The sequence below is a fragment of the Tachypleus tridentatus genome, chromosome 4, assembly GCF_004210375.1.
Source record: "Tachypleus tridentatus isolate NWPU-2018 chromosome 4, ASM421037v1, whole genome shotgun sequence".
Taxonomy (NCBI): domain Eukaryota; kingdom Metazoa; phylum Arthropoda; class Merostomata; order Xiphosura; family Limulidae; genus Tachypleus; species Tachypleus tridentatus.
Window position 1 is genome coordinate 29582618 of NC_134828.1, and position 501015 is coordinate 30083632.

The window sequence follows — 501015 nt, forward strand, 5'->3', positions numbered from 1 at the left end:
TTAACTCGCCAGGGACCTAAAGAATCTTTAAAAATCATAAATCAAATGATATTCAGTATTCTCCACAGAATTACACGTACAAGTAAACAAACCAAAATTGTTCATAAGAACATACATAAACTTTAAATGTGTGTTAACGTCTAGGGCGCTCTGATAGTAGTGATGAAATAAGAGAGTACAATGGTTTAGTAAAATTTGATTAACCGTAATCTGCAGCTACTGCTCGAGTGGAGACAAAACGCCGTTTCGGTAAACTTTTATTTTCCTCAAATAATCAAACCATTCCTGTTGTTAAACTACTTAAGTTATTATTTATTTTGAAAACACTATGACTGAACTCATTTTGTTTACCAGCATGGAAGACAAAGCAAAGTTTAAAATTATTTCCATGACTGTTTGAAATATACTCTTCAAAAAAAGAAACGCAAAAGGGATATTTTGTTATTTTAAAGAGAAATGTGTAATAACGTTACAAGCTCAGAGTATGTGATGTTCTGCACTTTGAAAACGGAAAAAACATCGGATTTTTTCGCCAAAACGCATTCGTGTCCAATAAATTTGGATATCAGACCTGACCGATCCACTAGATTCTTAGGCCCCATGTGCAACTCATCATGGTGAACGTCAACGACGTTTTTCAACATGACAACGCCTGTCCTCACACAGCCCGACTCACCACTGTCTTCTTTGTTGGAAAACTAAATATGTAAATATATAGATAAAATATTATGTTTTCGGTATGTTTATGAATTCATCTTAAACACACGTGTGTTTAGAACTCGAACTCTGTGTAGAGTTAAGCAAATAGGGTTTATATACAAGTACGGACATGGACGTGACTCCTAGAAAGCGTACAAAGATTGTGCCACTGCACGAGCACATCGGCATGACTTCCAGTGAAATCGCGGACGTTGTTGGTGTTAGCCAAGCGACCGTCAGCCATGTGATCAAGGCCAAGATGAGTACCGATCTATCAGTCCGAAACGTAAAGGAAGTGGTGGCCGAAAAAGGAAAACAACGCCAAGAGACGACGCGTACGTGGTTAGGGAAAGTGTGAAAGATCCACGGAAGACAAGTGACGCCATAAAGAAAGATTTGGAGGTCAAAAGAATAAAAAACAGCTCTTCAACGGTTCGTCGTCAGCTTCTTCATGTCGGTCGAAGGGTAAGGAAACCAGTCAAAAACAAACTTCTTACCAACTCAATGAAGAAATAACGGTATCAATGAGGTCTGATATATAAGAACAATGAAGGAAGGTGTTATTCATTGATGAGACTCATTTCTTCGTACAGGGTCAAAGAAGTCTGCATGTTCACAGATCTCCAGGTGAGAAACTTCGAGAATCTCACATCAATCAGTTCGTAAAACATCCCTTGAAGATGATGTTTTGGGGCTTTTTCAGCTACTATGGCGTCGAAGGCTTACATATCGTAGAAGGTATGATGCGAGGACCACAGTACATCGAAGTTTTGCAGAGAAGAGTCGTTTCACAATTGAAAAAGATTTTCAGATGGATCTGGCTCCCTACCACACATCGAAACTTGTGAAGAATTTTATGACTACAATGCGAATAAAGGTGCTGGACTGGGTTGGAAACTCTGCAAAAAATTTTTGGGCAATTTGTAAAGAAAGACTTCGGGGAAAAGACTGTACTACAAAAGATAAGCTAATTGAAGCCATAATTGTGTTTTGGTATCGCGATTAAAAATTAGTAAAGATTGCAGTCAACTCGTGGACTCGATGCCAAAGCGAATTAATGATCTTCTGAAAAGTGAAAGCGGTCATATCATGTATTAATTTGTAATTTTTGGATTATCAGAAATAAAACGCAAAAAAACTGAAAAAATCATAATTTTCCGTCTTGTTTCAATTAATTTGCACAAGGGTGTAACTATCCTCGACGTTACTGGCTTAGATGTATAAATTATGAGAAAATGAAAATAAGAAATACCTATCATTGTTCCATCAGATCCTGCGTTCTCATAGGAATATTAATAATATGGTATTCAGTAAAATTATGAACAATAAAAAGCTGAACTGTTCTCTCACAAAACCCTTCTCTATCATATACTGCAGGATCTCAGAAAGTGTCCCGTTTCAAAAGTAAACAAAGCTAAAACTTACAAATATTTCTTTCTTTGAAGTTAATGTCATGCTGTATTCTATCTTACAGATTGTATAATTATTGTTGCGATTCATGGTAAACGCACGTTTCAACGATTTCACGACAGTGCAAAATGTCACGTCATTTTGGTGTCAAATAGCTGAAGAACAAATAACACATTACTGTATAGCGGTGTAATTGGTTAAAACAGGTAACCCTTCCTGACGGCCATCAGTTCCCTTTATGGAAATAATGCATCAAAGTATGAAGAATGACATGTATATATATTTATTTCTATTCACTTCGCTCTCTTCAAGTAGGCGTTTTGGAAGATATGAAAAGGTTTTCCAATGCATGTAAAGGTTCATCAATACATCAAGCGTAAGATTTGTAAAGTAAGGGTTTAACAACACCTGTTAGGTCTTTAAGAATTTTTCAGTGCATGTAAAGGTTTTAAAGTGTGAGTTTTATGATGCATGTAAGGGTTTTTCAGTACATGTCTGATTTACACACTATTGATTTTACAATAAAATATAATGATGTTTTCTTGTCTTCTCCCAGAAGAAAACTATGAGACAAACATAATCCATCACTACAAACGTTTTGTTTATTAAGTTGAAAATTCAAAATTTATTTCCAAAACTAACCAGGTGAACCTAATGATAAACACAGCAGGTTGTTTTTACCAATAAATAGTAAAAAAATTTTTTTTTCTTCTAAACTCCAAACAACTCTTATATACATAAATTGTTTAACAATGGACCTAACATTTCTAAATCACCTTTCTTAGCCAAGTTTCTACAATATTCAGGATTTCTGAATATTTTAGATTAATAATGAAGTTTTCTATCTCATGACTAGCCATTCTTACTTAGAAGCATGTAGTTGTAAAAATAAATCAACAAAAAGCAAGGAATAAAATATTGTTTCAATCATTTGTAAAATACAGTGCCACTTGTTAATTTTGTACCACAAACTGTTCTTAAAACAGCAGTCATCCATACCATCCTGCTTAGGAAAATACAATCCAATCAGCATTAAAAATCACAAAGATTCTGCCTTCTCAGTAACAGTTAGAACTATAGGAAGGAATTTATACACACACAGCATCACTGATTAATGTTCCATAGTGGTGTAGGTATTTTCTTTCAGTTTCAGTAAAATTTATCCCAAAGAAATGTTTAAAAAAATGTACCCTTATGATGATTAGAATCAGTTTTTGAGATTAAGCTTCATAAAAATATTTCAATACATAGTATTTCTAATCAAGCTTTTGATGAATACACTGTCGGAATTTATGTGCATCTGTTTTTTTCATATAAAAAATAAGGTATCCATTTTCTCAATTTCCACACAATACACACCAAAATATCTTGGGATTATTATTATTATTATTATTATTATTATATGCCATATAAAATGGATGAAAAACACAAGTAAATTACATAAATGAATTACACTAAACCTGTTATAATGATTCTCATCAGCAAGCACAACCAATCCTAGAAATATTTCAAGTTGTACTCCATGTTTCTTAGGGATGCAATACAAGAGCAAGTGCAAAATTAATATTACATTTTAAAATCTTTTATATTCATCTCAGCTGATTTCTATGAACTCAATTTTCCTCTTGTGCTTGTAAAACAATTCTTTTGTTTTTGTATTTAATTGACAATTACAAAATGGATCTGTTTTACTTGAAGTGCATGCTGTGATACAACCATTGGAGAACGGGGGAATATATGTTTGTGGCAATAAAACTTAGCATGTATTATAAAAAGGACTGGAAAAATCACATCTGACTACTAGTTCTACAAGTGGACTACTTTTACAAGGGGGAAAAAATTACAGCATTTGATCTCAAGTGCTGCAAAAGGTTGAAATATTTCAAAGTATGACATATAACAGTAAATAGAACTACTTGCCAAAGGTTTTCCCTTTTTAAACAAAACAGTTTATTCTCTCAGGAAAACTTTTTATTTTAAAGAATCAGTAACTGAAATGGCACAACTTACAAAAGGTAAAGTGTTACCCCCCTGCTTACAGTTTAGTAAACTGGAAAAACACATACACCACACTAACTAACTGACATCTATCATACAGAGGGCAGTAGCTGCTGCTGGTTGCTCCATTCTTCAAGTTTAGATAATGGAAACGTTTTCTTTCTCCATAATATATATATATATATATATATTTATTTATTTATTTACATAAAAAATTAAACATCTCTTTAATAACCTTACAGATTTATTTTTTGAAATAAGATAAAATTCTTGCACATTCTGCATACATATTTCAAAATTTTGATTATCTCTTACGTGGAGAAAATATGGTACTTTCTGCATGTTGTTAGGTTTTCCATTTTGTGAACAGTATGTATAAATATACTGAACATGATCAGCAAGGAAAATACAAGGCATTATTTTAGCCTCCCACAAAATTTAAAACAAGTTTTCCAAAACAGAATATTTAATTTTTTTAGCCTTGAAAATGCTTGTGTAACTGTATGAAGTTTGAACTCCATGCCATGATTTCTTACTCAACTATTATAAAGATAATAAAACTTTATAACTCCCTGTCTGGTGTAGATATCTACACAGCATCTACAATTTCAACATATATTAATAATAAATTCCAAAATTAGTACCTCCAATTCAGAATTAATCACATTAAGAAAACACATTGAAATAATAAAGTGGATACACCTGAGGTGTAACTTAATATTAAATTAGTTACAATATTTAGTAAAGTTTAGAAACTGGCTGAATGTATATTTAAATAGAAAATGAATGATGTAACATCTTTTCATGACAATATCAGAAGGAAAAAAGAAAAACTTTAAATAAGAAATGTTTGTTTGGCAAGATAATGTTCACATTACACAAGAAACAGTCCAATTCAATTCACACAAATGTTAGATTTGTATCCCACAAGCAAATCTGTTTATTCAGCAAGATACTGCCCGGTTCAGTTCACACAAGGGTCACAAATATATATTATACATGTAAAACTGTATGTTCAGCATGATACTGCCTAGCTCAGTTCATACGAGTGTCACAGATTTAAATCCCACAAGTAAAACGCTTTCTTCACACAGATACAGTCTAATTCAGCTTACACACGCACGCACACATTGCTAGAGATTCCAATTTTGATATTCTTTAAATTAAACTATTTGTTCAGCTAGATAGAATCCGATATTGGAAGAGATCAAAACTATGGCAAGACCCAAAGTGAAGTTCATCCCAATGACACTTTCATGTATTCAGCCATTGGAACAGCTTTACTGATACTGTTGCAGGACTTCAAAAGAAACATTCAGGAAAAGAAAAAAGCAAGTGCTTGCACTTATGATGTTTTGTGAACTGAAATAATGAAATCCACTGTTCATTCTGAATTGTGCAAAGATAGTAGAAAATACAACTTTGCTATTATTTGAAACATTTCACTGCAAGTGGTATTTCATACATGTCAGTGCATGATGTATCAAAGCATAGCTGTTATTTCAACAAGATAACTTCAATAACAAACCTGGTCAAACAAAAAAAAGAAAATTTTAAGAACATATAAAGTTCAACAAAAATGTGACATAGGTAAACAAAAATTTTTGAGAACCTTCAAGTGAACAGAAAGCATGATCTTAAATCATGAATAGTGGTTGTCCTTCAGCAAGAGATTAAGTGATAACAGTTGGTTCCTGTCTTCCTGTTAATTCCTGCAGCTGGGATATTTGTAACGCAACCTCCACCAGAGGTTTTAGCATTTCCTAAACCAAAAACAAAACACAACTGTCCATTAAATCAATTTTTTATCTTGTGTGTTTTCAAGAAAACAACATTGAACCAAAATATACAAGGATGTTGTTATCTTACATTATAAGTTTTGTGCACCAATATTAGTTGTATCTTACTGTTGGGGACCATGCAACATACCTGTGCACCGAGTCGATGCTTGGATGGATCAGCTTCATAGCTGTCTATGTACATTCTAATTGTAGCTCCACTACTTCCAGTCCCACTTAGTCGAAACACTATTCTGGATCCATCCTCAAATATTATACGTATACCCTGATGAATAACCAGGGAAAATGTTTCATTCATGAACATTCAAAGCCCATTTAATGAGTTGTTCAACATATAGAATGTTTGTTATTCTTACCAGATGTATTTCATGCTAATACACTATTACTAACAAAGTTAGAGAAGTAGACATCCATACATCAATTTATATACATTTCTAAAGTCACTAAGCTTCTTTAAAAGTTTCACATTTCCTGCTTTAGCTACTCAAATGAAAATTAAAAACTAATAAACGTTTGTTTGCATATTTCTTTGATGAAAAGTTTATAGATGTGTTACCTGTTTTTTTGCCACACTGCCATCTATAGGATCAGTGTATTCAAAATTATCAGCCTGAGCAACTTTGTAGGTTTTTTCTCCATGAGAAAAATGTTTTCCAATGAAAGATGAATCTTTAATGAGATTTTCCAGATTTTCCATCATTTGGTTGCTAGGTTCAGAATCACAATTTTCGTAGTCATATCTGCAAGAAAACAGCAGTGAGATGTTGGATGAAACAAAAAAATCATACCTATTCCATATTATACCTATTCATATATTACTTACAGACGTTCCTTTAAATAACACGGGGGGTTTACATTTGTGCTTTTCTAATTCTTTACCCACTAACATGATCCCAAATTCAATAAAAAAATGCAGCCTGGCTAACTAATGAATAAATATTTGCTCTAAAACACATATCAATGCTGTATGTGTAGATACCAGTTTGACTAACAATTGTTATTGAATTCTCGCACTCAACGTTTTCTTTTTTTGGCTTCACATTTCTTTCAAACCAGAGGTGTTTTTGATTAGATACAATATTCAATATCCTTCATCTTACACTCAGACTTACCAGAGTTTAAGTCGTACCAATGTCATGATTTATTTGTACAATAAACAGGTTTGTTATCTTTCATGTAGATACACTTATTTAAACAAGAATCAGAATTAGCATTCTTTCTCCAATATGGGGATGGTCCAATGAAGAAATTGCTTGCATATTCAGTTAACATATTCCACATATTACAAAAGTATGAATCATTTCAACTACAATAACATGAGGAATCTGTAATGAAACAGTGAAAAGGTCTTCGATATCATATGTAAGAAAAAAATAATAATACTTGCGTGAACCTATATATCCTTAAGACAAACTAAATTTAAATAACAATTAGTTCCTAAAGTAAATATAGTTTGAATACTTTCTTCAAATGTATCAATGTTGCTCATATTTAAATTAAATCCAATTTATCTCAATACCTCTGACAATACACATAGGGTGTTCATATTTAACAATACAGACTCTGCTCCTTCCTTCCAACAATACAAAAAAATATGCCATTTTTTAAAACAATACATAACATCCTATTTTTTTTAACAATATAGCTCTGCTCCTTCCTCTCATGCTAACAATACAGGCTTTTTCCAACAATACATATAACATCCTTTTTTTTTAACAATATAGCCTCTGCTCCTTCCTTCCAACAATACATATAACATCCTATTTTTTAACAATATAGCCTCTGCTCCTTCCTTCCAACAATACATATATCATGCTATTTTGTAACAATACAGGCTCTACTCCTTCCTTCCAACAATACATATAACATCTTATTTTTTAACAATATAGCCTCTGCTCCTTCCTTCCAACAATACATATAACATGCTATTTTTGTAACAATACAGGCTCTACTCCTTCCTTCCAACAATACATATAACATCTTATTTTTTTAACAATATAGCCTCTGCTCCTTCCTTCCAACAATACACATAACATGCTATTTCTTAACAATACAGACTCTGCTCCTTCCTTCCAACAATACATATAACATGCTATTTTTTTAACAATACAGCCTCTGCTCCTTCCTTCCAACAATGCATTAGGATGTCAATATTTATGAATGTAAGTTCTGTTCTCTCCTAACAATATTTGTGGCATGTTAATGTTATAAGTACAGGTTCAATTTCTCATAATGAACAATATACACATTTCAATATTTAAAAATATATGCTGTGCTCCTCCCATCCAACAATACATGTAGGATGTCAATGTTCAATAACACGTGCCCTGTTACTGCCTTCCATACAGCCATAGGTTTTGAATATACAGTAATTTCAATACCATTAAAGAATCTTATGCTTCCAGTATGTATTTATACATAAAATAAATAGCATGTTAGATCTGATGTACTCATAATTGTACAAATATGAGAATCAAGACATTCACCTTTAACATGTAGTAAGTATGAGTGACGTAACTTACTACAAATTGGAGTAAACTACACAAACAGCCTAATACAATCGTGCCTATGAGAAGTTTGATTACATAAAACAACCTCATGACAACAGTTATCAAGTCAACTTGTTAACTCAGTTTGCAATAATAACATATATTTATTATTGCAACATATTCCACATATGCAAGGAAACAGCAGTGAGATGTTGGATGAAACAAAAAAATCATACCTATTCCATATTATACCTATTCATATATTACTTACAGACGTTCCTTTAAATAACACAGGCATGCAGACTCTGGAAGTTACAATACTTCCATTGTAATGTGCATCATTACAATGTTATTGTAACTGTTAATATCAAATATAAACTACTTTTAGTGACATCTGATGAAAATAACCTTACTGATATTTTAAAATATATCACATTAACTTTTATACCATTGAGTTTTACTTTTTCATGCTACAAAAATTGATTTATTTCATTTTACAATGAGGCTGAATGTTTCAAAATGTTCCAAAAGAACCTCAAGTGACAGTGACTAGTTTTGAATACAATAAGTGTAGGATTCTTCAAAATGTTCTAATAGAACATGAAATGCAGTCTCTAGTTCTAAGTACAACAGTGATTTAAGGAAAAAAGAAAAAGATACTCTTCAGACATAAAACAAAAATTAAGAAAATAGTAAACCACAGAAAAGGAACCAAGAAACAGAAAAATCAAGGGTACCAAGAGTATTGCCAGAAAGTAACAACTATTTATAAATCAATACTAGATGTATGTATTGCTAGTGAGGTTGGTGTTTGGCATTTTATGGAACAAAGCAACTAAGTTATTTGCACCAAACAAGTAAATAAATAACACTAAAAGTTCCATAAAGTGTAAAGGTAAATTAAGTTAAAAAAGTGGCCCAAAGTTGGATAAAAACTTCAAGAGAATTAAACAGGCTAACAGATCTTAAAAAATTAAAAACATCTGTAAGGTGGACAGTGTTATTTTACTGTCATGCTATTTTTACAACTATGTCTAAAATGGTGCCATCACTCATGCTTGTAATGATAGCATGACAGTAAAATGTGGGCTATTGTGACTTGAGCATCACATATACCACATAGTAGTGCATCATTCCAAGATAAAAGAAAACAATGACTTAAAAAACTGTATCCAATGCGTAGCCTAGCCAGAACTTTCTCTTTCCGATCCTTATGGAAGCAAGACAATCAAAGAGCAACAGAATGTTTGATTTGGAAAAGCTTGTAATCATGTTACTCACTCCAAGTCGACTACAAACTGGTGCACATGACAGCCTTGAATACATGGCTATTAGTCTGCATATGCAATAGGCACGGCATTGATAGCACCAGAAAAAACAGACTTAGCTATGGTTTAAGCAATATTGTTCCTGCAAATAACAATGTGGAGTAGCATCCAGAAAAACTGGACAGAAGTAGATGATAAAGAGAAACGGACCAGCCTGTTTTCAATATTGACAAAAACAGGACAAGAATTAACATGAAGCAATTTCAGGACCAGTAGAGTTAAGTGAGTTGGTACAAATAGTACAGTTCATGTAGTGCATCCCTTCTACATGAACCAGGGCAAGAGGAATGGGGTACAATTCAGCAGTAAACACAGAAACTGTAGAAAGGATACTGTGTGCAACCACCAAATCACAGAAACAGTGGCAGAGCCCAGTAAGTCACATGATTTTGAACCATCTGTATAAATAGGAATGGAAGTATGATTCAGAAAATTTTTGTAAAACAGAAGACGATACTTCCAGTCAGAAGTATCTGCCTATTTCAAATGACTCAAAGAAAGGTCATGCACAGGTGTAATAATAAGTCATGATTTGATGGGCTGACCTGTAGAGACAGTAACATCATTAAATGACAGACCCAATTCAGCCAACTGCACCTGGATACGAAGACAAAAGGAACAATGGTAGACTGTCTATTCTAAAAAAAAAATGGCCCACTGAGAAAGGAAAACACAACCCCAGGTGGGATTCTGTAGTGAGGATCAGAGTTTTGAAGATACAGTAAAGACAGTTGCAAACAGCAGAAGTATAGAGGAGGTCCACGAGACTCAAGTGTAAAACTCTGGACTGGAGAAGTGCAGAAAGCCACCGTGTAAAGCCAAAGCCCTAGATAGTGAATGAGGTCCAGCATACTGAAGGCTGAGGTTCTGACAGAGCCAAAGACTCATAGTCCAGTTTCGATCAACAACTATTAAGAAGTTAGTGATGGGCGTTCTCAACAGGTGTTATGGACATTGTGTCTGATACTAGTGTTTGGGTATACTGCTCATGAAATCTTTATGTTGCTGCAATGTCCTTGTTTGGCATTGCATTGTATCCCCTAATAGGGCTCCATGGTGGGTGGGACAGTAGGTACTGAAATGTTATTTTATTATGGATACCCCCATTCCTGAAAAATAAATAAATAAAACTAAGAAACAAATAACTGGCAAATGGCCACAAATGGATGATTGTTCAACAATCACTATCACAGTCAATTTCTATACCTAGATTTCTCATTTTGCACTCATTATCCGAAATCCTTAGGGCAGTTGTCTTCCTTTTCAAGAGGGAATAGAGGGGCTTGCTAGCTCCCCCAAGTCAGTAAAAAAGTCACACTCTGGAGATATTTTGGTTGAAACATTCTAACCACAACACCTTAAACTCCTCCTAAATTCAAAGAGCATTGGGGGACATACCCATTGACCTTATTTCTCATGTTACCCTAAATTCCTTAAGAGGAGTTATTGTTGAGAGGGACTTGGAAAACATTCAAGTCGGAGATCCTCACTGTTTTGTTTTTTTCCAGCCAAGGTGTTTCTGCAGTGTGTCAAAATCTCCACTCGCAATGACACAATTATGATGCCAACTAACGTTCTGATTCTGACGTTTACATCACCATATATATGTAAAAACAGCTGGTTTGGGTTGAGAAACTTTTTTTATGTAGAGGAGCAAATAACGTTTTAACCTTCTTCAGTCATTGTGAGGTTCACAAAAAAAAAAAGGTTGAAACGTTTTTCACTCCTCTACATAAAAAAAAATGTTCTCTACCCATACTAGCTGTTTTTACACACTTTTCTCTACAAGTGGGTTTTTTTGTCATTACTGATTATTTACATCACCATGTCCACCTGCCACAGTCAAGTTATATGAACTATAAAGTAAGGCTCTACATTCCAAACTATCTCAGATTTTTCTCATTTTAGCAATTCAGTCACTTGAAGACATCATGTCAGGGTTCTTTAACATGTGCTTGTTGTGGTGGCAAAGACCATGACACTTACAAGTGGGAATTGGAATGAGAATGCATTAACTATAGTGGTTCATACCCTTCTTACTCTAGTTCTTGCTCTAAGTGGATGGAGGAGAAAGAAGTGAAACACTTGAAGACTGAACAATATCTCCTACAGAGAGGTTTGGAAGTTATTGTCCTTTGCTCCATCTCGGATATATGCTGATGTACTCCGTTCCACTGCCACAGTGGGAGTGTATACATCTCTCAGTCCTTCCAGAAGAGTCGTTTGCAAAACATCTGAAGTCTTTTGCCCTCTATGGTTAAAAAGAGTTGTAGTCTACATCTACTACAATCTCTGCCCCCACTATTCCTTCTGGTGGATGCTTGTTTCTACTTCTTTTGGTTCCAGGTTTGGGCATTTCCTCTGGTACATCTTCAGCACCAAGATGCAAAATGGTTATTCGTTTATGCCCTTAGTCACTGGTATTTTCGTCCACAGACATAGATCTGACTATCTGATCCAGGACAGGAACCATGGAGGTTGATAGACCTCTGTCCAATAAAGAAAAAAATGTGTTCGAAAACAGAAGAACTTCCCACACCATTCTCCTACACATAAATAAAAATGGCAACTTGGATACAATGGAACTGTTGGAGTTTTGGTTTGAGAAAAGATGACATTAAGGATTTGATTGATTCTTGTCCTATGTGTGTCTCTTTACAGGAAACATTTCCAAGATTTGCAGATACATTCGCCTTTTCAACAGTTTTTTTTGTACAGAAATGGCAGGTTGTGTGACTGATGAATGCATGGAAGGGATAGCACTACTGATCAGTCAATGTGCACCAGCCCTGACTTTGTCACATAATACACCCTTTCCTGCCACCAGTTCCAAAGTCAAATGGGATAAGTTTCAGAAGGTCAATGGGCAGTATACTTCTGCTTCCTCCCTTATGGCCAAGAAGTTGCTGATTCCGAGGGCATCATTGATACTTTTGGCAAAAGCTTTTCTCATGCATCCAACAATTCTGATTTATTACCAACCTTCTCTGTCATCAAGACTTGGGCAGAGCAGTTGCCTCTTTCCTTTGAGGCTGATCATCTTTATGACTACAGTCTCCCCTTTCCACTGGTGGATCTCAAGATTGCCCTTTATTGGTCTGACAGAACATGAGTTGGACCTGATGATATTCACTGTGAGATGCTGCCCCATCTCTCTCCTGCCTCTCTAACTATTGTTCTGGTTGTTTTTAACCAGATCCAGCAGGAGAATACTTTTCTCAATGCTTGGCACTGGGCCATTATCCTCCCTTTTCCAAGCCCAGGAAGGATCCCAATATTTCTTCAAACTACTGTGCAATTGCTTTGACAAGTTGTCTCTGCAAGATTTGAGAAAGGATGGATGGTTAATGCTTGTCTTGTTTTGTTTCTTCAATTAAATGACCTTCTACCACTCCTGCAGTGTTGGTTTCGATGACAGTACTCCACTGTAGACCACCTGATTTGACACAAGAAGTCAAACAGGAAGCCTTTATCAAGTTACATCATCTTGTTTCTATTTTTTTCATGTTGAGAAAGATTATGATGCTATGTGGAAGTGTGGCATTTTGCATGACAATTTGCCCCACTTTTGTCATAAATATTTTAATGGCCTGGCATTTCCAAACTTGTATGGGTTTGATACTTTCTTGTTCTTTCTCACAGGAATTTGTAGTCCCTCAGAGCTGCATTTTGAATGTCACATTATAAAAATTAATGCCATTGCTGGACAACCTCCACCCACAGAAGCAAATGGCTCTATGTCAATGACTTCCACATCTATTGTCAGTCGAACACGAGATTTATTGAGAGGCAGCTACAGACTGCCATCAATCTCTTACTGAAGTGGACGACAGCTGATGGTTTTACTTTTTCTCTCCCTAAAACCATCTGCATGCTCTTTTGCCAACAATGGGGTATTCAACCCCATCCCGAGCTCCATCTTTGTAAAGTTGTGCTTCCTGTGATCTCTAAGGCAAAGTTCTTGGTGCTTATATTTAACCATAAGCTGATTTTCATTCCACATTCATCTACAGGAATTCAAGGCCAAAGTCATGTGTTGGGTTTGAATTCCTGTAGATACTTTGCTAACAGTATGTTTCTTTGGTAGAAATTAAGTGAAATAAAACTCACATCATACTGGAAAAACAAACCAAGAATTAATATAAAAGTATTTTTTCAAAGTTGTACAATAATGAAAAATGGACTAATAATAGTGTATCAAATGAAATCTATGGACTACAAAACGTTTTCAAAACAGGTGGACAAGTAATGACTAAATGCAAGGTACTATGACAAAAATGGAACATGCATGAATACCTCATTGAAAAAAAATGAGACAAAAAGAACATCAAGAATATAAATACTGTATGAAGACAAACAAATATTAGAGAAATTAAAACCTCAAGAGCACAGTTATATTTATATTCTATTATTTGCATTAAATAATAAAGCCAGATGCAACTGGCATAACATTACATGAGATTACAGGGCTACACATACGCATACAAGTTCAGAATTGAGGAAAATAGGGATATCAGGTACAGACTGAAATGTGTTGTAGCAGGGTTTATATACGAGCTTAAACAAATAACAAGAGATTCATCTACAGATGGGGGTGTAAAACTGGGGTGGAGCTTCAGTTGGTTTGGTTGTCCAGAATGTTTTCTCGATTTGTTTTGAGACGTTTATTTCTAAAAACTTCCCCTTTTACTTTTTTTCACAGATATGTAAAATCTGTTTTTTCTTCATCGACTTGCTGTTTAGTTTCAATACGATGGGATGCAAAGGTTGAATTCATTTTCCTTAATTTCCAGACTCTACAGTGTTCTTTAACTCTTCTTCCTGTGATATCCTGTTTGACCTATATATATAAAGTACTGCAGCCTTGACACATTACTGGTAAACACCACAGTTGCTGTACTTTTTGATCTTGTCTCTGTTGTTGTAACATTTTTCTTAGGTTGTTTCTATTACAGAAATCAGGTCTATAGGTTTCTTTGTTCAGTGTGTTATGTTTTGTCAGAAGGTTTCTCAATGTATCTTATCTTAAACCATTTCATTTTCTTGTTGTTTGGTGCAGTATGTGGGCATACAGATTTTAAACATGTTAAGTTTGTTGCTTTACCACTGTTAATAGCAACTTGTTTTATAGTTTTTAATCCAGTTTCATAATATTCACACGACAAAGGTACAAATTATGTAACACAGTAAGTTTGTGAGATGTCTTGAAATGCATACGATTGTCACTTCAAGTCAGTTTTCTAAAGATTTTGAACAAACGTATGCTGTTACTTTGGTAAACATCTGAGTCCAAAAAAAAATTAATGTTTCCATTTCCATAAAATTCCATAGTAAATAAATATAAATTTATTTTCTTAATTTAGAAAAGACACAGAAGACAAGTCACATCATCCACATATTAGCACCAATATTTAACAAGTTTTGTATCATTAAAATCACTAAACAATTTTTTCTAAGTTCTGAAAGCTTAAACTGTCATTACAGTTCTTAAATAAAACCTATTAAAAAAGATAAATTTACCTCGTGAAAAAATTACGTCCAAATTTAGCCCAGTGATCAATGAGAAGTTCTTCAAGACTTTTTCCTTTTTCAGCTAAAATTGAAAGCCACGCTAAAGCTGCCCAGACTCCATCCTTCTCCCTGGATTGTACAAAAAGTTACAGTTTAAGTTTTATGTTAATACTGGTTTACAAGTTACAAATTTGTGTCTTCTTAATTCTTTAAGAACTAAATGCATTAATATTAGAAACCTTCTGTGAAAATACCAGGTTGATACAGATTTTAATTGAGAGGCAAATACCTGCAAAAGTATATAACACATTAACATAAATCAAATATTATTTTAAATAAAAGTCCATAGAAATACCAAAATAAACACTAAAACTAATATTACAGTTGGCACTAATGTGGTTAAACAGCTGCCTAAAATGTATAACCACCAAAACTGACATTATAATTGAATAATGTGGTTAAACAGCTAGCTGCAATAGATAAATACCAAATGTGATATTGTAACTACAAATCTTGTTACACAGTCAGCTACAATATATAAACATAAGTGATATTATAACTGTCACTACTGGGGTTAAAACAGCTAAAGCTACGATGGATTAATATCAAAATAGATATTACATTAATTCTCTCTACACGAGTTCAATCAACTGACCAATCACATGACCACTTTTCTACAAACTTTTCATACAAGTACCTATTCACAAATTTGGAAAACAAGCCTTTTACACCAAAATTCACATTTTAAATAAAGATTTGCTTGTGAAAATAGTCATTTTTGATTAGTTCTTTGTAAACACTTATCCAAAATTCTTAATTTTCATTTCTGTAACCTTTAAATCACTGAAATACATTTTGGGTATTTTTCTCAGTAAAACTTTATATTTTATCCATTATTCTCTCTACTCTAATTCCATACAAGCTTGGTCAATTTGACCAAACTTGTAACTTGTTTATCCTAAGTACCTTTAAATTGTTAACAGTATACATATATTTATATATATATATTTTTTTAAAGCAATAATACCATTCATGCCATTATAAGTTATAAATCACTTAGGGAACATGCAACTCATATTACACTATCAAATTACACCACCCACAAGCTCCAAACTGCTCATGTAATATGACCTTAAGTAATTTACAATTTCCTATTTTTACAGTTTACTTATTTTGTAATAATAATTAAAGAATAAACATGAAAGATAAAAAGTAAGGTACTTAAATTAAGTTTATTTTTTGCTTTTGACTGTAAATGACACTTAATCCTACTCTTTTTATATTAATGGTAGTAGTACACTAAATGTTTTTTACTTAAGTAACATTCAGGAAGCAAACAATTCCCAAAACTATCAAATTTCCTCTGGCTCTCTCACAGCATAACAAGAACCACCACAAATTCATCCAAGGCGTCCGATATATTTCCTGAGAGAGCAGAACTTAAACTGAAAGGAAAACTGTTTTCTGTAATACAGTACATCATTTGATAGATGAAAACCTTGGCTTTCTATTGGTTATAAATAATGTAGTATCAAATGTGACAGGTGAGTGTGGCATAATTGATCTGATTTTCTAATTGATGTTTCTGTAACCAAATAAAATTGAAGGCTATGAAAATTACATTTTAACTGTGTGGATCCATACACAAAACCATACAAACATCATTCATAAGCAGTCAGTAAGTATGGAGTCAATCTTACAAGCTTATAGTTATTAGCCATTATAACACTGTACACTACTATTCAGTTCAAATACTTATTTTACTAAAACCCAAATTTATGCAACTGACAAATTCAACATTCAGTTGTTGACAAAATTTATTGTTGCAAATATTTGTATACATTTTGTATATTAATCTGTACTTTGTTGGCATTGCCATCTGTATATCATCAGCCCAGCATGGTCAGGTGGTTGGAGTGCTCAACTCACAATCTGAGAGTCACAGGTTCAAATCCCCATCACACCAAATGTTCTCGCCCTTTCAGCCATAGGGGAATTCTAATGTGATGGTTAATTCCACTATTTGTTGATAAAAGAGTAGCCCAAGAGTTGGTTGTGGATGGTGATGACTAGTTGCCTTCCCTCTAGTCTTACACTGCTAAATTGGGTATGGTTAGTGCAGATATCCCTCATGCAGTTTTGCAAGAAATTAAAAAAAAAAGGTTTTATTTTTATAATTCACTAGTAACATGTATTGTTAATATCATATCAGTTTTGTTAGTTTCTTCATTTCACTTGTAGAAACACATGAGATATTGATGTTATACAATTGGTTACAATAGATTACTAATAACCACTGGTTACAATCATGACTTCTTGAGACTTAATGTTGAGGAACCTACAGCAAGGAAAGAAGATATAAAAATGTTTGCTGTATCATCCTTATATTTCATGTTTGCATCTTTCCTTACATCATTTTACAAAATGTTCGTTATTGTTCATTTTGTGATTATTTCCCCTGACTGAAAATTAGTGTGTTCTTTGACTAAGCTTGACTGAGTCACAGCCAATCAAAAATAAGTTGTCTAAAAGCGACCTCTGTAGCCCAGAGAAAACTCAAATCACTTATTGACAACTTCTGCCCATGCATCCAGTTTTGTATGATTGTTCATTGGTGACTCTTGTACTTAGAGTTAAACAACATATCCATAATAAAGTAAATTTAAAGTAAAATATTAAACAGACAAAAAAATAACCACAAACATCCTCAACTATCACTTACCTTATGTGATCTGAACCAGTTCCAAAACTCTCCTCACCACAGAGTGATATCCTACCAGCATCCATTAGATTTCCAAAATATTTCCAACCAGTAGGCACCTCAAAAAATTCTTTTCCAGTTTGTTTTGCAACTCTGCAAATAATTAAAACCTTAAATAAATATATTTTTAATAGGAATCATTCATTTATATTCACATTTGGAGTAAGGAATGCATTAAACATGCAAGTCATTTCTTGGTTTGGACGAAAAACACATGACAGACCTCTAACAAATTATTCTAAAACTAGAACTGTTTTGACTGAGGGTCAAGTTCTCTGTAGTTAAAAATTACACAAGACTCCTGTAACAAGAAAGTTCTTGCATAAATTTTTAATTATCCAGGCCTCCATATGCATGGAGTTGACAAACAGTACATTTAACATATTTTACTGTGATGTCAACTTTTAAAACACCCAAAAGAAATGGAAATTTATGGAATCATTAAAAGATTGTATCCATTTTTTTTTTTATATGATAGTAGCTTCATATTTAAGAAATCCAACAACACATCTGTAAGATTAAGTTCCAACCCACTCAGTGTAATGCAGGTCATGGAACTGATCGTGTAAAAAAACAACAAGTGAATACTTCACCGATCTACAGCACCAGCAGTAGGCATACTCCGAGCATAGCCTTTCACTCCTTTGTTTTTAAAATATGGAATGCTGTCTAAGTTTGCAGCAATAACAGCCAGAGAATCAGAAGGAGTGACAAAAAAAGCTTGATGTCCAAGAATCATATTGCGATCCTGTTTTGTAAACAAATATTCGAGCTAAGTACTCAATACAACATACTTTTATGTAAATTATTATTAAATTTTACTAAGCATATTAATACATCTTATGAGTTAACTTAATGAAACATCAATAAACAAGTAATATCAGTGAAGAGAACAAGAAACATCTACTTAAGATAAACAGATGTTGCATATTACATCCTTTACACAACTATTTCTTAGATCTCATGATAACATTTAGTTGACAAACATTTGTCTGAACCTTTACCTCAAATAGTTTACAAAATAAAAATATAACAAGTAAAATAACTACAAATTTGTTCTCATACAAATTTTGCTAACATTTATTTCAGATAAACTGCTCTTTATAAACTCTACTGCCATTGGTCTGTTTTTCTGTTGTTAGATAAGTGTGTAATTTTACTATTCAGTTTAGACTTTCTGAATGTGAGAAGCTTCATTATATGGGATATCTAGTTTTGCAAGAGCCAGGTAGTAAAACTGTCTTTCTTCTGTAAACAGCTTATTTTGAATAAGCAATGACACCAACAGTGCATATCAGTACAGATCAGTCATTAAGAGTAAATCCAAGTTCCAAGTACAGAATCATTCAACAATGCTTCAACATGTGTCGTTTTATACCTTTTACTAGTTATGTATTCAGAAGTTAATACTGAGTCAATGGAGCTGTAAAAGCTTAGTTTTCTTCAGACTTGCTTGGTATTTCAAGATGGAGTAACAGAACACTAATATATCATGATTTTTTATCATATGCCCCAATTTTTGTATTTATGAAGACATGTTCCAATGTAATAGATTCTAATACACTTCTGACATCAAAATACTGCCCGAATGGTACTATATATATTCCACATAAAAAGATAAAACTATGAAGTATATTTTCAAATTTACTTGAAAATTTTTGAATTCCAAAATGTTGAAATGTAAACAGCCAAGTGCCTAATCTTATTAGTGAAATAACATTTAAAGCAATTATTTCATAAGTTCTACTTTTGAAAATTACTAAATGAAGAAATATTTAATTTTTAAAATCTGATGTTTTACATACCCCATCGCCATCAAATGCAGCTCCTAGACCATACTCTCCACCTTTCATAGTTTTTACTAGATCTGCAGCATACGTGAGGTTTGGATCAGGATGGTGGCCTCCAAAGTCCTCTAGAGGTTTAGTATTAACAACACTGTCTTTTGATGTGCCCAACTCATCACAAAATATCCTTTCCACATATGGTCCAGTAACTGTTTAAAAGAGGACTGTCAAAGTAATTCATAGTCACAAATACAGAGATAGACATTCATTGATTTTAATTACAAAACAGTTCAACAGACAACCACTGATATATACTTAGCTCAACACACAAGAGCAATATACTGACAAATTGGATGTAGAATTTAATAAACCATCACTTCAACTCATGACACAGAGGTAATTAGCAAACACTATCACAAATGCAATAAATAAAACAACTTTTGTAACTAATAAAATGGTTATTTTTCTGAAACATCAACTCCACTTAAATAGTCAGTTAATGTTTTCTACTTATGAAAGTGGTTCAAATTACATTATGAATGCTTTAGTTTCTACCACGAGGTAAATACTAAATTTCAGAATTTTGTTCAAGTCATGCCAGGCCTAGTGTTCTAAAACAGCCATTGAGTACCAAATGCTCCCTAACTGGCCATACATGATACTGGTGTTCATATACAACATTGAAATACCAAATGTTCCTTTTGTTTCACATACATTACATTATGCTCACAAAAAGCAACTATTTAACTTTTCATTAATGTTGTTCATAATTTTGAATTTTTGGACAAAAGCCAAAAAGGTATTTTTTAATAAGATCACATTTTGTTATTTGAATTTCCAAAGTATGCAAATCCTAAAATACTTCTTGTTGAGTCTGGATGCAGAAATTAAAAACATTTAAGTTCTACTGACCTCCATGCATAGAGTCCAGCCGGATCTTGAATGGAGTACTACCACCTGATCCAGCAAGAAAACTACGAACTGAATCAAAGTCAAAAATTTCCTTCATCAAGCTAAGATAGTCAGCTACAGAATCTACCACTTCAATGGTAAAAGGATGACCTTCAACAATAAACTCTTGGGTTTTTGTTTGGGTTATATCTACTGTCAAGTCAGGACAATGACAATATTCACTGATCTTTTGAGTCAATGAATATATTTCACTAGTGACACTATCTGGTGCAGGTCCTACAAAGTAAATAAGAAAGGACATAAATGTAACTTACAATGCATTAACAAATAAAAAACATTATGCAGTACAAGTTTTATCCAATCAATTCTGAAGAAAAGTTAACAGTAGAACATCATTCATGATATGTTTAATACAAAGTTAAAACCAATGTGTTTTCATGTACTGTTTCCTTTCCTTTCCTCATTTTACCTATTACAGCTTTATATGATATAAAGTAATTTAACAAATGTACATATTTTTAATTTTTCTACAACTTATTTTTAATAGACAGTAGATATTTTCAAATCACAAGCACACTGAGATCACCAATATACTTGTAAAATATTACTAAAACCTTACTCAAACAGAAAAATAACTTTTGCTTTAATAAGTATGTCAAAAAAAAACAACAAACCTTAACAGTGAAACAAAAACTAAAAATAATTTAGAGAAAAACTATGTATTATGATGCAATTGTATATTGCTATGCAAGACAAAGGAAGTTGCTTTTAGTGAATTTTCTTAATTTAAACACACATTATAGTTAGCTCTCTGTAAACCAGATTAAAATATTTTTTTTGAAAAGTGGAAACTTCACATTTATTAGCTGAAATGAAGTTTCTCAGTTAACTCTGAACTATGTTTACTTTCATTTAGTTGTTCTTTTTTAAAGAAAATTTTTCTTTGAATGAGAACAGATCTAATAACACAATCAAAAACCTACTAGTTAAATAATCACAGCTATAAGTAAGATGTAGATGAAGGAGTGACATTCATGGAAACATTAAATATACACATATACAGGGTGGCCTGTAAGTTCCTACCCATCCATATATCTTATGTATCTGTGTATCTGCATGCCATCCCTCATTCTCGCTGCATAATATTATGCGACGCCATGTTCGGCGAGACATTTTCCTCAACATAGCAGGGATTATTGTTCTAAATGCCGCAGTAACAACTGCCTTCAACTCATCATCATCATAATTCAATATAATATAACTACATATGGATGGATAGGGACTTACGGGCTACTCTGTACATTACCAAGTCCAAGTTTGACCTACATTATCAAGTTAAATAGTTCTGGCTTGCAGTCAGATGTACATGAAGCAGAGATGTATGGAATAATTTAAATACCTCCATTAGCTGTGTTGAACTTGATACCAAAATCACCTTCTGGGCCTCCAGGGTTATGACTTGCTGTAAGGATAATTGCTCCCTCTGTTTGATATTTTCTTATAACACAAGACACAGCAGGAGTTGACATGATTCCATTCTGACCAATAATCAACTTCTTTACCTGTTTAAATATTTTTAAAATTCTGATAATGGAGAAACAGTTCACATCATCTGAAAGAAAAATTATCTTTGGCACTTACTACCTTTAATATTGGTAACTGTTATGATCTTGTACATTTATTCTTATTTATAAATAAGAGGCATTCGTTGTTATTATAGCTTAAATTAAAACAAAACAAAGGAAGATAAATCAGCTGTAACCCTAAAGCTAAAATGAATTTGAGACATCATTTTAAACTGTTAATGCCAGATTTTGAAATAATGTTATCAGATTCACTGTTCTTATAACAGCATAAATATCAGGTTTCGTCCTTACTCCATTTCCAGCACAGATTCTAATTATGATATCAACTGCTTCTTTAGAGAAGTAACGACCATCACCGCCAACAACAAGACAGCAGCCATTTTTTCTTTCACCCAGTGCTGTCAGAATACACTGGATGAAATTTTCGGTGTAGTTTTCCTGCTTAAATACAGAAACAGATTTCCGAAGACCACTTGTCCCTGGTTTCTGACCATCATAAGGCTTTGTAGGTACTTTGACTGAAGAGAATTGCATGATAATTTTGGTGGTGTATTAACGTTATTGCCACAAAACCTCCAGTATTACGTTATAACCCTGTAAAACAAAAAGCACTTTTAATATTAAAACCTTACAAAATTAAACGAAATATGTACACATACAAAATAAAAGATCTACATGTTTTCATTCTTTTTTTCATATATATTTTTTATTATTATCCAAAAAGGATCACCTTCACCTTATATAGTCTTTACACTTCGCCGGTACCCCAACAAGTCACAATTTAATATTAAAGGTCACACAGAGTCGTGTCAGAGAATAGAAAGCAAAGTTGATTGGAAGATAAAGCCCCCTCTTGCGGTAAAATACCCATAATTTATCGAAAAAGCTCATTTCTGCTCGAGATCGTTGAAACATTTGCTGTAGTTTTCAGGCCCTTCGCTTAAATTTCTGTTATTTTATCATTTTCACGCACGTCATTTAAGCTACGCTTTACTATAGGCTTTTTGTGTTAGATCGATAAATCTTTGTTTATTTGAAAAACTTTTGCGCAGTTAGACAAATACACTCATGTAGTTGTTACTTTATTTTATAAAATTACCCATAAATTAAACAATAAAGTAAAGTAATGGTATTTATAACAGTGTACAGAGTATGAAACAGTTATGAGCATTTAGTATATAACACGATTTTATGAGTTGAAACAAAGAAAATTAGAATAACGAAAAACAAGAATCATAATTTTAAAAAAGTAGATAAAAGGTGATCACAGCAATTTATGAAACAAACTGAAACTAAACGATTGCAATTTAAAGTAAATGTTAAGTGTTGTATGTGTGAAACACTTTGCAAATAAAAAAAATAAAGTTGTGATCGAATCCAGTCGTCATGTGATAACAACGACATTGTGTAGCATATTCGTCGCATTGAAATGTTTCATTAAGCAAAACCAGTAACCCAATATGCAATATAAACTTCTTGAACAAAGGCTTTTCTAACGATACAAAATTTATAATGTTTGGTTGAGAAATTTGGGAGAAAAGTTCCGGACAGACAGACACAAGCATATTATTTATATGGATACACTTCTAAATGAAAACTTTATTTGCTTGCGACTTTTCTGTTTGTGCGTGTGTTCTTCTTGTAGCAAAGCCACATTGGTTTATCTGCTGTATCCACCGAGGGGAATCGGACCTCTGATTTTAGCGTTGTAAATCAGTAGACTTACCACTGTCCCAGCGGGGAAACGCGACTTTCTTAATAGACACAGTTCGAAAGGGAATACAGGCTTAAATATACCGTCTCTCGGAGAAATTTCTAATGAAACAATTTTTGAAAGAGAAAATACAGAAGGACTTCAAAGTCTGCTCAGTAAAAGTTTACACAAAATAAACTAACCGCTGACCCACGTGAGGGCAATGCTTCAAAGAAAATTGCAAAGTGAAAGGATAAAGATTAATTGCAGGATCTAAGATAAGATCCAACCTCAGGGAAAAAGTAGCAACAAAAGCACTGATGTGAAATCTGGAGGAGAGAGATTATCTGTGTAGCAATGTGGGAACAAGACCATAGATCTGAAACCTTAAATGTTGAGTCGGTCACACAAAGCACTGCACTGTGGGTCTATTTGATCTAAAATACACCGCAAGTTGAGTGGATACTGACATTTTAAAAAGGAAGTTAAGATGTATTAAAGTCTCAAACATTATTACATGATAGATATTGGTTATGCTAACGGAACTGTCAATCGAACTTTGGCAAATATACATCTAAAATTTTTAAGATAATCTCTGGATTGCCAGAAAAATCTATGCTGAGTTCTATCATTTTCAATATACTTTGGCCCATGCAATGAAAGGACAAATCATCATTTACATAATACTGTTGATGAAAATGTCTTACACGTGTTAATGGGAAGAGTACAGATGCCAGAAGAAGCCAGTAAAAGTGTTTGCCGTGGAATAAAGATAACAAACTGTTCATTCAACTAGAAAAGACCTACTATACAGTTCTAACACGGACACCTCTCTCTTTATGCTGACATTTATAGAGAGATGAACATGAGAACACTATTATTATTCTGGGTGCTGCAGTGGACTGCATATATTCATCTTCTGAGAGAGAAGTTAATGAAGAGTCTTAGCCTTCTTATCGATGTGATAAGAATAACAAATAACATGAGCAAATTGGATAGCAAACAATCTAATTTTGTGCATTAGTGACAAAGTCAACATTACCAAAATTACAGATGCATAATGCAGCCAGAAAATAGCAAAAGGAACACCAAAACTATCACCCCACGATTTGAGTTTGGTTTAAGCAACATTACGCCAAAAGTAAGGATTCTATCCAGCCAAGTCCAATCAAAGCGATCATAGACATGTCAAACCCAATATCTGAGCACTTGAGAAAGAAGATGAATGAAGCAGCAAGTTAACGATTGAAAGCAGTGAAGTCATGAGTCAATCGGTCAAGAAAGATATACCAGTCCTCTGAAAAACAACAAGAGCATTGAATAAAACCAGATAGATGGTATTAATGCAAAATTGTGAATATTGAAAGCAATATATACAGAGAAAATTCAATACAATTAAAGCTGTGGAATTCATGTATAAGCAGAGACAAAGACTGACGACTTCAATGGACGTCTCAATGAGTAAAGAAATGAATGCATAAGCAGGAGCTGTGTGAAGGTATAAAAAATATAGCATCTAAATAGTAAAGCCTAGGCAATATCTGTTTCATTCAGAGCAGAATGCAAAACATATGAGAATCCACTTGATCAGTAACAGTGAAAATCATGATAGGTTCATACTTCAATTACAGTTATTAAATCCCATCACATGACTGGAAGTACTTTTTTGGTCTAAAACACGTGGGTACTATTCATAAACTTGAAGATTCATGTGACAGTCAGACACCTTTGCTCTTATCATTCTTGGATATATTTTGTTGGTCATTTTTTCTAGATATTGAATCAACTTTTGGTAATACGTGAGTTGATAGTACCCTGAAAACCTTATGGTCTGAGGTACAAAGGCAGAATTTTGTGATGAATACACAGTTATTCGCGTGAACATATATTTGCTGTCAAATTCTTACGTGCTTACTCTCTTATAAGTACTTTTTCTAACATAAATTAATTCCTCAAGGGTCTAAGTTCAGTCCCAATCCACTTACTATTAAACTTTGTAATTTTTACAATAGTTGAAGATTGATGATGACAATAATGCTAGTTTTGCAGATGATATTGCCATTTCGAAAGCAGGAACTAATATTTGTTTCAGATTACATCTTTTTCTAACTACTTTGAATTTGAAACGTGGGGTATTACTTGTTTGTTGTTGGTTTTTGCCTTCTATGTGCTGATATATGTGTATAAGTAATAAAAAATTGCAAACATTAAATACGATGTAGGTATGGAGCCAATCTTATAAGCGTATGGTTATTAGCCACTTTAAGACTGTACACTACTATTCAGTCCAAATAATTAATATTATTAAAACCTGAATTTATGCAATTGACAATAATTCAACATTTATTCTTGGAAAAATCTGGCAACTTATGTGGTGATTTTTGTACAGTTTCTCCATCTCTACCTTGTTTTGTATTTTTTTGGTATTGCCATTCCTACATCATCAGCTCAGCATGGCCAGGTGGTTAGAATGCTTAATTCACAATCTGAGGGTTACGGGTTCGGAAATCCGTCACACTAAACATTCTCGCTCTTTCAGCCATAGGGGCGTTCTAATGTTTCAGTTAATCCCACTCTTCGTTGGTAAACGAGTCACCCAAGAGCTGGTGGTAGGTGGTGATAACTAGTTGCCTTCCCTCTAGCCTTACACTGCTAATCTATGGATGGTTTGCTCAGACAGCTCTCGTGTAGCTTTGCTCCAAATAAAAAAACAAAACAAAAATATACATCATACAAATTTTATTACACGTTTTCTCCCTCTCTGTTTTCTAAAAAATAAGTTCATTAAAGTAGGTTGATAAATGAACTTTTGTTTTATTTTTATTAATTTACTGGTAATATGGATTGTTAATATCATATCGGTTTTGTCAGTTTCTTCATTTCACTTGTAGAAACACATAAGATATTGATATTATGCTATACAATTGGTTACAATAGATTACTAATAATCACTGGTTACAATCATGACTTCTTGGAACTTAATTTTGAGGAACCTACAGGAAATAAAGAAGATATAAAAATGTTTGCTGTATCATCCTTATATTTCATGTTTGCATCTTTCCTTACATCATTTTACAAAATGTTCGTTATCGTTTATTTTGTGATTATTTCCCCTGACTGAAAGTTAGTGTGTTCTTTGAACGTGTATAATAAAATTTAATGTTATGTGTATTAATATTTTTTACTCTTTCACTTCATACACTATATAGGGGTTGTCTCCCTAATGACACCAATTGTATAATGCACAAAGCATTGAGTATTATAAATGTTACAATAATCTATTAGTGGCATTAATTCCTGTTTTACTATGCACTTAAGCTTTTTTAAAGGAATAACATATCTCTGTAAGAAAGTTTAAGTGCATAGTAAAACAGAAATTAATGTCACTAATAGATTATTGTAACATTTAGAATACTCAATGACACCAATTGTATAATGTACAAAGCACTGAGTATTCTAAATGTTACAATAATCTATTAGTGTCATTAATTCCTGTTTTACTCTGCATTTAAACTTTTTTAAAGGAATAACATATCACATATCTCTGTAAGAAAGTTAACCCAAGAATTATGGATTTTTTCTAGCTTATACTAAATACTACTGTGCTTATTAATAGCCTGTTCCTAGCGCTATTAAACGTTTTTTGGCGAACTAACACTGTTATGAAAACTTCATACGTTTTTTAGCTAACGTGAGACAAAAATAACACTTTAGCTAGTTCTCTGTTTTAGCAGCACTTTACAACTTTATTGGATGCCTCACACGTTGTGAAACACTGGATAATGGCAACTATGTGTCAAATGAGACTATAATTTGATTAAGTAGTTGTTAGTAAGTATCATGAAGTAATAAAATGAACGTGGCAGCCTTTTTTTTTTCTCCGCCTATCCCTAAATACCAAGCATTACAATGCTTAGTTATATGGTTATTGCCTGTACTAAACTTTATATTGAGGAGATAGTTTGCTTAGTGTACTAGAAAATCAGGGAGCTTAGGAAACGCACAGTTTCGTAAATATATCCATTCTTTAGGGTTGTATCTGATATTCTTTTACTATTCGTTAAGGCCCGGCATGGCCTAGCGCGTAAGGCGTGCGACTCGTAATCCGATGGTCGCGGGTTCGCGCCCGCGTCGCGCCATACATGCTCGCCCTCCCAGCCGTGGGGGTGTATAATGTGACGGTCAATCCCACTATTCGTTGGTAAAAGAGTAGCCCAAGAGTTGGCGGTGGGTGGTGATGACTAGCTGCCTTCCCTCTAGTCTTACACTGCTAAATTAGGGACGGCTAGCACAGATAGCCCTCGAGTAGCTTTGTGCGAAATTCCCAAACAAACAAACAAACAAAACTATTCGTTAAAACTTCTCTGGTCTTTATGATTCAACCTCTTCACATACACATATCAAATTTCCTTCAAAATTAGATCTTATGTACTTGTTTGGAAGCCATAACGTATACATCTTTCTTTGTTTTACAAATTTTGGCTTCGGAAACTTCCTTTATTCTACAGCAACAGATTCGCTTGAAATTATGGTTACAAGTTTATCCATCATTATGGGAACTTTATTTTTTGGTAGTTCTACTAATCTTTATCAATGAAGATCTGAGTGCCACAATCTATTTCTCTAGTACATGCTGATATTTTTACTTCTCTTTTTAATCTTTTCGCACTTGGTTCCTCTTAGAACCTCTAGACACGTGGGCTTTTCCTCATCTTTGGAATACTAATGTCAATCTCAGTTTTACAGAACTTCATTGAAATTGAGATGTGATATGATATTATTTTGCTTATACTTCAGAATTTCAAATGAGGTATTTTCAGATAGCAACAAGATAGGATCGTTGAATAAAAAGATAATCATCAAGATATCTACTGCAAAATAATTCAGTATCATCTGACTAAGTTCGTGAGAAATAAATAGAGATGGGACACAAATGTACAATAAGAGTGAACAAATTTTATTTAAAAATACAGTGAAAATGCGAACTTTACTTTCCACAATGGGCCCGGCATGGCCAAATGTGTTAAGGCGTTCGACTCGTAATCCGAGGGTCTCGGGTTCGAATCCCGGTTACATCAAACATGCTCGCCTTTTCAGTCCTGGGGGCGTTATAATGTTAGGTCAATCCCACTATTCGTTGATAAAAGAGTAGTCCAAGATTTGGCGGTGGGTGATGATGACTAGCTGCCTTCCCTCTAATTTTACACTGCTAAGTTAGGGACGGCTAGCACAGATAGCCCTAGGTTTGCGCGAAATTCAAAAACAAAAAAAACATTGTTAACCTTACACTATTACAACTCAAGTGACTGGTTATTCCAGTGAAACATAGAGAGGTCATTAACTTAAGATATAATCTGCTGCCAGTGAAAAAGATAACTATTTATTTTCACTTATTACGGGTGACTTTGCAGTTATTTTTTCCATTTTTTTTGTTACTTTGATCGATAGCTCAGTAAGTAAGGGTTCCAAAATAATCTCAATATTACAATGAACAGATCAACTTATGATAAATGAGCATTAGTAATAAAATGTTATCAATACATTTTGTCAGACATTATGGTCCAAAAGCGAGGAATTCTACTTCATCTCTATCAGGTATCCTATAATCACTGACTGTTCCATGTAGTCCGGATATAATCACATACTGAAGTCCGGATATCAGGAGGCAACTTGAGTGATGGAAATAGTTGGTGTAAGGGTGGTGACGTAAGTTTGAAAGACAGCAGCCCAGATGAAGACGTAAAAGATGGTGAATCGATTTGGTAACAGTAACCACTAATTTTTATATTTAAATACGTATTTTTCTGATATTTTAAAAATACCAGTGATATAAATGTAGATGAGGGCGTAAAAGATAGTGAATCGATTTAGTAACAGTAACCACTAATTTTTATATTTAAATACGTATTTTTCTGATATTTTAAAAATACCAGTGATATGATTGTAGGAAAAGCATTCGTATGATTCTACAGGATGTTTTCACGAGTTTTCAGCATTATAGGTTTTATGACAATTTTTTTGTCTATTAAAGTAAGCATATACATATATATACGTCAACTTCTTTATATTTTTTTCAGTTTATTAAAAACATATAAGTAATCGGTAGGTAGCATTGCTAGGTGGTTGGGGCGCTCGTCTCGGAATCTGAGGGTTGCAAGTTCGAATCCCCGTCACATCAAACATATCTGCTCTTTCAGCCATCGGGGTGTTACCATGTGATGTTGAATTTCGTTATTTGTTGGAAAATCAGTAGCCCAAGAGTTGCCAATAACTAGCTGTCTTCCCTTTACCCTTACACTGCTAAAGTAATGAAGGCTAGCAGTGATAGCCCTCGCGTAGCTTTTGCACTACTTAAACAAATCAAACAGTATTCTATTAATATCAATCAAATACTTTTATTACAGAGGGTATGCGAGTTTTAAAGTTTGTTCTTAATGCACATTTCGAAAAAAATAATTTATCAAAATTATTTCCTAAGAGTTAAATTCCTAACATTTAAACCACTTCTGATATTTTTCCTAACTATACACAACGAAAACATTTTTCAGCATAGTACAATAAAAAACTTCCTTTAAGTTGTGCTTTTAAACAGCTGTAGTAAATTATGTGTTATTAACGTTTTACGAACATCAATATGTATGTTACGAATTCATCGCAATCAAACTGTTAAAAGCCATAACAACCGAAACGATGACCACTAAGTATCATTCAATAAGCATTAACACAACACCAGATATATAATAGGTCAATTATCCTTCATTATTCGATATGTCTGTAAATAAAGTGTCCTTGTGGAACAATCCTTAAAGTTTATTCCAAACCCTGTTCATAAATCCGAGACTTTATTTAAAACAGTCACCAATAAATTGGGGTTTTACCAACTTTTTGATATACTGAATTCCAGAGGGCAGTCCTAGGACAATGCTAACAACATGTTTAGTCTTTTGGCTTTCAAGCTCGGATCAAGGAAAAAAACTTAGCCATGTACATCTGTTTCTCAGCACATTTCATTAAATTTTGTGGTAACACACGCTGCTGAACCATGCTTGGAAGCGATTTCTTTCTTCAGAACCATTCAACGGTTGTAATTTTTCTCTGGGTCCACAAACAGGTGGGAAATTCTAACTTCTCAAAATCTAAAGTCATAACAAATTTGTCCATCACAAATTGGTCAGCATGCGACAAAGTATGTTGCAATCTGAAACAAATTTAATACCACCAGAAAACGCCTATAATGCACCAGTATAGGAACTGTTGTTAAAACTATATTGCCCTTTTCAAGCTCATACAAGAATCTAGAAGTGATTGTGACAGGTGTGAAAGAGAAGTAAAAAAGCCACCTGAACTAGAAAATCATGACATAGCTACAGGTAGATGTCGGAGGAGAAAACCACCCTTTGACTTCAGCCAACACAGAGCTGAATGCCAGAGTCAGAGAGCAGTTCAGAGTTAATTCGTTTTTCTCAATCTTGGATAAATTATCCTATGAGCTCTAATGAAGAGCAGAAGCTTACCAACTAGTACATAATGAGTTCGGTTTCTTTAAAATAGACAAGTCAATAAAGCTGGTAAACTACAACAACAGCAACCAAGACTTGGTCTGAGCAAGTCTGTAGCGAGTACAGTAGAACGTGGGCATGGGTAGGGAAGCTGATTCGAATTTGGTCTAGGGGTGAAAAGAAGGTAAATCCGACCCTGACTGTAGTGAATACATTGTATGGTGAATTTCACTTGATCGCTTGCAAAGAAAGGACTGCTACTTCCTGTTATTTGATGATCACACAGTAAGAGACTGTCCAGTTCTATGCCATCGAGCTTAACCTTAGCCATATTAATTAGGTAGCCATCATTTTCAGTTTGATCAACAATCAGAGCTATCATTTACCTTTAGGTCCAGTAATTCCTTGTCATGAACAGACAGATAAGTACTCTCAACTCTATTCACCATATTCAAACACTGGATCATACATATATTTAACTTCAAAAATTGCATTTCTCTGAAATCAGTGATCCAGTTCTTCCTTAGTTGTATAATAAATATCAAGGGAGAAATATACCCAGCTTTACTCACACAGATTTATGAAGGTGTTAGTTGCATTTTTCAGCCTATACAAAGCTGAATGTTCTAAATGTTAAAGGTGGAATTTAGTAAGCACATATATTTAGGGAACCCCAACCATCAAATGAACAGCTGGTTCCTGGTCCAGTATGGTATAGCAACAAATTGTTGTCAACTCTATATGGCCATAGACTTCCCTCTGCCGCATGATACATGGCCACTCTGGAAGTATACCTCACAGCTCAGAAAACCATAGTACTATCCCACAGATTACTGTCTCCACCATAAGATACTTGCCATTTCACCAACTTCAAATCCACTTCTTTACTATTTCCTCACGGCTTCAGCCAGAGATGGATTAGGTTACTCTTGTTGTAAAGGTCTGAAGTTCTGTATACACCACCTAATTCATTGTCAGACTTGCGAGGCGCCAGATCACTATGACGGTCATCTGTTATTCCTGGCTCCACATCAGAATGAAAACTTGATTAATTTATCTCAGTGCATCAGATGTCACCAGTTTTACTTCCTGTGTTGTCAAGTGTAAAGCGAAAGAAGCCATGAACTTTTACAGTATTGAAAAAGTCCTATACCCTTCAAAGGCAAACTTTCAGACTGGAAAATGTCATTTCTTCAAAATAAAGCACTTTTAAACTTAAATACACTAGATTTTAAACATTTTCTAGTTCGATGCAAAAATTATCTGCCTGAAACGTCCACTCAAATTAAACTTCAAATAAACCTTTTCTCTCTCTTAACGAAAACTCGACCTTTTATTTAAAACCGTGAAAGAACCGTTAACAAAGAGTGCGTGAGTTAAATACCGTTAGTTACACATCACTAAGCAGCAGACGATACACCTGCAGCGTCTCTCAAGTAAGCTTTTTACAAAATATTACAAAAACACGGCATTGTAACACAATTTAACCAACGCGAACTTGGAATGTTTAATGACACTATGTCTTACTTTCCATCCATAATTACACCTTACTCATTTATACTTTAAGTACTTTATCTCATTACGAGAAATAACTTTTCACGCGAAAGGAAAATATTTACAAAGCACAGTTTTCTGAATACCTTCTCGGTATTTCAGTTTTCAATACTAGGCGAGTTTCAAAAAAATACAAACTGCTTACGTAAAGCTGTAGGCGAGAAGTGACCTCTGTGTGCGAAGTGCGACTATTATTTTCAGTTATGGAATTGAAACTAGAGAAAATGTTTCAATTTCCACAGTTGAATAACCTAATTAGTGCCGAGCAGTGGTTCACGTTAGTCAATAATGCAGATATCTGCCTCGCACTCGTGCTTCTCCATGTTTTTTTAACGTATAGGAGAAGGGCTCTATTTCTCTAAAAACGAAAAGGTAGTGAGAATATAGCAAATCTGAGGTTGGTCACTCTCTAGACCTAAGTGTGTAGGGATCGTGTTCTACACGCAGGTTAACGTGAAAACACGTAAATTTGTAAACACAGACCTTGGCCACATATTTATTTTTGTTTTACAAGAAAGTTAAACATAAGAACGTGTAAAGCTGTTGCACTTTTGTAATGAAAAACAAATAATTTTTAACAAAGGCATTACAACTTTAATTCACTTTAGATTTTTACTTTCAATTTGCCCTTGTACAATGTACGCACGTTTTTATTTATAAGTAATTGAGCAAGTTTAAGATTAAAAATGTACATTTATTAAGTATTTATATTTTTCATGTTTAGTGTTAAGATAATTTATATAGTGTACATTATTATTATTATATAACTTAGGTATAAGGATTGTATTAAGCCTTTCAAGACCAAATATCTTGTGTTATTTTTTATTCTCACTGTGATAATACTTAATCAAATTACATGAAAATGTTTAATCAATGTGATTTTTTGATTAAGCTTCATTAAACGTTAATATAAACCTACAAGTGTTCAGGTTAAATTTATTATACTCAGGATACTGAATGCTTTCAATATCAGTATGATGCAGTCAGATACACATACAAAATGGATCCAATACAAGTGTTCACAAAGTAAAATAATAGTTTTTAATGACAAACATTGTTCACGCAAATGCTTAGTTTTACCAATATCCTGTTTGTTATTTTTTTAATCATTTAAGGAAAATGAAAAATGTAGATGCTTTAGTTGCTTTCATCAAGATAAAAGAGAACATACACTAACATCCAGTGATTCAGAAAACGTTTTGGGATTGCAATCCCTGTTGGTGGACATTGTTCCCTTACAGTAGAGTACACAGTTATTTTAACAACAGGTGAAACTGTGAGGGAAAGAATTCTTTCAGTCTTTGGAAAACATATAGAAAACACTATTTCTTCAGTCTGGTAAACATATATAGAGGACACTATTTTTTCAATGTATGGTAAAGACATGGCAGGATTCTAACCTCCTCTGCACTGACAAAGCAAAAATAGCAACTATGGAACATTTCAGCAACATTCAGTTAAATTAAGAGTGTTGGAAAACAAGGTATCATATGATATAGATAAGAAAAGGAAAATATACAGCTAGAAAGTATCTCATAAAACTGGTGAAAGAACTCTTTTCTCCCTGCTAAGAGCCATCCATCCTCCACACACTGCCACCTAGTACTCAGTTGAGATACCTTCTTCAGTGTAATGATATATTTTTTAACAGAACTTCTTCCTTCATTGTTTCATAAAACTGTATAGAACACAATTTCTTGAATGTAAAGTAAAGGTCCAGTTGAAACTATTCCTTCATTTTCTGGTAAGTATATGACAAATTCCTTCTCTACTGCCTGTTAAGGATACTATTTCTCCATTGCCTGGTAAAGACGTGTAAGAATTTTCATTTTTAAGAAATTATATCGTGAATACAGTTACTTCACTGTTTAGTAGAGGCGTAGCAAAATTAATTCTTCTCCTGTACGTAAAGATGTCAGGACATTATTCCTTTGACGCAGTATTTATCTCCTTCAGTCAAAAAAAAAGAATGCACTTTATCCAACAAGATTCAATTACATTCATACAAAGATTTTTATGCCCACTTTACACATACACACAAATGATTCAAGAATAACAGAGTATATATTTTTAATACTCTTTATGTTGTAAGTAACATACGGTTTATTTATCCAGGTTTTTCAGAAATAATGTCCATGAAACTTCTTAAATGGAGCAGAGTGACAAAGAGTTTTTAAAACATACTTTAATGAAGTATTTCACAGTTCATCAGATGTTTCACATGGCTGTCACTGTCCATAACTCAAGATAAATTAATATCACTAATACTATTGTTTAGCTTTTTTTTGTTATTGTCCCAAATGCAGAAATCACTGTGGGCTTTGTTCCTGTGGCAACAGAAACAGGAACCACTGTTGGTGGCATTATTGTAGTGGGTTTTATAACTCCAGCAGCAAGACCAACAGGACCAGCTCCAACGTCCCACTTACTTTTGCGTTTTTCTATAGAGGAGAAACAAAATATCATAAAAACATGCACAAAATTGTAAATATCTTTTAACATAATTTTGAAAATAGAAGAATGTGCCTTTGAAACAATGAAAAGTGCAGGTACCTACCATTCCACACAGACAACTCTCAGAACACCTCAGATGAACCAACATTTTACATATTTTGACTGAAGGTAGTTCAATTAAACTATTTATTTGCTCAAACAATTACCTATAACACTTGTCCTATGGAGATAACTGAAACAACATTCATTTTATTATTTTGTTAATTTGTAAAATTATACAGTATTAACAAAAAGACCTTGCTCAGAAACAAAATGATAAATTGTTTTATAAGTTTAGAAACAAGTGCACCTTTTTATGTAATCTATCAATTCAACATAGAGATAAGTTAGGTACTAATACTTTCATATATTAATAAGAAAGAATCTTTTGTGAACAAGTTTAATAAGCTACTTAATTACATCAGGTACAGAAAATAATACACGACTCCCTAAATTCTTAACTTGGAATCTTGGATATAATATTTACCCAAACCTTAAAAATTGAGCCTGGAATCTTGGAAACAATGCAATGTTCCCTACACTTTAAACCTAAACACTTGAAAATAATGCATGATCTTGAAGCCTTAGAGCACAGAAATTTGCAAATTATGCACAACTTCCTAGCCTTTGAGTCTAGGATCTGGGAAATAACACATGACTCCCCTGATCTCTGAACCTGAAACCTTGCAAATAATCATCACTTCCTAACATTTGAGCCTGGAATCCTGAAAATAATGCATATATCTCTAATATTTGTGCCTGGAATGTTGGAAGTAATACACTACTTTCTAAACTATGAGAAAGGACTCATTATTTATTGTGCTTTAACCATGTTTTTTGGAACAATTTGGATCATCTGAATTTATAGTTATTCAGGTAAAGTACCATCATATTTGTCAGAGATTTAACATAACATGAAAAAATAAACACAGAAGATATAGAGCTCAAATGTTGGTCAATATGATAAACTTCCACTGGGTTAAATAAATAAATAATCTGCCTTACAAGTAAAATGTGCTAAAATTCTTCCAGTTACACAGGGTACAAAACATTTACTAACCTGTTACTGGAGGCTGGTCGCTAGGCTTCTTTGCCGTGCCAGAGATGAACTCAACCTAATGGAGTAGATCATAATTAAAACTGTTTGCAATACTTGACATGACCTTTATGAGATATACGTAATGGATGTAGAACGTAATTTTTAATATTCTAAAATCAACAATTTTTCACAATAACTTCATTCATATCTTCAGATACAATATATTAATCATTATACTAATTACAATGTATTCACAAACTATTTTGGGTGAGAGATCTCGGATATTTTTTGATATATAATACATTTTAGGCACCCAAACTTTACAAAGTATTCTAAGCCAAAACAACAACTACTGAAACACATGAAATTCACCTTTGTTCTTTCTTTCCTTTCTTTTTCTTTCTTGTCCATTTCTTCCTTCTGTCTTTTAGCTGTCAAGAACATTAGTAATATTTTATTAATAATCAGGAATCTCTGGTTATTCTATGACAAGTATAAATCAGATCATGCCAGTGTTTGATAACTATATCTTATGTCTTAGAAATGACATTTCTACTTCACAAATATATAAAACAAATCCTGCTCAAAACTGATAACTAGATTCTGTCTTTGTAAGGCAAACGTTCTTCAGCAAAGATAACATTAGTAAATAGTAACAACATATAAATTTAAATAAAACTTTAACAGAAAAGTAAGCAAAACATTTAGTTTCTTTTGAACTTTTGTAGTAAACTCAAAACTACATTACAAACCTAATTCTTCATAAAATGATTCTGGTCCCCACTTGTGAGGGTCATATATTTCCTAGAGAATAATACATATGAAAATGTGTTATTTCATGTTGTATATTGACAAATTCAGCAGAGCATAATTTGATGTATGTGTAAAAAACATGAGTAGATTTTGAAGCTAAACATACTCTATTTTTTTGTATGGAAAACCATATAATATACATTAATAAGTTTCCATTACTTGTAAAAAATCATCCTTCTTTCATTGTTAGTGTAGATATATATTAAATGAAAGAAATGTTTACCTTCTAATTTCAGACAACTTGACTTAAGCAGACTAGAAAAGTATGATATAATGTACCTTTATTTTGATGACCTCACTGTAGAAAAAATGTTTAATACTGAAATGTTTCTTACATATCCATATAGCAGTTAATTAACAAAATTAAAAGAAAAACAACGAAACTCAAAGGTTTGAGTAAGATATATATTACAATTATTTTGGAGACATGGTACGTTATTACAGTCACACTTTCCAGTGCAAAAAGTGCCACCATAAGACTGCCATGTACAAAGTATACCACTTAATAGTTACTGGTGAATCACTGGAGTATAACATTATAGTTACTAATAAATCACTACAGTATAACATTATAGTTATTGGTGAATCACATTATACAGTAAAATCTGTATAAGCCAAAACTACATAGGGCAGAAACCTGTACAAGCTGGAAATATCAGAATTTTGCAGCTTTATTTTAAGATTTCTCTTATAAAAGGCCCTCTGTATGGTGGAACTTGCATGATACAGATGGAAAACTATCTTTCACCAGCCTCATCTATAAACAAGTAGGATTAGAACCTGAGTAAGGCAGAAAAAAATGTTTTTGATTAAATATTAATTTCTATTTAATTAATCATTGCTTTAAATATTAATAAATTCTCAAACATTTTGTTACAGTAAGTATTGGTTAAATATATTCTGTTCTTTTTTCTGCTGTCATTTTGCAGTTAAATTAGATTCATTTGTAGAAATATATTTGTCTTTTAAGTACAAAATTCTACTCTTTAAATAATTCTTATGAAAGAATAAATTCATATCTTCCGTAGTTTTAAAAGATAGTGAGAAAATAGAAATTTTTACTTCATCACAAGTGTTAGATTATATTAGCGCTATCAAATTGTATGCAAAAATGAAGGGGGAAAATAAACTTCATGAAAAGTCTGTAGAATTGATGTTCTCTTTTAACTGCATGAGAAAGTCCATTATAAAATGAAACAGTTGAAATTGGACACTTTCTTCAAATATATTTAAGATTTTGTGTACTTAAGCATATTTGAGTATCTATATTTGTTCTTATTCTAATAAATATAGCATAAACAGTGTAATAACTTTATTCACAAACATCTTACTTCTCTCGAGTCAAGCAAGTATAATGTTCTGCTCAAAAATTATATATAATTAAGAAAATGCATGTTCACTGTCTAAACCAGAAAACCTACTTAAGTTGGAAATTTTGCTCAGTCCCATGTGATTCTGCCTTAGACAGGTTTTACTGTAGTTACTGGTGAATCACTATATTACAACACTAAAGTCACTGGTGAGTCACAACAGTATAACATAGTCTCTGGTGAGTCACTACAGTACAACTTTATAGTTACTTGTGAATCACTATACTACAACACTAAAGTCACTGGTGAGTCACTACAGTACAACATTATAGTCTCTGGTGAGTCACTACAGTACAACTTTATAGTTACTTGTGAATCACTATACTACAACACTAAAGTCACTGGTGAGTCACTACAGTATAACATTATAGTCTCTGGTGAGTCACTACAGTACAACTTTATAGTTACTTGTGAATCACTATACTACAACACTAAAGTCACTGGTGAGTCACTACAGTATAACATTATAGTCTCTGGTGAGTCACTACAGTACAACTTTATAGTTACTTGTGAATCACTATACTACAACACTAAAGTCACTGGTGAGTCACTACAGTACAACATTATAGCCTCTGGTGAGTCACTACAGTACAACTTTATAGTTACTTGTGAATCACTATACTACAACACTAAAGTCACTGGTGAGTCACTACAGCATAACATTATAGACTCTGGTGAGTCACTACAGTACAACTTTATAGTTACTTGTGAATCACTATACTACAACACTAAAGTCACTGGTGAGTCACTACAGTATAACATTATAGTCTCTGGTGAGTCACTACAGTACAACTTTATAGTTACTTGTGAATCACTATACTACAACACTAAAGTCACTGGTGAGTCACAACAGTATAACATAGTCTCTGGTGAGTCACTACAGTACAACTTTATAGTTACTTGTGAATCACTATACTACAACACTAAAGTCACTGGTGAGTCACTACAGTACAACATTATAGTCTCTGGTGAGTCACTACAGTACAACTTTATAGTTACTTGTGAATCACTATACTACAACACTAAAGTCACTGGTGAGTCACTACAGTATAACATTATAGTCTCTGGTGAGTCACTACAGTACAACTTTATAGTTACTTGTGAATCACTATACTACAACACTAAAGTCACTGGTGAGTCACTACAGTATAACATTATAGTCTCTGGTGAGTCACTACAGTACAACTTTATAGTTACTTGTGAATCACTATACTACAACACTAAAGTCACTGGTGAGTCACAACAGTATAACATAGTCTCTGGTGAGTCACTACAGTACAACTTTATAGTTACTTGTGAATCACTATACTACAACACTAAAGTCACTGGTGAGTCACTACAGCATAACATTATAGACTCTGGTGAGTCACTACAGTACAACTTTATAGTTACTTGTGAATCACTATACTACAACACTAAAGTCACTGGTGAGTCACTACAGTATAACATTATAGTCTCTGGTGAGTCACTACAGTACAACTTTATAGTTACTTGTGAATCACTATACTACAACACTAAAGTCACTGGTGAGTCACTACAGTACAACATTATAGTCTCTGGTGAGTCACTACAGTACAACTTTATAGTTACTTGTGAATCACTATACTACAACACTAAAGTCACTGGTGAGTCACAACAGTATAACATAGTCTCTGGTGAGTCACTACAGTACAACTTTATAGTTACTTGTGAATCACTATACTACAACACTAAAGTCACTGGTGAGTCACTACAGTACAACATTATAGTCTCTGGTGAGTCACTACAGTACAACTTTATAGTTACTTGTGAATCACTATACTACAACACTAAAGTCACTGGTGAGTCACTACAGTATAACATTATAGTCTCTGGTGAGTCACTACAGTACAACTTTATAGTTACTTGTGAATCACTATACTACAACACTAAAGTCACTGGTGAGTCACTACAGTATAACATTATAGTCTCTGGTGAGTCACTACAGTACAACTTTATAGTTACTTGTGAATCACTATACTACAACACTAAAGTCACTGGTGAGTCACTACAGTACAACATTATAGCCTCTGGTGAGTCACTACAGTACAACTTTATAGTTACTTGTGAATCACTATACTACAACACTAAAGTCACTGGTGAGTCACTACAGCATAACATTATAGACTCTGGTGAGTCACTACAGTACAACTTTATAGTTACTTGTGAATCACTATACTACAACACTAAAGTCACTGGTGAGTCACTACAGTATAACATTATAGTCTCTGGTGAGTCACTACAGTACAACTTTATAGTTACTTGTGAATCACTATACTACAACACTAAAGTCACTGGTGAGTCACAACAGTATAACATAGTCTCTGGTGAGTCACTACAGTACAACTTTATAGTTACTTGTGAATCACTATACTACAACACTAAAGTCACTGGTGAGTCACTACAGTACAACATTATAGTCTCTGGTGAGTCACTACAGTACAACTTTATAGTTACTTGTGAATCACTATACTACAACACTAAAGTCACTGGTGAGTCACTACAGTATAACATTATAGTCTCTGGTGAGTCACTACAGTACAACTTTATAGTTACTTGTGAATCACTATACTACAACACTAAAGTCACTGGTGAGTCACTACAGTACAACTTTATAGTTACTTGTGAATCACTATACTACAACACTAAAGTCACTGGTGAGTCACTACAGTTCAACTTTATAATTACTTGTGAATCACTATACTACAACACTAATGTCACTGGTGAGTCACTACAGTACAACATTATAGTCACTGGTGAGTCGCTACACTACAGCATTATAGTTACTGATGAAACACTGATTGTAAAATCATACTTACAGGTGGATAATTTGTTCCCATTTCATCAATGCTACAAAAGGCAATTAGTTTTTCATATATGCTGTAAAAATGAAAACTGAAATGAAAAATCTTTCTACAATTGAAAACATACATAGAATAAAGGAACTACATCTAGTAAACATTTATTTTATGCTAAAGTTACTATAGTTGAGTTTCACTGTGTGATTATTACACAGTGAAAAATATGAGGGTTATCCTGAAATAAAGTTCCCTTATCTACTTAGACAACATATTTGTTGAGGATAAATTTAAAAAATAATATAGTAAGTAGAGAGAATATAATTACAACTAATAAACAACACACTGGATAATAATAATAATGAATAATAGAGTAATTAATGAGAATAAGTAAAACATGATATGGTATTAACTGAGAACAAAAAATAAATAACAGTGTTCTCTGCATTCACACAACATACAGTAATTAATGGGAACAAAATGAATAATATAGTGTTTCCTGTATCCACACGCCACTGTAGCTAAACATAACACAACACTGACAATGAACCTTGCAGAAAGCTGACTGATATTAAGTACAATACTGTTAGGTTCATTGTGTTTTTAGGAGAAGATTTACCTTGGATTTCTAAAATCCTTTCTTCCTTGTATTGATATGTTCATGTCTTTTTCTTCACGGAGCTTTCTTTCATAAAGTCGAGCTATTTTGTCCTTCAAAAACAAAAGTTATCTAACCACACACATCAGCAGAAGAAACTCTATTGAATAACTATAGCAATTACACTGGTGGCTTCTAAACTGTACGTTATGACACAATAATGATTCACGGCAAGTTGCCAGGGGTGTTGCAAAAGTTTCATTAAACAAAGAATAATTAGGAACATAAAGAAAATTATACAAGAAAAATATTGCACATGGCAGCAGAGAGTGTTGCTTGAATCAAGGTATATAGATTAGGATGTCATTAGCAAGAACAGTTTGGAAACCACTGACTTACAAATTTCATGCAAATTGTAACAGTCACAATATTATACTATACTCTGAGTAATATTTTTAAAATAAAAAAAATGTTTCCTATACACTTCTTAAGTTTTAAAACACAACAAGAATATCATTAGAGTACATATTTCTGCAAGCTAATGGTTCTTTAATTTAAAAGTTCAAAAAATAAAACAGTAATTTTCTGTAGATCCTACTGTAGAAAGCATATGAAGGCCAAGTCTTCAGAATGTTACACTTCAAGCTGGTTTACATTCAAAAGGAACCTTGAACTTAGGTACCTTCCAAGCTTTAACACAACCTGTTCTTGTTATCTATTAGTAACTGTAAAACAACACATCTGATAGACTTCATTATGATATCTAACTGGTAACCATAGTAAGCTCTTACTTGCAAAGTATTTGAACATCGTCCTGGGGCTCTGCAGGAATTTCAATATCACTTGGGTCCATGTCCAACAATGTTCTATGAAATGAAACTGTAGAAAAAATTTTAATATATCCTGGGATCATAGGAACAATGTTTCTAGAAATGAAATTATAGGAATATTTTAATAAACCTGGGTCCATGTCCAACAATATTCTATGAAATGAAACTTCAGTAAATTTTGAATGTCACCTAGATCAATGGACAACAGTGTTCTTTCAAATGAAACTATAAATTTTTTTTATTATCACCTTGATCCATGGACAACAGTGTTTTATGAAATAAAATTATAGGAGAATGTTTGAAAAAAAAATCTTTATAGCTGTGACATTACTTCAACAAGAGTAAAAACTTCCTGCAAGGCAAGGAAACAGCCTGGAATCAAAGAAAATATAAAGATATGTCCCTTTATAGAGCAAAGAGTGTATCACTAAGGGTCTAGTAAAAATACATTCAAAAGTTTTCATTCTCTTTGTATTCAAGAATTACTCAAAGTCAATACTGCTGTCTGACCAATGAAGTAAGGATCAAAACACTGCTTTCTATAACTATCCTGAAAGAACTGAGTGATGACCATGCTTTCTTAATATAATACAACCAAAAAACTACATTAGCCACAAACAATAACCAACAAAGCAAATACTTTACAATGCAAAGAATTAAGCATATGAAGAAGAAACAAATACCTGTTACTTACATATTGTATCCTTTAACTGTAATATAAAAACAATACTAATGAAATGGCTAGAAACTAAAGCTATTGATACTGTAGTTGATAAAGAAAAACTCTTTTAGTACACATACCTAACCTATGAACACAACTTAATTTGGTACTAATAACACTGGGGAACACTTTTTCAGTAACTTTGAGTTGCATTGGATATTTTAACTGATTCTGAAGGAGTTTTAGGCGCTGATTTCAAATCTGAAATTAGTTTTTCTCTACAAGCTCTAGTTTGTATGCAATTTGAGGTTAATGAAATTGTACAAATGTGAACTTGTAAACCATGTATAAGCATTTTCACGTCCATATATATAGATAGCTTCTAATATTTTGATCATTCTTCTTTTGTTTCAGATCAAACATGGCTTCCAAAAATAGATATCATTGCAGAAACAAGCCTGATGCCTTCTGCTACATATGTGGATGCTACACACTCAATCGCCAGAGACGTAACATATCCTCGTCAGTCAAGCGTGCCTACAAGGCATATTTTGAAGTTCATCTTGGTGATCAAGACAAGCAATGGCTCCTCATGTTGTGTGCCACAATTGTGAGGAAATGCTTGAGACTGGACCAAAGGAAAACGCAATGGTCTGCCTTTTGGTGTTCCAATGATTTGGCACGAACCCACCAACCATGTAATTGACTGTTATTTCTGCATGGTAAACACAACGGGTGTTGGGAAGAAAACCGACATAAGATTACGTATCGAACATTCCCTCAGCTATTCGCCTGCTCCGCACTCTGAAGAAGTTCCTGTTCCAGTTTTCAAAGGCTTGCCTTCATTGGACGATAAAGACATTGGACATGATACAAGCGAACAAGACAGTTGTGACAATGAATTGTCAGAAAAGTGTACACAATCGGAGAACTGTTCTTCAGACACTGAACCTTTCCGTCCCCAAGCCTCTTCCCAGGCTGAACTGAATGATTTAGTGCGGATTTAGGTCTTTCAAAGAAAGCAGCAGAGCTTTTGGCATCAAGATTACAAGGCAGAAATCTTGTTGATCACTCTGTTAAAGTATCATATTTCAGAAAGCGTGACCAGCATTTAGTGACCTTCTTTTCAGAAGACACAGTTTGTTTACTGCCATGACATCCAAGGGTTTCTCAAAGAACTGGGTGTACCTTACTATAGTCCTGCTGAATGGAGACTCTTTTAGACAGTTCAAAACGCAGTCTAAAGTGTGTTCTTTTACATAATGGAAATGTTTATGGAGCAGTACCTGTTGGTCACTCAGTGCATTTTATGGAAGACTATGATGATATGAGAATGGTCATGGACTTATTAAAATATCATGAGCACAATTGGATCATTTGTGTAGACTTAAAGATGGTCAACTTTCTTCTTGGACAACAGAAAGGTTTCACCAAGTTTCCATGTTTCCTCTGTATGTGGGACAGCCGAGCAGAGACAAACATTGGGTCCAGAAGGACTGGCCTATTCGTGACACCCTTGAAGCATGCATGCCAAATATCATACAAGACCCAATTGTAAGCAGAGATAAGATCATCTTTCCTCCTCTTCACATAAAATTAGGTTTGATGAAGCAATTTGTCAAGGCACTGGAAACCGAAGGTGAATGTTTCCAACACATCATCACAGCTTTACCAGGGTTATCATTTGAGAAGATCAAAGCAGGCGTGTTTGATGGCCTACAGATTCGAACCCTAATTCGTGATGATCAGTTTGTTGCTAAGATGACCGCTTTAGAAAAGGCAGCATGGTTATCCTTTGTGGCAGTCGTTCAGAACTTCCTTGGAAACAATAAGGCAGAAAACTGCAGTGAACTTGTGAACAGAATGCTCGTCGCCGTGATCTCGGTGCAACATGAGCATCAAGCTTCATTTTTTGAACAGCCACCTTGATAAGTTCCCTGACAACCTGGGGCTGTGAGTGACGAACAAGGAGAACGATTCCACCAAGACCTAAAGGTCATGGAAGAACGCTACCAAGGGCTGGGACAAAAGTATGATGGCTGACTACTGCTGGAGCATTAAACGAGATTGTCCAGATGAAGTGTACAAACGCAAATTCCTACCTGAATAAAATACACAAACAAATTGATAAGCTATTCCTATAATTTCCTATAATAACGAAAAATTAAAAAATAAATAAAAACGTCAAATTGCATAAAATCTGTAGCTTGCAGACAAAAACCAACTTCAGATTTGAAATCAACAGGCTCAAATTGACTATAGAAAGGTCTTTTTTTAAATGCAACAAAATGAGTGTTCCCCAGTGTAATACATATAAGAAAGAGAATGCTAGTATCAGAATTAGTACCAAGTGCAAACACTTACTAGGAGACATAGGTTTCTTTCCAAGATCTGGTTTAATGGACTTTCTGCTGTCTTCATTTGACTGATATGAATAAATAAAGTTTTATAAAGGAAAGACACAGCTTCTGTGTCATTCTACATCATTCAAAAAAACAACAACATTACCATGACACTTGTCAAATTAAAACTCACAAAAATGATTTCTAAATACCAAATATGCATTAAAGAGTATCTACAGGGTCACTAATTCATTCTGTTTAAATATCAAAAGATACAAACTTATATCAGTAAATGTGATTTAATTTTTCTCAACACCAGATATGAATTAAGGTGTCCTGAGGAAACACATTAAGGTCATACAATCTTCCTGAGAAAACATATTAAGGTCATACAATCTTCCTGAGGAAACATATTAAGGTCATACAATCTTCCTGAGGAAACACACTAAGGTCATACAATCTTCCTGAGGAAACACATTAAGGTCATACAATCTTCCTGATGAAACACACTAAGGTCATACAATCTTCCTTAGATATACTTAGGATACATATGTAATTGTACAATGTACTATGACATCAGCCTTTGAACTTCAAGGTTAATGATATCTAGATATGTATAATGCACGTTGTATACGTTTGGTCAAAACCTGTCCCCTCTAATCTTGATATACCTTGTTCACAATATCAGGTCAGATTGACAGAAGCAAACCAATATGCCCTGTTCTCCTTCACAGTATGGGCATAATAAAAACACAAAACATATAAAAAGCTTAACCCTGGTGTTATCAAATGTTACACATACTCTTTCCAGACACAGATGCATGATTAACTGTATTACACAAAACATATTTGGAAGAATGTAGAAACATTAAAACATACCACTAGTGAAGACTATTTACTGATACATAACCAAATGTTGTGGATACTTTACATGGGTGTACAATTAGTTGTACAGTTTGTACTACACAAATCATACTGGGAAAAATGTACTTAATTCTACACTTACTGATATGTAATCAAACGTTACACATATTTTACATGGATATATGATTATTAGTTGTATTACACATAACATAAAATAGTTATTTGTATTGAAATACTGCATGTTTTCACTATTTTACGTACACAAATATACAAAGTGAAATAAATGCCTTGAAACAGGAATTTAATGACGATTGTTTAAACCTAATGCAAATGCAGCTTTCTAAATATTATTCATAAGAGAATATGAACATTTAAAAATTATTCAACTGTCGTTAGTCTTACATTTTCAGAATTCAGCTTAAATATACATATTTTCAATATTCTATACAAGTACCTTCTCATCTGATTCAGAAACCATATTTCTGCTTCCTTCATCTGAGGAGTCACCTTTCTCCATGTATTCCTCATCCATTTCTTCATCTTCCTCTTCCATTTCTCCAATATATGAAACTAATTTAGATATTGGCCTCTTCTCATAAATGCTTGAAGTAGACATCTCGCCTTAAAGAAACACAAGCATACATGTATTTACATATACCTTATAGTTAAACAATATAACATCTGAACAGAAATATAAAATTCTAATGTGCTATAATCACAAATAACATTTTTAGTTCAAGGACAAAACACCCAAGCAAATTATTTAAAAACTTACATTATAATGAATCATCTCTGATACACACATAACAGTATTCAAATCAATTTCTCAGAACCAAAAATGTACTCTAGCTACATTTAACATAAATTTAACATTTTTAAAGCACAAGAAACATTAAAACTTCCTGGTAAACTATTTTACAAGTTATTTATTGAAACTGCTTAAGAACAAGTTAATTATTACATTGAAATATATAACATGTACTGTTACTTTTTTGCCACAAGCTCAAATTATTCCTTGTAATTGATTTAATTTTACTCACAAAGTAATCTATTTCTTCTAAGATAACTATCCTCACTCTGCACATAAAATCAACCATTTCCTTTAAAACAGATATAATTTTGGCAACTAGTTTTATTCTGTATGGAAGAAAACGATCTCAGCATTCTAGCTAATCAGTCACTTAAACCATCTATGTAGTGTGCTGTTACTATTGTTGGTGAGAACAGGATATTAGGCAGTATCTATAGAAATATTGAATACAAACCTGTAAAGGTAAAATAACTTTCATTACATAGATCACTGGTTAGGCTACATTTGGAATATTGTGTTCAGTACTGGGTATTTTACTTTAAGGACAACGAATGTTAAAAAAAGTTAAATAGTGGACTACTGGGATAGTACCTAGAATGGAACGGTTGTTATATGAGGAGAGGTTAAGATCTATGAAACTGTGTTCTCTCAAAAAAACAACAAAAAAAAAACACACAACTAAAAGGGATTTGATTGATGTGTTTATGATAGTTAAGGGAATTGATAGTGTTAAAACATCACCTTTCATATTTAATGTTGAGAATCATAAGACTAGAGGACACAAATTTGAATTTTGGTAGAGTAGGAGTTTCTTCAGCTAAGACAGTTTTATTTTTATAATAGGGTTGTTGGCCTTAGGAATAGGTTGACTTCAGATTCAGTTAATTTACGAAAGCTTAATGGAAGGTTTGATAAACATTTGAATAAAAAAGTCTGGTTTTGAGTGTTTTTTTTATTCACTGTAGATAGAAAATAGATTTCCTGTTGTCTTTAAGTTATATATATATAAAAACTTAAACTGTTTTTTAAAAGACAAGTATCCTAATTTTCTGTATAAACTGTTCCTTCCAAGAAAATTATCTTCAGTTTACACATAAAATAGACTGTTCCTGAAAAGACAGGTATTCTCATTTTGTATATATACTGTTAATTGTAGGACATTTATCCTCATTTTGTGCTAAACTGTTATTTGTAAGTCATGTATCCTTACCTGTAACAAAATATGAATGTAAACATTTTCTATACTGAAAAAGAATATTTCTGATAGGTACCAACCACCACTTACATAATAGCTATTCTTGATTGGTGCTGCAACTTTATATACAAAATGTTTTCACATGTCACAAGTATTGAATCTCCCACATACTCTGCAATCAAAATGTTTCATTTTGTCTTTGCATGTAAATCATCTTGCAACAACTTTCCACCAATAAGAATACAATACAACCTCCTGAAGCATGACTTCCTCTATATTGGATTCTACCAACTCTCACTTTGAGATTAGACAGAAATTAAGCACTGGTTTTAAGCTGTATGGAGAAATGTTGGAAAGTGTGAAAGAAGTAAACACCTGTTGGAAGTATATGTTTAGCATTGGAAAAATATTAACTTCTGATACAGAACCTTATCTAATGACTAATAATTAGAATCCCACATTGATAAGGTGTAGTAACTAGAACAAGGGATATAGATAACCATCCTTCAAAAAAATGTCCAAAGAATACTCAAGAAATGTGAATCCATGTTGGAAGAGGAACACATGTAGGAGACAGCACAACTTCTGTACCAGGTATATTCTTAGCTCAGTGACAAAAAAATGTTTTATTAACAATCAAAAAATAGAAGAAACACATAATACTGATGGACAAAAAAAAAGGTGCCTCATAGCGTGGAATGACTAAGATGCTACAGTTTGTATGTGGCAGGTCAACCCCAGTCCAACACCAGATGCTATATGGTATACATTGTCTGACCTGTGGTAGTTGAATAGAATAGGGAGGAAATATCTTACTGGCCAATTGAACACTGCAAGTTTGACCAAACATACAAACAACCAACACCAGCAATCTAGATACCTGCAACCTGAATAAAGGTAGGAAGAGACATTCCACTGTGATGTTTCACTAGAAATCCAAACACTTAGATGAAACTTGCACTGTGTAACATCAACCTTGGGAATGGAACCTTACTGAGGAGGAGCCTCAGGGGAACAACATTCCATACAACATTATACTTCAGGTAAGACCATAAAGAAGCCATAGCACCTGGATGACTGACCAACTTTCCAAGCAAAAGCAGAGGAAACTGAGATAGATCCATGCAACATAAACTACCAGGACCCATCACACAAAGTTGAGTACATGAGGCAAATATCTAAATGACCAAAGGCAGAACAAGGAATCACAATCAACACGTGTGCGAATTTACATTAATTGATCCAGTGCAAACCAACATCCAGTTAATCAGAGAATGAAATATCTCCATCAGAGGGGTGAATTGCAATGTGGCAGATCTACTGTAATTTGTATATTATACTATTGTGATACAAGTACAACAACAACCACATGGAGGTGGAGTGCACAACTAAAGGATGCACTAGCAGAATGCCATCACCATATTCTATACTGAGTAGGATTGAGCATGTTCAGAAGGTTGCCCTCATTGTCTACCACTCCAGAAGTTTGGAACTAGTAACTGGCAAGTACTCCTACACTCTACTAGAATAAGAAGGAAGTGAAATGTGGTGGGGAGTCCAGAGGAATACTGATACTGAAAACAGTGCAATGAATTACCATGAAATTCCTGGTTTGAAAAGCAGATCATTCTAATTTATTCAGTCAAAGAAACAGAAGGCATGAGCAGCAATCCCCTTTTGCTTTACCCATGAACTTACATAGGTAAGTAAAGTTTGGAAGTCATATGATTAAAGCAAAATACTGCATGGAAAATCTACTAGTGATTTTGTGGAACACCCCATTTCAACAGTGTGCATTATTGGCTCTAGGTATACATCAAGGTATACAGTCCTTGCCATGTTGCCCTGTGCAACATCATACTTTAGGGCTCAATTCCACCAAGATGGAGCACTTGGAGTAGCAGTGTGTAACTTGTATCCCATATAACACCATCCAGCAGATAGGACCACACAGTAGTTGTAGCACATGGATGACAATCTGCAAAAGATCATCACCAGCAATGTGTAATATTAACATGAGGGATCAACTGCAGAGGTGGAGCAGCTAAGTCACTAGGCAGCTGATAATATACACTTGTATGACTTATGTTTGGCTGTACAGTGCAGAATTTTGAATAGATAGATATGCAGCATACCTTGTCAGACAATACTTGGCATTCAGTGTGATTGTAAGCCTTAAAGGAATATGATTCTGTGAAGAAAAACAAAAACAAAACACTAATGTCACAGTCAAACCCATGCATGAAGTATGACAACAGATGAAAAGCAGTATCCTGATGAGTTAAAAACATCCACCAAAAGAAAATATTAGGAAATGAGCATGTGATGTCCATATGTTAGATTGAAGAATTCCCCTTTAATAGATGATAGAGGTATGAAGGTAAAATACTGGGGAAAAGGTAATGTGTCATACCCAATATAACATCACATGAAACAAATATCGGGAAGATGGATACAAGAAGTATGCCAGTTGAAAAAACTGACAAACTCGAACTATAAGGATAGAAAAAGAAATATCATGAAAAGTGGACTGGTTCTAGAGAATGAAAAGGTGGAATAGAGAAATACCAAAAGAGGCTGTGCAAGCAATATAACAATAAAAAGCTAAGATGGTACATAGAAGTCTGTTCAAAGCAGACTGAGAAAAAAGGCAGGAAATGAAAAATTCCCCTCAAAAGTTTTGGGCTGAAAAGATCAATCCTTTTCCACACAGGTCACAAGCCAAAAGCAATTTCATTGCATTTGTTGACCCACATTCAAATTTTATTAAATTACCATTTTATGAACTTATGCCAAAGTCTGGTATCAAACTAGAGATTATAATTCAAATTTTTATGCTATACATTAATAAATTTCTTAATATAATAATAATAAATACACCGAAACATCAGTTTTTATGTGTCATGGTATGACAAATGCATCAATGGTTCAAATTAGATGTTTGTTATGTCAAAAGATAAAGTTTATAGTTTTGTATGAATCATGATCTCAAATACCCAATAGTAACAAGATAGAATATAAAATGTGAACCTCCTACCTTTTGAATCTGTTAAGGTACTGCTTATGTAGTGAATCAAATACAGTGGCCATACTCACCACTTCCTATTTTAGAAAAATACTTCCTTATATGCACTTACTTCTGTCTATGATATTCAAATAACCAATTAAAAGCTTAACATTTATTCCTAGTGGCTTTCATAGCCATTTTAAATTATTACAATATCATCTTATTCTTGCAATAAAAATCTTCAAGCTGATAAGGTGAGTGTTTAGTCTGTTTGAAATTTCGTATTTTTCAGACCCAAATATAAATTATAGTGGAATTCTATCGTATCTATGTAGTAACTTATGATTTCTTGACTTATTTCAAATCTATAATCATAAATATCTGTGACTGACATAGCTCCTAGAGCAAAGAACCAAGAAACCTGAAATTTTACACACATATGAAGTGGACCCTGAGGGTGTGCACCTGAGCATCATTACTTATCAACATGTGAGCATAAAAGTGCTTCAACATCACTTTCATTTAGGCAAGTTAATGAAAAACCACATAGAACTGTGACTGCCATAGCTCCAAGAGGAAAGAACTTAGACACCTGTAATTTGGTACCCATACTGAGGGTGTGTACTTGGCTATTATCAGTTATCCATGCACATGTGCATTGTTTTAATAAAGCAAGCCAGAGAAAAAAAAGAAAAACACACACAGAAAAAAATGGTTCCTTATATTACAATTAGGAAATACACACACACACACACAGACACTCATGTACATGCATACACATTTGGGTGTCTGTGTATGTATGAACTGAGAAACATGAAATTCTGCACCCATACTAAGTGAATCCTATAGGTTTACACATGGATATTTGTACTTATCTCTGTGCATGTGCACATATGTATTTTTTTATGCAAAAAAACACACAGTAAGGAAATGTGGTCACCATAGGTTCAACAGAAAAGAACCTTAAAATCTGAAATTTTGTACCTATACCAAGTATTATTACTTATTTTGTTCACATGCATGGAAACAGGTATGGCGTAAGGTATGAGAACAGGCTGAGGCAAACAAGCATCCGAGGATAAAAGGGTTGAGTGTTGCTTTACACATTTCATATGTGACTCGAAAACTTAAGGAACACCTCCAAAAATAAACATGTGAAGAAAAAAGAGCCATTGACAGGTCATAAAGATACATGGAAAGTAGAGATGTAAGGTGAAGACAGAAAACTTGGACTTGAAAGAAACATACGGGGTTCATAATTCAAATTAAGGTAAGACACCATATTAGCAGCCAACTTACTTGTTGATCGTGGAGTGCTCTCCTTACTAGCAGGTGGTTTTACTTCATCTTTCTTGGACGGGAATGTATCTTCCTTATCTGATTCTGCTTCTCCTTCTGAATCAGTGTAATTTGCTGTCAAAGTTGCTAATGCTTCTGTTTTTTGGAAAGGTGAAGCCATTTTGAAAAACCTATAATAAACAAAGTTTAAAATATTTAAATCTAATTTATTTAGAATTGTTTTGTCCTTTTCGTATTATTGCATGTAAAAAAAATAATTAATAAAAACTATGTATTATTAAACATGTATGATAAGACTGAACATAAGAAAAATCAGGATGAGAGCAGGCCAAAAGCACACCACAATTAGTCAAGGCAGTCAGTGATAAATGTGCCCCTCCCCAAAGTAATTATATATATACACACACACACCGGTCAAGCAACACTAAATACTTATCTAACAATATTTACATTTTCAAATTCACAAGCTTACCCAATAAAAAATTCTACAGAAATTCACTATACTACATGGCATTTCATCACATAATAATTTTAACTATGGGTTATGAATCTTAGTTTTATGAATAGGACTTGGTTTAGACATTAAAAATAAAGTTATCAAGTAAAGTATTTATTACCATTACACATTATTATGTAAACATGCTAATTACAGTATAAAAAGCCTTGAAGAGGGTTCATAATTCTACTTATGAACAGATCTTTGTCTATGTTTTTCAAAAGTTTAACACTTTCGGCATGTTTGGCATCCGCAGTCAACTTGAAGGCTCAGCGCAGCAGGTGACCTTCCTTTATTCCTGTTATTCTTATGTATTGAATTTAACATATATAGTATTGGGTACAATCACTGAATATTTCAGGGACTTTTGTTGAGTTACTGCCGAGATATCATGCTTTTAGTACTGATACCATAACTAGTTGAAGTATCAAACATATATATTCAGAGCCATGCCAAACATTAAAAGTTGTTATTCAGTGCTGAAAGGGTTAAAAAGGTAGAAGCAGACATGGAATACATCACCAAACAATGGCACTGTAAAGAGTGGCTACATGATTACTCCTTATGCTACAAGCAAACTGTATAAGTAAAACGTGTGTTGGAAATACTGGCATTAGAATTATCACAAAATTCTGAATTAACTGTAGCAAAGTTAACAGCACAACTGTCAAGATGAAAATCTAAAGTATAATGGAAAAACAGAACTTGTATAAGATCCCTTTATGCCTGTGCAATAAGTTGTGGAAAAGTGAAAAGTAAGACTAAGCAATGCATACTCTGCAATGTGTAAAGGATAAACAGAAAATATGAGTTATGTTTTAATTGACAGAATCAGTTCAACACAAGAAAAAACTTTCTGTATTTCAGAGTTAAGATTATTTGATTTACTCATACTTTGCATTGACATGATTTTGATGCTATCATCACAAATATCACTCTCTGCATGAAATGTATATTTTCAGAGTAACAAACTCTGAACAGCTATTTAGTTACATATCTTTAGCATGGCAGAAACAATTTCAGTACAAATTCTACTGATCATGATCTGATAAGAAAAAGGTAAAAATCAACCTGGGTGAAACCGCTAATCCCAGGGTGTAGCTTTAACGTGTTTGGACGAAAAATTAAACAATATTTCAAGAATAATTTAAGAGGCAGGTTAAAATTGACGGATCAATTACATGTTCATATGATCAAAACTTTATGATTGATTCACTTTATCTAAGAGGATTAAAATAATGGCATTTTGATCTTTTAATGATTTGGTTTCACATTTGTCTAACATTTTTTGTTAAAAAGGTTTTTTTCATCAAAATAAGAAATACTGAAACTTTCCTGAACTTTAAAATTCTCATTTCCATAAATCACACAAAGAATTCACTTTTGGAAGATTGGTTTAAAGACCTTTTAAATTTTATTTAAAACCTAATAAGCAGCATGTTAAATCAAAAAGTTTTGTAAAAAACAAACATGCACTAAGCATAAATATAAATCCTCATTTTCAGTTTTACGTAACATAAAATTAATGAAAAACTGACCCAAATACTTGGCATTTACCAAAAATTAATATTTTTCTCTCTCCTGGAAACGTATTTCAAATACATACTCATGTCACCATAGAAATGAGAACTATTACTTTGTACCTTTGCAAAACAGATTTCTATAAAAAAAATGGACAATATTGATTCTCTTGTACAAGTGAGATGGGGTGAACTGTCCGAAAATGACAAAGAAAGCAACTGCGATCAAATGATCAAACAGAGGTGAAAGGTAAAAGAGGATGGTTTTAGAAAACATTTGAATACCTTTACCTTCTTGAGCAGTCCAATTCTAGGAAAGAAATAAGCAATCCTGGAATAAATTCATCTGTCCCTATGAGGGAGACATCCAAGGTAAAAATGTCGGAGACATCTTCAGCAAATAAGGAGAGAATATATCATTATAGAAAGATGGTACAGGAAACAGGTTGTCAAAGATTCAAACAGGAGATATGTGGGGTCCCTGACAACTAAATAGAGATTTCAGTCTGGAATATAAAGAAAATGATTTATTTAAACAAAAGATCCTGGAGAGGTCTGTTTTTGGCAAAATAAAATAAAAGGAGAAAAGCCAAGGAAGAGACAAACATATAGAAATGGATTGGACCAATCTTGAGTCAGACCATCTACAACAAAAATTGCAAAGTCCTTAACTGGTGATGACATTGGGAATTTGGCAATGTGAGAAGTCATAAAAGTTTTAATGAAGGTAAGCCCAAAGTGGGAACAAATCCACTAAAATATTAGAGGATGTAGAGAACACTCTGTGGGACTAGTCTAAGTTGAACAGTCATTATTTGACTCATGGAAACACTAAAGGATATAGTGAACACTTAAATATGAAAATATCTTATAGCTTCGAACAGAATGACACTTATCAGAACACTCAGCATCTATCAACACATCTTACAGCTCCTTACACAGTGAGACACTGATCAGAATACTCAGCATCTATCAACATACCTTACAACTCCTTACACAGTGAGATACTGATCAGAATACTCAGCATCTATCAACATATCTTACAGCTCCTTACACAGTGAGACACTGATCAGAATACTCAGCATCTATCAACATACCTTACAGCTCCTTACACAGTGAGGCACTACTGGAATACTCAGCATCTATCAACATACCTTACAGTTCCTTACAAACTGGGACATTGATCAGAATACTAAGCATTTATCAACATTAATCCCTTGTTTTTAAAACTCATCATATTGATAAATTAATATGTAAAAATACACATAGACTGTTCTCTATATTAAATACTTTTCCTTTAATTGCAAGCTTTCAGTCCTTTTACTGAAGCCTTAATCAGACTACAATGTATTATCAAGAACATTATTGCTTGATGAAAGCTCAGATAAGAGAGCCATAAGGACACAATCAAAGGAAAAGTATCCAACAAAGATTTTTGACGTCTCTCTCTTACACTTTATTACAGCGAGAACCTGACCACAATTTGTATAAACAAATCTCTTCCAATGTCTTAGATACATAATGAAAAACTGACCAAAATACTCAACATAGGAGTCTCTTACAACTCCTCAAACCAACTTTCCTTTAATCCAAGAACAAAATTTAGCTATTTCATAAAGATCAAATGTGGTCTATAAAGGTGATAATGAAAATTACATGTAAGATAAAGAAACTGTGTATCAAGTGTTTTCTGACACTTTGTAGCAATTTAAGTGTGCAAAACAAGATGTGAATCATGTGTAAGTTGTGATGAAATTTTTGTAACCTATGCAGCATATTGGCATTATTTATTAAGTAAATTAAGAATCAGCCCTTTTAATGAAATGAGAAGAGTTCATGTTAATACAACAATGAAACAAATATTTAGAGTTTATCAACAAACCACACTAATATGTTAAATGTAATAAAATTTTTATCTTTAAATGTAGTGTGTTAAGATCAAAGGATCCACTGCCTGACTAAGTCAGATATCAAGCTTAAATCCTCTTGAAAACTTCTAAAGTTAAATCTATTGCATACCCAATTTTCTCTCTTGAGTTATAAAATGTCTATAAATTTAATTTTGGATAGTCTAGAAACAAATACAAAAAGAGCAATGAAGGTGGATTAACTTTAAACTGAATTTTCTGAGGTAATATGTCTTTGATTTAGCTAGTTTCTTATGTACTTTTAAGTAATTTATGCTAGTGCTGTAACAGAAATTTTGCAATACTGTAAAAACCAAGAAATTACTCCTCAGTGTCATAGGAACATTCATACTTTATACTCATATATATATACACACACACACTGGTTTTATTAGAACTTTCCCACTTCTAGAAGATGCAGACTGAGTTCCCACTCTTCAACTTCAGGACAATCCATACCTCATACTCATGAAGTAAACACTGCACTGGTTGTGTTATAGATTTTTTCTTCTAGACCAAACAAGCTGACTTATCATTTATAGAATTAAACAATGTAACAAAATATACTCTTATTAAATGGATTTATTTTCTAACATTTCAGCCTTAGGCCCACTTCAGACTAAAAACAAAATAAAACTGACTAAGGTGGAGAGTCAGTTATCATTAATAACTTCACAGGCACACTCATACAGTAGACATAACAGCACTGGTTTTGTTAGAGATTCTACATTTGGATGACAAACTGAGATACCACTCCTGAACCAAACTATGCTTTATACTTTTACAGTAGACTAGTTTTGTTACAGATTTATTGCTTTAAGATTACATGAACTAGAATATCTTACATTTCATTTCTTGACCTTTCCACCACAGTACAGTAGTTGTTATACTTCTTTTCACAGGGATACTGTTAAAAAAAATCAGTATAAATATCAGGTGTTATATATGAAATATTTTAAAACATCAGTTACACATTATTCTAATAAGAATAACATTTTAAACAAACATAAAGAAATGTTTGTAGAAGTTTATATACAGTTGATATTTTACTATTTTTCTCTAGTATTATAATGACAGTGTGTTTCAATAGCACAGAACTGACAAAATTCAGAATACATACATATATATATAATGTAATACCAGTAAGGAGGTAGTGAAGTCACAGAACAGTGAAGAGAATCTAGATATACACAAGATTATTACAAAGTGTAAATTTATACCTTCAATAGTCATAAAGGAACCAAGGTTTTTAACCTTATACATTTCTATCTCATTTACCATACTGACATAAATAATTTAGTGGTAATCCACAGAAATTAAATAAAACATTCATGTGTAGTTGAAAAATAAATTCTATAGAACATTAGTCACATTTTATATATTTCAGACTCACTATTCCAATCAAGCTAAATGTCAGTCTTTTTAAGATAAAGCTGTTGATTAATTAAACATATCTCATAAAAATAATAAAATAAATAAAAGTAACATCAGGCAGATTAAGGTAGTTTAATTAGAAAACAAAATACAGACCTTCTGTTATAAGAAAAGAGTGTTACTAATCAGTCAAGGTTTTAACAACATTGTTCATTTATTAAATATACATCTTTGTGTATATTTAATATAGGAGGAGCAGTACATTTTTCCAATATTAAAATTATTAGTTTCAGCATACCTCTAATGTTTCACACTTATTCTAACATAACACTTCTCTTACAAGTTGTACATTAGGCACTAGGTACATTTTCTCAAAGCAATGCAACTACTAAACATACCTCCCTCCTCCAATGCTCCACCACAGTAGTCTGCTCAAAATGCATGGAATGAGTTGTTATATATAAGGCCTTAGATGGTGGTGTTCATATGCTGTTTTTGTTAATACAACTTTTTATGTAATGAGCAGTAAATAAAACAAAAGACAGAATCTGCCTTGTAAGTAACATATAATGTATGATTACTTTCAAAGATTCTCTATTCACAAGTAAAAAAAAATCTGACACTGTTGGGATGTCATCTGACAGACATTGAATATTTGCAACTATGTTCACATTCCTTGCCAGCAAATAAACCTTTAAACATCAGATGTAACAAGTTATACCTCAACAAGGTGCAAATGAAAGAAGTGAAAGAGCAGCTTGATGTAAAAACTACAGCAAGTACAATTTTGGAGAAAATACATATAGTACCAGAATTTAAATAGCACTGGTGACACCAAACCTTTCCAACCACTGGTGAAAAACCTGTGTACTAATAAAATCAATCAGTGAGTCAACTAAAGGTGCAATCCATGTCCTTTAGCACATGCTGTCCAAGAAGCTACTGCTGTGGTTTTATCACCCAAAACTATATCTTTTATAGTTTCTACATCTGATACAAGTTCAACAAACTTGTTTCTTTTGAGCCCAATATTAACTTTCAATCAGAGCAAGATATGTACTTCGAGAAGAACTAAAATTCAACCAAGCAATCAGCATAGCTAATTACAAATACTTTTATTATATTTGTGCTTATAAAGATTATAATGTATTGTGTCAACAGTTGGCTACTCTCACTGTAAAAAATATTTTTGCCCCAAATATCATTAAAGATTGTTAATAGCATTGATGCATTACAAGTGGCTTTAAGAAGCTAATAAAATATAGTACGGTTACCCATATAAATATTAAACACCTGGGCTATGTAAAAAAAAGAAATGTGTAGTTGGCACTATGGTAGGAGTTACTAATACTTCTGTTGGTAAGAAATGTATTAATGTTAGGATTATGAGACAAATTTTGGCAGATTTGGTTGGTTGGTTGATTTTGTTTTATGGCACAAAGCAGCTAGGCTATCTGTGCCAAACGTCTGGTAAAAAGGTAAAAGTAAATGTATTAAAATTCATAAAAGAAAATGAAGGTAAAACAAAACAGCATTGAAAAACATAAATAGCATAAAACTAATGTTGACATCTAGACTACGATGTTAAGAGAAAAATCAGAGTAAAAGAAGTTGTAAAAGACTTTCTGTAGCATAACGGAAATTATCATAACCCACCAGGAAGACTAACAGGTAAGTACAAGAACCATCGTAAGTCACCTGAAGTTGGCCTTTCCAGTCCTGGTTATGTGTTGTTACTGCCATTATCAAAAGATAGAGTAATAAAAGTTTTAAAAGACATGTAGCAAAACTGTAATAATAACTTGCCAAGCATCCAGTAAAAAGGTAAAAGTAATGTAAATGTAGTAAAATTCATAAAAGGAAATTAAGGTAAAACAAAACAGCAATTAAAAACATAAATGGCATAAAACCAATGTTGACATCGAGTTTACAATGTTAAGAGAGAAACTACAGAAAGAGAAGTTATAAAGGGCTTTCTGCAGCATAATGGTAATGATCATAACCTGCCAGGAAGACTAACAGGTAAGTACAAGAACCACCGTCAGTCACCTGAAGTTGGCCTTTCCAGTCTTGGTTCTGGATTATGTGTCATTACGGCCATTATCAAAAAGTAAAGTAATAAAAGTGTTAAAAGACATGGAGCAAAATTGTAACAACAACTTGCTAGTACGACTAATGGGTAGTTCAAACAGCAGCGTTAGTCACCTGAAGTTGGCCTTTCCAGTCCTGGTGTTGAGTTATTTAATGTTTTAAAATTTAAAATTGAACTAAAGAGATTGTGACTTAAAAGGGAACCACAACAAAAAAAGGTGTAATGAAGAAATATAAAACACTTAAATGACATTAAAAAGATTAATGGCCATTAAAAAACTAAAAACTTTATCAAGGTGGACAGTGTCACCATCACCAATAACACTGTCTAATGTTATGGACAAACCTTGGGACAGAACATGTTTAAAATAGTGCTGTCATTGAGAGTCGTAACAATGGCAAGAAAGTAAAATGTGGCTTATAGTGATCTCAGTGTTACACAAACTACACATCGGTGCATCAGTTCCAGATAAAAGAAAATGATGAGTTAAAAAAACTGTGACCAATGAGTAGTCTAGTCAGAACTACTTCCTCCTTCCAATCCTTACAGAAGCAAGATGGCCAAAGTCCAATATACGGTTTTATTTGGAAAAGCTTGTTTTCGTGTTGCTCACTCCAAGTCAACTGCCAGTTGGCACAGAGCCGAGCCTTGAATACAGGACCATAGTCCATGTATGGAATAGGCACAGTGGTGATAGTGCCAGAGCAGATACATTTAGCTGCCGTGTCTGTAAGCTCGTTCCCGCAAATACCAACGTAGCCTGATATCCAGAAAAACTGGATAGAAGTAGATGTTTATGAGAAATGGGCCAGTTGGTTTTGAATATCAGCAAGAACAGGGTGTGAGCCAACATGAAGCGATTCCAGGGCCAGTATAGAACTAAGCGAGTCAGAATAAATAGTGCAGTTGGAGTACTGCTCAGCTTCAATGTGATCCAGGACAAGAGATATGGCATACAGTTCAGCAGTGAACACAGAAGCTGTAGAGGGGATTCTGCACACAACCACCGAACCGTAACAAACCATGGCAGAGCCCACAGAATTACCTGCTTTGGAACAATCTGTATAAATGGGAATGGAATGATTGTTTGAAAAATGTTCATTAAATAAATGACGGTACTCCCAATCTGGAGTATCTGCCTTTTTCAGCTGACTGAAAGAAAGGTCACATTTGGGAGCTGTAATAAGCCATGGTGGGATGGGCTGACCAGTGGAATCTGCAATGTTATACAAGGACAGACCCAAGTCATCCAATTGCGCCTGGATGCGAAGGCCAAACGGAGCAATGGTAGATCGTCTGTTCTGAGAAGGTACAGCCCACCGAGGAAGGAAAACACATCCTCAGGTGGGATGCTTTGGTAAGGAACGAAGTTTCCAAGAATATAGTAAAGACAGTTGCAAACGGCAAAGGTGCAGAGAAGGTTCATGAGATTCAACGTATAAGCTTTGAACTGGAGAGATGCGGAAATCCCCAGTGCAGAGTCAAAGTCCTTGGTGATGAATGGGGTCTAGTATCTTTAAGGCCAAGGGTCTGGCAGAGCCATAGACCATTGATCCATAGTCGAGTTTTGATCGAATAAGAGCACGATATACCTTTAACATAGAACATCGATCTGCTCCCCAACTAGCGGTAGAGAGAACACGGGGGATGTTCAGTGCTCTTGTGTATTTGACCAGTAGCTGCGTTAAGTGTGGTATAAAGGTCAGCTTACGGTCAAAGATAAGACCCAAGAACTTGGTCTCAGGGACCACTGGCAGTGGAACTTCACCAATATGAAGTTCAGGATCAGGATGAATACCACGTTGGCAGTAAAAGTGCATGCAAACAATTTCAGAGAGAGAGAAATTAAAGCCGTTCGCCATAGTCCACTTCTGTACACGATTGAGGGCAGTTTGTAGTTGCCGCTCAATATATCTCATGTTCGAAGACTAACATGAGATGTGAAAGTCGTCGACATACATCCCATTCGAAATAGAGAGAGGGAGTTGTTCAGTGATGGCATTTATCTTTATACTGCAAAGTATGTTGGCATTTGAGAAAGGCTTCTCTGATTGATGTTTCAAGTCGAATTAGGTGGTCTGTGGTGGAGTGCTGTCATCAGAACCCACACTGGGTGGACGAGAGGAGGTTGTTTGATTCAAGGAACCAAACAAGACGAGCATTAACCATCCTTTGTAAGGTCTTACAGAGACAGCTCATCAAAGCAATTGGTCGGTAGTTTGAAGGAATCTTGGGATCTTTCCTTGGTTTAGAGAAAGGTAAAATAATAGCCTGGCACCAGAAATCAGGAAAAAATTCTCCTGCCAGATCCGGTTAAAGACAATTAGAAGGACATCAAGAGAAGCAGGAGATTGATGGTGCAGCATGTCATAGTGTACATCATCAGGTCCAACAGATGTACTGCCAGACCGATGAAGGGCCTTTTTCAGTTCCACCAGTGTAAAGGGACAATTATAGTCAAAGAGACAGTCAGTTCGAAAGGGAAGAGGTGAACCCTACGGACATCAGCCGCCTCCTGTCCATCATAGAGTAAGATCGAGAGGGGGACAGAATTGTAGTGCCCACTGACCTTTCGAATCCTGTCCCATATGACCTTGGAACTGGTGGTAGAAGATATGCTAGTTGTGAACTTAATTCAATATTCCTTCTGGCTTTTACATCTTACCCACCTAGCATGTGCACGAGCCCGTTGGAAAGCAACGAGGTTCGAAAGTGTGGGATATCTACGAAAAGTATCCCAGGCCTGTTTTTGAGCCTTCTGTGCTAAGTGGCATGCAGGATTCCACCATGGATGAGGATATCGTGGAAAATGTGTCAAGGTTTTAGGAATACACTGAGCAGCTGCTTGTATAATACAGCCAGTCATTGCTGCTACACAGTTGTCTACTGATGGTTGATTCACGACGGCAGGATCAAGTTCTGCGAGAGCAGTGAAAGTGGACCAGTCTGCCTGATCCAGCTTCCACTGGGGCACACAACTAGGGTGGCATCAACTACGGCCAGTCTCTCTCAAAAGTATAGGGAAATGATCACTGCTAAGTGGATTATTGTCAACCCTCCATGAAAAATGGGAAAATAAAGAAGGGGAGCAAACCAAAAGATCAATAGCAGTAAAAGACTGACTAGGTGCATGAAAATAAGTGGAAAAACCTGTATTGAAAAGAGAAAGGTTGTGATCAGAGAGCATATACTCCACAGAGCAACCCCTCCTATCAATACCAGCACTTCCCCAAAGGGGATGATTCCATTAAATTCCTCCAGGATTAGAGAAGGAGACAGCAACTGTTCAATGAGAGCATCAAGGTCTGATTGATCATATGTCTCTCCAGGTGATAGGTAGAGAGAACAAACAGTGATGGTATGACCCAAGGAAACACGGATGGCTAGGGCCTCCAAGGGTATGTTGAGTGACAAAGACAGGGTGGGCACATGCTGATCAACCAACAGTGCCCCCCCCAAGTACTCATCCATCACACAGCCTATCATTTCTGTACAGAGAAAACTGCCAAAAGGTGACTGTATCTGCTGGTTTCAGAAATGTTTCTTACAAGGAAAGACATACTGGATGGTAGAAAGTAATCAGTTTTGTTGTCATCCAGATTGGAACATAAACCTCGACTGTTCCATTGTATCAAGGTGGCCATTTTTAATGACGCGTAGGCAAAGTGGCTGGAGAGCCCTTCTGTTTATGATCACGTTTTTTTTTTCTTACTGTCCTTATTCGGGGGAGGTCTATCAACCTCCAAGGATCCTGCCCTGGGTCGACTGGGAGGTCTTTGTTGTTGGAAGGGGATTCCAGTGACTGAGGATGCGAATGAATGATTGTTTTGCATCTTGGGGTGGGAGGAAAAGATGTATCTGAAGAAATGCCTGTACCTGGAACCAAAGGATATGGATCTTGGGGTTTGTTGGAATGTATGGGAGGATGAATCCATAACTGTAGTTATGGAACGAAGTGCAGCAGCATATGTCCGAGATGAAGTGGTGGACAGCAATTTCTGAGCCTCAGGATAAGTAATATTATGAGTCGTTTTCAAAAGCTGCACCTCTTTTTCCTCGAACCATTTAGGGCAAGAACAAAAGTAGGAAGGGTGAGGACTATTGCAGTTGACACAATGTGGGTCCATGTCACACTCATAGGCATCATGGTTCTTGCCACCACAACGAACATGTCAGGGAACCACGACATGACGTCTTTGAGTGGCTAAACCTCTGACATTGGAAACATCAGAGAGGGTTTGGAATGTACAGCTGGTCCCTGCAATTTAGATAACCTGCCTTGATGGTGGCGGGTGCATGTGGTGATGTAAATATCAAAATGAGGATATTTGTCGACAGTGTAACTCTATCTTTGCGAGTGAAGATACGCCTCACTGCAGAAACTCCTTGAGTGGAGAGACCAACGAGAATCTCTGACTCGGGGACATTCTTCAAATCCCTCTCAACAATAACTCCTCGTGATGAATTCAAGGTAGCGTGAGGGGTAACCTCAATAGGTACATCCCCATTTGCCTTTGAATTCAAGAGGAGTTCACTGTGTTGGGATGTGGATATTTCAACCAATGTCTCCAGATTGAAGCTTCTTTACTGACTTTGGAGAGCCAGCAAGTCCTTCCAGTCCCTTCTGAATAAAAAAGGAGACATTTGCCCTAAAGGTTTTTCTGAAAGAGAATATAGGATGAGCAAATGAGGTACAACTGGTGGTACAGACGTTAAAGATTGCTGATCAGAATCTTCAAGATGTGGTTGTTTACCTGTTGAGTGTTATTTCACTATTTTTTTTTAATTTTTAAGAAAAAAGAAAATTTCAGTGCCCACTGACCCCACCCACCATGGAGCCCTACAAGGGAATGCACTACAATGTCAAGCAAAAACACTGCAGCAATGCCAGGGTTTCATGAGCACTATACCCAACACCAGAATCAGACACAATGTCCACAACACCCATTGAAAACTTCCAACACTGGTACTTGGTTGACTCTAGCCCAAGTAGACCAGATGATTGACCCAAGGGGGGCCATCCAAAGGCCACCTGTCTACAGGAATTCAAGGCCAAAATGGTGTGTTAGGGTTAGACCCCTGAACCACCAAGATGCTCTCCTCCCCTTCACGGGTTGCCATGAATGGCAAACACGTGGGTAGATGTTTAGATCCCAGAGAAGGTAACCTGAAAGAACAGAACCTTCCCTGGGAGGTCCCCTCACCACATACAGGAATCCACACAGAGGGGAATTTTGACAGATTAGCAGTGATTTTCGATTGAGTTTTATATTTCTGTCAGGGTAGATGATTAGAATAAGGTGTCTTAACATGTGGTAGATGCAGTTAATATTGAAAAGTATTTGAATAAAGGTATTAGCTTGTAGTTTTTCTTTTAGAGTTAGTGGAAGAGATGTCCTAAGTTCTGTTTAATTTTATGTTATTGGAAATGATGCCTATAAGAATTTGAACTTTTCAAACAGAAATATCTAGACTTTTATTAAAACAACTAACATTATAAGATTACGTTATTGGTTATACATTTGTTTTATTTTTGGTTAAGATGTGTTTTTTATTTGCTTGGCTCACCTGACTCCTAGTGAATATTAGATATTAAAGACTTGTGTTAAATAAACCTCATTTGTTTTCATACCCTGGTATTAACACTGTTAGTTGATATATTACATTAGTTAGAAGTAAATTAAAGCATGCTTTTATTATTTGGGATCCTAATTATAAAATGATAAAATATTTTATAAAAATATTCAGTGTAGATTCATCATATGTGACCATAATGCTCTGAAACATTGTGTTACAAAGATTGAATGTAATCTGAATAAGATTAATGTGTAAAAACAAGTAAAAACTTTTGGAAAAGTGAAGTAAGTGTAACGATGGCTCAGTCAGTAATAGAGATACTAGCCATCCCTATATTTACTTCTTGTTTTGAAGATTTTCATTGTATTTTTTTCAAATGCAGTGTTTCAGTAGACATAGGAAAATTGTACTTATAACCAAGTTCTGAATACAATGAGGTTCTAACTGTAATATGTATTGTTTTTTTTAGTTTTGGCTGGTAATTCTTGTTTCACCCTGTATTTAAGCTAACTTTCAGGGGTAATGATAATATTACTTATATGATATTTTTTTAAAACTTATAATTAGTTATTAATAATACTTATAAATGCAGGTACTCCTTTTAAATCTGTGCCACTTCAATGAAATTAGTTGACCCTATTGTTTTGGTTTTTGAATTATTGTGTGTTGAAAAATGAAACTAAAGGAACAAGAAATCAAATTTTTACTATAATGTTTACAGACATTTCCAGAATCTGAGACACAGTCATTACTTAGAAGTTGGAAAAAGAAAAGGTAACACCATATAGTATTATAAGGTTCTGGTAACCTGTTGAGGAGATACTTAAAATACCTTTTTCAAGGGCCAAGAATAACCATGTGGTTAGGATGCTTGACTCACAATCTGAGGGTTGCAGGTTCAAATCCCCATTCTACCAAACATGCCATTTTAGCCATGGGCATTATAATGTGACAATCAATCCAATATTCATTGGTAAAAGAAAAACCTAAGATTTTTGGTGGGTGGTGATGACTAGCTGCCTTCTTCTTTTCACTGCTTGCATGGATGGCCTTCATGTAGCTTTTTGTGAAATTCAAAACAAAACAAACCAAACAGTTTTGATGAAGAATCTGAGCCATCTATATATAGGCAATGTTACTGCTTGCCTGATAGTTTTTTCAATTTTTTGTGTGTGGAAAATTAAAGGCTTTATTATAGAAACTTGCATCTTTACCAAATTTAGACATGTTTTGTATATTTGTTTATGATAAACTTTTTTATTTTATTATATCTTTTGTAAATTGAATATTTATTTTAAGATGCTTTTTTCTGGGGCATTCATTTTGAAAATATTATTTACATTTTTGGAAAATAACTCTACAGCTTCAATAACATTACTTAAAAAATTAAAATGCAACCAGTCAGGTTATTATGTTACTGATACTATTACTAAAGTTTTATAATTTATAAATTGTGTGTGTTATCACCAGTACTACAAAACTAGCCTAACCACAGTTACTGTTAGTAGTTCAGTAATCTATTTACTATTTATACTTTTGTAAGATTAAGTGAGAGAACAATCACTCTAGAAGTCATATAATAACGTCTCTAATTCCAACCCTATTTCGAAAGTACTATCAGTAAATGTTATTAATATTACCTACTAATATTAATAACACTCACTAGTCTATTATAATAAAAAACATATTAATATTATTATATGATATATGAAGACTGAAGAGCTAACCCTACTAATAATTGTATCAATAGCATTTAATAATTTACAAATTTAGCAATATGTACTGTTCTCTTTAACTTCTTAAAGGCCATTTTTCTTTCTTCAGCTATTATTTCAAAGTGTACTCACAGCAAAAACAGTTCATTGTATGTGGTAGTAATTTTCACTTTATATTTTGAGTGTATTTTATTTGTAATTTACTGAAATATGAACTTACTTTCTTTCTTTCTTTACTTGACGTCGACCTAACCTACATTTTCATTAATATTCTTAATTCCTGACACTGCCTGACATCTATATTTTACAAGCATATAATTTACAGCAGCGGTAATTTGTTTTTCATATAATTGTATTACCTTTCACTTTTTCCAATATTTGTATTGCTACTTGTATGGAAAAAAAAGATTTGTTTTCCGAACTAAGCACATATTAATCAATAGTTTCATTTTGATTTTATTTAATGATCATAGGTATTATTTTTATTACAAGTTATAGCTTATACAGTAGAGTTTGATTGGGTTTGTTTCGAATTCACGCAAAGATTTGGTTTGGATTTTTTAAAATTTCTCGCAAAGTTACACGAGATCTATCTGCGCTAGCCTTCCGTAATTTAGCAATGTAAGACTAAAGGGAAGGCAGCTAATCATCACCACCCACTGCCAACTCTTTTACCAATGAATAGTGGGATTGATTATACATTATAATGCCCCCATGGCCGAAAGGGCGAACATATTTGATGTGACGGGGATTCGAACCCGCGACTCTCGGATTATGAATCAAGTGCCTTAACTACCTCGCCATGCCGGGCCTCACGCTGAGATATATGAAGTTATATGCTTTAATCGTCCCTAATTTAGCAGTGAAAGACCAGAAATAAGTCAAATAGTAATTTACACCCATCGCCAACTCAGGGATTACTATTTTACCAACGAATAGTGGAAGTAATCATCTCATTATAATGCCCCAATAGCTGAAAAGGCAAGAATATTTGGTGGGACAGGAATTCGAACTTACGGCCCGCAGTCAAGTGCTGCGATCATTCTCAATCGTATAAATTATAACCTTTTTTACCATTAAAACTTTTGTAGTTAAAAACGATCGCAGCAGCTACCAAAACGTCGTACCTATTTTAAAAGTATTATTTCCTAATGTGAAAGCAGTAAGTTGTGATAAAATACATACTTTCCCACCTGAAATAAGTTGATAAATAAAGACTAATTTTTCTAAAAAATTTTATTTAAAATGCTTCTTTTTTGTTTTTTTACGTAGATAAGAAAATTTTGAAATCTTAAATCTGTCTTTTAATTCAGTGTAATATCAACTAATTAACTTAGAAATAAAGGGAAGAACAATGGGATTCAATCACAATTTAAAGAAATGTATTTGTTTGTTTTTTGAATTTCGCGCAAAGCTACACGAGAGCTATCTGCGCTAGCCGTCTCTAATTTACCAGTGTAAGACTAGAGGGAAATGCAGTTAGACATCACCACTCACCGCCAACTCTTGGACTGTGCTTTTACCAACGAATGGTGAGATTTAGCGACCCTTTATTATGCCATCACGGCTGAAAGGGCGAGCAATCTGCTGTGACGAGAATTCGAACCCACGACCTCCAGATTGCGAGTCGAGCGCCCTAACCACCTAGCCTTTTCACGCCATGGAATGGTGACAGCGTTAAAATCGTTAGTTTTTCTTTATATATATAACTATTTCTTTCGTGTCTTTCGCTAATTTATTATCATAACTAAACTTTACATGATTTCATATCCTCAAATTTTAGAATGTGGTATGAACAAATATCCAAAATGTAATACGTTTATGGGCCTGGCATGGCCAAGCGCGTAAGACGTGCGACCCGTAATCCGAGGGTCGCGGGTTCGAGCCCGCGTCGCGCCAAACATGCTCGCCCTTTCAGCCGTGGGGGCGTTATAATGTTACGGTCAATCTCACTGTTCGTTGGTAAAAGAGTAGCCCAAGAGTTGGCGGTGGGTGGTGATGACTAGCTGCCTTCCCTCTAGTCTTACACTGCTAAATTAGGGACGGCTCGGTGCAGTGGGCTAACAACCTACTCACTTAAATACCTGTTGAAGAATCCGCAAGCGATTGCGGCCCTATGTTCCTTTATGGAATCTAATGGTGATAACTAACTAACTAATACGTTTATAGACTGAATACCAATGTTTTTTACAAAAGCTAAATTTGATTAGAAATATGAATAAAATGTACTGAAATAAAAGAACAAGATATAATAATTAATTGAGAAAAACTATTTCCTATGGTATAAACGATAAAAATCGAACTACAATAGTGGAAACTTATTGCAGCACTTAATTTTTTGTCGAAATTTTCTTGCCTCCTCTAATAGTTTCTCGATATTAGGGTGAGCATGTTTGGTGTGATGGGGATTCGAGCCTGCAACCCTAAGTTGAGCGCCGTTATCACTAACGGTTGCTGAAACGTTCACTAAGATTCATTTGGGTATGTGCTACATGCTAGTCATTATATTTTTTACACTGTATAAGGTAAATAGTATTTTGTATTCCTTTAGTGATTTATTTAGAAATTTAAAAGTTTCTGGTTCTACTCGTCAAAAAAAAAAAAAAAAAAAGAAAGAAAGAGAGAGAGAGAGAGTCAGAAGTTTATACGACTGCAATTTTGGCAACGAGCTTTATTACATGGACGACAACCAATCTTTGATGGAATGTAATTCACTCTTGCATGAAGAACGATGTGTTCCAGACTTCTGCTTTTCCGGAAGGAGATAACTGTAGCTTCAAGAAAGATATGCTTAGAGCGATCATTCAGTTGTAGGAAATGATTTTTTTTAATACAAAATGCGCTAAACATTCCTGAATTTAAAGTGAGTGGTAATAATAAAAGGAACTTTATTTGAAACTTTAGTAATACTTTGTTTTAGGATTTTTTCCCCGCTGAATGTTATCTTTTTCGATGCATCTGTCAATTTCGGTATCTTTATATCCCTTTCGTAACATAGTATATTTCAACAGATTTTCTTTATTTTACAGAGCTTGTCAGTAGGTAATATTCGGGCCCGGCTTGGTCAAGTGTGTTAAGACGTTCGACTCGTAATCTGAGGGTCGCGGGTTCGAATCCTGGTCGCACCAAACATGCTCGCCCTTTCAGCCGTGGGGGCTTTATAATGTGACGGTCAATCCTACTATTCGTCGGTAGAAGAGTAGCTCAAGAGTTGGCGGTGGATGGTGATAACTAGCCGCCTTCCCTCTAGTCTTACACTGCTAAACTAAGGACGGCTAGCGCAGATAGTCCTTGAGTAGCTTTGCGCGAAATTCAAAACAGACAAACAAACAAGATATTGTTCAATTTAATGTTAGTGGGCAGGGGCGTAGATTTTTTTTACACACGATGGGGGGGATGATTTTTGCAACCACTTTTATGGACTGTTCAATTTGCAAATTGGTAATATTTGATTGCGTGAACCTGAAAGCTGTAAACATGTAGTCACAGAGTAATTTTGTTGCCACGATACTTGGATGTATACTTAGGCCTACTGACTGATACTTACGAAGTTACGAACGATAACTTAGATCGAAAAGCTTAAAAGCACGCTTATATTAAAGATGTACATTTCGGCTATTGAAAAAGGCTACATCTAGGCCTAATTATGTAATTCGATTGGTAAGAACACGAAAATCACAAAAACAAACACACAATTTTTAGGCCTGTGATGCAATAAAACAATTCAACAGACCAAACTGTAGGGGGAGAATGATTGTATGCACCATACCCCTCACCTTAAATGAAGGGGGGATGTATACCCTCCATCCCCCCAGGATCTACACTCCTGTTCGTGGGATAACGGCTTTTATAATGAAGATACTGTAGTCTGACTGTAAGTTGTTTGTATAACGCGGTGTGTAAAATTCCGTGATTTAAAAAGGCTGTGACGCCAATAAAGTGAATTTAAATGACTCAAAACCAGCTCTCCAAATGAACAGTATGTCATATTTGTAACGGTTACATACATGAGGTCTTACAGGACTTCGCTGTAAAAGCTGGCTTTCAATATGACCACAAAAATATATGCAGAATTGGAAAGCATTTCAGTTGAAATGCCATTAACTTGAAAGTCATTTCTGTTCCCAGTTTGCATCTGAAAAAAAAATGCCCACCTTTCGAAATCGCTCGAATTATAGGGCTTTAAGATTAGGACTTCATGAACTTACTTATTATCGTGGCATCATGAAAATAACTTTTTTAGTATTTAATTTTCGCTAGGATGCAGAAGACCTAGCGTTGAAGACAAATAAAAATATAGCTGAACCAAATGGTGGAAGTTAAAATACGTAAGTGATAAACAAAACCATAAATAAAAATATAATATAAATTATAACCCAATAATGTCCGGTTTATTGCGATAAAATGTTTCAGTAAATACAGAGCTTTCATGACTTTCTAGAGATGGGATGCAGAAATGGCATGGTTTTTTGAAAAATTCGTAATTAGATATAACTGTGTTATGCTTGTCCTGAAATGATTTCTTCGTAAGAATTAACTAGGTCCTCTTACTAACAGGAGAATAGAGTATGAAATACACGAAATAACCTGAGTTTGAAAACTGAGTATTTAGGTGTATGAGAAATAAGGAGCCTGAACACGGGTGATGTGAAGCCAAACAATTTACATTACTTGCAAAATATAAAAACAAACAAACAAACAAACTGAGAACGTACTTGAGTAGACACTTACTCAAGTGCATCTACCGGATCTGTTAATAGGTCATCAGCTTTCTTACTTTGAAACGAATAGATGGAAACTATTCATGGTGAACCAAGGAGGACTCCCAAAGTACCAGGGCTCAATATTGATACAGGACACCACCTATCATTTCTTTTCAACAGCATTTACGCGTGACTGACAGTGGAAACCATATGATATCATTGCATACCACAATTATACTTCATGAAATACAAAGATGTCTTGCTTGTTTTGAAATATTTTAAAGGCTCTAGGGGTTTCATATTTCTTCCAAGCTTTTTGGTAATTAAGCACATAGCTGCACACTGGGTATCAACGCTCTGCCCACCATAGGTATGAAACCCATAGTTTAGCATTTATAACTATGAAACATACCACTGAACCATTGGGGGTGGGCAGAACAAATGTATTTGATATAGAAGTCATAATATTTTGTTTAATGAAGAAGTTTCATGTTTGTCCTCAATCTTCGTATTTTATTGGATACAGAAGTATGAGATTTGTCCTAGTATAAATACTTTAGTATATATGGAGTTTTTATTTTGTTATTAAGCACAAAGCTACAAAATGGGCTACCTGTGCTCTGCCCACAACAAGTATCAAAACCCAGTTTGATAACCTGTGTAAGCCCACAGACATACTGATATGTAGGTGTCATGTTTGTCCAAGCATTGATTATAGAAGTTTTATGTTTGTTCTAATTAAATATTTTATTGGACATAGAAGCATTTTTTTCTTCTTTGGTGTATTTTCTGTGCTAAATTGTGATAGGTAGCCAAAATACAGAGCTTTGCTTATGTGTTAGCCTTTTTCTTACAAGTTGTTGAACATTCAGTTATGAATGGCAGATTCTGATCCACAAATTCTAACTGTTGTTTGCAGATTTCATTAAAGGCTTTTTTTTTCTTGTCTCTGGTGTGGATGGATTCAGCAATTTGTCCAGTTTATAGAGTGTCAAGTCTATTTCATTCTGCTCTAGATGAAACATTATTTTTCATTAAGTAAAATACAGTTGATGTTCATTTTAACACTACAATAAATGTCTTATTAGTTGTTGTTGTTTTATCATATTCACGTCAACAAGAGCACTACGTTTCACAAATGGTATATTTGAATTTCAGGCTGTGTAACATTATTGAAGACATTTTGTAATATGTTTATACACTTAAAATTAAACTGAAGCTTTATTCAACACTTCTAAAGGAAGATTATCTTTGGTGGTTTGACAAGAAAAGACAAAATAACACACACAATTACAAGACTGAATGATTGCTAGTGCTTGTATTATACCAAACGAATATGGTTACCATAAGAGTAAATATGGTATAGGTATTAGTAGCTCTAATAGTTCAGCTCAAACACTGTGTTGACATCAAAGCTGCTAGAGACCTCCTGCTCCAACTTCAGGTTGGTTCCAACAGTTCCTCCCCTAGCTACAGAACTGCTTCACACTGGTGTTTACACTTAGCTCTAGAGCAACAGTACCAATAATATGGTCAACTTCAATAGTACTTACATGTGGTTTTGTTATAGTGTTATTTAGAATTAACAGTCTACAAAGTTTAAATGGGGTTTCAGTAAAATAAATGGAGAAAGTGAAATTTAAAGTTCTATATATTTATTTTTACAAACTTTCTAACAAAATTGGTACTAACATGAATATATTAACAGCTTTTAATAACAAATAATTCAAACAGAAAACAGTGTGAGCATAAAATGAAGCAAGGAAAAAGTAAGAATACTTTTTCTTAAAACAACTTTTAAGTTTCACTGTAGAAAAATCACATTTAAAATACACAGTTAGGTCAATTTATTAATCTATGTATAATCTTTAAAACAGTGTGACCCATTATTTTTATATTCCTGTCACTCCAATTCTCAATGTATTTTATCAAGAATCACCTGTAATTATGATTACAATCTTTAAAACAGTGTGACCCATTATTTTTATATTTCTGTCACTTCCATTTTCAATGTATTCGATCAAGAATCCCATGTAATTATGATTATAGTCTTTAAAACAGTGTGACCCATTATTTTTGTATTCCTGTTACTCCCATTTTTAATGTATTTTATCAAGAATCCCCTGTAATTATGATTACAATCAAACAGTGTGACCCATTATTTTTATATTCCTGTCACTCCCATTTTTAATGTATTCAATCAAGAATCCCCTGTAATTATGATTATAATCTTTAAAACAGTGTGACCCATTATTTTTATATTCCTGTCACTCCCATTTTCAATATATTCGATCAAGAATCCCCTGTAATTATGATTATAATCTTTAAAACAGTGTGACCCATTATTTTTATATTCCTGTCATTCTCATTTTCAATGTATTCAATCAAGAATCCCCTGTAATTATGATTATTTATTCCAACTGATATCACAATGAATCCTTGAATGAAACAATTGGATAACTAGAACACTTTTTAATTTATCTCAATTCTTATTTGATGAAGATGAAATATCATATTAGTCAAAAAATATTATAGTCACTTGTTTTCTTTCAATAAGTTAAAGTTTAAAATAATTAAAACTTTCATTAAGCTACATGTTTTCTAACTGAGTTATATAAAGATAGAAAAATCCACCATAAGAGAATACCTTATTATTCTTTAATTGTTTTGATTTGTCTTTAGTACAAATCTGTAATTTGTTTCACATACTGAATTTATTTGTGTTGATAACAACTCAAATGTTGTTATATTAGATCCCAAACTATGATTTTTAGGAAGTCCTGCATAGTATTTATTACTCTATTAATATAAATGGCCCAGCATGGCCAGGTGGTTATGGAACTCGACTCATAATCTGAGGGTCGCAGGTTTGAATCCCTGTCACCTTTCAGCTGTGAGGACATTATAATGTTACAGTTAATCCAACTACTTGTTGGTAAAAGAGTAGCCCAATAGTTGGTGGTATGTGGTGATAACTAGCTGCCTTCTCTCTTGTCTTACACTGCTAAATTAGGGAAGGCTAGTGCAGATAGCCCTTGTGTAGCTTTGTGCGAAATTCAAAAAAATAAACAAATTAAAATAAATAATCAGCCAGCAGATGATATATTTTTATCACACATATATATATATATATATATATTTCTTCTTGCCTATTATATTAGTGATAAAAGTCCTTAAGTAATTCTGAAAACGAATTTGGGGAGTTCAATGCTTGGTTTCTATATCTCTATAGAATTTATTTTCTCAGTTAAGCTCTAAAAACTATATTACAAAGTTAGCAGAGAACATAGGCAAGAATGAAGCAGCTCTGAAACCTCAGTTCTAACTTTAGAGGACTTCTGATAGAGCTCTGCTATAGATCAGAATCCCAGTTCTAACTCTAGCTCCATTCTATCTCCAGGTATGGTTACCACTTCTGTAGTGTTACTGTTATGTATTAAGAAAATAAAGTTCTATCTAGACTAAGTATCTTATGTTATTATGTACCAATAAATTATTACTGTTGCAAAACTGGGTACTTATGAGGAATGCTATTGTTGTATTGTTGTGGTATATAAGTTCACAAAAAAGTACATGTGTAGCAGCTATATTAAAAAAACAACTGTACAGACATGTATGTAAATATAAATAAATCTCTCTTATACTTGAAACATGTAAAAATAATTTACCTTTCTGTCACTTTGTAAAGTTTGTCTTTGCATAGAAATTGAAACTATAAAATAAATGATGGTCTGTGTAAACTTTGACAAATAGTGAAATATGTACTTGTTCAAAACACAAGGAAAAAATAGAGGACCCTGTAGGTTAACATTGGGGGGCAGATCTGAATTGCACTCCTCATGTGTCACTTACTGGGAAAGAGAGCTATGGGCACATGCGAGGTTTGGTGACAAGTGGTCCATCACATTAAGCAAACACACACAGTCTTCTGAAATAATAACTGAGATCTAATCAGTTAATTTATTATATTCATTGTCATATACAAATGGCACCAATAGTAAAGGTATTTGTATGCTGAACAGACAGACACCATTAACTAATTAGTTTTAAATTAAATTTTGCATTTAAGGTAGAAATATCTGATCAAAGGTTTGATGGATTTAGAATTACTATTACCCCAACCAGTAGCTTTAAACTAAATTTTGTATTTAAGGTAGAAATATTTGATCGAACATTCTAAGAAGTTCAAATTACTATCACACCAATGTTTCCAGTACTTTTGTTGAGGTCGGTTCTACATTTATTGTGTTTGCACGAAAATTTGAAAACTTGGTTTGATGTGGATCTTCCAAATAACTCGTACTTTCAGAAGAGACATTATTTACTGAAGATAAAGACACACTTGAAGTGGAGAAGCTCACTGTGATGCTTAGAAATAAAAACAATTATGCATTACTATCAACAGTTGAATAAACACAAAAACTGAAAAAATATGCAAAACTGCATTTGTAAAATAAATATTTTGGATGTTTTAAATAGCCAATATTACTGTAAGTACCTTACTTAAGATGAATGAAGAACTTGTTATTATCTATATGTATTAATGTTGATTATCCTGCTATAGTGCAAATTGTCTCAACTTATTGTGTAATGAATGCATTAAATACAGTTTTTAAATAAATCATGTGTACAAAACAATTATCAACATCACATTTACTATATATGATATGTTGCTACAACTTTAAGCTAGAGAATTGTGACCATCCAACTTTATGACTTATACAGGGTGTTTGGAAAGTCACTGTGCAGTTTTGAAAGCAGGGATAACAGCATTCATTCAGTCTATTTCAAGCCAGCAACTGATAGCGGTGTTTAGAAATAAAATAAGAAGGATTCAAGCCTGTATTGATGCCAACGGGGGTCACTTTCAACATTGTTTATAATTGTCATTCATATTTACCTCCTATATTCTATATATAAACATGTTTGTTAATAAATATATAAGTGCACAGTGACTTTCCAAACACCCTGTATATGAAAAACACGTTTTAAAAAATAAGGTTTTGCTGTAGGTCTGCTGTTCCACTGAACTGTTCTTATGGTTCGTTTCAACTTTTTTCTTCCTCCGCTAGGACAAGTCTTTCTTAGAAATTATGTACTAACAGATTGAAACATACATCTAACACAGGTCTTCCTTAGAAATCATGTACTAACAGATTGAAACATAATCTAACACAGGTCTTCCTTGGAAATTATGTACTAACAGATTGAAACATACATCTAACACAGGTCTTCCTTAGAAATCATGTACTAACAGAACAAAACATACATCTAACACAGGTCTTCTTTAGAAATCATGTACTAACAGAACAAAACATACATCTAACACAGGTCTTCCTTAGAAATCATGTACTAACAGAACAAAACATACATCTAACACAGGTCTTCCTTAACAATTATGTTCTAACAGATCAAAACATACATCTAACACAGGTCTTCCTTAGAAATCATGTATTAACAGAACAAAACATACATTTAACATAGGTCTTTCTTAAGAACTATGTACTAAGACAGCAAAACATACACCTAACACAGGCCTTCCTTAACAATTATGTACTAACAGATCAAATGTACATCTAATACAGGCCTTTCTTAACAACAGTGTACTAACAGATCAAAACATTTTTCCCAATCAAATGGGTCACTTGAAAGCTTCTGGGTGGAAATATAGAGCATCTAATACATTTATAAGATTTGAATCACATTTTGTACTGATCATGTTGGACTAACTTTTAAAGCAATATAGAAAAGTGTTGGTTTCATTAATATTATGTTTGTTTTTGTTAAAAAATAAATGAGACAGCAAACTTAGTTCATTTTAAGTGTAATAAGTGTAGAAAACAATATTAATATCACATGATACATTTTATCAGTGTTACTTCAATGTTGTTTTCACTAGCTTGTACTGCAGACTTTCATTTAAAATTTGGAAAACATCAGTTTGTCATCCAATGATGGTTATTAAAACTACCACACTCCAATACAAATACCCTTTTTGATGTTTTCTGAACGAATAAGTGTGTAAGCTGAAATCCCTAGCTTATATATATTTATAGCCTAGCAATAATTTATTAAAGGTTATTTCCATTTTAGATTTGAAAGATAGAAACCTTGAAAAAAAAAGAAACTATGTTTATTTTTTAAAAAGTACACAATTTTCTATAACCTCTGTTTTTACAAACATAAATTTTAGATATATATTCTGCTGACCTAATCTGGGAATGATTAGCAGGTGTATTAGATGCAATTTTTTCCGTGTGTCCAGTGTCATTCTCTGTGTCGTCAATTTCACTAGTGTTATCATGAGACTCTACAGAGGTTGATAAGCAGGTTTCATGTTGAGCAGGAACTTTCAGTAAATGAACGCTCCAATTTGTATGTCTCCATTGGCTCCACACTCGATAATGATACCTTGGAATGACAAATAATAGGCAAGTTATTCTGTTCATTTAATTTCCAGAAATTTGTATACATATATATAAATATTATGCATGTCAGATCCTACAATGAAGATTCGTTATTAATAAACCATATGAATTTGTTTTTTACCTGCAACAACATAGAAAACAAATGTTTGTGCATATATATGGTTACATATCAAAGAAGTTTTAATTGTGGTACAACCTCCTCTCCAACTGTGTAGTTCTGCCGCACCACATTTTATAGTGTGCTGTTAAAGTAGAATGGTACCATCCTTAATTTTGAATCAATGACAAATGGGAGACAAAAGGTTGGGAAGTACCTAACACTATATATGTGTATGAACCAGTGGCGGCTTGAGCCCCCCCCCCTCCAATATTGTTGCCCACATATATTCATAAAATATGGAAAACACTTCCTCTTTTACATATACGCATATTTTCATAAACAGATTATTTCTAATTTGTAATAATGAATTATTAATCAGAGTATGAGCTTCCAATGAAAACTACATTGAAAACGCTGTTCAAAATAGCACACCTTTCTGAAATGTACCTTGGTATTTACATTATTTTGGAAAGCCCCTCCACAGTTTACCACAACTTCCCCAACGAAAATATCCTGGCGCCGCCACTGATATGAACTGTGTTATATCATATCTGTCTATGTTTAGTTGCTTATGAAAAATTAATTTTTGCTTTTTTTAAATTTATTACTATTGTGTAGAATGCTTATATCAAGTTCTCCAAGAAAGAGGGGATTATTTATATTTTAATATAAATAAGTGGAGTTTACAACAGCTATTTTTAGTTTCTGAATGATAGTATACTTTAACAAAAATATATAAACATGCCAAGCCTAGCATCAGAAATCTAGCCTGTATCTCAGAACGGCTGGTATGGGTATTAACAGTTTTACTGATAGAAGAGAACAACGTTTCCACCTTCCTAGGAAGGTTAATACCCATACCAGCCGTTTTGAGATACATTTTTATTTCAAGTAGGTTTCTCGTCATCAAGAAATCTCGCCTGCAAATCCAGAAACTAAGTAAGCTGACCCAAGTTTATAACTATATTCTCAAAATAACCTGCAATTAATTATCATGTTTGAAAGAAACTAACTAAGAATGTGGTTATTTTTTAACCTGAACATCTGTAAAGGCTTAGGCCTACATTGAACAATTGCTTATCTTTTAACGTTTAAATATAGTAAAATTAGATTTTTCACTTAATAATATGACCAAACATTGTTGTTCCATTTAATATTATTCCTAGATGTTCATGTTTTGACGGTTGGTGAATAGGCTTGCTTAATAAGTAATAAATTATTTATTATGTGACTGACGAATAGTTGCAGCAGACACGTTTCTCATATGCTACATTGTTCTCATATACATGTACGACATTGTGATCATCAGTATTGGTTCATCATGATGTCAAACAAGCTAATAATAACATAGTGTTATAACGTTGTTCTTTCATTACGTTTGTTCTTTTAAAGTATTTGATGAAAATATGACCAAGACCAGCTCAAGTAATGATAATAAATTAGCTTCCTTCTTTTAATGTATCTTCAAACTACCTTTACTTGTAAACTACTGTCACTTGTACTAGGCCTAAGTAACTTTGTAAATAATGCTCGGCCCAGCATAACCAAGTGGTTAGGGTGCTCGACTCGTAATCCGAGGGTCACGGGTTTGAATCCTCGTCACACCAAACATGTTTCCCCTTATAAGCAATGGGGGCATTATAATGGTCTGGTCAATCCCGCTATTCATTGGTAAAAGAGTGGCCCAAAAGTTGGTAGTGGGCGGTGATGACTAGCTACCTTCCATCTAGTCTTACGCTGCTAATTAGGGGCGGCTAGTGCAGTTCGCCCTCGTGTAACTTTTGTGATAAATTCAAAAAACATACAAATGATGCTCAGTCAAACGTAATGCCACACTCAGTGATCACATTTCCAAATGTTCTGGGGCTAATTTTACATCATGCACATTCAAGCAAATGTTTGATTTAAAACATTAAACATAAAGGTTACACTAATTGTTTTTGATCTTATGATGCTTTTACAACTCATTGGATCCATCCTTACATAATAGCCTGTACATTGGTATTCAAAAGGGCCGTAATATACTGACTCAACATGCTGGGAGACTAGCCAGCAAGACTGTCATAATTCTTATACTTAGAAAACTGACTATTTTTACGTGTTCTATGATTGGGTGGATTCGTTTAGATTATTTAATAAACATAATCCAAAATTCAGTGTATACTACAATAACAAATAATGTATTTGTTACCTGAAGATAACCTAAGAAGGTTAAAACGTTGTTCTCTACTTTATTTTAATACAATTTTTATTACCCATACCAGCCGTCTCTTATAGAAATAACGTATTTTTTTCAGCATTGTTATCGGCTTCGTTCAATGATCCTTGTAATAAACAATGTTTCAACAGAAAGTTTGAAATTACTGTTTACCTGACTTAATTATGAATAAAGCTCAAGACACTTGCACAAATTTCTTTATTAATCAATCAATAACAAGGACAATGAGTGATTAATTTAATAACTCGAACACTCACAGACTTTCGCCGTCTAAATTCATTAACTGGTTATTTAACTCATTCAGTCTGGAATTGTTATATTGCACTCGTTTCCTATGAACTATAACAAGCTTCGAGATTTTACAGAATCCTAACCTTTCATAAGACTGCCAACAATAACTAATGTAAAAGAATGACTTTCCTCTTGTGAACAAAAATATTAAATAATAATAACGTGATTCTTAACAATATCTTACTTACACTATTTTTATTGTTATCTTATCTTCACATCAAAATAAAGTTGCCCCTGAAATACAGGTGGGTTAAACAACTAATCTTTGTGTGATACTTATGCAATAATTCAATTTATGTACCTTGTTTTATATCTTACCAATAACTTTATAACTTTAGCTGAATTACAGTAAAATAACGACACACACGTTTAACCTAATCAAAGATTAGTTATACAACCACGTGTTAATTTAAAAAAAATATTTGTGATTTTTTTTTTCAGAGCAAAACGACACAATGAACTATAGAACCCCGGATTTTAGTTTTGTAAGCCCTTCAATATAGCACTGACCCATGGGATAACTTTAAATATTTAATCATGCTAATAATATTTACCTATCTCATCTAATTACCTTTTATTATGAAAATGATGCAACAGTATAACGAACAAGAATATTAATATGATCATTAAATTAAAATTTCATGGCTTAAAATCGATATTGTTATACGCTGTATTTTAAGTATTTCAATTTAGGTGTTTGCTCGAGAAAGCTTGCCATTATGTTATTAATAGTTATTCAGTTGGTAAGTTGAAGAGTTAGTGTGTCTGATCAAGTTAATAAGTTAGTCATTGTGTTTGTTACTGATCGATAGGCGATAAAATTCTAAGTTTTAAATCTGATGTACATTAGCTTTAAAGGTTTTGTGGGACCTTCGTGAAGTTAGGCCTACTAGTGTACGTAACCTAAAGAAAGTGTTATAAGAATAAATAGATTGATTTGGCAATCTTTTTACCAAACAATTCTAAAGAATCCACCCAACGATTGAACATGTTACAATAATATACAAATAGAAATTCGGATTGATATGCTTTAATGTAAAATAAACTCAAGCTGTGATAAATCATAATACAATATTGTAGGTTACATTTGTAATAGTTTAATTTAAACATTCTGCGTCGTTTACTGGAGGGAGTTTGAACATGATGTAATGATGATGAGCGACTTTTAAAAGTTTCCCGACTTCCATGATTGACGTGATGCGATAAACATGAGTTTTCACAATTTTTTTTTTTTAAACAAAGAAATGTGGGGAAAAGATAATATTTAAGCACCAAAAGATTGTCGTATAGTTAGTTAGTCACTAAGAGTTAATTGGTATAATTTTCCCATCCACAGTGCATAAATTATAATACGAGTTATGAAATTATTTGCAGTTTGTTGCTTGAAAGATTCTGGGCTATTTTTCGGCGTTTCGGTATGACAGTGATCATGGATTTTTATTCTGATTTTTCAGTATAACAGCTGAGGATTGGGGGCACTGTCACATAGAATATAGGCAAGGTTTGTTTTTGTTTTTGAATTTCGCGCAAAGCCACTCGAGGGCTATCTGCACTAGCCGTCCCTAATTTTGCAGTGTAAGACTAGAGGGAAGGCCTCACCACCCACCGCCAACTCTTGGGATACTCTTTTACCAACGAATAGTGGGATTGGCCGTCACATTATAACGCCCCCACGGCTGAAAGGGCGAGCATGTTTGGTGAGGCCGGGATTCGAACCCGCGACCCTCGGATTACGAGTCGAACGCCTTAACACCTTTGACCATGCCGGGCCTATAGGCAAGGACCCCGTGTGCCAGCATCTAGCAGTACTTCTGATTTACACTTTCACGACGTAATTAATGCATATTGTGAAGAGCGTGTCATTCCAACAGTAACAGACATTTAAAACGAAAGCTAGATATACTGAAACAAAATGTAAATAAAAAAAATCATTATACTAAGTCTCAGGTGGGTGAATATCTTCGTAATAAGTATTTAAGAGTAAAACCATAATGTTTGACTAACTTGTGATATACCATAACTATATACACATGAAAACACACAATAAAATCCACACTTGACAGACCAACAATATGATAGTAAGGTTTTCCTACCTGAGAGAGACTGTAATCCAAATGAAATAAACAATGACAAGAAAGACTGTCAACATTATTAAACCCACAGATTCCCATGTTGAAGTCCGGTTGAAATTGTAATACCTGGCGCCTTCTATACATAACCATCCACTAACTGTTGCTAATGGAGTTAGGAGGAGGAAACAAATTAGATCACCAATGAGGTTTCTTCGATCGATGATATTTTCCGGCTGATTAAACCACTCACAGAAACCCTAATATTCATCCAGAATTACGTAAAAGGGGATACAAAAGATAATATATTATGATCAAAATATACATGAGTGGAGGAATACATGGAATAGTTGAATACCGTATGTAAACGGTTTTCTACGCGAAAATTAATACTAACGAAGTAAATCCTCAGCACTTTAGACAGTTGGGCCTATTTTCACGTGGGACAAAATTAAAACACAGCTTTATCTGTCCAAAAGATTGAGATATTTTAATGTGTTTTATGATCGTAAATGTTTTTCAAGTAGCTCATTGAACTCCAAAACAGTTAGCGATTGCTGAATAAAAGTAAGGGTTTTAGTGGTCATTGTAACTTTGTGATATATATTTTTATTGATTATATGGAGTTTTCAGGCCAATTTTATCATGAATTTAAAGTAAGACATTGGCTAATATTTGTTATATTAGATTTTAAAGTTACAAAAAATACCTTTGGTTTTCTATGCAAACAAAATTGAAAATTGCAAAGTTCACATGTGGTGTCACTTCTGCTTCCTAACCATCTTTCCAAGCAAAGCCGGTGAACTTGACCCATAGTTCCTGAAAATGATTCAGAGTAAACTTAAACAAAAAATGATGGGGCAGATCTTTCTTCTTTTCAGGTGAATTGGGAAACTATACATAATATTAATTATAAAATAACACTAAACTCAGGACATTATTTATTAGAATAATTTGTTAGAATTTGTCTCGAATGAAATGAATGGATAAACAAGTGCAAAACACTTTCTTGCATAAAGTCATAATATGATTAAAATATGAAATCAGAATGGGTTGATTATATCTTTATATACATATGATAACAGATTTACTGCTATACATTTATTTTAATATTTACGTTTGTTTCAGTTTAATGCACGTAACTTATGTTGTTGAATGTGTATTGTGCAAGTCTCACCTGTTCTCTAAATTTGTAGAAGATTCTTGACTGTAAGAATCAACAACATATATTTTACGAAAGCACTTGCGTATCTTCGAATATTGTTAAACTTTCAAGAATCTCGCCTAAAGAGTATGAAAGCTAGCTATAGCAAGACGCAGAAACTCGTCTGAGATCATGTATCATACATAACATAATAAATTGGAGTCTCGCGTCCGAAATCTGAATCAGAGACGAAATTAATTCTAAATCAAAATTCAAATCTTGATTCATTTTATATTTATTAATGCCAACAAGATTTAAACATGTATTATTATCAAGGTTTTCTTGAATCACCCTCCTTCGATTGTTTGTGTATTTTTGAATTACACGCAAAGCTACACGAGGGCTATCAGCGCTAGCCCTTCATAATTTAGCAGTGTAAGAGTAGAGGGAAGGCAGCCAGTTATCACCACCCACCACCAACTCTTGGGCTACTTTTTTACCAACGAACAGTGGGATTGACTGTCACATATAATGCCCCCACGGCTGAAAGAGCGAGAATGTATGGTGTGATGGGAATTCGAACCGACGATCCTAAGATTACGAGTCAAGTGCCTTAACCATCTGGTCATGCCGGGTCTCCTCCCTCGAACAGCTAGAAAAACATAACAAAAGTGAATTGCTCGAAAGTGCCAAAATTTTAGAATTAGAAGTTAATAAACAATGAGAAAAAATGAAATAAAAAGCGTATTTTTGAAATATTAGTCGACGGTGGCTTGTTTAAGGAATGCCCTAGTGTCTCCAATAGCCAATCAGAGTTAAGTGATTGTTTTTGTTTGTTTTTTTGAATTCCGCACAAAGTTACTCGAGGGCTATCTGTGCTAGCCGTCCCTAATTTAGCAGTGTAAGACCAGAGGGAAGGCAGCCAGTTATCACCACCCACCACCAACTCTTGGGCTACTCTTTTACCAACGAATAGTGGGATTGACCGTCACGTTATAACGCCTCCACGGCTGGGAGGGCGAGCATGTTTGGCGCGACGCAGGCGCGAACCCGCGACCCTCAGATTACGAGTCGCACGCCTAACGCGCTTGGCCATGCCGGGGCCGGAGTTAATTGATAAGGATAAGTCAGAAATCCAATTGAAACTCAAACAAGTCGAGCTTGAACGAGCCCACATCGAAACTCAGAAAGAGCAAGCCTGTGTCAAAGTGGAAAGACAAAGTAAATGTCTCGAGGCCGAACAAACCAATATTCAAACTGAGAAATAAATTAGACTCAAATTTCATTGACCAAGGCAAAATGATAACTTCGAACTGAATCGATATATCAAAGTGTCACCATTTAACGAAAATGGAGTTGATAGATACTTCCAACATTTTGAGAAGGTTGCCCAAACCACAGAATGAACCAACGAAAGCTTTTCATTATTAATACAGAGTGTTTTAACTGATAAAACACAAGAAGCTTACGCTTCTCTCTAGAAGATTATACAGAATATGATATGGTTAAAGCAGCTATTCTCAAAGCAAACGAATTAGTACTGGAAGCTTATTGCCAGCAAGATAATAAAACTTTTATGGAATTCACTTACGAAAAAGAGATTTATTTTAATCGATGGTGTAATTTTATACATATTGGCAACAATTTCGACAAATTAAGGCAGTTATGTTTAATTGTGGAATTCAAACATTATGCAAGTGTCGACCTCAAAACTTACTTGAATGAAAAGAAAGTGGAAACACGACTAGAAGTAACTTCTATTTTCGATGATTACATTTTAACACATAAAACCACTCTTAATAAAAATAAATTCCTACTAATTGGACAAAAATTTGCATCTGTACAATCGAATGAAATTCAGGATTCTAAAATATATCGCTCCTCTAGTTTTAACTCATATTACAGACAGGATAAACTTAATCAGTCATAAAGACCTGTATGACATTTCTGTAAGTAAAAACCTGGTCATGTTATGTCCGATTGTTAGAGTTTGAAAAACAAAAAAGAAAAAGGAGGCAACACACAATGGGTTCGTGTTCACATGTTGATGTAGTTTCACCAGGTCACCCAATGTTGTTGATTTAGCCACTGATAAAATAGCTGATGTAGTTAGGGAAGAATTTATACCTTTTGATGTCTGTTGGTTCTGTGTCTTTGACAAATGATACTGCTAATCCCATTCTCATACGTATTTTACGTGATACTGGGGTGGCTCAATCATTGTTGTCAGAATTTGAATTCGAGTTCTGCCACTGATGAGTCTACTATTGGCTCAGTGTATTAAGGGTGGTTTTATTAATGTTCCTCTTCGTAATGTTTATTTGACATCAGACCTAGTTTCGGTACCATTTGTGTTGGAGTAGGACCTAATCTGCCAATTCAAGCTATATCATTATTGATGGGAGACAATACGGCTGGAGGAAAAGTTGTGTGAAACCCAGAATGGGTAATGAGCCAGCTGCTGTTTCATCTAAGGATGATGTTATTGTTGAGGAGAATCTAGAAGTGTTTTCATCGTGTGTTGCAACTCAAGTTGAGGTGAAGAAATCAATCCATAAACAAATGGTAGACAGTATTATAGATTTTGTCTCAGACAATATTTTGGACCCAATTGAGGTCTTTTGAATAATTATTCTACTAACAGTTAATTAGTGAGTGACAATGATGAACGTGAGGATTTGATTCAGCTGGATAAGTTCTGTTTGCTAGAAGGAAACTGATCAATGAGCAAGAACAGGATCCACAGATCTCCTCACCTTTTAAATATGTGCTCCCAAACGATGAATTGGAGAAAGCTCCAGATAGTTACTTTTTCTAAAATGGTGTGCTCATGAGAAAATGGAAACAACTAAATGTGCCAGCTTCAGAGTATTGGGTTGTAGTTTATCAAATTATTATTCCAAAAGCATAAAATTCTGAAATATTTAAAGATGCCCAGGAACTTCCTAAGGAAGATCGTTTAGGTGTCAGCAAGACGTGACAATATTATGAAACTTTTTTCTGGCCAAAAATTAGGCAAATTGTTTCCAAGTTTTGTAAAACTTGCCATACGTGTCATTTAGTTGGAAAACGTAACCAGAAACTTCCCGCTACTCCTTTAAAACCTATTCCAGCTTTTGAAGAACCCTCCAGTCGTGTGATCAGTAATTATGTTGACCTAAAAAGATAACATTTGTGCTTAGGCACTTTTGCGTGCTATGTACAGAAATGTATTGAAACTGTATATTTCCTTGAGAATGTATTATGTTTAATCTATTATTTGTTATGTATATGTACATGTAACACCTTAGTTAAAATTGGCGTTAGACAATCTTTAATTGTCTATGGAGAGAGGTGTAAGGTATTTACTATTATACATTTATTTTAATAATAATATCAGCGTTTGCTTCAGTTTGGTGTATTGCGCAAAATTTGTTTGTTTGTTTTTGAATTTCGCGCGAAGCTACACGAGGGTTATCTAAGCTATCCGTCCCTAATTTTGCAATGTTAGACTAGAGAGAAAGCAGCTGGTCATCATCACCCACCACCAACTCTTGGGTTACTATTTTATCAACGAATAGTGGAATTGACCGGCATATTATGACGCCCTCACGGCTGAAAGGGCGAGCATGTTTGGTATGACAGGGATTCGAACCCACGACCCTTAGATTACGAGTCGAGTGCCTTAACTACCTTGGCATGCTAGGCCTATTGCACAAACTTCCCCTATTCTTTAAATTTGTAGAAGATTCTTGAAAGTAAGAATCAACAATATATGTTTTACGAAAACAATTGCGTATTTTCGAATATCGTTGAATGTTCGAGAATCTCGCCCAATTGGTGTAAATGATAGCTGAGAGACAGCAATATACTATTGTTTGTTTGCTACAGTCAGTATACCACAAGCCTCGGAAACTATAATTGAGATTAACGTTTATTAAACTGCAGACTTTAACCAGGAATGCTTATAGATTTTAAAGATTAATAATTATTCAACTTCAAAGAATTAACTTTGGACGTTAGTATTTATAAGAAGACTTTAGATAATCTATCCTCGTCTGTGAAAAGTAAGCTTGTAAATCGCGTTAGGCCAAACAAGAATAGAGCTATCAATCATACCGGTCAAGTGAAGTATATCTGTATATCAGTATAAAAAGATATTGTGCCCCCTGGACCGTCGATAAAGTATTAAATTCCACACCAGGTAGAAAACTGAATATTGTTTGTGAGTTTGTAAAATGTTTGTATATAAATAATTATTTATATTAACCATTTGTAATAACCATTAACATTAGTTGTATTATTATTTGTGTATTAAAATATATCTGTATAAAGAAAGAATACCGTATCAATCTTGTTGGCAAATATCATAAGTTGGATACATATTAACATTTAACTAACTACTAAATTAAAATTAAAGTTTCCGGCTATTTGAAATCTTAATGTCTAGTATACGTAACAATAAATCGGAGACTCCTCCGAGATAAAATTATAACACATAACACAATGTAAACTACAGCTGTTCTCAATGTAGGGTTTATAAATACTTAAATGAAAATCGAAAATAGCTGTTAAGTTAGCGAAATACATTTTAACTGTATAAAGCTACTTTGATTGACACCTTTAGTTTAAAAATTAACAGTTATCCAAAAAGGGTAATTCTATGCCATTTATTCCACTTCGCTACTAGTTAAATACAAAGGTTTGATCAAAGAAACGAAAGAGCCTATTAAATTAAAAAATACCACAGTGTAACGTAAGAAAATTGGGATTTCACCTTTACCATATCCATTGTATCTCTATCTAATGAAGAAGGTTAACACCAACCTTTGCATTTACATGGTGAAATGAGATTTTCCTTGCTCGAACCTCTGAAGCAAATTCTACATAATAAAGTGCTCGTGTCAGAGTCTTTTTTGATTAGTTTTTTATCTGTAATGCTACCACCGTTATATGAGGTGTCTGTAGGTTCATCATTAACCATTTCCAATCGTCCGTTACTTATTTCTTATGGTATCGTATTTTTGGTGAAATATCACACAGCCTGAAAGTGTTTGACGTTCTTATACTTTTGTATCTCGCATTAAGATGAACAAAAATTTGATTTATGAAGAGTCTTGTTCCGTGAACTTACATTGTTAATTATCCTGTACTACATTCGGCATATTATTTTTAAGCCTAATTAATCATAAAGAAATGTAAGCCTAATTCTAATTAGTGTATAGTTTTATCGATTAATCTTGGGCTATGTAGACTAGATTATGATTTATTATTAAAAATAAAATTTTTAACTTGAAAAAAGTTAAAATACAAATAAATTTTGGTATTTGTTGAAGTTAAATATTTCATAAAACCAAATAAGAGTAAGAAGCAATAAATTTAACGTTAAATATCTGTTATTTCTGGTAATCGTCAGTGTTAAAAATTTGACATTTAACTTTGTTAGCGTAGTTAGTCTTTTCACCACGATTTTATTTGGGTGTAATCGAACACAATGTTTACAGAGCACGTGTGTAAATTAAAAATTCCTAGAGATAGACTTAAATAAAAACATAAAACTATAGTATTACTACTGTGCTTATTTTGTTTTGACGTCTGTAGTGAGCTTAATATTAATAAATAAAAACAAACGATCTTATAACTCAATGGAACTAGAATTTAATAACAAGTTCACAAATCTGAAACTTAAACTCAGTGATAGTTATGTTAAAGAAATATTTTTACTTCTGTATAGTCTATCAAGTTTTTTTCTTTGTTGGCTCAGAATTTAAATGTAATTATGTTGTTGAAGTTAGTAATTAGGTTTTTCTTGAAGAGAGAGTGTAAAAAGGCGCTGATGACTGAAAGTTTCAGTTTATATAAATCCTTGCGTTAAACTACACCCTTGTGCAAATTAATTGAAACAAATGGTCATTTTACAATATTTTCAGCATGGCGGCCGGTGTAGGCTCGCTGGACCCGCTGATTTCCTTGAATAGTCATTTTTTCACACAGACGGCGTCATTAGTTGTGTTTTGCAATACGGTCGATCTATTTTTGGGATATATGACGAAAGTTTGAGGAATATTACGTCATTCGAAATTGCGTTAGAAGGGCAAGGAGACCAGTCAAAAAACTTCTTACCAACTCAATGAAGAAAAAACGGTATCAATGGGGTTTGAAATACAAGAACTGGACGCAAGAACAATGGAGGAAGGTGTTATTCAGTGACGAGACTCATTTCTTCGTACAGGGCCAATGAAGTCTGCATGTTCGCAGATCTCCAGGTGAAAAACTTCGAGAATCTCAGATCAATCAGTTCGTCAAACACCCTCTGAAGAAGATGTTTTGGGGCTTTTTCAGCTACTATGGCGTCGAAGGTTTACATATTGTAGAAGGTATGATACGAGGACCACAGTATATCGAAGTTTTGCAGAGAAGAGTCGTTCCACAATTGAAAAAGATTTCCAGATAGATCTGGCAATTTTCAGCAAGATCTGTATCCGTGCCACACATCGAAACTTGTGAAGAATTTTATGACTACAACGCAAATGAAGGTGCTGGACTGGCCTGGAAACTATCTGGACTTAAATCCTATTGAAAATATTTGGGTGATTTGTAAAGAAAGACTTCGGGGAAAAGACTGTACTACGAAAGATAAGCTAATTGAGGCCATAATTGAGGTGTGGTACCGCGATCCAAAAATTGGTAAAGATTGCAGTCAACTCGTGGACTCGATGCTAAAGCTGATTAATGATCTTTTGAAAAATAAAGGCGGTCATATCATGTATTAATTTGTGAGTAATTTTTGGGTTCTCAGAAATAAAATGCAAAAAATTGAAAAAATCTTAATTTTCCGTCTTGTTTCAATTAATTTGCACAAGGGTGTACAATGCTTCCACATTTTGTGTGCCGGTTTTATAACAATGTGGTCTCTTTACTGCAAACTATTTTAAGCTACTTCTTCGTTGTTCAGATTTAAACTAAATTTACTGATTTCATTCATACTCTTACGATTGAAGTAATCAATTGTAGTGATAATAATGATTATGAATCTAAATACAAAGGTATGAAAACTTTATTTTTTTTAAAAAAAATATACCACCCTGATTCTTTCATCCACGAGGTAGCTACTAAAACTAGTTCATATGCAAAGGAGCAAACATTCAACCCTACTTGGAAAGAACACACCAGTTATATTCTGCTTGTGCTAACATACCACCAGACCAGCAAGAAGATCAAAGATATTATATTAAACAATTACACAAGACTTACTGAAAACCATACCACTAAGTCTCTTTTCAAGAACCCACCAACTGTTTCTTACAGACATGACTGAAACCTAAAAGAAAGCATGATGCACTGTAACCTAAATAAAAACAAAATGATACTACAGGCATTTGCACACGTAAACAAAACAGATGTATCACCTTTCATAGTTAAACAGCATTACACATATACAAGAAAAAAACAAACTTTCTACACAAGACAATCATTTACATGTGTCGTTCAATGTGTTATTTATTGCATACATTGGACAAATTGGTGAGTAAGCACGAGAACATCCAAACCACATTCAACTTGAGAATCAAGATACACCTGTAGACAATAATTCATCATTAACAACCATATAGTTGAGGACTTTGCAATTCTTGAACTTATTAGTGCTCCAACAGACATCCACAAAAGAGAACGACTAGGATTTTCTTTTTATTTATCCATAATTTGTTTAAATTTTAATCTCAATCTGTTTCACCTCTTCTTGACTCAATACTTATTTATCAATTGCAACCTTGTAGAGAAATGTCATGCTCAACGTTCAAAATGCCACGTACACAATTTTGTAATTATGCGCAGGTGTCTCTGCTGTAAGCTGTATGATTTGACAAAGAGAGTTAGCTCGAATTGTCATCCTCTTGAAATAAAAATATAAAAAGCTGGTTTTTATTTAACCTGTTATTTAATTTCTATACTTTTGTCTTCTATGTGTTTAACTATCTATTTCTAACCTAATATTAAATCATCTTACAAAAAGTAATCTAGACAGCTGACATGTCAATCTATATCCTTCAACATCTATTAATAATCTTCGTTCCAGTATAGTAGAACAAAATATGACGTGAAGTTAATCTTTTTAGTAAGACGTCTTTGGCAAACAAGCAGTTTCAGATTAAAATAAATCTTACAACATTCGATTTTGGAATCCCTTGAACAATCCTGAGAACAAAACAAAAAAAAACTAAATTGCACATTCATAAAGTATTTTTTTTGGTGAGTTTCTTCTCTAAAGGCTCAAATTATAAAAGCTGGATGACGATTGTCTCTTGACACTGATCATGTCACTGGGGGAACTCTTCCCGAATAAGTGGTTTGGTAAATTCATTGTTAGCTTCCGCTTTTATGACCTTCTGGAGATAGTCTTAACAATAATTCCGGGTTTCTAAGCAGGCTGAATTTCCGTTGGCAAGTTCTTTTTCTGGAGTTACCAAGGTGGTTATTTTCAAAGTACTCAAATTGGTTTCTTCCAAATTTGTAAAGATTTTGGATTTAAAACCATAAAGTTTTAAAACTGGAGAACAATAATGTGATGCAATTAGTAAAACTTGTTTATAATTATTCGCGATTCATAGAAGATATTTTGATACATTCGACAATTTATTGAATTTATGGAACTGCTTCACTTTTATTTTCATTCATATATTCACGAAATATTTTAAACAGAACAGGTATTTCAACAACTTATCACTAAACTATCCCGCTAACATGCTGTATTAATGTTATGATGCTAAAATACGCTGGTAGTCTTTAAAAATATCATACTCAAAAGACTGTATCGTTTTGACTTTTGGCTAAGTGAGAATGAGGTGACACCGAATGTGAAAAAGTAAAAACGTTTTAGTTGTTCACCACCTATTTAGTAAGAAAACTATATTTTTGTGCAAGTAAACGATATTTTACATCAATTACAACATGATTTGCTAACATTATGGAAAACAGGTTAGTTTCAAAGTGATATATCAAAGGCTTATATGAACAAAATCAGCATCATTTTTAGAAGTTAAAATAATAAATCTTTTGAAAAGTGATTTAATCGCTGTTGATTTCATTCAACACTGTACCGTTTTCTACGGTTAGTGTAAATTTTTTGGCATTTCGTGAAAAATACTGGTGTAATAGTCACCGGTACCACTTTTACAGATGTAGATCCTCCATAATTATGCTGCCTGAGGCACGTGAACAGCTTTTGTCATACAGATTTATTTTTATGGATTCTCATCTGTAACAAGATGCTGCACTTTACTTACACAGCTGGAGTACGATTTACACATATATTTCGGGATACTGATAAGTTAATCCACATTTTGTTTTAGAGTGTAATTTAGTACAAGGATATCAGTCTTACGAATTCAAAATCGAGTGAATATATATTTTTTAAGAGTTAGCTACCTACGTACAGTGGAGCGCCATTAAGCCGCGGACCAGTAAACCGCGAAATCGCTTAAACCGCTCTAGCAAGTCTTGTCCCAAAATTTTTGATGTATTAAATCTACTACCTGGTTTTTTAAAGTTTCTCGCACTCTCCTTGTCTTTATAATTTCAAGGGGCTATTTAAAAAGGATTTGCTTTAATTTGGGAGATAAATAAAATATATTACAACAGAAATCGACCGTTAATCTACCTTATCCGCTCTCTATATCAGCTTTATGAAGGCCGCTATTGTTACCGAATCACACCTCTCCATACATTAAAGTTAATCCGCGGTAAATCCGTGAAAAAAGTGATCAATAATTGAAGTATTATTTTGAATTCGATAATCCGATATTTTTATGGAATTGTATAAATATTGGCCACAAACCCAATAGAAATCACTTCAGTCTCTGAATTGACAGCGAGCATATCATATTGACATGGCGGCCTGCATGTAACACGGGAAGACGAAATTTTACAGGGAAAAGCGAACCATCGCAATGTATTGGTCGTTTGTGTTAAAACGACATTTGTCAATTGTATCTGAATAGTCTATACATTAATATTATAATGATTACGCAATGGCCCGGATGAAGCTCCTCGGCGGAGCTGTTGGCGATTTCGGCTTTTCAGTCACAAAGGTTTAAGCCGCGGTTAAGCAGGTTTGACCCCCCCCCCCACCAAATACCGCGACTTAACGACGCTCCACTGTATATAACGTCAAGTTATCACAATGTAGTTCTTGCACATCACGCTTTCCAACTTCAAATTTTCTTATGAGAGACTAGTAAATTGGAGATTAAGACTGATAGACAGTGTATCCCCACCGCAATGTGGGCCCTACTTCCTCAGTTACCTCCAAACTCTAAGATACAATTTATAATTTCACGTTGTAGCTTATACCCTAGTATCTTCTTTAAAAAATGCAGCGTATTTTGTTTAATTTTAACGCGTTTTGTTTTGGCTTAGAATTAGTTATATAGACTTAACTGAGACGACTTTCTTTACAATATTTAAAATATAAGCATTCAACCATTTATAATTGTTTTTGTTAAATTTCAGTCAGTTACCTCAGGGCTATTTGCGCTTGTCATTTGCAATTTCGAAGTTATAGATTAAAGAGAGGGTAACTAGCCAACACCAATCGCAGCCAACTTGAAGATTAACCAAATAGTAGGATTGGACAACCAGTGTTAGCTCATGATCCCAAAGCATAGTGATTATCTTTCGACAGCAACAAGGCAAAAACCACTGATCAATCTGTCAAGTTAACCCTTGACATGTTAAGGCACTTTAAGTTTATCCTAAATATCTACAAATAAAGCTCATACTCTGTATACTGAAGTTCATGAAACAGGACAACAGTTAAAACTATCGAAAGCTAAACACTGCTAAAACGCTGCTCAAGGAAATGTACATTTAACCAGTTTCTGCAAGAGGTAAAGCATTATTTGAACTCCATAGCATTGTGTCAGAATAATTTTGATTGCATTTCAATAAGTTGTGAATAACCTTATTGTTTCAAATACTTAAACAATCTGTTAATACACGTGATATTGACCGATTATCTTTATTACTGTTTTTCGGACCTCATACTCGATCAGAGGTGGAATAAACATTTTATCCATTATGTACTGCTGCTTTAATATTAGAACCCATCAAGTCAGAAATTAAAACAAAGTTAAGTAATTTCATAATAACTAGGTTTAATGCACTTTGTGTTATGGTAGAATAAAATTCAGTTATCGTGCATCCACTAGAGGTACACGTTAAATAGCCTTAGCTACAAATACAGTGTGTTAAGATATTCAACTGTATCCTGTAAGTCTTGGGTAGTAAAACAGATCCCAGTCCAATTTTAATTGAAGGCATATCTCACAGTATATGTTGAACTTTAATTCATATATGCAATAAATGAGATACCTGTTAACCCTTGAAGAAATACATCCGAGAGAGAGAGAGAGAGAGAATGTCTGATTATTGCTTAACGATTTATAACAATAATTGTCCTACAATTTGCAATAGTTAGATTTATCTAACTCTTAACAATACAGGTCTCAATTTTCTCATTAACAATATTAGAAGTTTTTGGAAAGATTTTGTTCATTTTTAAAACAGTGTTTGATTCCTTAAGGTATTAGGAACAGCTGAAGTCACACAAGTTAACGTTTCAAGAACAATTGGAGAATAGATACAATAAACATATTTATGGTTATGGTTTCATAATTTATCAGAAACTTCCAATCGACACCTCAAATAAGTCTGTTATTTTCATTCTCTGAATGGCTATTTGGTATCCAAAGGTAGACTTGTGCCAAGCAAAGGAAAACTTAGGATAACATCAAAACAACCTTTGTATTAGAGAAACTATTTTGACTAAATACAAACTAGATGCACTTCACATTGCTAGTGACCACAGCAAGTTGTGAATTACTTTCATCTAATGGAAGAGGGTTACACAATAAACTGAACTTGGTTGTAGAAGTTCGTAGTGACATCCACTTACAACCAAAGACTCGCTGAACTAGTGATTAAAATACAAGTACGATTTGGTGCAATTCAAGTTGGAATTTCAGTTTATTCATAACAAGGTAATAGTACTTGTGTAAATATATTACCCATTAACTTTTAATTAAAAAAATAAAAGCCCAATAAATTAGTTTTGAAACTGATGCAGTACATAAAAAGGTACATTACATATAAAACTGCAACCAATTTATTTGAAAGAAATGCATTGATTATTCATTAAAATAAATATCACAGCAAATAAGGCTTCAGCTCTTTTATAAAACTAATTTTCTTTGTAAATTAGTATGTTAATACACTTCAATTCTTACAGTTAAGTACAGAAATACATATTATATCTGTTACTTTTTAAAAAGAACCTACAAGTCCAAATTCTTCCAGACATTTGATAAACTAATGCATCATGGCACATTATTACCACATAAGCAGTTTTTTGGTAAGACAAATTTCTTATGATGAATTTTGTGGTTAATTATTTATGATTTAATAGCTATGCTAAAGCAGAGGCACAGTATCACATATTGAACTGAACTACCAGCTTAGTTCACTTTACAATTCTGAAACATCAAGTTGATCTCTTCCATGTCCATTTTTTTCCTTTACTTCTACTGAAGATGGCTGTTTCTCTAAGAACACCTGTACATCTTTTGACTCCAGAATATCCTCCTTATCCCATGACCCAACAAAACCTGGAGATTCATGTTTTTGCAATTCTTTATGTACTGATTCTGCATCACATACATCTCTTACTAAGTCTTTCTCTTGTTCATGATGCATGTCCTTAACCATAATCCTTTCTTCATGATCCAAATTACCCATGGTAAGCTTTCCCAATTTTTCATCCTCAGATGAATCAAGTATAGTATCTTGATCAGTTGATGGTACATTCCTTTCAGTTTCATTAGCTGGTTTCTGAAAAGCATCTATCAGGACTTCCTCACAAGGGGTTGTTACTTTATCAGGCATTGTGGTTGTCAAATAATCAATTACGGAAGCTGAAGTTTCATTTTTTATAGATCCCATAAACAACTGTCCTTCTGGTTCCTGCAATTGATTTAGAAGTTGAGAGAAATAATTCTAGCAATTTACAGAACGAAGAACAATTATGCAAGATGATTTAAGATTAAAAAACTGAATATGTGGAAAGCACATTACAAGTATAATTTTTTTAGACATTGAAATATCTATTAATTTGGACAACTCAAAACCACATAATTTTAGTGCTTGTTACATTTACTGCAAGAATATTAAGTTAACAAATCCAGATATTCCAGTTACACAAAACAATCAAATGAATCTCAGCATTTCAGCAGCTGTATAAATGTGTGTCCTACAACTTCCAAACTGAAAATTTATATATGCCACACTATCTTTTGTAGTTAGTTACTGCTGATAAAGGTATTAAGTGTTACTGGCTATAAGAAAGATGTTACTGCTTTATAGAATAATTATATTTAACAAATTTGGTGAGAAAATGGCAGACTAATTATATTAAATAGAAGTTATGTTTGTGTATTATAATTATAATTTTGTTACAAATACCCTTAAATTTATAGAAGAAAGCCTTATTTTGGTAGGTCATCTCAAGCTATCCAAGCATTGCACTGTTGCTAGTGTTAAGGCAAAGAGGATAAAGGTTTTATCTACAGAAATTGCAAATAGAGATCTAAAGTTAATTTCTAATTTCATTGTATAGGTCATTGATTAGGCTAAATTAGTCATTGTGTTCAGTCTTGGGCACCTTACTTTTGGAAGAAAATTGAATTTTTATTAAAGGGTTCAGAGGATGGCTACACAACTACTGGAATGGGAAGGTTTTCATATGGGAACAGGATAAACATTAATTTTTTTAAAAGAAAAAACTAAGTTAGAAAAAATGTCTATTTCAAAACATAGAAGGGAATGATCATATTCAGGAATATTTGAATGCAGTACAGAATATTCCCACAATTGTTACTGCCAATTACAATGTAGAGCCCATCATTAAATGAAACTCGGGAAACATGTGTTGAGATAACTTTATCCACAAGTTTCTTTTACACTAATCTTGTCATTCATAGAAGTAAAAGCAAAGCAAATTTTAAGAAAACCTCTTAGCTTTAAAACACCCTTTACCATATCCAAAAAAACTTTCCTGAAATGCTCCCCTAGAACAAGTGTAATAATTTTAAATGTAGGGTTCTTAACCATTAAAATATTAGCCACACAAATAATTTTGTTGTTATGCATACTTCTTACAAATTTATGTGGTAAATATATTATGCCAGCAATACTTGAGCATTGTCATAAAATATCTGGGCATTATTGTATCTTGTACACTAATGTGCATCCTTATTTGCAATTTCAAGGAGCTAATTCCATATTGATCAAACATTAAGTTTTACTTGCAAGTAGTATATGGTTATATCTCCAAATGTTCATTTTCTTACACTATTCATGACCTTATTTGATTTTTCAAAAGTAAAACATTACAAGAGAGAGTAATAAATGTAATGCAAGTTTGGAGCATACCTGTGTTACACCAGATTCCAATAAGTTGTTACCACTAACATAACTTCCAATAATAGTATCACCAGACTCAAAGTTGATAGAGCCTGTGGTGTCCATTTCCTCATGAACATATAGCATCTTTACATCTTTCTGTCTACTAGATGCTAGATGTTGAGCTTCCTTGTCAGATTTTGTAGTTTCAAGATTTTCACTTAATTGTTGGTAGAGTTCCAGACCTGATTCAGCTTTCTCTTTTGATATTTTGATAGATTGTGATGTTTCTTCTGGATCTTCAAGTTCTTGTATAGCAGATCTCTCTTCAGATGATACATTAGCAAATTCATCTATTTTATCCACTATTTCTTTAGTAGTTAGTACTTGAGCTGATTCTACAAGTTCAATCGTTTCTTCAGTGGATACTTCACTACTTTCATCCAGTATTTGTTCTGGAATTTCCAAAATGTTTTCTTCAGCATCAGGCATTTGAGCTGGTTCTAGAAATTCAATCATTTCTTCAGTTGATATTTTAGTAGTGTCAGGCATATTTTCTGAAATTTCCATAATGTCTTCAGCAACCAATATCTGGGATGTTTCTAATTGTTCAACTTGTTCTTTGATAAATTTATTTTCAAGCAATTTTTCTGGAATTTCCATAACATCTGGCAACTGAACTGTTTCTACAAGTTGAACTATTTCTTCAGTGGATACTTTACTAGGTTCATCAAGTGTTTTTTTTGGAATTTCCAATATTTCTTTTTCAGCAGCTGGTATTTGAGTTGGTTCTACAAGTAAAGTTTCTTCTGTAGATACTGGACTAGTTTTGCCAAGTATTTTTTCTGAAATTTCCAAAATATCTTTATCAACAATAGACATTTGAATTGGTTCTACAAGTTCAACCATTTCTTCAGTAGATACTTTCCTTGTTTTATCAAGTGTTTTTTCTGGAATTTCCAAAGTGTCTGTTTTAACAACAGGCATTTGATTTGGTTCTACAAGTTCAACCATTTCTTCAGTGGATACTTTACTACTTTCATCCAGCATTTTTTCTGAAATTTCCAAAATGTTTTCTTCAGCATCAGGCATTTGAGCTGGTTCTAGGAGTTCAACTATTTCTTCAGTGGCTACTTTACCAGCTTCATCAGGTGCTTTTTCTGGAATTTCCAAAATGTCTTCAGCAGCTGGTATTCGAGCTGGTTCTAGAAGTAACGTTTCTTCTGAAGATACTTGACTAGTTTCATCATGAAGCTTTTTCTCTGGAATCTCCATAAAATTTTCAGCAGCCAAAATCTGGGCTGTTTCTACTTGTTCAACATTTTCTTCAATGAATACTTGACTAGTCTCATCAAGAGTTTTTTCTGGAATTTCCAAGAAGCTTCTTTCAACAACAGGCATTTGAACTGATTCTACAAGTTCAATCATTTCTTCAGTTGATACTTTAGTAGTGTCAGGCATATTTTCTGAAATTTCCATAATGTCTTCAGCAACCAATATCTGGGATGTTTCTAATTGTTCAACTTGTTCTTTGGTAAATTTATTTTCAAGCAATTTTTGTGGAATTTCCATAACGTCTGGCAATTGAACCGTTTCTACAAGTTCAACCATTTCTTCAGTGGATACTTTCCTTGTTTCATCAAATGTTTTTTCTGGAATTTCCAATATTTCTTTTTTAGCAGCTGGTTCTACAATTAAGGTTTCTTCTGTAGATACTGGACTAATTTCGTCAAGTGTTTTTTCTGGAATTTCCATTATTTCTTTTTCAGCAGCTGGTTCTACAAGTTCAGCTATTTCTTCAGTGGATACTTTCCTAGGTTTATCACGTTTTTCTGGAATTTCCATTATTTCTTTTTCAGCAGCTGGTTCTACAAGTTCAGCTATTTCTTCAGTGGATACTTTCCTAGGTTTATCACGTTTTTCTGGAATTTCCAATATTTCTTTTTCAGCAGCTGGTATTTGAGCTGGTTCTACAAGTTCAGCTATTTCTTCAGTGGATACTTTCCTAGGTTTATCAAGTTTTTCTGGAATTTCCATTATTTCTTTTTCAGCAGCTGGTATTTGAGCTGGTTCTACAAGTTCAGCTATTTCTTCAGTGGATACTTTCCTAGGTTTATCAAGTTTTTCTGGAATTTCCAATATTTCTTTTTCAGCAGCTGGTATTTGAGCTGGTTTTACAACTAACATTTCTATTGAAGATACTTGACTAGTTTCATCAAGCTTTTTCTCTGGAATTTCTCCAAAATGTTCAGCAGCCAAAATCTGGGATGTTTCTATTTGTTCAACATTTTCTTCAATGAATACTTGACTAGTCTCAAGTGTTTTTTCCAGAGTTTCCAAAATGTCTTCTTCAACAGCAGGCATTTCAACTGATTCTATAAGTTCAACTATTTCTTCAGTGGATACTTTAATAGTTTCATCAAGTTTTTGTGGAACTTCTGTAATATCTTCAGTACATGGCAACTGAACTGTTTCTATTTGTTCAATTTTTTTCTCAGTAGAAACTTTAGTGTCAAGTATTTTTTCTGGTATTTCAATGACGTTTTTAGCAGCTGACATCTGGGCCAATTCTAGTTCTACAAGTTCAACATTTTCTACCACAGAGATCTTCTTAGCCTCTTCAGAGGTTTCTTCTTGACTAGGTTCTACTGGAGTTGTGACATTTGGCTCAGATAACTTATCAATAAAATAAGTATATCCTTCCACAGCTATTAATTGTTCTAAATCTGCAATAGGTTTAACCTCCTCCACTAGCATCTTACTAGCTTCAGGAGTTTTTAGTTTAGTGTCTGCAAGATGTTCAATCTTTTCAAAATACAACTGTTTTACTGGAAATTCAGTAACTTCTTCACACGATTGTGTATGTACATGGTTTATACCTTGGGAAAGTGGTACTTCAGTTATTTTTCCAATAGATGGGTCCAGAGGGCTTCCTATCATGTCTTTACTATCTACCTCTACACTTTCCAATCCAGATTTCATACTTCCATGATCTTTAGTTGTTTCTGTAGTACACACTTCTGATTCTTGACTGTTGATTTTATCATATTCCAATAGCACACTTCCTTCATCCTGATCAGCCTGTAAATGTTCTATATTTGAGGTTAGACTCCTTTCTGATGTTTGGTTTCCAGTAACTGGAATTTTTTCAGCTATCTGAAATCAAAACCCATAAGAAATTCAAATCATTATCTTCTACAGAGTCCTAAAAATTAAATTAAAATTATCAACATTACAAACTAAAGTACATGTAGAAAGAAAGATTCCCTCAATAGATTTATATTTTATTCTAAAAAAATACCAGTAAATTTGAGTCTTGGACCATTACAGTGGTGTGCAAAAAAGTGTTACGACATGAGAATATTGTCATTCTTTCTATTTTAAGGGGCTTATATTTCCATCCCATTACGGAAGGTAAATTTTAACAATTGTAATGCTTCACTGAACCCTGTTTACAATTGAATGAGTCAGGGTTAGAACAATTATTTAGAATTTGTATACTTGTACCAAGGGCATGTAATAATGGTTCTGTTTAAATGAACATTGATAAAATATAGAGTATAAATAACAGTCACTTCCACAAAGTTTCTTGTACTAAGTACAAATATTAATAAAACTGATGATTTACATTTCATTGTTCTTTGAAAGTAGCCTGAAATCTAATTTTTGACATTGTCCTAACATCCTAACACTTACACAGTACTGTATGTGAGGTTTTTATGGTAGTTTCATGTGTAACTAAAAGTGAAGCCTCATCAATTCCTTGAGTGAGTTTGGAAATAAACTTTATTAAGAGAACATTAAATTGTCCAAAACCTAAAATGCTAAGAGGACTGTTCAAGGCCTAGCACTTCACACTAACAGTAATGTAGTATCTATTTTCTGATCATGTTAAGCAAGATTAAAATTCAATTTTCAGATTACAAGTCAAGTGCCCTAACCACCAGGCTACTTTGATATCCAAAAGATATAATAATTAAAAACTAAGTCTCAAAACATTATTAATTTTAAACTAGAGAAAGGTTGTCATATCTCAAAGCTAGGAATATTAAAACACTTACTAAATCATTTAACAGTTTGTTTTGCAAGTCCCTCCCCATTTTGTTGTTTTTAATTGAGCTGTATTAATTAATTAAAAGAACAATTTTAAAATAACTGTGCAAAAATATAAACTAAGCCATAAACATTTAATTGAGCATTTTTAACAATAGATGAGTAAAAATGGACTAAAATGTAACTGCAATACAAACCTTTACTTCAACTTTTGTTTCTAACTTAGCGGATAGTTCTGACAGCGCCTTTCGTAAGACATCAGCAACTAACGAGAAGAAGCAGAACTATCACATTCACAGGTAAGAAAATAAAATACACAGTTCCGTAATCCTTCCTAGATATATTACAAATATCAACCAAACCCATGAGGACAGTTTAATATAGTTTGGAAAATGAGCTTACCAACAGGAAATGGAAGTGTGCAAGAAGCATTTGCACTTACATAAGCACTGTGGTAGAGAAGTTTTTTTATATTTTGAGAGACAGTAGAAAAAACAAACAAACCTTTAAACAAGAGTTTATGTAATTCTATACACACAAACACACACCCACTTAAGTCATCTTTCTATTGTTCTTCTATATTACTGTGCTGTTCAGTTAGCCTGACAATAGCTTTACTCAAAACCTGCACTACTTAAACTGATAACAGCTTTAGACTTAAGCAGTATAAATTTAGATGTGTAACCATTTTATATACATTTTTAAAAATGTTTCATAAATTTCTCACATATGCTTCTAATCTAAAAGTAAGACAAGAACTAAAAAGGTAAATAGTCCACCTTGCTCATTTCCATAATCTTCCAATGTCTTCTTGTTACCATCTGCTTCTTGAAGTGGAAACTCAATCTCTCTCTTTTCTTCATCATCAGTGGAAGTTTTTGCTTCACTTTTATCTTTGAGAACATACTGCAAAATTTCAGAAGTTAAAAAAAAAAAAAACACAAGGAGAAGGTACCTCAAAGTTACTCAATATTCAACAACTGTATTGTATTCAATATTGTTGTAGTTTAATTTTTGATGCCATTGTTTAAAACTTATGGGATGGATCAAAGACAAACTTGAAGTTCAATGGAAATTGCTACATATTCACTTTTGTGAAACTCTTACATTACCTAGCAGAACTTGATTTTAAGGACTATCAAACTAAGATTCCTCAGTATTCAGTGGAATAATTGGAATATTTGAAAAATTGGATGAAGAGTTTTTGGAGAGGCTACCCATCTTTCAAAAACTGTGGTCACATTTAGCAGAATAAGATGCACATCATGCCCTCTTTAATATTTGCATTTTAAACAAATGCTGCATGATTGATCACTTTCTTCTGAAGACACTAGGTGCATCTAGTGGGTGAGAATGATTTTAAAATTTTTACTCTGTAGTATTGTTTACAAACAAAAATGGTTTTAAAAATAAAAAACCATGATTACCTTTGTAGCTACAGTGTAACCATTTCTTAATATGCTGCATAAAACTCAATTGCTTCCATGTCATCCACAGAAAATAGGGCACTTGTACTGAAATACCCATGATGAGATGCAGGCTCCATATGATCTAAAAAACTTCGAAGTATTGGACACGTTTCTTATAACGATACTTGATTCATTATCCATATTTCTCACAACTCATCCTTCAAAAGATCCTGAATGATGTTTTGATACCTTTTTGAATTCCAGTACAATTTACTTCCCATAGAATAACTGAGGAAATTGTATTATTGATACAGTATTGCAGATACAGCTTTCTAAAATGTTGAAACTACTACAAACAAGATATATATTGACATCAATACAATCAGTCTGTTAATTCAGGAATACACTGATCAAACAAGATGTATATATTGACATCAATACAATCAGTCTGTTAATTCAGGAATACACTGATCAAACAAGATGTATATATTGACATCAATGCAATCAGTCTGTTAATTCAGGAATACACTGATCAAACAAGATGTATATATTGACATCAATACAATCAGTCTGTTAATTCAGGAATACACTGATCAAACAAGATATATATTGACATCAATACAATCAGTCTGTTAATTCAGGAATACACTGATCAAACAAGATGTATATATTGACATCAATGCAATCAGTCTGTTAATTCAGGAATACACTGATCAAACAAGATGTATATATTGACATCAATACAATCAGTCTGTTAATTCAGGAATACACTGATCAAACAAGATATATATTGACATCAATACAATCAGTATATTAATTCAGGAATACACTGATCAAACAGGCTTGTGATGAAATTTTGTAGAATGTACAGCAACTGCCTGTTGTTGAAACAATTGTAGAAAAGTCTTTCACCTTCAGGTCAGTGACAAAACTCAAGAGATACTTTTATACAAGAGAAGTATTTTAATGAATTTAAAAAATCACTGTTTTGCATAGAATGTTGACAACCACTGACAATAAGTTGAGACCAACTGCAGCACGAGTCATACCATTCTAGAAACAAAACATAATAAATGTTTGTTATGGTAAAAAATTAATTCAAGTGTTTTCTTCTCTTGTTAAAAAAACCTTGATAGAAAAAAGGGAATATTATTTGCATAGCTAAATCAAAGAAAATATTAAAACAAAACCTATGAAGTATACATTTGCAGGGCTGTATTACTCCTTACCAACATCACCCCATGTTTCATCATGTTCTGGTTCCCCAAGAATATCCTTAACACCCCTTTTAATTTGCACTTAAAACCCCACTTTTTACTCACTCAATGTTTAGTTTTCCCATACTGGTGTACAACTTTTTCTTATCTAGGTTTGTCATTACTAGTATAAAAAGAAACAAAATACAGTAATACTGGACAAGTTGTCATCTGTAAATCTTGTTAGTAATGAGAATTACAACATCAAGATAATGAGCAGGTCCAATGGGAAACGTCAGAGAAGACCCACGATATCTGAATCTGTGGTAGAAGTGACATTGTTATAACCGAGAAGCACTGTACAAAAAAGATTGTTTTCACAGATACTTGTACGCCTACCTTAGAAGTTTCTAATGGTGCATCTAGGAAGAGAAACATGCCATATCATTGCCTTTTACCAAGCTTCCACTGTATCCAGACTTGTACCCTTCTCTTAATGTACCTTTCATTTCAAAATAGACTTTTTTATTTTACCATTTCTTCCATCTTGGTTTTTTTATTTCATTTCTTGATCAATACTTAAATATGTTCCGTCTCATTCTTCTAATTGTCTTTCTGCTTGTTCAACTGTTTCATGATCTCTAATACAATTTCAGTTTCAATCCCATGTTGTCATTTTGAAATTTACTTAAGATTCTTATTTTCATCAAAATAATCCCACTTCTGGCACAAGAATTGTAATGTGCTTCATCACTTCACGGATTTGTTAAATTATGCAAAGCCTAGTTCACGTAACAAGGAATTTATTCCATAACATTCATTAGCAAGCCTAGCCTTTACAATATTTACAGAAGTTTATCACTAACCAACTGATAATGAACATGCTAACTTATTAACTGAACCAAAGACAGACACTAATTTTCAGTGATGAATACAACTGACAATTAACTTACTCAGTATAGCATACTACACTTTTTTTTTTTTTTAATATACTTATTTCCAAATTCTACAGAGGCTTAAACTAACTTTCACAAAGTTTCTGTAATGTACTGTTTCACCCATGTAAAAGAATAGAGCCAAACTAGAACAAAAACAGATTAGGAAGTATACTCCAAACAATATTAAATCTTATAATAAAACTCTCATGAACATTTTATTTTGAACACATGCAATGCAGTTTTATCACATTTTGTTGTTCATCTATTAAAACATTCAGACAAGTAGCTTAAGGTGAAGTGAAAATTGTGTGGATTAACCCACAATGAAACAGTCAATGGGGAATAATTAAAGTCTTCAATCATATTTGGTGAGCTTGAACAAAAGTGACTCGCTGTTAACAGTATTTAAATATTAAGCTCATTATAAAATTGAACTTGATTATATTTCTCAGTGCCCTCAAGTCAATTCAAAATTAGAGGTACAAAATGTTTCCACAATAAAATTTTTTCATTAGTATTATTTATACAAAAAAAGTAACCACCTCTAACTGTAAAATCAAGATACTTAAAGTATTGGATGTTTGCTTGCTATAAAAATTTCATTTAAAACATTTTAAACTCATGGTTGGAAGATCAATATTAGACGATTACAATCACTTGTTAAAGTGACAGATTTTTCTTCTATAGTTTAAACAGAAATGTATACTAAAATGAAGTGTCTTAGTAAATGTAAACTACCCACCTTGTAGAAAACATAAAAGAAAAACACTGCAACACTTAACATGAACACAGGGGTGGCTAATGCCATATCTCCTTTCTTTTTGGGGTCCACTTGGAATGGAGAAGAACTCTGGAAAACAAGAAAGTTAATTAGTAAATCAAACAGTATGGTATTTTGTGGGAAACTCCGACTGTTATTTCCCAGACAGAAAAATGTTTCATGTTATGCTTTTCTTTTTATATCCACATACGATATTTAATAATCCGGTCAGGCTTGGATAGGTAATACAAGACTGATATAGTAATGAACATTTTGATAACAGCTGTTGTACATTTGTTATTTTAAATTTGTTTCAAAGTTTTTCTTTATTACCTCTTCAAGCTGTTTTCACAGTTTGTTTTGAAGTGGGTTTCTCATCATGAAATAAGTAAAATTTAACACTTACAATACAGATATAGAAATACGTACGAATCAAGATTTACATTAAACTGAAATATAATTCACATGGACTTTTCTAACAGAAATAATTTAAAAAACGAAATTTAATCTTTCATTCTATTCTACAAAAATCCACCAATGGTGAAAGAAAACATGAAAGTTAAAGATACATAAGTAATAGTATTCTAATGTACTAAAGTTAGAACTGTCTGAATTAGTTATATACCACAACATCATCAACTGAAATTCCTGCAAAAGATGTTCAGATACAGCTAAAAGTAGCTACCAGTACTATAAAACTGAAGATCTGGCTCGATGTACAATCTTAAATGCAACAACACAACGACTGGTTATTTGCCTAACAAGGCTTCAGTTGTAGAGCTTTGTGATAAACAAGTATTAAAGAACAGCAACCATTCCAGTATGGTAACTTCCTGTGGTGTTCCACTTGACCTGCTTCTCAGGTCATTCATACCTAAACTGGAACATCCATGCTTGTTTATTGAGTTTGGCCCAAGTTCAAAACGTCAACTTGAGCTGTTGAAATGACCCCAGTATAAAGTATTACTTCGAATGGAAGGGTATTTAAGTTTAAATATTTTATACAATATCAATGCTATAGATAACTTAAAAGTTAAGATTACTCTCAGATTACATCATAATTACTGTTTGACACATTACTGAGTCAGCATTATTAAAGCAACTTAATTGGCATGTTATTAAATATTTACTCAAATATATTTATATTTAGTCTATAAAGTTACCCATTCCAATATATTATAGCTATTGGAGCTTTTAAATATATCCTCTGTTTAATAAGCACACATTACAACCAAATAAAAAGTCTTTGGCTATTTGCCAAAAACCAAGCTTGAACACAAGGTTACAGTTAAAAGGTATCAAGACTAATTATATGTATGAGTAAGTCACTGGCCAGACAGTAACACAGATGCTCCATCTAGTGACAAAATATGTATGAATAATAAGTACAATTACAGTTTTAAACTTTACACCAAATAAACTGGCCAGCAAATTCAAAGCAAAATTTAACTAATGTTAAATAGATGATCAAGTTAGCCCATTAGAAAACTAAATTAAGATAAATAATTACATGAACCAAAGTCAGGGATTTAGTATTATATACAAATAATTAAAGCTGAATGCATACAATGTTATGAAAGTAATGTTGAAAAGCTTTAATGCAGACATGCAAATAATTACAAAGTAAATTTGGGAATCTGCAGGTTTAAAGTACAAAACAAGTATTTGCACTATTTTTAAATTAGACAGACACATCTAATAATGTGTGAAAGATGTTAAATAACCACTTTACACAACTGTTGAAAGAGTAGGCACACTATAAAGAATTGTTTCTAAAACATGTTAAACTTACCTCAGAATCAATTACTTGTCGAAAGTATGGCTTGTATCCTTGGAACTCTTAGGAAAAAAAGATTGAAATACACATTTTCATTATTATGTGAATACTGAATTGGATGGTAACACATGAGGAAATTTCACATTAAATACCACAAACAAAGTAAAACTTTACAGAAATATTTTTACTCCTTCCTGTTACAGATAAACTTGTGCACAAAATCAAAGAAATCACCATCTTAACAATGCTGTATACAATAGTTACAATGGTCACCCATTTTACCTTGGGTATGTTATGCTTATACCCAATTTATGAATAAGAGGTTTATATTATCTGGTAGCAATGTTTTAAGTTACACATGTAGATTCAAGAAAAATCAATTCTTAATGTATTATAATTTTGCTATAATGGAGCAATGGCATGGCCATCTATACATCTGTGATCAAAATAAATACAACAGTGTCATTTGTTGTGCTTTAATACAAGATAAATGCCACAAATTGTGATTGAGTTAGAAGTCTAGCGCCATCTATTGCATGGAACCATAAACACAAATATCTAAATATTTCAATTTGGGTATTCAAGATTCAAACAATTAGAAAAAATAAGTATGGTTTGTGCAACAACCATTTTTAAGCTATGTATGTTCTGGTGCTCTTTTTACCCACAATACCGTTTCTTGGTGTTCATCTGCAACATACAAATTGTTTACTCATGTCTAACACAAAGACAGCTAAGTTACCAACTACATGCAACAATGATTGTTGGTATAATCACTTGCTTGTCACTACTGGCTGGCAAGATTGTTTATTGGTACATACTATTATGACCAGTTACATAAGATGTTATCTACCAACATTATCTTTTTTGTACGATACATGCTCATGTCACCCATCCAAGAGCACTTGTTGACATCACCCATCTCACTATTTTACATGTTTCTATGGTACTACTTGCTGACAATGTATACTTGTATGGTAGTATTTGCTGATGGTATTTGATACATATCTGCTAGTGTTATCTGAAGCACATACCACTGATGATTTAAATTACCTATTATTTGATAACACTTCTCTGAAAGCATCCGACATAAATTAACATACGAATAGTTATATGAAAAATCTTGCACTACAGCTACATATCGATTGTGCAAGTTTCTGTAAATATTCAAATTTTCATTTGGAGCTGTAGTTCTAGAAAACGTGCATCCAAATAATTGTTTTGTTAACACACATGTAGACATTTAAGCCTCTAAAACTATTTATCAGAAAAACAAGCAGATAGTGGGCTTGGATCCAGGCCATAAATGCTGTTTTAAGCACTCTTGATCCAGGGCATAGCCAAATACCATTTAACAGCTTCAACTGTTGTATTTTCAACATTCTAACTTCTCTAGCTTTTTAGAACTTGGGTTTATACTTACGATTAATGTACAAAGTTAAATAAAAACTGCATTTTACACTACAAAAATCATAATTGCATTTGAAAAAATTAAAAGGAAAATGAAAATTTACTGTTGTTGTAGCAGTATTGTACATTAAGTTAACTTATGAGAAGTATATCAGACTTCAAACAGATTAATATAAACCAACTTAACAGTTCCTTGCCACAGATAATCAGATATTTTCCTAACTTGTTTGGATGAGGCCTGTTTGTTGGAGGATTTAGGAAGAATACAACAATCACAAAAATCTGTACAGAAAGTATAATGTATACTTAAAATTATCAAAAATAAATATGAAAATATTTCTCATTTTCTACTGGTATTTAACGTTTGATGCTAGGAGCTACTTGCAATGGATAAATAAAATAAACAAGGAAAACAATTAAAGCAAATTTAACTAGTTACATAGAACCTTTTAAAATTAATGTTTCTTACACAAAAATGTATTTCTTACAGATCCTAACCTCTCACACAGAGCAGTTATTGTCCTTAGCATGTCTGGCAAAGATATTTGCATGCCACTAGCCTTGAGGCAACTCCCATCTACTTTCATGATGAGACTTGTTAACCTGTATGCGACCTAAAAATGTCGAAACGTTGTTCTGTACATTTTGAAGTTTTAGTACCTACACTAGACAGCTTTAGAATCCTATCTACTTTGTAATTTTACATGAATTGTGCCACTGTATGAATATGTCTATTTGACAAGACAAGTAGGAAAATGTACATCAAAGTGAAGATGCATGTCTGGAGGTGAATATTATAAATAGATTTTCAGGTAATGAAAATAAGGAGATAGCACCTCACATTACAGATTAGTTAGAATCCCATACTGATAAGATAGAGAAACCTGAGCAAAGTATAACTAGATGTATAATCTTTAGAAAGTGTCTGAAGGATGCTTAGGAGCACACCCATGTGAGACAGCATCTTGCATCAAAGATGCATTCTTCATCCTTATAGGAAAGAAGCCAGTTGTTTCACAGGAACAGGTAGAGTTGGTACAAAGCTTTCCAAATTCTACAACACAAAATGCCAGACAACAAGTGTGTTGTGTGAGTGGGATATATTCAGACTGCACCTTATGCAATCACTCCAACTCTACCATCAGGCTCAACAGGTGAAGACCAGCTGTATGAGGAATACATTATTAGGTATGTTATGGATACTTGTGTACCTCAACTGTTAATCTCTATAGGCTTAATGCCAGGTGCAGGAGAAGGGTGTGCAAGAGATGTATTACAGGTGTGTATGGAGTGCTCAACTCAAATCTTATGTCAGACTATGTGATTTACATCAGTTACAAGGGAAGAGCACACTTATGTAGTAAGAACCAATACCAATTGTAGTCATCTTAACCACTGAATAGATAGTGACTGCAAGAGGATTTGTGAGATAAATACTTGTTGGTATTTGTATAGAGTCCTCACTTCTACTCAACTGGATAGGACCATATGTAGGAGGGCACTGATGCAGCAGACCATTTATACTGCATGCACACCTTACCTATGCCAGACAGACCCAGGCTGCAAGATGGTATGTGATAAGAGCAATTCTGTTATGTGGTGGCACCACTGCCCAATATCTCCCTGTATTGGCATCCACCATTCTACCCCCAGCAGTTAGATTCAATTTGATGAGGATTCTACATGGTCAACCACTTAGGAACCGGTAAGTGTCTTTCATACTCAACTAGAAGGGAGAATTTGAAGAGAAAAGACCTGAAGGTGTCCATATCTGTTGGTTCTTTAATACAGAAAGGTGTTTTACTGGAAATATTGCAACACGTGACCAAAGTCCTATTTAGAATAACCAATAAATAGGAACAAGAAATGGAAAGAACACTTCCCTGGTGCTGATTTATTGGCAAGTCATGGAATAAGTATGGTCTGAATCAGATGAGTGAATACACACATCATAAGTATACCTCAAGTGGTCTTGCAGAATACCTCATCTCACAGTTGGTACATGGAGGACCAGGGTAAATAGTTTGAACATTTTACATTATCTTGGCACAATGCAGATATTGGGTAAATATTCCCTAGAGACAACACCAACCACCTGGTAGGAATGTATGTAATGAAAGATGGGGCACTAAACGATAAATAGTACATGTTCTTCTCAAACATGGAGTGCTTGAAGAATGGTGACCTGTGGAAATCAAACACCATCAAGAGAAAACAGCCAGAAGATGGGAAGATGAATGTTCAGAGAAAGTACCTGCCTGCATGAATGAACTTGTCCAAGGGATATCAAAGAATAAAGAGAATAGAAAAGAAATCAAAAGAATCCACATCCTGAGAAAAACAGGTCAGGAGTTGATAGAACTATCCCATAAAAAAAGAGGTAGAGATAGGGCACAACAACTGCCCAACAGGATACAGGAGTTGAGCCAGATGTTAATGGTCCAATAGGTAAGAGACAAGAAAGGGAGATAAAGAGTACAATGTACAACAAAGAATGAATGGAGAGGTAAAGATAAGTGGTGGAAAAGGTTGCAAAAAATATCCAGAGGAAAGATATTGAAAGATTAGTAATCATAGGACAATTAGGAGAAAGGACAGCACAAAAACCAGAAAGATTTGAATGGAGCATACAACATCTAATTAAGATCTGTTAGGCAAGAAGATTGAGTGAAGAGGACTGAAGAGAATGAAGTAGAAGAGAATGCAGAGGATACAGGTGTACAAAACTTCTTGGTACTGGGAAATGAGATGGGCCAGCTGACAACTAAGAAAGGCTAAGACCAAGAATCTACTAACAAACAGTTGAGTAAGAAAGGCAGTGCACAGAATTATTGTTAGAAGAAAAGTGGTGAAAGGATTAATTACAAAAGATTTACGGCAGATGGAGGAGAGAGAGAAAGAGGTCAAAGAGGCACAACTAAAGAGGCTCAAAATGTAGTGTAAATTCTAGGCCCAGAGAAAGGAGAAGAATAGGGGTTAGGGATATAGAAAGAGGCAAGACAAGACTTGGCCAAGAAAAACATCCAAAGCCTATAGACTAGGAAGAGGGCTAAAAGAGAGGGAGCTCAAATGACAGTCATCCAAAATGGATGTATCCAACCAAAGATAAATCCCCACAAAGGATCTGGGGGTGTAAGGTTTATTCTGTTGATAGAATATGTGCTGGCTTAGAGAGAGCCTGTTACCAAAATTGAACCTTTTAACTAATGATGTGAACAGGTGCAAAAATGTATGGTTGATGTCCCCAAACAAAGATGACTGAAACAGAAGCCACAAATATGGTCAGAGTTGGAAATAGGTTGAATGGATCATGACTAAGTGATCCATCAGTAAGGACAGGAATGGGAACATGCTTAATAAAGAACAGGAAAGTGTCAAACACATCAACAAGGGCCCAATCACAAAACCAGGTAAAAGACCAAAGATTGGATTGAAGGAAGGAGAAAAGGAAATAGGAAGAACACTGAGGAGTGTTCAACCAAAAACAAAAACATTAATAATACCAATCTCAGTGAATTAAGTTATGTTTTTTGTTTTACAATGCTGAGGAAAAGATGAAAGAATCACGAGTACAAATATAGAAAGGGAGTTAGTATGCATGGGGGGGGGGGGAAAGAATCACTCCTATTGGTAGAGAGAGTGCTCACATGACATCATGCAATGGCACAATTCACATTAAATAAGGTGGAAGTTAACAGTAATGGTATGCAAATCCACTTGGAGCAGATGTAAAAGGAAGACAGCTGATCTATGTGAAGAGGAGAGTTGTATTGGTAAAAATATTTATCTGAAAACAGAATGAAAGGAAATACTCCAATTTATTCAATCTTAATCCAATACAGAAACACTTTCCTTGTAGCCTACATTATACCTGTATAATTTACATTTACCTGACAATCACATCAATATTATTTCAAACAAATACATACAATGCACATATGAATTAGACATTTAAATATATTAGTTTGATTTTTTTTATTTGTTAGGCCTTAAAACAAGTTTATTTTACTTTTATTTTAGTTAAAAGATAACAACACTGGCAATCTTGACACATTACAAATTCAATAAATTATACTTTATTTCTTTTGTTTTAATACAAAGGGAATGCTGGTATAACACTGGGTTAGTCTTCACATGTTGAGATTCAGTAGATTACATGGTTTCTTTCATTATGATAGATATAGCAGAGTAACATTAGCACAAGATTAAGGGGGGGGGGTTGCAGATTTACTGGTATTAATGAACTTCGATTTAAAGATTAGAATTGCATGTTTATCTGGCACTAATCAACTTCAGCATAAAGATAAAGCAAATTGCAGTTATTCTACTGGATTATGATTACAAATAGGTACTTTAGTTTCAGTGTTAAAACCACTGTTCTTGTTTACTTATAGTACTCACACAAGGTAAGAAATGATTAATACATTTGGAAATGATATAAAGGTTTCTAGTGTTAGCTGTGACGAAGATACTGCTACTTCACACACACAAAATTAGATCATTGTCAAGTTAAACAAAGATTAATTATAATAAATAGAAGGTAATTTATAACTTGAATTATAATTTTGATGGGAGTACCCTTAACAGTGTTATGTCAAAATATTTCTGCTTGCTCAGAAAAACAGCTGTATATTGTTGTCTTACCAGGACAAAAGGTTTTAGACTGTACAGAAATACAAGTCTAAAGAGGTTACAATATCATTGTAAACCTCACTAGTCAGGCCACATTTGTAATGCTGTGTTTAGTCTTGGGTTGCTTAGTTTAAAAAAAGGACATTGAACTGTTGGAAAAAATCAGAATGGATACAAGGATGATATCTATGATGGAGATGTTATACAAGTTAAGATCTTTGAAATGTTTCTTCTTGAAGGAAGAGTTAAAAAGGGATATGACAGGCATTTAATATTGTTAACAGAACTGATAGTGTTAATGAGTCATTTCTCTTTTATACTAAATGTTGAGAATTGTAAGACTAAATAAAACAAATCAATTTTGGTAGGGCAGAAGTCACAGTTTTACTTTTCTAACAGGGTAGTTAGCCCTTGTAATGGGTTACTTTCAGATATGGTGGATGCAGTTAATGTAAAGGAGTTTAATATTAGGTTTGACTTTTTGTTTCAGAGTTCAATTTAGTGAACTGGATAGAACAGACAAATGAATAGGTCCCTTGTTTTGTTTCAAAATGTTACTGCATTGTCATTAATGGATATGCTTGTTTCTGGCTTGAAAAAAAAAAAAAGTTTCAAAATTTCATGTAAAGCTACACCAGGCCTATCTGTGCTAGGCATCCCTAATTTAGGGGTGTAAGACTAGTCATCACCACCCACAACCAACGTTTTTGATACACTTACCAACAAATAGTGGGATTGATCAATTATAATACATCCATGGCTGAAAAGGTGAGTGTTTGGTGTGATAGGGATTTAAACCCACCCTAACCACTAAAAACTAAAGGGCTAAAACTAAAGAGCATTTGCTGGAAACATCAAGTGAACAAATTGTTACTATTGCAATTTATTTGGTGATTTTTCTCTAAAAGTCAAATTTATTTTAAATCATCACATGTTTTTACCAATATATTAGTAGAAAAATAAGTAAACAATGATTAAAAAAACTCACAATTGTTAACAAAATTAGGAAAAATAAAAATGCTTATAAAGTGTCAGTACTACTAATAAACAAAAAATGAAACTAGCTCTGAATTAAGTATAACTGAAGGCATGAAACTCGCAAGAACCAACAACATTACAGATTTATTTACATTTTTTAAACAGTTAATATGTACTTTGTCAACACAAAGCATGCAGTTATCCCTCAGTTTTTCTACAGGAGTTTGACACCAATTAATGCTATTAATCCATGAAGTGTATGAAGACTGAGGTACCACATGAATCACACAGTTAAATGGGATTGGATGTTTACATTAGTGTGAAGTGTGCAATATACAAGTTACTTTACAAGAGCTCACGTACTGACCTAATGCAATCTCAAACACACCGAAATACTTTCAATTACTATTTTTTTTTATATTAAAATGTTAGAAGTTATAGTGAACTCTTATGAAATTCAAGAACTTATTTCTTTGATTTATAACATTACAGAAATTATAGTCAGCTCAAATAAACTCAAAACAATACTATGGTTAAAAAGTTGGTTTTCGTACGATTAAAATCTTTCTTACGGTTTTTGCGAGTTCCATATGAATAATGTTTCCTATTCTTCAGTTTTCTTCTCTCATCTATTTGCTTTGAACATGAATTTAAAATGTTCACCTGTTTTTCATTTAGTCCTCCCAGTAATGTTCCAGAATGGGAAACTCTTCTCAATTCTTGTTCACAAAACTTTGATAACTCCCTTTTACACTTCTCAATTTTCCTTACAGGGCCATCCACATTCTTCTGAAACTTCTTATTCAAATGAGACTCAGAAACATCTCCAATGCCTAGCATATCACACAACTGGATAGTATTTGGGTAATCAAACACATCATATTCAAATAAAATTCCACACTGACAAGATGCTGAAACATACAAAAAGACACTTGTTTAAAAACAGTATCACAAATATATCAAAACATGCTGGATAATTTCAGGATAAAGTTTGTTCTTTTCTGCATTATAAAAAATATAATAAAGTTAACTTAAGAACCAACTAGATGGCAGGTTAAACTTAAATTTACTGTCATCTCTTAACTGTCTTTGTACAGAAGTTCAGACACAAAGTACCTCATGAAATTACATGAAAACTGAAACAAGTACTTTCTAAGAAATGAGGAAAGACAAGATATCAGAACTGTTTAAAATATTAGGGAAACAAGTGAAACAGTAATTTTAATGTATCAACTTTTAACAAGATTAGGCGAAAAAAAAAAAAAGCGTTGATTATAAGATGGAAGAAGTAGCAGAAAAGCATAGAAAACTCAAACAGTGAAACTCGCTCGTGTACAAGAAATACGAACAATTCAGTGTATTAACTAACACTAAAAGTACTGTGAAAATGAAGGAAACAGCTCAAACAACTCTTAGAAAAATAACAATACAGTGACTAAGGTGTTAATACTGTCAAGAATATTAGGAAAACAAATTTAAAAAGGCATTAAGTGTAAAAAGGTATATAATTATTACTGAAATGAAGAAATATCACGTTGAAAGTGACCGAAGGGTCACAAGTGTTATCCAGATGAAGAAAACTAGCAAAATAGTGACAAATATATCAGAACCATCACTGGTAGTAGAGTGAAAAAAAAACTCAGTGAAAGTGAATATGGTATCAGAACTGTTATCAAAGTAGGGAAAAAAGTTGAAACACTTGGTGATTAGCAAGTATTCATTTCATATAGTCGCCATATATTTACAAGTTATCTGTATGGAAATTTAACGGCTGTATGTGTCTAATGTATAATAACCTTATACATTGCATGGAAGTTTTGTTTTTAACTGACATTAAAATAAAAAAGGTTTTTCTGTAAACCAAATTCCAAACTGAATTTTACTTAAAATTGATATTACCATAACAAAAAGTGCGTGAATTATGAAACCAGCATTCAATAAGTTAACAAAATGTTAATATGACTATGACAGATCTTTTAGTTATTTAATTTTGATTACATAACAAAGCAACTTATCTTCATTGAAGCTTGAATAACAAAATGGAAATAACGTACATTTTGAAATACATACATAGTTTAAAAGACTTCGAAATTGTGTAACCATAATTTCACTTTTCTAGTGAGAAAAGCTTTTTGCAAATGTTTCGTGCAAAATACGATTCTAAGAATTTCACTAGACTTACCTAATACGTAAATACAATTATACCGTTAGACAAATAAATACTTTTTTCAACTTACTTTTAATTTCATAATTCGGTTTTTAAGTTGTAACGTTCCTCAAAATTACCCCCCCCTTCTAAAACTTTAACCTACCTTCGTTTCGGTCGTTTTTCACTGTTGAAAGGTGCGTTGATCGTAAAGAATAAAAGTATAATCTTGGTCCTAAGATAATAATACAGCCAACCAAAATGGCAATTATTAAACAAGTTTTCTTTCGGTCTCTTTCACTTTCCATCTCTTACAATTACTATAATGCACGACGTACTCTCTGGCGTCCGTCACAGGCTGCGAGTTATTTAAATACGTTAGCTTAAGCGACGCTAAAAATAGAATATTATAGCGAGTTCTAAATAAAGATTGATTGATAACTCCCGTAGCAAACAGTGTCGAAATTATTTGATTAACATAGTTTGTTTAAAATTACTTTTCTAAATAATAGCTTATCCATAAATATTGTAAATGATTTCTAACTCTTACTGTGTCAGTATTACCGTTTCAGTCACTTAACAGTAACAATTAAAAAGACGAAACGTTGCACAGAAATAAATTATTATTAATTATCCTACAAATAACTACCTTAAAGTTAAGACTTCGTATTACAACAAAAAAGTATTATACCAGTGTTTTCGGGGTTAAACAACCTATTAGCCTTTTCCTTGCAAACTGTATATTACACAGATAAAGCTACCGTTTCCTATGTATTACAGTTATCGAGCGTGAACCATAAATCTAAACACACTAACCTTAAAATCTCGTAATCTTCCGATCGTTTCTTTCACCTTCTACAGTAAACCCGTTCTCACAGAATACTTATCTGAAGCAAAGTAAATATTTCTTTATGTAGAGGGCAGTTAATATTACCGCTCTTTAATACCACTCTCCTTTTGTCATAATTAAAAAAAACAACAAAGGTCCAAAAAAAAATATATATATCATGAAAGCTCAATTTTTTTAAAAAAAACTTTACGGTTACCTTTTCATTATAAAAAGCAGACTTTTGTTTCAGATTATAACTGTTAATGAAATTTTTTATAATTACCTGTTTCTTCGAACTTAATAAGGCCAGGTCACTGGTTGGCTCTGAATATTGGTTGACACGTCGTATCCGATTCTGTGAGATGCTATGAAATATTCTCCGTCCAGAAAGGTGAGGTCTCCAACTACACCTGACCTTCCTAGGTCTTTCAAACAAGACCTAAAAACCCGACCAAGAAGAAGTTCAGTGCCCTTCAGCTGTGGGTGCATTTTAAAAAAAGAGTGACAACCAATCATAGATGGTGATGGGGGGTGGGTAGGTAGGTGCTGCAGACTGTCTTCCCTTTACTCAGTAGTTCACAAGTACAAAAATACCGTTAAAAACAGCAAAACGACGACAACAACAAAAAACATCATAATTAATGTAAAATGAATGAACTAATGATCTGTTACATTAAGCAAAACTTGCACGTTTTAAAACTCGCGCCGGTAGATTATATTAAAGTGTTATAATAAAGCTTTTGTTTCATTTATTTTACAAATTTTCTAATACATGTTGTTATTTCAGTAATATGTAAATATTTACATATGCCATTGCTCTATACTGTACTCCAGTTGCACAACGGCATGTCTGCGGAATCACACCGCTAGAAATTGGCTTTTGATACTTGTGGTGGACAGAGCACAGATAGCCCATTATGTAGCTTTGTGCTTAATTGTAAACAACATTACTTTACATTGCTCTTACAACACTGCTACATAACATCAAATGTTTTGCTTGCTTTGTTTTTTTAAACAATCAGAAACGAAGACGTAAACTTCAAGTAAAAACTTTTGTTAACAAAATGTATAATTTCAAGGCTTAAGTTTGTAATTATCTAGCAGTTTGAAGAAGATATCTACACATACCGGTGAGAGATATATTTTTTTCCCGAGTAATAGAGATTTTCAATGCTCAGCTATTTTGAGTTGCATCCAAGGATTTTCAACGCTGGAATTTTCACGAGTCACGTGCAAGAGTAAAAGTGAGAAGCTGGCGCTTGGTCCGAACCTAAATTTAAGAAGTAGAGATATGTTACTGGTATGTTGTTTGTTATATAGCTAAAGAAGTAAGGATGTGTTACTGATAGGTTGTCTGTTATGCACCTAAACTAAAAACGTAAGAATATGCTACTGGTTAAGTTATTTGTTGATATTTGTATACATAAACAATTAATCGTAACAACTTTCGAAGAAAAAACTGATATTTTTGAATACCCAACTTAGAATACACGTTTTCCATAAAAGAACTTAAAAATCTATGATGAAAAATTATTTTCTATGATCAAAGAATGATTATAGATATCGTATCCTGTGATTGAACGACATTTTTACTTCTCATAGTTTTAAAGCATTAATAACACAGAATTATGTGTTCATTCCAGATTTCTATAACGGTATTTTACATTCATATAAGACTAAGTAAGTTAGCTTTAAGACCGGGTGGCTAGGGCGTTTGAAGTGCAATTTGCGGGTCGCGAGTTCGAATCCCCGTCACACCAAACATACTTGCTCTTTCAGCTGTGAGGGCGTTATAATATTACGGTGAATCCCATTAGACTACTCTTTTACCAATGAATAGTTGGATTGAGCGTCACATTATAATGAACCTACGGTTGAAAGGGCGAACATGTTTAGTGTGACGGAGATTCGAACCCATGATTCTCAGATTACGAGTCGAGTGCCCCAATCACCTAGCCATGCCGAGCCTGAAGAAATACGATTAACTAGTTTTTGAACGTTGTGTTCAGGATATTAATAGTTGTGCAAACACTCCGAAGAAATATGAGTTGTTAGTTTTGAACATTGTTTTCAGATTATTAACTATTGTGCAAACATTCTCAAGGAATATGAGTAGATAGTTTTGAACATTGTTTTCAGATTACTAACTATTGTGCAAACATTCTCAAGGAATATGAGTTGTTAGTTTTGAACATTGTTTTCAGATTATTAACTATTGTGCAAACATTCTCAAGGAATATGAGTTGTTAGTTTTGAACATCGTGTGCAGGAGACTGACTATTGTGCAAATTTAAAAACCCTTTGATATATTGTTAGGAAATAGACAATATTTAAAATTACTCACAGCAATGTATTTAGTGATTGCAATAGAGTGCAACTAACTGGCCAGCTTGTTATCTCGTATTTTTCGTAATGAATCACGTAATGAAGGTGTAAACTGTGGACATAAGTTGATAAAGTTGATTACTTGTACCCCTAGACATAGAATCTGCATACAATGTATCAGTAAGAAGGTGCAAACTGTGGATATCAGTTGATAGAGTTGATTACTTGTATCCCCAAACATAGAATCTGTGTACAATCTAACAGCAAGAAGGTGTAAACTGTGGACCTAAGTTGGTAGAGTTGATATAACCATTTCTACTTCAGGTGTAAACACAGAATATAATTTACGAGTAAAAAATGTTACCTCAACTTTGGGTGTTACTGCTGAAATTATTTACTTAGGTGACAATTACATGTTAATCACTCGAGATTTCAGTGTAAATAGCTTTGAAAACTTTAACAACAAAGTAAAATTTGGGTAGTATGCAATGACACACAAACAAAGATTTAGAACAAAATATCGAATATAAAGAGTGTTGCTGTGTTCTAGTAGCTACTCTAAGGAAAAGAATAATCATTTGGCGTTTTGTTATTTATTAATCCGTTACGTGTTGTGGTTTTTTAGTAGGATGTTGCTTCGGTTAGCAACTGTTTGTTTGTTTTTGAATTTTGCGCAGACCTATACTAGGGTTATCTGCGCTAGCCATCCCTAATTTAGTAGTGTAAGACTAGAGGGAAAGCAGCTAGTCATCACCACCCACCGCCATCTCTTAAACTACTCTTTTGCCCACGATTAGTGGGATTGACCGTCACTTTATAATGCCCCCATGGCTGAAAGAGCGTGCACGTTTGATAGGACGGGGATCCAAACTCACGACCCTCAGATTACGAGTCAAGAGCCTTAACCACTTGGTCATGTCGGGTCTCGGTTAGTAATGCTTATTAATTTAGTAATATGTACAATATTCACACAAGTCCGTCAACATATGCGCATAAATTTCCTTAGCTTGTAAGATATTCTTGATTAGAAGCTGTGAACAAGCAAATACAGAATATTTTTTGAACTAGTTTTATAGTAATGACGTAGTTATAATAAATGGAATCGAAACTATGTCACTTATTTGTGCTTTAAGGAGACTGTGAGTTTAGATAAATGGCATTATTTACTACACCTTAGTGTGGGTTGTGTGACTGTGAATTCAGATCAATGGCATTATTTACCACACCTTAGTGTGGGTTGTGTGACTGTGAATTCGGATCAATGGCATTATTTACCACACCTTAGTGTGGGTTGTGTGACTGTGAATTTAGATCAATGGAATTATTTACCACACCTCAGTGTGGGTTGTGTGACTGTGAGTTTAGATCAATGGCATTATTTAACACACTTCAGTCTGGGTGGTAATTTGTGTTAATGTCATTATTTATTATACCTTAGGTTGGGTTGTGTGATATCTTTGCGTTTCAATTATTTGAATTTTTTGGTATGTTTTCTTCATTAATTTCCTTACTTGAATGGTTCTTCTGAAGAGTTTGTATTTTGTTTGAGTTTTATGTTATTCTCTTCGTCATTCAATGTTTGCCTTGAGTCAGTTTATATAAGAATATTACTTCCATCTTGGTTGTTGGGACAACAAAGTGTCGAAGTTGAAAGATAATATAACCTTGTCGCGTTCAATAAGAGTGCTTACAAACAAGTCAATGTGTGTGCGACTCACATTAACTCTGTTCTGGACATTATGATGGAGCAAGAGACGTATCATAATTCAGACAAAGACTTTTATGTAACTCATAATGTTATTAGCCACCGTAAACACTGTGATTGTATTATATACTCTAAATATTTTTACAGGGTTAAATTTGTTTATAATATTTCTATTAAGTTTAACAAAAACAAAAGAAAATCCACAAGCTTTGAATAACGTCAAATGTTAAGTTCACGTGTGGTTAAAAAAAAAACAGACAAACTTTTTACGGGTTTTTGGAAGATAGAAACAACTTTTATTTCAAGTTCCAAGTGTTTTTTTCAGGTTTACTTTAGTATGATCCATAGAACAGCGCTTACGTTGGTTTGTTTAAGCAAAGCATTAAACAGAGAGGAAATGAAACGGAAATCACTTTGTTCTCTAATTTCGTTTACGCGCACAGTTCTGTAAAACAAAACACAACACACATACAACAAAAACACATTAGATCGACTATGGAGATCAAGCCATTGCAGTTCTTGTTAGCTCAAAGCATGTTCTTCATCCGTAAGAAAGGTTTCGTTGCAGTTTGTTTGTTTGTTTTAATTTCGCGCAAAGCTACTCGAGGGCTATCTGCGCTAGCCGTCCCTAATTTAGCAGTGTAAAACTAGAGGGAAAGCAGCTAGTCATCACCATCCATCATCAACTCTTGGGCTAATCTTTTACCAACGAATAATGGGATTGACAGTCACATTATAACGCTCCCACGGCTGAAAGGGTGAGCAGTTTTATGCGACAAGGAGTCGGATGCCTTAACCCACCTGGCCATGCCTGGCCGTGTTTCGTTACAGAGTAGTTTTATTGTCGATACAATCACATCATCTCTGGTACTCTCAGCTTTTCTAATAGTCTGCAAATTCGTCTCAAACTAAAAACGTTTATTTTTTCCCATCATGGAAGCCAGAACTCAAGAACTTCCTTTAATTAATTAAAGTAGAAGAACGCTTTGTTTGAATTTTTAAGATGGACACGCTTAGCTCGAGATGTAATTAATTTATCAATATGAAACATTCATTTTAAAATGAACAGAAAATTAATTTCTTTCGTCGTCTTCTACGATTGTTAAACTAAAAACAACAACAACAAAGCAACTGAACACTTAAGAAAGAGTTATCGCTCCGAGAACTCCTTCAACTGAGAACTCGTTTCCATTTCTCTGACAATTCTAACGTCATGAGTAGTATATAAAGAAACCGTAATTTTGACATGAAAAGGTAATTTTAAAAACAAAAGACGAAATTAAAATGAAAACATTAAAAACAAATTTAATTAATTTTTTTTTTAAAGTAATGCCACTTCTTCACTGCGCTTATGTTTCAAAAATTGTACTGAAAGAAACCTGTAATCGTGAACATTGTGATATCTTTCATCACATGTAATCTATTCAGCTATGAGACAACTTTTAACACTTGGTGGGGAAAACATTTAGTGTATTAATTTTAAAGTGCCATATGGTTCATCTTTACCTAATTTGTACTGTCAAACATACAGTAAAGTTTAGGGCTAATAACCATTCAGAGTTTGTGATAACTTGAAGGTCTTCATATATTGATTAAGAAGTACTCAACTGTCCAATATGTATTCAACCCTGAACCCTTTTTCAGGCTAATTGTTTTCGCAAGGGACTAGTAAGAACTTGTTTGTGTTGGTTTGTTTCAAGCCAAGCTTAAAGCTGTACATTCCACCATCTGTGCTGTGCCCACCACAGGTATCGAGACCCGGTTTCTAGCACTGTAAGCCCGCTGACATACCGCTGTACCACTGGAGGGGTTATTGTTGTTTGTGATTGAAAGAATTTTTAAACTGTTTGATAAAATCCAGTCATGGCGCTTAATAATCAACATGAGATGAATTTAGTTTGTTATATGTAGGAAGACTGCTACAGACTGCTACGATAGATATTGTACTTGGCTATGCTTTTGTATAACACATAAAGGATAAACTAACAACATATCTGTTTTCATACCACGAAACTGGAATGTTATAGTCTGTGATATAATAGGTTTCTATTGAAGTTTGAGTGTGGTTCATTTAAGCAATCCAATGGTTAAATAGGCCTATGAAACATTTCACTCGATCATCAATTTGTCAAAGACATTTCTCCAACAAGAATACAACAGATATTTATCAATGTTATACTTCTTGTACGTTATTCCAAAACTAATATTATTAAACTTGAGAGCCAGGTGGTTAAGGCGCTCGAATCATAATCCGAGGGTCGCGGGTTCAAATCCCTGGCGCACCAAACATGCTTGCCCTTTCAACCGTGGGGGCGTTATAATGTTACAGTCAGTTCCATTATTCGGTGGTAAAAGAGTAGCCCAAGAGTTGGCGGTGGGTGGTGATGACTAGCTGCCTTCCCTCTAGTCTTAAACTGCTAAATTATAGACAGCTTGCGCAGATAGCCCTCTTGTCGCTTTGCAAGAAATTCAAACCATTTAAGCTTGAGTACTTTTCGAGAGTTGCTAGAGATGCGTATTTTCAGCTTTACACAAAGAAATCACAGCACCAATAGGAAGTAACTTCAGCTCCAGCAAGATGGAGTCCTAAAATAAAAAAAAAAATGCACAAAATGTTTGTTTGTTTATTTTGAATTTCGCGCAAAGCTACACGAGAGCTATTTTCGCTAGCCGTCCATAATTTTGTAGTGTAAGACTAGAGGCAAGGCAGCTGGTCATCACCACCCACCGCCAACTCTTGGGTTACTCTTTTACCAACGAATAGCGGGATTGACCGTCACCTTATAATGCCCCACACGACTGAAAGGGCTAGCATGTTTGGTGTGACTGGGATTCGAATCCGCGATCCTTAGACACTTGGCGATGTCTGGTCTTTTGTAAAGGAAAATTGAGGTCAATTTCAGTCAAAGAACTGTTGTTAAGTCCCGGATGTTCATATGTTTAGCAACTCAGACAATGGTAATTAAAAATCTACCACCCTATACTTAACTAAAGAGGTGTTGTTGTAACTAAGCACAAAGCTACACAAAGGGCTATCTGTGCTCTTGCGCACCACGCGTATCGAAACCCGCACTAGGGGGAGGGATAAAGATACGGCTAAAGAAAACCATTCCATTTAAACATTAGAGAGGGGAAAATGAATATTTTCCACGTATGAAACAAGTTTAATGTTTTTTTTATAATTTTTTTGATCTTCTTACACAGAAAATAACAATGGCTAACAAAACTTGACAGATGTTGTACGTAATCAAATGAAATTGCGCGAAAAGACGAACGACTCAACCAATTACAGTAGTATCGTAGTATGTGTTAGGGGAAAAATTTCATCCTAATCTCATTATCATGTTATTTATTAAAAGAAAATGAACTATTGTAGTTTGTCGCCAAAAGTTACAGAGTTTATACCTCATCATTCTTATGTTTTTAGTTTTTAGTGAAAAAAAACTCCAAAAATCCCAAAATTTACATTAAACTTCAAAGGAATTCAGAAAGAGAAAAAAATCAGTAGCCTGGTGGTGGGAACTAGGAACTATAGAAAACCTCGTAATAATATTAATATTTTCTCTCGCAAGAAATTTAGTATGCATTATGGAAACGTGACCAAACCTTTTGCAATTTGGAAACCACGTGCTAGAAATAAAAATTTCATAATTTTAGTATGCTATTTCGGACAGCAGTCAATTTCTCAGCTATCACGAGAAACATATCAGAAATATACAAGACTTTTCTTGAAATTAAAAAAAGGTGGAATGAAATAGGTATGAGAATCTGGCCACACCTTACAGACTGGGGTTAGAATTTTCGAACGTTTGTTCGGTACTATTCCTAAGGCTTGCTCATCACTGAAGAATATTTTTTTTTCCCGAGGCATTAACGGGCTGTCACGTTATTTTAAACGTTAATCTTTTTCAAATCTATCGCTCATTTTACGTCTTGACGTTTGAGAAAATAAGTAGAAAAACGAACAAGTTTTAGAAAAGGAAATTTGACAAAAGAAAAATGGAGTGCACCACTGCCAGTATCTATAAAGCCACGAAAAAAGTAAGACTGTTGGTTATAAATCACTGTCTGGAGTACCGGGTAAGATAAAAGGCGGTTAATGTAATATTCTTATTCATTAGGAAGTTTCTGTTTCAATTCCGGTTTCTAAAAAAAAAGCGTTATTCAACCAGTTTTATATGCTAAACTTGTTGTTTTTTTCAGTGCAAAGCGACATAATGGTCTATAGGCACTCTTTCCTTGCGAGGTATCGAACCCTGAATTTTGATGTTATCAATCCATAATATTAACCTTAAACTTCTCAGGAGACCAGAAATTTGAAAGGGATGGTTCCTTTTTTATTTTTTTAACGTAGAAAAACTAATATAGGTCTTTCGTAAGTTTATTCTTTGCAAGAGACATATTTTTCTAAACGGTTATATTTAAACTTTTTATACCAAAGTTTCAGATGGGTAACCCTACATGAATAAATAAGATTTGTTTTTTTAATGAAAAATTAAACATAACTTTAATTATTGAAAGAAAGAATAAAAGTCTAGTCTTGTACATTTTTGTTTCATTTTCCTGTCGTCTCCTGTTATTTGACGGTTCTTCAACTGCTTCGTTTGAAGTTTGTTTTTTATAGTGTTATTTTGTAATGGGATTCCTGATTAGATTCAAATAAGGAGATAACTGCATGGTATAACCACTTTCACTATCAGAAATATAACATTATGTAAACTATTTTTGTTCGTGAAGTAGTCATGAACCCATCTGATAAGGTTAGAATTTGTAAGCCTATACAATGTTATACATGTTTTGTTTTTGTTTGTTTTTAAATTTCGCGCAAAGTTACACGAGGACTATCTGCGCTAGCCGTTCCTAATTTAGCAGTGTAAGACTAGAGGGAAGGCAGCTGGTCATCATTACTCCCGCCGCTAACGCTTGGACTACTCTTTTACCGTCACATTATAATGCCTCCACGGCTGAAAGGGCGAGCATGTTTCGTGCGACCGGAATTCGAACCCGCGACCCTCAGATTACGACTCCGAGTGCTTTAACCACCTGGCCATGCCGGGCCTCTGTTATACACAAAAACAAAGAACATTAACAAAAAAAAAACCCAGTGAAATATAAAAAGAAGTTAGGGGGCGCAAAATAGCCTATTCATAGGCTATAGGACAACGATAAACCACGTGCCAATGAAGTAATTTTAGATTATTTAACCAATAAAACACTAGATGATACTTGTATAGCTCAAAATATTTATTTTCTATCAAGACCATTAAGAATGTTACATTTTGAGAATGTCTCAGACATATTTATCCTTTTCTTATAGGAGGGTTCACAATGATCTGTCTTTAATATACACAGATTGAAATTATTCCAGAATAGAGTAAAATGGATTTGAAAAATAATCTTTTAGTAGAACCTCTTTAATCTAATTCTCTGTCGAACAGATTAAGACATATACATGTTCGGTGCAAAGTTCATTTATATATTTGCTTATTTCAGCTTAGTGGTTCATAAAATGCTATTTGCGCTGCGCTAAACACAGGGATACAATGCGAAAAAAATTCGCTTAAAAATTAGATTTTCTTTCCTGAACAATTCTGGAGTAACCATCGTTATTTCTTATTATAATTAAAAACTTCAAGCTTGTTTGTTTTTGAATTTTCTTGCAAAGCTACTCGAGGGCTATCTGCGCTAGCTGTCCCTAATTTAGCAGTGTAAGATTAGCGGGAAGGCCGCTAGTCATCACCATTCACCGCCAACTCTTGGGCTACTCTTTTACTAACGGATAGTGGGATTGACCGTAACACTATAATGCCCTCACGGTTGAAAGGGTGAGCAGGTTTGGGGCGATCGGGATTCGAACCCGAGACCCTCGGATTACGAGTCGAACGCCTTAAACCACCTGGCCATGCCGGGCCATACTTCAAGCTAATAACCTCTTTATGCTAGCGCATGCACACCGTGGAATGCAACCTAGCGGCGCAATGCAATGTGGGATTTACGTGTTAAATCAAACTAATCAGCCCGAAGACAAAGACTTCACTCGGCGTATATTGGTAATTTTAACGAATTGAGTTCTTTTATTTGTTTATCATTAGATTTACGTGCATGCATTAAACACATCTACACATTTCTCTTTTAAATTTTGAGAATTAACAAAGTGTAAGATTAATATAATACACAAACACTTTGAAAACGCTCTATTTTCACTAATCATTTATATGTGTTAAGACTGGTTACTGATAAGTACCATAATGCTATATTACCTGGAGCAGTGGTGTATATAGGTGGGGGCTAGAGGGGGGCTCAGCCTCAGGGCCCATGATCTTAATGAGGCACATTGATAGTTTTATTCTATGTAAAATCACATATTATTTAGGGCTCGCTAAAACTGTTAGCTCCTGGGCCCACACAACCTTAAATCCGTCATTGACGTGACTGTATTATTATAATTGTATGGACCATTGGTGAAAAAGACAAACCGGTAGATCCTAAAATAACAAAATAGGTACAACTCTTCGAAATAACCAGATATTACAATACAACACCAATGGGTTTCATTAAGTACGACTTGCATGTTACAAGAGTTTTCGTTACTGATGCCTGTGTTATTTTTAACAGATGAAAATAAAAACAATTTTATTATAATCGCTTCTCTTTTCCTTATTTTCAAAACGAAATAATCAACTTTCCGTGCCAGTGATTTTGTGCTGCTAGTAGATAAAGTCATTTTAAATGATAAATTAGAAAACATTTATGGTGTTGTGGTCATGTTATTTGCTAGACGTTACACCTTCAATTCGGAATACCTCCCACAAACGCCTGGAAAGGCCAAGTGGATAAAGCACTCAACTCGTTACGCAATGGGTTATCTGTGCTCTGCCCACCACGGGTAACGAAAGCAGTTTTCTAGCGTTGTAAATCTGTAGACATACTGCTGTATCACTGGGCGGGCATCTTGATATGAATACCCATTTCTTACCATAATTTAAGGAGGGCTATTTAAAAAAAATACAAACACTAATGTGTTTTTTTTTCGTTAAACAGAACTAAATACGAATAATGTTTTGGTGCAGAACATGTACGAGTTAATTAATTTTAAAAGTAAATTATTAGTATGCCAGAATCTTAAAGTAATATTCTGTCTTGCAGTTGTTTTGTAAAAAAAACAAACAAATTCAGCAGGTGGAGCAAAGGTTGGAAGAAAACACATCACATTTTTGGCCCAGCATGGCTAGGTGTGTTAAGGCGTTCGACTTGTAATCTGAGGGTCACGTCTTCGAATACTCGTCACACCAAACATGCTCACCCTTTCAGGCGTGGGGGCGTTATAATGTGACGGTAAATTTCACTATTCGTGGGTAAAAGAGTAGCCCAAGAGCTGGCGGTAGGTGGAGATAACTAGCTGCCTTCCCTCTAGTCTTACACTGCTAAATTAGGGACGACTAGTGCAGATAGTCCTCGTGTAGCTTTGCGCGAAATTAAAAAAAACAGAAACAACAAAACATTTTCTCAAACTTCAGTGTGATTGTTTATAATTTAAAATATTGTATTTTATTATACTGTATCTGTTCGCAGTTTCACAGACAGTACGTGTAGGAGTTCACGTAACACCTGAAGGAGAGAGAAACGATAGAAGGAAACAAACACCTCACAGGTGTTTCATATCTCGACTGGTGCTGAGATATTCAGTTCTTATACAATAAATTGAAACATCTACACCATCCACATGAGTTGTAGTACAAAGGACAGACACATGTGAATTACAAGAAAACATACCAACCTAAACTATTATAATGCTGCACAAGTTAAAATGAATCTGTTGTACATTCTAAATTAACATAAATATTTGTGTATGGATAAATAGTGAATAGATAACGTACACAACTAAAAGAATTATAGTCACTTGCTTCTATAAACTATAGTTAAAATATTATTTTACGGTTTTAATGAAATTGCATTTTCCTAGTAAAATATACTTCCTCTTACAGTAAATTATATGGTTGTAATATTTGATAACGGTTTTTACATTTTACGATGTATTGTAAAATATGCAGTAAATTACTGAATTTTGAATTGTTAGTATTTTATCATAATATTTACAGATTTTTTTCCTTACAATGTACAGCCTCCAATTTTAATTTTTAAGGCCTGAAGCTTACACACGTTAGTATTTATTATTCACTGGAGGATTAGGAACTTTGGCTCCACAACGCTAATGCCTTAAAAAAGAAGAATCTAGTGATGATTCAGTAAACCCTCTTGTTATATAATTGTTACACAGAAATTTGGCTGCACTTTACTTAGTTGTGCGAGCTTAAGTGAAGAATTACATATCCAAGAGTTGCATAGATGTAGTTGCATCATAAATCTTTCACGAATTTTTTAGAGAAGCCCCGCAGAATTAAAATATGTGAAGGCTACGTGCTAAATTTAAGGCATAGTTTAAATGATCTAGTTTTAAAACACTTGTACTTGCAATACAACTGCATGGGAAATAATTTCAATGCTGTGACTCTAAACTGATCTGGACACGTAATTGTAATGTTGCCACAAAGGTCAAAAGTGCCGCGATTTCAAACTAATCTAGGCAGATAGTTGTTGCTACTGATAATGTCTTATGTCACGTGGAGACACTAGAAACAATACTTATGTTAAATTTACGATCTTGTAACCAGCATACGAAAACCAGGAAGTTGTCCACAACACCAACATCAGCTAGCTAATTGTCCGTAACACCGGCCCCCCGTTGGGACAGCGGTAAGTCTTGGAATTCACAACGTTAAAATTGGGGGATCGATTCTCCTCTGTGGACACAGCAAATAACCCGATGTGGCTTTGCAATAAGAAAACACACACATTCTCACAACACAAAGTCACCAACACCAGCAAGTTAAATATCATAAACACTAACACATCAACACCATCAATTTAATTGTCCTTAACTCTAAGATATCAACTTCATGCAGTTAAACGCCCTAAACTCCAAGACATTAAGACCGGTAAGTTAATTGTCCTTAACGTCAAGGCATCAACTCCAGCACGTTAAATGTCCGTAATTTCATGACATCAACTCCAACAAGTTAACTCTCCTTAACAGATGAGCATTGACATAAGGTACTAACTGATATCATCTCAACATATCGGGTGTCCATGTCATTACCCCGTATATCTACTTTCCGCTCAATGCGATAGTTGAACTTGATGTCTGATATGAATATTATAATTTTATTTGTGGAAAAATTACAAAGGTAAAATTTTTCTGTATCATATGTTTACTCTTACAAAGAAGTGAAGCCATTCCTCCCCCCCTGCATTGTAGAGTTACTGATGCTTTATCACTAGTGTAGTACAGGTTTTGTTTTGGAATTTTGCGCAAAGCTACGCGAGGGCTATCTGCGCTAGCCGCCCTTAATTTAGCAGTGTAAGACTAGAGTGAAGGCAGCTAGTCATTACCACCCGCCTCCAGCTCTTGGGCTACTTTTTTACTAACAAAAAGTGGGATTGACCGTACATTATAACGCCACCACGACTGAAAAGGCGAACATGTTTGTGATGGGATTCGAGCCCGCGACCCTCAGGTTACGAGTTGAGTGTCTTAACCACCTGGCCATGTAGGGCCACGTATTATCGGAATTAAACTCTCTTATACGGGTTCTAACAATATTTGTTTAACTTAGCATGACTGAAGTAGTCATATCATTTTAAGTCTGTTTCAGTGTAATGGATAAAACAATGATTAAATATTGTTAATTATGAAGTTCAGTTTCACCACATCCTCTTTTATTGTAAATATTATATTCATTTACTTTGATCAGTCTTTTATGCTTTAAATCGAAAGAATTTTGAAGTCAAAATATATTCGGTTAACATTCACAATGTACCTGAAACACCTTTGTGTTTTATTTTACAAATATTCAAAGAGAGTTTCGAGTTTATAATTCACTGAATGTTTACTTTAAAAGCGACATAAGTGTCAACTTTCATGAACGCCACGCACGTTTCGGCACATTATGGATGTTGTTCGTCGTTCCATTGCATTAAAAACAACAACAATAACGAAACGGTGTAATCGTAATATACGAAAAACAGATACCAAAGCTTTCTTTAAATACGTTACAAACATAATTTAAACTTGAAAATATTTTAGGAGTGTTTTCTTAGCTGTATATGTAACATAATACATTCTTTGTATCCAAGTTGTATCTATTCCATTTCAAATACATGGATAAAAAAAGAAGGCAAAATAATAGGCTTAGCTATACCTACTGTGAAGTTACGTGAATAATAAAAAAAAGCTAATTAGCTACTTCTGTTTTAAATGTTTAAATGTTTCTCGTGCTATAGAGCCAGTTTTTTTATTCCTTTTTAGTTGCTAGATCATTTACAAAATCAAGAAATGTGTTTATTTATTAATGAGGACAATCTTATTGAAATGATGGCAACTATTTAATTGAAAACACGACCTTGTGATTAAGGCGCTCGACTCGCGAAATGCGGGTTCAAACCCCTGTCAACGAACATGCTCGCTCTTTCAGCCATGAGAGCATTAGAATGTGGCGGTCAGTCCCATTATTTGTTGGCAAAAAGGTAGCCCAAAAGTTGGCGGTGTGTGGTGTTGACTAGTTGCGTTTCCTCAGTTTTATCACTGCTGATATGGACGGCTAGTGCAGGTAGCCATTTGAAAACACTGGCACAAATTTTTGTCAAATCAACGCCCTCGTTTACGTCGAGTTTAACCTTTGACATCGCACTCATCATACCTGTGCAGAGGGAGGAAGAAGTCAAGCTTGCACCTGACCCACCCAGGTCCATATGTACCTAAATCCCGATGAATGGTTGACGTGGCATTGAACTCCAAAAGGAAGGAAGAATAGTTGCTATAATAAAATGTATCAAGAAATAACCTTCACATGATTGTTTACACTAACGCAATAAATTTGTTTTTGTTTATTTTGAATTTCGTTCAAAGCTACACGAGAGATACCTGGCTTTAATTTAGCAGTTTAAGACTAGAGGGAAGACAGTAAGCCATCAGCACCCACAACCAACTTTTGGGCTACTCTTTTACCAACGAGTATGGGATTGACTGTCACATTATAGCGCATCCGAGGCTAAAATGGCGAAGATGTTTGATATAATGAGATTTCGAACCTTCGACCCTCAGATTGCGAGTCGAATGCCCTAACCACCTGACCATGCCAGGCCTATATATTTATTACAGCTAGAAGAAGAAATACTCCTTTTAAAGTTCCCAGGTTTCGAATTCTCACATTTTTTTTTACTTTAACTGGGTCATGACCTATAAAAGAATAAAGGATCGGTTAGTCACGATACGTTTTAAATATTTATCTTACGTTAATTATGTAATGCTCAATAAAAGGTAAATGATTAGCAGAACGTGAAACAAGATATATTATTTATTTGAATATTGCATTATTACCGGCGAGTTAAAAACAGAGATAAAACGGTGGTTTGTTTGTAGTCAATCACAAAGTTACTCAAGGAGCTATCCGTTCTCTGCCTATCACGGGTATCGAATCCTGCTTTTTAGTGGAATAACTCTGTAGACATACCCGAATCCCCATCACACCAAATTTGCTCGCCCTTTCAGCAGTGGGGGCGTTATAATGTGACGGTTAGTCCCACTATTCGTTGGTAAAAGAATACCCCAACTGTTGACGGTGGGTGGTGATGACTAGCTGTCTTCCCTTTAGTCTTATACTGCTAAACTAGGGACGGCTAGCGCAGATAGCTCTCGTGTAGCTTTGCGCAAAATTCAAAACAAACAAACCGTAGACATACCTCTCTACCACTGGTGGGCACAACACTTGGTGAACTATACTTAACATGTATAAATAGCTACTATAATTTCGATCGAAATATAGTCCTTTGTGTGAGAATATTTATTGGTGTTTAGATAAACAGTTAATGTGTTCTATACTTAACGATCACGCTTTCCGAGACAGAATTCTATTTCTTATGTTCGTGGATTCAAAATTACAACTAAGTTAACATTCATCGATCCAGCCCTTGTAATACCATACTATTCTGCTGGCTGTTTCCACAACACCAGTTCGTGGCGAATTTTAGCCCTTTGTGATATGATGTAATTCTATTAAAGAAAGAATTTTGATTATTTGTTTTCATTTCATGTTTTTTCTCTGTTTTAACAACCTTAGCATACAGAATGGTAACAATAGGATCAAGATATATCTGTGAATCTCAATAGTTCTCTTAGTTGATGGCTGTTATACAATCATTCCTTCTATTATACCAATTATAATTTTTCACCCATTACCAATGATTCGTAATTGTCATTGTTCAGTTACTACCAGTGCCTTATTATTATTATAAAACCACTCCTTGTTGAGTAATATTTATAATTTTAGATTCATGACCATTGCCTTATATTTATCATTGTCTAACCATTACTAGTGTCATAATCATAATTGTTTATACATTGTCAGCATACTTTAATTATCATTGTTTAACCATTACTAGTGTCTTATAATCATCATTGTTTAAACATTATTAGTATACTTTAATTATCATTGTTCAACCATTACTAGTGTCTTATAATCATCATTGTTTAAGCCTTACTAGCGTCTTATAATTAATCATCATTGTTTAAACATTATTAGTGTTTTTAATTATTGTTGTTTAACCACTACTTAATAAAGATTGTTGGTTAACCATAACTAGCGCTTCATTAAGTGCTATTAAAAATCAAACATATTTTATTAACATATATATTGGTTTGCAAGGAAAGCAATACACAATACCGTAGTCACTGAGAGTATTCTGTGGGAAGTTAAACACGAGTTAGAAACAATTGCTTTTGTGTATACGTGTGGGTGAATGAAGGAAGCGAGATAAAACAACCGAGGATACAGTTTCGGAAGTGTTACGATTATGGTTACATTGATTATACGACAAGAGACCTGCTGAATAGGTTGTCAGAACATGCAAATCTAGAAACGCCGTATAAAACATGTGCACTGGAGCACGATTTCAGTAAATGAGTCTTAGTTGTACGTTCAAATTACTGTCGGATCTTAGCAAGGACCAGTAATGCTGTTTTTTTTTTTCAGTTAACCACAGATAGTGTCCATACGGGTATCGAAACCAGGATTTTATCGTTATAAGTAGACTTACCGTTAAGTTACTGGGGTAACGAACAGGACCTTCGTATTAAAGATAACCCACTCATTGATACACTAAAACCGAAAACTGACCAAGTTACAAAGAAACCGAAAATTAACCAAGTTATTTCAGCTAATGATGATGGTCTTATAATATTTTTCCCTTTTTATCTGCCACTGTTAACTTTTTCACGTGTGCCCCTCTGCTCTGAAAAACGTCACGTCTACTTCATCCATATAACATGACTTACAAATTCCACTGTACTAACGGCTGTACAACGACTAGAGATTACAGAAGCGAAAGGTAGTATCAATCTCAATACACTGCGTTAAAATTTTCTAAAGATACGACATCGCGATCCTTTTATGATAGGACATTATCTTCATACTCAGATCCAGACATTTACCTAACTCACAGAATCCAGCCAAGTACACGGAGCGTTCTACTGCGTTCGATCAAAAGCAATGCTGCTAGCGAAGACGATAATAGCGAACGCGCGTTCTTCGACTGCAAACAAGTTTGTTCTGGTGTGTGTTTTAGTAAGAATGAAAGCATGGCAATGAATAAATTTTCGATTTAAAAGAATGAAGGTGGCACGTGCCTTCATACGATATATTTTCTTTCATCAGCCTCTCCGTATCCGTTCATTGTTGCTATGAAGCAGTGTTAAAGAAGTAACAGAGGTAACGAATGTTAAATTGGTTTGAAACATCAAACCAACAACTCCATCTGCTGTTTGAAACTCACCTTTGTGGAGTATTAATGCACATAGCTGCTGGTGGTTCCGTGTCTTTGTTGGTCACAGGACCCATGGTAACACATGTCAAAAACGCATAAAACATTATTGACACTTTGATTACTCTTGGAATTTCTTGTCTTTAACATACAGAAGGAGTGATTTCACAAAACTGTTTCATCATGTCTTCATACCGAGTGTTGTAAGAGACAAATTTATTAAATTATTCAATATGATAAAATGCATGAACTCCATAGGTAGTGAAAGATATTAAAACGCCTTAATTTTAGGTTAAATGCTTTTTACTTGCGAGGGCCTGGCATGGCCTAGCGCGTTAAGGCGTGCGCTTCGTAATCTAAGGGTCGCGGGTTCGCGCCCGAGTCGCGCCAAAACATGCTCGCCCTCCCAGCCGTGGGGGCGTTATAATGTGACGGTCAATCCCACTTTTCGTTGGTAAAAGAGTAGCCCAAGAGTTGGCGGTGGGTGGTGATGACTAGCTGCCTTCCCTCTAGTCTTACACTGCTAAATTAGGGACGGCTAGCACAGATAGCCCTCGAGTTGCTTTGTGCGAAATTCCAAAAACCAACCATTTTTGCTTGCGTATGGTTTGGTTTAGTGTCTAACGTCTCTGGGCTGATAACTCGATGATTCATGGTTCGCCTTCTGTTACCACCACAATATCTCTGAACTTTGAGGTAATGGGTGTGCTATAAGTCAGATAAGAGTTGGCGATGGGTAGTGTTCCCTCTAGTTTCTGAGTTTCATAATAACGCATATCTATGTACAAATAGTCTCTGTGTAATTTTGCGCGAGAAAATTTCAAAAGCAAACTAAATCCAAAAACGATTTTATCCGCCTTCCAAGGCATTTAATCAAACGTTTTCGATTTGCTAAAACCATACATAAATATTATTTCCAGTTTATAACAACCAAGTATTTTCCTTATTGTACTTTAATTTATTACAAATCTTTTAACCACAGATGTTTTCAAAGATTTTTGAAACGTTTGTTTCATTTTTCTCCGTTCTATTTCGATGGGGTCCGGCATGGCCAGGTGGTTAAGGCACTCGACTCGTAATCAGAGGATCGCGGGTTCGAATCCCTGTTGCACTAAACATGTTTGCCCCTTTCAGCCATGGGGAATTATAATGTGACGGTCAATCCATTTGTAAAAGAGTAGTCCAAGAGTTGGCGGTGGGTGTTGATGACTAGCTGCCTTCATTCTAGTCTTACACTGCTAAGTTAGAGATGGCTAGCGTAGATAGCCCTCGTGATTTGCGAGAATATAAAAATTAAAACGAAATAAAAAAGAAACATTTTGATGGGGAAACAAATATTTTTTACCTTCCGACTTCACACATATATATGATGAACAACGTTTTATTCAAGATGCTCTGATCATTTTTACAAATTCCAAAATTTCTTTATTTATTCTAGATTGCCACTGGACGTTTTTGTTTTGTTTGTTTTGAATCTCGCGCTTAGCTGACGAGGGCTATCTTTGCTAGCTGTCCCTAATTTAGCAGCGTAAGACTAGAGGGAAGGCATCTAATCATCATCACCCACCGCTAACTCTTGGGCTACTCTTTTACCAACGAATAGTGGGACTGACTGTAACATTATAACACCCCCACGGTTGAAAGGGCGAGCATGTTTAGTGTGACGGGGGAACGTTTTTGTAATCCACGGTTTGTCAAGTATTTTATGTGTACTTTGTTGTCATTTATAACATAGAGAATATATGTTTGTTTTGATTTGTTTTCTTATATATGATCTATCAAATATTTGTTTGTTTTCTTAATCTATGAAATACCAAATGTTTGTTTTCTAATCTGTGATATATCAAATATTTGTTTGTTTTGATTCTTTCTTATATACATCTATCAAATATTTGTTTGTTTTGATCCTTTGCAATACACATCTATCAAATATTTGTTTGTTTTGATCCTTTGCTATACACATCTATCAAATATTTGTTTGTTTTGATCCTTTGCTATACACATCTATCAAATATTTGTTTGTTTTGATCCTTTGCTATACACATCTATCAAATATTTGTTTGTTTTGATCCTTTGCTATACACATCTATCAAATATTTGTTTGTTTTGATCCTTTGCAATACACATCTATCAAATATTTGTTTGTTTTGATTCTTTGCTATACACATCTATCAAATATTTGTTTGTTTTGATCCTTTGCAATACACATCTATCAAATATTTGTTTGTTTTGATCCTTTGCTATACACATCTATCAAATATTTGTTTGTTTTGATCCTTTGCTATACACATCTATCAAATATTTGTTTGTTTTGATCCTTTGCTATACACATTTATCAAATATTTGTTTTCATTTTTTCTCATCTATGATCTGCCAGATTTTTTCTTATCTATGATCTATCAGCTATTTGTTTTCATCTTCTCTCATCTATGATGAGGCAGATTTTTTTCTTATCTATGATCTATCAGCTATTTGTTTTTTTTTCTTATCTATTGTCTATCAGCTATTTGTTTGATTTCTTTTATCCTCAAACTACATAATAGACCACCTACATTACGTCTACCACGAGGAATCGAACCTTGACTTTAGCATGTTAATTCCTTGAAACTACTACTGATCATCCTTGAAGACAAGTACTTTGAAAGGGATGTTTTTTAAATTACAGATTCGTATACTCATGTTGAGCAAAAGCACAGACTCATTGCATAATGTTTTTCTTATCTACAAAGAACCAAACGTTACCCGAAACATAAATAATTAAACACAAGTTATGTGTCCTTTGCATAATGCTCATAAAAGCCTACTCATATTTATTTTTGTTCTTTTTTTTTTACGGTTCTTCAACTGGCTCGTTTGAAATTTGTTTTCATAGTAATATTTTATGTAGAGATTCCTGATTAGATTCAAATAAGGAGATAACTACGTGGTACAATCGCTTTCGCTATCAGAAACATAACGATATAGCATTATGTAAACCATTTTTATTGGTGAAGTCGCCATAAACCCATCTGAAAAGGCTAGAATCTGTAAAGCTGCACTGTATTTTACGTCCCCCGCTGATACAGCGGTAAGTCTACGGATTTATACCGCTAAAATCAGGGGTTCGATTCCTCTCGGTGGACTCAGCAGATAGCCCCATATGGCTTTGCTATAAGAAAACAAACAAAAAACAAACACTATATTATACACAACAACAACAAAGCAGTGGAGTACAGAAGATAGGTGGCGCTAAAGTAGTTTAATGACAGGCAATAGAACAATAACAAACTACATGATCGATGAAGCAATTTTAAATTATTTAACCAGCTAAAAACTTAATTACCGCTGACCCATTTTGTGTCTGTGTGTATCTATAATATATTACAGATCAACTGTACTTTTCTAAACGATTTCGATATGTTACTGCAATGGAGTTGCACTTGAGTTACACAAGTGGCATGCTCAATAGATTTGAAGTTATCACAATAAAATTTATTTGGTAATCAAGACGGATTTGAGACGGAGCTTCTGATTGGGCAGTGTAGTTATTCTGATGCAATCATAGTGATCGTTACTTAATACGAGGTGTTATACTGATTTCAGTATCAGATAGGTTAAAAAATGATCGAACACTTTGTAAGTGCTTTTCGTGACTCTGAAGTGTTCAGGTATTTCGTTGAACGTGATTACACCTTCGTTCAGAACTGACCCATTGTTTGATGAGGTACCTTTCGTCATGTTTTAAGTAACTTACAGTTTTCAAGATAATTTTTTGTTAGCTAAGACGACATTTCTATGTCTAGAGTTGGTTCGACAAATCCTTCTACTTTATCTGAATCCATTAATGAAGCCGCACACTAAGCCAATATCAGTTGAAGTGGTTATTACTTTGAGGTTGGGTATATGTCTTTGTACATTGAACAATGATAAAAGCTGAAATTTTGTACTGAAAAAGGTCAACAAGCCGAAAACTTACAGGCCTGATTCACACCTCAAAAAACGCAGACGAACTTGGCAGGGGTTTAGTGTAGAGAGAGAGAAGCCTGGATAATTCTCTACCCAACAGGGGTGGTCAGAAATGTTGTGGTTCCTCTTCGTCCCCGCTCATGGACGACTATTTACTTTTATGTGGACGTTTTCTTGTAATTTTGTTTGACTTGTTTAAGGTGATGAAGTGAGATGGGGCATTATGAAAATGACGGGTGAGACAAAGGCGGCAGAAGGGAAGCAGGCCAGGGCGGAGCTCGTGGTCCAAAGAGCCGACGAGACGTCAACTCAAACGGCACGATTCAGGGCCGGGCAAGAATATTGCCTTGGCTGAGATCTAAAGATCGAATGCCTGAGATTTGGATGTAATGGGAAACGGGAGAGCCCCGATAAAACCCACTTTCACAGGACAGGCGCCGAATGTTTTACCTGTCCTGTGCCCAGATCTGAAAAGAAATACATATAAACATAAGTATACTTACCATTATTTATTTATCAGTATGTATTTTGTTGAGTGTTTTGTAATTGCTGAAATATGTTATATGGTGAGATGCATTTTGCAGGAACGCTGGCTAATTTACATAATGACGCAGTTACTTCGTTTCTATGTTCTATTCACACCTCAAAAATCAAAGATACTGGAATCACAGCAGTCTCATTCGACTATGTAGGTGTCAAGTCCTGCCATGCAGTCCCAACGTACTTTTATGTCTTTTGTTTCGGTGAACATGGTTCTAGAAGCCAACGTCCAAGCTCAGTGGAAGATTTGTGAAATGTTAACCAAGATACGTTGTCTAAATACAAGTGAAGTTATGGTGTCGAATAACAGAATAAAATCTTGATCAGAAGAATGAACAGAATGAACAGGATCGCCAATGAAGAAAGATGTTTGTAGGGCAGCGCAGAACCTAGAACTTTGTGCTTAGACGAAGTGATTAACCCTAGTTTTTTTGGCAGTTGAAAGGAGTCTTATGACTACGTCACGCAACTCTTTCACGGACATTGTCTGCTGTGGTTACATTCTTCCTATTGGTTTAATGTAAAAATCAATCTCGACTGTTCTGTGCTATTCTTGGTAGTTTGCTTATATTATAACACGTAGATTCATTTTATTTATCGTAAAGGAAACATAACTGTTTACCAGTAGCTTGTTTTCTTTTATCGTGAGCCTCTATCAATTTGTTTTATTTTTTTTAAAGTCAGGAAACTTCATGCTCGATAAATTTAAGCATTATAAAACAAAAAGAATCCACAAAACGCAAATCACGTTCATGTTACTTCTACTAGAGGGAACTACTAAAGCAAAAGGTTTGTTTGTTTGTTTTTGAATTTCGCGCAAAGCTACACGAGAACTATCTGCGCTAGCCGTCCCTAATTTAGCAGTGTAAGACTAGAGGAAAGGCAGCTAGTTATCACTACCCACCGCCAACTCTTGGGCTACTCTTTTACCAACGAATAGTGGGATTGACCGTAACATTATAACACTCCCACGGCTGAAAGGGCGAGCATATTTGATGTGTCGGGGATTCGAAACCGTGACCCTAAGATTACGAGTCGAATGTTTTAACCCACCTGGCCATGCCGGGCCATTTCCTTTCTAAAAATTTGTTATTAGATATGGCGCACGAAAGGGCCATACAAAATGGTATAGAATCGTCTTGAACGCAGAAAATGAGAAACTATAACCATGGCTCTTATTTCAAAAATGGGGCTAGTGTTAGACAGGCGATTAAATATTGTAGTTACTGAAATGTGAGGGGAACACGTAGCCTGTTAATTAATAACAAGTGAGAGGAACGTGTTATCTTGTGCACATTATGTCTACGAAAACAATAACCCCTTATGTTTCATCAATAGTAAAATGGTAAAAACTGAATAGTTTTTTCATACAATTTTATAGTATATTTGCAGTAAAGTTGGTGTCCACAAACAGTGGTACGTATGTATTGTAGGCAACTGTTAGTTTTTACATAGTCACTGCAGATACAGATCCTATGAAACATACTACAGAATTAGACAGAATACTTAGGGTGAAATTAGTTTTATTACTACATATAACCCACAAACATATGCCATGCATGTTTTAGAGCAAAGTGTTAGTTTTACACAGTTGCTTTACATGAAAGTTTCACGATACAGGCTACAGTAGTGCTAATAATTTAGCACAGTTGTATGAAATGGTTTTTTAAACTGTTGCAGGGAACGTAGAAAGCACAATCCATAATTGTTTAAATATAACGAATCTATGTTTACCATAATAGTGATACCACTTTGAAATGGTGATAATAAAAGTTTCAAAATTTAAAGTTTTCTTTCGAGAGAAATTCTTGGAACATATAAGTGGAAAACCTTTAGAATCTGGCGAATTTCTAATGTGTCTTTGGAATATTAACTCGGTATCATAGAGCTTGGATGTTGTCGCGTCGAAGAGCTTCGTCCGAAGCAGTCACTGATTCATATAATAGAACTGGAAACTTTGTAATTCAGTTATCTCACTAATTAAGCCTTACTTCTAGAAGGATCGTTTAGACTGTAGTAAACCTTGTATGTAATGCTTCTTCGGATAAATTACATAAGCGAGATAACATTATCTTATTTTCATGGATAAGCACATAGTTTCTGGTTAAGCATATCAGTACAAAATGTTTCGACTATGACAGAGAAATCGAAATCAACGTAACCAGTTTTATTAGCTTTACAGTCTCGGCAGATACACCAGGGGGAGCCCGTGTTTCTGCATTATCCAATGCTTTTTTGTCTTTTCAAACTCGAAAGGTATGTACGCGAACAACTTGTACGTGACAAATTAAGTGAATTTAACAGTGATTAAATCGACGCGAAAACAGTAGTTCCATCACGGTAATGCTCTGTTGTTACCCCATGCGTGATTCTGATGAATTTCCTGAGAGTGGATGAAAAGCTTTCTGAATACGTTGATTACTCTCTATTGTAAGAGACCGGGCATCAGGTTTTATGTTCGCAAGTATTTAAGAGGGATGAAATAATGTCTATGCTAACCCTAAATAATTATGATGAGGGAAACGACAGACGAATAGGTGGAAGTAGGTGGAGTAGCAACAAGAAATGAGACTTTTACGTGATGCTGTGCAACCATAGCAACCATTGAAAATTTGCCATCAGTTCCGTTTTTATACACGTTTTCTTTGCATCTTTAATGACCTGATAAAACTAATTTTCTTAGAATTTTGTTGTAGTTTTTTTGGGGATTTTCTCATATTATAAATAAAACTCGATTTCGATTAAATTACAATTTTCAACTGAATTTAAAAAAAAATAATCGAAACGAGTTCGTGTCTTCTCTTACAAAAAAAAAAGAAGTTGGAACAATATGACCACGCAACGGTTGCTCGTGCAACTTCGAGTTGTCTATTAAAGTGACGCTGTGCTTGGTCTAGGGATCGAAGGGTTTGGATTTTGAGAACACGCTCCGCACTTTCGGCAATCAAATTAAAAGTGAAAGTCAATACGTTAAAAGATGCAGGCAAATCTCTAATGGCGCGGGTGTCACTAACGACCTTTCATCTGAACGGTAGTTTAAAAGTTCGGGTGGTTATATGTGAGAATCTGATTGGCTGGTCCAGATATTCGAATAAAGTTCCATTCAGGTTAAATATCCCAGTCCTGTTGAAGCGACAAGACAGTAAGTGTCACTACGGATATAACAAAATAACAGTGACAGTAAAACTTCCTAAGACATGTCCGAATGACAGAGACGATCTTTACCATTAAATATAATAAAAAAAACACATGTAAATCCAAATTCAAACTATTCATTTTGTTTATCTTGATAACTGATATGTTTATTCTCCTACCTCGAGATCTTAAAAAAAAAACACTTGACACGTAATTCATACCTCGGGATGGCGAAATGTTTTGATATATTGCCGATTTCCTTGGAATCTTAACTATGGAGTATGGACACGAAAGTAAGGCATTTACTACTGAAATAGATTGTTTGTTTTTGTTTTTGAATTTCGTACAAAGCTACTCGAGGGCTATCTGTGCTAGCCGTCCCTAATTTAGCAGTGTAAGACTAGAGGGAAGGCAGCTAGTCATCACCACCCACCGCCAACTCTTGGGCTACTCTTTTACCAACGAATAGTGGGATTGACCGTCACATTATAACGCCCCCACGGCTGAAAGGGCGAGCATGTTTGGCGCGACTGGGATGCGAACCCGCGACCCTCAGATTACGAGTCGCACGCCTTAACACACCTGGCCATGCCACGCCACTGAAATAGAAGAGCGAAAAATATCTTCAATGGTTTCTTTTTTAAGTCATAAATACTCGAAATTTTATGATTGTTTAAAAATTATAATTTCTGCTACATTTTCAGGACAAGTGTATCATGCTGCTTTTGATATTTTGTGCTACATTTTCAGGACAAGTGTATCATGCTGCTCTTTTATATTTTGTGCTACATTTTCAGGACAAGTGTATCATGCTGTTTTTTTAACCTTGTTCTCTTCCTTTCATGAAAATAAATATGTATGTGTTTTCTTATTGTAAAGCCACAATAGGCTGTCTGCTGAGTGCACTGAAGGGGATCGAACCGCTGATTTTAGTGTTGTACAGGATTCACAATGAAACACCTGCTTGGAGTCCTCTTTCAACTGATTGTTCTTCCTTTTTTTTCTGTTAGATTTAGCTGATCCTGGTTTTTATTTTATTTTCATCAGGGAACTCTTGGATGGGGTTTTCCCTCTTTTATCATCTCACATCTTTCTTATAGAACATTAGTAGAATATGGTAGAGTTGCAGTAGGTTTAGGAAGACCCTGAATTTATCTCCGTTGCATTATGGGAGAATCAATAAGAAATGGTTTATCCAATTTTTGTTTGGCTAAAATAGTCCCCTGGGACTGAGAGTATATTTGTACCACGTTGGTATGCATAACATGTTAAATCACAAAGGTTTACTTAATATGTGCAAATATAACATAACTGTCACGTGTTAACATCAATTAGATGCTATTAATCACTAAATCAAGTCCATCCGATGAAGTAGATTTCAATGGAAGAAGCGAATGGGAATAGTTGCATGATTTTCCTGGACGAGATATCACTCTATCTGAGGTTAAACCTCAACTGCACGCTTGTAACCATCATACAGCTCAGTAGACTGAAACAACTGGGGCAAAGTTTCTCTTTCTCAAGGATGACATTGACATATCACAAGCAAAGCTCGAAGTCACATCCTTCAGACAACAAGCCCAAAGTGATTGAGTCTCTTTCCTTTGTCCCCAGAATGCGATGAATATTTTACGATAGCTCACAGTTTCAAACCCGGCTCACCATCGCCAAAATGTTAATAATAACTAATATTTAATCATTGTTATCTAACTAAAATCCATTTAAACTTACTTTAAAGAGTTTATGTTATCAGGTTGTCCAGAAATAAATGTCGTTTTTGAACTGTAAAGTTTGGAAAAGTATAAACCAGTGTTGTAAAACATGCTTTAATCAGAGTAAGCAGCATTTGATTCATCACACTTTTGCCAACACGTAACGATGCTGTTTATGTCTCTGCTGTAGAAATCAGAGTTTCTATGATCAATAAACACCTTGAAAGCTTTTTCTGCAGTTGCCTGATTTTGAAAGCGTTTATTGTTCAAAACGTTGTCAAAGTGGTTGAAAAAATGAAAATATATAAGGGAAAAAGTTGATTGAGGCAGAACCTTCGTTCAGTTTTTAGAGTGTCATCCTTGACAGGTCTCATAACGCCGATTTTGTTGATCTTCAGTCAACTCATGCGGATCACACTTATCCAACTTTTTAGTGTTTCCAATCGATCTCAGGTAGTTGGCAATGCTTGATTTGCTTATGCCTAGCTTTTCTGAAAGCTCGCGTACTGTTGTGCGAGGTATGTCCCTTAATGTGTTTTCATCTAAAGATGACTTCCTTTCACGACCTTCGTGATCTTCAAAATTTTTATCTCTTTATTGAAACCTTTTGAGCCAACGCTGAACTGTACGTTCAGTACCAGATCCATGGCCGAATGCCTAGTTGATGTTACGTGTAGTTTTGGTAGCTTTATGTCCGAGTTTGAAGTCGAACAGGAAAATCAGACAAAAGTCCGTCTTGTCCATGCTGATTTGGAGGTTACGAAACTTACTCTATTCAAAAAGAGTTGAAACAGCAGACAGTTAAGACACCTTATAAACGACAAACGTTGGATTTAACCAAACAACGATAAGTTACTCAAAATTCATCTTCTAAATGTCATCGTGAGAATTCAGACATTTATTTCTGGACAACCTAATACTTTCATAAACAATATAACATGTACAAAATTTCACAGCAGTGAGTTTTTTTTAAATTTGTTTGTTGTTAATTCAGCTTTCTATGGAAGAAAACACGTTAACTCTATAGCCATTAACATTTGTATCTAAAAACAAAACATTTCACAATCAGCCAGAATTTCAAGTTCTTAAAAATATAAGGATTAACCACTTATTGACATTGCGAACGCTCATGAACTTAACAAGAACAGGCCAAAACTGTCATTGGTAGATCTTACGTAAGAACCAAAACTTTGAGAAAAAGTGGCACAGCGGTATACCTGCGGACTTACAAGGCTATAAAACGGTTTTCGGTACTCGTGGTGAGCAGAACACAGCTAGCCTATTGTGTAGCTTTACTAAGCAGAACACAGCTAGTCCATTGTGTAGCTTTTCTTAGCAGAACACAGCTAGCCCATTGTGTAGCTTTACTTAGCAGAACACAGCTCGCCCATTGTGTAGCTTTACTTAGCAGAACACAGCTAGCCCATTGTGTAGCTTTACTTAGCAGAACACAGTTAGCCCATTGTGTAGCTTTACTTAGCAGAACACAGCTGGCCCATTGTGTAGCTTCGCTTATCAAAACACAGCTAGTAACTTTTGTGGGCAGAATATAGATAGCACATTGCGTAGCTTTGGTGGCAGAATTACTCGGATTACGAGTCGAGTGTCTTAATCACCTGGCCATGCCGGGCCTATTTCAATAGAATTAACATGTTGCTCGGTTTCAGATTAATTTTATAATAATGTAATGTGTTTTATTCTTATTATAGTTTTTACAAATTATTATAATGTCGTCATAAGAGCCTATTTTACAACTGTTGTGATGCGAGCGCGTAATAACACCTAAAATGGCTTCCACAAAAATGACAATAGAAAGATTTTATTGCTCTGCGTCTGACGCCATCTTAAATTTCTATGTTTATTACGTGGAAGAGAGAAAATGAGGTAAATATTTTATGTTTTGTTTCTTTCTTTTCTTTGTGTTCCAGTTTCCAGAGGAACCGAAGTTTGTAATTCGTGTTCTGTGTACGAAACAGTTAGGCCCAAAAAATTTTATAAGGCTCAAGTGTAGTATTTCTAATTTTGAGTTGGGGAGCGGTAGCCACCCAGTAGCACCTGCCGCCACAAGGGATTTGTCCATATCGTCGAACTAAATAACGAGGTTGATTGTCACTTCTATTTTGTGAGAATACAACTAAAAGTATGCTTAGGGACATCACGAATCGAAACTCGAATCCTACGATATAATCTGACATGCTAATTAATAAATCAGGTTCGCTTCTGTTAAATACACGACTTAGTTTAATAATAAAAACTTACTTGACCTTACCTAAAGAGTAATACACATATTTGTGTCAAGTAACAACTTTCACGTGTAATAATTCTATGCTCACGTGTAATAATTCTATGCAGATGGATATATTTCTCTACTTATACGAATTTATTTTATTTTCTGAACTACCGGATCGTACGTGAACGATAAAATATTTCTTTGCTATTCTTATAAGGCAGTAAGAAATAATTATCATATTATTTATACTACAACTACTGTTGTTGTTCTTAATCAATCTTATTATCTGTGGCACAGCAGGACCAGGTTGTTAGTTGCGCTCCATTCGTAATCTGAGGGCCGCGGGTTCGAATCCCTGTGGTATCAAACATGCTTGTTCTTCTTTCCGTGGGGGCGTTCTGACGGCCAATTATACTATTTATTGGTAAAAGAGTAGCTCAAGAGTTGGCGGCGAGCGGTGCTTACTAGCTGCCTTCCCTCTGGTCTTACACTGCCAAATTAGAGATGGCTATTACAGATAGCCCTCGTGTAGCTTGGCTCCAAATGAAGAACAAACAAACAATCCTATAATTTGAACTCTAACTACTATTGCTTTTTAAAATTCTCCTAATGTTTATGCTATAACTACTCTTGTTATCCTTAATTCATCCTATTGTTTATACTATATCTACTATTGTTATTATTAATTCATCCTAGTATATGTAGTCTAACTAGTATTGTTATTATTAATTCATTGTATTGTTTGCACTTTAATTACTATTGTTATATTTAATTCCCCTATTTCTTATACTATACTATTGTTTTTCTTAGTTCATCCTATTGTTTATGCTATGTCTACTATTGTTATTATTAATCCACCCTATCGTTTATAGTATATCTGCTATTGTTTTTCTTGTTCATCCTATTGTTTATATTATATCTACTATTGTTATTATTAATTCATTCTATTATATGTACTCTAACTAGTATTGTTATTCTTAATTCATTGTATTGTTTGTACTCTTATTACTATTGTTATTTTTAATGCATCCTATTTCGTATACTATACTATTGTTTTTTTTAGTTTATCCTATTGTTTATACTATATCTACTATTGTTATTATTAATTCATTCTGTTTGTACTCTAATTACTGATGTTCTTGTTTACGTTGTGATTATTTTCATTTACAACTTGGACGTAAAAAAACTATTTTATGACGCGCAGGAATAGTATCACTATTTAATCATATATATCTGGTTCTGGCGTTGTAGACTTACTTTGGGTTGATGATCAGCATTCAGAACGACTATTTTATTATAAATTGCATTATAACGATCAAGCTGAAAACAAAACAAAACCAGAATCAAACTATTAAAACGAAATAAGAAAAGCTACTATTACATAGTATCTATAATTCAATGGGATGATACGTATTGAATTTGCATTACATTGTTTCCCTGTATCTGCTGCTCGCTGTAAATTATCACACCAAGTAATTTAACGTAGTTGTAAACCTGTTACATTCGATAGAAACACAACGACAACAAAAAAGCGTTACGCACTTGGCAAATCCTTTGTAGCGATGGAGTAAAGACTGAAAAACGAATGAGGGACCGATGCATGTGGTTCTAACAACAATGAGCAAGTTGAGAAAAAAACGTTCAAGAAAATTATAACCAAATGTTTAAAAATAAGTGTTATTAAATGTTAATGTATAGTTCTTTAAATAAATGCTATAAGAAAGCAGAGTGGATCGAATGTTAGTTTAACGATTATTACAGTTAAACGAATAAAAAGGAAGAAAAAAAAAAGTTAAGATAAAGGGGAAAGAAACAACAAATAAGAAAGAAGCAAACAGTGAAAGGAACCTACGAAACTAGCGTGTTGTACTCATTTATGTATTAGGCGTGGTCTAGTAGGTGGTGTGGCGGTTATCCGCCATTGGCACAAAATTACAAGATTAAACCCACTATTCGATTAATGCAGTCTAGGGAATGATAAGAGCAGATATTCATTGCGTAGCTATATGAGAATATCTGAAACAAATAAACATGTCCCTGTCATCCCATAAAGTGTGGATGAGATTGGCCCAGCGACCAAGAAGTAGTTAGATAATGGACAAACAGACAGATACACAGACAATTATATATACACTGCTGGCCAAAATCTTAAGGCCAATGAATATAAAGAAAAAATATGCATTTTGCGTGGTTAGATTTAATCACTTATTTGAGTAGAGCTTCGAAAGATAAAAATAAGAAAAGGGTAAATAAAAATAAAAAACTTTTTAGAATTTAATAGGGAAAATGTGAACACTATGAAATTAGCCTAAATACTAGCTGGTCAAAAGTTTAAGACCATACTGAAAGGCTAAAATATTGACAGAGTTTGAACATGACAGAATTGTCGAGCTGCAAAAGCAAGGTCTCTTTCAACGTGTCATCGCTGGTGAGATTGGGCGTAGTAAAACTGATGTTGTAAATGTCTTTAAGACCCTGAGGGATACGGAACGAGAATTTTAAGTGGTCGGCTTAAGAAAATTTCGCCGGCGTTGAGCAGGAGGATTCGACGGGTTGTCCGGCAAGACACCAGCCGATCGTCGAACCAGATTAAGGCTCTGACGGACGCGGAATGCAGCTCAAGAACAATAAGACGGCATCTACGAGAGAAAGGCTTTAAAAACTGTAAACGTCTTCAAAGGCCACGCCTCCTTCCACACCACAAAACAGCTCGGTTAAAGTTTGCTGAGAAGCACCAAACATGGGACATATGAAAGTAGACGAAGGTTTTGTTCTCTGATTGAGAAAAAAATTTAATCTGGATGGCCCAGATGGCTTCCAACGTTACTGGCATGATAAGGATATCCCACCGGAGACATTTTCTACACGACACAGTGGAGGAGGTTCCATCATGATCTGGGGTGCTTTCTCCTTCCATGGAACAATGGAGCTTCAGGTTATACAGGGGCGTCAAACAGCAGCTGGCTACATTGGTATGTTGGAGAGAGCATTCTTATTGATTGAAGGCCCTCGCTTGTGTGGAAATGACTGGATCTTTCAGCAGGACGACGCTGCAATCCACAATGCCCGCAGGACAAAGGACTTTTTCATGGCGAATAACGTGGTTCTTTTGGATCATCCAGCGTGTTCGCCCGAACTGAACCCCATTGAAAATGTTTGAGGGTGGATGGCAAGGGAAGTTTATAGAAACGGATATCAATTCCAAACAGTGCATGATCTTCGTGAAGCCATCTTCTCCACTTGGAATAACATTCCAGCCAGCCTTTCGCAAACGCTTATATCGACCATGCCAAAGCGAATGTTTGAAGTTATTCGCAATGACGGCCGTGCAACTCATTACTGAGACCTCTTGTTGGGCATTTCCTACCCTGTTTAGGACTTTTTTTGGTATGGTCTTAAACTTTTGACCAGCTAGTATTTAGGCTAATTTCATAGTGTTCACATTTTACCTATTAAATATTAAAAAGCTTTTTATTTTTATTTTCCCTTTTCTTATTTTCATTTTTCGAAGCTCTACTCAAATAAGTGGTTGAGTCTAACAATGCAAAATGCATATATATTTTATTTATGTTCATTGACCTTACGATTTTGGCCAGCAGTGTGTGTGTGTGTGTGTGTGTATATATAAGTATCTTGTTCTTTCCGCCTCAGGCCTGGCATGGCCTAGCGCGTTAAGGCGTGCGCTTCGTAATCTGAGGGTCGCGGGTTCGCGCCCGAGTCGCGCCAAACATGCTCGCCCTCCCAGCCGTGGGGGCGTTATAATGTTACAGTCAATCCCACTATTCGTTGGTAAAAGAGTAGCCCAAGAGTTGGCGGTGGGTGATGATGACTAGCTGCCTTCCCTCTAGTCTTACACTGCTAAATTAGGGACGGCTAGCACAGATAGCCCTCGAGTTGCTTTGTGCGAAATTCCAAAACAAACAAACTTTCCGCCTTTACGGCCTAGCATGTCCAGGTGGTTAGGGCGCATTAAACTTGTTCGCCCTTTCAGCTGTAGGGACGTTATAATATTACTGGCAATTCCGTTATTAATTGGTTAAAGCGTAGCCCAAGAGTTGGCGGTGGGTGTCGATTACTAGCTGCCTTCACTTTAGTCTTGCACCGTTAATTTAGGGACGGCTAGCGCAGATATCTCTCGTGTAGCTTATGCTACAAACAAACTTTCCGCATCACACGTGCACATTTACAGAAACGTTTCGAATTATTTCTTTACTGTTCATATATTTACGTCTTTTATTGGGCTAGTAGTCTTAATAAATAACGTTAATGAAGAGGCTTCGGACTGTAAACTAATATAGATCAAAATAATCGGTTACATCTTAACTAAAAAGTGCTAAAGGCATAATAATTTAAACAGAGAAAAAATTTAATGTTATAGATGGATTTTATTTGTTTAGCATCCCCCCAGTGGATCAGTTGTAAGTTTACAGACTTATAATGCTAAAATCTAGGGTTCGATTTCTTGAGTTGGAAACAACGCAGATGACTCATTGTGTAGCTTTGCGTCAAAGGAACAACAAGAAGAGAGTATTTATTTATTAAGTTTTTTTCTCCTTAGTTGTATCTATTTTTCACTCATTTGTGAAATAATAAACAAAAACTAATATTTTAAAGTTTTAAATATATTGTTACTTTTTTGTCCCTTCTTTTTAAGCCAGTAGTTTGAGCAGACACAACCCAAGTTGTGATTCATTTTCGGTTATAAATTCAACTGAAATATAATGGAGGAAAGAATAATTTATTTCATTTTATGCTCTATTACAGACAGTAGTAATATGGGAAATAGGGTTATTATAAAAAGCAATTAAATATTTTAAAAAATCCGATCAGGCTACGTGACATCTGAAGACGAATGATCTGGTACTGGCTGGTTGTGTGACTGCCATTCGGTATCTCCGATAAATTTTACTTTTACTGTCTCACTGTCTGCTTTTGCTTTTACTGTCTTGTCCTTTCTACTGAGAACTATATTGTATTCAGGAAAGTGGAAAATTGATATACAGCTTGGCTGACAGTCAACTATCCAGTATCAGAATAGATATGAAGAAGTTACGTTCGTATAAAATATTTCCCATTCTTGAGGACTTCTTAACATGAATTCTACAGACATGTTCAGACCTGTTATTAACTTTGATAAAAAAGAAAGCCATGTAAATATTAACTTTAGAAGTTCGGATTCTTGGTTGTTTGTTTTTGAATTTCGCACAAAGCTACTCAAGGGCTACCTGTATTAGCCGTCCCTAATTCAGCAGTGTGAGACAAGAGGGAAGGCAGCTAATCATCACCACCCACCGCCAACTCTTGGGATACTCTTTTACCAACGAATAGTGGGATTGACCGTCACATTATAACACCCCCACGGCTATAAAGGCGAGCATGTTTGGCGCGACGGGGATGCGAACCCGCGACCCTCAGATTAGGAGTCGCACGCGTTAACACGCTTGGCCATGCAGGGCCGGGATTCTTGGTAATTATATGTTTGGTTTTTGAATTTCGCGAAAAGCTAATCGAGGGCTATCTGCGCTAGCCGTCCTTAATTTAGCTGTGTAAGACTAGATAGAAGGCAGCTACTCATCACCACCCACCGCCAACTCTTGAGCTATTCTTTTAGCAACGGATAGTGGGATGACCATAACATTATAACGCTTCCACGGTTGAAATGGCGATCATGTTTGGTGCGACGGGGAATCGAACTCGCGACCCTCAGATTACAAGTCGAACGTCTTAATCCATCTGGCCATGCCCGGCTAATTCTTGGTAATGGTGTTTCTTAATTTTGTGATTGAACACTGAAGCACCCAAGCCATCGACTCAGTCAGATCTTATAACAGTAACACTTGCATATTTGTTTTAATAGTGACAAAACATAATTTCATACAGAAGTAGAAATTGTCAATTTTCTGTTAAACCAATGAAGTGAAGGTTGACGGTTGTGGCTTGTTAAAAAACTAGAGGACAAAGTTGACAAGAAGGGAGAGAGGTTAAGAATTCTGTTGGAAAAAAATCAGTTCCAACTATTAAGTTATGTTTTTGTATCAAGCATTGATAGAGTTATTTTAGTTTTTTTTTAGTAATTTTGATTATAGGTGGTATTATTATAGGACGTTTATGGCAAGTCGAAAGAGTATTATATATACTGTTAAAATATAATGATACTAATACTTATGTCTTATGACAAATGTAATTAATTATATTAATGCTCTGCCAGCTTGAAAAAGGGTTCATACCATAACAACTAATTTTATAATAAACGGCTTAGACACATGATGTCGCTACTATTTCCGTGTTTGTTGTTTTCCAGAGTGTTTGTTTTTGAATTTCGTGCAAAGCTACGCGAGGTGATATCTGTATTAGCCGTCCCTAATTTAACAGTATTAGACTAGAGGTAAACCAGCTAGTCATTACCATCTACCACCAACTTTAAGGTTACTCTTTTACAAACGAATAGTAGGATTGACCGTTATTTATAACGACCCCACAACTGAAAGGGTGAGCATGTTTAGTGACGGGACTTCGAACCAACGCAATCTAAAAATCTCGGGCTCCGATTCTCGTTCCACCAAACATGCCCGAAATTTCAGATGTGAAGTCATTTTAATGTACGGTCAACATCACTATTCGTTTTTAAAAGAGTGACCCAAAAGTTGGCGGCAGGTGGTAATGACTAACTGCTTTACCTCTAGCCTTTCACTGCTAAATTAGGGACGGCTAACGCAGATAGATCTCGTGTAGTTTTGTGCGAAATCTAAACCAAACGAAAAAGAAAAATATGTCCCATTGTAATCATTCTAACGTGAAGATGAAACCGTTGTATCAGTTTCAGTGAGTGGTGTCACCCATAAATACACATAAAAATTATTTACTTCCGGGAGAGAATACTAACTAGTTCGCGCCCGCGTCGTGCTAAACATGCTCGCCCTCCCAGCCGTGGGGTGTATAAGCGACCACTTCATTAATTACGTTTATCTAATTACCTAAAAACAAACAAACAAACCCAACAAAGAAGCACTGCAAATGTGCGTCATAAAGTACAATGTATATTAATTTGATTTAAGGTCCGAAGTGCACGTGCAATATTTTTCAATAATCATCCTCGTGGCTCACGTACTTTCCCCAGTGGAAGAACTAACTTATGATGCCACTCTTCAAAGTTGCGTGTCAACGTGTCTCATGAGACCCATAATCTAAACATTCAATAAAGAATATTGTCGGTGAACGACTTCAACGTAACTAAGTAGACGGTTAATTTGACTGCAAGATATTAGATAGTTTTATGGTCCGTGTTATGTAACATACGATCTAACCTCAATTTGTAGTGAGGGAGCGAAGGTGTGTGTGTGAGGAGTTGTTGTACCACCAGTTCTTAAAACATTTCAAAAAATGTCCTTCTTTTTTAGATCCAAGTTACAACTCCCTTCCCCAAGACTCTCCATGATTATTAAATTTGAAATCAAAAATTTTGTTACTCTGGACGAAGGCAATTTTTAGAGAACTTCTGTAAGTTTTAAAGAAACGAAAAAAATTTTTTTCTTCGATAATTTACTCTCACGAGTATAATCTCACCGATTTTGATAAAAATGCTTCCAGTAAAAAATATCACACGATAAATGTCTCATTAAGAAACTTAAAGTCATTTCAATTACTTTGCACCAAGACAGATAAGGAAAGATTTAGCTTAAAAAAAAGAAGAAGAAAAACCATTCCGAGCCTAATTGCTTACTTCAACTTACATGTTTAGTATTCGAATTCTTCGTTTCAAGTCCTGAATCTGTAGATAAGGTCAAATTTAAATCCAAAGACTCCTAGATTATTTGTTTACCAAGGAACATACTATTATACGTTAGACAGCGTGTACAGTGCTTGAACGAACTCACAAGAATGGTATTTTTTGCTTTCTTGTTCAGTGTTTTTTTAATATGATCATCATTAGGTGTAACCAGACAATTCATGTTTTTAGTTCAATGGTCTTAATCTTAGACTGGTAGATATAACCTTCGAACCAAACGTAAGAAAGAAATATCCGTGTTTTATTATGCAAATAGTAAACTATCTAGGTCTTTAGAACTGTTTGTGTTTTACTTAATATCATGGTTTTCTCTTACTTACACTTTGGTTTCCACAAAGTACAGTCAAACATTGATTCACACATCATATATATATATCAGAAGTTTAAAATATCGAGGAACCACGTGTTTATAGCTACTAATATTTTGTTAGATACAAGTTCAGATCTATTTAGGTAAAAGAAAAAACAAACCAGTATTTGCCAGAAATAAAATCCGTGTGTATGTGTGTTTCCTTATAGCAAAGCCACATCAGGCTATCTGCTGAGTCCACCGAGGGAAATCGAACCCTAATTTTAGTCTTATAAAATCCTTAAAATAACCTCACGTGAAATAATACATTATGAAAAACATCCACATAAAGTGAACAATCAATTAAATTAAAATCAGATTTATTTTGAACTTTTAATGTAGTTTTCTACTGTTGCTCGTTATGTACGTGTATACATCGAGCTATGTAATGACTCAACCGAGGGGAATCGAAACGCTGATATTAGCATTGTAAATTCGAAGAGTTACTGCTGTAGCAGCGGAGGACGCGTACATGCAAGTTTTAAAGTAAATGAAGGTAGTGTGTTACTGCTCTTCTGGTTTTATAATTGTATTTTATAAAACGTGGCACAGCGGTATGTATGTGGACTTACATTACTAAAAACCGAGTTTCGATACTCGCGGTGGGCAGTAGTCACGTAAGTATTTTGTGGCTATTTCTTGTTCTTATTTAGAGAAAAAATATTTCGAAAATTGAAATTAGGTTTTCATTATTTCTTACATCTTAGTCTGCACTCGGAAACACGCGTTTGATTTTTTTAAGCGTAAAGAAAGGCTGTGAAAGTCTAAACTATTGGCTATATTCAGTCCAATAGAATTACGTTTCTACGGGGGCGACAGGGAAAGAACTGGAATATACAAATGCTCGAGAAACTGTATATAAATGACATGTCGAAAAGAAAGAATGTGATATGGAACAGGATAAGGAACACTGTGTACTGGAACATAACTTCATTAAAATCATTACACTTACAGATTATGGTCTAAGAAAAACAAATAAACTAACAAAGACATGTCTTCAACGGGTTTATGATGAGCTCAGAATAGGAGAAACATTCTCCATTAGCCGCTTTGTAAATTATTTGAATGACAGTAGATGCTAGCATTCTTAATGGACGAAAAGCCTAGTCACATTTCTCAATCACCCGGATGAATAATGTTCTAAATGTAAGCCTGACTAATGGTGAAGATAGGATGTTGTTGGTTTTTTTTTTAGGCTATAATTATCTTGTTTGCTAATTCGCTGTAATTAAACAGACCACGTACAGAGTTTTCATTTCAGTAAGAATTATTAAAATAGTTATTTTGGAATTAATAAAGGTGTGTCACAGCTGACTACTTCCTTTATTAGCTAGTTATAAAACAGGCCTGTGCTGATACTGACCGATGATATACGAAACACGGTCAAAGCAAATGTGTGTGTGCGTGTATGTAGAAAGCAAGCATTTAAAAAACAGAAATTAATAATAAATCTAAAGTAGACGTTAAGCCCTAGTGGCGGATTTAAGGCTGTGTTGGCCCTTTATTCCATGTAATTTTATATAGAACTAAATTATCAATGGGCCTTCATTAAGACTTTGAGCCCTGTGGCTGAGTTCCTTGTAGCCCCTACCAAAATACGCCACTGGTAAGCACCCGAGTAAAAATACGATTTTTCGAGTGCAGAAAAGAGTGTCCATATATATATATATAATATGAAAACTTACAGAGAAGAGTGTCCATATATATATATATATATAATGTGAAAACTTACAGAGAAGAGTGTCCATATATATATATATATAATGTGAAAACTTACAGAGAAGAGTGTCCATATATATATATATATATAATGTGAAAACTTACAGAGAAGAGTGTCCATATATATATATATAATGTGAAAACTTACAGAGAAGAGTGTCCATATATATATATATATATATAATGTGAAAACTTACAGAGAAGAGTGTCCATATATATATATAATGTGAAAACTTACAGAGAAGAGTGTCCATATATATATATAATGTGAAAACTTACAGAGAAGAGTGTCCATATATATATATATAATGTGAAAACTTACAGAGAAGAGTGTCCATATATATATATATATATAATATGAAAACTTACAGAGAAGAGTGTCCATATAGTACAGAGAAGAGTGTCCATATATATATATAATGTGAAAACTTACAGAGAAGATATATATATATAATGTGAAAACTTACAGAGAAGAGTGTCCATATATATATATGAAAACTTACAGAGAAGAGTGTCCATATGTATATATATAATGTGAAAACTTACAGAGAAGAGTGTCCATATATATATATATATATATATAATGTGAAAACTTACAGAGAAGAGTGTCCATATATATAAATATATATATATAATGTGAAAACTTACAGAGAAGAGTGTCCATATATATATATATATATATATAATGTGAAAACTTACAGAGAAGAGTGTCCATATATATATATATAATGTGAAAACTTACAGAGAAGAGTGTCCATATATATATATATATATATATATATAATGTGAAAACTTACAGAGAAGAGTGTCCATATATATATATATAATGTGAAAACTTACAGAGAAGAGTGTCCATATATATATATATATATATATATAATGTGAAAATATACATGTGAAAACTTACAGAGAAGAGTGTCCATATATATATATATATATATAATGTGAAAACTTACAGAGAAGAGTGTCCATATATATATATATATATATAATGTGAAAACTTACAGAGAAGAGTGTCCATCCATATATATATATATAATGTGAAAACTTACAGAGAAGAGTGTCCATATATATATATATAATGTGAAAACTTACAGAGAAGAGTGTCCATATATATATATATATAATGTGAAAACTTACAGAGAAGAGTGTCCATATATATATATAATGTGAAAACTTACAGAGAAGAGTGTCCATATATATATATATAATATGAAAACTTACAGAGAAGAGTGTCCATATATATATATATATAATGTGAAAACTTACAGAGAAGAGTGTCCATATATATATATATATATATAATGTGAAAACTTACAGAGAAGAGTGTCCATATATATATATATATATAATGTGAAAACTTACAGAGAAGAGTGTCCATATATATAATGTGAAAACTTACAGAGAAGAGTGTCCATATATATATAATGTGAAAACTTACAGTAAAAGACTATAATCAAACGAAAATTCTATTACAAAATGATGACTTAACAGTCAGATTAAAATATAAATTTTATGAGCACTTAGAAAACTAAGTGCCGTAGATTAATCGACTGTTGTCAGCCATTGGTACTTCAACTAATAATAACTGTAAAGTATCCCGTGTTTAATGATGTACTGTTAAATTTATTTTGATTTGTTTCCCATACGTTACACTTTAAAGCTGAATGAAAAAAAGGAGTAATAGTGGCGGGAATTTCCAGACACTTTAATGCATGAGGCTAACATGTGGTGTTCACAGATAGTGGAAGATACGATCAGGAGATGTGTTACAGAGTAAATCTGAGTTTCTTCTTTGTACTGCGAGTTTAAGGAAGAAAACTGATAAAGATGTAGAGAGAGTATGAATCAATCTTTACTCGATGATTAGAGAAAATAAAAAAAACAAAAAGAATGCACTCGGGCACTGGATGAATGAGAAACATTTTTACTGAAGATCTAAACGTATCTGTTAACTTGTTAAAAATAAAAAAATAAAAGCTTTTAAACTTTGAGTTTAATAGTTGGATTTATTTGACCTAGAAATAAGATGGCTTACTAAGGCTGTTACTTGAACCGTTACCTATTTCACCCTGAGAGAAGTACGGGATCAATAAAAGATTCTACAGCGCCATCTATCTCAGTGCCCATGCGCTATCCTCGTGACTGATGACCATTCCTGTAAAATGATTAGAGGTTTTTAATCTCAAGCTTTCGTCTGACCGTCAGTGTGAAAGAATTTGGGTTCACCTTTTTATACTGCATTCTATTCTACAGCCACATTTCTCACGAGAGAGCGCACCTGACACCATAGGAAATGACCCATTAACAATAGGTAATTAGAAGTAAAGGAACTTAGTCACTATAAAACTCGAGTGGAAACGAGTATGTGGGAAAACGGTTTACGATCCCTCGTTAGCTTCAAGGGTTAACGTCATTTACTAAAGAAAGTACGAAATACAAGGTATGCGTCCCTTCCAATAAACATAATTAAAATCTTATAATTAATAGTACGTTCTGATCCCAATACGTTTTATCATGGTAACTTTAAACGCTAAAGTCATTTAAGGTATATCAGCAAATTACAATTATATATGTTGCTAAGCTAACTACATGCAATGCGGTAAACAGCTCCGAGTAGCTTATATAATTTTATTATTAGTTATTGGAATGTACACCCAGTGCTCCTAAGATACTAATATTAGCACTTTCGTTCTAATCTTCTGTTGGTTTCCACACATTATTATCTTTAACTAGTTAAAACAACGTTTTACATGACGATTTTAAAGTGAAACATCCAACAAACTTCTTCGTTCACAAATAATGTAATTAATAATATATTATTATTTCGAAAGAAGACGCTGTGCATCCTTCAGAGACACTAAACGACAAGGTATATTGTTAATGTCAATAAAGCATAATAAAAGTGCGTGTACACAGAAAGTTAAATCTCAGACCTTACGATTTAATGAACAGGTCCAATATCAGTTCAAGAGCAAAATGACCTTCGGAAATGTCGCAAGAACGTCGTGAAATACCAGTTGGAACAGTGTTTTTTTTTCTTATAACAAAGCCACATCGGGCTATCTGCTAAGCCCACCGACGGGATTCGAACCCCTGATTTTAGTGTTGTAAATCCGTAGAATTACCGCTGTACTAGGGGGTGCATAGTTGGAGCACTTGTATGTTGGATGTTAAATTTCTGCTCGTTCCCCGTGTTGCTGTTTATGTTTAATTCTGTTTCATTTACCTGATTCATCACACGAAACTTGTGGTCTGTTTACCAGTCAAAGTGATGCGACTCGTTATCCAGAAAATTTTAAACCACCTGCAGACGAAAACCGGTGACACGCCGTCACTTTACACGATTGTCTGACCGTGAATTAATTATCATAATTTAGCTAAAATGAATAAACGTATCTGTGTTTAGTGACTTCAAATATACACAATTAATTGTCACAAAATATCTACGAACAGATAACGTTATTATTCTCATGTCGGAATCACGTTTTCCAGAACGACAAAACGCTTCCACTCTCGTTTGGTAGACGTTCCTGCTGGTACAGCGGTAAGTCTACGGATTTATTAACGCTAACATCTGGGGATTCGATTCTCTTCGGTGAACTCAGAAGATAACACGGTGTGGCTTTACTATAAGAAAACAGACGTACTGTACACATAATTGTTTTAGAATAGTAACATAGAACATATTTTTTCTATGTACCCTTATTAAAACTACTAGAAACACATATATTATATTTAATGAACAGTTAATGGTTCACTAGGTAAATAATTAAATTATTTTCGTAGTATGAAATGTTATGTTTATTAAATTTTTGTACAATGTTTTCTCTTGTCCTTTAATATCCATAACACTCTGAACAAAATATCATATATTCACTAAACCTGTTAATCATCGTGCTCGTGCATCTGTTGCAGTTTTTGTTTTTCTATAACTTTAACCTCAATATCGAGTTTATTATACAGAATCAACGTTTAAGGAAAAAAATTTCCATACTCTTGTCTATCATGCGTATCATTCATGCAACAAATAAGAATTGTTAAAGGGGCCTGGCATGGCCTAGCGCGTTAAGGCGTGCGCTTCGTAATCTGAGGGTCGCGGGTTCGCGCCCTAGTCGCGCCAAACATGCTCGCCCTCCCAGCAGTGGGGGCGTTATAATGTTACAGTCAATCCCACTATTCGTTGGTAAAAGAGTAGCCCAATAGTTAGAGCCCAAAAGATTTGTTAGGTTTGTTTGCTTTTGAGTTTTGCGCAAGCTACACGAGGGCTGTCTGCGCTAGTTGTCCCTAATTTTGCAGTGAAAGACTAGAGGGAATGCAGCTAGTCATCATCACCCGCCGCCAACTATTGGGCTACTCTTTTACCAACGAATAGTGGGATTGACTGTAACATTATAACGCCCCCACAGCTGAAAGGGCGAACATGTTTGGTGTGACGGAGGGTAGATTTGTTAGGAATTTCCTTCTAAGTTACGAAGGCTATCTGTCTCAAATTTAAAAATGAAGGCAGCTAGTCATCACCACTCACCGCCAACTCTTGGGCTACTCCTTTTATCAACAAATAGTGGAATTGACAACAGATTATAACACCCCCTCGACTGAAAGGGCGAACATATTTGGTGTGACGGGGTTTCGAACCTGCTATCCTCAGACTGCCGTATCGGGCACGAACTGCTCAATAGCTGGTGGAAGTTGATTTTTCCTCTGGTCTGTTAAGAATCAGGGACTGTTTGAGTAGATAGTCACTGTGTAGCTTTGTACAGGCTTGTTTCCTAAACAAATGTTGTTGTTGTTTTGTTATTAAGCACAAGAGGCTATCTGAGCTTTGCTCACCACGGGTACTGAAATCTGGTTTCTAGTAGTCCATGGACATACCACTGGTACACTGTTGAGGGGGGGTGCAGTTCCTAAACAAATCAACAGAAACAAATCCAATCCATTCCGAAAAGGATTAAAAGTTTTGGAATGTTCACGTAGTGGACACCCTCCTACCGTCCACCTATATAAGTTGTGAAACACAGGTGGAGTGAAATCAAAGTAGCATCTGTAACAACAACAATAGATGTGTTATAACGATAGATATGTTACAACAATAGATATGTTACGCATACCTCGTGTTGTAAGCGGGCGTTTTGTGCAACCATATACATGTTCGCACCAAATGATACTTACAGTAAAATTAAAAAAAAACAAAAACTTTCGAATCTGGAGGAAGAGACAAAGAAACTTACCGAAAACATAATTTTTTATCTGCTGGGCTATAAACAAATTTTTTTCAAATTCAATGGAGTTACATTCGTTTTACAAGATCGACGTTTATTCAAGCTTGACTGACTATATGTTTATAAAAAAAACAAGTGTGTCGTTACGTGAGCAGAATACACATCTGTAGAGGGTAAAAATAGAAGTGTAATGTAGCTTTAGTAAATATCATGAAATAAAGCAACGTACAAGTTGAATGCTTAACGTATACACTCGTGTGTTTTTTATGTTAATAAAAACGCTCTGAAATCATCATGTCGTCGCTTTGATAAAATTCCAGTCAGGTATTTTGATTAGAAGTCGAAAATAAGATAAAAATTATAATTTATAAAAGGCACAGCATAGAAGCAAATAGTTTTTTTTTTTTTTTGAATAGAGACGTTTTGTACGGAAAATATAAAACCAGTGGGAAATTCTAGGTTTAAGAAAAATGGTCTCTTAAATTTCGTGCAAAGCTACACGAAGGCCATCTGGGCTAGCTGTCCATAATTTAGGAGTGTAAGACTAGAGGGAAGGCAGCTAGTCATCATCACCCACCGCCAACTCTTGGGCTACTCTTTTAACCACCGAATAATGGGATTGACTGTTATATTATAACGCCTCTACGGCTGAAAGAGCGCTCATGTTTGGTGGGACGGGGATTCGAACCCACAACCGTCGGATTACGACTCGAGTGCCTTAAACACCTGGTCAAGCTAAGCCATAAATAATGTGATAAAGAAAGTCATCAAAAGAGGTTTCTATTACAAGTCATGCGAATGGTTAATTTAAAACAATATTAACTACCACTATAGTAAAGTTTGGAAGCTCTTTGTGCTACCTGTAAATGGTATTAGGTCAAAGATATTTTTTAAGCACAACCTAAGTAAAAAAATACCAACAAACTAAAAAAAATGTTATTAGCTACATATTCTGTAAAGGGTAATTAATTGTATATTTTATAAGGGTAACTGACTATATTTTGTAAGGGAAGCTGACTATATATTTTGTAACGGTAACTGACTAAATATTTTGTAAGGGAGACTGAATATGTATTATGTAAATGGTAACTGACTGTATATTTTGTAAGAGTAGTTAACTGTGTATTTTCTAAAAGTAACTAACTGAATATTTTAAGGTGAAGAATTCTAAGTCTTTTAAGGGTATTTAACTTATATTTTTAAAAGTAATTAACTGTATATCTTACAGGACATTTAGTAAACTGATTTTAGTTAGCATGTGTTTTGTGACCAATTTCTGCTTAACTTTCAATCGACTCCATTTTCAGGAACAGAATGAGCTTTGTGGGTTAATGAGCATCTGGATAAATAAACTGTGGTTAGAACAGTCCTTTAAAGGATTCCTTCTCCACTGACAATAAAGAAGTTCTACGTTATCTTCTCCTCCTGGTGGTGAAGGGTTTCGTTTTTGAAAGAAACTGTCTGTCAGTTTCTTATTTTACCGAAGTTTAAATGTGAAAATTATTTTATGGTTATTCAAAAAGTGAACTTGCATTGTATTTGTTAGTTGTGGTTTCTAACACCAGGCAGAGCTTGCTCGAAGATCGAGTTCGCAATCAAATTCCTTCTCTCTCGCGTGGATAAAGGTTTCTTACTAACCGTGCCTCACGTAGAGAAAAATTGTGATCAATCATGTCGTACGTATATCTAACGAACAAGTTACCACGTTGAAATACACTGGAGCAAACTTCTGTTGTTTTTTTATTCGAAATTTTCTAATCAGTCATTTCCTACGTGGTGTCACAGCTCTATCATAAGTATTTCTTAGGTGAAAATATTTCTAGCCAATCATTTCTCATATAGTACCAGTACGGATACTTCTAGTAAATACTTGATAGCGTCAAGATATACTTCTAAAATATCTTTTTATTCAGGTACTAACTGCATAAATCTGATACACTGTTTCTTTCACAAACTGATTCATTGTCAATTAACTTCCCCCAACTGGTGGCCCGGCATGGCCAAGCGTGTTGAGGTGTTCGACTCGTAATCCGAGGATCACGGGTTCGAATCCTGGTCGCACCAAACATGCTCACCCTTTCAGCCGTGGGGGCGTTATAATGTGACAGTCAATGCCACTATTCGTTGGTAAAAGAGTAGCCCAAGAGTCGGCGGTGGGTCATGATGACTAGTTGCATTTCCTCTAGTCTTACACTGCTAAATTAGGGACGGCTAGCTTTGCTCGAGTAGCTTTGCGCGAAATTCAAACAACCAGCCCCAACCGGTTTCCCGAAGAAACATAAGCTACGTGTTTGTAATCTAGATTAGTTTTCAATATGTATATTCTGAACAAAAAGGTGCTTAGGTTAACCTAGCTTGAGAGCTTATAACGCTAAAATTTGGGTTTTAGTTTCTGCCGTGGGCACAGCCTACACAGTGTAAGTAAAAAGTATGCTATTAATAATTATTGAAATAACTGGTAAGTGAAAACATTCAAACAATAACAAACCTGATAATCCTCATTATCGTATTAGAATATCCAAAGATTTAGCATTCATTGAGACATTTAGCATTCAGAATGTATTATATATAATGTGTACATATTCATGAAATTTTTACAGGGAAAATTTAAATACAAAATCTGTTAAAGAATAATTATTAACAGCACTAATTTTAAAAGAAATTTTCACAAATGACGAAAAGACTAATTGTTTTAGCAAAACACCAAAATCTCTAACAGTTAAACATTAGGAACATATACATATATATATATGTACACATACGCGCATATAACCTTTAAACAATTGTATACGAAAATTTTTAAGGAAACAAATAACCAATGTGAGTAGAGTATGTGATAAAAATTATGTTTCCTAATACGTAAAAAAAAAAATAATGGTTCTGAAACACCATTTGTACTCTAGTTTGTATTTCATAAAGTACAAATAATTAATATTTTTTTCTGCCATAATTTTACGGGCTAAAAAAAAATCTGGTTGCCCATGTATGCAGATAAGTAAAAAGCCAGTTTGCTGACTGAATGAGCAATAGTAACTATTTTTTTTTTGTATTAAAGTTAGATGTAGCCAAGGAAAAGGAAGAAACTGAAGCAACGAACATTAGCAAGACAAGGATGTATAAGGAAGGCTTAATTAAGTCCAGAGACGAGAAAGGCGATCTGACAGTTAAGTAATCATATTTTCTTCCTTGAGAACAAAAGAATGAAATATGCCAATGAAATAAGTAGAACAATATAACGTAATTAGAATATATTGAAATATAAACCCTTTAAATGCCAACGATACCATACAGAAAACTGAGGCGTTCCAGTTTAAATTAGGTATTCAGTATATAGAGATTCTTTCAAGTTAACAACGTGGAAGTTTCAGACTTTATATTAGAAGTTTGATTGGTTTATTGATTCTTCTCTCTCTGTATATACGTATCTAAATCGATACCATAATGATAACACAAACCAATAAAGATAAGAAAGTTTGATAAGTTACATTAAAAAATCGATAAAAATTAGCGCTTTCGACAGGAGGACCTGTGTGCTTTATTAAACAGACAGACAGGGTTGTAAAATTTTAGACTTGTTTATTTCAGAATGTTCGTGCAAGTCTTTACAAGGGATTATATGACATTCACCTAACTTTGAGAGAGAAAGTAGTTACAGTCAACAGCACTAGCCGCCAAATCTCGTGCTACTCTTGTCTGAATGACTAGTGAGATTTGACCGTTAATCTTTTAGCAGACCTACGGTCTCAAATTATGGAGTTCCTTCCCCCCCCCCCTAAACTTCGGGTGTACAGTTTGAGCACGCTAACAACTAGGCTACGCCCGGCCCAGAAATTTAAAAAGTATTATAAATTAATGTTACATATGCAAGTGTTTGTTGTTATAGAGCTTGTTAAAAGACGGTTCGAAGAGCATTTCGTGAAATTGAGTACCCAGTTTCACTATTTTATGACACAATATGAAAACACAACTGATTACACGAAATCCGTTTTTTTACCTGAAAATGACGACCAGTTATTTATTCAATTTTTCAAGTAATTGTAGGGCAAACTGCGACGAAAGAAAACACGAGCTCACGCATATGCTAGCATCGATGGACTAAATACCTTTCAAATAGGGTGAGTTATTTCTATGAATGATATTATAGAAAAATTCAATGTCATAAGTTCATGAATTATAATAATTAAGATAAAAATATGTATATTAAAATTACTCCAGATTCTAATTTCCTTTTCTGTTTCTTATAGATGTTGCGTAATCGTTTACTTTTGGTATCTTAATACGAAATTGATGGTTTCGAATATTCCGAACTTGGAAATTTTATCTTCAAACAAGTTTTAAGATATTTTTCATGATAATTTAAAAAACACAACAACTTCACTTCAGATTGTTGTCTTCTAGCGCCCCCTAATAGTGACTTTGCAAGGTGTGAAAAAAAGTTTGATTGTCTTTGTGAAATACAAAAAATGGAGTTTGATAACTTTAATGTTTTATTAATTTACAAATTTTCTACCTCCGACATATCCAAAAGCTTAGGATTTTGAATAAGTTGGTTGATGATGAAACAGACTCGGAAAAAGTCGTGCTTATTAGGAACCAGTAGTTACACCAAACATGCTCACCCTTTCAGCCGTGGGGGCGTTATAATGTGACAGTCAATGCCACTATTCGTTGGTAAAAGAGTAGCCGAAGAGTCGGCGGTGGGTGGTGATGACTAGTTGCGTTTCCTCTAGTCTTACACTGCTAAATTAGGGACGGCTAGCTTTGCTCGAGTAGCTTTGCGCGAAATTCAAACAACCAGCCCCAACCGGTTTCCCGAAGAAACATAAGCTACGTGTTTGTAATCTAGATTAGTTTTCAATATGTATATTCTGAACAAAAAGGTGCTTAGGTTAACCTAGCTTGAGAGCTTATAACGCTAAAATTCGGGTTTTAGTTTCTGCCGTGGGCACAGCCTACACAGTGTAAGTAAAAAGTATGCTATTAATAATTATTGAAATAACTGGTAAGTGAAAACATTCAAACAATAACAAACCTGATAATCCTCATTATCGTATTAGAATATCCAAAGATTTAGCATTCATTGAGACATTTAGCATTCAGAATGTATTATATATAATGTGTACATATTCATGAAATTTTTACAGGGAAAATTTAAATACAAAATCTGTTAAAGAATAATTATTAACAGCACTAATTTTAAAAGAAATTTTCACAAATGACGAAAAGACTAATTGTTTTAGCAAAACACCAAAATCTCTAACAGTTAAACATTAGGAACATATACATATATATATATATGTACACATACGCGCATATAACCTTTAAACAATTGTATACGAACAATTTTTAAGGAAACAAATAACCAATGTGAGTAGAGTATGTGATAAAAATTCTGTTTCCTAATACGTAAAAAAAAAAAAATAATGGTTCTGAAACACCATTTGTACTCTAGTTTGTATTTCATAAAGTACAAATAATTAATATTTTTTTGTGCCATAATTTTACGGGCTAAAAAAAAATAATCTGGTTGCCCATGTATGCAGATAAGTAAAAAGCCAGTTTGCTGACTGAATGAGCAATAGTAACTATTTTTTTTTGTATTAAAGTTAGATGTAGCCAAGGAAAAGGAAGAAACTGAAGCAACGAACATTAGCAAGACAAGGATGTATAAGGAAGGCTTAATTAAGTCCAGAGACGAGAAAGGCGATCTGACAGTTAAGTAATCATATTTTCTTCCTTGAGAACAAAAGAATGAAATATGCCAATGAAATAAGTAGAACAATATAACGTAATTAGAATATATTGAAATATAAACCCTTTAAATGCCAACGATACCATACAGAAAACTGAGGCGTTCCAGTTTAAATTAGGTATTCAGTATATAGAGATTCTTTCAAGTTAACAACGTGGAAGTTTCAGACTTTATATTAGAAGTTTGATTGGTTTATTGATTCTTCTCTCTCTGTATATACGTATCTAAATCGATACCATAATGATAACACAAACCAATAAAGATAAGAAAGTTTGATAAGTTACATTAAAAATCGATAAAATTAGCGCTTTCGACAGGAGGACCTGTGTGCTTTATTAAACAGACAGACAGGGTTGTAAAATTTTAGACTTGTTTATTTCAGAATGTCCGTGCAAGTCTTTATAGGGGATTATATGACATTCCCTAACTTTGATGAAAGAGAAAGTAGTTACAGTCAACAGCACTAGCCGCCAAATCTCGTGCTACTCTTGTCTGAATGACTAGTGAGATTTGACCGTTAATCTTTTAGCAGACCTACGGTCTCAAATTATGGAGTTCCTCCCCCCCCTAAACTTCGGGTGTACAGTTTGAGCACGCTAACAACTAGGCTACGCCCGGCCCAGAAATTTAAAAAGTATTATAAATTAATGTTACATATGCAAGTGTTTGTTGTTATAGAGCTTGTTAAAAGACGGTTCGAAGAGCATTTCGTGAAATTGAGTACCCAGTTTCACTATTTTATGACACAATATGAAAACACAACTGATTACACGAAATCCGTTTTTTTACCTGAAAATGACGACCAGTTATTTATTCAATTTTTCAAGTAATTGTAGGGCAAACTGCGACGAAAGAAAACACGAGCTCACGCATATGCTAGCATCGATGGACTAAATACCTTTCAAATAGGGTGAGTTATTTCTATGAATGATATTATAGAAAATTCAATGTCATAAGTTCATGAATTATAATAATTAAGATAAAAATATGTATATTAAAATTACTCCAGATTCTAATTTCCTTTTCTGTTTCTTATAGATGTTGCGTAATCGTTTACTTTTGGTATCTTAATACGAAATTGATGGTTTCGAATATTCCGAACTTGGAAATTTTATCTTCAAACAAGTTTTAAGATATTTTTCATGATAATTTAAAAAACACAACAACTTCACTTCAGATTGTTGTCTTCTAGCGCCCCCTAATAGTGACTTTGCAAGGTGTGAAAAAAAGTTTGATTGTCTTTGTGAAATACAAAAAATGGAGTTTGATAACTTTAATGTTTTATTAATTTACAAATTTTCTACCTCCGACATATCCAAAAGCTTAGGATTTTGAATAAGTTGGTTGATGATGAAACAGACTCGGAAAAAGTCGTGCTTATTAGGAACCAGTAGTTACCTTGATTTCTTATAAGCAGAACTAACCTCTATGAACCACTCTGCATAAATAGTAAGTGAGAAATTGAGCTTTTATAACAGAGTTAATTATTATAAACTAAGTGGATCTCTTATAAACAGAGCTAACTGTTATAAACCAGCCACTAAACGGATCTCTTATAAACAGAGTTAATTATTATAAACTAAGTGGATCTCTTATAAACAGAGCTAACTGTTATAAACCAGCCACTAAACGGATCTCTTATAAACAGAGTTAACTGTTATAAACCAGTCACTAAACTGACCTCTTACAGAGTTAACTGTTATAAACCAGCAACTAAACGAATCTCTTATAAACAGAGCCAACTGTTATAAACCAGTCACTAAACTGATATCTTACAGAGTTAACTGTTATAAACCAGTCACTAAACTGATCTCTTACAGAGTTAACTGTTATAAACCAGTCACTAAACTGATCTCTTACAGAGTTAACTGTTATAAACCAGTCACTAAACTGACCTCTTACAGAGTTAACTGTTATAAACCAGCAACTAAACGAATCTCTTATAAACAGAGCCAACTGTTATAAACCAGTCACTAAACTGATATCTTACAGAGTTAACTGTTATAAACCAGTCACTAAACTGATCTCTTACAGAGTTAACTGTTATAAACCAGTCACTAAACTGATCTCTTACAGAGTCAACTGTTATAAACCAGTCACTAAACTGATCTCTTACAGAGTTAACAGTTATAAACCAGTCACTAAACTGATCTCTTACAGAGTTAACAGTTATAAATCAGTCACTAAACTGATCTCTTACAGAGTTAACTGTAAAAACCAGTCACTAAACTGATCTCTTACAGAATTAATTGTTATAAACCAGTCACTAAACTGATCTCTTACAGAGTTAACTGTTATAAACCAGTCACTAAACTGATCTCTTACAGAGTTAACTGTTATAAACCAGTCACTAAACTGATCTCTTACAGAGTTAACTGTTATAAACCAGTCACTAAACTGATCTCTTACAGAGTTAACTGTTATAAACCAGTCACTAAACTGATCTCTTACAGAGTTAACAGTTATAAACCAGTCACTAAACTGATCTCTTACAGAGTTAACTGTTATAAATCAGTCACTAAACTGATCTCTTACAGAGTTAACTGTAAAAACCAGTCATTAAACTGATCTCTTACAGAATTAATTGTTATAAACCAGTCACTAAACTGATCTCTTACAGAGTTAACTGTTATAAACCAGTCACTAAACTGATCTCTTACAGAATTAACTGTTATAAACCAGTCACTAAACTGATCTCTTACAGAATTAACTGTTATAAACCAGTCACTAAACTGATCTCTTACAGAATTAACTGTTATAAACCAGTCACTAAACTAATATCTTACAGAGTTAACTGTTATAAACCAGTCACTAAACTCATCTCTTACAGAGTTAACTGTTATAAACCAGTCACTAAACTGATCTCTTACAGAATTAACTGTTATAAACCAGTCACTAAACTGATCTCTTACAGAGTTAACTGTTATAAACCAGTCACTAAACTGATCTCTTACAGAGTTAACTGTTATAAACCAGTCACTAAACTGATCTCTTACAGAGATAACTGTTATAAACCAGTCACTAAACTCATCTCTTACAGAATTAATTGTTATAAACCAGTCACTAAACTGATCTCTTACAGAATTAACTGTTATAAACCAGTCACTAAACTGGTCTCTTACAGAATTAACTGTTATAAACCAGTCACTAAACTAATCTCTTACAGAGATAACTGTTATAAACCAGTCACTAAACTCATCTCTTACAGAATTAATTGTTATAAACCAGTCACTAAACTGATCTCTTACAGAATTAACTGTTATAAACCAGTCACTAAACTGGTCTCTTACAGAGTTAACTGTTATAAACCAGTCACTAAACTGATCTCTTACAGAGTTAACTACTTTGAATCAATAGTTAATTTATCTCTGACAAACCACCATGAACTAGTTGTTACACAAAACTGATCGTTTACAAAAAAGTTAACCAGTATGGACTAGCTGTTACACTGACCTCTTACAAAAACGTTAACTACTACACTGACCTTTTATAAAAAAGCCATCATGAACTAATTGTTACACTAACCTCTCTCAAAAACGTTAGCTACCATGAACACGTTGTTACACCGACCTATTACAGAAACGTTAGCTATCATGAACTAATTTTATCACTGACCTCTTACATAAACGTTAACTACTGCACTGGTCTCTTATAAAAAAGCCACAAGTGGACGTTACACTGATTTCTTATAAATAGAGTTTCTGCTAATGACATTCCTTAGAGATAAATAACTCGTTAGGCTGTTCATCATGACGTTGTAAGACCATAAACATGATAAATCAGTTTGACTGACTATACACAAAACCTCGCTATCGTTTGTTCTTCTTCGTAATACGCCTGTCAATTCGTATGGTCCTAACTCCAGCTGTATAATTTAAGAAGCAAATCCAAACTTGTATTCTCAAAACAGCTGGTATTGGTATTAAAACTAATTGAATTAAAGTACAGAACAACGTTTCGATCTAACATTGAACTCTTTTGTTAACCTAAAGATGACCTAAGAAGGTTGAAATGTTGCTCTGTACTTTATTTTAATTAAAGTTTTAATAGCCATACCAGCCATCTTGAGGATATATTTTGGCTTCAAGTGGTTTTTTTCGTAATCACGAAATCCTAACTCGTTCTGCAATTTATTCATGAGAGCCGTTTCATCGAACTAAACGAAAAATTAAAACAACCACACGTTAGACGTACCTTCTAAACTACAAGTCAGTATTTGGATACATTATTCCCTTTATGTACAAAAGTGCTGTTTGTTTGGGGGAGGGTATAACTTTCCCTTTGGAGAAAAGAACCATATTTGGAGTACTGTGACTAAGTTTCTTCATTACTGTGGACCTCACTAAATAGTATGGACCTGCACTTCTCGTGACACTTCTCGTAATACATAGGGAATGGTAAGCTTCAGTTGGATGCAAATAACATCTTAAAGTATTTTCAGTCTCACAGACTTATGTTTGTAGATTTAAATCAATTATTCATGATGTGGAGTGGGCAGTCTCAGTCAATGTTTCTGTATCGAAAAACAAATTATTTGATTCTCTTGAAGTTGTTTGCTTAAAGCCTTAAAAAATACTCTTAGAAAGTTGCTAATGGAATTTTCTGTCGAATGTTTTTTTTTTTTTAAATGTTATATTCCTTACTAACTTTCGTAGTAGAGTAAATGAGTCATGAAAGCGATAATTTAAGGGTAAAAATAGAAACATAAATTTAATATGGACAAATTCACGAGATACTTTATTGAACCAAGAAACGAAACCGTGGATCTGTTGTTCATTGATTTTGTACATTAAATCAAAGTTAAATCATCTTCAGTACTAACAACAAAAAAAAAGACATTAAATTAAAATCATTTATTCACGTAAACTAAAAATAAAACATATTCCATAACACGTGCACGTGTTTATATTTATATAGATCGATAGGGTTGTTTGATTGGAATTACGCATAAAGCTACACAATGGATTATCTGTGCTCTGCCCACCACGGATATCGAAACCCGGTCTCTAGCGGGGTGAGTCCTACTACTGTGACACTGGGGGTAGATTGATGGATACAGGACAGTCCTATCGTCGTTATGTATTTACGATGGTTATTATTAGCTTGTATAAATATGCTAGCTCGTTTTCACGTTTCACTTCTCTAACTATTTCCGTTTCGTATTTTACTAGATAACTGTTGGATTCCCTCTTGTATATACGAATTTGGACTCTTCCTCCCTCTGTTTTTAACCAAAATGAGTAATTCTCCACATTAACTTATATTCTCTAATCGATCGTTTTGCTTCTTTCGTAGAAGCCAGCTATTAAAGGAAATTTTATGTAACAATGAAGCTTCTTAAGCCTAACAAAACAAACAGTAACGACACTTGTCTATAGATGGCTTTCTGCACATTCGTCTCAATAAATTCATTACAAATTTCGAATTAAAGAAGTACATCTAAACAGCTACAAATTACTCTCCAACAAATCTTTCGTACGAGACAATAACTGTTTACTTCGCTCAATAAGGCGTCTTGTACTTTCAATATAAACAAGTAACATGATATTTATGTGAAAAATTGATTCCGTGATGACGAGAAAACCCACTTGCAGAGAAAAATATATATATAAAAACGGCTCGTTTGGGTTGAGAAAATTTTTTACGTAGAGGAACGAACAACGTTTCGACCTTCTTTGGTCATCGTCAGGTTCATAAAGAAAGAAAGAGGTAACTGACCGATAGCTGACCACATGTTTGAAAGAGGTTGTGTGATTGAGTGTAGAAATGTAGAGGGCGTGCTTAGATGTTTGATTATATTTATTAATATAGGTATAAAGGTGTTCCTTTGTATTGGTTTATTCTGGCCTTGAGTTGTTGCACAAGTAAGTCTTCTTTAATTTTACGTTTGTTTATGATTGTTTCTTTATTTAGTATTTGAGTGTTTTCTATGGTCATGTTGTGTTTATTTGACTTGCAGTGTTCGAAAACGTGTGAAGGTGACAAACGAATGGCCTAAACATGGGCAATCCAGTATCACCAGTACTAGCCAATATTTTTATGACGCAAGGTGAAACACAAGCAATTAACACAGCATTACATCCACCACTAAAACTAGTACATATATGTAGATGACGCGATTGCGGGATTCACATCTACAGAACACACACTTAATTTTTTCAATCACATTAACTCTATACGTCCCAACATTAACTTCACATGTGAACAGGAAGAAAGCAATCAAATATTATTTCTTAACCTCAAAATTACAAGAACTGACACACAATTCAAAACAGAAATCCACCGAAAAATCACACATACTGGACTATACATTTCTTGGGACTCAGCACATGAAACAAAACAAAAACTCAACATACTAAGAAACCAAATAAACAGTCAAAAAACTATGCTACCAGATAAAATTAAAGACGAATTAGACAAAATAAAACAGTACTTGATCAACATCAATAAGTTTCCTCCACAAACCGTAGAAAACATTATACGCCAAACCGTAGAAAACATCATACGCACACACCTAGACAGAAAGCAAAATCAACCAACAAAAGTAAATATATCACACGATTTAAAAAATCATGAAACCATATACTGCTGCATACCATATATTTCCGACATCAGCAGAAAAATAACCAACATCTGGCAAAAACTAATCACAAAATATGACATTCCAGTTAATACAAAATTTATTCAAAAACCAGGCACAAAACTAAGGTCTATACTATGTTAAAACTACACTGACAAACACCACACCAACATTATTTATAAAACACAATGTGATAACTGCCACGACTTCTATATTGGAGAAACAAGTAGAAAAATGGAAACCAGATTCAAAGAACACAAATAGCCACCTTCACACGTTTTCGAATATTGCAAATCAAAGAAACACAACATAACTATAGAAAACACTCAAATAATAAACAAAGAAACAAACATAAACAAACGCAAAATTAAAGAAGACTTACCTGTGCAACAACTCAAGCCCAAAATAAACCAATACAAAGGAACTCCTTTATACCTATATTAATAAATATAATCAAACATCTAAGCACGCCCTCTACATTCCTACACTCAGTTACACAACCCCTTCAAACATGTGGTCAGCTATCGGTCAGTTACCCTTTCTTTCTTTGTGAACCTGACGATGACCGAAGAAGTTCGAAACGTTGTTCGCTCCTCTACATAGAGTTTTCTCAACCCATACCAGCCGTTTTTATATATATATGAAAAAAATTATTGGCCTCGTAAAAATCACTGCTGATTATGTGCAGGTTTTTTAATGCTATCTATAAAGAAAGCAATTCTGGAAAAGAACAGACTTGAATGAATTACTTCAGTCAATGCATTACCGTATTATAATTTCCTGGCTATAAGTAATATAATTTATATAGATTTTAGGTTTTAGATGTCTTGCAAACTTATTTCATGAGTAAAGGTTAAAATAAACTATCCACCACGACGTCCTTGTTGAAATTCTGAAACATATTGCTTTATGAAGCTCTGAACTTTCATCAGCAATTCATAAAAGTTGATTTTGCTCCTTTAGTACGTTTCTAATGGTGCATCATTACGGATGGTACAATTGATATGAACCCCAAGGAAATTATGAATCAACTCCAACCTTAACTGTTATAATTAACATGGAAGTTTATAGTGGTTAATTAACGTTCCTCTTTCCAGTGCTCTTGAAATGCCTTTTTTTTTGGTTGTAAATCAGTTTACATTAAATCAATCAGCTTCAAGTACTCTTGATACCCAAAAGTGTTGATGTCGAAATAAACTGTACGTTTTATTTCTTGTGATAATGATTAACAAGCAGAGATACATTCCGGAACAAGTATTGTTTGTTTTGTTTCTTGAATTTCGCGCAAAGCTACTCGAGGGCTATCTGCGCTAGCCGACCCTATTTTAGCAGTGTAAGACTAAAGGGAAGGCAGCTAGTCATTACCACCCACCGCCGACTCTTGGGCTGCTCTTCTACCAACGAATAGTGGGAGTGACCGTCACATTATAACGCCATCACGGCTGAAAGGGCGAGCATGTTTGGTGCGACAGGGATTCGAACCCGCGACCCTCGGATTACGAGTCGAACACCTTAACACTCTTGGCCATGCCAGGCCTCCCTAACAAATAATCATGTATATAATTTTATCCCACGCACGTGTCAATCGTACATTTGGGAATTTTAAGTCTTTTTTTTAATAACATCAAAATCCTGGTGTTATCGCAAGGTGAAATTTAAAAAAAATAATTATATTTCATATATGTATCAACACTTCACGGATTTTTTTCCATACATTTTCTAATTTGTTTACTGATTATTGTTATAGCTACAAGCAATTGAAACAAAGGTCCAGAAAGGGAGTTAGTAAAATGGGAGATAAGAAAGTGAAAATAACTCCTTTACGAAGGAAAATCCATTCACAGTTTAATATATATATACATCATTCTCCCAGATTCTTTTAAATCTCGGGAGATGAAGATCCCAATCTTGCATGTCTGGTAAAATAATAGATCTCGCCAAAACTACGAGAAAAACGTGGATACCGTACAGTTACAGAAACGAATTTAATTAACATATCTTAAGCCATTAATTCATCTAACCAGAAGGATGCTTAGGGAAAGCGTTATCGGTCTTGTATATTTGAGGCAAAGAAAAAGAATAACAAAACTGATACCCCAAAACATTGTCATTAATTTACTATTGTTCATAGAAACATTTGACGTAATGTTGATTGCGAAAACAAACAATGACGTATAACAGGATTTTAACTCCATTTATTAAGAAGACGTGAACAATTTTTTTCCAATGAATTAATAAAAGAGGAAACAGTAATACATTAATTAATTTAGTAATTCATTACCCTACCTGAATTTTTTAATTGAACAAACCTTCACTTACCAGAAACATTTGTGACAGTTTTAAATCAATTTCGGTGGTGGATTGGGTTGGTTTGTTTTGTATTTCGCGCAAAGCTACTCGAGGGCTATCTTCGCTAGCTGTCTTTAATTTAGCAGTGCAAAACTAGAGGGAAGGCAGTTAGTCATCACCACCCACCGCCAACTCTTGGATTACTCTTCTACCAACGAATAGTGGGATTGGCTGTCACGTTACATCGCCTACACGGCTGAAAGAGCATGTTTGCTGTGATGGGGATTCGAACCCGCGACCCTCAGATTACGAGTCGAACGCCTTAACCCACCTGGCCATGCCAGGCCGCCTACAGGAATTTTAGTCGAATTTCACTTGTTTTAAGATTACACTGTGTAACAAAAGTTTTACTTGTTCCTGACATCAAAACCTCATGTTGAGTAAAATGAATTACTGAGAAGACGTGTCGTTTTAAAAAAATATACGTATTTAAGAGAATTAGGTTTGATACATTAAGTCACAATAATGTAAGTATTTTATTAATAGAGTTTATTCAATGCATTTATACTTCTAGTGAAGTTCAAACGAAGAAGATACAATAAAACAAGCATAATTAACTTTCCTTCACTAAAGAAACATATGTAAGTCTTGTTTGTTTGTTTTGTTTTTGGAATTTCGCACAAAGCAACTCGAGGGCTATCTGTGCTAGCCGTCCCTAATTTAGCAGTGTAAGACTAGAGGGAAGGCAGCTAGTCATTACTACCCACCGCCAACTCTTGGGCTACTCTTTTACCAACGAAGAGTGGGATTGACCGTCACTTATAACGCCCCCACGGCTGGGAGGGCGAGCATGTTTGGCGCGACTCGGGCGCGAACCCGCGACCCTCAGATTACGAAGTGCATGCCTTAACGCGCTAGGCCATGCCGGGCCCCATATGTAAGTCAATTAGCTCATGTCGTATCGCAACTGCATAAACTACAATACACGACTTAGATAGCTCGTGCCTTTATTTCATGTGAATATTTCATATTATAACTTTTTTTTCACCCGCTTGATTTTCCTGTCTGTTTCTCGTAGTGGAAGATTTAACGACGTACTATGGAGGTATAGAAGTAGCTGTCGTGGGGTTGCTGGTTCAGATGTACCCCTTAAACGTTCAGAAAAAAATTTGTATTCCTAATTTAAATATATTTTTTTTTCTCGGATTGTAATTTATTTTTGTTAATTTGCTTGAAATTAAGCATAAAGCTAAACAATGGGCTGACTGTGTACTGCCCACAACGTTCTCTAACGTTTAAGTCCGCAGACACACCGTTGTGTAACTGAGGAGTCTCGGGTTGCAAATACACTGGATTCACATATCAACAGTTTTTGCTTGTACCGCACTGTTGTGATAAAGTTTTAAAAACATCACTCAGAACAATACTATTACAACCGAAGCTCATGACGTATACTTTCAATCTAACTTTATTTTTCGCAACTTCCACGTTCACACGAGTTCTTTCTAAGCGTTCACTAGTCACAGTACGGCCAGGTGGTTAAGTCACTCCATTTATAATATCAGGGTCGCGGGTTCGAATCCTTGTCGCACCAAACGTGCTCGCCCTTTCAGCCGTGGGGGCGTTATAATGTTACGATCAATCCCACGATTCGTTGGTAAAAGAGTATCCCCAGAGTTGGCGATGAGTGGTGATGACTATTTACCTTCCCTTCAGTCTTTCACTGCTAAATTAGGGATGGCGAAGTTAAAAAAAAAAACTTTTCAAACCAAAAACAAGCCCTTAGATTGGATTATATTTTATATATGGTAAACGAAGTTTTTTTGGTTTTTACTTACCAACATTAAATTTATCTTTTAATAATAAGCTTGAGGGCGCCCCCTAGGTGGTACAGCAGAATATCTACGGATTTCGATACCTTTGTGCTTAACTTTAAACCAACAAGCTTGAGGGCTTGTAACACTACAATCGCAATTTGACGCTTGCGATGGTCACAGTGGAGATAAATATTGCACTGCGTTGCGTTACTTCTAAACACATACACATACATAAAATTAATGGTGTATTTGTACGTTTAATACATAGTTTCTTGAATGGTTTTATAAATGCTTTTAAAAGGCAAAACATACTTTTATATTCTCATTTCCTTAAATCTACAGCTCAACGTGTGTATGTTTTATTTCTGAGGTGGCATTTCTGGCTTTAGCATTTCCGTATAACGCATTGAATAGCTTTTTTTTTAGTTTTTTACGTCATTACTTATGAGAACATGACAAAGTGCAGGGATAAGACAAAAACAATGGGTCTTGAAATTAGCACAGTATAAATCTTACTGGGTATGGAATGGGTTTCAGTTTCTTCTTCAGTTCAAACAAAAATACATCATCACTATCTTAGCCGTCGCACCAAACATGCTCGTCCTTTCAGCCGTGGGGGCGTTATAACGTGGCGCTCAATTCCACTATTCGTTGGTTAAAGAGTTGCTCAAGAGTTGGCGGTGGGTGGTGATGACTAGCTGCCTTTCCTCTGGTCTTACACTGCTAAATTAGGGACGGCTAGCGCAGATAGCCCTCGAGTAGCTTTGCGCGAAATTGAAAAAACAAACAAACAATCTTAATTTCGTAGTTTAGACGCGTTCAACAACTTTGTAACTTCAGTTTCTTGGAATCTTAATAAAATGTTTTCTACATTTTCGTAGCTTGCGCATTATACCTAATTCGCATTTGTTGTCCCCAAATTTATTTTCTGGAATTTGAAGTAATACTGTTAATGGAACTACGGATAGCGTTGAAATAGATTAAATCACAAGCTTTATACATGTAACTACATACAATAAGATATAATTTAATAATATAAACAAATTTCTTATGAAGAGACTTTTAATTGGTCTTCAGAAGAGAACGTTTCGAAAAATCTCCAAAACATGCTTTGTGTCTCTGAAAACAAAACCTAAACCTTCATAAGAACTTAAATAAGCAATATAAGTTTATAGGAGAATAGCGGATTGGAAACAAATTGAGGTGATAATGTATAGAACAAACGAACACAAAAGAGTTCTCAAGGTTTAAAGATTCTGGCCAGACGCTCATTAACATGCGTAACGTAGGTCGTAGCAATTTATAACAAATGTCAGTTTCTTTTTTACTCACGCTACTACAGAGGTTTTCATTGGTCACAAGACATTTTCAGGGAAGATTGTAAAATTGTGTTTTATACACGTCATAGTGATGCCACGTTGTTCAACGAACATTTGACCTTCTGCAGTACTTAAAGCACAAATTTGTGTATTACGAAAAAAAAGTACTTTATTCGTTAATGTTAGTTTCATTAACAACATTGGTTTGAATGTTTAATGTGGCTAATTTTATTATTTTTGATTATTTTGGATTTTTTCGCATTGTTAGCGTAGGGTATGGTTTTAGTACTAACTTAAATGTTCTAAGATGACTGAATGTTGTGTTACTTTGTTGGATTCACCACCGAAACGGTCGTTAACAGCGAGGATACCTTATTGACGCAACGCCCCGGCATGGCCAGGTGGTTAGGACGCTCGACTTGTAATTTGAGGATCGCGGATTCGAATCTCTATCACACAAAACATGCTCGTCCTTTCAGCCGTGAGGACGTTATCATGTTACTGTCAATCTCGCTATTTTTTAGTAAAAGAGTAGCCCAAGAGTTGGCAGTGTGTGGTGACTAGCTGCCTTCTCTCGTGTAGCATTTCGCGAAAATTAAAAAAAAATACAGACGTAACAATGAATTATGATTTTTATAAGTAAAAAGGTAATAAGACTATATTTAATCAGTTATGCTTCTTAACAGGTTGATTTAAGGTTTTTTATTTAAATGGGTAGCTTGTTCTGATATACATATAATATTAATTGGTCATTATACACTTTTAAGGAGAATATTGAACCTTAAAAGAGACAAAAAATCACAATTGTTGTGAATAAGGGGATTTCATTTAAGGACTTTGAAGGTTTTTCTAATGTTAAAAAGTACGTTGCATTTACCTTGGTGTCTTGACAACATCGCAAGGCATTAACATGTCAGGCTTATTTTGAAGTCATATTATATTATTTTGTTTAAAGCCCTTTGGTGGTTCAGTGGTACGACCGAAGGATTAAAACCTTAAAAACGAGGGATATTGAAACCACTGTGAAGCTCTGCACTTAATGATAAATAACATGAGGTTTAAATTGTCTTATGGGGGGATAGTAACCATTTAACTGGGGACTTCAAAATGTGTTACTTGGATTAGATTGGAACTATGCTTTTCACGATGTGAAAATATATATTTTATACTATGTACAGAAAGAGCTCTCTTGCACTTGATCTTTCATTCATCTTTGTGCCAGTACTTTCTAAAACAGAGAAACCAAACTGGGTCTAAATTACGTTAAAAAAGAAAGAGAAAAGAAACCACAAAAATGTTACTGGAAATGAATGAAGTTCATCAGTTATCAAAGCCGCAAAAAACAATTTTTAATTCGTCTACTCGCGTGTATATCATATATAATGTACATCCTTGTAATCTGAGGGTCGCGGATTCGAATCCCCGTCGTACCAAACATGCTCGCCCTTTCAGCCGTGGGGGCGTTATAATGTGATAGTTAATCCCACTATTCGTTGGTAAAAGAGTAGCCCAAGAGTTGGCGGTGGATGGTGATGACTAGCTGCCTTCCCTCTAGTCTTACACTGCTAAATTAGGGACGGCTAGCGCAGATAGCCCTCGTGTAGCTTTGCGCGAAATTCAACAGCAACAACAACAATGTAAATCTGTATGTGTTTGTTTGGTTGGAATTAAGCACAAAGTTACACAGTGGGCTATCTGTGCGCTGTCCACCACGGGTATCGAAACCTGGTTTTTAGCGGTGCGAGACCGCAGAAATTCCGCTGTGGAACTGTGGGGTCATCTGTATGCGCTCAATATAAACATCATAATTATGGTTTTGACAATGTGTAAAGTGGAATGTGACTGTTTCATTAATAGATTAAGTGAGAAGCAAAAAAGTGTCACGTATAATTATGTCTCGAGAATTCGTTGTCTTTTTGCCTTGCTTTTTATTTTCAGTTAAAATTCACTTCTTTGTTATTTTTTAAAATCTCAAATCGTAAGCGACTTGACGTTTTTTTTTTATGTCACTCTTTGATTTGTCGAGTTTTGGATTAAAATGAATATTAGCTGTCCAATAAGCGGTGTTTGTTTTTCATACGACAACGATGCATTTAACCTAAATCTCCAGAAAACAATTTTTCCCGAAAAACAATGTCCGTACCAAATCATCACACCGTGCTGGAGCTACGTGATGAAATATCGTACACGAGACAGTTATGACACGTGCTGTCAATATGGTGTCTGTTTCTGATTTATATGGAGCAAGCACACGAAATTGTTTACTTCAGGTAACTTGTAGTTTAATGATGTCTAAACACGTACATATGACATAAAACACCAATGTGTACAAGTTTCTGTTTTTGTAACTTGGTTCCATATATAGATAGCTGACAATAATGATGACTGACTCTTCTCTCCTATTTCGCTTGCAGTAACGTTCCTTGAGTCGTTAAAAGGGCCTTCTGAAAGCAACATGGATATGATAATGGCCTGAAATGGTATCTGTAGCCGTCACGCTTCTTTTTACTGGGTATCTTCATCACCACTACGATTTCGTGCACTTCGGTTGCTAAGTCTGATTGCATCGATTTGATCGAACGTTTGTAGTTGGCGATTTTTTTTTTGTGATGGTATAAAAGTACTGTACAGAGTAAAGACGCATACATAAATATCGCGAACAGCAATTTTCTTGAACAAAAAATACTATATTTAATGTTTAATAAAACGTAGTGGTGTGACGGATACGTTGTTTATTCTATCGTTAAAAATTCGGGCAGTAAACACCCTTGTAAGTAGAAACTACTTTAAATTAAAGTAGTGATTGGTTTGAACTGTTTAGTAAGTTGTGGAATTCTGAGATCAACTTAATACGTTTTATAACAGTCACAAAGAAATATATCCTGTATAAAGCTAGATATATCTATAATTGTGGTAAAGATTGCTTCAAGGAATGATAGACTCACACAACGTCCTTTCATCCGTGGGTATGTTATAATGTGATGCTCAGTTCCATATTCGTTGATAAAAGAGTGGCCCAAGAGTTAGCGGTGGGTAGTGATGACTAGCTGCTTTCCCTCTAGTCTTACACTGCTAAATTAGGGACGGCTAGTACAGATAGTCCTCGAATAACTTTGCGCGAAACTCAAAACAAAACAAACCCAACCAAACCAGTGTTTCCAAAACGTTTATTTATTCCAAAAATATTGTTTTTTGGTTGAAAATATGAAATTACTTCATTTTCAGAAAACGTTATTCCCATTATTCGTATGTTTGCTGGTGGTTGTTGAACACAAAGTTATACAATGGGTTATTTGTGCTATGACCATCACGGGTGCGAAAACCTTATTTTTAGCGCTATAAGTCACGAGACTTATCGCTGAGGGATCATTATTTAGTGTTGCCTGTTTATACATTTAAAACTCTATTGTATATAAAAAAAAGATATTTTTCTTGGAGTTTGTAGTTTGTGATGACAACTTGCACTGATGTTTCTCATTTCTTGTTAACGTTAAGATAGATCGTATCTCAGACGGAGGTGAGGATAATATATATCTTTACTCTTTAATTTTTTAACCATTAAAAACGTGTAATTGTTACATATGTTACTAGTAACATACCCAAGAAGGTTAACATGCAATCTGTTGATCGTGATAACTCATTCGAGTAAACAGCCACATGTTGAATATTTGTGACTAATGCCAGTAAATAAATTACTTTCAACAAGGCAATATAAGACAGAACAACAGTAGCGTCATCTATTTCTTCACGGTAAGTTGGTTAAATCACGTTTGGTTATTTGGTTTATGACGTCAAGTCCTGCTATCCAGAGCGAAGCTATAATTGTCCTCTAGTAATACCAAGCTGTAGCAGTAAACTAATTGGTGAACTTGTACTGAAGACAAGACAGAAAACGATTTTTCATGCTTAATATCAACAGCATAGCTCATTTAACTGAAAAAAAACAAACATTCACCGAGGATTCTTTAACAACGTTTAAAGTAGTTTTTGTTTCTAGGATATTTCATGGAAAAAGAAAACAGCGGCCATTTTGCGTCATGTTTTTTAATCTCTTCTTATTGGACGTTTTTAATGTACGAGTCGTTCTAAAACACGAACAAGCAAAGGTAAACGTAAAACCAAAACAATAGAGCTTTTTAGCAATGAACTAAAAATACTGCTTTTTCTCTCATGGAAAATGAGAAGAAAACAGCGGCCATTTTGTGTCTTCCTCTTAAATCTATACTTATTGGATAATCGTACAGAACAAGAAGTTCTAAAACAGAAATATGCAAATATAAACTTAAAACCGAAACAAGGGAACAAAAGAACTTTTTAGCAATGAAGTAAACTATTGCTTTATCTCTCTCTCTATAAATACATAAATATAAACAGCATGCACACACACACACACACATATATAAATATTATCGATTACACCTAAAGTTAAATCACGCGCCATATAGTTTTTACTCTAAACAAAAATATTCTTGCCCTTAATTATAGGATAAATGAAATGAAAGGGAGAGTTTAAACACGTTACAAAACCATCTGACATCATCTGAGAACCTATAATAAACTAACATTGTCTTTCTTATTAAGCTAGTAATGAAAGGTATGATTAAAGTTATCAACAGTTTTATCGGGATGAGACATCACAACCATTATCTATTAAATTTTCCTAAAGGGCACTGAAGCAGAGAAATTATGTTGTGTGCTTAAAACAACATAATATTCGAATCGTGTGAGAAGTACTTACAAACTTGGGTTAATTGTGCCATTTATCGGACCTCTATGCTCTGGAGCTTGTTTTGTTCGATGAATTATTCTGTTTTTCAAGGTTTTAGGCTCAGAAACATGTTTTGTTCAGTTGTTTATGTGATATTTTCAAAGTTCCATGTTTACAAACTCTTTACATGTATTGTGTTTCGAAGATTTGTCTTCTAAAATGTGTTTTATTTTACACCATTAATGTACAAAAAATTTATTTTATATTTATATAATATGTCTACGAATGAAACACTGAGAATATAGTCGGTCATTAATGTTAATTAAGATGAGCCAATGTTAAAGCAGTCTAGTGTCGTTTTATTCCTTTTGGTGTGATAGTTGGAGAAATGTAAGTTAATATAAACATAAAAAGACTGGTTATCTTAAAGTACGAAGAATACTTTTCACAGCTGTATGTAGTGTAGTTTATATATATGTATATATTAACTAGTCTAATGCTGTAAATTGCATCAAGTGTGTGTGTATATATATATAAATTCAGCATTATATAACAATGATGAAACATATCGAAAATACAAGCAGAATATGAACACTGAAACTTAAACCCACTAAACAATGGCTGAGATTTCTTTCAAAATATATTTTTAAATTTGTGACTTTTATATTTGAAGTCAGGCTCAATGGGAGTAAATTTCAAGAAGTAAATAATTTTTCCGCTTCTTTATCAAAATGTTTCATTTGAGACTATCCAATGATGTTAAAAATACTGTATGCTGTAGTAACACAGTTTTTTTTAGATATAAGTGGAGACTACCCAGCACGGCCAGGTGGCTAAAGCACTCGACTCGTAATCTGAGGGTCGCAAGTTCTAATCCCTGTCATATCAAACATGCTCACCCTTTCAGCCGTGGGTGTCATAATGTGACGGTCAATCCCACTATTCGTTGATAAAAGAATAACCTAAGAGTTGGCGGTGGGTGATGATGACTAAGTGCCCTCCCTCTAGTCTTACACTGCTAAATTAGGGACGGCTAAAGCAGATAGCCCTCGTGTAGCTTTGCGTGAAATTCAGAAACAAAGTTGAGATTATTCAATAATGTTAAAAAATTATCTTTATTGTAGAAACACGTTTTCTTTAAGTACTCTTCATTCCACTTAGATTTTTCATGTCTGGAGTTCGAAAATAATTACTATTCATCAAACTACATTAATTTCTGGACTGGATGTTCCTCAATGTGTATTGATATTTTATGAAACAACAACAATAAAACAACAGCTAAAGAATGAGAAAAGATGAATAATATATGTAAATCATATAAATCATATAACAAAACCTGCTTTTCTCAGAGTCGGCCTGGCATGGCCAAGCGCGTAAGGCGTGCGACTCGTAATCCGCGGGTTCGCGCCCGCGTCGCTCGCCCTCCCAGCCGTGGGGGTGTATAATGTGACGGTCAATCCCACTATTCGTTGGTAAAAGAGTAGCCCAAGAGTTGGCGGTGGGTGGTGATGACTAGCTGCCTTCACTCTAGTCTTACACTGCTAAATTAGGGACGGCTAGCACAGATAGCCCTCGAGTAGCTTTGTGCGAAATTCCAAAACAAACAAACAAACTTCTCAGAGTCGCCTTAATCATAATTTTATTACCACGAATTTGACTCCTACTGATATAAAATGCTGTCATATTTTTCTTTTGATTGACTCTCTTCTCAGCTCGCATGTCTCAATCAGTCTAATACACATATATATCTGAAATCACGTGACATGTATTCTGAACGGTGCAGCACAAAGCGGCAGATAGTGACGCTAGAGCATTGTTCGTGGTTCGTAACCACGCTTTACGTTAACACATGCTGCCATCTGTTCCGTTTCTCAGGTAAGCCTAAAGTCGTACGTAAGAATATTGATTCGTATCATGCTCTGTAAGGACTGTGTTTTATACATATAAATTTTGACGTTGTATTTACTGTATTGTTCTTAGAATCACGAATTCTAGCTTTCGATTTGGATTTTGTTTTCTTTTTACCCCGTGTGAGCCTTCGTTACCGTCAATTTGATTGTGACATAAAACAAAATATTCATCGATAAAAAAGGATTCATTTCTATAAAATAGTAATATGCATACTTGTGTTCTAAAATCTAGATTTCCTATGAAGATCTGAAGCTGTTTACACATTCAGTAGATTATATTAAAGTTATTACCAACAACGTGACGTTACCTCAGATTTGCTCTTATACTGTAGATCCTCGTGCTTCAGATTGCGTTATTAAATTTCCCGTATGTGACGTCATCATTATATAGTTTTCGTACATGCCAGCTGACAACAGCGGAGAGATACGGTCTAGTAATTCTACAGAGTAGCGAAGAGTACCTAGAATGATTTAATTAACACACTGAAATAATTCCCCATACGGTTGCTACTGCAATGTCACACGATGGGCTATTTGCATTCTGTCAACCGCAGAGAAACGAACTCTGGATTTTGACACTGCAAGTCCGTATATCACCGCTGACCCGCCGGGCGATACCTCACACGTGAAAGCTAAGTTGTTATGCAGTTGTCTAACATAGCAGCAACAACAACGCGTAAAGCTTGGATATTATCAAATTAATAGAAGCGATTTGTCAAGAATCAACGTTGTAGTTCCAGATGAGATGTCAAAACATGAAAGTTTTTAATGACAGAAAACAATAAGGTTACGTTTATGTGGCTTACGTTAAAAAATAAATGTATAAATACATACGTAATACTGAAGCCACTTGAAACTTCACAATATATATACGTAATACATCAGTGATCTAAAACTTCATAATACGTACATATATGTTTGTTTTATACCTCAGCCATTTTAAACGTCAAATTACATACACGCATATATATCACATTTTATATGTTACCAGTAGAATTTCCGGAGATAAATTGGAAGTGAGATTTTACCATCACTACAATTTACACACACACAAAGCCACCTAAGTGGTCAGTTAGTTGTAAGAAAGCTTTCTGGTCTTCAGGGAAGTCTTAATACAACACTGACCAGATCCATGTATTTAACGGCCACCTTAATTAAATAAATATCTTTCGGTATTCGCATAGTGTATTATTGTGTTTCGGTCTGACCGAAGGCGACTGAGTTTTGTAGCCCCACATGGAAAACACAGAAACGAATGATAAATATCAACAAACGCTTTTACGCTATTTTCTCGTTAGAATTAGAAAAGAAATATCTAGCGAGAACAATATTTAACAAATGATATTAGGGTTGTTAGATAGCCCCACAAGTATCCTGGTGGACTGAAAACGTCTCAGATAACTATTATAATCTTGAAATAACGGTTTAAAGATATTCTACTGTGTTTAACCAGCACGCTATGATTTTGTGGTGAGTTTTAATGTGCGTTGTATAATGCTTTGGAACATCCTTCATATAACGTGTTCTAATAAACACGTCACTGATCTTCTTCGTTTATAATCTGTTTGTTTTTTTAAGTTTATCTATTGCCCTCTCGTCCCACATAAGAGGGTTAAAATAAACTTCACTGGTCTTGCAAACTGTAAAAACAGTGTTCAGTGTTCTTTTCTGCATCTTGTTTTAAATCCGCAAAGCTATTTCGAAACACGTGTAACGGTCTGACGTATAATAGAAAAGTAAAAGGAGAGCAAATGTTAGATTCTCGCCTAAATCCTAATTTGTTATTAGTGCTTATGGAAGGCCCTCCACGGCCAGGTGGTTAAGACACTCGACTTGTAATCCGAGGGTCGCGTGTTCGAATCCCCTTCACACCAAACATGCTCGCCCTTTCAGCCGTGGGGGCATTATAATGTTACGGTCAATCCCACTATTTGTTGGTAAAAGAGTAGCCCAAGAGTTGACGGTGGTTGGTGATGACTATCTGCCTTCCCTCTAGTCTTACGCTGTAAAATTAGGGGCGGCTAGCGCAGATAGCCCTCTTGTAGCTTTACGCGATATTCAAAAAACAACCAATATTGACTGGGGAATTTCGTCTATATTTTACTGTATAATACCAGGTGGTTAATAAGAAAGCTGTGTAAGACAAAAATACATAGTTGAATACGTGATATTAAAATGATTTTTATAGCCTTAATACTTCGTTGTGGTCCATAACGTCTCTTTAAGTCGTGCTCTATTTGACGACCATTTATTTTGGTCATAAGTTTGCATCGTAATTTCCATTAAAAAGGTTTCTTCGTAATATGCTGTATTGACAGAACATCCCTCCCCTCTATTGGATTCACTAACCTGTAAGGCAACAGATTCTCATCGCTCGTTTGAACAAGCAGAGCACACACACACCCTAATAATGTACTGGCATTAACTGCATTATATTTCAAGTAACTATGTAAATATAGGTTATCTATGTTGAGTAAACGATTACACGATTAACATTCATAAATTACAGTTTACTATGTTGAGTAAACGATTACACGATTAACATTCATAAATTACAGTTCACTACTGCAAGAGATTTGGTCTCGTTTGTTCGATTTTCCCTTAACCAGTTTTACTAATAAGTAAGGGAATTCCTTTACACTAATATAACTCAACGTTAGGCCTAGGGAGGTCCAGATCTCACGTTCGTTTCTCGCCTAAATTCACAATTTTGTTGATGAAAAAATAAATTAGATTAATGTTTTGAATTATTACCCAGTGGACAATACTGTCGAATTACAACTAACGTTATCAGATCAGTTAAATAAATGTATTTATTTATTCCTATCCTCCCTATGTTTCTGTTGTTGTTGTTGAAGTTGTAATATGTTCAGCAGGAGCAGAAAAAAGTTAATCGTGCTTGTTTGCGTGTTTAAAACTGTACCATAGCAACTTTGACACATATTGAAAAAAAATTAAAATCTTTTGTTTTGTAGTTTTGTAAAAAATTGGTTTGATTTTTATTGTACCCTATTGTCCATGAAGTATTTGTAACGCGTTATTTTTTTGCTTTCAAAAGAAATGTTCAAGAAACTCATGTCCTGGTGTAGGTGTTTCTTGAGGTGTCGTTAGAAGTTTTTGTACTTTCTTTTCGTGGAATATGATGAGTTTGTGTCTGTGACACTTTTACTCGGATTGTGAAACCACATTTAACTAATTAATCTAGTTCACAACAAAATAGTCGCGGTTTACACACTTTGATAATATAACCAGCGTCCTAAATACTACCAGATTCTCCCAACATTTACATCTCTAACTATAATCTATTCTCCAGGCCCAAATCATCAGGGAGGTGAAGTATTGAATCGACAAACAACGATTTATAAACATAATAAAGTGGTTTATTTTTTGGGGGAAGATACTGCATGTTTCGACAGAGCAATTATCTATGAAAACATAGATTTTGATAAAAAGTTAAGAGAAAAAACGACTTTTATATACATATATATAAGAATGTTTTTAAAATGTTTACCAACATTTTGTCTTTGTGATTTTTTCGGGCTTAATATACACAATTGTTTGATATTAGTATATTTAACGAATAATTTATACGCACTCGTGAAACTTCACACAAAATTCTAATTAACAGCACTAAAAATCGAGTCCAGAAGCTATTAAAGAACAGCGCTTATTTATTGTGGAAAATTATGCATTTCTCTCGATTAAGCAAACCCAACTCCTTACTAACCTGATATAAATTAAAATCTATCTTTATACATATTACGCAAATAGTAATATCATACTATAATAAAACTCTTGCTTGTATGATACTGGGAAAACCTTTTTATTACGCGATGTGCAACCCCCAACTTCGCTAAAATGTTATCTTGTGTAGATGTAGATGTGCAATAGGGGCACAATTTTGTCGTTTTTTCCGTTTCCTGTCACGGAGAACTTTATTTTTCTCCATTCTAAGGGTGGAAATATAATATCATGAATACGTCACACGTAGATCTAATGCACTGGCGCCGACTATATAAAATTGGTATGAAGGTTTATTAGGTCCAAGGGAAATATACATATATTTTCAGTTTTTACATCTTGCGATTTTATTAGTATTTTTACGTTTGCTTTATTTAACCACTACTTCGCGAATGTTGATGGATCGTTTCCAAATTTGGTATGAAGGTTTATTTGGTCCACGGGGAGATACTTGCAAAGCTACGGTTTCACATTTTGTGAAAATGTTTTTACGGATGTTTTTCAGTTTTTAAAATTATATATAAAGGAAATAGTTTCTCATGTCCTAAGAATACCTTTTATTAATCATGAATTACGTAACTTCCTTTCAGGGTCCGAGTACCACAGCTAGTAACATATAAAAACTGTTACTGCTACTAATAACCAATAATTAATATTTTCCTTGAGTATTCAAAGGCACTTTCACTATAGTTTACTTAAACGTATTTGACAATAGTAATTATCATTTAGTAAATAATTATATAACTCTGTCTGCAACACAAGAATTCCTACAATTATATCCCACCAAATTATTCTCTCGACAATATAGAATGGTACGTTTTACTTCATAAATTACAATTCATATGAATTTTTCTTCTAAATCTCAACTCCTGAAGAAGATCGAATCAAAATTCGATATTGATATTTCGATATAAATATATCGAATATGAGATCTATAATAATAGATCTCATTAACAATTCTTAGATCCATTATTTTTTGCTATTACAATAGCTGTTTGTAAGGAGGGACGATGGATAACCAACCTCAGCAACTTTTGTCACATCAGTTTACATAATTGTATGGATAAACTCCTGGAAAAGAATTATCACACTCAGTCTGTTATGTTATCTAGAATACTCTAACATAATTTCAATCAGTTCCTAAACAGAGACACACTATAAATCATATGAGCTGACTGAAACGGTTGCTTTGGTTTCAGTAGTAATCACACCACAGTTACTGTATTCCAAGATATTAGAAAAGCTTTTAACCGTGCCTCAATGGACTTCTTACATTTAAGTTTAGATCTTACAATATTTCTCTCAAGTTTCCGAGTGAATTATTCTCCCAAAGTCTGCATTAACAATTTATTATATTTTTAATTTGATGCTGGAGTTCCAAAACCTTGTTCAGCCCTTTGCTCTACCTACCATGTGTCTATGGTCTTCAATCACTTCACTTTCCCTTGAAACTGCTAACGCGTATATTTCAGATGTTGACGACATAGCAGCACAGAGTAGATTTTGCAACCCCCTATTTAAAGACAACAGAGTTTAGAGTTTCTTTAACGTAATTCAATGTGTTGCTTTGTGGTAAGAAAAGCAACAACAGTATTTTAAGACAATCACAGTACGGTGTAACAAGTGGCGTTAAGACAATCACAGTACGGTGTAACAAGTGACGTTAATACAATCTCAGTACGGTGTAACAAGTGGCGTTAAGACAATCACAATACGGTGTAACAAGTGACGTTAATACAATCACAGTACGGTGTAACAAGTGACGTTAATACAATCACAGTACGGTGTAACAAGTGACGTATTATTTTCAACTTTCAAAAAGCCGAGTCGATAATATCTCACAATAAAATTGAACTATATATTTACTAAGTTAAAGAAATCACGTTAAAGCTGTAAAGCACACAGAATACCCTCACGAACAAAATCAAATTTTTAGGTATTAAATCCAATAATCACTCCACCTGGAATTCTACAGAAAATGCTCTTAAGCCTTAACTAGTTAGGACATAAAGGAAATCGCTCGTTTCTTGGTGTAAAAATTCCACTCTCCTACTCATGTATAAAGTACTCTTTAGAACATTCATGGGGCATTGCGTTATGATAACTTGTAATAGGTCTAACAATACTTTCTACAGCTTACGAGACTGTTTATTCTATTGAATTTCGTGCAAAGCTATATGAGGGCTATCTGCGCTATCCGTCCCCAATTTAGCAGTGTAAGACAAGAGGGAAGACAGATAGTCATCACCGTCCACAGTCAACTCTTGGGCTACTCTATTACCAACGAATAGTGGGACTTATAGTCATCACCACCCACGGTCAACTCTTGGGCTACTCTATTACCAACGAATAGTGGGACTTATAGTCATCACCACCCATGGTCAACTCTTGGGCTACTCTATTACCAACGAATAGTGGGACTTACTTTCCAAGTAAGTGGATCTTTTTCTTCTTTTTATTTTGCCTGGCGGCAGTGAGTTTTATTTCTTATTTGTATTTCTTGATGATTCAGTTTGAAGAGTGCATGTGGACGTATCGTTTGTTATCTTGGTTTGTTTGTTTGGTTTTGAATTTCGCACAAAGTTACATGAAAGCTATTTGCGCCTGTTATTTCTAATTTAACATCGTAAGACTTGAGGGAAGGCAGCTAGTCATCACTATCCACTGTCAGCACTTGGGCTACTCTTTTACAAACGAATAGCAGGATTGACCGTAACATAATAACGTCCTCACAGCTGAAAGGATAAGCATGTTTGATGTGACCGGGATTCGATTCCACGACCCTCAGGTTACGAAACCACCTGACCATGCTGGGCGGTCAGAAATCTTGGTATTCCGTACAGTACGAGGTCAAGGCCTTCTTGTGATGAGCAACAGCACTTCTTTATGTAGAATTTCACCATTGATGAAGAGAACTGTTCGTAACGAGTGCAGAAAACCTGGTGTTGTACAGCTGTCTTCTGCCATTACCAAACGTAACACAAATGCTCGAATTAAGAGGAGACGCAAAACAACACATAGTGTTTTTTGTGTGAATGTCTTTAAGTAATTAATCTGAACAATGTATCAGTAAATGTGCTATGCGAAGGCTTCTCAAGTTTTATTTATTTTACGCGAAATATATTTTCTTAAAAGCTTTGCTATGAAAATAACATGAATTGGAATGTTTGTGGAGTGATCAAGTCATTCTTATAAGATAAGAACACACTTGTTCAAAGTTGTCTCCACTGTTTTCCAGCAAGACTTTCTTCCCACTTAGAAACCACTACACAAGGGACGACGGAAGTTGCTACTTCTCTCCTTTCAGCATTGCGCTGCGAAGTTTGCTTCAGGTTTCTTTATGTGAGTTGACTTACAAGAGAACTGTCTTCTTTAGACCGTGTTTGCTTTACCAAATCACGTTTCTAATTACACTTTTTTTTAAAAGTCGTGTTTATACGTGTCGACAAGTCTTTGAACTCTGTGTATTTCGCGTGATCACGACTTAAAATATATGAAAAGGCTGTTTGAGTTCTGTGACTTAAATACGGGAAACTGTTTGAGACGATGGAAAGTAGTTTAGTTTTATTGGGGGCCCGGCATGGTCAAGCGTGTTAAGGCGTGCGACTCGTAATCTGAGGGTCGCGGGTTCGCATCCCGGTTGCGCCAAACATGTTCGCCCTTTCAGCCATGGGGGCGTTATAATGACCACTATTCGTTGGTAAAAGAGTAGCCCAAGAATTGGCGGTGGGTGGTGATGACTAGCTGCCTTCCCTCTAGTCTTACACTGCTAAATTAGGGACGGCTAGCACAGATAGCCCTCGAGTAGCTTTGTGCGAAATTCCAAACCAAACAAACAAGTTTTATTGGTACGTTTCTTGTCGATTTTTCTTAAGACTCAAACACAATTCCAAGGCGATTACTAAATATATTCACTCCGAATTGTGTAGAAATAAAATTTGAATAATTCAATTTTTTCAATGTAGATAATTATTAGTATTTAAGAACAGTCATACAGTATCCAGTGGTATTTCAATACAGCCATACAGTTTTGATTAGTATTTTAATAAAGCCATGTAGTTTTCATTAGTATTTCAGTACAGTTATAAAGATTCCATTAGTATTTTAATACAGCCATACAGTTTCCATTAGTATTTTAATAAAGCCATACAGCTTCCATTAGTATTTTAATACAGCCATACAGTTTTCATGCTTTGTCAAATTATTTTACTTAATTATTCAAATAGACTACTTAACCAAGTAATGTAGGTTAAAATGTAGGTATCTAACTCTCTTTAATATTTAGTTATAACACTCACTTAATTATCATAAGTTTTCTGTGTTATACCGCATGAGAAAAAGAGGCATAATAAACAGAGTTTAGTGTTATAATACAGAGTATAAACAGGCTGAAAAGTGCTCAAAAGTTTGGATCCAAAAGGAACTGAGATTCCGGGACCAGTGTATCGCCAAGTATCAATATTACGGTACCTACATATTGTACGAAACGCCTGATCCTATAGATTTCATAGAAAGAAAGAGTATCCTTATTCGGTTACCTACATAGTGTTCGAAACGCCTGATCCTATAGATTTCATAGAAAGAAAGAGTATTCTTATTCGGTTACCTACATAGTGTCCGAAACGCCTGATCCTATAGATTTCATAGAGACAGCTAAATAATTCTTAGTGTCGACGGTCGTATAACGTAAGATTCGTTCAACACCCTTTAAAAATGATGTGGTTTGATTTTATGTTAGGGAAAACCTTCGTAAATATTGTAAAGTGAAATTGTGGTAAACCACATTGTTTTATGTGAGTTTGCCTGGACGTGTTGTATATTCCCAGCCAAGATGCGTGTCGACACTAAATAATAATCACAATCTATTTTGCTATTAATCACCTTAAACATTTCAAATTTCCATCACAAGATTTTCCAAGAACGTTTTTCACTTGGAAGAGTTAGAAATTTATAATGTTAATCAGTGAGAAGCTGTCGGCGAAAGTATTGCACGTGCAATGTATTTTCACTTCGCAACTTCAAATATAGAAAACATTTTCTGTTGTAATTACCAATAATATTCGTGAATAATTAACTGAATTATGTAGCAGGAGTCAAGACAGTTTTAGTTTAAAGTAATTTTAGTTTATTTTACAATTTATCATTTTCGGAAGCATAGTCAACACCTCTGCAACATTTTTTATTTTCAATTTATAACAGTATTCACAAGTGAGAGTTACCAAATGCAACGCTTTTCCTTACTCTTTTGTCTGCTTTGACCAAAAAGTCAGCGTAATCAAAATATTTATTGATAATACCCTCAATATTGCTTTAAAATACTCCACTACCTAACATACTACAAGCATGCTTTGAACAAAGTGTCCTTTGGATGAAACTAATTTTAAAGTAGAAATGTCATGCGGTCAAGAAGCACTGAGTTTTATATTATGATACACGTAATTGTAGGTTGTGTATCATTATGGCCAAATTATATGTTTGTATATTGATAAGCTACTCTAGGATTATCTGCTCTAGCTGTCCTTAACTTTAAAATGATAGACTAGGAGGAAAACCACAGGCCAACACCCCCTCCCCAGACAAATCTTAGGTTAGTTTTTACTAACAAATCAGCCATCACGTTATAAAGTCTTTATGGTTTAGAAGGTGAACATGTTTGGTGACGGGTTTTGATCTCGTGATTTGTAACTTGCGAGTTAATTTTCCTAACCACTAAGCCATGCCAGCCCGTCGTGGCAAAAATTGTCTTGTTAACCCTAGAACTAATGATGCAAATGGCTGAGCCGGGCATGGGCAGGTGGTTAAGGCGCTCGACTTGTAATCTTTCAGCCATGAAGGCGTTATGACGGTCAGTCCTACTATTCGTTAGTAAAAGAGTAACCCAAAAAGTGGCGGTGGATGGTGATGACTAGCTCCCTTCCATCTAGTGTTGCACTGCTAAATTAGTGACGGCTTGTGAGAGGAATTCAAAAACAAACAAACAAATGGCAAATGGCTAGAGGAAAAACGCGTTATTTGTAACATGTTGGAAATGTGTTAAACCATGTTTCAGTTCAACTTAAAAGATATATAAAGAACACTTTTGTCAGGTTAGTTGTGTTAAATTTAGGACCCACTTTATGGAGTACGTATATACACACTCGGTGTACTTTGAAAATGGGTACACTCCCATTTTCGATATCGGAAGGTAAAAGTGCAGCTGTCTTTCCTAAACATTTGATATTGAACTAAAGTACTACTTAATTATAAAACAACATCCTCAAGAATTTCTAACCAGTTTATGTGTAGCGGGTTTGATGTCGGCTTTTGTAACTTGACGTTCATTTCTTACCCGAAGTAAGTGTTTAAATACATACTTACCAATATTTTGTTTGTTTGGTTTTGAATTTCGCACAAAGCAACTCGAGGGCTATCTGTGCTAGCCGTCCCTAATTTAGCAGTCTATGACTAGAGGGAAGGCAGCTAGTCATCACCACCCACCGCCAACTCTTGGGCTACTCTTTTACCAACGAATAGTGGGATTAACCATCACATTATAACGCCCCCACGGCTGAAAGGGCGAGCATGTTTGGCGCGACGGCGGTGCGAACCCGCGACCCTCAGATTACGAGTCGCACGCCTTAACACGCTTGGCCATGCCGGGCCTACCAATATTTAATAAAGCATATGAAATTTCAAACTTTTATGGATACTCTATTAAAACGAGAATTATGTGCGTCCCAACTTCTAATTTGATATTGCTGAAATAAATTGTCCTTTCGTGACGTAATGAAACTACAGTGGAGTTTTTAGGAAACTGTGAAATCTGTTCACTGTATTTTCTTCAGCTGTATGTTGAAATTCGTTTGTTTTGAATTTCGCGCAAAGCTACAAGAGGGCTATCTGCACCAGCTGTAACACTTCAGGGAAGGCAGCTAGTCATCACTACCCGCTGCCAACTCTTGAGCTACTCTTTTACCAACAAATAGTGGGATTGACCGTAACTTTATAACGCCCATTGGCTGAAAAGGCAAGCATGTTTGGTGTGACTGGGATTCGAACCCGCGACCATCAGATTGCGAGTCTAGTGCCCTAACAACCTGACCATGCCGGGCATTGAACTTTGTTACAATATTTTTCAGTCGCTCGCATGTAGATGAAGTTATCTTGTCAGCTTAAACACATCTTATCGTTACCAACACTTGTTTACATATGATCCATTTCCTAAAAAAAAATTCTTACCAAAAGTATTCCCTCCTTACCCGTTGTCTAACACTCGCTCCCTTGTGTACAGACTTCAAGATAAGGGTATTTTCTACTTGAGACGGCGAGGTAGGAAAAGGTAAGTGAAGTAGATAAATTTTGGCAGTATTCCAGAAAGAAGAGGCTAGTATTTATGGAACATGATCGCTCAGTTAAGCCATTATGCATAAATATACCATAGACACCATCGTGAAAACAAAACTACTTTGCACATTTACGCTTTAACATTTGATCATTTCCTTAGCTTATATATTCAAATAAGGATTTGGTATGTAAATTCCGCTTAACAAGGACTAAACGAACCAAATAAAGTACTAGCTTTGGTGTTAGTGAGACATTTGTTCCATTCAGAGCTGATAAATATGGACGAAACCTTGAATTTAAAGGGCTAGCTTCAGTGGATGTGCTCTATATTCATTTTGTATTGAAACTGATATATTACACAAAACTTTACATTGACAAATGAACACCTTAGAAAGATAATTATCTTAAGATAAAGCAACGAATACATTTGAATTTATATTTTTCCTTCATTTTTCTCAAGTAATAGTTATTTCATTGGGATGAACTGAACCGAATAATATTACACTGGTTTATTTGTAGTTAAGCACAGAGCTACACAATGAGATATTTGTGTGGTACACAATATGGGTATTGAAACCCCGTTTTTAGAATTGTCACCTATCTGGTTCAATTTTATAAAATCTTCATTCTTTGTAGGTGTTGTGTAATTATAACAGTCTATTTTGTGTGTTTTTTTTATATACGACATATATTTAAGTTTAGTTTGTAATTTTTAAAATTAAGCTCAAAGCTGTACAATGAACTGTCTGTGCTCCGTTCACTACAGGTATCAAAACCCGATTTCTAGCAGTGTGAGTATGCAGTCGTAAACGCTGTGCCACTGGTGAGCATTTCAGTCTAGATGTCATTGGTATTTATAGATTGCCTTATTTGCTTTTCAAACGATGTATAAAATCAAATCAAAACACTGATACGTAATATGAAAACATTAAAAAAAGGTTTATCCTCGTTTGTTTACAATTTTGTAAGATACGTACGAACACAGAATTACGTAATATGAAAACATTAAAAAAAGGTTTATCCTCGTTTGTTTTCAATTTTGTAAGATACGTACGAACACAGAATTACGTAATATGAAAACATTAAAAAAAGGTTTATCCTCGTTTGTTTTCAATTTTGTTAGATACGTACGAACACAGAATTACGTAATATGAAAACATTAAAAAAAGGTTTATCCTCGTTTGTTTACAATTTTGTAAGATACGCACGGACACTAAATTACGTAATATGAAAACATTAAAAAAAGGTTTATCCTCGTTTGTTTACAATTTTGTAAGATACGTACGAACACAGAATTACGTAATATGAAAACATTAAAAAAAGGTTTATCCTCGTTTGTTTACAATTTTGTAAGATACGTACGAACACATAATCACGTAATATGAAAACATTAAAAAAAGGTTTATCCTCGTTTGTTTACAATTTTGTAAGATACGTACGAACACAGAATTACGTAATATGAAAACATTAAAAAAAGGTTTATCCTCGTTTGTTTACAATTTTGTAAGATACGTACGAACACAGAATTACGTAATAAGTAGAGGCTCGGAATGGCCAGGTGGTTAAGGCACTCGACTCGTAATCCGAGGGTTACGGGTTCAAATACCCGTCACACCAAACATGCTCGCCCTTTCAGCCGTGGGGGCGTTATAATATTACGGTCAATTCAACTATTCATTGGTAAAAGAGTAGCCCAAGAGTTGACGGTGGTTGGTGATGACTATCTGCCTTCCCTCTAGTCTTACGCTGTAAAATTAGGGGCGGCTAGCGCAGATAGCCCTCTTGTAGCTTTACGCGATATTCAAAAAACAACCAATATTGACTGGGGAATTTCGTCTATATTTTACTGTATAATACCAGGTGGTTAATAAGAAAGCTGTGTAAGACAAAAATACATAGTTGAATACGTGATATTAAAATGATTTTTATAGCCTTAATACTTCGTTGTGGTCCATAACGTCTCTTTAAGTCGTGCTCTATTTGACGACCATTTATTTTGGTCATAAGTTTGCATCGTAATTTCCATTAAAAAGGTTTCTTCGTAATATGCTGTATTGACAGAACATCCCTCCCCTCTATTGGATTCACTAACCTGTAAGGCAACAGATTCTCATCGCTCGTTTGAACAAGCAGAGCACACACACACCCTAATAATGTACTGGCATTAACTGCATTATATTTCAAGTAACTATGTAAATATAGGTTATCTATGTTGAGTAAACGATTACACGATTAACATTCATAAATTACAGTTTACTATGTTGAGTAAACGATTACACGATTAACATTCATAAATTACAGTTCACTACTGCAAGAGATTTGGTCTCGTTTGTTCGATTTTCCCTTAACCAGTTTTACTAATAAGTAAGGGAATTCCTTTACACTAATATAACTCAACGTTAGGCCTAGGGAGGTCCAGATCTCACGTTCGTTTCTCGCCTAAAGTCACAATTTTGTTGATGAAAAAATAAATTAGATTAATGTTTTGAATTATTACCCAGTGGACAATACTGTCGAATTACAACTAACGTTATCAGATCAGTTAAATAAATGTATTTATTTATTCCTATCCTCCCTATGTTTCTGTTGTTGTTGTCGAAGTTGTAATATGTTCAGCAGGAGCAGAAAAAAGTTAATCGTGCTTGTTTGCGTGTTTAAAACTGTACCATAGCAACTTTGACACATATTGAAAAAAAATTAAAATCTTTTGTTTTGTAGTTTTGTAAAAAATTGGTTTGATTTTTATTGTACTCTATTGTCCATGAAGTATTTGTAACGCGTTATTTTTTTGCTTTCAAAAGAAATGTTCAAGAAACTCATGTCCTGGTGTAGGTGTTTCTTGAGGTGTCGTTAGAAGTTTTTGTACTTTCTTATCGTAGAATATGATGAGTTTGTGTCTGTGACACTTTTACTCGGATTGTGAAACCACATTTAACTAATTAATCTAGTTCACAACAAAATAGTCGCGGTTTACACACTTTGATAATATAACCAGCGTCCTAAATACTACCAGATTCTCCCAACATTTACATCTCTAACTATAATCTATTCTCCAGGCCCAAATCATCAGGCAGGTGAAGTATTGAATCGACAAACAACGATTTATAAACATAATAAAGTGGTTTATTTTTTGGGGGAAGATACTGCATGTTTCGACAGAGCAATTATCTATGAAAACATAGATTTTGATAAAAAGTTAAGAGAAAAAACGACTTTTATATACATATATATAAGAATGTTTTTAAAATGTTTACCAACATTTCGTCTTTGTGATTTTTTCGGGCTTAATATACACAATTGTTTGATATTAGTATATTTAACGAATAATTTATACGCACTCGTGAAACTTCACACAAAATTCTAATTAACAGCACTAAAAATCGAGTCCAGAAGCTATTAAAGAACAGCGCTTATTTATTGTGGAAAATTATGCATTTCTCTCGATTAAACAAACCCAACTCCTTACTAATCTGATATAAATTAAAATCTATCTTTATACATATTACGCAGATAGTAATATCATACTATAATAAAACTCTTGCTTGTATGATACTGGGAAAACCTTTTTATTACGCGATGTGCAACCCCCAACTTCGCTAAAATGTTATCTTGTGTAGATGTAGATGTGCAATAGAGGCACAATTTTGTCGTTTTTTGCGTTTCCTGTCACGGAGAACTTTATTTTTCTCCATTCTAAGGGTGGAAATATAATATCATGAATACGTCACACGTAGATCTAATGCACTAGCGCCGACTATATAAAATTGGTATGAAGGTTTATTAGGTCCAAGGGGAAATATACATATATTTTTAGTTTTTACATCTTGCGATTTTATTAGTATTTTTACGTTTGCTTTTTTTAACCACTACTTCGCGAATGTTGATGGATCGTTTCCAAATTTGGTATGAAGGTTTATTTGGTCCATGGGGAGGTACTTGCAAAGCTACGGTTCCACATTTTGTGTTTTGCTGTTTTTACGGACGTTTTTCAGTTTTTAAAATTATATATAAAGGAAATAGTTTCTCATGTCCTAAGGATACCTTTTATTAATCATGAATTACGTAACTTCCTTTCAGGGTCCGAGTACCCCAGCTAGTAACATATAAAAACTGTTACTGCTACTAATAACCAATAATTAATATTTTCCTTGAGTATTCAAAGGCACTTTCACTATAGTTTACTTAAACGTATTTGACAATAGTAATTATCATTTAGTAAATAATTATATAACTCTGTCTGCAACACAAGAATTCCTACAATTATATCCCACCAAATTATTCTCTCGACAATATAGAATGGTACGTTTCTACTCCATAAATTACAATTCATATGAATTTTTCTTCTAAATCTCAACTTCTGAGGAAGATCGAATCAAAATTCGATATTGATATTTCGATATAAATATATCGAATATGAGATCTATAATCATAGATCTCATTAACAATTCTTAGATCCATTATTTTTTGCTATTACAATAGCTGTTTGTAAGGAGGGACGATGGATAACCAACCTCAGCAACTTTTGTCACATCAGTTTACATAATTGTATGGATAAACTCCTGGAAAAGAATTATCACACTCAGTCTGTTATGTTATCTAGAATACTCTAACATAATTTCAACCAGTTCCTAAACAGAGACACACCATAAATCATATGAGCTGACTGAAACGGTTGCTTTGGTTTCAGTAGTAATCACACCACAGTTACTGTATTCCAAGATATTAGAAAAGCTTTTAACCGTGCCTCAATGGACTTCTTACATTTAAGTTTAGATCTTACAATATTTCTCTCAAGTTTCCGAGTGAATTATTCTCCCAAAGTCTGCATTAACAATTTATTATATTTTTAATTTGATGCTGGAGTTCCAAAACCTTGTTCAGCCCTTTGCTCTACCTACCATGTGTCTATGGTCTTCAATCACTTCACTTTCCCTTGAAACTGCTAACGCGTATATTTCAGATGTTGACGACATAGCAGCACAGAGTAGATTTTGCAACCCCCTATTTAAAGACAACAGAGTTTAGAGTTTCTTTAACGTAATTCAATGTGTTGCTTTGTGGTAAGAAAAGCAACAACAGTATTTTAAGACAATCACAGTACGGTGTAACAAGTGGCGTTAATACAATCACAGTACGGTGTAACAAGTGGCGTTAAGACAATCACAATACGGTATAACAAGTGGCGTTAAGACAATCACAGTACGGTGTAACAAGTGACGTTAATACAATCTCAGTACGGTGTAACAAGTGGCGTTAAGACAATCACAATACGGTGTAACAAGTGGCGTTAAGACAATCACAATACGGTGTAACAAGTGACGTTAATACAATCACAGTACGGTGTAACAAGTGACGTTAATACAATCACAGTACGGTGTAACAAGTGACGTATTATTTTCAACTTTCAAAAAGCCGAGTCGATAATATCTCACAATAAAATTGAACTATATATTTACTAAGTTAAAGAAATCACGTTAAAGCTGTAAAGCACACAGAATACCCTCACGAACAAAATCAAATCTTTAGGTATTAAATCCAATAATCACTCCACCTGGAATTCTACAGAAAATGCTCTTAAGCCTTAACTAGTTAGGACATAAAGGAAATCGCTCGTTTCTTGGTGTAAAAATTCCACTCTCCTATTCATGTATAAAGTACTCTTTAGAACATTCATGGGGCATTGCGTTATGATAACTTGTAATAGGTCTAACAATACTTTCTACAGCTTACGAGACTGTTTATTCTATTGAATTTCGTGCAAAGCTATATGAGGGCTATCTGCGCTATCCGTCCCCAATTTAGCAGTGTAAGACAAGAGGGAAGACAGATAGTCATCACCGTCCACGGTCAACTCTTGGGCTACTCTATTACCAACGAATAGTGGGACTTATAGTCATCACCACCCATGGTCAACTCTTGGGCTACTCTATTACCAACGAATAGTGGGACTTACTTTCCAAGTAAGTGGATCTTTTTTCTTCTTTTTTTTATTTTGCCTGGCGGCAGTGAGTTTTATTTCTTATTTGTATTTCTTGATGATTCAGTTTGAAGAGTGCATGTGGACGTATCGTTTGTTATCTTGGTTTGTTTGTTTGGTTTTGAATTTCGCACAAAGTTACATGAAAGCTATCTGCGCCTGTTATCCCTAATTTAACATCGTAAGACTTGAGGGAAGGCAGCTAGTCATCACTATCCACTGTCAGCACTTGGGCTACTCTTTTACAAACGAATAGCAGGATTGACCGTAACATAATAACGTCCTCACAGCTGAAAGGATAAGCATGTTTGATGTGACCGGGATTCGATTCCACGACCCTCAGGTTACGAAACGATCTACCTAACCACCTGACCATGCTGGGCGGTCAGAAATCTTGGTATTCCGTACAGTACGAGGTCAAGGCCTTCTTGTGATGAGCAACAGCACTTCTTTATGTAGAATTTCACCATTGATGAAGAGAACTGTTCGTAACGAGTGCAGAAAACCTGGTGTTGTACAGCTGTCTTCTGCCATTACCAAACGTAACACAAATGCTCGAATAAAGAGGAGACGCAAAACAACACATAGTGTTTTTTGTGTGAATGTCTTTAAGTAATTAATCTGAACAATGTATCAGTAAATGTGCTATGCGAAGGCTTCTCAAGTTTTATTTACTTTACGCGAAATATATTTTCTTAAAAGCTTTGCTGTGAAAATAACATGAATTGGAATGTTTGTGGAGTGATCAAGTCATTCTTATAAGATAAGAACACACTTGTTCAAAGTTGTCTCCACTGTTTTCCAGCAAGACTTTCTTCCCACTTAGAAACCACTACACAAGGGACGACGGAAGTTGCTACTTCTCTCCTTTCAGCATTGCGCTGCGAAGTTTGCTTCAGGTTTCTTTATGTGAGTTGACTTACAAGAGAACTGTCTTCTTAAGACCGTGTTTGCTTTACCAAATCACGTTTCTAATTACACTTTTTTTTAAAAGTCGTGTTTATACGTGTCGACAAGTCTTTGAACTCTGTGTATTTCGCGTGATCACGACTTAAAATATATGAAAAGGCTGTTTGAGCTCTGTGACTTAAATACGGGAAACTGTTTGAGACGATGGAAAGTAGTTTAGTTTTATTGGGGGCCCGGCATGGTCAAGCGTGTTAAGGCGCGCGACTCGTAATCTGAGGGTCGCGGGTTCGCATCCCGGTCGCGCCAAACATGTTCGCCCTTTCAGCCATGGGGGCGTTATAATGACCACTATTCGTTGGTAAAAGAGTAGCCCAAGAATTGGCGGTGGGTGGTGATGAGTAGCTGCCTTCCCTCTAGTCTTACACTGCTAAATTAGGGACGGCTAGCACAGATAGCCCTCGAGTAGCTTTGTGCGAAATTCCAAACCAAACAAACAAGTTTTATTGGTACGTTTCTTGTCGATTTTTCTTAAGACTCAAACACAATTCCAAGGCGATTACTAAATATATTCACTCCGAATTGTGTAGAAATAAAATTTGAATAATTCAATTTTTTCAATGTAGATAATTATTAGTATTTAAGAACAGTCATACAGTATCCAGTGGTATTTCAATACAGCCATACAGTTTTGATTAGTATTTTAATAAAGCCATGTAGTTTTCATTAGTATTTCAGTACAGTTATAAAGATTCCATTAGTATTTTAATACAGCCATACAGTTTCCATTAGTATTTAAATACAGCCATACAGTTTCCATTAGTATTTTAATACAGCCATACAGTTTTCATGCTTTGTCAAAATATTTTACTTAATTATTCAAATAGACTACTTAACCAAGTAATGTAGGTTAAAATGTAGGTATCTAACTCTCTTCAATATTTTGTTATAACACTCACTTAATTATCATAAGTTTGGGCCTGGCATGGCCTAGCGCGTTCAGGCGTGCACTTCGTAATCTGAGGGTCGCGGGTTCGCGCCCGAGTCGCGCCAAACATGCTCGCCCTCCCAGCCGTGGGGGCGTTATAATGTTACGGTCAATCCCACTATTCGTTGGTAAAAGAGTAGCCCAAGAGTTGGCGGTGGGTGGTGATGACTAGCTGCCTTCCCTCTAGTCTTACACTGCTAAATTAGGGACGGCTAGCACAGCTAGCCCTTGAGTAGCTTTGTGCGAAATTCCAAAACAAACAAACAAACAAACAATCATAAGTTTTCTGTGTTATACCGCATGAGAAAAAGAGGCATAATAAACAGAGTTTAGTGTTATAATACAGAGTATAAACAGGCTGAAAAGTGCTCAAAAGTTTGGATCCAAAAGGAACTGAGATTCCGGGACCAGTGTATCGCCAAGTATCAATATTCTGGTACCTACATAGTGTCCGAAACGCCTGATCCTATAAATTTCATAGAAAGAAAGTGTATCCTTATTCGGTTACCTACATAGTGTTCGAAACGCCTGATCCTATAGATTTCATAGAAAGAAAGAGTATCCTTATTCGGTTACCTACATAGTGTCCGAAACGCCTGATCCTATAGATTTCATAGAGACAGCTAAATAATTCTCAGTGTCGACGGTCGTATAACGTAAGATTCGTTCAACACCCTTTAAAAATGATGTGGTTTGATTTTATGTTAGGGAAAACCTTCGTAAATATTGTAAAGTGAAATTGTGGTAATGTTTTATGTGAGTTTGCCTGGACGTGTTGTATATTCCCAGCCAAGATGCGTGTCGATACTAAATAATAATCACAATCTATTTTGCTATTAATCACCTTAAACATTTCAAATTTCCATCACAAGATTTTCCAAGAACGTTTCTCACTTGGAAGAGTTAGAAATTTATAATGTTAATCAGTGAGAAGCTGTCGGCGAAAGTATTGCACGTGCAATGTATTTTCACTTCGCAACTTCAAATATAGAACACATTTTCTGTTGTAATTACCAATAATATTCGTGAATAATTAACTGAATTATGTAGCAGGAGTCAAGACAGTTTTAGTTTAAAGTAATTTTAGTTTATTTTACAATTTATCATTTTCGGAAGCATAGTCAACTCCTCTGCAACATTTTTTATTTTCAATTTATAACAGTATTCACAAGTGAGAGTTATCAAATGCAACGCTTTTCCTTACTCTTTTGTTTGCTTTGACCAAAAAGTCAGCATAATCAAAATATTTATTGATAATACCCTCAATATTGCTTTAAAATACTCCACTACCTAACATACTACAAGCATGCTTTGAACAAAGTGTCCTTTGGATGAAACTAATTTTAAAGTAGAAATGTCATGCGGTCAAGAAGCACTGAGTTTTATATTATGATACACGTAATTGTAGGTTGTGTATCATTATGGCCAAATTATATGTTTGTATATTGATAAGCTACTCTAGGATTATCTGCTCTAGCTGTCCTTAACTTTAAAATGATAGACTAGGAGGAAAACCACAGGCCAACACGCCCTCCCCAGACAAATCTTAGGTTAGTTTTTACTAACAAATCAGCCATCACGTTATAAAGTCTTTATGGTTTAGAAGGTGAACATGTTTGGTGACGGGTTTTGATCTCGTGATTTGTAACTTGCGAGTTGATCTTCCTAACCACTAAGCCATGCCAGCCCGTCGTGGCAAAAATTGTCTTGTTAACCCTAGAACTAATGATGCAAATGGCTGAGCCGGGCATGGGCAGGTGATTAAGGCGCTCGACTTGTAATCTTTCAGCCATGAAGGCGTTATGACGGTCAGTCCTACTATTCGTTAGTAAAAGAGTAACCCAAAAAGTGGCGGTGGATGGTGATGACTAGCTCCCTTCCATCTAGTGTTGCACTGCTAAATTAGTGACGGCTTGTGAGAGGAATTCAAAAACAAACAAACAAATGGCAAATGGCTAGAGGAAAAACGCGTTATTTGTAACATGTTGGAAATGTGTTAAACCATGTTTCAGTTCAACTTAAAAGATATATAAAGAACACTTTTGTCAGGTTAGTTGTGTTAAATTTAGGACCCACTTTATGGAGTACGTATATACACACTCGGTGTACTTTGAAAATGCGTACACTCCCATTTTCGATATCGGAAGGTAAAAGTGCAGCTGTCTTTCCTAAACATTTGATATTGAACTAAAGTACTACTTAATTATAAAACAAGATCCTCAAGAATTTCTAACCAGTTTATGTGTAGCGGGTTTGATGTCGGCTTTTGTAACTTGACGTTCATTTCTTACCCGAAGTAAGTGTTTAAATACATACTTACCAATATTTTGTTTGTTTGGTTTTGAATTTCGCACAAAGCAACTCGAGGGCTATCTGTGCTAGCCGTCCCTAATTTAGCAGTCTATGACTAGAGGGAAGGCAGCTAGTCATCACCACCCACCGCCAACTCTTGGGCTACTCTTTTACCAACGAATAGTGGGATTAACCATCACATTATAACGCCCCCACGGCTGAAAGGGTGAGCATGTTTGGCGCAACGGCGGTGCGAACCCGCGACCCTCAGATTACGAGTCGCACGCCTTAATACGCTTGGCCATGCCGGGCCTACCAATATTTAATAAAGCATATGAAATTTCAAACTTTTATGGATACTCTATTAAAACGAGAATTATGTGCGTCCCAACTTCTAATTTGATATTGCTGAAATAAATTGTCCTTTCGTGACGTAATGAAACTACACTGGAGTTTTTAGGAAACTGTGAAATCTGTTCACTGTATTTTCTTCAGCTGTATGTTGAAATTCGTTTGTTTTGAATTTCGCGCAAAGCTACAAGAGGGCTATCTGCACCAGCTGTAACACTTCAGGAAGGCAGCTAGTCATCACTACCCGCTGCCAACTCTTGAGCTACTCTTTTACCAACAAATAGTGGGATTGACCGTAACTTTATAACGCCCATTGGCTGAAAAGGCAAGCATGTTTGGTGTGACTGGGATTCGAACCCGCGACCATCAGATTGCGAGTCTAGTGCCCTAACAACCTGACCATGCCGGGCATTGAACTTTGTTACAATATTTTTCAGTCGCTCGCATGTAGATGAAGTTATCTTGTCAGCTTAAACACATCTTATCGTTACCAACACTTGTTTACATATGATCCATTTCCTAAAAAAAATTCTTACCAAAGTATTCCCTCCTTACCCGTTGTCTAACACTCGCTCCCTTGTGTACAGACTTCAAGATAAGGGTATTTTCTACTTGAGACGGCGAGGTAGGAAAAGGTAAGTGAAGTAGATAAATTTTGGCAGTATTCCAGAAAGAAGAGGCTAGTATTTGTGGAACATGATCGCTCAGTTAAGCCATTATGCATAAATATACCATAGACACCATCGTGAAAACAAAACTACTTTGCACATTTACGCTTTAACATTTGATCATTTCCTTAGCTTATATATTCAAATAAGGATTTGGTATGTAAATTCCGCTTAACAAGGACTAAACGAACCAAATAAAGTACTAGCTTTGGTGTTAGTGAGACATTTGTTCCATTAAGAGCTGATAAATATGGACGAAACCTTGAATTTAAAGGGCTAGCTTCAGTGGATGTGCTCTATATTCATTTTGTATTGAAACTGATATATTACACAAAACTTTACATTGACAAATGAACACCTTAGAAAGATAATTATCTTAAGATAAGACAACGAATACATTTGAATTTATATTTTTCCTTCATTTCTCTCAAGTAATAGTTGTTTCATTGGGATGAACTGAACCGAATAATATTACACTGGTTTATTTGTAGTTAAGCACAGAGCTACACAATGAGATATTTGTGTGGTACACAATATGGGTATTGAAACCCCGTTTTTAGAATTGTCACCTATCTGGTTCAATTTTATAAAATCTTCATTCTTTGTAGGTGTTGTGTAATTATAACAGTCTATTTTGTGTGTTTTTTTTATATACGACATATATTTAAGTTTAGTTTGTAATTTTTAAAATTAAGCTCAAAGCTGTACAATGAACTGTCTGTGCTCCGTTCACTACAGGTATCAAAACCCGATTTCTAGCAGTGTGAGTATGCAGTCGTAAACGATGTGCCACTGGTGAGCATTTCAGTCTAGATGTCATTGGTATTTATAGATTGCCTTATTTGCTTTTCAAACGATGTATAAAATCAAATCAAAACACTAATACGTAATATGAAAACATTAAAAAAAGGTTTATCCTCGTTTGTTTACAATTTTGTAAGATACGTACGAACACAGAATTACGTAATATGAAAACATTAAAAAAAGGTTTATCCTCGTTTGTTTTCAATTTTGTAAGATACGTACGAACACAGAATTACGTAATATGAAAACATTAAAAAAGGTTTATCCTCGTTTGTTTTCAATTTTGTTAGATACGTACGAACACAGAATTATGTAATATGAAAACATTAAAAAAAGGTTTATCCTCGTTTGTTTTCAATTTTGTAAGATACGCACGAACACAGAATTACGTAATATGAAAACATTAAAAAAAGGTTTATCCTCGTTTGTTTACAATTTTGTAAGATACGCACGAACACAGAATTACGTAACATGAAAACATTAAATAAAAGTTTATCCTCGTTTGTTTACAATTTTGTAAGATACGCACGGACACTAAATTACGTAATATGAAAACATTAAAAAAGGTTTATCCTCGTTTGTTTACAATTTTGTAAGATACGCACGGACACAGAATTACGTAATATGAAAACATTAAAAAAAGGTTTATCCTCGTTTGTTTACAATTTTGTAAGATACGTACGAACACATAATCACGTAATATGAAAACATTAAAAAAAGGTTTATCCTCGTTTGTTTACAATTTTGTAAGATACGTACGAACACAGAATTACGTAATATGAAAACATTAAAAAAAGGTTTATCCTCGTTTGTTTACAATTTTGTAAGATACGTACGAACACAGAATTACGTAATAAGTAGAGGCTCGGAATGGCCAGGTGGTTAAGGCACTCGACTCGTAATCCGAGGGTTACGGGTTCAAATACCCGTCACACCAAACATGCTCGCCCTTTCAGCCGTGGGGGCGTTATAATATTACGGTCAATTCAACTATTCATTGGTAAAAGAGTAGCCCAAGAGTTGGCGGTGGGGGTGATGAGCAGCTGCTTTCCCTCTAGTCTTACACTGCTATATTAGGGCTGCAGATCGAAAGGTTCTACGTTTCACTGTTATCAATACATCCTCGACTATATTCATAAAAAATGTAAACATTTTCTAATTTCACTATTACACCTAGAAACCACTTTTGCTTTTTACTTTAAATTTTTACTGTCAAAAAGAGCTGTTAATTTAAAAAACAGATGAAGGTATTTTGAAACGCAGTCCACGGTAACACGTATAATTAACAGTCCATTTCAATGTGACACTTGATTTAAAATTACTTGAATTAAAAAAAAGAGTAAAAATATCTTTCTCCCTTTTCTAATCAGGCTAAAACGTGGTCTATCTGTCTGTTAGCATAACTGACTTACACTGACGCCATATCGTTGATATTGGTTGTTCATTATTCGTGTCGTAGCGTGTCAGCAGGGCTGGCATATTACATTTTATATACTCAAACTCTCCAAAGTGGCGTATACATAAGTATGAAGGCTTATAATGCTAAAAACTAGGTTTTGGTACCCGAGGTGGGTACAACACAGAGAGCCCATTGTGCAGTTTTAGGTTTGAAAAAAAAACAACACACTAACCACATAATTTGAAAATAAATGTTTGCTCAGCAGATGGAAGCCAATTAAATATATGCCAGTGTTCCTCTTCTTTTTTTTTGGTGTGTTTTATATAACAACACACTAACACAATGATATTGTTTGTCACTTAAGCCTAGTAACAACAGCATCAATGTAAGAGAAAATAATATAAAAGATACATCGGACTGGTTTAACTTCAATAATGAGATTCTAATAACATTGAAAACAAACAAATTGTAGCAGAACCGTAAATGTTAGACTTCATATAATAAATAATCAAAATACAGAAAGTGTTACGATAAAGATATGCATATTTATCATTCATAGTGTAGTTTGACTCAAGACTGCATTATTACTAGTCCAAACTTCTATTCACCTGTATAAACACATAGTTATCTTACCAGTATTATTATCATTAGAAATGTACACTGCAAATTATTAATTTAGGTACTAAAAGTCCAAGTCACTGATTTCTAGGATTCAAGTGTGGCCATGCAAGTTTAGAATTACTGACCAGAAGACAGTCAGCTCTGCTCGCCAACATAAGGGTTTTGTCCGGTTTTGAAACGAATAAAGGGACTGAAGTTTAGTTATTCTTAAACAAACAAAAGAGAGGTGGTGTTTGAGCATGTGTGGTGTATGTGTGTTCAGTGGTATGCTGCACATTAGATAAGTGTGGTTTCTTATTTAGTGCAGAGAATGGTATAAAATTTTAATATGATTGAAATTTATTATCACACTAGGCTACTAGCATTAAATCAAGATATTATTTTCATACTAGTGGACAAAAACCCACTCTGTTCTGTAACATTTGTCTTGAATCTAATTATTAGCAGTAGCAATACAGTTGAAATATTAACCAATATCAATGAGAACGTATTTCAAACAAACATTAATCCTCCATTTCTTAAATCTTTTCATTTCATTGTCAACTTTTAGCAGTGCAAAATAATTTTATAAACGATGAATATTGACCTTTACTGTACCTAGAATCACCTCTACAGTACCAAGAAACTTTTATTTAAACATTATTCTTGTAACTTAGGTATTGTTAGTATTGATTAGTATTGTTGAAAATGTAATGAGGCGAAGCCGATGCCTGTACTCATGAATATTGATCAAAGATTTTAAGAATACTTTTGAGGCGAACAATATTCTAGTAAATAACGATTATTAATTAACATTGTTTGAGGCAAGCAATATTCTAGTAAGTAATGATTATTAATCAACATTGTTTGAGGCAGAAAATATTCTAGTAAATAACGATTATTAATCAACATTGTTTGAGGCGAACAGTATTCTTGTAAGTAACGATTATTAATTAACATTGTTTGAGGAAAACAATATTCTAGTAAGTAATGATTATTAATCAACACTGATTGAGGTAAACAATGTCCTAGTAAGTAGTTATTATTAATCAATATTGTTTGAGATAAACAGTATTCTAGTAAGTATTGATTACTAATTAACATTGTTTGAGGTAAACAGTATTCTTGTAAATAATGATTATTAATTAACGTTGTTTGAGGTAAACAGTGTTCTAGTTAGTAGTTATTATTAATCAACATTGTTTGAGGTAAGGTGTATTGTAGTAAGTAATGATTTTTAATTAACATTATTTGAGGTAAGGTGTATTGTAGTAAGTAATGGTTATTCAGTATTAACGGTGAGAAAATGAGAAACTTTGAGGCAGAAAGTTTGCCAGCACGTCATGATTATTAATTAACATTGTTAATAATACATACATGTGAGATAAACAATACTCCAATAAATCTTAATTTTTGATAAATGTGAGGCAAGATACTTTATTTTTGTCGCTTTACAGCCTTTTAATGTTAACCTTGATCTAAATATTACAAACTTTAACCTAAATGTTTATAACAATCGAAAGTTAAATCATTATTTACACTTAAATGATTAAAAAAGCGATTTGTTAAGAATTTGTTGCATATGCTTAAAGAGGGTTTTTGTTGGAAAATTCTGATGATTTTTAAAGATTTGTTGCACATACGTAAAGAGGAGCGTTTCATTAAAAACTATAAAGATTGTTAATAATTTGTTGCATATGCTTAAAGAGGGGCATTTTGTTGGAAAACTATGATGCTTTATTAAGGATTTTTTACATATACCTAAAGAGGGGCGTTTCGTTGGTGAACTAAAATGATTTGTTAAAAATTTGTTGCATGTATTTCAAGTTGGGCATTTTGTTAGTAAACTAACATGATTTGTTAAAACTTATTGTATATCCGTGAAAAATTAAGATGATTTGTTTAATGTAGTTAGAAAATTGATTTTTCGCTTGTTTTAGAGTAAAATACCATAACACTCTGACCATAGCGAGGAATCAAACCTTGAACTTTAGGGCTGGAAGTTTTACACTTACCACTGACTCACAGGAAGACCAGAGTTGTCTGGAAAGATCAAGAGTTTTCTGGGAAAGCCAATTAAGAGACAATAATAAATTATTAAATATTAACACTATCTGAATATTTTTCAAAACTTAGTTTTAAATAAAGCAGGCACTTCATTTACTTGAGTCGAACAGTCCCTGTGGTTAACTTTTTGGTGTGTGGGTCCAATGTTCTGTACTTCAAGGCTCGTTAGTTCCTTCACTGGTACAGCAGTAAGTCTACGGATTTTCAACGCTAAAATCAGGGGTTCGATTCCCCTCAGTTAGTACAGTCAAATAGCCCGATTACTATTTACTATTACAAAACACATACACTCAAGCTCCGTTACAGCTATCAAAACAGAATACAAAAAATGATTTGGAGCTGTGGGTGAGTTATAAGAGTGACAGCCCAATTCCACTAGGTAGTAAGAGTAATTCACAAATTAACAGTCCGTGGTGTTGAATAATCGCTTTTACTCTATTACATCACTTACAAATTAGGGACATATGGTGCAAATCACCCTCGAGTAATTTTTTGCGAAATTCAACAAACAAATCCAAATGTTCAATTACGTGGTTGCATAATAAATGCGTTAGAAAATGCTGGTTCCATCAGTTTTCCAAGCAAATTTGTAACGAGTGAGTGATATATATACATGAAAAACTTATAACTTGCGATTAGGATTTTGACACGAATGCCAACAACTTCACGAAATGTTTTGATGCATCGTTTGGATTGGCTATAAGAATAAAAATAACTAAAGCCTGCGTAAGGATATCCTGGCGATACTAACATTAATGTTGCAGATCTGCTTAATGGAGTGAGAGACGAAACTCATTTTATTCACAGGAAAGATGGAAAAGTAAAAATCTAATGATTTTAAAGTCGTTTGTAAATATGTTCTGAAGCGCGTGACCAAACTAAGATTTGCCAAACTCTTACACTTCTAAAAGTTAAGAAAGACCAATTCACCGTTGAATAAAAATAGAAAACTCAATGAATAACGAATGCCTGAAGATTAAACAACTGAAGTGGATTTAATGAATATAACTGACAGGAGTAACATATTAAAGCACAGAGAGCTGACGATGAAATATTCAATGTACCCGGTTACCCTGTAACGAAAGGAAACGAAAAAAGATTGTAGAAAAAAGAAAGAACTATAATTTTTTTCAGATCTTCGAGCTGTCGAAAATTACATCATTGAATGGAAATGACATTTCCAAACAAAACCAAAGAGGTGCTGATCTCCATTGAGCTATCTAAAGTAAGTCATAAAGAACATTCATATAATGTTCTCACAAAACAACTTGTTCTAAAGATAATTTTTTCCACTTTTAAATTTTGATGATTAAATAAGTTACAGTTTTAAATGTCCAGAAAAAAGTCGTACAAGTAGCAAACCTAAAGTATCATGAAGGAGAAACCACAGAAACAAAAACCAAACTTAAGATACCACGAAAGAGAGACTACAGATACAAAAATCAAACTTAAAGTACCATGAAAGAAAGACTACATATACAAAATCAAACTTAAAGTACCATGAAGGAGAGACCACAGATACAAAAATCAAACTTAAAATACCATAACTGAAAGACTGCAGGTACAAAAATCAAACTTAAAATACCATGAAAGAAAGACTACAGGTACAAAATCAAATTTAATGTACCATAAAGGAGAGATTAGTATTAATCTCAAAAGAATCAAGACAGAAACATCACTACTAGAATATTAAAAGTACCAAAGAGTAAACACTTTTACTTTAAACGTCGAAAGAAAATACAAGTCCAATGCTGAGTCTTAATAGTGAGTATCAGAAAGGTATAGCTAGTAATACAAATCTCAACAGTACTAGAAAGGAAATACCACTATTATAAATTCTAAGAGCACTACACAGGAACATTAATATTATAAATCCCAACAGTTCTGAAAAGGTAAGAATATTACTACAAATCTCAACAGTAGTTGATAGGAGCACTACTAATATAAATTCAAACAGTTCTAGAAAGGTAAGAATACTATTACTACAAATTCCAACAGTACTAGATAGGAAAACTACTATTACAAATTCCAACAGTTCTAGAAAGGTAAGAATACTAATACAAATCTCAACAGTACTAGATAGCAACACTACTATTACAAATTCCAACAGTTCTAGAAAGGTAAGAATACTGATACAAATCTCAACAATACTAGATAGCAACACTACTATTACAAATTCCAACAGTTCTAGAAAGGTAAGAATACTAATACAAATCTCAACAGTACTAGATAGCAACACTACTATTACAAATTCCAACAGTACTAGAAAGGTAAGAATACTGATACAAATCTCAACAATACTAGATAGCAACACTACTATTACAAATTCCAACAGTTCTAGAAAGGTAAGAATACTAATAAAAATCTCAACAATACTAGATAGCAACACTACTACCACAAATTCCAACAGTACTAGATAGCAACATCACTCTTACAAATTCCAACAGTTCTAGAAAGGTAAGAATACTAATACAAATCTCAACAGTACTAGATAGCAACACTACTATTACAAATTCCAACAGTACTAGAAAGGTAAGAATACTGATACAAACCTCAACAATACTAGATAGCAACACTACTATTACAAATTCCAACAGTTCTAGAAAGGTAAGAATACTGATACAAATCTCAACAATACTAGATAGCAACACTACTATTACAAATTCCAACAGTTCTAGAAAGGTAAGAATACTGATACAAATCTCAACAATACTAGATAGCAACACTACTACCACAAATTCCAACAGTACTAGATAGCAACACTACTATTACAAATTCCAACAGTTCTAGAAAGGTAAGAATACTAATACAAATCTCAACAATACTAGATAGCAACACTACTATTACAAATTCCAACAGTTCTAGAAAGGTAAGAATACTAATACAAATCTCAACAATACTAGATAGCAACACTACTATTACAAATTCCAACAGTTCTAGAAAGGTAAGAATACTAATACAAATCTCAACAATACTAGCTAGCAACACTACTATTACAAATTCCAACAGTTCTAGAAAGGTAAGAATACTGATACAAATCTCAACAATACTAGATAGCAACACTACTATTACAAATTCCAACAGTTCTAGAAAGGTAAGAATACTAATACAAATCTCAACAATACTAGATAGCAACACTACTGTTACAAATTCCAACATTTCTAGAAAGGTAAGAATACTGATACAAATCTCAACAATACTAGATAGCAACACTACTATTACAAATTCCAACAGTTCTAGAAAGGTAAGAATACTAATACAAATCTCAACAGTACTAGATAGCAACACTACTATTACAAATTCCAACAGTACTAGAAAGGTAAGAATACTGATACAAACCTCAACAATACTAGATAGCAACACTACTATTACAAATTCCAACAGTTCTAGAAAGGTAAGAATACTGATACAAATCTCAACAATACTAGATAGCAACACTACTATTACAAATTCCAACAGTACTAGAAAGGTAAGAATACTGATACAAATCTCAACAATACTAGATAGCAACACTACTATTACAAATTCCAACAGTTCTAGAAAGGTAAGAATACTGATACAAATCTCAACAATACTAGATAGCAACACTACTACCACAAATTCCAACAGTACTAGATAGCAACACTACTATTACAAATTCCAACAGTTCTAGAAGGTAAGAATACTAATACAAATCTCAACAATACTAGATAGCAACACTACTATTACAAATTCCAACAGTTCTAGAAAGGTAAGAATACTAATACAAATCTCAACAATACTAGATAGCAACACTACTATTACAAATTCCAACAGTTCTAGAAAGGTAAGAATACTAATACAAATCTCAACAATACTAGATAGCAACACTACTATTACAAATTCCAACAGTTCTAGAAAGGTAAGAATACTGATACAAATCTCAACAATACTAGATAGCAACACTACTATTACAAATTCCAACAGTTCTAGAAAGGTAAGAATACTACTAATACAAATGGGTGACAGGAAACAGTACTAAAACAAATCATAACAGTACACGATAGAAATAATCTCTACCACAAATTTCGAAAGCAAGAGAATAAATGCATTGCCATGAAAATGTGTTTATCGTCAAGTACAATTCGTTTAGTTCTTAAAGTATGTTCCTTTTATATACTTACGGTGTCAATGCATTTGTTTTGTATTTTTGTTAAACAGGTGGGAACACTAACCTCTGGCTATAACTGATTGGTTGTTTCTGTTTTCATGTTTTTCAATTTGAATTTTTGGTCTTTGTTCTCTTAGGCTGCTATTTTTTCACCATCCAGAAACAATCGATGATGTGTTTGTTTCTACCGGACTTCCATGCTCTGTCACGTGACTAAAAATGGGTGTGTCTATTTCCTTATTTGAAACATTCTGGAATTATAATTTTGCCAACGTGAATGTATACTATTGATTTATTTGCTAATCATTACTTTGGAGCTTGTGTTATTGAAACTGTTTTTGAAAGTATAAAGGTAGTGAGACATGATATTAATTACGTATCTTAGTTTTACTAGAAATAGAAAGTTAAATGTACAAATTTGATATTACATTAAAGTGTGAAAGGTTTATATATTTAGCTTTCTACTTCTGTAAAGGTTTAGTATGCATAAGGACTCAAAGTTTGTTTGTTTTTGACTTTCAGCGCAAAGCTACACTAGCGCTATCTACGCTAGTCGCCACTAATTTAGTAGTGTAAGACTAGAGGAAAGGCAGCTAGTCATCACCACCCACCATCAACTCTTGGGCTATACTTTTACCAACGAATAGTGAGATTGACCCTCACATTATAACGCCCCAACACCTGGCCATGCTAGGCTCAAATGAAAGGACAGTATAGTCAATTTTGATCTCAAGGCTTTGTTTCGATTTTTTATTTTATCCCAGTTAATTGAACCAGATAACGCGAAGTTTCATTTCAACGTTGTTATAAATCCCTAATCCTAGAAGAAAACAACACATATCGCGAGTTCCATTATTTCGATTTATCAGTTTACGAATTTTTAATAATCTTGACAAACTAGCTAAATGTTTAAAATATAGTGCACCTCTTTATAAACCTATTTAAAAACTTCTGTCTTCTCTTGAACGAAGTTTTCGAAAACCCATAACATTTTCAGCACTATTATACGGAGATGAAACGGTTGCTGTACTTTTGCTTTATTATTGAATCCTGCTTATCGATTAAATCCTCGGATTACCTGCGGTGTCCCTCGTGTTTTTTAAACAGTTTTTTACCTTTACCTTTTAAAAAATTCGCGCAAGCAGTAGGGGTATCTGCGCTAGCCGTTTTAATTTAACAGTGAAATGATAGAGGGAAATCAGCTAGTCGTAATAATCTACTGCTAACTGTTGAGCTATTAACAGTGAAAGGATAGAGGGAAATCAGCTAGTCGTAATAATCTACTGCTAACTGTTGAGCTATTAACAGTGAAAGGATAGAGGGAAAGCAGCTAGTCGTAATAATCTACTGCTAACTATTGAGCTATTAACAGTGAAAGGATAGAGGGAAAGCAGCTAGTCGTAATAATCTACTGCTAACTATTGAACTACTATTTTAATAACAAATAATGGGTTTTTACACTCATTTTATAACGCTCCCAGGGCTGAAAGAGCGAGCATTTTTAGTCTGACGGGGAGTCGAACCCTACACCCTAAAATTTCGAGTCGAGAAACTCTAACCATCTGGCCATGATGGGTCAATTTGAAACTTTATATCCGCAGTCCGGTTAATTACGCGGCTACACCTTACTGTTATTGAGTCATTAGTGGTATGTTAAGACGTTTGACTTCCAGTCGCACCAAACATGCTCGCCCTTTCAGCCGTGGAGGCGTTATAATGTGACGGTCATCCCCATTACTCGTTGGTAAAAGAGTAGCCCAAGAGTTGGCGGTGGGTGGTGATGACTAGCTGACTTCCCTCTAGTCTTACACTGCTAAATTAGGGACGGCTAGCACAGATAGCCCTTGAGTAACTTTGTGCGAAATTCAAAACAAACATTAGTAGTACCTAATTGTACTTAATTTTGTTGGTCATATTGATGATGGTAACTTCTCGAGACGAACAAACCATTTTCTTTTTCATCGAAAACGAATGTGACAGACTTTACTTTGAAGCACTCTGTGAATTTTACTGGATGGATCATAACTGTGAATCATAACTAAACTATAATTCTAGTTTGTGACGACAGGACAGTTACCATTCCTTGTGAAAAACTTGAAATCCTATAAAAATACTGAAATATAGAGCTAGAAATTAGGGGCACCGTTTCAACAACAACAAACAAACTTCGAATTAGTAAAGACTCCCGCTAACCCTCCCCAATTTTTGAAAAATTATAGGTTACAAGTTAGATGCACGTGAGATTTACGATTTACAATTTTAGGCCATCATTATTTATTGGACTGACAATATTTGTTAAAATGTCGCTAGACAGCTTTAGTACATCAATAGGCAAAGTTCAGATATCCCATTATGCAGGTTTGTGAACACTTAGCAGCAATTTGTCTTCGACATTAGACATTAGGAGCGAACACGGATACTGTAAGGTGCTTTGAGGAGAGTTTGACATTTTTTAGTCTTGTATTGATTCTTTAGTTTAAAGTGAATACTTGGAGAAAACACGCTAGTTGTATCTCCGAAGAGAACAGAAGAGTTTACTACACGTATTTTGCCACAAAGAACGACATTTGTTTGTTTCTAATAATCCCATTTCTAAACGACTTAGCTCTAACGGTTTTATTAGTTTAGGCCTGGTCAGCGAATGAGCTAGGTTTTGTAATCACTGATGGAATAAGTGTGTTGTTCAACAGAGCCTGGAATGTTTCAATATTAAACCTCGAACTTGTTCTTTTTGCAGGTAATATTTATAATTTTTTTCTTCAGAGGCGTGCTTTTCAAGAAGTTCTTATTGCTAAACCTCGTGCATGTGAATTTACGAAAAGTGCTTTTGTTAATAAGCCGTCTATCTGGTTGCTGTTCAACTAAAACATAAAACTTGAAAATATTTTCGAGCTCACAAACTTTTGTAGTGTCATCTAGCGTCTGTTTCAGGCGTCAGAGGAATCTTGAATGTATTATTTTGCTACAAGGGGGAGAAAATTGGGGTATTTTTCTCAATATATTTTAAACTCTGTGTAATTACAATAATAATGTAATATACCTTTATAAATCATCACCAGCTTTGTTTTCTCGATGGTTTATAAAACATGTACAGAGGATAAATACTGATATCTATCCCTATGAAATCCTGTCAGAATCAGCCATAAAAAGTATCGAGAACTCTTCGTAGGAGATAAACGAATCCAAATACATATAATTTTTTTCTTTCAATTTCGCACAAAGCTACACGAGCGCTATCTGCGCTAGCCGTACCTCATTTAGCAGTGTAACACTAGAGAAAAAGTAGTTAGTCGTCGCCATCCACCGCCAACTCTTGAGCTACTCTTTTACCAAGGAATAGTAGAATTGACTGTAACATTATAACGTCTCCAAAGCTTAAATGGAGAGCATGTCTGGTGTGAAAAAAGATTTAATATTTATAATTTTAACTTTAAAAAATTTACATTATAAATCTGGTTCTTAGAAACATAGTTCAAACTTCAAAGTGTTCTGTATAACTCAGTTCCAGAAAATTATAAGTGGCTTAGAGGTTACTGTGGGATTGCGATTCTGAAAATTTAAGGTTCGAGTCCCGATGTTCGGATAAACTCGCTCCATATTTTCAACTGTAGTGATATTTACAACCGTGACAATTAATCTTGCTATTCAGTTAAAAGTGATCAGTAGTTTTAACTTAGGAATAGCTATGCTTGACCTTAAACGTGCCTGACCTATCCCTTTAGCCAACCTCTTACGTAAAATACTGCTCATGTTGGAAATAACAGTAACTAAAATCAAGCTGTGAACTTAGCGTTGTTTGCTGTTAGTTGTTATCATTCTTATTAATAAAATATTTTATTTTTAAAAAATATTCGTTATTTTGGAACAGCAGCAGTTTACTGAATTCTACTAAACTATTTTCACTGCTATTTTATAGTAACGATACTCAACCACAGAAGTCAAAGCACTACAGCTTTATTTCTATTGTTCTTCTGTTCTATGTCCTTTAAAATCTTTGATTGGTTTATTTACACTGTTGTTTCACGTATAACGTTTTGTGCTGTTTTATTTAATTCGTCGGTTAAACACGAGTATGAAACTGCTTACAATTTCATTTTCTCAGTGAATAAAACTTAATGTTGAAATAGACGGATAAAGACAACGACGCGTTTTTGTTAAAACTACGTTTAACGTTTCATTGCATTGAAAAAGAAAACGTTCACTTTGAGTGTTCTGAAAGCGAAGTCGGAACTCGCATCTCTTCTGACATAACGTCGGTGCTTCGGCGTTTGACGTCACATTTGGTTCAGTGGCGTGGCGCAAGAGCAGCCCGAGTGTATAAAAGCATTGTTTAGCGTAGGAGTAGCTCCCAGTCATGGTCTGAAAGTTGTGGCTAATTCGTCTCGTAGACAAATTGCAAGACAGAGATAGAAGAAGCCAGTTATTTAAACAATATCTTGCTTAACTATTCTTTTGTCTACACTAGCACGTTAGAGGAGAAATAACTCTAACGTGACAGCCTCCTGACACCAGCACGTTACCTTCGGTTTTGCACGTGTGTTTGAGCAATCCATTTTTTTTATCACCCTATGGTTCAAAATGGTAAGTTAAAACCTTCGACTTTGTCAATATTTTCGATCGTACTAGTGGCGATCTTCTGTTTAAGCAGCATGAACGTCAATAATATTAGTTTTAAAGGTGATTTGAATGAACGAAACAATACTATTTATGCACTCAAAGCCACATCATATTTAAATGTGTTAAGGGAAGAGTTATTATTCAAAGCATTACAGCTAATACTTCTACTTGTGAGCCAGGAGTGGTTCTGAGGTACTGTCCCAGAACTTTGAATCCGAGGGTTCATGGTTCACGTTTTGTTGAGTTCCATATTTGCGGTTAACGCTCACTATTTGGTTAGACAAGAGTATCCAATGAGTTGGCGTGTGTGGGTGGGAGGGAGTGTGTGCTTTTGTGTGTATGTTTTTGAATAGCTGTCTTAACTCTAATTTATTAGTTCAAACTTCGTGACGGCTATGGGCAGATAATCCGTGTGCAGCTTGATGGAAACAAAAGTAACACATCGCGTTGCGCCTTTTAAAGTAATTCTGTGAGTGAAACCCTTTTATTGCATACATACATACATGTGTGCATCAAAACATTTGATGTGAAATTTACGTATCGTGTAGATTTTTAATCACACTTTTAACACGCATTAGTTGGATAAAGAACTTCGACGAGATGGGAATTACAGGGTATGAGATCCTTACCCTATATCTTGCACTTTTGTACGGGCTTGAGAATTCTCTAACTTAGAACCATTTTTCTAACTACTACATTGTTAACAGATCTTAGAAATAACATAAAAGTAGTTGTATATTAACGAAGGTAATCACGTAAACAAACCTAACTAGGACTGCTAAATATCTTATAACCTAGAATAATTATTATTTATGTGTTAGTATTTTGTTGGTAAGTGAAGCTGTGTATTGATATCTGTAGAAATCTGATATTTCTTGCATCTTAGGTTTACGCCTGATTACAGGTATGCTGATTTACACACATACACACACATATATATAATCTAGATTCGACTTTCTCAGAAATTATATTAAACATTTTTCTTTCAACAATGATATTTATATATTCATGTTCCATAGAACACAAAGTACGAACGTTTTCATCGCCTTATATTTTATCTATATTTTCACCAATTCAAAATCATAGATCATTATTAGTTTCATACAGCTAGTTTCGGTTGTCTGGTTAAAAGTAAACTGAGAATTTTGTGAACATATAATTCATACGTGAAATCGAACTATACTACAACAATTTAAATCAACAATGTTAATTAGTTACAAGAAAACGTGAACGTTCTGAAAAATACGTTAGTTGATTGTATTAGACGTTTCGTACTAGTGAGATGTTTACGCATTAAACGTTCCGCTTTCATTTGAGAATACGCTGAAGAGAACTGTACAGTACTGGTCTCATGAAGTGTTGTTTACTACGTAACAAGGGAAATAAATGGTACAGGCAAACGTGAACATGCCCGGGACTACTGCCTTGTTAAGCATAATTTGTATATTAAGTATACGTTTATGATTCTGAAGGAGTGTTAAAACTGGTCTATTGAATTTCAATTAAAGTGAAATGTGAAGGCAGTCCTTAAGCAGTGAAGTCATTCTATGTAAAGTTTTCACGATCTTTGAACGTAAGAAGATTTCGCTAATTGTATTCTACTTAACACTCCTACGAAAAGTGGGGCCTAATAGGCCCCAGAGCAACATGAAAGGTTATTGATATTAGGCTAATAATTTTGTATTTAAATGAAATTGCCATTTAAATCCATTAATGAATGGATTAACGAGATTCCCACTGTCCCTATCTACTATCTAGCGAAACCACAGCCAGGGGAACGGGCTTGGAGAAATCAGGACTAGAAACGTCTTTTCGTAGGGGTGTTAAAATATATTGCTGTTGCTATAGCAACAAATGCTATATTCTGTTTGACATTCATAACCAATCTGTTCATTCGCATCGTTGAATTTTCTCAAATACCACTCACTCTAGTAAATTGGTCTGCATACTCTTGCTTCAACAGCTAAAGACCATTCATACAAATAAGTTGGTCTGCATTTCTATTTCAGCAGTCAAAGACCACGTGTACAAATAGTTTGGTCTGCATACCTATTTCAGCAGTCAAAGACCACTCATACAAAGAGGTTGGTCTGCATACCTACTTCAGCAGTCAAAGACCACTCATACAAATAGGTTGGTATGTATACTTACATCAGCAGCTAAAGACAACTCACACCATTCAAAATGATTTCATTAGTGTCAATACATCTTCTAGAATATAGATTAGCTTAACGAAACCATTCTTCAGGACAGGTTCAAGAAACGGGCATCAATGTCAAGAAACGGGTTTCCAAACCACTCTTCCTGACCAGTATCAGGAAACAGTCGTATAGACCAGTATCAGGAAATAGTCCTATAAAAAACAGTCGTATAGACCAGTATCAGGAAATAGTCCTATAAAAAACAGCCGTATAGGAAACAGTCGTATAGACCAGTATCAGGAAACAGTCGTATAGACTAGTATCAGGAAACAGTCGTATAGACCAGTATCAGGAAACAGTCGTATAGACCAGTATCAGGAAACAGTCGTATAGACCAGTATCAGGAAACAGTCGTATAGACCAGTATCAAGAAACAGTCGTATAGACCAGTATCAAGAAACAATCGTATAGACCAGTATCAAGAAACAGTCGTATAGACCAGTATTAGGAAACAGTCGTATAGACCAGTATCAGGAACCGGTCTTGTAGACCAGTACTAGGAAAGTTTCTTTTTTTTAATGTAATAAAAGAAAACAGTCATCTAAACCGACCAGTGTCAGGAAACATTTGTATCTGACCAAGAGAGATGTTGTATTTCGCTCTTTCATTGGGGTATAAAAACATTTGTGCTTTAAATGTTCGAGTAAAAACATTGATATATCTCACTTATATGATATATTTTCATTACTGTTAAAACAGTATCGTTCAACAGTAAAACTTAGCAAAATATACCTTTTATCATTGCAAGATTTAATAATATATTCGAAAATAATAGTGTTAAAACAGCAACATTTAACAGAAAATCCTAACAAAACAGTTTCGTTTAAACAGTAATATTCAACAGTAAAAAACCTGAAAACGTATCTTTGTTGAAACAATTATATTAAACAGTAAACTTCGAAAAAAAACATATTTATTGAAACAACGATATGCAACTATGAATCCTGACAGTGTATATAGTAAATAATTAATCCAACTACACTTGATTTAAATACCATACACTTCCAGAAATGTCCACAGAAAATGTTTATAGACAAACGATCACCAAATACTGATATAAATACTTGTGAGTTGAGTAAGAATAGGAAAATTTATTACTATACAGAACTATTAATTATATGTTGCCTTCGAACAAGATTTTACTATTAGCAATTACTGTTGATATGGAAATATTAAAACTAGTTGTTGTAGCCAAAGTTTCGAAAATTTAAAAGAAAAACGCATATTTAGAACCATATAATGAAGCTTTATTATAGAAAATAAGTGCGCGATTTGGTTTCGTACACTATTTAAAACTGATTTCATAAAAGGAAACGTGTGAAGTTTAGTTTTGATGCTGTCTGGGCAAGCGTTGGGTGGGAGTTTCATACATTACTACGTTTAGAACAGCTTTAAAGCATCGTGAGTTATACTTCTTTATTGTCCACGTTTTTACGTTTTAAACGGCTTCAAAGTACAGTTTCCTCCTTCTCGCTAAATCATTGTGCGCACAAGTACTTTAAATCATTGTCATAGTATTGTTACATCGTTTCTTATCGCCTGTTGGAACATTTCATGATATAATACAGACCAAATTCATTCAATAAATATATAATGAACTAATTTTGCTCTACGCTGAAATTTATTTGTCTGAAAGCCGTCGTCAGTGACTATAGATTTAAATTATGTTTAACTGAATAGCGGAATCCAGTTCCATGAAAACTCCAGTGCTTAATAAGATGACAAAAAACTTTCAAATCGGAGAAAAACAAAATATGTTCATTTTATATTTATTGAATGTTTTTCGCCCACGTTATGAGTCTTATAAAATACATTCGCTCCTGTTAATTAAGGAAGATTTATTATAATCCTTATGTTGAAAACGAATATTTTGAGCTTCTTTGTGTATAGTGATTTATTAAAGTTCGTCCATGAAATTCGTAAATTGAAAGTGGAGAAGTGAATCGATTACATTAGAGTACGAACAAGAGAAGATGCCGAAAGTAGACTATTCCAAAAGAAATTGAATCTTGAATAGATTTAGGGGGGAACTTTGTGTAGTTTGATTTCTTTGTTCTTGTTAAACCCAAAGACACATAAAGGGCGATGTGTATTCTGCCAACTGTGGGTATCGTGACTCGAATTTTAGCGTCGCAAATTTCTAAACTTATCGCTGAATCACTGGGAAGTGATGGGAGGTGAAACTATGTAGACAAAGTTCAATCTCTTCTTTTCACTCTGCCATCTTGTTTAACCATAAGAGTCACTGGAGAGGGTAGAAGCTGTGTGATAAAGGTAAACCTCTTTTCACTCTGCCATCTTATTTAACCATAAGAGTCATTGGAAAGGGTAGAAGCTGTGTGATAAAGGTAAACCTCTTTTCACTCTGCCATCTTGTTTAACCATAAGAGTCATTGGAAAAGGGTAGAAGCTGTGTGATAAAGGTAAACCTCTTTTCACTCTGCCATCTTGTTTAACCATAAGAGTCATTGGAAAAGGGTAGAAGCTGTGTGATAAAGGTAAACCTCTTTTCACTCTGCCATCTTGTTTAACCATAAGAGTCATTGGAAAGGGTAGAAGCTGTGTGATAAAGGTAAACCTCTTTTCACTCTATTTCGTTTAAGCACAAAACAAAACAAGTTCATCACAATTATGGCTTCTGAGTTATCAACATTTTCGTGCATCCAGCACAGATAAAATAACACTATCAACGTTAATAACATTCAGTGCTAGCAGTCTGGGTTGAAATTATTGTGTTAACTGTCTAATCTATCGCAACCGATACAACCCAGTGTCTATGCATCTCAAGTGTTGTTTTTCTGATGATATAATTACTTGGACGACATCTGTTTTTGTATGCTTGTAGTTAAACACAAAGGTTTTGAAAAGGCTACCTGGGCTGTAATCGCCACAGGGATCTAACCGATAATTTTAACATTATAAGCCTTTAATCTTACAACTTAGCCACCAGATGTAGTGATTTTTTTGTATTCTAATGAAAAGATTGTGTGCTTGTACATCAACAGCAACTTAACTTTGTCGTTTTGTTTGTCATTGATGTCTCAGTTAATCAACAGAAATTTGGAAACAACACTTGCAGTACTTAATCTTTGGAAAGATATTTAAATAATAACAACATCGAAATTTATTATTTTCTCTTTTCCTCACAGTTACCATTACTGATGAACAAATACAAAGGTTAAAAAGGATCTCAAGGGGTGATAACTATGAAAGAAACTTTCTTCTGTAGACCAGGTTTAGTTATTTTCAGATCACAATATATCCGACATTGCAACGAACAGTTTCTCGATTACCGTACCAACATTTAACAAATCGTATAATTTTATCACATATAACTAGTGTCTTTAATTTAATTGGTTGAACTGCTGTAAATAATGTGATAATAAGGTTAATAAAATTCAAGTATTTTTATGGTTTTTTTTTCTAAAGTTAGACGTTTGGGTTTTACGGCATGCGTCGCCAACATTAAAATGAACACATTTCAATGTTTGAAATATATGTCGTTTCACTTAGTTGTTAGGTCATTGAAATTAGTGCTTTCTATATCGAATAATGAATTACATGCATATATAACTGAAAGAGCGCGAACCTTAAGTTATTTTGCTTCACGTTAAAATGGATGACAATGTATATGACGCAAGGAAATGATTTGTTATCACTTTTTAAAACTGCTTTGATTAATAGCGAGCTGTGTTATTCCTGGCGATTTTGAAAAAAAAAATAAATTGAAAAAAGGATCTATGTGCTCGTATCAGTGATTTCCAAACCGTTGGTCGTGGCAGGCTCTGACTGGATCGTAAGTTTGACGCTAAAAATATCAACAAATGGAAGCTCGCAGATTAGGGACGTCTGAAATAAGGATTGGTATTAAAAACAGTTGTGGAACCGCTGATTTAAGTTATATGCTCGTGCGTTGTCTGTTTATTTATTTTAACGCATGATTAAATTTTACGTTGGTTAAGGTTTAATGGCGCGGAACAACGTGGATAACGGACTATTTGAGCTGTTACTCCCGCGTAAGCCACCAGGGTATAGGAATGCTAAAAAAATGAATGCGTTTTAAAAGCTATAGCTGCGCGTAACTTATATTATTTATTTTAAGACTTAAGTAAACTGGAGTATGATTATTAGCTAGATAAACTACTTTTTTTTTTTTAGGAGGAAACCTGCCAGCAGGTTTTTTGCTTTTTTTTTTTTAAATTTCGCGCAAAGCTACTCGAGTGCTATCTGCGCTAGTGGTCTCTGATTTAGCAGTGTAAGACTAGAGGGAAGGCAGCTAGTCATCACCACCCACCGCCAACTCTTGGGCTACTCTTTTACCAACGAATTGTGGGATTGACCGTCACATTATAAAGCCCCCACGGCTGAAAGGACGAGGATGTTTGATGCAACGGGGGACTAGAACCCTCGACCCTCTGATTATGATTCGAACGCCTTAACCCACCTGGCCATGTCGAGCCTTACCAGCAGGTTTCGACATTTATATTATATAAATGTTTTCTAACACTGCTTTAGATCGTGAGCCTGTATAACTGTTCTTGACGTATTTAAGCACATTTGATTACTTATGTGTACTGTAGCGTTATATTCAGTTATAGTTTGCTTTTAATAAGAGAATTGGAATTGCGATTTACGCATACCCACTTGTTAAGTAGCTCTTACGATTAAGGATACATTAAACAATCCGGAAGTAGTTTTATTTAAAAAAAAAAACGCCTTACACACGTATCGCACCAATAAAATATTTAAGATTATATGGAGTAAAATTCAATTTTCAATAGTGAATATTATATTCAATTAAACACGTCTTTCAGTGCAGCCACCACACAGTTTAATATAAGCACGTGCATCCCCACTGTCCCCCTCGGCGCAGTTTTCGGAAGTCAGTCTTGTGTATCAGTTCTATAGTTTTATGGCACCAGTTTCAACACTCCGATCACATAGGGATTCAGAGGCGCTGCATCCGGCGACTAGATTTTGTTTGTTTCTGGTTAAGCACTAAAGTAATCTGTGCCGTGCTTACTGCGCATGTCAGAACACGATTATTAGTTGTTTTCTATGAGATAGCATAAAAACCTATTTTATTCTCCAGTTGCTTGATGTATGGCAAATGAAACAGCTTGTGTACATGTGTTTTGTGTTTCTTAATCAAAGATCCTTCTTGATTACAATGAATATTGTTGTCTAGGGCACATTAACAGCTTTTGCAACTGATGTTAATATACATGTGTTTTCAGTTTCTTAACCAGACAAAGTTCCTTTTTGATTACAATGAATATTGTTTCCTGGGACACATGAACAGCTTTGCCACTAACTTTTGTGTTCGTGGATTCTCATTCATAACAAAACGCTTTGCGCTTTGCTTAGAGCTGCTGGGGCAGACTTGTTATGCCTCTCTTGTTTTGATAGTTCTGAATCCCCAAGTTCATCCAAATCCGTTTGTTTTCAATGCTCTTAAATGCAAGGACTCTTAAATTCTGGATTCGAACACATTTTTATGATCTGAATATATGAATTTGTTGTGTCAGAAAGGGTAGTTACATACCCCTTACAAAAGGAATCAGTTTTCAGTGGCCCCGCGACAGCTACGTAATACCTCCAAACTGAAAATATAGAACTTATACATTCCGTTTCACCGCGACTTCACACCGGCTGTGTTTATCGCGTGATTTGCTGATTTACATATCTAAAATTGTTTTAATACAACGTACTGAAAGTGTTATTTGCTACATAGTGACGGTGGTTATTCCAAAACATCATCCTATCTCCCTTCCGATGGGGCAAAAATAAGTCTACGGGGTTAGAACGTGAAAATTCAGGGTTCAATACCTCGCGGTAGACACAGCATATAAACCAATGTAGCTTTGCTCTAAGGGAATCAACCAATCAAAGAATCACATAATACAGAAATTGAGCTATTAATTCATCTTGTGTTTTTCAAGGATAGCGAGGTTCGAAGCTAATAACTGATTTACATAAAAAAACACAAAAAGTTACGTTTTCAAAGTGAATGAAAACTGTAACACTTTGAACTATAAACAAAACTTTATGTGGTTAAAAAGATACATAGGTCTATCATATTGAATGATATAGTTGGTTGTTTTTATTTTAAATTAAGCACAAAGCTACACAACAGGCTATCTTTTCTCTGCCCACCACGGGTTTCGAAACCCACTTTTTAGCGTTGTAAGTATACCGCTGTACCACTGGGGGGCAGCACAGTGGGATACACTTTTAGTTATTTTACACACCAACTAGTAAGGAAAGATCAAATGCTTATTATACTTTTTGAGTGCAAAGCTACACAATGGGTTGTATGCACTGTGCCCACCATGGTAGCTCATCCCTGACCTCTGTTTAAAATCTACTCACTACTTGGTCTGTTACTGAAAAAGTCAGAACTTTTACATCTCACGAAGAAGGAGATGTAAAAGAGATAAAAAGATACTTTTTATTTATTATTTTCGATTAAATGATTAAATTCTTAATATATAAATGCTTAGGCTTTAACGAGTTAACGAATAAGGCTTAAGATGAAATTAAACTTTAAGCATTTATTGGTCAAATTTTAAGATTAATTTTTCTTGTTTAATTGTTTTCGTAATTAAAATTCCAGCATAGAACTCAGTTTTATTTTTAGGTCTTTATATATATGTTTGTGTGTTGACTGATGTTTTAAGTTTTAATAAAGCAGAATATACGTCGTATTTTTTTTGTGGAAAATTAATGCGTTACTATTTCGCTAGAATAAAAAGTTGTTCGTTTTGCAGATAAGAGGAGGCTTACAAAATTCAGGCTTAATAAAGTGTACAACAGACTGGACGTGATAGAAATTTGACCTATAAACATGACCTTGGCCTTGCATGACCAGGTGGCTAGGCTGCTCAACTCGCAATCTGAGGATCACGGATTCGAATCCCTGACATACCAAACATGCTTATTCTTTCAGCCGTGGGACGTCATAATATTACGATCAATCCTACTATTTTTGATAAAAGAGTAACCCAAGAATTGGCGGTGGGTGGTGGTGACTAACTGTATCTTCAGTGCTAAATTAGGGATAGTTAGTGCAGATGGTTCTCTTTTAACTTTGCGTGAAATTATAAATAAAACCAAATCGGTTTCCGAGTTCGATTTTCTCTAGCCTATTTATAATGAAAACAACACGAATTATTGAAATTAAACGCATGCTTGTGTGTGTGTGTGTGTTTTTATATACGTATATAACTGTCCAATCCTTGATAAGTAAAGAAAAAAAGAACTTTTCTTTATTGATGCAAGAGCAATAAATGTTATATCGCTCTTTACTTTCTTAAAGAAATATGTCAACAACGAACTTCACCAAATCAATGGCTTTTACTTTATGACAACGATGAGAGTGTTAATTTTGACCATATGAATGGCGTTTCGTTTAAGAAAGTGATAGGAGTGTTGAACTTGATAAACGCAATGGCATTTTTAATGAGATTTGTGAAGAGTTTTCAATTGGACCAAATCAGTGGAGTTTCCTACATAACAGTGATGGGAGTTTGAATTGAGCCAACATAATGGCGTTTCCTTTATAAGAATATTGAATTAGACCAAATCAACGACAGTATTTTTTATGAGAATATTGAATTAGACCAAGTCGACGACAGCATTTTTTGAGAATGTTGAATTAGACCAAATTAACAACAGTGTTTTTTATGAAAAATGTTGAATTAGATCAAATCAACGACAATATTTTTATGAAAAATGTTGAATTAGATCAAATCAACGACAGTATTTTTATGAAAAATGTTGAATTAGATCAAATCAACGACAGTGTTTTTATGAGAATGCTGAATTGGGTCAAATCAACGACAGTATTGTTATGAGAATATTGAATTAGACCAAGTCGACGACAGCATTTTTTGAGAATGTTGAATTAGACCAAATTAACAACAGTGTTTTTTATGAAAAATGTTGAATTAGATCAAATCAACAACAGTATTTTTATGAGAATGTTGAATTGGGTCAAATCAACGAGAATATTATTATTATAATGTTGAATTGGGTCAAATCAACGAGAATATTATTATTATAATGTTGAATTGGGTCAAATCAACGACAGTATTGTTATGATAATGTTGAACTGAACCAAATGAACGAAAGTATTTAAATGAGAGTGATGCATTAGACCAAATCAATTACATTTTCTTTATTAGAGAGCTAGGAATGCTGAAATGGATCGAATCAGTGGCATTTCCTTTATAACAATCATGGGAGTGTCCAAAGAGGCAATCACTCAGAATGCTTTCCATACTGTTTCACCAAAGTTTAAACTTGTAACTAAAGATAATTTGGAAGATATTGTAAGACTCATTTATTAATTTTCTGAAGTTAAATTTGCGACATATTAAATAAATATGCAAACGTTATTATCCATATCAACCGGAAAGCGTGTGCGTGTTTTCTTATAGCAAAGTCACATCGCGCTATCTGCTGAGTCCAGCGAGGGGAATCGAACGCATGATTTTAGCGTTGTAAATCTGTAGACTCACATGTGTACCAGCGGGGGACAACAACCAGATCGCAGGTTTGGAAGTGAGTCCCAATTTCGTCAAGCTAAGTTTGCATAAGCCTGAATGCAAATTCACACTTCAACATCCAAAGTAATCACAAAGCGTGTTTTAGAGTAAGATCCATTTATTCTGTGTCTCTGTGTAGTTTTGAAAAATAGTGAAGCCTGTGAAAGAACTCAGTTTTGTTCCAGCTATCTATTTTACTGCCAATAATTTTATGTATTGTACATTTCTTAAAGCAATAAATAAAACACGAACTTAATGCTATAAATGATTACTACTTACATAATATTTTTGGATTACCAAAATTGAACTAAATCTTAGGAACGGCTTAAGGAAAACAGAAAAATTCCACTAACTGGTAAACGAATCAATTTCAACCATATTTGTAGTTTGAGAAAATTTATTGTTGTTTACTTTTCCGGGGGAAACAGTTCATACACAATGTGCGGCTGTTTACTTCATTGATATATCTTAATGGTTATTTATTTTGTTAAGATGTAACACTGGTCTAATCTGGTATTTTTAAGTACAGGACCAGAAAGTTTTCTTATCAAATCTGAACATACCGGTTACACGTAATCCATCTGCAATACATAACTTATAAAACCAGAAAACGAGACAATTGTTTCATAGATTTAAAACATATTTTAATTGTTTTTATTTTTAGTCCACTCCATCTTAAAACTAATAACTTGTGGACAAGATTTATCGAATACTATTTTTCTTTAAATTAAAAGATATCCCTATTACACATAACAATATCGTAGTATTTTTTCGTCACAGGCATGTCCTCTCTGTATATATTTTCACTTTATTTGAAAAATAGAACAAGAAGACTTCCTCTCAGCTGAGTTCAAATATTTACCACTTTCGCTCGCAAAGCGTCTTTCAGTGTTCAAAACGGATATTATTTGTTATCAATGGCGTTAATAACTCAGCTTTTCATTATTTACGTGTTTCACGGTGTGACTCTAACGAAAACAAGAGATAAATAAAATTGTGAAATAATTTGATAACATTGTAAAATAAAAGGCGGCAACTTCAAATAGATTAAGTTCACGTGTTCAAGAACCATAAAAGTATTGAACTGGAGAATTATAAGCCTAGATTTGTGTTCGTTATACAGTTCATAAATATTCGGATGAAAGTAACATACGTACATTTTCTTTAAATGATTATCAGGCGAATACGCGTTTGAAGCAATTGAATAAGTTTCGCGTTCTTAACTTACGCATTGCACCAGTGAATTCTTTTCCTCGAAGTAGTTATAAAATAGGGTTAAAGTGAGTAATACTTCATAAAAATATTAGAACAACCGTTATAATAGATACAATGAATGTGTTTGTTGACGTATCATGAAGAACTTTATATTATGTGAATGGCCTACATTAAACCCATCACGCTAAACATATTCGCCCTTTCAGCCGTGGAGGCGTTATAATGTGACGGTCAATCCCACTATTCGTTGGTAAAAGAGTAGCCCAAGAGTTGGCGGCGGGTGGTGATGACTAGCTGCCTTCCCTCAAGTCTTACGATGTTAAATTAGGGATAACAGGCGCAGATAGCTTTCATGTAACTTTGTGCGAAATTCAAACAAAACCGAAACCTACATTAAATGTTATTAACACATAACGTAAATGCTCTTAATATTAAAAATATCTCAGCATTTGCTTTAACAACTCAAACATGTTCGATAGCCTTTTGTTCAGCCTTACGTAATAACAACGAACTAACTGTAGTTAAGAAATATGTGATAAAAATATATGCCATCTGCATTATCATAGCAAGTATTGTATCTTTACATATATTCCTAATTATTAATGTAGGTTATGATACAGTATTACAGAATATTTCTGTAAGTCCGACGCTCCATTACGTTTACCTTGTAATCACTAGGAATTGTTAGTTTCTGTTTTAGTTAGGTACATATGTGCTCTGCCTACTACGCCAATCCAAAACCGGTTTTCAGCGTTGTTTGTTTGTTTCTTGAATTTCACGCAAAGCTACTCGAGGGCTATCTGCACTAGCTGTTCCTAATTTAGCAGTGTAAAGACTAGAGGGAAGGCAGCTAGTCATCACTACCCGCCGCTAACTCTTGGGTTACTCTTTTACCAACGAATAGTGGGATTGACAGTCACATTATAACGCCCCCACGACTGAAAGGGTGAGCATGTTTTGTGCGACGGGGATGCGAACTCGCGACCCTCAGATTATGAGTTGAACGCCTTAACCCACCTGGTCATTCCGGGCCCTTCAGCGTTTCAAGTCCGAAAACATAATACCACTGTGCCACTGGGGGATACCACTTTAGAATTTGCAATATTAATTTTGCAATAGTAAAATGCGACGCATTTAAGGCGTGTTTTCTGTAAGTTTTACCAGTTGTACTAGTTAACATTTGAAACCAGTTGTTTTCGTTATTTCGTTATTGTTTTCATATTCCATCTCATCATGCGTGTGTTTGATTTTAACACTTTGTGCTGTTTTCAAATTATATAATTTCATATATATCTATGAGTTGTTTCGTTATCCTGTATAAGGCTCACTAGTCATCTATTTAAAACGTATGTATCCACCCATTTGCAGAACACTGTTTTTGTATGTTCGAAATAGGCCGATTATGGGATATTCCCCCTGGGTTGTTCAGTCCTAATATGCAGACATGTAGTTATTTCGTGTTTAGTCTCTACAACAAAATGGGTAAGAGCAAAACTTTGTCCCACTTTCAAAGGTCATAAAAGTGTCATTATTAAATATCATTTATTTTACCACGTGTTGCAGAAGCAACTGTAATTAGTCTATAAACAGAGGCAATCGAGGGAGTATACATGAATATATCATTCAATTCTTCAGATCCCTCTGGGTTATAATATAAACAATTAGTTAGGGATATACCCATTTATTATATCCATAAATTATTCGTTTTTTTGACACATGTTTTTTTCAACAGCATGGTATTTACAGTTCTTTGGCAGACGGCACTTGTTTTCTGCTGTTTATAGATAAGTGGGTCAGGTCAAGCGTTTGGTAAAATTACAGTTCACTCTCACTGTCGTTAAATATTTTTTTTGTATGCAACTATCGATAAATAATGTAGTAGTGTGAAATATTGTTCCAATAAAGATACTGCGTTTGAGTGTTATTGAAATATTGTTCCTGTAAAGACATCTACGTTTGTACGTGTTATTGAAATATTGTTCCAATAAAGATACTGCGTTTGCGTGTTATTGAAATATTGTTCCTATAAAGACATCTACGTTTGTACGTGTTATTGAAATATTGTTCCAATAAAGAAATATGCGTTTGTGCGTGTTATTGAAATATTGTTCCTATAAAGATACTGCGTTTGCGTGTTATTGAAATATTGTTCCTATAAAGACATCTACGTTTGTGTGTGTTATTGAAATATTGTTCCAATAAAGACATATGCCTTTGTGTGTGTTATTGAAATATTGTTCCAATAAAGACATATGCCTTTGTGTGTGTTATTGAAATATTGTTCCAATAAAGACATCTGCGTTTGTGCGTTTTATTGAGTCAGTTCTTTTGTTTTAAGTACTGAGATCTCAATATGTTTCTGTAAGAAGTATTGTGATGTACGATTTGTTTTTATCTAATAACAATTCGTAGAATGTGTGTTTTAGTGTAAAAAGGGGTAATTTTCTTTTGAATTCTATAGTTTAGAATACATATAACCGTTTAGCGTACAAGCGTCAAAGTTTTCCTGTTGTTTGTGATATTGATTGACGAAAATCGCTAAACATAAATAAACTGTTTGAATATTCTTTTTGGGAGGTGTTTCTTTGCTTAAAATATAAGCTATACAATGGGCTATCTCTGTTCAGCCCATCGCGGGTATCGCAATCTGGTTTCTAGTGTTGTAAGTCCGCAGATTTATCGCTGTGTCACCGGGAACTTTTAGGAGCTGAATCCGACAATTGACACCGATATTTAGCGTAGGTCGAGAGTGACCCAGTGATTATTGTGCCGGACTGCGAATTTGAGGTTCAGTGGTTCGAGCCTCGATAATGCAGAAAATAAATAAAAAAATCTCGCTCTCTACACTTTTGGGTGGTGGGTGCTTTATAAAAGTAGACGCATAAATCCCACTATTCGATTAGAGTAGCCTACGAGTTGGTTGTAAGTTTAATGTTTTCACTCGTGTCTGTCCCTCTAAAGTAATCTCAGTTCAATTTGAGATAACCATTGTGAAGCTCTGTGCGAATTTCCACAACCAAGCAATGTATAATGTACATATTTTAACTTTATGGTCTTTATATGTTATATGCAAATGTTCAGTTTTGGCACTGTGTTAGTGGCAACCATTTTTTGATCCTTTTCATTGTACCTAAATTAGTCTTAAAGACAGATAAAAGCACTTTGCAAATGATTTAATATTTCCGCTATAAAACTCACGAAGCATTCCAGTGACGTGTCAATTAACTCCATTAGTTTGTTAGCTTAAAGATATAATTACTTGTTTTTTTATATCTCGTCAATATTTCAGGCTTCGAAGTACTATACTTTTGTTTGACAGGTTCTAGGGTACGAGGCCCTGCATGGCCAGGTGGGTTAAGGCGTTCGACTCGCAATCTGAGAGTCGCGGGTTCGAATCTCCGTCGCACCAAACATGCTCGTCCTTTCAGCCGTGGGGGCGCTATAATGTGACGGTCAATCCCACTATTCGTTGGTAACAGAGCAGCCCAAGAGTTGGCGGTGGGTGGAGATGACTAGCTGCCTTCCCTCTAGTCTTACACTGCTAAATTAGGGACGGCTAGCACAGATAGCTGTCGAGTAGCTTTGCGCGAAATTTAAAACAAACAAACAAATCTCGGGTGCGGTGTTTATGACGTAGTATTTCCCAGATACAGGAAATTGTTATCAGCGATTATTAAACAGTAGATGCTATAGGATACCCGCTTCTTTCCTTCCATTCCCTTAATGATTCCAAGATAGTTAAGCTGTGTTTGTTCGAAGGAAGAACTTAATTTTATCCGCTTTAATAGCTCACATAAACAGACTTATTTTAAGGGTTAATTAACCATATGAAATGTTAGTTAAAACTTATATACCTCTTTTAATCTAGTACTATTATTAGCACAATGTTATTTTCATTTTAGTGCCCCTGTGGGACAGCGGTAAATTTACAGACGTACAACGCTAAAATTTGGGGTATGATTACCCGTGGTGGACACAACAGATAGCTCAATACGGCTCTATTGTAACACGCACAAATTATGCGGATTTTATATTTAACGTCATTCAATCTAAGTAGAAACCAGGTTGTTTGTTCGTTTGTTTTGAATTTCGCGCAAAGCCACACGAGGGCTATCTGCGCTACCCGTTTCTCATTTAGCAGTCTTAGACTAGAGGGAAGGCAGCTAGTCATCACCACCCACTGCCAACTCTTGGGCTACTCTTTTACCAACGAATAGTGGGATTGACCGTGACTATATAACGCCCATACGGCTGAAATGGCGAAAATGTTTGGGGTGACGGGGAATCGAGCCCGCGACCCTCAAAGTACGGGTCAAGTGCCTCAATCATCTGGCTATGCCGGGCCAAACCATATTGTAATAACGCATTGCGAAGTAGCGTTCTGGTTTATAAACGTCAAGCAGTTCGATTTCTATTTATATATTAGTTCATTTTAGAGAAGTTTCGGTAAGTATTTCTCACGGAAAGCTCATAACAACATTAAAGTCGATCTTTAAACTTTTGACGCTAAGAGAGTAAAGTTTCGATACCCGTGATGGGTACAGCACAGACGACCCATTGTTCATTTTTGTGCTTTATAATAAAACAAATAATTCAAACTCCATCGGATCGTCATATAAATCGTAATAATCAATAAAGATTGATTGTATAACTTATATGATATACAATGTTAATTCTGCTGTTTATTGAAAAAACGTATCTTCGATTATCAGTCCGATATAATATATCATTATTGCACTAACTCAGACTGTATTTGGTTGTCGAAAGCTTCATTTACAGTTTGATTTTTAAGATGAAACTGAATTTTTTCAAAGTTGAAAGAACAAAGTTACTTTCTTTTGTTTTCGAATTTTATATATACAGTTAAGTAAAAATGAATTTTCAGAGAAATGGAGGTAGTACAGAACCTTGCATATAAGCTGTTCTTTAGGAAGGTTTGGAAAAGTTAATTATTTGTTTTTTGTAACTGATTTTAAACGATGTAGAAATTTATTAGGAAATATGTTTCGAAATTTTTTCTTTCGTAGTTGAAGAAAACTGGCAAAAATTTTAACCCTAAATGATGCTACTGAGATAATCAGGAATATGAGTAGTTATCGCTGTACTTCAGACACACGCGCTGATTGGCTGTTTAAAGATGATAATGTCCACAAATAGGCATCAAAGGGCGTGTTGCTAGGCTTCACAGTTCCGCGAAGTGGTACCAGAGGACGTTTTATTAGCTGTGCATTGTTAGAGGGTCATAGTTGTGCGAAGTGATACCAGAGAACGCGTTGCTAGTGTCGTAGATCTACTAAGTGGAACCAGAGGGCGCATTGTTACGTTCACAGTACGCTTAGTTGAACCATACAAGTAAAACCTTGTAATAATAGCACCTTTGCCCATAGAAGCACTGTCATCCTTTGTAAAACATATAAAATAACTGTCAACATGCGTAAAATGACGTATTCTGTCACTACCCCGTTTGCTATTATACGAAATAAAAATCATAGTTATATGGGTAGGAAAACAGCATAAGAATATGTTTAATCCATATGGTCAATCTAGTGAAACGTGTATGAAGTGAAACAAGACTGTGAGTTAAGCTTTGTTTTGAATTTTGTGCAAAGCTATACGAGGGCTATCTGTGCTAGCTGTCCCTAATTTTGCAGTGTAAGACTAGAGGGATGGCAGCTACTCATCACTACCCACCGCCAACTCTTGAGCTACTCTTTTATCAACGAATAGTGGGATTGACCATCAAATTATAACGGCTGGCGAAGATAGTTCTAGTCTAGCTTTGCGCGAAATTCAAATCTAACCCCACCAAACATGCTCTCCCTTTCAGCTGTGAGGACGTTATAATGTGAGGGTCAATCTCACTATTCGTTTGTAAAAGAGTAGCCCAAGAGTTGGCGGTGGGTGGTGACGGCTAGCTGCCTTCTTTCTAGTCTTATACTGCTAAATTAGAGACGACTAGCGCAGATAGCCCACGTCTAGCTTTGCGCGAAATTCAAAAACCGCAACAGTGAAAGATAATTTATATCCAGATAAATTTAAGACGGGACTTTTGATTTTATAAATACCTAACCAGTCCTAGCAAGATTCTATCGTGTTATAAGGTAGCGTACTTCCAACAAATATACTTCAGCCAATCTTCGTTTTCCAAAGAATAAAGAACCAATTCAGAAAAGTGCAACTGCTGTGGTTACGTGATGCGAAGACCATCATGCCAGTTTCCACTGTTATGTATTTTATCCTGATACTGTGTGCCTCTATCAGTGTATAATAATAGATCATCCTCGGCTAACAAAGAAAGATAGAAGTCCGAGACCCACTCTATTTCATTTGTTCTCTTTCTCACGCATTATTTTTTTTATTTTTCGCCATATAATGATTTAAAATAGTCAAGAGAGAAGCTCTTTTGGTAAAAAAGCACGCATATACCGAATCTCCAAGATTAAACATGTGCTAACCATTTTATCTCATTTTGATTTTATCTTGAAACACGTTAATTTGTTTTGACATTAAACCTCAACGTGCTAGTTAACGTTGTTGTTTTGAATTAAGCACAAAGCTACACAATAGGCTATTTGTGCTCTGCCCACCACTGGTATCGAAACCCGCATTTTAACGTTGTAAGTCCGCAGACATATCGCTGAGCCACTGGGGGGACCCTAGTTAACATAGAATTTCTCGAAATCTGCGTAGACTCCTCAAAAGTTTAAAGGGAAGCATTTTAAATTAGGAGTTAACAGACGTCTGTGCCGTTTTGACTCTAACAGACTGTTGTGAAACATCTGTGCTCTTTTGACTCTAACAGACTGTTGTGAAACATCTGTGCCGTTTTGACTCTAACAGACTGTTGTGAAACATCTGTGCCGTTTTGACTCTAACAGACTGTTGTGAAACATCTGTGCCCTTTTGACTCTAACATACTGTTGTGAAACATCTGTGCTTTTGACTCTAACAGACTGTTGTGAAACATCTGTGCCGTTTTGACTCTAACAGGCTGTTGTGAAACATCTGTGCCGTTTTGACTCTAACAGGCTGTTGTGAAACATCTGTGCCGTTTTGACTCTAACAGACTGTTGTGAAACATCTGTGCCGTTTTGACTCTAACAGACTGTTGTGAAACATCTGTGCCGTTTTGACTCTAACAGACTGTTGTGAAACATCTGTGCTCTTTTGACTCTAACAGACTGTTGTGAAACATCTGTGCCCTTTTGACTCTAACAGGCTGTTGTGAAACATCTGTGCCGTTTTGACTCTAACAGACTGTTGTGAAACATCTGTGCTCTTTTGACTCTAACAGACTGTTGTGAAACATCTGTGGCGTTTTGACTCTAACAGGCTGTTGTGAAACATCTGTGCCGTTTTGACTCTAACAAGCTGTTGTGAAACATCTGTGCCGTTTTGACTCTAACAGACTGTTGTGAAACATCTGTGCTCTTTTGACTCTAACAGACTGTTGTGAAACATCTGTGGCGTTTTGACTCTAACAGGCTGTTGTGAAACATCTGTGCCGTTTTGACTCTAACAAGCTGTTGTGAAACATCTGTGCCGTTTTGACTCTAACAGACTGTTGTGAAACATCTGTGCCGTTTTGACTCTAACAGACTGTTGTGAAACATCTGTGCCGTTTTGACTCTAACAGACTGTTGTGAAACATCTGTGCCGTTTTGACTCTAACAGACTGTTGTGAAACATCTGTGCCGTTTTGACTCTAACAGACTGTTGTGAAACATCTGTGCCGTTTTGACTCTAACAGACTGTTGTGAAACATCTGTGCCCTTTTGACTCTAACAGACTGTTGTGAAACATCTGTGCCGTTTTGACTCTAACAGACTGTTGTGAAACATCTGTGCCCTTTTGACTCTAACAGACTGTTGTGAAACATCTGTGCCCTTTTGACTCTAACAGACTGTTGTGAAACATCTGTGCCCTTTGACTCTAACAGACTTTTGACTCTAACAGACTGTTGTGAAACATCTGTGCCGTTTTGACTCTAACAGACTGTTGTGAAACATCTGTGCCGTTTTGACTCTAACAGACTGTTGTGAAACATCTGTGCTGTTTTGACTCTAACAGACTGTTGTGAAACATCTGTGCCGTTTTGACTCTAACAGACTGTTGTGAAACATCTGTGCCGTTTTGACTCTAACAGACTGTTGTGAAACATCTGTGCCGTTTTGACTCTAACAGACTGTTGTGAAACATCTGTGCCGTTTTGACTCTCTGTTGTAAAACATCTGTGTTTTGACTCTAACAGACTGTTGTGAAACATCTGTGCCCTTTTGACTCTAACAGACTGTTGTGAAACATCTGTGCCCTTTTGACTCTAACAGACTGTTGTGAAACATCTGTGCCCTTTTGACTCTAACAGACTGTTGTGAAACATCTGTGCCATTTTGACTCTAACAGACTGTTGTGAAACATCTGTGCCCTGTTTTGACTCTAACAGACTGTTGTGAAACATCTGTGCCCTTTTGACTCTAACAGACTGTTGTGAAACATCTGTGCCCTTTTGACTCTAACAGACTGTTGTGAAACATCTGTGCCGTTTTGACTCTAACAGACTGTTGTGAAACATCTGTGCCCTTTGACTCTAACAGACTGTTGTGAAACATCTGTGCCTCTTTTGACTCTAACAGACTGTTGTGAAAAACTTTTGACTCTAACAGACTGTGAAACATCTGTGCCGTTTTGACTCTAACAGACTGTTGTGAAACATCTGTGCCGTTTTGACTCTAACAGACTGTTGTGAAACATCTGTGCCGTTTTGACTCTAACAGACTGTTGTGAAACATCTGTGCCGTTTTGACTCTAACAGACTGTTGTGAAACATCTGTGCCGTTTTGACTCTAACAGACTGTTGTGAAACATCTGTGCCGTTTTGACTCTAACAGACTGTTGTGAAACATCTGTGCCGTTTTGACTCTAACAGACTGTTGTGAAACATCTGTGCCGTTTTGACTCTAACAGACTGTTGTGAAACATCTGTGCCGTTTTGACTCTAACAGACTGTTGTGAAACATCTGTGCCGTTTTGACTCTAACAGACTGTTGTGAAACATCTGTGCCGTTTTGACTCTAACAGACTGTTGTGAAACATCTGTGCCGTTTTGACTCTAACAGACTGTTGTGAAACATCTGTGCCGTTTTGACTCTAACAGACTGTTGTGAAACATCTGTGCCGTTTTGACTCTAACAGACTGTTGTGAAACATCTGTGCCTTTTGACTCTAACAGACTGTTGTGAAACATCTGTGCCGTTTTGACTCTAACAGACTGTTGTGAAACATCTGTGCCGTTTTGACTCTAACAGACTGTTGTGAAACATCTGTTTTGACTCTAACAGACTGTTGTGAAACATCTGTGCCCTTTTGACTCTAACAGACTGTTGTGAAACATCTGTGCCGTTTTGACTCTAACAGACTGTTGTGAAACATCTGTGCCCTTTTGACTCTAACAGACTGTTGTGAAACATCTGTGCCGTTTTGACTCTAACAGACTGTTGTGAAACATCTGTGCCGTTTTGACTCTAACAGACTGTTGTGAAACATCTGTGCCCTTTTGACTCTAACAGACTGTTGTGAAACATCTGTGCATCTGTGCCGTTTTGACTCTAACAGACTGTTGTGAAACATCTGTGCCGTTTTGACTCTAACAGACTGTTGTGAAACATCTGTGCCGTTTTGACTCTAACAGACTGTTGTGAAACATCTGTGCCGTTTTGACTCTAACAGACTGTTGTGAAACATCTGTGCCGTTTTGACTCTAACAGACTGTTGTGAAACATCTGTGCCGTTTTGACTCTAACAGACTGTTGTGAAACATCTGTGCCGTTTTGACTCTAACAGACTGTTGTGAAACATCTGTGCCGTTTTGACTCTAACAGACTGTTGTGAAACATCTGTGCCGTTTTGACTCTAACAGACTGTTGTGAAACATCTGTGCCGTTTTGACTCTAACAGACTGTTGTGAAACATCTGTGCCCTTTGACTCTAACAGACTGTGAAACATCCGTTTTGACTCTAACAGACTGTTGTGAAACATCTGTGCCGTTTTGACTCTAACAGACTGTTGTGAAACATCTGTGCCGTTTTGACTCTAACAGACTGTTGTGAAACATCTGTGCCGTTTTGACTCTAACAGACTGTTGTGAAACATCTGTGCCGTTTTGACTCTAACAGACTGTTGTGAAACATCTGTGCCGTTTTGACTCTAACAGACTGTTGTGAAACATCTGTGCCGTTTTGACTCTAACAGACTGTTGTGAAACATCTGTGCCGTTTTGACTCTAACAGACTGTTGTGAAAACATAACAGACTGTTGTGAAACATCTGTGCCCTTTTGACTCTAACAGACTGTTGTGAAACATCTGTGCCGTTTTGACTCTAACAGACTGTTGTGAAACATCTGTGCCGTTTTGACTCTAACAGACTGTTGTGAAACACGTTTTCTAACAGACTGTTGTGAAACATCTGTGCCGTTTTGACTCTAACAGACTGTTGTGAAACATCTGTGCCGTTTTGACTCTAACAGACTGTTGTGAAACATCTGTGCCGTTTTGACTCTAACAGACTGTTGTGAAACATCTGTGCTGTTTTGACTCTAACAGACTGTTGTGAAACATCTGTGCCGTTTTGACTCTAACAGACTGTTGTGAAACATCTGTGCCGTTTTGACTCTAACAGACTGTTGTGAAACATCTGTGCCCTTTTGACTCTAACAGACTGTTGTGAAACATCTGTGCCGTTTTGACTCTAACAGACTGTTGTGAAACATCTGTGCCGTTTTGACTCTAACAGACTGTTGTGAAACATCTGTGCCGTTTTGACTCTAACAGACTGTTGTGAAACATCTGTGTCGTTTTGACTCTAACAGACTGTTGTGAAACATCTGTGCCGTTTTGACTCTAACAGACTGTTGTGAAACATCTGTGCCGTTTTGACTCTAACAGACTGTTGTGAAACATCTGTGCCGTTTTGACTCTAACAGACTGTTGTGAAACATCTGTGCATCGTTTTGACTCTAACAGACTGTTGTGAAACATCTGTGCCGTTTTGACTCTAACAGACTGTTGTGAAACATCTGTGCCGTTTTGACTCTAACAGACTGTTGTGAAACATCTGTGCTGTTTTGACTCTAACAGACTGTTGTGAAACATCTGTGCCGTTTTGACTCTAACAGGCTGTTGTGAAACATCTGTGCCGTTTTGACTCTAACAGACTGTTGTGAAACATCTGTGCCGTTTTGACTCTAACATCTGTGCTGTTTTGACTGTTGTGAAACATCTGTGCTCTTTTGACTCTAACAGACTGTTGTGAAACATCTGTGCCGTTTTGACTCTAACAGACTGTTGTGAAACATCTGTGCCGTTTTGACTCTAACAGACTGTTGTGAAACATCTGTGCCGTTTTGACTCTAACAGACTGTTGTGAAACATCTGTGCCGTTTTGACTCTAACAGACTGTTGTGAAACATCTGTGCCCTTTTGACTCTAACAGACTGTTGTGAAACATCTGTGCCGTTTTGACTCTAACAGACTGTTGTGAAACATCTGTGCCGTTTTGACTCTAACAGACTGTTGTGAAACATCTGTGCCGTTTTGACTCTAACAGACTGTTGTGAAACATCTGTGCCGTTTTGACTCTAACAGACTGTTGTGAAACATCTGTGCCGTTTTGACTCTAACAGACTGTTGTGAAACATCTGTGCTGTTTTGACTCTAACAGACTGTTGTGAAACATCTGTGCCGTTTTGACTCTAACAGACTGTTGTGAAACATCTGTGCCCTTTTGACTCTAACAGACTGTTGTGAAACATCTGTGCCGTTTTGACTCTAACAGACTGTTGTGAAACATCTGTGCCGTTTTGACTCTAACAGACTGTTGTGAAACACTTTTGACTCTAACAGACTGTTGTGAAACATCTGTGCCGTTTTGACTCTAACAGACTGTTGTGAAACATCTGTGCCGTTTTGACTCTAACAGACTGTTGTGAAACATCTGTGCCGTTTTGACTCTAACAGACTGTTGTGAAACATCTGTGCCGTTTTGACTCTAACAGACTGTTGTGAAACATCTGTGCCGTTTTGACTCTAACAGACTGTTGTGAAACATCTGTGCCTGTGTTTTGACTCTAACAGACTGTTGTGAAACATCTGTGCCGTTTTGACTCTAACAGACTGTTGTGAAACATCTGTGCCCTTTTGACTCTAACAGACTGTTGTGAAACATCTGTGCCCTTTTGACTCTAACAGACTGTTGTGAAACATCTGTGCCCTTTTGACTCTAACAGACTGTTGTGAAACATCTGTGCCGTTTTGACTCTAACAGACTGTTGTGAAACATCTGTGCCGTTTTGACTCTAACAGACTGTTGTGAAACACGTTTTGACTCTAACAGACTGTTGTGAAACATCCGTTTTGACTCTGAAACAGACTGTTGTGAAACATCTGTGCCGTTTTGACTCTAACAGACTGTTGTGAAACATCTGTGCCGTTTTGACTCTAACAGACTGTTGTGAAACATCTGTGCCGTTTTGACTCTAACAGACTGTTGTGAAACATCTGTGCCGTTTTGACTCTAACAGACTGTTGTGAAACATCTGTGCCGTTTTGACTCTAACAGACTGTTGTGAAACATCTGTGCCGTTTTGACTCTAACAGACTGTTGTGAAACATCTGTGCCGTTTTGACTCTAACAGACTGTTGTGAAACATCTGTGCCGTTTTGACTCTAACAGACTGTTGTGAAACATCTGTGCCCTTTTGACTCTAACAGACTGTTGTGAAACATCTGTGCCGTTTTGACTCTAACAGACTGTTGTGAAACATCTGTGCCGTTTTGACTCTAACAGACTGTTGTGAAACATCTGTGCCGTTTTGACTCTAACAGACTGTTGTGAAACATCTGTGCCGTTTTGACTCTAACAGACTGTTGTGAAACATCTGTGCCGTTTTGACTCTAACAGACTGTTGTGAAACATCTGTGCCGTTTTGACTCTAACAGACTGTTGTGAAACATCTGTGCCGTTTTGACTCTAACAGACTGTTGTGAAACATCTGTGAAACATCCGTTTTGACTCTAACAGACTGTTGTGAAACATCTGTGCCGTTTTGACTCTAACAGACTGTTGTGAAACATCTGTGCCGTTTTGACTCTAACAGACTGTTGTGAAACATCTGTGCCGTTTTGACTCTAACAGACTGTTGTGAAACATCTGTGCCGTTTTGACTCTAACAGACTGTTGTGAAACATCTGTGCCGTTTTGACTCTAACAGACTGTTGTGAAACATCTGTGCCGTTTTGACTCTAACAGACTGTTGTGAAACATCTGTGCCGTTTTGACTCTAACAGACTGTTGTGAAACATCTGTGCCGTTTTGACTCTAACAGACTGTTGTGAAACATCTGTGCCGTTTTGACTCTAACAGACTGTTGTGAAACATCTGTGCCGTTTTGACTCTAACAGACTGTTGTGAAACATCTGTGCCGTTTTGACTCTAACAGACTGTTGTGAAACATCTGTGCCCTTTTGACTCTAAACAGATCTGTGCCGTTTTGACTCTAACAGACTGTTGTGAAACATCTGTGCCGTTTTGACTCTAACAGACTGTTGTGAAACATCTGTGCCCGTTTTGACTCTAACAGACTGTTGTGAAACATCTGTGCCGTTTTGACTCTAACAGACTGTTGTGAAACATCTGTGAAACCGTTTTGACTCTAACAGACTGTTGTGAAACATCTGTGCCGTTTTGACTCTAACAGACTGTTGTGAAACATCTGTGCCGTTTTGACTCTAACAGACTGTTGTGAAACATCTGTGCCGTTTTGACTCTAACAGACTGTTGTGAAACATCTGTGCCGTTTTGACTCTAACAGACTGTTGTGAAACATCTGTGCTGTTTTGACTCTAACAGACTGTTGTGAAACATCTGTGCCGTTTTGACTCTAACAGACTGTTGTGAAACATCTGTGCCGTTTTGACTCTAACAGACTGTTGTGAAACATCTGTGCCGTTTTGACTCTAACAGACTGTTGTGAAACATCTGTGCCGTTTGACTCTAACAGACTGTTGTGAAACATCTGTGCCGTTTTGACTCTAACAGACTGTTGTGAAACATCTGTGCCGTTTTGACTCTAACAGACTGTTGTGAAACATCTGTGCCGTTTTGACTCTAACAGACTGTTGTGAAACATCTGTGCCGTTTTGACTCTAACAGACTGTTGTGAAACACTGTTTTGACTCTAACAGACTGTTGTGAAACATCTGTGTTTTGACTCTAACAGACTGTTGTGAAACATCTGTGCCGTTTTGACTCTAACAGACTGTTGTGAAACATCTGTGCCGTTTTGACTCTAACAGACTGTTGTGAAACATCTGTGCCGTTTTGACTCTAACAGACTGTTGTGAAACATCTGTGCCGTTTTGACTCTAACAGACTGTTGTGAAACATCTGTGCCTTTTGACTCTAACAGACTGTTGTGAAACATCTGTGCCGTTTTGACTCTAACAGACTGTTGTGAAACATCTGTGCCGTTTTGACTCTAACAGACTGTTGTGAAACATCTGTGCCGTTTTGACTCTAACAGACTGTTGTGAAACATCTGTGCTGCCGTTTTGACTCTAACAGACTGTTGTGAAACATCTGTGCCATCTGTGTTTTGACTCTAACAGACTGTTGTGAAACATCTGTGCCGTTTTGACTCTAACAGACTGTTGTGAAACATCTGTGCCGTTTTGACTCTAACAGACTGTTGTGAAACATCTGTGCCCTTTTGACTCTAACAGACTGTTGTGAAACATCTGTGCCGTTTTGACTCTAACAGACTGTTGTGAAACATCTGTGCCGTTTTGACTCTAACAGACTGTTGTGAAACATCTGTGCCGTTTTGACTCTAACAGACTGTTGTGAAACATCTGTGCCGTTTTGACTCTAACAGACTGTTGTGAAACATCTGTGCATCTGTTTTGACTCTAACAGACTGTTGTGAAACATCTGTGCCGTTTTGACTCTAACAGACTGTTGTGAAACATCTGTGCCGTTTTGACTCTAACAGACTGTTGTGAAACATCTGTGCCCTTTGACTCTAACAGACTGTTGTGAAACATCTGTGCCGTTTTGACTCTAACAGACTGTTGTGAAACATCTGTGAAACATCTGTTTTGACTCTAACAGACTGTTGTGAAACATCTGTGCCGTTTTGACTCTAACAGACTGTTGTGAAACATCTGTGCCGTTTTGACTCTAACAGACTGTTGTGAAACATCTGTGAAACATCTGTGCCTTTGACTCTAACAGACTGTTGTGAAACATCTGTGCCGTTTTGACTCTAACAGACTGTTGTGAAACATCTGTGCCGTTTTGACTCTAACAGACTGTTGTGAAACATCTGTGCCCTTTTGACTCTAACAGACTGTTGTGAAACATCTGTGCCGTTTTGACTCTAACAGACTGTTGTGAAACATCTGTGCCGTTTTGACTCTAACAGACTGTTGTGAAACATCTGTGCCCTTTTGACTCTAACAGACTGTTGTGAAACATCTGTGCCGTTTTGACTCTAACAGACTGTTGTGAAACATCTGTGAAACATCTGTTTTGACTCTAACAGACTGTTGTGAAACATCTGTGCCGTTTTGACTCTAACAGACTGTTGTGAAACATCTGTGCCGTTTTGACTCTAACAGACTGTTGTGAAACATCTGTGCCGTTTTGACTCTAACAGACTGTTGTGAAACATCTGTGCCGTTTTGACTCTAACAGACTGTTGTGAAACATCTGTGCCGTTTTGACTCTAACAGACTGTTGTGAAACATCTGTGCCGTTTTGACTCTAACAGACTGTTGTGAAACATCTGTGCCGTTTTGACTCTAACAGACTGTTGTGAAACATCTGTGCCGTTTTGACTCTAACAGACTGTTGTGAAACATCTGTGCCTGTTTTGACTCTAACAGACTGTTGTGAAACATCTGTGCCTGTGCTTTTGACTCTAACAGACTGTTGTGAAAACTTTTGACTCTAACAGACTGTTGTGAAACATCTGTGCCGTTTTGACTCTAACAGACTGTTGTGAAACATCTGTGCCCTTTTGACTCTAACAGACTGTTGTGAAACATCTGTGCCGTTTTGACTCTAACAGACTGTTGTGAAACATCTGTGTCGTTTTGACTCTAACAGACTGTTGTGAAACATCTGTGTCGTTTTGACTCTAACAAGCTGTTGTGAAACATCTGTGCCGTTTTGACTCTAACAGACTGTTGTGAAACATCTGTGCCGTTTTGACTCTCTGTTGTGAAACATCTGTGCCGTTTTGACTCTAACAGACTGTTGTGAAACATCTGTGCTCTTTTGACTCTAACAGACTGTTGTGAAACATCTGTGCCGTTTTGACTCTAACAGACTGTTGTGAAACATCTGTGCCGTTTTGACTCTAACAGACTGTTGTGAAACATCTGTGCCGTTTTGACTCTAACAGACTGTTGTGAAACATCTGTGCCGTTTTGACTCTAACAGACTGTTGTGAAACACGTTTTGACTCTCTGTGAAACATCTGTTTTGACTCTAACAGACTGTTGTGAAACATCTGAAACATCTGTGCCTTTTGACTCTAACAGACTGTTTGAAACATCTGTGGCGTTTTGACTCTAACAGACTGTTGACTCTAACAGACTGTTGTGAAACATCTGTGCCGTTTTGACTCTAACAGACTGTTGTGAAACATCTGTGCCCTTTTGACTCTAACAGACTGTTGTGAAACATCTGTGCCGTTTTGACTCTAACAGACTGTTGTGAAACATCTGTGCCTAACAGACTTTTGACTCTAACAGACTGTTGTGAAACATCTGTGCCGTTTTGACTCTAACAGACTGTTGTGAAACATCTGTGCCGTTTTGACTCTAACAGACTGTTGTGAAACATCTGTGCCGTTTTGACTCTAACAGACTGTTGTGAAACATCTGTGCTGTTTTGACTCTAACAGACTGTTGTGAAACATCTGTGCCGTTTTGACTCTCTAACAGACTGTTGTGAAACATCTGTGCCGTTTTGACTCTAACAGACTGTTGTGAAACATCTGTGCCGTTTTGACTCTAACAGACTGTTGTGAAACATCTGTGCCGTTTTGACTCTAACAGACTGTTGTGAAACATCTGTGCCCTTTTGACTCTAACAGACTGTTGTGAAACATCTGTTTTGACTCTAACAGACTGTTGTGAAACATCTGTGCCCTTTTGACTCTAACAGACAGAAACATCTGTGCCCTTTTGACTCTAACAGACTCTGTGAAACATCTGTGCCGTTTTGACTCTAACATCTGTGCTCTTTTGACTGTTGTGAAACATCTGTGCCGTTTTGACTCTAACAGACTGTTGTGAAACATCTGTGCCGTTTTGACTCTAACAGACTGTTGTGAAACATCTGTGCCGTTTTGACTCTAACAGACTGTTGTGAAACATCTGTGCCGTTTTGACTCTAACAGACTGTTGTGAAACATCTGTGCCGTTTTGACTCTAACAGACTGTTGTGAAACATCTGTGCCGTTTTGACTCTAACAGACTGTTGTGAAACATCTGTGCCGTTTTGACTCTAACAGACTGTTGTGAAACATCTGTGCCGTTTTGACTCTAACAGACTGTTGTGAAACATCTGTGCCGTTTTGACTCTAACAGACTGTTGTGAAACATCTGTGCCGTTTTGACTCTAACAGACTGTTGTGAAACATCTGTGCCGTTTTGACTCTAACAGACTGTTGTGAAACATCTGTGCCGTTTTGACTCTAACAGACTGTTGTGAAACATCTGTGCCGTTTTGACTCTAACAGACTGTTGTGAAACATCTGTGCCGTTTTGACTCTAACAGACTGTTGTGAAACATCTGTGCCGTTTTGACTCTAACAGACTGTTGTGAAACATCTGTGCCGTTTTGACTCTAACAGACTGTTGTGAAACATCTGTGCCGTTTTGACTCTAACAGACTGTTGTGAAACATCTGTGCCCTTTTGACTCTAACAGACTGTTGTGAAACATCTGTGCCGTTTTGACTCTAACAGACTGTTGTGAAACATCTGTGCCGTTTTGACTCTAACAGACTGTTGTGAAACATCTGTGCCGTTTTGACTCTAACAGACTGTTGTGAAACATCTGTGCCCTTTTGACTCTAACAGACTGTTGTGAAACATCTGTGCCGTTTTGACTCTAACAGACTGTTGTGAAACATCTGTGCCGTTTTGACTCTAACAGACTGTTGTGAAACATCTGTGCCCTTTTGACTCTAACAGACTGTTGTGAAACATCTGTGCCCTTTGACTCTAACAGACTGTTGTGAAACATCTGTGCCGTTTTGACTCTAACAGACTGTTGTGAAACATCTGTGCCCTTTTGACTCTAACAGACTGTTGTGAAACATCTGTGCCGTTTTGACTCTAACAGACTGTTGTGAAACATCTGTGAAACATCTGTTTTGACTCTAACAGACTGTTGTGAAACATCTGTGCCGTTTTGACTCTAACAGACTGTTGTGAAACATCTGTGCCGTTTTGACTCTAACAGACTGTTGTGAAACATCTGTGCCGTTTTGACTCTAACAGACTGTTGTGAAACATCTGTGCCGTTTTGACTCTAACAGACTGTTGTGAAACATCTGTGCCGTTTTGACTCTAACAGACTGTTGTGAAACATCTGTGCCGTTTTGACTCTAACAGACTGTTGTGAAACATCTGTGCCGTTTTGACTCTAACAGACTGTTGTGAAACATCTGTGCCGTTTTGACTCTAACAGACTGTTGTGAAACATCTGTGCCGTTTTGACTCTAACAGACTGTTGTGAAACATCTGTGCCGTTTTGACTCTAACAGACTGTTGTGAAACATCTGTGCCGTTTTGACTCTAACAGACTGTTGTGAAACATCTGTGCCGTTTTGACTCTAACAGACTGTTGTGAAACATCTGTGCCGTTTTGACTCTAACAGACTGTTGTGAAACATCTGTGCCCTTTTGACTCTAACAGACTGTTGTGAAACATCTGTGCCGTTTTGACTCTAACAGACTGTTGTGAAACATCTGTGCCGTTTTGACTCTAACAGACTGTTGTGAAACATCTGTGCCTGTTTTGACTCTAACAGACTGTTGTGAAACATCTGTGCCGTTTTGACTCTAACAGACTGTTGTGAAACATCTGTGCCGTTTTGACTCTAACAGACTGTTGTGAAACATCTGTGCTCGTTTTGACTCTAACAGACTGTTGTGAAACATCTGTGCCTGTTGTGAAACATCTTTGACTCTAACAGACTGTTGTGAAACATCTGTGCTAACAGTTTTGAAACATCTGTGCCGTTTTGACTCTAACAGACTGTTGTGAAACATCTGTGCCGTTTTGACTCTAACAGACTGTTGTGAAACATCTGTGCAGATTGTTGTGAAAACATTTGACTCTAACAGACTGTTGTGAAACATCTGTGCCGTTTTGACTCTAACAGACTGTTGTGAAACATCTGTGCCGTTTTGACTCTAACAGACTGTTGTGAAACATCTGTGCCGTTTTGACTCTAACAGACTGTTGTGAAACATCTGTGCCGTTTTGACTCTAACAGACTGTTGTGAAACATCTGTGCCGTTTTGACTCTAACAGACTGTTGTGAAACATCTGTGCCGACTGTTTGACTCCACAGACTGTTGTGAAACATCTGTGCCGTTTTGACTCTAACAGACTGTTGTGAAACATCTGACTCTAACAGACTGTTTTGACTGCCGTTTAACTAACAGACTGTTGTGAAACATCTGTGCTGTTTTGACTCTAACAGACTGTTGTGAAACATCTGTGCCGTTTTGACTCTAACAGACTGTTGTGAAACATCTGTGCCGTTTTGACTCTAACAGACTGTTGTGAAACATCTGTGCCCTTTTGACTCTAACAGACTGTTGTGAAACATCTGTGCCCTTTTGACTCTAACAGACTGTTGTGAAACATCTGTGCCGCTTTGACTCTAACAGACTGTTGTGAAACATCTGTGCCGTTTTGACTCTAACAGACTGTTGTGAAACATCTGTGCCGTTTTGACTCTAACAGACTGTTGTGAAACATCTGTGCCCTTTTGACTCTAACAGACTGTTGTGAAACATCTGTGCCGTTTTGACTCTAACAGACTGTTGTGAAACATCTGTGCCGTTTTGACTCTAACAGACTGTTGTGAAACATCTGTGCTGTTTTGACTCTAACAGACTGTTGTGAAACATCTGTGCCGTTTTGACTCTAACAGACTGTTGTGAAACATCTGTGCCCTTTTGAAACACTCTAACAGACTGTTGTGAAACATCTGTGCCGTTTTGACTCTAACAGACTGTTGTGAAACATCTGTGCCGTTTTGACTCTAACAGACTGTTGTGAAACATCTGTGCCTTTTGACTCTAACAGACTGTTGTGAAACATCTGTGCCGTTTTGACTCTAACAGACTGTTGTGAAACATCTGTGCCCTTTTGACTCTAACAGACTGTTGTGAAACATCTGTGCTGTGTTTTGACTCTAACAGACTGTTGTGAAACATCTGTGCCGTTTTGACTCTAACAGACTGTTGTGAAACATCTGTGCATCGTTTTGACTCTAACAAGACTGTTGTGAAACATCTGTGCCGTTTTGACTCTAACAGACTGTTGTGAAACATCTGTGCCCTTTGACTCCTAACTAACAGACTGTTGTGAAACATCTGTGCCGTTTTGACTCTAACAGACTGTTGTGAAACATCTGTGCCGTTTTGACTCTAACAGGCTGTTGTGAAACATCTGTGCTGTTTTGACTCTAACAGACTGTTGTTGTGAAACATCTGTGCCTGTTTTGACTCTAACAGACTGTTGTGAAACATCTGTGCTGTTTTGACTCTAACAGACTGTTGTGAAACATCTGTGCTGTTTTGACTCTAACAGACTGTTGTGAAACATCTGTGCCTCTTTTGACTCTAACAGACTGTTGTGAAACATCTGTTTTGCCCATCTTTGACTCTAACAGACTGTTGTGAAACATCTGTGCTGTTTTGACTCTAACAGACTGTTGTGAAACATCTGTGCTGCTTTTGACTCTAATAGACTGTTGTTGCAAAACATCTGTGCTGTTTTGACTCTAACAGACTGTTGTGAAACATCTGTGCCCTTTTGACTCTAACAGACTGTTGTGAAACATCTGTGTTTGCAACCCTGTTTTGACTCTAACAGACTGTTGTGAAACATCTGTGCTGTTTTGACTCTAACAGACTGTTGTGAAACATCTGTGCCCTTTTGACTCTAACAGGCTGTTGTGAAACATCTGTGCTGTTTTGACTCTAACAGACTGTTGTGAAACATCTGTGCTGTTTTGACTCTAACAGACTGTTGTGAAACATCTGTGCCGTTTTGACTCTAACAGACTGTTGTGAAACATCTGTGCCTCTTTTGACTCTAACAGACTGTTGTGAAACATCTGTGCCGTTTTGACTCTAACAGACTGTTGTGAAACATCTGTGCTGTTTTGACTCTAACAGACTGTTGTGAAACATCTGTGCCGTTTTGACTCTAACAGACTGTTGTGAAACACCTTGACTCTAACAGACTGTTGTGAAACATCTGTGCCGTTTGACTCTAACAGACTGTTGTGAAACATCTGTGCCGTTTGACTCTAACAGACTGTTGTGAAACATCTGTGCCCTTTTGACTCTAATAGACTGTTGTGAAACATCTGTGCCCTTTGACTCTAACAGACTGTTGTGAAACATCTGTGCTGTTTTGACTCTAACAGACTGTTGTGAAATCTGTCGTTTCTTTTGACTCTAACAGGCTGTTTTGACTGTGCCGTTTCTAATAGACTGTTGTGAAACATCTGTGCCGTTTTGACTCTAACAGACTGTTGTGAAACATCTTTGACTCTAACAGACTGTTGTGAAACATCTGTGCTGTTTTGACTCTAACAGACTGTTGTTAAACATCTGTGCTGTTTTGACTCTAACAGACTGTTGTGAAACATCTGTGCCGTTTTGACTCTAACAGACTGTTTGTGAAACATCTGTGCCCTTTGACTCTAACAGACTGTTGTGAAACATCTGTGCCGTTTTGACTCTAACAGACTGTTGTGAAACATCTGTGCCGTTTTGACTCTAACAGACTGTTGTGAAACATCTGTGTGCCCTTTTGACTCTAACAGACTGTTGTGAAACATCTGTGCCCTTTTGACTCTAACAGACTGTTGTGAAACATCTGTGCTGTTTTGACTCTAACAGACTGTTGTGAAACATCTGTGCCGTTTTGACTCTAACAGACTGTTGTGAAACATCTGTGCCCTTTTGACTCTAACAGACTGTTGTGAAACATCTGTGCTGTTTTGACTCTAACAGACTGTTGTGAAACATCTGTGCCGTTTTGACTCTAACAGACTGTTGTGAAACATCTGTGCCCTTTTGACTCTAACAGACTGTTGTGAAACATCTGTGCCTTTTGACTCTAATAGACTGTTGTGAAACATCTGTGCTGTTTTGACTCTAACAGACTGTTGTGAAACATCTGTGTGCTGTTTTGACTCTAACACACTGTTGTGAAACATCTGTGCCCTTTGACTCTAACAGACTGTTGTGAAACATCTGTGCCGTTTTGACTCTAACAGACTGTTGTGAAACATCTGTGCTGTTTTGACTCTAACAGACTGTTGTGAAACATCTGCTGCTCTTGACTCTAACAGACTGTTGTGAAACATCTGTGCTGTTTTGACTCTAACAGTCTGTTGTGAAACATCTGTGCCTTTTGACTCTAACAGAGGTTTGACTGACTCTAACAGACTGCTGTGAAACATCTGTGCCGTTTTGACTCTAACAGACTGTTGTGAAACATCTGTGCCTGTGTGTTTTGACTCTAACAGACTGTTGTGAAACATCTGTGCCTAAATGCTTTTGACTCTAACAGACTGTTGTGAAACATCTGTGTGGCGTTTTGACTCTAACAGACTGTTGTGAAACATCTGTGCTGTTTTGACTCTAACAAGACTGTTGTGAAACATCTGTGCTGTTTTAACTAACAGACTGTTGTGAAACATCTGTGAAACATCTGTGCTTTGACTCTAACAGACTGTTGTGAAACATCTGTGCCCTTTTGACTCTAACAGACTGTTGTGAAACATCTGTGCCGTTTTGACTCTAACAGACTGTTGTGAAACATCTGTGCCGTTTTGACTCTAATAGACTGTTGTGAAACATCTGTGCCGTTTTTTTGACTCTAACAGACTGTTGTGAAACATCTGTGCTGTTTTGACTCTAACAGACTGTTGTGAAACATCTGTGCCGTTTTGACTCTAACAGACTGTTGTGAAACATCTGTGCCGTTTTGACTCTAACAGACTGTTGTGAAACATCTGTGCCCTTTTGACTCTAACAGACTGTTGTGAAACATCTGTGCCGTTTTGACTCTAACAGACTGTTGTGAAACATCTGTGCTGTTTTGACTCTAACAGACTGTTGTGAAACATCGTTTTTGACTTGGGCCAGACTGCTGTGGAAACATTTGACTCTAACAGACTGTTGTGAAACATCTGTGCCGCTTTTGACTCTAACAGACTGTTGTGAAACATCTGTGAAACATCTGTTTTGACTCCCAACAGACTGTTGTGAAACATCTGTGCCCTTTGACTCTAACAGACTGTTGTGAAACATCTGTGCCGTTTTGACTCTAACAGACTGTTGTGAAACATCTGTGCCGTTTTGACTCTAACAGACTGTTGTGAAACATCTGTGCCGTTTTGACTCTAACAGACTGTTGTGAAACATCTGTGCTGTTTTGACTCTAACAGACTGTTGTGAAACATCTGTGCTGTTTTGACTCTAACAGACTGTTGTGAAACATCTGTGCTGTTTTGACTCTAACAGACTGTTGACTCTGAAACAGACTGCTGTGAAACATCTGTGCTGTTTTGACTCTAACAGACTGTTGTGAAACATCTGTGAAAACATCTGTGCCGTTTGACTCTAACAGACTGTTGTGAAAACATCTGTGCCTGTCTTTGACTCTAACAGACTGTTGTGAAACATCTGTGCGTTTGACGTTTTGACTCTAACAGACTGTTGTGAAACATCTGTGACTGTTGTGAAACATCTGTGTTTTGACTCTAACAGACTGTTGTGAAACATCTGTGAATCTGTGCTGTTTTGACTCTAACAGACTGTTGTGAAACATCTGTGCCGTTTTGACTCTAACAGACTGTTGTGAAACATCTGTGCCCTTTTGACTCTAACAGACTGTTGTGAAACATCTGTGCTGTTTTGACTCTAACAGACTGTTGTGAAACATCTGTGCCTTTTTGACTCTAACAGACTGTTGTGAAACATCTGTGTCGTTTTGACTCTAACAGACTGTTGTGAAACATCTGTGCCCTTTGACTCTAACAGACTGTTGTGACTCTGACTCTAATGACTGTTGTGAAACATCTGTGACTCTAAACAGACTGTTTTTGACTCTAACAGACTGTTGTGAAACATCTGTGCCGTCTTGACTCTAACAGACTGTTGTGAAACATCTGTGCTGTTTTGACTCTAACAGACTGTTGTGAAACATCTGTGCTGTTTTGACTCTAACAGACTGTTGTGAAACATCTGTGCTGTTTTGACTCTAACAGACTGTTGTGAAACATCTGTGCCCTTTTGACTCTAACAGACTGTTGTGAAACATCTGTGGCAGTTTTGACTCTAACAGACTGTTGTGAAACATCTGTTTTGACTCTAACAGACTGTTGTGAAACATCTGTGCCGTTTTGACTCTAACAGACTGTTGTGAAACATCTGTGTTTTGACTCTAACAGACTGTTGTGAAACATCTGTGCCCTTTTGACTCTAACAGACTGTTGTGAAACATCTGTGCGTTTTTGAGACTCTCTGTTGTGAAACATCTGTTGCCGTTTGACTCTAACAGACTGTTGTGAAAACATCTGTGCTGCTTTGACTCTAACAGACTGTTGTGAAACATCTGTTTTGACTCTAACAGACTGTTGTGAAAATCTGTGTTTTTGACTCCACAGAGTGTTGTGCCGTGCCCTTTTGACTCTAACAGACTGTTGTGAAACATCTGTGCCCTTTTGACTCTAACAGACTGTTGTGAAACATCTGTGCCGTTTTGACTCTAACAGACTGTTGTGAAACATCTGTGCCGTTTTGACTCTAACAGACTGTTGTGAAACATCTGTGCCGTTTTGACTCTAACAGACTGTTGTGAAACATCTGTGCCGTTTTGACTCTAACAGACTGTTGTGAAACATCTGTGCCGTTTTGACTCTAACAGACTGTTGTGAAACATCTGTGCCGTTTTGACTCTAACAGACTGTTGTGAAACATCTGTGCCCTTTTGACTCTAACAGACTGTTGTGAAACATCTGTGCCGTTTTGACTCTAACAGACTGTTGTGAAACATCTGTGCCGTTTTGACTCTAACAGACTGTTGTGAAACATCTGTGCCGTTTTGACTCTAACAGACTGTTGTGAAACATCTGTGCTGTTTTTGACTCTAACAGACTGTTGTGAAACATCTGTGCCGTTTTGACTCTAACAGACTGTTGTGAAACATCTGTGCCGTTTTGACTCTAACAGACTGTTGTGAAACATCTGTGTTTTGACTCTAACAGCTGTTGTGAAACATCTGTGTTTTGACTCTAACAAGCTGTTGTGAAACATCTGTGCCGTTTTGACTCTAATAGACTGTTGTGAAACATCTGTGCCGTTTTGACTCTAACAGACTGTTGTGAAACATCTGTGCCCTTTGACTCTAACAGACTGTTGTGAAACATCTGTGCCGTTTTGACTCTAACAGACTGTTGTGAAACATCTGTGCCGTTTTGACTCTAACAGACTGTTGTGAAACATCTGTGCTGTTTTGACTCTAACAGACTGTTGTGAAACATCTGTGCCGTTTTGACTCTAACAGACTGTTGTGAAACATCTGTGCCCTTTTGATAACAGACTGTTGTGTGCCGTTTTGACTCTAACAGACTGTTGTGAAACATCTGTGCCGTTTTGACTCTAACAGACTGTTGTGAAACATCTGTGCCGTTTTGACTCTAACAGACTGTTGTGAAACATCTGTGCCGTTTTTGACTCTAACAGACTGTTGTGAAACATCTGTGCCGTTTTGACTCTAACAGACTGTTGTGAAACATCTGTGCCCTTTTGACTCTAACAGACTGTTGTGAAACATCTGTGCCGTTTTGACTCTAACAGACTGTTGTGAAACATCTGTGCCGTTTTGACTCTAACAGACTGTTGTGAAACATCTGTGCCGTTTTGACTCTAACAGACTGTTGTGAAACATCTGTGCCGTTTTGACTCTAACAGACTGTTGTGAAACATCTGTGCCGTTTTGACTCTAACAGACTGTTGTGAAACATCTGTGCCGTTTTGACTCTAACAGACTGTTGTGAAACATCTGTGCCGTTTTGACTCTAACAGACTGTTGTGAAACATCTGTGCCCTTTTGACTCTAACAGACTGTTGTGAAACATCTGTGCCGTTTTGACTCTAACAGACTGTTGTGAAACATCTGTGCCGTTTTGACTCTAACAGACTGTTGTGAAACATCTGTGCCTTTTGACTCTAACAGACTGTTGTGAAACATCTGTGCCCTTTTGACTCTAACAGACTGTTGTGAAACATCTGTGCCCTTTGACTCTAACAGACTGTTGTGAAACATCTGTGCCCTTTTGACTCTAACAGACTGTTGTGAAACATCTGTGCCGTTTTGACTCTAACAGACTGTTGTGAAACATCTGTGCCGTTTTGACTCTAACAGACTGTTGTGAAACATCTGTGCCGTTTTGACTCTAACAGACTGTTGTGAAACATCTGTGCCGTTTTGACTCTAACAGACTGTTGTGAAACATCTGTGCCGTTTTGACTCTAACAGACTGTTGTGAAACATCTGTGCCGTTTTGACTCTAACAGACTGTTGTGAAACATCTGTGCGTTTGACTCTAACAGACTGTTGTGAAACATCTGTGCCGTTTTGACTCTAACAGGCTGTTGTGAAACATCTGTGCCGTTTTGACTCTAACAGACTGTTGTGAAACATCTGTGCCTGTTTTGACTCTAACAGACTGTTGTGAAACATCTGTGCCGTTTTGACTCTAACAGACTGTTGTGAAACATCTGTGCCGTTTTGACTCTAACAGACTGTTGTGAAACATCTGTGCCGTTTTGACTCTAACAGACTGTTGTGAAACATCTGTGCCGTTTTGACTCTAACAGACTGTTGTGAAACATCTGTGCCGTTTTGACTCTAACAGACTGTTGTGAAACATCTGTGCCGTTTTGACTCTAACAGACTGTTGTGAAACATCTGTGCTGTTTTGACTCTAACAGACTGTTGTGAAACATCTGTGCCGTTTTGACTCTAACAGACTGTTGTGAAACATCTGTGCCCTTTTGACTCTAACAGACTGTTGTGAAACATCTGTGCCGTTTTGACTCTAACAGACTGTTGTGAAACATCTGTGTTTTGACTCTAACAGACTGTTGTGAAACATCTGTGCCGTTTTGACTCTAACAGACTGTTGTGAAACACGTTTGACTCTAACAGACTGTGAAACATCTGTGCCTTTTGACTCTAACAGACTGTTGTGAAACATCTGTGCATCGTTTTGACTCTAACAGACTGTTGTGAAACATCTGTGCCGTTTTGACTCTAACAGACTGTTGTGAAACATCTGTGCCGTTTTGACTCTAACAGACTGTTGTGAAACATCTGTGCCCGTTTTGACTCTAACAGACTGTTGTGAAACATCTGTTGTGAAACATCTGTGCCTTTTGACTCTAACAGACTGTTGTGAAACACGTTTTGACTCTAACAGACTGTTGTGAAACATCTGTGCCGTTTTGACTCTAACAGACTGTTGTGAAACATCTGTGCCGTTTTGACTCTAACAGACTGTTGTGAAACATCTGTGCCGTTTTGACTCTAACAGACTGTTGTGAAACATCTGTGCCGTTTTGACTCTAACAGACTGTTGTGAAACATCTGTGCCGTTTTGACTCTAACAGACTGTTGTGAAACATCTGTGCCGTTTTGACTCTAACAGACTGTTGTGAAACATCTGTGCATCTGTGTTTTGACTCTAACAGACTGTTGTGAAACATCTGTGCCGTTTTGACTCTAACAGACTGTTGTGAAACATCTGTGCCGTTTTGACTCTAACAGACTGTTGTGAAACATCTGTGCTGTTTTGACTCTAACAGACTGTTGTGAAACATCTGTGCCGTTTGACTCTAACAGACTGTTGTGAAACATCTGTGCCTGTTTTGACTCTAACAGACTGTTGTGAAACATCTGTGCCGTTTTGACTCTAACAGACTGTTGTGAAACATCTGTGCCGTTTTGACTCTAACAGACTGTTGTGAAACATCTGTGCCGTTTTGACTCTAACAGACTGTTGTGAAACATCTGTGCGTTTTGACTCTAACAGACTGTTGTGAAACATCTGTGCCGTTTTGACTCTAACAGACTGTTGTGAAACATCTGTGTTTTGACTCTAACAGACTGTTGTGAAACATCTGTGCCGTTTTGACTCTAACAGACTGTTGTGAAACATCTGTGCCGTTTTGACTCTAACAGACTGTTGTGAAACATCTGTGCCGTTTTGACTCTAACAGACTGTTGTGAAACATCTGTGCCGTTTTGACTCTAACAGACTGTTGTGAAACATCTGTGCCGTTTTGACTCTCTGTGAAACATCTGTTTTGACTCTAACAGACTGTTGTGAAACATCTGTGCCGTTTTGACTCTAACAGACTGTTGTGAAACATCTGTGCCGTTTTGACTCTAACAGACTGTTGTGAAACATCTGTGCCGTTTTGACTCTAACAGACTGTTGTGAAACATCTGTGCCGTTTTGACTCTAACAGACTGTTGTGAAACATCTGTGCCGTTTTGACTCTAACAGACTGTTGTGAAACATCTGTGCCGTTTTGACTCTAACAGACTGTTGTGAAACATCTGTGCCGTTTTGACTCTAACAGACTGTTGTGAAACATCTGTTTTGACTCTAACAGACTGTTGTGAAACATCTGTGCCGTTTTGACTCTAACAGACTGTTGTGAAACATCTGTGCCGTTTTGACTCTAACAGACTGTTGTGAAACATCTGTGCCGTTTTGACTCTAACAGACTGTTGTGAAACACCCTTTTGACTCTAACAGACTGTTGTGAAACATCTGTTTTGACTCTAACAGACTGTTGTGAAACATCTGTGCCGTTTTGACTCTAACAGACTGTTGTGAAACATCTGTGCCGTTTTGACTCTAACAGACTGTTGTGAAACATCTGTGCCGTTTTGACTCTAACAGACTGTTGTGAAACATCTGTGCCGAAACATTTTGACTCTAACAGACTGTTGTGAAACATCTGTGCCGTTTTGACTCTAACAGACTGTTGTGAAACATCTGTGCCGTTTTGACTCTAACAGACTGTTGTGAAACATCTGTGCCCTTTTGACTCTAACAGACTGTTGTGAAACATCTGTGCCGTTTTGACTCTAACAGACTGTTGTGAAACATCTGTGCCGTTTTGACTCTAACAGACTGTTGTGAAACATCTGTGCCGTTTTGACTCTAACAGACTGTTGTGAAACATCTGTTTTGACTCTAACAGACTGTTGTGAAACATCTGTGCCGTTTTGACTCTAACAGACTGTTGTGAAACATCTGTGACTGTTGTGAAACATCTGTTGACTCTAACAGACTGTTGTGAAACATCTGTGCCGTTTTGACTCTAACAGACTGTTGTGAAACATCTGTGCCGTTTTGACTCTAACAGACTGTTGTGAAACATCTGTGCCGTTTTGACTCTAACAGACTGTTGTGAAACATCTGTGCCGTTTGACTCTAACAGACTGTTGTGAAACATCTGTGCCGTTTTGACTCTAGACATCTGTGCTGTTTTGACTCTAACAGACTTGTGAAACATCTGTGCCGTTTTGACTCTAACAGACTGTTGTGAAACATCTGTGCCGTTTTGACTCTAACAGACTGTTGTGAAACATCTGTGCCGTTTTGACTCTAACAGACTGTTGTGAAACATCTGTGCCTTTTGACTCTAACAGACTGTTGTGAAACATCTGTGCCGTTTGACTCTAACAGACTGTTGTGAAACATCTGTGCCGTTTTGACTCTAACAGACTGTTGTGAAACATCTGTGCCGTTTTGACTCTAACAGACTGTTGTGAAACATCTGTGCGTTTTGACTCTAACAGACTGTTGTGAAACATCTGTGCCGTTTTGACTCTAACAGACTGTTGTGAAACATCTGTGCCGTTTTGACTCTAACAGACTGTTGTGAAACATCTGTGCCGTTTTGACTCTAACAGACTGTTGTGAAACATCTGTGCCGTTTTGACTCTAACAGACTGTTGTGAAACATCTGTGCCGTTTTGACTCTAACAGACTGTTGTGAAACATCTGTGCCGTTTTGACTCTAACAGACTGTTGTGAAACACGTTTTGATCTGTGAAACATCTGTTTTGACTCTAACAGACTGTTGTGAAACATCTGTGCCGTTTTGACTCTAACAGACTGTTGTGAAACATCTGTGCCGTTTTGACTCTAACAGACTGTTGTGAAACATCTGTGCCGTTTTGACTCTAACAGACTGTTGTGAAACATCTGTGCCGTTTTGACTCTAACAGACTGTTGTGAAACATCTGTGCCGTTTTGACTCTAACAGACTGTTGTGAAACATCTGTGCCGTTTTGACTCTAACAGACTGTTGTGAAACATCTGTGCCGTTTTGACTCTAACAGACTGTTGTGAAACATCTGTGCCGTTTTGACTCTAACAGACTGTTGTGAAACATCTGTGCCGTTTTGACTCTAACAGACTGTTGTGAAACACGTTTTGACTCTAACAGACTGTTGTGAAACATCTGTGCGTTTTGACTCTAACAGACTGTTGTGAAACATCTGTGCCGTTTTGACTCTAACAGACTGTTGTGAAACATCTGTGCCCTTTTGACTCTAACAGACTGTTGTGAAACATCTGTGCTCTTTTGACTCTAACAGACTGTTGTGAAACATCTGTGCCCTTTTGACTCTAACAGGCTGTTGTGAAACATCTGTGCCGTTTTGACTCTAACAGACTGTTGTGAAACATCTGTGCTCTTTTGACTCTAACAGAAACATCTGTGTTGTGAAACATCTGTGCCGTTTTGACTCTAACAGACTGTTGTGAAACATCTGTGCCGTTTTGACTCTAACAGACTGTTGTGAAACATCTGTGCCGTTTTGACTCTAACAGACTGTTGTGAAACATCTGTGCCTGTTTTGACTCTAACAGACTGTTGTGAAACATCTGTGCCGTTTTGACTCTAACAGACTGTTGTGAAACATCTGTGCCGTTTTGACTCTAACAGACTGTTGTGAAACATCTGTGCCCTTTTGACTCTAACAGACTGTTGTGAAACATCTGTGAAACATCCGTTTTGACTCTAACAGACTGTTGTGAAACATCTGTGCCGTTTTGACTCTAACAGACTGTTGTGAAACATCTGTGCCGTTTTGACTCTAACAGACTGTTGTGAAACATCTGTGCTGTTTTGACTCTAACAGACTGTGAAACATCCGTTTTGACTCTAACAGACTGTTGTGAAACATCTGTGCCCTTTTGACTCTAACAGACTGTTGTGAAACATCTGTGCCGTTTTGACTCTAACAGACTGTTGTGAAACATCTGTGCCGTTTTGACTCTAACAGACTGTTGTGAAACATCTGTGCCGTTTTGACTCTAACACACTGTTGTGAAACATCTGTGCCCTTTTGACTCTAACAGACTGTTGTGAAACATCTGTGCCGTTTTGACTCTAACAGACTGTTGTGAAACATCTGTGCCGTTTTGACTCTAACAGACTGTTGTGAAACATCTGTGCCCTTTTGACTCTAACAGACTGTTGTGAAACATCTGTGCCCTTTTGACTCTAACAGACTGTTGTGAAACATCTGTGCCGTTTTGACTCTAACAGACTGTTGTGAAACATCTGTGCCGTTTTGACTCTAACAGACTGTTGTGAAACATCTGTGCCCTTTTGACTCTAACAGACTGTTGTGAAACATCTGTGCCGTTTTGACTCTAACAGACTGTTGTGAAACATCTGTGCCGTTTTGACTCTAACAGACTGTTGTGAAACATCTGTGCCTTTTGACTCTCTGTGAAACATCTGTTTTGACTCTAACAGACTGTTGTGAAACATCTGTGCCGTTTTGACTCTAACAGACTGTTGTGAAACATCTGTGCCGTTTTGACTCTAACAGACTGTTGTGAAACATCTGTGCCGTTTTGACTCTAACAGACTGTTGTGAAACATCTGTGCCGTTTTGACTCTAACAGACTGTTGTGAAACATCTGTGCCGTTTTGACTCTAACAGACTGTTGTGAAACATCTGTGCCGTTTTGACTCTAACAGACTGTTGTGAAACATCTGTGCCGAAACATCTGTGCCGTTTTGACTCTAACAGACTGTTGTGAAACATCTGTGCCGTTTTGACTCTAACAGACTGTTGTGAAACATCTGTGCCGTTTTGACTCTAACAGACTGTTGTGAAACATCTGTGCCGTTTTGACTCTAACAGACTGTTGTGAAACATCTGTGCCGTTTTGACTCTAACAGACTGTTGTGAAACATCTGTGCCGTTTTGACTCTAACAGACTGTTGTGAAACATCTGTGCCGTTTTGACTCTAACAGACTGTTGTGAAACATCTGTGCCGTTTTGACTCTAACAGACTGTTGTGAAACATCTGTGCCGTTTTGACTCTAACAGACTGTTGTGAAACATCTGTGCCGTTTTGACTCTAACAGACTGTTGTGAAACATCTGTGCCCTTTTGCTAACAGACTTTTGACTGACTAACAGACTGTTGTGAAACATCTGTGAAACATCCGTTTTGACTCTAACAGACTGTTGTGAAACATCTGTGCCGTTTTGACTCTAACAGACTGTTGTGAAACATCTGTGCCGTTTTGACTCTAACAGACTGTTGTGAAACATCTGTGCCGTTTTGACTCTAACAGACTGTTGTGAAACATCTGTGCCGTTTTGACTCTAACAGACTGTTGTGAAACATCTGTGCCGTTTTGACTCTAACAGCCGTTTTGACTCTAACAGACTGTTGTGAAACATCTGTGCCGTTTTGACTCTAACTGTTGTGAAACATCTGTGCCGTGAAACATCTGTGCCGTTTTGACTCTAACAGACTGTTGTGAAACATCTGTGCCGTTTTGACTCTAACAGACTGTTGTGAAACATCTGTGCCGTTTTGACTCTAACAGACTGTTGTGAAACATCTGTGCCGTTTTGACTCTAACAGACTGTTGTGAAACATCTGTGCCGTTTTGACTCTAACAGACTGTTGTGAAACATCTGTGCCGTTTTGACTCTAACAGACTGTTGTGAAACATCTGTGCCGTTTGACTCTAACAGACTGTTGTGAAACATCTGTGCCGTTTTGACTCTAACAGACTGTTGTGAAACATCTGTGCCCTTTTGACTCTAACAGACTGTTGTGAAACATCTGTGCCGTTTTGACTCTAACAGACTGTTGTGAAACATCTGTGCCGTTTTGACTCTAACAGACTGTTGTGAAACATCTGTGTCGTTTTGACTCTGTTGTTGTGAAACATCTGTGACTGTTGTGAAACATCTGTGTCGTTTTGACTCTAACAGACTGTTGTGAAACATCTGTGCCGTTTTGACTCTAACAGACTGTTGTGAAACATCTGTGCCGTTTTGACTCTAACAGACTGTTGTGAAACATCTGTGCCCTTTTGACTCTAACAGACTGTTGTGAAACATCTGTGCCTTTTGACTCTAACAGACTGTTGTGAAACATCTGTGCCTTTTGACTCTAACAGACTGTTGTGAAACATCTGTGCCGTTTTGACTCTAACAGACTGTTGTGAAACATCTGTGCCGTTTTGACTCTAACAGACTGTTGTGAAACATCTGTGCGTTTTGACTCTAACAGACTGTTGTGAAACATCTGTGCCGTTTTGACTCTAACAGACTGTTGTGAAACATCTGTGCCGTTTTGACTCTAACAGACTGTTGTGAAACATCTGTGCCCTTTTGACTCTAACAGACTGTTGTGAAACATCTGTGCCGTTTTGACTCTAACAGACTGTTGTGAAACATCTGTGCCGTTTTGACTCTAACAGACTGTTGTGAAACATCTGTGCCGTTTTGACTCTAACAGACTGTTGTGAAACATCTGTGCCGTTTTGACTCTAACAGACTGTTGTGAAACATCTGTGCTGTTTTGACTCTAACAGACTGTTGTGAAACATCTGTGTTTTGACTCTAACAGACTGTTGTGAAACATCTTTGACTCTAACAGACTGTTGTGAAACATCTGTGCCGTTTTGACTCTAACAGACTGTTGTGAAACATCTGTGCTGTTGTTTTGACTCTAACAGACTGTTGTGAAACATCTGTGCCGTTTTGACTCTAACAGACTGTTGTGAAACATCTGTGCCGTTTTGACTCTAACAGACTGTTGTGAAACATCTGTGCCCTTTTGACTCTAACAGACTGTTGTGAAACATCTGTGCCGTTTTGACTCTAACAGACTGTTGTGAAACATCTGTGCCGTTTTGACTCTAACAGACTGTTGTGAAACATCTGTGCCGTTTTGACTCTAACAGACTGTTGTGAAACATCTGTGCCGTTTTGACTCTAACAGACTGTTGTGAAACATCTGTGCCGTTTGACTCTAACAGACTGTTGTGAAACATCTGTGCCGTTTTGACTCTAACAGACTGTTGTGAAACATCTGTGCCGTTTTGACTCTAACAGACTGTTGTGAAACATCTGTGCCGTTTTGACTCTAACAGACTGTTGTGAAACATCTGTGAAACATCTGTTTTGACTCTAACAGACTGTTGTGAAACATCTGTGCCGTTTTGACTCTAACAGACTGTTGTGAAACATCTGTGCCGTTTTGACTCTAACAGACTGTTGTGAAACATCTGTGTGCCGTTTTGACTCTAACAGACTGTTGTGAAACATCTGTGCCGTTTTGACTCTAACAGACTGTTGTGAAACATCTGTGCCTGTTGTGAAACATTTGACTCTAACAGACTGTTGTGAAACATCTGTGCCGTTTTGACTCTAACAGACTGTTGTGAAACATCTGTGCCGTTTTGACTCTAACAGACTGTTGTGAAACATCTGTGCCCTTTTGACTCTAACAGACTGTTGTGAAACATCTGTGCCGTTTTGACTCTAACAGACCGTTTTGACTCTAACAGACTGTTGTGAAACATCTGTGCCGTTTTGACTCTAACAGGCTGTTGTGAAACATCTGTGCCGTTTTGACTCTAACAGAAACACTGTTGTGAAACATCTGTGTCGTTTTGACTCTAACAAGCTGTTGTGAAACATCTGTGCCGTTTTGACTCTAACAGAGTGTTGTGAAACATCTGTGCCGTTTTGACTCTAACAGACTGTTGGGAAACATCTGTGCCCTTTTGACTCTAACAGACTGTTGTGAAATATCCTTTTATCGAAATCTTTTCGTACTATTAACTTCACCAAGTAATTAATGATCTAATGGTTAAATCTAAAAAGACAGTTAATCTAACAGATGTTTAATTGTTTGTTTTTGAAATTTCGCCCAAAGCTACAAGAGGGCTATCTGCGCTAGCCGTCTATAATTTTGTAGCGTAAGACTAGAGAAAAAGCAGCTAATCATCACAACCCACCGCCAACTTTTGTGCTACTCTTTTACCAACGAATGGTGGGATTGACCGTCACATTATAACACCCCAACGGCTGAAAGGGCGAGCATGTTTGGTGCGACGGGGATTCGAACCCGTAACTCTTAGATTACGAGTCGAACGCCTGAACCCACCTGGCCATTCCGGGCATAACCAAGTAAGAGAGTTAAAGTATCTATTTTAGCGTTGTAGGGAATTAGTTGGTTTGATATTTCTATATGAAGTTAAAGACCGACAATTATTACGTTTATTAACCGACTTTTTCAACAAAAAAAAGGTGTCCCACGGTGGACCTGCGTTACGATTTAGGCCTTATGACCTTAGGATTAGGGGTTCGTTCCCTGTGGCTAGCATAGTGTATATAGCCCACTGTGCAGTATTTCGCTAAAATTGTTACATAAAGAACCAATGATGGTAATAATCATTTTTGTACTTCGTGATTGAGGAACATAATCCTAGAAAACATTAAAGTGTATTTGGGTGAAGTAGTAAAAAATGTTCTGACCTATAGAATTAAGTCAGAAAACTTAAAATACATTGTCTCCTAAAACAATTTTTAATGTGTTTGTTTTTCAGTTACGTTAATATGAAACGGAATGAAGAGTGACACATAGTAGAATTATGTTATGAACTACCTTATAAAGGGTCCCGACACTCCTGGAACCCACGAAATGGACAATTCGTATATGCTTAGAACATAAATAAATACATGCTTATAGCTCAGAGAACAAAAGAGTAAAATACGGCAGAGACTTAAAAGTAACGCTATTTGTTTCAAATGTTGTAATGTGCTAATTGTAAGTAAACGTAATTACTTTTGTTTATATCGTTTCGATTGTTATCATTTTTTATAGTTTCGAGTATTTTCGGCATCGCTTTCGTTTCTACACAACTTATATAATTCAAAACGAAGTACAATAATCTCTGTTTAGCTGTTTTCAAGGATTTTAAAAGTGAATACCCCTCAAGAGAGTTTGAGCTAATTTTTAGAAATTATATTAAAAACTTAGCAAGATATATTAAAACTGTGAAGTGTTGTTGTTTTTGAATTTCGAGCAAAGCTTCACGAGGGCCATCTGCGCGAGCCATCTCAAATTTAACAGTGAAAAACTAGTGGGAGAGCAGCTAGTCATCACCACCCACCGCCAACTCTTGGGCTACTCTTTTGCCAACGAATAGTAGAAGCGACCGTCCCCGCAGCTGAAAGGGCGAATATGTTTGGTGTGACGGGGATTCGAGTCGAACGACCTAATCATTTGGTCATGAACTGTGAACATAACTTATGTTATTTTTCTAAGCCACCCTCACCAGTGGCACGGTGTTATGTCTGCGGACTCACATCGCTAGTAACCGGGTTTCGATACCCGTGGTGGGCAAAGCACAGATAGCCCATTCTGTAGCTTTGTGTTTAATTCAAAACAAACAAATAATACTTTTCTAAATATATTATGCATTACAAGTGCCTAAAATTGTTAAATGGCAGAAACGTAGTTTAACGATTAACATATTAGAATGTGAGGGGCACCAGATCTATGATTCGGGACAAGCCACTATCAAACACCCTTCGCATTTGTATCTGTGCGTGCGCTATAAGAATGACAGTCAATCCCGCTATTCGGTTAAGTGTAGCTACTTCAGATGGCGGAACTTCCACAGCTCAATATTATGGAAAGTTATACATGCATCCTAATGGTCTTTGACTGTCAGTTTAGTCTATTGTGTTAATAAGGTATCGTTCAGGTGAACAAGAAGGCCTGGTATGGCCAGGTAGTTAGGGCGTTAGACTCGTAATTTGAGGGTCGCTAGTTCGAATCCCCGTCACACCAAACATGCTCGCCCTATCAGCCGTGGGGGCATTATAATGTGACGGTCAATCACACCATTCATTGGTAAAAGAGTAGCCCAAGAATTGGCGGTGTGTGGTAATGTCTAGCTGCTTTCCGTTTAGTATTACACTGCTAAATTAGGGACGGATAGCACAGATAGCCGTCGTGTAGCTTTGCGAGAAATTCCAAAAGCAAACAAACAGGTGAACGAATATAGCTAAATAGTTTCTCTGTATTATTCTTACGTTTAATTTTAAAACGAAGCGTATAATCTGGTTTATCTCAGATTAACAATAACTTTTGAAAAAGCTTCAGTATAAACACGTGTAAAAGTATAGTTACAGAACTATATGTTGCTCATAAATAGGTGAAATCGTTAACAATACGCAACTTTTAGAATGACAACCCCTTGCAAGATTTTATGAAACTGCTATGTGCTATATTTATAATTGATAATTTAGGATATTTGCATATTCGCGCAATGCTAATCAAGGGCTATCTGCACGAGCTGCAGCAATGTTTATATTGATTAATCCACAGCGCCCACCGCCAACATTTTAGCTACTCTCGTCCAACCAAATAGTGACTGTAACTTTTTTAACACATTGAGGACCTTAAAGTGAGGAGCGCTATTTTTTTTTTCAGTAGGTTACACTAATGATGGCGGCTCAGGTCCACTGTCTCGCTCGAGTAGCGCCCTCTAACTACCAGGAAAGGAATGTGCCGAATTGAAAAGTAGAGAGAAAACCACTGGATTTGGTTTCTTTCTTATACGAAAATCTAAATAAAATAAACAAAACTGTTCTGTGCGTGTTTTTAACGTATTTGATACTTGCAGGAGTGTTTTGAGTATGATTTCCAAGTTCCACGGGGGGGGGGAAGACTAATCTAACTTTCTTGGAGAAACTTGGAGATTGGTAAAAAATAATCAGTAACCAAAGGGATTACATTAAACAAAAAATCCCTGCTCCGGAAAAGTTTGACATCGTATAACATTCGTAACTTGTCTGATATCAAGGAAAGCAGGTTTAAGATAAAGGTAAAAGGAAAGTTTATATTTTGGCAGAAGTCGAGCTTCTGTGAATGATTAAATTATTATTATTTCCTTTCCCATTGATACTTAAGCACTGACTCCAAGAATGATACTAATACGGGCATTCACTTCTCCTATTAACAACATCATATTCACGTTCCCCATCTATTTATATTTGCAAAGGTTTGGTTTGTTTTGAATTTCGCGCAAAGCTACTCTAGGGCTATCTGCGCTAGCCGTCCCTAGTTTAGCAGTGTAAGACTAGAGGGAAGGCAGCTAGTCATCACCGCCTACAGCCAACTGTTGTGCTACTCTTTTACCAACGAATAGTGGAACTGACCGTCACATTATAACGCCCCCACGGCTGAAAGGGCGAGAATGTTGAGTGTAACGGGGATTCAAACCTGCGATCCTCGGATTACGAATCGAGTGCCTTAACCAGCTGTCCATGCTCGGCATTTGTTAAGGAAATTGGTTCTAAAGGAACAAGTTTATGATTTGACTATAAATAAAAATTCCAATGTGTGTGAATCTATTTCTTTCTCAGGACGGAAACTGATTAATTCCGCAAAAAAAGCTTATATTACAAAGGCTAATCATACGAATCACTACTTTAAAAGGAAAATAGTATTTGTTACTTTGACAAAAATCCCAAGCGAGATAATAAATCATCTTACATGTCGTCAAAACGATTGAAAATATATTTATCATAGAGCATAAATTAGCATTAAAAGACTAATATGATACTTAAATGATACTTAATAGGGAAGCGAACAAACTATCATAATAGGCAACATAGACATTTATTTATTTCTATTACAGGAAATTTATCTACCATTTTTTTTGTTAGCACATGATTTGTGATGTTGAAATGGAATGGTTTATATTCTGCAGCAAGGAACACAAGGACCATCTGCAGTAGGCGTCCCTAATTTAGCAGATAAGGCAGTTAGTTCTCACCACCTACCGCCACCTCACGGGCTACTCTTTTACTAACGCATAGTGAGAGTGAATGTTACTTTATAACGCCCCTCTGGATTAATAAGTGAGAATGTTTGGTAGAAAGGACATTTGAGCCCGCGCCCTCATATTGCAAGTTAAGTGTGCCAACCCCCTAGCTAGATTAGTTATGTAAAGTCGAATATTCCAGAACTGTACAAAGTCTCGCAGACCATCTTTCATTTGATTAAAACAGAAACTAAACTTCTCTCCGTTTGAAATAAATCAATGTGTTTAATTTTGCTGAGTTCTTATGTGGTTGTTCGGGCATCTCATTATATTTTATACCATTTTCTATTTGGATAAATGCGTCTTATATTTCAGTTTATCAACAAGATTATAACGTCCCATAACGTTAGGGAAATATTCTGTACGTTTTAAGGATGGTTAGAGATCAGGTGTTCGAATTAACAAATACAAAAAATGTTCATAAATCATACCAGGTCCCATTTTCGAGGACGCAATTTTCAAACATTTCATACAATAATTACGTTTGTTTGTTTTTTGAATTTCACACAAAGCTGCTCGAGGGCTATCTGCGCTAGCCGTCACTAATTTAGCAATGTAAGACTAGAGGGAAGGCAGCTAGTCATCACCACCCACCGCCATTTCTTGGGCTACTCTTTTACCAACGAATAGTGGGATTGACCGTAACATTATAACGCCCCTACGGCTGAAAGGGCGAGCATGTTTGGCGCGACGGAGATGCATACAATAATTATATACCTACGTTATGTATTTTTATTCTAAATTTTGACAAAAATGATTTTATCTCACTAAACAAGAAATGTAAGTGCTTTACTTTAACAACTGTTACGTATTACAGTTTCAAATCACCTTAAAACAGTTAAATAAATGTTGATAAGTATTCATCTTATGATACTTGCCAACAAGACTGGTGCACGCAGGTTCTTTTTTAATACAAATATATTTCAGTATAAAGAGGCCCGGCATGGCCAAGCGTGTTAAAGCGTTCGACTCGTAATCCGAGGATCGCGGGTTCGAATGCCGGTCGAATGCTCGCCTTATCAGCTGTGAGGGTGTTATAATGTGACGGTCAATCCCACTATTCGTTGGTAAAAGAGTAGCCCAAGAGTTGGCGGTGGGCGGTGATGAGTAGCTGCCTTCCATCTAGTCTTACGCTGCTAAATTAGGGACGTCTAGCACAGATAGCCCTCGTGTAGCTTTGTGCGAAATTCAAAAACAAACAAAACTTCTACACGTACGTCAGTGGTACGTACGAATAACTCAAAATTGCGACGAAACTTTAATCAAAATGTTTAGAGGTAAAAAGGTATTTATTTATAGGCAGTGTTTTCCATAGAGGGCGTACCTAAAAAACTTATATTTCTTCCTCGCATGACAAAAACGAAAGGTTTAAAACCAACCTGAGAAACTACAAGTATCTCGATACACAATAATGTAAATATCGATCTAGTCTTACGTTTCAACACCAGGAATCGATCTGCTGGTCAAAACTGTCTGTTCGCCTTCGGTAGTCAAAAGTCACCCTATCGTTAGCATGAATTTACTGTAATAAACAGAAAAAAAAATTCTTTACACGAAAATTATGACTGATTTTTTTCATGGCCAATTCTTATGATTTGTGACCAAAATGAAATTATCACACTTAGCTTCATCTTTTGATTATTTATACTTTTCAACCTGTTAAAAATCTTAAGTTCGATCGTAGCTAACTTAAACCTGCAAACCAGGAGGACGAGGACTACACTTGCCCTTATATAATTCTCCTCTTGACCGAATAGCTGCATTGGTTGCTACTTTTGTAACGCACTTAAAAGGTAAAGCACAGAGTGTATTTAGCAACATTTCGTGGGCTCGAACCTTAGACCTTCATTCTACATCCCGGTACACTAACTACTTAATTACACCCGGCTCAAATCATGCTTTACAAATATCTATAATTAATCACAGGAACACGAGTTTTCGTTACACTTCAACACATTAAAAATTGTTTGGTGATAAAGCGTATAACAGACCGCTTTATAACGTGCTGTTATTAAGTTTTGTTTCTGAAAACTTTTACCTTCACATGTTTTAAAACCACGGTATTAATGGAGGTGTACTTAGAAAATGAACGTGCACTACACGTATTAATCATAAATAATCTTTCTTTTTCATAACAGAAGTCGTTCCAAAACGCGCCCTCTGGATTTTTATATGTTCGTTTAAAAGAATTTAAATTCAGAAATTAAATAGCTGGATGATCTCAGCTGAGTGACTTGAAGTTTCAACTTATTCCAAGGACGTTATTAACAAAAAAAATGAATGAACCTTCGCTTTTGTGAAGTTTTGTTTATCCAAACTTTGCTGAATATTCGTAAAATTTCGAAACTTTTAATAATTTGAAGTATTATCAAGAAAAACGTTTCAATGAGAAAATGTAACCAGAATGTTCAGGACCCCATTTTTTTCTAAATTCTTAAATCACGCGCTAGAAATTTTAGTTGAATAATCAATTTGATATTAAGCAGAAAAATGTGTTCCCAGAAATTTAATATTAAAGCTAAAGTACAACCTTCAAATGACTTGCAAAATATTTATGTGCAAAAGAATGTATCTTAATAAGATTACCGTGCTTCGAATAATAACTTGTATAACCTGAAGAGATTTTTTTTGTCCTTATTATCATTAGAAAATACTATGGAGCGTTTTAATGGGCTGCTCATCCTTATTGTTACTAGAAAGTACTGTAAAGTTTTTTAATGGTTATTGTATCCTTATCATTGTAAGAAAACACTGCAGAGCATTTGATCTTTTTTATCTTTATCATTGTTAGAAAATACTTAAAAACATTTTAACAGTTATTCTATTGGTGTTAGTGGATATTTCAAAATATTTTAGCGGTTGTTCTGATGGTGTTAGAAAATGATACAGACCATTTAAACGGTTATCTTATTGTTATTAGTAAATTCTTCAGAACATTTTAACAGTTATTCTATTGCTGTTAGCAAATATTGCAAGATATTTTTGTGGTTATTCTATTGGTATTAAAAATGGTTCAAAACATTTTAACAGTTATTCTACTGGTGTTAGAAAATGCTACAAAGCATTTAACTGTTATATGATTATCGTTAGAAAAATTTAATCGTCTGTTATTTTTATTGTTGCTAGAATAGTGCAAGGCATTTTAACGTTTTTTATTGTTATCATTGTTAAAAAAACATTCAAAGCGTTTCAAACATTTTTCATTCTTACCATTGTTAGAAATTTTACATTTGTTTGGGGGGGGGGAGGAGGAGGAACATAAAATAGTACTTAAAGTCGAAATGTGTTAATTTAGTTACCAGAGGGGAGCTATCGTCCCTCTTTATTTTAGCCCTTGTGTAACTTTACGATGAGTAAAACTTTCTAGAAATAGCAACAAGAAAAATTGCTTTACTAATAAAAACGCACGTGATGTTTCGTGCAAATATAAGAAAATTGTATTACTGTTTTATATAAAACCTAGTGTATTTGGAAAAGTAAAAAAAATGATAAGAATGACTTGTTTATAAGCTTTTACAGCCATCTGGTGCTGTAAAAGACCCGTCTTCGGCGAAACGTTGAATAGTATAATCAATATACTGTTGACATAAAAAAAAATCTAGACTACTTTGCTTAGGCTTACTGTTAACCATCGCAGTGGATCTATATTTATACAAATATTTGAAGAATATATTACATTAGTTTTACTAATTCATTCTTCTGAATTATTCAGCGATCAAAATAAGTACGAGATATGTATTTACTGAGGAACTGATGCAGAATTTGTTGAAACCAGTCCTCACTCAGTGGTCAATCAATTGACAAACTGTATAAATTTGAAGTCTCTTTCTCGGCGTAAACAACAAGATTGAAAAACTTCTTTATTGTATTGGACTTTTTTCTCAGCATTTGAATCCAAGAAGTTATATCCTTACTTGTAAGATGTAGTGTTTCATAGTTTCTTACTTATATTTATTTTGGTATTCAGTTTATTTGATGTTGTACTGCTTTTACTATTAAGCACAAAGATATAGAATTGGCTATCTGTACTCTGTCCACCACGGGCATCGAAACCCGGTTTCTGTTTGTTTGTTTTGAATTTCGCGCAAAGCTACTCGAAGGCTATCTGCGCTAGCCTTCCCTAATTTAGCAGTGTAAGACTGGAGGGAAGACAGCTAGTTATCACCACCCACTGCCAACTCTTGGGCTACTCTTTTACCAACGAATAGTGGGATTGACGTCATATTATAATGCTTCCACGGCTGAAAGAGCGAGTATGTTTGGTGCGACTGGGAGTCGAACCCGCGACCCTCGGATTATGAGTCGAACGCCTTAACACGCTTGGCTATGCCGGGCCAATCCGGTTTTTATCGTTGTAAGTTTGCAAATATTTTATTGCTGTGCATTATGAGAGAGAGCAAGTGCACGCTACGTGCTAACAAACAAATAATCATGTGTAGTTTTGGGTTACGTGTTTCAAATTTATAACTAATCCATATTTAATTTAAAATTAGCTTTTCAATGGTACGACTAAACCACTTTTAGGTTCAGACCGAACTTTTCAACTTTGCGAATTTATACCCCACATGCTCGGTTCAACTGCAAGGCATGTTTATTTCACAACAGTGAACGGTAGTTTCACAGAACAGATAGGCTAACCATTAGAACATGTCTAGCCTTAAAAGTTCATTAAGTTCATCCGAATTCAGTGGTAGATTGCAGCCTTTGAATGTTTTTTTATGCTCCTGTTTGTTTATGGGAGGGGAGGGGGGTCTTGGTTTCAGGATCTTAACTTCCTTTTGAATAAATCATTTATTTGTCCACAGTTGTGTGCGGATATAATAAAATATCTTGGTCAGTGAATAATTAGAAACTGGAACTTAGGAAAAGCACTGAACTAATCTTACCACTGGGCGATCAGAGGGAGCACCTTCTGAAAAACAAACCGTTAAAAACGGTTAAGATAAAAACAAACAAACCATATTTCTTGTCACTTGTCTCAGCCGGGATTAAGCCTCCAACTCTTATTCTGTAAGCTTAACATTAATGAACGTAAAAATGTGCTTTCTGCTGCTCTTAGCCTGAATTAGACACTATACTGACTGCTTAAACTCAGAAACTCGCATCATGTTCATGTTAATGACGGATGCTGAGGATACACGTGATAGGTCGAGTACGATATCAACTTATTGCGTCACATATATCAAGCATTCAATACGCCCAGTTGAATGAGAGTTATGAACATAGTTGTCTTGACTATGTCGGACGTAAAGGTCAATGTTCAGCTGGTGGAAAATAGAACTTACAACTTTCCTAGTTAGTTTATTTGTCTGTTGTTTGTTTGGAATTAAGCACAAAGCTACACAATGAACTATCTGTGCTCTGACTACCAAGGGTATTGAAACCCGCTTTCTAGCGTTGTAAGTCTACAGAAGTACCGCTGTGCCACTTGAAGCTTCTTAATTAGGAAAAATACAAACTGATGACACAAAACGACAGTCCTGAACTATTTGAGATCAAAGATATATAATAATGCTAAATAAGTGTAAACTATTAAATATATATATATATATATATACTTACTACTGAACCTCTCACTAGAGGGCAACTATTAAATGTAAATCATAAACGAGTGAGTAAAGAATACAGTGAGAAAAGTCGAAACATATTCTAGAAATCGCTAAGAACCTGCTATTTTCATAGCTAGCCTTTTGCAGAATTATTTCAAATTACTATAATACCACAAGCCATCACGCAACTTACAGCCTGTTTTTTAAATTCTATTTTTGACGTTTTAGGGCACACTTGTCACGTCTGTTGATATATTACCACCAAAAATCCAGCTTTTGGTAATGATATATTTTCAAACAGCTGTATGGGAGGCAACCTTGGAATATATATATATATTTGCTTCAGTATAAAGCCATATATTACGTTGAATATAGATGTTTCGTATATATATGTGGTTGTGCTTAATAAGTACCACAAAAGTAATTTATTGTGTGGTATTCCTGTAGATAACTAAAAACAGGCATTTTAGGAAGCTGCAAACACAGTTCAATTAATAAATCATCCGATGACAAGTATACATCTTATTGTCGTTTGTACTGCTATACTTTTATTTTGATCCTAGTAGCGTTGGTATTTTGTACGTCTAGTTTTTGGCATATAAACTTAAGACTATTTGACATATATGAATGATATGTTATTACTCAAAAACAATAGTTTTCTTTTTAATATAAATATAATACCCAAACATTAATACAATTTACAGTAATGTTTTTTACAAATATTAATCTGTGTACAATAGTTTTACAAACTTACAAACAATATTGAGTCTTGTATATGATCAGAAACTTCCTTGATATCTTATCGAGGGTTCATGATGAATGAATTAATTCTGAGTTGATACAGGTAGAATTTACTTCATGGAAAACTAGCTAGTTCTGCCTTCTTCGTCGAGTTTTCCATCGATGAAATTATCTTATGTTTTCTTAAAAATATTAATCCACTGAAATTAAGTGGCTTGTATTGTAAGAAAATTATAAACGTTCCTGGTCAAATATCTGAAGTTACCGATTAATAAGCGTTTATCACAGTTACTTCTTCCAACCAGAGCAAACAAATAATATATACTGTCCCTTCGAGCGTCGCGTCAGTTACATTTATAGGCGTTAGGAGAGTTTCTTCAAATTTCAGACTGCACAACAATACCGACGACACACGGCTGTCTACATCACACACATGCTGTTTATTCTTACATTCAAGAATCTTCTACCTAAACAGGCTGTAAGTTTGCAATATTGATTTAATAGTATATAAGTTATTCATATTTCGAAAAAGAAATTAACTTAAACAAACATCGTTACTAAAATAGATATATAATAGTAAATCTATTACAAATGTAACTTATTTTAAGCTAACACTATGCTGTATTGCATCATGATTCCCACTTTATAGTAACACGATACTTATTTTCACCTATTCAAGATCAACAAGTCTGGTTCTAGTCGTTAATAAACAAAGTTATCGTATATGATTTATGCTGTCCAGTCAAACACGGTCTGTGTATGAGTTATCCTTACAAGTTCAGCGTACTTGTATATGGACTATTCTTGAGTATGTTTCTTTTTTTGTCGCTAATCCAGGTGTCGTAAATTACACAATCAGATATTTCCTAGCAACAAACAAATCAAAGACTTTCAACCAATGCACACTGCCTTATTTGATTGGCTTATCCAAATTACATCAAACAAACGTTCAGAATCAGAGACTGTGAAACTTAACCTGTTCAATGCCGTCAACGAGATAACTCGTCCAAGCCGATCGGTAACACAGTGCCACGGACGAGTTAATTCGTTCTTAATAATACATAACTTCAACGCTAGATGTCAACACCATACATGCATTTTACCTACTTACATATTGTTTCACTTTTGATCCATAATGGCGTCACGAAAAATGTTACAAAATGAAGAAACATTAGAGTTGTATTTCGAATTTGGTTCGGAGTTGCCGTAGCAGTTGAAATACTTGGCAGTCAACAGGTTAATGGACAAACTAGTAAAATGATTTTCAATATCCTTTCCTCTTAGTCTTTGGCTGCTCTAAGGAATTGCCACGAAAGCTTTTTTTCTAACATGACAGCAAAGATACACATTATTGTCAAGCGGTTTGGTTTATTTTGGATTAAGCACAAAGCTACACAATGTGCTATCTGTGCTAAGCCTACTAGGGCTATCGAAACCCGGATTTTAGCAGTGTGAGTCTGCGCCACTGGGGAACTGGTACGCAGAAAGGCTTTTAGTGATAGCAGATAAACTGCGTGTTAACACTTTCCCTTACGTGATTATCAGACTATAGTAAACTTGTTTTGCAGTCAGAAATAAATAGGCTTAAGGATATTTGTTTTATCTTTTGTGATAGGAAAGTCTATTGATATCAAATCGTTACGTATACGATAGTAATTCACACAAACCTACTTTGTTCAAGGTTCGAAGGTTGCACAACGATATTCATATCTCGCATTAATTAAGTAAAGAATTATGAAATAATGAGCGTTAATCACAGTTACGGCTTCCAATGTTTATGAAATACTAAGTTTAGCAAACCAACAATATATATTGTCTCTCGGCACGTAACGTTGGTTAAATTTATAGGCGTGAGGAGAGTTCTAGAAATTTCAGCCTGTACAACAATATGAGCGATACACCAGTATTTACGCACATACTCATATATTATTGATTCTCACACTCGGGAATCTTCTACAACTTTTGTGAATAAGAGGGAATTTTGCAATACAGATTTAACAATATAAGTTAGGTACATTTCTAAATATACATTTAACTTAAACAAATATCGATATTAAAAATATATGTATAATAATATATCCGTGACAATCTAAATTAGATACATATGTCTTCCAAATTTACAAATATGTAGAAATTAAGTCTGTTAGATATGTTCAAAAATAAAAAAAAATTAATCAAAATCTATCCAATATATTAATATTTCCAAATTAAAACTTTATTCTAAATATACATTTTCTTATTATTATAGAAATACAACTTTATTCTTTAATTTCATACACCTACTTACCAACTGCCTGGCATGGCACTCAACTCGTAATCCAAGGATTGCGGGTTCGAATCCCCGTCACACCAAACGTGCTCGCCCTTTCAGCCGTGGGGGCATTATAATGCGACGGTCAATCCCACTATTCGTTCTTAAAAGAGTAGCCCAAGTGTTGGCGGTGAGTGGTGATGATTAGCTGCCTTCCCTCTAGTCTTACACTGTTAAATTCAGGACGGCCAGCGCCGATACCCTCGAGTACCTTTGCGCGAAATTCAAAAGAAACCGAAAAGAAACCTACCAACGTTACTGTTTTTACTGTAAGACTTAGTAATAATATTTTATGGCCCGGCATGGCCAAGCGTGTTAAAGCGTGCTACTTGCAATCTGAGGGTCGCGGGTTCACATCCCCGTCGCCAAACATGCTCGCCCTTTCAGCCGCGGGGGCGTTATAATGTGATAGTCAATCCCATTATTCGTTGGTAAAAGAGTAGCCCAAGAGTTGGCGGTGGGTGGTGATGATTAGCTGCCTTCCCTCTAGTCTTACACTGTTAAATTAGGGACGGCCAGCGCCGATAGCCCTCGAGTACCTTTGCGCGAAATTCAAAAGAAACAATAAAAGAAACCTACTAACGTTACTAGGTTTTACTGTAAGACTTAGATAACCTATTTTATGGCCCGGCATGGCCAAGCGTCTTTAATGCGTTGCTCTGCCCTCATACTAAATCTGAGGGTCGCAGGGTTCCAGGTGGGTTACGGCCCGTCGCCAAACATGCTCGCCCTTTCAGCCGCGGGGGCGTTATAATGTGATAGTCAATCCTATTATTCGTTGGTAAAAGAGTAGCCCAAGAGTTGACGGTGGGTGGTGATGATTAGCTGCCTTCACTCTAGTCTTACACTGGTAAATTAGGGACGGCTAACACAGATAGCCCTCGAGTAGCTTTGTGCGAAGTTCAAAAACAGACAAACAAACTAATATCTATTTAAAGTGGCGTCAAAAAGAACAACAATATATTCTTCGTAAAATAACTTTTTATGTCTGTATTACGTTTCCCCTAAAAAAGAGAAAACATAAAACTGTACTTCTTTTAGAAATTCGTGTTTTTTTGTTTTTTTTTTCAAAATACATTCATTAAATTATTTACTGCTACATAGACGACTTTTATGGGGGACATCTGACATGTTATTTATGTAAATATAGCCTTAATTTTAAATTATATGTTTGAGTAATATAAGTCTCATCACAATTTACGCTTTTGTAATACATATTATATTAATATGTACATATTAATACATATTTCTTATAAACTATATTACTAAATGCGCAGTTTTTCTTTCACGATTGAAAACGCCTTCTTTACAAAAATATATTTTCATGAGGCTTAATCGATACTATATTTCCCCTAGTGGCACAGCGGCGCGTCTGCGGACTCACACTGCTAGAAACCGTGTTTCGATACCTGTGTTGAGCAGAGTGCAGACAGCCCTTGGTATAGACTTAACTACAAATAAACGATAAACTATAAAAACTTTTAGGTTGCCTTCTTAAGAAAATAGTTTTATTACTTTTTATTAGATCTTTCAGTGTTTTTATTTACTATTTGTTTCAACTGTATATCAACAAGCGAAATATTAATGAGTATATTTGAAAAATGAGGTACGTTGAAACGTACAGTGTTTTGTTTAGGTTCACTGTCTCTGTTTTTAGTGAAAAGTTGTTTTCATCACGAGGTTTTGAAATTAATAACATGTTTTGTTTTTCCGAATAGTGACACTTAATTTGTTTTGTTTTTTAATTTCGGGCAAAGCTAGTAGAGGACTATCTGCGCTAGCCGTCCCTAGCTTAGCAGTGTAAGACTGGAGGGAAGGCAGCTAGTCATCACCGCCCACCGCCAACTGTTGGGCTACTCTTTTACCAACGAATAGTGGGATTGACAGTACATTATAACGCCCCCACGGCTGAAAGGGCGAGCATGTTTGGTGCGACCGGGATTCGAACTCGCGACCCTCTTATTACGAGTCGAAAACTTGGCCATGCCGGACCGGGATTCTTAGTTCTGATAACCTAATATCTCTTTTTTTTTTACCATTAGAAACGAATTTTATATGTTTTAGATGAGTGCTAAAAAGATTTATATCGATAAACGTTTGTGGATTTATTTGTTTATAATTAAGCGCAAAGCTGCACACTGGGCTATCTGTGCTCTGCTCACAACGGGTATCGAAACCCCTTTTTGTGTGAATCTGCAGACAAACCGCTGTGCCACTAGGGGAGATTGTGGATTTATAAAAACAAATATTAGTTATAGTTTTCTGTTGAAACACTTATCAATACATCTAAATAGGAAGTGGATTTATTATTTCTTTTGAAGGTAAACTTAACTTATTTGTTTATCGAACTTAAAATTCCAACAAATCTTATACATCTTGATATCTTTCCATATTCCAAAACAATTGTTTAGAAATATTTTATACGTTTTTACGTGAGCTACGAAATTATTTTCAAAATATTTAGTTTGTATATTATATAATTGTAATTCGAAAAACTCTCGTAGTGGTATTAATACATACGTTGTGGCAACTACTGATTTACCGGAAAATTGAGAAAAACAGAAAGTTTAGGAAATATATGTCAAGTAAAAAAATATAACAACAACAACAACAACAGTTTAATACTATAACTAAATCTATTAAGATAAAACCGTTATTAAATCTGGGATGAATCAATTATTTCTATTTATTTATAAAACTTTCACAGTTTCAACTCCAAAGTCATGTTGAACACTTTGACATAGAGTTACCACGTCTGAAGAAACGAAACTCTGATTTTCATCTAATGATTTTGCAATTTTTCAACAAACTCAAAATCATCCCTAATAAAACTAGAAATTTGTCAAAAAATACATGTCGAAAATATGTCTAAAAGCCACTTAAATGTTCAGCAAGTTTTTGATTACATCCTACAATCGGTCTGCCTGAAATGTTTGAAGGTTTTCCAATATGAGTATAATTGATTTATATCTTTTCATTAAAAACAAAGTCCCAGGATTCTGAATTACTTAAAATAAATATTTCCCATTTAGTATTATCTTACATTCGTGAATGAAGTTATTTTATTTTTGTTTTATGAAAGTAGTGTATCTTAATGTATTTAAACTTTCCATTTTTTAGTAAACCTTTGTATCATGTAAATGTTCGTAAGCCATCTGATTATAAAATTATTGGGTCATAATTATCTGTTTTTATTTTTAACTGCCTTTTCAAATATCAGATTAGAATTCTTAAGTTTTTTTTAAGAGTGTTTTGTTCCTTTAAATGCGTCCCCAGTGGCTCAGCGGTATGTCTGCGGACTTACAACGCTAAAATACGGGTTTCGATACCCGTGGTGGGCAGAGCACAGATAGCCCATCGTGTAGCTTTGTGCTTAATTCAAAAAACAAACAAACCTTTAAATGTCTAAATAATAAGAACCAGCTGGCTCAACTGTAAATAAATGAGCTTAAAACGCTAAAATCAGCTTAGGCAACCGCGGTGGGCAGAAAACAAAATAAACTTAAAGAGTAACTTTTCCTTCTAATCGAACCAGTATTATAAAACTTATAAAGCAGAAACTAAACTAAAACTTTAAAAAGAAAACTCAATAAAATAACAAAATATAAAGTGTGAAATGTTAGATCAAATGTCCCTCATTCAGTACTTTACATTAAAAATGTGAATATAACTATTTTAAGTAATAAAGGAGCTTCCTAGTGGCACAGCGATGTCTGCGGACTTACACCGTTAAATCCGAGTTTCGATACCCGTGCACAGTTAGTTTTGTACTTAACAACAAACAACTCAAAATAAATAAGCAGGTAAATGTATAAACGTTTAAAATTTCAAGTTGAAAGTTTATAACCAAATATATCTTACCTGAATTTGTTGTTTGGGTTTCTTGCCTGGTGGTTAGGGTGGTGATTCTCAATCTGACGATCGTGAATTCCAATTCATTTGTCAAACATGCTCGCTCTTTTAGTGGTGGGGTCGTTAAAATGTGACGGTCAATCTCATTTTGTTGTAAAAAGAGTAGTCTAAGAAATAGCGGTGGATGATATTGACTAGCTGTCTATAACTTCTAAATTAGAGACTGCTAGTACAGATAGCCCTAGAGTAGCTTCGCCCGAAATTCACAAAACAGCCAAACAACAAATCACCTGACGTCATACGTATGTTTGCCACTCTCTGAATTATCCTTCAGTTGTTTTTTTTCAGTGTCCTATTATACATACTTGACTTTTAGTTTGGATATATCTTTTAAATTCAAAGCAATGTTATGGATATGAGATTGTAGTCGATGTTTTTGACTTCCTATGGCATACTTGGAGTTATTTTGTTCTTATTAATTGTACAATACGTCAAATATTTCAAAACATACCGAGCTTATTTCTAAATGTTTAAAAGAAAAAAACAACAAAAAATATGACAAAAATCGGTGTTCTCCTTAAGACTACTGGTCTCCTCTCTTGAAGAAATATATGAAATTAATTTGTGAACTTTCCCTCCTTACATCCAATCGTCTTTCGACTCACAGTCTCTCTAAAACAAAAAAACTACTGCGCAAAAACTTGCCATGATGTTATGGAGATAAGTGAAATGGACATTGGTTTGAGTTGAGAGAAATGAAAAGGCTAATTGTTTTTGCCATTCTCTAATTAATTAGGGTATTATAATGCTCCAACTCATTAGAAAAGTTATTGGAACGAGTAGTTGGCTTTTAAGTTCAGCGGCATGCAGTCGACAAAAGCTTCTTTGTTGCGAAACATTGTAATCTGATGTACAGGAAACAGGAGCAGGATACAAAAAAATTGTTTTATTTTTGTGTAAAGCTACAAGAGGGCCATCTCCGCTAGCCATCCATAATTTGGCAGTGCAAGACTAGAGGGAAAGCAGCTGGGCTATCTTTTTATAGGAGAATCGCCCGTGACATTATAACGACCCCGCAGCTAAAACGGCTGGCATGTTAGGTGTGACCGAGATTCGAACCTGCGACCTTAAGATTACGAGTCGAGTGCCTTATCTACCTGGCCATGTCGGGCCACAGGCAGAAGGAAAGAAACTTGTTTAGCGTGGGTTTGTGAAAAAAATATAAAAGACAGGAGTTCAATGGAGAAAGAAAAAGAAGACCAGGTGATGTGAGAGAGAACGTGTAAATCGCAAGAAGAGAATGAAGAAAGTAATAAACAAAACCTAAGTTCAGGTGTTATTGATTATAGCATGGGCCAATTCCTGAGAGCAGTAAATACGATATATACAAAACTGATGGACATAAGAACGGAAGGCAAAGTGATGCAAGGATAGCACAGTTAAAAGAAAGTGAGTGAAAAAGCGAACGTAACACATAAAATTGAACGTGTACTAAATCAATACTCACTGTTTTAGAAAGAGTTTGATGAACATGGCCTTTTAAAATTAGTCTGTATTATCAATTATAATTTTCAGTGATGTTTTCTTATATAAAACCAATGAGTGTTTCTGTTATTGTTGGTGTAAAATGACGTTTTACCTTTTCTACTCTCCTGGTGTTGCGACTAAAGGAAAATTGTAATCACTATCTATTTTCTAATAATTTGGGAAAAAATGGGATAAGAGACTTTTTCATGGATAGGGACAATTATGTTTTATCCTAATCTCCCCTTTCCTGGAACTTTTAGTTCCTCATAAATGGGATGTTAAATCCTGTTTTGGTTTGGTTAACTTATTCAGCGAAAACGCCATCATAGAAATGTTTGAAATCTCGTTATTTGGCCTGTCCTATTATGAACGTTTTGTGGAATAAACGTAATTTCCATTTTGTGAATACTTGCTACATATTCTCCCAGCTCGAGTGAGTGTATCTCCTGATTTTTTTATTATAGCTACTTCAAATGTTGTTTTCCATGCCACTTACTTCAATCTTGCCTACTTTATAAGCTCAAATAAAGGATGTATCGATGAACATAATATAAGAGGCAGATGATGGTTGTAAAAAAACACACCTTTTGACCATTTCATTATGTGAAGATGCTCATCAATAGAAACATTATGAAAGGAAAGTAATATGATAGAGAACAGGGATCTGTAGCCAACTATTATTGAGATTTATAGCAATTTTTCCAAAAGATACGACAAAAAAATTGGACAGTTTTTAAAGATACATCATATCGATCACTGTATTGTTAAACACACCAAGTACTGACTTTTTAAACTTAGTTCTGTAACATTCTATGTACATCTGATCTCCTCGGTGCTGGCAACAGTTGTCCATATTCTAGAAAATTCCCTTGTTTTAAAGTGGATATAAATGGAAGCCATGCAGTCTCGTTGAACTAATACAAATTGGGATGTTTAATTTTTGTCTTCTTTTTAATTAGTAGGTTGTCTGTTTGGGGCAGTTTCATTAGAAATGTAATTAGTAACTACAACAGTTCAGAATACCCATGTTGTATCTACCAGTGTAGAGGTGTCAATATTATGTCGAAATGATATTTGTACATAACTTGAAGGACTTTCGGAAAGGTACAAAGAGGAAGAAATGCAGATGTAAGTATAATGTCTCAGAACGTTCGCAGATGATTTACCACTAAAACACGAGGATGGTACAACCAGCAGCAGGAAATTGGAGCTTTCAAGCTTTGTGTAGAGGCAAAAGGTCTATTAGTGAATGTATCTGACCATCGAAAATTTCCAGAAACACTGCGTTGTTTAAATACCACTCTTTTGATTGCAGTTTCTTTCTACTGAGGTAATCCAAAAGAATATTCTTCACTTCAGCTATGTTGACCGCTTTTGTTTTCTTTGGTCATTTTCCGAAAGTCCCATGTTTGTTGACACGAATAGAGTGAAAGTTCTTCTTTTTCTTTGCCCCCCCCCAGTGGCTCAGCGGTATGTCTGCGGACTTACAACGCTAAAAACCGGGTTTCGATACCCGTGGTGGGCAGAGTACAGATAGCCCATTGTGTAGCTTTGTGCTCAATTCAAAGCAACATCTTCCTGTTTGTTTTAGTGGAATTGTCTGATCATATGAAAACCTTTGTTTTCTCTTATTTTAGAAATGGAAGAGGGTCAGAATGCCAGAAAAAGACAACAACAAACGAAACCTTTTCTCTTTTCAACATGGTTATATGTTGAAATTTCGCGGGCAATTGGTTCATGTCTGTTTCGCTGACCTTGTCCACGTGATTGCTCTATCCATGTTTTGAAGCATCCGTGATCACGGTTATATCGCTAAGAAACTATTGAAGTGATTGATCTTTCAAAATGTTCGTTGACTCTAACCGTTATGATAGGTGTAATTTTATCTCATGGGTAAAATAGTGGGATAGTATAAACTAACGTTTGAGGGAACTCCAGGTTCATAGCAGTTGTGTATTAATCGACATAAAAAAAAAAAAGTTATCATCTATAATATCCTTAAATAACCTCAGGTACTGTCCTTATAATTTGGTAGCTCCTGATTGGCGGGTTTCGTATTCCGAATTCTTTCTGGTGTTCGAAAAAAAATTTCTTGACATGGTGTAAAACTGGAATCTATTCATAAGAAGCCAGTTAAGAAAAGAAGATTTAAAACTATTTCTGTACCTTTTGCAACAGTTTTACTACCAACTTTTTTGGAGTTAATGTGGGCCCAAAACAAAGAGTTTTGTACTCCTAATTTTCCTCTTGTTTGTAGTAAAACATCAAGTATTACTTACGTATTCAAATAAATTCATACATGTAAAAAACAACAAGATATTTCTGAATGTGTGTGTGTGTTTTCTTATGGGAAAGTCGCATCTGGCTATCTGCTGAGTCCACCGAGGGGAATCGAACCCCTGATTTTAGCGCTGTATCAGTGGGGGACATTTCTGATTGAAAATAACTGCTTAATTTCCTTGTTTTATTGAACTTAGAATTTGTACTTTTTCTGCTACGTCTCACTAATTTAGAAGCGTAAGACTCGAGAGAAAACGCCGCTTGGGCTACTCTTTTACCAAACGAATAGTTGATCGTTACTTTATAACGCCGCACGACTGAAAGGTCGAACACGTTTAGTGTGAAGGGGATTTGAACCCACGCTCCGCAGACTGCGACTCGAATGCCTTAACCACCTGGCCATGTGTACTTTCGTCAATACGTTCAGTTTTACTCCCATGGTTTCAGATTCATTACTAATCTCGATTCTCCATTTATAGATAATGAAAATACCGCTACTGTTTGAACTTCAGATACTGCCAGAGTTATTTTGATTATTTGTCTAGTAATTCTTTTATTTACGAAGTTGTAATAGCATGGATTTTTTTTGCGTCAGTCATTCTTTGTTTGACTTCGAAACAAAGAATTATTTTGTCCTGAAATTTTACTAAGTAGCTTTTTCTTATCACCGAGGGAAAAATTAGTTCTGTGTGCTAGATTCTTTTCCCATTTCTGTGTTAAGCTAGACAGTAACTTTTCTACAAGTATCTTAAACTTATAATCTATGACTTTTTCTGTTGTCGTTGTTTTGAATGAAGCACAAAGATACTCAATGGGCTATTTGTGCTCTGCCCACTACGGGTATCAAAACCCGGTTTTTAGCGTTGTAAGTTCTCAGACATACCGCTGAGCCACTAGGGGGCATGACTTTTGCATTAACGCTGATGGGGGGTTGATTGGGCAGATCACTGAGGCTGGATGATTTCTGCCCTTGTATCTTTTTTTCTGAAACAACTTTGAACCGGACAATTTTACAATAAGAACTTATATATGTATGTATATTCATTTGTCATAATATCCCAACCTGTTTTTTTTTTTCCTTTGACAATTACTGTTTGCTTTTGACTTTAGGCTTTTAACGTTGTTTTTTTTTTTTTTCTCTTTTCTGACCTTCAGTAAATTTTCGGATTCTGATTCAAACATTCTATTGCATGTCAGGATATAAGTTGAAAATGAATTTGCGTCATATTGTTCACATAAAGATGTGTTCTTCATTGTAACTGATATGTTTATGATGTCGTAAAAGGCCTCAGTTCGGACTATTTGGTCATCAGTTTTTATTGCCACAGCAGAATAGTTCTGATTCATTCTGAGTTTTGCTTATCCGGCTTTTCATTTTTATAACATTTCAAACATTGTAAAACGTACATTTGACTAATAATGTCAAGTCTTGCTTGGCTCTGTAAACAATGTTGTTTACAGTTTTACGTATTGTATTCTTTCACTTCGACTGGTAGAGGCCTCCGACTGCTTTAAAATAAAAATATAATAAATACATGTATATGTCAACAAAACTTTAGAGGCCAACGATATTAAAGCCTCCAATTTAATTATTAGGGCACATTCCCTCTGGTTCCGAAGTTTACGTTATTCGAGTGTTTTTAGGAAAAATGTGGTTCTAAGACATCCTGTTCAAATTTAATACTTAAAGCTGGGCCTGATCTAATTTAATACATTGTATTCTCGAAAAATGTCAAAAAACTCCTTTTGGAAAACTTTTGTTTAGCGATTTTTTTTAATTTCTGGGTTCATCGTTGTTTACCAACTTATCTTCGTCAAAATTAAAATATCAGAAAAAAATACTAATAATTTTTTATCTTATTTATAAATAAATGTAAACCTCTGATAAACTGATTAAAATTAAAATTAAACCCGCAAAACAATCACCTAAAATGTTTTCCCAACACATTTAAAGTTAAGTAATCAATCTGATACAAGTCTTGGAAGCCACATCAACCAAGCCCGACATGGCCAGGTTGGTTAAGGCGTGCGACTCGTAATCTGAGGGTCGCGGGTTTGCATCCCCGTCGCGCCAAACATGCTCACTCTTTTAGCCGTGGGGGCGTTATAATGTGACGATCAATCCCACTATTCATTGGTAAAAGAGTAGCCCAAGAGTTGGCGGTTGGTGGTGATGACTAGCTGCCATCCCTCTAGTGTTACACTGCTAAATTAGGGACGGCTAGCGCAGGTAGCTCTCGTGTAGCTTTGCGCGAAATTGAAAACAAAGCAAGAACGATCTCAAATGTTAATATGAAAACTTTTATTTGCCATATATTAAGTTTGTCAAATCTTAAACAAAATATTGAACAAATTACTTAGATATTTAATTAACTACGGTATGCCTATCGAGAGGATCGAGATCTTCGGAGAATCCTTCAAACTTAATTATCCATAAGCCTTTTTCTTTCGAGAATAAGTCTTCGTCTCAGTGTATTTACGTAATTGGTAACACTTACAATTGACCAAAGTAGTCATCGGCCTTTAGATAATGCGGTTCTTTATCAGTAAATACATTAGTATACTTTTCCACACATTTCTGTAGGCGATTCTCAACCTTTTAAACTACTCTATTTGGTTGACTGCTCACATTATTTTAATAACATTATATGTTCAAAAACCGTATTGCGATAACAGAGTTGATCCATAAAAAGAGATATAACTTTATCGTGTCCGAATCTCGATATAATTCGAGGATTTTTGTTCTGCTTAAAAAAAAGGCTTAGTTTTGTAATCATCATTTGAAGACGAGAAATTTTTATTCATCTACAAAAAAAAAAATTAGTTCGCGTTCTCTTCCGTTTGGAAGTTTCAAAGAAGAGGGAATCTTAATGAATGAGTGATCAAAAGAAAGGTCCACATAAAAAAAATTGATTTTAATCCAAAATTCTTCTTAAGTTGGCGATTATCATCGCATTGAGCTAAATTTTTATTAGTTAAAAAAGAGTAAAGATTAAACCTCCTTTAGGTAATTTAATATCTTTCTCATTAGCACTTTCTAAACTAAGGTTTCAAACGTTTCAGGACTTTTAAGATTTTTGGCGAAAAAAATAGGTTATCCAGTAATTGGGTTCAGGCTGCCTTCTAAATTATTCATAGCCTGTTCGTACTGATAGTGTAATGACTTTCATTTTTGGTGTTTCCAGTTCCATAATTATTTTGGCATTTTCTATATATTTTTTGTTCGGATTAATATCTGACATGATTTATTTTTTGATTTTAATAACATTAAAAGCAATGCTATTCAAGTTACCAACAATAAATCAAACTGTTTTTTTTACTAACTACGAAATAGTTCGTTAAAAAATAATACCAAAAACACCTGTTTAGATTAGTTTCTGATTATGTAAGTAAAACGAAGAATACAAAAGACGGCGTCTTTGCTTGTAATAGGTTTAATAGTTTATTTTCGCAAAAAAAAAAGAGAAAATTTTATGCGTAAATAACGAAACGGATTAAAGAACCAGCTGGAGCAGTTTTTTAAATGTAAATTTCGCATTATGCTATAAAGCAAACGATGATACTTATTAATTAAATTAAACGAAACATAAACTCACGAGTTGAGGTAAAGTGACTTGTTTGTTTATCTAGGCCTACATTTAACATTTTAACTGAATGTTAAAAAAACATACAAAACCCATTTCTTCTCACTGAAATGTTTGTCATACTTTTCGTTCAATTCATCTGAAGGTAGCCATCATTATTATAATGTAAAGTAATCTTAACTGAAGATTACTCTGTTCCCCAGTTGTACGAATCTATCGAAGTACAACTCTAAAATTCAAGGTTCGTTTCCTCGCAGTTGTAAACAAACAAACAATCTAAGTGATTCCTACTCTGCCAGTATTGTACTGGATATAATGAACTTTAGTTTAAGGATGAATCACGTGAATTTATTCTAGAAATTCTGATTGTATTATAACTTCCAAGAACTATTTTCATAACTGTTTACTGACCGATTTGGTGTTTTAAAAATAACGGTGTTCCGTGGCTGTTTCTGCTTGTAGAAACAAAAATAGGGGAACCGTTTATTGTTATTGCAAGATTATTTTATAGATAAATTTAAATTTTTATTATCCAACTAATGCAAAGATGTCTTGTTATAGTTACGTCCTTGTTCTTTGAATGTTAATTCCTGGAAGCGTTAGTTAGAAAAGGGGTTCTCAAACTTTTTAGAACTACAGAGCTTTGTTTCGTTGTTTTTTAAATTTTGCTTAAAGCTACTCAATTGCTATCTGCGCTAGTCGTCCCTATTTTAGCAATGTAAGACTAGAGGGAAGGCAACTAGTCATCACCACCCACCGCCAACTCTTGGGCTACTCTTTTACCAACGAATAGTGGGATTGAACGTCACATTATAATTTCTTCCTGCTGAGGCCCGGCATGGCCAAGCGTGTTAAGGCGTTCGACTCGTAATCCGAGGGTCGCAGGTTCGAATCCCGGTCGCACCAAACATGCTCGCCCTCCCAGCCGTGGGGGCGTTGTAATGTTACGGTCAATTCGACTATTCGTTGGTAAAAGAGCAGTCCAAGAGTTGGCGGTGGGTGGTGATGACGAGTTGCCTTTCCTCTAGTCCTACACTACTCGAGTAGCTTTGCGCAAAATTCAAAAAACAAACAAAATCTTCCTGCTGAATTTTATTTCAAATGTGTGATCAGTTGAAATTTCTATAAGCTTTTCTTTCTTTTTCAAAGACAAATCGCTGGTATTTGCAGAGTCAACAAAGGGTTTTTGAATCCACAGTAATGTTTCTAAATGAGGAGGGAAGTTCTCCCCAATAGTTGTACACAAATCAGATATGTGCTGCAAGACTGAAACTTTTGCATCTTCACTTAAAAAAAAATCATTCATAAGTAAAAAATACACACTGAGAGTTTTGAAGCAATCAAGTTCTTCCATAAGTATACATTCACCACGAAGTTTTAGGTTACGCTGAAGAACTTCCATTTTACTCTGAGCTTTGAGGTACGTTACCCTAGGAACCTGCATTGTACCATTCACTTCATTTAGATAGGTTTTACCGTCCAGGTAAAACCATATTAAATAAAACCTTTATCCTACTTTATTTCCTTTCTTCTTTCGGTACTTCTTGCGTTATCCTACGTTGAGGTGCTTGCACGCGACAATAACGCCGATGAATTCGTATTAGGCCTAGACCTAGGAAGAGTTTTACTCGTATCAGATTTGTTACTGATATTCAACCATTTATACATTATAAGGGTGATAACTAACTATTAATTTCTCTAAAAACGTATTCTTATATCTTTGACACTCCAAAAGTATTTTCACGGACACAAAATAGTTTCTTAATGAAAACTCGTTCAAGCACTTGAGTTTTATCATCATACAATGACGTGCTGACCTAAGATCAATGATGTCATAACGAAGTCAGAAATAAAGGCCGCTAGAATAAAATATCTTCCTAAAGGAAAAGGATAATTTATTATTTTTATAATATTTTTTTGTTTTATAACAGAAAACTTTAAGCCAAATAACAAAATATTAAGCCAGATCTGACGTGATGCTAAATCTCGAACGAAATGAAACATGACGTCATGCGGGCTTATGACGTCATAAAGCTCATTAGTACCAAGTTTGTTTAATTAAACTACAGCGAATCCAACATAACCTAATAATTACCAATTATAATTGTCATAAATATAATTCTACTTCATATAAATATACTTTGAAACTGAAACAATTGATACTGCATCTAATATGCATCACAATGTTTCAAATTTGGACAAGTTTCAGCTACGACGTCGTGTTTCATTTTGCTTCATTTCGTTCGAGATTTAGCCGCCAATCCAGAACTGACTTTTAAAAGACAGTTGGCATCACTACCCAGGGTTGATCAAAGTTTCATACAAAAAATAACAGGCTATCTTGCATCTCCAATGACGCATACGATCTTGAGATGGTTCCATATCTACTAGCAACCAGTAGTGCCACTGTCAAAGTTAATTGAGATTATATTAACACTTTTATCGCGAGAACTTCCCCTAAGCTAAATAAAATGTCTGGCTTTAGGCAGAATAAAATATTAAAAGGCCCAATACGCCATAAATGCGTTATATTAAAGATATATTTTGCTTTTTTGTACAGAGTATTCTGATTCAATTTTATAGGTTTAGGAAAACAAAATATTAACATTCTAAAATTTCCTCGCGGAGCCCCAGATAACTATGGTAAAGCCCAGGGGCTTCGCGGAGCAATAGTTTGAAAAACCATAAGTTATTATATCAGTCAGACCGAACAAGAGTATTAACACGTACATGTTAACTACACGTGTTTCTTCATACATCTTCCCTTAAGTGTGTCCTCTGTGGATATTAAATGAAAGACGTCTAAGAATATAGCTCGAGAAAAAGCTAAGCTTCACACGAAGCTTGTTTAGTCGATACCAGAAGTCATCAACTAAATTGCGTCCGCTACAACAAAAAGTTTACATAAAATATTGTTTTTTTTTTCAGTTTAACAATGTTATATTTGGCGTTTTTCCATATTCTATTTAGTAAGTTCGTTAGACCTAAATACTTTTATCGCCTTGACAACATAAGTAACAAGTTTTATGAAATTCTCAGGCTAGGCTTTGTTGTTAAGATGTTTTTAAACAGAAGTGAACACTTACATATAAGAACCTAGGCTCGTCCTTTTTGTAGAGTGAAGAAAACAATGTATTAAGTGTAATGACATCTCGTTGTTTTCACAACTGATTTTATGGTATCTTTATAACGTCAAAAAATACTGATGAACATTGTTTTGAGCATTAACTGGTATTTATAAATACCAGTTACTTCTCTTTTCTTCAGGTGACAGGGAAATTAGACCCCTGTAAGTTTGTTGCTGTTACAAGTACAAATGCTAAACTAACTAAACTAAACTAAACTAAACTAAACTAAACTAACGTGGCAGGGGTTCAGTTTAGAGAGAGAGAAATCAGAAGAGTTCTCTCTCCAACTGGGGTGTTCAGGAACTTTGTAGTTCCTCATCGTCCCCTTACATGAGAAATGTTTTAAAATATCCGTGGAATGTTTACTTTATTTTTAACATTTCAAAAAATAGAGTTGTGTATTTGTGAGTGAGAGGAAGGACGGGAGAAGTGGACGAAAGCAGCGAAAGTGAAGTGAGCCGGACCTTGGCTCGAGGATGGAGATCCCTGGCGGCTGGCGAATTAGTTTTTAAAATTTACTGTAATTGATTAGATACCCTTGACTGGGAAAACGGCCCTTTTCAGAATGAGGCTGGGACCTACAGGTCCGATGCCAGAGATTTTGCTGTGGGGGGAAACGGGAGTACCCCGAGAAAACCCAAATGCTGCCAGAATTGTTCATTTTTATATAGCTTTAAAGTTCTTCGTTTCATAGTAATAAAAGCTGTTTTTAGTAGAACTTCAAGTGAGATGCACTACTGTTTATATATTTTACCAGTAGTTACAACGCTAAAAGCAGGAATTCGATTCCCCTCGGTGGGCTGAGCAGATAGCCCAAAGTGGCTTTGCTGTAAGAAAACACAAATTTACCGGTATATACATACTAAGCAATTTCACCGGTGGAAAAAAAATAATAATGTAATTTTTTTTAGGGACAAAATGTTTCCTGCTAATTTGTGTTTACATGTACAAGTTATAAAAAAAAATCAAATACTCTTCTAGAAGTAACCAGAAATACGTTGAGCTAAGCCTTTTATATATAAGCAAAATTTTAATAGACCATTTAAGTTCATTCAGCCGGTGAGGATTTATTGTGAGGAAAGACTGCAAAGAACTAACACCACTTGTATCTCATGACATAAAGTTTTATTATAAAACTGAAAGATTTTTTTGAAACACTAGTTATTTTGCATATTATTATATTTTCCATCAGATTCTGTTTTAAATTATTAAACGTTCTGATATAAAATACACGTTCTGATTAATTATTTATTACAGATTTGCTAAAATAAGACTATAAGTAAAGACAAGCAGATTTGGTTAGGAAAGTACTTTAATATTTTCCAGTCGAGAAAAAAAACTGTAATCCAAACTCTTCACGAATACTTTTAATCATTCTAAAAAACAGGCAGAGAAACCTGCGCCTGAGAACGAGATTATACGTTTATTTAGCAACTGCTACATCAAAAAAAATGAAGCTTTAAAGAGTTGAAAAAATATGTTTCCAGGTTAACTATGCGTTCATCAAATATGTTATATTTTCTTTTACGTATTTAAAAAGTTTTAGAATAAAAGTATCAACAAAACAAATTATAGATGTCGTTTTAAAGTAAGGTGAAAAAAAAAAAACAAGAACAGTGAAAGATAATCAATGTTGCAATATTAAACCGAAAGGAAGAAATTATTCATTTGTTCAGCTGGTTTTGAATTTTCTCGCAAAGTTACACGAAGGCTATCTGCGCTAGCCGTCCCCAATTTAGCAGTGTAAGACTAGATAAAAGGAAGCTAGTCATTATCGCTTACCGTCAACTCTTGGGCTAATCTTTTACGAACGAATAGTGGGATTGACCATCACATTATAATATCCCCACTGCTGAAAGGGCCAGCATGTTTGGTGCGGCGGGGATTCGAACCCGCGACCCTCAGATTACGAGTCGCACGCCTTAACCTACCTGGCCATGCCGGCCCTTTTTTATTTGTTTCGTTTCGATTTTTGAATTTCGCGCAAAGTTACACGAGGGCTATCTAAGTTTGTCGTTTATAATTTAGCAGCGTAAGACTAGAGGAAATGCAGCTAGTCATCACTACCCATCGTTAACTCTTGGGCTTCTCTTTTATCAATGAATAGAGGGATTGACCGTAACGTCATAACGCCCCCACAGCTGAAAGGACGAGCGTGTTTGATGTGATGGGAATTCGAATCCACGACGGTCAGATTACGAGCCAAGCATCCTACCCACATGGCCACATCGGGCCGTACGGTAGAAAAGAAGACGCCATTGGGCAAAACTTTAAACATACGCGCACTATTTTTTAACGTGGAGGAAAATAGAAAAACAACGTACTAAGACAATTAGGTTGACTTGTCGGTGGTCATAACCACGTTTATAACGTTCAGCGTTTGCATTCATTATAATTACTGCCCTATATAGTAAAGAAATATTCTTTAGATTTCTATATACCACAACGTGAAGTTTACTACAGTCCACAGATAGCCTAGTTGCTTTGCACCAGTAAATGCCAATGGTATACAACAGTCAAAAGGAGTAACAACTAATACTTTCCCAACACCCATTGGTTGTTTAAACATAGTGTCAGATAACATGTTCAATACTGTTTTGGTTTTTATTTAATAGGTCACACGTTTTGTTAAATAATATTCATTTAGCAATTAGTGTAAGTAAAATGTGCCACGTGCAGTAAATATAGGAGTGTAATTTTAGTGTTGTTACTTCTAATATTTTGAAGTGAATGAATTATTTGATGAATAACCCTATAATGTTGACCGTTAGCAATAGATCGACTGAATATGTCTTACTGATCAGTGTGTTTGGTTTAAGCTTACATAGTCTAGAGGTTTTCATCTTGTCGGTTGTCAAACTCGCGCATGAGGTACTATTCAGACTAAAATCTCAAGTTCTAATATTTGCAGTTAACCTTCAACTTAACTAGCCGTTCATAAAAAAGTGCTATATCTTATTGTGGTAGTTATAGTTAACTATTGACTAGCGCCAGGGATGTGAAATTTGCTTTAACAATACAATAAAGTTAATTGCAAAGAGCTACCTGTGTCAGATAATGTTAACGGTGACCCAATAAAGTTCATTTGACCAAACCTCAGGTCTCTTGATTGGTTTCCCTTTGTATGATTTTAACCATCTCTATCTATTTTGTGATTACACAATATTCAAGCTGTATTTCTCTAGTATAAATGTTGAAGAATCTAACAGCACGTTGATTCTCTGTTGTATAATAGATTTAATATAAATGTGTATGGATTGATTCTCTGTTGTACAATAGTTTTGAGATAAATGTGTGGGGATCTAACAGCACATTGATTCTCTGTTGTACAATAGATTTAATATAAATGTGCAGAGATTTAAGAACACACTGATTCTCTGATGTACAATAGATTTAATATAAATGTGTAGGGATTTAAGAACACATTGATTCTCAGTTGTACAACAGATTTAACATAAATGTGTGGAGACGTAATAACACATCGATTCTCAATAGATTTGATAATAATTTATACAGCACATATTCATTGGTTATCTGTCGTCACAATAAGATATGACCAAGAATGCTTCTTACCGTTTTAACATGTTATAACATTTAGTATTAAACTATTAGTAACTACCTTGAAATACAGTTTCTTGTTCAATGATCTATAGAAATCAATCACGTAATAATCCATTTGTGATTATATTGCAGAATAGTCGAATCCACAGTATCATTTAGTCTAAGTCTCAAAACACTACGAATTTTTTACTTCGTATTGTAAGTTCAGTGGAGTGATAAATGGTTTGTGTGCCATTTTGATGACGCATCAGGAGATTTGACCGTTATGTGATCAAATGACATTGGTATAATTCTAGCTTTTTGGCTATCTTTTTTATGAAAACTACTTTGAATTTCTAGGTATGACATGTACTTTATGAACGTGTAGTTTGTGTTACCACACGAATTTAATCTCTCTTATTACCTAGTTAACAAAATCAGGAGGTATGTTCTAGTTCATCGCAATGGCTTTTTGGGTCAGAAGATTCATTTTCGTAACAATTAAAATAATAATGATGATGTGAAAGTTTTTCAAACTGCCTTGGGGTGTGATTATGAAGACGTCTTTCTTCAAAATATTGATTATATTGAACTTATATCTGTTAAGGATCTCGTAATACGAATAAATTACTTTGAGTTGTCAAAAAATTCCTTATTAGCAAACACTAAGGGGCTAACCCTTTCGCGCAGTTAGTAGGTCTGGCATATGTGAAGTTCATTATAATATGCCTCTTCTAAAAATAAACCATGACGTAGCCAAACTTTATTACTTTTCCCGTATTTTTGTCCACGTAACTCCTATTTACAATGTTCTCCACTTGATTGTTTGTTTGAAGTTACGCGCAAAACTACACAATAGGCTGTCTGCGCTATTCTCACCACGAACATCTAAAACCCGGTTTCTAACGTTCTAAGTCCGCAGGCACGCCGCTGTGCCAATAGAGAGCTTTTTTCCAAAATTGAAACTTTAAATTTAGTATATTTTTATATCGCATAATTTCTTTCTGAAATGTGTTTTGCAAGCCTACGAAACTTTTCTATCTTGTTACATACAATTGTACAAGATTAATAAATACAATTTTTAGTTTCTCGTCGGTAATACTGTTGATTTACGAGTTAGAAGAGAAGACTGTTATGCAATATTCGAAAAAATGTTTTGCTTGTTTTATGGTTTTTTGTTATCGAACAGATACAATTATTTTCCACTATAATTGTTATGAGAATCTGGTTCACATATTCCGGATATTGCTTCTCATGAAACTTGGAATTCGTTTTAACAAGATTAGTTTTGTGAATTTTTTTTATTATTTTTCAATTAAGATACATAGGGAGAACGTGGAAAATTATCATGTTTGTTTTTGTAATATAAATACACCGAGTCATTAAAAACTTTTAAATAATGTTAGACCGTTGCTGTAGTCTATTCCAGTTTTCTAAACTAAATGTAATACGTAACTAATTATTTATTTTTCAATTTAAAAATATATATATATTGCATTTAGAATGTTATTAGAATAACAGGATACAAATAGATAGTCTTTCTTTATATTCCGTCAAACGGAAAAAAAACTTGAAAAAAAACACATCAAAAAGCTACAGAGCTGTAAAACTCTATTAAAACGAACAGGTCAATAAAGTAGCAAACCTCTATTTGGTAGGATATGTTTTAACTTCGTAGCTTTACACACACACATTACATATTCAGTTTACCAGTCCACGTGTCAGAAGTGATTACATACCCTATTTTAACTTTATAATAATTTAATATAATGTGTTAAATACGGTTTCAGTTTGATTTGTTACCGAAATAACTTTCCAAGTTAAATGATAGGTCAGTTTCAAACATTAACCTCAGTATCCTCTCGTGTACTTTGATTTGGTCTGGTAGGTTAACACTCCTACGAAAAGTAGGGCTTAATAGGCCCCAGAGCAACTTGAAAGCTTATTAATATTAGGCTAATGATTTTGTATTTAAATGAACTTGCCATTTAAATCCATTAATGAATGGATTAACGAGATTCCCACTGTCCCTATCTACTATCTAGCGAAACTACAGCCAGGGGAACGGGCTTGAAGAAATCAGGACTAGAAACGTCTTTTCGTAGGAGTGTTAAGGCGTTCGACTCGTAATCCTATGGTCACGGATTCGATTCCCCGTCGCACCAAACATGCTTGCCCTTTCAGCTTTGTGCGAAATTAAAAAGCACAACAAAAGACAAAACAAGCACGCAATAAAACCTTGTAATTAATTGTGATGAAGCTTTATTAGAATAAAACTTCAGAACTTTTTTACTTTCTAATTAATATAATAACGCTTAGAAACGCCTCACAGTGGCACAGTTGCATGTATGCAGACTCACACTGCTAGAAACCGTGTTTCAATACCTGTGGTGGGCAGAATACAGATAACAAATGGTTAATTATAAGCAAACACACGAACAAAAAAGTCTCTTAAAAGTGTCACTGGTAGAGGTGAAGAAAAGAAAGTTACTTTACATAATTATTAATTTCAAACAAACTGTTAGTTCCATTATCATCAGTATTTTTACGACATTAATTTGGTTATCCAAGATAACCATGATATTAACTTCATTATCATTGCTAACCATGATATTAACTTCAATATCTAAGCTAACCATGATATTAACTTCATTATCAAATCTAACCATGATATTAATTTCAATATATAAGCTATTCAGTTAAGCACAATGATGAATTGATATATGACACAGTTTTCTTGCTGTCATAGCTGATATCTATAGTAAGTTTAGCCTATTTGCCTTTGTTTCTGGTGTCTGATGTTTTTACATTCATTATTCTTACAAATGTAAAATTATGCAGCTCATTTTGTAAACGTTAGCTACATTCTAAAACAGGTTTAGGTGTCCCTTTTTACCCAGGACCGGCCTAGCCAGGTGGTTAAGGCACTCGACTCCTAATCCGAGAGTCTTGGGTTCGAATCCCCGTCACACGAAACATCCTCGCCCTTTCAGCTGTGGGGGCGTTATAATGTGAAGATCAATCTAATTATGCGTTGGTAAAAGAGTAGCCCAAGAGTTGCCAGTGGGTGGTGATGACCAGCTGCATTTCCTCTAGTCTTACACTGATAAATTACGGACGGCTAACATAGATAGCCGTCGTGAAGCTTTACGTGAAATTCAAAACAAACCAAACCCTTTATCCCCAGTGTTGAGGAAGTAGGGACTACATGAAATTCCTGATGTTCTCCGTAATGCGATGATTAGGAAAACTTGATAAATGTGTAAAAAATTCTGGATGCTCTGATGCTTCCAAGAGATCCAGATTTCGGCTAGAGTATTGAAGTACAATTATACAACTTATCCGGCAATATTATTTGTTTTCAAATCATTAATGTGTCACTGCTTGACAAAATTCTTTTTATTCAATGCTAACAAGCTAGGTTACATGTTATAATTTATCTCGGACGAATCTCCGATTTATTATTTTACGTATTACGATTTCAAATAGTTTGAAATTTTAATTTAGAAGTTAGTTACACGTCAGTGTGTATCAGATTTATTATAATTACCAAGAAGATTGATACACACAATTTTCTTCCTTAATACAAAGGCACGGCATGGTCAGGTGGTTAAGACACTCGCCTTGTAATCCGAGGGTCGCGGGTTCTAATCGCCATCACACCAACCACGCTCGCCCTTTCAGCCATGGGGCCGTTATAATGCGACGGTAAATCCTACTATTCGTTGATAAAAGAGTAGCCCAAGAGGTGGCGGCGAGTGGTGATGACTACCTGCCTTCCCCTCTAGTCTTACACGGCTAAATTAGAAGCGCCTAGCACGAAATCGAAATTCGAAATAATGATTTATGTACAAAAGTTTTATGCCTCCCGCTAGTACAGCGGTAAGTCGACGGATTTACAACGCTAAAATCAGGGGTTCAGTTCCCCTCGGTGGGCTCAGCAGATAGTCCGATGTTTCTTTGCTATAAGAAAATACGCAAAAGTTTTGCAAACATAGAAACAATAATGATGCATTTTTAACTGGCAGAATAGGCCTTACTCCAACCACAACTGATCCTGAAACTAGGTTTGATTATTAAATACATGTTATGAAGAGGAACATTAACAAAGCCACCCTCAATACCCTCAGTCTGCAATAACAGACTTACCAGTGGAAGAACTCGAATCTAAAAGCAATACACCTTCTAGCAACAATGACTGAGTCACCCCAGTGTCACGTAGAATACATAAGAGTGTGAGATTAGCAGCCATTTGTCAAAGACACGGAACCAACATCAGTCTTTCTATCAGTGGCCAAACGAGCCACATCGGGTCATCTGGTAAAACTACATCGATATATGGACAAGAACGCACTGGGCGTCGCCTCATTTACTTTTTCAAACACCAACCATCGGACATAACAAGACTAGACTTTTTATAAAAATAAAAAACAGGTTTTGGTGATTTTAATGAAGTTTTCCTGACTGTCTGAACTAAAGGAAGATTTTTTAGAAGAATCCTCAACTTTGGTGAATTGACCAAATATAAGTTTTTTTTTCTTAAGACGGTAGTGAGTTATTTTTATAAAAAGTGGTTTTAAGCGTTAAAGTTTAATCATCGGAAAGAGAAGTTACTTCCTGTCTTGTTTCCACATTATTTTCATTCAAGTAAGTTTTGAGGTCGTCACTGCACAATGTTTAAATTCATTAATGAAACATAATTGTCTTAATTTGTCAAAACTGTTGCCAACATGTATAAAATTACACCATCGGTCAAAATAAAACTTTTTTTTCATGGGCGAATTCGATATGAGTTTGATTATTTTGCTTGCGATAACGTCTAAACGTTTGGTGACTAGCTTCCAGTGCTAACTAGTACACTTAATAGCTGCTTTAACTTTATCATAATCTATAAAATCTTCTGAAGACAGATTGGCATAAGTTTCTTGTGCTTTAGCGTCTAAAACACTTTGTAATAATGATGGCCGTTTTTTGGTGGACCATGGTTTTGTCAACCTACTTAAAATGTTGGAAGTATCTATCAGCTTCATTTTCATTAAATGGTGGTATCTTAATATATCGAGTCAGTTCAAACTTGTAATTTTGTCTTTTTCGATCAGACTTCAGTCTGATTTCCATTTCTTTCAGTGTAATTTATTTCTCAGTTTCAATATGAACTTATTCGGCCTGGATACGTTTAACTTCTTTATCAACTTCAATACGGGTTTGTTCTTTCTCTTTTTCGGCTTCGATACAGGCTTGCTCGATATCGAGGCGTTTTATTTTTCTTTAAGCTTCTATACGGGTTTTTGTCAAGCTGGATTTGTTTAACTTTAGCTGGATTTCTAACTTACCTTTATCATTCAACTGTGATTGGCTAGTGGAGACACTAGAGCATTCTTTTCATGCTTTCCAAGACAACAAACACGAACAGCAATACAATTTATAATAACGGTTATTACAATAATGATTTATACATAAAAGTCTTACATACTTACAAACAATACTTAGTCTTTTATTTGGTCTGTAAATTAATATTTTATCGACGACTCACCACGAGCAAATTAATTTTATGTTGATATGTAGGTACATTTCACTTTACGGGAGGCCAATTAGCTTCTTCACACAGGAGTTTTTTCCCGACAAAAATATCTAATGCCCTCGTAGAAATAGTAACGTTCGAAATTAATCTATAAACGTTCCTGGAGAAACATATGAAGTTTTTCGATTGCTAAACGTTTCTCACGGTCACAACTTCTGACTTTTATAGCGTACTAATCATATCAAACCAACAATGTATGAGAACTGTCTCTTGGCTCGTCGATTTATAAACTTTAAACAAGGTTCTCGAAAGTTCTGTTACTAACAATATTTTAATTACGTGCTTAATAAATTGTTGATTTGTACAAATTTAGAAATTAGGCGGAAATTTCTCAACACATAACTAACACTAGAAGTTACATGCATTTTTAAATATACGCGTTTAACCAAAACAAACATTGATATTAAAATAAATACATAGTAGTAAATCCATTACAGCTAGTATTTCGTAAAATCAAATTCAGATCATCGACCGGCCTATTAATCATGAATGACCTACTCATACAGAAGGTTTGTTGTTTGAGGAAGTAAATTTATATTGGGATAAGTATACAAGAATATATGTGCAGAACTGTGTCGTATTTATTAACTGGCCAGGTGGTTAAGGCGTTCGACTCGTAATCGGAGGATCGCGGGTGCGAATCCCCATCGCACCCAAAAAGATGATCGTCCTGTCAGCCGTGGGAGTGTTATAATCTTAAGGTCAATACCACTATTCGTTGGTAAAAGAGTAGCCAAGAGTTGGCGGCAGGTGATAATGACTAGTTGTATTCCCTCTAGTATTGTTTGTTTGTTTGTTTGTTTGTTTTTGAATTTTGCGCAAAGCTATTCGAGGGCTATCTGCGCTAGCCGTCCCTAATTTAGCAGTGTAAGATTAGAGGGAAGGCAGCTAGTCATCACTACCCACCGCCAACTCTTGGGCTACTCTTTTAACAAGGAATAGTGGGATTGACCGTCACATTATAACGCCCCCACGGCTGAAAGGGCGAGCATGTTTGGTGCGACCGGGATTCGAACCAGCGACCCTCGGATTACAAGTCGAATGCCTTAACACGCTTGACCATGCCGGGTCCCCCTTTAGTATAACATTGCTAAATTAGGGACGGCTAGCGCAGATAGCCCTCGTGTAGTTTTGCGTGAAATTTGAAAAAAAAATATTAATCACTTCAAGGCATGTAAGGTGTCATGTTTTGTTTTGTTTTACCATAAAAATCAGATTTTATGGTAAAAAGTGATTTGGTGAACACTGAAATAATTTGAAATTTATGATATAATAATTATTTTTAAAAATAAAAATATAAGAAAGATGCTTAATCAGCTACCATTATTCAAAATTGAAATGAGAAGATATACAAGACCTACTCCAGTTATTGAAAATAAGGGAGCAATCAATAGAAAGTAACACTCGGGTCAGGTGGCGAAAACATTGTAAGAACAAAAGATAAGCAAATCAGAACAATTGATACCTTTAGAAGATATTTTTTTGCATATAAAATATATTTGAACACCATAAATAAATGCAGTTAAACACAGTATCGATTTATATACACTGTTGTGGGATAGTAAATTTGGAAATTGATTTAATTATTTACTGTGGCGGAAGAATCTAAAAAAAAATAACTTTTCCTACGAAACAAACAAACAATCAAACGGTATCTATAAATTACGTCGAATTTCAATGAAATTTAACGAACGTAGAGCGTAAGATGCAATACCAGTTTCATCGAATTTTGATTGTACAACATGGAATTATTTTGAACATTATGGCTTAAAAAGAACTGAGTGAAGTATTGTGAAACTAACAGGCCTTAAAACTTGAAGGAAACAGGTTAACTGCATCTAAAGACGGCTGGTATGGATATTAAAAATGTTATTAAAATAAAGTAGAGAACAATATTTCGACTTTCTAAGGTCATTTTCAGGCTAACAAAAAGTGAATTTCTCGTCCTCTCGGAGCAAACTGCGGATGTTATTTGACCACGAATCTGAAGCCTTGTTTTTATGTACTTGTAATTTTGAGCTGCAATGAGAAATAAAGAATAATGTGTTTGCGCGTGTGTGTGAGAATGTATGAGTGTGTGGCGAGGTTCATCTACGGTTAACATGTTTTTATAACGACAGGATTATTTTGTTTACGAAATCGGGTTTCGCTAGACGGTTGATATGTTATCACCTTGGCTTACAGAGATCGAAATTCGAGTTCAGTTTCCGAAAAACGAGCTCAAAAGATCTGTTTGTTTGTTTGTTCTGAATTTCGCGCAAAGCTGCACAAGGACTATCTGCGCTAGTCGTCCTTAATTTAACAGTGTAAGACTCGAGGGAAGGCAGCTAGTCATCATCGCCCACCGTCAACCCTTGGGCTACTCTTTTATCAACGTAATTAATAGTGGGACTTACCGTCACATTATAACGCCCCCAAGGGTGAAAGGACGAGCATGTTTGCTGTGACGGGGATTCGAACCTGCGACCCTCAGATTACGAGTCGGCTTTAACTAATCCTGGGAATTAGGGTTGAGTGCCGTTGAGTACCTTCCCTCTAACCTATCACTTCAAATTTACAGAAGGCTATGCTTGTGCAATTTTAAGCATAAATACTAAAGAAAGAAATTTTGTTTATAAGGTTCAACGGTTGACCTTAAGGTCTTATAATGCAGAAAATAAAGGTTCGATATCCACAGTAGGTTCGGGTCATATATATAGCATTGTATAGCTTACGATCACACAAGTTCAGAAGTAACGAAAGCTTTAATTTATAATTTGGCAACTTGAAGAACATCTAAACCATATTTCGTGAAAAGCACTTCAAAAGACTGTAGGTTTTTGGATAAGGGCAGTTTAAGATGTTTTGTTGGATAGTTTAGAATAAAGCCACATTGGGTTACCTGTTGAAAGCACCTCAAAGGACTGTAGGTTTTTGGATAAGGGCAGGTTAAGATGTTTTGTTGGATAGTTTAGAATAAAGCCACATTGAGTTACCTGTTGTAAGTCCGTAGACTTGCTACTCTCTCTCTGAGATTCGTTTCGAATGTTACTTATGAAATTTTAGCAAGAAACACTTACAAATAACATTACATTTATAATTTACACTGAACCAGCAGAGAAGGGAAGGTTATTATGATAAAGTAGAAATAAACGAAATTTATTTGTTTAGAACCTATGCGTAAAGTCACCCAAGGGATGTCTCTCGTTTAAAGCTGTGGTCAGTCTAAAACCTGATGGTAGAACGTTGGAGCGTGATAACCAAGATATCGATTTAGTCCCTAAGTGTGATGTCCATTACTGTACACTCTTGATGCTTTCTGGTAACTGGTGCCTGGCAAGTTTATATTATATGTTTTAGACTAAAATATATACGGATAGAGTTTCTATTTTATGGTCGTAAGTCCTACGAAGTCTATTTGTTTTACTTGCAGCTCATCAAGTCGAATCGGGTTTAACAAGAAAACAGTACCTCAAACTTTATTGAAAAATGATTATTAAATTCAAACTCTGTCGGTTCATATTATCGAACATAGGTTTTTGTGTACTAATGTATACCTTTGAATGTTTCAAAGTATAAAACACGCGATCTTGTCTTTTGTTAAAGGACCTTTAGGAGTTATTTAAGAATAAATTAATTTTAAAATTAAGAGTTGTTTTATTTCATAATTTTTTGCTTAATGCGAGATATGAATATCGTTGTACAACCTTCGAACCTTGAACAAAGTAGGTTTGTGTGAGTTACTATCGTATACGTAACGATTTGATATCAATAGACTTTCCTATCACAAAAGATAAAACAAATATCCTTAAGCCTTTTTATTTCTAATTGAAAACAAGTTTATTATCGTCTGATAATCATGTAAGGGAAAGTGTTAACACGTAGTTTATCTGCTATCACTAAAAGCCTTTCTGCTTACCAGCTCCCCAGTGGCGTGGACTCACACTGCTAAAATCCGGGTTTCGATAGATCTGGTAGGCTTAGCACAAATAGCACATTGTGTAACTTTGTGCTTAATCCAAAATAAACCAAACCGCTTGACAATAATGTGTATCTTTGCTGTCATGTTAGAAAAAAAGCTTTCGTGGCAATTCCTTAGAGCAGCCAAAGACTAAGAGGAAAGGATATTGAAAATCATTTTACTAGTTTGTCCATTAACCTGTTGACTGCCAAGTATTTCAACTGCTACGGCAACTCCGAACCAAATTCGAAATACAACTCTAATGTTTCTTCATTTTGTAACATTTTTCGTGACGCCATTATGGATCAAAAGTGAAACAATATGTAAGTAGGTAAAATGCATGAATGGTGTTGACATCTAGCGTTGAAGTTATGTATTATTGAGAACGAATTAACTCGTCCGTGGCACTGTGTTACCGATCGGCTTGGACGAGTTATCTCGTTGACGGCATTGAACAGGTTAAGTTTCACAGTTTCTGATTCTGAACGTTTGTTTGATGTAATTTGGATAAGCCAATCACATAAGGCAGTGTGCATTGGTTGAAAGTCTTTGATTTGTTTGTTGCTAGGAAATATCTGATTGTGTAATTTACGACACCTGGATTAGCGACAAAAAAAGAAACATACTCAAGAATAGTCCATATACAAGTACGCTGAACTTGTAAGGATAACTCATACACAGACCGTGTTTGACTGGACAGCATAAATCATATACGATAACTTTGTTTATTAACGACTAGAACCAGACTTGTTGATCTTGAATAGGTGAAAATAAGTATCGCGTTACTATAATGTGGGAATCATGATGCAATACAGCATAGTGTTAGCTTAAAATAAGTTACATTTGTAATAGATTTACTATTATATATCTATTTTAGTAACGATGTTTGTTTAAGTTAATTTCTTTTTCGAAATATAAATAACTTATATACTATTAAATCAATATTGCAAACTTACAACCTGTTCAGGTAGAAGATTCTTGAATGTAAGAATAAACAGCATGTGTGTGATGTAAACAGCCGTGTGTCGTCGGTATTGTTGTGCAGTCTGAAATTTGAAGAAACTCTCCTAACGCCTATAAATGTAACTGACGCGACGCTCGAAGGGACAGTATATATTATTTGTTTGCTCTGGTTGGAAAAAGTAACTGTGATAAACGCTTATTAATCGGTAACTTCAGATATTTGACCAGGAACGTTTATAATTTTCTTACAATACAAGCCACTTAATTTCAGTGGATTAATATTTTAAAGAAAACATAAGATAATTTCATCGATGGAAAACTCGACGAAGAACGCAGAACTAGCTAGTTTCCCATGAAGTAAATTGTACCTGTATCAACTTAGAATTAATTCGCTCAATCCTTTATAAGATATCCGGTTTTGGACCACATAGAAGACCCAGGATTTTTTGTAAGCTTGTGAAGAAGAACTGTTCATAAATCATTATTTGTAATAACTATTTGTAACAACAGTTATTATAAATTGCATTATTATTTGTATATATAAATATATATTTGTGTTAAGAAAGAAAACTGTGTGTATAAATTTTGTTGGCAAAAATCATAAGTTGAATATATATATATTTATATAGACATTTATTTAATTTCTAAATATAAATTAATTTAACTCAGTTTTAGGCTATTTGAAATTGTAGTGCGTAACACACTGTAATGCGGGAAAACTTGTTTTAATAAAGCATATTGTTATATTGATACAGCCACCTGCTGTGTGTCACTGGAAAAGATTTACACAATTCGTATTTCGTTTTGAAGCGAAGCAGCTTGTGAACATGTAATGTATACGTGCCACTTTCAGACCTCGACCTAACTTGCGTTATCACTCACATCTGTCTAGATTACTTCCAACAATTTACTGATAGCTCACTGTATTTTTTAAGTTTATATTTTAGCCATTGAGCATATTTTCTTGATTGAAGTTCGTTCTTTTATCTCGCTTGTATGGGACAACCTAAATATTACGACACTGAAGTCTTTGAGGCATGTTAAATTTTAATGTATAACTGTCATGGAGAGTTCAGTTTAAAGAAAGATCGATATATTTCAAACAGGTATTGATAATTTCGGAGTGCAAAAGATGGATGGACTAAAGGCGACTGGAGGCGAGAGTGTAAAACTTATAGCAGCCATTTTGAATAAGCCACAGAATATTAACAACTTCATTGAGTCTAACAAATTAGCTATCAGTGTATAGTTTGTTAATAATTTTGTGTTTACTTCCATTAGTATGGCTCAAATACTTGTCACTCAACAATGATTTTTGCATATTATTCTATGTTTGATAAAACGGTCCAAACGGAAGGTGCTTAAATATGGCTTTGCATCGTTGTTTCAAAAGTAGAGACGTAAATTTGACGTTACAAAATGAATGGACTAGTTGCTTAATTTGTTTCAGATAAAGGACAAACTGCGCATGACCATTGCTAATTCTCAATAGTAGATTTGAATGACTGCTTACTTTCGTCATCATATGGGCTATTCTTGTCTGACCTAATAGTAGAATTTGACTATTATTCTTATGACGCACCAGCGGCTCTGAAATGGGAAAGTGATTTTTGGTTGTAACAAAACCAAAATATAAAACTTTAGATTTACAGTCAGGGCTCGCATATTAAGGCCACACCGGTACAGGATACGTCAAGACTTTGTATCCCCATTTTAACTGAAGCAATAAATGTCTGACCTAATAGTAGAATTTGACTATTATTCTTATGACGCACCAGCGGCTCTGAAATGGGAAAGTGATTTTTGGTTGTAACAAAACCAAAATATAAAACTTTAGATTTACAGTCAGGGCTCGCATATTAAGGCCACACCGGTACAGGATACGTCAAGACTTTGTATCCCCATTTTAACTGAAGCAATAAATGACTATAACTTCTATTTTTGAATAACTTTCAATCATTATGAAAATTTACATTTTATTAGCTGACTGTTCAACTGGCAAGGGCTGTGGGAATTATAAGAGATGGAATTTCGTACAATGTAACCGTTATAAATAATGATCGTAATTTATTTGTACAGTATTAACACATTTTTCGGTAAAACAATGACACTACATACATTCAGAGGTACGTATCTCAAACATGACAGATCGAGTTGAAATATACAGGATATAACCATCGTGGTATGCGAAACAGAATAACACAAAAAGCGAATTTGCCGCCAGATGGCTCAGCGGTGCCCCAGTGCTTCATCAACATTGATTTCTAAGTTGTATTACAGCTTCGCTAACACTGCTTTTAATTAAAAACTTCTGTTTCTTACTTGGCTGCCTGTAAAAAATGCCAACATTTTCACTGGATGGGATTTAACAAAGAGTCGAGAGTGTGTTGCTTTTAACAACAGTCACGTATAGTAAAGTTCAACTCCATTTATACCCTCGTGACTGAGAGAATCTCTCTGAACTGCATGGGCGCACGAGTTAAACTGCACTGCGCAGTATTGATTTTATGAATTAGAGAAGACATTTCTTGGGGAAATAATGGAAATCTTATAACATGTAAAAAGTTCTGTATGTACTTATTTTAGAATTATTTATTTTATTACAGTTATATTGACCAACATTAACATAGCTTGGAAGTTTTGTTTTGAATTTCGCGCAAAGCTACGCGAGGGCTATCTGTTCTAGCCGTCCCTAATTTAGCAGTGTAAGACTAGAGGGAAGGCAGCTAGTCATCACCACCCAGTTATAGCTATTGAGATACTCTTTTAGCAACGAATAGCGGGTTTTACACTCGCATTATAACGACGTCACGATTGAAAGGACGAACATGTTTGGCACGATGGGGATTCGAACCTGCGATCTTCAGGTTGCTAGTCGAGATCCCTAACCACTTGGCCATGAAATATCAAATTTTCATTTAGCTATGTTTGATCGTTGTACCACAAAGCTACACAGTGGGCTATCTGTACTGTATACAACACGGGCATCGAAACCCGGTTTTTATCGTTATAAGTCTTAAGACTTGCCATCAAACCACTGGAGGACATCTTTATTTAGTGCCAGATCGGTTGTAATATTGAAATCGAATATTAAAAATACATCAGTGACTGTTATAGAAACAAACATAAACTGTCTTAATAGAGAATCCGGTATTTGTTAAAACAGTTAATCATAAACATTAAAATAATTAATTAGTATCTAGAAAATGTTACTCCATTGTTAAAAAAATACAAATGTAAGTTTTAAAAATTAAATAACTAAAACTTTTTGTAAGTTGGCTGACGTGGATTCGAGTCTGTTCGATTTTATTTATGACTTTAGTGCAATGCTTTGGTTTTGACGTTTGACGAATCAAAAAAGTTCTAAAACATTCATCCAAGGGTGTAGATGAATTCGGAAACATAAGCCTAAAAAAGATGGTTTCTTAAGTCTAACACAAAGAATGTATCGACTGCAAGTAATGTGGAAACTTTATATCGATATTTGGACTGTGGGACGTTCCAACAGCTCAGTGCTTTCCTTTAATATTGTATACGGCTGGAAGATCATATCTCACATTACTCACGCCAATTACCTGTGAGGATGTTCGTTTATACCGTATCTATCCAGAATATCACTTATTCGATTGTGCGAGACCGGGTCGATTTCCTTCTAATTTCCCACGTGAAAAGAAGGGCGAATTGTTCTACTGCTAATTTTCACGTTTGTTACCGTATTTTGCGTGAACACAGAAGAGAGAGGACAGAGACTTGGGGCGTTGTGAAAGTTTCTAAATCGAAAGTTTAAAATTCAAACTATAAAGTTTAGCGTGCTTACGTTCTTATCTTATTAGTTAATTAGAAATATATCTATCATATATGAAACTTCAAAATTGCAACCAAAATATAATATAAACTAAAATAAAAACTTTGTGTGGTTGGCAATAAGGACTAGAATTTATAATAGCTGGACATTTACAAACGAGCAGATGTCAGTTAAATAAGGATGATTATATGTATATGCTAAACCACTGTAATTTAAGATCTACGGGAAACACTTTTCACTGAAAACACAATGAGAAACGTAGCATTTGTTCAGGGAGCTTTGTTTGTTTACGGTACATTGTGTTTTAAAAATCATTTCTAAATATATTCACTATGCTTTTTGCTATTTTAAGTCAAACCAACCGGCTTGTCTGAGCTGCACGAGGCTCAGTGATTTCCGCATTATATACGCTAACTTGTATATTACTGAAACTGCTGATTTTATCTTGTAAAAAGAGATATAAAAAACTAAACAAAAGTATTGTTTGTTTGCGTAAGATCCTCTCGTCCTTCATATAAACTTTTACGAATAAAACTTATTGTTTATTTCATTGAGTTGAGTCCGCCGCGAGGAATCGATACCCGGGTTTTAGCAGTGTAAGTACATAAACTTACCTCTGACCCACGGGGAAACAATACATTAAAAGTATCACAGCACAAGGGTGTACGTGTTTCGTGCGTCAGTAATACGTCATTATTTCCATTAACAGTATTGGTTAGAACGTTTAATATATATTTAGTTTTGATATTTTTTTTTATTGTATTATATTTTGTCACACAGATTCTTTTCATTGTTATACATGAATTTCGGACTGACTTAAATCTCATAACCTGGCCGAATATCGTGGGATATTATTGGGTCTACGACAGAAAATATTGTAAACACCAAGATATACAACTGTCAAAAACAATGATTTCTAGTCGTTAAATAAGAAGGTAAAACAGGTATAATTAATTAGCAATATTCATTAGTCAGTTGATGATGTTTTATCTTTATCTGAGTCTGCTCTGATGTGAAATTAGTATTAATTATATTTCTCAATGTGTCTTGAGTGAAATTGTGTTTCCCTAAAACAACCATTTTAAATCTAAAGGTTCTTCATTTTTACCCTTATATCATTAAATATAGAGGTACACAAATGGAATAGCTTTCTTTGTAAGCACAGTCTACTTTTAATTACGTATTATTGTTTATTTTGAGTGATATTTATTGGTTTCAATTTTCATAGCATTTAATGAATAGGAAATATAATACTTTGTCTCAGAATAATCACATCAAATCATTTACTGTGGTTTTATAGTCGGCGCTGCTTTTAACTGGTGGAGATCATAAGAAAGTAGGTAATTGTCAAGACTACATAAGTTAGCTTTTGTATTAGTAACATAGGATAACGTTTTAGTTATAGATATTTATAGTAAATTACATTAATTGAAATTTGTTTTATTTTCAAATTCTTCTGACCATGTTACTCAAATATAAATTACTTCCTCGAAATTAGGCTTAAAATAAATTGTTTGGAATTAAGCACAAAGCTACACAATGGACTATGTGTGCTCTGCCTGCCACGGATACCGAAACCCGGTATCTAGCAATGTGACTGTGAGATGTACCGATTTGCCGCAACTGGGGGACGTTTTAAATGGAATCAAGCTTTCTCCGATGTGCCACAACTGGGGGACGTTTTAAATGGAAACAAGCTTTCTCCGATGTGCCACAACTGGGGGACGTTTTAAATGGAATCAAGCTTTCTGTTAATCAAAAGCTACCAACTCTCCTCTCTCGTTCTATACAGTCTTGGTCAAAATGTTTACATATTTTGTAGGGACTGAGATCATTTTATTAAGGTAGAATACAAATACACTTAGAACATTTTATTAAGGTAGAATACAAATACACTTAGAACATTTTATTAAGGTAGAATACAAATACACTTAGATCATTTTATTAAGGTAGAATACAAATACACTTAGATCATTTTACAAGGCAGAATACAAATACACTTAGATCATTTTATTAAGGTAGAATACAAATACACTTAGATCATTTTATTAAGGTAGAATACAAATACACTTAGAACATTTTATTAAAGTAGAATACAAATACACTTAGATCATTTTATTAAGGTAGAATACAAATACATTTAGATCATTTTATTAAGGTAGAATACAAATACACTTAGATCATTTTATTAAGGTAGAATACAAATACATTTTGATCACTTTATTAAGGTAGAACTGAGAAATGCGTTATATTAAACATCTACATATGTAACTTATGTAATGAGAAAGGTTCTGTAGACATCATGGACGATTTATTACAATAACAAAGAGTTTTATAACATACTTATAGAAAAATGTGTAATTCAGTCTTTCACCTTTCACAACAAAACCTAACAAAAATATAAGAATATATAACATCAAATTGTCGTAAACAGAGTCAATAACCTTATATCAATTCATACTAAACATTAACTACTTGATTGGTTCTCCTTGTCCTCTAATAACATCATCACTAGCATCTCGGGTTACCTTGCTGAGATTATATTAGAGCCCAATTGTTTGTTTATTTTGTGAATTTCATCGCAAAACTAACTACACGAGAGCCATCTGCGTTAGTCGTCCCTAATTTACCAGTTTAAGACGAGACTTCCATCACCACCCATCGCCAACTCTTGGGCTACTCTTTTACCAACGAATAGTGAGATTTACTGTAGCATTATAACGTCCACATGGCAGACAGGGCGAGCGTGTTTCGTTTGACGAGGATTCGAATCTAGGATCCTCAGATTACGAGTCGAGTGCCCTAACCATCTGGCCATTCCTGGCCTAGTAACATTAATACAGAACAGCATGCAGAAAGTTTGGTCAAGACTGTGTATATGTTTATACATTCATGGTTTGAGAGTGGTATAGTAATTATCAAGTACTAATTTTGGATCCAAACGGTCGTGGTTCGCGTCCTACTGCTACAAAAAACAAACTTATTTCACATTCTGGAACCATGGATGTGTCATAAGAGTAACTGTCAAATCCCATTATTTGGGTCAATTTGTATACGCTTAGTATTTTGTGTGACTATAAATGGGCCGATTTATCTGACCTTCTGCTTCTGCTCAGTAGCACAGAAGTAAATCTGAAGACTTAATAACACTAAAAAACTTTGCTACTTGGCCTCTTCTATCAGTTCATGTGAATGTATTATTTGCTGATGTGTGTGATAATAATTAATATCTAATTACTCACGTTTCTGTTTGTCTTATTTCATGACTTTTATGTACTTGTCGAGGTATGTAGCATCCACATATTGTTACATCCATTATGATGTTTGGTGTTAATGTATAACACGTATGTTTTTAACATGGTTGTTAAAATCATAGATAACTAAAGTAAACGTGACCACAGCGTTTTCTCTGCTTAGATGTGTATTATGCAAGATATTAAATTAGCTCTCTTATAAATTAATTATCATACTGTATCACTTTTATATTTTAATGGTCTCTATTATGGAACACATGATAATAGGTGACACATATATCACATTTACGTCTTGTAGCAAAACTCATTCTCTGTCTAAAAAGCAACATCAGCACGACTGTTTTATTAAAATAGATATGGATAAAATCCACATTGGTTGTTTTAGTACCGGACATATTGGTACTTTAAACATTTTCCCAATATTTATGGTCTCAGACATTTTTAAGTGTACTCTGCATCAATGTTAAACTGATGTTGCCAGTTTCCGTGTATCTGTAGTCACACTAATTACAAATATATCCATTCCAAATTGTACAAATCGATATGAAATGGGAACCTGTTTGCAACATGCTGGTGAAATTAATACAGTGCACATTAATAACTGAAACACCACGTAGGCGTCATTTTGCCCTCTGGAGGAATAATTCGAATTTTAATTCACTGACGACACTCTTTATTTTGGAGCCATTAGGTTAAAGTCTGACAAGCAGCCAGACGAGGGACTTTACGGGTTAACTGTGAAATATAGGCTGCTGAGTAATAGCAAATCACACGACAATAAATTATATTTCTGGTAAGGCGAAACCACGAAACGTTTCTGATGATTGTGGAATCGACGAATGTAATAATTTTTATTAATTATTAATAAGTTAAAATTAACAAGTTTAATACTTCTGTTTTCCCGCTTTCCAATCAATCCACGTTTTTTTTAAACAAATATTCAATAAATTTCAGCAACATATATCAATGATGAAATTTACATTTAACTTGTAAAAGAGAAACAAACATGTTTGACTTCCGTACATGACAGGTTCAATATCAAAAGAGAAAGTTGTTTGTTTTTAACTTTCATTCTATATCTTTGTCACACGTTTGGCTCGAATGATTATTTGTAAGGAGTTGGATGTCTTGGTTGAATACAAAAATCAATATGAATTTGCTTGCTCTTAAAAATATCGCATTAATTATCGTATTTAGAAGTTTGGTTTCTTTTAAATTTCGCGCAAAGCTACACGAGGGCTATCTGCGATAGTCGTCCCTAACTTAGCAGTGTAAGACTAGAAGGAAGGCAATTACTCATCACCACCCACCGCCAACTCTTGAGTTACTCTTTTAACAAACGAATAGTGGGATTGACCGTCACACATTAACGCTCCCACGGCTAAAAGGGCGAGCATGTTTGGTGCGACCGGGATTCGAACCCGCGACCCTCAGATTACGAGTCTAGTGCCTCAGCCACCTGGCCATGCTGTGCCATATTTAGAAGTATGTTTGTTTGTTTGTTTGTTTTGGAATTTCGCACAAAGCAACTCGAGGGCTATCTGTGCTAGCCGTCCCTAATTTAGAAGTGTAAGACTAGAGGGAAGGCAGCTAGTCATCACCACCCACCGCCAACTCTTGGGCTACTCTTTTACCAACGAAAAGTGGGATTGACCGTCACATTATAACGTCCCCACGGCTGGGAGGGCGAGCATGTTTAGCGCGACGCGGGCGCGAACCCGCGACCCTCGGATTACGAGTCGCGTGCCTTACGCGCTTGGCCATGCCGGGCCCATTTAGAAGTAAAAATAATATCACCAGGCTAGTCTAAATTAACATGTATTTTTCTCAACTTTAACTTAGGCAGCCTATTTTAAATGTAATGAAAAATGTGGGCTATGTCACAACGTAGTGTGTACATTTACTATGAGGGTGTATCATCACACAAGATTTTAACAACCAATTTTTTTCATATTGTATATCAGTTTTGTTTCAAGTATAAGGATACAAATGTATTTTTCTTCTTTTTTCCGTGGACCTAACTTTCTAATATATCTTAGAAACGTTTAGCTTAAGGTATTTACGTAATCTATTTGTATATGAGAGACGTACGCACTCACAGTCTTTTAACTGGGGTCTTTTTAGGTTTAGAAAGATAAAAAAACACTATTAGGACAAGGCTTTTTATGTACAGCTGGCTTATCTTGTAAAGCTCCTTTCTTTAATGGGTTTTATGTGATATTAGACGCCATGTTTGAAGAGAGCGCCCTCTCTTCAAATTACGAGCGTAATGTAATATTTTGAACAAACTTAATAATATTTACATAAAATTCTTATTACCAATTTCCCAAAACGTAAATCTTTATGAATTTAACAGTAAAATGGCCAGGCATGGCCAAGCGTGTTAAGGCGTTCGACTCGAAATCCGAGGGTCGCGGGTTCGAATCCCGGTCGCACCATACATGCTCGCCCTCCCAGCCGTGGGGGCGTTATAATGTTAAGGTCAATCTCACTATTCGTTGGTAAAAGAGTAGCCCAAGAGTTGGCGGTGGGGTGTAATGACTAGCTGTCTTCCCTCTATTCTTGCACTGCTAAATGAGGGACGGCTAGCGCAGATAGTCCTCAAGTAGCTTTGCGCGAAATTAAAAAACGAACAAACAAAAAATTAATGGTAAAATATGAGGCTTTTTTTATTATCTGGTTTTGGTTTTGTTAAGCGCAAAGCTCTGTCCTCCGAGTGTGTTGAAACCCGATATTTAGCATCATAAGCTTGCAGGTTTACCTGAGCCACTGGTGGGGTTCATCATCAATGGTCCAGTTTTTTTAGTAAGTACTTGAATACTAAATTTGTTTTATGTCCTCTATTTTCTTTATGCATTTGAATTGTAAGCTTCTTTTATGTCCGTGGTTTGTCTTTTTTTATCGTCTGTGGAATTACAACTCTAGAAACCGGGTTTTAATGTCCGTACAGATAGCCAATTGTGTAACTTTGTGCTTAAATACAAACAAAAAACAACAAATATTTGTTAACGCTCTTTAATATTTATTTATTTAAATATTCATCTCTGGGTAGTTTAGCCAGATTTGGCTTAGGAAGCAGTAGATATATATATATATGTGTCTGTGTTTGTTAATCTCTTCAGATATCAACGAAGAATAAGGCCTTAGATTTTCATAGAGATGTATAAAAGTAGGGAAAGGATTATTTGTGTGTGTGTTGAATTTCGCGCAAAGATACTTGAGGGCTATTTGCTTCAGTCATCTCCAATTTAGAAGAGATAGAACAAGACGGAAGGCAGCCATTCACCATCAACGATTAGGTTACTCTTACCATCGAAGGGGTCCCACGCTGGTCCCATCTCCAATTTAGAAGAGATAGAACAAGACGGAAGGCAGCCATTCACCATCAACGATTAGGCTACTCTTACCATCGAAGGGGTCCCACGCTGGTACCATCTCCAATTTAGAAGAGATAGAACAAGACGGAAGGTAGCCATTCACCATCAACGATTAGGCTACTCTTACCATCGAAGGGGTCCCACGCTGGTCCCATCTCCAATTTAGAAGAGATAGAACAAGACGGCAGGCAGCCATTCACCATCAACGATTAGGCTACTCTTACCATCGAAGGGGTCCCACGCTGGTCCCATCTCCAATTTAGAAGAGATAGAACAAGACGGAAGGCAGCCATTCACCATCAACGATTAGGCTACTCTTACCATCAAAGGGGTCCAACGCTGGTCCCATCTCCAATTTAGAAGAGATAGAACAAGACGGAAGGCAGCCATTCACCATCAACGATTAGGCTACTCTTACCATCGAAGGGGTCCCACGCTGGTACAGCGCGAAATCTACAGATTTACAACATTAAAATCAGGGGTTCGAATATCCTCGGCGGATTCAGCAGGTAGTCCGATGTGGCTTTGCTATAAGAAAAACACACACAAACACACTTACCATCGAAGGGTAAGATTGAACATAACATTATAACGCTCTCATGGTTAATAATGTCAGTATATTCAGTGAAAAGATTCGAATTCGCGACCCGTAAATAGCGAGTCATAATCAGTAGGCCATGCAACGAATTTTGATCTACTGGGAATAATGGTTTTCGTTGTTATATCGAGTTGATATATGCAATAGTGCTCTTTAGCAGCGAGTAGAAACACTTAATACTATTCATTGATATTAATACCCCAAATAAGTTCTTAAAAATGGCTAAATCATGATATTTCAACATCTCATTACGTACTTCTACAACGCAACTCCTATTGATATTATTTTAATAGTTGAGGTATTTCCCTCTAGTGCCCGATATGGCCAGGGGTTTAAGGCACTCGACTTGTAATCTGAGGATTGCGGGTTTGAATCCACATCACATCAAACATGGTCGTCCTTTCAGCCTTGGGGGTGTTATAATGTTACGATCAATCACAATATTCATTAGTAAAAGAGTAGCCCAAGAGTTGGTGACAGTGGGTGGTGATGACTATCTGCCTTCCCTCTAGTCTTACACTGCTAAATTAGAGACGGCTAGCACCGATAGTCCTCCTGTAGCTTTGCACAAAATTAAAAAAACAAGCAAATAAAATTAAAATTTTCGATTCCCATTTACACCAAACATTCTCGTACTTTTAACAGTGGTGACGTTATAATGTGATGGTCAGTCCCACTATTCGTTCGTAAAAGAGTAGCTCAACAGTAGGCGTTGGGTGGTAATGACTAGCTGCCTTCCCTCTAGTCTTACACTGCTAAATTAGGTACGGCTAGCGCAGATAGCTCTCGTGTAGCTTTGCGCAAAATTCAAAACAAACAAACAAGTAAACAATTTCCATCTAGTGGGATTATAAGAAATGAAATTTGCATAAATATTAAAGACACACAAATCTCACTGTGGCATAGTAACCCGTAATTTTTGCGATTCATTTATCATAACAAAAAATTGCTAGATGGCGAGAATACAGCTAAAGGAATATTTAAATACAAATTGTTTTATTTATTCCTGTTTCAAACCCAGAGCTGATTATTGATAATGCTTGTTTTATTTTGAATGTAGGATTAGTTGGATTGTATGAATAATACATATATCTCCCACAGTAATTTTAAAGTAATTATTTCATTTGTGTTTGTTTGTTTGTTTTTGTGAATTTCGCGCAAAGCTACTCGACGGCTATCTGCGCTAGCCGTCCCTAATCTAGCAGTGTGAGACTAGAGGGAAGGCAGCTAGTCATCACCACCCACCGCCAACTCGTGGACTACTCTTTTACCAACGAATAGTGGTATTGACCGCAATTGTAACGCCCCACGGCTGAAAGGGCGAGCATGCTTAGTGCGATGGGGATTCGAACCCGCGACTCTTGGATTACGAGTCGAACGCCTTAACCCACTTGGCTATGCCGGGCCCATTTCATTTGTGATTTTTCTTTCTGCCAGCTGCATATCGTCAGCAGACACCAAGATAAAATCAATTCCATTTTACTTTCACCAGTAACGTTTTCATTTTCTGTGCTGGGTGGATGCTGCAGAGAAAAATTATATTTTTGTGGAACTTACATACATATATATATATTTATACACAAAAACTATCCAGTTTAATGCGTGTGAACATTGCTATATATAGTATATACATGTCGCATGAAGTTTAATACAAAAATTACCTCGAATGAGCAATTGTTTTATGTTGTCTGGTAGTAATAATTTTGATGATTTATACAAGACTTGACCACGTTCTACGTGAGGCTTCGATCACAAAACAAAAATGTCTACTAAAAAAAAGAACAACAAAAACGAGAAACAAAAACGAAAACTGTCAAGAAATTTCGATTTATTTTTACATCACAACGAAGCATGATATAGATATGTAGAGTTTTAGTTTTCCTTTTAAAATCACATCACAACGAAGCATGATATAGATATGTAGAGTTTTAGTTTTCCTTTTAAAACTACATCACAACGAAGCATGATATAGATATGTAGAGTTTTGATTTTCCTTTTAAAATCACATCACAACGAAGCATGATACAGATATGTAGAGTTTTGATTTTCCTTTTAAAATTACATCACAACGAAGCATGATATAGATATGTAGAGTTTTGATTTTCCTTTTAAAATCACATCACAACGAAGCATGATATGGATATGTAGAGTTTTGATTTTCCTTTTAAAATCACATCACAACGAAGCATGATACAGATATGTAGAGTTTTGATTTTCCTTTTAAAATCACATCACAACGAAGCATGATACAGATATGTAGAGTTTTGATTTTCCTTTTAAAATCACATCACAACGAAGCATGATATAGATATGTAGAGTTTTGATTTTCCTTTTAAAATCACATCACAACGAAGCATGATATAGATATGTAGAGTTTTGATTTTCCTTTTGAAACTACAACACGACAAAGCACGATACAGATATTTGCAGCAGTGTTTTTTTTTCGTGGAATGAAAAGCGTTACTGCAATAATAAGAAATACTATTTAAAAATTATGAAGTACTATTTTGTGGTTATTGGTTGAGGTACTCTCTATACTGGTCTAAGCGAAGAACAAAGGTTTATAGAATGCATCGTTAGCTCTAACTTACTTCAAAGCGTATTAAATCTTTGATGTAAAAGATTTCTTTTTGCAAGCCAAACGAATTTTATGTTTGTGGCGCACCCTTCAGCCAAATAAATTGAACTTCACTATTGCCGGCTTCTTTCATCTTTCTTAAGTAATCAATAACTTATCTAGAAGACAGCTTTACTTGTTCCTTTTGCCAAAACTGTACATCACATTTCTTAGAAATGTTGTATTTGCCTATTGAAAAACTGTCTCGGTACAAAGTTAAAGCAGTTCGTTAGTATTTTAACATTTACGATTTTTAACATTTTCTGGTGAAATCATTATTAGTTTAATATTTTCATACACACTCAGCGAAATCTTAAAAAAAGGTTTTGCAGTTTTGTTTAGTGTTTTTTTTTTTACTTACAAAGTAAAATTAGTTGACAGAGACGCATTCTCGTTGTATTAGCCTCTCTGTTTTTTTCATTTTGATTAGTGCAAGAAAACCGTTTTGGAAATCGCTGAAATTTTGCACATGGTGTTTATTTGTTTAGAATACAAGACGTCAGTTTTGTTAAGCACAAGGTCACGTCATCAGCTAAGACTTGTTAATACTGATTTCTCCCTGAGATGTCAGTATGGTTAGAGTGTATTATATGTACTATACACAATCTATTAATCTAATGTCTTAGTTTATATGCTAATTTCGAAAAACTTTAACTTTTGATATTATCTTTCTTGTACCAGAATCAATGAGAGTGATTTGAAAGGAACTGATAGCACATTCAATATTTCTCTTAGTCATACGCCAAATGTAGTGTTGAGAAATGATGCCATATATTTATCTCAGTCGAGTTTTCAAAGATGAAAATTTCCTGTTGTGTTTTGTGATATTTGATGGTTTTTGTGACTCACTGATATTTTTTTTATGTATCGCACTTTAAATATAATCTATCAATTTCTGTGATTATTTGTTTCTTTGTCTTGCTATATAATTTGTTATCATTTCTTCAACTTTGTTCTATATGTTATTGATAACTACGTCGATGACATAGTTTCTGTCCATCGAGGGTCAGGTGGTTAGGGCTTTCGACTTCTAATGTGAGAGTCACAGGTTCGAATCCCCGTCCCACTAAACGTGCACGCCCTTTCAGCCGTGGGAGCGATATAAATTGACCGTCAATTTCACTATTCGTTGTTTCCTGCTGGTACAGCGGTAACTTTACAGATTTACAACCCTAAAATCAGGGGTTCGATTACCCTCGGTGGACTCAGCAGATGGGCTCGATGTGGCTTTGCTATACGAAAACACATACACACTATTCGTTATTAAAAGAGTAGCCTAAAAGTTGGAGATGATTAGCCTTCCCTTTAGTCTTACACTGGTAAATTAGGAACGGCTAGCGCAGATAGCCATTGCATAATTTTGCACCAAATTCAAACCGAAATTCAAACCAAAGTGTCTATCGAAAGTAAAACAAAAGAAAAAAGGGGAGGGCGTACTATGGACAGGCAGAGTAAGTGGACAGATTTTTATACCTCTCACTTAAGAGATAGTAAGAAAACAACCAGAGTAGTTCAGTAAATTATCATTTCCTTCTAGGTTACAGCTAACAGCAAAGATTATCATTCATTTTAATTGCATTTTATTGTGAAATGTAAATATTTCTGAGCTATTGTTCTTCATGCATTGTAACTCTTAATATCAGACACTATTATATATCTTAATTGAGCGAGTGAGAGACAAGGAAAATTATCATTCATATCTCGTAAAATAGAAGCAATAGTTACAGTTAGGCTGTGATGATCAGATCGGTCGATAATCACTTAAGCCTAATTAGTCACTAATGTGTAATTTTTATTACTAAATGTTAATTACTCGTTTGGTTTGTTTTAAATTGTCTCCTGCTGGTACAGCGGTAAGTTTACGGAATTTACAACGCTAAAATCAGGGGCTCGATTCGGTGGCTTTGCTGTAAGAAAAACAAACACACTTGTTTTGAATTAATAGCAAAGTTACTCCTCGAAGGTTTTCTATGCTAGCCATTTCTAATTTAGTAGTAACAGACTAGAAGGAAGGCAGCTAGCTAGTCTACATCACCCACTGTTAACTTTTGGGATATTCTTTTGCCAATATTCGGCAGCTTCATACCTCCCAAAAGAGATCGCTTTCAGAAAGAGTGATCAACAATTGCCTCTTATTGTTGCAAAATATTCATACATTTAGATCGTGAAGATATCTTTAGATGACCAATCCTACTATTGGTTAGTAAAGAATAGCCCACGAGTTGTTGGTAGGTGCTGTCGGGGGTTGGTCAACTGTTCAAAGTTACGCGTGGCAGTCAAAAGCCTTTCAGGCCTTATCATAAACAAAATAACTAAATAAAATGGATGTGTTCCCCATACTTAATTGCATTAGGAAACAAAGGAATGTGAATCAGCTTGGGCGCCAGCATCTCCCATAAAGAAATTTGCAACAAGTCGTACCCCATCCGTGACAAGCAAAGCGTCTGCTGTTTGAAGAAGTGAGAATAAACGAACATAAAGGTCGGTGGCAAATGCCGCCCACGTGCCCCTTGTAATGATATGTGCAACATGATAAAAAATATATCTGACTGGAAAAAAACAAACCAGGTGAACGAAAGTTACTTTCATAGTAAACTTCCAGCTACTGGAGAATGAAACGGATATTTATATTATCTCATACGAAGAACATACTTCTATTCGTTACTTAGACGGCTTATAGAATGGACGAAGAGGAAAGTGACATGCTTTTGACGTATTAACCATACGAAGGAACGTTTTGCAACAGAGACCACTCTGTTAAGAAACGCAGTAGTCAGAGTATAACCACACGTAGAAAACATCTCGTATAACTATATTGTGAGGGTCCATAAGTATCTTTATACGACGTACATAGCGTTTGTATACATGTGTTTATCGAAAATTCTAGATTTTATTTCTTGACACTCGTAAAAAGAAGCTATGAAAACATTAGGGGTCTAGAAACATTTAACACTGAGTTATAAAGAGAGGTGTTTCGAGAGGCTGTAAAGCGTAGACGGTGTTTGATTTGTCCATTTGTTGTAGTGAAATTACTGTGTAGGAAAGACAGTGGATCAATGGTAAGGGTGTTAACCCTAACTATCGATTGGAGCAAAGAAAATGTAAGAAACACGCCTTAAAGACGTAAGGAAGATATTACCAATTGGTTTATTTTAAAACCAAAAGTGGTAAGCCAGCATTAGGTTTTCTGTGTATGTGTATGCACACTTTGTTTCTGTAATAGAAATAAATATAAGTAATATGCGATGAAAATATCTGTGCAAGTGAAACGTTTGTACCTTTTCAGCTAAGATATGTTTACATATAAAGTTTCGTGTTTAGTACAATCGTGATTACACAATGTAACAAAATTTGTACTTTTCTCGTTCCTGGGCAGAATGTGTTATTTCCCAATTGCTTATGCCTAGCGTAAATGGAAAAGACCAATTTTTCTCTTGAAACTTTGCTTTTGTGACCTGGGAGCGTATAACTAAAACATGATGGGAGATTATATTTGGAGGGCTGATACGCGAAAGTGATTTACACTACAGTCACAAATCTCGAAAAACTACTCACTTCTAAACATTTTTGTATAACTTTAGTATAAATACATGTAAATCTTGATTCATGTGTTGTTTTATTCAGACCTTACGTAAATGAAAATGTGCAAATTTGCCTGTTTTTACATTGAAAAATAGATTAATTTCTAAATTTCATTATCCAGGTCACAAAAGCAAAGTTTGAAGGGAATAACGGCCATTTTCTGTACTTTTACAACATAAGCAATTAAGAAATAACACATACTATCCAGGAACAAAATTTGTGTTACATAGTGTTATCAGATAAAAAAAGAAATAGATTTGGTCAATTTACTGGAAATATCGTGACCCAATGAGACAACATCATCCTATTATATTGCTTGTTGTTTGGTCCAAAGCTATTTTATGGGCTATTTGTGTTTTGTCCGGTTTTCTTTCAATCACAAACAATTGTTACTCTAATTTTAACGAGCAAAATGCAAAATTTGCAAAATCGGTGAAGGCAAAAAGTTGTTGTTTAGAATTAAGCACAAAGCTACACAATAGGCTATCTGTGCTTTTCCCACCACGGGTATCGAAACCTGGTTTTTAGCGTTGTAAGTCCGCAGACATGCCACTGAGCCACTAGGGAGCGAAGGCAAAAAGATAAAAAATTGAGAAAAACATTGACTTTACTACATTGTGTCTGAATTTCTAAGTTATGTTTTTTATAACACATAAAGACATTTTTGTCCCCTGGCCCGGCCTGGCTGAGTGGGTTAACGCGTGCGACTCGTAATCTAAGGGTTGCGGGTCGCATCCCGGTCGCACCAAACATGCTCGCCCTTTCAGTCCTGAGGGAGTTATAAGGTGACGGTTAATCCCACTATTCGTTGGTAAAAGAGTAGCCCAAGAGTTGGCGGTGGGTGGTGATGACTAGCTGCCTTCCCTCTAGTCTTACACTGCTAAATTAGGGACGGCTAGCGCAGATAGCCCTCGAGTAGCTTTGCGCGAAATTAAAATAACAAACAAACAAACAAACATTTTTCTCCCTGTGAAATACGAGGTCTGTTCAAAAAATACGCGGACTGTTTGAATTGCGCGGCTCCAGTTGGTTCCAAGGGAATCCGCTTGGTGTCGCTAGGTTTGCACAGATCAGCTGATTACGACGCCATTTCTCGATTGCAGATATCTTCATTTGTGTATTAGCTACGCGGTTTTAAGTGAAGTGCGATTTTCTCGTTTGGCGGATTTCAGAATGAATGACCTGAAGGAGCAACGACTTGCTGTGAAATTTGTGTTAAACTTGGAAAATCTGCGACTGAAACTTTTGCTATGCTTAACACGGCTTACGGTGATGTTGCAATGAAGCGTACGGCATGTTTCAAGTGGCATGAACGTTTTAAGGATGGTCGACAGTCCATTAAAGATGATGAGCGTCCTGGACGTCCTTCCACGTCAACTGACGACCCACACGTCGACAAAATCAACACCCTGGTGCGGGCAAATCAACGCCTGACTGTCAGGGAGCTTGCTGAAGAGTGTGGGATATCAGTTGGATCTTGTTACGAGATTTTGACCGAAAAATTGAAGATGCACCGTGTTGCTGCGAAATTTGTGCCTCAGAACTCGTGAGTTTTTTGGCCAAACACTCGATCACTGTTCTTCCCCACCCACCCCTACTCACCTGACCTTGCTCCTTGCGATTTTTTCTTGTTCCTCAAACTCAAAAGACCCTTGAAAGGAAGAAGATTTGAGACGATTCCCAAGATTAAGGCAAATGCGACGAAGGAGCTGGAGGACATTACAAAAGAAGCGTACCAGGACTGTTTCAACAAGTGGAAACACCGTTGGGATAAGTGTCTGCGTTAGGGAGGAGAGTACTTTGAAGGGGTCCCAGACCTGTCACTTCTAAATAAAGTACATTTTGTTTTATCACGTCAGTCTGCGTATTTTTTGAACAGCCCTCGTAGTTTCCAATATTTGAAGTACTTTTTGAGTTGTTATTATGGTTCAGAATTACAAGGTCGAACGAAGCGTGCCTTTCTTTTGCTCGAGCGGTTAAGTTTATCATTCTATTTTTTATTTTATTTTTCAAGTGATTAGAGTTACGTTTAAAGAAACAAAATATTACAAGGTAATTCTCTTAATTAATATTAGTCCGTAAATTCATGTCCGATTTAGAGAGAAATGATTTTATTTTGAATTTCGCGCAAAGCTACACGAGGACTATCTGCGCTAGTCGTCCCTAATTTAGCAGTGAAAGACTAGAAGGAAGGCAGCTAGTTATCACCACCCACCGCCAACTCTTGGGCTACTCTTTTACCAACGAATAGTGGGATTGACCGTCACATTATAACGCCCCCACGGCTGAAAGTGCGAGCATGTTTAGTGTGACGGGGATTCGAATCCGCGACCCTCGGGTTACGAGGGCCTTAACTACCTGGCTATGGCGGGCCTCAGAGAAAACACTAAGCAGACGCCCCTTGTTCACTTAAAAGGTGAACTAAAAATACTGGATTTTAATTCAAATGATCAAAATTTGGGCTTAATTTGAATTCATTATGGGTTGTATGAAATGTAGTTCTTTCATGTTACAGAATCTCAAACTGTATACCTGAGAACTTTGTCTTTTTATTTTCAAACGTCTACCATTGTTATGACATTTATCACGATGTCGTCTTCTATCAGAAAGAGCGCGTTTGGGCGACGCACGTGCCACTAATACTAAAAATTCAAAAGTAGTTAAAGGCCGAACGAAGCGTGCCTTTCGCTCGAGCGGCCTAGTTTATCGTTCTATTTGTTATTTTATTTTTTCAAGTGATTAGAGTTTCGGTTAAAGAAATATTTGGAAGAATGTATAAATAAGCCTGGTGTCGTCTAAATCGTGGATAGTTACCACAACCGTCAATAATTCGTAAACTCGAAAGAAGAAGACATGAGCTCTGGCAGTTCGTCCTCAGACGAAATTTGTTGAGAATAGATAGAAGAATATTTTGTTAGACGCTGTTTTTCCTTCGGTGCACAACTGGAGCATTTTTGTAGCACTTGTCTTCGTGTGACTCAACGATCTTCTCTTATTGTTCACTCTCGAGAATAAAAGAAAAAAAACACAACAAACAAACTTCGACCGCATGATAAAGGTTTGAGCGCGTTTCTAAAGAATTGTTCTGTAAAAAAACGCCAGAGTTAAGCGCGTGCGTACTATATATTAACTGCTCCCTCTAGTAAAATATCTATTATATCCATTGCTACCTTGTTTTCGTGGTTAATATAAAATAATGTATAAGGGGAAATTATAAGATACAAATATTTTAGATTAACTCTTAAGAAGCAAATACCTAGTTTAGATGAAGCTAAATGATTTCCTAACTTCGTCTGTAACAAACGGTAATAATTAATACGTATATTTCGTCATTAACAATACCTATTGGGATCTTCTGGTGAGCAAAACAGGCTTGGATCTCTTGCTTTAAGTTACATCTTGTTTCGATACATAGAAAATTCGCATATTTGATATTCGAGTGAATGATTATCGAATTAGGTACAGTTTTGGCTAGGGTAAGGCATTTTTTATAGTTGGAAATTTACAACGTTTCAAGAAACTATATATCAATTTTGGAGTTCTTTTCCAGAGTCACCACTGGGATCCAATTACCTCTTAATTCACCCGTTATAAATTCATTCTTACATTTGTTATTTCGAGAAAACATTTTTTCTGGGTTCAATTTCCGTGGAACTGTAGCGTTGTTGTAATTTCTGTATTTGTTAGTAGCTAAACAATTAGGGCCTGGCATGGCCTAGCGCGTTCAGGCGTGCGCTTCGTAATCTGAGGGTCGCGGGTTCGCGCCCGAGTCGCGCCAAACATGCTCGCCCTCCCAGCCGTGGGGGCGTTATAATGTGCGGTCAATCCCACTATTCGTTGGCGAAAGAGTAGCCCAAGAGTTAGCGGTGGGTGGTGATGACAAACTGCCTTCCCTCTAGCCTTACACTGTTAAATTAGGGACAGCTAGCGCAAGTAGCCCTTTGCTCGAAATTAAAAAAACAAACAAACAAACCTAGATGTGAACTGATAGAGAAAATGGTAAAAGCAGGCAAACTTGATGTCTTCCCCAAAACTTCTATATCTCAGACAATGCTTTGATGTCATCAATGTCTTAAATGTAAAATAAATGAAAAGCCACTGTGTAATTACTATATTTGACAAAAAAAATCGCTGAGTAAGGTTTTATTGAAAAAGATACGTTTAGAGTAAATAAAATGGTTATTTTGGTTATTTTAATATAATGTATAGAATTACAGCCTTAAAAGTCATAATCAAATAAAAATATTATATTTGGCAGCAACTATGTAGTATTGTAATCTCAGACCCAAAACATTGATGTCGACAACAAGTTTAGCCGTTTTAATTTGGAGGAAATACAAAAAAAACAAAACGATTCGAACCCCATCCATGTGAAGTACTTTGAATTTAGAATCACGCGACATGTTTGCTAATCTGAGGAAGGGAGGGCGCACACTTAGTGTAATAACAATGATATTTCAGACATTTTAGAGTATTAAACTTTGAAAGCTGGTTGGGTAATGGAACAAGTGAACCTAATATTCGTGATAAAAGAATTACTCTGGTTGACGTTTATTTTGTTTTACTTTTTTGTCCTTTTATAATTCAAAGAATTTGAAAATAACATTTCAGATTTGCTCTTTGTTTTAACACAAATTCGTTGTCTAGGGAGTGTCGGTTAACAAGGTATTAAAAAAAGCAGAAGTTCATTGACTTATACTAGTAATGTTAATTGAAATGCATGATGCGTTTAAAACGTTGTCCCTCCAGTATTTCAGCGACAAGTTTAAAGGCTCAGTTCATGTGTAATAGCCCATCGTGTAATTTTGTACTGAACGAGAAACAAACAAGAGTTGTTTATTCAAAGGAACAAGACTATTTTCAAATTAGTTGTTTGTGTTTTAAGTTTTATCAACTGTGGCTTGGAGTGGCTAGGTGGTAAGGGCGATCGACTCGTATTCTGAGGGTCGTGGATTTGAATCTCCCTCATACAAAATAGGTGTTCTTTTTCAGCCGTTGGGACATTATAATGATACGGTCAATCTCTCTATTCGTTGGTAAAAGATCCCAAGAGTTGGCGGTGGGTGGTGATAACTAGCTACCTTCCCTCTAGTCCCGGCCCGGCATGGCCAATCGTGTTAAGGCGTGCGACTCGTAATCCGAGGGTCGCGGGTTTGCATCCCAGTCGCGCCAAACATGCTCGCCCTTTCAGCCGTGGGGGCGTTATAATGTGACGGTCAATCCCACTATTCGTTGGTAAAAGAGAAGCCCAAGAGTTGGCGATGGGTGGTGATGACTAGCTGCCTTCCCTCTAGTCTTACACTGCTAAATTAGGGACGGCTAGCACAGATAGCTCTCGTGCAGCTTTGGGCGAAATTAAACATAAACTATAATCTGTATTGGTTACCCCTTAGGATAGAAATATACATTCCTGTTTAATTTATATTTCAAACGTGTCTTTTGTAAAAGTTTCTAATATTTCCAATAAGTTAATTCCTTATATAGGTATTGAAATCAGATGTGTAACAGTACTAGATGGTGTAAAAGTGACCAGAGAAAATGTACATTCCGAATCGTTCGTGTCCACAACGCTTCACAGTGACGACGATTTATACCTTATTTTGATTTTTTTCTCTTCCTACTCCTTTTCAGGCCATCAATCTTCGTCGTGTTTTCTAAATACTTATTAACTACATTCACTGATGGCACACCCAGAATAAATACATTTTTAACGTAAAAAATGAACTGGTTTGTAGAAGAAAAAGGAAAAGCACAGAAATATTTCTCATAATAACTGTTTCTCCATCTGGTGAGACGTTTGGAAAAGTCTCTAACCTATAAACCAGAGCAGGATAATTTATCCATTAGGATTAATAGTTGAGCCATGGAAGAAATTAGAGGGCGTTCATAAATTGTTAAACTGCTTTTATTAATTGAGTAGATTGAAAACAACATCAGATAAATAGCTGCCGTCTGCAGTATAATGAAACCTGAAACTTTAGGTTCATCCATGACCAGTGCTCCGTGACACGGACATTGCGTGTGTCTCGAGCGAAGGATGACCAGCGATAATCGATCTCCGACCACGTACGTGCCAGCATCTTTAGAATAACTGTCGCATTCCTATACCAGAGAGTATACAATGCTTTAACAATGTCCTTGGGGAGTGGAGACACGTTAAGGACGAGCCTCCCTCATACAGCAATTCGTAACTGTTTGTCTTGTGTGGTTGGTATTGTATTTAATTAAGAAAATGGTTCAAATAGCTATGGGCACCCACTTGTCGTGTGGGCTCCAACTATTTCTGTCACATCTTCTGCTGTTTATCACTCATTTTCACTGATTAACATGTAAATAATCTTTGGTTAAATAGTATTTCAATTACTTACATTTACTTTTAGCGACAAGTGTACGAAATGCCTTTCACACACACATAAAATACGAGTATAAAGTAGAATCAGCCTGTATGGTTTGCTGCATCACGAAATTTCAGAGGACACTATTTTTTTTTCGGCTCAAACCAGCTCTTTATACCAACATAAAACTTTAGTACAAGTGCACGTGACTGCTTGTGGATATTTTATGCTTCAATCACCCATTTATGCAGATAAGAATCGTTCCATTACTTTTTTCTACATACACTTTACCTCTTATCTCAAGTTTCCCAGTCTTGTAACAACAGCTCGTTTCGCTGCTTCCTGCAGTTGTCTAACCATTAGTTCCTTAATAAACATCGCATAAATTAATTAAGAAATCTGAGAAATTTATTTCGGTCTCTTTCTGGCTGTGTTTATCACTTCCTCCCCTCCCCATTTCTCAAATTTCTTTCAACCTTTTGACTATTGTGTTTCATAATCTCACGTTCGACTACGGCTGTATGATTCTCACATCTAATATTGTAAAACCGAAGAGAACGAACTCTTCCGGAGCGTTGAATTGAGCTGTCTACCAGCATCTTACATTTAACATGTTAAAGATGTTCAGGTATAGAGAGAATATTCGTAAATATTCTCGTCTACTGTCTGCAGTGAATTTATTATTTATTGTAACGCTGTTGTTTATATTAAGTTATTCAAAGGACTGAAAGGATTACAAGGATAAATTGTAAACTGATCCTTCCAACTTAAATGAATATAAGCATTCGTTTTCTATTAGCAAATAACTTCTTCAGTTGTGAAGTTTCTGTAACGATATAAACAAGAAGATACCTTTATAATATCATTGTTTTGTTGTTGTTGTCGTCGTCGTCGGCCCTGCATGGCCCAGCGTGTTAAGGCGTACTACTCGTAATCTGAGGGTCGAGGGTTCGCATCCCCGTCGCGCCAAACATGCTCGCCCTTTCAGCCGTGGGGGCGTTATAATATGACGGCCAATCCCACTATTCGTTGGTAAAAGAGTAGCCAAAGAGTTGACGGTGGGTGGTGATGACTAGTTGCCTTGCCTCTAGTCTTACAGTGCTAAATTAGGGACGGCTAGCACAGATAGCCCTTGAGTAGCTTTGTGCGAAATTCAAAAACTAACAAACTTTTTTGTTGTTAAGCAGAAAGCTACAAGATGGCTTTCTTATGCTTTGCACATCACTGGTATTGAAGCTCGAATATTTACAAAGATATTAACGGCTCAAAAAGTAATGTGGATACTTTGATTAAGGACACATGATGCAGCCACAGTAACCGAAGGGCGTATTCAACAGAATTCTTCAGAATAACTTTTGTCGTAAAGCAATAAATCATTCATGTGAGAGCATTTCAGGAAAGACAGAATATGATGCTGACTTTAATCGAGCCGTGGGTAATTTCGCTTGTCGCTGTCTGATTGTTCGTTTTTACTTTTTTTATCACTACCATATAAAATGAGTGAAATTAACTATCTTTTCAGTAGGGGAGTGTGTGTGTGTGTTTTCTTATAGCAAAGCCACATTGGACTGTTTGCTAAGTCAACCGAGGGGAATCAAACCCCTGATTTTAGCGTTGTAAATCCGTAGGGTAAAATGCTCCAAAATAAAAAAGAACTTCTGTCACCTTCTAGAGGCACGTATTTTTCTACGTATTTTTATAAATCATATCAATTATTCTGAAATTATAATTGATGTGAATTGAAGAATTACATCAAAAATATATCTATATATGTATGTGTATCATTTAGAAGTTTCCCTTAAGCTTACCGCGCTATAACGTAGGTTTCGATACTCGCCGTTGGCACAACACATATACCCAATTAATTGTATAGGTTTGTGCATATTAACAAACAACAGACGGGTATAAAATGTAACGGTTAGAGACAAGAAATCGTTAATATCTTTAACACAGGTGTTAACAATACTTTTAGTTTTAAAATATAAGTTTTTTTTTATTAGAAGAGGGGTATTAGTTTGATATTAAATGGATTTCAGAAAATCCAGTTTATCATATTTCTCTCAGTTTAATTTGAATGATACATTTTTTTACGTTTCATTACTAGAGATACAGCTAAACCTAATGTGACAGTATGTGTTGTAGTGTACTGAAAGTATTAGGCTTATCTCCACTGTTCATTTATAGCTAGTTTGTTTTAAGTTGATTATTAATTTTGTAAGTGGTGTTACTCAGAGCTGGATCTTAGGATTCTTGCTTTGTTTATTTAAATTAATTACATAGATGAAGTTATGGTCAATAAATTATTTGGATGTTGCTGGCTATGAAGATGATACAGTTAATTTACAAAAGGATTTACATAATTTATTGAGTTGGAAAAATAAATGATGATGGGTTTTAATTATGATAAATGCAAGCTACTACATTTGGGTTATCATAATTTGAAAAGGAATAACCTTAACAGTGTCCTGAAAGAAAGAAACCTTTTGGTGTAAATGGTTAATAAGTCTCTTAAGCCATCCAAGCAATGTGCTGTTGTTTGTGGTAGAGCAAATAGGATGTTTGGTTGTATCTACAGAAATAACGAATATAAGTCTAAAAAGGTTACGATTTCATTGTAGAGTCACTGGTTAGGCCACTTTTGAAATATTGTGTTCAATCTTTGGCTCTTTACGTTAGGAAATACATTAAATTGTTGGAAAGGGTTTAGAAGAGGTTTACTAAAACAGTACGTGGGATGGTGGGATTGTCATATGGGGAGAGGTTAAGATCCTTGAAACTGTTAGAAGGGATCTGATTGGAGTGTTTAAACTTGACAAAAAGAATTGATCCTTTCGATGCATCAACATTTTTCATACTTAACAGCATTAATGATAAGACTAGGAGACACAAATGTAGAGTAAGGGAAGGTAGAAGCCGTTTTCAGCTAAAACAATTTAATTTTTCAAATAGGGCAGTTGGCTTATGGAATGAGTTGCCTCCTGATGTTGTGGAGGCAGTAAATATGTGTGAGTTTAAATGAAGGCTTGATAGATATATGAATGATAAGGGCTAGCTTTAAGCTTATTTAATTATTTAATAGTTATAGTTTGGCTTAGAGGATGGGAGAGCCGATGGACCAATAGGTCCCTTTTTGTCTTTCAACATTAAACATTATGTTGAGTGTCAACTAATAAGAAGAAGAATTTATATATTGTTCTCATTATTGTTTTTAACAACAAAGTATTTAGTAAATTATTTAGCAGTTAATTAAGAGTAACTAGACGTCCATCTTTATTAACTAACTAATATTATTAGCAATAATTAGTAATATAATTAGTGTTAACTCACAATTTATGGAATAAATTGTGAAATAGTTTGAGTTTAATTAATGTTACAGTTACTTGATGTCTATATTGATAATAAAACTAGTATAGAACTAAAACTAAAGTCAGCAATATTAAGTGGGGTTATAATTAGTCCAGGAAGATGTGTAATTAAATTTATAGCAATGTGATAGGTGTAAGAATTAGAAAAGATTTGAAAAATATGTGAATTTTTCTGCGATTCTGAGAGCCTGTTTATTTGAGGATAACTTAGGGATAATTCAGGGGAATGTTATGTCATTGGGGTGTAAATATAGCGTATTAGTAGCACATATTAAGAAGAAAGACAGGATATGTACAGATCTGTGGTTAAGGTTCTTTTAAGAGGAAATTATGAAAATACTGGTAGATTCAAAAGGTTGCATAATAGCTAGAGGTATTGGGGAATATTCAGTTAGCACTTGAATATATCATTTCTGACAGATTTAGACCTATGGCTCCTGATGCGTAAATGACTCTTCCAGATTGTAGCAATTTCAGAAGTGCTTCCTAGGACTAAATGGAAGAATGAATTACTTTACGGGATCCAAGGCTTAAATGAAAGATTAATAAGAGAATGTTTAGAGCAACATCTGGACTACTTTGATAGAGACGGAATTTACTTACATTGATTGGTTAAAAAAAGGTTCATAGTGATGATGGAGCTTAGTGAATTGGGAATAAACAGAGTTACAAAATAGCTAAGAAATAAAAAATATGAGATTTAGAACATGAGTTAAGTAATGATTTTTAAAGATAAATTTGTCAGATTTAAGTATAATTTTAGTACTATTGTTCTCACGTGTCAGAAATAAGATAAAATTGAAAACACACAAACTTGGATAGGTTTGGAGAACACTAATTATATGAATTATTTTGAGATTCCAAGTTATTAAATATTTAACGCTGTTAGAACTAAGAAAAAACAAGAGGAAGACGAGCCTTCTTAAAACGGATGAAATTCTTACTCTTTGAAAATAAGATATAAAAACAGTAATTATGAAATTTGCAATGACGGGTTTCAATAACAGAAAGTTTTTAATTTACAATTGTGTTTGGGCCAACCGGTCAGGCTAATGAGAAATGTATAATTATTCTAGTGGGAAGTAATACGATGAGATCACTGTTGTTGATAATAGAATCACCGATGAAATAGTTACAGAAGACTTTAATTTAGACTAGTCATGTTATCATCATAGGAAGAAAATTATTAATGCTGTGAACTTGTTTTAGCACACAAACTAATGGGATAAAGTAGTTAAGGAATAAAGTTTCTTGAAGGGATTCAAGATGTTATTTTAAACCAAATAGTTAAGGGATTCAGGAAGGTATTTTAAACCAAATAGTTAAGGGATTCAGGGTGGTATTCTATGCAAATAGTTAAGGGATTCAGGGTGGTATTCTATACCAAGTAGTTAAGGGAGGGTGGTATTTAGGAATTGAGAGTGGTATTCTATACCAAGTAGTTAAGAGATTCAAGGTGGTATTCTATACCAAGTAGTTAAGGGATTCAGGTGGTATTCTATGCAAAATATTTAAGGGATTCAGGGTGGTATTCTATACCAAGTAGTTAAGGGATTCAGGGTGGTATTCTATACCAAGTAGTTAAGGGATTCAGGTTGGTATTCTATACCAAGTAGTTAAGGGATCAAGGTGGTATTCTATCCCAAGTAGTTAAGGGATTTAGGGTGGTATTCCACACCAAATATTTAAGGGAATCAGAGTAATCTTCGATACCATATACTTAAGGTATTCATAGTGATATTCGATACCATATATTTAAGGGATTCATGGTGGGATCCTATACCAAATAGATAAACAATTCAGGGTACTATTCTATGCAAAATATTTAAGGAATTGAGAGTGGTATTCTATGCAAAATATTTAAGGAATTGAGAGTGGTATTCTATATCAAGTAGTTAAGGAATTCAGGGTGGTATTCTATACCAAGTAGTTAAGGGATTCAGGGTGGTATTTTATACCAAATAGTTAAGGGATTCAGGGTAGTATTTTAAACCAAATAGTTAAGGGATTCAGAGTAGTATTCCTAACCAAATATTTAAGGGATTCAGAGTGGTCTTCGATACCAAATACTTAAGGTATTCATAGTGATATTCGATACCAGATATTTAAGGGATTCATGGTGGGATTCTATACCAAATAAATAAGCAATTCAGGGTATTATTCTATGCAAAATATATAAGGAATTGAGAGTGGTATTCTATACCAAGTAGTTAAGAGATTCAGGGTGGTATTCTATACCAAGTAGTTAAGGGATTCAAGGTGGTATTCTATACCAAGTAGTTAAGGGATTCGGGGTGGTATTCTATACCAAGTAGTTAAGGGATTCAGGGTGGTATTCTATACCAAGTAGTTAAGGAACTGAGAGTGGTATTCTATACCAAGTAGTCAAGGGATTCAGGGTGGTATTCTATGCAAAATATTTAAGGAATTGATGGTGGTATTCTATACCAAGTAGTTAAGGGATTCAGGGTGGTATTCTATACCAAGTAGTTAAGGAACTGAGAGTGGTATTCTATACCAAGTAGTCAAGGGATTCAGGGTGGTATTCCACACCAAGTATTTAAGGGATTCAGAGTAATCTTCGATACCATATATTTAAGGGATTCATGGTGGGATCCTATACCAAATAGATAAGCAATTCAGGGTACTATTCTATTCAAAATATTTAAGGAGTTGAGAGTGGTATTCTATGCAAAATATTTAAGGAACTGAGAGTGGTATTCTATACCAAGTAGTTTAGGAATTCAGGGTGGTATTCTATACCAAGTAGTTAAGGGATTCAGGGTGGTATTCTATCCCAAGTAGTTAAGGGATTCAGGGTGGTATTCCACACCAAATATTTAAGGGATTCAGAGTAATCTTCGATACCAAATACTTAAGGTATTCATAGTAATATTCGATACCAGATATTTAAGGGATTCATGGTGGGATTCTATACCAAATAGATATGCAATTCAGGGTACTATTCTATGCAAAATATTTAAGGAATAGAGAGTGGTATTCTATACCAAGTAGTTAAGGGATTCAGGGTGGTATTCTATACCAAGTAGTTAAGGGATTCAAGGTGGTATTCTATGCAACATATTTAAGGAATTGAGAGTGGTATTCTTTACCAAGTAGTTAAGGGATTCAGGATGGTATTCTATACCAAGTAGTTAAGGGATTCAGGGTGGTATTCTATGCAACATATTTAAGGAATTGAGAGTGGTATTCTTTACCAAGTAGTTAAGGGATTCAGGGTAATATTTTAAACCAAATAGTTAAGGGATTCAGAGTAGTTTTCCTAATCAAATATTTAAGGGATTAAGAGTGGCCTTCGATACCAAATACTTAAGGTATTCATAGTGATATTCGATACCATATATTTAAGGGATTCATGGTGGGATCCTATACCAAATAGATAAGCAATTCAGGGTACTATTCTATTCAAAATATTTAAGGAATTGAGAGTGGTATTCTATGCAAAATATTTAAGGAACTGAGAGTGGTATTCTATACCAAGTAGTTTAGGAATTCAGGGTGGTATTCTATACCAAGTAGTTAAGGGATTCAGGGTGGTATTCTATCCCAAGTAGTTTAGGGATTCAGGGTGGTATTCCACACCAAGTATTTAAGGGATTCAGAGTAATCTTCGATACCATATACTTAAGGTATTCATAGTGATATTCGATACCATATATTTAAGGGATTCATGGTGGGATCCTATACCAAATAGATATAAGCAATTCAGGGTACTATTCTATTCAAAATATTTAAGGAATTGAGAGTGGTATTCTATGCAAAATATTTAAGGAACTGAGAGTGGTATTCTATACCAAGTAGTTTAGGAATTCAGGGTGGTATTCTATACCAAGTAGTTAAGGGATTCAGGGTGGTATTTTATACCAAGTAGTTAAGGGATTCAGGATAGTACTTTAAACCAAATAGTTAAGGGATTCAGGGTAATATTTTAAACCAAATAGTTAAGGGATTCAGAGTAGTTTTCCTAATCAAATATTTAAGGGATTAAGAGTGGCCTTCGATACCAAATACTTAAGGTATTCATAGTGATATTCGATACCAGATATTTAAGGGATTCATGGTGGGATTCTATACCAAGTAGATAAGCAATTCAGGGTACTATTCATTGCAAAATATTTAAGGAATTGAGAGTGGTATTCTATACCAAGTAGTTAAGGGATTCAGGGTGGTATTCTATACCAAGTAGTTAAGGGATTCAGGGTAATATTTTAAACCAAATAGTTAAGGGATTCAGAGTAGTTTTCCTAATCAAATATTTAAGGGATTCAGAGTAATCTTCGATACCAAATACTTAAGGTATTCATAGTGATATTCGATACCAGATATTTAAGGGATTCATGGTGGGATTCTATACCAAATAGATAAGCAATTCAGGGTACTATTCTATGCAAAATATTTAAGTGGATACCAGTAGTTAAGGGATTCAGGGTGGTATTCTATGCAAAATATTTAAGGAACTGAGAGTGGTATTCTATACCAAGTAGTTTAGGAATTCAGGGTGGTATTCTATACCAAGTAGTTTAGGGATTCAGGGTGGTATTCCACACCAAGTATTTAAGGGATTCAGAGTAATCTTCGATACCATATACTTAAGGTATTCATAGTGATATTCGATACCATATATTTAAGGGATTCATGGTGGGATTCTATACCAAATAGATAAGCAATTCAGGGTACTATTCTATTCAAAATATTTAAGGAATTGAGAGTGGTATTCTATGCAAAATATTTAAGGAACTGAGAGTGGTATTCTATACCAAGTAGTTTAGGAATTCAGGGTGGTATTCTATACCAAGTAGTTAAGGGATTCAGGGTGGTATTTTATACCAAGTAGTTAAGGGATTCAGGATAGTATTTTAAACCAAATAGTTAAGGGATTCAGGGTAATATTTTAAACCAAATAGTTAAGGGATTCAGAGTAGTTTTCCTAATCAAATATTTAAGGGATTAAGAGTGGCCTTCGATACCAAATACTTAAGGTATTCATAGTGATATTCGATACCAGATATTTAAGGGATTCATGGTGGGATTCTATACCAAGTAGATAAGCAATTCAGGGTACTATTCATTGCAAAATATTTAAGGAATTGAGAGTGGTATTCTATACCAAGTAGTTAAGGGATTCAGGGTGGTATTCTATACCAAGTAGTTAAGGGATTCAGGGTGGTATTCTATCCCAAGTAGTTAAGGGATTCAGGGTGGTATTCCACACCAAATATTTAAGGGATTCAGAGTAATCTTCGATACCAAATACTTAAGGTATTCATAGTGATATTCGATACCAGATATTTAAGGGATTCATGGTGGGATTCTATGCAACATATTTAAGGAATTGAGAGTGGTATTCTTTACCAAGTAGTTAAGGGATTCAGGGTAATATTTTAAACCAAATAGTTAAGGGATTCAGAGTAGTTTTCCTAATCAAATATTTAAGGGATTAAGAGTGGCCTTCGATACCAAATACTTAAGGTATTCATAGTGATATTCGATACCATATATTTAAGGGATTCATGGTGGGATCCTATACCAAATAGATAAGCAATTCAGGGTACTATTCTATTCAAAATATTTAAGGAATTGAGAGTGGTATTCTATGCAAAATATTTAAGGAACTGAGAGTGGTATTCTATACCAAGTAGTTTAGGAATTCAGGGTGGTATTCTATACCAAGTAGTTAAGGGATTCAGGGTGGTATTCTATCCCAAGTAGTTAAGGGATTCATAGTGGTATTCCACAACAAATATTTAAGGGATTCAGAGTGGTCTTCGATACCATATACTTAACGTATTCATAGTGATATTCGATACCAGATATTTAAGGGATTCATGGTGGGATTCTATACCAAATAGATAAGCAATTCAGGGTGCTATTCTATGCAAAATATTTAAGGAATTGAGAGTGGTGTTCTATACCAAGTAGTTAAGGGATTCAGGGTGGTATTCTATACCAAGTAGTTAAGGGATTCAGGGTGGTATTCTACATCATTTAGCAAGAGATCTGAGTAAAAGGTATTAGTAAATTTAAAATGGTTTATAAGAAACAGTTGATTGACAATGTTGAAACACCATCGATTTTGTTTACATTTGTTAAAGGTAAGCAAAATGATAAAGCTTGATTGACTTTTAAATATGTCAAGGATGTTTTTGTAAATTATGATATGGCCGAAATCTGTAAATTATGATATGGCTGAATTTTGTAAATTATGATATGGCTGAATTTTTAAGTACATATTTTTTCCTTTTTCAAGAGAAGATATTAAGAACATTCTCGACCCTGAGGCATTTAATGGGATCTTTTGGGATGAACTTGGATCATATAAATATTAGCTCTAAACTGGTAAGTAGAAAGATTAAAAATCGATAAAACGTTAGGACGAGACAAGATTTTCCGAGGGTTTTGAGAAAGTCAAAGCTCAGATATGATCTCTCTCTTTCACTTTTTATAGGCCAATGAACAATGAGCAAGTGCATGAGAACAGGGTAACTGATAATGCTATTCTTCTTTTTCTAAAAAGAGCGAGAGGGGGGGTAATACGAATTACCCTCGAAACTGTAAACCGTTTTGTCATTCTTCTAATAGAACCAGCTTTGCAAAATCTTTTAGAAAAGCGAAATTTGCCGTAAAGAAAACGCAGCCTGGATTGACTAAATAGAAATATTATTTTACGGATGTATTATTTTTTTGTAAAATAATGTCTGTTACCCGGATGACGGCAACGGGGAGGATGTAAAATAGAAGGTCATGAGAAAAACATTTTAACAAGATGCCACAAAAATATTAGCTAAGAATATTACAATGGTGAAGAATGGGAAAAGACTCGTAAGGTGTTTTGTAGGAAAAGGAGCGAAAAAATTAATTGGATTCCGGTAAAAAAAAAAAAAATGTACTAGTAGAGTATCTGAGGATTCGGTGCTTGGAAATTTGTTTTGTTTTTATTTGTGTTAGTAATATTTATAAGAACATAATAACAGGTCAAGTTTGTGGATGATATGAAACTAATGTCTGTGTTTATTTATACTGATGATGTTAACACACTACAGAACGACTTGAATCAATGGTTATTTGGACAAATATTTGGCAAATGACCCTTAGCCATAGTAAATGGAAGATAATGCATTTGGATTACAATAATTTCTGTCACATGTTTAACGTGATGGTAACACAGTAACCCGACTTGGCACACTGATGGATAAGTCATTCACACCATGGACGTAATGATCTGTTTCTGGTGGCAACGATTGTAGCATTTTAGCGCTATCTAAATATAAATTGTTTAGGAGTTGAAATTGGTATATATCACTATATAAACCAGTACTTATGTTTCACTTAAACTGCTGTTTATATCCTTGATTTTCGTACCTAAGAAAGGGTATTGATTTATTGCAGGTGCTTCAGGGAAAGGATATTAGGATGATTCTACTGATGTAATGATTATCCTGTTTCGTAATAGGTGTTTTATTATATTGTATCTTCAAATAAGAAGAGTAGGAAGTGGTCTCATCGAAGTTTACAAGAGTATCTGATATGATAAGATGGGATAAAAGCCTACGCTTTCTATCTGTTTAAGTCTGAAAGCAACAGGAAGAGAGAACACAAAATTAAGACTTGGAAAAGATAGGTTAAGCTCCAGTTAAGAAAGTTTTATTTCTTCCAACAAGGTGATTTGCTTATATATTAAAATAACTGCCGTTAGAAGTAGCGAAGCTGGCATTTTACAATAATTTGTTTGATTGTAATTAAGCACAAATCGAGAAATAGGATATCTGTGCTCTGCCCACCACGGGTATCGACACCTGGATTATAGCGGTGTGGCTTGTTTTGAATTTCGTTCAAAGCTACAAAAGGGCTATCTGTGCTAGCCGTCCCTAATTTAGCAGTGTAAGACTAGATGGAAGGCAGCTAGTCATCACCACCCACCGCCAACACTTGGTCTACTCTTTTACCAACGAATAGTGGGATTGATCGTAACATTTAACGTCCCTACGGTTGAAAGGGCAAGCGTGTTTGGTGTGATGGGGATTCGAACCCGCGACCCTCAGATTACGAGTCGAGTGCCTCAACCACCTGGCCAACCCGGGGCTATAGCTGTGTGGATCCACAGACATACCGCTGTGCCACTAGAGGGATTACAATAATTTAGAATAAAAATCAATAATTTCCTTAGAAATAAGAAGTAGGTTTTTTGTTTTCTATTCCGTGAAGGTGAGTATACAGACAAAACCTTGGTTGACCACATTGTTTCTCGTTGTCCGGATGTTATGACATTTGTTCCACTTCCCATTGCTGTCGAAATATTTTAAAATAAGAATGAGTTGTTGTTGTTTTGTTTGAATTCAGCACTAAGCTACACAATAGGCTATCTGTGCTCTGCCCACCACAGGTATCGACACCCGGTTTTTAGCGTTGTATGTCCGCAGACGTGCCGCTGAGCCACTAGGGGCAGAAAAATGAGAAAATTAAGTTAATAATAATGTAAATACTAAAATATAGAAACATATCACGTTACTCTTTTTTTTTTTTTTTTTTTTACTGAAACGTGATTTTATGTGAACTCCATAATACATATATATTTATATTAAAAGAAATCTGGCACGGCCTGGTGATTAGGGCAATCAACTTGTTACATGAGAATAGCGGGACTGGAATATCGTTCCCAAACACTTAGTCACCCTTTCAGTCATGGAGTCATTATAATGTGATGATCAATCCCACTGTTCTTTGATAAAGAGTAGTCTAAGAGTTGGCGGCAGGCGGTGTTGACTAGGTGCCTTCATTGCCTCTTTAAAATCAGTAACAGCTCGCGTAGATAGTCCTCGTGCAATTGAACGCGAAATTAAAAAAAACAAACAAACAAAATCTTATGAAGATAATATGATATACTTCTAAGTGACTTAAAACATCGGAAACAGAAAATAAGTTTTTGGAAAAATACGTCTATGTTTCTTGGCACCTGCTTTGTAAGATATTGTTGGAATAATTAGGTTAAGAGAAGAAGAAAAATGGCTTAGAGCGGATGAGGTTAATGATTCTTTATATTTCAGGAGATCAATTCTACTCTGTTCGTAAGCAAAGATCGATTCCTCCACAGTCTTCACACGATAATGTCATAGCTAAAGCACAGGAGAAACTTCGAGAACAATTTAATACCCTCCTCTCTTCTGCTGTTAGAATAAGAATTTAGTTTTTCACATTCCAACAGAGTATGTAACGACATCTGACGGAATAACACATTGAATTATTGATACTGAATATGATACATTCTAAAATCGTAAACAGTGTAACTTCCGAAGTGAGTAACAGATTCTCGGATGAGTCTATTTTATGTGTGTTACTGAATGGATAAAACTCGCGACGACCTTTGAGGTTTGTTTTCTTAATTTTGTAGTATAAAAGTACTCAAGGGTTACATGTCCTAATTTAGCAGGGAATTGTGTGATTCATCGTCACATATAACGTCCTCACAGTTGAAAGAGTGTGCGCTGACGGCGGCAAGTTTCGATCACGTTTCACCACATTAAGTACGATTATTTTCCGGTACCAAGAGTTAAAGTTCAATACTGTGAATCAATGATTCTTATTTTAAATAATCCAAACAGGGAAATCAGATGTCGATGTTTGGTTTTCGCTTCCTTTCAGTTTTGTTATATATTCGTCACTACTGACTTTTCTGTCAATGAGGCTTTATTTTGTGCTTTCTAGAGGAATGTTTTGTGATTTATAACACTCGTAAATGACACATGAACTTAATAAACACAAAATCTGGAGCTACGTCTTTACAAGTGTACTCTCAAGTCGGTTGGTATGGGTCTTAGAACTTCAATGAAAATAAAGGATGAAACAACAACAAAACAACAACTAGGCCTTCTTAGTTTATCTTAAGGTTAACAGTCTTCAGGTTAACCTGAAGATGACTTAAGAAGTTCGAAACGTTGTTCTGTACTTTATTATTATCATTAAAGTACTAATACCCATAACCAGCTGTCTTCAGAATACATTCTTATTTCAAGTGGGTGTCTCGTCATCGTGAATACGTTCATGTAGTTACTGACGTGAATAAAGAAACATCGAAACTGTTAATTTTGTAGCATATTCATTCATATAAAAAGAAACATCGTTTTTAAATGTTGAATAACGAAATCCTTATCAGAACTTTCTGAGAACTGTTGCAGTTTCGAATTACTTTTGTTATCAACAGCTCAGTTACATTTGTGATAAAAGAATAACATCTGAAGAAGCTGTAAACGTGTTAGTTCAGCTGTATTAATAATAGAATTGTTATCCAGAGAAACTGTAAATGTGTTAATTCAGCTGTATTAATAATAGAATTGTTATCCAGAGAACTGTAAACGTGTTAGTTCAGCTGTCCAGAGAAACTGTAAAAGCGTGTTCCAGAGAAACTGTAAACAGCTGTATTAATAATAGAATTGTTATCCAGAGAAACTGTAAACGTGTTGGTTCAGCTGTATTAATAATAGAATTATTATCCAGAGAAACTGTAAACGTGTTAGTTCAGCTGTATTAATAATAGAATTGTTATCCAGAGAAACTGTAAATGTGTTAGTTCAGCTGTATTAATAATAGAATTGTTTGTTTTTCGCGGAAAGCAACACGAGAGCTATCTGCGCTAACCGTCCCTAATTTAGCAGTGTAATTGAAGACAGCTAGTCATCACCACCAACCGCCAACTCTTGGGCTACTCTTTTACCAACAAATAATAGGATTGGCGGTCAAATTATAACGCTCCCACGGCTGAAAGGGCGAGCATGTTTGGTGTGACGTTTGATCCGAACCCGCGACCCTTAGATTACGAGTCGAACGCCTTAACCCACCGGGCCATGCCAGGCCCATACAACAGTGGCGTAGCCAGGGTTTTCTGCGCCCGGGGACAAAGTCAGTTTTTGTGACAAAATGTAAGGCATAATTCCTAATTATGTAACATCAATTTGACCCCTCCCTCCGATGCTGCGCCCGGGGACAGATGTACCCCCTTGCCCCCCTAGCTACGCCACTGTCATACAATTGTTATCCAAAGAAACTGTAAACGTGTTAGTTCAGCTGTATTAGTCATATAATCGTTATCCAGAGAAACTGTAACTTCATTAATTCAGCTGAATTAGTCATATAAATGTTATCCAAATAAACTATAAATTCATTAGTTCAACTGTACTGGTGACATAAAATATTGACCAAAGAAACTGTAAAGATGTTCGCTTCATTTATGGGAGTGTTATAAGAGTGACAATCAATCCTGTTTGTCTGTTCATGGAGTCTGATAAAACCTTTGTATCGGAGAATGAAACAGGCTGGCTGTCTCCTCTCTGGTCATTAATTTAAACTTTGAGACGGACGGTTAAAATCTAAATATCTCTGACCTGGCCATTTGATATAGGTGTGCGTAAGATGCAGCTTGGGCGGAAAATACCAATTCATGTTTCGATTTTGTTTTTTAGCCTGACTATTAATGCGTGATGCGCTTCAAAAATTACAGTATTTTACATTTCAATATAAATAACTATTCTTATCTCTGTATATAAATATTGGAATTTTAAAAAAAATATATATATTATTTTGTTTCAAAGCTGTAAACAGTTACTAATGTATATCAGGACGACTTGTATGGGTTTTAACACTTTTACCAAAATAAAGCAGAGAACAACGTTTCGACCTTCTCAGGTCACCTTCAGGTTAGCACAGGTACATTTTTACTTCAAGTGGGTTTTTTTGTCATCACGAATAAGCAATTACTAGGTTTCATGTTATATATATTAGCTTCATCATAGCCTGAATTAATACGTAATAAATTAGTGCGTTTTTATATATTCGATTTTATTCGATCTACTTTTCTGCTTTCCATTAATTTCACAGCATGTTTACTAAGGCTTAACTTAGCGCATCTTAAAACATTTTATTATACTGCATTACTTTACTTCGAATTATTTTAAACTATTTTATTGTGTTGTTTTAAATCAACTTTTAAACATAAAATGTCTCCCCGAGTCAGCAGTAAATTTGGAAGTTTATAACGCTAAAAATCTGGTTTCGATCTCTGTCTTCAACAGAGTACATACAGATAGCTCGTTGTATAATTTGTTTGTTTTTGAATTCCACGCAAAGCTACTCAAGGGCTATCTGCGCTAGCCGTCCCTAATTTAGCAGTGTAAGACTAGAGGGAAGGCAGCTAGTCATCACCGCCCACTGTCAACTCTTGGGCTACTCTTTTGCCAATGAATAGTGGGATTGACCTTACATTATAACGCCTTCACGGCTGAAAAGGCGAGCATGTTTTGTGCGACGGGGATTCGAACCCACCACCCTAAGATTACGAGTCGAACGCTTTAACCCACCTGGCCATGCCAAGCCCCGTTGTATAGATAACAAATATCTATTATATGTTCATCATCATCAAGAAAAAGGCTTAGACATATTTTAAATTCTAAGTTAAATATTCATATACCATCATTAAACTGTTCTGGTGTTTAACTATACTTTGAATTTTATTTTATCTCTTATCCATGTTGTAGTTGCTACCTACATGCTTAGTGTGGGTAAAGTTTGTTTATTAGTGGGAACAAATGCTGTTTAACATCATACTACGCACGCACGTTTATTTCATATGGGAAGGCGTGGACAACATGACGTATGGAGATCGTTTGATGGTAGCAAATGTTCATTAACATTCTGAAACACACGTACATATATTTCTTATTGGCAGGCGTACACAACGTGAAAGTCTAGACGTGCAGAGAAATGATACTAAACGCGTTATTCTCTCTACAGGATTTCGAAATAGTACCATGAATATAAAATTTAGAACACTTGGATTCCTTAATCTCATATTTCAAAAATTTAGCAAATAAGACAATGACGTGTTTAGTTTTAACGCTTTTTTGTATAGTGTGCAACATAAACGCAATTCATTTGTAAATTTTATGTTGCAAACAATAGGTAGAAAAATGGGCCATATGTTTAAACACGTATTCTACCAAAGTAGTGAACTATAGATATATTTTACATTGAGAAAATTTAAATACTCTAAAATAACTATGATGACTGCTATGAAACTGATGAAGCAGTTCTAAACTTTAAAGTGAACCTGATATACTGTAGAAAATACACCGTGTACCGTAAACACAATGATGAAACAGCTATAAATGGCACCATGTGATGTATAACGTAATTTATCCGACATATATATGATTTTACTTTGGAAATACAACTATCCAACACTGTTCTTCAGCTCAGTGGTCAGCATTCACATTAGGAATGCTATATGGAGTGTAGGTTATGTCTCCGGCGCTCGGTTTGCGACATGTGGGTCTTGGGTTCGAACCCCACTGCCGAACATACTCTCTCTTTCAGCCTTGTGACGTACGATACCACTATTCGTTGGCACAAGACTAACCCAAGTGTTGGCGGTTGGTGATGTTGACTAGCTGTCTTCCTTGTAATCTATCAGTTCAAAATTAGGGACGGCTGGCGCAGAAAGAACTCGAGTAGCTCAATAAACAAAGTTATGTCCACGATACTTGTTTATTTAGATTTGTTTACTTATAGTTGAATAAGCATCTGCGCATGACCGATTACTTCCATAATTTTAAGATAAATCTGAGGTTTCTTAACAAGTTAAATATCATATTCTAATGTAGTTGTGTTTGTGTTTTCTTATAGTAAAGCCACATCGAGACCACCGAGGGAAATCGAACCCCTGATTTTAGCGGGGACCAACTGCAGTCGCTGTTTGTTATTATTAAACACAAATTTGCTACAAAGGGATATCTTTGCTCTGCCCACCACGAGTATCGAAACCCAGTTTCTAGCAGTATAAGTCTGCAAACATACTGTTGTGCCACTAGGGGGCTCATATTCTAATATATCAAAATTCAATACCAATACAGACTTGTTATGTTCATTCACGTTGAATAAATGGTACACTGATAGTTTTTGCTTCAACATAAAAAAATGTAAATGGCCGAAAAAAATACCGAGATGTAGAAATGTACTTTTAAACACTTTTCAAAAACTGTTTTACCTTACAAATGTTGCTGAGATATACTTGAGTCGCTTGAGTTAATTGAAGACTCGTTTAAGTCACGATATAAGTCATAAGGTCCTCGAGCAATGGACTTACCGAAAGAAAATGTAATATCATATAGACACTTACTAAACATATTTCGTGACATTCAGATTACATCGAAACATGTAAGACATACAACATCGTTACGAAATGCTATGGTTACTTTTCTATAGCTAACGAGCTAATGACCGTTTGGAATTTGACATGGATGCAATCTTTTGTAGTGTTAGTGTGCAAGTGTAAAAGCTGGTAAAAAACCTTGTTAGAATAGCGTATAAATATAGTAATTAAGTGGTATTGAGCTTTAAGTAACATGTGGTACGGTATATTTGATTTAAGGAAAACTATAAATAAAGCTAACTATAAATTACTTGCCGGTTCTGTGTGTACATATTGAAGTCTATTTCTGTGAAAGTTTGTCGAGTTATCTGTTGTAATTTAACATGTCAAACTATGGCACGCCACTACAAAAACATGTGAAAAATCAATACCACTTACAAATAAATGGCTTAAGTATGGACAATTCCCTGTCACCAGTTCTAGCCAAGATTTTTATGACACAAACTGAACCTTAAGCGATCAATTCAGCCTTGCACCCACCACTAAACTGGTACAGATATGTTGACGATACAATTGTTGGATTCACATCTACAGAACACATACTTAGTTTTTCAATCACGTTAACTCAATACGCCTTAATATTACGCTCACCTGTAAACAGGAGAAAACTAACCAAATAGCATTTATTAGCGGTAAGATCACTAGAACTGATACACAATTCAGAACAGAAATCCACAGAAAAATCACCCATACTGGACTATATATTTCCTGGGACTCAGCACATGAAATAAAACAAAAACTCAACATATTAAGAAACCAAATAAACACAGCCATAAAACTATGTTAATCTGATAAAATTAACGATGAAATCAACAAAATAAAACAACACTTAACAACAACAAATTTCCTCAAAAAACCGTGGAAAAAATTACACACACACACACACCTAGACCAACAACAATAAATCCCAAGATACAACAAACTACCAAACATTACACTGCTGCATACCATACATTCCTGATATTAGCGGAAAATAACCAAATTTTGGAAGAAAATTATTACAAAACAAATGACTTGAGACATTTTGCCTGGCTGGTTAGACCCGTTTCATTTTGGTTCTTTTTAATATATAAACACCACGATTACTATGTCTACACTGACAACATCAATATAATCTTTTGAAGATTGGATCTAAAATTTATGTTTAGTTGTTTCTTTTGTTTTTCCAAGCGTTGAGATTTTTAATTTAGTTTTGTCAAGTCACTTTAAAACTAAGGAGAATACGGTTACACTTCCTGGATGTCTCATTTCCGATTAACAGCTCGTATAAATTGGAGGATATTAAAAGACAACAACAACAACCCTCCTTTCCATGAGGGTGACACATTCTTCTAGAGAAGGGAATACCATGGATTGAGTGTGCAGTTTTTATAAGGGTTTTTGTTATTTTGGTTTAAGCACTTTGTTACTTGGTTAGAACTGTAAGCCTCGCATCATAAAAACTGGTGCAGTCTTTTTTTTTTACACAATAGAACCACATATAACGATTTAAAAAGAAGAGGTTTAAGCCTAGAGGGCAAGGCAAACCCAAGAAGCAGGTAGTTTATTGTAAATAAATATGTTATTTAAAAAAATGACTAACAATAAATTTGGAACAAGGATGGCAGTTTTTTATGTTTTTCATTATCCTGTATGTTTATGTAGGTTCGGCATGGTCAGATGATTAAGGTACTCGACTCGTAGTTTGAGAGTCGAGGGTTCGAATCCACATTACATCAAACATGCTTGCCCTTTCAGCCGTGGGGGCGTTGTAATGTGCGGTCAATTCCACTATTCGTTGGTAAAAAAGTAGACCAAGAGTTGGCGGTAGGTGGTGATGACTAGCTGCCTTCCCTCCAGTCTTGCACTGCTAAATGAAGGACAGCTAGCGCAGATAGTCCTCGTATAGCTTTGCGCGAAACTCAAAAAACAAACAAAAAAACAAACATAGTTCCTCAGCAGAAAAAAATTGCTTATTAATTTGCTAAACCAACAAAACTAATACAGTAAGAATGCAGTTCAAACAGTTTTTTTTTCTACACTTGGTGATCTTATTTTTGTTTGTGGTTAAGGGCCAAAGTTCAGAAATGGGCTATATATACTGTGTTTCTTTGGAATCAAGCACAAAGATAAATAATGGGCTATCTCTGCTTTGCACACCACGGGTATCAAAATCCGATTTCTAGCGGTGTGAGCCTGCAAACATACCGCTGTGCTACTGGGGGCGCCCGATGCTGTGCCCACTTCGAGTATCGCAACCTGTAAAAAATGCATTATTTGTTTTTTATATCAGATGTCTTACGCGAGAACCTGTAAAAAATGCATTATTTGTTTTTTATATCAGGTGTCTTACGCGAGAACCTGTAAAAAATGCATTATTTGTTTTTATATCAGGTGTCTTATGCGAGAACCTGTAAAAAATGCATTATTTTTTTTTATATCAGGTGTCTTACGCAAGAACCTGTAAAAATTGCATTATATATTTATCCCTTTCAGTAAGACAGCAGTATGTCTGCGTACTTTCAACACTAGAATCTGGATTTCTATACCCGTGGCAGGCAAAGCACAGATATTTAATTGTGTAGACTTGTACTTAACTGCAAACAAACATTTATTTATTTATTTAAAGTGCCTAACGTGAGGGCCTGTAAATGTCGCATTATTTGTTTATTTATATCAGGGGTCTTACGTCAGAACCTGTAGACGTTGCATTATTTGTTTTGTTTTTTTATATCGTTTCTTTTCAAGTAGATTACGTCAAGCCAGCAGGATTCCAACACTAATTTTTATATAATTGTTAACGGTAATAAAGGCGAGCAGGAAATATAGATTTACAAAGCGTATTGCATACAACATAGTGATGCCAAACTACTTAGCCGGAACCTGCAATACTAAACCCTTTTCCATTTTATTTTTATTTTTTCAGAAAACGTAAAAGCGTCAATAAGATGGCCTCTGTAAAAGTATAGTAGTCAGCTGGGAAGCTCAGTATCGAATGTCTTAAAAGCTCTGAACGAAGCCACATAGAGCGTACGTTAACTAGACAGACGAGGCCTACGTTTTTAGATTGTATAGTTATGTTGTTTATATTTTTTATGCCTGTTGTGCTTGTACTCTTATTGTTATGTGTTTTAAATGTAATGATTTATCTCTTGTTTTCCAAACCAAGTAATCATATCACATTGGTAAGATACAACCTACCGATATCGAAATCGACATTGTTTTTAAGCCTATTTATTTTATCAAGTTCAAAAATAACAGGCAAGTTCACATGAAGTTGTTAACGTAAAAACTTGTCGAAGAGCAAACGCTAATAAAAAAACACTAATTTTTATTACAAAGTTTAGAGGGCGCTGCTAAATACAATTTACTTAAGCTTTCAACTATCGTAAACATACCACACTTGAGATTTTATTGATTCACAAGAAAAAGACGAATTCACGGGCAGCAATAAAATACTTCCACTCGAGAAGACAATGATTGTGAAACTGTGCTTTATAATCAGTGATTTAGACAAATCTTAACCTCCTGGTCTTGTCGGACCTGATGCATGTTACATAGATCTCATTATTTCACGAGGAAAAAAAATACTTTGTACAATAAAATCATGTTGATCACATGAATGTTCTAATTTTATTTTAAAAGTCTTACAAGACTCAGTAAATTTCGGGCATGTCTTTTATTCTTCCCTCCAGTAACTAAGAGGTAAGTCTATAGGCTTATAACGCTATAAACCCAGGTTTCCATACTCGTGATAGATACAGCACAGATAGCCCATTGTTTATCTTTGTGCTTAACAAGAAACGAACATTCTATAACGTGGTTGTGGTCTCTCGCTGGGATAGTAGTAAGTCTACGGATTTACAACGCTAAAATCAAGGGCTCGATTCCCTTCGGTAGACACAGCAAATAGCACGATGTGGCTTTGCTATAATGATAAACACACACACACACGGCCATCTAAACTCGTAATCTGAAGGTCAGAGGATCAAATTCCCGTCACACCAAACACTCGCCATTTCAAGCGTGGGGGCGTTGTAATGTAACGATCAATCCCACTATTGATTTGGTAAAAGATTAGCCCAAGAGTTGGCGGTGGGTGGTGATTACTAGCTGCCTTTCGTCTAGTCTTACACTACTAAATTAGGGACGGCTAGTACAGATAACCCTCGTGTAGCTTTGCGCGAGATACAAAACAGATCAGTTGTTTAAAACTTTTCTGGTTCTTGTTTTCATTTATTTTGTTTTTTTATTGGGGTTTCACTGCTTCTCTCTCTTTGGTTTATTTTAACTTTTAAACGTTAGTGACAACTTCTAAGAGGTTAATCTTTGGAGTTCTTTTCTTTATATATTTTGTTTGGTATGACTTTTGTCAACGGTTGTCATATCACTTGTCGTGTGGCATTTTTTGTTTTATCTTTTACTACATTTATTTGTGTTGTAAAGCGTAATATGTTTATTGTTGATTAGTTTGGTGGAACTATGTTATAATTGTCAAGTCAGGATTTACTCTGGTTGTTTTCATCTTTAAATATTCTTGCTGTTGTGTTAAATAACCAACGTATCTATTCTGCTATTTAATGGATTGCCCTACTTTGCGAGGCCTGGCGTGGCCAGGTGGGTTAAAGCGTTCGATTTCTAATCTGAGGGTTCCGGGTTTAAATCCCCGTCACACCAACTATGTTCGCCCTTTTGAAAACAAACAAACAAATTCTCGAGGGGAAGAAACAACAACAAACGAACGTGTAACCACAGCAGACGCCATTTTCATTAAAATCTATGTCGCTTTACAACTTTAATTTTCTAGCTTCTTAAGTCATGGTGTTTGCCAAGTAGTAGAGCTCTGAAACGTGACTCTAACAATTTAGTGTTCGTCTCGCTAAAACATACACACACACATACTTGTTGTTAGGGAAACCTGATTCCAGAATGGAGTAGATAACTAGAGGATGAGGTTACAGTATTTTCTTTCAGAAAACGTTTTCCAATTAAAAAGAAACACAGAAACAAACAGAATAATTGTTTGAGTCATTAAAAAAATACACATATTAACCGGCAAAGTAAATACCCTATTACAGTACCTGACATTATAATCTGCACATCAAAACTTATTCATGAGATGTTTTGATGCGAGTTTTGATGACATACATGCGTTACCCTCGGTGGACACAGAAGATAGCGCGACGTGGTTTTGCTATAAGAAAACACGCACATACATGCGTGTTGAAGCCGTTGCGTACATTGGTAGTTTCAAAGTTTTCTTATTGGAATGCCTGCTATTCGTTATTTTTTTTTTATCGATTCTGCCTGAAAACAAACTTGTTATCTTACTTTAATGATGGTCGCTAACATTTGTCATCCATATCTTGAAAATAAATTAAAATTGTGGTCGAAATCGATAAGTGAAATCTTTTGTCTTTGTTTCATGTTATTTTGGAAACCTAAAACAATAAATCCTTGCTAATTAGGAGAATTTGGGAAACATTTTGTTTCAGCGTACTAGCTGTTCCGGTCGTGTCTGAAAAAAACGAAATTCAAATGATTTTCCGTGAGTTTATTATTATTTTTAATAATAAGAGATTACAGTATATCGTGAACATAACGAATAATTTGGTAGAAATAAAATATTGGCACAAGACGAGAATACTTCACAATGAAACAAAACAAGAAAGAAGCGACATCCTTTCACTAACAATTATGCACGTATGAAAGATGTGATGCTTTATGAAATCAATGAGCAGTTTTTACACGTTTCTATTTTCTACTATATGCATGCAACAAATACTTATTCTGCACGTCTCAGTTTACTATAAGTTATAACAATTGTTTATTTCTGTTTTGGAACGTTTTAATGTTTCTCTCGTGAATGATCGGTAATCAGCCTTGATAAATGTTATTTCTGTGTATCTAAGACAATATATAGCAACCAATCACTTGTGATTACACACTTATACAGATGAATGCATGTATATATGTATCTATTTCTTATGTTTTACCATGTAAGCGATTGGAAAAACGCTATAAAAATGGATGTACCACATATTATTAATTTATGCAGCATATAGTAACGGTTGTTATCTATGCAATCTCTAATCTTGCTTACATAGAATAGGTAACCTTAAGTGACAGTAATGTGAATATATATATATAATATGATAACCTTTAGTGGTACCAGTGTGGATCCATAGTTATAATTCAATATCAGTTAAATATATGAAGCCGCATACATAAATATATGTGGAATAGAATAACCTTTAGCGGCGGAAGTATGAACAGATAATCATATGTTAAAATAGGATAACCTTCACTGACAGAAGTATGAATACATAGTCATATGTTAAAATAGGATAGTCTTCAATGACAGAAGTATGAACACACAGTCATATGTTAAAATAGGATAACCTTCAATGACAGAAGTATGAATACAGTCATATATTAAAATAGGATAGTCTTCAATGACAGAAGTATGAACACGGATGATAAGTTAAGATGGGATATTGTTGTTTTTTTTTGGAATTTCGCACAAAGCTACTCGAGGGCTATCTGTGCTAGGCGTCCCTAATTTTGCAGTGTAAGACTATAGGGAAGGCAGCTAGTCATCACCACCCACCGCCAACTCTTGGGCTACTCTTTTACCAACGAATAGTGGGATTGACCGTCACATTATACGCCCCCACGGCTGGGAGGGCGAGCATGTTTAGCGCGACGCGGGCCCGAACCCGCGACCCTCGGATTACGAGTCGCACGCCTTACGCGCTTGGCCATGCCAGGCCAGAGATGGTATAACCTTCAATGACAGAACTATGAACACATAATGATAAGTTAAGATGGGATAACCTTCAATGACAGAACTATGAACACATAATGATAAGTTAAGATGGGATAAACTTCAATGACAGAACTATGAACACATAATGATAAGTTAAGATGGGATAACCTTCAATGACAGAACTATGAACACATAATGATAAGTTAAGATGGGATAAACTTCAATGACAGAACTATGAACACATAATGATAAGTTAAGATGGGATAACCTTCAATGAGAATATTAAGAAGACGAAGATAGAAATGAAGCCTCATTGGCCTTTTTTACTTGTATGTGATCGTTTCTCAAATTCTGTTTATTATATTTTAATATGGGTAATATTTTACTTTAGAGCACTTATTTTTACTGTTCGTACAACTATTTTAGTGGTAGAGGTATAGTTTGTTTGTTAGTTTTGAATTTGGCACAAAACTACACGAGAGCTTGTTCTGTTTTTGTTTTTGAATTTCGCGCAAAGATACTCGAGGGCTATCTGTGCTAGCCATCTCTAATTTAGCAGTGTAAGACTAGAGAGAAGGCAGCTAGTCATCACCACCCACCGCCAACTCTTGGGCTACTCTTTTACCAACGAATAGTGGGATTGACCGTAACATTATAAAGCCCCCACGGTTGGGAGGCGAGCATGTTTTTGGTGCGACCGAGATTCGAACCCACGACCCTCGGATTACGAGTCGAACGCCTTAACACGCTTGGCTATGCCTGGCCTGCACGAAAGCTACTGGACCAATGAGAGACATACTGTAAGTTTACATACCGTTATCCTACGTTGTATCACTCCACGCAGTAAAACATTTTTTACATTTATGGTTTTAAATTTCTGGACTTCAATATACAAACTAATGAAAAATTATGACTATAATCTTTATTACCCAAACATTCACCTTATTAAATGAGGGCCGCGGCATAGCCAGGTGGTTAGGGCGCGCGACTCGTAATTCGAGGGTCACGGGTTCGAAAATTCGTCACACCAAATATGCTTGCCCTTTCAGCCATGAGGACGTTATAATGTAACGGTCAATCCCACTATGCGTTGGTTAAAGAGTAGCCCAAGAGTTGTCAGTGGGTGGTGATGACTAGCTAGCTACCTTATCTCTAGTCTTACACTGCTAAATTTGGGACCTTTTGCGCATATATAGCTCTAAAAACCAAAACTTCTCTAAAATGAACTGATATATCCATAGGAATCGAACTGCTTGTTGTTTATAAACCAAAACGCTACTGCACAATGCGTTATTACAATCTGGTTTGGCCCGGTATGGTCAGATGGTTAAAGCACTCGACTCGTACTTTGAGGGTCGCAAGCTCGATTTCCCGTCACCCAAACATGTTCGCCATTTCAGCCGTAAGGGCGTCATAATGTTTCGGTCAATCCCACTATTCGTTGGTAAAAGGGTAGCACAAGAGTTGGCAGGGGGTGGTGATGACTAGCTGCCTTCCCTCTAGTCTTACACTACTAAATTAGAAACGGCTAGCGCAGATAGCCCTCGTGTAGCTTTGCTCAAAATTAAAACAAACAAACAAACAAACAAACATTTACAGTTTAAACATTACAGAAAGTCATTTAAATCTTAGGAAAAATTATGAAACAAGTCTCCGTTTGTCTGCGACTGTTTGGTTGTTTATAGAAATAATTCTATAGAATAACTATTGTTACTGTCTTTGAATTTTTGTTTATAGAAATAAATATTGTTACTGTCTTCCATGGTTGTTTATTGAAATAAATATGTTACTGTCTTCCATGGTTCTTAAACGATGTAAGAAGGAAAGAGACAAAATTCTCACAAAAGAGTGTGTCCAGCGCCCACCATGGAGGCAGAAGAACCCGCGCATTAAACTTTTTAGGACAGTAAAATTGTACCTGTTCTATCCAAACTGACATCTTCACTCGTTATGGTTGCTAAAATGGACCTTTCGGCCCAGTAAACCACTGTAACGGAATTGGGCATATCATCCGGTACCGTTGTTAAGATAACAAATAAAGATTTGAAACTGACAAAGGTTCGCAAGCATCCAGCCACATCACAAAACCAATGTCTGTTTCAATGAGAAATAAGGCAAAAGAACCATAACAAACAAACTAGAACCTTAGCAATCATTATCCACCACATACCTGTGAAGTCTTTCGATGTAGCTCCAAAGGACTTTTTTATGTCTTTGGTGCGTTTGACAGACATTAGTTACCTTATAGAAAGTTGTATACAAGAAGAATGAGACGACACTGACATCACTGCAGGGCAACTGTTAAGAAAGACATAATACATGATCGCCAGGAGAACACGAGGTTCATTACTAGTATATTGAGCTTAAGGACTTCATCAAAAAGTGTAAATGGTAATCAATAGTGACAGCGGGCACATGTGAACAAACCCTTTATTTCTATAAAACTTAAGCCTTAGCACTTTTCGTAAGTTTGGATTTTTTGTCATAAAGTATATTCTATTTTCGCACTGCAGAATTTTCCATTGTTTACACCAGTTTCTACTTATTTAAGCTTTGATGTTTCATACCATTGTTTGATTGTCCTTTTATTTGTAAGTTTGTTCTTTAGTTTTTTTGGAATTTTACACCGATTGCCCCGTGAAAAAGATATACTAATTATTAAAGACCTCTCCGAGATACCCATAGTGAGCAGAGCACAGATAATCCATTCTGGAACTTGACATTTAACAAAACCCAATCTAGTTTTTCTAAATTACTTTAAAACAGTCCGGAGAGACCATGTGGTTAAGGCACTCAACTCGTAATCCGAAGGTCGCAGGTTCGAATCCCCGTAACACCAAGCATATTTGCCTTTTCAGCCGTTGGGGCGTTATAATATGACGGTCAAACCCACTTTTCGTTGGTAAAAGAGTAACCAAAGAGCTGGCGGTGGATGGTGATGACTAGCTGCCTTCCCTCTTGTCGTACACTGCTAAATTAGGGACGGCTAGCGCAGATAGCCCTCGTGTAGCTTTACGCGAAATTAAAAAACAAATGAATCTACTTTCTGTTGTTTTTTTTCTGTAGGTTTCTGAAAAAGATCGTCGTTTTGTTAATCTATGGAGACCCCTCAGTGGCTTAGCGGCATGTCTGCGGACTTACAGCGCTAAACATCGGGTTTCGACACCCGTGGTTGGCAGAGCACAGATAGCCCATTATGTAGCTTTGTGCTTAATTCAAAACAAAAATTATCTATAGGTTTGATTATTTCTACCAAACTTTTATTTTATTTAGCCCCCCAGTGGCTCAGCGGTATGTCCGCGGACTTACAACGCTAAAAATCGGGTTTCGATACCCGTGGTGGGCAGAGCACAGATAGCCCATTGTGTAGGTTTGTGCTTAATTCAAACAACAAACAACATCTTTTATTTCATTTATCATTCATTTCACATTTTAAGTTATGACATATATATATATATACGAATTAATTAAATGTATTTATATAATCTGTATCTTAACGGTTTATTGTCGCACATTTGGAGTTTACATTTATTGGTTGCACGTCCTTTCTGTTTTGTTAACTTATAATTAATTTGGTTTAGTTTCAAAGCCTCAATTAAATCTCATGTTGTTATTTACAATTATTTTTTATCATTTCATGTTTCAATTATTTTAAAGATTTTTTGTTGCTTCATTAACGCAGAATCTTTTAGTTATTCTTTGTCCGGAATAAAAGACAGTTTATTACTCATCTAACTAGATATTGTTTTAGTTATTCTTTGTCTGGAATAAAAGACAGTTTATTACTCATCTAACTAGATATTGTTTTAGTTATTCTTTGTCTGGAATAAAAGACAGTTTATTACTCATCTAACTAGATATTGTTTTAGTTATTCTTTGTCTGGAATAAAAGACAGTTTATTATTATTACTCATCTAACTAGATATTGTTTTAGTTATTCTTTGTCTGGAATAAAAGACAGTTTATTACTCATCTAACTAGATATTGTTTTAGTTATTCTTTGTCTGGAATAAAAGACAGTTTATTACTCATCTAACTAGATATTGTTTTAGTTATTCTTTGTCCGGAATAAAAGACAGTTTATTACTCATCTAACTAGATATTGTTTTAGTTATTCTTTGTCCGGAATAAAAGACAGTTTATTACTCATCTAACTAGATATTGTTTTAGTTACTCTTTGTAAATAAAGACAGTTTATTACTCATCTAACTAGATATTGTTTTAGTTACTTCATCTAACTAGATAAGACAGTTTATTACTCATCTAACTAGATATTGTTTTAGTTACTCATCTAACTAGATATTGTTTTATTACTCATCTAACTAGATATTGTTTTATTACTCATCTAACTAGATATTGTTTTATTACTCATCTAACTAGATATTGTTTTATTACTCATCTAACTAGATATTGTTTTATTACTCATCTAACTAGATATTGTTTTATTACTCATCTAACTAGATATTGTTTTATTACTCATCTAACTAGATATTGTTTTATTACTCATCTAACTAGATATTGTTTTATTACTCATCTAACTAGATATTGTTTTATTACTCATCTAACTAGATATTGTTTTATTACTCATCTAACTAGATATTGTTTTATTACTCATCTAACTAGATATTGTTTTATTACTCATCTAACTAGATATTGTTTTATTACTCATCTAACTAGATATTGTTTTATTACTCATCTAACTAGATATTGTTTTATTACTCATCTAACTAGATATTGTTTTATTACTCATCTAACTAGATATTGTTTTATTACTCATCTAACTAGATATTGTTTTATTACTCATCTAACTATTGTTTTATTACTATTGATATTTTTATTACTCATCTAACTAGATATTGTTTTATTACTCTATCTAACTAGATTTGTTTTATTACTCATCTAACTAGATATTGATCTATCTAACTAGATATTGTTTTATTACTCATCTAACTAGATATTGTTTTATTACTCATCTAACTAGATATTGTTTTATTACTCATCTAACTAGATATTGTTTTATTACTCATCTAACTAGATATTGTTTTATTACTCATCTAACTAGATATTGTTTTATTACTCATCTAACTAGATATTGTTTTATTACTCATCTAACTAGATATTGTTTTATTACTCATCTAACTAGATATTGTTTTATTACTCATCTAACTAGATATTGTTTTATTACTCATCTAACTAGATATTGTTTTATTACTCATCTAACTAGATATTGTTTTATTACTCATCTAACTAGATATTGTTTTATTACTCATCTAACTAGATATTGTTTTATTACTCATCTAACTAGATATTGTTTTATTACTCATCTAACTAGATATTGTTTTATTACTCATCTAACTAGATATTGTTTTATTACTCATCTAACTAGATATTGTTTTATTACTCATCTAACTAGATATTGTTTTATTACTCATCTTTATTGTTTTATTACTCATCTAACTAGATATTGTTTTATTACTCATCTAACTAGATATTGTTTTATTACTCATCTAACTTATTACTCATCTAACTAGATATTGTTTTATTACTCATCTAACTAGATATTGTTTTATTACTCATCTAACTAGATATTGTTTTATTACTCATCTAACTAGATATTGTTTTATTACTCATCTAACTAGATATTGTTTTATTACTCATCTAACTAGATATTGTTTTATTACTCATCTAACTTATTGTTTTATTACTCATCTAACTAGATATTGTTTTATTACTCATCTAACTAGATATTGTTTTATTACTCATCTAACTAGATATTGTTTTATTACTCATCTAACTAGATATTGTTTTATTACTCATCTAACTAGATATTGTTTTATTACTCATCTAACTAGATATATTGTTTTATTACTCATCTAACTAGATATTGTTTTATTACTCATCTAACTAGATATTGTTTTATTACTCATCTAACTAGATATTGTTTTATTACTCATCTAACTAGATATTGTTTTATTACTCATCTAACTAGATATTGTTTTATTACTCATCTAACTAGATATTGTTTTATTACTCATCTAACTAGATATTGTTTTATTACTCATCTAACTAGATATTGTTTTATTACTCATCTAACTTATTGTTTTACTCATCTAACTAGATATTGTTTTATTACTCATCTAACTAGATATTGTTTTATTACTCATCTAACTAGATATTGTTTTATTACTCATCTAACTAGATATTGTTTTATTACTCATCTAACTTATTACTCATCTAACTAGATATTGTTTTATTACTCATCTAACTAGATATTGTTTTATTACTCATCTAACTAGATATTGTTTTATTACTCATCTAACTAGATATTGTTTTATTACTCATCTAACTAGATATTGTTTTTTACTCATCTAACTAGATATTGTTTTTACTCATCTAACTAGATATTGTTTTATTACTCATCTAACTAGATATTGTTTTATTACTCATCTAACTAGATATTGTTTTATTACTCATCTAACTAGATATTGTTTTATTACTCATCTAACTAGATATTGTTTTATTACTCATCTAACTAGATATTGTTTTATTACTCATCTAACTAGATATTGTTTTATTACTCATCTAACTAGATATTGTTTTATTACTCATCTAACTAGATATTGTTTTATCACTCATCTAACTAGATATTGTTTTATCACTCATCTAACTAGATATTGTTTTATCACTCATCTAACTAGATATTGTTTTATTACTCATCTAACTAGATATTGTTTTATTAGTCATCTAACTAGATATTGTTTTATCGGTTTTGTGATATAAATAAACATCGCGCCTCTTGTTACGTTTTTATATCAAATAAACGTCCTGTCAAATTTATAAAAGAGATAGATTTATCAAACTATTCTTTTGTTTGTTTTGTTTTTAATATTTCGCGCAAAGCTACTCGAGGGCTATCTGCGCTAGCCGTCCATAATTTTGTAGTGTAAGACTAGAGGGAAGACAGCTAGTCGTCACCACCCACCGTCAACTCTTGGGCTACTCTTTTATCAACGAATAGTGGGATTGACCGTGACATTATAACGCCTTCACGGCTGAAAAAGGCGAGCATGTTTGGTGCGACAGGGATTCGAACCTGCGACCCTCGGATTACGAGTCGAACGCCTTAACCCACCTGTCCATGCCGAGTCTCTATACTTTTGGACATTTGTTTTCCATACATTTGTAATATTACTTTTCTTGATTAAAGACTCAAAAAGAGAAGCCACACGTTTCACTCTGCATGTAGGAATTTTACTTATAAATTTATAATCAAAATTAGCATTTCAGTTTACTCTTATATATATACATGTATATATTTAGGTATAAGAATACATAAATATCAAGATAATTTTTCACAAATACTCACAATGATTCCCATGAGGAAAAGATATCTTGAACAATTTGATTCGTGAGATATCTGGTCATCAGCCACATTATTTGTAACTCAGTTTGAGGTGCATGTCACTTATAACATGGAATGTAGTCAAAAGACGAATATTTTGTATTTATATACTAAAACCAACAGTCGCTGCTCTCAGTTTTTATCAATTGACGAGAGGAAGGCAGCCAGTCAGCAACACCCTACCACATACCACCCACATGATAAGTACTCGAGGATCGCGCGTCCGTTACGTCCTTTGTTTTCTTCATGATCATAAATACTCTTAATAAACTTTCTTGTTCTTAAGTATTCTAAACGTTTCCACTGTGAACTAGGGTATTTAATGGTTTATAGCAGTCTGTTGTACGTCAGAGTTGTTACAGCAATTAGACTTTCACTTCGTCCTTCTAACTGTTCTGTTCCTTCAGTTCTATACCCTAATGTTTTACAGGATGAATCGCCTTTTATTCGGATCTTATTAATCATCTTTCGCTGCCAGTGTTGACATTTTTGTAGCGTTTCTAAGCTATGAATTTATTTTACCAGCATTCTTTGTAAGTAATATGATTATTTGATATTATCTGGATATTATTGATAGAGTATCAGTCTAGAATAAAACGTAATCTTCAATAAAGAGGACAAGCAATATAAATAAAACCAGCTAAGGATAAGCTGGGGTAATTGCAATTTAATAATACTTTTACCGGGTTGCTCTGATCTCTTCAGGGTGAGTAGAATCATCTGGTAACGAGCAAGTTCTCTGCTGGCTCTACCAGTTGTGGATAATGATGGATTGAATATTTCTCTTATGGACTACTCACTCCAGAGGGTTTCAAAGAAGCAGTTAAGATTCTAGAACCTTTAACCAAACGATAAGTAATTTTAGTGTGTATGACGTTTTCGTCTTTCTTTTGTGTAGAGCTTTGTATATGACATATCTCAGAACCAAGACATTAAAATACTGCCGTATGTTTTAGTGTATTTTGTCTAACGAGATTCATCTTTATTTCAATTCTGTGTTTATTGGTAGAAACGTTAAAATACGGCCTCATGTGCAAAGTACACTTATATAATCAGCTATTGAAGGGCGACAGGAGGGACTTTGAAATCAAAGAGAAAAAATATTTTATTATCTGTACAAGTTAAAATCTACCTTATGTTCTCCAACAAGATGTGTATAATTAGGTTCGATAGGTTATATATTTGTGTACTTAAGGCCTCTTAGCCTAAAGCAACAGTGGTTTAAAGAAATACTCTCAGATCAGAAAAAAACCGAACTTATTTTAGTTTTCTGACTATTCCTTTAAGGCCAAATTATATTATATTTTTTTCTACTAAAATCCATTATCGTTGTTTAAGAAGTGCCAAAAGAAGTTATACTTCGTTGTTTTTTTTTTCAGTTTCACATCTATAAGATTTTATATGGACATAATATCATCAAAATGTTAGTTACTTAGAACCTGAACCAAAGCTTTAATACATCTGTTTTTCTCTGTTATTAAAAACTAAGATTGCCTTTGTGTAAGGAAGGGAAATCTTCAGGTGGCTGTTAATGTTGGTGTAATGTATCACGCCGTTTTTCAGGAAATGTGACAAGAGAGTGCTTGTTTTGTATTCTTTTGATAGTACGTTATCCGATTAAAACTGTACGTTGGGAGGAAACGTGACAAGTGTGTGGAAACAAGTTGCTTAGCGTTCATCTTGGAACTGGTATTTTTAAATCAGTGCTTCAACGACATCACAGTTTTTAATGTTAACTACTACGAAACGGTAATTCAAATTCTACATTACCAAAAGGAAAATAAAATAGTGATTTTTGTTTTCTAATACGAAGATTACATTTGATTAACAATGCGTAGAATGTTATCTAGTTAATAATGGGAATAAGGCTATCTAGTTATAAATGTGAAGAAAGATATCTAATTAAAAATGTAAAAACAAAATATCTCCAGTTAACAATGGGAATATGGTTATTCAGTTAACTATGTGAAGAAAGATGTTTAGTTAATAATGTCAAGATATATGTCCAGGTAACAGTGTGAAGAATGTTATCTAGCTAACAATTGATAAAAAGTTTTTAGCCAATAACAGATTAAATTTATTTTTTGTCTCAAAATCTGAACAGGGTTTTAGTAACACGGATTGGCTAGTAGAGATTGCTACTAGGATTACTTCGTGTCTAAGCAATACGTTTACTTATATAAACATTTGCACAGTTTCCTTTTTGCTTCTGCGCATGCTTTAATCAAAATTAAGTCTTTTTTTTTTTGCTTTTTTTTAAATCAGTTGTCTCTTCTATTCAAGCCATCAAGCGAGGGAAAGAGTAACTGTCTTGAAACGTCCATAACGCTTTGAGTTTTATCATGTAATTTTTTGTACTTCTATGAGTTTAGTAAGACATAACTTAAAAAAAATGTTGTGATAAATATTATATAACTGTAAGGCATCTATATAAATCTATATATATATATATAATATTTTAGTGTCAATATACACACATAAAACGTAAAAAACGAAACAGAACCAATCACGTAACGAAAAGAAACGCTCTAGTTTCTTAGTTACATGTGCTTCCTTTCAACAAATTCATCCAATAGTTTGCTAAGCCTTTTTTGTTCGTTGTTTCTGTGACGTTTAATATTGTCGTGTTGTTCAGTGGTTATTAATATTCATTCTCAGCGATAAGCCTTCGCTTCTGGGGAAGTTAATACTCTGAAAAACTATCGCAGTTCTTAATTAACTTATAATACATTCATGAAATTTCAGAATTTATCGTGTATAAAAGTGAAGCGCAGATTGCAATCATTGACTAAATTATTATTTAATTGTATACGAAACAGAGATTTCCCGCATGTCAACGCTTTTAATGAATATCCTCTTTCACCCCGGTCTTCAGGTATAACTGACGCAATCAAATGCGCTGTTCGAGATTTTTGTTTTACCAAGAACCGCTTGACTACTCTATTCTATACAGTTTAAAGAGAATCAGTGATGGGAATAGTGAATTGTTTATCCTAGTAGAATCGTCTCTGGGGACGAGTCACAGTCTTATAGAAGAGAAAAGATTAAGTAAAATTACCTTGGAATAAAATCAAAATTGGACACTTTCATATTTTTGCATGTAACTCATAGTGTGAAGTGCCCCCGGTGATTTAGTAGTAAATATGAGGGTCTATAAGGCTAACAATCATGTTTCCCTACACGCGATGGGCAGAACACAGACAGCCCATCATGCAGCTTTGAGCTTTGCCTTTAAAAACAAAAACTTTTCAACCATTACAGAAAATGGCCAAAGTAATTGAATAGAAAATAAGACACTTTGTCAGCCTGATAAATCAGGGGTCTCTAAAGGGGGAGTTGCAGAAAAGTGTCGGGGCGAAGTATATACACAAAATCCACATATGTGAGGAGGCTATTCAGTATCTGTAGGTTCATTAGGTGGGTGTTTCAATAGACATGCGGAATGTGCTCGAGGATATGAAAAACCCTACGCCAGACTACAGTTAGTTCTGGAATATAGTAGTAAAAATTATTCTATGAGTGTAATTTTCTATTAAACTTCTGTTATGTCTTGTATCTATGACAAACAGCAACAAAATTATTCTACGAGTATAATTTTCTATTAAACTATTGTTATGTCTCGTACCTATGACAAACAGTAGTAACATTATTCTATAAGTGTAATTTTGTATTATACTGCTGTTACACCTCGTATTTACGACAAACAGTAGCAAAATTATTCTATGAGTGTAATTGTGTATTAAACTGCTGTTACGCCTCGTATCTATGACAAACAGTAGCAAACTTACTATATGAGTATAATTTTGTAGACCCCCCCCACTGACTCAGCCATATGTCTGCTGACTTACAACGCTCAAAACTGGGTTTCGATACCCGTGGTGGGCAGAGCACAGGTAACCCATTGTGTAGCTTTGTGCTTAATTCAAAACAACAACATAATTTTGTATTAAACTGCCGTTGCGCCTCGTATCTATGACAAACAGTTGCAAAATTATTCTATAAGTGTAATTTTGTATTAAACTGTTGTTATGTCTCGTATCTATGACAAACAGTAGCAAAATTATTCTGTAAGTGTAATTTTGTATTATGCTGCTGTTACACCTCGTATCTACGACAAACACTAACAAACTTATTCTATGAGTATAATTTTGTAGCCCCCACTGACTCAGCCGTATGTCTGCTGACTTACAACGCTCAAAACTGGGTTTCGATACCCGTGGTGGGCAGAGCAAAGATATCCCATTGTGTAGCTTTGTGCTTAATTCAAAACAACAACATAATTTTGTATTACACTGCTGTTACGCCTGGTATCTATGACAAACAGTAGCAAAATTATTCTATCAGTATAATTTTATATTAAACTGCTGTTACGTCTGGTATCTATGACAAACAGTATTGATGTTTGTGTTTTATGCAAGAGTTCTATCAATTCATATCACTTTAAGTATATTCTCTTCGTTTGTTTGTGCCTCCCAGTGGCACAACGGTATGTCTGCGGAATAGCGCCCTCTAGAATCCGGGTTTCAAAACCCGTGGTGGGCAGAGCACAGACAGCCCCTTTGTGTAGCTTTGTGATTAATTCCAAACAATCAATCGCTTGTCCGTTGTTTTTCCACGAGACTGATTTAAAGAAACTGAACTACTTTATATTATCAATAACATGAAATTTATCTTTTGTTACTTGCTACTATTTAATTCACGTCCCCCTGGTGGTACAGCGGTAAGTCGACTAATTTACAAAACTAAAATCTGGGGTTCGATTCCCCTCGGTGGCTCAGCAGATAGCCCAATGTGACTTTGCTATAAGATGTGCACACGCATTTCCTTCACATGAATTAAATAGGTCTGCAAATTTAAACGTCATAAAAGTTGTTTTGGTATAATTAACGGACTTTTCATAAGCTAGCTAGCTAGCTACGTATATTTCGAAAATAATATTCATTTTTTTCTATCACGTAAGAATTTTTTACAAATTCTAGGAGAAAAAAAAACATTTTTACTTATATCATTTATCCCTTATTATGTTTGCTCACAAAAATGCAAACTGAAGATATGAAAGAACACTGATGTCAACCGAATGTTTATCCTCAATCATCCCGACTTGTTTTGTGAAACTACGTCTTCTACCATTAAACTGTTGTTTTTGTTTTATGTAATGCGTTACGACGTTTTGTGAAAAATCTGCACGCCATGGAGAAATTGGATAACGTTTGCGAATTCAGGAACCACTATTGAACAAGTTCAAGATAGTGAAACCTTCGCAGGCTTGTGTTATTACTCTGAGTGAAATAAAACATAAGTTACTCAGGACCGATGATTTCAATACGAAGCACGAAATTTAAACGAAGAAATTTAAGCCTAACATTTGATTTTTTTTCGTCGAGACCTACGTTCTTGATATTTGTTATTTTTTTGAATTTCGCGCAAAGCTACCCTAGGACTATCTGCGCTAGCCGTCCCTAATTTAGTAGTGTAAAACTAGAGGAAAGGCAGCTAGTCATCACCACCAACCGCCAACTCTTGGGCTACTCTTTTACCAACGAGTAGTGGGATTGACCGTAACATTATAACGCTCCCACGGTAGAAAGGGCGAGCATGTTTGTTGCGGCCGGGATTCGAACTCGCGACCATCGGATTACAACTCGAACGCCTTAACCCACCTGGCCATGCCGGGCCCGTTCTCTATATTAAATTTGAATTATTATCATATATTCAGTAGCTAATTTACGAGTTGTTCAGTATGAGACAAGTTCCTGTGTCTAATTAACCGGCGGATGTCTCAGAATAAGATTCAATTATTTTAACTGTTAGATATTTTAATGGATACTAATTTCTAAAGTATTAAATAAAGCCTATAGAAGTGTTTGAAATTGTATTTGTGAATTTGTAGACCTGTCCTTTTCACGCTTAATTCATACGAATCTTTAGGGATATGGACATCCGTTATGAGTTACTCAGCGTGCAAATTAAAATAGAAACTTTTAATCATGGTATTGCCTACTCTTATCGATTAGACACTAACTGAAATATGTTTAAGAGCTTTCAGCGCTTCCAGTTAAAGAAGACATTTAGGAAGTTCGCAACACAGTCTGTTTCGTTACATTGAAATACTTTCATTAACTCTGGTATTTATCGTCTTCTGATCATTACTTCCACTGTGGTAAGTTAAACATCCCATGTTTTAAATAAGGTTTTTCTGCTTAAGTGCATATAGTCATGAATATTTGATTAAGACTAGTCTTGCTCGTCTAGTCAACACACACTTCTATAGTTGCCATATAACGACTCTTGTATGCGTAGAGAAGAAATGTTTTAAATACGAAATGAGAAAGTTTGCGTTTTCTCCACAATATGATAGTAGTTGTGTACATTATTTCTTGAGCTTTTGTTGTAACACCAGTTTCACAATCTAGTCTGCTGTGAACATTTCGGTATCACCAGACAACGTGACCTTGGTGAAGAAAAGTGCGCATTATAAACACGTTTGGACTCGCCATTAAATGAGAAACTAACGTGGTTCTCTAAAACACTGTTTCCCTCAGTTACGTTGAGAAAATTCCTTGTTGTCGAAATCATACATCTAAGTTAGGCTTAACTGAGCATCAAAGCTAACATATAATTGTTACAGAACGCCGATTAGCCCTCTAGTAGAACATTGAATTTTAGAGTCTGGATTGAATCCACAAATTATGTTTTGCACATTAAACTGGTGAGGCGTGAGGCTGTAATGACTGGCTGCCCTCTCTCTGGCCAATATTTTAAAATTAGAGACGATGGTAGATAGATAGTCTTAGTAGCTTTACCATATATTCATAATAAAATATATACGCTTTTTGATAATAGCAAATAACTTGCATAATGTGGAATTAATTCACGGTAAAGCTCATTATGATTTTTACATAGAGTCAGTGAGAGGTTACATTAAAACGAAATTTTTATTATATATTGTCTACCTCATCTTCCTTCAACATCAACTCTTATTTGGTGACTTTTCTTCTCTCTAGTTTTCATTATCTCCTCATTAACAAAACAAATGCTTCTTTAAAATAATCCCCACTTATCGAAGGAAACGCAAAACTCCGATAACACGGCTGAGTGATGTCATCCCAGATTTGCATCTAAATGGCCAATTAACGTCAAGCGGTATCGTTCATCAGGGCTAAGTTTAGACTTACGATTTTCACACTGATTCAGCCTATTATATTCTTAAACTATCGGCGAATTTTCTTGCTCAGAAAGTTTCATATTATCAGTCACTGGATGATAGAGTCGATTATAAACTGTGTATTACGTGTGTTACATTTGAACTTTATCCGCCCAATCGTTGAAAAATGACGACATCTTTAAGGCCTAAGATGTGATGTGCCAGTAAAATGTAACATCTTAACATGTTTCTTTCTAAAAATATATGTTTCGGTTTTAAACACGTCCTTGTTGTAACCAGACTAATTATCTAATTTTCTCAGAGTCGGTTTAACTGCCAACTTGTTATTCGACTCATTACTAGTGGTGTTTATTTGATTCATCATGTTGTAATATTACTTTACCTATCAGAACCTTTAGTAAGACTAACTGACAAATAAAGTGAATGAAGACACTCATTTTCTTTCTGACGTTTATGCGACCAATGTCTAAGTAATTAGATTAACTATGATATTAATGGTATTTTTGCTTAATGTGTATGCCATTACGTATTACGTAACCAATCAATTTTATGCACAAATAACAGAGTTCGTTTTTAATTTTGTGCAAAGCTACACTAAAGCTACCTGCGCCATCCTTCCATAATTTAGTAGTGTAAGACTAGAGGGTGAGCATCTAGTCTTAAATGCACATCGCAAACTCTTGGGCTACTCTCTTACCAACGAATAGTGGGATTAACCGTTACATTATAATGCCCCTACGGCTGAAATAGCGAGTGTGTTTGAGTTAAGGGGGATTCGATCCCTCAGATTGCCCCTAACCACCTGGCCATCCCTGGCCTATCTAATATGAACGTGGCCTACATTTCCAGGTTAGAGACCCCTGGCAAAAGGGAAGACTTCAGCATCTACCATTACAAAGTCTTTACCTAGTTCCTTGAATCGAATAACGCATTTGATTGTCACGTTGACAACAGGAAAAAGTTGAAAGTGAGAAGGGTGTTCAGTGGCATTATTGTCTGAACCTTGGACCCTGTGATTTGTAGCTCGGCACACTAGCCATTAGGCCACAGTCAGTTCAGTTCATAATAATATAAATGTCAAAGCCTAGATCAAGTTTTTAGAAAATGATAAATTGGAAATTTTTAGTTGTGTTAGAATCTTTTCTCATTCTTTCAAAACCGCTAGAGAACAATAGTATTTCCATCAAATATTTACCCAGAAATAAAGTCAATACGTAAAGACCAATTTTCACTTACAGCTGCAGATAGTTTCTACAAGATAATATTAATAAAACAATCGTCATCGCCAATGATTGAACGATAAACTTTAGAGGTTATGACGCTAAATGTTGAGGTTCGATTCCTTCAGTCGGCACGGAGTAAATATTGGTTTGTTTGACACAAAAAAAATTCAGAGTAATAATAAAATGGCTTAAAAACTTTGAAAGAACAGAAGAAAAATATGTGAAGACGCATCTTTTGATTGTCTTCCAATCGGGTTTCGACACCATGGTTGGCAGATCACGAGTAGCCCATTGTGTAGTCTCATGCTTAATTTTAAACAAACAAACATTTTATTATAAATACTCTGAAATAGCAAAACAAGTTTGACTAAGTTTTTCTTATGACTTTGGACAAAGTGAAAAAGACTTCACTTTTTCATAATATCCAACATTGTTGTTCTTACATGCACTGACAGTATTTATCACTGTTTTAAAAATTAGCGCATGCGTCTTTTAGGTTACTTTATAGCTGCCCTAAACTTGTTTTTAAGCCATCTTTAGCTGCAGATTCTGAGTGCATAATAAGAGAATGAGAGAAAGAAACAGTTGTAAGCTTCGATTGTGCTGTGAAAGACGTAAAACCTTCTTAAGGGTCTGGTTTTATGTAGAATTTCTGGTTTATTTTTATATGTTTTCTAAAGCTCGGGGGCCTTAGTAAACCTTGAACCAACAGAGCACGAACGTCATGGCGTGCTTTCTTTCTCTGTCTAATGCGAATCGCCTTAATACCATTGTATCTCAAGTCTCTGCTCTGAAGAAAAGTGTGCTGGGTGTGAGAAATGACTTTACACGCGGGTGCCCACCGCCAACTCTTGGGCTACTCTTTTACCAACGAATAGTGGATTAACCGCACATTATAATGCCCCACGCCTGAAAGGGCGAGCATGTTTAGCGCGACTGGGATGCGAACCCGCGACCCTCCGATTAGGAGTCGCACGCCTAACGCGCTCGGCCATGCCGGGCACTGAAAAAACAGCATAACAAAACTAATTTACCTAGACGACATTTCATAACAGATCACTATAATAACCACATGAGAAGCCATAAAAATATTGGTTACAAATTTTAAAACCTGTTTCAAAAGAGTATATTTCAGACATGACAGTGTAGATTGAATGGATATTCACAAGGAAAAAACAGTTATTCATACATTGCCGCTAAGCTGCGCAGTACTGCTTCCGAAGCATTGCCTCCTCGTGGCATTAGAGCTTCAATAAAACTTCCTTTTCCTATAGACTTGCGATTCTAACTCAGCACTCTAACCACGTGAAATTATCTTGAAAAAGAAAGGATTCGTAAATCGAAGTAGAAAATTAGATATGGGTTTTGTTAATATTTTATATCCGCAGGCAAAGTATTACTTTATACTGTGAACTTATGCTTTTTTTCAGTATAATTTGTGAGTGTTAAATTAGGCTTAAAAATCCATTGAAATATTTTTAATGTTACATCTCTACACTTTCACGAATTATAGGAGAGTCATCACAACTATACCTTATAGTTGAAGTTTAGGTTTTATTAAACAGTAAAAATGAATTACTTTTGTAAAATAAATAAGTGTTTGTTAATGCTTGAGCAATATCATTCATTCTACTCTTTAAAATATGCACTGGAATACTTTACACATCAATTCTACATTATTTTATTTTTAATTTGTTTGTTTTAAATTTTGCGCAAAGCTACACGAGGGATATCTGCGCTAGCCATCCCTAATTTAGCGGTGTGAGACCAGAGGGAAGGTAACTAGTCGTCACCACTCACCGCCAATTGTTGGTCTACTCTTTTACTAATGAAAAGTGGGATTGACCGTAACACTATAATAGTGGGATTGACCGTCTCATTATAGCAGTGGGATTGACCGTCATATTATATCAGTGGGATTGACCGTCATATTATAATAGTGGGATTGGTCGTCACATTATAACAGTGGGATTAATCGTAACATTATAACAGTGAGATTGATCATCTATTTTATAATAAACTTATACATATTTTCTTGGGACGTTAATTTTATAAAAAAGCACTAGCGTTAAATACCCTGATCCTGATGTGGGGTTCATAGGTTCTTCATTATCCATAAAGGCTCGACTCGTAATTTGAGGATCGCGGGTTCGAATCCCTGTCACACGAAACATGCTCGCTCTTTTAGCCGTGGGGGCGTTATAGTGTGACGGTCAATCCCACTATTCGTTGGAAAAAGAGTAGTCCAAGAGTTGGCGGTGATGACTAGCTGCCCTCCCTCTAGTTTTACATTGCTAAATTAGGGACGGCTAGCGCAGATAGCCCTCGAGTAGCTTTGCGCGAAATTAAAGAAAACAGACAAACGAAAAAGGTCCCTGTGTATCGATGAAGCTCTCGAGAAACAACCATAGGATATTCGCCAGTGATACGAGAGCACGTGCTTGTCTAGTCTGATTCAGCAAGTTTGGAGAAGGAATATGAACACTTTTTACTTAGGAATGAGACCGAATTCCAAAATACAACAATAGATTCTAGTTCAGCCACTCTTGAAACCTACCTCTAGACCAAATCATACCTGGGTGATCGAAGTAACTTTCTAAGCCAGTGATTATGAGTTATTGAAATGATTTTCGATAATCAGGAGTTTCTTTTTTTTTTACATTTTACACGCAATGCACTAGCTTTTAATTAGTTTCTATGAAGATGTGTAAACCATCAGAACTTTAAATATTGCTGAATCCAGATCAACTACTATATCTAGAGTACTATTATTAACTACAACGATCGGGTTTAAAACAAATGCTTGATTGATCTGTGAGATCGCTCATGCAGATGTAAAAATAACATAAATTCCTGCACTGAGCATATAAAAAACAACTCTGTGATCGGCCACTAAAACATGCGGAGCATAGAATGATAAAAAGATGGCTACCAGTTTTTTGGCGATCACAAAACAACTCAAAGACAGTTGTGACCATAATATCGTTGTCCAGACGTCAGCGCAATATCTGGCAATTGTTTTCGTGTGCTTAATATTGTTGCAATTAGCAAGACAAAACTTTACCAAATATTTCTTTCCAAACACCAGGTATTTTATTCCACTGCCTTGGTCCTTTAGGATGAAACGCAACACCTTAACCACCTGCTACTTCCTGATGATATTTTCAGTCGTACAGTATTTTTATGCCTATATCTGTTACGAAATCGATTGGGGATGGCTTGCGGCTAAATGCAAATCTGACTAGTTTTTGCATTTATCAAAAGTGACAGGTCTTCCAGATAACTGCAAGTGGATAGGTTAGAGATTGTAAAGGTATTATTCCATAAGCAATCCATACTCAATTATTTTGGGGTCCTATCCATGTGATATTCTGTGAGGTTTTCCAAGAGGTACATTGGAGTAGCTTTGTTGGTGTGCGCCAGCATTCCATCTGGTGAACTTAATGATGGCGATGCAGTACTCAGTGAATGGATGTGACAAAGAACTTCCTGCTACTCTTTATAATGATTCATGTCCCATATTTTGTAGATATTACTAAACTTGTGATCGTTTGCAATTGCAACCTTTAATTGGTATGAATAAATTATCTCTTGCTGGTTCCCCGTATTCATTAACTTGAATATTTTTATAATTAGTCTATCTTTGATGAAGGGACTACAAACAGGTCTGTTCTTCTTTCTTCTTGACAAATTGTAAGTGTGATGTAGCAAGAGACTTAAAACTGATATTATTACGTTCAACATATTCGCCCAGAAAAGGACTTACCACACTCTTCTTATCTATTCTAATACCTGATCATAGGCAATAACTAAAATGGAACATTCCTGCTTTGGTGAGATTTTTCTGACGTTTTGAATGAGTACGTGCAAACTTTAACATATCAAGCTAATAGAAATACCAGTATCTGGAATAGCTGACCAGGTCATAAGCAAAGTACCATGACAGCATTGAGTAAACAGTTGAGATATGTAGACCTCAAACTATATTAGTTGGTGAATGACCCTAAAACTAGCAGTCAAACAACCGTATCACATTCCAAAATGAGGTCCATAATTCGAAATTACGGTGCTGAGAAGATATGATTATATACGTCAATAAAATCAGGGTTTATTTTCATGACACCTTCTGAAATGCTTTAGAAGAAATGAGATTTGTGACAGCTTGTTCATCTGTGTACTCTTCCACCGACTGTGACATGTGTTCTCTATTTTGAGCAGCAGTATTTTGGTGAAGAAGGTTATGAAATTCGGAAAATCTCTTAGTATTAGGTGTCTCAAACATCATATTGTTATTTCTGATACATTTATTGTAGTATTTGCTTACTACGCCACTGGTCAATCCTTGTGACGTCACATGTGGCTTTATAAAAATGTATTCAAGTTTAGTGTTTCTAAATGCAAGTGGTTAGGCCGCTAACTCCCACTCTGAGGGTCGCGCTTTCGAATCCCAGTCACACCAAACATGCTCGTCCTTTCTTCATGAAGAAAAACCCACTTGAAATAAAAATGTATCCCAGAACGACTGGTATGGGTATTAACACTTTTATTGCTAAGGAGATAACAACGTTTTGATCTTCCTTAACCTGAAGATGACCTAGGAAGGTCGAAATGCTGTTCTCTCCTTATCAATTAACCATACCAGCCGTTCTGAGATACATGCTCGCCCTTTCAGCTGTTGGGGCGTTATAATGTAACGGCGAATCCCATTATTCACTGCTAAATTATGAAATGTTAACTCAGATAGCCCTCTTTTAGCTTTGCGTAAAATTCAAAACCGAACTAAATCGGTTTCAATTTATTGGCGAACATAATAGGAACGAATAATATAAAGCATCTTAAGTTCATTGTCTTACCGTCTTATATCCTGAGCCTTGATATATATTGCCAGAATGACAGTTTAATTTCTCTCATATTAAATTATACCTGTTAATAATTATTGTATGTAATTCATTTGAATTAAAGGTGTTTGAATTGCAGAAAGACAGCCAGTAGATGGACTTGGAAGAGCACTCTGCTGAATGATTACACCCAATCTAATGTAATTTCTAGTGTCTGTCAACTGGATTATGATTGGTGATTAAAGTGTGTATGTGTTTTCTCATAGCAAAGCCACATCAGGTGATGAGTTCACCGAAGGAGATCGAACCACTTATTTTAGCGTTATAAATCTGTAGGGTTTTTGAAGTAGTAGAGAATGATCACATTTCTTATTATCAGCTATATTTTAGCAGGAGCCACATCATATGTAAGAGTTGCTGTTGTTTTTTTTTTTTTAATTACGCGCAAAGTTACACGACGGCTGTCTGCGCTAGCCGTCCCTAATTTAGCGGCGTAACACTAGAGGAAAGGCAGCTAGTCATCACCACCACTGCCAGCTTATGGGCTACTCTTTTACCCACGAACAGTGGGATTTACTGTAAAACTATAACGCCCTCATGGCTGAAATGGCGAGCATGTTTGATGTGACCGGGATTCGAACCCGTGACCTTCAGATTACGAGTCGACCGCCCTAACCACCTGACCATATCCTGCCTCATATCAAAGAGTAGCTGAATGTAAAACTTGATGGTCTGAACCATTCAGATTATTCATTCCAGTCCTATATGTCAACGCTGTAGCAAAATCGGTTGCTTTAGAGTCAACTTTCATATCTAGATAAAATATAAATTATGTTCTGTACTGAGCAGAGACGCCTCACATGGAAAAATGAGACGTATGATACTTTATAAAAAAAAACAACAACAACAAAAGGGAATATATAAGTAAGTAATTTGTTATAGCGATTTGAAAGATATTTGAAATATTAATAAAATAAGAACTTGTAAACAAAGATGCAGAGGACCAATCGGTTGAGTTCCAAGAGACACAACAGGAAACACGATAAAGAACCGTGGAGCAGAGAATAAAAAAGTTGATAAAAACAAAATCTGTGATGTATGAGGTTTTACGACAGATGGACGAAAGAAAAAGTTTCAAAGCAGAAACAGGTAAGAATGTCCATCTTTAGTTTAGAGAAACAAAGGATAAAGATAGGAATAAATGTGCGGATATTAAGAAATTGGAAACAAATGGAAATATACTGTAGATACTTTTTGAAACATAGTGGTGAGCGGAACATGGAAACATATTGTATAATGATGGAAAAGAAATCAGGCATAAAAATAATAAAACGGTCTAGCAATTCTGAAAAAAAAAGTAAGATATGAAAGCATTTAGATGCATGAAAAACGCACTGGTTTGAGGTATAGATTCCACAGAAAGTTTAAATCAAATTCATATTTTACAAATTAAATATTTTACCTCAATATGTAGCTCCATTTAAAGAGATGGAATGTTTTAAGGTACATTAAATGATAGGATGTGTTTTCTGTGCCTATCATCAAGAAACGCAAGTCTATGGAGTGTGACAGATACAGATGGTGTCACTCACACCTCTAAGGTGTTGTTGAAAGCAATCCTCAGTAGAAGTAAACATGATACTTATGTATGCTTCGTAGACTTTGATAAGACTTTTGACAAGGCTAATCACGGGAAATTGATGAATAACTTGTAGAATATTTGGGTAAATCAATCAGGTATCGGTTTCCTGATTTATATGTATACTGGACCCAGGAAGCAACAGCTCAAAGTGACAGACAATAAGCGGTTTGTTCATTGTTGAGAGGTGTGTGTCGTAATCGATATTGTATAATTTGTTTGCAGAGTGATTGATGGGAGAGTAGTTACCTGTACATAAGTTATCAAGGTTAATGAAAGTAGAATCCTTCAGTAATAAGTTTGCTTATGATAAAGCAGTTGTGGGTGAATTTGCGGAAGAGGTACTTGAGAGGCATCTTGATATATCTGAAGGAGTTCCTGGAATATGCACTAAAGTAGAAGATAAAAGTAAGAACAACAAGAGAAGTTTACTTGTTTAGAGGTAAATATCCACAGTAGTGGAAACTTCGGAAAATGGTATAAATCAAAGCATAGGAATGGTAAAAACATCATTCTTTGATCCTAAAGAGTTGCTGAGGAAATATATCAAACCAGTACTGAAGAACAGACAACTAAAACGTTGCGTACAATCACTCCTAATCTACGGGGTTAAAACTTGGTGCCTGTCTGCTAAAACAAAACAAGAGTTGGGAACATTTGAAAAGTGGTGTCATAGACGAACGATGAAGATTGGTTACATAGAAAGAAAACTTGCGAGGAAGTATTGGAATATGCAAAGACAAAAAAAAGATGAATGTTGGATATACGTAGGGAATGAAAACATTTAGTTATGTCTAAGGGAAGGTTTGTAGAGAAATTGATCAGTAGAATCAAAGGAAGAATAGCCATAGGCAAGGTCGATGACATTAGAAAATGAATTGGAGATGAAAAGCTTGAATTAGGAAAGTTGGAGCATACAGTGATGAACTAGAGCTGTCAAGCGTCACAACTTGGAAGGTACCATAATTGATTGATAACCTTGGACTTGGTTTATTTTGAATTTCGCGCAAAGCTACACGAGGGCTATCTGCACTAGCCGTCCCAAATTTAGCAGTTTAAGACTAGAGTGAAGACAGCTAGTCATCACCATCCACCGCCAACTCTTGGGCTACTCTTTTACCAACGAATAGTGGGATTGACCGTCACATCATAACACTCCCACGGCTGAAAGGACGAGCATGTTTGGTGCGATGAGGATTCGAACCCTCGACCCTCAGATTACGATTCGAGTGCCTTAATCACCTGGCCATGCTGGGCCGATAATCTTAAGTAAAATAATATGAAAATAAGTTTTTGACATAAATCGCAGAATTTTCTCCCAAGTAAAAATGGAGAATGTAAGCAACCGGTTGGGTTGTTGTGTGTCTTTATTTCTTCTAAGGAAGTCTAGTGAAAGGAGTATAAGAGAAAATTTGAAAAGTCTTATGCAAAAAGTAAAATCTAAGTTACGCCTTGATAACGAAAATGCATCTATTACAATACGCCTTTTCTATCCTACTTCGAATTCATCAGTTTTCACGTCACACAGTATAAAGTACACTCCGACAACGCCCTAGCCACACCTATGTTACCAGTTTGTCTACGCTCTGCTATTATTACTTACTTACTTCATGAACAATATTGCTTCTAGGTTATTACGTTTGAAAACCATGTAAAAAGGATTTCCGAACTATCTCATACTCTGTGCATAAGAAGTTTCTGAACTTCATTTTCTAGTATGAATGGAGTTTTAATGACTTAAAAAGTCACTGACAGAGATAGAATATGGAAAAACATGTTGTACGCGAACAGACAGGATAAACTATATTAAAGTTAATCAGAAGGTTGCTCCAGATACAATAAAGACTTGTCTTCAAACTTTGTTGTATTCTATCTTATGTGGCATTAAATTATTCAAGAATGCTACTAAACGTGCAAATGTCATGTGCTATTCTATAAATGAATACAATATATATCTTGTATATCTTAAAGGCAAATATATAGTGTTTTGAATTAATATATATATATATATATTGACACTTTTCTTTCTTTCCTTTTGAATTTCGCACAAAGCTCCTAGAGGGCTAGCCGGGCCTAATTTAGCAGTGTAAGACTAGAGGGAAATCAGCTAGTCATTACCACCCACCGCCAACTCTTGAGCTACTCTTTTACCAACGAATAGTGGGATTGACCATCACATAATTACGTCCCCACAGCTGAAAGGGCGAGCTTGTTTGGTGTGACGGGGATTCGAACCCGCAATCCTTGGATTACGAGTTGAGTGCCTTAACTTCCTGGCCATGCCGGGTCTAAATACAAAAGATACACTATAAATGCCTTACACTTTGTACGCTACAATCGCTCTTTAAAATATTCTGCACGTAGATATTAGCATCGAATGTAAAATACTCTTTGTCGATTCATTGTCGACAAAAATCTTTCTATAATAATAAAAATAATAATTTTATATCTTCTTGATTCATTGTCGACAAAAACATTACATAATAATAATTATTTTATATCTGTTGATTCATTGTCGACAAAAAAAAATTGTATATAATAATAAAAATAATATTAACTTTATATATTGTTGATTCATTGTCGAAAGAAAACTTTTGCAATAATAAAAATAAAACTTTAATAAAGATCAGTTCTAGTTCCTCAGTCAGCCAACGGTAAACTTAAGAACTTACAACGCTAAAATCCATGGTTCGATCTGTCTTATTGGACAGAGAATATATAACCTATTTTGGAGCGTTAAGCTAAAACAAATCAATAAATTAACACTTCATGAAAAGTTAACATTTTAAATACCTTTTGTACACATGTTCTTTGAGGAGTGTTGCTAAAAATGTTCATTGGTTTTAGCCTTATTAACAGAGTCATGAATGGTGTACATTATATTATAAAATACCTAACTAATTTCTAGAATTTCCTTTGAAGTAAATTACAAATGTAAAAAATGAAAGAAAATATTAAAAAAATTTCTTAATGAAGTTAAGGACGAAGTACAAAAGGAAAAATTCCCAGTTGATAACTATAGTACAAAATAGTTGCATGACTATGAAACAAAAACCTGGAAATTACACATTTAGCACAAGTATTTAGTTTATTATTTTCTCTCTTCCCATTTTAACAAGATATTCACTTTGTTAAAATTTCCTTGTTGGTAAGAATCCCTAATATTATATACAACTTGAGTTTGTCAACCTGAATAGGCAGACTCTGTGTCAGTTTTTATTATTCTGCATACATACTTATATGTAAATATATCTTATCGCTATCAGGAAAGTCGTTTTTTATTGTGATTCTATAGATGTCTGATGGTGACTTAAAAATAAATTTTCAAGTGAACTTGAGATTCAAGTTCTTTTATTCTATATTTGTTTATCTTCAGTGCATTTTTTCTTAATACAGTGCACGGATATAGGAAGATGAAAATTACTTACTCAGAATAAAACTTCTGATTTAAAACTCTGTAGCATTAATTTTCTGTAGTTTCTAAGTTAGTTACTTGCGGTTAAAAGCAATTTTTTGTCGTAATTTCAGGCTTCTAGCGATCACCGAGTTACGTCATTCGAATGAAGGAGGGCTGGTTCGAAATTGCTGAGTTGCGACGAATATTCTTGGTGTGCTCATCCTACTGAGAGTGAATAGATTCGTGGTAAAGAAACTTAAAAAAAAGTCTTAGACCAGCAAGACTGGCAAAAGGTGATTAATGGAAGATGTTCCAAAATTAAAGCCATTGATTTCCTTAGGCTAAATTCAGTATCACCTTATGGTTGAGTTAACAACCGTGACAGGAACACCAACTGGCTGCATTCCTAAACATTTGAAGAGCTGGTTTATCGAACTCGTGTGTACCCACAAAACTTCCACAGTTACGTGAGTGAGTAAAAAGAATGCACACGTGTATACGCGTGTCAGCTACCACATTCGATAACATAGTTTATATAATAGATTTTAACCGAGGACACACGGGATATTCGGAAATTATTAGTAAAATTGTTCAAAAAATTCATAATAATTCTAATTGTTATAAACGAAGTTGGTTGGAATGTATAGAATATTAAAGAACATTCTGTGGAAAACTGAATGTATATAATTTTGTAAGGGAAGGAAAACCAATCAGGCTCTAAACATCGGAATTTTCTCCAATGAAATTAAACGTATGGGTAAAACATTTCTTAGAGTGACGTAAACATTGCTACAATATATCTAACTTGTATACAGTAGTCGCTTCTGTAGCTGGAATGATGAACTGGTTACCATATTGAAGAACTTAAGACTTAAAAAGAAAAAAAGATGATATATTTTAAACAGTTAATTTGAATTACGTTCTCAACTTCCATCTGAAGTTCTTATATAGTAACACACGGTAACATTTGCAACTGGAGACAAGAGTATAATTCTTAATGACCACTCATATCCAGCCATGTGATTGATATTTGAAGCATCATCATTTATGTATTCCTCTTTTCAAAACATCTGGCCAATAATGTCATTATCTGCTGGTGACGTCAACGCTACCATGATTAACTCTGGAACTCCAATACCGATTTTGATTGACGTCACAATTCCTGACAGTGACGTCACCAAACCACACCTGTTAATTCCAAGACCTACAGGTAATTTTTGATGAACGTATAATATTAAAAAAATTTAACAACTCACGTTTGGGGAAAATATATTTATACTTTTATTGCTCACTAAAGTCAAATTAAACGATTAAGGTTTTTGATACGTCGGGCAATTTTCAGTTTTTTATATCAGGCTAAAACTATTAAACACATTGCTCGACGTTTTGAATACGTTGAGATCAGTGGAAAAGTGTGAAAAATACAAATTTAAGTTAATATTCACGCTTAATTTATTTCTTCTAATATACGTTTCATTCTTCTAGACTAAAGTATGTTAACAGTGCATTTACAGTTCGTAGCAGACCCATTTGCAAAACAGTTATGAAAAATTAATGTATTTTTGAAAGATATTTTCAAAAATCTGTCAAAACTGACTGATTTACAGCAATTAGGACTGTGCGCGTCTAGTTCGTGGTAATATACGACCAAAGAACTGGTTAAAAATGTCTTTAGGGCTTGAAAGTCCCCATTCAGTTTATGCCAACAAAAAATATGGATAAATTTCTGGCGTTTTATTTTTGTTGTTGTCTTTGAACGATTTGTAACCAAATTTGATTTCTCTCCAAAATTCACTTTCTTTTAACTACAGCAACCAATAGACGAGAGGTAAAGCAAAAATACTGTACTTATATTTATATATAATTGTAAAGTATTTGTAATTAAAATAATGAAGAGATTGTAGGTCAGGATAAAACATACAGAATTAATACAGACCGGCAATTTAAACATATGTATAGAAATGCTATTTCTGAGGCTCTGCCATATGTATGATGTTTTTATTTCAGAGAATAATTATATTGGAACATAATGAGAAAGTTACTCTAATTTATTTATGACATCGCAATAAACTATTTTAGGATTTAATTCTAAAAGTACCAAGATCAGCAGTGAGAACTGAGGACGGACAGATTTTTGGTAGAGCTTGGCCAACTTGCTCTCTCTTACTCACTCACATCTGTAGCTTGAATCACATTTAATGTTTATATACATGTACGTGTGTGTGATGGCTTTTAAAGATTAAATAGGTAACGAGTTTGACCATATTAACGCAAAATGGGCATGTTTAGAGTTATCATATCAAGGACATCTTAGGTATGTTTTGGTTTTCAGAAAATTATATTTGTCCAGAAACTGGAGAGCCAGGGGCCTAGTAACTAGGCTTAAGGAAGAATGTAATCTAGTAATCGAGATGTTTTTACTTGTGTTCAGACGTTCCACTCACCATCTGTTGCAGTAAATGCGGCTAAACTATGGCTCGTTTTTTTTCTCCGTAGATGAATGAAAATACAGTTCACAATGTTATTGTGTTTTATATCCAATTTGTTCTGAGTTAGGTTAGTTTCTTCTCCTACATATGTACTAAAATTGGTGCTTAGTTTGATAGATATTATACAACTCCAAGGAGAAACGTAGCAGCAGCAATAAATGTTCTCAAATGTTACAGCTGTTGTGGGTATTTACTTTCACGAGATGAGAATGGAAGTCCCTTTCCTAAGCCTTCCGTGTTTCAGTGAGAAGCCATATTCATTAGGAAAAATACTGTTCTCGGATTTATTTTAAAACCAGTTTTCATAACTAAGACTTCTATAAAAAATTTAAGTGCATTATTTTAAAAGAACTTCGTTTTCAAAGGCTACGTAGCTCTTTCAGATATGAAAAAGGACTTCTAAACGATTGGCGTCATAATTAACAATAATCGTTGTAAGCATATTTTCTTAAAACAAAAATCGGTATATTAATCTACTACTACACAGCTTCTGCAGTTATTAAAAAGTGGACTAATCCATCTATATTATAATAAAAGCGTTATTTTTCCGAGTTGAGAAAAGTAATACTTTTATAAAACACCAAGTTTGTTTATAGACAAATAGTAAAAAGAATAATTATTTGCTTGTTTGTTATTGAAGTTTCACCATAGGTTACCTGCGCTCTACTAACCACAAAATCGAGTCCAGATTATGGCGTTATAAGCCTTGAAACTTACAGGTGAACCAGAAAAACGAACTATTTAATAACATAACACGTGGTTGATTTTCATTTCTAAAACTTTGAAAACTGTGGCAAAATATTTCAAAGATAAATCCGTTAACTTTATAATAATTACTCGTAAGGTCAGCGAACTAAATAATTTAACTAAATCCTTTTACGTGTTGGTTAATCGAAGTGCTTTCTTTGTTCACTGAGATTAGAAACTGGAGAGCCTCATGAAATTAATTAGGTTATTATCCTTTTAGTTGTTCTACATGTGAAAATGTTGTTCCCTATTCTAAAGAATGGTTGGGCTACTTCGGCTTTAATAACCACGATAGTGAAAACGTAAAAGCTGACAAGATAGAAATATTTATTAATAGCACCCTTAATTTCGACATCAGTGAACAAAGAAAACGTTTCTATATGTTATACAAGTCCTTTGTAAGAAAATAGATAGTGAATAATTCCACGAGCACATTTCAGTCGCACAAAGTCTCGTGCTCCATAACTCATTAGGTGTGAAAACTTAGAGAAAATTAATTAAACTTATAAGACCGCTTAGCTAATTCAAGGGCAAAAATATCACAACAATGCTCAGATTCTTCTACCAAATTAGCATTGGAAAAGGAAATGTCTTACACACGCAGATAGATAAGACACGTCATGTTATTATCCGTTGAGCGTGCAGAAGATATATATTTGTTATTACACATTATGATTAGATTGATAATAAGAAACAAACATGAATAGAAGTTTACTTTGCTGGGCAAACATTTTTACAGGGGAATGATCGGGTTATTGCAATAGTAACAGAATCAACACAAATTCATCGCTAGTACAGCGGTAAGTCTACGGTTTTACAACGCTAAAATCAGGGTTTAGATTCTCCTCGGTGGACGCAGCAGACAGCCCGATGCGGATTTGCTGAACGAAAACACATCAAAAGAAAATGAACAGCATCGTCGCAAATCTTAATTAACGTTATTATTTTTTATTTATTGAACGCAGATCTATATAGTAGAATATTTGTTGCTTGCTCGTCGTATGGATCGAACCTCGAATTTTTGCGTTAGAATCTGCTGATCCACAGGGGACAAGTAACAAAGCTGGAATACTATGTAATAATTTTAAAAATTCACTTTACTCAAACGCCCAAGACCAGCAAAATGGAAATCTGAGAATTGTTTGTTTGTTTGTTTTTGAATTTCGCACAAAGCTACTCGAGGGCTATCCCTGCTAGCCGTCCCTAATTTAGCAGTGTAAGACTAGAGGGAAGGCAGCTGGTCATCACCACCCACCGCCAACTCTTGGGCTACTCTTTTATCAACGAATAGTGGGATTGACCGTCACTTTATAACGCCCTTACGGCTGAAAGGGTGAGCATGTTTGGCGCGACGGGAATGCGAACCCGCGACCCTCAGATTACGAGTCGCACGCCTTAACGCGCTTTGCCATGCTGGTCCAGGAAACCCGAGAAACGTGCCCCTATAAAATGTTAGAGAAATTCTTGTGGTGGGGAAGTAAAATTTTTTGTGACTTCTTCATCCAAACTTGCTTATCTGCCAGATTATAATTCGATTGCGTAACCTTCATAATGCCAATAAACAGAAGATCATATGTTATATCCATTCTCGTATACCCAAGTATTTTCCACCATCAAATGACGCCTTATCATTCCATAACAGCGTTTCCATTTGCAGAAGAGACAAGTCCCTCTAAAGAGAATTCATGGGCTGAAGACTTGAGGACGACAATCTGTTGTCAACACTACTGTCTTTCTTGTGTATGCGTGTCAATACATAGCTTGCTATGTCAATACAGAAGGTTATCTATCATAATTGTGTGTGCGTGTTTTTACAGTAAAGCCACATCGAGCTATGTGATGTGTCTACCAAGAGGAATCCAACCCCTAATTTTAGCGTTGTAGATACGAAGACCCACCACTGTTCTGCCAGGGAGGGTATCTAACGTGGACAACAAGGGATGTTAGTGTCTACAAACTGTCTATCATTACAATAGTTTTGCAATTACAAAAAAACAAAAAACTGAAACTAAAATGACGTTAAATCGTATATTTTTAGGGTCGAAAAACGTACTCTTTCATAACAATAATATCGTTCCATACACTTTGTTTGTTTGTGTAGAGTTAAGCAATACAATGGGCTGTCTGTGTTCTGCCCACCACGGGTATCGAAAATCGAATTCTGCCATTGTAAGTCCACAGATGTGCCGCTGTGCCACTTCGGTCTCTCCATGTGATTATAACCCTAAACCTTCCACATTGGTGGGACATTTCAGTTTTTGCATTTTAAAAGAATGTGAAAGCATATAACAGCTTTGCAAATATGAAATTCTGGTTCATCATTCTCAAACTACGTTCACGAGCTTTCCCCAAAATCTTACCTGTTGGCCCAGCATGGCCAAGTGGTAAAGGCACTAGACTCCTAATCCAAGGGTCGCGGGTTCGAATCCCTGTCACACCAAACATGCTTACCCTTTCAGGCGTGGGGGCGTTATAATGTGATAGTCAATTCCATTATTCGTTGTTAAAAGAGTAGCCCAACAGTTGGCGGTGGGTGGTGATGAATAACCGCCTTTCTACTAGTCTTACACTGTAAAATTAGGGACGACTAGCGCAGATAGTCCTAGTGTAGCTTTGCGCGAAATTCAAAACAAATCAATCTTATCTGCCTAAGATTGAAAATCACGAATACGTCCGTTACCTAGAACTTATTTGTAAAATCACTTAAGAAAGTTGTGTAAAACAAATTAACGTTTAGATCCATAGATAGTCAACTATAAGTGAATGTAGAACCGATATGTCAGGTGTACAAAAACGTTTTGATGTCGAAGAGGCAATATGAAAATAATAAAACAAGAAAGAATTAAATAATTAAATCGTTATTTATCAAAGCGCCCTCTAGTCCCTTGAAAGTCTTATTTCTAGCTATTCACGTGATCTCAGCTAAGAAATGGCAATTGAAGCAAACGTTCAAATCTGGGTTTTGTGTCTGTGGTTGGTGTTTTCGAATGCACTAAGTATAATTTGAAATCCTGGCGGTGAAAAAACTAAACACAAGAACATACCTACACATGTTTAACTTCTCAATCAGCTTGTAAATAAATACAAGAGTCATGTGAAGTAGTTTGTTCCGCTTTTTAACTTGAAAGCATCGGTTTCACTTTGTAGATCTTGTGATATTCGCCTCCAGAGATAAAAATCATTATCGTTAGAGTAACGACATCGCTTTCATTGAAACTCGCTTTTACAAGTTCTATCTCACAGCCGAAACATAGAAACGGTTAGGCTTAAACTGGTTCGTTACTGAAAACCTTACCAGTCACATAATTTACTTTAATTCTCTAAAAGGAAATGTTTCCGTGGAAACAAAGCAGGGAAAGAAAATAATGTAATTACATGAAAAAAAGATCGAAAACTTAACATTAAGCAGAGTAGAATAATTGTGTAACTTGTTAAATTATAGGAGACTAATTTGTAACAAAAGATTGTAAACTTAACCCTAAGCAGAGTAGAATAAGTGTGTAACTTGTTAAATTATAGGAGACTAATTTGTAACAAAAGATCGAAAACTTAACCCTAAGCAGAGTAGAATAATTGTGTAACTTGTTAAATTAGAGACTAATTTGTGAATAAACTTGTTAAATTATAGGAGACTAATTTGTAACAAAAGATCGAAAACTTAACCCTAAGCAGAGTAGAATAATTGTGTAACTTGTTAAATTATAGGAGACTAATTTGTAACAAAAGATCGAAAACTTAACCCTAAGCAGAGTAGAATAATTGTGTAACTTGTTAAATTATAGGAGACTAATTTGTAACAAAAGATTGCAAACTTAACCCTAAGCAGAGTAGAATAAGTGTGTAACTTGTTAAATTATAGGAGACTAATTTGTAACAAAAGATCGAAAACTTAACCTAAGCAGAGTAGAATAATTGTGTAACTTGTTAAATTATAGGAGACTAATTTGTAACAAAAGATCGAAAACTTAACCCTAAGCAGAGTAGAATAATTGTGTAACTTGTTAAATTATAGGAGACTAATTTGTAACAAAAGATTGTAAACTTAACCCTAAGCAGAGTAGAATAAGTGTGTAACTTGTTAAATTATTGGAGACTAATTTTTAAGAAACAAGAAAAGGACTGTGGATAGAAGGGTCCGAGAATTAAGAAGTAATACCACTGGATACGTCCAATCTTTGCGAGTCCTAGGCACGTTTGTAAATATGACATTACGTCCTGTTATTCAGTTTAAAGAACAAGACAAAACTCTCATGAGGATAAGTGATGCTGGTTGACTGTTTTCTTTATGGCCAGTAGCTGACTTTGACCTAATTGTTTAATTCGTGTGCGCAGGAAGCACACACAATTCAGATACAAAACCACAATTCAATTTTTATCTGACATCAACTGTGTATCGTTTATTATACGAAAGACAATATACTTGTTTAGTAACTGGGCCTACTCTCGTTTGTCTTAGCATTCATTGTATTTATTTTATGCATGATTTATTTTCAAAGGCTATCAGTGTGTGAGCTAATGCAACTATTTTGTGGCCCGGTATGGCCAGGTGGTTAAGGCACTCGACTTGTAATCTGAGGGTCACGGGTTCAAATCCCCCTCACACCAAACATGCTTGTCCTTTTAGCTGTGGGGGCGTTATAATGTAACGATCAATCCCACTATTCGTTCGGTGGGTGGTGATGACTAGCTACTTTCGCTCTAGTCTTACGCTGCTAAATTAGGGATGGATAGCGAAGATAGCCTTCGTGTAGTTTTGCGCGAAATTAAAAAAAACAAACCAAACTATTTCCCAATGCTGATTGGCCCTTTAATTATTCTTACTGACTTACGTATCAACAATTGAATTTTGTTACTTAACTCGTAGATTTTCTGACGGAAATCGTAACAAAACTACACCGAAGCTTAGTTGTTTACATTATGGAAGATTTATCCAATAATTTTACTTTTTTAACCATCTTCTATTTACTATTATTATTTAACTTACTCAAAGTTACGCTGTAGAAGGAAAGATGAATATTATTAAAAATTAACCATCGTATCTCGTTGGAATAAACAGAACATAGTGCAATATTAAGCCACAACAGCCATAAACTCTGTTAAAACAAACAGAAGATATAATAATATTAAGCCATAGTAGCACTAACCTCTGTTAAAACAAAGAGCAGATAAAATAATATTAAGCCATAACAACCATAATCTCTATTAAAATAAACAATATATAACAATAAGAACGATAAACTATGTTAGAATAAACAGAATATCCAATAATATTAGATTATTGATTGATTTTCGAATAGATAAAAACATTTTGGCTCAAAACTTGATGCTGTTGAATATCTTATTAGTTTTAACACTTGCGACAATATTCACAACTTAACTTTGTTCTACATTCAACTGGTTCTAGTACGAGTGCAATTTTTATATCTTATATTAAAATACGCTTCTTTTATCCTTAAACTGTTGAACTTTATTTTTATTTATATGGTTTTATATTTTATTTTTTCTAGTGTTTGTTTATTCTAATTCTGGGTATAGTTTTCTATACTTCAAGTTATTTTACTTGTTTTCAACACAAACTACTGTTTTTAGAGTAGTTTTGTCTTTGTATTTACGAATCCACTTTTCCGTTTTACTGCTATTATAGTAATTCTAAATCCATATTTATTACGTCTTTTTACTTTTCTTTTTCTTCTGTATTTGTTACTTAAATCGGTTTTATTTTACTTTATTCATTTTATACACAGCAGGAGAGTGTACAGTTTTCATAGCGATTTTTAAAGCATTCACTTAATTACTATCTATCATGTGTTTTAGATGTAATGACATAAGAATATTTACATAATTTATACCAGTTACATCTGTCATTTTGGAATAGAGTTGTTTCTTTCGTATTTTGTTTGTCTCAAACAAAATATTTATTTTACAACTGTTAAAGCTTATTGATATTTGTTTATTCTTTCCTGGGCAAGGAGTGGCCTCCTGGTTATTGTACCCATACTATAAATCCAAGTTTTGATTGATTCCATTTGCCACAAAAATATGCTCTAAGGTCTAGAGCCTTGGGTGCATTATAAGAGTGGTGTTAAATTCCAATATTCTGTTGCTCTTGACTGGCTTAACTTCTTTCCTCTAAGTGAACAAATTACTAAACTTTCTAATCATAAGCTCCACCTCCTCTTCCCAGGAAAATGCCTCCTCTGACTAACGTCCCTTACCAAATGGATATATAGATACTTGGAAATCTCAGTAGTATTGTGTAAGTTATGTATTCGCAACGTGTTTCCAATACACCCCTGACGTATGGAGGAAGGAAACTTTTGCTCTAGTCTATCAGATACGAATTAGGGACAGCTACACGTATATACCCTTACGTGTAGCATACGTAAAACAACCTGTTCTGTTACCTGTGAAAATTAAGGACAGCTCGTATATACCTAGCATACGTAAAACAACCTGTTCTGTATTTCTACCTTTAGGGATGTGTGAAAACTTTAGGGACAGCTACACGCATATACCCTTACGTGTAGCATACGTAAAACAACCTGTTCTGTATTTCTACCTTTAGGAATGTGTGAAAACTTTAGGGACAGCTACACGCATATACCCTTACGTGTAACAGTAAAACAACCTGTTCTGTATTTCTACCTTTAGGAATGTGTGAAAACTTTAGGGACAGCTACACGCATATACCCTTACGTGTAGCATACGTAAAACAACCTGTTCTGTATTTCTACCTTTAGGAATGTGTGAAAACTTTAATGACAGCAACGCTGTGTAGCATGTAAAACAACCTGTTCTACCTTTAGAATGTGTGAAAACTTTAGGGACAGCTAGCATATAACGTGTGCATGTAAAACAAAATTTCTACCTTTAGAATGTTTAGGGACAGCTACACGCATATACCCTTACGTGTAGCATACGTAAAACAACCTGTTCTGTATTTTCTGTATTTCTACCTTAGCACACACAAAACAGACTGTTCTGTATTTCTACCTTTAGGAATGTGTGAAAACTTTAGGGACAGCTACACGCATATACGCTTATATGCGTAAAACAAACTGTTCTGTATTTCTACCTTTAGAAATGTGTGAAAACTTTAGGGACAGCTACACGCATATACCCTTACGTGTAGCATACGTAAAACAACCTGTTCTGTATTTCTACCTTTAGGAATGTGTGAAAACTTTAGGGACAGCTACACGAATATACCGTTACGTGTAGCATACGTAAAACAAACTGTTCTGCATTTCTACCTTTAGGAATGTGTGAAAACTTTTTATACCTTCAGAAATATGAGAGTTAAGTTCGTTGCTATTTATTCTATGTATAGTTACGTATTTGACCCCTCAGGAATAACATAATGTATTTCTGCATTATGGTTTAGACCCATTAAAATACACGTCAGCTTATATTTTATACATTAGAAACGTTAAGGATGGAACAACCACTTGTGGCAAAAATAAAACAGTCTGAAGTGAGAAAACGTGAAACTTTCCATTTCATCAATTTAGTTATTTATATATATATATATTATTCAAATTACTTTGAACTTTGGTATTTTTTATTTTCAAAAATAAAAAATAAAAATTCTATATTTATAATTGTTGTCGAATTTCATGAAATTAATGATAATTCCGTCTGTTACGAAACATTATCGCAACTCAAACGTATACGCTTATCAGGAAAACGTAGGAAAGGAAACTTGGAATACGTTATAATTTATAGTCCAATGATTACATATTGCACACTGGAAAAGTGAGGGAAAAACGTATTGACTGATTGAATAATTTAAGTTAGAAAAATTGTGTAAAAGTCGCGATGTAAGGAATTTTAAAAGGATAAATAGCCCACAGTTGTTTACTAGTAGATTTGTATTTAGCATAGCGTTTAATATAAAAACCAATGTAAGCCATCGGGCTAAGGCGTTTCTTCCTACAGTGGATAAAAAACAACAATTATTTCTCCAGTATAGTCCTCTTTGTTTCGCTATGAATGAAATAATTATCAATGGTAATGTATTGGCTGTTTTAAAAGGTATTTATGTTTGTAACGTTGATAATGTTAAAATATGAGATGTTATTGATTCATTAATTTGTATCTCAGAACGGCTGGTATGGGTATTAACACTTTTAGTGATAAGAAGAGAACAACGATTCGACCTTCCTAGGCCATCTGAGATACACAGAAAAAAACCACGCCAATTTGTAGTTCCGTCTTATACAAGTGATCCTCTAGGAACGTCGAGTTTGCAAGAGGCTTAAGGTTTATGAGTGACACACGTACGTGTTTCTTTCAAAAGGCTCGAGACTGTGGAGTGACTGTAACGTGCACACGCAAGAAGCTTGATATTATTGAGTGTTGTGTTTTCGTTTGTTTTTTGAATTTCGCGCAAAGCTGCACGAGGGCTATCTGCGCTAGCCGTCCCTAATTTTGTAGTGCAAGACTAGAGGGAAGGCAGCTAGTCATCATCACCAATCGCCATCTCTTAGGCTACTCTTTTATTAACGAATAGTGGGATCGACCGTAACATTGTAACGCCCCCACCGATGAAAAGACGGGCATGTTTGGTGTGACGGGGATTCGAATTCGCGATCCTCGGATTACGAATCGAGCGCCTTAATCACCTGGCCATGCCAGGCCTGTTGATGAGTGACTCTTACGTGTGTCTTGCAGGTTAAATTATCATAACTCGTGCCTTGCTAGAAACGTTAAATTAATGGCTTCCTTGCTTCAGATAACAAGTACAACTGATTTTAAACCGAGCTTTACGTTTGCCTTTAAAAATTAATCGATAATTCCAGCAACGTATTCAATGTTCACACGACGATCTAACGATGAGAAAACTCTAGTTATTTTCATTTGTAATTCGCATGGAAATCAACTTTAAAAAATAATTGTACATTCTAATTCGGTCTCTTTCTCCTGTAACTCAACAGTAAACTTAAGACCTGATTAAAACTAAAAAACAAATCCAATTTCCTGAGGTTGTGGCTTAAAAACAGACTGTTAAAACATAGTTGATGAAAAGATGGAAGCGTGGTTATTATTTGTAAACTGTTCAAACACCTTTAAGTTTTATCCGTATAACGTATTGAGAGTAATATGGCAAGAGTGTCTGAAATGTAAGTATGCTTATTTCGGAATAACATGGTAAAACTATTGCTCTAGTATATATCGTTAAATGGAGACTATTAACATGGTAAAACTATTACTCTGGTATATATCGTTAAATGGAGACTATTAACATGGTAAAACTATTACTCTGGTATATATCGTTAAATGGAGACTATTAACATGGTAAAAGTATCACTCTGGTATATATCGTTAAACAGAGACTATTAACATGGTAAAACTATTTCTCTAGTATATATCCTTAAACGGAGACTATTATTTCTAGTGTATATCGTTAAAAGAGATATACGTTTGTATATATCGTTAAACAGAGACTATTAACATGGTAAAACCGTCGTTGTTACCACCAGCATCATGGAGACAACATAACATTCAGTAGCAACAAGTAAATCAGAAATGTCTCTGGCATCATACACAAGATAAAAATTGTAACAAGTAACATCACGAACATAAGAGATTATCACCGGTACCATTTAGACGATAAATGTCCTCTGCTGGTACAGCGGTAAGTCTACGGATTTAAAATAAAGAATTCGATTCCACTCGGCGGATTCAGCAGATAGCACGATGTGGCTTTGCTATAAGAAAACTTAAACACACAGAGACGATAAATATTAAAACCAATTAATCCACGGACGTAAAAACTATCACCATCTCTATATCAAAGATATAATTTATGGTTAGTAGTATCAAGGAGAAAGAAATTAGTATAAGAAACGTCAAGGACGTAAATTTTAACCCCGACATCATGAGACGTTAAAAATCGTAATCAGGAGAAAAAGCGCAACAATTATCAACGGTATTGTTTGTTTGTTTGTTTTGAATTTCGCGCAGAGCTACACGAGGGATATCTGCGATAGCCGTCCCTAATTTATCAGTGTAAGACTAGAGGGAAGGTAGCTAGTCATCACCACCCACTGCCAACTCTTTGGCTACTATTTTACCAAGGAATAGTGGAATTGACTCTCACATTATAACGCTTCCACGGCTGAAAGGGCGAGCATGTTTGGTGTGACGGGGATTCGAACCCGCAACCCTCAGATCATGAGTCGAGCGCCTGAATCACCTGGACATGCCGGGCCTTATCGAAGTTAAGAAGTGTACAAGAATGACGAAGCGTAACTTTTGTTTAAAGTCTTTCTGACAGAACATTCAGAAGTATTGAAACGCTTAACGCTGCTACTGAAATGTTAAAGGTTATTTCATTAAAGACTAGTTCAGAGAGAAAAAACACAGCACATCTCAGACTCGTGGACCCTTTTCTAAATTGACAGATCCAAGTGTAAACTCGAAGCCCTAGTGACAGAAGAAGCAAGCTAAGAGAGATGTGATAATTGGTAACTTTGTTAGTGACGTCGCTGTTCGTTCTTACAAACGCAAGGAAAACGGACGAAATCCATCATTCTGTACACACGTCCTGTCAGGAAAGTAAATTGCGATGATTTATTACATAAGAGTAAATGGTTCGTTTCAGCCAAGCTTCCAACTAGTTAGAATAACTTAATGTAATCATCTTCCACATCGCTACCTTAATGTAAATTTCCAACTGATAAATTGTTAGCAATAACCAAAGTTATTTTCCAATACTGTCTGGGTGGAACGTGATGCGGTTCAAATACACATATTTTAATTATGATTTTTTTACCCTTCAAGTGGGCGATAATTCTGGTTTTGAAAATTTTGCGCAGCACCACAAAAACGTTATTTGTGTACAGCGTCCCTTGTTTTGAGCCATTAGACAAAACGAAAGGTAACTAGTCAACAACATCCGCTGTGGGCTTGGAATGGCCAGGTAATTAGGGCACTCGACTCGGTACTTGAGGATAACGGGTTCGAATCTCCGTCGCACAAAATATGTTTGTCCTTTCACCCGTGAGGGCGTTGTAATTAAACTGTCAATTAAACTGTAAAATGGCAACAGAATAGCCCAAGAGTTGGCGGTGGGTGGTGATGAGTAGCTGCCTTCCCTCTAGTCTTGTGTTACAAAATTAGAGGTTCGAATCCCGGTCGCATCAAACATGTTCGCCATTTCAGTCGTGGGGGCGTTATAATGTTACTGTCAATCCCACTATTCGTTGGTAAAAGAGTAGCCCAAGAGTTGGCGGTGGGTGGTGATAACTAGCTGCCTTCCCTCTAGTCTTGTATTACAAAATTAGAGGTTCGAATCCCGGTCGCATCAAACATGTTCGCCATTTCAGTCGTGGGGGCGTTATAATGTTACTGTCAATCCCACTATTCGTTGGTAAAAGAGTAGCCCAAGAGTTGGCGGTGGGTGGTGATAACTAGCTGCCTTCCCTCTAGTCTTGTATTACAAAATTAGAGGTTCGAATCCCGGTCGCATCAAACATGTTCGCCATTTCAGTCGTGGAGGCGTTATAATGTTACTGTCAATCCCACTATTCGTTGGTAAAAGAGTAGCCCAAGAGTTGGCGGTGGGTGGTGATAACTAGCTGCCTTCCCTCTAGCCTTACATTGTTAAATTAGGTACGGCTAGCACAGGTAGCCCTCGTGTAACTTTGCGCGAAATTTAAAATCAAGCAAACAAACAAACAAACAAGCATCCACTGTGAACTAGTATAATCGTATAATGGGATTTGACCTTTACTGCAGAGAGTGGAGGGCATTTTTGCAGCAAAGGGATATGAAAAATGGATCCTCGATCTTCAGTCCACGCTCGATTAAATTTATCTATAAAAATACACGAAAGTATACCGTCACGTCATTTAAAATTATTTATTGTTAATAACACTAAGGTACGAACACTGGAATATAAACTGCACAATGTTTCGTAAAGAGTAAATAAAATTCAAAGGAAACATCCGACTGTCAAAATGGCCGCTTTATTCTACTGCACAAACGTTCAGGAAAGAAGAATAAGCCGAAATGTCTGCAGCTCCGCGAAGATGCAGGAAATTTGCTTTATGTTTCTGAATTTTCGCGCAAAGCTATACGGAGATTATCTATGCTAGCCATACCTAATTTAGCAGTATAAGATTAGAGGGAAGACAGCTAGTCATCACCACCCACCGCCAACTCTTGGGCTATTCTTTTACCAACGAATAGTGGGTTTGACCGTAACATTATAACGCCCCCACGGCTGAAAGGGTGAGCATGATTGGTGCGACGGAGATTCAAACCCGCGACTCTCAGATTATGGGTTGAGTACCTTATCCACCTGTCCATGCCAGGCCTGGTGCGAGTGGAAAGTACGACAGAAAGGCCCATGCGGCGTATGGCTAGAAAGAGGATTTTGATAGTTGAGATTCGGTAGTTCGCACTTTTAGTGCTAAAAACAAAACTTTTGGGTGCTGTGAGCGTTATAAGAGTGGCGGTCAAATCCCATTATCCAAATAGAGTAGCAAACGAGTTAGCAATGGCTGGTATTGACTAGATGTATTATCTTTAATATATCATTTCAAATTTAGGGACAGCTAGTACACGTAGCTCTCGATTAGCGCGAAATTCAACTAATTATTTCAAATAAAGAAACAAATAACTTTTGCTGTTGCCACCTAGCGAAGAACATTTCCATAACTTGTCGTTTAAATCAGAAAAAAAAGTCAACATAGCAATCAATCAGATCTTAAGATTTTTTTATCTTTTGACAACTGTAATGTTAGTTTTAAAGTTTGTTCATTGAGATTTTCATGCTGAAAAATGCAGAATAACACATTAGATATACAGTCGTTCTTTAATTAGTTTTTTACGCTGGTCGTTTACTGTAGCCAGTGCTGAAAGGATATGTTGTGATGCGGTTATCGAAATGCATTGGAAAAAATTCTGGCTGGTGCTTTTACATCTCCCTCAGGGCATTTATTCATTGAAAATGACTTCGAACAACGTTCTTTACACTCTTGAATGACTAGGCTACGAGCGTATTTATATTCATGGTGGTAAGTAGGAAATTGACTCTGTAACAGTTTCAACCGATCTTTGTAGTGAAAAACAACAATACACTGGAAGTGGGATCATGTAGCAATAAGTGATGGAAGAGAGTTTGTTTTTTTCTGTGATAACACGAGTTAGTTTATTTTCAGCTGTTAACAGAGACTACTGAAGAAATCTATCTCAAGTCGATAATATTAATTAACAATAAAGAAACCTTCACTGTTACTGTACTAATTCGCAATAAACAGACCTTCATCGTACTCCATTGAGGAAGGGTTGTACCGACTGACAATAAAAAGATTTTTTTTGCAAGAGATAGTATCAACTACCAGTAATAAACATTTCATAGTACCCAACTGTAAGGGCTTACAATCAACTGACAATGAACAAACTTTTCTTGGTATTATATTTTGCAATTGATAACATCAGCGAGCAGCAAACAAACCTTTTTATGGTAGGCGATTGTGGGGTCGATAGTACCAAATGACAGTGTTTCTTTTGAATTTCACGCAAAGCTACTCGAGGGCTATCTGCGCTAACCGTCCCTAATTTAGCAGTGTAAGACTAAAGGGAGGACGGCTAGTCATCACCACCCACCGCCAACTCTTAGGCTACTCTTTTACCAACGAATAGTGGGATTGACAGTCACATTATAACGCCCTTACGGTTGAAAGATCGAGCATGTTTGGTGCGACCGGGATTCGAACCCGCGACCCTCGGATTACAAGTCGAACGCCTTAACACGCTTGGTCATGCCGAGCCCTCAAATGACAGTGAACAAACCTTTCTTGTTATTGTTTTGTTCCAAGGGATATTTTCAGCTAACAGTAAACACACTTTTCATTGAACTCCATTGTGTGTGTGGGGGAGATATCATATAAGAATAAACAAACATGGGGAGGAAGATAATTACAGCTATCTCTAAACAAATCTTTCTCGGACCATTTTAACAAGTGTTTGATTATCAAGGCACTTTATTGTAAAAAGACAAATAATGTAGCAAGTTTCTTTATTCACTCGTGATGTTCTACTTAAAACTGGAAATATATCCAAAACTCAAAACTATAAACAAGAGCATTTAGAAAGATACAAAGCCCTCACCCTGGAGTGTGGAATGGCCAGGGTTTAGGGCACTCGACTCTCAAGTCTGAGGGTCGTGGATTCAAATCCTCGTTACACCAAGCATATTCGCCCTTTCGGCCATTGGAGCGTTATTATGTGCGATCGATCCTACTATTCGTTGGTAAAAGAGAAGTCTTAGTGTTGGCGGTGGATGGCGATGACTAGTTGCCATCCCTCTAGTATTTCACTACTACTAAAGACCTTTGTTTAAGCTCAAATCTTCAAAATGATACTGTCTAAAACTCGAATTGTAACCTCATTCGCCCTCACCGTTAAGCCACTTGAGAGTAAACATTAACGATGTAAAGTAAGATTTGTTATATCATGATGAAATAGGATTTTTTACAAGGTGATATTCTACAAAAGAATTTATCCTTAAAATGTATTTGTTTGTTTGTTTTTTGAATTTCGCGCAAAGCTACACGAGGGCTATCTGCTCTAGCCGACCCTAATCTTGTAGTGTAAGACAAGAGGGAAACCAGCTATTCATCACCACCCACCTTAAACTATTTTACCAACGAATATGAGATTGATCGTAATATTATAACGCCCCAACGGCTGAAAGGGCGAACATGTTTGGTGTGATGGGGATTCGAACTCGCGACCCTCAAATTACGAGTCAAACGCCTTAAATAGTGGTTTGTGCAATAAGTTTTTATTTTTAAAATGACGTAGAATATGGGGGTGTTAAAATGTCTTACGATATTTGCGCCGTTATAGTAACGCGAACAAATTCAAGCCGGTTTACTACTGAATTTTAGCATAACCCATTATCGATTTTCCTTTGGCCTCACTTTAACACTAACATTCCCTTAATGTTTAACAGACTGCACCTTCCTCTATTTGTTGAGGGTTGAAGTCTCAAATATTGAAGTTTGGTATTTAAAAGAAAATCTTCACGTTTATTAGATGACTAACAATACGACGGGTAAATTATGACTGCTGAACTTTCTGCTCTATCATAAGCGTGTTATTTGTAGGTTAACCTCTCCAAGCTCCTGAGCTCTAAAATACAGTTTTGAGTCCGGTTGTCCATAATTACCTGAACTATTACAAACGTTAAATATTAAGCAACTAAAAACCATATATTTATTTCTTATATTGTATGATGCATTTTAAACATGTCTTCTGTATAAGTAAAATAAAATTTATTTATAGGATTAGAAATTACACGCCTTATGATCATCCGTTTCGGAGATATTTATCCATTTTGTATTTAACCATAACGGCAACGGTCTGAATCTGTATAATAAAGATTTTTATTTTTGAATCAAGCAGTGCAGTATGTTAAAGACTATTGACCAAATAATAATATATTTTGTATCTGCTAATATACTATTTTCATGGTTCTCTTACCGCTTCATTGAGATATATGGTTTCGTTGAGAGTGGAATAATATTGATATAGATCCTAATGGTTCATTTTGTGGTTGGTATTGGACTTAAAAAAACGGTCATATATGAAACATCCAAAACAGATTATGTGTGTCCAAAACTACTGCTTCATATGATTAAAATTGAAGTTTTAAGAAATTTGAAGTTTGGTCCTCAAAAATTACCCTCTCGGATCAAGAAGAATCAACGAATCCAGATTATATTTTGTGGAATTCTGTAGTCTCAATGTTGATATACCTGAAAAACTTAGTCTGAAACTAAGCATGTCTGATTGAGTTATTCCTGGAAAACTGGGAAAATGTCCCATGTTTAAAACAAAACAAACCTTCAGAATGATCCATAATCCTGACTGGGTTCAGAGAAGACCATCTTTTAATTGTGACTACACGTGAATATTGACTAGTACATTTATTAACTTCAGAAAATAAAAATGGTGTCTGGACAACGATGTAAACTTTACAGAAGCAAAGATGTGACACTCTTGTTCAAAATCTCTTTGGAAGTGTTGTAACTCTGCATTTAGGTCCACCAGCATAGAGCAAAAAATAATTATGTGATAAATAGACTTACGTGTAGTCATAGCTAAAACATATAGAGAAAACTAGTTAAAGAAACTGACAGAGGTAATATTTAACTAAAAGATATAGTGGAAAACTGTTGAAGAATCATGTTATGAACTTAGCAATCAGGTTGCCCATGATCACTTGAACTGTTGAATAATCATGTTATGAACTTAGCAATCAGGTTGCCGATGATCACCTAAACTATTGAAGAATCATGTTATGAACTTAGCAATCAGATTGCCCATGATCACCTAAACTGCTGTAAACATGAAAAACTAAAAAAGCGTAAGTTTGTTCCGTGTATTGCATGGTGCATTTTAAACATGCTTTCTACGTGGACATTTATTTTCGGTTACAACTAACATAAGAATGCCTTATTTCCCCATATTAAAAATAATTTATTGTTATGAATGTACTTGTGGCAACAGTTGTATAAGGTAAAATATTCGACAGCAACATTTTAAGTTTTTGTTTCCTTAAATTCGATTTTTTATTACAATTTAATATGCAGTAATTTGTTTTTGGTCTTTTATTAGAAACTGTCACCATTTATATCTAAATCCACCTTAAAAAATGCAGTCCACTTCTAGAACTCTAATTTTGTTTTGTTTTTATTGTCTGAAGTTGAGTTGCGTTTCACTGTAATAGTAATAGTACCCACATAAACATATATTTGATCTTTATCTCTCGATGTAAAGGACGATAGATAAATAGAAAATTATATTTTCATGTTTTTTTTTTGTGGTGTGTGTGTTTTATTATAACAAAGCCATATGTGGCTATCTGGTAAGCCCATCCAGGGGAATCGAACCCCTGATTATAGTGTTGTAAATCCTAGACTTACCTCTGTGTGGCACAGAGGTATATTTGCGGACTTACAATGATGGAAACCGGGTTTAAATACCCGTGGTGGGCAGAGCACAGATGTGTAGCTTTGTGCTTAGCTGCAAACTATGAAAAGACAAAAATTTGGTCCGATATGGCTAGGTGGGTTAAGGCGTTCGACTCGTAATCTGAGGATCGCGGGTTCGAATCCTCGTCGCATCAAACATGCTCACCCTTTCAGCCGTGGGGGCATTATAAAGTGACGATCAATCCCACTATTCGTTTTTAAAAGAGTAGCCCAAGAGTCAGCGGTGGGTGGTGATGACTAGCTACCTTCCCTCTAGTCTTACACTGCTAAATTAGGGACGGCTAGCGCAGATAGCCCTGGAGTAGCTTTGCGCGAAATTCAAAAAACAAACCATAACAATCAAGGACCGACATGGCCATGTGGGTATGGTGCTCGACTCGCAATCTGAGGATCGCAGGTTCGAATCCCCTTCCCACCAAATATGGGGGTACTTTATACTAAAACGATTTTGATGAGGCAATAGGTAGCTACAATATACATACCTACTTCCAGTTATGCTCTTTCTAACGACCATGCACCCTGTCATAAGCCTGACATGGCATAGCAGTTAGGATGCGTGACATGCAATATGTAGATCAAGGACTCCGATCTTATTACCAAACAAGCTCGCTCTTTCAGTGGTTGGAAATTATAATGTTACAGACAATTTCACGTTTAGTTAGTAAAGAGTAACGTAAGTGTTGCCCTGTAGTTTATTGCTTCTAAATAAGTAAGGGTTAACCCAGATAACTCTCGAGTAGGTTCGCACGAAATTCAACAAACAATCAAACATTTCGTCTATAGTTCTGCAACGTAGTTTCTATTGCAAAAGGCTCCGACGTAAAGCTGTCAGGCTTAAAGCAGTTCTTCCTTCCTCCAGTTTTACGTAATCCATCAATTATTCGAGAACGAGAGGTTCTCGAGGCCTGTACGAGCAGTTTGATCGCAGAATAATCGGTGTCTTTTCCGATGTTTCATGGGGCGAAATAGCTTGAATACTTCTATCACTTTCCAGCTGCTTGAGGTATTCAATGGTTCTTTGTTTGTTTGGAATGTTGACCCTCAATGGTTGAACTGATATGTTGTGGAAGCAATTTGGCTGTACACTTTGTTTGTTTGTGGAATTTCGCGCAAAACTACATGAGGGCTATCTGTGCTAGCCGTCCCTAATTGAGCAGTGTGAGACTAGAAGGAAGGCAGCTAGTCATCGCCACCCACCGCTAATTCTTGGGCTACTCTTTTACCAACGAATAGTGGGATTGACCGTAACATTATAACGCCCCCACGACTGAAAAGGGCGAGCATGTTTGGTGCCACTGGGATTCGAACCCGCGATCCTCAGATTACGAGTCGAACGGGCCATCGCATAAGTAAATAGAAATAAGTTAGAAATTACAGCCACTTAAAGTGTTGAAATAAAATCACTGAATAAGGAAAACATGCAGTTTAGTTTGAGCAAAAAGAAATAATTTACATCAGATGCAATTTTGGATGAAACATAAGCCCAGGATGAATCTAAACATATATAAATTACACGTAAGAACAGAGAGATAATTTGAACGTAGATAACCTCACGTATTGAAAGAAAAGAATTCTACAGAAATAAATGGTCCAACAAAACCGGTACTTAAGATAATAGAATCACAATAAATTGGGACTTGGCCCAGCATGGCCAAGCGCGTAAGGCGCGCGACTCGTAATTTGAGGGTCGCTGGTTCGCATCCCCATCGCTCCAAGCATGCTCGCCCTTTCAGCCGTGGGGGCGTTATAATGTGACGGTCAATCCCACTATTCGTTGGTAAAAGAGTAGTCCAAGAATTGGCGGTGGGTGTTGATGACTAGTTGCCTTCCCCTAGTCTTTACACTGCTAAATTAAAGACGGCTAGCGCAGATAGCCCTCGAGTAGCTTTGTGCGAAATTCCAAAACAAACAAACAATTGGTACTTTTCTCTCGTTTTAGGGATAATCTAGAAAGTGGGTTATAATTTTATTTGAATGTTACCAAACCTGGTTTCAGTTTGGTCTGCTGGCTCAAATTATTGCTAGTTTGCTTTAGTGTTTTTTGTTTTCTGTTCTGTTATCCCAATTTAAAACTTATGTTTTCCTGGGATCAATAGTTCTATTTCAGTTCAAGTGTGGAACTGTTCCATATCTGATTACCTTACTTCTGTGCTCATATCGTTTGTCATGCAAACCCTTCATGTTATTTGTTTTCTGCACAAGTTCTGATAAGCAAGTCAATATGGTTAATATGTATTAGGAGAAAATAAGTAACGTAGTTGAGAATTCAACTACTGTTTTATCGAACCAATAATCAACACTAATTAACTCCTTACTGTTGTTAAGTTCAGAAACTCAGTGTCATAGTTATAAATTAACCATTCTGGCTGTTACCAAAATATGAAACTACCACTTATAAAATGGGTTAATTAGTTAACAGTTGGGTAAATTAATTAACAGTAATCTTTCCTATCTGTTACCAAGAAGTCAAACAAGCTCAGTAAATGGGTACGCTAATTAACAGTAATATTTTCTACCTGTTATCAAAATGTCAAACAAGCTCAGTAAATGTGTACGCTAATTAACAGTAATCTTTCCTATCTGTTACCAAGAAGTCAAACAAGCTCAGTAAATGGGTACACTAATTAACAGTAATCTTTCCTATCTGTTACCAAGAAGTCAAACAAGCTCAGTAAATGGGTACGCTAATTAACAGTAATATTTCCTATCTGTTACCAAGAAGTCAAACAAGCTCAGTAAATGGGTACGCTAATTGACAGTAATATTTCCTATCTGTTACCAAAATGTCAAACAAGCTTAGTAAATGGGTACGCTAATTAACAGTAATCTTTCCCATCTGTTACCAAGAAGTCAAACAAGCTCAGTAAATGGGTACACTAATTAACAGTAATATTTTCTACCTGTTATCAAAATGTCAAACAAGCTCAGTAAATGTGTACGCTAATTAACAGTAATCTTTTCTATCTGTTACCAAGAAGTCAAACAGAGACCTTATCAAGAGCCGTGACAAATTGTTTCATAAGACCCAATTTTATGTGCAATGATGGTAACAATATCTTCTGGAGGTCCACTAGTGGCTCACACTTGACATTGTGCCTCCCCACAGAGAATACGGTCAGTTGTGGCCAGTGCTTCTTGTTGTAATGCGCTGCGGTGTCCCTGCTGTCCCAAAAATAAAGATAACAGGGAAATCTGGTAAAGTCTCCTCGGAGACCCATCAGGAATGCCACCATTTTGAAGTATCCGATAACCTCCCAGCAATACTCATAATACTTCAAGGCTTCTAGCAAGGTCTTGACGCTGTTGTATTCCTCTTTGAGGTGCACCGAATAAGCCGAGTCAGGGGAAAGTTTCTGCAACATTCTAGAAAGTTCTTGAAAATTCTTGTGAGTTCAAGAAAATTCTTTATCAGTTACTCAGCATTAACTCTATCTGGAATGTTCTGGAAAATAGGTAAATTTGAAAATTTTATTACCCAGGTCACAAAAGCAAAGTTTTAAGAGAAAATAGGTCTTTTCCATTTACTTTAGGCATAAGCAACTGTGAAATAACACTTTCTGCCCAGGAACAAGAAAAAGTAAACATTTTGTTACATAGTGTTATTTATTTATTTTCACTAATATCATGCTACATTTTTTTATTTACTTAAAGGAATGGATATTACTACTTTTATACTTAGTGAAGTGTATGTTTTACAATGTTATTAGTGGGTAATTGGATAACATCCCTGTTTATTATTTATATATAGCCCTAAGATATTAATTAGTACTTTTTCTTTATTTCCACAAACGCCACGAATCAAGTGGTTATTGTTTCAGGCTGTGTATTAGATACTTCAAGATTCATATTTGTGATATGCCGCTGGAAACGTTACGCATTTTCTATACTTTGGGTACGTTATAAGAGGCGGCGGGTTCCGTTAATTAGTTGCCTTTTCTTTGGTAAGTTGTTCGAAATAAAGGAAGCTCTTATCTAAACGCTGGGGTCTCTGACCAGATCGTTCAGTTCACGTGTCACATAAGATACCGTTTATGTTGAAAATACCAAAAGAGCGATAGGTTCTCATATAGTTCATTATGCTGTGTGAAATAGTGTTAGTGGACGATATCAGATATATTATCGGCTTGCGCGTGACTCGTAGCATCACGAATTCAGAAAGACACGTTATAACGAAAATGTGCTGAATAAGTAAGCAATTTACAATATAAATATGAATAATTCATGATTTGCGTTTTATTTTGCATATTCGAACCATCCAGTTTAGTTTAGTTGGCTAAGCGTTTCTTTTCTGTGCGACACTTCAAGTAAAAATTCACCTGAATAAGCGCTTTCTCTCTTTGTTCTGAACACTCTAGTGACGTAAGTTCCATAAGAATCAATATCGAGCCCTGAGATTAATGAAGCAGAATGTTAAAAACTAAGAACAATTATCTGATTTCTCGAGTGGATATGTTTAACTTCAGCTATATTTCCCTTAACGATTCAACGCTGACATTGTATTATTAAAGTATTCAGTAAACATTCAGATATCGGATTTTTGGTTCAGCGCCACCTATGATAGTGTAGACATTGTTAGGTTGATACTAGTAATATACTCTTTAGTTCTTGTTTTTTTTTTAAAGGAGTGAACCGGGCATGGCTTTGGGGAAAGTGATATTCATTTATGAACCCGAGGAGTGGCGCCCTCTGAAACACAAACTCGCTCCACACTTTATAGCGGTATAAAATTCGTACTAAAATCCAACTATTCTATCCAATAAGAGTGCTTTAAGAATTTTTCGTTTGTACTGTTCACTAACTGTCTTCATTCTAATTTATTAGTTCAAATCTGTAATGACAGATGTGTACACTAGAAACTTTGAGCAGAATCGTTGAAACAAACAAATAAATGTTTGGAGTGGAGCGACATTTCTTTCTGCATTCCAAAGAAGCAAGAAAATGGTTGCCGGTTAAAAGTTTCAACCACACTGTTTCACAAAACAAAACTTATTCATATGACTTCCTTTGTTAACACAGAGAAAAAAAAAAACCTTTGGAATTGTTGTGAACATTTTTTATAAAAATTAGCTATTTCTATAGGTGGGTAGAAGGTAAAAAATATTGGTATTTGTTAAAGCTGTTAAAATATAGTAAGTGTTTCTGAAATCAAAATTATAGTCTTGCAAGAGGTGATTAGAAAATTTCAGAAGTCAGTGCGTCATGTCTCACAAACGATATGACATAAGAAAGTGAAACTACACTGGTGTGTTAAAGTTATCACAGATATTAAATGTTGCCTCCACTAGAGTCACCGTAGTTTCTTTCCCGCATATCTCATGGGTTTAAATGGACATGTAAATCTTAGCGCAGCTCATTCAACCAATATGAAGTTGGCAAGTGTGCAAGAAGTTAAAAAAAGAAACACTACTTTAGATCAAACGATGCAGAGCCAAGACATCTCTCCAGGAGTGGCTGAGGAATGCATATCACATGTAAAGGACCTTGTTCCAGTGTAGCTTTGATCAAATTCATAAAATTAAATCACGAAACAAGTTGCACTTGTGATAAGCCAGGTACTCGCAGACCATAGACACTTAATGAAATCGCTGCTGAGGTCAGCCCTACCATGAGAGAAAGATCCAGCAAGGAGACACAGCTATACACGTTAGGTTATCCCGTGTCAGGATTGGACAATTTCTTCTGTTCGTAAGGCTTTTCCGTCAGGTTTATGAATGCTTCCTTACAAGCTGTAGTATATTCAATCACTGAATGAGACGGGTTTAACTTGATATATCGATTTCATTCTTGACAGTACCAGAAGTGATGTGGTTTCACTGATACTTTTCCTATTGAACTCTACCCTTTCTGAAGAACTATCAACACATGGACTGCAAACCTGCACAGCCAATGCTGGATGGTACATGCAATGCTCAGAACCAATGGGATTTTCATGCTGTAGCAATGAAACATGCAATACGGTTTTTATACAGGATGGTTTCCGTTGGCAACCAGTTGAAGCAGTCTTGCGGAAGCATTTTCAACACAGGATCATTTTTTTTTTTTTTTTCCTGTGAATGACGACCTTGTTTACCGGACTTAATACTGGTCGGTTTCTAGTTAAAGGTGTACTTGAAGTCACGTGTTTGTTGTGGTGAACTTTGAACAGCTTCACCCTGAAAGATGTCCAGAACGTTGCTAGCATATCATAAGAGATCTGTTTTGTTGCTGTAATGTCCGTTGTAACAAACATGTGATGTAATCTATGATTTTTTATGATATTAAAAGCGCCCTCTAAGGGTATGACATTCTTCGTTGCCGCATAAATAATTAAATTAATAAGTTGTAATAATTTGTATTTATAAAAAGATTTGCTATGTTAAACTTTCCCTGTGGCATATGGAGTAGTGTCTATCAATACATAACATGTAATGACCAATACATATTAACTGTTAAACTATATTTTCTTGTTAATGATAGATAGTGATCACTAGCTGCTAAATTAGAAAAGGATAGCGCAGAGAGTCTTCGTGTAGTTTTGATCGAAATTCAGAAACAAAACAAAGAAAGTGATAAAATAATTTATAATGTATATTAATGCTTCTGAATTTGATTCACTTGGTCCATAATTAAACGATCAAATTATCCAAGTATTATAAATAAGTTATGAAACAGATAAACCAAATTATTTTGAGTAATAAATTTTAGAAAGGAGTTGTTTATCTTTTATGACATTAATACTATTTGCTTTCGTATTTAACTTCATATCAGTATAAACTCTCAAATATCTAAAACAATCGACTTCTTCAATAATCGTATTGTTGTAGATAAATAATTACAGTTAACACAATGATAAGATAGTTGATTACATATACGATCCATATGATTTGTTCCCCGCTGAGACAGCGGTAAGTCTACGGATTTACAACGCTAAAATCAGGGGTTCGATTCCCTACGTTAGACACACAGCAGATAGCCCTCTGTGGTTTTATTATAAGAAAACACACACACTCTGTATGATTTTCCTTTATTTTGAAATTAATACATTTAATCTTATGAACATTCGAAATTAAATTAATAATTATTAATTATATACATTCATTAAATGCTCTTTTTATAAAATAAGTAATTTCTCTTAACTACCTGAGTATGTTAAAACTTCATTATGTGCAATTGCTTTGCAAGTAACATAAATAATATATGATTACCAAACCTAAAGCACTGTTCATAAGAGAGCGAAATCAACTGGATACACTCTGTTTATCGCAAGGAATTGAACCCCGAATTTTGTCATTGCAAGTTCGCAACCTTAACTTTGACACACCAAAAGAATTATTGTACATTGTTTAATTAGCAAAATTACTCTCACGTCTGACATTTAGTTTCATATTTTTCAGTAATTTTCTATTCATTGTGATATCTTATCTTTTATTCCCGCTCTTTCTAGTTTCCATATCAACGATTCGTATGAATACTTCCACCCATTGGTTTAGAGTTCCATGGTGGGCACAGAATAGATGAACCATTTTTGAAGCTTTGCACTTAACAACGAAGAAACAAACAAAAAATTCACACCTACCACTGGTTTCAAGACATCATTAAAACTTTGTGAAGTACACAAGTCAACCCTAACATTACATTTTCAGCATCTTTATTTTATTTTTTTTCTAAACCCAAAGTTGTTCACAGAGAAGAAAAGCGAAATTATAAAAGATTGTTTTTCTAATTGAGAAGTTTATACAACGTATAAATACGTCTACGGATTTACAACGCTAAAATCAGGGGTTTGATTGCCCTCAGCGGACTCAGCAGATAGCTCAATGTGGCTTTGCTATAAGAAAACACAAACACATACAGTTTATATAATATTAACAAGAACGAAATAAGTCTGTAATCTTTGGTTGTTTTAGTATAACATAATTTAACCACAATAACTATATTTATAGTTTATTAAAAAAAAATTATTTTCCTGGTATATGATTTGCTAATAAATGCTTTATGACTTCTGCAAATTAAGTTTCAATCACTTGTATTTGTTCATAAAAACGCACATTAAACATTAGTTTAATAGGTTCACATTTATTAAGTAAACTATGTTATCAAAATTAACCAGTAATGGTTACATTACTCCTGTATAATATGCATTGAATTTTTCCAACACCTTTGAGGGTCCGGCATGGCCATGTGGTTAAAGCTCTCGACTCGTGATCAGAGAGTCGCGGGTTCGAATCACCAAACATGCTCGCTCTCTTAGCCGTGGGGGCGTTATAATGTGACGGTCAATCCACTATTCGTAGGTAAAAGAGTAGCCCAAGAGTTGGCAGTGGGTGGTGATGACTAGCTACCTTCCCTCTAGTCTTACACTGCTAAACTAGTGATGGCTAGTGCAGATAGCCCTCGTGTAGCTTTATGCGTAATTCAAAAACTCAAACCAACACTTGTTTTCATTTTTGAAAGTTCACTGAAAGCTACTCGAGGGCTATCTGCGCTAAATATCCATATTTTAGAAGGTATATACCAGAGGAAAAAAAAAAGCACCTAGTCAACATCTTCCACCACCAACCCTTGGGTTATTTTTTAACAAAGAATAGTGCGACTGATCATAACATTATAACGCTCCTATGATTGAAATGTCGAGTATGTTCGAGGACAGGATCCGAACCTTCAGCCTACAGATGGCGAATCGGGTACCCCTAACCATCATGGTATTCCAGGCTTTCCCATGAGTAACTGTTTACCACATCTATAATTTCTTCAGGACAACTGCTTTTGCTTTTAAGTCAATCACATAATTAACTTATGGTTTTCTGTCGATTTTATTTATCTCGCAATATTTACCTTTACTTTTCTGTCTTTAATTCATGACTATTGGTAAACATAGTTTCGCGAGTCTTATAATTTGATAAAAACTACTTTATCTCTTTTATAAATTTTATCCAATCTCCTGCTGTGACTTAACGAATATAAAAGTCCATTGTTCCTCAGTGGATTGGTCAGAGGTAAGTTTGAAATCTCACGACGCTTGAATACGGATTTTATTCCCGCATATGACACAGCGGTTTTGTTTTTGAATTTCGCGCCAGCCGTCGCTAGTTTTGTATTGCAAGACTAGAGGGAAGGTAGCTAGTCGTCACCACCCACTGTCAACTGTTGGGCTATTCTTTTACCAACGAATAGTGGGATTGACCATCACATTATAGCGTCCCCACGGCTGAAAGGGCGATCATGCGTGGTGCGACGAGGATTCGAACCCGCGACCCTCAGATTACGAGTCGAACGCCTTAAACCACCTGGCCATGCCGACGCAGTGGAAATATCACATTGTATATCTTTGTGCTTAATTACAAGCAAACAAAAACGCAAACAGAAGATTTTGTTCTCAACATTTATCATCAGGTTATCAATTAATTTTCTCTATTTGTTTTATAAAACACTAATCTATTATATTAACATCCCTTGATGTTTAAATATCTTCTCAGCTTTTAATATATACATATTGGTGTGTGTGTTTTCTTGTAGGAAAGCCATATTGGTCTATCTGCTGAGTATCCCGAGGGGAATCGAACCGCTGATTTAAAGCTTTGTAATTCTGAAGACTTACCGCTGTACCAGCGGGGAACGTTTTATTTGTTTATCTAAATTCGATTTATGAACTAATGTATTTGAGTATAGGGGTATCTGGTGAATCCACGGTGGAGGATCGAACCCCTGATTTTAGAGTTGTAAGTCCACAACTTTATTCCTGTACCAGCGGGGAACATCGTATTTGAGCTTGCATGCCTTACTGTCTTTATAGATCAACATATAGACCAACGAAAATTATGGTCGCGACATTTAACTTTATCATATACATATGTAACATATATTTTTATTTATTATTATAAATAGATGATCCAAACATTATTTCGAAATTTTTATCATGAAAACTCATGTCATACAAGCTTTATTACTTCTAGCTAATCTTCTCTGTGATTTTCATTTATATAATACCAGTACCTAGATCACTGGTCATAATTACATATTTGATATATATACATATATATATAATTTAGCAGCCAGCTACAAACAAAATGAGATGTAGTAACCTCGTATTACATGTAAATCTTAAGTGAGCAATACTCAATATTTTATGTATTCAAAATGTATTTTCGATAAATTCTTTGTTTTAAATTTTGTTAATTTTTTATTTACCTGAATGAAATCGTTTACATAAACAATTATAACACAACATCTATGTCATTTTGTCTACGTTTAAAATAGATGTTAGGTCTACCAATATAATAACATTGTGTTTCACTTTATTAACTCATAATTAGATAATTACAAGATCTATACCTTTGTTTAGATATCCTGTTTTCCACACAACTAATTTCCAAATTTACTTCTACGAAGTCTTTGAGATGATTATCTTTCACCTATAGTTTCGTTACACAAAATAAATAAGAAAAACACCACGTGGTCTACTGGTATACTTAAAGTGAGATTGTATGAGCACAATGGAGCAGTTCGTTTATTATTGAACATAAATGGGTTTGATTTTTTAACATTAGTATCTATTCAAAAGTGAAGATAAATTCTAGAAACATTCAGTAGTAATTATTTTCAAACTTCACAACAAAAAACTAAGTAAACATGAAATGAAACCCTGGGTGACCAGACAATGATGAGGTGTAACATGATGTGTAACTTGGAGGAAGTTCAGATAAGATATAAGAATAATTATTTTCAATTACTGGCAAGACCATAAAGGACACGTTTGAAAAGTTTGACGAAACTATTAACGTGTTAAAGAAACTCATAACTTCATTAGCTCTAAGATGATTTCACAAAATATCCATTTCGGCCATTTTCGTTCAGCGCAGTTCCTAGAGAAATTACTATAGTAGTTAAGTCAAAACTGAACGTTAAAATTCTGGGTTTGATTCCTTTTGGTGGTCGTACCAGATGGCGCATTATGTGAAGTTTAATTACTAAGTAGACATAAGCTAATAAAAACTTTAGTGAATAGTTTTAGTTGATACTTTCCAAAAATTTTGCATATCAGTGACAAAAGTGAGTGTAGTGCTTCTGTGTTTAAAACTCTATGACAAGTTGTCTGATTTGATCAAGATATCACGAAACAACCATTACTACAAAGCAATTCTGTACTCAATGCCGTTACTTCAGCAATAATCCAATAAAGAATAAATCATTTATAAGTGAAGTGAATGAAGATATAATCTAGTTCCTCTTATTTAGCATTATTGCCCTTTACTGGTACAGCAATAAGTCTATGGATTTACAACGTTAAAATCACGAGTTCGATGCTTCTCTGTAGACCTAGCAGATAGCCAACGTGGCTTTGCTATAAGAAAACACACGCTATTTCTTATCTATCTGTATATATATATATCATACTATAACGGAACTATTTCTTACATGATACTGGAAAAACGTTTTTATTGCGCAATGTACAACCCCCAACTTCGAGAAAATTCTATCCTATGTACACGTAGATTTGCAGTAGGGTCATGATTTTCCCGTTTCGCCTCCATTTTCCGCCACTGAGAACTTTATTTTTCTCCGTTCTCAGGGTGCAGATATGACTTATGAATACGTCTCACGCGGAGTTAATGCACTGGCGCCGTCTATATAACTATAATAATACCATCCGTTGTACATGTAAATACTTCGCAGGACATATGAGTGGTTTTGCGGGTTAATGGATCGTCACTAAATTTGGCATAAAGGTTTGTTGGGTCCATGAAAAGATACATGCAATTTTATGGTTTCACATTTTGCGTCTTTCTGTTTTTTATGGGTGTTTTTTTTAAAATTATATATATAAAGGAGACAACTTTTCGTGTCCTAATATAACTTTTTATTATTCATGAATTTACATAACTTCCGTCCAGTGTATAGGTGTTCCAGCTAGTACATAGAATCTTGTAAGTTTCTGAATAATATATATCACTTTTATGGGTCATGAGGATATATAACGTGTTTTTCATTCAAGTTTGCTTCTTTATATTTATCACGGGATGTGAATCACGAACTCTCGGATTTGCATCCCATTCGTATTACGCAAGGCTAAGTCTGTTCTTGTATTATCTACCATTTGTCATCACGTTTTACCTTCCCGGAATTCACGATGTAGACGTTAACAGAAAAACAAAATATCTGTTAAACTTATTTACTGGAGAGCTTAGGAGAAGAACTGAAAGGCACTAACACTGTATGGCTTCAGATACCTCCATAAATACAGATTACTTGTTGTGTATAGCAGGTAATTCAAATAAATAAATCTTATAAATATAAGATTTGATTAACTGTTTAAGAAAGGAGCAGTTATTAATTTGTGAACTTTCATCGTAAAAATGTTGATAATATTTTCTTACGTTATAGATAACGGCGTTTACGGTAAAATATATCTTATGTGTGTACTAATGTATCACTTCTGATATGGAATTTGTGTAATGTCTGTATTTTCCATTTCAAAATTTTCATAATGTAACAACTGTTGCTGCACATTATTATTTCATAACAACTGTTGCTACATATCATTATTTTCATAATGTAACAACTGTTGCCGCACATTATTATTTCATAACAACTGTTGCTACATATCATTATTTTTCATAACAACTGTTGCTGCACATTATTATTTCATAACAACTGTTGCTACATATCATTATTTTCATAATGTAACAACTGTTGCTGCACATTATTATTTCATAACAACTGTTGCTACATATCATTATTTTCATAATGTAACAACTGTTGCTGCACATTATTATTTCATAACAACTGTTGCTACATATCATTATTTTCATAATGTAACAACTGTTGCTGCACATTATTATTTCATTACAACTGTTGCTACATATCATTATTTTCGTAGTGTAACAACTGTTGCTGAACATTATTATTTCATTACAACTGTTGCTGCAATCATTATTTTCGTAGTGTAACAACTGTTGCTTCATATAATTATTTTCTCAGTGTAATAACTGTTGCGTGTAATTATTTTTACCGTGTAACAACTGTTGCTGCACATTATTATTTCATAACGACTGTTGCTACACATAATTATTTTCACAGTATTATGGCTGTTGCTGCACATTATTATTTTCAGAGTGAAACAACAGTTGCTTCATATAACTATTTTCATAGTGTAACAATTGTTTTGCACATTATTATTTTCAGAGTGAAACAACAGTTGCTTCATATAACTATTTTCACAATGTAACAACTGTTGCTACATATTGTAGCTTATTTTCATGGTTGATGAGTTTTTCACAATTAAGCCACATGTTGACGCACAAACTGTACCGTTAATTATGACGTGTCAGAATCCTGTGGATCTTGTAAAAAACAGTCTTACTTACATGTCAAATATTTAAATATATCAACTCATAATCAGTAGTATTTCGTTTAATGTAAATGTTGCATAGAACTTTATCGCACACCTGAGGAATAAACATGTAATGTTTCTATTTTTGCGTTATGTGTTGTGATCAAAGAACACGCTATTTACCAAATACAACTTATATCATAACAAGTGAACAACCATGTGTTTTTTTTTAAAGTAATCGACATCACGAAAATTACGTTATCATGATTAATATATCCTTCACATTAGAGATATAAGGTTCTATTTTTGTTATTTCGTTATTCAAATTTTTCTCCTGTTGGATGGAAACTCTTCTTTTTTGATAAATATTTAATTGGTTCTAAGTTAACGAATAGTTATTGTAGCAAGCAGTATTCCTACTTATTCTAATACCTCGTCTTATGAAAAGCTGTTTTCTTTGATATACTCATTTTTTTTTCATTTCACTTCACACAAGTTGTTATAGTTGCTATTGTTTCAGAGTTTAAAATATAAAGCTAACTATTGATATTTGTTATGTAAAGACGCTGTGACTTGAGGTATTGCTTGTTTGTTATTGAATTTCGCGCAAAGCTACACAAGGGCTATTTGCGCTAGCTGTCCTAAATTTCACAGAGAAAGGCAGATAGTCATCATCACCCACCGCCAACTCTTGGCCTACTCTTTTACCAGCGAATAATGGAATTGACCGTACCGTTATAATGCCCGCACGGCTGAAAGGGCGAGCATGTTTGGTGCGACGGGAGTGACTTGAGGTATCGAATGCTAGAATCATTTAGTTATTTCTTTGTTTGAAGTTAAGCGCAAAGCTAAACAATCATCGTTCTGTGCTCTTCTCAACACGGGTATCGAAACTCGGTTTTTAGCGTTGTAAGTCCGCAGACATATCGCTGTGTCACTGGAGGTTCGTATATTAATTTATTTTGAATGCTTCAAACTCTCGTCCGATACCATTTTGTTATTTATATTTAACCTTGTGAAAATATTTGTAACAATATTAATTCGTAAGTCGCATAAAACATTTCTGACGATCTATAAAACCGGCTTACGTTTTTCTTTACTAAACGTTGTTACCTACATGTGAGCGATCCAAGAAAATCCTGTAGATGTTACAAGTTTTGAACAATACATAATAAATGCAGTTTCGGTGAGTGTTGCCCAAGGTGACATCTGGTGTTTTTTATTAATATAATTAATTCTAGGAGTTAGAGAGAAGGAAGATGATAATAGAAAATAATGTGATTATTTCAGTGTCCTTGGACGCCCGACCAATCCTTATTCCAATACTCTCGTGCATGGTGAGTTTTCCAGTGGTGGCCTTTGCTGTTATATGTGCCCTCAGGTATCGGGCTAGCCGCCTACGGAGAAAAGACCGGAGAAGACGACTCAAAGCTGGGTAAGGTTCAGTTTTCCTATTACTAAAGACTTCCCCATTGTTTGTATTTGAGGTAATTTCCAATTTTGGTGCGTTATTGGCTAGCTGAGTCCAAATGGTGTAGATTTCTACCCTAATTTCATCTTTCTATAGAGGAATTAAAATTAAAAATCACGGAAAATGTTTGAATACCTGTTCCTACAGTAGGAGTGGAAACCAAACAATTTGGGGACATCAGTAAGGGTTATGTCCCTCTTCGTGTGTTCCAATCCCCGTGGCGTAAGTTGTAAATGGAAACTGATGTTTCTTGTGCAGCTGTAACAGTAGTAAATTTACAAGTCATTTCGCATCATTATGGTTGTGTTGGCTTTTGTTTTAAGCTGCTAGTTTGGTTCATTTTCTTATTCTAATCACTATAATATTTTAGTTTTTCCAGTTTTATTTTAAATTTAAATTTCGCTTGATTCATCACTTCTCTACTATCACCAGTTTAAACTGGGTTATTTTACGTGTGTATTATGTTTTGTGTTATGCCTCTGTGTTGGCGTAATACACATAACACACTTTACGCTTTCTCCTATTATTTACACTTTTAAAATCTCTTCGCTGTAATAATCTTGGATTTTCAGTCTCTTGTGAATACTAGTGGTTTATTATCTATTTATTTTTAAAATATAACACCACGATATCGAGCAAAATATTTCATATTTTGTTCTATTTGTTTTAACCATTATTTGTTTAATTTCAATCATTTATTTTTAAAATATCGATTAGTATCATAATGCTGCATTTTCAGATCTAAAAACTTTAACTCTTAGAGAAACTGTCAGGCATATTTCATTGAAGGTGTTAGATGATCCACTACCCATGATTAAAATCAAAGTATTCCCTTATCCACTGAAACTGACCATAAACTTTACGAAAACAGGTACTGACAGTTGGAATTTAACTTAGGCATTATTTTATTTCTAGAACGAGTGAGCCGATAAAGCTTTATTGATAACGTTATCCTTGCGCTCTGTTCAATTTCGTTGAGAAACAATCGTTCAAACTCTTAAAACCATTGATCGCTTGGTTTGTGAATCATGGCTATATAGGTAAATCCAACTTCATTAGAGGGCTTGTTTAAACTACAGTGTGCCGCCCACAGGGATCGAACGTGCAATTTTACCGTTCAGCTAGGGGTTGGGTATCTTAAATAGGTTTTTAAACATGACTAAAACTGTAATTTTGATCCAGTTGTTCCTACGTCGTCGTATTTTGCAATTACTTACTCTTGAGAGCTTCGATGATATGATTCAGACGTGCAGACGTAAGTTTCTGATAACCGAGGAGCCATGACTACAGCTGGACTCAAGAAACTTTCAACTTGCTCTTTTGATATTTATCTATACTCTATTACAAAACATAAAAATAATTAACCAGTTAACAATTAATTTGTATAGATAAGACTTTGTAAGCGTTTACCTCCAATGAACAGAGACAACAAGATACAACACCAACGCTTGGTAAAATAACCTTAGCCCGGCATGGCCAGGTGGTTAAAGTACTCGACTCGTAATCTGAAGGTCACGGGTTCAAATCCCCTTTACACCAAACATGCTCATCCTTACAGCCGTAATATTTGTCGTGTTTTTGACGTGTAATTCACGAATGCTTTTTCTATAAGGGCAACTTTAAAACAGTCATGCGCAAGATTCCTGTTTACAACATGCTTTAATGTTTTAATGTATATTTTATTTACCAATGAAAACTGATAGTAAATCTTATCTGTTTTCACTGCGCTACTGTTAAGGTATTTAAGAAAAACAGTAAAACCATTGAAGCACAGCGTCCTTACGTATTGTACTGTTTAAAACAGTAAAACCATTGAAGCACAGCGTCCGAAGTAGGTGAAAGAATAAATCAATAGGGAACATTTCCGGGATAAATTTAGACATGAATTGTGAACTAGTTTGTTTAAAAGTTATTTGTGCTAGTAAAACCATTGAAGCACAGTCATCACCATCAACGCTCGCCTCTTGTGCTACTCTTTAATTAACGTAGTGAGATTACTGTTTAAAACAGTAAAACCATTGAAGCACAGCGTCCTTACGTATTGTACTGTTTAAAACAGTAAAACCATTGAAGCACAGCGTCCTTACGTATTGTACTGTTTAAAACAGTAAAACCATTGAAGCACAGCGTCCTTTAATGTTTTCGTATTGTACTGTTTTAAACAGTAAAACCATTGAAGCACAGCGTCCTTACGTATTGTACTGTTTAAAACAGTAAAACCATTACAATACAATACAGCGTCCTTACAATAAATAATTAGTTGATTTGTACTTTCTTGTTTAAAACAGTAAAACCATTGAACGACAACAGCGTCCTGTACAAGGTAATAAATTGTACTGTTTAAAACAGTAAAACCATTGAAGCACAGCGTCCTTACGCTTATAATGTTACGGTCAATCCCTCTATTCGTTGGTAAAAGAGTAGTCCAAGAGTTGGCGGTGGATGGTGATGACTAGCTGCCTTCTCTCTAGTCTTATACTGCTAAATTAGGTACGGCTAGCGCAGATAGCCTTCGTGTAGCTTTGCGCGAAATTCAAACCACAAACAAACAATTTCTTCATGTAATTATAATTACTACTTTATACCTGTACTGCCCCAATCTTCGTGACTTAATGGAAACCTTAAGGGCCAGAGTCTATAGTGCTAAAATTCTGGGTTTGATCGCTGCCATATAGCTCGGTGTAAAATTCTAAAATTAAGCAAACGTATCTCAATCTTATACTTGATTTCATGCAATATTTTTATTACAGGAGAAACTATTTCTCAGAGCTTTATTTCGATAAATACATCTGTATTTCTCTCTAACCTCACTCACGCATAAGTAGGTTGAACATCGAATGACACAGTTCTAAAGACCAAGTTACTGAACATTGCAGAAACATTTTTAACATTCAGGGAAACAAAAAATGGCCTCTTGGTGGCTTTCGAGAGTAGAGATTCGTTACTTTAAACTGACACGAGCAAAGTTTGTAGAATCACTTCTGTTTATGTAAACAGTTTTAATTATTTGGAAAACTAGTTGATCAGATAACTTGGAAAAAGTATTGCGCGCTTGTTTATTTAGTTTCCTATCATTGCTAGTTAGCAAACTGGTACAGTACTGAATGAATCTATGAGTTGTGTAAATGATTCACAATACTGGCCAGGTGTGGCACATGGTCGGCATAAGTAGTCTGTGAACCTGAGATTCATGGTTTGCGTCCCATTGTTACAAAAAAAAAGATATTCACTTTAGTTGCGTTATAAGAGTGGCCGTCAAATTCTACTGTTCGGTTAGACAGCAACAGTCTATACAGACTGGGCAACACGTTCTTTCCGCTAGTATATTAGCCTATAATTAAGGGAAACCATTCTAATAAAGCAATCAAATCTAGTAGCGTAACATCGCAAGCCGCCATTGTAGCTGTAAGTACCGATAAAACAGTATGTCTCAAGTGAATGCGAAAAAATACACCATTGTATTTACGGCATCTAATAATGCCTTCTGCAAAGTTAATTCTGATCTCCGAACTTAGTGTTAATATTTTTACAAACATTTTTAGGAAAGAATATCAGTAAAACTGATTGATTAATTTGAAATCAAAATCATTTGAATTGATCTTGTTGGTCACCGAAGAAGAAGTTTTATGAAGAACCTAATAAATAAATGAAACTATTTATGAATCAACCACCGGATAAATAAAATTCCATCTCCTGTACTGTATGATATGTGCGGTTCCGATGGAGAAGGGCCTACCATGGCCAGGAGGGTTAAAGCATTCGACTCGTAATTCGAGGGTCGCGGGTTCGAATACCCACTCATCCTTTCAGCCGTGGGGGCGTTAAACTATGACAGTCAATCCCACTATTCGTTGGTAGTAGCTCGAGAGTTGGCTATGGGTGGTGATGACTAGCTGCCTTCCCTCTAGTTTTACGCTGCTAAATTAGGAACGGCTAGCGCAGATAGCCCTCGAGTAGCTTTGCGCGAAATTCAAAAGACAAAACAAAAAAACAAATAAACCGATGGAGAAGACGGGTATGACGAAGATGTAGTTGCACACGTTTTAGCTCTGCTCTCAAACTAACATGAGCAATCGCCAGGGATCCCAACGACATCTGACGATGTTTATAACTTTACGTTTCAGGCCTCAGGGATAAGTCTGAAGACTTATAACTATAAGACTCGTTCAGCTTTGTTTACGTGTGGAGGCACAGCTTAGATGTCTCACTGTATACCTTTGTAATTCATGCTAAACAAACAATTCATAAATTCTGTTTCAGTTCTCAAGCTAATGTAAACAAACGACAGGGAACTGGAAGGCGTCTTTACGATGGATATATCTTAATACGTTTCAGCTCAATTCTCGATATAAAGCAAACGGTTGCTTGGAGTCAGAGAACATCTGAATGTAATAGCTTCATATGATTGTCTTCTGTGCAAGAGACGAAAAGGCACGATTGCCAGGTATCCGAGAGATGTATGCACATTGCTCTAATAATGACAATGACAGTGATGATAATTTCACAGGAAGCAAGGTTTTCCTGTTAAAGATTTCTGGGTTTAGTGACGATCCTTCGTTTTTCTCGCGTGCATCCTCATCTGACGTGAAGTTAAAACTCCAAAGACATTGAACCTGAACTGCAATTAGCTACTCTATGAATAAGACATTTGTGAGATTTATGACAACTGTTTCACAACTTCTAGTTCGGTGCTAAGGTTGAAGTGAACAATCACCAGGGATCTGAAGGACAACCGCACCTGGATGTAGTTTCATAAGTTTTTAACCAACGTTCTAGTTACTTGTGAGGTTATTGTTGTATATCTAAACGTACGTGCAATAACAGTTTACTGTTGGGACAAGAAATCCTGTTTTGTTTGGAGAATATTTAGTCTGCTGGTTTCAATTATTCGCTTAAAGCTACATAAGTTTTAGCCGTACCCTAATTTGAAGCATATAGAGTTATGTAGCTATATTATTATAGTGTATCCCGAACCCCAAAGAGCAGAATGCGATTTTGAGACAACAGGGCGCGAAATCTTGACTATCAGATTTATAAACTGCCACGCTAACCGGTAGGCCAGGTTTAGTATCAACGATTAATTAGTAATTATTTAAAGAGGTTTTTGAATCATATCGTAGCGATTTTTAAAAATTATGGAAATTTTACATTTTTGTAAATAAAAGTTTTAATAATAAATACAATGACACTGGTGATAATTTTGCAGGATGCGGGCTGTAACGTTAGAGATTCCTGGGTTTCGTGACGGTCCATCGTTTTTCTCACGTGCATCCTCATCCGATGTGAACGCAAGACTCGGTGATATTGAATCCGAGCTACCTTCTGCTACTCTCTACACCAGACGTATGTCACGAAGTAACAGTCATGTGAGATTTATGACAACGGCAGCAGTACTCCACGTACCTAGACGGCCAAGTCAAAACGGCCGGGTGACGCACAATTCAAGATCCGACTTAACGCCCTGGGAGGAACCATCGTGTGTGGACAACGACAATATTCCAGACCTTAATGAAGAGCTACGAGACATGTTATCAAGGTAGCTCCTACTGAGACTCAAGCACTGAAACTCTGTTAACCGTTCTAAACTAACTGTTGTAAAGTTCGTCATCACAACAATAATGCCAACAGGTACGACTAATATCAGTGGAGTACAACGTTCTCGCAAGAATTATTCGTGAAAATATTTACGTTTCAAAGTCATATCTATTACAGGTAACAAATCTACAAATTGGTGGGTGATATTAGATACACGAATCTCGCAAAAAAGAAATAATGCAGGGGATTTTTCAGTCATGTTAACTCATCAGTGGAACTCGTGCAGATGGAAAGTTAATGTGATGAAAGGTTCTGCTATTTAAAATAAATATAACTTCTCCATATCTGATTTCTCTCCAATGTCTTGATTACGGCTATAATTCAAAAACATCTAAATACTCAACCAGATGGAAAGCCTTTAATTTTCATCATATCGACTTCTCAGAGTTGTCTTCAGTCCTTAATGACGTGATTACGTTTCAGAAATGTGAACAACAATCCTTCAATTGAATGAGAAATCTTCTCTAAATACTATTCAGCCACAAAGAGGTCTGATTACATCTTAAATAAATATTGTGTCCATAACCATAAGTTACCAATGAAATAAAATTTATATCAAGACAAGCATTATGATGACTGGTTCACCTCGTGCGATTTTACAATTATTGGTATAACCGTAATTAACACTTCTATATGCTAATAAGCAATTCTCAAAAACACGTTAAAGAAATCTCTTTAACCCCGTAATCATAGAAGGTTTGATGTTACAAGAGGTGATCTGGAGTTATAAGGACAAAACCTCTAGAACGCGCTCAGCCTCAACACAAGAATTTCATTTTTCTGTTACATTTCTGATTGTGTTTCAAACCACATATATTTTTCCATTTTATCCTTATTTTGAAACACATTTTTCAGCCACGTAGACGTTTATCAGTTTGTTACACTCTACAGAAATAATACAAATGAATGATTAAAGCTTTAAGCCTGACATAGCTTAATGGTTAACGTAATGGTCTGCGGGTTGGCATTGTATGGTTTAAGCTGCAAAATTATGCTAAATACACCGCGCAATTTTACATGCGGCAACGTTATAAGTGTGACGTATAATCTCGCTTTTCAGGTACAAACCTTGGTGAACAGTTTTCCTCTCCTTACTGTCAACATTTAAATATCAGTGATGGCTATACTGGAGTCCTCTATTCCAACAGTCCACGTGTAGAATGAGGTTTAATTCAGGTTCAAAATACCAAATAAAACTCTTGCTGAACCCTGTCGAATATAAAATGAACTACTGAAAGGAATCATTTCCAATAGCATATCACGTTTTTTTTTGTTTTTTTTTTGTAAAAACTGAACAAGTGAAAAACAATAAGCAAATGTAGCAAGTTGAACTAGAAAATTTAATTTAAAATTCATGTTCTACTCTACTGGTTTTACGATTCGGTTTCATTGCTTTTCTTAGTGAATCAAAAACTAAATTAATGGTTTAAGCTTTAAGGCTTGAAACAGCTTAGTGGTTAATGTCCTGGCCTGCAAGCACAGATAAAACACTGAACAACTGTGCATATGCAAGAATTATACGATACTCAGTTTCTCCATTCAGCTAATTTGTCCCTTCTCGTGGTCACCAATTAAATATCGATGATGGCTTAGCTTGACCCTTGAAATCTCTTTTTTGTTTGTTGTCACATATGATGCCATTTGGGTTGAAAATGATAAATAAAGCTTTAGAAACTCTTGCTCAGTGCTGTTTTTATACGGAAAACAGTTACCTGACAGTATTATTATTTGGAATGACACTTCGTTTTTCTCTTTAGCCCTGAGAAAAACGAAACTTGTGAGACATTCCAATAGTTGTTATAAGTATACAAATAACTATTTTCATTCAATGGAAAACAACTATGACTCGATTGTTTCTTCATATTCTGTACTGTTATCTCTGTTAACTTTAAACACATAAAACATTGTCAATCACACGTGACCTGTTTTTCTGTACTGTGGAACATAACGATTTGTTTATGTTTAAATGTATGTTTTTCTTACGATTTTATTAAATATTTCGTGTTTTAAATATAAATCATGAAATTCATTTGACGTCGATATCTCTCCAGGTGTACCGGTCAAACGTTGAGTGTTTATTACACGTGACAAGGTCACTTAGAACCCAGTACTATTACAAAAACAAACTTATATTATACATATACGTTTCAATAAAAAGTAGTTCTTATATCCATTTTATTTTGCGATCGTTTCACCTTTGATTAAATAATATTCTACCAAATGAGACGTTGTTTTTAACTTCTTATTAAACCAAGCTATTGTAGTGTCTGTGATAACCAGCAGATCAAGGAAGTTACGATACTAGCAGGAGGTTCTTAGATCTTGAACTTTGAACTGTAATATTTCCACGAGCTCCAACAAATAAATAACAGAGAAAGAGATAAGAAACGTGTTTACAAATATTGAATGTTTGTGAACTAAGATAATCTAAGATAATTCTTAGAGAGTTTTATTATTATTATAACGTTTCGTTTATAACAGTGTAACATGATCACGACCAACAGTATTAACAATACATGTTAATACAATTGACAAAAGGCTAAATGAACTGCATATACCTTGTTAAGATAAGTGAGACCTATAGGGAAAGCTTTAATAAGCAATAATACCGTCACTAATGCACGTTTTTATGTCTGTAAATTAGCCTAAAGAAAGAGAACGGCTAAATAAAAATTATCCAAGTTAAACCACACTTTAGGCAAATGTAAGTAAACACTATAACATTGTGAACTCCAACTCCTAACTTGAATTTCACTAATCCTGACTTCACTGGAAATAAACACTTGACAACACTTCAAAGTTAAACGGTTTGTACTCGATGTGAAACGAAGACTACGCCAAAAACGGTAAAGAAAACTCTCGCATGTTGGGAACGTAAAGAAAAGAATCATCAGCGAAAGCCCTGGGGACTTTCACGTAAATGAAAGTAAAAGTAAACATTTTATATTGTACTCGAAAGCTTTAACAAGTCTGGTGAAACAAGATAAAGAAACTAATAAGACATGATTCCCAGAAACCTACCGGGAGAACATTAATACCGCTTGTTACAGTTAAACAAAAGATAAGTACAAACTGTTTAAAACTGAACAAAAGGAATCACACGAAAACTTATGTGGAAACTGAAAGCTGAAAGTTACACAAAACCTGAACTCTCGAACCCAAACACTGTTTCAGACATGCTAAGAAACTCTCAGATTTCTGGCATATAAAAAATAATGATTTGTTTTTCTTAGTTAAGTTGCTGAGGGGTGGGGCAGAGTACTCTCATCTGTTATTAGATTTGTCGGCAAGAGCTCAGTTCTCTAATTAGATGCTTTGTTTTTCTTCTAAGAGAATGAGATAGGTAAACTTTGACCTTTACTTAGAACCCTACTTGTCTAGTAGAGAGAGTTAAAGCTAGCACTTTACTTGAGAGCCTCATTCCATCCGGACTCGAACATGTGTAAAATTAAATATTTTTGACATTTTTTATCTTTAAATTAAAGGGACATAAAATCTACACTATGTTCCCGTACAACACTACCTGGGTCCAGCATGGCCAGGTGGTTAAGGCGGTCGACTCGTAATCCGAGAGTCACGGGTTCGAATCCCCGTGGAGGCGTTATAATATGATGGTCAGTCCAACTATTCGTTGGTAAAAGAGTAGCCGAAGAATTGGCGATGGGTGGTGATGACTAGCTGCCTTCCCTCTAGCCTTACACTGCTAAATTAGAGATGGTTAGCGCAGGTAGCCCTCGTGTAATTTTGCGTGAAATTAAAAAACAAACAAACAATCAATGCTACTTACATAGAATAATGTAGCTACTACTTTGATAAACTGGTCTAATTTGGAATATACAATGTCCTAACACAAAATCTGATTGTTATCAGAATACATGGATTTCTTAGTTCAGTGATCTTGTTGGAACCGATATGTTCTTCTCCTAAATACTCCCAATGAGTTATTTTCTCTTCACAATTAATGACTTTTAAGTTCTACCTACGTCCTACACATATGATCAATGTACAGTGTGAGCAGGCAGAAGTCATAAAGTTAAATCATAAAAGAAAAACAACACAAAATGTGTGAAGTGACAATAATATGTGAGAATGATAAGTTAAAACCAATACTTCAGAAAAATTATAATCTAACAATGAATTTAACTTCACTTATAACAATAGTGTACGGTATAACAAAATATTATATGGCAGGAATCAGGTCTTGAAGTTAAAACTTCTTGATAAAGGTATTAATAAAATAAATGGTTTTAGATATAGTTTTTAGAACTAATTCAATCATTATTCATTCACAATTATAACGGTAAAAAATTCTTACTGTAAAAGTTATAAGTTGTGATAAAATGTCTTTAACCAGTGAGTAAACTGAAACCGAAACCATAAGACAAACAAAGTATTAAAAAATAAAATCGACAGTAATTAGAATAAATCACTGATTAATAGAAAAAAAAACACTGAAAAACTGAAGAAATTTGTATTACTTTACTACTCATAGATATAAAATTAACATAAACAAATGTTAACTTAACATAACAGATCAAAATCAGATTTGTTTGTTTGTTGTTACGCAAACACTACGTAATGAGGTATCCGAAAACCTTATGTTTACGCTGTAAGTCTTTCAGACTTTCCACTCGTTCAACGGGTAAGCGATGAGAATACTATTAATAAAAGCGTACAAAACGCCATAGAAATTATAGTAGAATAGTCACGTGACTTTATTAAAGAATCAAACACTTAGAAACTGAAATAAAATATAGAAGAGTTTACGAAACTTAATTTATAAACAATGATAACATTAACAAAACTATAAAACTACTTTTAGAAATTGAAATAAAGTTCAGGAAACTTTATGAGACAAACTGAAGGATGTTAGAAATTCATTTATAACAAAAAGAAGGACTTGTTTTAATACTTACTCTGAAAACAAAATATGATAGTTTAGAATACAATGTTTAATTCCTGTACCACTTGTCCAGTTGGAATCAACAAAGTGATCATAGCGGTTAAGTTGAAGGTATGAAAGTTGTTACTTAGCCATCAGTACTATACTCTAACAAGATGTTACCTGAATATCAGTACTATACTCTAACAAGATGTTACCTGAATATCAGTACTGTACTCTAACAAGATGTTACCTGAATATCAGTACTATACTCTAACAAGATGTTACCTGAATATCAGTACTATACTCTAACAAGATGTTACCTGAATATCAGTACTATACTCTAACAAGATGTTACTAAGACATCAGTACTATACTCTAACAAGATGTTACCTGAATATCAGTACTGTACTCTAACAAGATGTTACCTGAATATCAGTACTGTACTCTAACAAGATGTTACCTGAATATCAGTACTATACTCTAACAAGATGTTACTAAGACATCAGTACTGTACTCTAACAAGATGTTATCTGAATATCAGTACTGTACTCTAACAAGATGTTACCTGAATATCAGTACTATACTCTAACAAGATGTTACCTGAATATCAGTACTGTACTCTAACAAGATGTTACCTGAATATCAGTACTGTACTTTAACAAGATGTTACCTGAATATCAGTACTGTACTCTAACAAGATGTTACTAAAACATCAGTACTGTACTCTAACAAGATGTTACTAAGACATTAGTACTATACTCTAACACGATGTTACTAAGACATCAGTACTACGTTCTAACAAGATGTTAGCTGGACACCAGCACTATACTCTAACACGATGTTACTAAGACATCAGTATTACGTTCTAACAAGATGTTAGCTGGACACCAGTACTATACTCTAACAAGATATTACTTGGACACCAGTTTTGTATTTTAACAAGATGCTACCTAGATACCAGTAATGTACTATCATAAGATGTTACCTAAACACTAGTACTACTTTAACAAGTTCTTACTGTACTCTCGCAATATTTTACCTGGACACCAATACCGTACTCACACAATATGTTACCTTGATACCAGTACTGTACTTTCACAAGATGTTACTTTGAGATCAGTACTTTATCTCACAAGATGTTTCCTGGAGGCCAGTACTGTACTCTCACAAGATGTTACCTGGAGGCCAGTACTGTACTCTCACAAGATGTTACCTGGAAACCAATACTGTACTTTCTCAAGTTGTTACCTGCACACCAGTAATGTACTCTCAAAATATGTTACCTGGACACCAGTACTGTACTCTCAAAATATGTTACCTGGACACCAGTACTTTACTCTCACAAATATTTCCTGGAGACCAGTACTGTATTTTCCAAAGATGTTACTTGGGTATTAGTACTGTACTCTTCGATTTTCGGCTTTTACCGGTCACTTTTTTATTTGTAAAATCTAAATTATATATTTGTAGTTTTAAAACGTCTATATATTTGACTTTTTTAGAACTATTACAATATATCAGACAACATGTAGCAACGTTACAAAAGACCACCTTCGATGCTGTGGGGGTGAAAGGTCATGAACAGCTGACCAAGTGCATCAAAAATTTATCTTCGTTTGATTCGAAAAAAAATATCTTTGAAAATTTTGTATCAAAAATACTGCTATGCTTTGTTCAGTTACAGATTTATATGTCTTGACTGTACGGTTAAACTGTTAACGATTGGCTACATTTCGTTTCCCTCGTAGCTCTACAGATAAATTGTAACTATTCAGCTATAACAATGTTTCTGTAGTGACCACATTTTACTTGGTTACTGACCAACTGCATCGTGTTTCCATAGTGAACGTAACGGTACCTAATGAGCTTTAAGATGTTTTTTCTCAGTGTATCGAGTGAAAACCTTAGTCTGCAGCTAGGGACATTGTGTGGTTGTAACACGATTGTAGACACCTTTTTACGAAGAACTCAAAGACACTGATTATTAGTGTATAGTAATAATGATGATACAGTCCTATTTCATTACGGCTTGTGTAATTAGTGTTTCTTCTGGTACTCATATGACAGTCATCTACTTATTGTTATCTTCTTCTCCAGCATTACTAAATCAAACTGTTCTCTGATCCACTGAAACTGGCTGTACATTTTACGAATGCAGGTACTGACATCTGGAGTTTAACTTAGGCCTGATTTTTTTCTAGAACGAGTGAGTCGATGAAGCTTGGTTGATAACGTTATCCTTGCGCTTTATTCAACTTAATTAAATCATAAGCGTCCAATATCTTGAAACAATCGAACAACAATCTAGGTCTCGAACCTCGTCCTGGTCGTTGTATGTAAAGTAGACCGCTTTGTTCTGGATAAGTGGACGGTGTGCTTGCCGAACCGTGGTCACTGCAGGGATTGATCCTCTAATTTTAACATTATAACTCCTGAGGCTTGCCACTGAGCCATGGCAGGGGTAAGTAGCCTTTTCTAACTCTGTTATCCATTGAGTGTTATATCTCTCTGTGGCGGTGGACTCAGCAGACAACCCAATGTGGCTTTGCTGTAAGAAAGCACACACATATCCCTCTGTGATCGAATCGCTGTATATTTTTTATATCCGTTTCTTAATAAAGCGCTTCAGTTATACGATTTTGATGTATAAAAAATAAAATTGTTACCGAGGAACTTTGATAACACACGAACAGAGGTTTCTTTAAAACTCATTAATTTATTTAAATTCAATGAACGTTGTTTCTCACATGATGCATTTTGTTTTTGCTTTGTATGTTGAATTAATAGTTAGTTTATTCTGGATCATAGAACATATTTTATATACACATAGAGACTCTTATGACCTGCGTTATATACCTATGTGGTTTGGTTTGTTTGGAATTTCGCGCAAAGCAACACGAGGGCTATCTACCTGCGCTGTTCCTAATTTTGCAGTGTAAGCCTAGAAGGAAGGCAGATAGTCATCATCACCTGCTGCCAACTCTTGGGCTACTCTTTTTACCAACGAATAGTGGGATTTACCGTCTAATTAAAACCTCCTACAGCTAAAAGGAAGAACATATTTGTTGTGACGGGGATTCGAACCCGCGGCCCTAAAATTACGAGTCCAGTTCCTTAACCACCTGGCCATACTGGGGTTTTATACGTGTAGTTTTTAAATACATTTTAATGACAAATTATCTTGTAGAATACCTTGTAAAAAATCCTGTTTCATCATAATATAACAAATTTTATTTTATATCGTTAGCACGTTCTCTCCAGTGACTTAACGGTGAGGTCACGTGAGGGCTAATGAGGATAAAATTCGGGTTTTAGTCGCTGCGATGGACAAAGCGCGGACACTATCAATATGCAGCTTTGAGCTTAAACAAATATAAATATTTTTATTCATATTTTATATCACATCGTTGTATTGGAAAATAATTTGCCGCTCATATCTTTATATTTATTTATATTTAATTTTTATTCGTTTTCACGCCACCTGAAGACTGAACAAAACGCCCTCCCCTGTTCCACGAATGACTCAGCGGCACGTCTACATGGCTATGACGCTAAAAATCTGGTTTCGATACTCATGGTGAGTTGAGCACAGATAACCCATTGTGTAGCTTTGTGCTTGACAATAAACAACCGAGAACCGACTTAGATAAGTTGAGGAGTTATTGAAATCGAACGCAAACATTTATTTCCACGCATCCTACGATACCACGTGACTGCTACGTTGATTGGAGCATTTTAAAATCTAACGAAATAAAAAGACGTATTATGGTTTTCAGAAAGTAGCGATTAATTATTCTTCAACTTTAAACAACGAATTCCACTGAGGCACCGCTGTATGTGTAAAAAACGTTCTATTAATTGGAACACTGAGAGAGAGGGTTGTTACTGCTAACTTGATATACCCAATTTCACATTAATTCTAGGGCTAGTAAACAGTTGAATAAACCTATGAGTTACATAACATAATCCATTGTACAGGGCCGGGCATCACCCATTGGTGGCGTGTTTGAATAGAAATATAAGAAGATAGATTTCGTTGCAACATAAAACGTTTGTCAGGTATAAATGCGTTATATGATTGATGGTCAAATCTCACTATTCGGTTAGACAAGAATAACACAAGAATAGAAAGTTGGTTATATTGACTAGCTACCATCCCCCTACTCTATGAGTTCAAAATCGTATACAACCATGCGAATAATTTTTTTTATATTTTGTGAAGTTTTTAGAATTTTTTTTTGTTTTGATGATTAAAATCGTAATTTTAGTTCTAAGAACTGATATACAGTTTGTCTGGTGAATGATAGCTAACAAACACTATATTATACAGTCATTCTTTATCCAGGAAGATAAAGTAAGTGTTAGAAAGTGGAAAGTTAGTGTTAGTTTGTTTATAGATGTTTCGTAAGAAGAAGTGTTAGCAATACAGTCGTTAATACATTCCAGAAAGATAAAGTAAGTCTTAGAAAGTGGAAAGTTAGTGTTAGTTTGTCTATAGATGTTTCGTAAGAAGAAGTGTTAGCAATACAGTCGTTAATACATTCCAGAAAGATAAAGTTAGTCTTAGAAAGTGGAAAGTTAGTGTTAGTTTGTCTATAGATGTTTCGTAAGAAGAAGTGTTAGCAATACAGTCGTTAATACATTCCAGAAAGATAAAGTAAGTCTTAGAAAGTGGAAAGTTAGTGTTAGTTTGTCTATAGATGTTTCGTAAGAAGAAGTGTTAGCAATACAATCGTTAATACATTCCAGAAAGTTAAAGTAAGTCTTAGAAAGTGGAATGTTAGTGTTAGTTTGTCTATAGATGTTTCGTAAGAAGAAGTGTTAGCACTTCTATTTGGATAATTAAGAAGTAAAATAATGCGGATTTGACCTATTGGTTAGTGAAAAACATTCTGAAGAATTGAATAAATAAATAAGATATTTATGAAAAATAAAGGGATTATATAAACATATTGTCATGTACTACAAATAACAAATGGTTTTGATCAAAATGACATCTCTACGATGGATAGTTATTTCTTAATTTTCAAATTACAATGAGTAATTTCCCCGGAAATGGAGCACATTGCACTTGGATTTATTTTACCATTATTTATTCTTATTTTATAAAAAATACGATCAGACTTACGACAATTTGACCGAATACGGTTTGTTTGGTTAAAGAGTTGTGGATTTAGTGACCATGCTTCGTTTTTCTCATGTCCATTCTCACCTGACGTGAAGGTAAAACTCAAAGACATTGAACGTGAACTGCAGTTGGCTACTTTATAAATTAGACGTTTGTCACGAACAACTATATATGTGAGATTTATGACAACTGTTTCACAACTTCTAATTCGGCGCTAAGGTTGAAGTGAACAATCACCAGGGATCTGAAGGACAACCGCACCTGGATGTAGTTTCATAAGTTTTTAACCAATATACTAGTTTCTTGTGAGGCTATTGTTGTGTATGTAAATGTATGTGGAATAGCAGTTTGCTGTGTGGGACAAGAAATCCTGTTTTATTTTAATAGCTTTTTGTTTGTTGCATTTTGTTATCCGCTCAAAACTACACAAGAGCCAGCTGTCCCTAGTTTGGACACACATCGCCAACTCTTCGACTTATTCTAATCAAATCAAATATTGATATTTGACCATTACTTTAATTTGTGTTGTAAGTCCCCAAAGTTTATAGCGAGATTCGTGACAACTGAACGTGAAATCTAGCTTGTTAATAACTAGATCAAGCCTGGACTGTTTCTCTGTTACTAATATTTTAAAGAAACTGTTAGATCATAGTATAACGATTTGTTTACTAATCTGTCGATTTTATGTTATTTGTAAATAAAAACTTTAATAATAAATACAATGACACTGGTGATAATTTTGCAGGATGAGGGCTGTGATGTTAGAGATTCCTGGCTTTCGTGACGGTCCATCGTTTTTCTCACGTGCATCCTCATCCGATGTGAACGCAAGACTCGGTGATATTGAATCCGAGCTACCTTCTGCTACTCTCTACACCAGACGTATGTCACGAAGTAACAGTCATGTGAGATTTATGACAACGGCAGCAGTACTCCACGTACCTAGACGGCCAAGTCAAAACGGCCGGGTGACGCACAATTCAAGATCCGACTTAACGCCCTGGGAGGAACCATCGTGTGTGGACAACGACAATATTCCAGACCTTAATGAAGAGCTACGAGACATGTTATCAAGGTAGCTCCTACTGAGACTCAAGCACTGAAACTCTGTTAACCGTTCTAAACTAACTGTTGTAAAGTTCGTCATTACAACAATAATGCCAACAGGTACGACTAATATCAGTGGAGTACAACGTTCTCGCAAGAATTATTCGTGAAAATATTTACGTTTCAAAGTCATATCTATTACAGGTAACAAATCTACAAATTGGTGGGTGATATTAGATACACGAATCTCGCAAAAAAGAAATAATGCAGGGGATTTTTCAGTCATGTTAACTCATCAGTGGAACTCGTGCAGATGGAAAGTTAATGTGATGAAATGTTCTGCTATTTAAAATAAATATAACTTCTCCATATCTGATTTCTCTCCAATGTCTTGATTACGGCTATAATTCAAAAACATCTAAATACGCAACCAGATGGAAAGCTTTAAGTTTTCATCATAATGACTTCACAAAGTTGTTTTCAGCCCATAATTACATTATAAAAATGTAAACAAGAATCTTTCAGTTGAAAACAAATTTGTTTAGTCCAAATCCCATCCTATGGATAGAAATTTGATTGAATATTAAGTAAAATTGAAGTCTGTAACTATACGTTATTAATAAAAGAAAATTTTCATCACGACAGTTTTCGGATTCGTCACTTCTCAAGGTTAACAAACAATTATTATAAACTCACCGCAATAATTTCTTAAGCCACAGGAAGGGAATACTTTAAGTTTTGCTTCTAGGTGAGAACTGTAGTTGTAAGCCTAAAAATGTGCCTGAGCCTCAATGCAATGTTCTAGTTTTTCCGGTTATATCAGAAACAAAACATTTCTTCACGATACGTGTGTTCCTAAATTTTATCCATATTTTGATGTTTCGTTGGTTAATCAAATACTTCGAACTGACCAAATGTTATTATTGTGTAATATTAAAATTATAACATAAAATTCGAACATATTATTACAATACAAACGTCGCCTTTTATTGAAAATGTTACATTTTTTGTTAATAGATAAAGAACATTAATTATGTTTTAATTCATTTTTTTATTAAGTAAAAGTTGATATTCAACTTATGATGCTCCTAAAAGTATTGATTTAGGAAAGCCTCTTAAACGGTTTTTTCAGCAGTTTTGATAGTTTCCAGAAATTATACGGATAATTCATTCAAGCTTTGAGCCAGACATAACTTAGCGTTAGCATGCTGGCCTTCTCTTCGGAAGGTATGAGGTTTGAGCTGTAATAAAACGCTGAATATGTAGCGCATTTTTGTATGCACGAGCGGTATAAATGTGACAGTAAATTTTGCTATTCAGTTAAGATCTCTAGCAAAGTGAGAGGGTAATACTGACTGTTTCTACTTCTTTCTGGTCAGTAGTTGTGGGTTCGGCATGGTTAGGTGTTTAAGGCACTCGACTCGTAATTAGAGGGTCGCAGATTCGAATTCCCATTACACTAAACATGTTCGCCCTTTCAGCCGTGGGGCGTTATGACGTGACAGTCAGTTCCAGTTTTCGTTGTTAAAAGAGTAGTCCAAGGTTGGCGGGGGATAGAGATGACTAGCTGTCTTCCTTCTAGCCTTACACTGCTAAATTACGGACGGCTAGCGCAGATAGCACTTGTGTAGCTTTGCGCGAAATTCGAAACAAACCAAACTAAACCAGCAATTATGCATTAATTATTGCCATGCTTGAACATTGGCTTCACTCTTTTGATCGCTTATTTAATGTGTTGATATAGATGCATTCAGGTTTAAGATAAAACATTAGAGACTCTTGCTCAATGCTCTTGAATAGGAAAATGAATCGCTCAGCATCATTTTAAATGACGCTACACGATCTTTGTCAACAACACTGAAGAAATAAAACCAGTGAAACATACCGTGCAAACAGCATAGGCTTTGAAATTAAAATTTATAAAAGCTGTTTCGGTTTTAATAACAGATATTTCACAATTCATCTACGCTGATTTCGAAAATGATATTCATTTGTTTCTATTACGTAAGGATTTTTTACAAATCGGGAAGAAAAAACTCTTACTTAGATCAATATACTATATCATTACAATGAACATTTTTTTATTATGCTTGGGTTTTAAAACGATCGATAAGAATGTCACGTCGCGATTGGTCTAGAGAAATCTATAGATAGCAGTTGTCGACATTTTAAACATAACAAAATGTGATCCGATTTCAGTTAAAATGATTCACTTATGTAAAAGTACATATAACGGTTTGTGAAAAATCTGCACGTGACGGAAAAAAATGGACATAATTTTAGGATTCAACGTACTGTAGAACATGTAAAAATATCAAGACAATAAAACCATCGCAGACCTGAGTAATTAAAAAGAGGAAAACTAATTTTAATTTCATGTAGTACTGCACTTATTTTACTAAATTAAAAATAATCACGATTCAATATTTTAATTTCTACGTAAATAAAAAAATTTAAAGATGTTTTGATACGGCGAGTTTCTAAAAACGCCTAAAGTTTGATCGACTTAATAAACTGGATGTCTATGATATGTTTCTATAATGCTCCCTCTATCAAAGTAGTACACATAAAGCAAATTATCAACTACGAGTGTCGTTTTATCTGTATAATAATACATAATATAAAGTGTGTTTTTTTCTCTTACGATTGTATTAAATATTTTAGTCTTGCATTGATATCGTTCCAGGGGTATCGAGAGGGACCATTTGAGCTTATCACTACGGCAAGTTTGCTTACAAGTAAATATTAAAAAAAGAACACATTTATATCTCACACATAGTTTTCAATAAAGAGTAGTTGCTATGCCTATTTTATTTCCCACTATTTGTCTTTAAACTATAAGCCAATAAGAAGACATTCTTTATTTTATAAAGACTTAATATGAGACATTATTGGTAATTTCTTACCAAAACTACTTACTTAAATTGTAATTTAAAAACATAAACTACTGAATATCGTGAGTTACTTAACATACCCACAGAGGATGGATAAAAGTGACCCCCTTTGAAAATGTTGTTAATTTTTATATCTTTTATCAGATAACAGAAAAAAAATGTAAACCTATGTTTCTAGAAGGCACTCGACGAGATCTGTTCAAATATAATCTGAAATAATAATTTTAACTTTGACTTTTGTAAAGACCTGAACTTTTCATGACCTTAGTTACATTTTCACATAAACAGTGTTGTCCACCTGCTGTAGTTGATTAGATCTTTTTATTCCTACCAGTCTACAAAATGATCAAACAAGTTTCTGTGTAATAATCGAATGTAAAAATAAAACTCAAAATAACACAAACCAGTTTCAAAAGTTAATATTTAGTCGACATTCCGTTGGATTTCATTACTGCTTCAAATCCACATGTCATGCTTTCAATGTAGAGATATTCCTGAGTGATTGACTGACATCTTTCTTTGAGTTCTTTAAAAAGTTCATTCTCCGTGTTTGGCTTGTTATCTTTTGTTAATTGGTTTAACTCAGCCCATACATTTTCAATCAGATTGATATCAGATGATTGACCTGGCCTAGGCCCGGCATAGCCAAGCGTGTTAAAGCGTGCGACTCGTAATCTGAGGATCGCGGGTTCGAATCCCGGTCGCACCAAACATGCTCGCCCATTCAGCCGTGGGGCATTATAATGTAACGTTCAATCTCACTATTCGTTGGTAAAAGAGTAGCCCAAGAGTTGGCGGTGGGTGGTGATGACTAGCTGCCTTTCCTCTAGTCTTACACTGCTAAATTAGGGACGGCTAGTGCAGATAGCCCTCGAGGAGCTTTTGCGAAATTCAAAAACAAACAATTGACCTGGCCATTCAATAACATCAATTCTGTTATATCTAAGATATCTTTAAACGATTTCACAGCTACTGAGAAACTTGTTTGTTTATTTTGTATTTGATTTGAAATAAGATCTAAGAAACTACAGCAGATGCATTACACTGTTTATGAGAAAATATGACTAAAGTCTAGAAAGTTCAGGCATTTACGAAAGACAGTGTTAAAATTAAGATTTGATATCATATTTGAAAGCTCCCCAGTGGAACAGCGATATGTCTGTGAACGCACAATGCTAAAATCCGGGTTTAGATATCGTGGTGAGCAGAGCACGGATGATCCATTGTGTCTCCTGTGCTTACTTACAAGCAAACAGAAACAAAATGATATTTGAACAAATCTCGTCGAGTACGCGCTAAACAAATAAAGCTTTCATATTCTCTGTTATCTAATAAAAGATATAATATATTAACAGCATTTTCAAAGGGGCTCAATTTTTTTTTCTGTCCACACCCCCTGTATGTAACTTTATGTGTCTAAAATTATTAAACAAAACCAAAACTTTATCGTTATCAGAAATCAGTAATTCGATTTCTCAGGTGGGGGACTTTGTTCTTACCAATACGTTTTTCAAAAGATAGCTTAGCTTATGAGATATAAGTTAGTTCTAAATTAACATACGAAGCTAATGCTGCAAAGGTATCTTCGTGATGAAAACTATGTTTAATAAAAAATGAAAAAAATTACAAAGATAAAGTGCAGATGTCAAACGGTTGGCTAACACTGTTAATAAAATTACGGAAACAGTGTAATATACCTTACTTAGAACATGTGTTAAAACTTGTGGTTTGATTCAGGCGCTGTTTCTAATTTTCTTTCGTTTGTCCCTGGTGAATAAATGATAATATTCTTACGATATAAAAAAACAAAACAGTGTTCGATTATTCGAAGTAGACAGAACACAGATAGTCTTTTATTTGTTGTTTTTTTTATTTTGCACAAAGTTACACGAGGGCTATCTGTGCTAGCCGTCCCTAATTTAGCACTGTAAGACTAGAGGGAAGGTAGCGAGTCATCACCACCCACCGCCAACTCTTGGGCTACTCTTTTACAAACGAATAGTGGGATTGATCGTTACATTTAACGTTCCCACGGCTGAAAGGGCGAGCTTGTTTGGCGCGATGGGGATGCGAACCCGCGACCCTCAGATTACGAGTCGCACGCCTTAACACATTTGGCCATGCCTTTGTATTATACTACAACGATAAAAAAAACATGACAGGCATCCCTAACATCATCCAGTGACTAATGGAAACCCGTTTAAAGACTCACTCAATCTATCCTTAGATCAGTTGAATATCAGAGACAAATGGTTACGACACCTCTTTGCTCGGCATGGTCATGAGAGTTAAGGCGTTCGACTCGTATTCTGAGGGTTGCGGGTTCGAATCCTTGTCATACCAAACATGCTCGTCTTTCCAGTCGTGGGGGCGTTATAATGTAACGTTCAATCCTACTATTCGTTGGTAAAAGAGTAGCTCAAGAGTTGGCTCTGAGTGGTGATGACTAGCTGCCTTCCCTCTAGTCTTATACTGCTAAATTACGGACGGCTAGAGCAGATAGCCTTCATGTAGCTTTCCACAAAATTAAAAAAAATCCAGTTACCTATGTAAAAGTACAATTAAAATTAAAAAAATATGATGTTTTAGTTTGTTTCTGTTTTGTTCAGACATAAAATATAAAACTATGCTGTGATAAAATATGAATTCTCGTTTCTTATTTATGAGATAAAACATCTCATTACATTTGCTTTTCATTCTCAGCTAGATTTATTTATGTATGATAAACCTTAATGACGTCATTCATTTTTTTTCTGAACAATCACGCAACATTTCGTTAAGATTAATAGAGATCTTCACCTTATGAATAAAGCTTGTTTTTCGCAGTTGTTGTACTTTCACTCTATGCATATATTTGGTGTCATAAGACTGCAGTACATAGAGGAATGTTCGGAAGAATATTGTCATAGTAGGTTGACCTTTCTAGACAATAAAAACGATCTTGGTATTACATTGTTGATTATTCCAACACTAGATCCTCGTAAATATATAAAAATATGTCCAATGATATACAATAGTGAAAGTTTATTAACGTTGTCCATCACGATTTTGAAGATGAACTACAGTGTAGTAGAAGCAGTCCAGAAGAAAAGGCGTTTATCATAACATTGAAACTTAACAACGGACAAGAAAAAAATGTGATTGGAAGTTTTTGTACTAATGATACATCCTTGGGTTTCTGATGTAGTTTTAACTATTTTCTATACTATGGACTATAGAGTGAAACAAACTTTTAATGATAAACTCAGAAAAAAAAGAATTTCTTGTCTGGTTTGTGATGGGTTTGGACTTCAAAATTGTCTAGACAAACGATTGTTTCAGAACATTTCTACTCTTAACGTTCTTCAGACGAATGGTTGTTTTAGAGCATTTCTACTCTTAACGTTCATCAGACGGATGGTACTTTCAGAACATTTCCATTCTTAACGAACATCAGACGGATGGTTGTTTCAGAACATTTCTACTCTTAACGTTCATCAGATTGATGGTTGTTTCAGAACATTTCTACTCTTAACGATCATCAGACGGATGGTTGTTTCAGAACATTTCTACTCTTAACGTTCATCAGACGGATGGTTGTTTCAGAACATTTTTACTCTTAACGATCATCAGACGGATGTTTGTTTAAGAATATTTCTATTCTTAACGTTTATCAGACGAATAGTTGTTTCAGAATATTTCTACTTTTAAAGTTCTTCAGATGGATTATTGTTTCAGAAAATTTCTACTTTTAACGTTCATCAGACGGATGGTTGTTTCAGAACATTTCTACTTTTAACGTTCATCAGACGGATGGTTGTTTCAGAACATTTCTACTCTTAACGTTTATCAGACAGATGGTTGTTTCAGAACATTTCTACTCTTAACGTTCATCAGACGGATGGTTGTTTCAGAACATTTCCACTCTTAACGATCATCAGACGGATGGTTGTTTCAGAACATTTCAACTTTTAACGTTCATCAGATTGATGGTTGTTTCAGAACATTACTACTCTTAACGATCATCAGACGGATGGTTGTTTCAGAACATTTCTACTCTTAACGTTCATCAGACGGATGGTTGTTTCAGAACATTTTTACTCTTAACGATCATCAGACGGATGTTTGTTTAAGAATATTTCTATTCTTAACGTTTATCAGACGAATAGTTGTTTCAGAAAATTTCTACTTTTAACGTTCATGAGACGGATGGTTGTTTCAGAACATTTCAACTTTTAACGCTCATCAGACGGATGGTTGTCTCAGAACATTTCTACTCTTAAGGTTTATCAGACAGACCGTTGTTTCACAACATTTCTACTCTTAACGCTCATCAGACGGATGGTTGTTTCAGAACATTTCTACTTTTAATGATCATCAGACGGAAGGTTGTTTCAGAACATTTCTATTCTTAACGATCATCAGACGGATGGTTGTTTCAGAACATTTCAACTCTTAACGTTCATCAGAAGAATGGTTGTTTCAGAACATTTTTACTCTTAACGTTCACCAGACGAATGGTTGTTTTAAAGCATTTCTACTCTTAACGTTTATCAGATTGATGGTTGTTTCAGAACAATTCTACTCTTAACGTTCATCAGACGGATGGTTGTTTCAGAACAATTTTACTCTTAACGATCATCAGACGGATGTTTGTTTAAGAATATTTCTATTCTTAACGTTTATCAGACGAATAGTTGTGTCAGAATATTTCTACTTTTAAAGTTCTTCAGATGGATTATTGTTTCAGAAAATTTCTACTTTTAAGGTTCATGAGACGGATGTTTGTTTAAGAACATTTCTATTCTTAACGTTTATCAGACGAATAGTTGTGTCAGAATATTTCTACTTTTAAAGTTTATCAGACGGATGGTTGTTTCAGAAAATTTCTACTTTTAACGTTCATGAGACGGATGGTTGTTTCAGAACATTTCAACTTTTAACGCTCATCAGACGGATGGTTGTTTCAGAACATTTCTACTCTTAACGTTTATCAGACAGATCGTTGTTTCAGAACATTTCTACTCTTAATGATCATCAGACGGATGGTTGTTTCAGAACATTTCTACTCTTAACGTTCATCAGACGGATGGTTGTTTCAGAACATTTCTACTCTTAACGTTCATCAGACGGATGGTTGTTTCAGAACACTTTTACTCTTAACGATTATCAGACGGATGTTTGTTTAAAAATATTTGTATTCTTAACGTTAATCAGACGGAGAATTATTTCAGAATATTTCTACTTTTAAAGTTCTTCAGACGAATGGTTGTTCCAGAACATTTTTACTTTTAACGTTTATCAGACGGATGGTTGTTTCAGAAAATTTCAACTTTTAACGTTCATCAGACGGATGGTTGTTTCAGAACATTTCTACTCTTAACGATCATCAGACGGATGGTTGTTTCAGAACATTTTTACTCTTAACGATCATCAGACGGATGGTTGTTTCAGAACATTTCTACTCTTAACGTTCATCAGACGAATGGTTGTTTCAGAACAATTCTACTTTTAACGATTATCAGACGGATGGTTGTTTCAGAACATTTCTACTTTTAACGTTCATCAGACGGATGGTTGTTTCAGTACATTACAATTCTTAACGTTCATTAGAAGGATGGTTGTTTCAGAACATTTCTACGCTTAACGTTCATCAGACGGATAGTTGTTTCAAAACATTTTTACTCTTAACGATCATCAGACGGATGTTTGATTAAGAATATTTCTTTTTTAACGTTTATCAGACGGATAGTTATTTCAGAATATTTCTACTTTTAAGGTTCTTCAGATGGATTATTGTTTCAGAACATTTCTACTTTTTACGTTCATCAGACGGATGGTTGTTTCAGAACATTTCTACTTTTAACGTTCACATGACGATTGGTTGTTCCTGCATATTTCTACTCTTAACGTTCATTAGATTGATGGTTGTTTCAGAAAATTTGAACTCTTAACGATCATCAGACGGATGGTTGTTTCAGAACACTCTAACACTTTACGATCATCAGAAGAATGGTTGTTTCAGAACATTTCTACTCTTAACGATCATCAGACGGATGGTTGTTTCAGAACATTTTGTTCTTATCGATCATCAGACGGATAGTTGTTTCAGAACATTTTTACTCTTAACGTTCATCAGACGGATGGTTGTTTCAGAACATTTTCACTCTTAACGTTCATCAGACCGATGGTTGTTTGAGAACATTTTTACTCTTAACGATCATCAGACGGATGATTGTTTCAGAACATTTTGTTCTTATCGATCATCAGACGGATAGTTGTTTCAGAACATTTTTACTCTTAACGATTATCAGACGGATGGTTGTTTCAGAACATTTGTGCTCTTAACGTTCATCAGACGAATGATTGTTTCAGTACAATTCTATTTTTAACGATCATAAGACGGATGATTGTTTCAGAACATTTCTACTCTTAACGATCATCAGACGGATGGTTTTTTCAGAACATTTCTACTCATAACGATCATCAGACGGATGGTTGAATCAGAACATTTCAACTTTTAACGTTTATCAGACGGATGGTTGTTTCACAACATTTGTACTATTAACGATCATCAGACGGATGGTTGTTTCAGAACATTTATACTCTTAACGATCATCAGACGGATGGTTGTTTCAGAACATTTCTGCTCTTAACGTTCATCAGACGGATGGTTGTTTCAGAACATTTCTACTCTTAACGATCATCAGACGGATGGTTGTTTCAGAAAATTTCTACTCTTAACGTTCATCAGACGGATGGTTGTTTGAGAACATTTTTATTCTTAACGATGATCAGACGGATGGTTGTTTTAGAACATTTTTACTCTTAACGTTCATCAGACGAATGGTTGTTTCAGAACATTTCTACTTTTAACGTTCATCAGAAGAATTCTTGTTTTAGAATATTTTTATTCTTAACGTTTATCAGACAAATGGTTGTTTCAGAACATTTCTATTTTTAACGATCGTCAAACGGATGGTTGTTTCAGAACATTTCTACTCTTAACGATCATCAGACGTATGGTTGTGTTAGAAAATTTTGCTCTTAACGTTCATCAAACGGATGGTTGTTTCAGAAAATTTTTACTCTTAACGTTCATCAGACGGGTGGTTTATACAAAACATTTTTACTCTTAACGATCGTCAGAAGGATAGTTGTTTAAGAATATTTCTATTCTTAACGTTTATCACACGGAGTTATATGAGAATACTTCAACGTTTAAAGTTCTTCAGATGGATTATTGTTTCTGAACATCTCTAATTTTAACGCTCACAAGACGGATGGTTGTTTTAGAAGATTTCTACTCTTAACGTTCATCAGACGGATGGTTGTTTTACAAAATTTCTATTATTAACGTTCATCAGACGGATGGTTGTTTGAGAACATTTTTATTCTTTACGTTTATCAGACGGATAGTTGTTTCAGAACATTTCTACTCTTAATGATAATCAGACGGATGGTTGTTTGAGAACATTTTTACTCTTAACGATCATCAAACGGATGTTTGTTTAAGAATATTTCTATTCATAACGTTTATCAGACGGATAGTTATTTCAGAATATTTCTACTTTTAAAGTTCTTCAAATGGATTATTGTTTCAGAACATTTCTATTGTTAACGTTCGTCAAACGGATGGTTCTTTCAGAACATTTCTACCCTTAACGATCATCAGACGGATGGTTGTTTCAGAAAAATTCTACACTTAACGATCATCACACGGGTGGTTGTTTCAGAACATTTTCACTTTTAACGTTCATGAGACGGATGGTTCTTTGAGAACATTTTTACTCTTAACGATCAAGAGACGGATGGTTGTTTCAGAACATTTTTACTCTTAACGATCATCATACGGATGGTTGTTTCAGAACATCTCTAATTTTAACGCTCACAAGACGGATGGTTGTTTCAGAAGATTTCTACTCTTAACGATCATCAGACGGATGGTTGTTTCAGAACATTTCTATTCTTAACGTTCATCAGACGGATGGTTGTTTTATAAAATTTCTATTATTAACGTTCATCAGACGGATGGTTGTTTGAGAACATTTTTACTCTTTACGATCATCAGAAGAATGGTTGTTGTAGAATATTTTTATTCTTAACGTTTATCAGACGGATAGTTATTTAAGAATATTTCTACTTTTAAAGTTCTTCAAATGGATTATTGTTTCAGAACATTTCTATTCTTAACGTTTATCATACAAAGAATTATTTCAGAACATTTCTACTTTGAACGTTCAGTAGACGGATATTTGTATCAGAACATTTCTACTTTTAACGCTCATCAGACGGATGGTTGTTGGAGAACATTTTTACTCTTAACGATCATCAGACGGATGGTTGTTTCAGAATATTTTTACTCTTAACGATCATGAAACGAATGGATGTTTCAGAACAATTGTACCTTTAACGATCAATAGACGGATGGTTGTTTCAGAACATTTCTACTTTTAACGTTCATCAGACTGATTGTTGTTTCAGAACATTTTTGCTCTTAACGTTCAACAGGCGGATGGTTGTTTTTGAACATTTTTACTCTTAACAATCATCAGACGGAAAATTATTTCAGAATATTTCTATTTTTAAAGTTTCTCAGATGGATTATCGTTTTAAAAGATTCCTACTTTTAACGTTCATCAAACGAATGGTTGTTTCAGAACAATTCTACTCTTAACGTTTATCAGACAGATGGTTGTTTCAGAACATTTCTACTCTTAATGATCGTGAGAAAGATGGTTGTTTAAGAATATAACTATTCTTAACGTTTATCAGACGGATAGTTATTTCAGAATATTTTTATTTTTAACGTTCACCAGACGGATGGTTGTTTCAGAACATTTCAACTCTTAACGATCGTCAAACAGATGTTTGTCTCAGAATATTTCTTCTCTTAACGATCATCAGACGGATGTTTGGTTCAGAACATTTCTACTCGTAACGTTCCTCAGGCGGAATGTTGTTTGTGAACATTTTTAGTGTTAACCATCATCAGACGGATGTTTGTTTAAGAATATTTCGATTCATAACGTTTATCAGACGAATATTTGTTTCAAAATATTTCTACTTTTAAAGTTCTTCAAATGGATTATTGTTTCAAACATTGCAACATTTAAAATTCATCAGACAGATGGTTGTTTCAGAACATTTCTACTCTTAACGATAATCAGACGGATTTTTGTGTCGGAACATTTCTACTCTTAACGTTTATCAGATGGATTATCGTTTTAGAAGATTTGTACTTTTAACGCTCATCAGACGGATGGTTAATTCAGATGATTTCTACACTTAACCTTTATCAGAGGGATGGTTGTTTCAGAACATTCATACACTTAACGTTCATCAGGCGGATGGTTGTTTCAGAACATTTTAACTCTTAACGTTCCCTAGACGTATGGTTGTTTCAGAACATTTTTACTCTTAACGATCATCAGACGGATGTTTGTTTGGGAATATTTCTATTCATAACCTTTTTCAGACGGATAGTTATTTCAGAATATTTCTACTTTTAACGCTCATCAGACGGATGGTTGTTTCAGAATTTTCTACTTTTAACGTTCACCAGTCGGATGGTTGTTTCAGAACATTTATATTCTTAACGTTCATAAAACGGATGGTTGTTTCAGAACATTTCAACTTTTAACGCTCATCAGACGGATGGTAATTTCAGAACATTTCTACTCTTAACGATCGTGAGAAAGATGGTTGTTTAAGAATATTACTATTCTTAACGTTCAACAGACGAATGGTTGTTTCAGAACATTTCTACTTTTAAACTTCATCAGACGGATTGTTGTTTCAGAACATTTCTACTCTTAACGTTCCTCTTAGCGGAATGTTGTTTCTGAACATTTTTAGTGTTAACGATCATCAGACGGATGTTTGTTTAAGAATATTTCGATTCATAACGTTTATCAGACGAATATTTGTTTCAGAATATTTCTACTTTTAAAGTTCTTAAAATGGATTATTGTTTCAGAACATTGCAACCTTTAACATTTATCAGAGAGATGGTTGTTTCAGAACATTTCTACTCTTAACGATAATCAGACGGATGGATGTGTCGGAACATTTCTACTCTTAACGTTTATCAGATGAGTTATTGTTTCAGAACATTTCTATTCTTAACGATCATCAGGCGTATGGATGTTTCAGAACATTTCTACTCTTAACGTTCATCAGACGGATGGTTGTTTCAGAAAATTTCTACTCTTAACGTTTATCAGACGGATGGTTGTTTCAGAGCATTTTTTATTCTTAACGACCGTCTGAAGGATGGTTGTTTAAGAATATTTTTATTCTTAACGTTTATCAGACGGATATTTATTTTAGAATATTTCTATTTTTAACGTTTATCAGACAGATAATTATATCAAAATATTTCTATTTTTAAAGTTTCTCAGATGGATTATTGTTTCAGAACATTTCTACTTTTAACGTTCATCAGACGGATGGTTGTTTCAAAACATTTCTACTCTTAACGTTTATCAGACGGATAGTTGTTTCAGAACATTTTTACTGTTAACGATCATCAGACGGATGTTTGTTTAAGAATATTTCTATTCTTAACATTTATCAGACGGATAGTTATTTCAGAATATTTCTACTTTTGAAGTTCTTCAGATGGATTATTGTTTCAGAACATTTTTACTTTTAACGTTCATCAGACGGATAGTTGTTTCAGAACATTTCTATTCTTAACGATCGTCAAACATATGTTTGTTTCAGAACAATTCTACTCTTAACGTTCATCAGACGGATGGTTGTTTCAGAACATTTCTACTTTTAACGCTCATCAGACGGATGGTTATTTCAGAACATTTCTACTCTTAATGTTTATCAGACGGATGGTTGTTTCAGAACATTCCTACTCTTAACGATCATCAGACGGGTGGTTGTTTCAGAACATTTCTATTCTTAACGTTTATCAGACGGATGGTTGTTTCAGAGCACTTCTACTCTTAACGAACGTCAAACGGATAGTTGTTTCAGAACATTTCTACTCTTAACGATCATCAGACGGGTGGTTGTTTCAGAACATTTCAATTTTTATCGTTTATCAGACGGATGGTTGTTTCAGAACATTTCTACTCTTAACGATGATGAGACGTATTGTTTTTAGAAAATTTTTTCTCTTAACGATCATCAGACGGATGTTTGTGTAAGAATATTTCTATTCTTAACATTTATTAGACAGATAGTTATTTCAGAATATTTCTACTTTTAAAGTTCTTCAGATGGATTATTGAATCAGAACATTTTTACTTTTAATGTTCATCAGACGAATGGTTGTTTTAGAAGATTTCTACTCTTAACGATAATCAGACTTATGGCTGTTTCAGAATATTTCTACTCTTAACGTTCATCAGACGTATGGCTGTTTCAGAACATTTCTACATTTAACGTTCACCAGACGGATGGTTGTTTCAGAACATTTATATTCTTAACGTTTATCAGACGGATAGTTATTTCAGTATATTTCTACTTTTAACGATCATCAGACGGATGGTTATTTCAGAACATTTCTACTCTTAACGTTCATCAAACGGATGGTTGTTTCAGAAAATTTTTACTCTTAACGCTCATCAGACGAATGGTTGTTTCAGAATTTTCTACTTTTAAGTTCACCAGACGGATGGTTGTTTCAGACAATTTCTACTCTTAACGTTCATCAGAAGGATGGTTGTTTGAGAGCATTTTTACTCTTAACGATCGTTAGAAGGATGGTTGTTTAAGAATATTTCTATTCTTAACTTTTATCAGACGGATAGTTATTTCAGAATATTTCTACTTTTAAAGTTTCTCAGATGGATGGTTGTTTCAGAACATTTCTACTCTTAACGATCGTCAAACGGATAGTTGTTTCAGAACATTTCTACTCTTAACGATCATCAGACGGATGGTTTTCTCAGAACATTTCAACTTTTATGGTTAATCAGACGGATGGTTGTTTCAGAACATTTCTACTTTTAACGATCATTAGACGTATGGTTTTTAGAACATTTTTACTCTTAACGATCACAAGACGAATGGTTGTTTGAGAAGAATTTTACTTCTAACGATCATTAGACGGATCGTTGTTTTAGAACATTTCTACTTTTAACGCTCATCAGAGGGATGATTGTTTCAAAACATTTCTATTCTTAACGTTCCTCAGGCGGATGGTTGTTTCTGAACATTTTTACTCTTAACATTCATCAGACTGATGTTTGTTTAAGAATATTTCTATTTATAACATTTTTCAGACGGATAGTTATTTCAGAATATTTATACTTTTAAAGTTCTTCAAATGAATTATTGTTTCAGAACATTTCAAATTTAACATTCATCAGACATATGGTTGTTTCAGAACATTTCTACTTTTAACTATAATCAGACGGATGGTTGTGTCGGAACATTTCTACTCTTAACGTTTATGAGACGGTTTGTTGTTTCAGAACATTTCTACTGTTAACGATCATCAGACGTATGGCTGTTTCAGAACATTTCTACTCTTATCGTTCATCAGACGGATAGTTATTTCAGAATATTTCTACTTTTAAAGTTCTTCAGATGGATTATTGTATCAGAACATTTCAACTTTTATCGTTCATGAGACGGATGGTTGTTTCAGAACATTTCTACTCTTAACGATGATGAGACGTATTGTTTTTAGAACATTTTTTCTCTTAACGATCATCAGACGGATGTTTGTGTAAGCATATTTCTATTCTTAACATTTATGAGACGGATAGTTATTTCAGAATATTTCTACATTTAACGTTCACCAGACGGATTGTTGTTTCAGAACATTTATATTCTTAACGTTTATCAGACGGATAGTTATTTCAGTATATTTCTACTTTTAACGATCATCAGACGGATTGTTATTTCAGAACATTTCTACTCTTAACGTTCATCAAACGGATGGTTGTTTCAGAAAATTTTTACTCTTAACGCTCATCAGACGAATGGTTGTTTCAGAATTTTCAAATTTAACGTTCACCAGACGGATGGTTGTTTTAGAATATTTCTATTCTTAACATTTATCAGACGGATAATTATTTCAGAATATTTCTACTTTTAAAGTTTCTTAGATGGATTATCGTTTGAGAACATTTCTACTTTTAACGTTCATCAGACGGATGGTTGTTTCAGAACATATCTACTCTTAACGTTTATCAGACAAATTATTGTTTCAGAACATTTCTACTCATAACGATCATCAGACGGATGGTTGTTTCAGAACATTTCTACTCTTAACGATCATCAGACGGATGGTTGTTTCAGAACTTTTCTACTATTAACGATCATCAGACGGATGGTTGTTTGAGAGCATTTCTACTCGTGACGTTCATAAGACGGATGGTTGTTTCACAAAATTTCTACTCTTAACGTTCATCAGACTGATGGTTGTTTGAGAACATTTTTACTCTTTACGATCATCAGAAGAATGGTTGTTTTACAATATTTTTATTCTAAACTCTATTCAAACGGTATGTTATTTCAGAATATTTTTACTCTTAAAGTTCTTCAGAAGGATTATTGTTTCAGAACATTTCTACTTAACGATCATCAGACGGATGGTTGTTTCAGAACATTCCTACTCTTAACGATCATCAGACGGATGGTTGTTTCAGAACATTTCTACTATTAACGATCATCAGACGGATGGTTGTTTCCGAGGATTTCTACTCTTAACGATCATCAGACGGATGGTTTTTTTAGAATATTTCTATTCTTAACGTTTATCAGACGGATAGTTATTTCAGAATATTTTTACTTTTAACGTTCACCAGACAGATGGTTGTTTCAGAACATTTCTATTCTTAACGATCGTCAAACAGATGTTTGTTTCAGAACATTTATTCTCTTAACGATCATCAGACGGATGGATGTGTCGGAACATTTCTACTCTTAACGTTTATCAGATGAGTTATTGTTTCAGAACATTTCTTCTCTTAACGATCATCAGACGGATGGTTGTTTCAGAACATTTCAACTTTTAACGTTCATCAGACGGATGGTTTTTTAAGAACATTTTTACTCTTAACGTTCCTCAGGCGGAATGTTGTTTCTGAACATTTTTAGTGTTAACGATCATCACACGGATGTTTGTTTCAGTATATTTCTACTTTTAAAGTTCTTCAAATGGTTATTGTTTCAGAACATTGCAACATTTAACATTCATCAGAGAGATGGTTGTTTCTGAACATTTCTATTCTTAACGTTTATCAGATGAGTTATTGTTTCAGAACATTTCTACTCTTAACGATCATCGACGTATGGCTGTTTTAGAACATTTCTACTCTTAACGCTCATCAGACGGATGGTTGTTTCAGAAAATTTCTACTCTTAACGTTTATCAGACGGATGGATGTTTCAGAGCATTTTTTATTCTTAACGATCGTCTGAAGGATGGTTGTTTAAGAATATTTCTATTCTTAACGTTTATCAGACGGATAGTTATTTTAGAATATTTCTATTTTTAACGTTAATCAGACGGATAATTATTTCAGAATATTTCTACTTTTAAAGTTTCTCAGATGGATTATTGTTTCAGAACATTTCTACTTTTAACGTTCACCAGACGGATGGTTATTTCAAAACATTTCTACTCTTAACGTTTATCAGACGGATAGTTGTTTCAGAACATTTTTACTGTTAACGATTATCAGACGGATGTTTGTTTAAGAATATTTCTATTCTTAACGATCGTCAAACAGATCTTTGTTTGAGAACAATTCTACTCTTAACGTTCATCAGACGGATAGTTATTTCAGAATATTTCTACTTTTAACGCTCATCAGACGGATGGTTGTTTCAGAATTTTCTACTTTTAACGTTTATCAGACGGATGGATGTTTCAGAGCATTTTTTATTCTTAACGATCGTCTGAATGATGGTTGTTTAAGAATATTTCTATTCTTAACGTTTATCAGACGGATAGTTATTTTAGAATATTTCTATTTTTAACCTTTATCAGACGGATAATTATTTCAGAATATTTCTACTTTTAAAGTTTCTCAGATGGATTATTGTTTCAGAACATTTCTACTTTTAACGTTCACCAGACGGATGGTTATTTCAAAACATTTCTACTCTTAACGTTTATCAGACGGATAGTTGTTTCAGAACATTTTTACTGTTAACGATTATCAGACGGATGTTTGTTTAAGAATAGTTCTATTCTTAACGATCGTCAAACAGATCTTTGTTTGAGAACAATTCTCCTCTTAACGTTCATCAGACGGATAGTTATTTCAGAATATTTCTACTTTTAACGCTCATCAGACGGATGGTTGTTTCAGAATTTTCTACTTTTAACGTCCACCAGACGGATGGTTGTTTCTGAACATTTATATTCTTAACGTTTATCAGACGGATAGTTATTTCAGTATATTTCTACTTTTAACGATCATCAGACGGATAGTTATTTCAGAATATTTCTACTTTTGAAGTTCTTCAGACGGATGGTTTTTTTAGAACATTTTTACTCTTAACGTTCCTCAAGCGGAATGTTGTTTCTGAACATTTTTAGTGTTAACGATCATCAGACGGATGTTTGTTTCAGAATATTTCTACTTTTAAAGTTCTTCAAATGGTTATTGTTTCAGAACATTGCAACATTTAACATTCATAAGAGAGATGGTTGTTTCAGAACATTTCTACTCTTAACGATAATCAGACGGATGGTTGTGTCGGAACATTTCTACTCTTAACGTTTATGAGACGGTTGGTTGTTTCAGAACATTTCTACTTTTAACGATCATCAGATGTATGGCTGTTTCAGAACATTTCTACTCTTAACGTTCATCAGACGGATGGTTGTTTCAGAAACTTTCTACTCTTAACGTTTATCAGACGGATGGATGTTTCAGAGCATTATTTATTCTTAACGATCGTCTGAAGGATGGTTGTTTAAGAATATTTTTTATTCTTAACGTTTATCAGACGGATATTTATTTTAGAATATTTCTATTTTTAACGTTTATCAGACAGATAATTATATCAAAATATTTCTATTTTTAAAGTTTCTCAGATGGATTATTGTTTCAGAACATTTCTACTTTTAACGTTCACCAGACGGATGGTTATTTCAAAACATTTCTACTCTTAACGTTTATCAAACGGATAGTTGTTTCAGAACATTTTTACTGTTAACGATCATCAGACGGATGTTTGTTTAAGAATATTTCTATTCTTAACATTTATCAGACGGATAGTTATTTCAGAATATTTCTACTTTTGAAGTTATTCAGATGGATTATTGTTTCAGAATATTTTTACTTTTAAAGTTCATCAGACGGATGGTTGTTTCAGAACATTTCTATTCTTAACGATCGTCAAACAGATGTTTGTTTCAGAACAATTCTACTCTTAACGTTCATCAGACGGATGGTTGTTTCAGAACATTTCTACTTTTAACGCTCATCAGACGGATGGTTATTTCAGAACATTTCTACTTTTAACTTTCCTCAGGCGGATGTTTGTTTCTGAACATTTTTAGTGTTAACGATCATCAGCCGGATGTTTGTTTAAGAATATTTCGATTCATAACGTTTATCAGACGAATATTTGTTTCAGAATATTTCTACTTTTAAAGTTCTTCAAATGGTTTATTGTTTCAGAACATTGCAACTTTTAACATTCATCAGACAGATGGTTGTTTCAGAACATTTCTATTCTTAACGATAATCAGGCGGATGGTTGTGTCGGAACATTTTTACTCTTAACGTTTATCAGACGGATTGTTATTTCAAAATATTTCTACTTTTAAAGTTTCTTAGATGGATTATCGTTTTAGAAAATTGCTACTTTTAACGTTCATCAGACGGATTGTTGTTTCAGAACATTTCTACTTTTAACGCTCATCAGACGGATGGTTAATTCAGAACTTTTCTACTCTTAACGATGATGAGACTTATTGTTTTTTAGAACATTTTTACTCTTAACGATCACAAGACGAATGGTTGTTTCAGAACAATTTTACTTCTAACGATCATTAGACGGATGGTTGTTTCAGAACATTTCTACTTTTAACGCTCATCAGAGGGATGGTTGTTTCAAAACATTTCTATTCTTAACGTTCCTCAGACGGATGGTTGTTTCTGAACATTTTTACTCTTAACGATCATCAGACTGATGTTTGTTTAAGAATATTTCTATTTATAACGTTTATCAGACGGATAGTTATTTCGGAATATTTATACTTTTAAAGTTCTTCAAATGAATTATTGTTTCAGAACATTTCAAATTTAACATTCATCAGACAGATGGTTGTTTCAGAACATTTCTACTTTTAACTATAATCAGACGGATGGTTGTGTCGGAACATTTCTACTCTTAACGTTTATGAGACGGTTGGTTGTTTCAGAACATTTCTACTTTTAACGATCATCAGATGTATGGCTGTTTCAGAACATTTCTACTCTTAACGTTCATCAGACGGATGGTTGTTTCAGAACATATCTACTCTTAACGTTTATCAGACAAATTATTGTTTCAGAACATTTGTACTCTTAACCTTCATCAGACGGATGGTTGTTTAGGAATATTTCTATTCATAACGTTTATCAGACGGATAGTTATTTTAGAATATTTCTATTTTTAACGTTTATCAGACGGATAGTTATTTCAGAATACTTCTACTTTTTAAGTTCTTCAGATGGATTATTGTTTGAGAACATTTCTACTTTTAACGTTCATCAGACGGATGGTTCTTTCAGAACATTTCTAATTTTAACGTTCACCAGACGGATGGTTATTTCAAAACATTTCTACTTTTAACGTTTATCAGACGGTTTGTTGTTTCAGAACATTTTTACTCTTAACGATCATCAGGCGGATGTTTGTTTAAGAATATTTCTATTCTTAACATTTATCAGACGGATAGTTATTTCAGGATATTTCTATTTTTAAAGTTCTTCAGATGGATTATTGTTTCAGAACATTTTTACTTTTAACGTTCATCAGAGGGATGATTGTTTTAGAAGATTTCTACTCTTAACGATCATCAGACGGATGGTTGTTTGAGAACATTTCTACTTTTAACGTTCATCAGACGGATGGTTGTTTCAGAACATTTCTACTCTTAACTATCATGAGACGGATGGTTGTTTCAGAACATTTCTACTCTTAAGATCATCAGACGGATGGTTGTTTCAGAACATTTCTTCTCTTAACGATCATCAGACGGATGGTTGTTTAAGAATATTTCTGTTCTTAACGTTTATCAGACGGATAGTTATTTCAGGATATTTCTATTTTTAAAGTTCTTCAGATGGATTATTGTTTCAGAACATTTCCACTCTTAACGTTCATCAGACGGATGATTGTTTCAGAACAGGTGAGTGATGTAGGTCTGTGAGGGATCTAGGGACATGAGCCCTCAGAAGTATTTTGTATTTTATCACGGAAGATTGTGCATTTTTATTGTATTTAAATCTGTTTTTACTTTATTTTTTTACAATTTATCGGGTGTGATCACACGTGTTTCACCTTACGCCCATTGTGTACAAAGACTGCTGACTCGACTTTATATCACTTTCTTCCAATACGAATGACGACCTATGTGATGGCCCTCCTTAAGAATTGCTGTTCAGGGTAATTGTTACTGCAATGCATTGATATCAGTACTTTCCTTATTTTTTACCTTTTTATAAATTCCCTGAACGTTCGTGATCAACAGTTTTTGATGCTGTCTAACTGATCCAATGTAACAGATACACGTGTGAGATGTCTTCACGTGATATAGCGTCCATTTCATTTTGCACTCATAACTTCGGAAGAAAGCAGCATGCTGACATGAATTTATAATTGGATGTTTAGGTCCTGATAGACTTGGTCTGGCGTAGCCTGGAGGCTCAGGTTCTCAATTCACAATCCGAGTGTCGCGTGTTGTAATCTCTTCCTCAGGAACGTTATTTTCTGGCCCGGCATGGCCAAGGGGTTGAGACAATGGACTCGTAATCTGTGGGTCGCGAGTTCGAATCCCTATCACACCAAACATGTTCGCCCTTCCAGCTGTGGGGGTATTATAATGTGACGGTCAATCTCACTATTCGTTGGTAAAAGAGTAGCCCAAACATTGATGGAGAGGGGTATTGGTTAACTGGCTTCGCATTAATCTATCACAACTAAAACAGGGACTGCTACTGCAGATAGTTCTTGTGTGGCGTTGCACAACTTTCAAACCAAACCAATCATGATAATTATTAGCATCCAATTCTTACAAATACGTTTCTTTCTTGACATATAACGGTGTCTGTGTTCTAACTCAGGTAAGTACTAGGAGCTCACCTGGATATTTCTAACTTAAGTAAGTACTAGGAGCTCATCTGGATATTTCTAACTTAAGTAAGTACTCGGAGCTCATCTGGATATTTCTAACTTAAGTAAGTACTAGGAGCTCATCTGGATATTTCTAACTTAAGTAAGTACTCGGAGCTCCTCTGGATATTTCTAACTTAAGTAAGTACTAGGAGCTCATCTGGATATTTCTAATTTAAGTAAGTACTAGGAGCTCATCTGGATATTTATAACTTTGGTAAGTACTAGGAGCTCATCTGGATATTTATAACTTAGGTAAGTACTAGGAGCTCATCTGGATATTTATAACTTAAGTAAGTACTAGGAGCTCATCTGGATATTTCTAACTTAAGTAAGTACTAGGAGCTCATCTGGATATTTCTAACTTAAGTAAGTACTAGGAGCTCATCTGGATATTTCTAACTTAAGTAAGTACTAGGAGCTCATCTGGATATTTCTAACTTAAGTAAGTACTAGGAGCTCATCTGGATATTTCTAACTTAAGTAAGTACTAGGAGCTCATCTGGATATTTCTAACTTAAGTAAGTACTAGGAGCTCATCTGGATATTTCTAACTTAAGTAAGTACTAGGAGCTCATCTGGATATTTCTAACTTAAGTAAGTACTAGGAGCTCATCTGGATATTTCTAACTTAAGTAAGTACTAGGAGCTCATCTGGATATTTCTAACTTAAGTAAGTACTAGGAGCTCATCTGGATATTTCTAACTTAGGTAAGTACTAGGAGCTCATCTGGATATTTCTAACTTAAGTAAGTACTAGGAGCTCATCTGGATATTTCTAACTTAAGTAAGTACTAGGAGCTCATCTGGATATTTATAACTTTGGTAAGTACTAGGAGCTCATCTGGATATTTCTAACTTAGGTAAGTACTAGAAGCTCATCTGGATATTTCTAACTTAAGTAAGTACTAGGGGCTCATCTGGATATTTCTAACTTAAGTAAGTACTCGGAGCTCATCTGGATATTTCTATCTTAAGTAAGTACTAGAAGCTCATCTGGATATTTCTAACTTAAGTAAGTACTAGGAGCTCATCTGGATATTTCTAACTTAGGTAAGTACTAGGAGCTCATCTGGATATTTCTAACTTAGGTAAGTACTAGGAGCTCATCTGGATATTTCTAACTTAAGTAAGTACTAGGAGCTCATCTGGATATTTCTAACTTAAGTAAGTACTAGGAGCTCATCTGGATATTTCTAACTTAAGTAAGTACTAGGAGCTCATCTGGATATTTCTAACTTAAGTAAGTACTAGGAGCTCATCTGGATATTTCTAACTTAAGTAAGTACTAGGAGCTCATCTGGATATTTCTAACTTAAGTAAGTACTAGGAGCTCATCTGGATATTTCTAATTTTAGTAAGTACTGGGAGTTCACCTGGATATTTATAACTTAATATTATCACCATTAACCTGCAGCCATCATAAATTCATTTGGAACGAAGCTTTTGCAACATGCTCAATATAAAATTTGATATGATTGTATGAGGAGTTAATACATTGTCCAAAAGTGTAGCAAACGGTCACGATGTCATGCGTTTTGTTCGATGAGACGAAATAGTTCCATTGTCACATAGAAGATAGCAACTTCAAACATCTCGTTTTTGACCGGGAGAATCACATGTACACGCTTGTTACGTCACGTGAATTATCGTGTTTACAGTTCTATGGGAATTCTTAGCTTCAGCTGAAAGGTACTGCTATATTTAGGGAACTCCCGGTGAGTGACAAGCTGTTTAAATTTCTGTATTATTTCCGGTGTGTGACTGTTAGTCAATCATGGAATAACCTATTTATTCTCTACTGGAAGACCTTACGTGGTTTCACCGATACAGTTCAATACTACGAGTATCACTTCTGTATGTTTTTGTAATTACAAAATGAGATAACACAGCGTCGAAAAGTCCAACAGTGAAATTCTCATAAAAGAAGCGAATTTCAAATGTCATCTGAACTTACAAATTACTTCCATTAAACAACAACAAGAGAATTGTGGCTTTTAACCCGAGTCTGACCACCTTTCTGGTCAAGAGTAAGAAATGTCACTGGGCAAATAAATTGTCACAATAGATAATAAATAATTATTTGTATATTACTATAAACAGATGTATATTTTGTAAAATACAGTTAGTATAGTCTAAAACCCTCAGTTTTTTTACCTTCTTTGTTGATTTGTAGTAGATATATGACACTGAACTGAAACGCAGGCGTAATATACCATTTATAGAGTAATCTAAAAGCCACGCCCCATATCGGAGTTTATTTTGAGGTATTCATAGGTGTCCCGATTAATTTAAAGGTGAGATTAATAACCGCAGGTATCAAAAGGAATAGAAATAAATATGAGTTTATGAAAATTTGTAGAATGGACGGCAACTGCCTGTAGTGGAGACACAAGTAGAGAGGACGACGTTTCGAAGGTCTTCCGAAAGTCTTTCGAAACGTCGTCCTTTGCAGTTGTGTCTCCACAACAGACAGTTGCCGTCCATTCTATAAAGTTTTATCATGAATTCTCTGTCTAAACAATCTATCAAAGAATAAATATACGTTGCTTACGTCATTGGTCTGTAATAAAAAAATGGAGACTATACCTTTCAGTTGTCACAAAACCTGGCACATATTGAGAGCGCTAGAGAAACTGCATGATATATAAATATATATACTTTTACAGCAACGTTTTCAAGGGAAAACTTTCAGTAACACAAAAAAGAATGACCTACACCAATAAATAACAAGATAACCTTAAGTTATTCACATTCCTGAATCGATCTACAATGTGAAAAATCTTCAACTGTCTAAACCAATAAGAAAAACATTTCCTAGTACGGTTTCTATACCATATAGGCCCGGCATGGCCAAGTGCGTTAAGGCATTCGATTCATAATTTGAGGATCGCGGCTTTGAATCTCGGTCGCACCAAACATGCTCGCCCTTTCAGCCGTGTGGGCATTATAATGTGACGTTCAATCTCACTATTCGTTGGTAAAAGAGTAGCCCAAGAGTTGACGGTGGGTGGTGATGACTAGTTGCCTTCCCTCTAGTCTTACACTGCTAAATTAGGGACGGCTAGTGCATATAGTCCTCGTGTAGCTTTGCGCGAAATTCAAAATCAAACAACCAATCTATACTATAAAAATGCTACAGCTCACAACATTCTGTTCACTCCCGTAGTGGGCGTGTCTTTCGAGTAACCCTGTATTTCTATAAAACTACGAGGGAAACGCATCTATAAAATCGAATGATTTTATTGTGATTCGTTATCCAGAAATAGTGATTCAACAAATAAACAAATAAATCATCGTATGAGCAGACAGAATATTGCGTCACACTTCAATTCGCGAAAATTGACCAATCCGACTGGTCATCAATAACATAAAACATATTATGTAGAATTTCATCTAATGTCGCTGAGTAGCTAGTCGCAAAAAAAAAAAGAAAAGAAATAAGTCGTAAGTCGTGTCCTTGGAGAGAAGAATCATTTGTATTTCATTGAATAGGCCCAGTTCGTCTGTTGAATTACCATATAAATACAGTTGATTCCTATTTTGACTCGATATTTAATTTTCCAGACGCTCGTTACTTTCAAATATTTTGTTTTCAATGAGTTAGAGATATTCTACTTCCGTTAGAATAAAATGTATCACATTCAGTCTTCTGAATGATGATGGACAGATGAAAAAAAGAAAGGAAGAGAGAAGTTCAAATGACTTCAGACGTCTGAAAGCGAAACTCAATGTTGAGCACCGCGGCAGTGTTTTTTGTTTATTTGGTTTTTTTCCTGTAGAGACTTGAAATGGTTTGAAAACACTGAAGAACAAGTTCTTTCAAGTAAGCAGTTGAACATACTTAGCAAAACCAGTAAATCGAAGCCACTAACTGAAGCTGTTTTAATGTTCTTTTCTTGGTTGTGTATTTATCTGTGTGATAATGTTTTATAAGGATGCTAAAGTATACTGTCAACGACGAATCTCTCTTGAGGCGTGATAAACGAATAAACTGACTATAGATATTTGGTTATTAAAAGAAACCGCGAAATCAATTTTTTTATTTAAAATAAATTTCAAACGATCGTTTTTTCTGGTAGGCCCGACACGGCCAGATGGTTAAGGCACTCGACTCGTAATCTGAGGGTCGCGTGTTCGAATTCCCGTCAAACCAAATGTGGTCACCCTTTCAGTCGTGTGGGCGTTATAAAGTGACGGTCAATCTCACTATTCGTTGGTAAAAGAGTAGCCCGAGAGTTGGCGGAGGGTGGTGATGACTAGCTGCCTTCCCTCTAGTTTTACACTGCTAAATTATGGACAGACTAGCGCAGATAGCCCTCGTGTAACATTGCTCGAAATTCGAAATTAATCAAACTATCGTGTTTTTTTTTTTTTTTTCTGGAGGTATTGTAACAGGCCAATGATGTCATTTCCTTCAAAGTTAGTTAATTTCACTGACGAGTAGATTCGTAATACCCTCCAACAACACATTTCATTACAATAATGTAGATAGTAGTCTTAACAAATCGTTCTCTATTCGTGTTTCCGGTGAGAAACACGTACGGGTAGAACATGGAACAAGATTTGTTTAAATTAGTATTACAAATATTGTTGTTATATGATGTCATGCAGACAACCAAATATAATCTTCCTTCTAATTTCTCATTGTCCCCTGCTGGTACAGTAATAAATCTACGGATTTAAAACCCTAAAATCAGGGGTTTGATTCCCCTTGGTGGACTCGGCCGATAGCCCGACATACACACATTTTGAATCATATAATTTATATTGATTCCTATTATTAAAATATTTAACTTATAAATATTAAATCTGAAGCGTTTGGACGGTTTAAAAGAAACTCCAAATTTAACAATTAAAAACTAATAATAAAAGTTCTATAGAAAATTATAGACGGTTTAAAAGAAACTCCAAATTTAACAATTAAAAACTAATAATAAAAGTTCTATAGAAAATTATACTTATCAATAAATGTTTAAAGAGAGTAAAAAAAAACCTGCTTTTCTGTATGTTATCTTTCAAACGAAAGCAAAATAAGTTATTTCACGTTAAAAAGCAAACTGGAGTCTGTTAATGTATACAATTATAAGTTAATTACACTATGTAATAAAAGTTTTCTTGGTCCTGTACAGAAGTGTTATTTACCAATTACTTATGCCTAAAGTAAATGGAAAAGACCTATTTTTCTCTTGAAACTTTGCTTTTGTGACCTGGGAGCGTGAAACTAAAACATGATGGAAGCTGTATTTGGGGGCTGATACGTGAAAGTGATTTACATTACAAATCTCGAGAAATTACTCACTTCTAAACATTTTTGTGTAACTTTATAGTATAAATACATGTAAATCTTGATTCATATGTTGTTTTATTCAGACCTTATGTAAATGAAAATGTGCAAATTTGACCGTTTTTACGTAGAATATAGGTTAATTTCTAAATTTCATTATCCAGGTTACAAAAGCAAAGTTTGAAGGGAATAATGGCCATTTTCTGTACTTTTACAACATAAACAATTAAGAAATAACACATACTACTCAGGAACAAAATTTGTGTTACGTAGTGTTATTTCTCTTATTTCGTATCAAAAAAAAATTTAAACAAATTCAAAACGTTTCGTCGATAGATAAAACGTATAACAACTCCGCTTAATTTAGGAAAACGTTTGTTCCTCAAGTTACATTTTCATTACAATACTAAAAAAAAATTAAGGGGTACTTATGTTTTGTAGCGATTTTGTTTCGAAAATTATTACAAATATCACAAATAAACAACACCAACCAAGTCAAAAAATTCATTTACGAATAACAAGAACAGCAACATTAATGAAAAAGCTACTATCTGGCTGCACAATTATTTAAAATAATTACTTATTAAAATCGTGTGTGTGTTTTTCTTTCTTGTAGCAAAGCCACTTCGCGCTATCTGCTGATCCCGCCGAAGGGAATCGAACCCCTGATTTTAGGGTTAGACTTACTGCTGTACTAGCGGGGGGTATTAAGATCGATCAACATACGTAAATAAATGAGTCTTTGGTGTCTCTGATGTTATCATCTCTTGTTTATGAGTGTTCTTTACCTGTTCCTCCTACCGCTGATGAAATGTCGGTTGACTTGTTGACGCAGCACATTGCATTCCTGGATGAGGACAGCTCTGAGTTTCTGGACACTCGTAAAATCAGGTTGTCTGTGCCTAACTGCTCTACGTAGCAAGTCTCATACATTCCCAATAGGATTTAGGTCTTGTGTCTTGGCAGGCCAGTCCAGTATCTCTGTATCTTCATTCTTGGAAAGTTTCTGTGCAATCCTGTTAGTGTGAGAACAGGTACTATCCTGCTGATATCCAAACTGCTGATATATTGTTTTTACAAATTGGCGCTTCTGTGGGTGCCAAATATTCTGCTAAGCTATTCAAATTTATTTCAATCTAAGTATCTTAAGCCTAAAAATTAAATTTTACTTTCAGGTATATTAATGACATTGTTTCAATCAATAATTCTTGATTTATATAGGTAATTTCAAATACAGAAATGTTTATATATGTATTTGTTTGTTTGCTGTTTTGTTTTTTTTTCATTTCGCGCAAAGCTACTCAAGGACTATCTGCCCAAGCCATCCCTAATTTAGCAGAGGGAAGGTAGCTAGTCATCACCACCTACCCCAAACGCTTGGGTTACTCTTTTACCAACAAATAGTGAGATTGATCGTCACATTATAACGCTCCCAAGGCTGAAAGGGCGAGCATGCTTGGTGCGACCGGGATTCGAATTATGTATGTGTATATATGTATGCTAATACTCTTACGATTGAAATAAACAATGATTTTAAATCCTCTGCTGGAATTATTTAGACAAAACACCCTAGTTGCTGATAGTTTGATGAATACTTCCATATTTGACAAAAGACGTTAAATTTATGTTTTGGTTGGTTCCTTGCCATCTACATATGTGTTTTTTATTTCATGAGTGATCTTAATTTTGATTGGCTCACAAAGGAATTTACCAACATTTGACTTCCTCGACTGAACTTTTCTGCCTCTTTATTGGTCAAGCTTGATATGGGAAAATTTATTTTTATTTATTTCAGTTAGTTACGGTTATTTGTTTCGTTTCGAATTTCGCGCAAAGCTACTCGAGGGCGATCTGTGCTAGCTGTCCCTAATTTAGCAGTGTGAGACTAGAGAGAAGGCAGCTAGTCATCACCACCCACCGCCAACTCTTGGACTACTCTTTTACCAAAGAATAGTGGGATTGACCGTCACTTTATAAACGCCCCCACGGCTGAAAGGGCGAGCATATTTGGCGCGACGGGTATGCGACCCTCAGATTACGAGTCGCACGCCTTAACACGCTTGGCCATGCCGGGCTGTGGCAGGTGTAATATCAACCCATGTCCTCGAGACTTCAGAGGCAATCAAAATAAACAAATAAGGTTACGAAAGGGTATATTGTTGCAAAAGTGATAACAAATAACCTACATTCACGTCTTGTAACAGTTGTCAGTAATTTAGTAAGTGAAAATGTAAAACAAAAATCACATTCTCAGTACTTTTCTTATCAGGATTGGATTCAATTTCGACTAATTACTCCAGAATGACATCGAAATTGGGCGAGTATCGGACATGTTAGGCTTCGCGTTGAGTTATGTAAAAAATTTAAAGTTACGATTTTCTTCATGCAAGATGTCAGTACGTGTCATATTAGACGTGAAAATCGTTATTGGAGAAATATTTTTTTTCCTAAGAAATATTTTAATTTTAATTCCAGAATACTTAAGTTTTTTTCGTTTTCTTTACTTTATTTACATAAACTTTGTGATGTCTCATGTGTTGATAAGATAAAGCTTTAAGATAAAAACAGTAACAAGATAGTCCAATCACGTTTATCCACGTGTCAACACTGAAAGATCTATGCAGGTTAATCAAAACCACCTTCACAAACGAGCCAGAAAGAAAAGTAGATAAAGCTCGTTTGACCTTTCGAGATGCTTCTTTCGTGTTGTAGAAAATACAAAAAGTGACATCGCTTTTGTTTAACGACAAATGACAAGACAATATGTCACCGTGGAAGCTTTTCTCTACACATAGGTACAAACATAGAGACACAGAGACAAAATATTTTTTTTTATTAAGGCGTTCGACTCGTTATCCGACGGTCACGGGTTTGAATCCCGGTCGCACCAAACGTGTTCGCCCTTTCAGCCGTGGGGGCATTATAATGTAACGCTCAATCCCACTATTCGCTGGTGAAAGAGTAGCCCAAGAATTGGCGGTGGATAATGATGACTAGCTGCCTTCCCTCTAGTCTTACACTGCTAAATTAGAGATGGCTAGTGCAGATAGCCCTCAAGTAGCTTTGCGCGAAATTCTAAAAACAAACAAGCAAACATAAACAAAATTATGAGAAAGAAAATCGTTAACAAAGCAGGTATTACATGATTTTCTTTGAAATGATTTCTCAGGCGATTCTTGGTCGGTAAAAAAATAATAATAACAATAAAAGAAAGATGAATATTTCTTATTAAATCTTCCCTTAGTGAAAAACCAATTAAAAGTTATTAACATAAAGCACAGTATATATCAAAATAATAGAAAATAGAGGAAAATAAATGGATTTTATTAGACTAAAACCTAGATCTGAGGTTACCTAATAATGCAAGATCGAGGACTGACAAATATAGGTAAATTAATATTATACGAAAATGTACCGTCGGTATAAAATGCTTTGAAAAATAATTGGAACGAACGCTTGTAAAATAAAAACTTTATTGTTGTTTTTGAAATTTCGCACAAAACTACTCGAGGGCTATCTGTGCTAGCTGTCCCTAATTTAGCAGTGTATGACTAGAGGGAAGGCAGCTAGTCATCACCACCCACTGCCAACTCTTGGGCTACTCTTTTACCAACGAATAGTGGGATTAATTGTCACATTATAACGCCTCCACGGCTGAAAGGGCGAGCATGTTTGGCGCGACCGGGATGCGAACCCACGACCCTCAGATTACGAGTCGCACGCCTTAACACGCTTGACCATGCCGGGCGAAAAACTTTATTAATTTATTTTATTATAACAACTGAGGTAAGGTTTAAAACGCGAGCTATTTCTCTTTGGACAGATATTTGGACTCCAACAAATTGCCCTTGCCCAGTGGCATATCTACGGACTTCTGCTTCTCGGATCCAGGTCTCGATACACGTGGTGGGCAGAGCACAGATCGCCGTTTATGTAGCTTTGTGCTTGATAATAAACAACAACAATCCAAAAAATTTATAGGGATCATATTTTACGAGAAAGAATAAATGATCGGAGAAGAAATGTTACTGATGTTTGTTTGTAGTTAAGCACATGTCTTCACAATGGGCTATTTGTTCTGTGCACAACAAGTGTTTAACAACTCGATTTTTAGCGTCATAAGTCCAGAGACTTACCTCTGAGGTTACTGTTGTTAACATAACATCTGCTGGGAATTTTATTTTTGGCAATATATTTATTAAGCCTTTTTTTCATTGTTTGTTAAATAGGGCCAACTTTTTAAGCAATGGATTAAATTTCTCCTTAATCTCTGATGCACATTTAAGATAAGTATCTTTCCAGAATAATAGTGCATGTGCGAAATTTCACACAAACGAAAGAATAAATCATGTATTTGACAAATATAATAAGACTCTTAAAAACACTTGAGTAAGACTTCATTCAATTTGCTGTTATTTAATAATTTGACAAAGTCAGTGTAAAAACTACTGTATATTCTTAAATAAAAATAAGTGTAATACCAAGAGTTCTTTAGAATTCTGTACTAAAATACTGCTGTATTCTTTAAATTGTTTTGATGAATTCGATGGCTTATAAACAGGTACTTGGTCAATGAATAAATGTGTGTGTATGTATGCTGTATATATAAATATGGATTTAGGCTTAACTGAAATCTTTTGGTCTTCTGAGATATTACTATGTTAAAGATTGTAAACAACAATGCTTGGTCAATGAATAAATGTGTGTTCGTATATATATGTGGATTTAGGCTCAACTGAAATCTTTCCGTCTTTTGGGACATTACAACAACAATGAATAACCAACTAATGCATACATTCAGTCTGTTTACCGTAGACCTCAATATTCTGTGACGTTTTTACCTTGTAAGCAGTATTTAAAATTAAGTTAATTATTTTACGTTAAAACTGTTGTTAGTATTTATTTTTGCCATTCAGAAAAGGAAATTTGAGAGAAAACTCCACCAAAATGAAGAAAATAAAAACTGCATAAATTATAATAATAATGATTCATGTCGAGTCCAAAAACACTATTTTTATATTACTCTGAAAAGGGTATTTCATAAATTGAATGGCATATATTAGTTATGAATAATTATTTCAAAATATAGTGTAATTATTCCAGTCATTTATTTAACTACGAGCATTTATTTTCCCGCAAGTGTTTGTGAAATTATTTTAATCTACATGGTATTAAAATTCGCAACTAACGCTTTTATTCAAACTGTTATCAAAGTATGATGTTCAAAAAAGGTTTCAGAGGTTTTTTTCTTTACCCTAATATCTAAAAAATAGCTTCGTATTCAGAGTATTGATGAATAATTTTCAACTTACTTGACTGTTTCATACCCCAGGACATCTGCGTCTAAAAAAAATGATTTTATAAACCTAAGACTAAACGCGAATGACATTCAAACTACTTGCAAAAGCCAGTTGTATTATTAATATTTCTCGATAAACGATAACAATATCAAAAAGTAATATTTGAAAAGATTCACAAGCAATAATAAAGTCATCAAAATATTCAGTGATTTCTGATTGTGACGTCAATAGAATAATCATTTACAGTTTACCTCCCGTCAACGTGTTTTAGTGTCAGGCCATCAACACATTCATATATTACTGGAAGATGGAAAAGCGAAGTAAACTTTGACTTCCTGCGGTATCTTCAAACTGAATGTGCTTGATATATGAATGGTTCTACACGTATCTTAATTTACTGCAAAATGAAGTCGAATAATGATCACAATTCTTTTCGGTTTTATAAAGCTGCTTCCATAATAATAAAGTGTTATAAAACATATTTTTCTAGGAATACGATAAAAGTTTTATTCTACTATATTTCTTTATTACTGTGATACGAGTTTCGCAAAATCTGTATTCTGTGGTTAATATACTGTACATATAAATATAGCAAGTTTAATAAATCCTGCAACTTAATTTAAGAAAAAAAAATCAGGTTATATTATTTTAAAAAAGTGTGGTCATGCATAAACACAAATACAACAAACGCGTCTTTTCGAACGCAAATAATTCGCAAAAATGTTTCTAAATCTATATTGTTTAAATTGCTATTTCAAATTAACAATGTATGTGCGACAACATCTTTGACTGATATCTTACCGTATAAAGTAAGAATTGCGTGACAGTAAAACACACAAACTTACGTATTCATAATGAAGTTGTTCAAAATGTGTATGTTAACATACTGAGGAAATATTATGGAACAATGGTATGAATGCATTTTTGTTTTCAAGAGGGGCTGAACGTCACTCATAAGACTGGAACACAATTGATTTGAATGCATTTTACTTTCGACGTCACTGGTCGATGTTACAGTCGAGGAACGCCAGTAAGAGTGTAACTTATGTGTTAGATTTAATTCTAGAATCCACTCGGTGGTAGAAAAATCTGTTAATAGATTTGGTACCAACAATGCTGAATAAGAACCATTTTGTTTTTGGGTTAAAGTGACAGAATATCTATCATTAGATCGCACGTATTCAATAAGAGAATTAATGAAAGTTTCAACACCCCCTCAATGGTACAGTGTTATGTCTTTGGGCTAAGACCGCTATACACCGGATTTCGATACCTGTGATGGGCAGAACATAGATAGCTCATTGCGTAGCTTTGTGTTAACCACAAATTTATGGCGCTTGACTAGCAGGCTGAGGGATGCTAATTCGAATCATCGTCACACCAAACATGTTCTCCATTTCAGCTGTGAGGTTGTTATAACTTAACGTTCAATCCCACTATTCGTTGGTAAAAGAGTAGCCCAAGAGCTGACGGTGGGTGGTGATGACTGCTTTCCCTCTAATCTTTCACTGCTAAATTACACACAGCTTGCGCAAGTAGCTCTCGTGTAGCTTTGTGGGAAATTCAAATCAAAAGGTTCAAAGCATCTTAAAGAGCAAAAGGTGACTTTTAGGTAACCTTTATTGTCGCGTAAAATGCATAGGTTATTCCAACATTTTAGGTGTTTATTTGAGAGTATTTACTAGACACCCTTTTAGTAGACCCAAGATGTATTCCGAATAACTCTATCAAATTTACGATACGAGTTTCACCAAAACGTTACATTCATCTCTTCTGGAACGCCAATAATCTGAAAGCATTCTCAAAATGTGATTTAAAATTCCACATTAGCAGAAACATAGCATAATTAAGAGATTCTATGGCACTCAAAATATAGGCAAATTTGACCTGGATGGTTCTCCGCTGAGACGGCGATAAGTCTACGGATTTACAACACTAAAATCAGGGATCCAATTCCCCTTGGTGGACACAGTAAATAGGCTGATGTTGCTTTGTTATAAAAAAACTTGCACACATTCGACCTGGGTGATTAGGATCTAATTGTAACACATATTGTGAATAAATACAATGTTACTTAAAGGTTTTCTAGATATATCACATATTCCCACTCTCTGCATTGTTTCTATTCCGATATAAAGCATTAGCCAGCCTCGATAGGAATTAGTTTGAAACATGACAGTTATTATTGGAATCTCCTGTCATAGAAGATGAATGCAACAGAGTTTGTAAAGTATTGAAATAATTTAAATTACAGAATACTTTTAGGCCTTCTTAATGAGGTTTTCACAATCTCGTATTTTGCTAAACGTATTCATGTGCCAATTACTCGTTCTGTTCTTGAAATACGTTCAGATGCAGGAGACAACTTATTTGAAAAGCGAAGTTTTAATTACGAGGAACTCGTTAAGAGTCTAATAATTAGCGGTGGGTAGCTTTGACTAGCTATCTTCTCTCTAATTTATGATATCAAAATTAAGAGGTCCGGCACGACCAGGTGGTTTAAAGCGCTCGACTCGTAACCTGAGGACCACGGGTTCGAATCCCCGTTACACCACTCACTCTTTCAGCCGTAGAGGCGTTATAATATGACGGTCAATTCCACTATTTATTGGTAAATAATTTACCAATTTAGCAGTGTAAGACTAGAGGGAAGACAGCTAGTCATCACCACCCACCGCCAACTCTTGGGCTACTCTTTTACCAACGAATAGTGGGATTGACCGTCACATTATAACGCCCCCATGGCTGAAAGGGCGAGCATGTTTGGCGCGACCGGGATGCAAACCCGCGACCCTCAAATTACGAGTCGCAAGCATGCTTGGTCATGCCGGGCCATTTAATGTAAATAATAATTAACTCAAAAATATATCAGGGTGTTCATTTTCCCTGCTTATATCCTCATAAAATACACCATCTTTCATGTAAATTAAGCCGAATAGGGCTACGTTATTTTCAAGCTTCACCTATACAAACTGATAAGTGTATCGCTTGTAAATAAATTCCAGATTACCTAAGTACTGGGAAAAATGGCTCAATATAGTCCCTTAAAGAAAGTATTTTGAGAATATTTCAATATACAAAACAAATATAGGTCTGCAAGGACATTGGCTCCAACTAAGAATGAGATAATCAAAAATGTCACATTACGAGAACAGCATAATATGAAAGAATTACTTCAACGAATTCTTCAAAACTACTAATAAGATTGTGCGTGTGACTATTTTAGGAAAACACACATAAACTACCACAGACAGGCTAAAAACAAAATAACTGTGTGCTGGTCTACTAGGATTTCACTCCACATTATTAGAGGATCAACACTAGTTACTGTCGTATTACTCTTTTCTTACAAAATAAAAACAGAAAGCAACTTGTCTTCTGCTTCCTTAAATATTGATTTGGTTGTCGAATAAATTCTACCTAACGTTTAGTTAGAAGAGGATAAAGTACTCCAGAGTAGAAGAAATAACAATAACAAAGAAACAACGAATAGCTCTTGTAACAGCTGCTCAGGAGCCGCTGTACGTTATGCCATAGTTGACAGACGAAATGTCACTTTAACCCATGAGATATTATTTACCAAGCAAAATAGGAATATTTTGCTATGACTTTGTTTTGTTGTTGATAAAGTTTTGCAGTCTAGATTCATTGTAACCTAATATTACCGACTCCGCCGTCGAAAGGAGCTCTGTTGATACTTATTTTCGCTTTGATGTTTACAAATACAGAACATGAACTTATGAAAAAAACAACAACTAGAAACTAAACATTTTTACCATTGTATGACTGAGTGAGATTGAATTACTTGTCGGCAGGCATTTCTTTTTGAGAAACGAAATAGTTTTAGGAATACGGAATATATGTTATTTATTGTCTTTGTAGCGTGTTTTGTAGCTTAAATAAAGAACACAATATTATGTGCATGTGTGATTTTAAGAGACTTCTTACGGTTGTGTTTTTATACCACGATTCTAGAAGTCGCTTATTTTTACCCTTTTGCATACATTTTTAAATTTCATGTAAACTCTAGTTTAAAACGGTTAACTAATCTAGCAGAAAGTTGTAGAAGCTATAAATGTTTCAAATATCAAAGAAAATAACCTTTAGAGTTTCTCTGTTTGTTGTATTTTTACAAAGACTAATGACGATAGAAACGAGTGTGTGTAAGTGTGTGTGCGTGCGCGATAGCCGTCCATAATTTACCACTGACAGTTTTGTTTTTTGTTTTTGAATTTCGCACAAAGCTACGCGAGGACTATCTGTGCTAGCCGTCCCTAATTTAGCAGTGTAAGACTTGAGGGAAGACAGCTAGTCATCACCACCCGCCGCCAACTCTTGGGCTACTCTTTTACCAACGAATAGTGGGTTTGACCGTCATATTATAACGCCCTCACGGCTGAAAGGGCGAGCATGTTTGGCGCGACGAGGATGCGAACCCGTGACCCTTGTACTTCTTAACACGCTTGGCCATGCCAGGACTGTCCAGTGATAGACTAAAGGAAAGTCAACTGATTCACACTCTTGGCTTCCCCGGATTACGGATTACGAGTCAAGCGCCGTAACCACCAGAACATGCCAGGACCGATAAAAGAGTAGACGCAGCTAAAATAATTCAACGTTTCGCTAGGAAGAGAAGGGGGGAAGCCTAAACAAAAATACTTGCTTGAGTAAAACTATTATTACAGTAAAAAAAATCTTTTGGTTTTGAATACCTGTAGTGATAAAATTGAATAATAAATTGCACGAATGTTGTGCATCTCTCTTATTTTTATCAGACTTTTTCATGGATTCATAAAATAAGAAATAGTCAAAAACGTCTGAGGGGAAAAAAACAAAACATTTTCAGCCAAACAAACTTTTATAATTTTGATCTGTTTTTAAATATTCTCTTTATCTAACAATCAAGTTAATTTGGTAAAAGAAAGACCAGTTTTACCCATTTTTCAGGTTTATGTTGCTCTAACTTTTTTTTTGTATTTGTGTTCTATGGAATACACTTTTTTAATTTACTGTTAAAATCGTCCAGTTATTGCATGAGAAATGTCTGAAAATTTACCAAAAACTGGCAAGATTCTTCCATTTCGTTGCATTTTTCCAGTTTTTTTCTTTTCCTTTACCTGAAAGTCTGTATCTTTAAAAGCTGATTTCAAGAGTGGATACCAGTTCCATGTAACCACTTTATAAAGAAAAGCATTAAAAATAAAACGTAGAAATTTTAATGACTTTTTTTTCTTACAAACACACAACACTTTTGTTTATTGCGAAATGTGAACGATACTTATCTTCATACCAAGGTTAATGTGTATACGCACGAGAATCACATAATAGAACGGGAAACATAAAATGTGTTACAGCGCTGAAGACCGTTAAGTGATACGCAGATTGGTGGAAATAAGTTTTATTTTTACTTTCGCATTAGCAGTCGTGTTACTGTAATAAATTCTAGCTTCTATGGAAAGTTCTCAATTAAATAGGCTCCGCATGGCCAGGTGGTTGAGGCACTTGACTCGTAATTTGAGGGTCACGGGTTCGAATCTCAGTTGCACCAAACATACAACGTTATAATGTGACGGTCAACTGACTATTCGTTGGTAAAATGGTAGCCCAAGAGTTGGCGGCGGATGGTGATGACTAGCTGCCTTCCTTCTGGTCTTAAACTGCTAAAATAGGGACGGCTAGCGCAGATAGTCCTAGTGTAGCGTTGCGCGAAATTCACACCAAACCAATTTCCTAGTCTCCCACTGGTACCGCGGTAAATCTACGGATTTACAACGCTAAAATCAAGTGTTCGATTCCCCTCGGAGGATCCAGCAGATAGCCCCATGTGGCTTTGCTATAAGAAAACACACTTAATTTCCTAACACATTCTGGAGAAAGATTCTCGTTAAAATATAATGTTAGAAAATAATATGTTCCAGTTTCTTGATCCTTGAAGTAATTTAAAGTTTAAATGATTAGTGGCCTCTAGCAATAACACGTGTACTTCTAATTTACCACACCTCATAAAACCAAGCGGAACATGGCGCTCTCTTCTAGCATAGAATTTTAAAACAAACACATCTGATGAATATGTTAATATTCCGTATTGAAATAAACATGCACATATGTTTTAGTTTCTGTTATTTTATGTTTTCTATTATTAAAATCTCGTTGACGATCAACCAACTAGAACTCTTGAAGATGACCTAATATGTTGAAAACGTTGTTTTGTACTTTATTTTAATTGAAGTTCTAATACCCATACCACCAGTCGTCTCTAGAAAATACGAATTCGTGCTTTACAGCGAATGATGTTTGGTAATTTTCTTTAAAGTGTTGAGGAAGAAAAACAACAACTTAATTATTAATTAATCTTTGTAGTGTTAATCAAATACGTGCTCATTATAGAAGTCTTCAAATTCATACGAAAACAAAACACTGTTTACGTTTCGAATGTAATTTTCCAATATTTAGTAAACTGAAATGTCTGTTAATAACTAGTGAAGGCTTTTAAGTGGAAAAATCCAAGAATAAATGTGTAAATACAGTCAAATTTATGTTCATTGTTTTGATGTCATTCCTTGTTTGTACGCATTAAAACATATGAACATTCTCTTCTCCCTGCGGATGCGGGTTAGCTCTGGAATTTGGAGCTCAGTCCGTGAAATGCCATTAAATAGCCCTATACTTGAAGTTGTTGGTGCGTTATAAGAGTGACACGCAATCTCTTAATGCGATTGACAGGCTGTAGAGTCCACATCAGATAATCCTAGAAGTATTCTTGTCTCTGTATGCAATATATTTCATTGACGTTTTCAACACAGTTTATTTTCACTATGTACTTTATTGGAATAAATACATTTCTACAGAAATCCGTTATACTCTAGCCAGTATTTGATACCGACCCCTTTCTTAATATTTTAATTAAATAACCAAAACCCGTTTCACATTGGATCCATTTCTGGTTTTATGACATCCAAGATAATAATTCTTCCTTGTGTAGAAAATCAAATATCCCATCATTCTCCTTGTAATTTTAGTAAAGCAGGAAAAACAGCTGTACCACATAGAATTAAGTCTATGGATTTACAATGCTAAAATTAGGGGTTCGATTCCCCTCGGTGGACTCAGCAGATAGCCTGATGTGGCTTTGCTATAAGAACACACACACAGACAGATACACTGAACGTTTTTTTTTCCTTTAAAAAACTGTTTCTTTGTAACCTGCTTTGGCAGTTCGTTGATCGATAACACAAAATGTTGGTTTCAGATCCAAACAACATCATTCTTTGAGGAAATAAAACACAGGCGACAGAGAGTCCAGACTAATTGATAGCATATGGGAAACATCTTATATTTTAGCGTTTATTCCGTGTGTTTTCTCAGACTTATTGTTTATTAGTTTACTTAACATTTTTAATGATAATATAGCAACAACTAGCGATGAAAATCAATCTATGTCTAAAATTGTACGTTACCCAGAAAAAAATACAGTCATACAATTGGGAATTCACGATGTTTAACATTAGGTTTAGAATAGAATATCTTGCTTGTTTGTTAAGTCAACGCATTAAAACATGTATTGCGTACCTGTTAACGCAGGTTAGCCAAATAAAGCAATACACTGTTGAAATAATTAATTTATTAACCAATATTATTCGGTGGCTCAAGAAACGTCAAGAAACATACTAATATAATATAAGTGCCTTGATCTGGTTTAATAAGTTTTAAATATTTAAATTGTTGATTCGTAAACACTAAAAATATTCTTTGTTGTTGTTTTTTTCTATTTGTCTTAAAGTTTGTTCTACATCCAACAAGGGTTAAAGGCAGTTTTTAAACACTTGCCAAGCACTCACAAAATAGTTCCGCAGTATATCATAAATATTTTGTGAATTACAAGTCAAGAAGGAATGTCTAAGCCCGTGATGATCGTTTACCCCTCTAAAGAGTTAAGTCTACAGAGTTACAGCGCTAACATCAGGGGTTCGATTCTCTTCGGTGGACTCAGCAGATAGCCTAATGTGGCTTTGCTATAACAAAAACACATACTCGTTTACTCCGCATTAGTTGCGACGGGAAAATTATTACCAGAGATAAAAGTCAAACCCTTGTGGAATTTACATCTTACTTTGTGGTATCCACTCTTTATGAAATTAAAACGTGAAAGAAACGTTAAAAATCAATTTGAGAATGTTTGTTTCTTGAATTTCGCACAAAGCTACTCGAGGGCTATCTGTGCTAGCCGTCCCAAATTTAGCAGTGTAAGACTAGAGGGAAGGCAGCTAGTCATCACCGCCCACCGCCAACTCTTGGGCTACTCTTTTACCAACGAATAGTGGGATTGAACGCCACATTAGAATGCCCCCACGGCTGAAAGGGCGAGCATGTTTGGCGCGACGGGAATGCGAATCCGCGACCCTGAGATTACGAGTCGCACGCTTTAACACGCTTGGCCGTGCTGGGCCCATAATTTAAGGATGTTTGACTTTTTGAAAACAAGTAATAAATAGGTTAACTGATAATTACGAACTTGTGACTGTTTAGATGCTATGCATGAGCAGTACCAGTAGCGCCCTCTATGACGATGGTGTACTTCGCTCCTCATTGCTGTATTAGTGGTTCTGAGGTATAAACATGAATTTGCGTATATTATTCGAACTAGTTCCACATTCTTTTTCTAAGTTCATTATACGACGTGAACTGAATCAGTACAACAACCGTCATTGTAATACTTTAAATCACAAGTACAGAATAACAGTCTGTATTAAGGAATTTGTTTGAAGTAAAAATATTGTAGAAGAAAGACAAATCATGAAAAATAAAATATAAATTGAATTTAAAAGACTACACAGTCATAGGATTTCGTTTATAAAAAACAAATTAGTGTTCTTTTATTTGCTTGAATGTTATTTTTATGAAATGGAATAACTGAATCGAAAATACATACGCACGCCACAGACACGATTTTTGTCACCTGGCATGGCCAGGTGGTTAAGGCACTCGACTCGCAATCTGAGGGTTGCGGGTTCGAATCCTCGTTGCACTAAACATGCTCGCTCTTTCAGCTGTGGGGATGTTATAATGTGACGATCAATCCAACTATTCGTTGATAAAAGAGTAGCTCAAGAGTTGACGGCGGGTGGTGATGACTAGCTGCCTTTCCTCTAGTTTTACACTGCTAAATTAGAGACAGCTACTGCAGATAGCCCTCGTGTAGCTTTGCTCGAAATTAAGAAACAAACAAACACAAAATGAAATGAATATTAATAGTGCCTGTAGGTATATCTCGTAATAGGCTTAGTAGTCGAAATACCTGAAACAACTAATAACTATAATTTTATTATCAACTTTGTTTCCAAAAGGTTTCGAAATACGGAAAAAAGTAAACTGCTATTCTATCATTAATCCGAATAAAATACAAATTTGACTAGGAACAAACAATCAGATAATAAAACTGTTATAAAATAGTGATAAACGTTAAGATCTTTAAAGCATGTCTTGTGTGTTATAAACAAAACGGGAAGATAAGTGGAACCACAGTCTCCTTACAACGGAAGTTCGTAAATTCCAGTCCTCACCTGTTTTCGTTGCAGCCTTAACTTTGGCTTTTCACTCTAGCAGCTTGCTCCATCTGTTTCAAGACATTAAAGCTTGAATGGCAACCAATGAGATGAGTCGAGACTGTTGCTTTGAGCGTCAGCTGTATAATTTAGTTTTATGGTCAGCAGTAAGATGGACTTAAGTGTCATTTTTGAAATAACAGTAAAGGAAAAAACTTCAAATGAAATAAGTTTGTGATTACATGAAACTTGGAAAACATTCTCAAAACAATTTCAATATCGAACAAACTGATTAAAAACCTAATAAGGCGTATTTTGTTTTCATATTACTTTGTGGCATTACATTCAGTTTTTATTTAAATGAATTTTTGTTTAATTAGAGTTTGCAAACTACTGCTAACTTGTTTATCTTGTTACTGAAGGGCCCGGCATGGCCAAGCGTGTTGAGGCGTTCGACTCCTCGTCGCACCAAACATACTCGTCCCTTCAGCCGTGTGGGCGTAATAATGTGACGGTCAATCCCACTATTCGTTGGTAAAAGAGTAGCCCCAGAGTTGGCAGTGGGTGGTGATGACTATCTGCCTTTCTGTAGTCTTACACTGCTAAATTAGGTAACGGCTAACGCAGATAGCCCTCGAGTAGCTTTGCGCGAAATTCAAAACAAACTTGTTACTGAAAAGGAGGATATGAAAATATTGCTAATAATGATGGGGTCTAATAGATTAATTTACTGCAATCCCGCCTAAAAATTTTCAGGTGCTGCGGCTGTTTAAGATTCCCTCTTATTTTTTACATGAACACGTAAATGTGGAAATAATGTTAATTTGGAATGTTTCATACCATAAAAGACTTAGTGGCCATAACCATATTAATTAAAAATTTACAGTAATATTAATGTAAATTTAAATGTTTTCTCATGGCAGAGCCACATCGAACTATCTGCTGAGCCCACCGAGGGGAATCAAACTTTTGATTTTAGCGTTGAAAATTCGTAGACTTACCGCTGTATTAGCGGGGGGCGTTTTAAGATATACTGGTCATAATGTTAACATATCTAGAATATTTCAAACCGTGTAAAACATAATGGGCGTTACATATTTTAATGTGCATTTATTAATTTATGAGACAAGCATAATTCACATATTTTAATGTGCATTTATTAATTTATGAGACAAGCACAATTCACATATTTTAATGTGCATTTATTAATTTATGAGACAAGCACAATTCACATATTTTAATGTGCATTTATTAATTTATGAGACAAGCACAATTCACATATTATTAATGACAAGCACAATTCACATATTTTAATGTGCATTTATTAATTTATGAGACAAGCATAATTCACATATTTTAATGTGCATTTATTAATTCATGAGACAAGCACATTTCTTTCAAATACCTTTCTAGTAAATAAACCTGACTACGTTCACAACTACAGAAGGTTCGTATTACAGTCGCCACCACTTTTATTTGTTCCTGTTAAGTTTTCCAATAGAGAAATGTTAAGTGAAGTGCTAATTAAAGAACATGCTTCTCGGATGTCTTCGGACATCCGAAAAAAAAAAAACATGTGGAGCCGATGAAACTTATTTAGAATGTTAAAATGTCGAAAACTGCATTAGAAAGAAAACGTGTAATTTACATAAGAATTAGAATCGCTTTGCTTATATTCGCTTTCCGCTATCACATATACTAATAGAACTAAAACCAACAACTTAGGTTTCTGAAATTGGGTATACATTACCACATATCTAAGTGTCGACACCGAATAGATTACTTCGGAGCTCCGGAAATGGAAGCTCCAAATCCATGTTTGCTAGAAACCAACGATAATAGATTTTGTATTTTCATAGATCTTTGTCGCGAGAAAATAAGATTTCACTAAACTTTTTGTAACTGACTCATGTTGAAAGAAATCTTTCCCTTTCAATTTGCGGATAACATCGTCTAACATAACACAGTTAACATATGATAACATAGTCTGACATAACATAGTTATCATATGATAACATAGTCTGACATCTATTATTCTTCTTTTTGGTTTTTCACTTATTTTCAAATAAACCTTACGACTTTAACAATGTTCTCACTATTCTTACTTCAAACATGTCTCTTTTTTTTTGTTTCTTGTTCTGTTTCAGGAAGGAGTACCTAGTTTGAAGGAAAGCAAAACATAAGGTTATCGTGTTATCTGTAAGGTTTGTTTGTGTTTTTGAAGTTCGCGCAAAGCTACTCGAGGGTTATCTGTGCTAGCCGTCCCTAATTTAGCAGTGTAAGACTAGAGGGAAGGCAGCTAGTCATCACCACCCACCGCCAACTCTTGGGCTACTCTTTTACTAATGAATAGTGAGATTGACTGTCACATTATAACGCCTTCATGGCTGAAAATGCGAGCATGTTTGATACAACGGGGATTCGAACCTGCAACCCTCCGATTATGAGTCGAACGCCTTAACCCGCATGGCCATGACGAGACGTTTTTAAAAGAAAGACTCTTTGGTTAAGAAAAGCTGCCTTTTTGCATGAGCCTTCGCGACCGATTTTTGTTCGTATTTTCTATCCTTTTTTATTATATTTCTGAATACTTAGATGTTTAAGTAATTTTGGTTTAATTGCACGAACTTAAACTCAAATACTTTAGTTGTACAAGTTTCTTGGAACCATAAGTAAGAAGTTAGAGCTGTAATTTAAATCTTAGAACTAATTTAAATTCTAAGACGAATCGCAACGACCCACTATTTAGAAAGTCCTAGATTGGTAATAAGGTAAACAGTGAATGTTCTCGCCACGCGAAATGCCATTCTGGAGACCCAGTGAGTCGGTTTTAACGTTAATTTCCTGAGCCTTGAAATTGACAGCAGCGAAGAAATCGAACATTGTTGTTCCTTTCTGTGAATAACAACAAAGAAGCCATCTTGAAAATTTTCCATTTGGCTTGCGTGTCTTATTTTGATACAATCAGAGCAACAGAATAGACCAGCTTTATAAGCATAATTATGAAGGAAAAAAAAGAGATCGTTCATTATTTTGACAGCTGAGAAACAGTTTTTTTGGAGGTTTGCTTATGATGATTTAAAATGTCCACTAAAATAATCTGTTTTCTGCTAATTTATGTTTCGAGTATTACCTTGTATAACTATCATACAGAAATCATGTGATATTGGACAGGTACATGTCAGATGCTTTTGGAACATGTAGCGTATACAATTATAATATACACAAATACTGGTCTCAAGAGCATTTTCATTCATTTTATATCTTAGTTCAAACTTCTGTCTGCGATGACATACGTTTGCGTCATAAGTGTAACAATCATCTCCTAGCGTGAAAAGTAAGTTTCAGGGTACCTGACTGGCCGCCTTTCCTGCAGCTGATAGTTAAAATGTAGACGACGTGTTTTGTTATAACAAAACCACAGCGGAATATCTGCTGTGTCCACCGAGGGGATTAGAATTCCTGATTTTGGTGACGTAAATTCAAAGACTTTCTGCTGTCACATCGGGGGACTAAAATGAAAAGACGGCAAAAGGTAACCTGAGCAGCTTTGGCTTGGTTTGTCTGGGCCTGGCCATGTGGTTTGACTCATAATATGAGGGTCGTGGGTTCGAATCTCAGTCGCTTTAAACATGCTCGCCCTTTCACCCGTGGGAGCGTTATAATGTGACGCTCACTCCCACTATTCGTTTGTAAAAGAGATGCCCAAGAGTTGGCAGTGGGTGGTGATGACTAGTTGCCTTTCTTCTAGTCATACACTGCTAAATTAAGGACGGATAGCGCAGATAGCCCTCACGTAGCTTTTCGCGAAATTCAAACCAAACCAAACTCCTAAAGGGATTTAGAATACTTTTGATTTGTGATATAGACAGAACCTAAACTTTTCAAAATACATTTTCCACGTCAACAATTTTTAGGGCACGTTTTTAGGCCTTATTTGCTCACTTAATGTTCTAAAACTGTTTTCTTAACTTAGTCCATAAGGGATTTTTATGGAATAGAAGAATGCAAAATAACAGTAATTCCTTTGTTGCTTGATATCTCACCACGTATATGGTCGTAATAATGTATAACAATAAAAATTATTGTTCTATTTTCATTGTAACCCGGTAGTGTAACCTTTCAATAATATTGCCGTTATTAATAGATTTGTATCGATATGTTTTCAGAGCTTAATATATAATTACGATGAAATTATCTGATAACATTTAAAATAAGAATTGTTTTTCTTTCCTTACCCGACAAACCTGTTTGACCACAGTAGGAGCGAAAGAGAAAATAGAATGTTCTCGAAACACTGCAGAGAAAAAAATATTTAAACTATTTACTCTGGCAAAATCACGATTAAACAGACAGAGGTTCATAATTTATCTAAAACTTAATCAATTGAGTTTTGTGTAAGAACAAAAGAAAGTTTATTAGATTCGAACACTCTTGGTTTTATAGTTTCAGGTATTACAGAAAAACTATTTCAAGGCTGTATGTGCTAATCTGCCCTTATTTGAATAAAAAGATGGAAGCTAGGTAGCACCACTCACCGCCAACTCTTAGTTTACTTTAATTAGGCCTAACAGTGGGATTTCACTGTCACTCTTATAACGCACCTAAATAAGGAGCACTATTTTGCAGCCACCATATTTGTAATCTGGCACTATAAGCACAAGGCCCAGCTGCGTTAATAGTTAGGGGTCCAGTGATGGGGAAAAAACGAGACCATATTACTCTTCAGATGAACAAGTTCAAAGTAACCTGAGATACTTGAGAAAGTGTAGTGTAGACTGTTACCAATGGTCCAATTCGAGAAAACCGGTAATCACAGCATTTAGGTTCTTCTGGTTAATTTAAATAAATCTGATATATTATTCTAACAATGAGTAATCACTAAAATAGAGTCTCAAACGTATAGCTATGATTACCACTCATCTTTGGAGCCAAATAATCGTTTTGGTAAACATTCATCACACCTAGATACAGTGGCTCGTCTGCAGATACAACTATAATTCATGTGTGCTAGTCTGCCCTTATTTAAATAAAAAGATAGAAGCTAGATGTATGCTACAAAATATCTGAAATTATGGTATGTATTTAACGTGTAATACATTCCTGACATACGAAACTTTTAATTGTTGACAACTGTAGAAAACTAAGAAAACTTGAAATAATTATTAATTTAAAAATATGTCACAATTAAATTTGGAGTTTCATTCCATTGCTTTAATTTCTGGATTGTAAGACATTAAAAATCGGATACTTTGACAAAGTTTACTCTGAGCCAAAACCATTTGTTTAATGACATGGCTGATGTTATTATGTTCTCAAATGTTATAGTTAAATTATAGTGGAAACATAGAGAAATTCTTAGTCGTGCTAAGAAGACAGTTGAAACCAAATCTATCATTCGAAATGCACCTAACTCGAGAGAAAACAAGAAGTTGTATTCTGAGGTGAAAACGTTTTGTGTATCAATATTCTTCAAAACTACTTCAGAAATATGATATTGTCTCTGAGTTTTACCGGTTTTCCAAGGACCCCCTTTCTCCTCATCTGAAACCGTTTTAATACCACAAATAGAGTACCTACTTAATTAATCACTAAATTAGTAGGAACAGTATGTCTTCCCTCTTTATTAGAACACAACTACCTGTTGAATGAAAGAACGTTTTGTTTCCTGGTCGTCTTCTTCAGTATTGGTCCGGTATAACCAGGAAGGTTAAGGCGTTCGATTCGTTATCCGAGGGTCGCGGGTTCCAATTCCCGTCGCACCAAACATGCTCGCCCTTTCAGCCATAGAGGCGTTATAATATTATTATCAATCCCACTATTCGTTGATAAAAGAGTAGCCCAAGAGTTGACGGTGGTTGGTGATGACTAGCTGCCTTTCGTCTAGTCTTATACTGCTAAATTAGGGACGGCTAATACAGATAGACCTCGTGTAGCTTTGTGCGAAATTCCAAAAACAAAACAAACAAACCCATACATGTTTAAAACCTATACATGTTTATGTTTAGTGAAATGAGTAAAGAAACGATAAAAGTTATATACGTTACAGTCTGTGTATTGCTTTAAATAGTTTCGATTGCCACAACACGCACTCTCAAACCTAACACACACTTATCACTATTTGATGCAGGTGTGTACATCTTTCGCTAAAAATAATAAATTCCTATGAGTCTCACCAGTATTTGGAAAAATAGCAGTTCGAAAAACAAAGTGTACACAGCTACTTGGCCGGAATAATACTAGTGACGTTCGATTTCATGTGTTAAATGTGCTACGAAAAACGTGAATGGATCCAGCTTTCAGTTTTTTCCAAAAGCTTTGAAAGTTTTTGTAAAGCTTCTACAAGGATTCAGCTAGTTTGAACATCCACTTGTAGAATTTTCTTTCTTTGTCTTTCATTTCTTGTTCAGTGCTAAATTTCACTATTAACTGGTTATCTGTGTTCTGTTCACCGCTGATGTTTTTGGAAAAAGAATTTAAGTCTTAGCCATGGAAGGGGACACCACATTTCATCTGCTGTCCTTTTAAGATATTGATTAGTGTTACACAGTATTTGTCGTCACAAACCATTCTTTCAACTTTATATTTTTATTAAATTTACCTTTTTGAGCCCAAATCTACGTAATGAGCTATATGCGCTCTGTCCACAGCGGGAATCGAACCTCTGGATTTAAGTTGTAAGTCTTGACACTAGTTTATTGAATTTATACCAATTGATGAGCACCCCCAGAGGCACAGCGGTATGTCTCCGGAGTTTCGAAACCCGTGGTGGGCAGAACGTAGCTTTGTGCTTAACTTCAAACAAACAAACTAATAGATAAAAATAGCTTAAATGTAAAAGTGTATCATACCAACGAAAACGTCTTATTATTTAACAAGACAGAATACTAAAAAATATTGAACTGGTGGCACTAGACCCTAACCTGTAGGATACTACACCAATATTCAACTGGTAAAAATAGACTGTGCCTTAAAGGACACTGCACCAATATTGAACAGGTACTACTAGATCGTACCCTGAAAGTTAATACACCACTTGTAACTGTTAAGATTATCCCATATGCTGAAGACTAACACATAACCTCAAGCTAAGATTTAATGTGTCCCAGCGACTAGTATTTCAACAGAAACTGGTTAGATTTCGAGGTGTCTTTAAAATTAATGTATTTTATAATATATACTGTGTTTCAGTAATTAACATAAACATACTGTGTATCTTGAAAGATATTACGATTTAAAGACTTGTATAGAGCATCTTTCTTATAGCTTAAAATACGAAACTAAACAAAAATAATTAACAGAGTCCTCAATTATGTCATCGTAATTAAAAGTTTGTTTGTTTTGGAATTTCGCGTGAAGCTTCTCGATGGCTATCTGCGCTAGCCGTTCTTAATTTAGCACCTAATTTCATCAACATCCAACGCCAACTCTTGGGCCACTCTTTTACCAACGAATAGTGGAATTGATCGTAACATTAGAACGCCCCCACGGTTGAAAAGGCGAGCATGTTTAATGTGACGGGGATTCAGGTTTGGATACTCGCAATGGCAACTGTATAAGTTGCCCATTTTCTGTAACTTTATCTTTGACTAGACACAAATATACGTGAGGTCAGTAAGTCATTATGGTAAACTGTTCAGCAGGAAAACTGTTTATAACACTCAAAACAAATATAAAACGAAATCCATCATTTCTTTCATCACTTCTTCTTTGACAGATCAAAGCCTTCTAGATAAGGTTCTCTTCCTACAATTCATTACTTGTCATGTCATCCTATTTTGTTTTGTTTTAATTTCTTGAAACGTTAATAGAAGTTATCAAGTTAGCCATTGCTAATTTTGAAGTGATTGACTGGACATCAGACAGTTAGTTAGCCCCACCCACAATTTCTAATTATGAAGTGCAAGAAAAAATGGGAAACAGCTCGTTCATACCGCCTATCTCCAACTATTGGAATACACTTAACTAACAATTAATGGAACTGACCATCAAATAATAACGCTATCTGGCTCAATAGGCGAGCACATTCGGCGACAGAATTTCGATACTGCAACACTGAGGTTGCGAGTCGAGAGTTCTAAACACCATGCGCTTAAAGCTTAGTTATATCGGTTTCGGAAAAGCCACATTGGGCTATCTGCTGAGTACACCGAGAGGAATCGAACCTCTGATTATAGCGTTGTAAATCTGCAGATTTTCCCGCTGTACCAACTGAGGACCCTGGTTTGGTATGTTAGTTTGTTTTGAATTTCGCGCAAAACTACACGAGGGCTATCTGATCTAGCCACCCCTAACTTAGTAGTGTAAGACAAGAAGGAAGGCAGCTAGTTATCATCACTCACCGCTAACTCCTGGACTACTCTTTTACCAACAAATAATGGGATTGATCGTAAAATTTTAACGCCCCCACAGTTGAAAGAACTAGCTTGTTTAATCATAGGATTACGAGTTGAGTGCTTCAACCACCTGGCAATGCTGGGTCCCATTAACCTCGGACAAGAGCTATTCGAAAAAACAAACGTAAGCTTCATAGCTCAAAATACCATAGAAACAATATACATTGCATTACTATCCGAAACCTACCAATGTTATTATTTGCATTTGTACACATTTACTGGTGAGATGTGGAATTTCTGGAAACCAGTATAAATCAATGACAGCTTGAGGATTATATTTATTTCTCGTTGTTTGATTCAGCGTTTCTCTAAAATGTTGTCTTCTCGTTCGCTCTAGACGCCTTTTGCAATGACTTTTTGTTTTCGAGAAAAGTGTATTCAAATACACCTATTTTAGATTGTTTTCTGTACAGCTAAACGGAGTACTACATGTTAATAACATTCACTAATTCCAGTTACAAGTAAACAATATTCATCACAAACTCGTGACTGATGGAACAATGAGATTTCACCATTCTAGGAAAGAGCTACAAACAATGAATGTTTCGATTACTACTAACCCACGTTCCGGTCCTGAACAAAATAGAAGAATAAAATATAAATATTTTCTTAACGAACAGTTCTTTATAGCTATTCAGTTAACTGTGTATATTCGTCTTATTGTGACTTTTTGTGACTAACCAAGCATGTACAACAACATACCGAATTCCACAAGCTCAGAGTGCATGCGCTAAAAATCGCGCGACATTCTTTTGTTAGTATAAATGCAACGACAAAAAATACCACACCTGTTCTGCTGTCAATATCAATTTGAAAGAAAGTCATAGTTTTGCAGCTTTACGTACTTTGGTTTTGTTTAAACACACAATCTTTTACCTCATACCAACAAACGCAGCTTTCCTTAACGGTAAGTAGCGTATGAGTAATTCTGTACATAAACCTGAAAAAACAGTGAAGCGATAAACCACAAGGTTGTGGTGATTCGCAAGTTACCTTGTTTGAAGACAATGTTTCATCACAAACATCAGAATAAATAGTTCCCTGGTAGTAGATCAACATGTCAAGGACATTTTTACAGTAATGTACGAGTCAGATTTTTTTCTTTTCTCTCTATTGTTAAAAATTGTATAAAAACACAAATAATTTCACCAAAATATTATCTTCCGTCTGACTCAGAACATCAGCTGACAGTTTGGACACTGTAGACTTGTTCTTCTAAAACCATCAGAAATGAAGAATCTAGCGGTATTGCTTCTGGTTACTATTTTCGTTGCGGTTGCCTGGGGCAAAGGAAAAGGACATGGAAAATTACACAAGTTGATGTGCAGTAAGTGACTTTTATGAAATAGTTCGTGTAGCAGATTATTCTATAACATCATTGACACCGGTTCTGGCTAGTTTCACGTGCTTCAATGATATAGCGTAATAATAATTAATAATGAAAGGTCAGTGTAAATGTTTGTATATTCACAAATTTATATTTACAATAAGTAAAATGTTATTTGTGTGTAATTGTGAGTAAAGCCAACACAATGGGTCATTACTTCAGTGTTTTCCGCAAAAACTGAGCCAGAATATGTTATAAACTTACAGCTACGACAATGGGGAATGAAAATTGTTTATGTTTCTCTTGTTAAAAACTTGCTTTCCAAGTAGTTGTTAGGGTATTTAACGGTTTTCCTCTCTTCTCTGTTTATAACCTATAATATTATATATTAACAAAGATAAACAAATAATATCAGAGTTTTAGAACGCTTCTTCATTCATAAACTTTTCATTGTTACAGGCGATAATGAAGAAGACGTGAAAGAAGCAATGGCTATTGTTGAAAGTTTCCCACAGGAGGTAAGTACTGTTGATAATAGTTCTTTAAATGTGAACTACTGAAAAACATTAAATAACAATATTTTATTATTTGTGTTCATGATTATCGTTATTATTATAGAAAATTATTTATATGGTTATTTTTATTTGAATATTTCATGGCATGTTCTGAACAACTCGGTCGTTACTCCCAGAGTTCGTTTTTCACTCATACAAATGACATGTTCTGCATAGAATTACCTGAGTAGACAAGTAAGAAACTTATTATAGACAGGCATAGCTGTTCCTAACTTTAAACTGGGATCAGTAGATAATTAACCAGTCACTAAAAGCCTGTTAGTTGGTTAATTTTAAATGAATAACAGGATTTATAAATTACCCACATCTGGAGATAAGAAGATTGTTTAGTGGTACCATATCAATAACTCCAAATGCACTAGCCATTAGGTCACAATCTAATACAAATACACATTTATATGAAGAGTATGTTTCAGGAAATTTGTTGCTAAACATAAAATTACACAATGAGCTAACTGTGCTGTGCTTGTCACGAGTATCAAAACCCAATTTTTGGCGTTATAGACAATAGTACTTACTGCTGAATTACTGGAAGGTTATGTATATTTTTGCCATGTAACTGGATATATTTACTCTGCTCATTACGGGTATTCAAACCTAGTTTGGATATAAACCTTCAATCTTGTCGCTTAGCGTCTGTGGAACTTGATATTATTAGATTATGTTAACGTTTCACCACATAGAAGAAGAGATCTCTCTAATCTATTCATACGATTATATCAAAATAATTTAAAAACTGAGTTCTATTGCACTAACCGTTCCCTGATTAGTGGTAATAAGTTACATGAAAGGCAGCTAGTAAACATCAAACACCATCAACACTTGACCTCCTCTTTTACCAACTACATTATTATGACCCAATTCAAACAGGATTCGCACCCAGCCAGATGGGCAGTCGAGTACCCTAACCATCATGCTATGCCAGACCATTATTTTCACTAAATAATATATTAATATAAATAAATCGCATAAACATTTTTGCTATGTCTTTCAGAAAAAAGATGCATTTGAACAGTGCAAAAACGAAAACAATCCAGAATCTCTGAGTGACGATGCATTCAGGCAGAAGATGTGTGACGACAAAGAATTTGCAAAAACAGTAAGTTACTATTAACTAGTTATTAGAATTCTGTTTTTAAGCCTTTAGTAACGTCTGCTTAAAGTAAATAAATAGTTATGTTCACAGTATCGTATTTACAACATCTATTCATTATTCAGATGATTGTTATCGAAGATAGTTCTATATAAATTGTGTTATTTTCTTTTACTGTCACATTTATATATAATCCTTCCGTTGTTCCTTCAAAGACACTCATATTTTACTTTATAATTAATTACATGCCACTTTTAATATCAACCTGAAGTGGTTTTAGATAATATTATATAATTTAAATTGTAAGAAGTTTTAAGTTAACTACAATTCGGTTCAAATATTTTAAGATTAATACTGAAAATTTAAGATGTTTTATATTAATAATAAACATATTGATTTTATTACATATTTATATCTCAGATAAATTACTTAATATAACACTTTTCAAGGCTGAAACAAAAAGGTTATACACTGTGTCCTACACATGCGTCGATAGCAATGAAAGAGACAACGAGAACAGTTAATTTGAACTCCAAAATGGTTGTGGGATTGGGATGGACTTGGTTTTATATTCTAACTTCTCTATATTTATGTGTTTATTAATTCTATAAAGCTTCTCTGATGACAACAGTAAAAATATAGTTATGTTTGCCTAGAATAAAAAGTTAAATGCGTTGTTACATAATTGCTTTTCTTTTAATAAGAAATTCCTATAAGTAAAATATTAATATATTTATTTCTTCCTTTCTCGTCATATGTTTTTTCTATATAAAAACTGTATGTATGTAACTAATTATAGTCTAACTATTACATCACATCAATATGTCAGTTCCTATTCACAAACTTTATTTTGAATTTTGAATGTTCATTTTATATGTACGATCCTTGGAACAGATTTTTACGGTCTGCACTTTATCCATGTAATTTATAAACATTATTCTGATATTCAAGAAACCTTTTTATCAGTAAAAAGTAAAATAAAGGAGCAGACTAGTTAAATTCATTGTGTTTATATATTTTACCGTGGTGGTAACATATTTATTGGAACATATTCATACTTTGTGAATGTTATAAACACTGTTATAACTTTCCTAACTTTTGAAGTCTGTATTATTAATTATCATATTTTCACACTGAGTTTCTTCGAGTTTAAGATCAAAGCTACATAATGAACTGTCTTCACTATGCAAATTACGGGTATCGTACCTTGATTTGTAACGATGTAAGTATATAAGGTCACCTTTCAGTCATAGCGGGAGTAACTGAACTTAGACACAGCGACACTAATGTTGTTTATCTATATAAAGTTACAGATGTTTTCGTTCTAAATCTTTAGAACACTTAAATATTATGATAGATTTTATGTTAAGCTACAATATAAAATATTTCCTGATGAGCAGACTAAGAACAACATTGTTACTGAATATTACATTATATACAATATGTTATTAACTATCTTTGAATTTTTACTATTGTCAAAATATAAATTCCAAAGTAATTCTATAAGATTAAAATAGAAACAATTTTTTATTGTGACACCATCCAAATAGACGGATTTACGATAAAATTAATAGTTTTGTTTAGTTGGCTTTCATAATATATATATAATTTTCTTTTTACTTGTAGATTAAAAAGTGCGCGATGGGCAAGATGGGAAGAAACTGACGGATTTGTAGAAAACCTACATTTATCTAGTAAGTGTTAGACATGTCTTGGAAGATAATATGACATGTTTTATTTAATATAAGTTTATAATGTAAAGTCTATTCACTTTAATCTATTGGAGCAACTTTCTATTGTTTTCTTAATATTGTATTTAACAATGTTTGAATAACTCAAATTCAAATTATATTTTCTAAGAAATATGATCTAGAAGTTTCTCTACTTTTACCAACGTCTAATAGAATTGTTTTGTAGCTCTAATTGTAAACTTGGTTGTAATAATTCCCTAGATTTTCCAAACTTCTTACAATATATTACAGTAACTGAAGAACTGGTTAATCCAAACTTTTTACAATATATTACAGTAACTCAAGAACTGGTTAATCCGGCAACAAGTAGGATTTGAATTCGTTTAAATAAAGTTAAATCTCCAATTGTCAGAAGTTTTTAACATTCATACCATTAATACTGAATTATTTATAGAATGTTCATGTGACATTATTAATGCTGCAGTATTTTTAAAAAAAACCTTTTCCATTTCAGGTATGACCACACAACCAATAAGGAAGTCCTCACTTGACCTACGAAAATCTGATTATACATTTGTTCTGTGTTTATTCTTCTACGTATTATTATAAACATTTTTTATTGCTTCTAGTGTACTGGTCTTCATTCAATTTGTTTTGTCTTTCAGTGAAATAAATTCATTGATAAAAAATGATTGTTATAAATAGTGTTTAATAAACATTTTGTTTGAAATGACGAATGAAAAGAAAAAATAAAACCAGGAAAAAAGTAATACAAATAAATTTCGATTAATTAATTCATAAATATTATAGTAAAATTAATATTTATTAATCTAATCGTGGCCAAGAACGTCTTTGCTGTAACTTAGAACTTTAACGTCACACAGTTTGTAATAAATCAGTTAAAAATTAATCTATATCGTTTCAAAACAAGTTGAGATTGTAACTACAGTAAAACGTTCAAGTAAACTATTAAATAAAACTAAAAGAATCAACTTTCTAAAACCAGTAAAAACGTTTGGTAAAATTTTCACTAATTATTAAAGATGGAAAGAAAAGAAATATTTTATTTAATGTATTTTTCAGTTTGTAGCTTTTGAGAACATGATGTTAGGCACTGTCTCTCTGTTTAATATTTTTAAGGTTAGATTAGACCACACTACAGACTTTAACCTATATATATAAACACACCACAATAATCGGTGTCTGACCGTTTTTCTATTGCATAAGTACTTCTAGATGTCTGAGCCAATCTCAAACAAACCAATATTTTGGCATTTTCATTGGGGATTCACAACCCTATCCATTTGTTTATTACTATTATTGAATAATTATGATCTTAAACGTTAACTACTTTCGGATATACTTTCGCCATCTTCTTACAAAAAACTTAAAAACATCTATTAAATTTTCTGTAACACAACATACATTCAGTGCAACTCAAACAGTGTGCCACCATTCTCCAGGAGGATTACAATGGCAATACAATGCACAGATGCACATGAAGTTTATATAACAACAGCCATCATGACACTGACCTGACTACCACTTCCAACTTTACCTTGCAGCGTCATCACATGATTATTAACTTACTGATTAACTAGTACAAGGTGGAAGGACATCAAGAGGTGGGTGTTGAAAGTGGGTATAAGAAAGCACCACTTTCACCAGTAGTTTTGACTCTGTCTCTTTTATGACCGGTTCTGAGTATATACAAATTGACCAATTATCGGTCAAACAAGCTTTTCGGTGAGGTAATAAAGGATACTATAATAATTCTTTATAAACAGATTCCATGAAACATAGGCTTTTTACTGTAAACTCCACATTGAAAAGGCTTCTGTAAACATCTCGGACAGTGAGATAAGTATTACAAGAACATACAATGTCTGTCACACATTGGGCATCGTTCAACCAGTTTATCACGAGACAATTATTGCACCATTTTGATCGTTCAGAACCTATCGTTCAGATGATGTTTATGTTACAACTAGTTCGAGAAGTCAGTACCGACGATCTGCACGTGATCGTTAAATCCCATGCAAGTCTTCTTGTGATTTGATGAAATTACGTTCCTGGCAGCATACTCTCAACTGTTTCAGGAACACCCTAACAGATTGGTAGCTCGATACCTAAAAACTGCAATGAACAACGTAGAAGGTCCTCATATGCAAATATAGTTGATTTCTGAAGATCTTACATATATAAAGCCGAAACTTTATTATAAGAGAAGAGAATATCTAATACACTTGAGGCTCTAACCGAGTATGTTGACAAATTCACTTTGTAAAATACCTTTCTTTAGCGTTGCTCTGTTACGTACGAGTAGTTTCAGGAAGAGTGCACTATACACTTAATCAAATAGTTCCCGTTCTGGTCACTTCAATGTAAACATGGCTGCATGGAATGCCGTGACAATCACCACATTCCCTCCTAAGAAAGAGACATTAACATTTATTTTGTGTGCTATGTATATCACACTGAAATCATGTAAATATTTACATTAGAAATGTGCTCTCGACTGCCATGTTTATATATTTAACCAATAATTATATGCAGTAACTCACTTGGTAAAATGTAGAAGTGTAGAAAATTTTCCTTCTCTTGTGATTCACTTTGATGAATTTCATACCCAGTCACCTTACACTGGAAGCATTGAAGACATCTGAAGTGACGCCATATTGAAAGGTTTCTAAACCTGATAGCATATCTATCAGGCTGTATCACTTTCTAATATCTCTTGTTCACCTATAATCAGGGTTTGCTGAATCAAAGGCTTCTTTGCCAAAAAGCCTTTCAAGGGCTATTTGAAATGAGTCTGAGACAATGTTAGTTGATACATTGACATAACTTACTTAATCATTTGGGTACTTAGTTGTTACTTTTATGTGTTCTACATTTCTCTTGAATATGTTGACAACTTTATGAAGTAATTGTTTCTCATTCTGAAGTGTATATGAGTCAATATCGGTTACTAATAATTCCCTATTTTTTCGAGTAAATGCCTCACTGAAATTGTGTTTGAACAAACTATATCTGCCATTTTTTCCTGATCGTAAAATGATAGCACTGTTCAATGGACAGGTTCTATGTAACCTATCATTTAACATGAAACCCTGAGGTGCTTGAGAAAGTATAATGTGGATTCTTACCAAAGGTGCGATATGAGAAAATCAGTAGTTACTGCTTTTAGATTTTTTTCTGATTGAATTAAATCTATGTCATAATATTATTGTAATACTGGGTAATCACTGAAATAATTCCTCAAACATATAACTATACACCAAAATGTTTGGGTAAAAATTCATCACAACCAGAAACAGTGCAACGTGGTTTGTTTACACCTACAGCTATAATTCATGTTGGCGATTCCGAAATGTATGAATGTGTGGTATATATTCATGTTTAATACATTCTTAACATACAACAGTTGCTGTCGTCTTAAATTCGATTTGAGACTTTTAAATATGATAAATTAATTCTCTTTTTAATACATTAAGCTCTTAACAAAGGTTTGAAACACACAAGTATGACTGTTTTAAACTAATAATGCATCCATAATCTCATATTGCTATGAAAATAGGGATTTAAGCAAGATTATCCAGACTAGTTCAGATGGTAACGGTACTCAAGTCGCAATCTGCGAGTCTCTGGTTTGAATCTCCCTCCTACCAAACACGCTCAATAATTCAACCATGGAGTATTATAATATGACGATTAATCCCATATTCGTTGATTGAAGATAGATTGATCGATTGAGGATTGAAGATTCTACAAAATTAGGAAAGAACACAAAATAATTATAAATTTAAAAACATGTCATAATTAAATTTATTATTTTATTTCTATTGATTTAGTTTCAAGACTTTAGGACTATTAAAATTGAAACCTTTGACATTGTTTATACTGAGTACAACCACGAATTTGATAATTTGCCTTTTAGGGTTTGGACTTCATTCACAAATTTCGAAGTGAAAGTGTCGTGAAAGCATACATATATTCTTACTTCTGCTAAGAAGGCATTCCAGGTTTGTAATAATACTATTTCAACCACACTATGTTCGTCACATCCATTGCTCAGGACGCGATCGTCTAAAACCATGGATCTTTAGACTGGGATACAATAATCTTCATAGCAGTCGAAACACTATTTATATAACCCATTTGTTACCGCAAAGCTGGTTAAGCATGATCATAATTATACTTGTTACAATAAATTACGTTAGGGCTATTATATAAGCGAGCAGATCACGCCTGCTCTTTAGTTGTTAGGTCAAGTACGACAATATAATTTTGTGGTCTGAACAATTACAAACTAAAATTGTCTGAAATTCCTTTGATGGATCATGTTGAAATGACGTCATTAAACGGCCGACATTGTCTGTTTGTTTGTTTTTGTACTTAGTTTTGAAAGTAAGTGTTTATAAAATCATATCTAAATTTACTCCACAAAAACTAAATACACTATGGTAGTATGATAGAGGTACCATTGAACACTTAGAATTAAGTGTTCGGCCTAATTCGTATATAATCTTATGACTATCGTGAAATCATAAACTCTGTGAACTATAAAGAATGTCTGTTAAAGTTAGGTTTCAGCAATTAACAGATGCTGATTTGGAAATAGATTAACCTCATTCTTTATTTAAAATTACGATTGCTTGATAGAGGACACTTTTCAAAATTGCATCTATAATAGCTTAAAATAACCAATTTGTAAAGTGTTAGCTGAATTAAATTTTCTTTTTCATCTGGTGTGTATATATATTGTCCAAAAACTCCATTTCAATACATTTTTAAAACTATATTGTATTTGTATTCGCAAAATTACGCAAATATACACACTTTAATTATCTTGCTGCAGTTCAGACTAACAGAAGCATTTTGTGCAATTTCTTCATAGATTTTTGAATATCCACATTGTTCATCACCTTCCCAGCAGCACTCCTTCAAAGAGAATAGTCCATTTTGACAGCAAAGGCAATTCTCTTTGATCGAGCATTTAGTGATACCAATGTAACCACAGTAGAAGTTCTGCATCTTGTTTAAAGCTTTTGGTTCATCAAAAGAGACAGGAACCATGATCTTTAATGTCGAACTGGTCTGGAAACTTATAGTTTCTCGAAATGAGCTAATGTAAACGTCTTTGCTTGCCATGATCTGTGTTTAACGTGCTGTATAAATGAGGCTGTACAACTTTATTATTTATTCGCGTTTTAGTCAGGCGAACACGGAGCTCGTTAAGAGATGAATTTGTTTTCCTCTAAATTTGAATACCTGAAGACAACTTTTGTGCCAGGTATTGTCTGTATTAGCTGCAGCACTTTCTCCTTACCAACATAGGATGAAATCTTAACCAATGAGAGCATGAACTACTGGCAATACAATGTGTACATTTGGTGGCCTGATTCCCTTTGCAACGTCACAATGTGATGAAAACGATTCATTCGACGCAGATCAAGGGTCTATTAATCCTACCACATGTGGAATATAGTGTGCTAAGAGACCCACAATCTATGTGTCTGATGACTTTACAGTTAGCTGAGATGTTGCATTCTTGGTTAGGTTTAATGGATTTAATATTCGTAAGATTAATTTAAGTCATACTTCAAACTTGTATATATATTATATATAAACCACAAAAATCTTATCTTTGGACAGTATTATTAATCACCGCCATCTGGATATTTAAATTTTTCACTCCCAGAAACCTACACACTACCGTTGCTTGACATCTCAGTTATATTGGTATGTTTAAAAATGCTCAGAAAATTTTCTATAAAGCAATTCAAGGTTTGGAATATCAATCAATTTCTGAACAGTGGCACAAAGACTATATAACAAAAATACCTTAACAAGAGAGAATTTTTAGTTATTGAAGGCGGTACAAAAGTGAGAAAAACTTGAAATAATTATTATCAGTATTTTAGGTTTATTAAAATTGGAGCCTTTAAGAATGTTCACACTGAGCCATAACCACGAATTTGATGACGTGCATTTTAGGGTTTCAACGCTATTATATTATTAAATTTCGTAATTGAAGTGTCATCAAAATATATATCAATTCTTACGTCTGTTAAGAAGACATCTGAAACCCAATCTATCATTCAATTCGCCACTTTCACTGAAGTGTAACCCTAACACCAGACTGCACCAGACTCGATAAAAGAAAATGTAGTTGTAATCTGAAGCAAAACTTCTTTCTTGTGTTAATATTCTCCAAAAGAGTTTCAGAAACATCATATTGTGATATTTTTCTTCGAATATTTTCCCTCAACAACTTCAGTAAGAGAAAAACTATTTATGTTGCAATCTATTTTACCTTACGATTTCATAAGCATCTTATGATTAATTTGACAGAGTACTATAGTTTCTATATTGAAGATATTAAAAATACGAATCATATGGTGATTATTTCATGTTCTTATGGATGAAGAAGTTATAGATGGGACTTCGAAGATATTCTTAATTATTACAAATGTGTTGATTTGACATCGGTTATCAAGCAAGAAGCAACACAACGAGTGACTTGCGCAAAGCAACTCGAGGGCAATCTGTGCTTTGCCCACTTGGGGTATCATAACCCGGTTTCTCGCGGTGTGAGTCCGTAGACATACCAGAGTGGGGTCACATGTCAGTGAAGAACTGAGTAAGTAATTTTATTTCAGATAAAACACGAAATATCCTTACAGCACACGTTATACGTAATCATATATGTATTTATGCTGCCTTTAGGAAATCTTCCTTGTTCTGTTACTAAACTCGAAATTTCTCAAATATATGACTATTTTTTATCTTTTGGACTTCGTATCTTAAACACGCTCTGAGTTAGATTGGCCCCATTATAGATATTTTAATATCATAATCAGCGTACCTATTGAATAAATTACAACCATAAATATGTTTCTCAACTTTAATGGACCGCAACTTCCTGTTGAATGAGAAACCGTTTCGTTTTCTGCACTGAGGTCTTCTTCATAAGTACTACGCACCTTTCAAAACTTATACGTGTACAAGGACATCGATGAAATGTCATATTCAATACAAACTGTACATTGCTTTAAATATTTAGATTGTCATAACACGCACTCGTAAAAACAAACAAACAAAAATATGCAGTTCTTAATTGTTTGTGCACAGCTTTCATTAAACTAACGAACTCGAGCGAGACTTACGCATATTTGTGAAAGTACCAGTCCACATGGCCGTAATATTACAAGCGACATTGTATTTTATCTATAAAATCTGACACGGAAAACTTGAATGGATGCAGTTTTCAATTTGTAACAGACTTTTTAAAAGTTTTTATAAAGCCTCTACAAGGCACAGCTAATTTGAACGTCCACTTTCAGGTTTTTGTTTCCTTTGTTATAAAGCAGATAATTACACTATGGGTTAATGTTGTTCTCCTCACCGCAATAGCCGAAACCAGATATCTTTTAGTGTAAGAAGCTACCACCCAGCTACAGAAGTAGACGCCACATTATATCTGCTGTTCTTTTAAGGTTTTGATTAATATGAAACTGGTAGAACGAGACTGTGCTTTAAAAGACACTGCACCAATGTTGAAATGGTATTTCTAGACCGCACCCTGAAAGTTAATACACCAGTTGTAACTGTTTAGAGTATCCCGAAAGCTAAAAATTAATCAGTCCTAATGAATGGTGCTCCAACTGAAAACGTGTCCTAAA

At 35.0% G+C, this 501015-nt stretch overlaps 6 protein-coding genes and 1 long non-coding RNA gene across 22 annotated transcripts; 2 read left to right on the forward strand and 5 right to left on the reverse strand.

Annotated features, from left to right (window-relative positions):
• Positions 1-2689: 2689 nt before the first annotated feature.
• Pgm1 (phosphoglucose mutase 1) lies at positions 2690-23145 on the reverse strand. The gene is made up of 11 exons (XM_076497470.1): positions 23017-23145; positions 22572-22874; positions 22094-22256; positions 20695-20970; positions 19801-19991; positions 18589-18743; positions 17957-18088; positions 15244-15363; positions 6463-6646; positions 6037-6171; positions 2690-5870 (listed from the first exon to the last, which is right to left on the reverse strand). The coding sequence occupies exons 2-11, from the start codon at positions 22812-22814 to the stop codon at positions 5781-5783; spliced, it is 1689 nt and encodes a 562-aa protein (XP_076353585.1). The 5' UTR covers positions 22815-22874; positions 23017-23145; the 3' UTR covers positions 2690-5780.
• A 10687-nt stretch (positions 23146-33832) lies between these two features.
• Positions 33833-53324, reverse strand: LOC143248094 (uncharacterized). Its single transcript, XM_076496530.1, is given in 13 exon segments — positions 33833-35467; positions 36580-36634; positions 36931-36989; positions 37311-37362; positions 41579-41639; positions 42177-42268; positions 42947-42975; positions 42978-43034; positions 46011-46071; positions 47307-47473; positions 49853-50036; positions 50994-51049; positions 53165-53324. Coding segments are annotated over 13 exon segments (1200 nt in total). The 3' UTR covers positions 33833-35300.
• Positions 53325-76474: 23150 nt separating this feature from the next.
• On the reverse strand, positions 76475-79603 carry LOC143248285 (uncharacterized). 4 transcript variants are annotated; one of them, XR_013026872.1, is made up of 3 exons: positions 79509-79603; positions 78759-78959; positions 76475-76916 (listed from the first exon to the last, which is right to left on the reverse strand). XR_013026872.1 is itself a non-coding variant. In XM_076496684.1 (3 exons), exons 1-3 carry the CDS (start codon positions 79205-79207, stop codon positions 76745-76747), a joined length of 408 nt encoding a protein of 135 aa, XP_076352799.1. In that variant the 5' UTR covers positions 79208-79302; the 3' UTR covers positions 76475-76744. The 4 variants fall into 4 exon arrangements, 1 of the variants encoding a protein (XP_076352799.1); XR_013026873.1 differs by having other exon boundaries at positions 79524-79600; XR_013026871.1 differs by lacking the exon at positions 79509-79603 and adding an exon at positions 79098-79252.
• A 2812-nt stretch (positions 79604-82415) lies between these two features.
• LOC143248095 (E3 ubiquitin-protein ligase MARCHF3-like) lies at positions 82416-89761 on the reverse strand. Its single transcript, XM_076496531.1, has 4 exons — positions 89605-89761; positions 84364-84473; positions 83679-83914; positions 82416-82488 (listed from the first exon to the last, which is right to left on the reverse strand). The coding sequence occupies exons 1-4, from the start codon at positions 89759-89761 to the stop codon at positions 82416-82418; spliced, it is 576 nt and encodes a 191-aa protein (XP_076352646.1).
• A 7016-nt stretch (positions 89762-96777) lies between these two features.
• On the reverse strand, positions 96778-120208 carry LOC143248776 (uncharacterized). Of its 6 annotated transcripts, XM_076497472.1 has the most exons (9): positions 119643-120208; positions 119347-119417; positions 116957-117295; positions 109380-109426; positions 107570-107677; positions 104064-104190; positions 103482-103549; positions 99262-102387; positions 96778-97794 (listed from the first exon to the last, which is right to left on the reverse strand). In XM_076497472.1, exons 3-9 carry the CDS (start codon positions 117222-117224, stop codon positions 97300-97302), a joined length of 4239 nt encoding a protein of 1412 aa, XP_076353587.1. In that variant the 5' UTR covers positions 117225-117295; positions 119347-119417; positions 119643-120208; the 3' UTR covers positions 96778-97299. The 6 variants fall into 6 exon arrangements, with proteins under 6 accessions (XP_076353587.1, XP_076353586.1, XP_076353588.1 ...); XM_076497471.1 differs by lacking the exons at positions 119347-119417; positions 119643-120208 and adding an exon at positions 118697-118905; XM_076497473.1 differs by lacking the exons at positions 119347-119417; positions 119643-120208 and having other exon boundaries at positions 117048-117139.
• A 67968-nt stretch (positions 120209-188176) lies between these two features.
• On the forward strand, positions 188177-438568 carry LOC143248778 (uncharacterized). 8 transcript variants are annotated; one of them, XM_076497479.1, is made up of 5 exons: positions 223827-224103; positions 322445-322553; positions 386381-387459; positions 421097-421241; positions 426484-428886. In XM_076497479.1, exons 3-5 carry the CDS (start codon positions 387297-387299, stop codon positions 426815-426817), a joined length of 642 nt encoding a protein of 213 aa, XP_076353594.1. In that variant the 5' UTR covers positions 223827-224103; positions 322445-322553; positions 386381-387296; the 3' UTR covers positions 426818-428886. The 8 variants fall into 8 exon arrangements, with proteins under 8 accessions (XP_076353600.1, XP_076353595.1, XP_076353599.1 ...); XM_076497478.1 differs by lacking the exon at positions 322445-322553 and adding an exon at positions 345891-345979; XM_076497477.1 differs by lacking the exon at positions 322445-322553 and adding an exon at positions 382207-382362.
• A 51210-nt stretch (positions 438569-489778) lies between these two features.
• On the forward strand, positions 489779-494019 carry LOC143248779 (uncharacterized). Its single transcript, XR_013027170.1, has 5 exons — positions 489779-489968; positions 490428-490486; positions 491538-491642; positions 493263-493330; positions 493842-494019. It is a non-coding gene; the product is annotated as an uncharacterized LOC143248779 (long non-coding RNA).
• The last annotated feature ends 6996 nt before the right edge of the window (positions 494020-501015 follow it).

Bases quoted from the DNA above. Each gene is read 5' to 3' on its own strand.
- Pgm1 (XM_076497470.1), bottom strand. From the start codon at position 22,814: ATGCAATTCTCTTCAGTCAAAGTACCTACAAAGCCTTATGATGGTCAG. The intron at 15,364-17,956 runs GTAAGTGATAGT...TGTACAATCCAG, and splicing joins ACTGGTTCAGATCACATAAG to GGAGAAGGATGGAGTCTGGG. The intron at 6,172-6,462 runs GTAACACATCTA...GTTATTCATCAG, and splicing joins GCAGTGTGGCAAAAAAACAG to GGTATACGTATAATATTTGA.
- LOC143248776 (XM_076497471.1), bottom strand. From the start codon at position 118,838: ATGGAAAGTGAAAGAGACCGAAAGAAAACTTGTTTAATAATTGCCATT. The intron at 104,191-107,569 runs GTGGGTAGTTTA...GAAATTTTGCAG, and splicing joins TCTTTTATGTTTTCTACAAG to TATGTTCTCAAAGATAAAAG. The intron at 103,550-104,063 runs GTGGACTATTTA...TCTTCTCGTTAG, and splicing joins AGATTATGGAAATGAGCAAG to TTGCTGATGTCTTACGAAAG.
- LOC143248095 (XM_076496531.1), bottom strand. From the start codon at position 89,761: ATGGTTAATGATGAACCTACAGACACCTCATATAACGGTGGTAGCATT. The intron at 83,915-84,363 runs GTATTTTTTGTA...GATGAATATTAG, and splicing joins GTTTGCATAGAAAACCAAAG to GGTTTCTGTGAGTGGTTTAA. The intron at 82,489-83,678 runs GTAGGAAAACCT...CACTTTCTTTAG, and splicing joins TGGATTACAGTCTCTCTCAG to GTTACGTACACTAGTAGGCC.
- LOC143248778 (XM_076497485.1), top strand. From the start codon at position 387,297: ATGTATTCCTCTTTTCAAAACATCTGGCCAATAATGTCATTATCTGCT. The intron at 387,460-421,096 runs GTAATTTTTGAT...TGATTATTTCAG, and splicing joins GTTAATTCCAAGACCTACAG to TGTCCTTGGACGCCCGACCA. The intron at 421,242-437,630 runs GTAAGGTTCAGT...ATAATTTTGCAG, and splicing joins AGAAGACGACTCAAAGCTGG to GATGAGGGCTGTGATGTTAG.
- LOC143248285 (XM_076496684.1), bottom strand. From the start codon at position 79,207: ATGTGGTGCGGCAGAACTACACAGTTGGAGAGGAG. The intron at 78,960-79,172 runs GTTGTACCACAA...TGTCATTCCAAG, and splicing joins ACTACACAGTTGGAGAGGAG to GTATCATTATCGAGTGTGGA. The intron at 76,917-78,758 runs GTCAGCAGAATA...TTTATTTCTAAG, and splicing joins GCTAATCATTCCCAGATTAG to CATCACAGTGAGCTTCTCCA.